Below are 576,716 nucleotides of genomic sequence, written 5' to 3' on the forward strand. Positions count from 1 at the left end.
CCTAACACCATACACAAAAATAAGCTCAAAATGGATTAAAGACCTAAATGTAAGGCCAGAAACTATCAAACTCTTAGAGGAAAACATAGGCAGAACACTCTATGACATAAATCAAAGCAAGATCCTTTCTGACCCACCTCCTAGAGAAATGGAAATAAAAACAAAAATAAACAAATGGGACCTAATGAAACTTCAAAGCTTTTGCACAGCAAAGGAAACCATAAACAAGACCAAAAGACAACCCTCAGAATGGGAGAAAATATTTGCAAATGAAGCAACCGACAAAGGATTAATCTCCAAAATTTACAAGCAGCTCATGCAGCTCAATAACAAAAAAACAAACAACCCAATCCAAAAATGGGCAGAAGACCTAAATAGACATTTCTCCAAAGAAGATATACAGACTGCCAACAAACACATGAAAGAATGCTCAACATCATTAATCATTAGAGAAATGCAAATCAAAACTACAATGAGATATCATCTCACACCAGTCAGAATGGCCATCATCAAAAAATCTAGAAACAATAAATGCTGGAGAGGGTGTGGAGAAAAGGGAACACTCTTGCACTGCTGGTGGGAATGTGAATTGGTTCAGCCACTATGGAGGACAGTATGGAGGTTCCTTAAAAAACTACAAATAGAACTACCATATGACCCAGCAATCCCACTACTGGGCATATACCCTGAGAAAACCAAAATTCAAAAAGAGTCATGTACCAAAATGTTTATTGCAGCTCTATTTACAATAGCCCGGAGATGGAAACAACCTAAGTGCCCGTCATCGGATGAATGGATAAAGAAGATGTGGCACATATATACAATGGAATATTACTCAGCCATAAAAAGAAACGAAATTGAGCTATTTGTAATGAGGTGGATAGACCTAGAGTCTGTCATACAGAGTGAAGTAAGTCAGAAAGAAAAAGACAAATACCGTATGCTAACACATATATATGGAATTTAAGAAAAAAAATGTCATGAAGAACCTAGGGGTAAAGCAGGAATAAAGACGCAGACCTCCTAGAGAACGGACTTGAGGTTATGGGGAGGGGGAAGGGTGAGCTGTGACAGGGCGAGAGAGAGTCATGGGCATATACACACTAACAAACGCAGTAAGGTAGATAGCTAGTGGGAAGCAGCCGCATGGCACAGGGATATTGGCTCGGTGCTTTGTGACAGCCTGGAGGGGTGGGATAGGGAGGGTGGGAGGGAGGGAGACGCAACAGGGAAGACATGTGGGAACATATGTTTATGTATGACTGATTCACTTTGTTATAAAGCAGAAACTAATACACCATTGTAAAGCAATTATACCCCAATAAAGATGTTAAAAAAAAATACTAAATATCACAAATATAGTTTAAATTATGTTTATATTACACAATTTTCCAGGAGCAACTAAAGCTAAAAATAATTAACTGATTTTTTAAGTCTAAAAAATTTAAATGTGCTTAAATATATACTTTAGGATTTAAAAGCCATAAACACATCAAGACAATTAAATGTATCCTAATTAGATTCAACTAATCAACCACTATGCAATACCAATTACTTGAAATTTTTGCCTTGAACTTTAGAATTTTTCTAAGTCAAGCCTTCTTTCAGCTGCCTCATTTTAATCCTGACTTTTATATTGAAAAACTATAGGAAAAATCTTTAAATTATTTGACCATAAATACTTTTATCAAGTATAACTTAAAAGTGGTAAGACATTCCAAACTGGACATGTTGGGAACCAAATATACCCATGATCAGTGTGTGCTGTACTTCAGAAACAACCTTACTTGTTTTAAACAAATATTACTTATGGCTCCAGTCTCTACACATTTGCTGGACACTCCCCTGTGCTTTTCCCTTCATCTATGCAAGGTCAACACAGCATCCTAAAATTAGTTCAATCCCCAATACTGTGCAGGTATTTTCGATGATTCCACCCCACAGGTATCTGTCTCACCCATCTCAGAACTCACAGTACTTACAGTCCATATCACTCATAGCATCTATTATGTTACAACTTCTATTGTTACTTTATACTGCCACTTAACTTTTCATGTATTATAGTTTTCCATGTATCTATACGATAACCTTTCTGAAGGCAAGGAACATTTCCTTCCCTTCTTTAAATCCTGTACTACACTTTCAATAAAGTAAGCACACAACTTATTTCACAGAATAATAAAGTTTCACAGCTGAATGTGCAAATCTCTCATTTTGCAGATAAAAAAGGAAGCCAAGAAAGGTGAAGTAACTTGCACAAGGTTATTCATTCAGGTGGGAACTGAATCAGGGCAAGAACCCAAGTGTGTGGATCTAATCTACTGTTCCTTGGTTTAGCCCATATTAAAAAAAAATAAATTGTGCTAAACTACCCTTGTTTACCTTCCAGTTTTAATAAGTACAAAAAGCCAAACTGTGTGTATAACCAAGAACTTTGCATTGTTTCAAAATCACAATTTTTTTCAATATTAATCATTGGCAATCCTAAGAATGATGATGATGATACACATAAGATGAAAGTGATCTGGTAAAATGTCTACTGGCCCAGAACAGCCTTTGTGTTATTTCTTCCTTTTAAAGCATGATACAATGGGGGGCGGGGGGTGCTCAATTAAACTAAATAGGTCAGTTACCAGTTTTAGTTAATTGGGATTTTATCTAAATAACAGTAAAGAGCTACTTGTCTCCCTCTGAATCTTATTATTCAAGAAGTCTTCTCACCATTTATTTACAGAATAATCTTAAAAAAAAATAAGTAGCTGCTTGATAGTCTGATTAACCTAAACTTTCCTTCAGAGACTCTTCCATCATCTGCCTAAGTCCTCCAGGGAAGTGGGGCCATTTAGATGCACAGGAGAACAGCTGGAGCATGAAGTGACAGATAGATTTACTTTAGAGATTAGCCCCAAGAGAAGTGCTTGGTTCTCAGTTAACTTTGTGTATTCTAACTTAAGAAAATTCCAGGGAAATAAAATTATATACAGGCGTATTTCCACAAACTACTCATTAGATAACTCTATAGCCTTAAGAACCAGAACAGGGACGGTTCTGTCAAAAATGCCTCCCACTGGCATTAATTTCATTTGAGAGTTAATAGAGCAGTGAGGATCAAATGAGTTTCTATTAAGCTATTGGAGAAGAAAAATAAAAAAGCCCTGATCTCCAGTCAGGCTTCTTTTACTAAAAGGTTTAATTAAGTGTTATTGGTTAAATAGTCCCCACTCAAAAATGATGCTAGAATCCTAGCCACCAACACATCAATGTGACCTTATTTGGAAACATGGTTGTTGCAGATGTGATTTGTTAGGATGAGGTTATACTGGAGTAGGGTGGGCCCCTAATCCAATATGACTGGTGTCCTCATAAAAAGAAGAAATTTGGACAGAGAGACACACTTAGAGGGAAGATGATGTAAAGAACCACAGGGAGAAGATGGACAGAGGCCTGGACAGACTAATCCCTCACAGCCCTCAGAAGAAACCAATCCTGCCAACAATGTGATTTCGGACATCTAGCCTCCTGAACTATGAGACAAGAAATTTCTGTTATTTAAGCCACCCACTGTATGATACTTTGTTGCAGCAGCCCTATCAAACTAATACAGTAGGCAACAAGAAATAATTTTAAAGGTGTCTGTAAGGTAAATGTAAAATAGCACTAAACTAGAAATTCAAGTCTTAATTTCTAGGTTTTAAATGGATAACTTCTGACATAAATCTCTGACTCAGTTTCCTTACCTATACCTCTTTTAGGTTGTTGTGAAGATAAGGTTTAATAACATGTATGAAAGTTCTTAGAAAAGTACAAAGTATTAAATATAAAATGTTATCATCCAACATTTACAATTAATACATTTGGTTTTTAGACAAGAAAAACAGCAAAGGTACAGAAAAGGTATAGGTGGTCCCTACATTTCTTCCTTAGAAATGAGAGACTAATGACTTCAGATGTTAACCAAAAACTAAATCACAGTGCAAATTAAAGTATACCATGGTTAATATTTCCTTATCTATTAATTTTTAAAACTGCAATCCCCCCTAAAAAACAAACAAACAAAAACCACCCAGAAACATTCATAGCTCATATAATGATTAATTCATCTAAACTTGTTCCGTGTCTGCTATATTCCAGGAACTGGGTTAAATCTTAAAGTTAACAGAGCTCAGAGACATGGGTCCTGACTTCAAGGAGCTCCCTCTACAGCAAAGGAAATAGGAAGTGATTAAACAAAGATTCATATAAACTATGACAGAAGTATGCACATAGTACAATAGAGCAGATACAGTTATTCATACCTACATTTGAATAGAATGTTTAATTTTCTGGAATTGACAATGCTTTACATAACACATATAGTAACACTTTAATGGGTTAATTGAAAAGTTTTTCAATGCTTTTTCTTAACTCTGCTAATCATTGCTTCATGTTAGAGATAGAGAACCTTATCCCTCAGAATTTTTTAGACCACCCTTAAACAAAAACTGTTTTGGGGGCTTCCGTGGTGGCGCAGTGGTTGAGAGTCCGCCTGCCGATGCAGGGGACACGGGTTCGTGCCCCGGTCCGGGAAGATCCCACATGCCGTGGAGCGGCTGGGCCCGTGAGCCATGGCCGCTGAGCCTGCGCGTCTGGAGCCTGTGTTCCGCAATGGGAGAGGCCACAACAGTGAGAGGCCCCCGTACCACAAAAAAAAAAAAAAAATTGTTTTTGTTTGTTTGTTTTTAATTTGCTGTATTTGTATTTTATCATTCTCTTGTTCTGGGAAAGAGAATTATAGTTAAAGCTCTAGGTAACTGGGTATTTATTTTCATAAGAGAACACCAGAAAATGAATGTTCCAATCCTTACTGAAAATCCTACTAAAATACACCCTTCCTTATCAACTTTGTATGTTTGGCCTGTGTATCCCAATTAAAGCTGTCTTTGATGGCTAAAGATTTTCTAAGTCCTTAGGAGTCAGTTGAGTACAGTGACCCAGGCATGGTCATATAACTAAATACAGAAGAACAGTATACTGGGTTGATTTACCCCTAGGTGGAGGATAACTGGGAGAGGCAAGGGCTAAAAGTCAATTTAAAGACAATTAAATTCACTTGAAAAACACTTTTATTGTAAATTGCTTTTATTTCTTTAAGGAAAAAAAAAGTAAGAAAACTGATCCATTTTGAATCAAAGTTAAAGGATGACTATGAATAGTCTGAACTAAGAGCCAAACTACACGAGTATAAAAGCAAGCATGAAATAGTGAAATGACTCAAAAAGTCTGTATCAACCTCTTTGCTTACTTAGGTCAATAAGAACTTGAAAGCTATATTTGCAAAGGCTAAAACACAAAGCAGATAATCTCTCTATGGATAATTGAGTTGACACTACTAGGATCTGGGAGTTGCAAAGGCAGCAGAAGCAATGGCTCCCATTTTCTGGAAGTTTAAAATTCAATGAGCAAAGAACAAGTAAATTAAATAAATTGAAACAGAAGCAAATACGTAATCAACTGTAGCTATGCAAATAATTCTCTTCGTATTTTTTCCCCTGTTCTCTTTCACCTTTGTTTTCTGTCTTACCCCCTTCCGCTTTCCTGCTTTCTCTTCTATAATACAGTTAAGCAAATACCTCTCCAATAGTTTCCTTCATTTTCTCCACCACTATGTGTACAGTTGCCAGTAATTCCTTAATAATATCTTAATCACAACTCATAATATATCAACAAATCTTAATCTAGCTCATGAAATACAAAATACAGACATATGAAAATGTAACAAAGAAAGAAAAAGAGAAACCCTAGAAACTTGACATGTTTGTCTAATTTGATCTCCAAGAGTGTAAGGAATTAAATCATAAATGTAGAAAGAAAAAAATAGAGATTTCTAAATGATCTGTGATTTGTAAGAATTTAACATAGATTTTTCCCCTTTCTGAAAATTTAAAAACATATCCATTTTTTTCTTAACGTCTTTATTGGAGTATAATTGCTTTACAATGGTGTGTTAGTTTCTGCTTTATAACAAAGTGAGGCAGCTATACATATACATATGTTCCCATCTCTCTTCCCTCTTGCATCTCCCTCCCTCCCGCCCTCCCTATTCCACCCCTCTAGGTGGTCACAAAGCACCAAGCTGATCTCCCTGTGCTAAACATATCCATTTTTGTATTAGATAGTTCCTTTATACAACTTTTTGAAAGTAAAAAAAAAAAAAGTTATAAAAATAATAAAATGGAAAGAAATACAAAAAGTCACCAGAGCCAGATGTGTAACAATTAGAGAATTATTCTTTTGTATATGTTAGGACTCAGTCTGTCTGGGATGCAGAGTTTTCCCTCAATTCAGTATTTTAATTTAAAAAATCAAAAATTCATCAGAAGAAAAATAAGCAGACATAAATTCTTACCAATACTTTTTATTTATGCTTTTAGTTTTACACTATCAATTCAAATATTCAACTTAACAGGCAGTTCTTACGCAGTGTCCTCAAATTCAGCAATTTATTCTAACTCACTCTTTATTAAATTAGAAGAGAAAAAATTTCATGAGGATGAACTCTACCACAAAAATTCAAACTGAGAACACTGCTGTTAAAAAACAAACAAACAAAAAACCTCCCCTTGATCCTAACTGCCATGAATAGGGAAGGTTATAATGACACAATGGTATCCAGTGGCCCAACTATAATGGGATGTAGAAGGTAAATTAAGTAATGGAAATGAATGAATGAAGACTGTCTAGTACATACCTTGGGAGAAAAATGTGGCTTCTTCACAGAGGCAGTGCTTTCTGATGTTTGACTCTAATTTCAATATGCCTTCACATCTTATATCACTTTTCCCTTCTAAATGAATCTCAAACAAGGAACTGCATGATCAAGACCAGCACTGGCTAGTGTTACTCTCAATTAGAACTGGGCAGATGACAATGAGCTTTTAAATGACATAATAAATACCTATATAATTATGAAATGTAGTCAAATTTTTCTATGAAATTGCTGTATCAACATTCATTGATCATCTTCTAGAAGCCAAAGTATAATATGAGGGGCTAATGGATGAAAATAGAACTGGAAGACCTGAATTAGAAAACAACCTCTCATTCTTAGTAGTATCAATAGGAAACTAAAAAGCACATTTCCATAGAAACAAAACATTGTCTCAAACATAGTATGAATACATAAGCACTAAGGGAATCCCAAGCATCACTCTCACAGAGTGGGTTGGAATAAGTGATAGATGAAGTCTAAAAAGAAATGAGTGAGCTACGTTTTAATATGAGGCTAAAATTTTCAGAGAAGAAAGAACATTACAGTCATAGGAACAAGAATAAAAATCTGTTAATCAAGTAAAACAATTAAATCTGATTCTAGGATTTGTTTATATGAATAGATAATTTTTAATATCTTTAATAAATCACAATAAATAAATCCTAAAGAACAAAGGCAAGGAGATATACTTTTGAATGTACATTTGAATATGACTACATCGAACGCTCTTAAAATTCATTTAATAAAAACTTTCCTTCTTTCTTTCAGGCATAAATTGAAATAGTTAAGAGGGTGCAAAAGCCTAAAATAGAGCAAGTTTGGGCTTCCCAGGTGGCGCAGTGGCTGAGAGTTTGCCTGCCGATGCAGGGGACGCGGGTTCGTGCCCCGGTCCGGGAGGATCCCACATGCCGGGGAGCGGCTAGGCCCGTGAGCCATGGCTGCTGAGCCTGCACGTCCGGAGCCTGTGCTCCGCAACGGGAGACGCCACAACAGTGAGAGGCCGGCGTACCACAAAAAAAAAAAAATAGAGCAAGTTTAATTCTACAAAGTTAATTATTTATTCACCACTTGATGCAGGAAGGGAATTAAATAATTAGGTGCTTATCTTTAAGAACATCTTTAACAACAAATGAAACAAAAAGCCAGTCTGTTTTTGTTTGGGTTTTTTTAACATCTTTATTGGAGTGTAATTGCTTTACAATGGTGTGTTAGTTTCTGCTTTATAACAAAGTGAATCAGTTATACATATGTACCCATATCTCTTCCCTCTTGTGTCTCCCTCCCTCCCACCCTCCCTATCCCACCCCTTTAGATGGTCACAAACCACTAAGCTGATCTCCCTGTGCTATGCACTGCTTCCCACTAGCTATCTATTTTATGTTTGTTAGTGTATATATGTCCACGCCACTCTCTCACTTTGTCACAGCTTACCTTTCCCCCTCCCCATATCCTCAAGTCCATTCTCTAGTAGGTCTGTGTCTTTATTCCCATCTTACCCCTAGGTTCTTCATGACCTTTTTTTTTTTTTCTTAGATTCCATATGTATGTGTTAGCATATGGTATTTGTTTTTCTCTTTCTGACTTACTTCACTCTGTATGACAGACTCTAGGTCCATCCACCTCACTACAAATAACTCAGTTTCGTTTCTTTTTATGGCTGAGTAATATTCCATTGTGTATATGTGCCACATCTTCTTTATCCATTCATCTGTCAATGGACACTTAGGTTGCTTCCATGTCCTGCCTTTTGTAAATTGAGCTGCAATGAACATTTTGGTACATGACTCTTTTTGAATTATGGTTTTCTCAGGGTATATACCCAGTAGTGGGATTGTTGGGTCGTATGGTAATTCTATTTTTAGTTTTTTAAGGAACCTCCATACTGTTCTCCATAGTGGCTGTATCAATTTACGTTCCCACCAACAGTGCAAGAGTGTTCCCTTTTCTCCACATCCTCTCCAGCATTTATTGTTTGTAGATTTTTTGATGATGGCCATTCTGACTGATGTGAGATGATATCTCATTGTAGTTTTGATTTGCCTTTCTCTAATGATTAATGATGTTGAGCATTCTTTCATGTGTTTGTTGGCAATCTGTATTGGAGAAATGTCTATTCACAAAAATAAACTCAAAATGGATTAAAGACCTAAATGTAAGGCCAGACACTATAAAACTCTTAGAGGAAAACATAGGCAGAACACTCTATGACATAAATCACAGCAAGATCCTTTTTGACCCACCTCCTAGAGGAATGGAAATAAAAACAAAAATAAACAAATGGGACCTAAAGAAACTTAAAAGCTTTTGCACAGCAAAGGAAACAATAAACAAGAGCAAAAGACAACGCTCAGAATGGGAGAAAATATTTGCAAATGAAACAACTGACAAAGGATTAATCTCCAAAATTTACAAGCAGCTCAGGCAGCTCAATAACAAAAAAACAACCCAATCCCAAAATGGGCAGCCAGTCTGTTTTTAAACAACGAAACTCAGCCAACTGATTGATTCTTCTCAATAAATTCTCAATGAAATATCTGTTCCAAATATTCTGAAATATGGATAATTCCCCTGTAACATAATTAATTTGTGAAATCTGAAAAGGACACATTTTCCTATAGCGCACCACTTTACCAGAAATTCACCATATGTTTAAATAATAGTATGATGAAGCAGGAAGTAGTCTTTGGAAAGTATGAATCAATGAAAATTCAATAAGAGAGGATCATCAGAAATATATTCATTTGTATAAGGAGGGAGAAAGTAAAGCCTTTTAGGACACACCAGAAAAATCTAAGTAACAAATAACTTATCTTCAGATAATCATCAAAAGGGAAACATTTTTATATCTATAGACTATTTGTGATAAATGATGCCTAAACAGATATATGAATTCTAGTGGACAAATAAAATTGATTATTCTACCTGATAGGAGAGAATTTAAATCTTTCTCTCAAACAAAAGACATAATCCCAACAACATCCAGAGGTAGTACCACACAACAGTTAAGCCTGTGGGTTCCGGAGCCAGACTACCTAGGTTTATATTCTTACTCCTCCACTTCCTAGTTCAGCTGTGATGACTATGGCAAAATTACACAATCTTTCTATGCCTCCATTTCTTCATCTGTAAAAGGGAGGTAATAACAGTGCCTTTTCCAAAAAGTTGGTATGAGGTTTAAATGTGTTAAGTGGAGAACTTAGACAGTGCTTGGCTTAGTATGGAAGTGTAGGCTATTTAAGCTATTTTTATTATCACTGTTGATATCACAGACCTATTGTAGCTATCATTAACCACTAGCTCTTCATGCAAAATATCAAAAGTTATGGCCTAAGTCATACGAGTTTTTAACTGAAATAGAACTTGTGAATAGACAGAGGGATATTCACCAGATCTTCTAAAAAGGGGAGTTGCGGGAGGAGGGGGGGACAGCACTATCAATTAAAACATTAAGATTTCAGATTTATGGTTAAAGATGGTGGACTGAACTTATATTGACAAGCACACTCTCCCACCAAAATGACAGTAAAGGGTTTTGTTTTGTTTTGTTTTTAGGCTTAAATTCACAAGGACAGAGTCCAGGAGGTGAGATAATAATAACAAAATTATAGTAAATGTCTTTTCAGACCCAAGAAATCTGAATACGAAGCAGGCAAAAGTGGTAAGTAAAAAAATTCAGTCTGCATGACAGAATCTCCAAAAGACAAAGAAGGATTATAAACAGCAGGATTGGTTAAAAATCTGCTTGTAAAGCTGTTATATTCCTAATTCCCCACTCTACCTCTCCAAAACTTCAGATAGATTAATCCTCCTCTCCATCCCCTGCAGGACACTGGAGGTTTATTTCTTGGAGGAGACTTTTTAAATGGTCTTATTATTACTGGATGACATAAGGCAAGTTTAGAACAGACATATCACACTAAAAAAAAGAGAGGAATAAAGAGAAACTTTATGTGCTCCTTCCCCAACTTGGCTTCCAAAACACTAAAGACAGGCTTACACGCTCAGGTCAGGTAATAAAGAGTCTTCTCTGAGGAATCTAAGCAGCCTAAAATAAAACATCTAAAAACATGGACATCAGAGATTCCCCAACTGAACAGCTCAGCCAAATTACCCTGAAAGCCAGATTACAAGACTGAAATTTGTAAATCTACAAGCCTCAACCAGAGACACAGAACTACTGGTCAACTTTTCAGAACTCTTTTTAGAATGCTTAAGTGAATAGATTAGCCAAGGACCACTGCATATTTAAGGACTCCTGAAACAAGAAACACAGAGACCAAAGCAAGCGAATAAAAAACAGTAATTTGGAAGGAAAAGATAATACGTAAAGAGAAGAAAGTTTCCTAAAACTATCACTAATAACCTTCAAAGAAATAAAAGAATACAAGCATCCACGAAACAAGAATAAAGATGGTATTAAAAAAGAGGTAGAGGTCCAGTAAGAGGAAAATGTTTTTAATCTACAGACATTTGGAAGATAAAACTGAGGAAATCTCCCAATGAAATAAGCCAAAAAGAAAGATGTGAAAAACAATTGAAGAGAAAAGCTAAAGTAATTGGAGACCAGTCCAAGTTCCTACAACATCCAAAGAAAATAGGAATTCTAAAAAGCAAGAGAATGAGAGAATTGAGGGAAGGAAATTAAAGAACTAATTCAATAAAACTGCCCCAGAACTGGGCCTGATTTTCTAGGTCAAAAGAAGCCACGAAATACTTAGGATGCTGCTGGAGAATGTGCTCCACCACAGGAGGACCCAACGAAGTGGAAATCAGGTAACAGGGAATCCAACATAAAAAAGAAGCAAAAGGAGGGACTTCCCTGGTGGCGCAGTGGATAAGACTCCGCGCTCCCAATGCAGAGGGCCCGGGTTCGATCCCTGGTCAAGGGAACTAGATCCAACGTGCATGCTGCAACTAAGAGTTCGCATGCCACAACTAAGGAGCCTGCCTGCCGCAACTAAGACCCAGCACAACCAAATAAATAAATATTAAAAAAAAAAAAAGGCAGCAAGAGGAATCCCTAGGATGATGGGGATGAGGGGAAAGGGAGGCTCTAGGATAACAATTACGAAAAAGACCAGAAGAATATCTAGTATAGATTAGAACAGGTCGAAAGAGACTGAGAGATATATCTTTAAGAAAATTAAATTAATAGAATAATTAAGAGGGTATTTACACAACAGCATAGAATTTGGGGATAAATTAATGACAAGTACACAGAAAATTACGCTACCTTTTAACAAATAAATGTATTCCAGGAACAAAACTGTGTAAAAGAAAGAAAAAGTAATCACAGAATACTACTACATGGCAGAGCTATGAGGAGTCTTTATATCATTATAATAATGTAAACATTAAATACTGCTCTAACCAAAATTAGAATAACTGTAGTGGGAGGATGGGAAGGAAAGAAATGTATATGTGGATGTGGAACACAATGAGCAAGAGAACAAAACTCTCATCTTCAACTGTGGGAAGTCAATAGACAGCATCTAAAAAATTGAGTAGCAGCAATATGTTTGTTATTTGGAGACAGGACAGTAAGTAGCAAAAGAATCAGATAAAATTGCTGAAGGTGGTCCTCCTTAAGAAACAGAAAATGGGATAAGGGTGACAGTAGACAATGTAGTTTCCCATTACAAGCCTCACAGAACTATTTGGCACTCTTTAAACAACGTGTCTGTGAAACATTGATGAAATGCATATATTGAATAAATCACTGATAAATTTAAATCAAAATAAAAAATAATTTTCCTAATCATAATTTGAATACATGTGCATATAATTTGAAAACTTCACAGACTAAGAATAAAGTAATTTTGCCATTCAGATAAAACTATTATTAATATATTGCTGTATTACCTTTGAATATTTTTGCTACATAAACATACACGTGTGTAGACTTTTAAAATTGAGGGTTCATGCAGAATATGAAAATTTACATAATTTTTTCAATTAACAGTATATCATTAACATTTTTTATGTTCTTAAATATTCCTTTAAAACACTATAGTACTCCACCTTATTCTGCAGCATCACATATTTAATCATTTTTCTATTTACTCTTCAGCATATATATGGTTAACAAAGGTCTCCTTTCTCAAACTCCCATCACTTGAATTGTGGTTTCTTTCCTGATTCCCTTCCTTTCTCTAGTCCCTTCTGTGTCTCCTTCGTGGAATCCCTCTCCTCAGCCTCCCCCTTAAACATTGGTGTCCTGCTGGATTTCATCCTCCATTTCCTCTCCTCACTCTGGATGACTCCCTAACAGTACGATATGAAGATAAATGTCAATCACAGAGTTCTGTTAATTCCACCTTTTAAATAGCTTGAATCTACCAACTTCCATCCATCTCCACTACTACTACCTAGTCCAAACCCTCATCACCACCAGCCTAGAGTCCTAACTGATCTCCCAGAATCCACTTCCACCCCCTTCCAAAGCATTCTCCACAGAACAATCAGAATCTTTTTAAAACACAAATCTAATCTCACAGCACCCTCCTTAAAACCTTTCAATAGCTAACTGTTGTTTTAGAATGAACTCCCAAAAGCCTTCCTGCCTACAAGGTCCTGAATAATCTGGCCCCTGCCAATTTCTCCAGCTTCATTTCACCTGCTCTCCCTCTGGCTCCCTATGGTCCGACCACACTAGTCTTCCTGTTCTTTGAATTCACCAAGATCTCTCCTGCCTGGAGGCCTTGGCACATGCTGCTTCCTCTGCCTAAAACAATTCTCTCCCCCTCTCCACATATCTTTCCTTGGCTAACTCCTATTCATCCTGAACAAGACCCTCAAGTTACTCATTTTATTCTATGTAAACAATGCCCCCTGCAGTTGGGCAACACTAGAGCTCTGAAATCTAAGACAGGCAGCAGTTTAACAAAAGAATTTGCAGTTTTCCTGTTTAATGTCTGTGTCCCATGAAAACGTAAACTGCATGAGAACAACTTTTGGTTAATGCTGGTTCCTCAGCACCTAGCACAGTGCTTTTACATACAGTAGATTCTCATTTGCTGAATGCATAAATGCCCCCCAAACCTATATCCTGGTGTTCAAAACTCTCCTAAATTCTAAATCCATATAATCAACCAAAATCTCCACCTAGATATCCTATAGGTACCTCAAACAACATATGCAGGCCTGCACTAGTCTGTCAGATATTATCTCCCCAACAACCTCTTCCTCGTGTTTATCTTCCCATTAATGGCACCCTGTCAATTCTTCTCAAATCATTCTTGAATTGGTCCCCTCTTCTCCACTAATTCTGTCATAGCCTTTAGTTCAGACCCTTACCAAATCTTACCTAAATCACCATGCTAGCTTAATAAGGAGTTGCTACACCTCCGCATCAATCTCACCTGTCTTGCAACCTTCGTGCCAACATTAGTGATTCTTTTTTTTTTAACTAAAAAAACCTTTGTCCTATCACTCCCATGCTTAGACTTTTTCAATGACCTTTTCCGCATATGTGAAATACTGCTGCTGCAATACTACTATACTACTGGCAGGTCGCTGAACGCAATCAACTCCCTTATCTTGTGCTTTTGTCCTTTCCAGTCTCTCTGCCTGTATGCTCATCCTCTCTTACCCATTTTGCTAACGTTTTATTTTTTAAGACTCAACTTTAAAGGTGTGCTCCTCCCAGAAGACTTTTCCTGACCACCTCACCCCAGGAAGAGTTGGGCACCCTTCTTCTGCGTCTCCACAGCCTCCTGGGTATCACAGCATTTATTACACTATAACATAATTTACCTGTCTTCCCCTCCATTCGATCCTCAGTGCACAGAGGTACAACATGTGGTTTAATCTTTGAATTCTCCGAGTCCACTAAATAGTAAGCCCCCCAAAAGTATTTGCAGCATGACTGCCTAACATAATGACTTCGTTGGTAATATAAAGTTTGGTATAAATTTTCTAATTTTTGCATCATTAAAGAAATATATGGCTTGAAGCTCACTAGAAGAATTTTCCATTTTAGGGGGCTTCCCTGGTGGCGCCCTGGTCAAGAATCCACCTGCCAATGCAGGGGACACGGGTTCGATCCCTGGTCTGGGAAGATCTCACATGTCATGGAGCAACAATGCCCGTGAGCCACAACTACTGAGCCTGCATGCCACAACTAGTGAAGCCCACGTGCCCTAGAGCCCGTGCTCCACAACAAGAGAAGCCACCGCAATGAGAAGCCCGCGCACCACAACGAAGAGTAGCCCCCGCTCGCGACAACTAGAGAAAGACCCAATGCAGCCAAAAATAAATAAGTTAATTAATTTTTTAAAAAAGAATTTTCCATTTTAAAATCTCCTTCAGTTAATTATTCTTTAAATACTATATTCACAGTTCTAAAACTTAAGAAAATGGGATGTACTTACTGACTCTTAATATAACCTGTTGGAGACAATCCTCTATGGATTTCTCACAGTCCTATACGTCTTGTTGGGTATGCCAGAAATGCAAGATCCTGACCACTCTTTACAACGGCCATTTCTCGGGATTGTGTTTGCAGTGAGCAACCTTGAGGGATGAGGTAACATCACCCACCAGGACAAAGAGCAGTCTTGGTTACTATAAAAGCGATGGAGTCCCCATCCTTGTTGTTCCTCGGCAGCAACCCACTACACGTACCGCATCTCTCTGTACCACACTGTATCACCTCCATGGGACCTGGGAGCAAGGAGTCTTGTGTCTTCTACCAGCAGTCATGAAACAGTAACAGGCCACTTATAAGTAGAGTGAAGTCAAATCCCAGACCCACCAACCTGCGTCTTAGCAATTCACCAACCTTTGAGGCCAAATATATAACACTGAAACTATAGAATAACACTGCCATTTCTTCTTTACCACCCATTTAAAACAAACATAATATATGAAAATCCATATTCCTCACAAAACTCAACTTACTATACATTTCAGGATTTTCTGCCTGCTTATTTATACTGTTTTACTGCTTCAATTCTTTTGTCCCCAACCAAATAAACTTCATGATTCTACTTAAGTTTTCATTTCTCTCTTTTACTCTGTATATTGCTTAAAATAGATGAATTTTCCAGTATATTATCTCTCCAACCATAAGATATAAAACCCACATCCAAACAATTCACAAAGCCTACCTAAAAGGTACCAGAACCAACCAATGGAGCATATGTTGTTGTGGTCTCTTCACATAAAAAAAAAGTTGTCAGTATACAGCTGAAGCATGCTGGTACCTCTTCTGAGTTCTAATTGAGTTAGAGTTAGAGAACTCTAGATTGAATTCTAATGTTGTAAGCCCCTGAGAACCTTTTTGTACCACCCTGTGGACGCTAAGTATGCTTTTCCATCATTTATTTATAAGTTTTTCTTTTTGAACAGATTTTCATACCTTCCCAGACATTAAGCAAATAACTAAGAAATGACACTTCTGAAAAAGGCAGGGAAAGGAGACAAAGGAAGCTCAAAGTGACACATTATTAACAGGGAAATACTTTTTAGGAATTTACATAAGAAGGGGTAGATAGAGGAAGAAACTACCCAGGTTTTTCATTTTGGCAATAATATAACGTACCCTAGACAGAGAGAGAGTTCAGAAGGCTAACTGGAAAGAGTAGATCTAAAGTGGCAGACTAGCAAAGAAAAAAATCACACAAAAACTGAGAAAAAGAAAAGCTAACAGTGATTTTTTTAAAAAAAGAAAACAGAGACATCGATTAGCTTTGAAAGCGCGCAAAGTAGGCTAGCTCTCACCAGGTCATCCAGCAACTACCATCAGCTTCATACTATCAGCAGAGCGCAAGCTCTCGTGCGAAACCTCAGTGAAAATATTCTCCACAGTCAAAGGAAAGCAACTGAGACTTAAGAAATCAGGAAGCTGGTGGAAGCTGAGGGTTGCACAGTTTCACTGAGCAAGCTCTAAGCTGAGGCTCTACATTAGTTAAATTTATTAACACAACTATGATAAGAATATAAATTTTGCATTTCATATATTCCCAGGAGAGCCACACATGAAAAGAGAATATGTCGATCTGTCAATATTCAATGAAACTGAATCCTTAGGGGAACATATGTAAGAAATGCACTGTCTATGGTCTTCCCTAATATGTAGCCACAAGCAATGCCATCGCAAATAAGTCTGTAGCTTCCTTAACAAATAAAAGCACTTCGGGCCACAGAAACTCTAATGTAAACTTCTAAGGCCATTTCTAATCTAGACATTACTATAAACCCCATACATTAATCTCTCAGTTAAAATACAACTGATATTTAGTAAACACTGAATTTGTTATTTTTCTCCATTTTTCCTCCACTTACATTTTTTATAAAAAACATGATTATATTTTTGCCAGAATTATATAATATCATCTTTTCTTCAGTAAACATTTATTATGTTTACTCCTACAGTGTTTCCACTGAAGCATCATTGTTTATACATTAGGATCCAGATGAGGTCACCACAGGTTTCAAAACAGAGTATGATAATAACCTCCTGCTACAGAAATCCACAGGCTGTGCTCAGGTTGTAAGCAGCAGCAGTCTCGGGGGTCTGGCTCTGTGCTTTCTGCAGCCGTGAGGAGCCACTGGTGGACTTCCCTCCGAGGTTACCCAGCTCCCCTTCTCCAGGACTTACAGCCATCACTGCTCCTCCTCTCTCCCACCACATCCCCCCATCCTCCAAGAAAAGCTAAAGCCAATCCCGAAGAAGGGGGCAGATTACCATCCTCATCCAGCCAATCCCGTTACTTCTCAAAGGAGATGCCCTCCATGGACTTCTCAATATCCACAACAAAGGGGACAGAGGGAAAAGGTGTAGGACAGGCTCCTCACAGTAACAGTGGGAACACCACAGGCACCCAAGATCTTTCTACCCATCTTGATTACGAGCTTGAATTGAGGCTCGACCAGAATTAGCTAAGGGGACTCCAGAAGAGAGCTGGGCCCATGTTTTAAAATGTACCCAGGATTTGTTTTCACTGGGTATAGTAAGATGACAGACATGGACACAACTGCCTTTGAAAGAAGAGTTTATTACTCAGCTCCCAAGGCAGGGTAGGTGGGCAGGCTGCACCACATAGGGCTGTATGGGCAAGTACCAGATGGGTCAGCAGGCCTAAGGAACAAGGCGAAAATATGGGCACAAGCCTTTACCGTGGTTTTCTCAGGAAAGGCATGGTAGGACAGGGTAAGTCATTCAGGACTGGCAAGTTTGATTCATTTCAGCAGCCTCTAGGGCACAGGGATTGCCCCTAGTTGGCTGCTACCTGACCCTGGGGAGCTATTAGGGCCAAGGGATGGCAGCTTAGCCTGTAAGAGCTCAATAAACGTGGTGAGTAAGGGCTCTGGATTGGTTGGTTTGTTATATGAAAGGCACACTCACAGGGGAGTGCTATCTCTAGGAATCCTAGGTACCTCTAGGAATTAGCTAGCCCTGGGAGGGCAATGTGTCCCAAGTCAGCAAGGGTCCAAGATGTCAAAGCATCATAAAATACGGAAAATAAAAAACATAATACAGCCAGGTTGTACTTCTGGGCTCAGAGCTCATCTAGATTGCACTTTTTTCATAAACTCTGGTAACACGGCATGTTCTTAGGTAAGGGGTTTTCCTAAACTAAGAGCCCTCCCTGAAGCACTACCAAGCCCATCTCCACCTTGTGTCACCACTACCACACGCTGGTGGAAAATATATCAGAGTAGTCACTCCAAATGATCTTCCCTTAGTCTCATACTGATTGCTGTTTACATCACAATTTGAAACCTGTATCACAACCCATCAAAATGATGGCATGGCCTTTGTTACAACTTCTGAAGAAGGCACGCTGCTGCTGTCAGAATCATTCAGAACACTAAAGCTTCAGGTGCTAAAAAAGCATACACGCTAAGCTTCTCAAGCTAGACTGTTAGCTACTGTTTAGATGTTTGCATAAAATTTCAACAGAAAGAACAAAAAAAATAATGCCTCAGGATTTCAAAGACATCACTAGTGTTTATCATCGTCTAGAAGAAAGGCAAGAAAGCTGACTAGATAAATATCAAGGCATCTCCCCCTCTCCTCTGATGCTAAGCTTTTGAACAAAATTTTTGTTCTACTTTAAAATGCCATCAGTCATGCACTCTTAGAATCCACAATTTGGCTATAACCATCGTTTAGTGCAGTAGATGTTCAGCCGTAGAAAAACTTAAATCTGTACAATGATTTTTTAACTGGTAAGATGCATTCACTGTTGAACTGTTATACATGCTGCCTGATTATTCCACGTAAAAGTAAAACTAGATCTGTATAAAACACACACAAATAACATCAGTAACCCGGGGTTTTCTTTTTGCTATATTGTTTTCACAGTCACAGGCATGCTTGCTAGTTAATATAATCATCATGAAACAAAATATTAGGTAGAATAGTGGTTTTAAAACAAAACTAAGTGGGAAAAAAGTAACCAGATATACAGACAGGCTCGGTTCCACATTCTCTAGTATATTTATCAACCACCCAGCTTAATACCATTTTCAGAAATTTTAGAAAATAGCCACAATTGTAGAAGACCTAAAATCTGCCAGCTACTAATCAAGTCTGGATGGATACCACACAAAATATTAAGACTACTACTTGATGGGATGGTTAGCCACAGCAACAAAATAAGTCAGCTATTTAATCCTTCTCGATCAGGCTTAAGAATCACAGGATCTAAAAATATTCCCAAATATTTTACTTAACTTCTGGAGAACTCTTCCAGCTCAGACAACAAGCAAACAATGGAATGGATTATATTACAATATCTAAAATCAACAAGTATTAATGTCTAGAATATTCAAGGAACTCCTGCTGAGTAGAGGAAATGGGCAACGATACAAATAGCAAATTCACATTTATTCACTCAGCATATATTTATGAGTATCACTTTTTTAAGTGCTAGGGTTACAGATGTGTACAACACAGATAAGACACCTGCCTTCAAGGAACTTGAGCAGGAGAAATAAATAAATACAGAATAAAATTAATATACTATGTTTTGTTGTGATAAATACTATGAAGAAAGATAAAACAGAACTAAGACATAAGGTGATGAAGAGTACTCCTTTAGATAAGATGGTCAAGGGTATGATATTTAAGCAGAGATCTGAATGAAGTGAGTGAGCCAAGCTAATAAGGAGAGTTTTCTAGGCAGAAGAAACAGCAAGAACAGAAAACTCTAAGGATAACGGATAACAAGTACATGAAAAGATAACCAACCTCACTAATAATCAGAGAAAGGAAAATTCAAGTAATGATACACACTTTACAAATATCAGACCAGCAAAAATATAATGTATGGGAATACAAAGCATCAGTGGAAATGAAGGGAAAGGGAACTCTCATGCACTGCTGGATAGAGTGTAAAGAAGTACAGCCATTCTGGGAAGCCAGCTGGCCGTACTCAGTGAAATGAAGAATGTGTACACTCTGATCCAGAAATCTTACCCTAGAAAATCAGAGTTCTCCCAAAAGCCCTTAAGAAGACACGTATGAAAACGGAAATCACAGAGTTGTTTGGGGTAGCCGGAAGTGACAGGCAATCTAGGTGATCATCACCAGAGGACCAGACAAGTAAGTTGTCATAGATGCATACTCAAACACCTGAAGAAGTTTCAAGTTATGAAATATATATACAGAGATTCAAATGGATAGTTTTTTTTTAAGTATTAAGCACTGAAATACTTACAGAAAAAAACTCTCAGATTTGCTTTGAAATAATACAGCTTGCTGAGGTGGAATTGTGGAGAGGTTACAAATGTTTATTAAGCAAGATTAGCTATGAGTTTATCATTGTTGATGCTGAACGACAGATACATGGGAGTGTGTTATACTCTTCTCTCCACATTTTGTATGTTTGAAATTTTCTATCATAAAAGGCATTATTAGAGTGTTGCGTGAAAAAAGAAACAGATCTATAGCAGAATACCATTTATATAAATGAAAAACATACATGTTCATAAAACACCACATTTTTTTTTTTTTAAAGATACACACTCATTCAAAAACATTAGCATGGATGTCTTCGGAGGCAGGGAATGAGAATCGAAACTGGGGATAAATGAGAATTACTGTAAATAAAATACAAGAGAGGAGCCTTGTACTTGCCAAAGCTGACAGTGTGCCATTATCTGAGGAGTTTAATTCAATGTTTTTTCACCTGAGGTCAAGAAAGAAAACATGAAGCAAATACAAAGTGCTCTAGGATCACAGAGGAGGGGTTAACTAAATCTGACTTGGGAGGAGTGGGTACTCCCGGCCCACACCTTGGACCCATTGAATCAGAATCTCCAGGATTGGGCAAAAGGTACTGCTGTTCACTTCCCATTTCACAGAGGAGAAACTGAAGGACAGAAGTGAAGTAACATTCCAAGCTCATAAGCCGGTAAGGAGAAGAGGTGGAATTCAAGCCCAGGGCCAGAACTGCCACTCTTACTCACTGTGCTACCAATGCTGCACTATACTAACTTAAAACCTGCACACTGCTACCAAATTCAACTTCCTAAAATATTACTTCATCCCCCAGTGCCATTGATCTTGACAACCACAGAAAAAATTAAATTCTTTATAGACTATATACTGCCCCCAATCACCCTCATTCACTCTTTCAACAAATATCCTATTTTTCTCCATTCTAAATCCTCTCTTCCAGTCACACCAGTCCTTACTTCTTTCAAGATACCCACAACACCTCCAAGCCTCCAAGCACTTTCTCCAAACTGAAATAACTCTCCTCTCCTCGATATATACTTACTCATATCCCATATATCCTGCAAGGTCCAGTATTCTGAACACTTTCGTAGCACTAACTGAATGAGGTTCCACAGATACTCCAAGAAGCTTCCCTCATGACTTCAGCACACACGTTTTCCTTCTTTAATTTCTCTTGCACGTACTCTCTGAGCCACTCAATTAGCACCTATTACAGTAACACCTCGTTTATCCAGCATCATTGGGAAGGGTGTTTATCAGAAGTGAATTTTCCAGACAACTTAAGCATTAATTTAGGAAGCAGCAAAGTAAAGTCATGCTAACTTTAGCCACAGAAATACCTAGGCTCAAATCTCACCACTTAACTAGCTTTGAGCAAGTGTCAACTGTCTGCTTCATCATCTATAAAGTGGGGATATACTACTAACTTCTCAAAGTTGCTGTGGGTATTAAAGAAATCACATACCAAAGCTGGTACATTAAGTCATGGCTACATTACTCCAACTACTATTATGCATTAAGACAAAATCATTTTAATGGAAATATTCATCAAATGTATATACTTTGAGATTTTTCTCAGAGAACAGTGAATGTAAATTAATCATCTCTTGATAACTCATTATTTATTCAACATTCACTCATTCAATAAATAGTTATCAATTCAGTAAAGCTGCAGGATATCAACTCAATATACAAAAATCATTTCTGTATACTAACAATGAACTATTAGAGAAAAAATTTTAAATCCCATTTATAATAGCATCAAAAGAATAAAATATTTAGGAATAAATTTAACAAAGGAGGTAAAAGATCTCTACACTGAAAGCCATTGATAAAGAAATTAAAGACACAAATAAATGGAAAGATATTCCATGCTCATGGACTGGATAAATTAATATTGGTAAAATGTCCATACTACCCAAACTGATCTCCACTTTTTTTCTCATTCTATTGTGGAGTTAACACTGACTAATTTGACCTAGAATTTTCATCCCCAAACAAAAGGAGCAACAATGATACACAGCAATGATTTTCTAAGTTTTGTTAAATGGAATGGCACCTTTTAAAAAATAAAACATTTCTTTTTATTCCACTATCTAAAAACATTAATATTGGAGCTACTCTAATATGGACTCATTTTATACTATAGTGTGGCCCTCATTTCATACCATGTCACCTCCTTCAGTCCCTTCTGGAAAAGAGTTTTAAAACATGGATATACAATTAAGAACACTGGCCTAGGAATCAGAAGATTCTAGTCCTTGTCCTGAGGATGACTTCATAGCAAAGTAACCTTGTACAAGCCACTTAACGTCTTCAGTCTCATTAAAACGGAGATAAGGGCTTCCCTGGTGGCGCAGTGGTTGAGAGTCCGCCTGCCCATGCAGGGGACACGGGGCTCGTGCCCCGGTCCAGGAGGATCCCGAATGCCGCAGAGCAGCTGGGCCCCTGAGCCATGGCCGCTGAGCCTGCGCTTCCGGAGCCTCTGTTCTGCAGCAGGAGAAGCCACAACGGTGAGAGGCCCGCGTACCACAAAAAAAAAAAAACCTGAAATAAACCTGACATGCTTACCACACACAATAGTGAATCAAAAGCAATAATATTGAGGGGGAAACACTGTCACCAACTAGACTGTAAACTAGAAACTACATCTTGGACTTCCCTGGTGGTGCAGTGGTTAAGAATCCACCTGCCAATGAAGGGGACACAGGTTCGATCCCTGGTCCCGGAAGAGCCCACTCGCCAAGGAGCAATGAAGCCCATGTGCCACAACTACTGAGCCTGTACTCTAGAGCCCGCGAGCCCTAGAGCACGGGTGCTGCAACTACTGAGCCCACGTGCTGCAACTACTGAAACCTGGGTACCTAGAGCCCGTGCTCTGCAACAAGAGAAGCCACCGCAATGAGAAGCCCATGCACAGCAACGAAGAGTAGCTCCCGCTCTCCACAACTAGAGAAAGTCCAAGCACAGCAACAAAGACCCAACACAGCCAAAAATATATATATATTTTAAAAAAGAAAATATAATAAACTACATCTTATTGCTTTTGTAATAAATAAATTCTAGTTGTTTGGTTGATGTCCAAGTCATATTGAAATATTAAGGCCCCCAAGAATGAATTAACCTTTGCAAACGACCAAGCCAATTTACAAACTGGTAAGTGTGGCATCAAATGGAATCAACACATTTATTGAATCCCTACTACATTTGAGGCCCTATGCAGTGCTATAGCCAATTGCAAAGAACAACTAAATTTGGTGCTTAATGGAAAATGAAGCCTATCTTTTAATAATTTGAGCTTAAAAAGTCAATGAGTTAAAAGGGTAAATAATATACTCTCTTAGATTTCTCAATGCTTTCAACATGTTAAACTTGCTTTTTATAAATCACTGAATTAGGTTATATTTATCCTTGTGTGTGTGTGTGTGTATGTATACACACACACACACACACACACACACACACATATATATATATATATATATATATATACACAGCAAGACAGATAGACCTAAATTGTTTCCTATATGGCTGGAGGTTGTACACATGGGGAATGGAAGCAGATAGGAATAAATGAATGAGTGAAGGAATCATGAATGTGAATTAAACGGTAGAGGCGCCTGACATGGACCAAAGATGATACTATGCTATGAACTGGGGAGTATTATTAACTCAACCCTCTACACTTACTGTCAAAACAAATAGATAGTTACATATATAAATATACTAAATCTCATAATTTAAAATACCTAATTCTAAACAATTGGCCCATGTTATCAATCTTTTTAACCTAAAAGATAAAATAAAGAGTAACAATTTTACAAAATATAGGTGCATAAAATAAAATTTCTCACAGACATAAGAGAGACCCAGGAAAAACACTGGCTTTTTCCAATGGTTGGTTGTTTTTTAATTGAGTTTTTTTTTTTTTTCTTTTTTCTGGCCACGCCATGCTGCTTGTGGAATCTTAGTTCCCAACCACGGATTGAACCCGGGCCCCTCAGCAGTAAAAGCGCCAAGTCCTCACCACTGGACTGCCAAGGAATTCCCAGAGATGTTGTACTTTTAAAAATAAATTTTATTTTTAAAAGAATTTTAAAGAAAATTATTTTATTTTTAAAAGAAATTGTAATTTTAAAAGAAAATTTACATAGTAAAAAACATATCTGTAACTAAAAATCTGTAGGCTTACTTGAGTTTTACCTCTACTGAAAAGTAGACTTCTCATATACAGTGACAAACTGAAATACACTTACTCTCTAGTACCATAACTCTGATTTATATCTTATCTTTTAACTTTACATCATAGACTAGATTTTTTAAAGAAATATAACCTTCTGCTAATAAAAAAACTAGACTTTTTATATCTCAGTCCAAATATAAGTAGAAACTGAGGTTCCTCCTAAGTGATAAAATTTCAGCAGATTCATTTTGGATAAGAAATGAACCAAAATGATGAACATCTCCAGTTATTCTTCACTAAAAATTTATTTAATAAGTAAATCCCCTAAAAAATCACTTCTCATAGAATTTTTATTGTAGTAAAAACTACATAACATAAAATTTACCATCTTAACCATTTTTAACTGTACAAGTCAATAGTGTTAAGTATATTCACATTGTTGTAAACAGACTCCAGAAATTTTCATCTGGCAAAACTGAAACTCTATACTCATTTAAAAACAAATGTTCACTGGAAAAAAAATGGGTTCAAATATGGATTCTATAAACACTAAAATGTATGACCTTAGGTTTCTAACTACTTTTGTCTCAAGATTCTTTGTCTATAAAAGAGTATAATGTCCACCATATTGTTACTGCAAGATAATGAAGTCACTAATTTAATATGCTGTGTTCTGTAGGTCATTCAAATATGTTAGTAGTTTATTAAGAAATTATACATTAACCCTTTACCTTTTTTAGATGACCATGGATTTAAAGAATACTGACTACTATTTTCATGGAGTAGAATTATTGCCCTCAAGAAGTAATCACAAATCCATGTGACTGCCAAGCCAAATGAATCTTTGGCAATATCCTATGGAAAAATATCTTTACTTATGCCAAGTAAGGGAGAAAGATTTCCTGGCTGCCTAAATAAGCTTCAGGCAAAAATGCTTATCCATTTCAAGTGTTCCAGTAACCATTCCAGTAAAGAACCTTAAAAAATAGAAAGTCAACTACTTTATCCAAAGAGAGTTCAATTAATATGATTTTTTTTTAATTTCCAGATTTCAACACATCTATAGAAGAGATCATCGTCCAAATTAAAAGAAATCCTTTTCCTTTTCCATAAGAACAATGAACCATTTATTTGTAGGTTACTTGGGAGGGATAACACCCAAAACTTTGCTTCTCTTCTCCCTGTTGGTTCTGTATAACTTGAGAAGGTGATAAGATAAAACCCAAAACCAAACTTTCTTGTATTATAAAGTTAACTTAAATGGAGAAATGAAAAGTTCTATCTTTATTTCAATTATCATGTCAGGAGAACAAAGTCTTTTGGCTTTTCAACACTGCAATGCATTGGAGCATTAGATTTCAAGGCCTTAAAATTGGCTTCAAAAGATGGGCGTTGATTTGATGTCTTATGTCAAATCAAGGTTATCTCTGATAACGTTCACTTACGTGAATTAGAAAATCTTTATAGTAATCCTTAAAATACTATATCAAAATCTTTCTACCTTACTTGGCATAAGTAAAGATATTTTTCCATAGGATATTGCCAAAGATTCATTAAAAGTAAAAGAACCTACTCAATCAGAACCATAATATAAATTTACTTCAGAAATTAAGTATGCAAAAATGAATGACATATGATGTTAAAGCATCTGGTTCTTCAATTTTTTCCTTAATTCTTTTCTTTCAGTTTCTAAATATGGAAACTATCATTCTCTTTTTTCAAAATAAAGTGGTAATCCATGATGCATAGTGTGGATAAATACTTCAACGTAAACATATATTAAAAATTACTGGTCTTTATGGAACAAAGTAATAATAATTTACAGCCTAGACTGCAAGACATGCAATAAGAGTAACGCCAATGCACTCTGTAAATTTACTTTTAACATCTTGTAAATAACGTTTTAAATGTTTTAAATAAAATAGTTTTGCTTTTACATGTTTAACTTCCTATCAAAATTCTAACAAGATTAAATGGAATCTCTAAAACTTAATTTCTGAATCATATCTACCAGAAGAAATGACAATTTGCTTGTTTTTCCTGTTTTGTTGCTTTTTATAAGAACTTCCCTTTTTACAGATACAATAAGTTACATATGCAAATAAATAAGAGGAAAACAAGCAGTCTGAATGCTGCTTTTATATGTGGTATAAAGCTTTGCAGTTTGGTTACTTTGAGTGGTTCACACAGAAAAAAGAAATCTTGACTACAGGAGAAATTGAGTCTTGTACAGATGCAACTATCACTATTGTACAATAGAGTATCTTATGCTCTTTCTATTAAACATTAAAAAAAAAAAAAAGACACTCCACAACCCACCCCCACCGCTCCATAGCTATTTTAGTAGCCTGATCCATTGCTGATTAAGTGATATCTTAACTTTTTAGACAATTAGAAAAACAGCACATTCAAGAAACATTCAACTTCTACCTTCATACATTTTAAATGAATAATTCCTCTCATTATTGGAAGGAAAGAGGTCTGAGAAAGTAATTCTACATTTTAAGATCCTCCAACTTGGATAATTTCAAAAGATTTAAATTTCTGAAATATTTTAATTGATTGTTAAAACTGTAGCCTTCTTTGTCAGATAAAATAAATATGCCCAGAATCCCCCAATTATAAAGGTCTTATTATGCTCATTTTAATGTCAATCAGCAAGATCAAATACTATCAGTCATCAACAGAAAAAAATATGAAGGCCCCAATAATCTCAGGATTCCACTGAATGGAAAATATAACTTGGAAGTCAGCCAGAGAAGAGAACTAGTCTTACGGTAATAAACAAACAGAAGAAATAGAGAGGGCTCCCACGACTTTTCAAGCATTACAAAAATGAGTCTCCCTTAGTTATAGTAATTACAATTGTAGGGATTCTCATCACACGTCAACAGCTGAAAGAGAAGGATCAGAAACCACCATTATAGCCACACAGGTGGAAGCTCTTTAGACTTAAAACTGAAGTATTTGCACTAAGTGATATGTTTCACGTAATATGAATTTATTATAATCTACCTAAATTGGATTACTCAAAATCAAGCAGTCTCAAGAATTGTCCTTTACAGTCCTCCAACTCTGCTGATAGATCGTATCTATTAGGAAATGTAAGAAATTATTAACCCTAGATTTTAATGATTTCTTTTTTCTTTCTATATAACTTACCCTGATCTGACCAAACATCATACACTAGACAGTATTTACCTGTAGCAATATAATTTAGCAAACTGAAAGATCTCCCATAAGCCTGTCACAGTGGCTATTTTTGTCTAAATAGGGCCTTGAATACTAAGTAGTACTTATTTCAACTAGTTGAATTTCTATGCATTTAAAGACGCGAAACTTGTTCTCTGAGCCCTGCAAAGGAAGTCCGAAAAATTTTAAACATCATCAGTCTTGCAATTATCTGAAAAAAAAAGCAAATGTTTAACTACAGACACCATCAGAAATGTGCATGTTGTATCATAAATACCCATTCATTTAAAGTAGATGAACAAAAGGATGATATTTTCTGATTAGAAGAGTCAAGACCCTTTTTTTTTTTTTTTTTTTTTTTTGCGGTACGCGGGCCTCTCACTTTGTGGCCTCTCCCGTTGCGGAGCACAGGCTCTGGACGCGCAGGCTCAGCGGCCATGGCTCAGGGGCCCAGCCGCTCCGCGGCATGTGGGATCTTCCCGGACCGGGGCACGAACCAACCCATGACCCCTGCATCGACAGGGGGACTCTCAACCACTGCGCCACCAGGGAAGCCCAAGACCCTTTATTTTAATTAAAGCTACTTAAATGAATTGGTAGGTGATGCGGCTTTGCCTTTTGTAATTTTTTAACCATATGGATGAAAAGGTCATCGTTTAATTTGTTGTATTACTTATGTATTAACAATAAGAGAAAATGTGGTAAAACAGAAAACACAGCAAAATATCTCTACACAATCTTTAGTACTTTAAAGGGCTGGTAAACCTAAAATAAGATATTTTTCATCTTAGTTTCCATTTGCAGTTTGACGAAAATATCTCCCTCCCTCTACTTTACTCTAAATGACAGCAGGCTACTATAACACGTACACAATTCTTCTACATTTCAAAGTTCCTAGCCTTGCCAAGGGGACAAACAAAGTAGATGAGAAGTATATCCATAACATCAACAAATTCTCAGTATACACCATATAGACAACCAACCAGCAAAGGAAATGGACTTATAAAGTCTCATAAATCTATTAAGCAGAAAGATTTTTCTATATTTAAGAAGTATTTATAAGGAAAACATTTAAAGATGATATGCTACCCTCTTAAGCCAGTACCATCATTTCCTTTCCAGTCAATAACTGGTTATCTTACAACTGGTATCAAGACCATTGCCCTTACTGGAAGATTTTTCAAATAAATGCCATTTTATTCAAGTTCCCAAGAGAAAAATCAAATTGACCTACATATGCTCCTCACTGTTGATTTTAAATGAATATAAGCATGCTAAATTAATGATCAAATGAAAGTACTTAAGAATTTTGCTTAGAACAGCAATGGTTGTAAACTTTAGTTAATTCATTTCATGTTGCAACTATATTAAATATATATTGACAAACCTTAATTTATTGTATCTTTTATAACTATATAACAAAAAATAAATAACCATCTTAAACCTGTCAGTTACATTTCAAAGCTCTAATGAAACAGTCATGAGACTTATGTAAAAGGCAAATATGCTATTAATGATATACTATATAGAACTAATTCTTATACTTTAAATTTTTTAAATTCAAATATACTTTTAAATAACTAAATAACAGATAAGAAATTAGTATTTTACAAATGACAATTAACAACATATTTTGTAAACTACTGATAGGGCAGTGGCTGGATTCAACGACCTTTTTCAGGATTCCCCCAGCACCCTCTGCATACCCATTATACGGTGTGTTACCCAGAGTGGTGATCACTGGTAGTGACCCTCCTCTGGGCAGTCAGTCCTAGTGGGCAGAGACTACTGTGTAATTCAGATCTGACTGAAGAAGGCTCAACAGAGGCTGACATATCAGAGACAGTTAGCATTTCTTAAATGAATAAGAAATGAGAGCAGAAAGCAGAAGGAATATTATCCCCACCTCATAAAATGTATACAAATTTATAGTACCATAAAGTAGTTAAACAGGTTTTAAAAACTAATTTTAAGTGCTAGGACATAGAAACAACCTAAATGGCCATCGACAGATGAATGGATAAAGACGATGTGGCACGTATATACAATGGAATATTATTCAGCCATAAAAAGGAATGAAATTGAGTTATTTGCAGTGAGGTGGATGGACCTAGAGTCTGTCATACAGAGTGAAGTAAGTCAGAAAGAGAAAAACAAATACCGTATGTTAACGCATATACATGGAATCTAGAAAAATGGTACTGATGAACCTAGTGGTAGGGCAGGAATAAAGATGCAGATGTTGAGAACAGACTTGAGGACAGGGGCGGTGGAGGGGGGAGGCTGGGACGAAGTGAGAGAGTAGCACTGACATATATACACTACCAAATATAAAATAGATAGCTAGTGGGAAGCTGCTGCATAGCACAGGGAGATCAGCTCTGTGCTTTGTGACGAATTAGAGGGGTGGGATAGGGAGGGTGGGAGGGAGACTCAAGAAGGAAGGGATATGGGGATATATGTATGCATATAGATGATTCACTTTGTTGTACAGCAGAAACTAACGCGACATTGTAAAGCAATTATACTCCAATAAAGATGTATTTTAAAAAAACACTAATTTTAAGAGCTATTTTGACCAAACCCAACTATTCAAAAAGCTCTATTTTCTCAGGCCATTCTATACAAAGAACTGGAAGACTTATTTCAAATGCATAAAAACTTGAACACTGTCCTGGGTATTCTCCATTGGTCCTGCCTTTCTGCCCTGCTGTGACCAGGAAAACTGATCTCTACAGAGTATATCACCTCAGGTCCCTTACCCTATGGCTCCCAGTTGGGCTCTACAGAAAGGAGGCATCAGCTGATAAGAAGCCAGGAGAAGAAAGAAGATCCCCTCCCTGCCAGGCCTCCAGCCTCTGTTTACAGTGCGTCTGACCATGGCTGTGGTCCCCATCATAAAACCACAGCTCCAGGAGAGTAGCTTTTCTACAATGACCACAGTGTTCATCAGGTTCTGGTAACTGCTCTCTCTCTTTTCCCCTCAGACCTAAGAGGGGTAAAAAGCTTCTCTTGTTCCTAAATCCTGGGTGTTCCTCTATCCCCAGTGGGTTTTAATCATGCACATACCTCATTAAACTCTTTAATTATTCTTTTAAGGTAGCTATCCTACTGGGGATCTGACTAATACAAACACAGAAACATTTTACTAACTAGCAGCATCTTTGCCAGTGATTGCTGTATCATGGGCTATTGTTAATGATATCCCCATCTTACAGAAAAGCATCATTTCTTTGGTGTTAACTAACTTTATTGTTACAATCATTTTGTAATATATACACATATCCAATAATCACAATATAAACCTTAAACTTATATATGTTGTATGTCAATAATATCTCAAAAGCTGGAAAACAAAACAAAAAACCCAAGTTTTATATTATTTCTCAATCCAAAACCAGAAAAACTGTCTGAGCTTCACCCTGGACATGGCTTGGTATTACCAGCTTGGTATGGTCAAGGCAGATTTTTCTGAGGTGCAAAAATTCTGTGTATTAGTTTTCTACTGCTACTGTAACAAATTCCTACAAATGTAATGGCTTGAAACAACATAAATTTATCATCTTATAATACTGGAGGTCAGAAGTACTAAAATCAAGGTGTTGGGGGGGCTCTGTTTCTTCTGGAGGCTCTAGAACCCATCTGTTTGCCTTTTCTAGCTTGGTAAGGATGCCAGCATTCCTTGGCTCATGGTCCCATCCTTCACCTTCAAGACCAGCAGCATCTTCCAAAACCAGATCTTCCCATCTCTTTCTCTGCTTCTGTCACCACATGGCCTTTGCCTGACTCTGAAACCCTTGTCTCTCTCTTATAATTGTGATTACACTGAGCTCATACAGATAAGCTAGGTAGGAAGTAACCCATATCAAGATCCTTCATCCAAGATCCTGAACTTAGTCATGTCTGCAAAGTTCATTGTACTAGGTAACATATTCACAGGTTCTAAGGGTTAGGATGTGGACATCTTTGAGTCACCATTATTTAGCCTACCATAGTCAGTAAAAATCCAAGGTGCTGGTTGGAAAAAAAATCAGAAAGATTGGAAATGGAAACATCATTTAATGTTTTAGTAAAAACTTGCCTATACTCTAATCTTCTTGGCCCTGAATCTGTAAGCCCAACTCACTTACAAAACTGACCAGTACCAATCTGAATTAAAAATGAATTAGTAAGTCATTTCCCAAAATGAACTTCTACCTGAAAACTATTCCTAGTATATACATACACATAGGTATATTGTGTAAATGTATGTATTTTATGTAAATGTAATGCATTTTATGGTAAAAAAAAAAACTCACTGAAGTTTTTTTCATTACAATATTTCTAAATGAAAGAATAATAATATCAGTCTCTCAGGTTAATTCAGGGGAAAAAATGCTTATTGAAACACCTTTAATAGCTTCCTAATAATAGCTATTGCTTAAATGCACTGATAAAGTATACTCATAATTTTAATCCAATTATAAATGACAGCACATCACACTGTAAAAAAATGAAACAAAGGAATTGTTTCTATTTTTTCTAATAGTCAGTACTATAGAAATGACTATGTAATAGATTCAATATGGTTGTACTATTGATCCTGGACCACATGGAACTTTCCAGATGCCCTAGTCCAAAAACAAACAAAAAAACCAATAGACCACATGCTGGTTGGAAGAGAGAAGTAGAATAAACTCATAATTAGAGGAGAGAGTATTTTTTCTACACATTACATATTCTTCTATTTATTTCTGCCTCTAAAATTTACCAAGTAAAGTAATTTATGCCAGATTACTTTGCCTCTAGATACAGGAAGAAGAATGGAGAAACAGCTCCACCTGAAATTATAACCTGAGTTCTTAACTGGCATCTTCCTCTCTGACAAGCATTACATCCATGTTGCTAAATCTCAGATACCAGCTAAAGAATTTGGAGCTATTTGTGGAACACTCTGGGTAGCTGTAATTCTGCCCACCTTCTTAGCAACTGTAAAATGTTTTCTTTAACCTTTTTCCTTAACCTCTCTCTTCTTGAGTGCATCCAACCCCAAGTAAAAATGGTGGATATGTGTAAAGAGAACTATCCACGCAGTCCCCTCCCACTCACCACCCTCACAGCTCCCATTATTTTTTTCCCCGTATGAAGCAATGAAACACAGTGAGGCAAGATGTTTACAATGGGTAGTGGAGTCAGAAACCTGGGTTTGAATCCCTACTATGCAATTTACTACACGGCCTTGGACAAGGTATATAACCTCACTGAGACTCAGTTTCCCCCTATGTAAAATGGGGCTTATATCAACTTTATGAAGTTGTTCAAGTGATTAAGCAAGAAAAAAAGCCAGACACAAAAAGACAAATATTGCATAATTACACTTATACAAAGTATCTAGAACAGTCAAATTCATTGTTACAGAAAACAGAAAGGTGGAGGGGCTGGGGGAAAGGGGAAATGGGGAGTTATTATTTAATGGGTACAGCGTTTCAGTTTGGGAAGATAAAAAAGTTCTAGAGAGGGATGGTGGTGATGGTTGCATAACAATGTGAATGTACTTAACGCCACTGAAACGTACACCTAAAAATGGTTAACATTTTGGTAAATTTTATGTTATATATATTTTACCACCATAAAAATAAAAAACCAATGTTCTATCAATAATCCATATCAAGAAGCTTTCTCTCCTTTATTGGAGAGAGGCACAAAGGGAAAAAAACCACTACCCCAACTCTCCAAATTGAAGCTAACTGGCAAAAGAATAGAGTTCATCAACCAAAATTAGCCTAAACCTTCATTCGAGTATTGACATAAACTTTTAACTGTCTTCTAGTCCATGATTCTCTGTTGCATCAAATCCATACCTAAGCCTTCTTAAAATATGTATGAATCTCTTATTGTAAAAGAGGCAGCTGTAGTATAATGAAAGAAACACTAACCTTGGAACCAAAAAAAAATCTAAATATGACTAAGCTCTGCCACATATTATCTGTATTACCTTAGTTGGGTAAGTCAATCTCCATGTACAAATCTCTACAGTCAATGGGAATTATCACCTACCTCACAGAATTATCGAGAGATTTAAATAAAGCATATTAAAATACCCTGAAACTCTAAAGTATGATTCCATTTATATTATTAAATTTGCTGAAACACAAAAAAGATTATTCTATCAAAAATTCATATTAAAAATATACACACATTTCATACTAATACAACTAGGTAATCTCCTGTAGTCCTGAAAGCCACAGACACTACTACTAAATGCCTATATTATAGAAAACTCTTCTTTAGGAATTACATATTAATCCTATACTAAATATTAGAAATATTTGGGGAGAAAATGAGCTAGATATAGTGATATCCTGTTGTGATAATTTATAACAGGTTACATCCTTGATCCATTTATTCCACAAATATCTAATCAGAACTCCAAGCACTGTGCTAAGCAGTGAGACTACACTGGTGAAGACAACCATGGTTCTTCTCGTCAGGGAGCTCCCAATCTAACCAGAAGATGAGACATTAAACATCACACAAATAATCCATAAATTTGTGACAGATGTGAAAAAGGAAAAGTAGAGGTTGCTATGAAGCACAGAGTAAGGGGGTCTAATCCAATCTGGGAAATTTATGAGAAATAATTAGCCAGTTGTACCATCCTTTGTCAACCCAACAGGCTTTAAGTATTTAATAAATCTTAGCTATTTCTACCATCAACATTATTATAAAGGCCATATGTTCCACTCTCCTCATTAGGAACAACTGTATCCCTAGGGTTTAGAAGATAAGAGATATGCAACCTTATTATTTAGGAAAACCCAGATAAACTAAACCCACCACCCAATTCCTCAATAAAAACCAAAACCAGGCTCTCGAAGGTACAGTTTCATCCCAATTCTGACTCATATTCTACATATCCTTGAGCAATTATGCCGATGCTGAGAGGTTACCTCAATGGCAGTTTAGACCTGTCTAAAATGCTCTTAACCCCAAACCTACTCATGACTGATTCTTTCAATATTACTCAGGTTTCTGCTTAAACGTATCCTCTAGGAACCTTTCCCTGACCACCCAATCTAATGTAGCCTCCCAGTCACTCTCTATTATTACGCCACACTACTTTATTATTTTTTAGCACTTATGACTACCTGAAATTGCCTACTATATTTATTTACTCATTTATTATTATATGTTTCCCCTTCAAACTTGAAAGTAAGTTCCATAAGGCAAGGACCCACTTTATTCTCTCCATATCCTCAAGATACATCTTCCTTGCCAAAGACCTCCAGTTCTGTTTAGGTAGTCAGGTACAAAGGAGAAATATTTCCAGCCCACAGGATGACTGATTTAAGCCAATTATGGTAATCCCATTACCTTTGCCAGTAACTGGTTTAGGAGAGGAATTTTACAGTTTTCTTCAATAAGGCAAAAGAAGATATCTGCTAAGCACCTCCAGAAAAGGTTTTCTCTCTGATTAATGAGACATAAAGGAAAAACCTTGCCCTTTTTCCTGCCTTCATACTTGGTTGTGTGACAAAGTGATACTGGGAACCTGATGCAGGGATGCTGCATTCATGAGAGGGAAACCATGACGATGGCAGAGAAGCTTATCTCTTGGTGTTCTTGATTCCCTGAATCAACTCTGAAACTACCTCCTTCCAGACATCCTGTTATGTGAGATTTTTAAGCCCTGATCAATTAAGCCATTTTCTGAGATTTTAAAGCCCTGATCAATTAAGCCATTTTCTATCTCCTGTTTTGATACCTGCCCCCCAAAGCACAATAAACTCTTAAGCCTCTGTTTCTTCTGTAACATTAACAGAAAATAGTACCTACAGTCTAGTGGATTCTTGAGGGGATTAAATGAGACAATGCAAGTAAAGTGCCAAACAGAAACAAAATACTCAAACGACAGTATTTGCTGTTATTGTTACTATTAAACATTAAACTTACTACGACAAAACTCCACAAGCTCTTTATGTAGTATTTAGGATTTTGTTACTTTACAGAAAACATTCATTTTAATCCTGTTTAAATAAAATCATTTTTAATAAAATAATTCATTTACCTCGCTTTCTTCCATCAGTAAAGAAGCTTTTGGTTTTGTTCTCAAGTTTGAAGTAGGTAAAAAGAAGAATCAAGGCAAATATCAGATCATTGACGAAAAATAATCATTAATTTCAGGTGAGACCCTGTTTTTAGCATCAACTCCTCCCTTAACTTAGACACGGACAGAGCCTCATAAAAATTTTCATCTACTTACCTTCACAAATATTTCATCAGTATTTTAATATTGCTTAGATTATACTAATTAAAAATTTAAAATATTTTAGTAACTAAAACTATATTATAGTTATTTTAAAATTCTTTTAAAAAAGAAAAAAAAATGAAGTGTTATACTTCAGTTTCTACAATTTTTTCTGTGCTCAACTACTTGTTTGATATGCCATGAAGCAAAATTAATACAGAAGATCAAAAATAAGAAATTGCTAGGTCATTGGTTCAAGCTCACTCCAGCTGAATTGTGATTTAAAATGTTATGATGGCTCATTACTGTCGGAAAACTGTATGGGCCCTACATGAAATAGAATAATCAAAATTCTTAAAATGAAATATGAGGGTAGTCTTGTCATTACTAAAGAAGTGAAACCAACTAAATTGTCTCTTTTAAAGATGAACAAAGAACAAATATTAAATCCTTCACTGTATTGGAAATGCCCAGGCTCTTATGAGCCCAGATAAATTTCTGGTTCTGTTAATATTACAAAAACATTATTAGTTCCACTTTTCAAAAATCTTTAACTATCAACCTTCTGTGACAAAAATTACCAGTTACTCATTATGACCAACCATAAATTTGAGCAACTTGTAGGGCTATTAAAAGTTATCTGGAAAAACTCTATTCTTCCCTGGATGGAACATTTTTCTGCTTATTTTTCAACATCTCACACAGTGACTAAGATACACAGTTTGGGGAAGAATAGCCTCTACTATTTCTCTAACACTACTGAAAACAAGTAGGATATAAATCTTGGTAGACCATCCTTCAGATCACTCTTTATAGTATACATAGGGTTTTGGTACAGTAATTAAATAACTCTCAGAGTGCAAGTCATAAGTCATGTGAAGTCTAGTCGTATACATATGTTAACAAAACCTTACATTAATAGATATTACATATGTAAAATACATACGAAATCTGATAAGCAAAGTTTAAAATCTAAATATAACCACTTATTTTTTATCCCAAACTCTTTTCAGATTTTGACAAATATATCCTATTCTATTGTTTAATGCTATTTTAAGGCCCTCCTTTGAGAAACAATAAGTTATTAATAAAATTAATATTTTAGCATGTTTACAGAGGCTCACATACTACTAAGCAACAATATGTCACTAGTAAAATATTTTCCATACCAATGTCAAAGCAATAGTGTACACACAATAGTAGAGAATATCCCCACATATTCCAAAATAAAATTATAATTATTTTCAATACATATTTTAAATTATACATTCCAAGAAGTAGTTTCATGTCTTTTAAATCCAGTACATTAATCCTCAATCCTATGTCCCAACATTAATATAACAGTTGTGATCTCTATGGAAGAGAGAACATTCTAAATACAAAATTTTTTTCCAAATTTTACTTCTAACTCTATAAACTATTGGGGTGAAGTGTTAATAAATGGCAACCTAGGTATTCCAACCCCCACCCACAGAGTATGTTTCAATTTTAAAACAAAATAATTCTATTTTCTAGTAGTAATTGAAGATGTAAGACACATTTACTTCACTACTGCAAAGCAACTAAAACTTGATGCTTTTTTTTTCATCCTGAATTGGTTTTATATGGCAAACTGGCTCTAAAGTGTGGGAATAAACCTTTCCATTTTTTTTCTTTCATAGCTCTGAAAAAATACATTTCAAAAATACATTTCAAAATACACTAATACTATTTCTAAGAGTAATAAACCTGTAGATAAACAATACTAAAATTTAACTCTCAACATCTTACGCTTTTTTTCTTCAGGTTTGTTCCTTCAAAAAATCATTTTTTGGATACTTCTAAAATAATGGAAAAGAGATCAATCAAAAGAAAAGCTCCTATAGCTAAGATGACATATTAGATACCAGTATTTTGGAGGAAATATCCTGGGGATTGGGAAGGAAAGAGTCAATTTAATCTTATAGAAAATTTCATCCCCATAAAGATATTCCTTCATTAGTTTTAGAAATCTTGAATTGCATTAACTGCATTAATGCAATCAAGTTTCTGAAGAGATTTGTATTACTCCACTTGTCTTAACTTTATTTCCTTCAGAAAGGAAGGAAGGAAGAAGAAAAGTTTATCATTTTTAGGGGGGCAACTTAATAAAAATGCCGGTAGATACTAATCTCTACAAACTCTCTTTTATATGGAGTAGTATTTACTTACTGTTTTTCCTAAATGACCAGAATTCGACTAAATTCTACTTCATGTATAAGCATGATCATCTATATGGAGTAGCATTTAAATGATCTTTAGACTTTAACCACTGAAAAATGAGTATATGTTGTTTTCATAGTTTAAAAACCAAAGTTACTTTTCAGAGTCCCAGGTTAGATGCACAGTTGGATTTCTGTAGTTTCTGACAAGTTTACTTAATATCACTGTTCAGTATGTGTACCTTATGTTCAATGTTGCTTTACAGCAGATTCATCTTTCTGTGCTATTACTCAACTTTAAAGATGAAATTAGTTTAAGAAACAGCAGTATCACAACTCATCTCTTTGCAGGTGCCAGTTAATCTTTCTGTGGCAGTGTGGCATACAGAGTAGCTTAAAGTTCAGCAACATTTCATACAGAAATTGTTCACAACTACAATGTCTAATTTCAAAACTTAAGTGATAAAACAAATTTCCGGAAGGAAAAATCTCAAGAAACAAGGCTTCTCCATTATTTTAGGCTTCCAACTTTCCCTCCTGAAGTTTGTCTTCCCCACACCACACACATATCTGTAATCTGTTAAAATGGAGTTTATAAGCATACGGTGCACCAATGGTTAAAACTGCATATCTGATCAATCTTTACAGTCTGTTATACCTGATTATGTAATGCTGTTCCCTAAATCTGTAGCATTCTACCCTAAATCAAGAAAGCAATCTGTGACAGTGAAAAAAAATGTATCTTTCATCTTCCACTACAGGTTTTAAGCAGAGATATCTTTGTTAGAAATCCAGCTAGTAGTGTAACCCTGGGCAAAGTTACTTAACTACTCAGAATTTTCTTATTTCTTTAATGGAGAAAAAAAAAATCACTACCTTGCAGAATTGTTGGGAGAATTAGAGAAAATATATATAAAGTGCTGAACACAGTGACTGACACATAGAACGACAAATAAATAATGATTACTGTTTTGTTGTTGTCGGTTATTTTTGAAATACACCTAGGCTAGAGAATATGGAACTCAAACTTCCGAAGTTCTTATTTTGGAGGTCATTGAAAAAAAAAATTTCACACTGAAAAAATGCCCTTGAGTCTAACATCTTCATTTATTCAACACTATTTGATGCTTTTGACATTTGAAGACACTATTCTTAATGTCAAGGATACCTCAGAGAAGAAATTGGCAGTATTATCCCTTGCCCTCAAGAAACTTACATTTTAGAGGAAGATAGACATTAACCAATTCCACAGTTACCTAATTGCAATTGGGATTACAGTGCAGTGTTACAAAGAAAATCTGCTAAAGGGGTAAATGACCTAACAGGATCAGAATTTAAATTTCTACACAAACATCCCTCCTCCCTCCAAGGGTTTTCAATCACTCTCTCTATAATTAAACCTAATCCAAACTTTTGTATAGACTTGATCTGTCTGGCTTTTAAAACAACAAAATCAGTAATTAACCTGACTTCAGCCATTTTTATGTTCAGAACTGTATAGTGAAAATATAGAACCTGTGCAAAACCTACAAATTAATTTCAAGTATTTCATATAATGACTTCTTAACAAAAGAGAAAGCAAAGATATAATATAGGTAAGGGTCTGTCTGATATTTACTATGAACTCACTGGAAAATACATTTCTTGACAGATTAGAAAACCAATATTTTTATTTTATGTGCATGCCATTATTTTTAATAATGACTCAGTTTTCAGAATGTTTTTATTAGAGTAAAATAAATATTTACATATTCATTACTGAAAAACAGTTCTGTGACTTTTAAGGCCAGTACAATTCTGATTTGCTTACTAACAGAGCATTTGTCTTCACTCAGGTACCTTTTAAAATCTGCCACCTTAAAAAAAATTTTTTTTTTTAAATCTGGGGGCATCCATTTTAAAGACAACTTCAAGATTCCTATCTTCAGAACTTAGTAGGTTGTTTGTTGTAGAATACTGCCGTTAAAGTCCCAAGTACACATACAGGGAAAAAATGAGTGATCAGATCAACTCTCCCAGCAAAATGAAACTAAGTCTATCCCATAAAACAGAATCTATCTCAATGTTTGTCTTAGATTCAAGCAACATTCACCTAGAAATTAATGCAACGACAATTAACCCAGAACAATCATTGTCAATTCTCCAAAAGTGGCCTCTTCACCTGTATTTAGTTCATAAGGCAAACCAGTCCAGGATTCCTGCTGCCAATTATAATGAATGGAAGAAATATATTTAAATCAAATAGCACCATCTAGCAGAACCGTCACCACTTTGCTTACAAGAGTAGATGTTACTTGGTGTTCAGTTTGGTAGATTTGACAGCAAAATGGCAATATCACAGAATCAGAGCTGGAAAGGACTACAGACACACCAGGTTCAACTTCCTCATTATTGTATTAGATACTTAAAAAAATTTTTTACAAAGTTATCAGAATATAGATTAAATTCAGCCATTCCTGGAAGTTCAAGTAAAATACAAAATTATTTTAATTCTCAAATTCAACCACTCCCCAAATAAATAAGACCTCAATACACATTTCAATTCCTTCACTTCCAAAAATGTGAAATCCAAATACTCTGTAATCATTAAAACATCTTCCCTAAATGTCTCTATTTTCTCAGATATATTGCAACCAAATAATAAATGCACACAGATTAGGCTATTTCAAAACTTCAATTCCAGTAACTTGCTGTTTCTTAACCAAGCTATAATGCTAAGCCTTTTACATACTCCTTGTCACAGCAACAAGATCCTGAATATAACTCAGAAAATACCTCTGGGGGGGGGGTGAATACCTCTCCGTTAATTTTTTTTGTTTTGCCACATCAAGGCCTGCCTCCCCTAAATCCTATAGGAATTATGTGTGTTGCTGCCAACACGAAGATTAGGAAATGTTCCCATCCCTAGGGCACAAGAAACTTTCAGGAGACGACTACTAACTGCCTCAAGCTAGGAGGGAAACTCGGTAGTTTGCACGTTCGGTTTTTATTTACGCAGCTATTTCCGCGCGCAAGGTAACTAAAGCAGCTTTTGAGAGATGCTCTCAGACTTTTACCCAGTCTGAACCCCTAGGAAAGGCAGAGCGCGTCCAATGACAAGGATACACTTCACCCTCAGAGTGGAGGTTGTTACTGGGAATCACTGTAAGATCTGCTGTACAGAAAAGAGGGGTTCTTCCTCAGTGGTCACAGTCACTATTCGCTCTCATTGTTAGTAACAAGCAAATCACAGTTACAAGTACATAAGAATAGCAGCAAACAACCCTGCCTCGCAGCTTGCCGTGACCGTGGCATCCCAGGCCGGGAGGGGCTCTTTCCTCGCCAGCCTCCTCTGGGCTCCCACCGAAGTTAACACCTGTATCTCCCCGCCACCCCGACCAAACAACTAACTCCTCCCCGCATCCACGCTTCTACCCTTCCCGCAAGTCCCCGTTCGGACCACTGCCCCCTCCCCACCGCAGACCGCCCTCCTCGCGCCGGCCGCCGCGGCTCCCACGGCTACCCCTCCGCGCCCCGCGACCCCCGCCCGGCCCGCCGCCCGGGCCGCCGAGGCCCCCAGACGTTTGGGAGGTTGCAAGTCTCCAAAAAAAGTTCTCCAGCCGCCGCCGCCGCGGAGTTGGGTCGCCTGAGAGCGGCAGAAACGCCAGCCTACCCCAGCAGATCCCGCTTCTCGCCAGCACACTTTTCCTCACAGGGAACTCGGTCTTAGACTCCCAAACTTCAGCGGCGCCCCGGCGCCCCCTGCCCGGGCTCCGCGAGGCGCGCGGGGATGAGAATGCCGCGTCCCTCCGCCCGCTGGAGAAAGCCCCGACGCCCACCCGACCCACGGCCGCACACGCCCTCCGCGCCCCGCGCGCGTCTCCGCGCCCGGCGGGGCCCCGCTCGGCCGCTCCGCGCCGGCTTCCGCCCGCCGCGCGCCCGGCACCGCCGCCCTCGCCTTGCTCGGCGCACTCGGCGCACCCGGCCCCGAGTCCCGGCGCCCGAGCCCCCGCCGCGGCGCCCCTCGCGCTGCCGGCCGCTCGCGCTGCCCTCCCCGCCAAACACCCACATTCCCTCCGCTTGCCCTCCTCCACGCAGCTGCCCTTTCTCCCCCTACCCACGACCCACGTAGTCTCTCCGCTCCCCGCAGCCCCGGACCCCAGCTCTAAAGTTACTTTGTGAGAAGATGAACCCGCGGGTTATTTCCCTCAATCACCCAAACAAGTTTCCAATCCCCGCCACCAGCACCGCCGCCGCCCCCCGATACACTCGCTCCCTCCTGCCGCCAGACCCCAGGGCCGCCCGCCCCGCGCGAGCCCCTCCTGGGAAACAGCCGCTCCCCGCACCGCATGCCCCACCTCGCGTACCCCTCCCCCTGCCAGCCCACCCCAGGCTCTCCCCGGGCGGAGAGTGTCTGTGTGTCTCCGAGAGAGTGTGCGAGTGCGTGCGTGTGTGTGTGTGCGCGCGTGTGAAGGCGGAGGTGGGTGAGAAGCGGAGACACTTACTTCTCCCGGGCCTGGCTGTCGGACGGGACGGCGCTGCTGTTACTCTTGCCTTTGCCGTACATGCTTGTGCCGAGAGCAGCTCCCACTGTCACGCACCTGTCAACCCATCACAGCCTCCCCGGGAACAGCCCCGTCCCCATGGCGACCCACGCAGCTACCCCCACTATTGGCCGCCCCACGCCAAAGCTCCGCCCCCTTCGCCCAGGCAACGCATGAGACTGACAGGCCTCCCCCCTCCCTCCGGCCTGCCGAAGCGCGCGGCGGCGGCTACAGCCTGAGCGGCAGTCTCCTCCCTCCTTCCCTCCCTCCCGGGTTCCCTCCCTCCTTCCCTCTCCGATCTCCTCCCTCCACCCGCTCTTCTACCCCCCTCCCCCCTCCGAACCCCGGCGCAAGGGGGGAATTAGAAACTGCTCTAGAAGGATTTTAAACAACTGGCTGTTCTCTCCGTCGCCGCCCCTCCCCCCGCGCCGCCCGCGCTCGGCTCCTCACTGGAGACAAGGCGCTGGGAGGAGGGGAAAGTGCGGCCTGGAGTCTCTGGCAGGAGCCGGCGGAGCTGGAGCCTTGGCGGCCCCAGACTTCTGGGCGCCCGCCGAGTACACAGGCAGACCTACGGCCCCAGCCGCCGTGGGCCCCCCCCCCCACCAGCCCCTTTCTCCCGCTCCTCTCCTGTCTGTGACCCCGCGCCGGTACCCAGGATTGATCTCTGCCGCCCTCGGCCCTACTCCCTGTGGTGTCACCCTCCGCCCTGCTCCCAGAGGGCCGGCTGGCGAGGGACACGCGCGCCGTTCCCTCGACCTTCTGGCTAAGCAAGCGGGAGGGACTCGCCTTCCCTCCCGGGGAGGGAGTGAGCCTCCGGCACTTGGCGCCTCTGGGATGGCGTCGCCTGGCCCCTGGGGCCGCGCCCTGCAATCTGGGGGAGCACTCTGCTAGGGCCTGCCTCCCAAAGATGGCCCGGTGACTCCTGGGGACTCAGTGGCCTCCACCCTGTCCCCCTAAGACCGGAGGCCCGCGGCGCACCACGCACCAGCTTCCCTGCCAGATCTGCTGCAGAAAAGGACTCCAGGTATCCCCACCTGGCCTGCTTTTCCAGCCTTTGTCGTTAATGCCAACTCATCCTGACCTTTGGAGTGGAAAGGGCCATAGAAGGCCTTTAAAGACATCCCTGTCCTTTTCCAGCAGCATAGGCCCCAGCTGCGCTCCAAGGTGTGCAAAGATGTGCCAGAGCTGAAAGGCTGCCCCGGAGTATTTCTGGATCCAAGCCCCTAATCCCATTTCAGTAAATGCGCAAAAGTTTCTAAAACACACACAACCTGGTTCCCAGTTGAACTCCATCCTTTATCTCGTGGAGATCCTTGGATGTAAAATCAGACAAAGTGCAAATAGGGTTAAAAAGAAGAGATGGGCATCAAACAGGGAGTGAGAAGGGAAGAGTGGTGCAACTGGGGGTTGGTCGGATGGGGGAAAACATCAGGAAAGGATGAAAAGACATGGAACAGCTATGGGAGGGGAGAGGAAAGGATTCAAATGGAGGAAGGTACCTTTCTATTCTGCACATACAGCTTTAAGCTTTTTGTAGTAGGAAATGTATATGTAGGAAATGTATATAGTAGGAAATGTATATGGAGAAACGGAAATAGATGGAATTGAAAGAAATGGGCTTGTGTGGGCATTGACAGCAAGTGATAGGAATAAAACATCAACAGAAGGTTAAGGAAAGGCAGTCAGTAAAAATGAGAGAATCAGAAAAGGTACTGGCAACCAGACATAAATCAAACACTGGGAAAAATGAAGAGAAAGGACCTGCCATACTGGTGTTAAGGAAAATGGAAAAAAAATTGGAAAAGGTGAAGTGTAAAAGATAGGTAAGAAGAATAACAGAAACAGGATTAAATGAAGTAGCCATAGAATATGATAACAAAAGATGACGAAAACAAAAGAGGATTGACTGATATAAAAGATATAAGAAAAATAAGCATGCTTTTTTTAAAAGGACAAAAATTCAGCCAATAGAAGTGAAGGTAAAGTGATAAAAGTCACAGTGGCTTAAATTGATTGATTTTCAAGAGAAGTAATTTGCCATTCCTTACTCAAAATTCTCTGTTTACAATGACCTGCAATGATTTGGTGTTGGGGACATGGCATTCATGGGCTCTGAAGAACTGGAAGGAGTAATAACCTCTCTTGATGAACTTTTGTTCAAAATGCTCAAATGTTATTAGGCTGCCACTCTTTACAAACTCTACCTTCAAGGTTAGCACTGTGTAATTTGTTGTTCAATTATCTACTTCCATTAGCTTTAACCCAGAAAATTATTAGCATCTCCAGGCTCTATCTCCCATAGAATGTTCCCTATAAGGTGCTGCTTCGAGAATGTTGTCAAGGAGGGAGCTCTGGCAGCTGCTGCCCACACCTAGAATAAGGTAAGGTTTCCATTTAAAACCAAGAGTGGGTTTTATACTATTATCTAAAAAGAAATTCGATATTATCTTTGCACTGGTGTTGGGATTCTCTCTGATTCTCAGTCACGGCACATTAGAATTGCCTTAGGAGAACTTATTTCTTTTTTGTTGGTTTTTGTTTGTTTGTCCCAGACTAACTAAATCAGAAACCTTGGAGATGGACCCAGGCATCTGTATTTTTTATAAGCCCCAAGTGATTCTTATATGTAACTAGGGCTGTTGAACTCTGCTCTTCAGTATCCATTTAAAGACAGCCAATGGGCACCATCTCTCAGAGCAAGATATTTATGTTGTGGCTATACAAAGCAGATGACCCTCCCCATTTTGGTATTAAGACATCTTTACAGTGGACTTTACTTTCTACCCACTGAGCCAACAAATTTGTTTTAGGATGATAATGTATGTGTTCTTATAGTACAAGACCACAAATAGTCATGGTTTAATTTGCTGTTTCCTGAAGAGAAAGGAAAATGAAGAAAGAAAACAAGAAAGGCTGTTTGCTGTCTACAGCTGTAAGTTATTCGTTTGATTGGTCTTTACTCAGATTTGTTACGTGGAAGAGTCTTGAGTAATGGCATATTTTCTGATATTTAAAAAATAAATAAATTATAGATCTGCACAGTGGGGTATGGAATTCAAAACAATTTGGTCTTAGTATCTGGAAATAATAAAATGCCAAAAGGTCTTAGTTCAGAACTTGCCAAGTTAATGTCAGAGTTACCTTTACAAGAATGTTATCATGCAACAAATATACAGAGTGAAAACATGACTATTCCTCCACATGGTAACCTTACAGCTTAAGTAATCAAATCAATTATCATTAAAATATCTAAGCAGCTACCTGAACCATCATCTCTGTTTTATTTTTCTCTTAATGTTAACACATGTAAATAAAATGCTTCTTTGCCCTTGTTCAAATTATTTTGAGTATAAAGAGTGTTCTTTGCATCAGCAACTGTATCTCATGGGGCCAATATTGTAATTAATGAGATTTGAAACACATATTCAGAGCCAAATTTGAGATCCCAGACACAGAATTGAAGATCCATGTTTTGTTTGTTTTCATTTTTAAAAAGGAGGAAGAAATAGGAGATTTAAAGCTTCCTAGTGTTAAGAATCACAATATAATTTTTTTATAAGTTTTGGGGCTTTTTAAACCTCAAATAGGCTGATTAATTTGGGGGGGCTAGATTTGGGGTAGGGGAATACTGACCACCTGAGAATATTTGCATTTGAAATCTATTTTTTCTAAACTTTATTCTGTCAGATATAGAACACCACAATTACTCAATCATTAGATCTTTTTTCCCTCCCATTTTGTTTGGGCACATATGCACAATTTTCTCTTTCTGGAACCTGCATCTTATTCTTGGAAGTCCTTATCATTTTAAAACAGGCAGTTTATTATACCACCCTGCTCAAGCTCTAGATTGGCTATACATTCCTTTGATTCTAATTTTTTCTCTAAAACATTAAGGTTAATAATGTCTGTATTCTTACAGTGCATGGAACATTAGAAAAGATTTCCCTTTGCTATATAGAACAAAGAGACTACCTCTTTATGTTTAAATGGAAGCTAATCATGAATTTAATTATTTGCATCACATAAAATACTTAGCATGTTAACTTAGAAAAGAAAAACATTTAGAGTAGAAAATATTTATTTAAAAAATTAAAATAAACTATTTACACATAAAAATGAATTTTCTTGTTTGGGGTAATTTTTCCAAAGGACAAAATTATACTATTATTTATTTGTTTTATAGAACTATTTAGTTTAAGAAAATAACATCTCCCTACTTACATTCATATCACTTTTCATTTGAAGTCATTTATCAGAATATACCCCAGTTAATTAGATTTTCCTGACCAGCTTTTTAAATTGGGTAAACTGAGTCCTAGAAAAATTCATTAGCATGATCTGATCCATAAAGAAAATAGAACTAGTTCCAAGATGAGAACTCTGTGTTCCTGGCTGATGGTCCTGTTCCCAGACCACGAAGCCGCACCTCTTTCTCTTAGAAGTGACTATTCCACAGAGGAATGTGAGCAAGCTCTGAGATGTTTGTCACTCAAACTACCGTATGAAACTTCACTCCCAGGACTTCCCTGGTGGAGCAGTGGTTGAGAATCCGCCTGCCAACGCAGGGGACACGGGTTCGAGCCCTGGTCGGGAAGATCCTACATGCCATGGAGAAATGAAGCCCGTATACCACAACTACTGAGCCTGCGCTCTAGAGCCCACGAGCCACAGCTACTGAGCCCGCATGCCACAACTAGTGAAGCCTGCGTGCCTGGAGCCCGTGCTCCGCAACAAGAGAAGCCACTGCAATGAGAAGCCTGCGCACTGCAACAAAGAGTAGCCCCTGCTCGCTGCAACTAGAGAAAGCCCGCATGCAGCAACGAACACCCAAGTCAGCCATAAATAAATAATAAAAATAAAAAACTTAGAAAAAGAAACTTCACTCCCAAGCAGAACAGACCAGCGTGCTCATATTCGCAAATATGTTCACATGCCATGTTCCAAAGTAGTGAAATGAACAGAGTCATCAGAATTATAATACGATGCAACATGGTCTCTCATACCAGAATAATAAATGAAACGGGGCCTCAAATTAACATTATTTGACACACTGCTATTGGTTTAACATCAGTTAATCTGAGGCAATGACTGTTTTCTTACCCTATTGCCCTGGATTTTTAAAATCCCAATTTAGATATTCATAAACACTTACCAGTGGGTTAGGAGAGACAGTGTGCAAATCTACTGGTTCTAAATAGTTCCATCTCTAGAGTGCCTAGTTTTTTTTAACACTATCAAGAATTGGAAATTTAGGAACTTGGAATAATTCTGATCCAAAGAATTGTGCATAAGCTGAAGACGAATAAAAATTTAAGAAAAAAAAAACTGGGCTATCGTGTATGGCAATTTCTCACACTTTAGCACATTTTGCAAAACAAATTCCAAGTGTTGCAGTGTTCACTGGCTGGATTTTTATCATTAAATGTTGAAAGTTATGTAATAGGTAGCATGCCAAAGAGTGTTCTTTATTCAAAAGTATTACTATATATTTTTAGTGCATTCCGAAATCTTCACAATGGTTTTTCACCTGCTAAGGTATGCCAATATGATGTCTTTGCACTCTTGGAGTTGACAAAAGCCCCAGTCTCAAGAGGCAGGCTGTGCAACATTCCAGGTGGTATCATTTCCTTCTGTTGGGAGTGGAAATGCAGGGAAAAAAATAGCACTACATTTGCTTTTCATAATTTTCCAACATAACTGGGTCTTCTAACCAAGTGTGGCAGAAAAGGAAGATAAAATATATCACAATTGTATTTTATTTACCTTTAAATAGTTTAAGAACAGTATTGAAAATCTGTTTAAGACAAGTGCTGAATATTGTCATTGCCAATAGTCAGCCATAAGGAATTAAACAATCCTATCAGGGTCATGTATACTTCCCAAAGATATAGAGGGCACTTTAAATATTTTATTTTGGGGTGTTCATAAAGTCTTTGAAACCAGTTGGATTCCATCCTATATATTGCAGTAAGTTCCCAAAGATTTTTAAGTACTCTGGGGACTTCTCTGGTGGTCCAGTGGTAAAGAATCTGCCTTACCATGCAGGGGACGTGGATTCGATCCCTGGTTAGGGAACTAAGATCCCACATGCCATGGAGCAACTAAGCCCGTGCACCACAACTACTGAGCTCATGCGCCTCAACTAGAGCCCGTGTGCCGCAAACTACAGAGCCCACGTGTTCTGGAACCCATGTGCCACAACTACAGTGCCCATATGCGCCCTGGAGCCTGTGCGCCACAACTAGAGAAGAGAAAACCCGCACGCCACAACTAGAGAGAAGCCCGCGCACCACGACGAAGAACCTGCGCACCGCAACTAAGACCCGACGCAGCCAAAAATAAAAGCAAATAAATATAAGTACTCTGTGGTGGTAATTACTACCTGCTAGCATCATCATCGTTAGATTATACATGTACAAACCAGATTTCTCATCAGATGAATAATGTTATAATCCAATTATCATCAGCTTTCTAAACTCCTCAGGTCTTTTTCCTTGGAACTAAATTTTTGAGGCAGAGGAGAGAAGGATCTCCCTGCCACATGTTGCTGAGCTACTGACTACTACAAGGCAAATCCCCATTAGCCTCACTCAGCTTCTAAGACAAGTTGTCTGTAGTATTGGGGGCCAGTGCTAAGAAAGGTAAGAAAGAATACATTTTTGACTTATGGTCTGCTACTCTGAGCTTACCTCCTACCCTGTAACACTCATGGGATTTTAATTCTTTGAGGAGAAACTTAATGTGTCCAACCCTGTGGACACTCCTTAGGGCTAAAATTGTTGCTATGTTAAGGAGGGGTGTTTTTTGTTTTGTTTTGTTTAAGTTTTAAATTTTATTTATTTTTTTATACAGCAGGTTCTTATTAGTTATCCATTTTATACATATTAGTGTATGTATGTCAATCCCAATCTCCCAGTTCATCCCACCACCACCCCCCGACCTTGGTGTCCATACGTTTGTTCTCTACATCTGTCTCTATTTCTGTCCTGCAAACCAGTTCATCTGTACCATTTTTCTAGGTTCCACATATATGCATTAATATACAATATTTGTTTTTCTCTTTCTGACTTATTTCACTCTGTATGACAGTCTCTAGATCCATCCACGTCTCTACAAATGACCCAATTTCGTTCCTTTTTATGGCTGAGTAATATTCCATTGTATACATGTACCACATCTTCTTTATCCATTTGTCTGTCGATGGGCATTTAGGTTGCTTCCGTGACCTGGCTATTGTAAATAGTGCTGCAATGAACATTGGGGTGCATGTGTCTTTTTGAATTATGGTTTTCTCTGGGTGTACGCCCAGTAGTGGGATTGCTGGGTCACATGGTAATTCTATTTTTAGTTTTTTAAGGAACCTCCATACTGTTCTTTAAGGAGAGTTTTGACCAAGGATACTGACCTCTGGAAAAATCTAATTAGATTCTGTGTTTGATGCGGAGGTGCCCAGAAACTAGAGGCTTCAGGAGCCCTATATCCATTTGCCCTAGCTTTTCAGCCTGGTCCAGTTTCTAGGAGGGTGGCACACAAAGAGCTCACTCTTGTGAGGGATATGGGTCGTCTGTGGTGAAGGGTAGTCATGGAAGAACCCAGCTCTGGGCACTTTCTCCCACCCCTCTGGAAGAGTTACCCCTGTACCCCAACGTTCCTGTACTGCTTCCTTTGTTTTTGCCTCAGCACTGTGTCCTTTTAGGAGCTGTCAGTTCTATTCTATGGTTTGGGCATTTTCTTTATTTTAAAGGAGCATTTATCATGTGTGGCACAAGGAGACACATCCCTGTCTCAGGAATTTTCTAAAGACCTGGAGAGTTCACTAAAGGGTTGTGAGAGTGGTTGAGGGGAACAGGACTGCATCTCATCACCTTGGCTTCCAGTCTGTGAAGGTTCTTCAAAGGGCTTTACCACGTAAACTCCTACCTTCCCATATTCCTTCTTTTCCCTGTTCTTCCTCTCTCTCTTCCCTCTTTCCTTTATTTTCCCTTAACCCCTGACAAAAGGACAAAAGGTGAGAGAAATAGGGAAGTTTTGTGGGGACATATTAGATTGAAATACACGAGACTGCTATTTTTGCAAGTCAAATATGGTTGACTGTTGGCAATATTATATGGTTCAACCATACAAGAATTTCAGTGCTTGCAAAGCATGCCACAGTCTTCTTATGTATTAACAACACTAATATTTATCAAGCCCTTGTAGTGTGCCAGGTACTATCTAAGTGCTTTACATAGAGTATCTCACGCAATGCTCTTCACGAGCATTTGAGGTAGGTGTTACTATTCGCAAAATTTTCTAGTTTATACAACTACTGAATAAGAAGAGTGTATTTCTCTCTAGCCTATACGACTACTGAATAATAAGAGTGTATTTCTCACCCAGACAGCCTATGTCTTCAGGCCCTTTTAGGAATCTGATACATGCATCCTTCCAACCACCCCTTCCCCTTAACACTTACTCTTTCATGTACCATGATTCTGGAAGGGCAACTTCTCTATGAATTCAGGTTGGATTAAATATAGGTGGGACCACTTGAGCAGGGCTTATGGGATCTGGCTTCAGCATGGTAAGCAGCAATGAATTCTGTTCTTAAAGCCAACCCTCTGATTAGATAAAATCAGAAACACCAAGCCACGTCCTGCTTTATTATAGCCTTGTCCTTTATCAAGTACATCATTTCTCCCCATTTTGACTACTGCAAAGTGAATCCCTTGGCTCACTATAGGTTATTAAAAGGAGAAATGATGTAGCATGAATCTATTTCTTTTCTGATTTTTAAAAGAGGTAAGGATTCTCCTTACTCCGACTAAATTGGTCAGTTCGTGTCTTCTCTCCAGTCTTGGCCTTGTTCATTCCTCTGGGAAATGTCAATCACATTTCCCAGATCTAGGTGGCTGTGTGATCTATGGAAGATAAAACCCCAAAACCAAGGTCTTTGTTTTTTTAATTCACATTCTGCTTAGGAAGAGGGAGACCTGGATCACTGGATCCCATCACCATCCATTCATTGATCACTGTAAATAAGTGCCCTACCTCTGCAAATGGTCAAAAATTCATCCGCTGCATCTAAATCAGCAGATTGCAATTCCCTTTGTTTTTTTTTTTTTTTTCCTATGTGGTTTTCCTTTCCTGGTGAATTGTTGTAGTTCACTGCTACTTTTCCTTCTTCTCTTGTTTTTTTGGCTTCACTTCCTCCTTCTATTGTTGTAGCTGTCTTTTCCTCTCATCACTTTTCCTGTTGCCTTTCCAACTGGGTGGGGCCCCCATCCAGCTCACTCACTGTCTGGCTCTAGACTCTCTTGGTCCCAGGGGAGAACAGACTTGTGCCAAATAGTCCCAATCTCTGGGGCATCAGAAGAAAGATCCTAGAGACTTAAGTACCTCTAAAATTTTCTTTTATTGATTTATATTAAAATGAAATCCAAAGATGCCTAATTAGGGAAGAAAAAATACTCATCCTCTTGGCCTCCCAGCCCCAGACCATTCTGAACTCTGACAGCACCAACCTCCTTCAAATCAAACAATGAAATCAACTTTGGTTACTTAGCATAATAGAAATAAACTTGTAATATTCTATTAGTGAAGGATCAATGTCTCCTGTCTTGAAAATAAGCATCAGAGCTTGGCCTCAACATTTATGTAGCAGCAGGAGACCGTTATTTTGTGGCAACATTCGATTACATTGACATCAAGACAGATTTATTAAATTAATAAATAGTACATGATTTTCAGCCTTTCATTTCCAACCCTCACCACCACCCTTCTCAAGGTGATTCTCTGAAACCCTTCATCCTAGTTTGGATTCCTCATTATCTATCATCTTTATTTCTTTTTTGTTATTTGTCAGTTTATACTCAAATTAATTTTTTAAAATATCTACTTTTTTCAGATGGAACATTTTAAATGGTTATTAAGAACAAAGTTAATAATGAGAATCATTGAATTGTTAATTGTTAAAATATTTCACTGACACAGTATTTGAAGAAGTATTCCAGATATGCTTTTCAAAGCTCTGAATGTGGCTAATAGCAAAAGGCCCCGGTTCTTGCTGCCTCTTCTTCTAACTTCCAACCTCAGGGCCTTTGTTCTGGCTGTTTCCTCTGCCTGGAATTCTCTTTCCTCTGCTCTTTGTATGGCTGGCTTTTCCTTATTACTCAAGTCTGTTGGAACATCAGAGAGGTTTTCTCTGAGAGTCCTCTTTAAAGTGCTTACTCTTCTATCCTGTCATTCTTCATCCTGTTGCTCTGTTTTATTTTCTTCAGAGTCACATGTTTATGGTCTGAATAACCCTATTGGCTTGCATACTCCATGAGGGCAGCTGTCTTATTATACTTCTTCTCATACTAGACCCCTATGTCCCAAGACCTAGAACAGTACCAAGAGCCCAGTGGCACTCAATAAACAAATACAGTTGACCCTTGAACAACACGGGGGTTGGGGGTACTGGCCCCACAGGCAGTCAAAGATTTGCATATAACCTCCATATACATGGTTCCTCCATATCTGCAGTTCTACAACCAACCTTGGATTGTGTGGTACTGTAATATTTACTCTTGAAAGATATCTGTGTATAAGTGGACCCACACAGTTCAAATCCATGTTGTTCAAGGGTCAACTATATTCTTTGAATGACAGACCCACTGAATGAATGGATAACTCTAAAAGGATCATACATGAATGAACTTATGTCCTAATTCTCTTATACGTTTGCAACAGACAATCTTTCCAGGCCTCTACCCAACCCCTACACCCTGGGGGCTCCTTATATTCTTAGGAACAATAGTGACTGAACAGAAAGCATCAGCATGTCCTCAGATTTTAGGCTTCAGCTCTTACTCCAATTTGTTATTCCAGCATCTAAGCCAATTTAGCAGAACTTTGGTGAGCAGGACGAGAGAGACAGAAATATTTCCTCCTCTTTTCTATACCACAGATCTAACTTACTTGGAGTTCCAAGTGGCTTAATGTTGCTGACAATGAGGAAACAAGTAGCACAAGTCAGCAGATTAAGTTTTCAGTAATAAGCTTTCATCATGTCACTCCTACTCAAAAACCTCAATTCCTCCACACTGCTTATAGGATAACTTTCTCTCCCCTCAGATTTTATTCAATCTGATCCTTCAGTACCTATAGCCTTCAGTACATTGTAGTTATTTATACATGTCTGTCTTCCCTACCAGAGTATATACTCCTTGAAAATAGCTTTTTCATTCACAGACATTTACAGTATACCTACATGTTGAGCTTGATATGGGGGAATATACTTTTGAAGACATTTTCCTACTCTCAAACCCTACAATTCCTACCTCAGTTTGTGCTTTGCCTCTGGGAAGTGATACCAATGTTTCTGGAATTAAGGTTTAGCCCCAGTAGCTGAAGTCTGACAACCTGAGTTTGAATTCCCTGCTCCATCAATTGCTAGCTGTGTGATCTTAGGCAAGTCATTTAACCACTCTGCGCCTCCATTTTATCAACTGCAAACAGAGATAATGTTTCTAACTGTACGTTAGAGTTATCATGAGGACTGAATGAGAAAACGCAGGTACTGGGCTTAGCATAGAGCTTGGTGCTTAGTGAATGTTTACGGGTGTTTTTTCTTCAGTAGAGCTGGTCTATGCCCAACATGGTCTGAAACCATACACAAACCTACCTGACACATCTGTCAATAATACTGTTTCGCGTTGTGCACGCTGTTCCCCTTGCCTTGAATGGTCTTCCCTACTCTGGCCCCTAACTCCTCTGAAATCCGCTCTCTGCTCTTGTAATCTGTATCACACATAAGAGAAAGCTGCCTTTGACTAGAACTTAATTTTTCCTGTGTCTTGTCTCCCCAGTGAGATATAAGCACAAGGAGAATGCTGTGATTCTTCAGCAGAGCCTAAGACAGTCCTACATTAATAGCATGTACCCGCTAACTCTTATCTGAAGGCAGTGACTGAAGAATGTAATGCCGAATTCAACAGCCTCTTTTTTTTTGCAGGCTCAGCGGCCATGGCTCACGGACCCAGCCGCTGCGCGGCATGTGGGATCTTCCTGGACTGGGGCACGAACCCGTGTCCCCTGCATCAGCAGGCGGACTCTCAACCACTGCGCCACCAGGGAAGCCCCAACAGCCTCTTTATTGGTGGCAGTTGGTCACTGCGATGACATCATTTCAAATTTCACAGATTCAAGGGTGAAAATTAGGATTTTGATGTCATCTAGTCACGTCTGCAACGTAGGAGTTCCCACAGTATCCCTTAATTCCAGTGAAGAGATTCTTTCTTTACTGATACAATGTAAGTACTTTCCTCACTGAATCAGCAACAACAATGGGAAAAAAATTAGTCATCCTCCTCCTCATGATAAGCCTACATGTACTTCAAGACAGTCATCAAATAATCCTCTTCTCCCAAAGGAACATCCAAAACATTTATTTGCCCAGCTAATATCACAAATGGTCTAGCAAACAGACAAAATCACTCTCCTGTTAAGAAGTCAAGCCCAATGTAGGCCTGATTATGCCTCAGCCAATCTGGCAGAGATCTCTGGAGCAAATATTATCCATCAGAATGTCCTGTGTCCTGTGAAAGGGCCTGATATTTATACTCCAGTCTCACTCATCAGATGCGCGCTGCCTCAGAGATGGCATAATCTGTGGAGACGTTGTTCTTAGCAGCTGCAGCAGCCCCTGAGATGCTGACACTCCCCACGGCTGGGTAGCGTGTCCTCTGAAAGGGTGTCTCTGTGTCTCCCATACCTGTACACCAACATTTGAACGGAGCTCAAAGGCAGAGCCAGGCTATCTTCCTGGCCTTAGCAGAACTAAATCTACACCACTCCAGCCACACAACTATATCTTCTACCCTTAGAAGTGCTATATTCAGAATTATAGAAATACCAAAATGGTGTTGAGAAAAGAAGAATTCAAAACTGAGTTTAAAATCATTTTTAAATAATAAAATACCACTGGGAATTAAAAGAAGAAAAGCAGGAAAAAAATATTGATTGTTCTTTTCCTTTTCGTGTGTATGGTGGAAATCACAGAAATAATACAACATACAAGGCAATCATGTAGCCTTCATAGAACTAGAAGGAATATTAGAAAGCAACATAGAGTACTCTGGAACATAGGAGAAAACTGTGGTTTCCTTCCTCCATCCTGTCAGCTATAGCCTCATCTGAGGGACCTCTACCAAAACATTTAAACTCTCTTGGCCTGAATCACTGATAATTGAATAGTACTTGTAACAGGAATACTATCATGTAGAAATCATGGCACAAGGTACAGGATGGAAGGGGAGACAATTTTAAAAACCAACAGAATGACTAAAGAAAGAATGGCTCATCAAAATTCAGAATATCAGTCTTTTTCAACATCATGGCAAGAACAAGGCATAGAAAATAGTGAAGATCTGTAATTGTCATTCCTGTAACTTAGTACTATGTACTGAGTTCATAAATTCCTCATCCCTTGGAATTTGTCTCTGTGGCTAAAACTCATTGATTAAAATTCCATAAATTTGTAATGTTACAGTAATACAGTTGTAGTGTGTCCTTATGGCTAAGAAAACATGGTTTATTTCTCTGAAAATAAGGGGCCTACTAATATTCTCCAGGCATGTCTTCAAATTCTGGGTCCAGCTATTATTTGCATAAAGTCAAGGGTGGTAATGATCCACTACCATGGGCCAATAATGATTTGTAATTTTTAAACAAGTTCACCTATTCTTAACAAATACTATTTTTCTTATATTATGCAAATTACTTGTAAAATAATAAATAGCATTTACTTCAAAAAAATTATTTTTCACTGATTTGGATGAGGTGTTCTGCTCCACTTTTACCCTAGGTTTATTGTAGTCCCATTGTAACCCCTCTCTCCAAGCCAACTAATGCGGTGCTGTGTTCCCACCTAGATGCCATGTGTGTACCAGAGAACATTTTTCTACCCCCCAAAAATCGGATTAGTGCAATAATACAGATGTGAGGAGAGAGTGGAGGAAGAGGGAGAAGTTAGCTTAAAAATGGGTAAATGATAATATCCAAAGTAAATATAAACTCACAGGTATCCCCAAAATATCTAAATATCTGAAGGGCAACCTTGCCACACCAGTTTCCCACAAACACTTTGGTCTTTGAGTTTATTTATCACAAGTGTTTTATTGCCTATGGAAAATAATGCACTTTAAAGTTATCTTATGAATGGATAAAGAAGATGTGATATATATATATGTATATTATGAATGGATAAAGAAGATGTGAGATATATATATATATATATATATGCAATGAAATATTACTCAGCCATAAAAAAGAATGAAATAATGCCATTTGCAGCAACATGGATGGACATAGACATTATCATACTAAGTGAAGTAAGTCAGACAGAGAACAACAAATACCATATGCTATAACTTATATGTGGAATCTAAAATATGACACAAATGAACATATCTATGAAACAGAAACAGACTCACAGACTATAGAGAACAGACTTGTGGTTGCCAAGGGGGAGGGGGGAGGGTAGTGGGGGAGGGAAGGACTGGGAGTTTGGGATTAGCAGATGTAAACTATTATATATAGAATGAATAAACAACAAGGTCCTACTGTATAGCATAGGAAACTATATTCAATATCCTGTGATAAACCATAATGGAAAAGAATATGAAAAAGAATATATATATATATATATATGTATAACTGAATCACTTTGCTGTACAGCAGAAATTAACACAACATTGTAAATCAACTATACTTCAACAAAATTTTTTAAAAAGTAATCATCTTAACTTTTTTAAAATTTCAACAAATCAAGTTAAACATTTTGATGCTTTGATTTTCAGAGTGTATGTATCTTATGAACAATTACATCAATTACAACAATGCCTGTAATTTTTTCTTTTATTATTGCAGAGAGGATCTTGGTCTTAGGCACTGCATCCATCACAACTGCTACAGGAAGACCCCTGTGGCCCCAACCCCTTCATCTCAGTGAATACTGTTAGGACTGGACACCACATGCTGGAACTTCCACACTGTCCCCCTCCAAAGCCAGAAGCCTCCACTGCCACCATTGCCAGAAAATGGATTCTGTGAAGCACCTACTTCCTCTCTCATTGCTCTCTTCCAAAACAATCTCTCGTACAAGCAAGGAGGACCGCCGGCTGAGCCTAGGTCCCAAATTTATGCTCTTGCTATAAGAGAAGATGGGAAAGTACATTTGGGGCTTATACAATGGGAGGCTAAGACTCAGGCTGTGGGGAATTCCTCAGAGGTAGAAAGGGTGTTCAAAAGGTGGTAAGTGGCCACAAAAACCTCAGCGTGAAAGGCAACAAAATACAGAGCTCAGAACATCTCCATCAAGTGACTGAGAGTGCCTATGAAGTTTCCCCAGTCACAGACCTGGGGGAAATACTGGTCTTCCCTGGGGGAGCTGGAGAGGAGACGTGAGTGCTTCTTGCTGACATCTTTCCTTGTGCTCCAGACTGTTCCAGATGGCAGGAAGTCCCTGCTCAGGCCTCTGGCTGGGCCTTTCTCCAAGAGCTGACCCTCAACTTCTGCACAGAGGCAAGCTGCCAGAGCAGCAGGGAGACTCACCTACACAGGCACAGCCCGCTCTCCATAACAATTTGGAAATTTAACTGACACACAGTGGGGAAAAGAACAGGTTTTAAAGCCTTGTTACTATGCATATGCTAATTATTAGACAGAGGGGAACATTATAATTGAGTTATGAAACAACTAAATAAAAACAGAATACCTGACAGAGAGCTGCTTTACGTGACGTTTTTACACAAGAATAAACAATGTGTTCTTTGTTCCGCTTAAAAAAAAAAAGATACAGGGTTAGTTTTATTCTATAAACTACAGTCTCTTGTTGTAACTAGACTAGTGCTTGTGTTTGTTGACATCTTGATTTATAAAAACCTGAACAAGTTCAATTTCAATAATTCTTTTTGTTCAAGCAATACCAGAGGAGGGGGGAAAAGATGGATGTTCCCCCCTCCCTCCTAAAAATGGCATATGCAAAAGCTTTAGAATTCTCTTTGTTCAACTCTGGGTTAGATTTCATGAAAAAGTCATTGAAATTCTTTTTGCTCCCCATTCTTCCATGAATGTATGGAAGCTTTTGTTCTTAATGAGCACCGAGAAGCTTCCTTCCACAGAACTTATTTTTGAAAGATGAAATCACCTGTACCCTCAACTCTTCTCAATGTTGTTTCTCTGTTTTATTAACACCCCCTTCCTCAACCACAACAAAGAACATGTGCTAATTAATCCACTGTTGAAAATGTCAATCTAATGCCTAGAATTGGTGCCATGTACTAATGGTCAAAGTAGAACCAAAAGCAGAGAAATAAAGGGTACTAAGTTCTGTTATTTTTTAACACCGAATCACTTTGGGTAAAACCAAGAGTAATTGTACCTATGAAGTGGCAAACAAGTGGTTCACCATGTATACAATTAATGAATTTGTTTGTGTAACATGTCTTGAGATCTTTTGTTAAAAAAGAAAGATAACAAATAAAGATAATAATATATAAATAAAACAATTTGGAAAAAGTCCTGTGTAAGCCATACTTATTCATAAGATGTTACTCTCTTCACATAATATGATAAAAGCAACAAAAGAAAGGAATATTCAAAGTACAGTTGCTGGTAAGAGAAAGCAACCAGATGATTTAAAGAAAATGTCTCTAAATTAGATGATAATATGTGATATCCACAGAGAAATTCCCCTTCTCCAAGAGCCACTAAACCCAAATACATATATGACTATAAGGCAGTGCTCCTCCTTATTCATCCTTATCTGTATAATTCACCTTCCTAGAATCATCCCTGACTTCTACCATTAAAAAAATAAACAATGGAGATTGCTTTAAAAATATACTTGTCAGCATGACACATCTACTTTTGCTACAGGTTCTATTTTCAAACAAATAGAGCAAGGAATTAAATTGAATTGCTGATCCAGGCTCAACATACCAGGATCTACCAGACAAATGATACTTTATAACAGGTTATCTAGAGTCTCCCTCTTCTAAGTCAGTTCTTGAACCAAAGAGGTTGAATATTGCACAAGAATACCCAGAATGCTGTGATGTAACTTAATAGATAGCTACAATCCTGGAGCTGAAAGGGCCAAGGTACAGACCCTGTTGCTGTTGCCCATGACCCGCTGGCATGTTCTCATGTGTCCATCACATAAGATGGACAATGGAAAAGTGTGATAACTGATACTTTCTGCTCTTTTGTGAAATGAAACTTACTCCTGGTGTCACAGATGACATTTTAAGCATTTTTTTTTTTTTTTTTTTTTTTTTTTTTTTTTGCGATACGCGGGCCTCTCACTGTTGTGGCCTCTCCCGTTGTGGAGCACAGGCTCCGGACACGCAGGCTCAGCGGCCATGGCTCACGGGCCCAGCCGCTCTGTGGCATGTGGGATCCTCCTGGACCGGGGCGCGAACCCGTGTCCCCTGCATCGGCAGGCGGACTCTCAACCACGGCGCCACCAGGGAAGCCCGACATTTTAGGCTTTGTCAATCAGAGTCAGACTCTCAGGTTTTGCCAACGGGAATATTAACTGTCAGCTAATAACTGGATCCAAAGTTACCTGAAAATCTGAGGATGGAATTTGCCCCCAGTAGCACTGTTTCCAAATCAATCAGACCCCACTTGAAGCTCAAATGTGACAATGACCTGCCTTATCCTGATTATCCAGTTTACTAAATGTCCAGCTTCTATTCCTTTCCCTTGATTGCATCTTTGTCTTGGCCACTGCACTGTTCCTCCACCAGCCAGAGGCGCTAGAAAGAGAAAAGAAGTAAAATTGTAATTTGTGAATTATTCTTTATTACCAGTTTGGCAAAAATAATTTGAATTGAAATGTTTTACAATCAATCAATCGATAAGGTTTAGAGGTTATCTATGGGCTTGAATCATTGATCCTAGTATAAAACCAAGTTAATTAAGAAATAATATAGTATTTTTTCCATACACTTACTAAGAAAAGCCTTACTCTTTTTTTAAATTTAATTTAATTAATTTATTTTTTATGCAGCAGGTTCTTATTAGTTATCTATTTTATACATATTAGTGTATACATGTCAATCCCAATCTCCCAATTCATCCCACCACCACCCACCCCCCGCTTTTCCCCCTTGGTGTCGTTTGTTCTCTACGTCTGTTTCTTTATTTCTGCCTTGCAAACCGGTTCATCTGTACCATTAAAAAAGCCTTACTCTTTTTAAAGTGCTTTCATGTCATCATCTCATTAGAAACTCTGAAAATTCCTGTGAAATATTTTAAGCAGTTATTATTTATTTTTATTTTAATATTACCATTAAGCCCTCCATTTTATAGATGAAACTGAGGCAAAATATTGAAGGTTGCTCAGGAGTACCCACCTAATAGTGGTAAAATTGAGATTAGATACCAGCTCTTCTAACCTATGATCCCAGATGCTTTCTACTTGGTCATCTGCCTCTGCTTTCTGGGCAATCACCCAGTCCTTAGCTGGAAGGGTCTTGCATGCAGTTTTCCACTTCACAAACTACTGGGTTCCAAAAAATGCAGTTGAAGAAGTTAGAAAGCATTGTCCCACCAGAACAATAATGACTATATCCCTGTGTCAATTCACAAGAACCTATGCCTGACCCACAAGAGGGTTACTTTAAGACAAAAGTTATGTTACTTTAAGACAAAATATGTTTCACAGAAGAATATTCTCTCAAGAAAGCTTCAAGGAAAAAATTTTTTCAAGGAAAAAATTCCAAGGTCAAATAAGTTTGGGAAACACTGCATGTCATATATCCCACTCAGAGATTCATAATGTACATTTGCATATTAAAAGCTTTAAGAAGTTCTGCAGGAAAGAAAACTGCTTATAATTGTTCCATTGAGAATTCATCAACCTTCTTTGCCTTTGAAACCCTTTTATTGAGTAACAGATATTAACACCCAAAACTAGAGCTCCCCAAAACACATTCTGAAAATTGCTGCTGTAGGAAAATATGTTGAGTTGCCATTTGAGATGTTAGGAGCATCTCTGCTGCTCTGAGATTGGGGGTAACCCTGAATGTAAGACAGATACTGGTCATCACTCCTGTGAAATCAGTCTGGGCCTAAAATCGGTGATGGATGTTGGGACACAAAGCAGGGTCAGACATTGAAGGATAAGGAACAGAACAATAAAGGATGGGAACGATGCCTGGGAACACTGAGACGAGACCAGGATGACAGGGCTGAGGGCACATGAATGGTGAGCGTGATAAGAGAGCAGCTAACTTGGGGATTTCTTCTGTCTTCCTCAAATTCTGCTACTGCAGATGCTCCCCTAAAACAAACAAAGGATAGGAAGCAGTGAGGCTGAGAGAAGGAGGGGTAGACACAGGCATTAGTGGCTGCCATGGAAGGAAGAGATAGAGAGGAGAGGCATGCCAAACAGTGCGCTAACATCAGAGTGCCCTCCCCCACATTCCTCCCTAGACTCTTGAGGGCAGAGTCCATCTCCTTGTCTTTTCCAGCTTCCAGAGGTCACCCACTCACATTCCTTGGCTCATGGCCCCTTTCCTCCATCGTCAAAAGTATTAGCGGTAGATGGAGTCCTTCTCATATTGCATCTCTCTGACCCCCTCTTCTGCCTCTTTCTTCCATTTTTAAGGACCCTTGTGATTATACTGGGCCAACCTGAATAATCCAGGTGACTCTCCTTATCTATTGATTAGTAACCTTAATTCTCTTTGCCATGTTGATTAACACATTCACAGGTTCCTGGGATTAGGATATGGACATCTTTGGGGGGCTATTATTCTGCTTACCACAGCAACCTAGCAGTCAGGTACTTCCACGATTTTGTTCCTCTCCCCACTCCCCTTTGTCCCAGGTACCTCTCTGACCCTCATTGTTGTGTATAGTGAACTTTTACTGAAGATTTGTGAATCGTGATGGGTGATCACAGTACAGTATAGAAAAGCACTTAAAATCAAATATAAGACGTCTTTGTTTCTAAAGTTTTGGGCCACCCGGAGTCTCTTTTTAGCCATTTTCCCCTCTGGTCTGCCCACTCTGTCCATCTACAGGGATCTTTTTTCCCCACTATTCTCTCTTTTCCAAGTTCTTAGCCTGTAAAAACACCTTCCTCTCAATTCTCACTGGAAATGGAAAATTCTTCCTACTTTATTATTTAAAGCAAATTAGTTTGTTTTGTCTCAGCCTTTTCCATCCAGGATATGTCCTGGGCCTTCCCTTTCATTACCAAAAATATCCATCAGCATTTTCAGAGACAAATTCTGGGTCTGCAGTTCATTTTACTTCTTTATAATAGTAATAATTTTCTTCTCCCTACATGCTATCAAAGAAGGCTTTAATACCAATTTTAGAAAGAACATTCCCTTTCCATTACATGTGGATGACCTTCTGCGGTTCAGGGACTAAGTGGACAGTGGTTTACAAAGAAATGAAACCAACTGGCATGCTGTCACCTGGGATGCTGAAATCAGCCTGGCTCTAGGGATCAGGAGACCTGGCTACTAATTCTGGTTGTGCTTCAAATGGCCTGGTGACTTTGGGCAAAGCCACAGCCTCTCTGAGTCACCATTTTTTCATGCATAAAACAGAAAAGTTGAATTAGATGTTCCCTGGGTTCCAAAATTCTAGTTCTCTAGAATTCACACTTTGCACTTTTTTGGTGTAGACAGAGTGTGGCTCTTGGAGAAATTAGCTCTAAATGATCTGGGTGATGTGCAGCCAGTGGGTCACTCCTCAAAATTTAGAAGACTTTGATGACACGATGAAGCTGGAATTGTATATTAAAGACATCCTTTCTAGTGCCTCGGGGATCTCTGATCATAGCGTAAATACCTCATTGAATAAGTAGAGTTTATGTCTGTAGCCTGGGGAGTTTATATGACATAATAAGCAGAAGCAAACCAGTGTCACAGGAGCTCTGGGGACTCCCAGAAACTCTACTACTGTGCTATCTGGCTTCATCTTCTGGGATTACATTCAGTCTGGGGACCCTGAGCTTTTCCTTTTCTTTTTGAATGGGCTGTTGGGATGGTAGCCAACCTGCAAAAGCCACAGTGATGGACTGAAAAGAAAAATATGACAAGACCAGTGTCTTTTGAGAAAGATTAATCTAGCTGTTAGGTATGGGATGAAATGAAATAGTGGGCCATAGGCAGCAGGAAAACCAATTACGAGACCGTTGTAAAAGTTCAGGCATAATAAAAATGTAACAGGATGCTGGATGGGACTTTTCCTGTTGTCTCAGAGTTTCCGCCAAAGCGCCCCAGCTGAGGACAATAGGCAGTAGAAGTCCACACATTGTAAAGACAGTTGCTAAACACATCCAGCTAGCACTTGCTAATTGGTTCTTTGACCGTCCATTCAATTATGATCCCATCCTACATAACGGAAGTTAGTGAATCATTATGGGAAGAATCTGGGGTGCAAATGGAAAGCGCTACAGTCTGTGTCTCTTCTCAAATCACATATTCCCTGGAGTTTGGGAAACAGAGACTCTGATGCCTGCCTCTCACCTGGAGGTGGACAGGGACACAGAGAACAGCAGTGGGAGAGCCTGGCTTCCAGAAGGTGATAGAAAAAGTGGCTAAATTTCCCATAAGCCAAATAGCATGGGAGGTAGCTGGGTTCCAGGGCTGCTTGCCGGGCGCAAGTATCACTTTCTCGGGAGAATAGAGCACTGTTTGACATTCTTGACAGCAGGGAAGTGGAGGGATGAGAGTCCCAAAGAATTGGCAAAAATGCTCCTTCAAGGAAAGGGCCAGCTTTGGACATTTGCTGGGACTGAGGCCATTTGAGAGAATCTGTCAAGAGAGAATCAAGGAAGATGTACAGGGAGCAGCAGCTACCACCTGCTCTGGTCCCCTCCACCCCTTTCACCCTACCCCCCACCCCACCCTCCAGCCTGAAGGAGCCAGAAGCAGGTGACAGAAGAAAAGAGGGCCAAGCAACAGACTCTGTGTTGCTCCCTCCACCGATCTGTGGGCCCCATGGCTGGGCCTGAACTGGGGGGAGGGGAGAAGATTTAAACTAGATGGGAAATGGATGTTTTGCTTTAGATTGGACTAGACTTTGTAAATTTTGAAAACGAGACTGTTGTCTAATATCTTAAAGTAACAGGAAAGTACACAGAGTCTGGCAGAGGTATCATCCAGGGGCAGGAAAGGGAGATAAGACAGAACATGTTTAAAGGCAATGAAATTTAAAAATAAAGCTATTTCCTGTTTGTACCTCATAGAGCCCAGCTCCTATAATATATTGGTAAGACAACAATAATAAACAACAATGATCGTAGCAGCAACAATAATAACAACCATTTGTTAAATGTTGGCCACAATGTGCCTGACTCTGTGTTAGATGCTAAAGGTGCATTATTTCATTGAATCTTTACAACCTACCTCAAGAGGTAGATACTGTCAAATTTAACCCCACTTAACAGATGTTAAAAGTGAAGCTTTGAGAGGTTAAGTAATTTGCTGCAAAATACAGTTAATAAGTAGCTGATTTTAGACTCCACAACAAAATTAGGGCTAGAATAGCGTGGCAATTATAGAAGATGATAGAAGCAAGGAATGAATGAATGAAATAATCTGTGTTTATCATTCTAACTCAAAAATCAATGACATAATTGATAAAAAGCAATGACACAATTTATGTACATTGATAGTATGTCAGTTATCATACAACCCACAAATAGCATTTGTTGTTAAGCATAAAACTAGTAAAGGTATACCTTAAATAACTTGCTTTTGGTGGGTTGTTTCGGTTTTTTTTTTTTTTTTTTTTTTTTTAAGAAATGTTGCCTGGTCATTTTGAAGTTAGTTCTCTGGAATACAACCAATGCAGTAATCAGTCATTTATGCCATGGAGATGTTTTACTATGCTTAAGATATTTTATGGATATAACCGAGTGCATCTTCATTGTTTCAGTGATGATGTAGCTGCTTAAAACAGTCACCTACGGCTTCCCTGGTGGCGCAGTGGTTAAGAATCCATTTGCCAATGCAGGGGACACGGGTTCGAGCGCTGGTCTGAGAAGATCCCACATGCTGCAGAGCAACTAAGCCCGTGCGCCACAACTACTGAGCCTGCGCTCTAGAGCCCGCGAGCCACACCTGCTGAGCCCACGTGCCGCAACTACTGAAGCCCACGCACCTAGAGCCCGTGCTCCGCAATGAGAGAAGCCACTGCAATGAGAAGCCCGCGCACTGCAACGGAGAGTAGCCCTGGCTTGCTGCAACCAGAGAAAAGCCCGTGCGCAGCAACGAAGACCCAGCGCAGCCAAAAATAAAATAAATAAATAAATTTATTTTAAAAAAAACCCCAAAACAGTCACTTAAATTCAAGAATATCTTCTACACTGTGTAGTCCTTGAAGCAGGGGTCTTATCTTACTAATTTTTGTGCTCTAAACCCCACAATCACAAGATAAGTATGTGGGCAATTGTAGATACTCCTTAATCGAGAACATTTTTATTAAGCACCTACTAGGTTCCAGGCACTGAGGTGAGTGTTACAATGTGTAAGACAGAGCAAACCTTTTCATAGTGTGTGTCCACAGCCCTAGCTACACCTCTGCTGCCCTCTGAAGAGAATGCTGGCTTTTGCTCCACAGCGTGTATTCTCTGCCCTCTGAGGGGAATTAGACTTTTGCCAGATTCCAGGACATTTGTGATACAGAACTGAGAGACTGGGAGCCAGACAAACAGAACTAATGAGGAGGAAGGGGGAGAGAAAGAAAGGATAGCTCTATGAAAACAGGACTTTGAGAAGAAGACTAGGAGAGAGGTTATTCTAGGGAGCGCTATTGTAGATTACAAACAGGACCTCCTTCATCGTGCTCTGAGAAATCCAGGTAAAGGATATCATTTGCTTCTAACTGCTCCTAGCTGCTGTTTCTTCTCCAAGGTAGGAACATGGGGACCCAGAAAACATATATATTATTTCTAGTCCTTAAAACACCCTGCCGATGGAGACATTAGTGTCTTTAATTTCCAGGCGAAGAAAGAGCCTTGAGGCAGCTAAGTCATTCTCTCAGGGCTGTACAACTAAGGCCAGGACTTGAATCCACCTCTGGGGGGCCTGAAGCCTGCTCTCTTTCTATATTGCCACACTACGTCCCCATAACCATCTGTTGAGCTAAGCTGAATCAAAAGGCTTCCCCTGTGCGGGACCTCTGTTTATTTTGGTATCACAGATAAATGGGAAAGGCTTATTTCTGATATTTGAATCAGAGGAGAAAAGTTTAACTCTTAGCCTGGAAAGCAGGCCTGCTTGCTGTACTAAGCTTGCCTGTGGGCTTGATGGTTCATTTTGAAGTCCAATCACTCAGCACCCAGGAAATTGCCTTGTTTACCGCAAAGGTTCAACTAAAACTGTTACTAAAATTGCTCTGTGGCCATTCATGCTTCTGGAAATCAATTTTCTGACCAGGTAGCTGCCTGATGCAAAGAATGAGGAGTAAAAAGTTTCTTCAAACTGCCAACCAAGTTACCCCAGACCTTTCAATGACCAGGTAGTAAACAAAATTGTATACACTTGTTTTGGCGAATTATCGTTTTAAATGGCTTGAATTAATGTTCTCATTCTCTATCACCATAGAAACTGTTATAAAATTTCTTATAAATACCTCAGAAACTGGACTCCCTACCCTCATGGAAATGGATAGTGAATACAATGGACCTCCAAGGAAATAAATGACTGCTTGGCAGAAAATAATACAGCCCATTAAAAGAAATCTCTTTATGATTCAAGTTCCAATGGACAAGCTGGAAAGGGTCTGAAAGTAGTATGAGATGGTTTTGGAATAGTTTGCCGATACCACTTTCCAAAGTTGAATAAACTTTCTCACTTGTTGAGGGAACATCCCACTGAGCTGTTAACAGTGGAGTGATTTCATCTGTATTCAGAGAATACATGCCACAGAGCCATTATGGACCAGATAGGAGTTGTCTAAAAATGACTTGACAAGAAGACATAGCCAGTCTGCTATGCCAAAATCCAGAGTGCTCTTCTTCAAGGTGAATCATATTCCCTTCCAAAATGTCAAGTAGATTTAGTCATTTTAATCTTTCTATTGGATTAAAACTTGATACCTTTATAACAGCTAAAGGAAATGACTGGAATATAGGCTCCACCTCTGATAAATTGTGTGATCTTGGGCAAGTTGCTTGGCCTCTCTAAGCCTCAGTTTCCCCATCTCTAAATTGAAGGTGGTGCTTAGTTTATGGCAGGATTAAATAAAATAACCCATGAAAAGCACTCAACACTGTCTTTAGCACTTTAGTGAGCAGCCAATGATAAATGTTAGAAATTATTATTTATCAAAAGGAATAATAAAAGTAATGACTGATAATAAGTTTGCTGAAGTCATCAACATATATTGTTAATTTTTACATTTTCTCCTTCCCTTGGACCCATAGACAATATGTAATCTTAAATAATTGAAAAGAGTGTGCCAAGGGGTAAATAAAGAAAACATAGATCCTAAAGGCAGAGTCGATGCAATCTCTGCATAGTTCTGACCATTCCAGTATCGATGGATCAGGAAGTTTCCACATGCCACGGGTGTCCTTCATGAAGTATTTCCTCCTGATGCTTGAAAAGAAAGTCTGTTTTCATAAGACCTTGGGCGTGATTTCCAGTGGGAAAAGGGCTGAAGAAATTTGGCTTCATTTCCAAGTATCTTTGCACTTTTCCCAATTGCACAGAACCTCCAAGCTTCCCCAGATTACCTCGTTTCGATGACATCCAATCTTTCAAAGGGAATGTAATAATTCCACAGAGAACTTAGCATTTCTGACAGCCTACCTCCCACTGTCCTCAGTGCTTCATAAATTATGCTGCTTCTGAATGTGAGCTGGGCATCAACGTTTTCCCGGTCCCTCATGATTCATGGTTTCTCTTAACTATGTCAGTGCCTCATCAGCAGAGCTGTTCCTTTTGGACAGAATGTGATGTGCTCTGCTTCTTAGAGGGCAGCTTGCTAATTATGCACTGATTTTATATACTGATGATTTTTTTTTTTTTTTTACAATTTCAAGGTAGCTAATAACTATTAACTTTAGGAATTACTTCCAAACTCAGAAAACGTTACCATTTAATTAAAAATCTGCTCTCTGCAATACACTGTGACCTGAGAAGTCACTCTGATGGTAATATGGTGTTATCATTAAAATGAACTAACAAGCCAGAAGAATGGTGCTGTTCAGGTCAGATATGGAGAGACCATAATTAAAAGAAAGTGAAACTAAAAACAAGTATCAGACCAAAAGATCAACACAGCATGGACAGCCACCCTGCCAGCTTCCCTGTTTTGCACTGCCCAGCAATACCCTCCTGACCTGCGGCTCCCCAGGAATCCCAAACCTGGGTCCCCCTCAAGCACAGGACTGAGCCAATTTCTTGGGCAGTTTAATAATGGAGGCGCAAAGGAAATAGGAAGAAAAGTTCCTGAAAATGACTTGCTTCTAGAGCACCTTCTCATGTATCTACTATCTTTACATGTAAGAATTAAAATCCATTCTTTTGGCTGTCTCATCTTTCCCTAGCCTCCAGGAATTCCCAGAAGTCTTTCCAGTTAAACAGTTTCTTCCTAACTTAGGAAACAGATGCTCAGGGAGAAATGATGGAAGTTGGTATGTGGAGCCCTTCCCAGCATTTCCCTTGCCCCACCCGCCTAGCCCCTCAAACCCCCATCTACTCAGAAAGGGTTCTGCCATTGCCAGGGTGCTTCTCTGGGCTTAGGGAATGCAGAATTAGGAGAAAGGGGGTGGGAGAAGAAGAAAAAAAAAGTGCATGGGATGTGGCTAGGGAGAAAGCTTTACAGGTTTAGAGAAGGATATTCTAGAAAAGCTATAGGATGAAGCCAACAGGAGAGCAAAAGGAGATTTAAACCAAATACTTTTGTGGACTATGTATTGACAGCACTGTGTTTGAGAGAGGCAAGTATTTAAATTATTTTGAGATCATCTTTTAGTTGCTGGGCCATGTTTCTCGGATAGCGTGGTGACCCTGAGATTGGATCTCTTGAATTTCAGCTGCAGCAGAATTTCTTTGAGAATGTAATGCAGACGTTAATGAATGTTAATACAGGTAAACTGCTGCTACTACTCTGTCCTCCTATGGCCAGAGCCCACCTGACTTCTGAAGCTCACACAGAAGAACCCCAGAGTCAACACTGGTACAGACTCCCTTCAGGACTCCAGCCTACTGCTTTTTTCTAAGCCTTCTCCATCCTCATGCACCAGCTCCATCCTGTGTCTCTTTCCTTACAGGGTTTTAAGAGATCCAAAGCTTATCTAGGGAATGAATGTGTGGGGACTGTGTTCCCTTAAAGGAGTTGCAGGTCAGAGGGCTAAAAGCCATAATGGGCTAAGTAGGTTTTGTTTTGTGGGCCTGAATTGATAACCTGTCATTTGAACATTGTCTCTATGGGGAAACTGTGTTCTGATTTCCAAACAATGAGTGTTTATAGGGATTTTAGAAAGACAATTCAATGTAAGGCTCCCTTTTAATGCTTCTTGGGTTATACTGGTGTTAGATTGAATTTTTAAAGAACAGACTCCCCATTTATATTTTAAAAATATGTGTATGTAGGTATGCATATAAATAAGACTATTGGATATTCACCAAGGTGCTAATAATAATTATCTTTAGATGGTAGTATTATAATTGATACTTTCTTCTCTATATATTTTCCAAAGTGAGAAAACAGTGAGGATTTTTCATTTCTTAATAAAGCAAATAGGATTAAAAAGTGAAATTTATAATAACATTCAAAAACTTTGTTAATATTTAGGGATAATTTCTGTACTGAAAAAATATAGAGTACTACTGAGAAATTTGAAAAAAAAAAAAAACAACACCTAAATAGAGCTAAACATTATCATGGATTGATATGCTCAATATTGTCAAAATGTCAATTCTCTCCAAAGTGATTTATAAATTCAATGCTATCCAAATCAAAATCCCAAGAAGTGTTTTTGTAGAAACTAATTCAAAAAATACATATGAAAAAACAAGGAACCTGGAATAGCAAAAGTAATTTTAGAAAAAAAAAAGAACGAAGTTGGAAGACTTAATCTACCTGATTTCAAAACATATTATAAATCTATAATAAGCAAAATGAAGTAGTATTGACAAAAGGATAGGCAGATAAATCAATGGAACACAGTAGAGAAGTCTGGAAGCAGACCCTCATTTATAGGATGAAAAGACTTTCAACAAAGGTGACAAAGAAATTCAGTGGGGTTGAAAGGACGGTTTTATTCAGTAAATGGTTCTGGGTCAGCTGGACAACAATATGTGCAAAAAAAGTGAAACTTTTTTTTTTGTCATCATACACAAAAAATTAGTTTGAGATATACCATATACTTAAACACAAAAGCTAAAACTATAAGAGCATTTAGAGGAACTATAAGGGAAAATCTTCATGAAGAAGGATAGGCAAAGATTTCTTAGACTGGACAGAGAAAGTCCTAATCATAAAAGGGAAATATTGGTAAATTGGACTTTATCAAAGTCAAAACATCTCTGCTAATCAAGAGACCTATTAAGAAAATAAGTAGGCAGTCCCAGCAGAGTGGGAGAAAATATTCATAACACACAGATTTGGCAAAACATTTATATCCAAAATACATAAAGTACAACTATAACTTAACGATAAAAAGACACACAATTTAAAAGTGGGCAAAAGACTTGGAAATGTCACAAAGAGTGACTTATAGATAGCCAATAAGTACATTATAATATGCTCAGCATCACTGATCATCAGGGAAATGCCAGTTAAAATCACTGATATACCACCATGCATCCATTAATTTGACTTAAAATCTAAAAGATTGACAACATCCAGTACTGGCAAGGGTGTGGAATAGCAGAAATTCTCATAATTGTTGGTGAGTATATAGAATGGTTCAACCACTTAAAAAAAAAACTTGTGTTATTTCTTATAAAGTTAAATATATATCTACTCTACGATCCAGCAATTCCACTCCTAAGTGTTTATCCAAGAAAAAAAATTTTTTAAATTGTGTTCACGGGGGCTTCGCTGGTGAGGCAGTGGTTGAGAGTCCACCTGCCGATGCAGGGGACACGGGTTCGTGCCCCGGCCCAGGAAGATCGCACATGCCGAGGAGCAGCTGGGTCCGTGAGCCATGGCCGCTGAGCTTGCGCGTCCGGAGCCTGTGCTCCGCAACGGGAGAGGCCAGCATACCGGAAAAAAAAAAAAAAGTGTTCACAAAAGACTTGTACTATGTTCATAGCAGCTTTATTCATTATAGCCAAAAAGCTAGAGACAATGCAGTTAGGAGGCTCTTCCTTGTCAGACCCCTAGCTACCTGTCTATTGTCGTCTTACATAAATCACCTTGTCCTTCCCACCCTTTCACTTACACTCTCAAAACACAACACTCTCTCTCACGTTCATGCCTCTAAAAAGTACAATTCCATCTGCCCAGAATTCCCCCTCCCTCTACTCCTGTTCTCCAAGTCCATCCTCCCAGGATCAGCCTGCATTCTCTGAGTTGCCTTCCCTCATTCTTTTCAATCTTGCTTGCTTTCCCTTAGGAACCTTGAATGATCATGCTGCATTACAATCTTTTATGTGCATGTTCATCTTCCCCACTAGCTCATAAGCTTCTATCTTCATATATCTCTTGCACCTAGCATTACGTCTATCACACAGTACATATTAAAAGAAAATTTAAGGGCTTCCCTGGTGGCGCAGTGGTTGAGAGTCCGCCTCCCGATGCAGGGGACACGGGTTCGTGCCCCGGTCCGGGAGCGGCTGGGCCTGTGAGCCATGGCCGCTGAGCCTGCGCGTCCGGAGCCTGTGCTCCGCAACAGGAGAGGCCACAACAGTGAGAGGCCGGCGTACCACAAAAAGAAAAAGAAGAAATTTAAGTACATGCCAGAATCTAACTTATGTTGCATTTAATACTGAAATATATACTTCTCATTTACCTTTATTTCCAAATGCAGGTAAGTTTCATAATAATGCTGCCAATTCAATATTTTCCCTGGCACGAGCCTCTACACCCTAAGCAGTGCCTGTAGGAAAGTTGAATAAACACTACTGCGATGCTATTAGTACTGTGCCAGTTACTACAAGTTCTCATTGAATTTTACCTGTTGCTCTTAGCCATTTCAATTTTTAACGATTTACATGCTAGTGGAAGATTCTTAAGTAGATGATCCTCTGAAAAGTGTGTTTTTGCTTTTTACAGTGGCCTTGGCATGTAGGTCCTTAGTCAGTTATAACCTACATATGTCCAAAGGAAATATCACCTTTTAATAGCAGATACTGTTCAAAAGATGGTTTCTTTGTTGTAGAGGGCTGTGCTGTGTACTGTATGAAATTCAGTAGCATCCCTCGCTTCTACTCATTAGAAGCTAGAAGCACCCCCAAATTATGGCTACCAAAAATGTCTCCAGGCATTGCCAAATATCACTTGAGACACACCCATCACCCCCAGTTGAGAACTACTGCCCTTTAGTTTAAGAGAAGTGTCCCTGGAATTAAACAGACCTTGGTTCCCATTTAAGCTCTATCCCATTTAAGGGATCCAGGTTAGGCTATTACCTCTCTAAATTGAGATTCTTCATCTGTAAAATGTGAATTGCAGGTAAAATTGTGAAAGAATTTTAATGGACCAAAAGGTTGCTGGGTGTCTTCATTTGAAAACAAGCATGTGGTCTTACACATCCTTCTGGGTTATCTGATTCTTATGGGATCTCTTACTTTTCATTGCCTTTGAGCTACTGTAAACTGTAACTTGTAGAAAATTGATAAAAATGTAATTCTTGACGGTAAAAGCCCAAATTGTATCCGGCAGAATGCAATCAATTATTTACCTGTGGCTATTAGCCCATTTTTCCTGTTTTTGCATCTCTTTTAAAATTCATTTCAACATACATTATTTGACCACAGATGTGTGGTACTGTGAATTCTCCTTTGAATCTATTGTAACATCTTAGTGGTTCCTTTATTAATTAATGAATTAAATGAAATCTTTGACATGTGTTAAAAAAAAAGAGAGATGGCTGCTTCTACAGTGATCTATTTGTTCTTTAGGAGATGAAAACATGAGACACTTGCCTAAAGACCTTCGGGAGGAGAGGTTTTCAATATGCAAACTACTCCAGCCAAATCACTCCTCTCCTGATTCCTTACAATGCCTATAATTTTTGTATGCATTAATCAAATAAATGAGGGGAATAAAGTGAGTGCTTTGGAAGCAATGGCACTGTCTACAATGCTACCTAAAGTCTCTAAATTCTTTGTTTTTGCTGTAGAAATCTACTAGTTCAGATGTCAATCTATGCTATATAACACCTAACCCAGTTGGTGACAATATCTGGAAAATTATCCCAGACATCCAATAGGGGCACAACTGCCTCACTATTTGCAAAACCAAAATGTATTTCATAGGTTGATAGAAGTCATATTTCCTATAGAAGTTATTATTTATAAAAACCAGTTTTATTATTAACCATACCATAGTGTTTCATTTTAGCCTACGTATTGAAGTGAAGTGTTCCAACACGAGCCCACAACTAATAGGGCTTCAAAAGTGTAGAAAATTTACTGGAACACCAAAGGCACTGTCTTGAGACCCAGGAGAAATTGACTTTGGTTCTTTCTAGCTCTCTGCCCCTAGTTTGTATGTGACCTTGGGGAAGCTCTTGGATCTTCCTGAATCTCACATTCCTTGTCTCTGGTTGGACTAGAAAGGCTGAGGTTATTTTTAGCTTCAAGATTCTATGACATCATGGTTCCTTCTCTATGAGTGTTTTCTTGAGAACCAAGCAGAATCAATATTTTTCAGGGGAACACAAGTACAGTAAAAGTATGTTGTATTGTCAAGTCCTCCCCCTCCCAGGTTATGACTCCTTCTGTTATTTTTGGCTGGGCTCTACCTTCCTTCTTTGGTCCAGTACCAGGGCTACCATTTGGGAACTGATACTCAGGCTCCAGTTCCTCTCCAGGAACAGCCTCAGCAAGTCATTTTACCCTTTGCTGCTCACTCTACATGGGTGAGTCTCTTTGAGAACATCTTAATGAAATATTTCCTCATCACTGTGGACAAAGGGGTTTTTATTGTTGGTGTGTCCCATTATTTTCAAGCTCAGGGATTCCTCCTTTATTGTTTCCCTTTCCTCTAATTCCTTGTCCACCATCTGCTTCTCTTTCATGGCTGCATGTTTCTTCTATTGGTGTTGCAGGCTAGGTCAGCAGCTGCAGGAGAACTTGATTAGTGTCTTGCCTCTGTGCAGACGCATTTCCCTGACAGCATCGATCCTGGGTGCTTTCGCTTGGCAGGCAGCTCCACAGAGGAGGAGCTTGGACTGCAAAGGAGGTGGACTGTTGTCTGTTCAAGGTGAGTTTGGGGCAGGCTACTAATTCATTCCTCTTTACTCAGCTGTTAACTCTGCTTAAATAGGAGCTGCTTGCAAATTTTTATTTAAAATCCACTGCCTGACCGAGACCTTGTGATGTCAAGATTCAGACAATTTTTATTGCTAAGTTATTAGTCCTTTGAAAGAAGGAAAATTTGATGTTCAATATTTAAGCAGTTTCTATTTTGCTGAATTCTTTGATATCTGAATGTTAACTGTGTAACTGTTTAAGGTCCATTTCTAGAGACTCTTCCAGACATTTAAAGCACTACAGGAATTTACGTGTAATGCTCTTGCATGAAAAATTTCCATTCATTTCTTGCCATGGTGGTCATTGCCAGGAGATATGTTCATTAGGGATGAAATAAAGAGTATTTTATATTTTGATGCATTTCAATTTGTCCACTATACTAGACTTCTCTTGAGGACAGGAATAAATTCCTTTCATCTTTAAAATGTTATCACTTCTTTAGATTTTGGAAAAATTAACAGCATTTAGCACAGGGAAATTGCATTATCTCTGGGCAAAGAGGATAACTCCAAGCATTTTTATTCAATTTTTTTTCTTGATTTTTGGTTTGAGGTTCAGGAGTCATTAAAAAAAACTGGCACAAATGTGCCTGGGTATAGATGTGACTAAGGGTTCATTTCTCCGTGCATTTTAAGGACATCCCCACCTTTAGGGAGTCTATGACTCCCTTAACCAAAATTCTAGCTCCACAAAACTGTCACGTGACATTTCAAAGGCATATTCTATTACTTGTACAAAATTGAACTACAATTACTCAATAACCCAAAACAATCTATTCAACTTATTCTTTTCATGGTATCCATAATTCCTATAAGTTTGTACCATATCAATATAAGAAAATGTATTCACAAGCTTCCAGCGGAGTGCAGTACTAACCATTAGGTACAACACAAAAATGTGGTATTGTGAAAGGAAGCTAAAACCCGCTGTGGTTTCAAATTAGCAAATTTATTCATGGGTGCTAATTGTGAATTAAACTGTAGATGTAAAACTGCCACAACAGCAACTTTCTTCCATAAGCTGTGTCCATTTCCATGGACAAAGAGGCAGCCTAATATGGTGGAAAGAACTGGGGCTTTGGTATCTAGTCTTGGGTCCTCCATTTACTTTGCCAGATGACCTTCCCAAATCATTCAGCCAGTTGGCCATAGTTTCCTTAAGTGTAAGGTGGTGATAGATAATTCCAGATCAAAGGAGACTGTATGAAAATATTCCCCAAACTATAAAGTCATATTCACATACTTTTTATTTATGGTTGGAGGTATATGTGGAATGCCTGCTTCACTGAGAGCCCTATTTTCTAGGAATCGCCCATGCTCCTAACCTTTCCTAAGGAGGTGGGCATAACAATCACATTTGTGCCTCCCTCCCTGGTGACTCTGGTGGACATGTGATCAAGGACACAAATGGCGGTGAGGAATCAGATCTCTCAAAATGAAAGAGAATCAAGAGTGCCCTTAGATAGCAATCTGGTGATCATGAGGAATTGAGATCTATGGTGGCCATTTTCGACCATGAGCGCACTGATGAGTAGGCAGGGAATGCTGGAGAATGGAGGAAGCAAAAATAGTGCATCATGTGGTCACTGGGGAGACAGAGGAAGTACCTTGGTTCTAGGTCTCATTCTTAACCCAGTGTATGGGCTGAACACTGATTTTTTTTCCCTAGGATGACCAGAAGATGGCCCGTTTTTACCCCACAATTGACTCCCCTTGAGTGGCTTTCTCTTCCTGTCAATAAGTAGAACTTTGGCTAAAACACTAATACCTCAATTGAAAGGTCGTTACCAAGAACACCATAGATTTTATTGTACCAAAAGCAGAAATTTCCAACCGTAGCTACCAAGATGAACTTTGTAGCTACCAAGATGAAATCTTTCTAGATATGTTTTTCCAACTGTAAAATGCAGACTGCGACACAGAAGATGCAAGAACAAGTTCAATATGCAGCACATAGATTTACTAACTAGATGTGAAAATGTGACTCAAACAATATGATGTGTTACCCTCCAAATGAATTCTGTCCTCTGGTCCTCCCTTTATGAAGCTTCACAATCCATAGAAGGTACCCCAGTATAATAAAAACAACATAAATTTTAGAGTTAGACTCAGATGGAAGTTCTGGCTCCTCTAAATATGAGCTCTGTAAATTTGGTCAAGTTATTTAACCTCTCAGCCTCAGTTTCCACATCTATACATTAAGAGTAACAACAGTTCCCCTTCAGTTTGTTGTAAGGAATAAATGAGATCATTTATGGGAAGAGCTTAGCACATGTCAGATACTCAGCAAATGTTCATCTCCTCCTTCCCCTCACTCACCATGTAAGTCCTTTTTTATTTTTTTACAACAAACCACATATTATAACTCCAAATTAATAAGCAGGGTGTGGAAACTAGAAGGAAGACAAGCTCTTTTTGATTTCTTGGCCTAGTCAGTCAGAAAGTTTCTTACATTATTGTCAAAAAGAGGAAATACATAGGGCTTAAAATCAGACTTTAGGCAGAAGGGACGTTATTTAATTCAGATATGCATATTTCAGTCAGCAAATTACTCTTTCGGTGCAGTGACATGTGATGCCAATACATGTCCAAGCCAGTGCGTGCGTGTGTCTACATGCACTAGCAGGGCCCAGCCAACAGAGTGGCTTTGTTTATCCCATAAACTCAAGCTTGATTTGTTAAGCATATCTGCTCATTTGCATGAAGAAAGCTAGAAAGCTTCACAAACCGGGCACACTGCTTCAATATTCAGTAATAAAATCTATTAAGCCCATAAGTTATTATTTAGCTTAAAAGAGGAATATTCTTGACAAGGAAGTCCTATGAGAAATGCAGTACATGATATCACAGGAAATGATTTCTGGAGGACAGCGATGAGTCTAACCAAATCTTTTTAGATTACTCCAGGCCTGTCAGTCCATGTAATGCTATAGAAAACCAGGTGCATTCATTAAAATGGCTGATTCCCTATGTGATAGATAGAGCAAATAATCTCCTAGAAACCAAACCTCAGTGACTATGATCAGTTTGCAGCCTAAGGTTTAAATTGCATGTTTTCAAAGGAGGTGCACAAAAAAGAGAGCAGGAGGACCATGCACTACTAGCTTTATACGTGAATAATTATTCCTTAAGCAACCTAACAGAAAACATGGAAGAATCGCAAATACTTTTCTTTTTTTTTTGCGGTACGCGGGCCTCTCACTGTCGTGGCCTCTCCCATTGCGGAGCACAGGCTCCAGACGAGCAGGCTCAGAGGCCATGGCTCACGGGCCCAGCCGCTCCGCGGACCTTCCCGGACTGGGGCGCGAACCCGTGTCCCCTGCATCGGCAGGTGGACTCCCAACCACTGGGCCACCAGGGAAGCCCCACAATACTTTTCTAAAGGTACTCTCTCTAGCCTCTCTCCATCCATCTGTGTCTAGTCTCGGTGCCAGGCCCAAATAACCTGAAAGTGGACAGAAAATATAGAAAAATATTTATATTCTAAAAGAAGAGCTTTATTAAAAATGAGTTACAATATCATCTATATTCTAATACTCTAATTATTCTTATGTTAATGTTCTTTTGTGGTTGTGGAAACCATAATTTCATAAAGAATAAGAACAAAGCACTTCTATTTATATTATTATTCTTACTCTGTGTACATTACATTCTAATTCAAAACCCAAAGGAGAGGTATCACCAATGACAAATCAAGTTTAAACAGGTTATTTAAATTGGGAAATTTGATAGCATACCAAAATTAATAAAGTATAATCCACTAGTCCATAGTTTTATAACAGCCTCTGTTTAAAGTCAATTTAGAAAAGTTTTCAAGCAACTACTCTAAACCTAACTCCCTTTTCCATTTTGCTATCTGATTAGTGTTTAAATAAGTTTATGATATAAGCATTATTACTCTCTAAAAGAGCACTCCTCCTCCAACCCCCCCCAACCCCTCACTAATTTAGGTTAAAAACAAAGTAATGGCAGCAAAAGTGTCTTTAAGTTTTGCAATAATCCTTCCAGTACTTTTGCATCCCAAAAGGCTCCAGATGTGACCAGCCACTGCAAAATGGTAAGTTGTTTATCAGCATTCTACACTGGGAACTGGCACCTGTAATTTTACTCTTATTTTGCATCAGCATTATTAAAACACCTAAAAAATGACCAAGTGAAGGTTTTGTGTAATCACACATACACCTTCAGGGTGAGATGCCCTGTGGGCTGCCTGCCATCCTGAAGGTGCTGGCTACAGCAAGCAGCTTCTTTCTCTGTTGTCTGCAAGCAGCTTCCTTCTCTGTTGTCTGGTTAGCTGCTATGAGCCTCCTTGGACAGAGAGTTTCTGCCGGTAGCTGGAGCTGGAAAATTATGGTGAAATGGTGTTCTGGCAGTCTTTAAGGAATCGATTGTTGATCACTTTTGATAATACAAATACAATACTTTTCTTTCATTCAGTTTTCTCTTTTTCTTTCTTTCCCCTTATTTGTTGTTAATAGTCATCTATAGCTAAAAAAGGAGGCCCCTTGCCCACCTCAGTCTAGGGTGAAGGTTTAAGAAATAAACATATCTGAATCACGTGATGACAGTTAACCACTCTGTTGAGCCATAGAGCCCACTTCCCCCTTACCTCTTCTTTTTAACCCCGGGGCTCTGTTACATCCTGCCTATGGTTTTCCTAGCTGCCTGCTTCAGCCTGCTCCCATCTTCCCAGTGGTTTAGAAACAGGACAAGCTACCTTTCGCTTGCTGGCACTTCAACAATGCAGATTCTGGGAACTTAACTTTCCCTCGACTGCTGATTTCTAACCCTGTATGGCAACAGATTGTAATTTGGTACTGATGTAAAGTCAACCCAGGCTAGAAGTTTGCTTTTCAAAAAAAGTTTCTTTTCTTTGAGGCTATAAAAGGATTTCCCACTCAGATGCTTGTAAATGGGTGATTTTTAAAAAGTCTTCTTCTGCATGGTCTTTACATACATGTTCAAGGGAGATGAGCGGGGAAACTGAAGAGTAGAGGGTTTAAGGGACTCAGGGGATTGCAGAGTGAGTCATCACTAAGCTGAAGTTGGGACTCGGAGTTCCTGACAGTTGATGGTCAACACAATATATTTGATTATGGTACTTTGGGAGTTAAAGCTCCATAAAATTCTCCTTTCTGGTTTAACTTGGGCTTTGACTAGTTTTGTTTCAGCTCCTTATTCATGGAAATTAAACATGTATTGATACATTAAAATAACCCCAAGACCAAGGACAGTGTAGATAAGGTCATGCGGGAACTTCTAACTGCTGTTCCCTGAAGTTTAGAGTACCTAAGAGTAGCCAGCAAAACCTAGTGCTATTTTTATTTCCCTGAGTTCATTGTTTAATTATCTTTAGTGTCAGTGATGGTCAAAATGTTTATATCCATCCAAATAACTTACTGCCAAACAAATATTATACCCAGCAGTTCACCCCATTGATCAATGTTAGGTACGTCTCTTATCAAATATGTAAGACTGTGAAATGTGTAGGTGTATGGGAGGACAAAGAGATGTGGATTGGTTACACTCCTGCTCTAATGGAAGTAAGATCTCATGCATGACCACCAGAGTGACCATGGTGCCCCAGTGAGGGCTAAATCAGGACCCATTAATGTTTCATAACTTATGATATCCATCACTAAGCATGCCTCTCCTCAGTAGAGTTTGGGGGTTTGACCCTGGTCATCTGCATGTCACTTCATTTTAAAAAGCTATTTTTCAAAATTGGGGAAAACTTCCATCATCAGAGGTCTCAAAGTAAGTTATTTAACGGATGATAGAGTATTTTCTAGTAACGTTAGTTATTTTAAAGTAATAAGGCGAGACTCTTAAGAGCTGGAGCCAAAAGATCCTTCTGATTTGGGTGCAGATGCAAAGACCCTTACCTTCCCCATCATAAGCCCTCTGTGTAGGAGAGTCCTTTGGGGGCAAACAGCAGTCTAGAGAGCACCAGGATCTCCCCCTGAAATCAATCAGAAGCCCTTGGAGGAGTCCTAGAACCACCTGTCTCTAATTAATCTCCTCTACTGTATTCCCTCAGCACTTACACACTCATAGTTATATTTATGATTGTAATTGTATTATATTACAGTTCAGCTCCCCTTACAATATATACCATCATAATGAAAACTTCACTATTATAAAAAAAATTCTCAGCCTTAGCCAGCAACTTACTTATTCAAGCATACTCAATACCATAAAATTCTAGTGAAATAAAATAATTGGGATGTCACTTCAATTCTGTTATAATGGAATTTGACCTTGTAACTATAACTTTGTCATATGAAAGTGTGAGGGCTCTTCTACTTGATCACAAGATCCAGTAGAACAAAATATACCCTAACACAAAGTTTCATACATAGTAGATGCTTAAGAAATACTATAACGAGTGAACAATTTACATTGTATATTGTATTTTGTATTTGAATACAATACAAAATATTTTGTATTGTATTCAAATACAAAATATTTTGTATTTTGAACAATTTACATTGTATTTCAAAGCCATTATTGGTTATGAAATGGAAACTAGTTTCCTTGGTATACAGCAATGGCACTACTAGAATTGTTGAACTGCAATTAGCATGGCCTTCATTCTTCATCACCATTTTTATCACTATTTGAAGGAATTAAGTGTGAAACTGCAGCCTGTCATATGAAACCTTCTAGACTCTTTTGTTCGTCCCCGATGCTTCCTTCAAAAAGTAACCAGCTTATTATCATCCAATAACAGAAGGGCTATTTGTGCTTCCATAACGCTGTCTGCAATGACATTAACTGGCTGGTACTCATCTGGCCTGGGATATTTATGTTTCCATAAATCTGTAATTGTACCATTGACATACATCCTTCATTACTAGTGGAAAACAATTCTACATGGATACGGTTGGCCCATAGTATTATTTTTATATAAAAACCATAGCATAGGGCTTCCCTGGTGGCGCAGTGGTTGAGAGTCCGCCTGCCGATGCAGCGGACACGGGTTCGTGCCCCGGTCCGGAAAGATCCCACATGCCGCAGAGCGGCTGGGCCCGTGAGCCATGGCCGCTGAGCCTGCGCGTCCGGAGCCTGTGCTCCACAACGGGAAAGGCCACAGCAGTGAGAGGCCTGTGTACCGCAAAAAAAAAAAAAAAAAGCATATTTTGTCTATTTTTTCAAAAATCTACATCTTAAAAAGATAGTGCCATAGTGCCTCCACTGAAAATAAAACACCTTAAATGTGAAAAGATTAATAAGAGAAGCAAAAAGTAATTAGATTTTACCAGATGTGAGTGGGATCACTAAAACAAGGAAGCAACATGAGTACCTACACTTCTACCTCTACCTGACAAGAAAAGACAATGTTAGAAGGTAATGGAATTGTGGGGGGCTTGAGTGTTACCCTCTGGAAGGATATTTTTCTGGGTCTATGCTATACATACTCATGAAGGGAAGAATTAAACATGTAGGCTCTACGTATTTCACAATCATTTCTTTCATCATTGGAAGTGGAGAAAACATCTAAATAGAAAGGAATATGCTTACAATTCATATTAATGAACTCACGTTAATATGCAAACTAAAGTGACCTGAAGAGTAGAGCACTGCACACAGAATTCTGGATTTTTTTGCACCAGCAACTTATTTAAAGGTAAATAGATATTCAGGAAAAGTTTTGGTTTTCCCTCAGGTATATGTATTTGGACAAGTCGGAATCATTAGGTCTAGTGGTGACGGTTGTACAACCTTGAGACTATATTAATAACCATGAAACTGTACACTTGAAATGATTAATTTTTTGGAATGTGAACTGTATCTAAAAAAAGAGGGAATCACCAAGTCTTTTAGGTCATCTGGGTCCTACTGTGCCTGGGCAGGAGTAAACACCAGTTCCACAGATTTCCAGGGAGGGAGGTCTGGCTGATCCTGAGAGAAGCCTTGTGTCGTAAAAATCATAAACCAACAAACAAGGGGATAAACTTGTCATTTGTCTGAGTTCAAATGTGTGTTATATTCAGATCCTTGGCATTGTGCCTAAAAACCAACCAGCTTCCTGATCTGTAAAGGCAGATATCACTGTTAAGCACGGGTTCAAGCAACAGTGAACTGACTGAGGCCTCCAGGATTCTAGCAAATGACATCCTACTAAAAAACCACCCAGCTCTGAACATGAAACAGAGCCAAGTGGGCATCTGATTCTGATAGACACATTTTATAGGTGGCAGTTGGAGCCAGTAAACCCTACCCTCTAATCATCACTACCAGAATCACTTGTCATCCTTTTAATCAAACCTTTTCAGAAAGGTTTCATATATAATACTATGTAAGAAAGAAGAAATATTTGTGAACAAACTCTGCCAGAGCTGAGAAACCTATTGCAATAGTTTAACCTGCGGTAGCATTAGAGAAAGCAGGTTTCACTATAAGTAAAGCTGTTCTTGGCAAATGCTTGACAGGTGCCTGCAGATGTTAAGTAATCAAATCCTTAAGGACATTGCAAGGTAGGTCTTATGGTCCCCATTTTACAGATGAAGCAACTGGAGCTCTGGGAAGTTTAATTTATCTAGGCATATACAGCTAGTAAATGACAGAGCTAGAATTCAAAGTCAGAGCCGCTTTTCACCATGTCCTATACTCCTTGCACTATAGAAAACTATCTTCCCAACAAATGAAAGCAATTCATGTTGGGAGAAGTATTCAGTCCTGCTTAATTAATAATGGCCCACAGGTTGATGAGAATAGAAAATAACTCAATAGGATAGAATTGTAAATCTAGGACAAATAAGAAATTTTGGGCCATACCCCACAGGTTTCGATAAAGGTGATGGTGATCTTGAGAGAATGGAAGGCTCTGGAAGTTAACATTAAAATTAAATTACTGGATCGCTGATGGAATTATAGACTTATTAAATACAAGTTATCCTTTCTGTACTAGTCTTCTCCTACAGATATGCTTATACTCTAGCTTTTGCCAAGCTGGGTATCCAATATCTAGCCCAAAGGGAGGAGCTAAGATCTCCAAGATCTCTAAGCAGAGGGACTGTGGTAACAAGAAATAAAACATAACCTCTGGAGAGAGACCTAGGTCAAATCCCAGCTCTCCTGCTTAATAACTATATGGCTTTAGGCAAGTTGCATAGTCTTTCTGAACCTCTGCTTCCTTGTTAGTGAAATGGGGATGATGGTACTACTAGTATGTAGTTCATAGGACTATTTTGAGTATTAAATCACAAAATGCAAAAATCACATTTGGCACATAGCAAGTGTTCAATATTATTTAGCTATTATTTTCCACAGTTCTTTTGTTGACAAATTAAAGTCTGACATCTATTTCTATCAAATTATTTTCCTTTTCTACATGCTCAAATCTCTCTTACTAGATTCATGTTTTTTTATTATATTGCTCTCATTAGAGAAGAGAAGCTATTTTCTTTTGAAAAAAGAAATTAGTGATCACACAAACTCATTCTTCGACCTTTTTGTAGGATTTGAGGATTTTGTAGATCAGTCAGGAAATAACACTAAAATTAGCTTAAGACTCCTAACATTATGATTGTAGTTGGTGATTTTCCTCGAAGTTGAAAATGTTATAATCATTTATTCAAGGAAGTTATCTTCTGGGCTCTAATATTCCTTCAGATTCATATCCCTGACAAGAAAGAAAGCCACCAGGAGCTTCAGATAAATAATAAATGGGACTGGGACCTTAGAAGATATTTGAGTAATACTGTCTTCAAAGTTCTCAAGAATTAAAGGATGTGCATTGGAATAAAACCAATACATTTAGGAGGCAGGGTATTTGCACTGCTGAAGTGTCTCCTCACTCCCCAGACCACCTGTTCTAGAAGGACTTCCTGAGCCCACCTCAGCCATGGGAGTTACCCAGCCCCTCACAGCACTTTCAAAGCACTTTGTACACAATTCAAACAGCAATGATCACACATATACTTTGTTTTGTTTTGGTTTGGTTTAGCTTATATTTCATCCAATGAGATTTTTTTTTCTAAAGAACTGAAATCTAAATATGCAGACTGCCTGCTCAAAATCTCTCCCACTAACTTCAGGCAAACAAACAAATGAACAAACCCAAACTCCTCAGTGTGGCATTACAGGCCTTGTATGATCAGCCATGCTTCCTTCTCCAGCTTCATCTTTTCCTCACTTCCCCTCCTCACTCTTTGTGCACTGCAGCCACAGTGCACTCTCCCAGCCTGGGGCAGGCTGTGTTCCTTCTCCCCTCGGGGTCTTGGACCAGTTGTTTCTTAACTGGAATGCTGTCTCCACCCTCCTTCTCCTCCCCAACACTTTCTCTGCAAAGCCTTCCTAGACTTTCCTTCCTCAGGATGCAGTGGGGTGGCTCTTGAAAGTGTTCCCCTAACAACCAATATATCCCCCAACATCACTCTGAGTCAAAAGGTGTGTTTTCTTGTCCTTCTTCCCTGCTAGACTGTAAGCTCATGGAGGGCAGGTACTGGGTCTTGCTCACTGCTGTAGCCCCAGCTTCTCACCCATTGCCTGGCAGATAAAAAACCCTTAGTAATTATCTGTTGAAGAGATGAAACTGAACCTATGTGCTGAAATTCAATAAACACAGTATTACCTTTCAAATAATAAAGGATACCTAACACATGGAGAAAACACTACCTTCTTGCCTGCTGGTGTGAGAATTTCTTTGTAGGAAGAGGCTTGCTTTGCTATAAACACTCTGGTAAGTCTGGTATGGGGTAGGAGCAAGGCTTCTGCTGGGGTCCAGGCTTTCTGCAGATGATGAAGACTCTGCCTAATAAAGGAAGGAGAGCAGGCAGGTACAAGGCCAAGGGCTTCTTGGAGGAAGAGGTCAAAGAAAAGAAGATTCCAAATGTTTGCCCACCTATAAAGGGACTTGGGAGAGAATACACAATGGGGGCTTTATAAATTGTTTCCTGTGTGGTATGCAATTAAAACTCTTTCTTCTTTCGTCCTACTACATATTTATTAAGTCTACTTTGATAATGCTTTGTGTAAAAAGTTTTGTGATTTGGGAAGCTCAAGAAGGACAAGGGGAACATGTTACTACATGTTATTACATATCTTTTTTTTTAACATCTTTATTGGAGTATAATCGCTTTACAGTGTTGTGTTAGTTTCTGCTGTATAACAAAGTGAATCAGCTATATGGATACGTATATCCTCATATCCCCTCCCTCTTGCATCTCCCTCCCACCCTCCCTATGCCACCCCTCTAGTCGCAAAGCACCGAGCTGATCTCTCTGTGCTATGGGGCTGCTTCCCACCAGCTAGCTATTTTACATTTGGTAGTGTATGTGTCCATGCCACTCTCTCACTTCGTCCCAGCTTAACCTTCCCCCTCCCCGTGTCCTCAAGTCCATTCTCTACGTCTGTTTCTTTATTTCTGTCCTCTTCCTAGATTCATCAGAATCATTTTTTTTCTTTTAGATTCCATATATATGTGTTAGCATACAGTATTTGTTTTTCTCTTTCTGACTTCTTTCTGTATGACAGACTCTAGGTCCATCCACCTCACTAAAAATGACTCAATTTCGTTTCTTTTTATGGCTGAGTAATATTCCATTGTATATATGTGCAACAGCTTCTTTATCCATTCATCCAATGATGGACACTTAGGTTGTTTCTATGTCCTGGCTATTGTAAATAGAGCTGCAATGAACATTGTGGTACATGACTCTTTTTGAAACGGTTTTCTCAGGGTATATGCCCAGTAGTGGGATTGCTGGGCCATATGGTAGTTCTATTTTTAGTTTTTTAAGGAACCTCCATAATGTTCTCCATAGTGGCTGTATCAATTTACATTCCTACCAACAGTGCAAGAGGGTTCCCTTTTCTCCACACCCTCTCCAGCATTTATTGTTTGTAGATATTTTGGTGATGGCCATTCTGACTGCTATGAGGTGATACCTCATTGTAGTTTTGATTTGCATTTCTCTAATCATTAATGATGTCGAGCATCTTTTCATGTGTTTGTTGGCAATCTGTATATCTTCTTTGGAGAAATCTCTATTTATGTCTTCTGTCCACTTTTGGATTGGGTTTATTTTTTAGATATTGAGCTGCATGAGCTGCTTTTATATTTTGGAGATTAATCCTTTGTCAGCTGCCTTGTTTGCAAATATTTTCTCCCATTCTGAGGATTGTCTTTTCATCTTGCTTATGGTTTCCTTTGCTGTGCAAAAGCTTTTAAGTTTCATTAGATCCCATTTATTTTTGTTTTTATTTCCATTTCTCTAGGAGGTGCATCAAAAAGGATCTTGCTGTGATTTATGTCATAGAGTGTTCTGCCTATGTTTTCCTCTAAGAGTTTTATAGTGTCTGGACTTAGATTTAGGTCTTTTATCCATTTTGAGTTTATTTTTGTGTATGGTCTTAGGAAGTGTTCTAATTTCATCCTTTTACATGTAGCTGTCCAGTTTTCCCAGCACCACTTATTGAAGAGACTGTCTTTTCTCCATTGTATACTCTTGCCTCCTTTAACAAAAATAAGCCCACACACATATGGTCACCTTATCTCTGGGCTTTCTATCCTGTTCCATTGATCTATATTTATGTTTTTGTGCCAGTACCATACTGTCTTGATTACTGTAGCTTTGTAGTATAGTCTGAAGTCATGAAGCCTGATTCCTCCAGCTCCATTTTTCTTTCTCAATATTGCTTTGGCTATTTGGGGTCTTTTGTGTTTCCATACAAATTGTGAAATTTTTTGTTCTAGTTCTGTGAAAAATGCCATTAGTAGTTTGATAGGGATTGCATTGAATCTGTAGATTGCTTTGGGTAGTACAGGCATTTTCACAATGTATTCTTCCAATCCAAGAACATGGTATATCTCTCCATCTGTTTGTATCATCTTTAATTTCTTTCATCAGTGTCTTATAGTTTTTTGCAGACAGGTCTTTTGTCTCCTTAGGCAGGTATATACCTAGGCATTTTATTCTTTTTGTTACAGTGGTAAATGGGAGTGTTTCCTTAATTTCTCTTTCAGATTTTTCATCATTAGTGTATAGGAATGCAAGAGATTTCTGTGCACTAATTTTGTGTCCTGCTACTGTACCAAATTCATTGATTAGCTCTACTAGTTTTCTGGTAGCATCTTTAGGATTCTCTGTGTATAATATCATGTCATCTGCAAACAGTGACAGTTTTACTTCTTCTTTTCTGATTTGGATTCCTTTCATTTCTTTTTCTTCTCTGATTTCTGTGGCTAAAGCTTCCAAAACTATGTTGAATAACAGTGATGAGAGTGGGTAACCTTGTCTTGTTCCTGATCTTAGAGGAAATGGTTTCAGTTTTCCACCATTGAGAACAATGTTGGCTGTGGGTTTGTCATATATGGCCTTTATTATGTTGAGGTAGGTTCCCTCTATGCCTACTTTCTGGAGAGTTTTTATCATAAATAGGTGTTGAATTTTGTCAAAAGCTTTTTCTGCATCTATTGAGATTTTCATGTGATTTTTATCATTCAGTTTGCTAATATGGTGTATCACATTGATTGATTTGCATATATTGAAGAATCTTTGCATTCCTGGGATAAACCACACTTGATCAGGGTGTATGATCCTTTTAATGTGCTGTTGGATTATATTTGCTAGTATTTTGTTGACTATTTTTGCATCTATGCTCATCAGAGATATTGGCCTGTAGCTTTCTTTTTTTGTGACATCTTTGTCTGGTTTTGGTATCAGGGTGATAGTGGCCTCATAGAATGAGTTTGGGGGTGTTCCTCCCTTTGCTATATTTTGGAAGAGTTTGAGAAGGATAGGTGTTAGCTCTTCTCTAAATGTTTGATAGAATTCACCTGTGAAGCCATCTGGTCCTGGACTTTTGTTTGTTGGAAGATTTTTAATCACAGTTTCAATTTCAGTGCTTGTGGTTGGTCTGTTTATATTTTCTATTTGTTCCTGGTTCAGTGTTGGAAGGTTGTGCTTTTCTAAGAATTTGTCCATATCTTCCAGGTTGTTCTTTTTATTGACATATAGTTGCTTGTAGTAATCTCTCATGATCCTTTGTATTTCTTCAGTGTCAGTTGTTACTTCTCCTTTTTCATTTCTAATACTGTTGATTTGAGTCTTTTCCCTTTTTTCTTGATGAGTCTGGCTAATGTTTTATCAATTTTGTTTATCTTCTCAAAGCTTTTAGTTTTATTGATCTTTGCTATTGTTGCTTTCGTTCCTTTTTCATTTATTTCTGATCTGATCTTTATGATTTCTTTCCTTCTACTAACTTTGGGGTTTTTTTGTTCTTCTTTCTTTAATTGTTTTAGGTGTAAGGCTAGGTTGTTTATTTGAGATGTTTCTTGTTTCTTGAGGTAGGATTGTATTGCTATAAACTTCCCTCTTAGAACTGCTTTTGCTGCATCCCATAGGTTTTAGGTCATCGTGTTTTCATTGTCATTTGTTTCTAGGTATTTTTTGATATCCTCTTTGATTTCTTCAGTGATCTCTTGGTTATTTAGCAATGTATTGTTTAGCCTCCATGTGTTTGTATTTTTTACAGTTTTTTTCCTGTAATTCATATCTAGTCTCATACCGTTGTGGTCGGAAAAGATACTTGATACAATTTCAATTTTCTTAAATTTACCAACGTTTGATTTGTGACCCGAGATATGGTCTATCCTGAAGCATGTTCCATGAGCACTCGAGAAGAAAGTGTATTCTGTTGTTTTTGGATGGAATGTCCTATAAATATCAATTAAGTCCATCTTGTTTAATGTGTCATTTAAAGCTTGTGTTTCCGTATTTATTTTCATTTTGGATGATCTGTCCATTGATCAAAGTGGGGTCTTAAAGTTCCCTACTACAATTGTGTTACTGTTGATTTCCCATTTTATGGCTGTTGGCATTTGCCTTATGTATTGAGGTGCTCCTATGTTGGGTGCATAAATATTTACAATTGTTATATCTTCTTCCTGGATTTATCCCTTGATCGTTATGTAGTGTCCTTCTTCGTATCTTGTAATAGTCTTTATTTTAAAGTTTATTTTGTCTGATATGAGAATTGCTACTCCAGCTTTCTTTTGACTTCCATTTTCATGGAATATCTTTTTCCATCCCTTCACTTTCAGTCTGTATGTGTCTCTAGGTCTGAAGTGGGTCTCTTGTAGACAGACAAGAGCATATGTATATGGGTCTTGTTTTTGTTTCCATTCAGCCAGTCTATGTCTTTTCGTTGTAGCATTTAATCCATTTACATTTAAGGTAGTTTTTTGGGTTTTTTTTTTTTTTTTTTTTTTGCAGTACGCGGGCCTCTCACTGCTGTGGCCTCTCCCATTGTGGAGCACAGGCTCTGGACGTACAGGTCCAGCGGCCATGGTCCACGGGCCCAGCCCCTCCGCAGCATGTGGGATCCTCCCAGACCAGGGCATGAACCCGCGTCCCCTGCATCAGCAGGTGGACCCTCAACCACTGCGCCACCAGGGAAGCCGTAAGGTGGTTATTGATATGTATGTTCCTATTACCATTTTCTTAATTGTTTTGGGTTCATTATTGTAGGTCTTTTCCTTCTCTTGTGTTTCCTGCCTAGAGAAGTTCCTTTAGCATTTTTTGTTGAGCTGGTTTGGTGGTTCTGAATTCTCTTAACTTTTGCTTATCTGTAAAGGTTTTAATTTCTCCATTGAATTTGAATGAGATCCTTGCTGGGTAGTGTAATCTTGGTTGTAGGTTTTTCCCTTTCATCACTTTAAATATGTCCTGCCACTCCCTTCTGGCTTGCAGATTTTCTGCTGAAAAATCAGCTGTTAACCTTATGAGGATTCCCTTGTATGTTATTTGTTGCTTTTCCCTTGCTGCTTTTAATATTTTTTCTTTGTATTTAATTTTTGATAGTTTGTTTAATATGTGTCTTGGTGTGTTTCTCTTTGGGTTTATCCGGTACTCTCTGTGCTTCCTGGACTTGATTGACTATTTCTTTTCCCATGTTAGGGAAGTTTTCAACTATAAACTGTTCAAATATTTTCTCAGACCCTTTCTTTTTCTCTTCTTCTTCTGGGACCCCTATAATTCGAATGTTAGTGCGTTTAATGTGATCCCAGAGGTCTCTGAGACTGTCCTCAATTTTTTTCATTCTTTTTTCTTTATTCTGCTCCCTGGCAGTTATTTCCACCCTTTTATCTTCCAGGTCACTTATCCGTTCTTCTGGCTCAGTTATTCTGTTATTGGTTCCTTCTAGAGTATTTTTAATTTCAGTAGTTGTGTTGTTCATCACTGTTTGTTTTCTCTTTAGTTCTTCATGATTCTTCTTAAAAGTTTCTTGTATTTTCTACATTCTGTTTCCAAGATTTTGGATCATCTTTACTATCATTACTCTGAATTCTTTTTCAGGTAGCTTGCCTATTTCATCTTCATCTATTTGGTGTTGTAGGTTTTTACCTTGCTCCTTCGTCCTTAACAAATTTTTTTTTTTTTTTGATGGGTGGTCCTGTATTCCTGTCTTACTGGTGGTTTGTCCTGAGACGTCCAGCACTGGAATTTGCAGGCAGTTGGATAGAGCTGGGTCTTTGTGCTGAGATGAGGACATCCGGGAGGCCTCACTCCAACTGATATTCCCCGGGGTCTGAGGTTCTCTGTTCGTCCATCCATTTGGACTCGGAGCACCCACCACAGGAGCCTGGGCCCGACCTCTGGCCTGGGAACCAAGATCCCGCAAGCTGGTCGCTGGGGGTTCCTCCCATCCCCCTAGGTGTCTGTGGTCCTCCTCCAGTGCCTGGTAGGTGCCCTGGCACCAGGCTCCAAGGGCAGACTGGGCTTCAGCTGGTGGGGTCCAGCCCGAGTGTGGCAGCAGGTCAACTGTGTGTGAGGTTGAAGGTCGCACCACCCTCCCCTCAGGCTCTGGGGCGGCTCAGCCGTGGTGGAGAGAAGAGACACCAAGCCAGGAGTTTGGGCTCCGTGGGGACCTGGGCTCCACTCCAGGTGTCGGCGGGGGAGTCTGCTCGGCCATAAGTCTCTAGGGGAGGGGGGTGGGAGCAGCAGAGAGTGTGGGGAGTCAGAGGGAGGAAGCGGGGCCGAAGTGGGCAGCAGGGCACCACGCCTCCGTTAAGAGTTTCCACCTTCTGAAGATCCGCTGGCTACATATCTTTTTAAAGTATACATCTTCCTGTATCTTTCTTTGGACTTCTAAACAAATTAGACTCCTAAGAGCCTATTATGTGAAGGTACCAGTAACCCATATTGTCTGTAGATCTATCTTCCTTCCTTGGGAGACAGGATTCAGCAAGGATCAGCGGGCTCAACTGGTCACATCTTGAGGAGATAAACCAGCCCCAGCCTATCATACAAGAGTACATAACTCAGGGTTACTTTGAAAGAGTTATTTTCCTGCATGTGACTAGGCAAGTTTGGAGAAAGTGGAGAAGTTTGGAGAAATGGCGATGCATAAAACAGTTTTAAGAGATTGGGAGAGAAAGGGTGGAGTTTGGAAGGCTGAGTGTTACATTAGAGTAATACGTTATTGTGGGGGAGGGGCAGAAAAGAAATGATGGTCTGCTGTAGTGTGGGTCTAAGTGGCATGCCAGAGAGACGTGGGCAGAGAGGCACTGCTGAGTAGAAAGAGGGTTTACAAGAGTGTATCATATGCAGGGTGCGGTGTAAAACATTCCTTGATCTCCCTTCCAAAAACTTTAGTAAATTTTACAAGACTGGCTAATGTTTTTGGTTTGAATGGATTATAGCTCATACCATAAGTGACTAGAGGGTGACTGTCAGCACTATACAGAAAGCTTTGCGAGGGGGCAATTGAAACAATTTACATAATTCCTTTTAGTTCTCAGATGGCTTACTGCTCAAAATTCCCCACTTTTTTTTTTTTTTTTGGTGGTACGCGGGCCTCTCACTGTTGTGGCCTCTCCCATTGCGGAGCACAGGCTCCAGACGCACAGGCTCAGCGGCCATGGCTCACGGGCCCAGCCGCTCCGCGGCATGTGGGATCCTCCCGGACCGGGGCACGAACCCGTGTCCCCTGCATCGGCAGGTGGACTCTCAACCACTGCGCCACCAGGGAATCCCCAAAATTCCCCACTTTTCAACTTCTTTTTAAGACTTTTTTGGGAAGAGCTCTGATCATCATCACCCCAGACTTTGCACTGGGGCAGTTTCAGAATCAGTACTGCTCTTCCTCCCATATCTAATACAGCATGGCTGGGTAGCAGCTAGCAGAGCTTTGATACTGGAGTCCCGTTAGGCACAAGAGATGTATGTGCTAGGACTCGTCTGCTCTTGAAGAAGAAAATGATGCTGAATATTATGGCCTGACTTCAAGTCTATTGGCCATGAGCTTTCTCAGACTCCAAATGCCCTCAAGAAGGAAGAAAGTAGACACTAACATGTTGAACATTTATAAGCCAGCTATCAGGCTAAACACTTCATACGAGTTATCCTCAGCGCCACGTATTTCCAAAGGTATCCACCAAGGAGACAAGGGGCTAAGGAACTTTACCTGATTATGGGCCATTCAGAGTATTGCCTGATTCTACAGCATTCCAGACATAAAGATTTGTAGGCAGATTATTTGAGGCATGAAGACTGATTTTGTTTAGGGTGTTTAAACAACCATATTGATTTAGAGATATCCTAGAGGACCCAGTTCAAGTTTGCACCAGTCCCAGAAATTCAAGGAACAGGGGTTTTCTTATTAAGAACTTCCTAATTGACAGTTATAGACTAAGTACCTTAACAATCATCTTGAAACCCACCCCCAGAATTTTAATCTATTTAGCTTGGTATCTGGGGAACAGGAAGTGTTTCACAGAATAGCACTTCTCCCTGAATTATTTTGAAACCCTGGTTTTAGGACGGGGGAAGGATAATCTAGAATTTTTTTTTGTCTTCTTGAGTCAGAAGAAATCAGCTTGGGTGTTTCCAACTGCAATAAATTGTCTAGAACCAACACCAAATGGGTTCAAATTCAAAACATCCCCAAATCACCAAGTTAGTAAACAGGTCACAGGAGGTCAGGACATACTCTGCCCTCTGTGGCTGCTAACTGTATTGGTACCACTTAGGGACAAACTGATACTCCAATTTATAGAATATCACGTATATGACTTCAGTGGCAAATGCTGTTCAGAAACCAACTGAGATTTAGATTCAAGGCATATCTAGGAATGTTGAAAAAATCTTTTACCTTTCAAGAAAAAAAAAGATTATACAAGGGCTAAAAGGCTTATAAGTCGGGAAATAGCATTAAAACATAGGTCAACGTTAGAACCAGGTGGACATTTACTGACGAGAAACCTAAAAGTATAAATGGTTTTGTTGCTCATTACCATTTGGGGTGAGTAGTGTTCAAAATAATTTTAATTCTTAAAGACAAGGAACATTATGCATCCAGGGTAAAAATAAAATATTATCTACTGGGCTTCCCTGGTGGTGCAGTGGTTGAGAGTCCGCCTGTCGATGCAGGGGACGCGGGTTCGTGCCCCGGTCCGGGAAGATCCCATATGCCGTGGAGCGGCTGGGCCCGTGAGCCATGGGCGCTGAGCCTGCGCATCCGGAGCCTGTGCTCCGCAACGGGAGAGGCCACAACAGTGAGAGGCCCGCGTACCGAAAAAAAAAAAAATCTACTAAAATAATGGTTTAATGAAAGGTTGTTTGTTTTTATTTTAACATCTTAAAGCACATAGTAACCTTAACTTGAATAAACATTGTTAATACCCTTCAGCTATAAAGTGATTTTCAATCATCAGAAGAGGCATAATATCAAAGAAAATTTTCTAATACAAATAATAATGTTTAGAGAGACTACATACAAGGTGAAACTTCTTCATTGAAACAGGCCAAAGGAAGCTGCAAATTAAGAATTTACCAAAAGTAGAGTAGGAACCCATTTTATTAGAAGTAAAGCAAAATGAAGGCTTCAGCCACCCGGTAGTCTCACACCAGTGATTAAATTGGAGAGATCATTCCTTATAAACAGGATTAATTCCAGTTAATGGAAAATTCAAATTATGTTTATAAACACTAACAAAACACTATCATTCCATAGCATATTACTCACATGGCACCTAGCCTATAAGACATTTTATAAAAGACAAAGCTTCGTTAATTTTGCTAATTCTCCATTTCATAATGAAGAAACTGAAGCGTAAAGCATTTAGAAGACAAGCCACTGCAAGTTTCCAGAAAAGCTGAAAAAATTCCTTTTCTTCATGGTATTCCCCCAAGGAAAAAAAATGAAAAGCCAGCCCCAAGTAGCACAAAAATTGAAAAAGGGAAAATTTTATAAGCGTCTATAGCAGCAATCCAGAAGAGAGGTGGACCTGAAAGTAAGAAGTAATGATTTACAAATTGCAAAGACTTAAATTCCCTTTTCTCTGGCCCTTCTAATAAGATAGGAACCCAAAGCACTGCCTTTGTATCAAGGAAAAGCTTCTCGATAAAAAGCTCTTAGCTCTGTAGCTCCTGACACCCTCTTTTTTAGCACTTGGCAGATGTTTAGCATCCTTGAGCAAGCACAGTTCGTGCCATTGTTGACACCACCAGCCACAATATGACCTGGCAAAGTGGGGTTCCTCTATGGAGTTTTCCCTCGAGCCATAGGGCCAGCTCAGCCCCTGGCCTGCTGCACTAGGACTGAGATCTCAATTAGAAAAAGCCCACAGCCCAGCAGGTAGGGGCAAAACCTGTCTGACCAACCAGCAGAGAAATACACCTGCTGAGATTGTCTATGAGAACCCAGAAGCCATTGTTGTAAGTGATTGACCCAGGCTGTGTGCGTGTGTATGTGTGTGTGTGTGTGTGAGAGAGAGAGAGAACAGAAAAAGCAAACCCAAGAGACCTTTGTTGTTACTACCTGCCTGCCCTCCAGAGGACCCTCTGTTGTTAGTTACCCAGCAGAGCCTAGGGCAGGAGATGAGCACCAAAAGACGTGGCTGCAGAGCAAGGAGGAGCCAGGTCACGGGGGGCACGCACTGCTCTCCATACTGAAGAGCTCAGGTTTCATCCAGAAGGCATTGGAAACTGATGAACATTCTTAGCAGAGAAATGCACTTGAGAATGATCCTTCTGGCCAGCTGCAACATGGAGTGAAGTGAGCAAGAACTGCCTTGTTCATCACTGGAGCACAGTGTCTGGTGCAGAATAACTCTGTGGATGCTCAACATATATCTGTTGACTGGATGAGTGAATGAATGAATGAATAATTTTAGTTGGGGAGAAAGAAGAGCCTGGCAAAGAACTTACTTTGCTGAAGGTTGCCAACAATATCTTAATCATAAGACAAATGAGATTTCTTAATGTACAAGGCGGGGGTGGGGTGGGGTACACTGTCTACTTTATAGGATTGATTTTGCCTTTTGGATGCTTTCATTATGGTAGAGGAAGCAGAAACAAAGACAATTAAGTAAACTATTAACAAATTATGGTTGGTATCATGAGAGAAACCAAGGGCCAAGATAGAGAAGAACAAAGGAGACCTACTTTAGAGGATATGATTGAAGAAAATCTCCCTAAGAATGTGGTCTCTAAGCTGAGCCCCTTAATTCTTCTTCTACGGGAAGAATCAAGGGAAGGGCTGTACAGGAAGAGGAATGGTTTACATAATGGCTCAGAGGCAGGAAAGAACTCGTTTTGTTCCCAAAACAGCAAGAAGACCAGAGTGACTGGAGCTGAGAGCCTGAATGGGGAAATAACAGGGGCAGGGACCAGATCCTTCAGGGCTGGGAGATCGGCTGGGACAGCTCTGTCCTGCCAACCCCCTTCCCTGGCTCAGCAGGAGAAATGAAAGGAATCTAAGAGAGGCAGCCGAGCAGATGAGAAAATGGAAGCTTGAGGGGAATTTCAGACCACTTTTATTCTAGGCCTTCCCCAAAGGAATCACCACATTTTAGAAAAACTCTGAAAGGAAAGGAGTGCATGTATGAAAGATAAAGACTTCAACTCGGTCAAAGGAGATGCTTGGGAAGTCCAGTTCCTGGGCACCAGTCTTTCTCCAAAGGAACTGTATCACTCACCTGCCTGGTGGAAAGAGAGGGCTTTTTTGTTTTTTGGTTTTCCTTTGATATTTTAAATAACCCCAAAGTAAAATTGACAAGAGGAAAAATGTGAAAGAAAGAAACAAGGAGGAGAAAAAACTTCCAAGGAGTTGCAAAGCGAGGGGTGGTACAGAAGCAAGTCAGCAAAGGGAGAGTTGCCCTTTGCGCCCCTGACTGAGTGCGCCCCATCATCCTCATCCTGATGGAGTCTGGCCTGGCTGGGTGTAGGATTAGGTGGCCCTAGGGAAGAGAAGTTTTTACCTCCTTTTCTCCCTGAACTTGGTGTACGTTGTATTTTTCTCCTGAACAAGGTATACCTGCATAGGAAGTTCCCCTTACCATGGGGAGAATGGCCTTTTCTTTTATTCTCTCTGGTAATTGCTGGTAATTGCTGATTAAAGTTCTTCAGATTTTGCCTGCAGCCCCATAGTTCCATAACTTGTCTAGGAAGAAATATTTTGTAGCTGAAAGCAGATAGGATCCCAGTAGTAGGTAGAGAAAGTGTGCATCCCATATGAACTGGGAAAGTTTGTGAGATGAAGACTGGTTGTATCTTGGGTAACTCTGACTGATGGATGGGGCTTTTCCTTCCCAGGGGCTCCTTCATGCTCAGCATAATAAGTGTGGGGTAAAACCCAGATCCACCATTTACACTACATGACCTTGAGCAAATTACTTAGGTGGGTCAAAAAATAACTTTTCTATAGGTCTGTGTTCTTCCAAGATTGGTGATCATTAATGGGTCATGAAATCAATTTATAGGCTCAACAAACATTTTTAAAAAAGAAATAGAACAGAATAGAAAATAATAGCATTCTTTGCAAATGGTAAGGGTTAAGTATTTTCCATGAAGGTTGTTTCAGATGTTTGTGATGTGTGTGTGTATGTGTGTGTGTGTGTGTGTGGTGTATGTGTATGTGTGTGTGTGGAGGGGTGTATACACCACTCATGTGTTTACTGGTTGCAATGTCAGATGTATTGCTTATTGAGGGTAGTGATTAACTTAATTTCTATCTCCCATTCCTACTCAGAATTAGGAAAAAAGGTTAAAATTCTACCTTCAACACTACTCAGCACCTTTCAGCTTCCAATCGTCTATTTGGGGAGTTTTTATGTCCATTCTCCCCTCCCCTTTTACTTCCTTCTTCTCTCACTTGTGTCCCTCCCCACTTCCTTAGGCTGGTCAGTCTCTGTCTTGGTTTCAACGGAATTAGAGCTTCAAGGAGACAAACTGACCAAGAGTAAACCTCTAACTTACCAATAGGGGGAAAGACAGCAGAAAATGCTTTTAAAATAACATTCCACACTACATATAGAACCTATCCAAGACTCAGTTCCTTTATCTGTTAAGTGTGGTGAAGATCAGATAAGTTTAAATATATAACTGCCTGTCACATTTTAGGTTCTGGATAAACATGAAGTTGTTCCCTCTTTGGACACTTATTTGCTCAGAGAATTTCTCTAAGTTTCTCCAGGAACTTAGGCTGGGATATGGATATGTATGGTACATAGGGACAGCAAAATGAAAACAAAGCAATACATCAATAGAGTGGAAGGTATTTATATCATACTCAGGTCAAGTGCATTTTATGGCCCATGGCCAAGGGTCTAAGATGCCTCAACTGACGAATCCCCCAGAAAACTAGTTCAAACATATTTAGATTTAAAGACAAATACTGAATTACAACTGCATGGACACAGGCAGAGCTAACCAATCCTAAGCAAAAATGAGAGTGGTGAAATATGTGGTCCTGAGCCCCCTGCCTGCCTGCCCTGCGCCCTCATTCAGAGCCTAGGGACAGTCTTCTCACTGAGCATGTGGTTGTCCTTATGCTCCTTTCACAACCCAACCCTCAACCACCCTGAGAAGATTCTGATAGCATGTAAAATAACTGACACTCTAACAAACCCCAGTCTCACTGAAGTGTTCTTATGGAATTGTATATATATATACACACACATTTTTTTTCCCTAAGGAAATTTCCAACAGAATCAAGGGACCTAAGGAACCTTAATTTAGCCCCTTAGTGTGGCACAGCAGGTGAGGAGTGGCATGGAAGTGGAACAGAGCCCACAGTCTGGACTGCCCATAGAGCACGCTCTCCCCAGCTAAAGACCCTCTGACCTGGCCCTGAAGCAACTGAGACAGAGTAAGATACCTCCACCCTCCAAAGACTGAAGTCTTGCCCACCTAATAGAACTAAAAGGCCTCAACCACTGCCCGCTGCCCGCCGCCCCCCGCCAGGTCTGTTCTCAACTTTACCACTGTGTTGGTCAGGGTTCTCCAGAGGAAAAATAGAACCAAAGAAGGAGGGAGAGAGAGAGAGAGAGAGAGAGAGAGGGATTGAATTGAGATTTATTTTAAACAATTGGCTCACATGCTTATGAAAGCTGGCAAGTCCAAAATCTGTACAGTTTGATTTATTTTAAACAATTGGCTCACATGCTTATGAAAGCTGGCAAGTCCAAAATCTGTACAGTGGGCCAGCAAGCTGGAGACCCAGAAAACAGCTGATGTTACAAATGAAGGCTGTCTGCTGGCAGAAACCCTTCTTGTGCAGGGGAGGTCAGGCTTTTGTTCCATTTAGTCCTTCAACTGATTGGATGAGGCCCACCCACATTATGGAGGGCAATCTGCTTTACTCAAAGTCCAGCAATTTAAATATAAATTTCACCCAGAAATTTACACCCTCACAAAAATATCCAGGATAATGTTTGACCAATTATCTGGGCACCTGATGGCCCAGCCAAGTTGATAAAATTAACCATCACAACTGCTAAAGCCAGAGTGGGCCTTGTCCAACACACCAACTTTAATCCAACTGTTTTTCAACTCAGGCACTCTTTCAAAATTCCCAGATTCAAAATGCTCTATTCTAGCATATTTTAAGTTATTAAAGAGTCTAAAGATTGTTCATGGTTGTAATTCCTTCCTCGTATTTGATGTACAGAAGCATTGTAAAGTATTGGAGGGCAGGATGTTTTCATATATACATACAGTTGTTCTCAAATTTTTTGGTTTCAGAATGCTTTTACACTCTTAAAAATTAAGAATGTAAAAGAGGTCTTGTTTTCATGGGTCATATCTCTAGATACTATGCTTTAGAGAAATATATATATTAGAAATAAAAAGTGAGACATTTAAATATATATTTATGAATTTCATTCAAAATAAGCTAACAAAAAGTATGTTACCCTAACATATTTTTATAAAAAATAGCTGTTTTCCAAAATAAAAATAATTGGTGAGAAGTGTGTCACTCATTTACATTTTTGTACATCTCCTTAATGCCTGGCTTAATAGAATATGGTAGGATTCTCACATCTGCATCTGCATTTAACCTGTTGTGCTATGTTGTTTTGGTTAAAATGTATGAAGAAAACCTAGCCTCCTACAAAGATGTAGCTGAAAAGGGGAAGACTTGCCCAGGACTCCTTGGGCCATATGTTGAGAACCACTGGTTTTACAGAACTACACTTACTGTGAGTTCTGACTGTGGTCCCAGGTCCTGCTCTACCAGTAACCAGCTGTGCATCCTTAAGCAAGTTCTGAACTGAAGCTTCCTTACATAAACAAGGAAAGGAATTAGCATATTGTTGAACACCTACTATGTGCCAGGCACCTTTCATTTAACTAAATCTTCGTAACAACCTACAATGTAAGCAGTTGTGTGGTGGTGAATGCTTAACTCTGGGGGAGGAATTAGTTCAAAATGCTCCCATGGATGTGACTTATGTTGTCGAATGGGACATTGAGCCCCATTTACCAGTTTAATCTACTGCCTGGGTGGACCAATGCCCACTCTGATTACTTCTTTCCCACAAAGGATGGTGGGGTGGTGGGGGAAGAGATGCAGTGCAAGAGAAGAACTAAAATTAAATTTGAATAATGATGTAGGGTATGCCAGAAGGGAAGGGGAGGGGCTAGGGTTAGCCACACCATGAAGGCCAGGGGGTTAGGGTTAGCATGCTGGCCTAGGGGAGCCTTGATATGCAGTAGTTGCCAATTTCCATGGTATAAATACATACACCATGGCCAATTTAAGCTACCAACCTGACATTTGAACAAAGAGTTAGAAAGACAGGTACACCACTGGCTTTCAAGAGCCAGTCCAATAAGAACCTCTGCTTCTTACAGCAGAAATGAGAAACTGAGGCTTAAGTGATTAAAGGACTTGACTGAGAACCTGCAAGCATCCCTGGTACAAAAAAAAAAGTAAATTTCAGATTATATTTAGTATGAACTCAGTCACATAAAAAAATTTAAAAAATACGTCTGTGTATAAATTACCTGGTTGTAAATGATAGAAAAAGTCCAGGCAGCTATACACCAAACTATACATACTGATTTATTTGGGGGAAAGAAATGAAACAGGAATGAAGATGATAAAGAATTTTTAATTCTTTACTCTCTATATTTCTGTAGGTTTTAGGGTTTTTTGTTTATTTTTTTTACAGTGAGCCTATAATTATGTGTTCCTTGTATAATCTAAAATAAAACATTTTTCAAAGAGACTTAGGGATATGATTAGATATTTAATTATATAGCCTTAACAAGAATGATTCAAAATATTCAATAGGCGATTTCAGAGGGGACTGGTAAGAATCAGAGAAAGAAAAAGAGATTGAGAGAGAGAGAGAGAGAGTATATATATTGATGTAGTGCCTCCTCTGTCAGGTCCCTTAGCAATTCTCTTTTCAAATAATTTCTCTCCAGTGGCTAAACTTGAAGTATTGAACATAAAATGTCTTATATTCTCTGGCTAATTGGAAAGCCCAGTAGCTTTTTGTGTAGACAAATATTAAAATGAACCTTGAATCCCATATATAAGCCAGGGCTCAGGTCTCAGTTTGTCAATACTTAGTGAACCACTTAGCTCAATTGGCTAAATCTGGGGTCAGCACAAGAAAGCTTCAAATTGTTAACCTCTTATTCTCCAGGGTGTGTGTGTGTGTGTGTGTGTGTGTGTGTGTGTGTGTGTGTGTGTGTGTGTGTGTGTGTGTGTGTGTGTGTGTGTGTGTGTGTGTGTGTGTGTGTGTGTGTGTGTGTGTGTGTGTGTGTGTGTGTGTGTGTTGTATGCATGAATGTTAGCATGTGTTGGTGGGAGTGCTTTTGGTGACTCGAGCTAAGGAAGAATAGAAAGGCACCCTGCCAAGATTGTTTTCTCACATGTTCCACAAATTAATGATTATCTTGACCTGACAAATTCTTCTTCTAAGGGTAAGGGTCATCAATATCATAGCATAAATTAATTTAGTTAGGCAATTGTCTTGCTTTTTCCTTTACAACAAAAACTTAAAGAATAGGAAAATTAATTAGAGAGGAGGAAAAAAGTTTTTTTGTAGTATGGGGCACTAAATTTGGGTGGAGGGAAGGGCCCTCAGAGTGGTTTGGTAGAAAAGGCAGCCTTGATATGAATCTGGGCTTTGTCATTTGCTGGTATTACTTCCTAGGGCAAATTTCTTAACCTCTCAGATGCCAAATTTCCTCTACCATAAAATAGGGATTATATAAATTTCAGGATTATTGTAAAGACATATATGGATGTATATCTATATATAAAGCACTTGCACAGAGCCTGGAACATAGGGACTAGGCAAATGAATAGTAGTTATAATTTGGACAGCAAGAAAGGATAATCAAAAAGACTTGCGGGTAAGCTCTCTGAACTTCAACTCCATAAATAACTTTTAATTTAAGCACCTACCATTTAGACTGTCATTCAGGCATCAAAAGTTGGAACCAGACACTTTCTGAAAATGGGGTACTTAGTAATAGGCATACCAGGAGCTGAGAGGTACAGAAAGGGCTGTAGAAAGAAGCCAAAGGAAACCACTATTCTGGGGTGACGGAAGAAACGTACAACACCTGTTTCTCAACTGTATGCCTATGGACAAGAGGATGTAGGAGATCATGGGTGATGGCTCATCACCATTCTCCTTTAACTCAGAAAACAACTCCTGTGGGCAGCCTAAGAGGGTTGGTCTCCAATGCCATCTTTCTAGAGCAAGAACATGGCATTAATGTCTACTGTGCCTCACCTGTAAATTGCAGTGATGGTACTGATACAGTTAGATGAGGGAGGCTAGTCTTTAGGAACTCTCGATTCAAAGAGAGGGCATTTACGCTGAGAAGAATGGAATATATGAAAGGCAGAAGCCAACAAACAGCAGGGAGAGAGATTAGTTTCTGTCATCAGTCATCACTGACACTGGACATTTCTGAGATTGTTGATGGTTAAGGAAAAAGCCTTAGAGGAGAAAATGAATCTTTTGGAAGAGGTGAGGTTGCTTAATCTGGAAGACAGAGCAGAGGTTTGAAGGAGAAGAATAAGATGGGAGTGATGGGAGAGAAAGAATACTCCGAGAGGATTTTGAACTGACTGGATCAAAGAGAGAAAGGAAAATGAGTTTGCAGTAGTTGAGGTACCATGACACTGGGGAAGGCGGCGTGGTGATGGCGATGACAATGATTTCAGAGATTATAAGACTGTAACATTAAACTACCCTTACAGCTTCCAAATTACTTTCACATTCATCCTTTCACTTTTTTCTCCCCATAATGCCCTGGGGGTAAATAGAGGTGGTAAACAAGTCAGAATTCATCCAAAAAGCTCTCAATATCAGAACTGGGAGAGAGAGGATGTAAAATACCAAGTTTCTAACTACAGGCTTCCCTTGTATGTGAAAGAAGAGCGTTCCTATGAAATCTTTCATAAGCTGGAACAACATGAAGCGAAGAAGCAATTAATTACCTTTTTTAATAAAAGTGAAAATCCTTTCTCGGTTCGTGAAAACAGGTACTAAAATAGGTCTTTCCTAAAAGAGAAGTGGTGTAAATCGAACTTTTAAAAGAAAAATGGGGGATACCTGTCTTTGAGATTCATCACAACTTTAAATGTGCTCTTCAGTGTCTGAGGAAATAAAGATTTTGCTCTTTTTTTTTTTTTTTTTTTTGCGGTACGTGGGCCTCTCACTGTTGTGGCCTCTCCCGTTGCGGAGCACAGGCTCTGGACGCGCAGGCTCAGTGGCCATAGCTCACGGGCCCAGCCGCTCTGCGGCATGTGGGATCCTCCCTGACCAGGGCACGAACCCGCGTCCCCAGCATCAGCAGGCAGACTCTCAACCACTGCGCCATCAGGGAAGCCCCCAAAGATTTTGCTCTTAAAAAGAAGAGTTAATTATATTCTTTTCCTAGGACTATGAATTAGTGTCACAAAAAGTGTCCCTTAATATCAGTCCCTTAGTATTAGTATCACAAGAAGCGTCCCTTAATATCAGTCAGGTAGAAGCTCCACATTCCAGACAGTGATGGTGAAAATCCAACCCACTCAACAGTGTTCATCCAAACTAGGAAAACTGTCTCTGTACACTGGGCATTTCCTCCCTCTACTAAACATTATTGTAAAATACTTGAAAATCTAACTTAAAATAGTTACTGTAAAAGCAGACATAAAGGATTAAAATAAAAATGGCAAGGACGACGACTAGCAAAAGCATTGTAGGGCTGGCAAATATTACATTTAACTCCACGTGAATTCTCTGAAGGAATTTAACACCATTTTTCCCATTCTAAATCAAAAATTAATTTCTGTATATTGTCCTTGAGATTTGGATTGGGAATGAAAAGGAGAAAACTGTTGAAAGTGTGAAGATTTTATATGAATTAATCAACCAAGGGTTCCGACACTGGGGAGTGAAGATTAAACTTTATAGTTTAGAAACCCAAGGACAGTACTTTTGCTTACGAGTGTACCTCACATCAAAAAAATCTCAACTGAAATATATGTCTCATTTACAACATTCAAGTGAAGAGGTAATTTTTATGACATCCCAATGAGAAGATACAAAGAGGTTAAACATTTTATAGAAAAGTCAAGGGAGAGTCAAAATTAGAACAAAATGGCCTCAGTCCTGGCACTGTCTGTATTCCAGATGAAAAGATAATTTTGTCCCTCTGTCCCTTCACATTAAAGCCTAAGCAAGTGAGACAATTCAGCTTTAATGAATCAGAGAAAGAAAGTTATTATCATCCATGGGGTATTGGTATTCAGAAAGAAGCTGCTATGTTATTTCAGGAGTAATGGTGGTTTCACAGCCATTGACCATCTCTGTCCACTGCTGACAGCTTGTTGAAGCTGTCAGTCACTGCTTGAAAGAATTCAGTGTGCAAGATAAGATAGGGGCAGGTGCAAGGTTTGCACATAGGTTCATCTGGCCTCGTCTTCCCCAGGCCTATTCAGAAGTACTCTATGGGACTAAGATATGGGTGAGCCTACATGCCTTACTGTGTGGTGAAGAGCTTACTTTTAAGAGTTGCCTATTCCAGATATCATAGACTATTTGAGCCTTTTCTAGAGAAAAAAATCTAAAAAGAAATGTATGAGCAAATGAACCTATAGGATCGGCCAGCTTTCATTGCTTTCCAGCACCAGCTGGCTTATGAAACAGTCCAGAATACCACATGCTAAAATGAGGAGTTAGGTTCTGTGTCCCATAGAGTGAGCCACCTTTTCATTTGTTTCATACAAAATCAAGTTGGTGAACTTGACGTAAAAGGTATGCCAGGGTAATTCATTCTATGCTAGACTTTAAGGCCACTAAGAACATGGTGATTTCTTTTCCCTGCACACTTCTCTAAAATTCCCGTATAGCCTGGTCTGTGGTAGATATTCTTTCGATGTACTCAATCAACAATTATTAGACACCTCCTCTGTGGTTAACCAGTTTGAAAAAAAAGTATAAGATGTGGTCTTTACCGAAGACTTCACAGTGGAACTGAGCTTGCAAGAAAAAGCTAAAAATATGTGCTAAGTATAATGTATACAAGGAAACTAGGCATCTAAAGATTAAGAGAGGGTCAGAATTACTTTAGAACTGGAAACCTTAAAGAAAAGTAGCTTCCTCTGCTTTTTAGAGCTTTCCGAATAGTCTATTCCTTCATTCTTCTTATAGGTAGAAAACTCTAAATAAAACAGAATTTGTTCACACTTGAAGATACTGAGAAATTTCCACTTCTGAGAAGATGGAGCAGACATACTTTTCCCTATTCCTCCCAATAAATACAATTAAAAACCCTGGACATTATATGTAAAACAAACATAAGAAGACTCTGAAAGGCTGAGAGAATAGGCGAACTTAATAGGGACCACAGGATCTGAGGAACGTTGCAGGGGTGATTGCCCTGGGTTTCCTTTTGGTTCATTTATCCCACACTTAGAACTGAAGAAGCCAGCAACCCAGAAATGCCAATGGGCACAGGTGAAGAAAGCTCCAAAAAAGTCTGCTCTCTCTAGCAAAAGGGCAAGGAGTGGGGCAGCCAGGAAAGAAAGAAAACTTGTGGACAGTAACTGCTCTCCTCCAGTGAAACACCAAAGAAGAACTGTGGCCCCAGCGACACTCACACAGGCAAAAGACAAGTGGGACCCTAGATTTCCACCCTCAGGAGGCTGCGATAAGCAAAACTCTTGCCAGGTGGGATCAGAGAAGACAAATAGGGAACCAAGACTTTCATCAGGGCAGATGTTCCCCTGTATCCTGGGTAAGAGATACATGGGATTTCTGTGTTATTTCTCACTGCTGCATGTGAAGCTACATGTTTCTCAAAAAGTTTAATTAAAAAAATTAAAGGAATCGAGCCATTTTTGACACTTGAGGTGTCTCTATTGGGAAAGAAAATTTCATTCATAGGGTAATCCAAAATTGTAATCTAAAAGTTAGGAATGTGTATGTTTCCTGTGGCTGCTCTAACAAGTCACCACAAACTTGGGAACTCAAAGCAACAGAAATTTATTCTCTCACAGTTCTGGATGCCAGGTCTGAAATCAGTATCCCTGGGTCGGCAGCTTCTGGTGGCTGCTGGCACTCCTTGGCTTGTGGCCACATCATTCTAATCTTCAAATCTCTTTCTGCTTCATCTTCATGTTATCTTCTCCTCCACGTGTATGTTAATTCTCACTCTGCCTCTCTCTTATAAAGATACTTTGAGTGACCCACATACCTATAGTCAATTAATCTTCCACAAAGGGGGCAAGAATATACATTGGAGAAAAGACAGTCTCTTAGGCAAGTGGTGTTGTGAAAGTTGGACAGCTACATGTAAATCATTGAAGTTAGAACAGTCCCTCACACCACACAAAAAAAATAAACTCAAAATGGCTTAAAGATTTAAATATAAGACATGATACCATAAAACTCCTAGAAGAGAACATAGGCAAAACATTCTCTGACATGAATCTTACTAATATTTTCTTAGGTCAATCTCCCAAGGCAACAGAAATAAAAACAAGAATAAACAAATGTGGCCTAACCACACTTATAAGCTTTTGCACAGCAAAGGGAATTATAAACAAAATAAAAAGACAACCTATGGACTGGGAGAAAATATTTGCAGATGAGACAGACAAGGGGTCAATTTCCAAAATATACAAACAGCCCATACAACTCAACAACAACAACAACAAATCAACCTAATCAAAAAATGTGCAGAAGACCTAAATAGGCATTTCTCCAAAGAAGACATACAGGTGGCCAATACAAACACATGAAAAGATGCTCAACATCCCTAATTATCAGAGAAATGCAAATCAAAACTACAATGAGGTATCACCTGACACCAGTCAGAATGGCCATCACAAAAAAATCTACAAATAATAAGTGCTGGAGAGGGTGTGGAGAAAAGGGAACCCTCCTACACTGCTGATGGGAATGCAAATTGGTGCAGCCACTATGGAAAGCAGTATGGAGGTTCCTTAAAAAGCTGTAAGATAGAGTTACCATATGATCCTGCAATCCCACTCCTAGACATATATCCAAAGAAAACTCTAATTCGAAAAGATACATGCACCCCAATGTTCATAGCAGCACTATTTCCAATAGCCAAGACATGGAAACAACCTAAATATTCATCGACAGGTGAATGGATAAAGAAGATGTGGTACGTATATACAATGGAATACTACTCAGCCATAAAAAAGAATGAAATAATGCCATTTGCAGCAACATGGATGAACCTGGAGGTTATCATACTAAGTGAAGTAAGTCAGACATAGGAAGACAAATATATGATACCACTTATATGTGGAATCTAAAATATGATACAAATGAACTTATATACAAAACAGAAACAGACTCGCAGACATAGAAAACAAACATGATTACCTAAGGGAAAAGGGGGAGGAGGGATAAATTAGGAGTTTGGGATAAGCAGATACAAACTACTATATATAAAACAGATAAACAATAAAGTCCTACTGTATAGCACAGGGAACTATATTCAATATCTTTAATAAACTATAATGGAAAAGAATATATATATATCATACCTGAATCACTTTGCTGTATACCAGAAGCTAATACAACACTGTAAATTAACTCTACTTCAGTAAAAAATAAAATAAAATAAACTGCAAAAAAAAAAAAGATATTTTGTGTGATAGCATTTAGGGCCTACCTACTAATCTTGGATAATCTCTCCTCACATTCCTTAATTTAACTGTACCTGTAAGATCCTTTTTCCATATAAGGTTACATTTACAGGTCTGGGATTTAGGACCTGATTTTGTATTATCAGAATGTATTATTATCAGAATAAAATATTATTGTGCCTACCACAGTATGCTAAGCAATCCATCATGTGAATGTGGTGTAATTTAACAAAATCTACAATTTACAGAATACTCAGGGTGTTTTGTTTTCCTTTACTATAAAGATAACAAAGGTACTTTTGCATTAACAAATTTTTTTTGAGCATTTGTGTGTCAGCTTCTCTTTTAAGTACTGGGGATAAAGCAGTGAACAAAACAGGCAAAAATCCCTCCCTCATGAAGCTTGTAATCTAGTGGGGGAGGAGGAACATGGGCAATGAACGAATGAGGAATAAGTGTAGAATGTTAATTGATGATAAGTGCCATGGAGAAAAATAAAGCTGGGAAGAGGATAGGAAGTATTAAGGAGCTGCATGTTGCAATTTTAAATAGGATGCCCAGGGAAGATCTCACTGAGAGGGTGACGTCTGAGTAAAGACTTGAATGGGACGGGAGATAAAGCCCTATTTGTTTATTTTGAATTGCAGCATGACCAGAGCAACAGCAAGGGCAAAAGCCTGGGGAACAGCAAGAAATCAGGGTGGCCAGAGTGGAGTGAGGGGGCGGTTAATAGGGGCTAAGATGTATCTCTTAGAACCCTTTTATATTTATTTTTAGATAAGATTAAAAGAGGATTATTAATTTATGAATGTCCCCATTCTTTACCTCCCCGATAATTTCAGTCTCCCTGGGTCCTCTGCCCTTAGGAAACATACATTCTTGGTCTTCTTGGTCCAAAAGGAGAGAGGAGAGCCGCTTGAGGCTGGGGCAGAAGGAGTACTTTTGGCAGAATATTTGTGGGTCACAGCTTCAAAGTACAGGGGCAATGAATTAGGGGAGAGGGTGAAAAGGGATCTAATATATAATTCTGGGAGCTCGTCCTTTCCACAATGTTTGACACAAACAAGTAAAGGGTGTGAGTTATTTTGAAACAGCTTTAAACTTGAGTTTACTTTTCATTGCATGAACTCTATATTCTACGACACCATTCATGGGTCATAGCCTTTTTTCAGGATAAATAAATTCCTATAAGCAAAATTTCTCGGCCAAAAGGAACCCTTTAAATTTTGATACACAATATCAGATCCCCCCACTAGAAAGGGTATGTCATTTTAGATGCCCAATAACAACTAGTTCCCCACAAGCTCACCACACTGAGTATCAGCATTCTTAATCTTTGTCAGTATGATATGAGAAGAATGATTTCTCAACAATATATGAGAATTTTGCATCTTGGAAATGTGAGGGCAAAGTCTTTCTCTACGTTTATTGACCAAAATATCTTTTCCTAAGTTTATTTCCTTGTTGGTGAATTGTCTGTTCACGCCCTTTGCCCTGTTTTCTATTGGACTGTGCATCTTTCCTTATTGAATTTGTTAGAACCATTTGTATTTTCAGGATATTTTGCTTCTGCCTGTAAAATGCTGTAAGTAGGTTTCCCAGTGTATTGTCAGGGGTTCTTGGGTGCATGCAACAGAAAGTTGACTGGCTCATTCCAGCAGAAAATGAATGTTTTGAAAGGATATTTGCTAGATCACAGAATCATTTGAAAAGCTAAGAAACTGGACTCTGAAAATAGAGCAGCACTAAGGGAGGCCGGGCAGAGGACAGCCCAAGCTAAACTTAGGAATGACTGGTGAGGACCCTGCCAATACTGACACTAGATGCTGAAAGCCACTCCAGCACATTTGCCCGCACTGGCCCTGGAGTGGTCTGTTCTCTGTCCCGGATTCAGAGTGTCTTATTGGGGAGCCCCTGTCATAGCCTGCATCCTAGTTGCCAGGGGGCTGAAAGAGTGAATATGGGGAGTTTTCATCTCCTGAGTTGGAAAGTAGACCCTGTGTTTCACCTAGAGTCATACAGTGGAGAATTCCGCAAACAAAAATAGGAAGTCAGAGGCTAGGCAAAGAGATAGGGAGAGACAGAGATAGAAAGAGAGAGACGCCTATAACCAGCTTGTTGTTTAACTTTTAATTTTGTTTATTGTGCTCTTAGCTTTACAGAGAATTTAATTTTTGTGAATATAATCTGAAAATACCTTCCTTTATGATTTCTGATCTTAACAACTCTGCTCTGACCTTCACTCTCTCCAACTTTCTACACACTCTCCCAGTTGAACCAACCAGGGCTGTGTTTTTCCTTTTGACGACTTCCTGTGCCTGTATCCAGGGCTTTGCAGACTATACTTTGAGTCTGTAGGCAGCTCTGATGTCCCAGGTCTTCCTCTCATGTCAGGGACATCCTTGACTCTGAGACATGTGTGTTCCTGCTCCGGAGGCTAATTATCTTAAGTGGTGGCCCTGTCACCTTCTACTTTGGGAATCTACCACCTCTCAAAATGTTTAACATTCTGACTTTCAGACAGGGGAATTTTTCTGACCTGTTCGTCAAATATGTGCCTTCATGGCTAAGGAGTCCCTTATTTTATTACTCAGTTAGTTTCCATTGGCCTAACAAAACGTCATGGGATACTTGACATTTCGATATCTCAGACATTAATAGAAAAGCGTCCAGCTGATCATTTTCATACAGTAAGCCTAAGTTCCTCTTTCCTACTCCAAGGAAAATGTTGCAGTCTAAAGGACACACTGAATACTTTTAACTGGTCTTTGAAGGGCTCAGTCATCTTCTCTCTTCTTGTCTATACCATTAGAAGCCTGTCTACACATGTTGAACAGACCGGTAACCCTAACACGTGCTAGTCCAGAGGAACTTCTGGAAGAGTCTCTGCTCAGGCAGTGTACCTTGAGAAAGCTCAGGTGCTGGCTCCCTATAAAAGCCCCTTCCAGACTCAGCTGTGGAAGGAGGGGAAAGAATTAGCGGGTGTAAAAATGATGTGGTCACTTTCTTTGTCACTCTCTTCCACGGCCAGGGCACTCCTTGCAGAGAGAAGCCCCAGCAGATCACCTTCAGGAATGGAGCTTGGACCATTGTAGTTGGAACTATTCCTGGAGTTGCTGGAGCCCAGATGTGGAATGTCCAGTGTAGGTGAGTGAGGGGCTTGGAGACCAAAGTCGCCATGGGTGAAGGAGGGAACCCAGCCAGAAAGGCAGTATCTGGAATTTTCTGAGACAGGTATTAGGTAGCATCCTGAGTAGGGATCCAGGGCAGAGAGGCCTAAAATTGGGTGGAAGGAGCAGGGCTACTGCCCTAGGACTCAGGGTCAGCACTCCAGCTCCTGAGGACACTATGGTGAGGACCTAAGACCCCAGGCAGCTCTTCACCATAGAACTCAGGCAGACAGAACAAGTTAGAGTCATGATATTTAGAATGGGAGAACAAGCTGCAGTCTGAGACAGAGGAATAAAGGAGAAGCTTATTAGGGGGCAAGTAGTTAAGTACGTGGCCTGTACAGCCAGCCAGCCTGGGCTCAAATCTCCATTCTGTCACTCACTACCTGTATGACTTTGATCAAGTTACCTAGCCTCTCTGTGCTACCATTTCCTCATCTGCAAAATGAGAAAAATAACAATGCCTACCTCATAGGGCTTTTGTGAGAAGCAAATGGAAAACATAAAGTGCTTAGAATAGGGCTAGCACAGAGTAGGTGTTAAAAATATTAGTTATTATTGTTCATATGATCCTTACTAGAACTGGCACAAATAAAGCCAAAGAAACCACAGGGTGGCCCTGAGGTAGAATCACCAAAGTTGCTCTTATTCTTCAGTTTCCTCTGAATAAGAACAAGATTGGTCACAGGCCTGGGATGAGGCTAAGCTGACGGAGGAGGGTCAAGAGGTGGAAAAGAGCTGCAGAGGAAAGGAGCCCGGCAAATTCTTGCAAGGGCAGTTGGGAAAGGGGCATTTTCTCCTTAGGTGGACTCTGCCACACAGACATGTGCCCCCTGGCCCATCCGGCATAGGCATATCGGGGCTCTCTGGGGCCTGTGCTGGAGATGTGAGTAGTGAGACAGAAAAGCCTGGAAGGTCCTCTGCTATCTCGGGGACTCTGCCATAGACGGGCTCCCCTAAACCTCCAGGGTGTGCAGTGACCATGACAGAGATCATGCACCTCTGGCCTCACGCTGGCCCTATCTGTGGGAGTGAACCTGGAGTTGGAGGCATTAAAGTACAGACTCTCTTCCACAAATCATGCCCTTGTGGATCCTTCCCCATACATACGTCAACAAAACAGTGCCTTAAAAAAGAGTTCCTGGGGGAGGGAGAAGGGGAGGGATGGGGTGGGAGGTAGGGGTTAGCATATGTAAGCAATTATATAGAGAATGCATAAACAATAAGGTCCTACTGTATAGCACAGAGAACTATATTCAGTACCCTATGATAAACCATAAGGGAAAAGAATATTAAAAAAAGAATGTGTATATATACGTATAACTGAATCACTTTGCTGTACAGCAGAAGTTAACGCAACATTGTAAATCAACTATACTTCAATTAAAAAAAAAGGGTTACTTATAATACAGTTGACCCTTGAACAACATGGGTTGGAACTGCACAGTCTACTTATAGGCAGACTTTTTTCAACAGTAAATACTACTTTACTGCATGATCTGCGGTTGATTAAATCATTGTGGATCAGTAGGAACTATGTACTTGGAGGGCCGACTTTGAGTTCCAGCCCTTGTGTGGTTCGAGGCTCAACTGCAGTAACAATGGCTACCACTGCTGGAAAGTTTAGCATGTGCCAAGGCACGGTACTTGTACCTGAGGGCCACATATCCACACCTTATTTAGTCCCCACTATACCACTCTGAGGTAAGTCCTATTATTGTTTTGCAGATGAGGAAATGGGCTCAGGAGGGTCAAGTAACTTGCTACGGTCAAACAGCCAGCATATGGTAGAACCAGAAATCCAGCTGAAGCAGTTCAGTGCTCGAGTCTGAGCTTTTAATGAGAAGAAACAAAGAATGCTTTGGAGTTGCTATCCGAAAGGAAATACTGCATTTTTGACAGAAGTGAAATATGTGCTATTTGCTCCCTTCCTTGGTGAGCTGACACCAACTTGAACCATTTGCTCGCCCCAGCAGCATCTGTTTTGGTTCTCCAAGGACATGGATTCACTCTGTGGAGACTCCCTCTGTGAGAGGCAAAGTTCCTTATAGCTTCTGGGATCACAAAACCCTTTTCAAGAAGATTCCCTCAGGCCCAGCCCCCTAAAAACTATGTAATAAATTTACCATCAAAACAATCTCACTTGGTCCCTCTGAGACCATTATGCTACAAACAAAGGTAACACGATATTCCAATAAATATTTCTCCTGTGAAGTCATTAGGGTTTTTTCTCTCATACACTAAACTGTATTCTTCAAATTTAATATAATTTCATAGTTCCCCTAAATCATTCATGGATATATATGAACAACATTCAAGTGTTCCACATCCTGTCATTTGAATAAGAATGATTATTAAAGTTTAGGCTGAGTCTAAAATGCAAAAGCATTTTACTGTTTTTATTATTAAAAATGCCGTAATGAAATATTTTTTAATGTTACAGCAATTATCTTTTCATTGCACAAAACTGCATTGTCAACTATGCCACATTAAAATGTTAAGTCACTATTTTAATATCAAATTACAGAAGAAGCGAGAGAGAAACTACTAAAATTCATCTTCTGTACACTGCCTTCCTCTGCAAAATTCTAGTACATGTGGTCTGTCATGGCGGAGATGTGCTTCATCATACAGCAAACGCCATGGATTCTGGAGACCTCAGAGTTGAAATAATGAGGAGGTGTAGGGAATGTGTGATTCTTCACCATTTTAAAACACTGGGATATTAGGAGCTTGGGATTAACATATACACACTACTATATATAAAATAGATAACCAACAAGGACCTACTGTATAGCACAGGGAACTCTACCTAATATTCTGTAATAACCTATACGGGAAAAGAATCTGAAAAAGAATGAATATATGTATATGTATAACTGAATCACTTTGCTGTACACCTGAAACTAACACAACATTTGTAAATCAACTATACTCCAACAAAATAAATAAATAAATAAATCCCCCCCCCCAATAAATAAACACTGGGATAATTAGCTATTTTTCTGAATTCCCAAACCCAAGCCTGCAGGACATACTGGAAAGTGAGCAGAACCTGAACAGCTGGGCTTGCAAAAATGAGATGATTCACAGAACCCATTCTGCAGGTTGTGTGCTTTGGGCATCAATGCTGTGGTCTCCCGTCATGCAGCCAGGCCAGTGTACTGGGCTCTCACCAGGGGAGGTAATGGCAGAACTTTAGGGCAGCTCTTGATGAGAGATGCTACACTCAGGCTCTTGTCTGCGTGGTTCTCACAATATTATCTATAAAACTGAGCTACCTGTCTGGATCACACAGAATATAGTCATTTCACGGAGGACTTTGACCTGGAACTTTGTCTATTAGGTGATTAAAAAACAAAAAGTACGTTTTTGATAGATTTCATGAGGAGCTGGTTGTATGTGACTCTGGTAGCTTACGGGAAACTACCAGATGAGGTCCACCCTGAGTCAATAACTCACTTTTAAGTCCTTGAATTTACATGGTCTTATTTTCTATGCAGTTTTAAAAACTGGGCTTGTTATCAAAACTCAAAATCAGGGCTTCCCTGGTGGTGCAGTGGTTGAGAGTCCGCCTGCCGATGCAGGGGACATGGGTTCGTGCCCTGGTCTGGGAAGATCCCACATGCCGCGGAGCGGCTGGGCCCATGAGCCATGGCCGCAGAGCCTGAGCGTCCGGAGCCTGTGCTCCGCAACGGGAGAGGCCACAACAGTGAGAGGCCCGCGTACCGCAAAACAAACAAACAAACAAACAAAAAAACCCCCTCAAAATCATCTGAATAATACCAATAGGTTATGTTATAAACAAACTGCAGTATTAATGGAGATTTTGAGTGAGAAACTAGTTATCTTATGGGTGCTTAGTAAATACTTGACTCATTGATTCATACTGGTGTTATTTACATTAATACATCAAATCAGCCTTGAGGGATACTACAGATTCAAACCAGAAAACCTAAAGGAAATTTATTAAGATAAATTCACTTGTAGTGAATTCACTTGTAGTGAAGAAGGAACTCCTTCTACATCTCTTTCCTACCCTCCCTACTCTATATTAACATCTTTGTTTAGTTCTTTTTCTAGTGTCTTAGCTTTGATTCCTCAGGAAACAGACAGAGATGAAGATAGGTGTGTAATTTTATGAGGGAAAGCAGAATGGGCAGAAAGACAAGTTGAACTATTGGTGCAGCTGGAACAAGGCTTCAGCCAATCCCATCGTGAGTCTGAAAGTGGATGGTCCCTCAGAGAGGCCACCAAATTGAGGCAAGGGAGCCAGGACTTGGTACCACCTCATCAAGCAGACACTGGATGTGGGCTACCCCTGTGAAAGAAACATAACTTAGGGCAAGACAGTGCCTTTTGGCTATGGGCAATTGCTGGGGAGGGACTCAGCTGTGAGTGGTAAACATGTAACACCCTGATAGCTGGGGAAGTAAGTGCCTTGGTCCTGTCCATGGAATTTGGGTGGCACACCACAGTGCCCACTATACTGGGTAACACCACAAAGTCACCATGTGGGAACTAAACTCAGCCTCCTATTAACATGTTAAATTTTCCTTCTTACTTTCCTCTCTTTGTTATCAGCGTCACCATTTTTCCTTACCCAAGGTAGCAGAAAAGAAATCTGAAGATTTCTAAAAATTGCCTTGGGTGATTTTTAACAGTCTGTCACATTTAATTTCCAGCATATTTATCCTTTTAAACAATTTTAAATAATTCACTACAAAGTGAAATCTGGCATAGGTCCTATCTGTCTTTTACTCCCTGAATTACTGAAGAAGCCAAGACAACAGATTTCTAGGCAGTTTCTAGGGCTTGGGTTGGGGACTGGTGGTATAACTAAGGAACGAGGAAGTGGCTGTCTCTTCTTCCTACTTCAGAGAAGAAGGCTTGAGTCATTGGTCAGGCAAATAAATTCTCCACTATTCTCTGGAAGTCCTACTCTGTCTATAAGAATGCAAATGAATGACCTTGACAAAGAATGTTATTTCATGTAAAAAAATGTTTTTTCACACGAGCTAAATGTTTTCAGAGATTGAGATTAAAAAAAAAATCTACCTAATACTTGTGGGTACAACTTCACCTTCCACTAGTATAACTATGCTGTCAAAGACCTAGCTGCCACTCCAAACACTGTCCTCAAAGTACTTGCAGAGAAACACAAGGGATATTAAATTATCATGTAATTAAATTAAATTATCACTTTGCAATCCCACCAATAAGGCTGAGATGGCACTTCTGTTATGAATCCTTGCTTGCAAATCCTTTTACTCTGAGATGAGAACTCCTTCCTGGCAGAAGCAGTTTCAGCTTAAAGGTGAAGTTGTGGATTAGATGATTGTACAAGGGTTCTTGAACCCAGAAGATTCTAAGGACAAAAACTAAAAGTTGTTTGTTTTTAAGATTTATGATCTTTAGTTTTTGAATAATTTAACTTGTCAATAACATGGATCTATGTTGTACATATCGATGACTTATTCTAAATATAAAGCTTCTTGAAATCTTCAGAATGCTATATTTTGTTTAGTAGTAAAGTGGGATATTTTAATGTTAGGAACTTTGGGATATGCAAAAAAATATCTATTTCTGAGTAAATGGGCCAGAAACCATAACTGATGGTTTGAAGCAAGAACTATGGGAGCCATGAGAGTCTGTCATCTCCACACCTACTGTACGCACAGCCCTTACGAGATACTATAATGACGACGAGCACAGTGCGGGGGAAAAACACGATCTCAGATTTCTAACAATATAAAAAGGAAAACAGGGCAGGGAAACACTTGGGGCTCAGTTTTCCTCTTTAAACCCATGAGGTTTCTTAAGCAAGTCCCACTGGGTATGTGGGAAAGATGAGGTTCATCCAAGAACCACCCTAAAGTCTCTGGGGCCACAAGGAGCCTGTATGGCTGACACCAAGTGCCCCCAGTACATTTTAGATGTGTGTGTGTGTGTGTGTGTGTGTGTGTGTGTGTGCCTGTACAGGAAAGTGCACATTCTCAGTGCAGGAATGCCTTGCCGTGAAAAAGCCATATAAAAGAACGGCTTCATCTGCCCTCCCCTTATCCTTTAGACTCTCTCTGGGATCTATCTGGGGGATGCGGGTGGCAATGGATGGATGCATGGTGGCATAATGCATGGTGGCCACACATATTGGACACAGAGAGACATGTTGGGATGATAGGCCAACATCCTTGGATTCAACAGTGTTCCTTCAGTAATGTTTTGGAGAGATCACCTGAACAAGGGGCTACTGAAATGATGGCTTAAAGGAGAAATTCTCAAACTTTAACCTGCTTCAGAATCACCTAAAGTGTTTGGTTTTTGGGGGGTTCGGGGTTTTTTTTTTTTTGCGGTACGCGGGCCTCTCACCGTTGTGGCCTCTCCTGCTGTGGAGCACAGGCTCCGGACGCACAGGCTCAGCGGCCATGGCTCACGGGCCCAGCCGCTCTGTGGTATGTGGCATGTGGGATCTTCCCGGACCGGGTCATGAACCCGTGTCCACTGCATCGGCAGGCGGACTCTCGACCACTGCGCCACCAGGGAAGCCCCAAGGGTTTGTTAAAACAGATTCCTGGGCCCCATACCTAGAGCCTCTGATTCAGCATGTCTGGGGTAAAGTCTGAAAACATGTATTTCTAACAGATATCCAGGTGACTCTGATGTTGCTGGTCCAGGGATCCCACTCTAAGAGCCCATAGTATAAAGAAAAGAATCTCTACTGTCCTTTTCTGAGGTCCTCAAATTCATTCAAGTTGCTGAGCCTGGTGGTGAGGATGACTACCAAGTGGAGGTGAGTCAATGTCCTAGGTAATGATTCTCATCCCCGCCATGAGCCAAAGATCTGAGGTGAGAGCAGGGAGTGTGGAAGAGGTCTGTATGAGGACCTTGGGAAATTAGACAAAGAGCCCATTTGCTCTTCTGCTCCTTTGTAGCAGAAGATGATACAGCCAAGTTGTATAGCTACACCTCTCGTCACAGATGCACTTGTTCTGTCTGCACGGAGAGGCATTCCTGTTCCCTTGGAGAACTGCTCTTCCCCCTTTCCAAGCATATATTTCAGGTGGGCTTAGAATCAGAGCATTATGCTCCATGACCACAGGGACGTGTGCCCTTCCCTTGGCAAATATTCGTTTGGCACATGACCAGAGCCCAGCCAATCAGAGTTCTTCCTTGGGAATTTGTAATTTTACTGATGGGGAAAGTTCATTCATTTCTGGTCACAGAGCTGTAAGAATGTGTCCAAGAGCTGCTGTCAGCCATACCCTCCACAGTGTAGAACAGGCAAGAGAATGAAGAAGACGAAAGCCAAAAAGAAGGAGCAGAAGAGAACCATGGTAGCAACAAGTCTCTGCCTCTAGTCACTAAGGGCTCAGAGCTATTTGGGCTCTGCAACAATTTCTTCAGTTCTGTGGTCTCTATCAGTATCTTTCTCACTTCCATACTTCTCCCATTTCTCCATCCCACCCCTGTTTGTTTGCTGTTTGATGGCTTGCTTGCTTAAAGTAATTTTAGTTGGGTTTCTGTCACTTGCAAAGGAAAGAATCGTGACTAGTATCCCTCTTATAATCAAACCATCAAGGACAGAGGTGGAAGAAAGAAGCCTTGGAAGGGTGTTAGTGGTGGGATGCTCACATGTGCTGTCGTAGCTGCAAGAAACAGAGCCCCACTCAGGTCTCACAAGGACACATATGTGGAGACTGAAAAGTGGAAAGCCACCAAGAAAGGAGACAGGTCAGGGCCAGCTACTCTGTAGGTCTCTCTCTCTCTCCTGGCCTCTTCTCCATGTCAACTCTGCTTCTCAGAGTGTCTGTGCCATTCTCCATTTGCTCCTCTCTGATCAACACCCTCCCACTTGTCAGTTCAAATCCCAGGAGGTCAGCTAGTGACACTGCTGTTTCCACTGTGCAGAGCTCTTTTTCCCGGCCACTGGTGGGTGAGGCACCATCTCTAGTACCATCAGGGTATCCTCTGAACAACAATAACAAAAGCTGGGGAATTTAGGACGAAGTGGACACTCCATCATGCCCATGGTAGGAGATGTGTGTTCCAGAACACCAAGAATGAAGAGTCACAGTATGAAACATCGAGCAAATACTACATCAAAATATTTGCACCAGAAAATCAAAAGTGTACCAGAGAGGTGGATATGAGAAGACACAGAGCAAGGATTTGATGAAGTGATCTGGACTAGAGCCAAGGGCCTTAGGCTCCAGAAAAAGCAGCGAGCCCAGGGTGGGCACTTTCCAGATCAGAAGTTTGAGGCCTCCCACAGCCCCAGCAAAGTCACAGGCCTCTGCTTGGCTTGACTTCCACTACTGACTGGGGGAAACTGGAGATAGTCCCACACTGCCTACACTTTCCATCATATCTCAAAGAGAGGTCACACCCTGAGGGCTCACACACACCTAGGATGGAGTCCTAGTAAGTGACCTTGGGCAAGTTTCTTAGCTCCTGAAGCCTCCGTTTCCTCATCTAAAGATGGCATTATCTGCTTTCATAGGGTTATTGTGAAGAGCAAGTAAGACAAAGCCAGTGAAACACTTAGCCTAGTTCCAGGCAAAAAGTGTTCTTGATCGCCAGTTATTGTGCCATCATCACCGTTATCCTCAGTTTCCTTATGACACTTTGAAGGTGAGTGAGTGTAGTATGACTCCCCAGATACATTTGTGAACAAAGCTTATCTCTTTACCTGTTTGCAGATACAAGTCATTTCTCTAACAAACACTCCCCACTTACAAATAAAATTAAAATCAGAATATATTTTAATTGCACAGCTATTTGTGTAAAGTGAACACTACTTTATACTATTTAGAAGGTTTTTATTTTAAAAAAAGAAAGAGAGGAAGGAAACAAGCAAGCGGGGAGGAAAGATGGGGAGGGAAGAAAATTGCTTGTCAATGTCCTCTTTCACTTGTGAGATTTTATACTTCACTATAAGAGATGCCTATTGTTAACTGAGGTATCAGTACAACAACAACTACCAAAATACAGCCAGAAGACATACCTAAAATCATTTCACTCTGTAATACAGAATATCTGGGTATATTTAGGTGATGTAAAATCATTCATTTGGTCTGACATTCCCCTAGTATTACCAACAGTTTACTTGAAAAGGATATGAAAAGGTTGGGAGGGTGTGGTTTAAATATAATCTGCAATTTTAAAATTTAACTTTACATATTGCCATGCTGTTTCATTATACATGCAGGAAAGGGAAGAGCAGTGTTCTTCAGACTTGAAAAAATTAATCCATGTTTCTTGGCATGGACAACCAATGTTATGTTTAAAATATACATGTATAATGTGAGACATTATCTAATAAAAGTCATGCAATCTAGCTTGTTCACTTTGTAACATATAATAACTGGAAGTTGATCAGAGAAAACTACTTCCACTTTTATTACTACATTGTTCTTATTTTTATGGACAAAATTTAAAATGTATGATCAATATACAGTAATTGAAACATACAGTCTGACCTCACAGTGCTCTGATAAATCTGTTCATTTCTGGCCGTTTTCAGTGTTGCTATAGTGAACAGCGTTGACAAGTGGATGAAAAAAAGCTTATAAATGGAATTCTGATCATAGATAAAACTGAACATAAACTATCTCCCAACATTTCTGCATGTTGGGAGGCCCGGTTTGTGCCACAGATGGCCATCTCCCAATAATACATAAAACATTTCTTGCTGGGGCTCGGCTCACGTTGTTGAATTCACAGGTCATTTGAACAGAACAATAATTCAATTCACTTAATAATGACCTCACTGGGAACAAACACAGACACAGGATGATGCTGTTAGAAGAACAAAATCGTACTAGAGTTTTAAAAATGAAATTCTTAAAAAGCCGCCATGCTCTCTTGTCGAAATAGCACTTAAATGTATTCAGTGTTTAGCAACCAGGCAGGCTCACTGAGTTTATTTTAGTCTCTTGAATTTTACTGCAGTGTCTCTGTGCCATGTTTTCTCCATTTTCAGGCTGGTAGCTTTCCTGGGAAGGTCAGTGGTGCCCACTGAACCCTCTATTGGGTTATTGGCTGAGCTCATTGATGAAGAAGGCTTGAGTACATCATTTTTTTCTTCTCAAATAGCTGAGATGGCAGTCAATGAAGAATGACTGCAGAAAGTTTCAGAAGGACACATGGGAATCATTTAACCAGAACAGTAAAATCAGCTATTTATGTAAGTAACAGTTATTATAACCTTAACCATCCAGGCCATACTTCTCTAGAATAATTCCTAGGTTTAGGGCTGATTATATTTCTAGCTTATAAGGCTTAAATTCCAGGATTCCCTGCATTGGCAGAAATGAATGAACTGAGGAGAAATCAGAATCTAGAGTGACCTCTTTCTAGCATCTAGATGCTTGCTAACAAGATAGCATGTATTGATACCACTGGTATACACGAGATCAGGTCTCACCTTCTCAGAATTTTTAGCTATCATGTTCGCGTCTATATTAGAAAACTAAGCCCAAGTGCCACTGAAATTAGGCCCTTTACTGTCACAGTTTTAACTATTAATACCATGTTCTCCTTTGTCATCCACATTTACTATAAAAGCACACTTAACAAACAGCAGGGGCTTTAACTATGTTTTTGCTTAATATATTTTATTTAAAAGATTTTTAACTTTTAAGATTCAAATTATAAACTTGCAGAATAGAGGGATTTTGTTTTTAAAAAGCAGTGAATGAAGATACATTCTATTCAAATTATTACTATTTTAATGTTGAACAGGGAAAAAATTTGTGTAGGACTTCCGTCAACAATCCTATAGTTGTTTATAGTTTAGCTTTATAGTTTAATTATTTTATTCTTTATCCTCCCCCACCCCTCAACTTCTATCTTAGCAGGCTTGAAAAAACTAAATCTACTTTACCACAGAGTAGTGCTTTTATGCTTGGAAAACACATTTCTTTATAGGAAATAACCCATTAGTTTACGTCTGTACCTGCCTCATCAGTATCAGCTGGGAATACCCTGTAATCGTGACAATTTATTAACCTCTGCTGTAAAAGCAGGAGAAAGAAGACTCGTGCTATTTTTCCGTGAAAATGGTGGTTAGAGGAAGGGGTGTTGTAGGGGTGTGAGGGGAAAAGAAGAGAGAGTTAAAGAAACAGAGTACATTTCCAAATACACACATGTAAGTTTCTAAAGCTTACAGAGGTATCTATAATCCAAACAAGACATCCCTTTTTCCTTCCTCATCTTCCCCTCCTTCCATTTACTGATACTTCTCCCAGAAGACAAAGTTCTCGTCTCTAAAAGAACTTACTGGGTGAAGGAAAGAAAACACAGACAGTAGATACATGGCAGCAGGTAATTTAGGGACCGTGTTGATATTGTAGGCGTTCAGAGAAATAGAGATCAGGAAAGGCTTCTTGAAGGAACTGCAAGGCATGTGACATATAATATGTTGTCTCTCAATTCCCTGTGAGGCAGAGGGGCATTTCCCTTCCTCTCCCACCCCGAGGGCTCCTTTCTCCTGCCACCTCCCGACAGGCAGGAGGTTCTTCTATGTCTACGTCCACCATTTCGGGGCAACAGCTCAGCTCCCCAGCTTACCTGAGGGCCAGCAGGGCTTGTTGAGACTGAGCAGGATGCTGAAGAGTCTATGTACTTTCCTCTCAAGGGAAAAGGAGGAGGGTGGGGCACAGGAAGACACACGCCTCTCGGGGTTTAGGCACTTGGAAAGGGGGAGGAAAAATCCAGCAAATGCTACTAATAATCACAATAGTAACATTTACCCAGCACTTACTGTGCAGGGAACTGTTCAAGGAATTTACATGGGTTATTAACCCAGGTGATCCTCACAACAACCGCATGAGGAAGTACTATTAATATCCCCATTTTACAGATGAGGCACAGAAAAGCTAATTAACTTGCCTAAGATCACAGGATACTTAATTGGCATAGTTTGGACTGGAGCCCAGACTCAGCTGGACTCCAGCACCTCTGCCTTTACATGGTTGACAACTCAGGCTGCACTTGAAGAGCTGTTAAACATTATTTATACCTGGGCCTCCATCTCAGAAATACGGATTTAATTCATCTGTAGTGGGGACCAGGGCAGGAGGACTTTTGAAATTTCCCCAGGTGATTCTAATGTGCAGCCAGGATCGCCAGCCGTGCTATTCCACCTCTCACCACCCTGATGCCTCATTATCTCTGCACCTCTCCCCTCCTCCCTGTTACTCAGAAGATTCTGCCCTGACCTTAGACTCTGCCTTGGTCCTTTTTTTTTGTCCCACACAGAATGGCCCTTGAGGTGGTTGGAAAATATGTCCACAAGTTCTTTGACATTCCTTTCTTCAAAAGGTGCAGCCTGACCCCCATACCCTTGAGTGTGGGCTGGGTGTAAAGACTGGCTTCTAATGAATGGGATTTGGTGGAAGCAATGGTCTGTGACTTCCAAGACCAGGTCATAAAAGACATTGCAACTTCCTCCTTGTTGTCCCTCGTGAACTGTAGATTGCTCACTCTGGGGAAAACTAGCTGCTATGTGATAAGAACGCCCAAACAGCTCTATGGAGCAGACCTCATGGCAAGAAACTGTGGATTCCTATCAACAGCCAACGAAAAACTGAGGCCTTCCAGCCAACAACCATTGAATGAGCCAAATCGGGAGTGAATCTTCCAACCCCAATGAACCCTCAGAATGACTGCAGCCCCAACTGACATCTTGAATGCTGCCTCCTGAGAGACCCTGAGCTGGAACCATCTTGCTAGAATGCTCCCGGATTCCTGACCCTCAGAAACTGGGAGATAATGAACGTTCGTTGTTTTGTGCTGATAAACTGTGGGGTGGTTTGTTATGTAGCAGGAGATAACTAATTCAGGCATCTCCCTCCCCACCTCACGCCAGACCCTCCCAACCTTGACTTGGAGCTGGGGAAGTTGCCAGGGCTGCAAGAGAAAAGTGTGCTGACATCCCAAGGTGGAATTCTGAATGTCTTTACCATAGAAACATAGCTCCATGCATATTTATATATGTACATGTATGTATGGAAATGCATAGGAAAAGTCTGGAAGAAAGAAGCCATGCTATTAACAGTGTTAGAGGCAGAGATTGGAGAGGGAGAGGGATCAGTGTTGGAGGAGAAAGCCAAGGGGAATTTTCCTTCCTGCCTTGTAGGCTGCTGTGTTGTTTGGATATTTCACACTGAGAATGTATCTATGCATCACCTGGGTAATTAAACATATTTTTCCTATATAAAAGCAAGGGAAGTAAATAAAAAAGAAGCATAATCATACCTGAGGATGGGTTCTGTTGGAAGTCGAGTATCAAGAATATAGTTCTGGGCTTCCCCGGTGGCGCAGTGGTTGAGAGTCCGCCTGCCGATGCAGGGGACATGGGTTCGTGGCCCGGTCCGGGAAGATCCCACATGCCGCGGAGCGGCTGGGCCCGTGAGCCATGGCCGCTGAGCCTGCGCGTCCGGAGCCTGTGCTCCGCAGCGGGAGGGGCCACAACAGTGAGAGGCCTACGTACCAAAAAAAAAAAAAAAAAAAAAAGAATATAGTTCTACAAGTACATTATGGATATAGTGGTACCTTGCAGCCTGTTCAGACTGCCTTAGCACCAGGTAGAACACCAATCATAGGCACTATGGTGATGAAGAATTAAGAACAGCAGGGCTTGGGGCCTGATGCTCACGTGTTCTCGATTCCTGGCTCTGACACTTACCAGCTTGGCAAGTCATGCAGCTATTCTGGGCCCATTCTTTCCTCATCTGTAAAGTTGGGAGAATAATGTAAAAAAATTTAAAGCTAAATATATAAGGGGCCTCAGACAGTAAATGATCCAGAGACAGCACTCATTCAATGGTAGCTATCATCCTATGGGAGAATATTTTTCTAGTTTCAAACACGTAATGGGGATTTTTACACGTAAATAAGTTGAGGACTCCATGAATTATATATTTTTGTCAATTCACCTCATTGGGGGGACACAAGAGGTTCATGACACAAAGCACGTTTTCCAGACACTTTTACTGTGTGAATTTTGCAAACATTGCAGTGGTCAAATGTTTGTTTTCTATGGAAAGTGGTAAAGACCTGAACAACTCATATTCCACATTTACAAGGGAGAAACTGAGGACAGTGGGTGTGAGCATATAATCCCAAAGAGTTGAAACATTGCTAGATCTGAATTCTACTGAATTTTAGCAACAAAGAGTATTGGACTACCCCATCCTATACACATACATTAGAGGTCACATTTGGGGAGCCAACCTATAGACCCCAGAAGTCAAAAAAGCGTTTTGTTTGACCCACACAGTATTGTTGAAAACATTTGAATTTGTTGCCTGCATTTAATTTTGGAAGATTTCACATAAAAACATGGATTTCAGACTGCTCGTAAAAAACTGATATATCTGGCTATCTTGGGCCAGTTGGCTACCACTGAGTCATGGACTCCTTTTTTAGTCAGGATAAGCGTTCTCTAGGAGGTCACAATTCCTTCTTGGACTGGCCTGTGTTACTCACTGGGGTTACTTTCCTGCCCCTGTAGGCACTGAGTTTGCCCCTCTGAAACTTTGGATGTTTACTTCACTGCAATAAGAATGTTATTGGATAGGATGATCACATGCTTCTCTAATTATAAAAACTGCCTCTGCTGCAATGTAGAGATCCCAGAAATGAAGGCCATCTCTCTCTGTTTACTTTTTAATGAACCAAAGAAAAGGAATGTAGAGCTCTCTAAAATGTTTCTATGAGGAGATGAAGAGCTGCTATTTATAATCTGCTATACTTCTGCAATGAGCTAGTATTTATCAGGAGGACCTCCAATCTCTCAAACACTGTAGAGTTGCATGTCATCATAGCCAATCTATTTATGTCACCTTTTCCATTTGACTGAGTAGGCTGGGATTCTTTCCCTCTGCACATGCTCAAATCCTACAAATGGAAGAAAAAGCTGAACCATGATTCTTACTTTTGATATACAGAGATGCTTATCAACCTTGGCGATATTGAGTTCTTTTTTTAATATCATGGAGTCACTTGTGAATCAATACCTGTCCCATACTTGTTTAATAAATGTTTCTGTCTCACCGTTATTAAAAACAAACAAAAAAAATAAGTCCTATTTCTTTAAATCTGCTTGAAGATCTCTCCGCGGCAAAATTATTCTCCATAATTAACAAAAGCAAAATGTGAATTTGTGGTGAAAAGAGTCCTTCATTTGCTAGTTATTTTTTTTAGCCTAGATCATTTCCCCCAAACATTTTATTAAGAAAACTTTCATACAGAAAAGTTGGAAGAATGGCACAGTGAACACCCATACATTTACATTTTACATTTGCTATATTTACTGTATCACATATTCATTCGTTCCTCTATCAATCTGTCAATTCATCTTCATTTCTTGATACCTTTCAAAATAAGTTAAAGACATCAGTACATTTCACCCCCAAACACTTCAGCATGCCTATCATTAGAGTTCAATATTTGTTTCTGGATTTTAAAAACATTTTTTTAGTGCAGTAACATATCCATAACATAAAATTTACCATTTGAACCATATGTGAGTATACAGTTTGGTAGCATGAAGTACGTTCACCTTGTTGTGCAATCATCACCACATCCATCTCCAGAACTTTTCATTTTCCCCAACTGAAACTCTACACCCTTAGACAGTAAATCCCCACTCTCCCTTCCCACTAGCCCTTGGCAACCACCACCCTACTTTCTGTCTCTATGAATTTGACTATTTAAGGTACCCATATAAAATGGAATCATATAATATTTGTCTTTTTGTGACTGGCTTATTTCACTCAGCGTAGTGTCTTCAAGTTTCATCCACATTGTAGCATGCGTCCGAACTTCCTTCTTCAGGGTGAATAATATTCTGTTGTATGTACATAGCACATTTTGTTTATCATTTCATCCATCAGTGTACAGCTGGTCGCTTCCACCTTTTGCCTATTGTGAATAATGCTGCTATGAACCTGAGTCTACAGTTATCTGTTCAAGTCCCTGCTTTCATTTTTTTTAGGTATATTTACAGAAGTAGAATTGCTGGATTGTAAGGTAACTCTATACTTAATTTTTTGAAGACTCTATGGTTTCTTTCCTATGTAAAATTTGCACACAGTGAAATGCACACAGTGAAATGCACACATCTTAATTTACCATTTGATGGGTTGTGACAAATGCACACTCTAGTGGATATTTTTTGTTTCTTTTTTAGGTCCTCCATATACCTAAGAAATTTTCCCTTAGAATGCAGCCACTTTCTTTGGCCAAAATCCTAATGGAAAGAGTATGGGTTTGGATAACATCAGGCATCTAGTTTCAGGATCTACTGACCTCACCTGTTCATATATTTTAAAATCTGTAAAGGAACTCACAGTCCTGCAATCAGGAATTTGCAAAAAAAAGTTATCTCCATCTTCTATTACTGACTATAAACACTTTACCCTGTGTGAGCAATGACTATAATAGTTTCAAAAAGAGATTTTTTAAACAGATGAATGCATGGTAAGCTCATTTTTTTAGCTCCTGCCCATTCATTACCAGGGATGAGATGATCTCTCCCTGCATCTCTCATGCAGATTTTCCAGAGTCTATAATGAGGCTCTTTCTAAAGATTCTAAGCAGGCAGTAAGCAATGTTTATCTTGCATATCAAGAATTTATATAATTGAAAATGAAAACAACAATGGACATAGCATGTTTTTGCAATCAGATTGGCAAAAAAGTGATAGTAGTCCCTTTGTGAAGGGTGTGGAGAAACAGGCATTCTCCGATACTGTAGGTAGCATTAAATGGCAGGACAATTTGCTAATGCCTATTAACATTTTTAATGTTAAATCTTTTGCCAAGCCCTGGAATTTCATTTCTAGGAATTCTTCTTACAGAGATGCTTATACAAGTGCACCAAGTTGTGCATTGCCACATCGGTTCTAGTAGCAAAAAATTGGAAACAACCCAAATATCAGTGAGTAGGTAACTGCTAAAAATAAATCCTGATATACCCACATTTAACTGGTATAACTTGCTTTACCAGCTTGGACACAAATAAGGTTACATCTTTTTTATTTTTTTCAAATTACATTAGGCCCAAACATCAATGTGCCGGATTAGTGCCAGAGGAAGTCCACTGCCTGTCTCCTTTCTTAAGGCCTATTCCCTCCCGTGAATTATCCAACCACCCTGGGGCTTTACTTCTTGCAAAGTGGCCTGTCCTGCCTCTAAATATCTCATGGAGACAGAAGTAGGGAATCTGATTAGTCTATTAGGAGCCTTATTTTCAGCGTCTGTTTCTTTTGTTTGCCATTATATGGCTGATGAAAGCTGCAAAAGTAATAAATAGAGTTTAGCATTGTAAAATGAAGAATGAAAAAAAAGGTTTGATTGAGACTTTGTTTTGAAAAAATTAAAGATTATCTTATCTTTAAATATGATTTATCTTTGAAGATATACATATAACAATTCTAATTGCAACTATGCTCTAATTTTTAGAATAAACAAAGGATAAATCAAGTGTTGATTTGGTGAGGGGGTTAATTTTTCTAGCAAAATTACTTGATAGCAAATTTTGACACACTTTACTTCACACTGACTTTTATAGCAGAATCATACAAAGGTCATTTTGAAAAAAGATGTGAGGGCTTCATCAATTTTCCTGAGAGCCTCTCTTAATCCTTTGATATTCAAATAATTTTCCTTTTGAAGAACTTATCCTCTTATCATCCTTGTTGTTTTTCTCATCTTTAATTGTTAACTGGTCTAACACTGCCGTATACTCATTTTGTTATGGAGCAGTTCTCCAGAATCACTTTCAATGACTTCATAAAATCCTGCATCTTTTGCAAGATTAGCAATTTTACATGGCAGCTGAAATGCATTTTATTTACATTGTATTGTTGGATGTTTATAACATCTACAATCAGCAAAATTGGCTGAGTGGGGATAAATGCTGGTATTAAATCGGGAGGGCTATTTGAGTAGGGACTAATTTACTAAGTGACCAGTTCATTAGTGGATATTTTCCTGTTATGACCTATTTCTGCTTTCCTATACAACTTAGCAACTACAGGCCTTCAGATAGTGATAATGAATAGTTGGATCACAAGAAACTTGTACTATGCAGCTCTAAAAAAGAATGAAGTGTGTGTTGACATGGAGGAACATTCACAATGCATGGTTAAATGAAAAAAAGCAAGTTCCAAAAGACAATGAACAGTGTAACCATGTTCCTATGAAATAATAATAAATGTTAATACGTGCATCAAAAACATAAATAAATAAAACAACTTGGAAGAGTATGTTCCAAAGTATTAGCAATCATTTTCTAACAGGTATGTGGAAAATGGGGAAAGCCCATCTATGTAGACTTTTTTTTTAATTTTTATTGAAGTATAGTTGATTTACAATGTTGTGTTAGTTTCAGGTGTACCTAGCCTTATTTTTAATGGAATTTATTGCACTTTCAAATATGATAAAAACCAATTAAAGGTATTTTAAACTAGTATAGTTGAGACAGGGCCAGAGTGAAAAAACAAAGGAAAAGAAAAGAAAAATGAGCTGTTACTACATTAGTGACCAAACAGAATTCTCCTTGAGAAAGCCTTTATAGGCCTGTTTTGAACCTGTTTCTTCAATATGAACCTGTTTTGTTATAAACACCCCAGAACTCTTTCTCAAAATAACCAAACCACAAACATTTGCTGAGAATCTGTTATTTTCAAAGTACTGTGTTGCACTTAGTACCCAGAGGGATACAAGGACCTATGAGACTGCTAGAGCCTGTAGTCAGAAAACTCCCAGTCTAATTGAGAAGATGAGAAGCTGCTCAGTGAATGAGGTTGGCAACAACACCTGGTCATCATTCACCACTGTCTAAGCAACTGCATACAGCTGTGTGATGGGACATCTGAGAAACTGCCTGTCTGACTTCTGAGTCTTTGCTTAGGTTTTGATGGGTCAAACATTAGATGAGAGTATAAGGTATTACACTGAGTGTAAGGTATTAACTTTTAGAGAGAAATGCGATCCTTTAGCTGCCATGGGAAAGGAAATTCACAGACTGTTCCAAAGGCCAGTTAGAGGTCCATCCAGATCTTATGAGAGCTTCAGGGTGCATTTGATGGGGATACTAATGAAGCGAGATGGTGAACAATGGGTATGTATTTTTTTTGTCTTCTGCACTATTTTATGAATGAGGAACTTAAGACTGACTCAAGGTTACACTGCTGCTAAGACAGAATCAGGATTTGAACCCAGCACTGTGACGACTGAGCCTGCATTCAATTTTTATGACCGACTCCTTCCTCATTGCAGATTATAGGCTAATCGTCACCTGGAATGAAGAAATGTTCCGCATGGCACTAATTGATGTGTATATTTACTGTGACGTTTACCCCAGGAGAAAAGAGGAAACCAGCTGCATGAATGGAATTTGGAGAAAGGTAATACCTCCTGGCAAACAACAGCAAGATCCATGAAATCTCTATAGTCCTCCTGAATAAGAGTTTGCCAAGATTTCTGTAGGCTTGGTCTTCCTACCCACTCCTGGAAATAATCCTTTTAGGGGAGAGTTGAAGCACATAAACACAGTAACACTTTCTCTTCTGCCTGTATTCTGCCTAAGCAGTGGATAATCAGAAGGGCTTTGGGTTCTGAATTCAGCTGCAACAAAAATCACTTTTTAAACAGTTGTTGTTGAGACATCTGAATTACAGACTCACTTTGTATGGCATCTTCAATATCTAGGATGAAAATGCCTTATATGTGCTATATAACATAACCTAGAGTGATAATGTAGTGTGCCATAATATCTACCACTTAATTACACCAACTTGTTCTTTAGAACTCTTTGAAATACATAGAAAGTACTTAACTATCAATTAGAGTTTAGCTTGGATTTATGACCCATTTCAGAAGAGTTAAAAACTTTAAAGAGTGTACACTGTTAAAAGAAAAAAATCATTTGACCTTTTAGGAAGAGCTTGTGTATTAACTTGCAAAATTGTATCATAGAAGAACCAAATATAGAAAAAAGGTTTTAGTTCACTACTGTGGTCATTATGAAATGCAAGACAAATTGTTTAGGTCAATTCCCTTGTTGCAGAGTGAAAACAAACTGCTTCTTACATCCACTCTTGGGATAGTACATGAAATGCCCCTTTTATGGAAAATACCCCTTTTATGGAAAATGGCTGGGAGTCATCGCCTTGAAAAATTTCTAAAAAGTATTCTCGACATCCTGAACTACAGGAAAATAACTTGTGGATAATGAGCTACACATTCTTTCTCTCCTTCTTTGCCTTCTTTATCTCTGAAAATGTGAGGATTTGGCATTGAACGTTGCAGTGACTTATGGACAACCTCAAAGCTCTATGAAAAAAAATAATTTGCAGTTTTGCTGAGGGAAGCATCAGAATCCCAAACATGACTGTCTCAGAACAAATCACTTTACTAGTGAGTGGGCCCAGCCAACCACCTGGTAGTCACATCTTAAGCAAGTTCTTGTGGTTCTAATTGTCACATCTGCAATAAATCCTGCCAAGAGACAATAATTTTGTTTCTTTGTGAAAATTTTTCCTGAAAAGAAAGTCAAATGCTAGTGCAATGCTGAAAAATGATGGCATTTGTTAATTGGCATGATTATATTTAGATAATTCCACGATTATATTTAGATTATAATTAGATGCATGGTGTTGAAGACCTCTTGATGTACTTTTAAACTTGAAGACTCCCTGTGTATTTCTCTGCAGACTGGCATGTGACTTCTTTGAACAGAAATGGGAAGACACCTTCATAGTAATATTATATTGCTATGATCTTTTGGGGGCAAACACATCTGGAAAACATAGGTACTGTGTAATTGCTTGGGTCTGAGATGGCTATTTGGCAACAAAAGCTCTCTTGGGTCAGTGAAGTGGTTGCTTTCCCCTAAATTTTGCTTTTTTATTTATTTATTTTTTTTGCGGTACGCGGGCCTCTCACTGTTGTAGCGTCTCCCGTTGCAGAGCACAGGCTCCGGATGCGCAGGCTCAGCGGCCATGGCTCACGGGCCCAGCCGCTCCGCGGCATGTGGGATCTTCCCGGACCGGGGCACGAACCCGTGTCCCCTGCATCGGCAGGTGGACTCTCGACCACTGCGCCACCAGGGAAGCCCCATATTTTAGTGTTTTTTAAATTTTTTTCTTTTGGCCACACCATGCGGCATGTGGGACCTTAGTTCCCCGACCAGGGATTGAACCCACTCCCACTGCATTGGAAGTGCAGAGCCTTAACCACTGGACCAGTGGGGAAGTCCCTAAATTTTGCTTTTTTTAGGAAAAAAAAAAAATCCTCTCTGGTTGACCTTGTTGTTCACCATCTGCAGCTGAGAAAGGGCTCACTGTTTTCAGCTGAGAGTCCTATATAGTAATCACAATATCCCAGAATTTTACAAACCATAGAATTAAGGTGGCTCACAGCCAGGTATCATCAGGCTGTTGACAGGTGAAGAGCTGATGCCATCTTTGATACACAGTCCCTATGCCCTCTTCCAGGGAATGTTATTAGGCATGTTAGGTTGTAACTGGGACACTAAAACTTGAATCACTTATTATTCGGCACATGCCCCTTACTCGTAGTCAGCAAAACTCAGACGAGAATACCCTATCCAGGATCTGATTGTGATGACACATGGCAAGATGTCAAGCATCTCCAGAGGTCTTAGATGTTTGGCCTATTGCCATTTGAGAGATAGCCTCCGCTTTTGCAAAAAATTATTCTCATAACTCGTTCTAGGTGCAATTCTTAATGTTTATCTTGGGAAGGTGGTAGCATCATATAGTTGGACCTATAGAGTCTGAAGAATATTTGCTGTCTCAAAAGAACTTAAGGAAACTTAATTTTCAGACCTGGAAGTGATCCACTTTTTAGAATCACTTGTTTAGCCTTGTTGCCTTGAGTCAAATAAAGTGAGGTACTTGGACTTCCCTGGTGGCGCAGTGGTTAAAAATCTGCCTGCCAATGCAGGAGACACAGGTTTGAGCCCTGGTCCGGGAAGATCCCACATGCCGAGGAGCAGCTAAGCCTGTGCGCCACAACTACTGAGCCTGTGCTCTAGAGCCCATGTGCCACAATTACTGAAGCCCGTGCGCCTAGAGCCCATGCTCCGCAGCAAGAGAAGCCACCGCAATGAGAAGCCTGCGCACCGCAATGAAGAGTGGCCCTCACTCGCCGCAACTAGAGAAAGCCTGCGCGCAACAACGAAGACCCAACGCAGCCAAGAAAAAATAAAGTGAGTTGCTCTTTATGAAGCATGAACAATGCCAGAAACACATCATTAAAATGTTAATTTAATTTGGCTGGTTGAGGTAAGAATCCAGACAGTTTGGTTCACCTAAAAGTGACTGGGATTTATGATATGGTTTTTGATCTGGAATAATTCTGGTCACATGAATGAGAGTTCTAAGGGAAGGAGATTGGGCATAGTTATGAAGACTCATCACCTTTGCTGCAGGGTTCGGGACCAAAGTATGAAGCATGTTTTCTTCAGAGTTGTTGACTTCGTACTTTTGGCAAACAATAAATTCACTTTTAAGAGGAAGGTAAAAGTTAAAATCTATCTGGTTGATAAGTTTGATTTTGTGACCATGGGTTTTTTCATCTGTTCTTTACTTCCCTGCCAGCTTCTCTGAACTGAAATGGGAAGAGCTCACTCTCAAGTGATACGAACTTATTTCGCCAATCACCAGCAGTTCCACAGTAGAAGTTAAAACTTTGCAGGCCCAGATATCACAAGAGTATTCTTTTTCTATTTGCCAAGATAAAATTCCAACTTTTGGATTCGGATCATGCTGTAAGATGTAAATAACATTTTAATGAGTGCTGCAGAGGAAGAGTGTGCTGGGTCAGTTGCCCACCACTGAAGGGCTGGATTTAGTGTAACTTGGGTTATAATGAAACTAGTTTGGTGGTCTTTGCCTCCCCAGTTGACATTTTCCCACATTAGAAAACCAGCACAGGAGTTCTTGCTATTCCCTACAAAGGACAATTGCAGTTCTGCCCAAAACCAGAACTGGAGTGTGGATGGGATAACTGGAGGAGAAGCTAGAGGAGAAACAACACAAACACTTTTAATCCTAAATTAAACTCTTGCCTAGATTTAGAATGAAAAGGAAAGGGGGAAAAATAATTGCATGTGTATTTTTATTTCTGTCCATATTCTGTAATCTCAAATACTATGCAAAGACATCTTGTTTCCATTTCCTTCACTGTTCATGTTCTTGACTCTGTGAGAATACATTTTCAGAAACATTGACTAAAAGCATGTGTTAACTTCTCTGTACTAATAACTCCAGCTCCTCGGGCTATAGGACTGAATGCCCACATCTCAACAAGATTCCATGTGAACTGTACTTGTGACTTTCTTACCTCTCCCTGATTTCAAATTCATCTTCTCTAATCAGCTATAACTCACCTGACTCTTAATCCAGGCACAGTCCCAGTTCCTACAGGGAGTCCTCTGTCATGACAAGTGCACACCTTCATCTCTTCCTTTTTGCACCTGTCTATATGGAACAGTTAAGGCCTAATCACATACATCTGAATTTCCTATTACTGTTTCATTTGACTGATTGAAATATAAGTGAACATTTAAAAGGGAGAGAGAAAAAAAAACCCTTCAAACATAAAATGCTACATCCCCGACCTCACTAAGGACCTAAGAGGATTCTTTAGGTCCTTTTAAAAAAATATATTTATTTATTTATTTTTGGCTGCATTGGGTCTTCATTGCTGTGTGCGGGCTTTCTCTAGTTGTGGCGAGCAGGGGCCACTCTTCGTTGCGCTGTGCGGTCCTCATTGCGGTGGCTTTTCTTGTTGTGGACCATGGGCTCTAGGTGCTACTGGGCTTCAGTAGTTGCGGCTCGCAGGCTCTAGAGCACAGGCTCAGTAGTTGTAGTATATGGGCTTTGTTACTCCTCGGCATGTGGGATCTTCCCGGACCAGGGCTCGAACCTGTGTCCCCTGCATTGGCAGGCAGATTCCCAACCACTGTGCCTCCAGGGAAGTCCCTAGGTCCTTTTTTTTCTTTGGAAAGAGACAGTAGCTCTAAATCCCTTAATAATTCTACCTGATTTAAATCTGACTTTAATCCTGCGTGATAAATTAAGATTCTGTATCTTTTCACCTTTGCTTTTTGGAGTAATTTGTCTAACCCAACACCTGTATGAGTAGATCAGATCCTCTAAGTGACAGAAAGGCACTGGGAAGGGTAACATTAGCTTTAAGAGGAGCTCCCTTACTAGGGGGCACCCTGACCTGGCTGGTGCTTGAGGGCTTCAGGAATGGTTGCATTTAGAGACCCACCCACTGAAGGAAGGACATCTGATTCCTCTGATTGCATGTAGAGTTCACTGGACAGCCACTACAGGTATCCTCTTACAGTACTATTCCCAATTCACCAAAGTCCCCCCCCCAAAAATTCTACTTAGAGGAAGAAAGCATTGTCCCTGGGAGGATGCCAGGTAGCCAGCCAGAAGGAGGAATCCTGAGGTCTGTCCCAGCACAGTACTTCCCTGTGGCAGGATAGTGTGCCTTTCCTGGAGCTGGGCCGACTTTGCCCTAAGGTTACATTTCCACACAAAGAAGCCTTTAAGGGTGCTGTTGCAGGCCTCCACACTGGAGGTTTATGTCTGTCAATCTCAGAAAAAAAAAAGGAGGCTGTAATAAAATTGCAGGAGCCAGCAGTGGGGAATTACAACTCCAGGATCAGCGGAGGTCTGCCTTACAGCCCTGCTAGATGCTAAGCACTGGCCTCTCTAAGGATGGAGAACAATAAAGCGGAAGGATTTTAAGTCAATTGGCTGCTGGATTGCATGAGCAGGACTCAGAAAAGGGGGCACTTGCAGAGGGTGGGCCACTGATTCTTGGCCGCTGTTATCATGCCAGTCCAGCTGGGCGATCCAGAGTCTGAGAGGAGAAAAGTTTACCCAAGTCAAGCAAACCAAGGAGGACTACAGACACGCAAGTTGGAGGCTCAGTGTGTGCGGCAGCCAAGGCAACTCCAAGTGTAATTCAGCTGATTCAGTTAATAAGAACAAATGCTAATTAAGGTCTCAGTGAGTGACCACGATAGACAGAAAAACAGGAAATACATCAGAAGATGGACTGAAACACTTTGCAAAGAGACACAAGGAAAAACAAAGGTGGTGGCATCTAGGAGCTAGGCAGAGAGAGGTGGGGAAGCCACTGAGTGTACCTGACTGGCTGGGGGGGTGCGAGTGGGTTATGGTGCTGAGAATAGAGAGGGCATCACTGCCACCTGTCCAGCATCTCTGCAGCCCTCATTTTGGCAGTATGGCCGTGATTCCTGCACGGAAGGCTGGTTGGACCCAGCTTGAGAGCTTCCTAAAATATCCTTGGGTCTGATGCAGTATCACTTTGTGATGGCACTGCATTGCGATGCAGTGACAGGATAACCTGGTGGTGGAGTAGGAAGGCCTTTTACGTCTTCATATGACTGTGTCTGACAGAGGCCCATGAGAGCAGCGCGTTCCCAAAGGAGAATGCGTCAGGTGGAAGAGTGGTTAAGCTTCCTGATGTGGAAGGAAGAGTTCCCAATCACCCACTCTCACTGCAGAGACTGGCCACCTGTGGAGGGCTCAGTCAGGGGATGGAGACTCAGGCAGACAACAGGGCACCCTAAACAGCACAGTGAGCAGCTGTGGTTGGCTGTGCTAAAACCAACCATCACCCTGAAAAAAGCAGAAAAAACAAGGTAGCTTCCCCTAGAGTACGCCCTCTGGGCCAAGGTGTTGGGTTGGGTAAGAGGAGAGGGGACAGGCCTAATGTAGAGAAAGCCACCAAGAGCTGCAAAGAGCTGGCAGAAAGGTCCAGGTTGGCCTAGGTCTCCAAATGAAAACAATTTGCCTAGCTCTAGGCAAGTCCTTGTTCTGCATAATGATATGAATTTCGAAATGTGAATTAAACCTTGCAAAGGAAGGCAACTCTTTTCTCCCTCCCCCAGGCCATTCTACCATTCTTAGAGGGGAAGAGGTGGGTCAGAAAGAGGAAGGTTTAACATTTTTGCCCTTTTACCAAAACATGGAAAGTGTCAACCACGTCTCCCGCCATCCCTGCCCCCAATGCTCAAAGTGTTCAAAACTAAAAGCTGCAGCATCTTTTCAGCAAGTAATCAGCACAAGTTGAAAGGCACATGCTGTTGCATTTCTGATCAGATTGTATGTTAAGCAGGAAAATAGCCTCCCTCCCCCCCACCTTTTTTTTTTTTTTTTTTTTGGCTAAATGCTTGTCTGTTTAAAGAAGCCACCAGGCAGTGCCTCTCACTTTGTCTTGGCAGGGCACAACCATCAGACGAAGTGGGAGGAAGAAACATTAACTTCAACAGCTGTTTCTTGACCCCGGCTGTCAGTCTTCCCAAGAATAAATTTTGGAGAGTCCTATTTGAAACAAAGAGGGAGTTTTGGGGGAGAGAAAAGTTGGTTGGTTCCAGGGCGGCCGCCCAAAGGAGCAGGGACCAAGATGTTGGCAGTTACGACGCGGCCTGCCAGCCTCTGCCGGGTGTAGGGATGGAGCAAAGTAACTTGAAAGCTCCCCTCTCGGCGCCCTGTGCCTGCAGCTTCCCCCCCTAACGCGCGCCCAGATCCAGCGCCGGCGGTAAGAGCTGTAGCTCGACTACAGTAATTCCCCAGCTCGGGCGGCTTGAAACTGCTCGGGCTGAATAGCATTTGCTGTTCCGTCCTGCGGCCGCCTCCCGCCGCCGCTGCCGCGCTCGCTGCAAAGCAGCTCTCATTATCCCGGAAGTTGTGCTGACACAGTCTCGCTGCCACCAGAAGTTTGTCAACATCAAACTTCTCCTGTGTGGGGTACGTTCACCTTCCACGAGTATTTAATCGAGCCAACAAGCAAACAAACAAACCCAAATAAACCTGCCCGTGATGTCATGGTCTATTTTTTCTTCTTTTGCTTTTCTGGAAGGCTGAGGCTGTTAGGAATTTGCTGGTGGGCGCTCCGAGCGCCGGTAGGTTTCGGGAGGAGATAAGGGACTGCCCCCGGGTGGGGAGTAGGGAGGGGACCGCGCAGGGCGTGCGGGAGGTTGGGGCCTGGGCGCGGGGCAGGGGGCTGGGACCGGGATTGGCAAATGGGTCCTGCAGCCCCTGGGCTGCGGTTGGCTTGGAGGACGCACGGACGTGGTCGAAGGTTGTTGCTTTTGCGGCCCCGACCCCGCAGCAAAGGTTACCTAGACGCGGTGGCCAGGCGTATACGGCGGGAGGTGGGAGGGTTCTACGCTCCCACCGCGGTCTGCACTCCTGCAGGACGTTTCTGCAAACACCTCTCGGGATCTTTCGGAATAAAGGGCATTAGGGTCATGAAATGTATTTTGAGGCTTCAACTGCAACCTAAAAGAAATCCTTGCTATTTGAGGGCACAGATGTACCACCTTTTCTCTTCTGATACCTTCATTAAGCCATTTGGTCTAAAACTCCTTTCCCTAAGCCAGGTCTCCAGGTTTAGTTTGAGTTGCTGCTCGCCAATTTGGGCGTTTGTGGTTGCCAGTTGCTCGTCTGCTGAGATACTCCAGGCGCAAATGGGGGTGAAGTGGGGTGACGGGGGTAGGGGGGAGAGGAGGAAGAGGAGGATTCTGATTAACCCTTTCCGTTCCGTACTTTTATCCGGGTACGTTCAATCCTGCTCAGACTGCAGAGGACAAGGCCTGACTCGCTGAGTTGTGACCCTAGGCACTCGTGAATTAGTGCCACTTGGGGGCCACAGGTTTTTGTGGAGGAGCTGGAAACCTCAGACACTGATATTAACTTTATATCTAGTTTGGGAGGCCACATACTGCCTTCAGACCCGGGAAATCCGAAAGTGGGTTGCGGTATCCCCCGTGTAATGTCAAGTCAGGTATGGGCGTCTGAGAGAGTTCAGTATCCTTAAAGCGACAGCCTGAAGTCTGCTCCCTTGAATTGGAAATGTGTCCACTTGTGGATGCAGCAAAATTTTTCTATACTCTTCAAAAATAAGTCAGAGTGAATAAATATCTCTGAAGAGAATATTACCCATTATCCCACTATGATCTTGTGGGGAGGTTGATTTAATCCATTTAGGGCACCAGGTACTGCATTTACTCTTGTTGGTAGGCTGATATTAATCATGTTTTTAGAAAAATTATATCTACAGTCATGTATCTTTGATAACAAGAAGCAAGACGCTTTCTCCTATTTTTCAAACTACCCTAAACAGGAAAATTGTTCTAGTCCCAAGGGGCTAGCTTACCTTAAACACAAAACAAAAACAAAAAGCTAAAAATAAAATCCAAAGAAAACACACTGAGGTGTTTATCTGGCACTGGAAGTTACTTTTGACAAACACAAATCAAACTGATTCAAATACAGTTACAGAGCAGGCAGTCCTAAAAAAAATAAAAGTCACACACAAAGAAGTGTGTTTTCTTGAAAGTTTAGCTATTCACTACAGTGAATTTTCCCTTTGGCCATGCCTCAAAAAATGTCCCTGAATTATTCAGATTTCTTTTCTTTGGATGGTACTTTAATTTCTATTTATTTATTTTCTTATAATCCACAAAGTACTACTCAACATTGTTGTACCTCAGTGTGGACATGAATCAAGAAGGACATGTGGAGGATTCCATTTCCAACTCCACGTGCATGAATTTTTTGCCTTGGTTGTTAATCTGTCATGGTGTAAAAAGCCTGATTTACAAAGGCTGGAGGGCTTTTGCAGAGCAAGATTTTGTATGGTTTCTATGGCTGGGCTTATATACAAATAAAACTATTTTGCATTTCTGTCCACAATTTCCTAGTTGCACAAGGATAATTTTCAGAGTTTTCAGTTTCTAGTCCCTGAATGGGAGCAGCAAGCATGAGGAAACAATTTCTTTTTACAGTGATGTGAGCTCTATGCTCATCTGGATTTAGTTACTTCATAAGGTAAATATCACTAAATGTGCACTGAGATCTTTGGGGATCTAAGGTGGTGGACGGGTGAAAATAGTCTACTGTGAAATGCTAAAGAATGTCAAACAACAGAATTCGTTTACAGAGCTAATTGGGTCAACTATGGTACTCTTTAAAGTGGAAAGTAATTCGAACATTTAAAAAAAGTATTTTCAGTTTACTTTTGGTTGCACTTAGATTATGTTAGTTACTATGAGTTTTAGAATTTTACCCTAGGAATTCGATTAAAACAGACCCTTCTGAAAAATATACACCCTCCAATGAATAATGTCTGCTAGTGAAAATGTAGGTTTTAAATTTCATGCTAATTACATTTTTAAATAATGAAGTTCTTGTAATTATTTTTATTTAAAGGCAAAAATATCTGATAGATAATGGCCAAAGCTAACCAAACAGCTTTTAAAAATAATGAATATTAATGAAGTTCATGAATAGCACAATACTGCCCCTGCCTGCCTCAGGAAAACAAATGTATTGACTTCAGTCTCCTAAAATAACAACCTTAGTTATTGATGGTTAAAATAATTTTATTGCTAAAAAGACTATACATAATGCAGTTTTTGCAGTTCATAAGACTTGGCCCTGTTTACTGGACTTTACTGGATCTCTTCCCCAAAACTAAGCATATTTTATCTTTTTACATATCTGAATGTTATTTCTTTTTATTAATTTGCCGCCTCAAGACATTTTGTTTTCACTTTTCTAAGTTCCCCTCCTCTGTCATTTTAGTAGCTCACATGAATGACTCAGGATTTTTAGGCCTTTACTTATATTTGGTACATAGATAATGGCATCATTAGTCAGTGCCTCCATTCATCTACATTTGTCTAAGCATATTGGAAGCTACCCATGAAATTTTCTAATGAAAGTGACAAATGAATGTCAATCAAGTGACCCCATCCATTTCAACCTCATTTTGTATGGTGTGTAAATGTTTGTGTATAGTTCTTCCATAAAAATAGGATATTTTTTGATCTGGACATCTGCCTGCTAAGGTAGGTTTCCCAGATCACTGATTGGCATTAGACTAAATTTGCAAAATTTAACACCAAATGAATGACAAAAGAAGAGAAACAGTATATAAAATTAATTAATGGCAGAATCCATTCCCTTAAGATAAATACTTTCTGATGCTCTAAATTTCAAGATTCTACAGTTCTACTTCAAATGAATTTATAATGAGAAAGGTAAAATCATTTTGAGTAAGCCAGCAAATTTGGGTCAAAATGAAAGCAGTTCTGAGAGAGAAAGAGAGAAAGAGAGAAGTTCCTACTTCCCAAAGGGCTGGTTGGGATTTTCTATTTTAAAAAATGTATATATATATATATATATTTTTTTTTTTCTGTATGTGTGTGTTTAAAAATACGCACACACGATAGTATACTCTGGTGTCCTCCTTGTTTTCCTTTGTTTTTAATAACCAGTCCAATTTCTAGTGCTGGTAGGTGAATGCTTATTAGAACTTGATGCCAGTTTTAATCTGAGATTACTTTGCACTTGAAATCAATTGCTATTTTATAATCTGTGACATGTTTTTACATGTTTAGAAGTGCTGCTGCTGCTGCTATAAAAAATTCTGTGTTCATATTATAATGAGTTTATGTGTTTAGCCAAAAAGTATTAGTACAGTATGCTAAGATTAGACAGTAAAGATTCTAAAATCCTAAATGGTTTAGTAAGCCCTTGATAATAATTGTAGTTTTATGGATAAAAAATATTTCGAACATTTTAATACTGCATAAAAGTGCATTTTTTTTCCTGAAGTTGTTATGGAATTTCTTTGTCCATAAGGAATATTTTTTAGAAGTTTATCATTTGAAGTTATTTGATTTGGAAATGGTTTGGAGTGAAGCTAATCTTTACAGCCAGGACCACAGATTGCAATTTCACTTACCATTATCCATGGCTGGATATTTAATTTTACTCCTGTGACCTAAAGAATTTTTAGTGACTTTTTAAAAGTGGAATGTGGAACGTAGCTCCAGCTCATTGTGAACGTGGGAATTTGATAAATAATGGTCTAAATGACCATTTACTCTGTGACGTTGTATAATGAGTAGACATGAAAAAGAAGCTATCAACTAAACTGTGGGTTTAAAGTTTAGAATATTTTTTGACTGCGGCTGTAAGTCAGAGTCAACATGGCAATTACATTTGCCATGTAATTGGCAATATGTTTTTTGGTCCACCAGTGCTTTTTTCCCCAAATTTGCTGTATATTCAGGTACAAATGAGATTTTTCTAACTGCCTATTCTGCAAACTAAACTTGTTTTCTAAAAACCAGACTGGGCATCTCTTTCTGTTTACATATGGAAACAAAGAATCCTGAATTAGAGAAAAATCTGGCTCTCTTGCTTATGATTTTGGAAACAAGAGTTTTTAAAATATAGATTTATATTGAAGGGCTAGCTGTCTTCTTTTGGGGGGAAAGAAGAAGCCTTGGTTTTGTTAATAAACAGTACAAACCCAGCTCAGAACTACTATTGGGAATTAGATATGGAAAGGTTCAAGCTGTTCTGACTTAAATTTTTAGATATGTAACATATGTGATGACCACCCACCTAGTGGCTAAATAGTATGTTTACTTTGCTACAATTTTCTGAACCCATTCAACTTTGGAGATTTAAATATGGCATAAATCTCTGTGCTCAAGAACCTGGTATGGGAATTCTGATGTAGCAGGATCCTCCAGCCTTGACTCTGGTTTGTGTCAGTCTTTTCTCCAAGGCGGTAGTTCTGGCTCCATCCCACACACTTGACTCTTCTCTCACTCTGAGCCATCCCCCTGTAGTGTGCCCCACTGGGTCTGGCTGGAATGCCCATAAGGCAGCTGCTTAAAGACTGTATAGCATCCTAGGGGTACAGTTTGACAGATTTAACCTCACATTCAAGCTCTTTAAGGCTAAAATTAGCCATGTTTTCCTGCCTTCTTCCAAAAGGCTATATTTAACCAAAGGATCTTAAGGATGGAGAAGTTCTAGAAGAGGCCTGTAAGCTGAGGTGGTGTTCAGGTTCTGGTTCCTGAAGAATCCATAGCCCGGGGCCCACAGGCCCTTTAAAATGTTTTGTGATCACTAGAGGGCTCTGAAGGAATCCCTTAATGCCTTTAAAAGTCCCAGTGCCCTCCCCCATCTGGCCAGGGCTTGCAACCACACTGGGCCCATTGCCTCAACAAGGGCATGAAGAAGTTTGGAAAGCTTGGGTAGGCTTGGAAAAATGACAAGGATGGATGCTTCTCATCCCACTGTTCCAAGGAGAAGATTGGAGGACAGGCAGCTGAAGGGACAGATACCCGGTGCAGACACTTGACAACTCCTGGGCGATGAGCCAAACACTGGGCCAAGCACTGGGCACAGCTCCAGAGCCCGGGCCCATGCCCAGGGCACTCAGTGGTTTAAAGCTGGCACAAAAAGGACACTCCTGCCGGCAGGAAACTGAGTTGAACAGATTGGGAAAGAGCAAAAACAGGCTGCCCAGGAGGCTGTCTCCTGGCCTAGAGTTTCCAGTTGTCAGCGGCAACCTAGGGTAGAGAAGATTTTGGGTTTCCTCCTGCCTAGGGGGCTGGTAGAGGTGGGATTGGATCCAGGGTGGGTGCAGTGTGCCGAACCCAGCACGGGAAGGTACAGAGGCACATATCCACCTCGGGAGAAACCCTTCATCAACGTAGGATTCCCAGTCCAGCTTTGTCTGGGCTCTGGAGTGTCCTCTGAGAGTGAGTTCTGATGCTTTAAAACTTCTGTAAAATGTCAGAACTTCCTTGTCCCAGATTTATCTCAGGAAGATTTTTTGAAAGGGTTAGGAAAAGAGCAGAATTTTCTTAACCTTTTTCATTTCTCTTATTTAGTGCTTACCCTGTATATAAGAAAAAGGAAAATTGAAGAATATGATCAATCCTCCTCCTGTTGCTATAGTAGACTCCTTTTTTTTTTTTTTTTTTTTGCGGTACGTGGGCCTCTCTCACTGTTGTGGCCTCTCCCGTTGCGGAGCACAGGCTCCGATGCGCAGGCTCAGCGGCCATGGCTCACGGGCCCAGCGGCTCCGCAGCATGTGGGATGTGGGATCTTCCCGGACCGGGGCACGAACCCGTGTGCCCTGAATCGGCAGGCGGACTCTCAACCACTGCGCCACCAGGGAAGCCCCAGACTCCTATTTTTGATATGTTAAACCACTGCAGCTATCTCTTAAGGGCTAAAAGTTGGTAAGTCAGTCCCACTTCCCTACACTTGGAGAAAGGCAAAATAGTTCTGAGTTTTATTAAAGAATTTTAGACCCTGGAGAATCCAGGCATTATGTTGGAGCCAAGAGAACAAGAAAGGGAATGAAGCTTTGGGTCTGCAGAAATCCAGATGGGCTTCAGGTTAATAGCAGGGGGTTGCAGCTGGTGGCTCATATAATTAGCAGAAATAAAAAAACAAAAGCAGAAAGACATTTTTTTTTCTAAGTAATAAGCAGCACTAACACCCAGTAGTCACCTCAGACCTCCTGAACCAGCATCCTACATAGGTGTTCCGGAATCAGAAGTTTCAACAAAACTTTCACAAGTGATTTTTATACATGCTGAATTTTGAGAGCTATAGCCATACAGCTTAAGAATAATGCCATCCTTCTATGATCCCAAATCATGAAGGTAAATAAAGACATCATCTGAAGTCACTTACTTCTCTGTTGTTTTTCTTCTTCTTCTTCTTTTTTTTTTGTGGTACGCAGGCCTCTCACTGTTGTGGCCTCTCCCATTGCGGAGCACAGGCTCCGGACGCGCAGGCTCAGCGACCATGGCTCACGGGCCCAGCCGCTCCGTGGCATGTGGGATCTTCCTGGACCAGGGCACGAACCCGTGTCCCCTGCATCAGCAGGCGGACTCTCAACCACTGTGCCACCAGGGAAGCCCTTCTCTGTTATTTTTGAAAGCACTGTAATCATTTTGCAGCACATTTTTCCTTCCCAGTTGCCTTCATCTAGGACAAATTTTTTTATCGGTTAATACTTGGCAGCAGAGGGTTACTGAGAGGTTCTAATCTGGCCATTAATAATCATAACAGGAAAAAATTATGCTACCCACTTTTCTGAAGTGCCTAGATACAGTAGCCCCACTTTACAGATGGGGAAACTTGACCATCAAGAGGTCAGACAACTTTCTGAAGGTCAAGATGGGTGGCAGAGCCAGGTTTCAAACATAAGCTTGTGGCATTATAATCCCTGCTCCTAATCACTCTGTCCTGGGAAAACTACTTAATCTCTATAAAATGTAGTTTTCTTGTGGCTACCATAGGGACAAAACCTACTTTAAGAAGGTGTGAGGGTTAGATATTAACATAAGTAAAGCTCCTGACACATAATAGTCACTCAATAAATGGTTGCTCTTATTATTACCAAGTAATGGAGTAAACCAAACAGTGGATAATCCACATAGAGATAACCAGTGATTGACTGGGTCTTCTCAATCAGCTTCATGGTTACATTTCATGAGGCGTGCACACCTACTTCATCCTTATTTTGTATAAGGAAGTCATTTCCTGGTCTCTACTCAGTGCTCTAATTGGGGACCACAATATATGGGAGGTGAGCAAACCACAAGGCTAGAACTATATTGCTGGTTTATCTAATGACAATCTAATGAAATTTAAAAATCATTTCTAAACACTCAAGATGACTGAATTTTTCTTGACTAATGTATACAACATCTAAGCAATATTTCTTAAAGCAACTATGATGCCACAATGGAATCTCCAGAGCTTTGAAAACCCTTTCAGAAATTGATTTGGTTACATCATTGCTTTGTTAAGGCCATAAAGTCTGTCTGCCTTGCCTGGTTCATCTCCCCAGACAGACTTGCTAACACTTTCCAACATGCCTTCCCATGTGTTGTTCTCTGTGCTGGAATATACCTTTTTTTCCTCTCTTCCTGGAATGCTCCAATTCGTTCTTCATGGTCACATCTCAAATGTTACCTTCTGTGTGAAGTCCCTCCATCCCACTTCCCCAGAAAGAATTACTCTCCTCTGTGCTTCCACAAAACACAATTACACCTCAGTTATAGCACCATCACAAGATATTACATTGAACTGATTTGTCTTGTGAACACTTCCAGGCCAAGGACCATGATTTATGCATCTTTGTATATGTCAGCACATCATCACAGCTGATGGCACATCTTAAGTGCTACGTAAATGCTTGTTAAATGAATGAAAAGTTTTAAGTGGTACAGGCTTTTTTTTTTTATTATTAAAGGGAATTTGATTGCACAAAGTCACCTGACTGGTTTTCAGTGGGCTGAGCTAGGAGTTCTTGGTCATTCATTGTGATGGAGGAAATGAACATGAAGAAATGAACCTGCCTTCATACATGTACATACTCTCTGCTCTCATCTGTAGTGGTGGAAGTCATGCTTAAGAACCCGACCTTGGGGAATTCCTTGATGGTGCAGTGGTTAAGAATCCACCTGCCAATGCAGGGGACACGGGTCCAAGCCCTGGTCCGGGAAGGTCCCACATGCTGCAGAGCAACTAAGCCCGTGTGCCACAACTACTGAGCCTGTGCTCTAGAGCCCACAAGCCACAACTACTGAACCCATGAGCCACAACTACTGACCCCACGTGCTGCAACTAAAAGCCCACATGCCTAGAGCCCATGTTCCGCAACAAGAGAAGCCACCGCAGTGAGAAGCCCACACACCACAAGAGTGGCCCCCGTTCACCGCAACTAGAGAAAGCCCGCAAGCAGCAATGAAGACCCAATGCAGCCAAAAATAAATAAATAAATAAATAAATAAATTTTTTAAAAAAGGAACCTGACCTTGGACAGGTTAAAGAGAACAAACACCAGCAGGAATCATGGGTGCAGTTGCATTGCTAGGGGTAGAAACACAAAGTAGATGGTCATAGTTTAGCATCCTAGGTGAGTTTGGAGTGAAAGATGACCTTGAAACATTTTAAGACCAATAGCATCTGTTATTCAATTTTCAGTTGTCCCTTTATTCTGAACTGTGCCACATTTCACCCTCTCTTACTCCCAAACTTCCTATAAAAATTCTACTCTTCACAGCAGTCTTGGGCTATCGGCGAATGAAGAATTAAAGGATAGAGTAAAGTGAAGTAAAGCCTTTTCTTCATTTCTCTTTGGCTAAGACCAGCACCTTGTCAAGAAAATGGTGTCCTGAATGATAGAATGAGTGGAGATTCTGGGCCTGGCTCCTCTTGCCGTGACTTTCTTATCCAGCAGTATCCAGCACAAGACACTCTGTATCTCTCTGCTCCAACCATACAGGTCTTATTCTTGATGTGCTCCTTACAGAGACTGCATATGCTGTTCCCTTTAATTAGGGAGCTCTTCCATTCCCTTTTTTATCAAATTAACTATTTCTCATCCTCAACTCCATCATCATTTACACAAGGAAACGTTCCCCGACTAGGTCATCCTCCTCCTGATTGCCTCTCCTTAGTAGCATGTATCACAGTTACAATTTTACATTTATTTGTAAGGTTATTTCATTCATGTCTGCTTCCCCTGTGGACAGAAGCTCCATGAGAGATGTTTTTGCACAATTATATCCCTGGTTCCTAGAATAGTGCCAGTTGCAAAGTGGGTCTCAGTAGATACTTGTTCAACGATATGGGAAAAAACTATTTTTTCCCAAAGACATTAGACATAGGTGACCCCTGAAATGGAAGGCAGCAGATAACTTGGGTTCCACATCCATTCACTGAGTCCCTCCAGTGTGCCAGACGCTGTGCTAAGTCTTAAGGATACATGATGAATGGGACACTGAGCATTGCCCTCATGGTTTCTTTCTTTCTTTTTTTTTTTTTTTTTGCGGTACGCGGGCCTCTCACTGTTATGGCCTCTCCCGTTGCGGAGCACAGGCTCCAGACGCGCAGGCTCAGCGGCCATGGCTCACGGGCCCAGCCACACCGCGGCATGTGGGATCCTCCCGGACCGGGGCACGAACCCGTGTCCCCTGCATCGGCAGGCGGACTCTCAACCACTGCGCCACCAGGGAAGCCCAGCCCTCATGGTTTCTTTAAAGCTTCTCTTAACTATGTATAAGCTAATTACAGTGATGATGACAATGATGATAATAATGTAAAAGTGATAGTGAATATGTGTAGTAGATTGAGCATCTACTGTATACCAGATATACTACAAGGTAGGTGCCTTATGTTCATCAATTCACCTGATTTTTACACAACGTATGAGGTAGGCATTTATCATCTCTAGTTTACAGCTGAAGAAATAGGAGCATCAGAAAAGTTAAATTTCTTGCTCAAGATTACTCATCTAAAGCTCAAACTCATCCAGAGACTCTGGTCTAGATGACTTTTAAGACTGCATTTTTAGATATTAGAGACAGGAATGAAAGTCAAGCAGAAATGAATCTGAAATCCCCCTAAAATCTCAAACTCCAATATCCTGCTCTCTGAGTACAATGTCTTTTCAAGTCTCACTCCCAATCAACATCACAGAGACCCTCAGAATCTCAACTTCTTACTCTGCCTATTCACTGGCCTCCCTTCAGCCCCACTTCCATCCTTAGCTTTCACAGAGCCTTGATCCCCTCATAGCCCTCTACTTTTATTACATCCATCGGTGAAATCTCAATGCCATGATCAACCTCCTCTACTCATACACAATTTGATCCCTACATCACTCACATGGAGTTGTGAAGATTAAATGAGTCAGTACATGCACTCTTTAAAACAATTCCTCACACGTACTCAGTATTATTTTTATTTATTCCTGAGTAGTCAAGCACTGTTCGATAAAGTCTTTTCTGTGATGATTTAGACAACTTCAGGTGGATCCTTAATGTTTCTGTCAACCTTCTTATTTGGCAAAGTTTAAGCTCCCATATATTTTTAAGTAATCTTCCAAATCTCTATTCTTCACAAGTCTTCGACGCAACTCCCAATAGAGTTGCCTTCAGCAAATGACCTTGGCAGTGGACATCTTTGTTGCCTGCTCAGCATCCATTACCCTTTTATTCTGGCAATTACCACCACCCTCCTCATTGACCATTCTCATGTCTGTGGTTTGGGTGGATGACCATATCCTCTTGGCCATAGTGATCCGTTCAGGAGTAGGCATCTGATCCAATGTGAGCCAAACAAAAACTTTCCTAAGACCTTAGAAGCATGACCGTAAAACACATCTTTAGACCATTGGTAAGTAGACGTCTCTTTTACTTTTGACGATGTCTATCACTTCACTTCTCAAGTTCTCTATCTAGGTCCCAAGATGAGACAGCTCTCTCTCCGTCCCCCTAAAACCATTCTTCTCTATTTCCCTTATAGTTTCCTCTTCTGTTCACTGGTTTTCTCATGCTACGTTCTCCTTGGGTGATCTAAATACTCCATAGTTTTCATTCTTACTCTATGCTGTTGACACTCAAATCTATATATACCCAATTCAGTGTCCTACCTGGAACTTCAAATGTTTGCTGTATATTTACACCTTGATGTTCCAAGGGCATCTCAAATTCAACTTACTAAAAACAGAACTTATTATCTTACTTCCAAATCTGCTTTGCCTGCTATATTCTCTGTCTCCGTTTATAATACCACAGTCTCCCAGAGGTGCAAGCCCATTTTTGTCTTCTGACCTTCACCTCACCTGACCTGACCCAACACATTGTTGGTCTTCTAAAATATTTACTGAGTAGATTCCCCCCTTGTAGCAGATGCTGATGGCCACCTGCCCAACAAAAATTCTCCCTGCCTCCTTCCCTGCTAACAGAATTCCAGTTTTGCTCAGGTATCCACGTGATTCTGTAAAGATATGTGCTGAGGGGAAACTGGCATCAGTCTCTGTCCCAGCTCCAAAGGATGAGTCTTGATTTGTCTATTCTAAGCCAATCATGATAATTCTTGTCAAAGAATAACTCAGAAATATTTAGTTAGTTATCTGCACAGAAATATTTGACTCATATATGAGACAAACAGTCATTAGATTGTTGTCAATGAACAAAGGCAAAACAACAGGAATTATGGGAGGAGAGGAGGAAAAAACCCAGACATTCTGGGCACATTAAATCTTGTTTTATATGTTGGATAAACTGATTAGGCAGCAGCTGCTTTTGTTCATTCTGCTGCCACTTTTTGCAAAATCCTTTTACCCTCTCCACCTTCCACTAGCTCAGCAGGTATCACATTCTCTGGAAAACCTCTCTAGTCAACTCCTAACCCCTGCTACACACCAAGTATACTAGAAACCCTTCCTTTGTTCAGGACACACACACACACACACACACACACATACACACACACAGCATTGCACGCTAGCTGCTAGATTACTCTTTCTCTAGTCAGATGTGGGGAACTCTACAGTTTAGGGGGAAAATATGTGCTGGACAATAAATATAGATCTACTTGGGTAAGGTGGGATTTTGAAAAAGGAAAGAAAAAGCCACATTCATTGCTTCTGATTAGTTGTGACTAAGGACCCTTGGTGTTCTGCAGTTCTAGAACGTGGATTATCTGATGTACATCATTTCTGAAATGTGTGGTTACTAAACTCCTAAATAACTGGAGAGAGATTCCCTTAGGAAACACATAAAACTAGATCTGTCATTTATTGAGCATTTTTTTCAAGTGTTATAAAGTGCTTCATAATAACCTTGTTAATAGATGCTTGCCCAGGACAAGTAATAATTTACTGGACAAGGTATAAAAGTTCCTGTTTTATTCATTTCCAACTGTATATTTTGTATGAAGGGAAACAACTCACAGAACTTTCAACTTTTCCTGCTTTTTATTTTGAAAATTTTTAAGTACAATGAAAAACTCATTATATCTTTCACCTAGAATCACCAATCATTAACCTTTTGCCATATATGCTCTCTCCCTTCTTCCCTTCTACCTCTCCCCAACACGAACACACCACACTTTTTTACAACTGAACAGTTTGAAAATAAGTTGCAGATATCACCATGTTACCCCTTCATCCTTCAGCATGCATCTCCTAAGAAAAGGACATTCTCTTACACAGCCACAATATCATTGTCACACTCAAGAAATTTAGCATTAATACAATGAAATTATCCAATACATAGTCTATATTCAAGTTTCCCTAATTGTCCCAAATCTGATTTCGCTTTTTTTCTCACCTGGATCTTATCAAGAATCATGCATTACATTAGGTTGTTATGTCTCTTTAGTATTCTTTTATCTAAAACAGTCCCTCAACGTCTTAAAAATCTTTCAGTTACAATTGGTATTTCTAAAGAATCCAGACCCATCATTTTGTAAAATGTCCCACAGTACATCTGATTGTTACCTTATGGTTGGATTCAGGTTAAGCATTTGGGAGAAAAATACTACATAAGAGATGTTTCCTTCTCAGTGCAGAGCATGAGAAAGTAGTTTCATTATTGGTGATGTGCAGTTTGATCACTTTTCTCTCTTTTTTTTTTTTGTACACTTCTCAAGTGAATCATTTATTATGGGAACCTCATAGAGATGAGACCAATATATCAATTTATTGAGCATTTAGTAAAGCGAAATGGTGAATAAGGTAATTATTTCAAAAAATACTTTAAAGGTAAAATGGTCAGATTTCAATTATCTGGATATTTTCACTGAAACATTTTTAGCATCTTAGGAAACAGAATTATCTGCACAGTTGTTTCAAATCTGCAATTCTCTTTGTTCACACAGATCTAGCCAGCTAATGGCATCTATTATCTCCAATTCGCAGATCAGCACAAAATTCAAATGGCTTAAAAGCAGCCCCATATAGTGGAAAAAAGAGATTCATCTAGAGTCCAGAGTAGTCAAACTTGTCTCATACCCTTAAGCAAATCACATGCTCTTCCTGGGCCTCAATTGTCTCCTTTGTGTACTGAAGAAATAGGACTTTCAGATCTTTAAAATTCTACCATTTTAAAAGCTCATTCATATCTGTAGTTCACTATCAAATATACCGTGAATCATTGTGACTCCTAATTATAAATGCTTATGACTTGGGTAAGATCAAATTAACTATAATATTTTTTCCTGGTGGAAATAACAGAATTTTAAGAATAAGAAGGAGTTATGGAAATTATCCCATCAACCTCCCATACGATGTGGGAATCCCATCCTATTGGGCCATCCAGACAGCACTTGAACACTTTAGGTGATGTGGGAGTGATCACGAGAAGCAATGTTTCCTATGTGGACTCAAGTTCTGCCTTAGTCATTTTATGTTCTACCTGATAATTGGCGATGTCTTCACTATCTTAGTCTGTTTGGGCTGCTCTAATAAAATACCACAGACTGGGTGGCTTATAAACAACAGAAATTTATTTCTCACAGTTCTGGAGGCTGGGAAGTCCAAGATCAGATGCCAGCTTGGGCATGGCCTGATGAGAGCTCTCTTTCTGGCTCTTAGCTGGAGCCTTCACTGTATTCTCACACGGTGGGAAGGGAGAGGATCTCTCTCAGGTCTCTTTTTTTTTAATTTATTTATTTATTTTGGGCTGTGTTGGGTCTTCGTTTCTGTGCGAGGGCTTTCTCTAGTTGCAAGCGGGGGCCAGTCTTCATCGCAGTGCGCGGGCTTCTCACTATCGCGGCCTCTTTTGTTGCAGAGCACAGGCTCCGGATGCACAGGCTCGGTAATTGTGGCTCACGGGCCCAGCCACTCCACGGCATGTGGGATCTTCCCAGACCAGGGCTCGAACCCGTGTCCCCTGCATTAGCAGGCAGATTCTCAACCACTGTGCCACCAGGGAAGCCCCTCAGGTCTCTTTTTTGAGGACACTAATCTCATTCAATAACTAAGGCACTGCCCTCAAGACCTAAGCACCTCCTAATACTATCACATAGGGCATTAGGATTTCAACATATGAATTCTTTTTCACTTTAAAATATAGACTTTAATTTTTTACAGAAGTTTTAGGTTCGCAGCAAAAGTGGACAGAAAGTACAGAGTTCCCATATAGCTCCTGCCCCCTCACATGCATAACCTCCCCATTATCAACATCCCCCAACAGAGTGGTATACTTGTTACAATCAATGAACCTGTACTAACACATAATAATCACCCAAAGTTCATAGTTTACATTAGTTTCACTCTTGGTGTTGTACATTCTACTGTCAACATATGAATTTGAGGGAGAGATACAGATATTCAGCTTGTAAGCATTCACCTTCTCTGGACTTCAAACATTATTTCCTTCACTCTCCTTCAACAACGCACCTGCGTGTCTGTAACTGGAACTCATAACCCAGCTCTTCTCTGCGTCTGAGATCCAGACTTCTGGTTTTCTCCCCTTTGACCATCCCTTTTCCCCTTCTCATTGCTTTTGAACAACAGCTGGATGTAAAATCCCTGGACACTTTCCTTCCTCCCCATCTAGTCCACCAGTTCCCTAAAACTCTGTTTATCTTCTGCCCAGCCTGGGCAATCACTTCAGCATTGCACTTACAACTTCCTCAATACCCATAGCAATTCTAATTATACCAGGTGTACTTGATGTTTATTTGTATGCCAAATACTGCACAACACACTTGCATAATATAGAACAGCTGTGCAGGGAAACAAAAAATCAGCTTGTGAAGAATGCTGTAGGTTTGAGTGTACACTTTCTAGAATAAAGATATGTATTTAACTATATTGTAACCTAACCAAGCAAATACCACTGACCAAATCATAAATTATTCACATAGAGTAATAATGGCAACTTTTCCAGGTGAAAATGAGACACCTGCCAATGAAACTGAAAATATTACATATGTAATCTTTTTTAAAAAAAATAATTAATTAATTTTTGGCTGCATTGGGTCTTCGTTGCTGCACGCGGGCTTTCTCTAGGTGTGGGAGCGGGGGCTACTCTTCGTTGCAGTGCACAGGCTTCTCACCACGGTGGCTTCTCTTGTTGCGGAGCACAGGCTCTTGTGCGTGAACTTCAGTAGATGTGGCACATGGGCTCTGTAGTTGTGGCGCACGGGCTTAGTTTCCCTGTGGTATGTGGGATCTTCCCAGACCAGGGCTCAAACCCGTGTTCCCTACATTGGCAGGCAGATTCTCAACCACTGTGCCACCAGGGAAGTTCTACGTATGTAATGTTAAGGGTCTTAAAATATTGAGGGCTGCAGACATGTGAGGTAACAAATATTCCCTCTGATGTGTAGTGATGTTCTGTGGTTTAAGTTGGAGATGGAATACAGTGATCGCAGATGAAGAAATGTGACCCTGAGGGTTTGAATGGGTTTTTATTATATTTTTCAAGAGTAAATAAGTACATCATATTTCAAAACTATGTGCTTTTAATGCTAACGTAACCCATGGGTGACTTTCTTCATATTCTACTCCCAATAGATTTCTTTACAAAGTCTTTATGTGAATAGTTATATTAGAAATCAGGATGAAATATTGGCACAAGAAGGACTCTTAGAGATCATTCAGTCTGTTAGTAAGGGAATTGAGGCCCAAAGGGGCAAAATCACTTTTCCAAAGTTGTACAGCTCTGGTGATCCAGCCAGATCTAGAGCCTGGTTTTGAGGTCAAGCTACTTTCCCAGTGATTTTCAAGCCTGTCTGTCTGGGGGCTTGAGGAGTCTCTCCCTTGAAAGAGAGAGTTGATTGTTTCTCATCTTCTTCAGCTAGAACCCACTACTTTTGAGGATTTTACGTACTGTGGTTCTACTTAAAAATTTGAACTAATGAAAAGGATTCTAGTATTAAAACATGTATTTTAAAAAATTGGTAACCAGGCCTTATTCTTCCCAATGGTGATTGAAATTTTCCCTGTAGATAATTGAATACTAATAGTCAATATCAGTATGAAGTTCTAGATTATATGCATTTCATATCTTTTAATTTAAATTGGTTCTTTAAGTAAATGCATCAAACATGTTTCTACAGATAAAGATGCAGACCAAACTGGATAAAATCTTCTCTTTTGCTCTCTTCACATTCAGCAGCCTTCTCCTTGATTTTGCCAGTATACTACCTAGCTCTTTCAAAATGAAGAGAAATAAAATAGATACCATAAGATGAAAAAAAAAAAAAAAAGCAAGTTTAGATTTCTACAAACTACCCAGCACTCACCTGGTGGGAGTCTGACATGTTATGTATAAATGGCTAGAAACCTATCAGATGCATACTATTATGTAACAAGAAATTTATTTTCACAGCTCTATTCCTTCTCAAGAATTTCTTCCCTAGGAATACAAACATTGATTGATATCAGATTAATAACAGCACACATTTTCCTAAGTTTTTTGCACGTTACGATTAGTAGTAAGAGTTCCCTTTCTAACATTATGGTGACTGTAGCCATGTTTTCCTGGGGTCATGGAATGGCCTATATTTTAGTTTCCCTGGGCTCCCTGGATTTCTAGTTAACTGATATTTCAGTGCCTGAAATTTTTCAGTGATCATTTCATCCTTCCTTAATCCTAAAATATATTTGATTACGGAATTAAATTTGAATAGACTATTAAAAAAAAATCCAAGCATGAATATTTCTTGAAATGGTCGTTTTCCCGATTAGAACAAACTCAGTTTGCACAGTGATAATTCACAAGCATTTTGAATTCCAGTTATGAGCTTCTTTCCTTTATTAGAGCAATTCAGATCCATGAAAATGGAAGCACGTTTCAAAAATATCAGGAGCACAGATTTCCCTTAAAATTTTTTTGACTTTCACAGAAAATTAAGGTTTTCTGGGCTATAATTTCACTTTTTTTGACACTCTGATAGGTGTATGGCTTTCCTCAGTACAGCTGTTTTCTTTCACTACCTGTGGTGATGTGGTTGCAATGTTAAAAACCAAAGGCATGCACTAAACTCCTGCAATAATATTTCTAAACTAATCCAACATGAGGAGAAAAGTGATTAGAAAGGTGACAGTCCCCAGTGGAAGATGGATAAGCTATTTCTAGAAACTACCATTACTACTGAAAAAACTAATTGCTTTCCTCCTGTTTTTGGATATTTCCACCAGTTCAGGAAGGACAAAGTGTGAAGAAACTTCACCTTGCTGCTACTTATAATGTTGCTTTCCTGAAACTGCACAGAGCTTTGGGTCTCCAAAGCAAGTTTTTGAGACAATAGACTAATGTGCTTAAGAGAGAAAAGATGAAAGTGTTTCTGTGTCTATGAACGAGTAGATCAATAACTCACTGTTCATTTGATAAATATTATGGAGTGCCTACTATGTGGCAGGCACTGAGCTGGACAAAAACAAAAAATATATAGTCTTTGCCCTGGATGGGCTTATATATTAATTCTAATGTGACGTTAAGTAGTAGTAGTCAGTTGGAAAAATTACTACGGTAGTCCCAGAATAAGGAATGCCTCAAATATCACCCCGGTGCCCTTTTACGGCCTTGCAAAATTTGTTTTAAGCCAGTTCTACCAAAACTTACATTAGGCTAGCAATTAATTATGGGTGGGCATATATATTACCCTTTTTTAAGTTCTATAAAACTCAATAAAATATACGAATAATACATCGTGAGATCTGGGAATATTTGGGCTGACAGCTGAAAGCAAGAGCCTCAAGAGCTGTCCTAGTGACTAGTCTCCATGGCATTGTATTGTGGAAAGAACATAAGCTTTGATCTAAATCCAAGTTCTTCAAGTTATTAATTGAATTAGCAGGAGCAAGTCACTTAGTTTTCCTCAGTCTTGGTGTCCTTATGTGTAGAACAGAGCTAAAAATAATTTCTGCCTTGCGAGATTATTGTGAGAATGAATTGAAATAATATATGTGAAAGCACTCTGTAAAATTTGAAGTCCAGTAAAAAGTTGCTTTTTTATAGCAAATTCACAACAACGCCCATTAATCAACATGGAAACAATATTGCTATAGTCATAGTACCAACCTTTAAGATGAAGGATGCTTGTTACATCTGTCAGAAACCCTGATCATGGTTAATATTACCATATGGCTAGTTAACATTTTTAAGTAATAGCTATTTGATTTCATGGGAAGAAAGATCCTATTTCTTTTCTTGAGAAGGTTACAAACTATTTAAACTTTATATAAAACTGTACTAATAACTCAAAAGGGCAAACCGAATGAGAATCATTTCCATACTCACATGACAAAGTGATAAGAGCTTATGTCCTAAAAGGAAAGGAATTGTATTGGTTGGGATGGTTTTGGTTGAAAATAACAGAAGATCTAACAAACACTAGTTTAAGTCAAAAGGATATTTATTGTTTATTTAACAAGAGTCTAGTTATATGCAATCCCAGGGCTCAATGATGTTAGGGCTCTGGGTCAGCATCTTTGACATTATCTTCATCTTCTATCATGTTGCTGCCTTATGTGCAGTCACAAGATGTATGTTTCCCTTCCAAGCATCAATCCTTTACATCAATATCTCAGACAGGAAGAATAGGAGCACTCCAAGGAAATCAAACTATTACCCAGAAAGCCCCTGGAGATTCACTCTTACATCTGATTGGCCAGAACTGGCTCACGTGACCACCACTAACTATAGGGGAAGCTGAGAAAACAAATATCCAGCAAAAGACCTTATGGCCATACTGTAAGGGCCTTAGACCAACCATGATTCATTTCTTGGGGCTAGGCACATTGTGACCGAACAAAATCAGGGTTTTAATAATTAGGGTAAAGCAGAGTGGAGAAAGACTGTTGGAAAACTCCCTGATGGTATCCATCTGAGATATTTTAAATGTGTGTCTACAACTAGTTAATGAGCTAGACCCTATACAAAAGAAATATTGTCCTTGCCTTTTAAGAGAGATTCTAAGAACCATAGACTGAGTTGTAAGGTTCTGGTAAAGAAAGTCCAGTAAAGCAGCAAATAAAATATTATATATCATAGCAAAGAAAGTCAGGCTAAAAGCCATTTGCCTCTATCCCCCCTGAAGCATGTCGAGTCTGTGACTCAGTGGTTGCTTTCTCTCTTGTGAACTACTGATCTTCTGAAATGGTTATTTTAGTGTTTTAGCCAACAAGTTCTTACCCATCTAAGTATGAGTTCTGTGATTAATCACAAGGTGTAGAGCTCTCTTCAACCCATCAGCCTTTTCTGTTAATTTGTTTAAAATTTTGTTTCCTAGGCTGGGCTTTGATAATACAAACAGAAACAGTTAAGAACCAACTCCCACCTGCTAACTCAAATGAGGGCTATGCAATTTGCCCTCTTTTCATGTTATATCTCACTGATAGCTGACTTTACATCATTCCCTGTTTTGCTAAAGCTAGATCTAAGTTGTGACAAATTACTTTTTTATAAATGCTATCTCTTCAACTCCCACTGTATCTAGCCAGAGACACACCACCTTATGATTCCACTGAATATCCTCTGAGAAGGAACATTAGTTTCAGAAGGAACATTATCTGAGGACAGCCTAGAAAGGGGATGACAATGTGTATTAGTTCAGACTTTGGATCCCTACTAAATTTTATTTTTATTATTTTATTATTTTATATATTTTTTGCGGTACGCAGGCCTCTCACTGCTCTGGCCTCTCCCGCCTCGGAGCACAGGCTCTGGACGCGCAGGCCCAGCGGCCATGGCCCGCGGGCCCAGCCCCTCCGTGGCATGTGGGATCCTCCCGGGCCGGGGCACGAACCCATGTCCCCTGCATCGGCAGGCGGACCCCCAACCACTGTGCCACCAGGGAAGCCCCCTACTAAATTTTAAAAAGTGATCAGTCTTAGGGTTTATTTCTTTTGGCACTTAAAAAAGCTTGCTTGTTCCTCCCTTACAATCTTAGTAAATTGTAATAGCATTTTTGTCATACCAGATATCAGATGAAATGAACCCACTGGCAAAAAAAAACCATCCAAAATAATAAATTTGTACAATTACGACTTCTCTCTGCTCTCCTCCCATTCAGCTTACTCCATCTTTCAGTCTGGTTTCAGATATTAGTAAGTAATGGAATAATACACAGGAAATGAATAGCCCCTCCCCTGCCCTGTAAATCAGAAAAGTCATTTACAGGAGCTGAGTGATGGAGGGAGAGATATGTGGCAAGGGAATTGAACCTTAATGGCCACTCAAGAGCTATAACCATCTACCTCTCTGCCAGTCTGTCTGTCTGTCTGTCTCTCTCCTTCCCTCCCCTCCCCTCCCCATCTTTCTCAATATTGCCCCCTCCCCCATTTTCTTTCTTTCAGTTTCTTTCTTTCTTTCCCAGTTTACAAATCTCTCAGGCCTGGGAACCTATTGTCTTATTGGGAGGTGGTCTGTGTGTTTTAAACATTGAATTCTCCCAAGTGCCTGAAGTCACTCCTTAGGATGAACTTTCCCTTGACAATGGGATGCTTGGTTACTGGTCCTCCCTGGTGGACCCTGTTTTTGATCTGTGTGGTTTTCTGCAAGATGTTAATTGTGTGGTTCAACCTTATATTGTCATAAAAGAAGTCAGAATCATGAAAATAATCAAGATTTGAAAATAAAAAAGTCATCATAACATTGTTTAGAATGTACTTCCTAGTTATATGCAAATATGGCCACTCTGAGAGTTTTCAAAATTCAAGCAAGAAAATGGATAGTTGTATCAGGTTCTGAAGCAAGAGATATAAGGAGTTATCATTCTTTTTTATCTACTTTCTAATATTTCTTTTCCTTCTTCCAACTTCAAGCTAGGAATGAACTCTGTCACTTCTCAAGACACCAGCAGATCATCTAAACCATCTTCTAAACCTTGATTATACATTTAGAATCACCTGGGAAACCTCAAAAAATTTTAATACTTGAGTCTCTCCCAGAAATTATTATATCATTGGTCTTCAGTAAGCCCTGGGCATCAAGATTTTTTAAGAAGTCCCAGGTGTTATAATACCCAACCAAAGCTGAGAACCATTGATGGTTAGGGAAGAAGTTGTAAAACAATGATGGAAAAACATGTTTGGTGGGCAAGTCACTTTGTGAAAGACTATACAAGTTATGCTATAGGTTTGGCTGCTGTGATAGAAATCCAAAATAACAGTGGCTTAAACACAACAAAAGTTATAATCTCTCATATATTACAGACTGAGCTAGTGGGCATCTCTGCTTTGAGAAATTATCAGAGGCCCAAGGTCTCTTTATTTTGTTGCTTTGCCCTCAATACATGGTTCAGAACAACTTGCCACTATGTCCACATTCTAGTTAGCAAAATGGCACACTCTTTCTTTTCTTTTCTTTTTTTTTTGCGGTACGCGGGCCTCTCACTGCTGTGGCCTCTCCCATTGCGGAGCACAGGCTCCGGACGCGCAGGCCCAGCAGCCATGGCTCACGGGCCCAGCTGCTCCGCGGCATGTGGGATCCCCCCGGACCGGGGCACGAACCCGCATCCCCCGCATCGGCAGGCGGACTCTCAACCACTGCGCCACCAGGGAAGCCCAACACTCTTTCTTCTTAAGGAAACAATCTAGAGATTGCACATGTCACTTCCATGTTCCATCTAACAAACCAGAACTTAGTCATAAGCCCACACTGTTGCAAGGAAAGCAAAGAAATGTAGCCTTTAATGTGAGCAGCTATATAGACTGATAAAACATGGGCTTCTATTATTCTGAGGACAAAGGAGGAATACTGGAGGAAAACTGGCATTCTTTGCCACAAACATCTTATTGTCTTTCCAAGGTGAAGTCTTAGAGGTTCTGAAGTAGTTGGATTCAGCAGGAGGGAAGGAATGGGAGAAGAGGAGAGAACTCTGTGGTTAGAGAGAGTGAGTTCAATGTTCAAGGTATTGGAGTAGGAGTCATCCAGGAGCTGGCTTGGGTGAGTCAAGTAGAGATAGATGAGATTCCCAGGGTAAAGGAAGTGCAGGGACGATGGGGCTACAAGTCTCACATGTGGAAGCCACTGTACAGAAGGCTGTTGTCACCTGATCCTCTGCTGTGAATGCTATTGCTTTTCCCACCCCATGTATTTAATAATGAAAATAGAATGGGGCAATTTGTCAGGTCATATTCTGATCCCTGGAAGGGCTTGGAAAGAAATGATTTTTACAGCATAGGATTGCAAAAACTTATGCTGAATGAGGGATTTACACTTTTCTTTCAGACCCAGGCCACTGTTGGTGGGCATAGAACACTGGGTGTGTTGATTGCTAACATGATTTATTGCTGTCCCTGTGTATTCAGCTACATTCTATGACCTTTCTTTCACAGTGTCCTCTGCCTTGATAAAATCACTCTATTCTATGTCAAGTCTTTTTAATTCTTTTTCTGAATCAAGTAAGAAACAATTTCCAATGGATTCAACTCTAACTTTTTTTGCTCATTGTTTATTACCTGGAGACTGAATAAAACATTTAGAAGTTGAAGAATTGTAAGCTGCTGCTTTGTACACAGTGTCTTTAACTTTTTTGTCCAGGTTTTCAGCCTAGCCTCTGATGAACCTTTTATTTTTTTCTTTTTTACACATGAACTTTGGGTGTCCAACGTTAATCACTTGTGTCTGTGACTAACCATTTGTGTCCCCCAAATCTATGGAATCATTTAACTGGGCACATGGGGGGGATAATTGTACATACAAGAAAGAATGGTAATTAAGCAGTTATGCACAAAAGTAGTATTGCAACAAAAAAGGGGGGGGTGTTGGGAAAGGACCTGAAACTTTATCCTCTGGTGGTCCATCCATCTACCCATCTACCCATCCATCCATCATTCCATTAAAAAAATCTTGCAAAGTGTGAGTCTCTATAGAACTTACTAAGATTCAAAGATTGTTATAAAATGTTTCCAGTCTTTGAAGAGTTTATATGTCATAACTTGAGCAGACCCAGTTTTGAGAAAAGAAAGGAAGTTTGTCAGGAAGAAAGGAAGGAAAGGAGATTATGTACCAACTGTGTTCTAACTACTGTGCCAAGTTTTACATACATCATCTAATTAATCATCAGGACTAAGAAAGACAAAGCCTATATCACAATTTGGTAGAAGAATATAAATGCATAAATAACTATAACCACATGTCATTGGTACTGTAATAAGAGTAGGAGCCCAGATAAGGGACAGGCTGATTCTGCCTAGGATGGACAAAGAAAGCTTCCCAGAGGAGCCCCAATTTCATATGGGTCCTGATGAATGATCGGGAGTTGCCCAGGTAGAAAGATGGGAAGGACACTATAAGTGAAAAGAACAATGTGCACAAAAGCATAGAGATGTGAGGAGTAGGGCAGGTTTGGAAATTGTTGAGTGGTTGAGTGCTAAGAGGAGAGATTGGAGAGGTGGGTTGGGATTCTGTTTGCCAAGCTAAGGCATTTGAATTGTATTCTGTTCGTAATGGGGAGCTACTGAAAGTTTATAAGCACGGGAGTAACATGATCAGATTTATGTTTTGGAAAGATGACTGGAAAAACAAGCAAAGGAGGAAAAGACTAAATACACTCATTTTCACCTTGCAAATATTTATTGAGTACTTACCATCTTCCAAGCATCTTCTAGGGGCTGAAGATACAGCATTGAGCTAAATAATCAAAAATTCTTGCCCCCATGCAGCTTTAAGGAGGGAAACAGTCTATAAACAAATATATGCATATAATCACTGAGGTGGTAAAAAGAGCTGTGGAGAAAATAAAGCAGGAAAGGAAGATAGATACATTCTTTGCAATTGGGTGAACACTTCACCCTATATATTGTAAATCCCACTGAGAAGGAACGGAACATTTGAGCAAAGACCTGAAGGAAGAGAGAGCAAGCCATGTGGCTATCTGTAGGAAGAGAATTTTAGGCAGAAGGAATAGTGCAAAGCCCTCTGTATTATATGAGAGTTCTGAAAACCCTAAAATGACAAAAGAGAGGGATTTAAGATTTACATTCCCATATTTGTATGAAGGAGGCACTGATCCAAAGAAATACTGATCACTTCTTACATATCATTCAGAACTTCTATTCATTTGTCTAGAAGTATTTGAGTTTGACAGGATCTTCTTTTATAGATCATTCTGGGGCCTGAATTTTAGACAGAAGTAACTAAACTGTTTCCTTCTATCACTCAAGACCAGCAATTTTGCATTTAAGCGGTGAAGCTCAGTTATCATGCCAAAGCCAAGAGAATAGTTCTTTGTTTCTTTTGTAGTTTTAAGCTATTCATTTCATTTTCAGATGCTCAAAATCTGTACTTGATGACCACATTTAAGGGAACTCTCCCCCAAACCTAAGAGAGACACTGATTGGATGGCACATGTAGAAACCCTTCAGCAAACAAACAAGATGAGTAAAATTGGGAATGTGTCTGGCTGATCATGGTCTAGCTGAGTGCATTGCACACACGGAGTTAAAAATGAAGTCAGAATCTGGAGTGATATCATTAGTGTATACCATCCTGGAACTGTAGTCAGACCACACACATATTTAATGCACTGAACCCACCTTGAAATGCCCCTCAGCCCCTAGAGAATGAAGTATTAGAAAAAATCAAGGGGCTGGCGGGAGGATGCTGAGTGATCCATAATGCTGTCAATGTCACAAGTCATCCTGAACAGCAGAATAAAGTTAATAGGGGAAGTTCTTTAGTGCTTGTTCAGCTGCCTGCCACCCAACTCTGTGGCAGAAAAGCAAGGAGGAAATAGATATATCACTGTAGAATGCATCAATAATAAATTATAGAAATGTCTTATATATAAGGAGTAGTTCCCTATATTTATTTGAAGTATCAATCTTTAGGATTGTGTATTTGACCACTCAACGCCAAACAAAACAAAACAAAACAAAAACAGTCAAGTCTTTTTTTTAAGACTATTGATATTTTAATAATAAATTAATAGTATGAGTCAAAAATATTGAAGACAAGAATTGAAAAGTGTCAAGAAAAAAGAAGGGAAGTAATATATTTTCTAATGTTCAATAAATAAAAAATTGGAATAAACGTATCTATTTATAGCGTACGTAAAGAGCATCTCTGGATGTCAACTCTTCTATCTGAATTTTAAGTGTTATTTTTCAGCTCAGAGAATTTCATCGTTTATAGTAGAATATTTTCATTCCAAATCTATGTACCTTTACTTCTTAAAAATATTTCCTAAACTCTACCAGCATTGCACTACTTGGTTATGGAGTCAAGAACTTACACAATTCAACTAAAAGCTATCAAACATTTATTTAGAGGTTGAACACCTCCTGTGTTCAAGGTGCTGACTGGGCAACGTACTGCAGGAAATGCAAACTGAGTAAAATCTAGTGCTTCCTCCCAAAGACCATAGGAGGTAAAGTAAAAAATTATAGTAGATGACACAATATGTTCAGTGCCCTAAGGGTTCAAAGGAGAGAGAGAAGACCACGGGTTAGAGAAATCAAGGAAGGCTTCAAGGAAAAGCGACATTTGACCTAGAACCTTAATGGATGGATAGGATTTCAATAGGCAGAGATGAGGTTGGTTTGAGCAGAGTGGGGAAAACAATTCAGGGGAAGACAGAACTTATTTGAGACGAGAGTTTCCTGTTTTGCTGGAGCATGATGTATGTATGTGGGAGCAGCCAGCCTAAAGCTGGAAGGTGGGTGGCAGTCATGGGGTCTCTGGACTTCGATGTCAGCCTGCAGTCTGGACTCGATTCAGTCAGCAGTGGGGCTCCATCAAAGTCGCTGGATGTGACATGATGTGACATGACACCACTCTGTTTATGCTCTGGTGCCCATGCTTCTGAACTCAGTCACATTCTCCTGCTGAAAGGGTGAGGCTGGTTCTCCAGCCCTGGGGGACAGATTGGTTCTGTACTACAGATTTACTTAGAGGGCAGAGCATGGTAGGAGGTATTTGGGTAAGTTCCTCCCACTCCCCCAGGGATAATCTAGCTGCTGAATGCGGACTGTGACCTGGCTATTTAAGTGTCGTTTGAGCTCCTGAACATTTTCAGAAGTGAGGGAAAAAAACAGCGTCATCCACAAATATTTTTTCAGTGTAAATTTAAAATAAATTAATATAAAATAAATTAATTAAATAAAAATTAAAATATTTTAAAAGATATATTTTAAATTCACCTACTAGATGAACAGCAGCAGTTTTGCCCTGTTCTAGATTGGTGGTAAAATAGCAGTCTTAGCCAGAAGCAAAATAAAAGCTTGAACTCAGAATAGGAAAGGGCTAAGGCTAAGGTTGGTGCACCCAGCAGATAGGCTATGGAATCTTTGCCTTTGCAATGCTGTTCTATTATATAATAATTTCTCAGATAAGTTTTTTACATTCTAATTTAGGAGAAGCAAAGATAATGTTAGGTATTTAGCAAGATACAAAAGAAGTGACAGCCATTCCAGAAATACAGAAATTCAAAAGAAACTTTAACCTGTTAATAATGTGCATCATATAGGGCTCCCCTGGTGGTGCAGTGGTTAAGAATCTGCCTGCCAATGCAGGGGACATGGGTTCGAGCCCTGGTCCGGGAAGATCCCACATGCCGCGGAGCAACTAAGCCCGTGCGCCACAAATACTGAGCCTGCGCTCTAGAGCCCATGAGCCACAACTACTGAGCCCGCATGCCACAACTACTGAAGCCCACAGGCCTAGAGCCTGTGCTCTGCAACAAGAGAAGCCACCACAATGAGGAGCCTGCACACCACAACGAAGAGTAGCCCCACCCACTGCAACTAGAGAAAGCCCGTGTGCAGCAAAGAAGACCCAACGCAGCCAAAAATAAATAAATTTAAAAAAAACTCACTTCAAAAAAAATAATGTGCACCATATAACATGATATGTAGTAGAATATAAAGTTCCAGAGTGTTTTCCTCTGGGTTATGTTCAGCACCTATAAAGCCTGTTTAAACATCATCTTGCCAGGGGGCTGTTTGCCCTGTTTGTCCATTCTGGGCACCAGAAGATAGGCTGCAGTGGTTAGTTGGGTTTGTATTCCACATACAGACTTTTAACAGTACCTAAAAATGGTTCTTTAATCGAGATTTTTTAAAGACACAGAAACCTTAATTAAGAATGGCTGAAACCCTTGTAGGATGAGAACTTTACAGTACAAACTCTTATTTGACAAGACCAAAAGCAGTATTGTGTCAATTAATCAAAAAATTTGGTTAAAGTCCCAACTCCTAAAAAATAACAAAACATGCTTTGGCAATATTTTGATGTAGAGTCAAGGTCTTTTTTCCCCCTGAGTGCAGATCTGTGTTTTAAAGACTTTCTTACATAAATCACAACCACAATGCATCTATTTCTAGTTTCAGTTTATTTAAAGTAAAGCAGACATTTCTGAAGCAGTCTGAATCTAGAACCTGAAGGGACTTTTATGATTCCTATTACAGTCTTTTAAACATTGTTTTGCTCACCCCTATTGCAACAATAATTTTTTTAGTGGTTTGGGGTTATTAAGACTTTCCAATGCAGTCAACTTAATTTTCAGAATAACAACTACTCTCTTTTTTGCTATCCTAGTTTGTCAATTTTCATAATATTTAATTAAAATATGCTTAATTTAATTAAATAAAATACTACAATCACAATTCTAATTAACCCAAACAGGCTTGGGAACAAATACAATGAACTCTTGGTTAGTAAACCACAGCAGAAGTGGGAGCAGAAGTCCTTGGATATATTGGAGAGTAGTTACTGCCCTCATGTGCTCAGCCTGTTGTGCATATCAGAAAATTTAGTCCACAGAGGGAATGGAGAACATCTGTGAATCTGGCAAGTTAGTTAAGTGGAAGTGGTTGAGAGTTTCTACTGTATACAGTTAGTTAAGCAGTTAGTTTTTGTTAACTACTCAGAATAGCTATGTGATTCTAGATAAATATTACTAAAGAAATGGTTAAACACACACAGATATACACATACCTAAAGCAAAGGTATTTTTCTTAGGTGTGGGGAAAGGAAATATTGGCTCTGGCCCTATTGTGAGCTTCCGTTTATATGTTGTTGGTATTCTTAAGTGTTCTACCCTGAATGTTCATCTGTACTGTAATTTCTATATATCAGGGATTTTATATTAATTACATAATTTTTAAACTCCTTAAAATATAGATAGTGATTATTTTATAGGCTTTTCTAAGAATTAGTGAAACAACGCATGTAGAGTGTTAATCACTGAGCTGATGAGCTTTACCCTCCCCCGTCATCTTCTTCCAGTTTGAATGCAATTGTCCAAAATCCGGACTTTGAGTAGAGTCTTCTTCAAAAGCATATTGACCAACTTGAAGGGGTTCCCACTGGCCAAATTTGGAATAATCCGAGCATCAGAATGAACAATGACAGGAATTAATTAAACACATTAAATTTTAAACATATCTATGAATCCATACATGTAGGAAATAAATTTAAAAGAGAGGGGAAGAAGGGAAAGCTCTTCTCTAGGAAAAAAAAAAGCCAATTAGTAAATGTAGAAGAAATAATAGAAATAATAAATTACCATTTTACAATCACCACAGTAATTACAATTATTTAGTCAAAAATCGTCAGTGGATGCTAAAACAATTGGGTGAAAGAACACTGGGGAATGGGATGTTCAAACAATCTTGCCTCATAGATTCTCATTTACTACAAAGGGAAAATACAGCTTTAACAATGGAGAAATCTGGTTAATACTACCTTCAGCAAGAGACTATACATAGCATCACCAATGAGGTACAAGCTGGCATCATGAGGTCCCTAATTTGTTGCACACAAAGTCATCTGTGTAGTATTCCTGCTCTGACTCCCCAAGTCCCAGTTTAGTCTGAATCTAATTATGAGAAGGCAGTCAGACCCATCCAAATTGAGAAACATTCTGGAAAACAAAACAGTATCATCAACAACAAAATATGTAAATCGATGTGGCGAAAGAGAGAAAGGCTGGGAAATGATTTAGGTTAAAAGAGACTAAAGGGACAATTGGGGAAATTTGAATATGGCCTGTATAATACATAATGTTATCAAATCAATGTTAAACTTCCAGTTTTATGGTTATGTAAGAGAATGTCTTTATTTTTAGGGGTAAAGTGTCAGAAAAACAATAATAATAATAATTGTTGTGTTTATGTGTGATGTATAAAAGCATGTAATGAGAGAGACGGAAAGCAAATGTGACAAAATAATTGGGGAATCTCCATAAAGGTTATATGGATGTTCATTATACTTGGAAACTTTCTGTAGGCTTGTAATTTTTCAAAGCAAAAGCTGAGAAAAATAAATATATCTCCACAGCTCTAGGTACTGCCCTTCCTAATTTGCTATTACACAGATTAGTGCAATGTTGGATCATCCAGTGCAAATTGTACAATTGTCCTCTGTCACCCATTTATAGGTTTGCTCTGTTACATGCATTCTCTCCCATAGCCACCACTTATAGCAGAGCATACAGAACCAAGGATTTCCTCTTGCACAGTAAAGCAAAAGCATCTCCAATATCTTGAAGTAGATTATATGCAGATCTTAGTGAAACTTGATAGTGGAAGAAGACATAGCAAAGAGCAAACCTTCTGACAGGGCCTCAGGGGTGCTTGCTAGAATTCCCACTAACTGCATAGATTATTAACCTAGTCACCAAGATGCCCTATGCAATACTTTAACTTGAAGTACACGTAACTGAGACTGTTAGGAAAAATAAACAGGCCAAAAAACTGACATGAGAATTACCAGAGAAAATAAGGTAGATGGCAATCATATGACACAAGTCTCTACTAATCCAGTTAAAACTCAAAAGTTCAGCAGAAGTTTTCTGACCAAACAGGTCCAAATGGAGGCCCAAGTGGAGGAAGAGCTTGCTCCACTGAAGGTTCTCGAAGGAGATTCCAGTGAGCAAAAGCGATAGGGTCGTCCCTGCCACTCAAGCACAACAGAATCACAAGGTGTAACTCTGTGACTGGAGCAAGATAACAGCACTGTGGAAACTTTGGTCTCTTTAAGAAAGGTGTGGGCATTTTCTACGTGCATGTCACAAAACAGTCCTGTCAGCAAGATCCAAGTATAAGAAAGGGAAACTCTAAGGTACAATCCAAACAACAAGATGAGAATATATACACAGGCAGGAAGGTGTAACAGAGAGGTTAAGGGTGACTTTCCACCGATAGGGTTAATTAAGACATTCAACTCTTCAGCAGAATAAATGAGAGTGACTGTTTTAAAGACTGGCCAAGTTTGTGTGTAATAATTCTCTTCTTCAAACTAAGAACTTCCTTTGGTGGTAGTAGAAAAGGTCATATTTGTTTGAGCCAGATGTTAGTAGCCTGGAATGGGAAGACATTTTGAACAACAACAACAACAACAACAACTACAACAAAAGTATTAGGAGAAATGTGAAAACCAAAGAGCTAAAGCAGACTGGCCATGGGAATTAGGGAACATACATACTGTTGCTTCACCTACATGGATTTTCTGACCCTAGGATCAGGTGCTATAGGAATCACAAACATTCTAAAGAACATAAAATATCAGAAAATAAAAGGGGCTTTAAATATGATAATACACATGGGATAATAACGTCTGAACTTTTGACGTTCTTGTCATGGACCAGGCAGGCAGAGTTCTAAGTATTCTAACTCATTTACTCCAATTCTCTGAGTTAAGTGCCACTATTCCCATATTACTTATGGGAAAATGAAAGCACAGGGCAGTTAAACTACGCAAGGCAGAACCAGGGTTTGAAACCAGGCAAACTGGCCCACGTGCTCTTAACTACTGTTCTTTGCTGAAATGTTATTAAACCATTACAATAATCTTTTTGTAGACCCCTTAATGCATGGTAAAGTGTTTTAAAAAATTAAAAACAGTGGCAAATATGTATACGCAGGATGCTCCCCATTTTAAAAATATGATGATTAAAGGAGAGAGAGAAACTGAGGGAGAAAAAGCAAGCATGAGGAACACCGAGAGAGAAGATAGGAAGGCAGTATGCAAGAAGTCAGTGCTAATCTCTCAATGATGGTTTCTCAGTAAATTTTATCTTCTTATTATTATGAAATTTAAATTTTTTCTATGGTGAAAATGTATCATTTTATAATTTTTTTAAAAAGCTACATATAAAATAAATATTCTGGAACTTAAAAAATAATCATGTCAGATATTCATAGAAGCAGACCTAGTCATCGACTCACTGTTCCTCGAACTTCACCATGTACCTGCCACTTTCACAATTTTTGCCATACGAGTTCTACCTCCACTCTGATTTACTTAATAATCCTTTCAATTAAGTCACTATTTTAATTTAGCATCCTAAGTAATATATATGAAATAATATTTTTGCTATTATATGGGTTTTTTAAATGTAAATAAACATGTAACTCTTAAAATGTCTTGGGCCACCACAATATGAATGGCCACTTTGGGAAAGACTATGCTCCTCCAATACTGGCTTCAGAATCACTTAGGTGTACATGACAAAGAGGCAGATTCCTGGTTTATGGAAGCCTGGAAACCTGCCTTACAAACAGACTCTCTGAGAGATTTTCATCAGCCTAAAGTTAAGAACTGTCATATTATGGGTTCCCCAAGAGGATGTATAATGGTCAAGGATTTGGTACTGACTCTGAGGTAAGTAAAGAATTTAGCAAGATAACCAGGATGCCATCCAGAACTGTACCATCAGACCACCCCAGGAGACAGATTGTGTACAGCATTAGCGATAACCTGGTGATGGTAGAGGGGAAAGGCTAGTTATTGCAAACTAAATGAAATCCCTAGTTTCTTTTGTTACCAAAAACGACACCCTAGAGAGTGGCTTTGCTGTCTTGTTTTAGTGACAGTTCTTACTGCTGACAAATCTTATCGCAAAATGTATTAAGTATGTGACAGTTCAGATTAAGGTTGAGGTAGACCTATAAAAGTAGAGACAGACAGCTGCCCCAGATCCAAAGTCCAGAAAGGAGTTGCTGCAGCAGAGGGAGCAACAGAAGCTCATGTGAAGGAACCAGTTAAAGAGCTGGACACTGTGGGCAAAACAGAAGTTGGCCAACCAGTGGGAATCTTAGGTATGAGCTGATCTGAAGAACTGAATGAAGAAAGTTTTCAGTTTAATTTCCATGTTGGAAGAGACCAGGCTTTGTTGAGAAGGTACTTTGATGATCCCTCTGCAGAGTGGAAAGAAGCCTCAGAGCCTGGAGAAGAAAGCTGCTCTGCATAACCAGGAGACAGAGCTGGAAACGGCCTGAAGGGAAGGGGCTTTGTGGCAGCTGCCAGCAGGAAGAGCCGCTTGAGGCTTGGGAAGAAGTGTCTAAAAGGGGTGTCTCTGTTGAGATGCTGTCATTGGGTGAGGTGACCCTTCTCCATAAGTTACCAACAAAACCACGCATATCACAAGGTGTGCAGACCAGACTCCTGGAAGCTAGTGAGGGAGGAGCTGACAGCTGCTATGTGGGTTATACAATTAATGGAGAATTTGCAGATGCGTAAGACCAGAATAGAGAATGGAGATGACTTTGTTCGAACACATAACAGAGGTCTGTGGGGTGATGAGGCCCGAGTAATCTAGTCCAGGTAGAGGTGGGCTAGGAGAGAAGCATCATGTAAGGAGACATTCTTGGAGGGATTTCACACAGTGACAAAGGTAGAACCTTCACTGGGTTACTGCCAGGAGCACTGGGGCTAGGGAGTTTGTAGTTTGTTAGTATTACAAAAATCCAGAGGAAGAAACTTTGCTGTTAAGATGGACAAATACTTAAGCAATTGGGAGGAACATTCTCTGGTAACAAGAGAGGCATGTATGAGTGCAAAATCAATGTAAATGAAATCATGCTGTAATCGGAAAAGGGTTTGATAAAGATAGCAAAGAGAAAACGTGGAAAGAGGACCTGGAACAAACACTGTCCTGTGACTTGGAAGCTGTTCTCCTTCTGTTGCAAGCATAGCCTGGGGCCCTCAGGACCCACTGACCTGGTTACCTCCAGCCTAGCAGCCCTTGGCTTATTGGTTTAACTATATTTCCTATACATTCTCTGAGTCTGTTACTCCTCTTCTGAAATGTGTAATTGCTATTTATTTCTAACTTTATTTCTATTATATACACATCATTTTGAAACCTGATTCCATTCTTAATATTGGTGGTTCTCAAGAATTTTCTGGTCCTCTTGAATTCCTTTTCCCTTAATGTTCACATTAAACCTTTCATAACTGTATCTGCCCACTCCCCTGCCCCCTTTCCCGACATGCAAAAAAAAAAAAAAATCCAGGATAGCTGACCAGCAAGGTGATTAGAAAAAGAAGGGAAGGGAAGCTAGTATTCTGTGGAATTGGGGGCTCCAAGCATGGGTTAATGGATGGTTGGGACCATCCACTGTGTCACATAACACTCTGCAAATTGACTTTGCCCTTTCATATTTAAATGATACAGGTGTCAACGAAGATATGAGATGGTATCAAGTTTGTCATGATTCAATGAATGTGCATCTGTCTTCCCTCGTTCCACCAAGGGAAATGCATTAGGCTGGTGATGGTCAGCTGTCCAGCTAGGCTGGACAACTAGGCTGAGGGAGCACCAAAAAGGGGCTTTCACTGCATTTTGTGCCCCCTACCATTTCATCCTAAGACTCCAACCAAATTACTTTACATGGTGGCAAGAACTGCTCTGGGCTAGCCACATCATCTGGACCTAAAATTCAGATGTCAGAAACAGTTTCCTCTAGGTTATAGAACTATGTTGCCAAGCCAGCCACAGATTATAAAATAATCTCTGGGCATGTACATGAACAGTCACACCACAACACTGTGATGACGACCAGTCTGTGGGCACATGCTTTCATACATCCAGTGGGCCTTGGACCCAAGGAGGCATTGAGCATAGCAGGTCTGACCTGGCCACCACTAGTAGCTAAACCGTTTGAGGAAGGTGGGGCCTGGGCTTGCGAAGGAACTTGCAGCAGTAAAGAAAAGGGAGGCGCTGGGCAATGCAGAGTTGGTGGTGTAGAGCAGCTGCAGTCGGTTCTGAGATACGTTGCAGAGAGTGTGACCAATACTGCAGGGAAATAGCCTGACTCATACCCTCAGCACCTGAGCACTCACAGTCAGAAGGCCACTCTCTAGCACCCCCATGCACTCTGCTACCATCAGCTGAATTGTATACTTACTAAGATTCAGGTTATTTGTTCCTCAGCCTGTTTCATGCCAGTTAAACGTGTCGTTATTAATAATAAATAAAATATATAAATATATGAAATATGAATGCAAAAAGAAAAGTTCTTTCTATGAAAACTTGGTTGAATATTTTGAAAACATTCAATAAAAGTAAGTTGCTGGGCACTGGTTAAAGTGGAAAAGCAATTATAAAAATTTAGATGGACTCTGCATTCAGTTTGTCCAACAGGTGTCTTTAAGTTTTTGCTTCCTTTTAAAGAAATTATAACTGGAAATAGTACTGGATATACTATGGGTGCAGTTTATGCATGAAAGATAAGGTAGAACTCCAACCAACTGACCAACATTCAAAGAAAAAGCCTTTATATCAAACGTTTGGCAAAAGAATGCAGTTATTTTAATTTAAAATACAAATTTGATGTGTATATCCATGATATTTTTATGATTCATCTCTTTAACATCTTCCATTAACCAACCAACTCCCTGTCCTGATTGCATTTGATTAAAGGGTCTCTGTGGAACTCCCTCATTCATTATTCTGTTGAGATCCAAGGAATGAGGAATTCCCATGATCAGTCTCTTCTTCAAGGTACAGGGCAGTAGCATTTCATAAAGGAGGAAGTTCTAAAGATCTTGTGTAATTCAAAGCTTTAATTCCAGCCTAATCATGAACAAAAAAGGACAGGTATTCCTAGTTATCAGCTAAAAGTGGCACCATGATTGTGTTACCGACCTTCCAGAGTGGGTCCCCAACAAGAGTCCTTCTGCCTGGTATTGTTCGCGCTGATAGAAGGAGACCGAGTTTGGTTCAGAAGCGAAGGAAAGTTTTATTCTTTGATCAAAGAATGGAGAGGTGGGAGCTCCCACTCTGAGTACACACTCTCTGAGACGGGCGGTTGGCGGGACCAGTTTATAGGGTTCATCTGCGGAGGGAGGGGCAGAGTCCTTGCCCGTTGGGGCAGGTGTGTTGCGCAAGGCACACCATATCTCAGTGCCAGCATCTCTTCACTGGGAACTCCAATCCCATGTCTTAGGTGCAAGGCCTCTGCAGGGCCCCGCTACAGGCAACTGAAACCAGACTAAGCACAAAAGAAGTGGTTAGACCTTATATTGTATCATCTAGATTCCATCTTATTTTTCCCAGGACCCCAGTGGGCTTTGCTGGTGACAATAGCGATAGCAAAACCCAATTTATAAAAATCCCTAACATACCAGCTTTGAAATTGAGATTCTTGATAAATTTAGAAGCAGTTTCAGAATTTGCATTCTTTCCATTTTGTGCACAAAGACGTTACTATTTTATACTACATCATTTCAAATTGTCCTGTATCAGAAGCAACTCTCTTTTTCTGGGACAGTAGAAGTAAGCCTCCTAAAGAAGATGGTTCCAGGCAACACCTCTCTTCTTGATGACGCAGGTCTCTCCCCTTGAGCTTCGTTTTGGCATAGAAGCTTATGCTCATTACAAGCGTTGACCTTCTCTGAGCTTTTCCCTGGAATAAGTCACTTTCTTAAGCTCTTCTCTTTCTTCAGATGCTATGAGTCTCTAGCAATATCAGTGGGCTTCAGCTCATTTAAGTTCTTCTTGAAGCTTGTGAATGACTTTGCAGGTTGTTTTATTTTAAAGTATAGGACCGAGATATTTATCTACAAATAAGTTTAACATATCTAGGCAATTTGATTTCTTCAACATGTCTTTCTCCATCGCTAGGTCTCTGACCAGAATGTCAACTCTAGTCCCTTAATAATACTTTCAGATGACCTGTTAGAGTCCTTCAGGTTAAATATGAGGCACTGATACACATTATCTTGGCTTTACCAAATGGCTTTGACCAGAGCTTCTCATACTGAATTCTAGGACCTGGAAAGGTCAAGAGGCAGTTCTGAGGGCATTACAGAAATCAGAGGAGCAGAGACAAGGACTCCAGCAAAAGGAACTGTTCTCTTCCTCTGTGCCTTCTGTCTGAATTTCCCAATTTTATTCTGAAATAGCTCCTTTACCTGGAGCCCCTTTATTCAGTTACATCAATCAACTGACCTATGTGTAATGCCCAGAAATTGAGCAGAAACAAGGCCCCAGCCCCTAAACTCCCAAACTTGTTAGAAGGACATGCACGATGTTTAGGCCCTTGATTCTTTTTTATAGCAGCTCTTCTGAAAAGTAAGTCACATATCATGAAATTCAATCTTTTAGATGTACAATTCAGTGGTTTTGAGTGTATATATATACTGTTGTGCAACCATCACTATGTGATTTCACAGCATTTTTATCACCCCAAAAAGAAACCCCAAACTCACTAGAGTCACTCCTCATACCAGCATCCTTTCAGCTCTAGACAACTACTACCTTTGTCTCTATGAATCTGTTTATTCTGGATATTTCATATAAATGGAATCATACAATATGTGACCTTTTTTGTATCTGGTTTATTTCACATAGCATAATGTTTTCAAGGTTTACCCATGTTGTACCATATATTAGTATATCTTTTTTTTTTTTTTTTTTTTTTTGGCGGTACGCGGGCCTCTCACTGTTGTGGCCTCTCCCGTTGCGGAGCACAGGCTCCGGACGCGCAGGCTCAGCGGCCATGGCTCACGGTCCCAGCCGCTCCGCGGCATGTGGGATCTTCCCGGATCGGGGCACGAACCCGGCAGGCGGACTCTCAACCACTGCGCCACCAGGGAAGCCCAGTTAGTGTATCTTTTATAGCTGAATAATATTCCATTGTATGGATATATCACATTTGTTTATACATTCATCTTTTCTTTGCTTTTTTTTAACATCTTTATTGGAGTATAATTGCTTTACAATGGTGTGTTAAGTTTCTGCTGTATAACAAAGTGAATCAGCTATACATATACATATATCCCCATATCACCTCCCTCTTGTGTCTCCCTCCCACCCTCCCTATCCCACCCCTCTAGGTGGACACAAAGCACCAAGCTGATCTCCCTGTGCTATGTAGCTGCTTCCCACTAGCTATCTATTTTACATTTGGTGGTGTATATGTATACATATATATGTATATATATTCATCTTTTGATGGACGTTTGGGTCTTTTCCACTTATCTGCTATTGTGAATAGAGCTGCTGTGAACACTTGTGTACAGATTTTTATTTGAACACCTGTTTTCAATTCTTTTAGGTATGTGCCTAGAAGCAGAGTTGCTAGGTTATATGGTGATTTTATGTATAACTTATTGAGAAATTGCCAAACTGTTTTTCATAGCAGCTGCACCATTTTGCATTCCCAACAGCATTGTATGAGAGTTCCAGTTTATCCACATCCTCTCCAATACTTGCTTTTTTCTATTTCAAAATATTATTATTATTATGGCCACCCTCATAGATATGAAGTGTCATAAGGTCAGTCACCTTATTGGTGTTTTTATTTGCATTCCTGGATGACTGACAATATTGAGCATCTTTTCATGTTCTTATTGGACATTTGTATACCTTCTTTGAAGAAATATGTATTCAAGAAGTTTGTCCAAGAGATATGGGAACATATGTATATGTATAACTGATTCACTTTGTGATAAAGCAGAAACTAACACACCATTGTAAAGCAATTATACGCCAATAAAGATGTAAAAAAAAAATTGCATAGTCTGTTGTTTTGTTCTTGAGTTGTGTGATGGTGAATTTTATGTGTCAACTTGGCTAGGCTATGGTACCCAACTGTTTAGTCAAACACTAGTCTATGCGTTGATATGAAGGTATTTTGTACATGTGATTGCCATTTATAGTTGACTTTAAGTAAAAGAGATTACCCTTGATAATGTGGGTGGGCCTTAATTCTATCAGCCTTATGAGCAAAATCTGAGGTTTCCTGAAGAAGAAAGAATTCTGCCTCAAGACTAGAAATCTTGCCTGAGTGTCCAGCCTTTAGGCCAGATCCCATAATATTGTGAGCCAATTCCTTAAAATAATCTCTTCATATGCATGCGTGTGTGTGTGTGTATAACTACATATATAATATATATGTATATATGCTTATATATATTATATATTTATAAATAAATATTATATATTTATGTATGTATATATATGTGTATACACATATATAATATGCAAACACGCTCACACAGTATACATATACATCCTATTGGTTCTGTTTCTCTGAAGAACTCTGACGGATAAAAATTGCTAAAGTTCTTTATACATTTATATATTCTGAATACTAGACCCTTATCAAATATATGAAAATAGAATCCATGTTTGGTTAAGCCACTTCAGCTGAGTTTGTTACATGCAGCCGTAAGATCCTAAATGAATCTCATAAGGGTTTTAGAGAATCAGATAGGATAATGCATGTAGAACAATTAAAACAGTGCTTAATACATAACTCAATGTTATTATTATTTTCACACATCTGAATTCATTTAGAGAAATGAGCCCTGCTCACTGAGGCTTAAAGATATTATTCATTATTCAGTAAATGCTTATGAATTCCTATTATGTATAACACACTATATGATGCAAGGTCAGCTTCATAGCATGCGGTCTGTGCAGTCATACAGGGCCCTGTGCCTGGTTTAATGCTCTGTTGTCATCATCTTAAAATTCTTATCAAGTCTTGAACAAGAGGCTCTGCATTTTTATTTTGCACCGGGCCCTACAGATTATGTAGCCACTCCTGTTATAATGAATAGAAAATTCTTTTTGCTCAGAACAGTAACTGATGTTTCTAAAAATTACCATGTGTTATTCAGAAAATAAAAATTTTTGCTGAATATACTCTGTTTCAGAAGACTGAGAAATATACAGAAATATCTTACGAAACACAATGTAAATAAATGAAGTTTTGACATGTAACAGGTAAGCTTACATTATCTGAAAAATTCACTTATTTAGAACAGTCAAGTGCCTGATAAATGAAATATCAATATATTTTGCAATAACAAGAAAGAGAGAAACTGTAGGTTTTGTTATGGTAGTAGTTATTAGGGGTTCGGGAGTTTACACTGCTGAGGTTTTGGGGGTTATGAAATAAAATTTTTGAATTAGGTATCTTCTCCCCAGTTATTATTGGTTACATACAGGAGCTCGCTGAGAGACATTGGACAAGTTGCTTAACTTCTCTAAATCTTAGTTTCTCTTTCTGGAAAAATGAGGATAACATACAGCTCACAAGTCTATGCAGAGAATCAGATATTTAGCACTGTGTCATATGAGGTACAATAAATGTGCTTTTCTCTGAATTTTCTCTTTCAAAGATGTATTGAGCACGTACTATGTGCTATGCCTCATTCTAACCATTCTGGACATGTAGCTGGGTAAAGGTCCTTGTTCTCAAGGAGATTATATTCTAGTAAAGAAGGACATGATAACTATGAAGAGAGATAAATATAATCACTTCAGGCTGCAATAAGTGTTAATGAGGGTTAAATGGGTGGGGGGCTGCTCTAGCTAAATGGGGGGGGGGTCAGGGAAAAGCTCTCTGGGAAGGTGATGTGTGAATTGAGATCTGAAAGACGAAAACGAGGAAGTCAGGTGAGGATCCCAGACAAGCACATTCTTAGCGAAAGGCACGGCAAGAACAAAGGTCCCGAGAGTGAAATGAGCTTGGCTTTTGTGGAGACAGTGACCAGAGCACAGGAGTCAGGGAGCGGAGTGGCCTGTGAGAGCAAGAGGACAGACAGGTGCCAGGTCAGGAAGGGCTTTGAGGACCAAGGACAGCAATTTGAATTTTATTCTGGTTCACAGAAAAGCCTTTGGAGGGTTTCAAGTAGGGAAACTCTATAATCCAATTTTATGCTTCAGGAAGATTCCTCTAGCTGGCTGCTCTGTGGAGGACTCAGAAGGACTGAAGGTTGGCAAGAGTGGTGGCAGTGACCACTTACTGGGGGTGTTGCATTAATCCAGGAAAAGGAAGATGGGGGCTTCGACTATGGTTGTGGTCTTAGGAGATGGTAAGAGGTTGGATTTAGGATATACTTCGGAAACTGACAGGACTTACAGTTGGACTGAATATAAGGGTTAGGAAAGGAGAGAGCTTTTCGTTTTTCCCTGATGAAAAATTTAATATATGTTCACTATAGAGAACTTGGAAAATTCAGGAAAGTATTCAGCAGGCTACCTGTTCTAATATGTAAACTTAGCTTTTTCTTGCACAAGAAGAAGTCTATTATTATTGTTACCCTTTTGAAGATTTCGGTGTACCTTAGCTTATTAGAGGCATGGGGGATTATTCAAGTTAGAAAACAGAGAGAGAGAGGGAGAAGGAGAGGGAAAAAAAATACCTGTTTCACCCTGTTTAATACAGACTTTCCTAACCTTAGTTGAACTTTTAATTATTTTGGTGGTTGTTTTGTATAACATCTACTATCAGCTCTATCAATGATCACCAGAAAACAAGATCTAATACTGCACTGGATCTTTTCCTCTCATTTCTCACTGTTTCCCTTATGTATAGAGTTAGATTTGCAGGTTCTAAACTCAGGACCATTTACTGAGTGCACCAACACAATTCTTGCACTGGCTTTATTCCTTCTCTTAATATTCTAGGAGGCAGGGACTTCCCTGGTGACACAGTGGCTAAGAACACGCCTGCCAATGCAGGGGACACGGGTTTGAGCCCTGGTCCAGGAAGATTCCATATGCCTCAGAGCAACTAAGCCTGTGCACCACAACTACTGAGCCTGTGCTCTAGAGCCCGCGAGCCACAACTACTGAGCCCGCGTGCCACAACTACTGAAGCCCACATGCCTAGAGCCTGCACCCCGCAACAAGAGAAACCACCATGAATGAGAAGCCCGCGCACCACAATGAAGAGTGGACCCCGCTTGCCACAACTAGAGAAAGCCCGTGAGCAGCAACAAAGACCCAACGCAGCCAAAAATAAATAAAATTAAAAATATATATATTCTAGGAGGCACATGGTGTCTGGATTACATTGTTCTATAGTATTTTCAACTGTCTTGCTAATCCACTGCTGTTTCTTCTAACAGTTATTCTTACAAAAGCGGTAGGGAACTTGTATAAAATTATGTTTAAAATTGACATTGTCTTCCAAATATCTTATTTTTCTCTTAATGGAGAAAGTGACAGCCAGTGGAATATGAACTACATTGATAACATACAACTAGTAGCAATGAAAGAAACTGAGTTTTAAACTTGAGAACGCACATCTAAGGTGTTTATAAATTTATACAGTCAAATGTCCTTAATTTAATGCTCCATTTAATTTGTAATTTGGGAGCGACAACACTGGGTATTTAGTGAGGTTCCAAGTATCCAGGGCAGGGGTTGGGGGAGAGGGAGATGGTAGAACAAAAATATTTCCTTTGTCTTTTATGACTTGAAATTGTCTAAAATGTGATGAAGAAAAAATACCTCATTTAAAAAATATATTTTGGGATAGGTATTGGTAATAATAATTAATAATGAGTGCTTTTATGCCCCAGAAGCAATTGGTGCTGCTTGTCCCATTAAGGTGGACATGGTGAGCCTTGATTATACTCAGCTTAATTTGAAGATTTTAATAAAGGAAAAAATTTGTAGGAAGTGTGGTATATTATCATACTTAAAACAGCCAATTAAATTAGTCTCCTGATACCGGCTACTTTATAAATTCATTTATCACACAAGTTATTCTGACCTTTCCACCTCTTCCTGGATAAGGATGGTAGCAATTTCCCAGTAGCAAAATTATTGATTTTTTTTTTTTTTTTTACAGAGCTTCTTTTCCAGTTTGAGTTTCCTTTCTTTCTGCACTTCTATTCTTGAATCCCCTTCTGAGAGACTGGAGTTCCATTTACACACTGGCAAGAAAAATGCTGTTTGGAAGGATATGGGAAGCTGCATCTTAACGTCCAAGCTAATTAACCACACCTAAACAGTTTACGAAGGCATTTTGCTCAATATGGAGTATTTCCCTTATTCAATAAACAGAAGAAAGTGTTGATCATCTATTGAAGCTTGGCATACTCGCCAAGCAAATGTCAATCCTTTTTTACACCATTCAGTTTCATGGGCTCTAATACCTTTTTCCTAAATTTTAATGTTGATTCCTACATGTTAAATGATGATCCATTTCTCACATGCAATATTGACATAGATCATTCACTCAGCTAATTGAGAATGTTTCCCTTTATCAACAGTTTTTCATGGTTCAGGGGCACGACATCTCTTTCTAAAAAATAATTAGAAGGTGACTCTAGCCTTTTACCAGATTTGAGAGATTTGAAGAAAATAACGATCTTTGCAAAAATTGCATTTGAAGTCAGTCTTTCTAAAAGATAAAGAATTTTCCAGAGAAATAAGGGGGGCAGGGGTCATGGATGGAAGAGAACTTCCATTTACTGAGTACCCATTATAAGCCAGAAACTGTGCTTGGAGTTTTACATGAGTTTTTTCCTTTAACACCATGAGGTGTTTATTTATTTGCATTCTGTGGTGAAACTGAGGCCTGGAGAGGTCAAGTAACTCATGCAATCAGCTGATGGATGCTTGGCCTGGGCTCTAACACCAAGTCTGTTGGACTAGATGCCATGCTCCTTCCATTTCACTGTACTTTGCTGCTTCAGTTGGCAAGATCAATGGGGTCCCCATACTCTGAGGGTTGCAGCAACTCAGTGATCAGAGCTGGTTCAGAGTCAGAGTTCCCTTGACTGTTTTCTCGGTGGTGTTGATAGAGGTGTGGGAGGCTCTTATCCCATGTAACTTTGATCTCTCACCCATGGTCAAAAGCAGGCAGTCTCTTAGCGTGAGGCTGAGATACTGAAAAGCTCCGTGCACTCTTACACAAAGAAGCAAGACTATCACTGCTTCCTATCAGTGTTGCTCTTTGTTTTCTCTTGTTAGCTGGGATTTTGTTCTAAGGAAGGACACTATTATACATTTTCCTCTGTGCTACTCACACATTTGCTGATAGCTACTCAACCAAGTACATGAATTACTGAAAGGTTCAATCACCTATTATTTTAGACTATTACTCATAGTAATAAACTGTTGGGATATCTACTGAAGAGAGACCAACAAAGCATCATAAAAGCAGCATTCCTGTGCTTATACACATTCATAAAGATCAGCGCTAAGAAGAATTTCCATATTGCTTTGGATGTTAAATTTCCCTAAACATACATAGTCCAATTTTCTCAGGCCACCCTTCAAACGACTATCTAGTTCTTTTAAAACAAATAAAAAATATGTGTAGCTCAGTATTGAGAGGGAAGACTGGTCTCAGGGATTCTTTTGTTTTTACAAAATATATTGGCATTTCCTCCTACCAAAATACCTATGACTTGTCCAGGAAGAAGCATCTTGATCCAGAGCTATCTGAATTATTTTTCTAGCTTCAGTTAGCACTCTTCAGGAAAAAGTCAGCCTCTTGAGCTCCAGCCTTCATATCTTGGGGCACTGTCTAAGATGACCTAGATAACCTGAGTGAGGCAGGATGGACTAGAAAAGGCAGGTTAAGGAGTTACCTCTCCTACAAGGGTGAGGCAGGCAGTGGGGGCACAGGCCCAGCTGCAGGCGCTGGAAGTGAGTCCAGTCCAAGAGCAAAGGAAGTCTGCATCTGACCTGGTTGTTGTCTAGTCAGAAGGCTGCCAGCTTGGGGCTTGATGCCAAAGGAAGAATCCAGAAGCTGTCGGAGATTGAGAGTTCCAGACCTTTGCCTGAGGTTCAGGAGCAGCCTGGGGACTGAAAAATAGGATCAAGGTGAGCTTTAGTTCTAGAAGAACCCATAATAGTTAAATTACCAAGGAGAAGAAACACAAAAGGGCAGCAGTTACAAGACCAATGAATATGGTGGGAACAGGTCTTCCAAGCCTGGGTGTCAGACCTAAAGCAGACACTGAATTCCAGGCTTAATTTCCTTAAGTCATTCCTGAATAATGGTGGGCCTGGGGAGCTCGGATGTAGGGAAGGGGTTGTCAGAATAGCTGCATTTGGAGCCCAGGGACCCCCTAGGAGGACAACATCAGGGACTGGGGAAAAGGCCATGGGGACAGGCTGTATTCACTGAGGTTGTACATCTGTGTTTCAGGAAGTCAGGCTGGAAAGAAAGGGCACAGGTACTCCAGATGAGGGCTCTGGGAAAAACATGCCTTCTTTCTATTGCTGTTGGCTCTTCTGAGGCTGTGGAGATCTACCTCTTTTGTTCTCCCTGGGACCCTATTAAAAGGTTTCTTGTGTTCAACTTGTATGTGGTTTTCCCATTCCTATGGGTTTCCTGAAAATTCGAATACAGGTTTCAGATGACCCAGTAATAATTTATAGATACCATGGCTCAATGACTTTGCCCTGGAGACTCCTACCTCTTAGAGAGTCTGCTACTTGTTGAATGTTGAAGGATCCAGCAGAGCAACACAGAGCCAAAACCACATATGGAGTTAGCGCCCCATATGGCACTAGAGTGGAATTAATTGGAGTAGCAATTGCCATTCTATTTCACATAATTTTGTGTTTTTATTCCATGGAATTTTAGCCACAAGAACGTTATTCACAGGATGTGTCTGTGGCATGTTTTGCACTGACGAACAAAAGGGAACACTGCATCGACCACGATGCAATTACACTTCCTTCTGCACAACTTCATCCATGCCTGACATGTGGAATCTGCCCAGGACTGGCTGTGAACCCTGCAAAACCGCTGTACGATAAATTATTGTCATCATGCCTCAGAAGGCTGTGTCACATTTGCCTGCAACCATTGTACAGACCTACCTTTTAAAAATAGATGTGTTTTTGCACTCTTGAAACTACTTATTTTCTTACTCTTTGTCACAACCAGCCTAGTTTAAGCTGACGGTAAAAAGAGGTTTTGGAGGTTTTCCACCACAAGGTTATTTAAAGTTCTTTGAGCTGCCGCCAGACCTTCATTTAGCATTTTAATAAACTTCCTGGGCCAAGGAGTAATTTTCCTGTATCCTCTTTGTCCTCAGCATGAAGTAATAGTACAAAAGAGGGTCATCATTTTTAGGCCAGTCATCTGCATGAATTATAAAATTATCCTTACGAATAACCAGATATAAGGTCTGGGATAGAGAAAAGGCGATCAGACTTTTTTCTGTGGTTAACATTAAAAAGGGGTGGTCATAGACACCTCAAGGGTTTAAGAAAGTGCCAACAGAAATATTTTTCACACAGATAGTTAGAAAGGACTTTAAAAGAAACTGCACATACAGTCAAGTTACAGGAAGATAACTAGAATTAAATTGCCTAAACTTTTGCTTGCTGGTGGTGTCCTTATCTGGAGCCTCTCTAAAGGCAGAAGTACCAATAGACTCCCATGTTTACATGGTGATATGGAAATCGGCCTCCAAGACAGTTGTAAGGCTCCCCAGAGAATTTTTTGGAAACTGCATCTCTGGGTGCGGTGTGATGTCACTTTTCAGTGTTTCTAGGCATTGTGCCAAAACTCAGTTTCAGGAAAATAATTGCAAAAATGTTTAAATAATTTGCATGATGTTTCTGAAAGCAAAGGAAAAGCTGCCTGCTCCATTCCCAAAGGAGATTTCAAGACACAATCAATGTTGGGCCACAAAAACACTGTTTAGACAGAATAATTATCAGCCCTTCCCTTCTCTTTCATTATTAAACTGAGATCTATTCCCTCTGAGGGTTTCACCTGGCATATGGAAAGACTGTTTTGCTAAGTCCCCTTTATGGATGTTCAAACAGGCTAAGTAAATTCAGAATTTACTAAATTGGCACTTTTATGTACATCATTTGACATGAAGTTGCTTCTACGTCATAATTAGCTTTTTTGTTTCTATTTCATGTTATAATCAAGTATGATGGAATTATATAGGATGGTTTCAAACTACCAGAATTCTTGAAAATGTATCCCAATGCTGAGTTCATTTCATTCATTATTGACACCTTTAAACTGAGCTCAAAGAACCCTAAGTGACAGGGTCATCAAAACAACACACAGAAGGATGCAGTGGGTGGAATCGTATTAAGACAAAAAAGTGAAGTCGTGTTTAAATTGTGTTACAGCTTTCAATGCCCAAATTACAGTACAGTTATTTCTTTAGGGATCTACTTAAAGTACTGTTTGAATTGAATCAAAGTTATTTTTATAGAGATTCTTGAAATGACATTTTGTGATTTAAAAAGACATGGCTATTCTTTATATTGTAGTTTATTGATTTTGATAGTTTAGGAATGAATACATTGAAAAGTGGCACTGTTAGAGTGCACACCAATACAATTTTACTCTCTCCCCTACCCCCATACTGCCTATTCAAACGCACTCTGTGCAACCAGTTTTTCCCCTGCCTTGTAGAAGGCACTACAGTATTAGGATAGATAGATAGATAGATAGATAGATAGATAGATAGATAGATGATAGATAGATAGGTGATAGATAGATAGATAGATGTATATACAAACTTAGCTAATAAAATGTCTTTGGACACTTTTAATCTAAAACGGCTAATGTTACTAATTAATGCCTAGTTCTGTGTAACTGTTAAAGACATTAATTTGAAGTTAAGCACCTTTTCTTACTTCGGGCCTTTAGCGGAAAACAGGGTGAAGTTAGCTTCTTCTCTTTTGACTCTGCCTTCTTTTCCTTGCCACTCACTGTGATTTCTGACCCCACCAGAGTTGGGATGTGAGTGAGGGAAAGACGTAAGGAAGCAGGCAAAGATTTACTTGACTGGTACACTCTTTTTTTTTTCTTTTATTTATTTATTTTTGGCTGTGTTGAGTCTCGTTGCTGCGTGCAGGCTTTCCCTAGTTGCAGCAAGTGGGGGCTACTCTTCGTGTGGTGTGCGGGCTTCTCATTGCGGTGGCTTCTCCTGTTGCGGAGCACGGGCTCTAGGCGCGCAGGCTTCAGTAGTTGTGGCTCATGGGCTCAGTAGTTGTGGCATGAGGGCTCTAGAGCACAGGCTCAGTAGTTGGGGCACATGGGCTTAGTTGCTCTGCGGCATGTGGGAGCTTCCCAGACCGGGGATCGAACCTACGTCCCCTGCACTGGCAGGCAGATTCTTTTTTTTCTTTTTTTCTTTTTTTTGTGGTACGTGGGCCTCTCACTGTTGTGGCCTCTCCCATTGCAGAGCACAGGCTCCGGATGCGCAGGCTCAGCGGCCATGGCTCACGGGCCCAGCTGCTCCGCAGCATGTAGGATCTTCCCGGGCTGGGGCACGAACCCGTGTCCCCTGCATCGGCAGGCAGACTCTCAACCACTGCGCCAACAGGGAAGCCCATGGCAGGCAGATTCTTAACCACTGCGCCACCAGGGAAGTCCCTTGACTGGTACACTCTTGATGTGTTGACACTCTTCAGACTTGGTGAATGTTTACACCTGACTTTTTCCCTCATAAGCTCATCTATAATTTTTTTTTTTTTGAGACTCCCACATCATTGGGTATCTCTTACCTGGAATGTCCAGCAGAAATGTATCTCCTCAAAGTGGTCTTTTCTGATGCCTCCATTAGCTCTTGAGTATCTAGCAGAAAACTTGTACCTCTTTATGCTGAGGTCTCCTCACTCTCCAGGTGATCCTTCTGGGCAGAACCTTAGACAACTCTGGCCTGTTTTGCTCATCCATAGCTTAGTCTGGTCCACAAAACACTGATCTGGTGTCAGTTATACTATAGTTATTCCCCTCTGCATTGTGGCTAAAGGTAGCTTAAAGCTTGAGCCAGTTTATATTTTTTCAGACCTGTATCAGACATGCAGTCCCAATACTAGGAAACACATAGGATACTTTCTGGGTGGTCCCAAAAGAGGTCCTCTCACATTTGAGGTGAAGAAGTATCTCCCATCCTACCTAGTTTTTAGACTGTTAGATTCTCAGCACAACTCTCTCCAAATACATCCTCTCTCTTGACCTCTCTAATCTCTTTTTTCAGGGTAGAGTTGGTAGTTTTTACCAACTCTTTTGGAAGTTCTTCTTAGGTGGCCTCAAAACTCACTTTGGAATGTTGCTGTAGAAGGAATCCAAAACTACCGCAAATGACTATGCAGTTTGTACCCCACACAAAGATATCAAGCTACAGGGATGAGTGAGTGCTGAATTACAGCCATTCCTCCTCTAGCAGCACAGGGTGCCAGAGGGGCACTTTACTGCAATTCACCTACCCAGTGGGATTGCTTTTCTGCTAATTTGCACAAAGGCACCTATTGCCTTGGAGCCCTGGTTGAAACTGAGACAGAGTCCCATGTGAAATCCCATTTCATTTAGATGAGTTACAGGATTAGCGTTTTCTCTACATGAAAACCATCTACAGATATTGATGACACCTGTGACAACTGTTCAACAGCATGTCAAAAAATTACCAGGAGGCCAAAGATGTCATCCTGCCACTTTTCATTCGAACAAAATATCATATTTTTAGAGTTTTTTCAACAGGAGTTCCAAGATACTTCAATGAGGAAAGAAAAGTCTTTTCAGCAAAAGGTGCTTAGACAACTGGATATCCACATGGAAAAAAAAAATGACCTCTACCTCACACTGTGTACAAAAATTAACTCCAAATGTGTTATAGACCTACATGTAAGAGCAAAAACTATACAGGTTTTAGAAAAAACATAGGAGCAAATTTTGAGGCCTTGGATTAGGTAATGGTTTCTCAGATATGACACCAAAAGCACAATCTACCAAAGAAAACATAGATCAAATGGACTTAATCAAACTTCAAACTCCAAATGACACCGTCAAGGAAGTGAAAAAGCAATCCACAGAATAGGAGAAAATGTTAACAGGTCATAAATCTGATAAGAATATATGAAGAAGTCACAATAAAAAAAAGTGACATCCTAAAAATGGACAAAGGATTTGAATAGATATTTCTCAAACGAAGACATTCAAGTGACCAATAAGCACATGAAAAGCTGCTCAACAACATTAACCATCAGGAAATGTAATCAAAACCACAATGAGATACCACTTCACACTCACTAGAATGGCCATTAAAAACAAAAACAAAAAAGAGATAATAACAAGTGTTGTAAGGATATAGAAAAATTAGAACCCTCATACACTGCTAGTGGAAATGTAAAATGGTGCAGCCACTTTGGAAAACAGGCTGACAGTTCTTCACAAAGTTACATATAAAGTTACCATAGATCCAGAAATTCCACTTCCAGGTATAAATACAAGAGAGTTGAAAACATGTCCACACAAAAACTTGTACCTGAGTGTTCATAACAGCATTAATAGTAATAGCCCAAAAGTGGGAAAGAACCCAAATAACTATCACTTGATAAACAAAATATGGCATATCCATACAGTGGAGTATTATTCAGCAATAAAAAGGAATGAAGAAATGATTCATGCTACAAGATGGAAGAATCTTAAAAACATTATGCCAAGTCACAGAAGTCAGTTGCAAAAAACCACATACAATATAATTCCATTTATATGAAATGTCCAGAGTAGGCAAATCCATAGAGACATAAAGTAGATTAGTAATTGCCTGGGCAATTTTATTTTTGGACAGTTCATTGCTAATGTATAAACAAAAAATTGATTTTTGTATATTGATCTTGTATCCTGCAACTTTGCTGCACTATTTTTTTTTGTTTGTTAGTCTTTTAGTGGATTTCTTAGGATTTTCTTGAATACAAGAATATTTCATCTGCAGTAAAGACAGTTTCACTTCCTCCTTTTCAGTCTGGATGCCTTGTATTTCTTTTGCTTGCCTGACTTCACTGGCTAGAACCTCCAGAAGTATGTTAAATAGAAGAGGTAAAAGCAGGCATCTTGCCTTGTTCCTGACCATGGGGGGAAAGTGTTCAGTCTTTCACTATAAAGAATTATTTTGCTGTGAACTTTTTGTAGATATTCTTTTGTCAGGTTGAGGAAATTTTCTTCTATCCCTAGTTGGTTAATAGGTTTTTAAAAAAATCATGAATATATGTAGGATTTTGTCAAACACTTTTCTATGTCTATTGCGTTGAATATATGGTTTTTGTCCTTTATTCTATTAATATAGTGTGTTACATTGAATGATTTTCATATATTAAACCAATCTTGTATTCCTAGGGTAAATTCCATTTGGTTATGGTGAATAATCCTTCTTATATATTGCTGGATTTGGTTTGCTAGTATTTTGTTGAAGATTTTTGCATCTACATTTATAAGGCCTTTTAAATTTAAAATTTCTCTTAGCCTGTTTGTCCACTTAACTGACCATTGTGTCTTTAGCTGTGCAAAATTTTCCAGCTTTTATGCAACCAAACTAGTGAATTTTTTCCTCTATGGCTTCACAGTATTTTTTTCTTGCTGAGAAAGATTATTCCTACTCCAAGACCATAAAACTATTTATCTGTGTTTTTCTTTAATATGGTCATTATTTTATTTCTTTTAATGTTTAGAGTGTTAATCATTGGGAGTTTACATTTATATAAGCTTTAAATTGAGGACCCAATGGCCTGTTTTTTTAATCATTCCTTTTTTAAAATTTTATTTTATTTATTTTTTATACAGCTGGTTCTTATTAGTCATCAATTTTATACACATCAGTGCATATATGTCAATCCCAATCGCCCAATTCAGCACACCACCATCCCCACCCCACCACGACTTCCCCCCACTGGTGTCCATACATTTGTTCTCTACTTCTGTGTCTCAACTTTTGCTCTGCAAACTGGTTCATCAGTACTATTTTTCTAGGTTCCTCATACATGTGTTAATATACGATATTTATTTTTCCCTTTCTGACTTACTTCACTCTGTATGACAGTCTCTAGATCCATCCACTTCTCAACAAATGACCCAATTTCGTTCCTTTTTATGGCTGAGTAATATTCCATTGTATATATGTACCACACCTTCTTTATCCAGTCTGTTGATGGGCATTTAGGTTGCTTCCATGACCTGGCTATTGTAAATAGTGCTGCAATGAACATTGGGGTGCATTTGTCTTTTTGAATTATGGTTTTCTCTGGGTATATGCCCAGTAGTGGGATTGCTGGATCATATGGTAATTCTATTTTTAGTTTTTTAAGGAACCTCCATACTGTTCTCCATAGTGGCTGTATCAATTTACATTCCCACAAACAGTGCAAGAGGGTTCCCTTTTCTCCACATCCTCTCCAGCATTTGTTGTTTGTAGATTTTCTGATGATGCCCAGTCTACCGGGTGTGAGGTGATACCTCATTGTAGTTTTGATTTGCAATTCTCTAATAATTAGTGATGTTGAGTAGCTTTTCCTGTGCTCTTGGCCATCTGTATGTCTTCTTTGGAGAAATGTCTATTTAGGTCTTCTGCCCATTTTTTGATTGGGTTGTTTGTTTTTTTAATATTGAGCTGCATGAGCTGTTTGTATATTTTGGTGATTAACCCTTTGTCCCTTGATTCGTTTGCAAATATTTTCTCCCATTCTAAGGGTTGTCTTTTCATCTTGTTTATGGTTTCCTTCGCTTTGCAAAAGCTTGTAAATTTCATTAGGTCCCATTTATTTTTGCTTTTATTTCCATTATTCTAAGAGGTGGATCAAAAAAGATCTTGCTGTGATTTATGTCAAAGAGTGTTCTTCCTGTGTTTTCCTCTAAGAGTTTTAAGGTGTCCAGTCCATTTAGGTGTCCATTTAGGTCTCTAATCCATTTTGAGTTTATTTTTGTGTATGGTGTTAGGAAGTGTTCTCATTTCATTCTTTTACATGTAGCTGTCTAGTTTTCCCAGCACCACTTATTGAAGAGACTGTCTTTTCTCCATTGTATATCCTTGCCTCCTTTGCCATAGATTAGTTGACCATAAGTGCGTGGGTTTATCTCTGGGCTTTCTATCTTGTTCCATTTGATCTATGTTTCTGTTTTTGTGCCAGTACCATATTGTCTTGATTACTGTAGCTTTGTAATATAGTCTGAAGTCAGGGAGTCTGATTCCTCCAGCTCTGTTTTTTTCCCTCAAGACTGCTTTGGTTATTCGGGGACTTTTGTGTCTCCATACAAATTTTAAGATATTTTTGTTCTAGTTCTGTAAAAGATGCTATTGGTAATTTGATAGAGATTGCATTGAATCTGTACACTGCTTTGGGTAGTATGGTCATTTTCACAATATTGATTCTTCCAATCCAAGAACATGGTATATCTCTCCAACTGTTGGCATCATCTTTAATTTCTTTCATCAGTGTCTTATAGTTTTCTGCATACAGGTCTTTTGTCTCCCTAGGTAGGTTTATTCCTAGGTATTTTATTCTTTTTGTTGAAATGGTAAATGGGAGTGTTTCCTTAATTTCTCTTTCAGATTTTGCACCATTAGTGTATAGGAATGCAAGAGATTTCTGTGCATTCATTTTGTAACCTGCAACTTTACCAAATTCATTGATTAGCCCTAGTACTTTTCTGGTGGCATCTTTAGGATTCTCTATGTATAGTATCATGTCATCTGCAAACAGTGACAGTTTTACTTCTTTTCCAATTTGTATTCCTTGTATATCTTTTTCTTCTCTGATTGCCATGGCTAGGACGTCCAAAACTATGTTGAATAATAGTGGTGAGAGTGGACATCCTTGTCTCGTTCCTGATCTTAGAGGAAATGCTTTCAGTTTTCCTTCATTGAGAATGATGTTTGCTGTGGGCTTGTCCTATATGGCCTTTATTATGTTGTGGTAGGTTCCCTCTATGCCCACTTTCTGGAGAGTTTTTATCATAAATATGTGTTGAATTTTGTCAAAATCTTTGGCTGCATCTATTGAGATGATCATATGGTTTTTATTCTTCAATTTGTTAATATGGTGTTTCACATTGATTGATTTGTGTATATTGAAGAATCCTTGCATCTCTGGGATAAATCCCACTTGATCATGGTGTATGATCCTTTTAATGTGTTGTTGGATTCTGTTTGCTAGTATTTTGTTGAGGATTTTTGCATCTATATTCAACAGTGATATTGGTCTGTAATTTTCTTTTTTTGTAGTATCTGTCTCTGGTTTTGGTATCAGGGTGATGGTGGCCTCATAGAATGAGTTCGGGAGTGTTCTTCCTCTGCAATTTTTTGGAAGGGTTTGAGAAGGATGGGTGTTAGCTCTTCTCTAAATGTTTGATAGAATTCACCTGTGAAGCCATCTGGTCCTGGACTTTTGTTTGTTGGAAGATTTTTAATCACAGTTTCAATTTCATTCCTTGTGATTGGTCTGTTCATAATTTCTATTTCTTCCTGGTTCAGTCTTGGAAGGTTATACCTTTCTAAGAATTTCTCCATTTCTTCCAGGTTGTACGCTTTATCAGTGTAGAGTTGCTTGTAGTAGTCTCTTAGGGTGCTTTGTATTTCTGTGGTGTCTGTTGTAACCTCTCCTTTTTCGTTTCTAATTTTATTGATTTGAGTCCTCTGCCTCTTTTCCTTGATGAGTCTGGCTAATGGTTTATCAATTTTGTTTATCTTCTCAAAGAAAAAGATTTTAGTTTTATTGATCTTTGCTATTGTTTTCTTTGTTTCTATTTCATTTATTCTTGCTCTGATTCTTATGATTTCTTTCTTTCTGCTAACTTTGGGTTTTGTTTGTTCTTCTTTCTCTAGTTCCTTTAGGTGTAAGGTTAGATTGTTTATTTGAGATTTTTCTTGTTTCTTGAGGTAGGCTTGTATAGCTATAAACTTCCCTCTTAGAACTGCTTTTGCTGCATCCCATAGGTTTTGGACCATCGTGTTTTTATTGTTTTTTGTCTCTGGGTATTTTTTTATTACCTCTTTGATTTCATCAGTGATCTCTTGTTTATTTAGTAACGTATTGTTTGGCCTACATGTGTTTGTGTTTTTTACGTTTTTTTCCCTGTAATTCATTTCTAATATCATAGTGTTGTGGTCAGAAAAGATGTTTGATATGATTTCAATTTTCTTAAATTTACTGAGGCTTGATTTGCAGCCCAAGGTGTGATCTGTCCTGGAGAATGTTCCGTGTGCACTTGAGAAGAAAGTGTAATCTGCTGTTTTTGGATGGAATGTCATGTAAATATCAATTAAATCTATCTGATTGTGTCATTTAAAGCTTGTGTTTCCTTATTTATTTTCATTTTGGATGATCTGTCCATTGGTTTAAGTGAGGTGTTAAAGTCCCCCACTATTATTTTGTTACTGTTGATTTCCTCTTTTATAGCTGTTAGCATTTGCCTTATGTATTGAGGTGCTCCTATGTTGGGTGCATATATAGTTATAATTGTTATATCTTTTCTTGGATTGATCCCTTGATCATTATGTAGTGTCCTTCCTTGTATCTTGTAACATTCTTCATTTTAAAGTCTATTTTGTCTGATATGAGTATTGCGACTCCAGCTTTCTTTTGATTTCCATTTTCAAGGAATATATTTTACCCTCCCTTCACTTTCAGTCTGTATGTGTTCCTAGGTCTGAAGCAGGTCTCTTGTAGACAGCATATATGTGGGTCTTGTTTTTTAATCCACTCAGGAAGCCTGTGTCTTTTGGTTGGATCATTTAATCCATTCACATTTAAGGTAATTATTGATATGTATGTTCCTATGACCATTTTCTTAATTGTTTTGGGTTTGTCTTTGTAGGTCCTTTTCTTCTCTTGTGTTTCCCACTTAGAGAAGTTCCTTTAGCATTTGTTGGAGAGCTGGTTTGGTGGTGCTGAATTCTCTTAGCTTTTGCTTGTCTGTAAAGCTTTTGATTTCTCCATCGAATCTGAATGAGGTCCTTGCCGGGTAGAGTAATCTTGGTTGTAGCTTCTTCCCTTTCATCACTTTAAGTATATCATGCCACTCCCTTTTGGCTTGTAGAGTTTCTACTGAGAAATCAGCTGTTAACCTTATGGGAGTTCCCTTGTATGTTATTCGTCATTTTTCCCTTGCTGCTTCCAATAATTTTTCTTTGTCTTTAATTTTTGCCAATTTGATTACTATGTGTCTCGGTGTATTTCTCCTTGGGTTTATGCTGTATGGGACTCGCTGTGCTTCCTGGACTTGGGTGGCTGTTTCCTTTCCCATGTTAGAGAAATTTTCGACTATAGTCTCTTCAAATATTTTCTCTGGTCCTTTCTCTCTCTTTTCTCCTTCTGGGACCCCTATAATGCGACTGTTGTTGCATTTAATGTTGTCCCAGAGGCCTCTTAGGCTGTCTTCATTTCTTTTCATTCTTTTTTCTTTATTCTGTTCCACAGCAGTGAATTCCACCATTTTGTCTTCCAGGTCACTTATCTGTTCTTCTGCTTCAGTTATTCTGCTATTGATTCCTTCTAGTGTAGTTTTCATTTCAATTATTGTATTGTTCATCTCTCTTTGTTTGTTCTTTAATTCTTCTAGGTCTTTGTTAAACATTTCTTGCATCTTCTTGATCTTTGCCTCCATTCTTTTTCCAACATACTGGATCATCTTCACTATCATTATTCTGAATTCTTTTTCTGGAAGTTTGCCTATCTCCACTTCATCTAGTGTTTTTTCTGGGGTTTTATCTTGTTTCTTCATCTGGTACATAGCCCTCTGCCTTTTCATCTTCTCTACCTTTCTGTGAAGTTGTTTTTTGTTCCACAGGTGGCAGGATTGTAGTTCTTCTTGCTTCTGCTGTCAGCCCTCTGGTGGATGAGGCTATCTAAGAGGCTTGTGCAAGTTTCCTGATGGGAGGGACTGGTCCCAATGGCCTGCTTTTTAAAATTCATTCAGTAATTCACCAATTTATTAAAATTTGTTCAATAAATTTATTAAACACCTGAGAAGTGCTATACACCATTTTAAGTATTGTAAATACAAGTGTAAAAACAAAAAACAATCAAACAAAAAAAACAGGGTCTCTGTTCTCATACAGTTGGAGAAGAGATTCAACAAAAAATTAAACAGGTAAACAAGGTAATTTCAGATAGCTAGAAGTGCTATGAAGGAAACAGAACAGGATGATATGATGGAGAATAATAGAGCTTTGTTAGATACTATGGTCAGCGAAATCTCCTCTAGGATGGTACATTTACCACTTTAATGATGAAGATCTAGTCATTGGAAGAGCCAAGAAAAGAATGTTCAAGTCAGTGGGGAAAGCAAAGGCAAAGGCTCTGGGGCCAAAGCAAACTAGGTGTATTCAATCAGCAGAATGAAACCGCTGTGGATGGAGTGAAGGGAGTGAGATGAAGAATATTACCAAATGATTCTCAATGGTGAAAAACTGAAAGCATTTCCTCTAAGATCAGGAACAAGACAAGGATGTCCACTGTCGCCATTATTATTCAACATAGGTTTGGAAGTCCTAGCCACAGCATTCAGAGAAGAAAAAGAAATAAAACAAATACAAATTGGAAAAGAAGAAGTAAAACTGTCAGTGTTGCAGATGACATGATACTATACATAGAGAATCTTAAAGATGCCACCGGAAAAGTACTAGAGCTAATCAATGAATCTGGTAAAGTTGCAGGTTACAAAATTAATGCACAGAAATTTCTTGCATTCCTATACACTAACAACAAAAGATCAGAAATTAAGGAAACAATCCCATTCACCATTGCAAAAAAAAGAATAAAATACCTAGGAATAAACCTACCTAAGGGGGTAAAAGACCTGTACTCAGAAAACTATAAGACACTTTTGAAAGAAATCAAAGATGACACAAGAAATCAAAGATGATGGAGAGATATACCATGTTCTTCGATTGGATGAATCAATATTGTGAAAATGACTATACTGTGCAAAGCAATCTACAGATTCAATTCAATCCCTATCAAATTACCAGTAGCATTTTTTATAGAACTAGAACAAAAAATCTTAAAATTTGTCTGGAGACACAAAAGACCCCAAATAGCCAGAGCAGTCTTGAGGGAAAAAAACGGAGCTGGAGGAATCAGACTCCCTGACTTCAGACTATACAACAAAGCTACAGTAATCAAGACAGTATGGTATTGGCACAAAAACAGAAATATAGATCAATGGAACAGTCTAGAAAGCCCAGAGATAAACGCATACACCTATGGTCAACTAATCTATGACAAAGGAGCAAGGATATACAACGGAGAAAAGAGAGTCTCTTCAATAAGTGGTGCTGGGAAAACTGGACAGCTACATGTAAAACAATGAAATGAGAACACTCCCTAATGCCATACACAAAAATAAACTCAAAATGGATTAGAGACCTAAATGTAAGACCAGACATTATAAAACTCTTAGAGGAAAACATAGGAAGAACACTTTTTGACATAAATCACAGCAAGATCTTTTTTGATCCACCTCCTAGAGTAATCAAAATAAACAAATGGGACCTAATGAAACTTAAAAGCTTTTGCAAAGTGAAGGAAACTACAAACAAGATAAAAAGACAACCCTCAGAATGGGAGAAAATATTTGCTAATGAATCAATGGAGAAAGGATTAATCTCCGAAGCATATAAACAGCTCTTGCAGCTCAATATTGAAAAAGCAAACAACCCAATCAAAAAATGGGCGGAAGACCTAAATAGACATTTCTCCAAAGAAGACATACAGATGGCCAAGAAGCACATGAAAAGCTGCTCAATATCACTAATCATTAGAGAAGTGCAAATCAAAACTACAATGAGGTATCACCTCACACCCGTTAGACTGGGCATCATCAGAAAATCTACAAACAACAAATGCTGGAGAGGGTGTGGAGAAAAGGGAACCCTCTTGCACTGTTTGTGGGAATGTAAATTGATACAGCCACTATGGAGAACAGTATGGAGGTTCCTTAATAAACTAAAAATAGAATTACTAAAAATAGATTGTACATATATACAATCCAGCAATCCCACTACTGGGCATATACCCAGAGAAAACCATAATTCAAAAAGACTATGCACCCCAATATTCATTGCAGCACTATTTACAATAGCCAGGTCATGGAAGCAACCTAAATGCCCATCAACAGACTGGGTAAAGAAGATGTGGTACATATATACAATGGAATATTACTCAGCCATAAAAGGGAACAAAATTGGGTCATTTGTAGAGACATGGATGGATCTAGAGACTGTCATACAGAGTGAAGTAAGTCAGAAAGAGAAAAACAAGTATCGTATATGAATGCATATATGTGGAACCTAGAAAAATGGTACAGATGAACTGGTTTGCAGGGCAGAAATAGAGGCACAGATGTAGAGAACAAAGGTATGGACACTAAGGGGGGAAAGTGGGGTGGTGGTGGTGGTGGTATGAATTGGGTGATTGGGATTGACATATATACACTAATATGTATAAAATAGATAATCTTCTGTATAAAAAATTAAATTAAATTTAAAAAATAAAAGGATATTACCAGATGAGGCAGAGAGTTGGGTTGGGGCTAATTCATCCAGGGGATTTCAGACCATGTTCAAGAAGGCAGTGAGAATTATTAAACAGGAGAACATCTGATTGTTATATTTTTAAAGGGTCCCTTTACTACTGTGTGGAGAACTAATTGTAGTGGGACAATAAAGTGGGGGGATCAGTTAGAAGGGATGATGGTGGCTTGAAGTCAGGAGGTATACATGTATACGGAGAGAATTAGAAGATTTGAGATGTATTTCGAAGACAATAATAATAACTGATATTTATTGAGCACATAATGGGCATCAGCTATTTTTCTAATTTCTTAACAATTTATTAATCCCTACCATTATCCTATGAATCAGATAATGTCATCATCCTTGTTTTATATATGACAACTTGACCGAATGTAGGTAGGTTACCCAAGGTGATATAACTGGTCAATGATAGAACTGGGATCTGAAACCAGATAGCTTGTTTCCAGGGCTTATGCTCTTAAGCACCCATTTTTAATTTCTCTTGAATAGAGCCCATGGACATGCTGGTAGAGTGAATGTTGGAGGTTGAAGGAAAAGCAGAAATCAGAGATGACTTAGGTTTTGGGAAGGTTTTGGGATTATGCACTTGGTGGATAGTCGTGTTATTTACTCAGATAGGAAATATGAGGGAAGCTATAATCTAGGGATGGGTATGTATGTTTGGTGGTGGTGGTGGGAGGGTGGTAGCAGAAGAATTACCTGTTCTGATTTAGAAATATTGTGGGGGTTTTTAACATCTTTATTGGAGTATAATTGCTCTACAATTAGCAGAGCAATTACTTTAGTTTTTGTTAGTAGTTTTAGTAGTTAGTAGTTTTTGTAGTAGTTTAGTAGTAGTTAGTAGTTTTTGTTAGTTTCTGCTTTATAACAAAGTGAATCAGCTATACATATACATATGTCTCCATATCTCCTCCCTCTTGTGTCTCCCTCTCACCCTCCCTATCCCACCCCTCTAGGTGGATACAGAGCACGGAGTTGATCTCCCTGTGCTATGTGGCTGCTTCCCACTAGCTATCTACTTTACATTTGGTAGTGTATATATGTCCATGCCACTCTCTCACTTCGTTCCAGCTTACCCTTCCCCCTCCCCGTGTCCTCAAGTCCATTTTCCATGTCTGCGTCTTTATTCCTGTCCTGCCCCTATGTTCTTCAGAACAATTTTTTTTTTAGATTCCATAAATATGCGTTAGCATACAATATTTGTTTTTCTCTTTCTGACTTACTTCACTCTGTATGACAGATTCTAGGTCCATCCACTCACTACAAATAACTCAATTTCGTTTCTTTTTATGGCTGAGTAATATTCCATTGTATATATGTGCCACATCTTCTTTATCCATTCATCTGTTGATGGACACTTAGGTTGCTTCCATGTTCTGGCTGTTGTAAATAGAGCTGCAATGAACATTGTGGTACATGATTCTTTTTGAATTATGGTTTTCTCAGGGTATATGCCCAGTAGTGGGATTGCTTGGTCATATGGTAGTTCTATTTTTATTTTTTTAAGGAACCTCCATACTGTTCTCCATAGTGGCTGTATCAATTTACATCCCCACCAACAGTGCAAGAGGGTTCCTTAAGGTTTATATCAAGTAGGCAGTTTAATGTATGATGCTAAGGTGTAGGAGCTAGGTAAGGGCTAGAGAGAGTAATTTAGGACTCATTGGTAGAGAGCTGGTATTTAAAGCCAGATTCCTAGATAATGTAGATCTAAAAAAGAAAATAATAAGTCCATGTTCAAGTTTTGGTGCACTTAGGTGTAGAAATAGAAGCCAAGAAATGAAACAGAAAAGGAGCAGCCAGCAATGTAGGGGGAAATCTAGTAGAGTGAGGTGTCTTGGAAGTCACGAGGCAACTATTCCAAAATACGATTTATTGAACAACCAATGCCTTTCCTCATTAATCTGAAATGCCACTTTTATCCAATTTTTCCTCATGTTTACCCAGGTTTATCTCCAGACTCTTCCACTCTACTTGTCTATTCTGCCCTAAGCACAAACAAGGTGCTGAATCAATCACTACCTTACCTTAGGCTGTAATTTTCAAAAAGATTCTGGCTGTTCTCACATATTATTTTTTCTGCATTTGCACCAAATTGTCATACTCCAAATAATCCCATTGGAATGGCTTTGAATTTATACAAGCATGTGGAGGAATATTGACATCTTCATAACAGTCAGTTCTTCTCACCAGGAAAAATTCTTCCATTCAGGTTTTTTCCTATATCCTCAGCAACGATTTATAGTTTTATTCCTGGAGGTCTAGCTTGCTTGCTCGTAAGTTTATTCCTAGATAGTTTATGGTTCTGGTTGCTAACATATATCAGCTTCTTTTTATTGCACTCCTTAATTGACTATTGCCGGGTTTTCTTAGAAGTTTTTGTTGTAGCCCACAAACAGCAACTCTGACCAACTTAAGCCAAAAGGGAACTGAGTGGAAGTGGATGGGGGAGTTTATTTGATTAAAAGGAGATTAAAGAACCAGCCTCAGAATATGTAGTACTTTTTATAATAATAAGAAAAGTTATTTTGATTAATACATTTTATAAAACTAATAAAGTTAAAATATAGTAAAGAAGTTTAAAATGGGAACATATTAATATCTTTATTATATAAATAACTCCTAAAACTATAAAACACTATGAACCCAAAAAGTAAATGTATAAAGGACAAAAATAAACACTTTACAAAGTAGAAAAAAACAATTAACAAATATATGAAAAATTATTCAGGCCTCACTAGTAGTAGAAGAAATGTCATATAATAAGGTATTACTTTTTGATATGTCAAATTAACAAAATTTTGTGGGTTGTTTTTTTTTGTAAATGATTAATTCTGCCAAGGGTTTAGGAAAATTGTATCCTTATCCATTACTGGTAAAATGTAAAATGGTATAAGAAGTGTCAAAAGCCTTAAAGATGTTCACAATTATACTGTCATCGAATTAATGGTTATATTTTCAGCATTCTATCTTTTGAAAGTGATTGTGAATGTAGAATACATTTTATGTGTGAAGATGTCCAGTTCAGCTTTATTTATGAGATAGCAAAAAACTGGAAGCAGCTCAAACGCAGGAAATGGTTAAGGATATTATAGCACATCCACTTGGTAGAATGTTAAATGAAATTTAAATGTGAGGTTTATGAAAGCTAAATAATAACTAGAAATGCTAATGTTAACATGTGGAGGGAAAAAACCACCCAATTGTCTGAAAGGAATACACTTTAGTGGTTATCTTTGTTTCCTAGGACTTAGGTACCTTTTTTTCTACTTTTCCAAAATTTTTCCAGATTTTCTATTGTGAGTACATTTTGTAATATAATAAAAATACAAAAAAGTTTCCGCTGGGGCCTGTGTCTACTTTGAGGTGATTGCTCTTGTAATTGGTATTTCCTAACGCCCAGGAGCTCATAGACGAATTTTTCCATTTTTCCTACTCCTTGCCTCTAAACATCAGTCTCTCTGCACCCTCTTGGGTGTCTCTCCCTTTTCAAGGCTAACTTCTCTTCTCTGGAATCATGCTCTGTCAATTTCCCTCAGTCTTCAGCATTTTCAGTCTCTTCTTCATAGGCTCCTTCCCCTCAAGCAACACTATACACAGGTCTTATCTTTATTTGAAACAATCGTTACTTGACCCTTTTGCTTTTAATCTCACAATCCTTTTTCTTTTTTTTTACCATCACACTTCTTTCATTATAATCGTGTTTTTGCCTTTCTCACTTCTATTCAAAACACATCCTGGAGGGTCACTATCACTTTTCTACTTTGTATATATTGAAATGACAGAGGTAGAGTTTCTCTTCTGCCCTTACATTTCCCCCAAAGTGCAATCCTAGCCCTGTGCTCCCCTGGTTTGCTCTCTCCCTTTAGTCTTACTGTGTTCTGACTTCGTCTATTTCCTCCATGTGCTAATTCCCTGCCCTGACCAAGACTGCAGCTTTATACAACTCCAGGGTCATCAAGTACCTCCTAGTCCATGTGAATGCCACCCACTGCAATTATGCAATACATGGCCTGTGTGTCTATATGCTGTGACTCTGGCCTTGACCTCTCTCCTTAGTTGCTACCCAACATGTTAGACTGCACATCAGACATTTCCACTCAGATGTCCCATTGTCACCTCTAATTTGTGTGTGAAAAGTGATTGCCTCACCTTACCTTCCAGACTAGTGGGTTTTCCACCTTTCTATCTTCATACAGTGAAACTCCATTCAACCAGTCCTCAACCCCAGGTCCTAAACCCCAGGATCATATCCTCCCTCCTAATGTCTTATCTTTCATCCCCACCAAACTGTCAGGCAACTGAGTTCTGTTTTTGAAACCAGTACAGACCTAGAGAGAATTCTGGTTGCAGTAGCCTTAGCTGGTCCTAGAGAAGATGCTCCACTGGGTATGAGGCAAGGGGAGTGGTGTGAATGGTAGTGATGGAGAGAATCAGAGGTCAGAATGAGAGCCGTAGTGTCAGAGGGTCAAATCCAAAGTGAGAGGGATAGGTGTACAAAGGCAAGGGATTGATGTTGAAGACATCAGGAACAAGTGATGAGAACACAGAATGTAAGACTAAGTGAAAACTCAGGCTGTGAGGGGTTGGGGTCTAACCCTGAAAGGTACTTCTTACGTGGCATGGGGACTCATCCTTTAAAAAGTGGCTAGCCATTCCCACTGCCACTATCTTAATTCACTGCTTCAGTGCTTTCACATCCTATTGGATCTTCTCTATGCCTTCTCCCACATTAGGTTAGTTTTCTCTATTCCTTGCTTTGAGCACCTGTCTTAGTCTGTTTGGACTGCTATAACAACAGCACCATAGCCTGGGTGGCTTATAAACAACAGACATTTATTTTTCACAGTTCTGGAGCCTGGTAAGTCCTAGATCAAGGTGCCTGCAGATTTGATTTCTGGTGGAGACTACTTCCTGGTTCAGAGACAGCATCCAAACGTCATATCCTGGAGCAAATAAACCCAGAAGGAATGGGGCCTGCTAAGTAGATAAGGGTGGTGTGTTTGTGTACTTGAGGATTTGTTTGAGATTTGCGCAGCAGCAGCCTGGACAGGCAGTGGGGTCCTGGGTGGGTGCTCACATAAGAAGGCCTACCAAGTCATTCTAGATGGGGGTCCACCAACGGGGGAAACCAAGTAGAGAGCCAGAGGGTTTATCCAAAGAGAAGCCAGTCAGAAGAAACTATATCCCAGATGAGATCAGTGTGTAAGCAAAAGTGGGAGGGAGGAGGGTCAGGCACCCTTAGTGAGGGATTTCAGGCCACTGCTGCTGTCTCAGCGGCCTTGTACAGTCACTACAAAACACACAGTGACCTTCAATGTGAATAACACCTAAGTCTGCATCTCCTTGTAAAGCAAGGGTCAAAAACACCTGGCTTTGGGCTTTTTGTGCTCTTCTTTAGGCCACCCCCACAAAAGAAAAACAGGACTTATCAATATCCACATGCCATAGGATGAACGCTCGTGGAGGCCAGGGTCTGAATCTTTTAAGGAATCGTGAGGCATATGGGAGAAGCAGCATCATCACTGTCCAGATGACGCTTTGTTAAATGCTTCCCTTTCACCAGGTCCCTGCAGTGCAGTCTACTGCCTTAGACATTCCTGGCTAAACCGTGGACTTGGATGGAAGCCAAGCAGCTGAGGGTGAGTCTAGGTAAGATGGAAGGTGATGCTGCTCAGGGGAAAACAGCTGGCTAATGGTGTTCAATTTATCTTGGCTCTTCTACCTCAGTAATTTTCCATTTTTATCAAATCTCAATATCTGATATTTCAGTATCTGGGATTGTTTCTGAGGTCTCAAATGATAGCTCAAAAGGTCAGGAATGTGATACCATGATGAGAAATGATATTAGAAGCATCACATACAAGGTCTTATGTTTGTGAGAAAGCCGGTATATATGTATATATACAGACAACTGTGTATACTTCAGGTCACCAAACCTTAAAAAAGACAACATGGATTAAAAACAAAAAAGATCCTTACAAGGACAACTAAAAAGACTAAAAGGTGATGGCAGTTCTTGTTATGAGAACAGACTGAAAAGATTAAGGCTCTTCATCCTGCAAGGGACATAGACTGCAGCCTGTAAATCAAGAAGCAATGGGAAGGCTAGTGAAAACACCACTTTGTCCATCAGATCCCATGACGCAGCCGCTGAGAGGGCCACTTAAAACTCCGCAAGGCTTCTGTCTCCTTTCAGGACACAGAAAGGTAGGTGAAAATTTACACATTAGGTAATAAGAACTGTGTTATTTCATGGGTTGTGCAGACTGATAATATAAATATGTATGCTTGATGAGAGTTTATAAGCATTGATCAATGATTCATAATGTGCAAACTAGTGAAAAATACTCCTGTTGTAGACATTTGAGGTTGTAGAGAGGGATAAATCTGACATTTTGGCTTGGGCAGATCAAACATATGACCTAGTATGGCATTTCCTACACTATTTTGAGGCACCTCACTTATCATCATCTATATCTGTATTTTTATTCCTATATTTTTACTCTATTGATAAAACTGATGTGCTGTCTCTTTTTTTATAGTAAAATGGTTTAAAATATATATACTTCTTTATGCCATTATGATGGCTTGGGGAAAAATGAGGTCATCTGCCAAGTAATTGAAAAGTTGTGTTTAAACAGAATGTGGGAATTGCCTGGTGGGAGTTTGTAAAAAAATGCAGATTCCAAGGCCTGCCTCAGTAGTCTGAAGTGAGATCCAAAAATCTATATTATTAAGTCAATTCAGAAAGGAACTGTGAAAAAGTAGTTAGTCCCAAGACCATGATTTGAGACACAATGAAGGAAGAGCATTTCCTTCAGCATTGTTTCTAGCCTATACAGTGCCTTAGTGATTGAATCAAACACTTGATTTCCATCTGCCAGAAATTAAATATACAAACTACAGAGGTAAACAGCACTCCAGAGCTGTGCAGTACACAACCTGCACACACGTATTCAGCCTTGTTTTCTTTCAAGCCTTCAGTTTAAAGCTTAAACGTCCTTTGTGCACAGGAAGCACGAGAGAGCAAGTGCATCTGTCCCTGGCAGGAGGCCCTGGCAAGAGGCTTCTTATTGCCTTTTCACCCTTGTTATCATAATTGACTTCCAGCCAAAGCACGGACATGAGGAGAGACACCTCAACAAAGCAAAGGGTAGGTGAACAGAGAGGTGGTTTTAGTATGAGAGAGGTAGTTTTTTCATGAAAAAAAAAAAGCTATAAATAGTAAAATTTATACTGATAATTTAAAAATAGTAACAAGACTGCAGATTTGTTACATTATGTACTTTATAAATTTATTTATTTATTTTTGGCTGCGTTGGGTCTTCCTTGCTGCGCGCAGGCTTTCTCTAGTTGTGGAGAGTGGGGGCTAGTCTTCGTTGTGGTGCGCAGGCTTCTCATTGTGGTGACTTCTCTTGTTGTGGAGCATGGGTTCTAGGCACGCAGGCTCAGTAGTTGTGGCTCGCGGGCTCTAGAGCACAAGCTCAGTAGTTGTGGCACACAGGCTTAGTTGCTCCACAGCATGTGGGATCTTCCCAGACCAGGGATCGAACCCATGTCCCCTGCATTGGCAGGCGGATTCTTAACCACCGCACCACCAGGGAAGCCCACGTTATGTATTTTAAAAAATAATTCCAATAAAGAACTTCAAGTCTGAGTCACAAAACAAGTTGCCACTTTTACTTGACATTTCAGAATATTTGTCATTTTACATTTAAGATTTCCATCTACAAAACAGCAGCTTTCAGTACGATTTCAAATACCTTATATTCTAGGCTCCACACAAACAACCAGCAGTTCACATCTCTAGATGCAACTATCTCTTCTTACAATGCAAGTTTCATCATTATCTCATCCACTTTCTCTCTCCTGTCTTGTTTCCTTCTACTCTTTGTGTATTTCTCCTTTCTCACTAGTGACACATGTTACAAGCCATGTGGCAGTTTCCCAACACTGTCACTCAGTTTCACCCACTTTTCTCCATCCCTCCAGTCATCACCTCAGCCATCTGCCATAATCCTATGCTTGGATTACAATGTTCAGCTCTTTTTGGTGTCTGTGCCTCCAGTTTCTTCTTCTAATCTATTCTGGACATCACAGACAAAACAATTTCCTAAAATAAATTTTTCAGAGTATACTTTTCCTTGTTTAAGAATTAAGTGACCCAATCAGTTGACCCACACCTCACCTGTCCAGGTTTTCTGTTGCTATTTCTTTCCTATTGATTTCAGCACCATTTACCATGTAAGTGATTTTACCACTAGCTCAGTTCCTTTGCTCAAATGCTCTCCCTGTGAAGACACCTTAGGGAAAAGAGCTTTTCATATATATGCATTTAAGTACACCCTTCAGTGGCGGTTGCCTAACTTGGCTATGCTTTGGAATCACTGGGAGAGATTTGAAATGACACAGTACCGTTCACCAGCCCTACAGGTTCTAATTGGGTAGGGCTAGGTCGGGCCTGGACTCAGAGATGGTTTAAAAGTTCTGCAGGTGACTCTGGTCAGCAGTTTTACTCAGTTGCTGGATACACAGCAAGTGTTTAGTAATTAGGGAGAGAGTGAATACATTCCATTCCTTGCCTTAAAATCTACCAACGTTCCCCATAGCTCTCAGGATAAATATCAAACCCTAGTTTAGCACACAAGACTCTTCATGATCTGGCCCTTTCCTACCTCTGTTGGTTCATCTTCTGCCGTTTCCCCCATTCAGCTTTTGCCACACTCATACTGAACATTCCCTCTCCTCAATTCTTAACCATGTTCAATTTGTGCTTCCCATGGTATAGCACATCTTATTTTCTGCGTCAGTGTCTGTGCCCATGCCTTATCTCTCCTACTGGATTGTAAACCTCTTGAGGACACTTCTCTCCCTAACGCACCTTTGTCTCTCCCGCTGTGCCAGCACAATATCTCGCACATGTTTGTTGCTTAAATGAATACATTTCACTAAAGTCATCGCTAATAAAGCCTTGTTGTATGAATGAATGCATTTCTGTTTTCCTTTCATTGTTCATTTTAGATCAAAAGTTATTGTGGAATGCAAATGTTCTTTACACCTTTTAAAAAATGCCCCTTCAGATGGAGTGTTGACATGATTTTTAGCACATAGTTTGTGTGTGAAACAGTAAATGAAGTTAACACATATAAACTTTTCATTAAAATTGCCATTGCTGAGGATATAACTGAGAGTGAAAAAAGGAGGGCCCACGTTCGTCTCAAAGTATAATTATACTCATGGTAACATGTGAACAACCTTAAGTATGTTTCCATTTAAATTTAGGATAAATTGTTCTTCATATCTGCTTGAAATCTAGAATAATGATCCTCCAAGTGTGGTCTAGGGACTGCCTAGTCACGATTCCCTGGGGTATATTTTAAATATAAAAGGGGTAGCCCCACTCCAGATACCTCCCAGGTCAAAATTCCCAGGGTATGGGAACCTAGAATCTGTATTTGTAACAAGCTCCATACATGATTCTTAATGCCAGAACAGTTTGATACCAGCCTGTCTAGAATTAAAATAAATGCTCCATTGCATTTATTTAGTATAGATAATGGCTTGGTTTTAGAGCATATTCTTTTTTCTTTAATTTATTTTTTTTAATAAATTTATTTATTTTATTTTTTTATTATTTTTGGCTGTGTTGGGTCTTCATTGCTGCACACGAGCTTTCTCTATTTGCGGCGAGTGGGGGCTACTCTTTGTTGCGGTGCGCGGGCTTCTCATTGCGTGGCTTCTCTTGTTGAGGAGCACAGGCTCTAGGCATGTGGGCTTCGGTAGTTGTGGTGCACGGGCTTAGTAGCTCCGTGGCATGTGGGATGTTCCGGGACCAGGGCTCCAATCTGTGTTCCCTGCATTGGCAGGCGGATTCTTAACCACTGCATCACCAGGGAAGCCCCTGGAGTATATTCTTATTAATGAAAACTACTTAGGTGAAGATGTATTAAATTAAGGGCTAGTTTGAATACAAGATAAAAGAACAAGATAAAAAATCTCTTTGGTATTCATTAGAATGATATCTACAGCTAAAACTTTCTCCTTCTCTTGAAATTTCTGAGGTACTTTCTCAGCAAGAAAAATTTTAGAAAGGTCCCATGGAACGTATAGATACAACAGTATGGATACAACAGTTATATTTTCAAAATATTCTCAGGAATGAGAAATTTACAATTCTTGAGTCTTTGACTGTGTTGTTGACTTCTTTAGTAGTTCTGTGTCACTGCTAAGACATCAGGATACAGTCTCCATTATGTGATGTCACAACAGCAGCAGCAGAAGGTGGTTAAAGACCCACTAAAGTGGTTTTATAAACTCTTTCTCCAGAATCCCTTTTAAGGGTTGGACTAGTCTGCCTGGACTGCCACAATAAAATACAGGCTGTGGTATTATTAAGCAACAGGTTTAAACAGCAGACATTTTGTTTTATCACAGTTTTGGAAGCTCATCCATGAGCAAGGCGCTGGCAAATTCAGTTCCTGGTGAGGACTCTCTTCCTGGCTTGAAGATTGCCACCTTCTTGCTGCATCTTCACATGGCCTTTCCTTGTGCTCACTGAGGGGTCATGGTGGAGACAGAGGTCTGGTCTGATGTCTCATCCTCTTCTTATAAGGACACCAGTTCTATCCAATTAGGACCCCTTCTTATGACCTTGTTTATCTTTAATTACCTCCTTAAAGATCCTATCTTCACATACAGTCACACTAAGAGTGAAGGCTCAACATATGAATTTGCGGGGGACATAATTCAGTCTATAACAAAGGTGTTTTCAGTGCCATTGACCTTGTTATTCAGTCTTCCAACTCTAGGCATTCACAAATATATTCCATTCATTTCCACAGGACTTTTCTTTCAAATATCAGTTCTCAGTGACCATAGGATCTTGTGGGGATCAGCTCTAGCCTTTACCTAATTTAGCTGTTTATGCTAGCTCTCATAGCTGAAGCCACTGTATGATAAGGTCTGTTGTTAGTGGGCTATAAAACTGTTTTTAAGTGGCCTTGCATTGTAGGCTTCTTCATGGTGAGCCTTGTTTTGAAGTCAGTGCAATGATAAAATGTTGGCCTTATCTGTGGTGCAAGTTACTACATATTTGCCTCATAGAACACTAAGCCCAGTGACATTTGCTTATGAGAATAACCCTGTTGGAGGTGGTATTAGTGGACATCTTATCTAAACAAAAAAGGGCCAGCTCCAGGTTGTTATCTCTAAATACAATAAATACAGTTATATCTAAAACAGTGCTATCCAACAGAATTATAATGCAAGCTGTAAATGTAATTTAAAATTTTCTAATAGCCACATTTAAAAATGAAAAAGAAATAGGTAAATTTATTTTTTAAAGCATATTTTATTTAACCCAGAATATCAAAAAAAATTTCTGATTTCAACATGTGATTACTATTTTAAAATATTGATGAGATCTTTTACATTGTTTATTTTATTTATTTACAGTACGCGGGCCTCTCACTGTTGTGGCCTATCCCATTGCGGAGCACAGGCTCCGGACACGCAGGCTCAGCAGCCATGGCTCACAGGCCCAGCCGTTCCGCGGCATGTGGGATCTTCCCGGACCGGGGCACGAACCCGTGTCCCCTGCATCGGCAGGCGGACTCTCAACCACTGCGCCATCAGGGAAGCCCATACATTGTTTATTTTTAATAAGCTTTTGAAATATGATGCACATTTTACACTTACAGCACATCTCAATTCAGACTAGCCACAGTTCCAGTGCTCAGTGGCCACATGTGGCTAGTGGCTACTGTGTTGGACAGCACAGGTCTAAAGTATCCAAATCTGGATATAAATCCCACAGTTTCAGAGCTGGAAGAGAAATCCAGGATGTAGATTTCATTTTTTTGTCATGTTAAATGTATCCATCTGGTATACATTTCCACACAGTAGGAAACTTCCATCATGCTTTTTCTCCCTGTGGTATTAAGTGTCTCTCTTTTAGGTGTCAGCATTATGACTTAAGTTCCTCTTGACAATCAGTTGGTCAGGTGTCCATTCTGATATGAATCATTTCTTTGTCTACAGTGATGCAGACCTCTTGTCATCTTCCATCACAGGACATCTATCTTGTCATCTGCCATCACAGGACAAGGTGATAAGGTATGCTCATTAGGGGAGCCATGTTCTTTCAGTCCTAGCCATTTAGTGCTCGAGGCAGGAACTTATTGAAAGAATTAACACAGCTTCCAAAAGTTTCTATTGACTTGGTAGTAGCTTAGGCACCAGGAGATTATGGCTCCTCATGTATAGACATGTATTTGATTTAAACTGCTTTGAATTTTTATTCATCTTTCTGAATAATAAACCTCACCATCATTCATTAACCTTTGGAAGCAATGTAGGCTTTTCTTTATTTGGCTTAGCCTCCCATTGTCCTAAGTCAGATTTTTAAATGTCAAATTTCAAAATGTAATGGGGTTGATATTAGGATTGGTGAAATTCTTTAAAAGAAGATACTGACACTTCCCTGGTGGTGCAGTGGTTAAGAATCTGCCCGCCAATGCAGGCAACACGGGCTCGATCCCTGGTCCGGGAAGATCCCACATGCCACAGAGTAACTAAGCCTGTGTGCCACAACTACTGAGCCTGCGTTCTAGAGCCCGTGAGCCACAGCTACTGAGCGTGTGCCACAACCACTGAAGCCCGCCCACCTAGAGCCTGTGCTCCGCAACAAGAGAAGCCACCTCAATGAGAAGGCTGCGCACCACAATGAAGAGTAGCCCCAGCTCGCTGCAACCAGAGAAAGCCGACATGCAGCAACAAAGACCCAACACAGCCATAAATAAATAAATAAATAAATACACCACAACTGAACTCCTTGGCCATCGGTTTCAGGTGGAAACATGTCAATCTCATACCCGAGTAGCTGCCTCTAACTCCCCATTGTATTTGTCACAGTTTCTAACATAGCACCCTGCATGTAACAGATGCTCCACAGATGTTTTTTGAATAAATAAGGAAATGTTTTATAGCTAGATATTCCAGTTGAGCCTAAACTGGAATGCATGCATCACTTTACCAAGTGATATGAGTGGAGAGTAAAGAAGTCCTTTCTATGTTTCGGGCCAGGGACCAAAGCAACACTGAGATGGAGGGGACAAGGAAACATCTGATCATCTAGGCCTGCTCAGTACTCAGGGCCCAAGACTAATCCCTGTGGAAAGGTCATTCTCCCCATTTCTACATCTAAAGAGCCTGGATCCAGCGTAGAGAGGATAGAAGGTGTCACTGAGCAAGTAGTCTGGCAACTATTGAATTCTAAAAGGAATTCAATTTTAGCACTAATGATATATTGAGCTGCTTGAATAATGAAGTTCCATAATAGTCATCAGAAGAGCTATTAACTTACATCAATAAAACACACTCACACATACACACACACACACACATATATATATATATATATATATATATATATATGTTTTTAATAGTAGAACTGAGCATGGCTAACCTGAATTGAAGGTACATTTTTCTAGTGAGGATTTGCCTTTGCTTCTGCCAGATTCCCTGGGGCATTATCGAGCTAGAAGCATTTGGCACAAACTTTCCTAGACCACACAAATTAATGTAAATACCAAACCCAGTGTGGGCAGGTTTGTGCTTTTGAATTCATCATGTAAAAAATTTTTTCTCCCTCAGCCCATAATAAGACCTGTGAGAGACAGCTTTTCTTTATGGTTCTTTTTCTCAGCAGAGCTTTTTCTCTCTCATCCTCTCACTGTAGCCCTTCAAAGCATCTTGGCTGATGTTTGTAAAGGCCTCAATTCAAACTCTCCATTTCTTGGTCAAGGTTTCTTCTCCAGTCTCCTACATCGCTTTCAGTCATAAGGCTCTAGGTTCCTTTTATTGGCAAATCCCTCAGAGTAGCCTGTGGTATTTCCTTACCACTCTGGTTTCAGCTCTCTTTTCCACTTTGGTTATGGTGGCTCAAGGTGAACACCAGCCACAGTACCTGACAAAGGCAATCACAAGTACATAGGTCCCCTGTCTCTCGCTATCTGGTGACAAGGTAAACTTGGTCTGGGGTGTGGCAGGATGCACCATGAGGCTGGGCCACAGGCAGGGATGTGGCCTTCCTTTATACCAGTTAGTGTGAAAATAGCCTTTCATAGGGTGGGGTGGGGGTGCTGCTTTAACTTGAGAATTATTTTTATCTAAGTACAGAATTCTTGGTGGCAAGTTATTTCATCTCAGGCCTTTAAAATTATTATTATATTGCCTTTTGCCTAATATTTGTATTATCTCCGGCCAGTCTACATTTTATTCCTTTGTAAGTCATCTGTTTGTTCTCTCTGGTAACTCTGAGTAGTTACCCTTTGTTTTCGAGGCTCTGTAGTTTCATTATGATGTGTCTGGGTCTATTTATTTTTATTTATTTTTCTTAGTATCTATGATTCCTGAATCTTAAAATTCTTATTCTGCTATTCTTAGAACGCATATCCATCAATTCTGGAAAATTCACATTGGTATCTTTTCAAGTATTTCTTCTCTCCCGTTTGTAATATTCTTTTATCTTGGAATTCCTATATTGGCCCTCTTCTTCTAGTCTTCATATCTATTAACTACGGTGACCAATCATCCAGTTTGTTCAGGACTGAAGCGTTCCCCAGGATGTGGGATTTTCAGTACTAAAACCAAGAAAGTCCTAGGCAAACCAGGATCTGTAATTGTAATTGTATTCTCTGTTTCAGAGCTATCTTCCAGTTCATAACCTCTCTTTAGCCATGATTGTTAAAAATTTTAGTGAGTATATTTTTCACTTCTTGAACTTTTATTTTTCAAATAACTTTTTCTTCTTTTCAGAGTTTCTCAATTCTTAAAATAGAATTTAGATTCTAAAATATCTTTAGTATGATTATAATTTTATATGATAGTCTCTATCAGAATTTCTGTTATATAAAATTCTTAGGATGATATCTTATTATTTAGTGTGTCTGCTGACTCTAATTCATGGTGGATTATTTTCATCCATGTTTTGTAATTTTATATTTTTAAGCTCATTTTCAGAGATGTTTATTCTGCATAATCCTGGACAGTCTAGTTAAAGTGTATTTCTTCAGAGAAGTTTTGTATTTTCTCCTTTGAGATACCCTAGGTATATCAATAGCCTAGGATTAATTTTATTATAATTTCTTAATTTGAAGGGCTCCAGGAGCAGGCAATAGTATAAATTTGAACTCTATAATCGTGGGAGTCAAAGACCTATGGTTATAAATTTTTGAGGGAGACTTTTCTACCCAGAACTCAGTCCAAAGTAAACAAACTTTCTTATCCAGTAAGTGGAAATTCTGTTGACTCTTTTACAGGGGATAAAGTTTTAGGTAGATCTTTCTTCATAGGCATAAAAACCCAAGTCCTTAGATTGCTAAGACCAGCAAAGCACAGTGCCTGGTCTGGTTTTCTATTCTAGTTTAATTTGAACACCTGTATATTTCCCATATTTTCTTGGAAGATAACAATATAACGATAATAACAACAATAATAAAAGCTAACACTTCTATAGAGCATATATAATGGGCCAGATATTTTCTAAGCATTCTACATTTGGTCCTCATATAACCCTTTATATAATATGTAATAATATCTTTCCAACCTTCCAGATGAGGATACTGAGCCACAGATAAGTTAATTGACTTGCTCAAGGTCACACAGCTATTAAGTGGCAGACCTAGGATTCAAATCCATACATTGTGACTCCAAGTTCTGTATTTTAATCATTAAAAACACTACCTCTCAATTATGGATTTAAAGTAATATTTTTTCCAGTATTTCTTACATAGTAGTAGCAGAGTTTTCAGTTTATTTCAACTGTCATATTTCCAGGAAAGGAAATCCCGAATCTTGATTTTAACATTTCATCGTTGTGCTGGTTAATTTTATGTGTCAACTTGATTGGGCCACAGGGTGCTTAGATTAAAGCTTATTTCTGTCTGTGAGGATATTTCTGGGTGAGATTAGCATTTGAACCAGTGGACTCAATAGATTGTCCTCCCCACTGTGGGTGAACATCATCATCCAATCTGTTGAAGGCCTGAATAGAACAAAAAGGCAGAGGAGGGAGGAATTTACCCCTTTTGCTTTCTGCCTGCTTCCTGAGCTGAGACATTGGTCTTCTCTTATCTTTGGACTAGAATTTACACCATCAGGCCCCCTGATTCTCAGGCCTTCAAACTCAGACTGGAATTACACCACTGACTTTCCTGGGTCTCCAGCTTGTAGATGGCAGATTGTGGGACTTCTCAGCCCCCATAATCTGTGAGCCAGCTCATCATAATAAATCTCCTCATATATATCTCCTATTGGTTCTGTTTCTGTGAAGAACCCTGACCAGTACAATCATACTCTATTTTTTAAAAAATAAATAAATTTATTTATTTATTTATTTATGGCTACATTGGGTCTTTGTTGCAGTGCATGGGCTTCTCATTGTGGTGGCTTCTCTTGTTGCGGAGCATGGGCTCTAGGCACGTGGGCTTCAGTAGTTGTAGCTCATGGGCTCTAGAGCACAGGCTCAGTAGTTGTGGTGCATGGGCTTAGTGTCTCCGTGGCATGTGGGATCTTCCCGGACCAGGGATCGAATCCATATCCCCTGCATTGGCAGGCGGATTCTTAACCAATTAGCCACCAGGGAAGTCCCAACAATCATACTCTAATTTTCCTGATCTTTCAGCTTCCTATTTATTAAGAAATTTCAATAAAAATGTATGTTTATTGCAATGGTCCATGCTATTTGTATTTCAGCATTTCTAAGGGATTCCCAAAGAGAAAAGTTTGTAAAAGAAAATCCTCAATTTTTTTTTTTTTTGCGGTACGTGGGCCTCTCACAGTTGTGGCCTCTCCCGTTGCGGAGCACAGGCTCCGGACGCGCAGGCTCAGCGGCCATGGCTCACGGGCCTAGCTGCTCCGCGGCATGTGGGATCTTCCTGGACCGGGGCACGAACCCGCGTCTCCTGCATCGGCAGGCGGACTCTCAACCACTGCGCCACCAGGGAAGCCCTTGAATTTTTTTTTTTTTTTTTTTTTTTTGCCCTTGAATTTTTTAAGATGAGGAGAGATGTTTAAATTTGAATGAAGAGTTGAGGGATATAATAAGTGAAATCACTAAAGCTATGGTAAAAGGTAAATGATTGCTGTAGTCCAGTTCTTTTCAATGTGCAGCCTCCCAAAGGCAGCATCAGCACACTTGGGAACTTGCTAAGAGCTACAGATTCTTGGGCTCACCCCAATTTTACTAAATCAGAAACTTTGGGGGAAGGGGTAAAGGCCAGAAATCTGTGTTTAAACAATCTGGATAATTCTGATGCACCCTAATGTTTGAGAACCATTGGTATCACCTATTTAGGACTTAATTTACTGCAAACACCATTTTTTTTTATAGTTGGATGTTGTTTTCCATGCGATCATGTAAGTTTCTGTGCATCATAAAGTATTAACCCTCAAGCTGAAGTTTACTGCCTCTCCAGATAAAATAGGGATATTAGATTCCTTTTCAACTTCTCCTTCCTATTATATTGCAGCATTGTAGTACTACTTCCCTTTAAACATGTGTTTTGTTTTTGTTTTTTTAAAGAAGTTTTGTCATTAGATGGAAAAGTAAAAAGTTTGGAAGTTAATCCTTTTTTTTAATGTAAAAAAATATATGAACACCACTAATCTTTTGCATTGTTATTTAGTAAGCAGTAGGTGAGTCTTTGGGTCTTTTACAACAGATCAAAGATATAACCCTAGTTTTATGACTTGACTATCCTAAGTACTGACTAAAAGTAAGCTATAGTAAAGCTGCCTCTGAAGTTTAACAGTATATTAACTAATTGTCAAGATTGGTTCTCCAGGGACTTCCCTGGTGGTCCAGTGGTTAAGACTCTGTGCTCCCACTGCAGGGGGTGCAGGTTTGATCCCTAGTCAGGGATCCTACATGCCCTGCGGCCAAAAAAAAAAAGATTGGTTCTCCAGCAATTATTTCTATGTCCATGTTTAAAATGTTTTGATGTTGTTCTTTCCTTTAGCAAACATTTATTTGTCACCCTGTGCTAGGTACTGTGCTAGATGCTGAGAATACAACCATGACCAGGACTGACACGGTCCCTATCACCACAGAGCGTAAAGGTTGGTGGAAAGATAGACAAGGGCACAGGTGATTACAATACAGCATGATAAGTGTTATGATAGGTGAAGTACAGGGTGCTATTGGAACTGTTCTCAATAAAAATGCAACATAACTACTGTCTGAGTGACTTATTGCTCTTGATTATAAAATATGCTCACAAGACCGAAGCTAACTCTTACTCATCCTTTAGAAGACAGCTCAGATTGTCATATCCTCACATTCTCCACCCTGCCCCCACATTTGAGATCAGGGTCATTCCTACATGCTTCCATCAAACTCTGTATATGTTTCTTACAGTACTTCTCACTATATATTCCAACAGGCTATTCAAATGAGTCACTCTATTATACTCTAAACCCTTGGAGGGCAAGGGCTCTGTCTTTGCAATTCTAACACAGTGCTCACACCCGTATCCTTTGGTACTCTTCTTATTGCGTGATTTAGGTTTGCCTTCCGCTAGGGATCGCTGTTATATTCTTTATCATCTTGGAAAAAGAATGCACTTTTAAAAAATTGATATCTTCGTTGCTAGGAATATGAGCTCATTATAATCCCTTCCTCCCAATACTGATTGTTGTATAGAAGGTATACCTTAATATTACCCCAAAACTGATGTTTTGAGGTAATAAGGGTAGAGGGAGTGAATAATGAGAATATTATGTGGTACATCATCCCCACCCCTCCTTAATAAATATGGCATACTGAAAAGATGCAACAGTGATGGCCATAGAATCTCTTTGGGGAAGTATGGGGAAAAGAGTATATGTTGGATGGTCGGAGTTTGGACTGAAGTCTCCATTTATAATTTCTTTGGCCATTGAGCATCCAAATGTTCCCCCTATTTGAGAGAAATTCCCCATTGTGTGAGTCTTGGTGAGCATTATGGTTCCAACTCCCTCTCCAAAAGCCCAGTTAGCTAGATATCCCCTCTTCCCAAATCCCAGTAGTGAGGGCATGAGCAAAACCAGGGCATGAAACCTGGTTTTGGCCAATCAGACTTGGGCATTTGAATCTGAAGTGAATCATTTGGAGGGTAAGGATGGTTATGTTCCCAGCAGCCAGTGGTTCCAGCATGGTGTCTAGCAGTATCTTTACTTTGGCGGGGTCAGCAGAAGTATCCTAACCAGACTTGACTGTAACCCTATTGTGGTTCCTACTGTCTGATTGCCCTTGGTTCCTGCCTGTTTTTTCAACCTGGTTCTTCAGTCTTCTTGTTGATTCTATGAGCTCTTTGGTATTCTGCCAATAAATTCCCTTCCTGCTAAAATTAGCCAGTCAGTTTCTATTGCTTGTGAGCAAGAACTTCATCTTTATACCGCTTTTCTCAAAGTGCTTTGTGTTTACTGAATAAGTAGTTGTTGAATGACCAAGTGGCTGTCATTTTTTACTCCTTGACCAAGTATGTTTTCTGTGGGACCATGTTTCTGATTCTAACATAAGTCAGAAGAACTTTTATTTTATGAAATATTAATAAACATTTTCTGGAACACATAAGTTCTATAAGACAAGTGATACCAATGACAAATTTGCAGTGCAGCAGGAAGGTAGGGGGCCTCTGGCACAATCCTGTGGAAGTTGGGGAGGCAAACACAGGACTGAAATCCCTGAACCCATTCTAAGCCAAATCCCTCCTCCTAAGGGAAGGTCAGCTTGTGTTTCAGCCTGGTATCTGTTCACTGAGCCTTATCCACAGTGAAACCCAAGGTGGCAAGCCTCCCACAGGCTCTACTCAGCCCTAAAAGCTTATGCTCAAGCCTCAGGTTGTGAGGATGTGCTGGGAAGGCTAAAGGGAATGGTTGGCTTCAGGATTTGAGGCTTGAACAGTTTTGTACTCTAGGAATATGGGTGTATTGTGAAAGTTTTTGTTGCTTAACATTCTTCTTCTTTTTTAGTCTCTCTTCTCTCCCACAGCGCAAGTTACAATTGATTTTTAAAGGTTTTGATGGGTTTTTTTGTTTCTAATATTATATCTTATCATTTCATTACATTTATTTATGAAAAATTTTACCTCTGATAACTTGACATTTTTAGTTTATATTTTATATTCCCGATACTATTTTTATAGAAAATTATTAATATATTGATTGTATTTATAGATTTGGTGATGTAAGAATACTTTTTCGAAATGGATCTAAAAAAATTGAATGTTAAAAAGAAATTAGATGGTTGAATGTTTATCTCAGAAATTTACTGATTATAATTGAAAAAACTATTATTGGGTAAAGCTTGCCAAGTGAATAATGATCTTACATGTCACTTACATGTCACATGTTATCTAGTTATAATTCATTTGTAGTTCTTTTCACTGCTCTTATCATTTGGTACTCAGAGTAACAATCCACAATAATGTTTCTAAAAACATCTAGGAAATTTTCCATCTTGCATGCATATATCATTTAAATTTAACTTTCATGTATATCTTAGGTATTATGTTTTAGAATAACATACAGCTCTGCAGTTGTTTTGCTACTAGAGCATTCTTAACTGATTTCCATATCAATTGATTCTACACCTTGTTGTGATGTAAATAAGCCCTAAAGATAGAGTAAACTAGTGTTTGCTCTTTAGTAAACAGCTCTATCAGTGACTTTCTCAAATACACAGGAAGGCTTATCAACATTATCAATATCAATGCCTGCCAGACTGTGTACATATCTTTTTTTCATGTGAAAGCTTGGTTGATTTAGCCTTTAACATTCCTCCAACAACAGATCTACACAGCCTCACAACATGCTCAGGCTGAAAAGTTTTTTTCTGCTTATCTGTCTAGGCTCTTGCTGACTAAAGACTCAACTCTATTAAGGCAGGGGCAGTGCTTTGTCTTCACTGTATTTCCAGCACCTACCACAGGACCTGGCATATAACAGATTCTTGATAAATTTGTGAAAAGAATGGATGAATATTAATAGGCTTAATAGTTTCCATTTTTCATAGAAAGAGCCAGTATGAGGTAGACCTACTTGTGAAGGTTAATTTTATGTGAACTTGATTGGATTAAGAGGTGCTTAGATTGCTGATAAAGCATTATTTCTGGGCGTGTCTGTGAGGGTGTTTCTGGAAGAGATTAGCATTTAAACCTATAGACTGTGTAAAGATCACCCTCACCAATGTGGGTGGGCATCATTCAATCCTTTGAGGGCCCCTGAATAGAACAAAAAGGTGGAGGAAAGGTGAATTTGTTTTCCTTGCTTGAGCTGGGACATTCATCTCCTTGGTGTCAGCCTTTAGACTCTTACTGGGACTTACACCATTGGCTCCCCTGGTTCCCAGGCTTCGGATTTGGACTAGAACTACACCACAGGTTTCCTGAGCCTCCAGCTTGCAGACAGTATATCGTGGGACTTCTTGGCCTCCAAAATCATGTAAGCCAATCTATCACAGGAACGGGGACCCCTTCCAGGGCCCAAGAGTGAGCTCTTGTCTAACACACGGAAATGAATTGTCCGAGGAGACACACGTGCTGACAAAGCAAGAGACTTTATTCGGAAGGGGCGCCTGGGTGGAGAGCAGCAGGGTGAGGGAACCCAGAACTGCTCTGCCACGTGGCTCACAGTCTCAGGTTTTATGGTAATGGGGTTAGTTTCTGGGTTGTCTCTGGCCAATCATTCTGACTCAGGGTGCTTCCTAGTGGCGCACGCATCACTCAGCCAAGATGGATTCCAGCAAGAAGGTTTCTGGGAGGTTGTTAGGCCATATGGACTGGCGTCTCCTCTCTCCTTTTGACCTTTCCCAAATTATTCTAGTTGGTGATAGCTTGTTAGTTCCACATTCCTTACCAGGACCTCCTGTTGTATGATAACTCACGCAAGTGGTTACTATCGTGTCTGGCCATAGTGGGCAGTTTCGGTCAGTGGTTCCCCTAACAAATCCCTCATAATAAATGTGTTTTCTACATATCTCTATATATTCTATTGGTTGTTTCTCTGGAGAACCATGACTGATATACCCACTTGTTTGAAACACAGGTCTCTTTGAGGTCCCCACTTTATTTTAGCCTGGCTCCTTTACTCACAGCCTAGAAGTACTACTTGCATTCTCCTAGATACAGAATGCCAATTCTAGATCATTTTACTTTCCTATCAAGCAAAATTTCTCTTGAGTTGGTTCTATACCACCCCATCTATACCATTTCCCATCCTCTTCATCACCATTTTTTTCTTAATCCTCCATATTCATCTAGGTTTTTGGTACCAGGCTCACTGTCTTTCTCTCCAACCCAACCACTGCAAAAATGTCAAGGCCTTCATGAATGACCCATCAACTACCACACTCTCATAGTTCTGTGGTGTATTCAATGCTAATGGCTTCACTTCAGTCTACTTCAGCAACCTACGTTGCAATGACCTTTTGGTCTTGTCTTCACCTGGAACTAACTGATATACCTGGATTCTCACACATCAATTTCTTCCTCTCCAAACATACCCTCCTATTCTGCCAGTCCTCTCCTGTTTCTGTAAACCTACTCTCTTATTGACACCATGATGATCTTTAGTTCCTTGATTCCTCTTCTTTTCCAACTCTGTTGGTCCCCTCTCAGCATCACTTCCTTACCACCCAGTTCAGACCCCAGGGAATCTCACTTTTATCACTCTCCTACTAGCAACTTTAATTAACCCTGCTCTTTCAATTCTCTTCAGCACCTGGCAAGCCTGCAATTCTGGACTCATTCACTCATCTGTGTTTTATACTTCTTCACCCAAGCAGGATGGGTGGTACTGAGAAAAAAAAAAAATCACCAAGTGTAGTGTAGGAACTAGTATCTCCACAAATATAGGAATCTAGTCTGAGCTGTACTCTCAAATCCTATACATCCTTTCTCAGCTTCTCTGTTTTCCTTTAAAGACTATTACAAACTTTTGTTTTTTAAGCCCTTTTCCTCACTTTCGAAAACTGGCTCTGCTAACTTCCCATTTCACAGAGAAAGTAGAAGCTACCAGAAATACTTTCCTCGGGGCTTCTCTGGTGGAGCAGTGGTTAAGAACTCGCCTGCCAATGCAGGGGACATGGGTTCAACCCCTGGTCTGGGAAGATCCCACATGCTGCGGAGCAACTAAGCCTGCAAGCCACAACTACGGAAGCCTGCGTGCCTAGAGCCCGTGCTCCACAACAAGAGAAGCCATCGCAATGAGAAGCCCGTGCACCGGAACAAAGACCCAATGCAGCCAAAAATAAATAATAAATTAATTAATGAAAAATAAATAAATAAATACTTTCCTCAACTTGGCCTCCACAGCACTTCTTTCCTCCCAGATACAAAAGCATCTGTTTCCACTCCTAGCACTACATCTTTCTCCTTTGCCCTCCTTCTAGTTAATGCATATTATTATTTGGGACTCAACCCCCTTCCTTTCTCCTCAGGGGCTGTGTTGCCTCAGTTATCTCTTTTCCTTTTAGTTCTTGGCCTATAGACTGGATCAATTCATACCCCCTTAAAAAGTGAAATACCAAAGTACCTTCCTTTGGCTCTGATTCTCTGCTGCCTTCCACCCTATCTTTGCCTGCTCTTCACAGAAAAGCTTGACATCTCCACTTCCTTGCTGCTTCCTTTTGCTGTTGTTGTTTTAAAAGACCCATCTACTTTGTAATCCATCAGAAACTGACTTAGACCACCACCATAACAACCAAAATGCTTTGCTAAGTGATCAGTGTCTTCTTAAGTTCCAAATCCAACTGTCACTTTTCAGTATTTATCTTCCTTGATTTCTTTGCTTTATTTTTGATACAGTTAACCACTCTCTGGAACCTCTCTTCTTGGTTTTTCCTGTCCCCCTCCTAATTCTTTCAGAATCCTTGTGGACCCTTCTACTATTTTTAAAATATTGATGTTCTCTAAGATTTCACCCTCAGATCTCTTCTCACTATATATACTCTCCCTTGAATAGTGCCTTTTGTTAACATAGCTGCAACTATCACCTGTATATCAGCGACATCCAAATACAAGGGAGTGATTTTTTTTCCAGTGGGAATTACGATTTAAAGTCAGCATGAAAGGCAAAAATAGAGTAGAGTTAAAATTACCTTTGAAAAATCTCCTAAAATACTGTATACACGATTTTAAATATATATACTACCCACCAAGAAATCCTACACAGCCAGTTTTCCTCTGCTATTGGAACAGAAGGTTGTTTCTTTAGTTGAACACCAGATGAAGTTGTTGGCTTGCATTTAAGGGGCCATGTTATAAGGAAAATATGTTTTTGTCTTTTTGCCAAGCACGTAGAGTAGAGCTAATATGTTAAGTAAGTGTAGGAGATAACTCCACTGTATATATTTTCAGCCTGACTTCTTTCATGAGCCCTGGACTTATACACCAAACTACCTACTGAATATCACCTTTTGGATATGCCAATCCAGCTTGTTTTAGTTAGAGTTCTAAAAGCTGAAGAAGTGAGATAAGTCACATTCAACTTAGCAAAGGCATTTATTAAAATGATAACAGTGATGTGACAAGGGTTTAACTCACATGTGGAGTGCTTTCCTATCTTCTGGGTTGATGTTCTTATTCCAGGCAGGTGTCCTTTAGCATTACACAGCTGCCGCAAGCCAATCTGCCTGGCTAGAGCCATAGGCAGCTTCAGATTGGTGGAATCTCTAGGCCAAGCATCACACAAGCCAGTAATCTCTGGCTGAACACCTTTATTAAGACTAGTGGAATTCATAAGCATCAAGGAAGGCATTTCAATTCTTTACTGGCCCTTTCAAGTGCTGTGCTTCACCCATATATATATCACCTTAAAGACCATCCTCATGAAGCCATCATGACCCATCAGCCAAGCAAAATTCCAGCATTTCCCCATTGACTGGACTGAACATTTATTACAAGTTGTATGTATTAAGAGCCAATTTTAGAGACAAGTCTATATATAGGGCAATAAGCATCACCTCCTCGAAAAGGGAACCCTCCTACACTGTTGTGGGAACGTAAATTAGTGCAGCCACTATGCAGAACATTATGGAGGTTCCTTAGAAAACTAAAAATAGGGTTACTGTATGATCCAGCATCCCACTCCTGGGCATATAACCAGAGAAAACTCTAATTAGAAAAGATATATGCAGCCCAATGTTCATAGCAGCACTGTTTACAATAGCCAAGACATGGTAGCAAACTAAATGTCCATTGACAGATGAATGGATAAAGAAGATGTGGTATATATATACACTGGAATATTCCTCAGCCATAAAAAAAAGAATGGAATATTGCCATTTGCAGCAACATGGATGGACCTAGAGACTATCATACTAAGTGATGTAAGTCAGACAGAGAAAGACAAATAACATATAATATCATATGGGGAATCTAAAAAAACGATACAAATGAACTTACTTAACAAAACAGAAATAGACTCATAGACATAGAAAACAAACTTATGGTTACCAAAGGGGAAAGGAGGGGAAAAGGGATAAATTAGGGGTTTGGGATGAACAGATACACACTACTATATTTAAAATAGATAAACAACAAGGATCTACTATATGGAACAGGGAACTATATTCAATATCTTGTAATAACCTATAATGGAAAAGAATCTGAAAAAGAATATATAACTGCATCACTTTGCTGAACACCAGAAACCAACACAACACTGTAAATCAGCTATACGTCAATAAAAAGTTGTTTTGAAGAAAAAAAAAGCTTCACCTCCCCTTCATCATACACATCAAACAATATAAAGAATTAAAAGCCTCATAATACAAAGCAGTCAGATATTACATCAAAAATGTAGCAACAACTTTGGCCTGTTTCAATCCATATTTAGCATTCTAACAGCACATCACTTCAATGGGACTGGACAGCTTTCATGGTGTCCTCCTTCTTCCTGTCATCATTCATGTTCCATTATATGCTTTTTTTTGTTTTTTTTTCTTTTTGCGGTACGCGGGCCTCTCACTGCCGCGGACTCTCCCGTCGCGGACGGAGCACAGGCTCCGGACGCGCAGGCCCAGCGGCCATGGCCCACGGGCCCAGCCGCTCCGCGGCACGCGGGATCCTTGCGGACCGGGGCACGAACCCGCGGCCCCTGCATCGGCAGGCGGACTCCCAACCACTGCGCCACCAGGGAAGCCCCATTATATGCTTTTTATTAGTATGCCTTTAGTATATATAGAATAAGGATGTCTCTTTACATCCTTCTACTATCTATGCCTACTTCTTTATATTATCAGTACCTTAATTTGAGGAAGACTGAACCATGCAGGGACATTCAACACAGTCAACTCTGGGTTGCAGAAGGTGGGGAACTGCACATTTGGAATGTCCCATTATTATCCTTTGCTGGCCATCACATTCTAGCTTTCCTCCCTTTGAAGTTGACCTCTTTACCTCCATTGTTATTCTCTTTAAGAACAACAGGATATAATCTATATCCAGATAACATTCCTTTCTTTGTGTCAAATAGATATTCAGTAAAGATTATAAATAATTTGCTCCCATCTAAAATCACAGACATTAATTTTAATTTTTTATATTGGAGATAGCATTCTTTATTTTTATTATAAAAAGTAATGTATCGATAATACATTATTTTTTCTTAAATCTGAAATAAAAAGTATGAAGAATAAAAGTCATCCATAATACACTTACATAGGGATATCCATTATTAATTTTTGGTTATAATTTACCATTTTTCATTAGGACCATAAATGAAGTCATACTTTAACACACTGATTTGTACCTGGTCATTTTTCCTTTTTAGAAAACACAGATTACATGATTATATTAATGCTTGTATTATTCCATTGCTTCTATGTATCAATCTCATAAATTTGAAAATGTATATCTTTTTGTTCTCCACAGCCCTGCAAAGCTGGGATTATTACTAATTCCCTTATATAGAAATACAGATCCTGAGGTTCAGAGTGGGTAAGTGACTGCTGAAAATTTACATACCAAGTAAGTGGCAGAAATAAAGGTTGCTCTAGGACTTCTTGACTCCAAATTGGTGCCCTTTCCACACAGTGTGTCTCCTGTCTCTGTAATGAGATAATGCAGATGAAGGGGCTGGGCAAGTGCACCCTATTGTTATTTATTTAAAGAGACAGCCTAAAGGGAGTCATTGCCTCAGGAACAACTTCTGATTTGGTCTGAATCTAGGGCAACTTCCCGAATTAAAACTGCACAAAGGCTTCTAGGGCTGCAGGTTGAATTCTTCTTCATGCAAAACATCATTATAACACAACAGTATCAATATGCAATTGAATCCTACAATAAGAATTAATTCCTGATCAGTGAACATAGCCATACAACATTAAAGAAAACAGGTCATTATTGAAAAAGGACATTCAAATCTGCAAGCTTAACAGCAGACCCTAGGTATGTACATTGATCTTGTCTCATTACCCTTTTCCCCCCTTATTTTCTTCACCGAATGACAAGTGGAATGTCTAGCAGGGGAGGGCATCTTGCTACATTGGTCTAAGGAATCTAACCTGGGGCCTAGAAGGCAAAGGAGGTTGAACCAAAAATTTTGAAGAGTTTATGAGATTCTATAGTTCTCTGTTCTCTATTCATTGCTTGCCAAATCAATGGATTCTGGAGACAGAGTACTACAAATATCCTGTTGAACTCTTTTTTCCCCACATAGTCCAAAGGTGTTACGCATTCTTTTATCACAGATAATTTGCTATTGATCTACTTTCTCATTTATGTCTTCTTGGCCCTCACACTACGCAGTTGGTCAAGATTTTGGTTTCCCTGGGGCAGCTGTCCTCTTATGCCTCCAAAGACTCTGGATTGACTTTCCCTTCAGGGTCCTGGACACTTCATTGAGACTTGGGACTAAAAGTCCACAGTGAGAACGTATTCCTATGAGGTTTTTGGGTACAAATTGCCAGGCCTTATTAAAATATAATTTTCAGAAAAAGATAAAATGATGACTTTCATACAGATATAAAAAAGGGCACATGTTAAAGAATTCATTTTACTCATATAATATGAGAGAACCAGGCAAAATGGGACAGCACTGATTCTTCCATGGGTAGGATGGGACAAATAAAATCACTACCGGAAGGACAGAAGTTACACATTTATCAATTACCCATGACTTACAAAGAACAGCAAAATAGCTCAATGAATAAGGCTAGAATCTAATAACCCAGAAGAATATGTTATAGACGTGCATAATTTTTTTAATACCCCTCCTTCAAAAATGAAAGAACATAGGGCCATCCCAACCAATTCCAGTGGAATAAGACAAGTAACCTGGATAATATCAGACCACTGCCAGAGAGATCCCTTTAGAACACTGAATTTCCCTGACAAATTTAAAACACAAGTTATACTTCCCAAATGTCCTCAAATGTTTAAAAGATAAAAATGTCCAACCAAGAATATTAGAAAATGGAGTAAATATCAAAATTCACTAAAATATTCCATAATTATTCATACCAGCTTTATTTATAATAGCCAAAAGCTGAAAATAACCTAAACATCCTTCCCAGATGAATGGATAGATAAACTGTGGCAACCACCAATTTTTTTACTGTCTCTATAGTTTTGCCAACTATAGTTTTTTTCCTCTCATTCTTTAAGGTAAGTGCTATGTACACAGAGCTTCAAGATAAGTTTCTTATCTCTGTCGTCCAATCAGATTAGCTCCTCTCTTTCTTTTATGTAATTTACCTTTTCCTGAGGACCTCCTGGAAGGTGGTAGAGGACATCTGCCTACTACAGGCTGCAGCAGAGATAGCTATTCTCCCCCTGTATCTACTTTCCCCTTCTTCATTTTAATAAAACAATCCCACTTTGTCAAGGTTTGACTGAGCCCTTGGCTACCTAGCTAGAGACTGCATTTCCTACTTTCCATGTATCTTGGTATGGCCCAGAGGATATGTGCAGAAAGAATATGTATAAAAGTATTCATTGATTAAAGGAAAACACTAAATATAATACAGTTTGTATAACCCTATTTTGGATTTTTTTTCCCACTTTACAGTGTCTCAGCAAAATAAAATAAATGAAAAGCCAGAAGTCTCAAGTTCTATGAGGCCCTGTGGGAAACATGGACATTTAAAGTGGAATGGACAAACAGAAACCTGTGAGGGTGAAAACAAGAATGGTCAGGGAGCTAGAAGGAGAATCAAGGGATTATGGTTTTATGGAAGCTAAGGGAAGCAAGACTTTTTTTAGAAGTGATCAACATGTCCAAATGAAACAGAGAAATCCAATAAAATAAGGAATGAAAATGATTAATGATTCATAGATAATTACCTTCAGTCTCAGTTTCATATCAATAAAATGGGTATCTCATGTGGTTATTACAAGATTAAACTAAACATAAGCTTCTGGTTTGTGGTAGGTGCTCAATAAATTTTATACCTTCCTTTCTCTCTTTTTGTGATTAACTCATTGTTTTATTCTAATACTAATTACTAGTGAGAAGCCCTGCTCGAGGCTGGGTAGGCACTGATGACAGACTGCACTAAAGTACTGTGTAGTGTACAGCCTGCCAGTACTATCCCTTGCCTGGAAGTTACCTGATTTACTTTTAGTTTCTTTGGTTTTGGCAGGTGAATCATGAAACTTAAAAACATCTCAAATGCAAAAAAAAAATTTGTTAACATGGTGTGTTGTTAATGCATGAAAAGTGTTTGTAAATTACTGAATACAATGTAAAGCAACACATTCTTATCATTGTATTAAAGCTTTATGTTTTTACTTATTTCTATTTTTTGGCCCTGCCACACAGCTTGCGGGATCTTATTTCCCTGAACCTGGGTCAGGGCAGTGAAAGCACGGAGTCCTAACCACTGGACTGCCAGGGAATTCCCATAAAGCTGTATGTTGTAAAGATAACTGCTTAAAGTTGGAGACACCCACCCACTGAAATTCTCATTGCCCTGTGATTTTTAAAAAAGCAAGTGGATAATTTTAATTGTCAGCTGTCTGATTAATTTATATCTATAGTTGCTCAAACATGTTAGGACAGTTCATCTTTACTAACAGAATCTTTTTTAAAATTGAGTTTTAAACTATTTTACATGCAGTAAAATCTATCCCTTTTATGAGTTTTGGCAAACAAAGATCTAGAACACTTCCATTACCCCTCAAAACTTCCTCAAGCCCCTTTTTAGTCATTCCCTTCCCTTGGTCACTACTGATCAGTGTTGTCCCTTTTTCAGACCCTTTTACTTTTAAATAATTATAGGCTCACAGGAAATTGCAAGAATAGTACATAGAGTCCTGAGTACCCAACACCTAGCTTTCTCCAGTGGTGACATCTTACATAACTGTCGTACAAGATCAAAACCATGACCTGCATGTTTGAAGGCAGATTTTCCTTTCACTTCTTTGCCTGTTTACTCTTTTCTTTTGACACAAATTTAATTGTTGTGTTAAGAGGAGCAGATGCTAGTTTTCCCTTAGATGTCTGCAGTTGCATTTTCAGTATTTCAGTTGGATCACCGCTGTTACTCCTACATCTTTCTCTAGTCTTTTCATTATTCCACCTTTTCCCAATTTAATTCTCCTGCTAGATTTTTTTTTTTCCTGAGCTTTGTGACACAGATGGTACTACTGCCAATTCCCGAATCCCTAACTTTTAACCTCGGTCTTTAAGTTTCAAAGGGGATGGTGCTTGTGCCTAATTGTTGTGTTCACAGTAATTTTGCAGCTTGCGTTATGAGAGCCGGCACGGTTCTCCAACCCCCGAGAGACGTTCTAGGGGCACTAAACGGTTCAGCTCCGTTCTTGCCCTACCTTTCACCATTGGTCATCCTTTTATTTTCCAGATACTTGGCTGTTTGTTAGAGGAGAGTATGCAGTGTCTCTCGAAACCGCTAGCAACCCCTCCTCTCCCTCAATGCGCCGCCTTTGTAATGCGCTGAGGAAACAGCCGCACTTCGGCTCTTTAGGCCGTTGAAGTGCGGGGCGGGGCCTCGGCGGCCGCCGTAGCAAACTGCAGGGAGGTCACGCCTTCCGGCCTCCGCCCCACGCACGAGGCCCACAACGTCAGCCGCCCGCGCGAGCCTAGTCCTAGGGTGTGCGGGAGGTCCAGTGCGCATGCTCTGACTGGGTCGCCTCTGGCGACGGAGGCTGAGGGAGGTGTAGAGAGCGGTCTAACTAGTGGGCGTCTCTGCTGGCTGGCTCTGCTCCTGTGCCACCGCCCTCTTGGGCCCCCGGGGGCCCGTTGCTCCCCTCCCCGCTACCGCTGGCTCGGCGGTACCTCGCAGGGTGAAGGCTCCCTCTCCCCGGCTCCCCTTCCCCCCACCCCGTCGCCCCGCCCACTCTGGGCTGGGCGGCAGGGTCAGGGGCCGAGCGGAGCCGGGTGAGTATTCCCACAACCTTTGCCGGCCGTTTCTTTCCGGCTCTGTTTCCCGCACGGTCCTCACCCAACTGCCGGGGTAGAGAGGAAGGGCGGGCGCGGGTGGGCGGGAAACAGCCCAGCCCCGAACAAAAGGCTGGGGAAGCGGGGCTCCCGCCGGTGAAATGCAGGCCGGGTCGCGCTGGAGCCGCTGGCGGGTGTGGATCGCACTCCTGGGCCACCATGGAGACCTCACCCTCGATTTAGGTAGTTACAGACCTGTGTTTAAAGCCTGTACCGAGACAGAAATTCTTTGCCTCGTAACCTTGAAACAGAGGATATGAAATTACTGGTGATTCCAGTGGTTAAATGCCACTTAACTTGAAGGAGTTTCTAATCATCAAGAATTAGGAGATTTTCTTCCAAATAACGTATCTACTCAGCATTTGAAATCACGAATGGGGGGTGGGTGGGATAAAGGAATAGTTAACTGATTTGTAGAAACAAACTTTTATGATGGTAGAAATTATAAACATCTCTGACAAGGCGAAAGGATAGCTACATGTCTTTTCAGAGTCAAAATAGAGCCTTGTCTAATAGGCCCACCTGCGAATCAATTAATTATCTAGGGGACTATACTTTTGCTTGACATAGTATCGATTAGGGCCCAAGCTTTGCAGTTACTTTTTTTTTTGTCTAATGGAGCAAATTATTTCTGACTGGGAGAAAAAAATACTACTGATGATTATAGTTTTATTGCCCTATTTCCAAGATTTTTATAATTTTTACCGTTGAGCTTGCTCCTTCATTATGAGTTCAGTAAATCTTTGCCACAGGCTCACTTTGTATGAATCATGTTTATAACGTTTCAAAAATGACACTTCGACAGTGGCCTCACTCTTAAGTGGCAAAAGCTTAGTTTAAACTTTTCAGAAGTGGAAGGCATAGGCCCTATGTAGTGTTCAATTACATTATTAGAATCCTGCATAGAATCCTCCTTGCTTCTGAAGGGTCAAATATGGACAAGAGGAGACATTTACAAAATGAAAACTTGGCCAAAAAAAAAAAAGTTGAGTATTGAGAAAGTCAAATTAAAGTTTTGCAATTACAAGGTTTAAAAATTGATATTTTACTTGAAACTAGTGGAAACAGTCTTTTCACTGGTTCTAAACTGGATTCATTGGATATACAATAGAATGTTACAAGATTATGCTTTTAAGTTTCTGAGAATGATAAGCAACCCCTTAGGAAAAACAAGTAGGGTAAAGTTTATCTAAATAGTTTCCTTAAGACTGGGCTTGATTTGGTTATTAATATCTTTGAAGCCTAGAGACCGTTTGGGACCCTAGAGGCAGTGTTTGAAACATAAACATGCTCAGGGAACCATAACAACAACAGAATGCCCTAGAGATTATTTGGTGATTAACAAATGTTTTCAGGGGCCAAGTGCAGCTGGGTATAAAACAACTGGAAAATAGGGAAACAGAGAAGAAACCCTATGTAAAAGCATCCAGATTAGGGAGAGGCAGCTGAAAACGATGTAGACCCAGAGGCTCCTCTAATGTACCTGGCACCCCAGGCCTTATTGAACTTGTAAGTTTATAGGACCCAGAAAGAGTATTTACTAATATGAATTTAGCTTTGAAGTTAGGGTTATTTCATATCACTGTCATGTAATAGCTTTTCGAGAAAAACTTTTTAATCATCTCTTCTGAGTTCAAGAACTTACAATAGTTTCCTGTTGTCCTCTGTTTTAAATAGAATCTCTTTAGAGTTTTAAGGTGATTTAGAAACTGCTCCACTCCCCCTTCCCACCCCCAGTATTCCTATATTCCTTAATATTCCTAACACTCTCTATTTAGGCTCTTTACCTGTCTACTCTGCCTCATTTCAACCTGTTCCTAGATTCACTGACTGCCCCCACTCTTCATCATTTTTTGTAGCATCTCTGCCTTTCAGTATCCTTTTATACTTCTAGGATTATCTGAAATGTAACTCTTCTAGAGCAGAGGCTCTGGTTCCAGACTGCCTGCCTTAGGTCAAACTGCCACATTTAACAGCTGTTACCTTGGACAAATTGCTTAACCTCTCTGTCCCAATTTCCTCATCTGTAAAATGGCGAAAATCACAGTGACTACCTCATAGGGTTGCTGTGAGGATTTAACAAGTTACTATAGTTTTGGTACATAGTAAGAGCTGAATACATGCTATTGTAATGATTATTTAATCCATAGTAATTCTTTAGACAGTGGTTGTACAATTTATCACTAATTTTTACTGTCTTTTATTGTCTAATGTTCTTTTCAGTTTGAATCTTTTCTTATAAATTTGATCTGTTGAGGGCAAAGATCATATATTATAATCTTTTAAAAAAGTCTCTTAAAGTTCTCCCAGGATGATTCTGGGGGCTCGATATATTTTTTCCCTATCTTACTATCTAGTTTTCTATTTTCTGTTTTCCATTTTACTTCTGTTGCTTATATTTTAAAATGTATACCCTATTTTGCTCTAAAAGTACTTACAGTAGATTATAAACTATATATAATATAAAAACATACAAAATAAAGGTAAATCAGTCATGAAAATATGAAGCTTGAATAGAAAGGTGAGGTTGGGGTGCATTATACTCATATATACTGTGACCATTTGTATAATTGTTAGTGGTGGGATACAGACTGAGTTATGAGTTTCATGATGGTCAGAGGAAAGAAGGAAACATATCACTTGCTGAGGAAAAACATAGCTTCCTTGGAAGTATTTAGTGAGTGAAATGCATATTGTGATCACAGATTTCAAAGATATGCATGCAAAGTCATACTAAGAAACCCTAGGGTTAAGTTCTCCAACCTTGTTAAGCCTACTTCTCATTTTTTCTCAAAGGGGGCTCAACTGCCATTTTTATGGAACTGTTCCATACATTGCAGGATGCTTATACTTGGTCCCTGAGCACTAAATGGCAATAGCAGACTACAACCTCCACCCACCCTTTGTGACAACCCAGTGTGATCCTACTCATTTCCAAACAACCCCTTCAAGAGTGGTTCCTCCTGATGTTGGGAACCATTGGACCTTATCTGCCCATACTTTATACAACCTATGCTTCAACTACTGCCTTTTTTTTTTTCCTTTTAACCTAGCATATTCTTTTCAGGCCCTGTCTTGCTGGAGCACTTCCATCTTTTTGACATGCTTTTGTCTCCACTTGGTAGGCCCTTATTCAAATTTCAAAATTCAATTCTGCGTTTTCCAGACTCCCTGTTTTTTTGGAGTCTTCTCTGATTTTCCCAGAAAAAATTTGACACTTCTTCCTCTGAGGACACACACATAGCAAGTGCTAGGATATTGTAGGTGCTGAGTGAATGAATGAAAAGCTTGCGGAAATAAGAAGGCACATTAATCTAGCCTTTAATGGAGACTTTGCAAGAAGAAAAATTTAAAGGGACTGTCTCTTCTGTTACAAAAAAGTCCAACAGCTTTTTTTTTTCCAAAAAATAATGACACTTGGTAATATATTTTAAAAACACATTGCTCTATCATATATTCAGACTATTTAGACCAGCACTGAGTCCATAACCTCTGATACAATGTTGATCTTTTTGTACCTTCTTATTTGTTGAATATCTTTGGCCAAGGTCATAAGCCTTTAGTTCCTGGTTCTGGTCTAATGAGCATATGTGCTGACTAGAGTTAGTTCTACAAGTCCCACTGTTCAAAGGCAGCAGAAGAGTTTGAGCTGATGGATCAGTTCAAATCATCACTGTCGGAGGAACAATTTCTCTCATGTGCATGCAGAGAAGTCTTGGTTTATGTAAAAAAATGATAATCTTCTTATAAAAGTAATGACACCGGTATCAGAAAGATTAGATGTCATATAAATCTGTTGTTTGAATGGGAAAAGATCCAATTGATGAATAGGCTTAAAAGTTTAGTTGAAGAAAGGTGCTGTAAAGAGGTAGAGATATGTAAAATAAATTCATTTAAAATTTTGAATTTTCCTTTTGTTCCTTACAATTTTTACTTAATATTTACCATGTGCTTAACTCTGTTATAGGTGCTAAGATATAAAATTATAAGTCACAGGTCCTCAGCAGTTTAGACATTGCTCTATCATCTTCCGATTTTCCTTGCTGTGGAAGAGATGGCTGAGGCTACACTGATTTTTGTTCCTTTGTAGATAAACTTTTTTTCTGCCTGCATTTTTGTTTTCCTTTTTGTTCTTTAAATAAAGATATTCCATAGACTACCTGTAGGCACAGGTTTCCTTCTAGCAGTTTTCTCAAACATACTGAGTCCATTCAATTTATAGAAGTAAATCTCTTTAATCTTTCTTTTACCCAGATCAGGAAAAATTTTTCAATGGTATGTTTGCTTATGATTTCAATTCAGAAATGCCAGTTATTTGTAGGTTGGATCTGTGTTCTTTGTCCTTTCTATCAATCAGTATGCATTGTTTTCATCTTGGTTCTTTTCCTTCCGTGTTTGGAGATCACCTCACGTGTATATGCTAAAATGTTAATGAGATTCTTTTCCAGTTTCTGTACTTCTCTCTTTTGCCTCTTATATAGAGTTTGTCTAATATTGGGTTGGCCCAAGTTCGTTCCGGTTTTTGCATAACATCTTATGGAAAAACCCGAACGAACCTTTTGGCCAACCCAATATTATTTGTTTGAATTCCCTTCCAGTTTTTTCTTCTTCAGTTTCCTTTTTAACCTTAGCTGTCTTTTTCCTTCTTATCTCTTGCTTTCAGTGGCTGCGTTTTTATTTTTCCTTTTTCTTTTTCAGTTGGTAAATTAGATAATTTCTAAGTTTTTCTCCTGATTCCCAGTGTAAGCCCATTATAGGAGCAAGCTTTCTCTCTTCCTCTTTATGGCAGTGCTCCTCTTTCTTATGGTGCACAAGCTTCATCTTGGCCCTGTGCTATTATTGAGGTTTTTGGTTTTCTTACCTTGACAGAAGAGGGACTTGTGTAGGAATGTTGTTGCTCATTCTTGTCAGAGTGAGTAAGCTACCTTCATCCTCCTCACTACACTTAGATGCTGGGGACTCTTCTTCTCAGTGTTAGGTTGGAGAGCATGTTGATAGATACAGCCCAATTTGTGAAGGATAGATCTTTCTGTACTCAGGAGAGGTCTTATTTTCCTATTGTCTAATCTTTCAGTCCTATGTCTCTAATGAGGGGAGTATTTTTCTGTAATTTGAAGTGGTTTATAGTTTTTTTTTTAATAAATTTATTTTATTTTTATTTTTTTTTGGCTGTTTTGGGTCTTTGTTGCTGCGCGTGGGCTTTCTCTAGTTGCAGTGAGTGGGGGCTACTCTTTGTTGCAGTGTGCGGGCTTCTCATTGCTGTGGCTTCTCGTTGCAGAGCATGGGCTCTAGATGCGCAGGCTTCAGTAGTTGTGGCACATGTGCTTCAGTAGTTGTGGCTCGTGGGCTTTAGAGCGCAGGCTCAGTAGTTGTGGTGCACGGGTTTAGTTGCTCCACGTCATGTAGGATCTTCCTGGACCAGGGCTCGAACCCTTGTCCCCTGCGTTGGCAGGCAGATTCTTAACCACTGCGCCACCAGGAAGCCTGGTTTATAGTTTTTTGAGTTTAGTGGTGAGACCGTATTCTTCTGAGGGCTCATACTGTTCCTGCAGCTACCTATTGCTGACACCTTCCACTTCTGGCCATGAACATTATATCATTGGTAAAGAATGTTCTTCAAAGAGAATTACTAATGGGTATTAGAAGCCAGTTGTGGCATTTGCCAATTTCTCTGGTGTAAATATTCCCACTGTGGTCAATTTCAGGCTGTCAACATGATGTCAACTGGCTCCCCAAATTCCTGAAAACTTAACTATTGACTCTTTGATATAATCCAGCTCCAGCATGCCATGGCATAAAGTCCCACTGAAGGAGATGTTCCCTAAACTCTTGGAAGATGGTGGGGGTTGAGGAAAGGAAACGGTCTCATGAACTCTGTCCTCAGCCCCAAGCTGCGGGGCCACTGCGGCCTCTTTTTTTCTGAAGGAAATACAGAATTGAGAGTGAGATGCCTTCTTACCCTCTTCCTAACTGGACCTTTTGCTGCAGAGGCCATAGCAAGCATCAGCTACCAATAAAGCTACCCCACATCCCTCAATTCTAGTTTAGGTACAATGTTGTATCCTGTTTAAAGTTTGATTTCAGATGTGTGTTTCAGTGGGAAGGCAAGGAAGGAGTGCTGAGCCTGCTGGTCAACTGCTGCCAAGCCTGAACCAGCTTCCTTTCTTTTGCTGCTTCCTGTGCTATTTATTGGATTACTGGGGTCACACCTGCTGTGCCCTGCCCAGGCTGCCAAATGCCTTGAAATCCAGGCCCATTAATACCCCCATTAAAATGATCTATCTTTTGTCTCAGTGTTCTAGCATGAATCCTCCTCAAAAGTATCTCTGGTGCTAATTACATATGCTTATTTTGGGGCCTTCAGAATCAGGTAGTTTCTGGTCTGAGCCTAGGATTCCACATTAAAATTTGTACCCTGGGTGCTTCTTTACTCTCTAAAATTTGAGGACCACTGCCCGAGGATCCTGCTAGGTAAGTGATTAACTAATCTAAATTAATTCAAGCCAAGTTCTCATAAAGATAATAGGTTGAATTCACTTCCCTTGCTAGTAATTGCATGTTTTTTTAGGAAAGAGTCTAAATCTAAAGTTAAAATGCAGAATTGCTGCAGGGAGGGACAAGTACAAGTAGGCAAGGAAGTTGCCTACTTTTATTAGTTAAAAATGATCTTTAGGGCTTCCCTGGTGGCGCAGTGGTTGAGAGTCCGCCTGCCGATGCAGGGGACACGGGTTCGTGCCCTGGTCCGGGAAGATCTCACATGCCACGGAGTGGCTGGGCCCATGAGCCATGGCCGCTGAGCCTGCGTGTCCGGAGCCTGTGCTCCGCAACGGGAGAGGCCACGACAGTGAGAGGCCCGCGTACTGCAAAAAAAAAAAAAGATCTTTAATGTTTAAAGGTATGCATAGTACAATATGTTCTGTGATAATCACATTTTTGTAAATGATCTAAGTTCTGGGGAAATTTAGTTATATGTCTTAAAGTGTTTTAGTCTTGTTATGACTCTAATATATATTGATTTATAGATTCATCAAAAGAAATGTCTCTGACCAAAAGCACAAAACAAACAAAAACAAAGAATCAGTTCCCCACACATTAGATTAAAAATCCTATAAAAAAATGTGGAGAGCTGTAGTGAAAAAAATTGTTTTTAAAATTAAGAAGGATCATTTGAACAATGATTATATACACTGTTAGAATTCGTTGGGCCGCGTTTCTGAAAAGATATTTAATAGCAGCAGAATAAGCTTCTTCATACTGTCTACTTTAGGGCTAACCTATAGTTTAGAAAGACTTCTTTCACTTGGTGAGGAAAAAAAATTATTCTACCTTTCCAATCTTTAGCCTCTGTTGGAGCACTTAAAATAAGGTTTTGATTGTTTGAGCTTAAAAACAAACAAACAAACAGCTGTTCAGCAAGTGTGAAAACTCAAGCAAAATAGATGTATTAACAGCTTACACCTTATGACATGAAAGAGCTCTGACTCATTTCTGACTTTTTCTTATAAGAGATGAGAGGTTCATTATTTAGGATAAGATGAGAATTGGAAGTAGTCTTTTACTGTGAGTTCATCTGTGTTCTGTTGTCACCTCTGGTCTGAAGATAGCTTAAGTCTGGAAACATAGGCAGTTCACATGTCTCAGGTTTTCCATGTGCAAAATAAGGATTATTCTTGCCATTATTGCTTAATAAGCTGCAGTTGTGGTTATTTCCATTTTTGACCATAATTTCAGCCATCTCTTAATAGAAAGTTCTTAAGATTCTAATTTCTGTCTCTACTAGTCTAGGAACTTGGTAAAGGACCAGAGTATTACAACTTGAAAAGTACATATAAAAATGTTAATTGAATTATATTTTCCTTTTTAATGAGTTGAAATATTCTAACTTGAGCAAAGAGGCAATAATTACTCAGTGATATTTCATTATACCATATTATGATGATTTGAATTGAGATGGATATCATTTTAATATAGTATAATTCCTAATTTTGTAATCAAGCCATAAGTGTTTTTATTATTGTATGTAACATCCTTCAGCAAAGCCCGGTCCTTAGATAATTTTAAAAGTATTCAACCAAATATTAATTAGTGCTTTGATGTTCAGTCATCTTGCTAGTGGCACAGTGCTGTTAATTAGATAAACTATGGCTATTGAGTGAAATTTTATGTTTCGACTAACATTTTGAAGAGTTCAGTAAACCTCAAGTAACTGGAGGGCTTAGGGAATGGAGTGTTTTCACTTAGTTCAATTTTATTATTAAGTGAGGGTTTGTTTGGAATTTATAGAATGTTCCAAAATGTATTAGTATTCTTTATGAATTAAATTCAATTTTTCTTTGATTTAGTATCTCTCAGTATATGTCACAGTCATCATATAGTCGGAAAAATGATTTCTCTAACCACTTTGTTTTGGTCTTTCTATTCTCGTTCTCTATCCTCTCCCTGAGTGATCAAATGTGTTCTGTTATCTATGAAGTGCTGATTTAGAATCAATATTTCTAGCTCAGATTTCTCTTTCCTCTTGAGTTCCAGATCCATCTCAAAATTCCTGCTAGATCTCTTTGCTGGGTATTCCATAGGTATTTCAAACTCAAACTCCGTAGCGCTACATTAAACCCATCTCACTCCCCAGACCTGCTTTTCCTAGAGGGATCTGTTTCAGTCAGTAGACCACCACTTAAGGCCAAGAGCTAGGACTCTTTCTTGAACCTTTTCTCCCTTCAATCCCTTACATACCAAGGTCAGCCAGTTGTTGTGATGAGTATACTACACTATCAAAATATCTTTTGAATCCGTCTCTCTTCTACCCTACTGCCAATCTTTGGCTCTGTTTAGCATTATTTTGTCTCTCCTAAATGATTGTAAGGACCTTTTAAGGGGTCTTCAGTCTGGTTAGATCTGTAGTCCCTTTTGGAAACCAGAATGCAAATCTGCTCAGTTTACTACCATTTCAAAACCCTTTAGAGCCCTCAGGCTACAAGGCTGTCTTGTCTTCATCAACTGTGGTTTTCTCAGTACCCTTCCTCTACCTCTGTATTTCAGTCAGACAAGAGTTCTTCAATTACTAGACCTTCTCTTACATTCTTAGGCTTTTGCACAGTCTGTTCCCTTTACCTCCTCCTTTTGCTGTTAGCTTCTGTTCTTCCTTTTACAGACTTCTTAGATGTCACTTTCTCAACTTGTATCTGCACTGAAGCACCTTGTTACCCAGAATTCTTTGTGTAAACTGGAGATCTCACTTACACCTTGAAACATTTGACTGCCTTTGTAGAAGCCCCTAGAGTTTATCGACTCTTCTGTACTTGGTTCTTGTACTTGGTGCTTTCTCTTCCCAAACTTGTTCTCCCACTGTTCCCCTGTTCCTCTCCATTGTGATCTCAGGATCACACATCCACAGCAAAAAAAACTTGTCTAAACCCTTAATTCATTATTTCCTTTACTACATTCTGTGGAGTAAGATGTTAAAAAGTGTTCCCAGGAAAAAGAATTTTGTGGTCAAAAGAGTTGGGGAACCCTGAGTTAATAGTTTCCCCATATAAATGTGCATTGTGAATCTCCAGGGTGGGAGTGGTGAGTGGATGTAGTGTGGATGTTTCTACACGTATCTTACGTGATGTTAACATCTGCACAGGTTAGTGCTTCCACTAACTCGTTTTAAAGGAAACTTGACTTAAAAAACAAACAAACAAACAAACAAAACCCAAAAACTCTTTGAATGGAGGCTTTTTCCTCCACTCTACAAAGCTCAGTGTACTGAGATTGCTGGTAACCCCACTTCTGAAGAGCCAACTTTAGGTTACTGCTTCTCCAGCCTCATGTAAATATTCCTGCTCCTTTGAGGCTCATGAAATTCAGCTCTACCAGGTATGGCAAGGTAGACTTTTTTCTCACATGCTGTCCCTAATCACTGGTAGTTGCTGCCTTGAGGGTCATCTTGAGAAGGAATCCAAGGCTGTGTTTGGCTATCATGAACACAGGTATTGGTTTTTAGTGATTATTCTTGATGGACTTGGCATTATATACCACATATTACTTACCACCTCTGTGCTCTATTGTCTTCTACCGTTTGCCCCTTGTCATTTCTAAATCTCCTAGTTTAACTTACATATTTTTTAAAGAGCTCTCCATTCCCAGTAGCTCTCAGAATAATCCTAAATGACTTCAGTGTCCATGTGGAAGACAGTAAACATTACACGTCTTATAGTTGTTTAAACCTCCTGAGCTCCAGTGACCTCCATCTCCAAGCTACCTTATATACTTATTTCCATGGCCACAGCTGAGACCTTCTCAATTTCTAAATCTCATAGTCTTCCCATCTTCCATTTCCCTCCTTTCACTGCAGTTGTCCTTTACCCTCTTTCATATGCAGTATTTCTTGATACTGCCATATTTTCCCAGCCCCTTTAACCTTCTCTTGGCATCTTTTCTTTTTCTACATAATCTGGACCACTGAGCTGTTCTCACTAGCATATTCTGTTTCCTCTTTCATCCTTATCCTTCCACTGACTCAACCCAGCAAAACCTCAACTTGCATGCATATTCATTGCAGCCCTCTCTGCTTGTTCTGACACTTCGGGAGCTGAGGACTGCCGAAGGCAACCACAATACCTCACAGAGTGTTGCACTGCAAATTCAGGCTCGCAACCTGTGCTGGGCCTTCACTTGTACCTGCTCATCTTAAAATGTTGTCCTCTCTTTTTCTTCACCATCAATTCCTAATCTATACTCGCTTTCTCAAACACTCTGCTTTTATCATTATCCTCTACCCCTGCATCTGAAAATCTTGTGATCATCAGACTTTGTCTTCCTTAATTTGGGGTGCCATTGAAAAACTTCTCTAATTTTTATGTTCATCCTCAAATGCCTTTCCTCTGATTGCAAGGGACAAGGTGTTAATTGTGTTGTTCAAATCCATCCTGTGCTGATGACCACATCTCCTCCTAGCCCCTTTAGGATATTGCTTCATCAGTCACTTTCTCTCTTTGGTATTTTCAACTTTTACCTCTCTCCAACCCCCTTTGCTCAGCTTAAACATATATTCATATCTCCCTTTCTTAGGAAAAACAGTATCCTCCCTTAAGCCTATGTGCTGCTTCTGTTACCAATTTGTATCACTTTTCAATCAAATTTTTTGAAAAGTAGTCTACAAAGTTTTTACTTATTTCCTCACTTGTAGTTTTCTCCTCAGCCCACCACAATCTGGCTTCTCTCTCCACCATTCCTGAAACTGCTCACTAAGGCATCAATGACTGCTTCATTTTCAAGCTCCATGGATGTTTTCAGTCCTTTTCTTAATGGACCTCTCTTTTTCTTTTGACATTGTTGGTTCTTTGTTAGCTATTCTCTACTCCCTGGGCTCTGTGGCACTGCTCTTGCTAGGATCTCCTAATGCCTGACTCATTCTCTAGCTCTTTTGTTCATTCCTCTTCCTCAGTAGGTCCGTTAAATGTTGCTGCTCTGAAGGTTTCTTCCTCAACCCACTGCTCTTCTCACTATGCACAGAGGTTCCTAACTTTCTGGTTAAGACCCTTCAAACAATCTGTTGAAAATTATAGAATCTTTCCTTTCCAAAATATAGATAGGCATATACATACAAAATTTAGTGTAAAATTTCATGACCCACCAGAAGGCTTATTAAGAATTTGCTGTATGCATTCCAGCTGGGCAGTATTCACCCTCATGGTTTCATTTGTCTCTTTTAAACAGATGACTTGCAAATCTCTTAAGTTCATTTTAGCTTGCCTCCATAACTTAAGATGCATATTCTTTCCATTTCATTTCCATTTCATTGCCTGGCTTTAGATCCTCATGACCTCTCATCCAGCAACAGCTTCTAACTCTCCTCCCTGCCCTCAGGCTGTACCCTTCAGATCCATCTTCCACAGAACCACCGATGATTTACTATTCTGACCTTTTCAGCTCCAACGTCTGATTCTCTGTTTCCTGTGGAGACAGTCCAAACTCTGGCATGGCACACAAGTGACCTTTCAGGAAGTTCATCACTATTCTATCTGGTATCTTTGAGGCCCTTCCCATCCATTTCTCCTCCACTAGTGAGGGCAGACAGATTTAACTTGCATGGGATTTGACTATCTCTGTCTTACTATACTCTCTTTATCATGTTGGTGACATCAAACTTGCGGTTCTGTACACCCTTACTTACCTTGGTTCACACTGTCCTCCCCTCTTGGACCACTATTCTAACCCTTGTGCTTCACTCACTGACAATTTGCCCTGCAAAAACTCCTACTTAACCTTAAAGGTTCATCTCCACCCTCACCCCAGACACTTTCCCACACCATCCCCTCTTTGTAAGGAACTCTTCTTGTGCCTACCATAATCTGTGCATCACTCCATTGTATATACTTTAACTCGAAGTCCTCTTTTGCATTGCTGTCAGAATTAAGAATTGAGCTGTTAATTGAGAAATCTGACTAAAGCTAGAGTTAAAAAAAATACATTTGTACTTAAAACATTTTATTTCAACTTAAAACATATAAACATTCATTTGTGAATTTTCTCATGTATGACCAAGGCATTTTCTTTGAGTATGGGTACTTGATTGGAATTCATTGTTCATTCTTAATTATACTGAACCTGGAATGCATCCTGTAAATTTCTAGTTTTGGTTTAAAAGAAAGAACTCAAGCCACTTGTGCCGCAATCTGAGTGCATAATCCTTGATTTGTATGATTTTTTCCCCCTCAGCCAGTCTTTTCAGTTGTATTGTCTATAACTAGTTCAATAGTAGTTTGTTTTTTCTTATGAAGACTTACCTTTGTAGTCTTTCCAAGTCTTTATAAAGTCTACGTCTTAGAAATAACAGTTGTGTTTCTTTTTTACTTACATTTTATTGGTTTGGTTTGTGTTGCATTTAATTAAAGTATGTATTTATGATACATGAATATGGTTTGTGAAAGTACACTCAACTGATAGGAGCAGAGATGCTTCATAAAAAGCATGCTGTAGACATCAGTCATTGTTTTACAGAGGGAATAGATGCTGTGTCAGTTAATCTGGCAAGTTGAATGGAGGTTGGTCTTATAAGAGAGTTTCTGCTGTAATTATTGTTACTGGTTATCTCCCTTCATTGCAAGATAAGTTCTTTTTTTTTTACAGTTCATACTTCATTTACTTATTCATTCATCCAACAAGTGTTTATCAGGTTCAGTCTAGAGCCAGGCACTAAGCTGGGTGCTGGGGGTACCAAGATGAATTAGACTCGAATCTTGTCCTCAAGATGTTCATGGTCTAGTGGGGGAAACAAGGTACATCTTGATGGAAGCATCCTGGAGGGACACCTGTAGAATGTGTATGAGTTTGCCAGGTGGGTAAACGCTTCTGCAACCACGAAGGACAGAGAAGTAAGCAGCTGTAGAGTGACTGTCCCCCAGGTAACCTTTGGCAATGTCTGGAGACATTTTTGGTTGTCACAACTGGGGAAAGGGACGCTACTGGCATCCCAGTGGATAGAGACCAGGAATGCTGCTCAACATCCTACAATGCTTCATTCAAGATAAGTTCTTACAAGGCAAGAACTATACACTTTTTCATTTTTGTGTATCTAACCTTTACCTATGCACAGTGCCTACTACTTACATACAATATGTATTTGTTGGATGAGTGAACAAATTCTTATGTAGGTCATACTAAATTTGAATATTCAGAAAGAACACTGGACTGAGAATCAGCTAGTATAGACAGATCATTGGCCCTGGAGCCAAACTGGGGTTTGAACTTTTCCTCATTTGTATTCTTGAGCAGATTACTTACTCTTTTTCATTTGAGGAATGAGGATAACAGCAGCCTTTGGGTTTTGTGAGGATTAAATGGGAATGTGAAGTGTCTAGCATAAGCACCTGACATAGTAAGCAGTTAACAAGTGCTAATTGTCCTGATGATGCTTATCACTAATGAGGAGAATGTGGGAATTCACTTGGTCCAACTTTTCTCATCAAGAGACTTGAGCTATATAATCTGAGTTTCCTTCCAGCTGCTCTAAAATTTTCTTTCTATAAACAATGTTTCATGTTTTAGATAGATTTATATAACAAATATGTGGGTAATCCTTGATTTTGGCACATTTGTAAACTCAATAAAGTAGGTAATTAATTAGGTGATCATCACCTTACACCTTGCAAAACAAATACTTTCAGGCTTTAGAACATCTTTTGTTAGTGAGTTGAACTCTAATATAAGGTGTGAAGAACAGCCCAGCTCCACTAATCACTGTGATGCTGCCTATATAAGAGCTAAGGTAGGAGATAGAGAAGGAAGCATGAGGAGGTTGTTTGGAAGCATTAGCTTAGAAGAAGTGAGATAATGAACACTTGAAAGTTAATTTATGGACAAACTAAACTTTTTGAACCATAGATACGTATTTGTTATCGATACAAAGCTAGGTTTTGGGTTTTCATGTTTTTTTTTTTTAAAAAAAATAAATTTATTTATTTATTTATTTTTGGATACATTGGGTCTTCGTTGCTGTGCACGGGCTTTCTCTAGTTGCGTGAGCAGGGGCTACTCTTCGTTGCAGTGCGTGGGCTTCTCATTGCGGTGGCTTCTCTTGTTGCGGAGCACGGGCTCTAGGCACGTGGGCTTCAGTAGTGCGGGCTCTAGATCACAGGCTCAGTAGTTGTGGTGCACAGGCTTAGTTGGTCTGCTGCATGTGGGATCCTCCCGGACCAGGGCTTGAACCCGTGTCCCCTGCATTGGCAGGCGGATTCCCAACCCCTGTGCCACCAGGGAAGTCCCTGGGTTTTCATGTTGATCACATTTTCTTCCTGATTAAAAAAGGGGGATAGGGTGAGAAAGATGGAAACAAAACACTTTTTTTTTTGGAGTGGCTCTGAGGTTATTTTCCAATATACATCCCAAATTTTTGTTTGTTTAAAGAAATAAGTGAATTAGCTGAATTCTTTTTAGTATTCATTCCACAGCTGATGCTAATAGTTTTTATGTTTCAGTTGTTATTTAGTATGGAAGAAGATGAGTTCTTTGGAGAAGAAACGTTCCAGCATTATTGTGCAGAATTCATTAAACATTCACAGAAGATAGGCGATGGCTGGGAATGGAGAACTTCAAAGGTAAGAAAATTTTATTTTCTATTTCAATGGGTTTTTTTTTTTGTTCCCCCCCCCCCACGAAAACCTCAGTAATTGAAAGTAATGTATGAAAGCTAGTTTGATTTAGTAGAAGGCTTAAATTGAAGAATGTTTTAAAACAGATGTCCATTTTATTACTTCAGCTATATATACTCATTATAATTAGGCTAATGAAGTATTATCTACAAAAGTCCTTAGGTGAACTGCTTCAATTTAATAATAAGAGTTGTTAGCATATTAATTATCTGAATGTAAACAGATGCTTCTGTGGTGCTTCAAACCATTTGCTTACACTATTAATTTTCTTAGGAAACTACTTTTGTCCAGAGAGTGGAAAGATAATCCAGAAACCAAACCATAGTCAAATAATCACAAATTCTGAAATATTGAGGACTGTATTCACTGGGAATTTCTTAATAATATAAATACTTCCAAAACATTCTTTCTTTTGATTCTATTCAGTAGTAATAATGTAAAAGGTCTATGTACTCATTTATTTCCACACATACATTTGGTAAGGTTCTCTGCCAAAAGCTCTTTAAGAGTTCCTTGAAATACTGTTCTTAGAGAATAAGTAAGTTTTCTCTACTTGACATTTTATCTGATCCGTGAAAAAGTGGTGAATCCTGATTCTCTGCTGATTAGCTGTTTCCTATATGAAATCTGAGAAATGAGAACAGTTTTGAGCTTATTCCTATGATTCAGATCTAGAGGCTAGGGAAATGCAGGCCTTGATCAGATCTAGATTGTCACTGGGAGGAGAAGCCATGATTCCTCTTGGGTCGTATATCAGCTAAGCTTTGACAGGGGAGCTCATGTGAGGGTTCAGAGGTATAGAGTCAATTTCTTGTGGTGGATTCTAGCCCCACTCTCTAAGCTAGTGATGGGACAGTTCATAAACTTTTAAGGCATCTCTTGCTCTAGGATAACATGACCTTACTAGCATCTTTTATTAATTTTGTTCCTGAGTATTTAAAAATTTTGTTTGCTATTGTGTTTGAATTTTTATTCATCTTATTTCTTCTATGATTATTATTGACATATAAAAGAACTGCTAATTTTTGTATATTAATTTTGTAACCATTCAGTCATCTTACTGAATTCTCCTGTTAATTTTCATAATTTTTCAGTGATTTCTCTTGTATCTTCTAGGTAGAGTGAGGTTATCTGCAAATGAGGAGTTTTTTGTTGCCTTCTTTGTAATATTTCTCCCTACTATTTATGAACTGAGTAGAAAAATGTTAATAGTAATAACAGCTCTCTTTGTCTTCTTCCTGACTTTAATATTAATGCTTCTGATATGTAATGATTAAAACGTTGGTTGCTTATTCATTGAATGAGAATAGGTTTCTGACCCCTTTTGTCCTGTAATAATTTGTGTGATTATTCCTTGGGAACTTTCCCTTTTCACCAGGTTAAAAAAAAAAAAAAAAGAATTTTTCTTTTATCTTAAGTTGGAAGCAGGATAATAGAGATTCCTGTTACCATTTCAGTGACCTAGCAGAGTTGGGGAGCAGAAAGGTAGGAAGTTGGGTCTGTGTGTGTATGTATGTGTGTGTGTGTGTGTGTGTGTATGTATGTATGTGTGTGTGTGTATGTATGTATGTGTGTGTGTTGGGAGACTCTGGGGAAGATCTCCAAGAGACAAATTTTATGTCAGAAGTTTCTTCACTGAATTTGTTGAAACTAGTGCCATAAGAACCAGTTTCCAGGATTTGTTTTTATTCTGGCCTGGCCTCTACTTCACGGATGGGTATGGCTAAGTCTAGTTTCTTGTTTGCTGCCACTTTCTGCTGAGTTCCCTACCCTTTGGAGTAAGAATTGCACCTCTAATTAAGGGCTGTTCTCTTTAATGTGGGGGTAAGCCTGTAGATAGTATCAAAACAAAACAAAACATTCATCAGAGAAAATCTTTATAGCCTTAGGGTAAGGACTGCAAACTCAAAAGTCTGTGAAGACCTGGTTGGGTAATGTAAGTGGGTCAAGCTGCCATGGACACTGAGTCTTGGGGCCTGTGGCTGACCAGAGTGCTTGGCCTGAGACCAGGTTGGAAACATGGGCCTAGGGTTTTACCAGATCGTCCAAGAAAAGTAAAAAAGATTTGGGGATAAAATCTAAATTTTTAAAGGTTGGCAACTAATTAAAAAAGATATTTTTTAAACACAGTGAGGACCAAACCCAGCATGCCAGTGATGTATAATATGTGGGCTCTGTGTGGCCAGTGGGTGACTTCTGGGACTGGATGTCTGCATGGTGTTGACTGTGGTTTCTCACCCAGCCCTGCCTCAGTGCATGCTGTTGATCTGAATTAGGAAAAGGGACTCCAGCAAGGAGATCCCTCTCTTCTGTATTTTGGAATATTAGTATTTTTACTACTTAATTTCTGCAGTTCTGTACCCAGTTTAAGAAGGAAATTGTGAATCAGTCACTTTATTTCCTTTAACCTTCCATCTGTATTACATCTCAGGCTTTGTGGGACTGTTTGGAGACAATACTTAGAATATTCTTTTACTTTTTAGGCTCCAGAAATTAATTTTTATATTAAAAATAGTTGTATTGATGTATAATTGACAAACAATAAACTGCACATATTTAAAGTGTATAATTTGATCAGTTTTGACCTATGTACGGACCTTGAACCTTCACTACAATCATGAGAGTGAACATATCCGTTATCCCCAAAAGTTTCCTAATACAACTTTTTAATGCCTCTCTCTGCCCCTTTTTGCCCCTTATTTTTTAAAAAACCTTTGTTTATCCCTGTATGTAGAGGCTCCTTTAAAGAGTACATATATTGTCACTCATACGTTCAGGTTTGTTCACAAATCACTTTGGTACCACCCATTTTATTTTTTAATTTTAAAATAATTATGACAATGTTTAGAGAATTGGTATAATTCAACTTTTTATATAAGGCAAAGCATCATTTTTTCCTGCAAAGTTGATGAGAAAAGCAATGTGAATTAATGAAACATGTAAATAATTTAAAATTTTTGAAAGGAAGAAGTTTCTTAAAATAATCAAAATAGTCCTAATTTTTATATCTGGAGGTATGCAGATTAAGGAGAATACTTCTAAATTAGTATTTTTTCAGTGGGGCTTAATTCTATTGGCATCTGGGCAGGATAGTTCTTCTTGTTCTCCTACCCCCATCATCTCCAAACCCTTCAGGAAGGCGGTACACTTTTGTTGAGAGCCATTGTTTAACATGATGGTCTGTCAGATATTAAAAATAGTGGTTAATAGCATGGGCTTCAGAGTTAGATAGACCTGAGTACAAATCCTGACTCTACCATTTACTAACTGGATTTTAGACAAATTACTTAATGTCTCCAAACTTCATTTTCTTTATCTATAAAATAGGAATAATAGTAATACTCACCTAACATGGCTATTGTATACGTTAAATGAGATTTGCATTCAAAAAGTTTAGCACAGTTTCTGGCACGTGGACAGTTATATTGTGGTTATAATTTTTAGTTGGTTGTTTGAAATTTTCAGCATCTTTTGTTATAGAAATAAAGCTATGAATGAAATTGTAGTTAGGTTTTCAGAAACCTTCATGAAAATCTATTAGCACCAAATATACCGTAATTGTCTGTAGTGTATTGTTCTGAATTCTCTACAATAAGGGGAGCAGAAGATGGTAAATAACAATGAATGCAATTGTTTGAAACACATTATAGGGTTACGTTGTTTTATTGCACTTTGCTTTATTGCACTTTATGGATATTGCATGTTTTACAAATTCAAGTTTTGTGGTAACCCTGCCTCGAGCAAGTCTATTGGTACCACTTTTCCAACAACATTTGCTTAATCGTGTCTCTGTGTCATATTTTGATAATTCTCACAGTATTTCAAACTTTTTCATTATTATATTTGTTATGGTGATCTGTGACCAGTGATCTTTGATGTTAGTATTTTGATTGTTTGAGGGTGCCAGGAATCCTGTCCATTAAGACAGCAAACTTAATAAATGTGTGTGTTCTGACTGCTCCACTGACTGGCCATTGCCCCATCTCTGTCCCTCTCCTCGGGCTTCCCTATTTCCTGAGACACAGCAATATTGAAATTAGGCCAATTAATAACCCTAAAATGGGCTCTAAGTGCTCAAGTGAAAGTAAGCATTGCCTGTCTTCACTTTGAATCAGAAACTGGAAATGATTGAGCTTAGTGAGGAAGGCATGTCAAAAGCTGAGTAGATGAAAACCTAGGCCTCTTGCACCAAACAGTTAGCCAAGCTGTGGATGCAAAGCAGAAGCTCTTGAAGTAAGTTAAGTGTGCTACTCCAGTGAATATGCAAATGATAAGAAAGTGAAACAGCCTTACTACTGATAAGAAGAAAGTTTTAGTGGTTGGGATAGAAGACCAAACCAGGACGACTTCCCATAAGCCGAAGCCTAATCCAGAGGAAGGCCCTATCTCTTCAATTCTATGACAGCTGAGAAAGGTGAGGGTGTTACAGAAGAAAAGTTTGAAGATAGCAGAGTTTAGCTCATGAGGTTTCAGGAAAGAAACTATCTCCATAACATAGAAGTGTGAGGTGAAGCAGCAAGGGCTGAATGTAGAAGCTGCAGCAAGTTATCCAGAAGATCTAGCTAAGATCATCAATTAAGGTACCTACACTAAACAACAAATTTTCAGTGTAGACAAAACAGCCTTCTATTGGAAGAAGATGCCATCTAGGACTTTCACAGCTGGAAAGGAGAAGTCAATGCCTGGCTTCAAAACTTCAAAGACATAAAGGCTGACTATCTTGTTAGGGGCTAATACAGCTGGTGACTTTAAGTGGAAGCCAGTGCTCATTTATCATTCTGAAAATTTTAGGGCCCTTTAGGTTATGCTAAATCTACTCTGCCTGTGTTCTATAAATGGAGCAAAAAAGCCTGGATGATAGCACATCTATTTATAAGTGGTTAACTGAATACATTAAGCCCACTGTTGAGACATACTGTTCAGAAAAAAAGATTCATTTCAAAATAGTACTGGTCATTGACAATGTACCTAGTCACCCAAGAGCCCTGATGGAGATGTACAAGATTAATATTGTTTTCATGCTTACTAACACAACATCCATTCTGCAGCCCATGGTTCGAGTAATTTCAACTTTCAAGTCACATTTTGTAAGAGATACATTTCATAAGGTTATAGCTGCCAAAGATAGTGATTCCTCAGTTGGATCTGGGCAAAGTCAATTGAAAGCCTCCTGGAAAGGACTCACCATTCTAGGTGCCATTAGGAACACTGTGATTCATGGGAAGGAGTCAAAATGTCAACATTAACAGGAGTTTGGAAGAAGTTGACCAATCCTCATGGATGACTTTGAGGGGTTCAAGACTTCAGTGGAGGAAGTCACTGCAGATGTAGTAGAAATAGCAAGAGAACTAGCATTAGAAGTGGAGCCTGAAGATGTGACTGACTTACAGCAATCTCATGATAAAACTTGAACAGATGAGGAGTTGCTTCTTACGGGTGAGCAAAGAAAGTGGTTTCGTGAGATAGAATCTACTCCTGGTGAAGATGCTGTGACGAACTGACAACAAAGGATTTAGAATATGACATAAACTTAGTTGATAAAGCAGAAGCAGCGTTTGAGAGGACTGACTCCAGTTTAGAAAGAAATTCAAAATGGGTAAAATGCTATCAAACAGCATTGCATACTACAGAGACATCGTTGGTGAAAGAAGTGGTCAGTTGATGTTGCAAACTTCATTGTTGTCTTATTTTAAGAAATTGCCACAGCCATCCCAACCTTCAGTGACCACCACCCTGATGAGTCAGCAGCCATCAACATCGAGACAAGACACTCCACCAGCAAAATGATTATGACTCACTGGAGGCTCAGATGATGGTTAACATTTTCTAGCAATAAAGTATTTTTTGTTCATACAATGTGTTTTTAGACCTAATGCTATTGCACACTTAATATAGTGTATACATAACTTTTATATGCATTGGGAAACATAACTTAGTATAGTGTAAACATAACTTTTATATGCATTGGGAAACCAAAAAATTCATGTGACTCGCTGTATTTTGATATTTGCTTTATTGTGGAGTTCTGAAGCCTAGCCCTTTATATCTCCAATATATGTCTGTATATATCTTAAAAACCCATGGGCTCATAATGTTAGAGAAGGAGGGAGGGATGGGGGGGGTGGGGAAAAAGAGAGAGAGAGAGAGGGAGGGGGAGAGAGAGAGAGAGAGAGAGAGAGAGAGTGAGTGGAGCAGAAGAGACTCCAAACCTAACTCATTGAACACCATTGGGAGTATCTAGGACATCAACTCATCAACTCCTTGGTCTGAAAATTGTTAGTCAAAAGGAAAGAAATAAGCATTTATCCTGTCTTTCCTGCATGAATTATATCTCATAGTAACTAAATAGCCTAATTTGATAAGGAAAATTGTTTTTTCCCTGAGAATTCCCTCTAATAAATATGGAAAGGATGATAGAATTAGAAAGTCACCACTTTTCAATCCCTAATGAAATGAATTAGTCAACAATAATCAGTAGATGAAAATATAAGATGAAAAATTGATGTGAAATTTACAAAAGAGGGATTGACTTATCATTACCTGAACCTAGCATTCAATCTTATCATTACCAAAAATAGAATATCCAGATATTATGTACTTTCTGAAGTTTTATAACCTGAATCACAGAGCACAGTCTATGGAATATTCTTGCCCCCAAAGATGAACCTGAATAGAACCAATTAAGGAAGACAAGTGATAGAGGACCAAGTTAATTGACACCACAGGAAGCAAATAGAAAAATTCAGAAATCTAAAGGACATTTGACCCAGTTTCCTTAAAAAGTTAATGGTAGGATAAAGAAGTGAGGAGGAGGACTGCACTTCTAACTATTTAGAATTAAGGACCAGTTTTTTGTTTTGTTTTGTTTTTAAAATATCCTTGGGGCAGCGACCAGTAAGCTGTCCCGGTGCGCAAAACTAGTGTGCAGCTCAGATCATGTGAGACTCAATCACGGGAGGGTGAGATTACCAGCCTGGTTCACTAGATGGGTCCACTGACCATGCACTTGGGTGTGTTGACAGTGTCAACTTGCTATGAAAGTTTCCAAGTCCTTACTTTCCTTTTCTGAATTTATCGTATTGACCCATAACAAAGAGTTTGCAGATTGAGAACAGTTTCGGGACTGGTAATTTACAATTAGTTCTTGAATTGGCACCAGTTCAGACCACATTTTGAATAGCACTACTCTAAATTAATAGAAATCAGGAGGCATAGCCTAATGTGATGTGTGAACCTTCTTTGGACCCTGACTCAAATCAACTGTAAAAGGACCTTTTTTGAGACAGTTGGGGATATTTGATTATGGACTAAGGTATAAAATGATACTAATGATGTTAGCAAAGAAAAAAATATACCAGGGATAGATGAAGCAAATGTGGCAAAATCATGACATATATTGAATCTAAGTAATGTGTATATAGGTTTAATTTTGGTACTGTTCTCTCTACTTCTTTGTATATTACATATATGCTTCCTTTTCTTCCGCGTCATCACAATTTATTCTTCACCCTAAACTTTATTCATCATAGCATATGTTCTTAGCCTTGTCTTAGATTCAGAGCCCTTTTGGGAATTTGTGCAGTTTAAAACTTCAAAGCAACTTGCCTTCTAAAATTTTTTCTTTTGTTTTTGTGTTTTTACTCACTGGATATGAGTACATTAGTTCTGTGATATCACCTTTTACAGGTTATTGGTAAAATAATTTCCCATAGCTTTTCAACTATATTCTCTCACTTTTGTATAGCAGAAACAGGAAGAGAGACCATTCAGGTACTGAAAACAAAATATTCTATTCTATTAATACTAATTTTGAGATTAAATTTTATACAAATAACACTAGATTATTTTGTATGTTACTCGTTTTTTTAAAAAATTTTAAATTGAAGTATAGTTGATTTACTTTGATTTACAATGATATGCAGAAGAATTGTTTATTTTATTTTATTTTATTTCTTTTGGCCGCATTGCACGGCATGCAGGCGGCATGAGGGACCTTACAAGACCAGGGATCAAACCCATGCCCTCTGCAATGGAAGCACAGAGTCTTAACCACTGGAACGCCATGGAAGTCCTGTTATTCTTAAAGAAGAATTAAAAGGCCTCTGCTCCCCACCCCCTATTAATCCCTGTCTCTTCAGTTAAACCTACTTGATTATATTTTGAAATTTCATAGCAGCACACTAGAAATATTTTTATTATTTCCCTGACAGCTTAGGAACCCTTCTTGAAAGGGCTTATTTCCTAATTTATATAGAGTTAAAATTTTAAATTTTATTCTTAGAAATTTAAACAATTTAAATTTCTTTTTGATTCCTGATTTTTTTTTTTTTTTTTGCGGTACGCGGGCCTCTCACTGTTGTGGCCTCTCCCGTTGCAGAGCACAGGCTCCGGACGCACAGGCTCAGCGGTCATGGCTCATGGGCCCAGCCGCTCCGCGGCATGTGGGATTCTCCCGGACCGGGGCACGAACCCGTGTCCTCTGCATCGGCAGGCGGACTCTCAACCACTGCACCACCAGGGAAGCCCTTGATTCCTGATTTTTAATTCTGTTTTAATTCCTTCCTTTCAGTAGTCTTTCACTATAATTAATTCACATTGATTTTCTTAAAACCCTTCAACATTATCCTAATTACATCAAATTCATATTTTTAAAATAGATTCTAAAATATTTCCATATCTTACTTCATTCCATCTTTTAACACTATCTTGTTAGAAAACCCACCCTACCCTTCCCATCAATCCTGCTGCCGTGCTGAATTTCTCACTTTATTTGCACAGATATCTTTTTTTTAATGTCTTACTATGAAAAATTTTAAGCATACAAAAGCAAAGAGAATAGTATAATGAATTCCCATGTACCTATCACTTAGCTCCCACAATTACCAACTCACAGCCAGGAATATACTGTTTTAAAGCATATATCATGAAGTGACATGATATATCTCAATTAAGTTGACTTTCTTTTTTCCCCTTCCCCCATATGTCTTAAAATTATGGGTTTTTCAAGTGCACTTTAAATTTATTTATCATTAATATTAAAATTAATAATCTCAGAAAAAGACTCTAGAGACATAAAATATTATTTCTACAAATTTTTATTTATTTAAAAAATTATGGTAAAATACATATACATAACATAAAATTTATCATCTTAACCATTTTTAAGTGTATAGTTCAGTAGCCTTAAGTACATTCACATTGTTGGGCAACCAAGTTCCAGAACTGTTTTCATCTTGCAAAATCAAAACTCTATACCCCTTAAACACTAACTCCTCATTCCTCCTTCCCCAGCCCCTGGCAACTACCCTTCTACTTTCTATGAATTTGACTACTCTAGGTAGTTCATATAGGGGGAATCATACAGTATTTATCTTTTTGTGACTGGCTTATTTCACTTAGCATGACATCTTCGAAGTTCACCCATTATTTCTACAAATTTTGACTTAGGGATTTATAAAGTAGAGAACTAAACAGAGAATTGGGGGGTGCATTTCCGTTAGATTATGACATCTTGAATTACATAGCCTCATTCTGTTAAGAGATTTCATTTCTTTTATTTTGAAGCACGACATTATTAAAGAGAGTTAAAAGTGCTTTCTATGTGTGTCTAGTAAGACTAATTTTTCATCATGTCTCCAATTTGCTGATACTGTATAAATCCTACTGGCTAGTTCTATCAGAAACATAATCAAATTCGAGAGTAAATAATGGAATTAATATCTTAAATACGGTTATTTTACTTTGCCTATGCATTCATTTTTGTGGTATTTATACATTGAGTTGTTGGAAGTAAGGCTTTCTATTTTAAAGGTGAAATATTAACTATCCTCTTATACTTTTTGATCTCTATGTACACAATATCCTTAGACAGATTCTTTGCTAAAATTTAGTGACAATTTTAAGGTTTATGAAAAGAATAGACGTTTCCCACAGGTTTCTTAAGTATAATATTGCTTTATGTGAGTAACAAATAAATACATTTGTTGGCCTGAAATACTTAATTTTGCTTAACTTTTATTCTTCTTCCTCCAGCTTATTAAAAACATTTTTTATATATCCCAGTATTAATCCTTTTTAGGGTGGCTGTGAGCATGTTATTGCTATTAGTTTTAGTGTAATGCTGTATTTGTTTAAGTCATCTACTGTGAGTTAATGAAATACCATTTCTGGCCCCAAATGTCACTAGATAAAGATTAAATATATTGCGTTCACATAGTCTCTTGATTAGACTACAGTAGAGTTTTTTTAGTTTATCTTTGGAGATTAGGAGAAAAATGCACTTGGAGCAGCATGCTGTGTTTTTGTAACAAACATTGACTCATAGTTACACTAGGTTTTTCATTCATAATTTATTGTGTGTTATGATATGATCTGTCACTTAAGCATATGCAAATCTTAAGCAATCACTTCAAGAAGAACAAGTTGTATTACTTGTGAATTAAATATTTTTGAACACCATTTTTAAAGACTATCAAGAGTATCAGAAAGGAAAGCTGTAATACTTTACAAATTTATCAATTGAACTTAAACAGTGATAGTAATTGTGCACATTTAACAATTAAAAGCACATTCTTGGCTGACAGTGATGTTTGGGTTCATTGAGCAGGCTGGCAGACTCTATTTCAAAAAGTCTCCTAGGGAGTTAACACTGGTAAGTTTATCAAGCCCAGGATCTGACCCTCAGATTCAGATAGAATAGAATGGATAGAATGGAATTCAGATAGAATGTCTCTCAAAGAGGGATCCACATCGAGCAATGTCAAATTATATATATATATATGTATATATATATATATCCTTTGACATTTGTATCCTGATATATATATATATCAGAATCTTATTAATTTATAATGAATAGAATTGTCAAATGAACTGGAATGCTCCTGTCATTGTGATGATTCATTTTGTTTTGTAAGTGGGCAAATCACAATTGCGTGAACACAGAATGAGTACAAATTCTCATGTGTAGTTATATGAATGAAATATTTAGTGGCATAATCTAAGAGTGGCATCATACATCTGGCTCTGCAGTAGGGATAATCTTACCATTTGAGGCCAAGTTGTTTAAAGTAATGATATGTAGGGTAGGAAATCTCTTTCTTGAATAGTGTAGTGGGCAATGCTAATGTTTCCTCCACTGATCTCATTTTTTTTTTTTTTTTAAGTTTTAATGACTGACCAGTCTCTTTTAGTCACCATTTGATTATAGCCAAATCTTGCAGACTGGGGAGCTATTCTGTCTCTTTAGGGTAATTTGCCCATCTGCTCTGATCTATTATGAGTTAATTTCATGCTTGAACTCGAAAAATGCTTATTTCTAAAGCCTTGGATTGGGCCTCCAGTTACAGACATCATTACCCTGATCTTGAATGTTTGTAGAAATAGAAAAAAAAAAATCATAAAAGAATCACATTACCCTAATACAATTGTGGTTGTTTTGGTGATTTTCCCTCATGTGTAGGCTTTCATTTTTAGGTCCTCTTAAACACGTGTTGCTAAATTTCCTAAATGGGATTTTAATGGTTGTTCTTTTAAATTTAAAATATTGGAGTGAAATTACATATCTGAAACATTATCTTCCCTTTTAGGAACAGAATAGGTGTTCACTTTAAAGACTGATTCTGCTAGGTATATGTTGTAACTGGTTACCTAAATGAACTGTCATACTACTTCTAGTGCTTTTAAAAATAATTATTTGGTGCTTTCCATGTCATCTGACATAGCAAAAATATGGTTTCTTTTCCAAAATATATGGCTTCATTTTGGTCATATTGTTTTAGTGACAATTTCCAGAACTAATTGCATGCTATAGCAGCAATCACATGTATTCTTGCTTTACAGCATCCTTTTTTAGGCTGACAACACTTTGTAAGTATATGGGGCAGTCTTGTTTTCTTCATTTTGTGTCAAGATAACTTAAATAAACGAATAAACTTGGACACCGAGATAACAATTGACCTGCCCAAGTCTGAGCTACCACTGGAGCAAGGACCCAGGTCTTTGGACCACTACAGTCCCGAATTTCCATTTATTTATCTGCTTCTAAATAATAGCCTTTGTACAAAGTTTAATCACATAAGTGATCTCACAGATTAGAGTTCGGTAACCTCAAGCTCCGAAAATTGAGCTCCTCATCTTTCAACCTCCTGTCAGTTGACTTCTTTTTTTTAGTAGATGGCTCTACCATCCTTCTGGCTCAGGCCATAAACCTGAAGGCTTTTACATTCCTCTGTCTCCTCAATACCTAGACCTGATGGATCATTATATCAGTTTATTCCACCTTTAAAAATTTCTCACATTGGCTTACCTCTGCCTCCTCTGCCCTCCTTTCCCATTGCCACTGTCTTGGCTCAGGCCATTGTTTCTGCTTTCTGTCTCTGATTTCGCTCTCCGCCAATCTGACTTCCACCCTGACAGAGTGATGTTATAAAACGCATTTCCAATCCATTACTCCCTGGTTAAGACCCTTTAGTTATTCTCCATTATTTCAGGATATAGTTTAGGGTCTTTAGCTAAGCATACACAGCTCACGTCTAAAAAAGATGCACTATTTTGAGTCTGGCTTTGTTTGCTCAACATTCATTTATGCATAACTTTATGGTCAGTGATTGGTCAGAGGTTATGCTTGGACACCTGAGCATGATGGATGGAGTAAGACTTCCACCCTTCCCAAACGATCTATATGTGGGTTGGGGAGCACATTCAAAGTTCAGGCAGGTTTCTACTCTGCCCTGCCTTCTAGTTTCTTCCATGTCCTCTGTTCATGTGAGCAGCTCCACCATCAGCCCAGGACTTGAGGACAGTATGGTTTTCTTGAGGCATGTGGGTGGAGGCAGCCAGGGTTGTTTGCAGAGTTCAAGCCCCTCTGTGGTCTCTCATTTCCAGGATCTACCTATTACCTTTATGGTTTTGTTGTCAGGAGGTTGCTTGTCCCAACTGGGATGGCTACCTCAGACTTGCTCCTGAGATTGCTACATTTGCTGGCGATGCTGCTGGACTGCATATTTTCATCTTTGGCTCCAGATCAATTGAGCCTCTCTGGCCTTGAAGCTGCCCTAGCCTACGGTCCAGGGAGAACCCTATCCCTGACCACCTGACCACAGGGGAGGAATGGCAGCAGCCCCAGGCAGGAGTGTCACAGAGTCCCACTGTTCTTACCCTAATTTCAACAGTGTTTCATTAATAAGTACTTCTTACTAAGTTATTTGACTTTGGTTGATTACCAGAATCCTGAAATGGTTTTTTTTTTTTTTTTTAACAATTTTGAACAATTTCCAAGTTGTTTTTTGGAGAAGATTTGAAGTCCTGCCTCCTGACGCCACAGGATGATTTTAATTTGCATTTTCCTAAAAACTAGTTCATTTGAGCACCTTTTCATATGTTTATTAGTTTATTGTACCTTCCTTTGTGATTTGTTTGGTTAAGTCTTTTGCCCATAATCACTACATATTTTTCTGAGATTAAATTTAAGCAGATAGGTAACCCCACCCTCAAGTTTGGCTTAGAAGCCTGCCCCTTCTCTGTAGTTTCATATAATTGACGCACAATTTTGTATGGTGGTTATCTGTATACTTGCCTGATTCCCCACAGTAGTCTGAAAGCTCCTTGACTGCAGGAATTTTGTTTCTGTACCCTCACTTCTATATCCTTGGTGCTTAGTGTAGTAAGCACTCTATATGCATTTCTTTTTTTTTTAAATTTAATTAATTAATTAATTAATTTTTGGCTGCATTGGGTCTTTGTTGCTGCGCATGGGCTTTCTCTAGTTGAGGCGAGCGGGGGCTACTCTTCAATGCGGTGCACGGGCTTCTCATTGCAGTGGTTTCTCTTTGTTGCGGAGCACAGGCAGTAGGCGTGCGGGCTTCAGTAGTTGTGGCATGCAGGCTCAGTGGTTGTGGCTTGCGGGCTCTGAGTGCAGGCTCAGTAGTTGGGGTGCACGGGCTTAGTTGCTTGGCGGCATGTGGGATCTTCCCGGACCAGGGCTCGAACCTGTGTCCCCTGCATTGGCAGGCGGATTCTTAACCACTGCACCACCAGGGGAGTCCTCTGCCAGGTTTTTTATTTGTGTAAATGCATCTCATTGTATTTCATTTCATTGTATAATATATTGTTTGAAATAAATGGGTCATTGACTAGTAGTTAAAAACCTATTTGTTTTACAAGAATTTTCATTAAATAGTAAAATTCCTTTTTAGTGGAATGAATCATTGGGTCCAATGTTATTATGTAATGTTATCGGCGACCTCTAAATTTATTGCTGCTAAGCTCACTGGTAAATTCTTTGATCTTTTAGTAGTATTTGACAAGGATTGATCATTCTTTTCTCCTTGAAATACTTTTTTCATTTGGTGTCCTTACTCTCAGTTTACCGCCTATATTACTCTTCACTCCTTTTCATAACCTCATAATATTAGGGCAGCCAGGCACACTGACTTTCTTGCTGTTCCTCAAACACACCAGACAAACACTGCCTCCTGGGGGCCTCTGAATTGGCTGGGCCCTCTGTTTAGAACCCTCTTCTTCCAGATATGACTAACTGCCCCCATCCCTCTGTCCTCCCATCCCATGTGTTTCCTCACGTGTCACCTTCTTTCTGAGGCTTCCCTGACCACCCTATTCAATATTTCAAACTACTTGGTCCACCTACCTACAGCCTCACTCCTGATTTCCCTTATCCTCTTCTACATTTTCTTTTTCTCATACTATTATTCAGCTTCTAACATGCTCAGTAATTTACTTATTTATTATGTTTATTGTTTAATGTCTCTCTTTCCCTGCTCAGGCTATGAGGACAGAGATCTTTATTTTGTTTGCTGATATGCCCAAAGTAACTAGAATATCATTGGGTATAAAGTAGGTACACAAACAGGTATTTGCTAAATCGATGATTGAATATCTGATTTTCTGGAAAAAAGAAAAACCTACACTTTGTCTGAAGAATTTTATTAGACAAAAAGTTTTATTTGAAAAAATATGAGAAATTTATAAAAAATGCCAATGTTCTTCTTTTATACCTTAATTGATGAATTAGGATCCATGAAAACACCATAAAATTTACATAAAAAGTTAATAAGTAGCATTCAAATAACCTCTTCAGGGCAGTCTTTTTAATAAAACTGGCACTTCTGTAAAAATGGAATTCTTCTATAATTATATGCAGTATAGTAGAATTTAATGCATACTTTAGATTTTAAAATAACCATATAACAGTGTGTTGAGTGGGACCTTTTTATCTTGCTTCTGAATTGCAGCTAAGGCCCCAAGCCGAGGACAAAAGACTTTTGAGTAACTGATTTTCTATATTTGGATTGCTATGAATAATCTACTAGCCACTGGGGTCAGAAACCTCCCTGCAGAGACTGCTCAGAGGAACCATTCCTGAAGAACTGGGATCCCCCACCCCACCCCAATATGAGAATAGGATTCAGCGAGCAGAAGTGCAGAGTTGTACTGAGAAACGATTCCCTCCCTCACAAACCTCTCTTTGTTCTCCAAAGAACCACTTGTAAAGTATGGAGTACTTTACAGTTGGGAGAGGGGACATTTCATTGCCTAGTTGAGCATTGCCTTATCCATGGATTTGCTGATCTGCTGTTTTCTGCTGGAGCAAGGCTAAAGGGAGTTGAGAGTAAGAATGGGAAGCAGGGGACACTGTTCAATCTGTTTAATATGGTCACTTCATAGAATAGCTGTGCTGGACCTATTTTTCCATTGTCCTGCTCAAGCCAGGAGGTGTAAAGGGACCTCAGCAGTGGTAGAAGGTGGATGGTTACTGTCTAGATCAGATAAATGTCCCTACAGGATATTCTGAAGAGCCCATTTAATCACTCATGAGGGAGCCAGCAGCTGCATGCCTGCCACACGCAGGAGCAGTCAGTGTCAGCCAGAGAAGCAACAGCAAACAACAAGGAGAGGACTGTGACTGCAACCAGTTTAGCAAGGGGATGATTCTCCTTCCTGCTTCCAGTTCTCAAGCCATGGGCTCCTGGAAGAAGTAGTGAGGGGCAGAAGGTTTCTCTGAGCAAGACAGTGCTTCATTTCTCCATTCTAAGCAGCAGAGAGTGTGGGTTGAACTACAGGGAAAAAAGAACTTCAAATTGATTTTGAGTCTGAAATCTTCAGAATAACAAAAAGGGCTCCCCCAGTGGCGCAGTGGTTGAGAGTCCGCCTGCCGATGCAGGGGACACGGGTTCGTGCCCCGGTCCGGGAAGATCCCACGTGCCGCAGAGCGCCTAGGCCCGTGAGCCATGGCCTGTGAGCCTGTGCGTCTGGAGCCTGTGCTCCGCAGCGGGAGAGGCCACAACAGTGAGAGGCCCACGTACTGCAAAAAAACCCCCAAAAAACAAAAATAATATAAGCTTGAGTCTTAATTTTCTGAAGTCTTGAGTTCTAAAAACTGAAAGCATCTAAAAAGTTATAGATTGGGACCAAGTTGTTGTTTAAGGATCCCTAATATATCAGTTAGGAATTGCAGCATAATAAGTCATTATAAAACTTAGTGGTTTAAAACAATAACCATTTATTATTTCTCAGAAACCTACAAATTGGCTGGACAGTTCTGCTGATCTGTGGCAGGCTCAGTTGATCTCCATAGGGCTTACTTATATATCTACAATCCAGCCGAGTATTGGCTGGGAGCTGGCTAGTCTAAGAGGGCCTCATCTAAGAGGGGTGATTCAGTCTGCTTCCGTGTTCCAGCAGGCTAGCCTGAGCCTGTTCTCATAGCAGTGGTTAGGGTCGAAAGGAAGAAAGTAGAAACACTCAAGCACTCTTTCAGACCTTTACTTGAGGGGCCAAGCTCAGAGTCAGTGTGGAAAGGCACTACCAAAGGACAAGATATAGGGAGGTGTGAAAAATTGGGGTCACTAATGCAATCAATCTGCCACACCTATCAGGTGGGAAAGGAGATTCCACACAGGAAAGCTAAGAGCAGTTATTGGAAAAAATAAATTCATTTCATATTTCTGCTCTGAGGAGTAGACCCCTTAATCACAGGTTACAATTGATTTGGACTGCATAGGCTCTTAAAACAGAGACTGTTTGTTCTATATATTCTTTCTAATATGAATTTACCCCAGAAGTCATTGTTTAAAGATCCTGGTTTTTAATTTGGGGGTCACACTGAATTTGAATGTATATAATCTACATAATATATCAATAGATAATATCTAAATTTTATGTATCAGGAGAAAGCTATATACAGAAAACATGGAATTTGGAGATGAATGGCAGAAGATATAGCAAGGAAAGTTACAAGAGGTTGCCTCTGGGTAGGCTGACCAAAGTATGGGGAGGGGTAAGAAAGGGGCTGCTGATTTTTGTCATAACTGCATTCTAGTGCAGTTTGACTTTTTAAATTATGTACTAAATTACTTTGATTAAAATCAGTAAAAAATTTTTTCTATAGAGGAAAGTCTATTTTCAAAGCACCATCACTGTGCTGTTATTTACATATACCTCATTTAATTTAATCCTTACAATGTCTCTATGAGTTAGCTGTTGTTATATCTACTTCAGATGAAGCATGTGGGACTAGAGAAATTAAGTGACTTGTCCAAGCTTACCTGGTCTTTAGGTAAGAGTCAGGGTGAAGATTGGAACCAACGTCTGTCTGCTTTCAAAGACTGTGGACTTAACCCCCAACCTATAGTTTAATATTGAATTCATCGGGCTTCCCTGGTGGCGCAGTGGTTGAGAGTCCACCTGCCAATGCAGGGGACGCGGGTTCATGCCCTGGTCTGGGAAGATCCCACATGCCGCGGAGTGGCTGGGCCCCGTGAGCCATGGCCGCTGAGCCTGCGCGTCCGGAGCCTGTGCTCCACAACGGTAGAGGCCACAACAGTGAGAGGCCCGCGTACAGCAAAAAAAAAAAAAAAAAAAATATATATATATATATTGAATTCATCTACTTAGTTAGAAGCTGAAGTTTAATCTGCTCTATACCAGAGACCCATGCTATTTTGTAGCCAACACAAAGAACTGGAATATATGTATTTTTTCCCTGCTATCAAATTTTAGTTGCTTCTTAACAGCATCTAGGATTGAAATGGAAAAATAGCAATTGAGTAAATTCTTTCAGTGGGAATATGATGAATATCCAGCATGTAGAAATTTGCTCTGAGGAAAAAATATTTACTTTTATTTAATAATTTGAGTATTATATTAGATGCTTAGATTTTAGATATTGGATTATAATAACACCTATATTTAGATTTTTCTTGAAAGGTGTATTTATAGTATAAGAAAAGCATTTATAATTAGGAGTTTGATTAAGATGAACTGTTCTGTTTTCATGAATTTTCCAAGTTATCAATATCCAGCTATATTATCTTTAGGTATTGAATTTGGTACAAACTTCATACACTAATTGCCCTTAACAGTTGCTGTAGATAATTATTGCAAAATGTCATTGAAAAGACAGAATTAATATATTAGTTTAGTGCACATGGTGATTTAAAGATTAGAATATGTTAAATAAACTGTGTCAGAAATTATAAATAAACTAAAATGAGTAAAATTATCCTTAAATTGCTAGACAAGTCTTCACATTTAATGTTACGTTAATGAGTTTTGTAGAGACTGTTTAGAATAAAATCCCTTTTTCATCAGATGTTGCACATATGCCTTCACTGTTTGTTTTTCTTCAAAGTAAAACTTAATGAAACAGCTAATAAAACCCAATTTTACTCCTGATCCTCAAAAGAAGCAAGCCCTTGAAGTGTGCCCACTGTTTATTCTTTTGCACTGGTTTTTGCTACTTTTCAGCATGTAAATTTTCCAGTAATGGAAAACAGTCAAAGGCCATTAAACCGTTTCTTCCAAGTCTTATAAACCCAGCGTTTATTTCTTATTTGTAAAGCAGTTGCACAATGGAAACATGCTTTGCACACATACAGAGAAGTTTGGTCTCAGATCTTCATGTTCACCTCCTGCTGACTTCAGGAGGATATAGTGCATGTGCATTTAAATGGATCTTTATTATGTAAATAATCAAGAACCAGAATAGGGATTTTAACTACCCTAAAAAAATGAGAGGTTTCAAAATGAAAGGTGTATATGAGACACCTAGACTGTGTTACTCTCATAAACCTGAAAATGTATTCAATTGGTGAATGGCTTATGAAAAACGATCATCTTGCATGAATTAGAAATCTATAGATGGCAGATGTGTGTATATCCCAAGTAGCTTTTTCACTAACCATAGCATATGGCATCCTCTATCTTCCTGCTTCTTTATGGAGAGGATTGTTTGGTGATAGGATGGAGGTAGATATTTGGGTTGGGATGAGAGAGCATTGCTACTCAGTGTGGTCCTAGATTGGCACCAATGCAAGGAGATAAGTAAAGAAATTGAAAACAAGTACTTAGAAACTTGTTAGTAATTTGACAGAGTAATTTTATGTCTGTCAAATATAAATTAAAAAAAGATACTGACAATGGGGGAGGCTATGCATGTGTGGAGGCAAGGGATATATGGGATATCTCTGTACCTTCCTATCAAATTTGCTGTGAACCTAAAACTACTCTAAAAAAAGTTCTTTTTTTTTTTAATTGGGGCTTGTATTTTGTATGTTTTGGATTTTTAAATTTAATTTTTATTTTTTCTAGTAATCCATTTTTAGTGTTTTTCACAAAAGTATGTCTATGACAGATTGGAAATAAAAATCCTGATATTTTGCCACAGATGGCTTGAAAAGCATTTGGTCTAAGATGAGATTTTCAAATGTTGATTTATGTCCTTTTGCCCCATTACATAACATTAGATATTAAAATTTGAATAAAAAGGAAAGACCATCATTTATAATTCCCATACCCTAACAGAACAGCTTGATGGTATTGAATGGTTAATGAGCTAAGGGCTGCATAGTAGAACCTGAGGTGGAGATATTCTGATTCCCATTAAGTGCAGGTCCACTGAGTGAGAGTTGGTGTTGACATTCTCATAAGAAAATCTCATAAGAAAAGCCTGACTAGGATCTTGTGTCCAAATGGAAGTGGGCCATTGCCAAATAGATATCTTTTAAAATGAGGGTAGGTTTTAGGTGGAGGAAAGGAAAGAACAGAGAAAGCTGAATTACGTACTTTGTGGCACTTTTGAAGGATCAGGAATTTTGGACCACCATGGGACATTATGTGGGCCTTGACAACAAAGGGGAAGTAGAAATGGGAGAGCATCAATTGACAAATTTCATTTACTTTTCAGTTTTACCTAGCGTATCTTAGTGCTACTAAAAATCATCACGAGGCATGCCTCTTTGGTATGCATTTTATTCATTGCTGATACCTGGACAAGCAATCAGAGTATAAAGCTGAGATTTATATGTTATATAACCTCGAGTCATAAAAATGTTCATAAGTCATAGAAATAGAGGCTTACAGTTAGGAGGTCATATAATTCACCTTGTTCCGAATACTGCTTCTACTAAGGCTGCTTATGATGCATTAGTTGTTTTGTAGCCACTCTGTGGGTTCTGCCCTTGAGGGTAGGGTGTGCCGGAAGGGAGATATCCTGGGTTTATCATGCAAGAAGCACAGGTCTCAAGCCCTGGTTGAGCTGGAATGAGACTTACCCAGAGGATTGTCCAAGAATATGCTGAGCTTGGGAGAGAGATAAGCTGATCCAGGAGAAAGCTGAAAGTTGACTACTGGATCAGAGCTTCCTAATTGCCATGCCATGCACATTGCTGTGCCACACTGCTGTGCCGTGAACAGGCTACAAGGGGCCTCAGGATACTACAGTCATAATTCATTAACAGTGTTTTGTACCATCATTCAGAAATTTATAGTAGTTGAAATGATATTTGAGTATTATTTGAATGGCTCCCTATGTAAACTAAATTCAGTAATTATTTTGGACCAAAAAGCTTTAGGTGTGGTACTTGTGGCCTGGAGGTTCTCTGTAGTATCCACGTCACATTGCACCTACCCTTGACATTAGACCTTGAATCATTCCAGTATGTCTGATTACACACTTGTGATATACTTGTCATTAGTAAGCTTTTTTTTATTCTTAAAATTGTGATAAAATATATACCACAAAAATATATGTAAAACATAAAGTGTACCATTTTAAGCATTTAAATTAAAATATTTTGAAATTATGGGAAAAATACATAAGATTTACCATCTTAACCCATTTTTAAGTGGTTCAGTTCAGTAGTACAGTTTAGTAGTATTCACTACATTCATATTGTTATACAGCCATTACTAGCACCCTTCTCCAGAAGTTTTTCCTCTTAGTAAACTGAAACTCTTTACTCACAAAACAACTCCTTCCGCCCAGTCCAGGCAACCACCATTGCACTTTCTGTTTCTATGAACTTGACTGCTACGTCATACAAATGGAATCATATATTTGTCCTTTGCAACTGGTTTATTCTACTTAGCATAATGGCTTCAAGGTTCATTCATATTATAGAATGTGTCATAATTTCCTTCCTTCTTAAGGCTGAATAATATTCTGTTGTATATATATTACATTTTATTTATTCATTCATCTTTTGATGGATATTTGGGTTGCTTTTATCTTTTAAAATTTTGTTTTTTAATGCATGTAAAATATTTGTATTTTAATTTCAATTTAATTTTGCTATCACCATCATCATTTTATAATTTTTCTGACAGAACTTATGTATGATCGTTTTTATTACTTTTATTATCATTTTCTGATACTAAGTGTTGCTAAATAAAACATTGAATTTTGTTGCCTTTTGATTTATTTACTTACTTATACTTAGTTTTTGCTTTTGGTGTTAACAATTAGCCAAAGTCACATTCTTGTTAGAATTTTGTAATGAATTATTGTTTTTGGAAATTATTTGTTTCTAAAAATCAAATAATCATTGAATGTAATTTAATTAAGTTGATTAATTAAAAGGCTTTCTAGTTTCAGGAAATAAATTGTCAAAATATTTTAATCATATATCTACCAGTTTATGCATTACATATATTCTGTGAATATTTCAAAGTTTTAATTTTTGGAGTGATAAATGACTATTTGTTTGAATTTTCATGAAATTTGTTTTTAAAACATTTTAATGAACACAGATTTCTCATTCCTGTAAACAGGTTTTATGTGGTTGTAAAAGCCTATTGGCCCTATTCTTCATATTTAACAAATACTTAAATTTTACAGATATTGTACTTACTTTTCCATCTTAATGGATAACTTTTTATTAGAGCTGGAAAGCCATCAGTTTCACAAAGAAACACAGTATGAAAAAACGTTGAAGTCACTAGTTAGGTAATGAAATGAGAATCATCTCAAACTTTGATGTATGTGCCTGTGACTTTTTTCCCCTTAGCCTAAATGCCTTCCTGGCAGGAGAAGTTATGAGATGAAGACACAGTACCAAGCAAACTGCACTGACACCTCACCCCCAGCTATTTCAGTTTATTTAGATTAAGCTAAATAAACCAGTTACATGGTCACATCATTAAAAGCTGAAGCCGAACTGCCTCCCACAAGGATGGAAGCCCTCATTTTACCAGCCAGGCTAGAAACTTAGGCCAGTAAAGCAAAAGAGATGGAGAAGGTGGCACTCTCAAATAATACTTGTAAATGTATTGATGATATGTCAGATGGCATAAAGACAAAATTAATCCAGATTATTATTAAATCAAACAAGCTTTTATTTCACATTGGTGAATCTACACATGTTAGAAACTGCCAAATTCTGGCACAGGTAGAATTCCTAAAGAGAAATGCTAGGAGGAATATTGGTTCTCTGTAAAGAAGTACCAAAACAAATTACCGGGGATGAAATATTGAAGGTGGTAAATTCATACTTTGAAATAAGTAAGGTATTATGGAAACATGCTTGAATTTGTATTACTGGTAGAGTGACTGCAGTGACAGGACGGCATAACGGCCACACATCAAGAGTCGTGAAAACACTGAGATTCAAATAATACGATGTGTTATTCACAGAAAAACTCTGTTGTGTAAGAGTTTGCCTGTATATGAGTTTCACATAGTCTCATATATCAAAATGGTGAATCTAATGTGACTGAAGCTGCTTCACTCACATTTGTTTTTGGCTTCATGTGAAGAAATGGGATTGGAATACAACTTTCCACTGAAGGGCAGAGGATGTCCAACAAAGAGTTTTGTCAAAAGTTTATGAAAGAATTAGAAGTTGTTTTGGTAAGCAATTCTTACTTTGAAGATTTGTTAAAAGGTAGTTACTTGGCTTTAAAAAATAGCTTAGGGCTTCCCTGGTGGTGCAGTGGTTAAGAATCCACCTGCCAATGCAGGGGACAAGGGCTCGAGCCCTGGGCTGGGAAGACCCCACATGCTGCGGAGCAACTAAGCCCATGCGCCACAACTACTGAGCCTGTGCTCTAGAGCCCTCGAGCCACAACTACTGAAGCCCACACGCCTAGAGCCCATGGTCCATGGCAAGGGAAGCCACCACAGTGAGAAGCTTGTGCACCACAACGAAGAGTAGCCCCAGCTCGCCACAACTAGAGAAAGCCCACGCACAGCAATGAAGACCCAATGCAGCCAAAATAAATAAATATTTAAAAAAAAAAAAAACCTTAGAGAATTCCTTGGTGGTCCAGTGGTTAGGACTCTGTACTCTTCTCACTAGCCATGCGGTGTAGCAAAAAAAAAAAAAAAAGAAAAACATAATTAGCTGAATGAATGAACCTAATTAATAGAAAATTGCCAGGACCTCATGATAACGTATTCACATGTACTGATAAAATTTATGGATTCAAGTCAAAAATTCAGCCTTGGTGGTGCTTCCCTGGTGGCACAGTGGTTGAGAGTCCGCCAGCTGATGCAGGGGACACGGGTTCGTGTCCCGGACCAGGAAGATCCCACGTGCCGCGGAGCAGCTGGGCCCGTGAGCCATGGCCGCTGGGCCTGAGCATCCGGAGCCTGTGCTCCGCAACGGGAGAGGCCACAACAGTGAGAGGCCCGTGTACCGCAGACAAACAAAAAATTCAGCCTTGGAAATAAGGAGTTAAAAAAGATTCACTTGTGGTATTTAGTCTGTTTCACAGTTTGAATAGTAAAGAATGATTATGAAGACAAGTAGAGCAACATCTTGTATACTTAAGGAAAAGCTGCTTCACTGGTTAAAGCAGCTTTTCATTTGTATTTACAATTATTCATACTATCATAAGAAATTTTCACATTTCATTTGTTGATGAAAGTAAAGGAAAATCTATTTGTTTTACTGAATGATGGCACTTTTGAAGTACAGTTTAGATTTGAATTATCCAAGTTGTGGTTAGTGATGAGAAAGGAGTTTCCATCATTTGCAGAAAAGTGATAAATACTCCTTGCTGTAGAGACAGAAAGTAGATTAGCCTGGGGCTGGGAGTAGGAATGGGAATTGACTGTAATAATTGTATAGTATAAAGAAAATATATTTAAGATTTTTTTCACCAGCTTTCATATAGACACCACCAAATACCCTACAGTTTACTCCATTATACTGCTGTTCAAATATGAATTTTTATGTGTCATGATGTGAAAAGGGTTAGGAAGCACTGGACTGAATCATATGACAATCTGGAAGGCTGAGGCAGGAATGCTAACTGTGATGGGTCCCAAATTCAATAACTAAGAGATATCAGAAAATGGAGTAAAAAGCAAGGACTGGGAGAGGGTAAAGTTTCAGGAAATATATTTACCAACTGGGCATGTGTAGTGTCTTATGTCTTACTGATATGGGGGATAAGGGCCAGCAGTAGTGGGATGCATAGATGGCAGGAGGATGATGAACCAGACAAAGCTGGATTAAGCCAGATAGCTGTACAGATGGTTTCTGAACTCTGGCAGTGTGGTTTTCAAGTCTGTGTGCTTGACTCTATGCCATACTGCTTCTCAAGTCTGTAGTAATACTAACCACCCATCTCCTTCTAAACTCCCACCCCTGGTCTCAGGCAGATTGTTCTTATGACTTGGGCCTTCTCCTGTAGAGAATGTGGCCTACAGTGGATGCTATAGTAGGGCCTCCTCCTAGACTGTGACTCGGCTGTTGCTGGGTCCCACTTCAGTTGCTTGTTTGGGGGAAAGCTAAAGAATATAGTCTGATCTTAAAATGTTATCAGAACATTTACTCTGCAGCAGCCCATCATTTATGTGCTGTGCCGTAGAATATGGTGGCCACTAGCCACATGTGGCTATTCAAGTTGAAATTTAAATTAAGTAAAGTTAAATAAAATGAAAAATGTGGTTTCCTAGTTGCACTCGCTGCATTTTAAGTGGCTACTGCCTACCATTTTGGACAAAACAACATTACCATCATTGCTGCTGGTTTTGTTGGACAATAGCATTCTCACTGGTCCCCTTCTTCACGTATGCTCCATCAGAAGTGAGAGCTCAATTCCTATTGGCTTCTAACTCCTCAGGCTGCCTTACTTCAGTGGCTGGCCCCACTATTTCTGTCTTTCCTCATATTGTGAAAGACAGTGATACCAGAAAATAATAGATTTCTGTGGTCATTAATTGCTGGTTCATACAAGATTTACTTTCTTAAAACAGTTCTGCGATACTGTTGACCTTGTTCTCCTTACTTTATCTTGCAAGCATAACAATTACAAACTGAGTTCTAAGAAATCCCTTCATGACAGCCTGTCACACTTTGGCTCCTATTGAACTTGAAGGCATCTATATCTTGTGGCTTAAAGGTGTGCTTTGCTGCTAAGCAGAGCTCCTGTATTTGTGTAGCTGGATTTTTGAGGCTAGTTTTAGGATTTTGCTTTTATTCATGCCAAATATCATCTCATTTTTGCCTGACTGAGATTTCTTTTAAATTAAATCTTGATTTGATCATCTGATAAACCATTATTATTATTATACCTAACTTTTATAAGCATACCTTTGTAGGCTGGCTAAAAAGAAATCATGTCAAACTAATCTATTTCCTTTTGAGAAGGTTACCAGATTGGCAGGATGCTATAGAAGGAGTGAGTTTGGTCTCAACCAGATAATTTAGAATGTTTTCAGGGGTGGGCCGTTAGGTGGATAAGGACTGCAGAAAACATCGAATTTGAAAAACCTGAGCATATTTAGTCTGGAGAAAAATAAACTATTTTAGATATTCAAAGGACTGTGTTGAGTGAGCACTGTTGATCAGAAGGAGAATTTATTGTTATCAGAGGAAGTTTTCAGGGTTAGTTATGAGAAATATAAAGTGTTGTTCGTATGTTCAGGGGAACACAAAGGTTCCCAAGACCTTGGAGCAGCACCACATAAGAAGGGATAACTGCAGGATATTTCCATTCTTGCGACCACAAAAGTGAAGTGAGCCAAAAAACACAGTGGGAATTAAACGAAGTAGGGTTAAGTTTTCATTAAAGGCTGTGCTGTGCATTCACCACTCCTGGTTGCCCTGGCAACCAGGCTCCCTCACATGCTAATGACATTATAATGAGAAAAAACACATGCAAATGCAGTAAATAGTAATTAGAGGCACAGCCATACATGGAGCAGTGAGCTCTACCTTGGGAAGGTCTGAGAAGGAGCTGGTGAAGGGTTTGTACTGAAGACAAAGAAAGAAGTGATGAAAAACATTGAGTTATGTACAAAAGAGTTAAGTTGAGCCTGCATAGAGTATGCTTTAGTATTTGTCTCCTGCAAATACATGTTGTTTCTCCAAGCAGAATTTAGTCAAAGTCAGAAGTCATGCAATTGTACATCCACATTGTCTTAACAGTCTACCTGTTGGCGTCATTAACTGGAAAGAATCTTAGCTGTATTTGCTTTAGATTTGGAGCAGCTGTAGCAGCCTGCTCCTTGGAGTGCTCTCTCTGCCCACACTGGGCAGGGCTGGGCTCGCCCAGACAAGGTAGTGGAGCCAGAATATGTAGCCAAGAGTCAGTCTTGGTGAAGAGAGAGTCTTAAATGTGTTACTTCGGATGAGACAAGTAGGATCAGTGAGGGACTATATTTGGTTAATATAAGGTGACACATGCTGTCTGTGTCACTGGAAATGTGTCAGGAGACACTGGGTGACTGCCTTTCTCAGGTGTGATAGGTAGGGCTTTTGTTTGCCTGAATGGTTAGACTCAGAGTCTGTGAATCTGTGCTTGATTTCATTCTCTTCCCTTTATTTCATTATTCAGGCTCTTCTTTTCTGTCTTTTCTATTTTTATTGCCACAGTCTGTCTGTGTATCTTTCTTGGAAATGGCTAGAAAATGTTACATTACCTGCTTCACATTATCCCAATTCTTTGATTTATCTTTTTTGGTGTCAGCTGAATAGAAATTGCAATAGCTTTTGAGGTCCATAAATGTTTACTGTTCTTTTCTCTTCTCTAAATTAAAAAAAAAAGTTTAAAAATTTCGTAAGAAATGCATGTATACTTTTGTAAAAATCTGCACTAGTATATTATTAAAAATGAAAGTAATTTAGACATACATGTCAAAATGTTTTAAGTGCCTTTCAGCTACCTCTCATCCCCCTGCCAATTCCCAGTCCCAAACTTCTCCTTGGAGAAAACCAGTGTTAACAGTTTGGAGAGTAAACTTCAAAATCTCTTCCTATGCACTCATATATATGGTTATTATATATTATAATGTACACTATTAAGACATTATTCATATCTAACACTTATTGAGGGATTACTATATGCCAGACACTGATCTTTTTTGTATATTAATTCATTTAATCCTTAGAACCGCCATTTGAGGGATTTTATAGAAGAGAGGAAGGTCAGAAAAGTTAAGAAATTTTTTCACGGTAACAAGCCAAATTTATATCTGAGGAAGTCTGATTTGGAGCTCATGCTTTCTCTCATCACACTGTCCTACCTGCCCTGCAGGTAACATATACATATATGTTTTCTTTTTCCATATATGTGGAATCAATCATTTCATATGATTGTTTTTAAAGTAGTTTTTTAACTTAATATCCAGAGGTTATTCCATATCAATAACTTCTATCTGCCAGGTTTTTTTTTTAATTGTTACATTTTGTTCTCTTGTTCAGATGCACTATAATTTAAGCTTTCCTCTATTGATGGGCATTTAATTTTCTATGGCAAATGATACTTTAATAAATGTCCATGCAAAACAATTTTTATGTGTACTTATTCTTATTTCTGTAGAATAGATAAATAGCATTATTGAATGAGAGGGTATGCTCACTTGACATTTTGACAGATGCTGAAAAATTGGCACAGCTATCACTGCCTTCTTGAACTACTCCTCGGTGCCTGAGACGCTGACCTTGTGGTTTCCTTCTACCTCTCAACTATTCTTAGTGGCTTCCTCTGCTGCTTCCTCCTCATCTCCCAATAGCTCAACTCTGGAGTGCCCCAGGGCTCAATCTTTGGACTTCTCTTCTCCAATTAGACACTTTCTCTAGGAGATCTTACCCAGCTCCTTGGCTGTAAATACTATATATGCACTGATGACTCTTGAAATTGTATTTTTAACACCTATTATGTCCCTGAACTTCAGGCTTTTATATCCAGCAACCTGACATACATTTGAGTGTCTATGAGGCAGCACATTTAACTCACTTTCACTTATCCTTCCCCTTCTCCCTCACAACCTACTTTTTCCACAAATTTCCCTATTTCAGTAAATATTAGCTTCTAGTTGCTAGGGACAGGAACCTGGCATTCCCCTTGACTTCTCTCTTTCTCTTACATCCCATGTTTAATCCATTAATAAATCCTACTAACTCTATCTTCAAAATATATCCATAATCAACCACTTCTCACCACCTCCACTGCACCACTGTAGCCCAGGCTGCCATTATTTCTCGCCTGGCCTGTTGCAATAACTTCCTAACTAATGCCCATTAGGAATCTGGTCTCTAAACAGCAGCTACAGTGATCTTTTAAAAATGTGAGTACAATCATAACAGTCTGTGCCTCAGAATCCTCCAGTGACTTCCGGTCTTTGTCAGAGTAAAATCCAAAGCTCTGACCATGACTTGCATGGCCTAAATTGTTCGCACCCCTTTCCTCTCTAGTCTTAAATTCCATCATTTTCATGCTCCTTCACTCTGCTCCAGCCATATACTATCTCTGCTGTTTCCACTATGGAGTCTAAGTGCAGCTCATTCCCACTGTCTAGTGTGTTCATAAAGGTAGCTTTATGACTTATTCCCTACTTCAGTCAAATCATCCCTCACCTTATCAGCAAGGTCCCCCTGTCTGTCCACCATATGTAAAATAGCATCTTCCTAACCCTATCACTTCAGTCCCCCTCACTCTAATTTATTTATTTTTATTGCACTAAAACCATCTACTGTACATATTCAGTTGTTATCTTCTTCGCCCTTCATCTGTTCCTCCAGAGTGCAAGCTGCCTGAGGGCAAGAACTTCTGTCTGTTTGGTTCACTGCTGTATTCCTAGGGCCTAGCACACCATGTTATATGAACTAAGTGCTAATATTTGTTGAATGAATAAATGAGTGAAAGAGAAAGGCAAAATTTCTCTCCTGACTGGAGCAATTTATATTCTTAAATAGTATATGAGTATGCCCATTTTCTCATACTCTCTAGACTATGAGATATTACTGATTTTTAAAAATTTTCATTCTAAAAGATGAAAAATGATATATTGTTTCAATTTGCATTTTCCTCATTACATTGGTGTTCAGCATATTTTTATATGCTTATTGGTCACTGGTATTTCTTCTAGGAATTTCTTGTTTATGCCCTTTGTCTCTTTTACTGTAGTTGTTTATCTTTGTAATAGTGAATTGTAGAAGTAACTTATATATTACGACTATCAATCCTTCATTTCCTATATGTATTGCAAATATTTTTTCCCAGACTGTCACTTCTCTTTTGACTCTGTTAATAGTATCATTTGTCAAACAGGAGTTTTTTAATATTTAATAAATCTGCCAGTCTTTTGCTTTATGGCTTCTGGGTTGGTGTTTTGCTCAGGAACTCTTTCCTAACTTCAAATTAAGAAAATATTCTCTTATATTTTCCTCTAGACCTTTATTAGTTTATTTTTTATGTTTAGGGCTTTAATCCATCTGGAATTTATTTTAGAGATTGTGAGATGCGGTAATGTAGTTTGTTTATTTTATTTAATGGTGAACTGCTTGACTTCATTTCGTTATTGACTCATCCATTCTTCCATCAGTGATCCAAATTCTCTTTTTATCATATATTAAATTCCAACATGTAAATGTGTCTATTTCTAGACTCCATACTCTAATCCCTGATCTATTTTTCTTTTCTGTCATAATAACATAGATTTTAATTATTACTAGCGCTCTTTAGTTGGTTTTGATATCTAATAATCCTATCATTCATTGTTTTTTAAAAATTAATTACCCCATGCATTTTCTTTTAAAAGTAATTTTAGAATCATTTTACAAGTTTCATAAAAAGCTTGTTGGGATTATTTTCATGTCCTACAGTACAGTTATAGAGTTTCCTTGACATAATGATAGGTATTTTCCTGGATATTTGACAATTTGTGTTCGTACCAGGAATAGTGTATTTTATCTTTATGATTTTAACTGATTATTGCTACAGTTGTAAAGTTACTGATTTTTATATATTGATCGTTTTCCTGGCCACTCTCTGAAACTCTCTTATTTTATTGCTTTTTCTGTTGATTCTCTTAGATTATTTAAACAAACAATGAAATCATTTGCCATTTTAATCTTTTTCTTTGAGAACTTTCTTCAGGCAGTGAGCTGGGACATTTGTAGAGCTTACCTCGTTTATTTCCTTTTCCTCAGAGATCACTGTCCTACACTGCCTGTGTCCAACATCTTCAAACCCCAATTTCATATATTTTTTGTTTGGTTTTCTAGTTGTTTAAGATGGGAGAGTAGATCTAGTCTCTGTTATTCTATCATGGCTAGAAGACCAAAGAAACACTTAGACGAATGCAAAAATTCTTGAAGGATACCAGTCTATCGCCTTATTATATGAAATGTAAATTTAATGAATACTGGTTTTAAGCTAAGATTCTGTTAGATACATGACCATCAATTCAGCTGGTCTGTTTCTAAACCTATGGTTGGGAACACAGCATGGCGAGAACATGATTAATTCATGGAAATGAGGAAAGACTCTCTAAGATTTGTAGCATAAGTGTGGGGTGAGGTGGTGAGCTTCTCCTCCTTCTTGTGTCCACCTGGCTTTCACACAACTCCTGCCTTGATGCAGAGGCAACCTGCTAATGTCAAGCTATGGGAAGCAGGAGTTCTGATGGAACATACAGAAAGAGAGGGAATCAGTATAAGAGCTTTAAACACGCACAGGCTTGGAATGGAAATGACTATGAGGGCAGAGATTGTGACTAATTCTGGAAAATATGTCAGGAAACTTTTGTTACATCAATAAAAAAGGCTGAGTGGACAACATCCTCCCTCTCTCCTTCCTCCTCTTCACTCTTCTTTGCCAGCAGTTTGAGTTTGCCACGTTTCTGGTTTTGATCCAAGTAGTGGATATTGAATGCTCTTTTTGGCACGTAGGATGACTCCAGTAAAGTCTTCAATCTCACATTATCCAGGTCCCATGCATAAAAACAGTGAGTGTACTACTGTGCAGCCTTCTGTAAAAGCTGTCAGTACTTTCATCCCCGTTATTGGTCAAAGCCCTTTTGTTTTCCCGCAACAGCCGTGAGAATCTGGCCTAGTATCTTCAGGTTGAAACAGCTTCTGAAACACTGGCCTCCCTCAGCTGTTCTGGGCAACTACCCCTGTGTTAGGTGCAGGAGCTGTGGGACTGCCTTTCTCCCACCTCTTCCTGCCTCTTCACCTGTACTGGGCTGAATAGTGTCGCCCCAAATTCATGTCCACCCAGAACCTGTGAATGTGACTTTATTTGAAAATAGGGTCTTTGCAGATGTAATCAAGTTAAGACGAGGCCATACTGGATTAGCGTGTGTCCTCGATGCAATCTGACTGATGTCCTTCTAAGAAGAGGGAAATCTGGACACAGAGATACAGACACACAGGAAAGAAGGCATATGAATACAGAGGCAGAAATGGGAATGATGTGTCTATAAGTAGGCAACAACCAGTACCTAGAAGGAGACAAGGAAAGATTCTCCCTTAGAGCCTGAAGAGAGAGCATGGCCCTGTCGATACCTTGATTTCAGACTTCTAGCTTCCAGATCTAGACCTGTGAGAGTAATCTTTTTTGTTTTAAGCCAGCCATTTTGCAGTATTTTGTATGCACCCATGCCAGGAAGGCCTTTCTCACCTTCCTTTCCTTCTTCCCACCCACACAGCAGGATCCTTTTCTCAGTAAAACTGCTTAAGATCAGGCATCCTTCATTTCATGAAAAAATAGGAAACTTAATAAATTATTTGTATGGCTTTGCAAGGACAGTGCTTTGAAATGAAAGTGACAGTTTGCTACCCTGATAATTTGCTACTGTCTATAGAATTTCTTTCAATTTATTTTATTAAGTACAAAATTACTTTAATACTCTTAATTTCCTTGAATAATTCCCTTATAACAGGTAATTTTATAAAAATATTATTTATTAGAGGAATAAGATTTGGAGTAACTTTAAATTTAGAAATCAAGATGGAGAAGCTAGAACTTGGGTCATCTTTGTTTTCTTATTTTATCTATGATATTAGAAAAGCAGTGATAAACCTTTGAGAACATTTCATCTAGAGCAAACAAAATATGGTAAAATCTCTACAAACTTAAATTGAAAGTAGAAACAAAGAGAGAAAAAAATTTTTTTCTATAGCAGGCCCCCATCTCCTCTCCAATCAGTTATAGCATTTGTTGGCCAATCCTTGGGCACAAATAAGTAGGAATGCTCTTGGAAGCAGAACCAAATTGTTCAATATAATAAAAAGTATGAGGGTACACATGGAGGTCCCACATTTATGAACTGAAAGTTGAAAAATCAAAATGGGCAGTTTGGAAAACCTGAAAAAAAATTATTAAAATGTGAAAGAGGGAAAAGAGAATGAAATTCCACAAAAATGCTTAATAGTGAAACAACATTGTAGAGATATCTGTTGAAAGTGTTAATAAAGAAAATGGAACCAATGTGATCTAAACTAACTTTTGATGCTTTGGCTCCAAGAAAGAGAGGGATTTAGCATTATTTAAACTATAACCACTTTTTAAAAATTTGCACGAAATAAGCAGGCTGTGCAAGTACACATCAACAGGTATGCGTGTGTGCTCATCCCCGCCCCCTCTCCCCAATAAGGCCATCAAATTGGTCCAGTAACCTCCTTTTCTGGGCTAACAAGTGGCTGATTTTCTTCTGCTCTTCATTCCCTGGGGTCACTGCACTTGCTGTGCTTTTTTTTTTTTCTAATTTTTGAATTTTATTTTATTTATTTTTTTATACAGCAGGTGCTTGCTGTGCTTTGACCTGCCTTTGGGGAAGGGGAGAGCAGTGCGTTCTACTGCTCATCTAGGAAGTCAGAAGGGGTTAGAGGTAAAAAGCAGAGGGACTTGGTAGGGTAGGTCTAAGAGTCCTGTCAGGGAAAGGGAGTTGGACTATTGTAGGAAAACTAACTAAAATGAGCACAGTGCTGGGGTTTTCAATATGTCTTTATTGAATGGAATTGAAAATTGAAGGCCCTAAGTGGTATAAAACAATGTCCACTTGAGAAGCAAAGTGAAGGTATACCATAATTAGGTGGTGACCTAGGAAAGAAGTATTGGCCTTATTTTGGTTTAGCAACTAGAGGGTAAGTTTAAAAAGGAGAGAAAATAAAAGTTAATATTGTATGCAAGAACATTTTATGGTTCTTAGAGTATTATTGATTGCAGAGAGTGGAAGGAAAGCACAGTATTACATTTTTCTTTCATGGATTGGATTTTTATATTTAATTAAATAACTTTTACAAGGTAAAACAATACATGATCATTGTAAAAATTCTAATAATATATAGATATATAAAATACAGATGAAAATATTTCCTTCCCTCTCCTCTGACTCAATTTTGTAGTTTATTTTCTATGCACATGTAAATATATGTACGTTTATAACATATTTACGAAAGTGGGATCATTGTTTTGTAACTTACTTTTTCCACCTAACAGTACATAATGGACATCTTTCTTTGTGAGCATATATAGAACTATCTCATTATTACTGATAGCTACATAGTATTCCATCATATGGATGATTTAAATTTGTTTAAAGGAACCCCTATTGGTGACGAATAACTCAGTTATGCTCACAGTGATCCCTGTAACCTTTAACAATATATCAATACTTTTAATTCCTGATTTTTCATTTTTGGATAGTAACTATTGATTCCTGCTGTGATAGATGAGGAATTTAGAGTACTTATACTATATCCCACATTCCATTCCTTTCTGTTCCTCCTTCTGATTTTTAAATTAATTATATTACTATTTTTACATCATCAAGATTTATAATATTTAGATTCTGTTCAGTAACTATAATTAGTCCTCTGTGCTTTGTTTATAGGTTGATTAGAACTTTAAACCTAATAAGAGTCTGTAATGAGTATGCTAATGTAAACAAGAGTAACTGCTGAACTAAGTATTGTAAGAGAAGGCCGTATAACCCTCTGACACATGGCTGCCTTAGAGAGAATATTTCAAGTTAAAATCCCACAGATTCTCTTTTAGTTTCATACCATGACCATGCTAAGAAAAAGCTCTTTTAAACTGGGCAGAGCCAGAGAACCTCCAATTAAGGACCAATGGTCACCATGTTTTGTGGTTTAATTCCCAGGTAGTGAACCAACGTGTTCAGTAGTCATTCACACCTTAGGTCACACAGATAAAGGCAATAATCATAACGGGTTATGTTGTGCAAATGGTGAAGCAAAGGGGTATGGGCCTCTGTTGGATGCGACCACACATCCAGAAGAAGATTTAATTCTTTCCCAGAAGGACAGCTGCTGCTCCCTCAGCTGGAATTTATTATTATCTGAGGTGTATCTCCAACCCTCTCCCCCAGAAAGTATGGAGAAGGTATTGGTGGACTATTCAATAAATGGCTGTGTCATGTTTAATAAACTCCAAAATACTACAAGACCAAGGAGAAGACCAAGGTCTTTTTCAAAGGTGAAATATGTTATATACCTACTTTTACTTTTGGGTTTTTGGTTTCTTGGGTTTTTGCTCTTTTGAATTTTTGCCTGAGTCAAAGGCTGGCAGTTACCCATGAATCACTTTGACTGGATCTGGTCACTCTTGATACTGACTCAGAGGCATCAGAGTCAGCCATGGTCAACATCCACAAACATATTGGGAAGGTGTAGCAGTATCGGTTAGTGAGATTGGGTGGGGGTTGGGGCACGAGGAGACGTTTTAATATATTCAAAATTGTGTTCTGGAGGATCTCTAAATCCTTAACAGTTACCTTCATACACCATCTAACTTTCAGGCTTTAAAAAAATGAACAGATATTAGTTTAGTGTCTGACTTACCCAGTGTAAGCTTTGCTTTTCAGCAGCAGTTTTTCTTTTTTTTTTTTGACCCCAAGATTAATTAGCTCTGGGCAGTTACTGGTAGTATTGGTTTGATCTCTTACAGAGGAAAGAATAACCACTTGAGATCTGTGGCTTAGGTTTGGCCTGTTCCTCAGGGTTCCATTGGCCTTGAAGGTCCTGTTGTTTGTTCAGTGCCAGCAGTGACGTAGAAACTTCCTCTTGTCTTAATTCCTCCCCAGTGGCCTTGACAAGCCCTTCCTGCAGCTGATCATTATGGGCAGTTAACTTGAGTTTACATCCTATATGCAATCCTTTATTCCAAAGCAGGGCTGAGGCTCTTAGATAACCACCTAATTTTTTAGACAGCAGTGTTTTTCTAGAGTAGATTGTTAAAAGCTTATTAAAATTCAGCTACAAGAGCCCCATAGTTATTTGGGTAGCTCGATTCCAGCAGGCATAACATAACTGTCTGAGTGGCATAGCTTTTGACAGCTTGTAGGAAAGCAGACCTAAACATGTTCTGTTAGGAAATCCTTAGTATGCAGTCAGTACTACACTAGAAAACTTGGTTGTCTCTCTAGGGTTCTATAAGGCCTCCAGAACATTTTCTCCTGAAAAGTTCACGTTGGAATCCATTGCAGCATTGCGCTGGCCTGGAGGCATATGTTCAAAAGGCAATCAATGAAGTATTTGTTTAACATGAAGTGTTTTTTGTATATAGGCACAAAAGGGTTTGTACACTAAAAAAGTAAGTTTCCTTCCTAACCTTCCCACCCTCCTTACCCAAACCTCAGAGGTCATTACTCATACCAATGTCTTGGGTGTCCTTTCAGATATCTTCAATGTACACAAGCATATGCGTTTATATTTAAACAAATGGTAGGATAATATACATATATACATGCTGTTCTGCATATTTTTAACTTAATGATCTATTTTGGTTATTATTCCATATGAATACTTATAGTCACTTTTTTATGACTGCATAGCATTCTATTATTTGGATATACTATAATTTATTTAACCAATCCTCACCTATGGGCATTTAGGTTATTTCCAATACTGTGCTATTAAAACAATACTTTAATACATATCATTGCATGAATTTTACTTTCTACATATGCAATTGTATCTGTACGATAAATTCCTGGAAGTAGCATTTCTGGATGGAAGGTATGTGCATTTTAAGTTTAGATAGTTATTGTCAACTTGCTCTACAGGGAGGTTATACTAATTTAAACTACCCTGCCCTTGGCAATGTATGAGAGCGCCTGCCTGTTTTATCCACATCTTTGTCTACAGAGTGTATTTCACTTTGGCTTTCTGATCTTTGCCAATCTGATAGGTAAAAAATGGTATCACATAGTTTTAATTTGCATTTTTCTTATGGGTAACATTGAACATATTTTTATATGATTAAAATCCATGTATACTTCCTGTTTAGTGAACTATTTATATCATTTGCTTATTTTTCTATTGGGCTGTTCCTCTTATTGGTTTGTGAGAACTATTAATATGCTGAGGAAATTAAAGCTATTTATATATTGAAAAAATTAGTCCTTTTCTATGATTTGAGCTACAGATCTTTTTTTCACATTTTAATATTTGCCTTTTGACTTTATGGTGTTTAGAATTTTTTCCATGCAGTAGAATTTATCATTATTTTACATGACTTCAAGATTCTTATTTACTTTTTAAATATCCTTTAAAAACTTTTAGGGAATTCCTTGATAGTCCAGTGGTTAAGACTGTGCTTCCACTGCAGGGGGCACGGGTTTGATCCCTGGTCGGGGAAATAAGATGCTGCAAGCCTCACAGCCAAAAATAAAAAATAAAAAAATAAAAATAAATAGATAGGGCTTCCCTGGTGGCGCAGTGGTTGAGAGTCCGCCTGCCGATGCAGGGGACGTGGGTTCGTGCCCCGGTCCGGGAAGATCCCACATGCCGCGGAGCGGCTGTGCCCATGAGCCATGGCCGCTGAGCTTGTGCGTCCGGAGTCTGTGCTCCGCAACGGGAGAGGCCACAGCAGTAAGAGGCCCGCGTACCACAAAATAAATAAATAAATAGATAGATAGATAGATAAAGGAGTTTATAATCTTCCAGTGTTTTCATTGTGAACACATTTATGGTATTGTTTTCCTCATTTAAATCTTTATTCCTTGTTTTGGCATAAGGTGAAGGGCATTCCATCTAGATGACCTGAGGAGTTTTGACTGTGAGGATGTGTTCTCTTTTTATTAGTGGTGTCTGGGTTACATACAGCACCTGCATTTCCTATTAGTTTCTCTTCTACAGTGACATTGTGGAGCAACCTGCTTCGTGGCAGTGGGCAGCAGGGAGTCCTGATGGCAGAAGTGTAGTTGGACATGGGAAGGTTTTAAGTTATGAGATTACTGGCTGTTACAGATGACCAGGTCAAGGCTGGGCAAGTTGCCAGAGAGTAGGGTTTGAGGTGGTAGTGAAGACCATATAAAAAGCAGTCTCAGCACAGTCGAAGCTCCAAGATGAGCATCCACAGAGGCAAGTTTAGTATGTGGAGTGCTCCGAATGAGCCCTGGAATTCCTGAAAGTTGGGAGCTGTTTGTGGCCTTTTCTGCAGAGGCAGCTGCAGAGTCTGTGGTTGGCTCTGTTCTCAGAGTTCAGAAGGGGACTCCAGTGAATTTAGTGCAGTGGTTCTCTACCCTGGCTTTTCATTAGAGGCTACTGGGAAGATTCTTACTTCACCAGTCCGAGGGTGGACCCCAGCAACAGCATTTTGAAAACTCCTCAGATGATTCAGATGTGCAGCTAGGGCTGAGAACCACTGTTTAATGCAGTCAGTTTGCTGTCCCGCAGGGATTGCAGTGCTCCCTGCCTCAGTGCTTCCAAATGTGCACACAAATCACCTGGGATCCTGTTAAATACAGATTCCAATTCAGAAGGTCTGAAGTGGGACTTGGGATTCTGCATGTCTAACAAGCTCCCAGGTGACCCTGAGGCTGCTGGTCCCCAGACCGCACTTTGAGTGGCTTGAGCTTGTTATTCCATGTGCAGAGCCTGGCGTATACCAGTCCGCGAGCATAAGTAAAGATCTTTCTACCATGATCCTGCTCTCTGGCAGAACTTGCTTAGTGTAGTAGAAAGAACACAGGCCAAGAGGCTTGCCTTCTACTTCTAGCTCTGCCCCTAATTAGCTGTAAGACAGCTTAAAAGTGCTTCAGTCCTTCACCTTCTTATCGCTAAAGCAGGAGGGTTGAACTGGGTAAGCTGTAAGGTTCCTTTTGTTCCACCTCCTCCCATGCAGGTCCGGGGTGTTTTCAGACTCTGTGGGGATGAGGTTTTTATGTGGAGGACAGTCTAGATTCTAGAGTAAGGACCCTGGCTTCCCTTTGCAGCCTTTCTTTCTCTAGGGATGGGGACTAGGCCCTGATCTTAGGATCAACTGGAGGAAGTAAAACTAATCAATGTTAAAAAATTAAAGGAGGTTAATGTTAAATTGTAAGTAGAAAAAGAATGCAGGGAAGCTAGAGCAGAATGTCCACTGGAATTTTCAGGGGGAGGTTTGAGTTCAACTTTGTTTACTGGCCTTGATTTACTGTAGTGCCAGTTCAGAGGGCAGTTTTCATACCTTTATGTTTGTTGTCTCTAAAAAAGCATCCTTCAACAGCGAAGAATAAAACTTTTTCTGCCTTAAATTAAAATGATGTGGGAGAAAGGCCTACTTATGTGGAAGTAAATGTTTGAAATGCTATAAAACTCTCCTTTTTCTATATTTAATTTTTCAAGGCTAATCTTGACTATTAAGAGATTGATACTGAAAAGAAAATCACCATGACCAAATATAGGCTGAGTCAAAAACTCTTTTGCACCTCCCTATAGACACTAATAAATAGTATCAGAAATTGCCTAAAACAGAGATTTAAATTGCTTAAATTATAAATAATACTGAAAATAATGTCTCTATCTTAAAAGATACCAGATAATTTATTTAGATTTTATAACATAGGTATACAGGAATTTCTGACTCACCTCTTTGATGTCAAAGGAGGTGTATTTTGCATTGTAATTAGAGTTTTACTAAATTGTAGCTTCCCTTAGGAAGAGTTTGTATGACCAGCACTCAGGTATAGAAAATATGAAATAGAACATTTATCCTCATTTGATGAATTATACTCAGTACACACAGTTTAGCTCTGACTTTTCTCTGAATATCCTATGATTTTTTTTCTCTGTTGCTAGATTATTTTTATTTTTTTAAATTTTTTTTTGGAAAAGAAGTGAAACCATCTTTTTTTTTTTTTTTTTTTTTTTTTTTTTTTGCGGTACGCGGGCCTCTCACTGTTGTGGCCTCTCCCGTTGCGGAGCACAGGCTGCGGACACGCAGGCTCAGCGGCCATGGCTCACGGGCCCAGCCGCTCCGCGGTATGTGGGATCTTCCCGGACTGGGGCACGAACCCACGTCCCCTGCATCGGCAGGCGGACTCTCAACTGCGCCACCAGGGAAGCCCTGAAAACATCTTTATTAATGGATGATACAAATATTATAATTATAAAATCAAAAATAGTCTATAAACAAACTTAGCAAAGTTGCTGGCTACAAAGTCGCTAGATTATTTTTAAATTGCAGACTGTGAGTACTTTTTCTCAGAAACACATACTATTATGGTTTTATTGTATTTGGTAAATCTTTTATATAATCAGGTATTGATTATCATAATGAGAGTGATAATATAATACAGTAGAAAGTCTCATTTTAAACTACTAAATGCAATATAGGTCACTTTATAAAAAGATTATTTTGGTTACAAGTGACAGAAAATCCAACTTAAGTTGGGTGAAGCAAAGAAGGGACTTTTGGGGTCCATGTAATTGAAAAATTTGAGGGTAGAGCTAGCTTCAGGTATGATTGGTATAAATAGTGTAATCAGGATCTGGTCTCTGCATATTATGGACTTGCTTTCCTCTACATTGGCTTTATTCTCAGGCTCCATTTAATCACATGATGGCTGCCAACACTGCCAGGGTTTTATCTTTCTGGTTCAAATCTAGTAGAAACGAGAATAGCTTTCACTAGAATTTAAAACAATAATTCCATCTACAAAATGTAGAACTTTAGTGAAATAATAAAAGATGATAGTATTCGATGCCTAATAGCTTACTTTACAGGCAGGAAGGATATTCAAAATATTTAACAACCTATGGTAGTGGCATCAACCAGTCTGAATGAGTTGGCTGCAGTCAATCAGAACTAGTGTTGATCATGACCAGACAGCAGGGCGGCCCCTGTGTGAGTCCTGGCGGGATGACAGCCTAACTAACCGGGAGGTATTAAAAAGGTGCCACCAGATTTCTCAGAAAATATAGTTTCTGTATTAGTTTCCTAGGGCTGCCATAACAATGTACCACAAACTGCGTGGCTTAAAACACAGAAGTTTATTCTCTCACAATTCTGGAAGTTGGAAGTTGGAAATCAGGGTGTCAGCAGGGCCATGCTCCCTCCAAAGTCTCTAGAGAAGAATCTTCCTGTGCCTTTTCTAGCTTCTGGGTAGTTGATGGCAATCCTTGGCATTCTTTGGCTTGTAGTAGCCAAATGTCCCTCTTCTTATAACTACACTAGTCATATTGGATTTAGGGTCTAGTCTATTCCAGTATGATCTCATATTAACTTGATTACATCTGCACAGACCCTATTTCCAAATAAGGTCACCAACAAAGTTCCCGGTGGACATGAAATTTGGGAGGATACAATTCAACCCAGGATAGTTACCTAATATCAAATGCTCTTACATAGTTGTCATGACACAAATTTTAAAAAATACTCAATATTAAATAGCTCACAAACACTCTAAAATTGTCTTATTTTATAGTTAAAAACTGGGTATTTTAATCTTAGTAAAAGTATTTAAGTAAATTATGAATTTTTTAGTTTGGATGCTATTTTGTATTTTTTTTTTTTTACTACGTCAAATTAAGTAACCATGTTTTTCTTAATTATAATTATTTTAATTCTGTTAAAATATGAATGTTAGTGTGACATTTTGGTGGAGAATTAATAATATTCATTGATATGTGAGTATGTTTGTGCATGACAAGTTATTACATTTTTACACAACTTCATTAAGTTCAAACAAGTTTTGCCTTAAAAAAAATGAAACTTACCACAATTAGATGAACATCATCCATTAGTGTATTTAACAGCAAGTATAAAAAACAGAAGAGAAATGCAACTGGTGAAGGGCTTCGAAATCATATCTTACAACAAACATTTGAAAATGGTGGTAATTGTCTTCAACTCTTTGAATAATGGCTCTGTGGAGAAGAGTTTAGACTCTAGAGGGCAGAACTAGAACCAGTGAATTAAGGTTAAAGGGAAATATTTTAGTGCAATGTAGAACTAAACTTTCTCAATGAACAATGTGTCATATGCCAAAATGGAGGTGGTAGTCATGTAAGGGAGTGAAGTGCAGGCTCCTGGAAGTGCTTAGGAAGGTGCTGAATGATTACCTCTCTGGGACCTTTTAATAGAGATCTTCCCTTGAACAAGAAATTGAAATAGAGGGTCCCTTCTAGCTTCAAGATGCATGTCCTCCTAAAATTTCTATTTCTGTATATGCCATGAACATCAATATTAATTATGTGACAAGATATTTCTATAAGTTTAGATATTTTTAAACAGCTGCCAACCCATTGTGTTCTATGAATTCTATGCTTTGAAATGCTTGGGGAATAAAAAGGATTTAATCTAAGAGAAGAGGAAACATCATTAATAGGTATGAAAAGTAGGGGATTAAATTTTCTATTTATTGATTACCTACTATGTACAGGGGTATTGGATGAATTTCTTTATCTGTATTATCTCATTTAATATACTTAGTTTTTCATTGCTCGGTTTGGAACTTACGAGATGCTGTAGATCTTAGAATGATGAGTTCTTACAATAATTGGCATTTTCTTATGTATTGTTTGGTGATGGAACACAGGACTGTTCTGATGGCTACATGTGCAAAACACAGTTTCAAATTAAAAATGGGACTGCAGTGTCACATCGAGGAACATCTGCCCGTGTACAAACATGTCTTCCCATGGAGGTGAGTGATTTAACATGTCATGTTTTCCTTTTCAGTCTTTGTAAAGTATAAAGTAAAAATTTAAATCTGATAAATAATATATTTTAAAAATTAACTGCCATCAGATCCTGGACCTGCTGTAGGGGGAGAAGTGAACATCATTTGTAGGAGGTTATTTTCGATAATATTGAGAGCAGGAACTGTGGTAAAGTTAAGATTCACTCCGGGTCTATACAGATTGTAGTAAGCCTTCACCCTTTTGGTTTCTCTTGCATCTAAAGACCACAGATGCCTTCTGTTGCCTGTTGATTTTTTCCCAGTAAAATCCCACCAGGATAATACAGGCCTATACCTCAACTGCTTAATACATGGATGGAGATCTCTTTACCTAGTCTGCCTTTAATTTTTCTCCTATGTCCTTTAAAATATGCTGGATCCGGGTCTCATTCCTTAGGCAACTTTAACCTTGACTTGAAAATCTTGCTAAACTAAAATTTAATAAGGTGCTAATAACGGCTTAATGGTTTTCTGGGATATTTTCAATTTTCTTTTTATCAAAATGCAAATAGCCTTATTGTTTTATATTGTTAATAAAATTTTTTATATATCTATTGTAAAAATAAACAGTAGAGAAATATATTAAAAGAGTAAAAAAATTCCCATATGTCCTTCAACTGGAGGTAACCACTATTAATATTTTAGTAAGTATCCTTATACATATTTCTGTCATACACACACATACATACTTGTGTTCTGCAATGAACAAGCATAGCATGGATATCTTTTCATGTCAGTAGATGTAGATATCCATAGTTCTTTTTTAATATCTCCATTGCATTCCATCCTATGGATGCACCATAATTACGTGGAACCCATATTGAAGTAAAATACTTGAATTTTAAAATTGAGGGGCTTCCCTGGTGGCGCAGTGGTTGAGAGTCCGCCTGCCGATGCAGGGAACACGGGTTCGTGCCCCTGTCGGGGAGGATCCTACATGCCGCGGAGCGGCTGGGCCCGTGAGTCATGGCCGCTGAGCCTGTGCGTCCGGAGCCTGTGCTCCGCAACGGGAGAGGACACAACAGTGAGAGGCCTGCGTACCGCAAAAGAAAAAAAAAGAAAATTGAATCAGTGGGAATCTAATTGCTTTAACATAAAGAAAGAACTCTAATGCTTAGAATTCTGAGTATCCTGGTAAAATGGGAAAGGAGACTTTTTTGTGAAGTAAGAGTCCTTTCTTAGGACCTGTTAAATCAGTTCCCTTGGACAGTCCAGCACTAACCCCCTCTGACTGTGTATGATGCTGGCCTGGAAGTAACTCTCGCCTGTACAGTTTAGCTTGCAAGTTATTCCTGAGGGTAGATAATAAGGTAAGTGCCCCCGAGTAGGTGTTCAAATCTTGATTACTGTTTCCTGGTTCAAGTAACCAACATCCTATCTGAAGCCAAGCATGTTGGGAAGCTTTTCAGTTCATTATATATTAGCTTTAAAAAATACACATGGAGATGATGATTTAAGAGATAAATTACTAGTTTTTGCCTAACAAGTTGTCAGACATTTGAAAAGCACTAAAAAGTGGTGTTGACAGTGTGAGGGAACTGACACTTTCTGGTTGATGTTTTAACTTTACAAAGTTTGAAGACGTGCACATACTATGAACAGTCTATTCCAATTCTAGGAATTTAGCTTCATAAAATATATTTTTTCAACATTTTTTATTTTCAACATTTCCCAACAAATTTCAAACACATATGAAAAAGTTGAAAGAATTTTGCAATGAACATCCATGTACTCATCACCTGGATTCTACCATTAACATTTTGCTGTGCTTGCTGTATTACATATCCATTCCTGATTCATGTATCAATACATCTTCTTTTTTGATGCAGTACTTTTACATCAAAGTAAATTGCAGACAAATACTTATAAAATAATCAGAAATGTACACAAAGTTTTACATGCAAGTATATTCATTTTACCATTATTTATAATAGGAAAAATAGAAACTAAAATGTTCAACAGTGGTGGATTAGTTACTTACAGCACATCTCTGTGATGGAGTTTGTGATTCAGTAGGTTTGGACTGGGGCCTGAGAATTTGCAATTCTAAGTTCCCATGTTATGCTGATGCTGCTGGTACAGGGACCACCACACTTTGAGAAACCACTGCAGTACTTTATAATACAATTCTTAGCATATTTGAGATGGTGTACAGCTGAGATGGTTAGCTAATATGATGTATGGTAGAGTTGATATTGCAATAATCTTGATGAGATAAAAAATGTCTTAGGTTGAGCCTGATATGGAGATTCCTGTTAAAATGACTTATTAGGGATGTGTTCTTAGGAGAAAAAGAGTGCCAGAAGCAGGACAGAACAAGGGATAAAAGCTAAGGAAGATTATGGTCTCACTAGAGACTAACTTTAGTCTGATCTCCTTGAAGCTCCGGAGTACGGATACTCAGAATTAGTCCTACTTTGTGTCCTTGAGGCTGACCTTTTGTACTCTGTAAGTTATTGGTTTGTCAGTCAGTCACTGGCTGACGTAGAGATAGACATAGCTTCCCAAGCAAGATGGCTCCAGTATTACTGAGAAATTCTTCAGAGAAGGGGGCTGCTGTGTGTTATCAGCCAACAATTACACCAGCCTTAAGGGGACCTGGGTAGGGCACCAACAGCATCTACTACCAAAGGGTAATCTGAAGCCAACAAAATGGCAGCTGTAGGGAAATTTATGTATAAGGTCTTCATTGACATGACGGAAATTTGTTTGAGAAAGAGCGAGTGATTTTAGTTGACCATAAGCTCAAGATAAGTGAAAAGAATGCCATGGATGCTAGAGAAAATAACTGGAACCTAAGCTACACTAATGAAAGCATTTATAAATGGATTCCAAATATTGTCTGGGGACCCCTGGAGGGTCCCTGAAAGAGGGGCCCCTGGAGGGACCCCTTTCAAGGGGTCCACAAGGTCAAAACTATTTAACAATATTAAAGTATAATTTACTTCCATTCTCCCCGAGTTTTCCAGAGGCTACCTATGTGTGATATTGCAACAGAATGAATGCAGAAATAGTTATAGGAATCCAGCTGTTTTTAATTGAGTCAGACATTAAAAATATTTGCAAAATGTAAAACAATACTGCTTTACTTACTCATTTATGTTATTTTGGAAAACATTTATTTTTCATAGAAATTTGCTGTTATATTACTATGTATTTTTAAAGTGAATTAACAAATTTTTTTAAAAATTCAATTTTAATTTCTAATATAGTAAATATCCATATATATAACTCTCAAACAAAAGTTCCTTGGAATCCTCAATGAATTTTAAAAGTATAAAGGAGTATTGAGACCAGAAAGTTTAAAAATCACTGATCTAAAGGAAATATTACATTATTACATGTGAAGAGCAACATTGATAGCTAGAATGCATAATGAATGAATCCATAAATAATAGCTGAAAATAAATCATAAGTAGGGTTTATCCATTCAAAGAAGCATGCCATGGGTGGGCTTGAAAATATATTATTATGAGGACTATTTGGGAGCTCTGAAGACCTAGGAAGGTTAGTTGTCTTAAGATATCTAGAAGGCTTTCCTGTGGAAGACAGAGTAGACTCATTTTGTTTCTGAGGATAGAATTAGTTTGTGTCTGGAAATTATTCTAGACAAGTCTCTCTACTGTTTAGAGTTGCCTATAGTGAAATTGGTCAACTTGCAAAGTTGTGAGTTCCCTTCCCTTTCATGGAGATGTTCAGCCACAGAGTAGATAACCCTTTCTCCATAACAGTAGTCACTGATGGAAATGTTCAGATGCTTAAAGCACCAGGCAGATGATGAATGAGTGAAGTGGGGTGATGGGAAGTGGTGGGAGCTGTGGAGAAGTGGAGAGGGAATGGCTCATCCAAAGGGATAGTAGAAATGCAGCTCCAGGTGGGTTTAATTGAAAAACAAACAAACTGTGCAGGCCAAATAAACCATGTGTATGGGTTCAAGTGGTCCTTAGGCCACCAGTTTATAACCTAGCCTCTAATATTATAGAAAGGAGTCCTGCATTGTGTAGAAGACTGAGCCAGGGGACCTCTGAATTCTCTTTAGAATTTAAAGCCTGATCCATATCTGTATATCACCTTTCCTATTTATTTGAAAGAATGCCTCTACTAATAGTTGCTTTAAAAAGATTTTTTAAAAAATTGGCCATGTATGAAGTGCAAAGTCAACTCACTTCTTTGTTCTAACCAGAACCGGCAGTCTTGACTGTAGAAGGGTAGCTGGATTCATGATTTTTATGCCTGTGAGTTTAAACCTTTAATAAACAGGATTTTAAAAATCAAAGTGAAATATAATGGAACATATAAGTGAAGTAATTTGTGAAAATCATAAACTATGTCTTTTTTGAATTTTTAAAATATAATTTAAAATGATACTTGAAAGAGTGAGATGATATTCAGAAATCTACTAAATATATTGGGGTAACTTAGTTCTGGTTTTGGGGAGCAGGAGTTCTTATAGGTTAATCATTAGATAAGACATTTATTGTTGAGAGTAGTTTATATGATTTGCTTGTGACATTTCTGAGTTTGTGAAATAACAAGACTGTGGCAATTTTTGAACAAGATCTTTTCTTTACCAGTGACCAAGAGAAATTCATTGCTTCAATTTAAAATCTTATAAATGTAAGTGAATATTTTCAACAGGAGCCAACATAATCAACACTGGTTCTTGAATATCTTATTATACGTAACACTAATTTCTTTTTTTTTTAATTTTTATTTATTTATTTATGGCTGTGTTGGGTCTTCGTTGCTGCACACGGGCTTTCTCTAGTTGTGGCGAGCAGGGACTACTCTGTTGTGGTGCACGGGCTTCTCACTGCAATGGCTTCTCTTGTTGCAGAGTACAGGCTCTAGGCACACGGGCTTCAGTAGTTGTGGCATGCAGGCTCAGTAGTTGTGGCTCATGGGCTCTAGAGTGCAGGCTCAGTAGTTGTGGCACACAGGCTTCGTTGCTCCGCGGCATGTGGGATCTTCCCCGACCACGGCTCAAACCCGTGTCTCCTGCATTGGCAGGCGAATTCTTAATCACTGTGACACCAGGGAAGTCCGTAACACTAATTTCTATAAGTGAATGTTGGTGCTAATACTTCACTTTATCAACTTAGGACTTTTTGGATTTAACTGAAGACTTTTCTTAGAGAAATTAAGATATCATTTAACACTAGTGAAAAACATGATTTAACATGTTAAATGCTTTAACAAATATGAGCTTATTGTGGAAAGTCTTATCAAAGCCTTATTTACATAAATAAAACAATAGTTTGAGAATGGAAGTGGGAGCAAAGGCTCTATATTCATGTTAGACAATTTTTTGAGGAAAATTAGTCATTAACCTTTAAAACTCATGTGAATATTATTGCAAAATAACTACTAAACTTTAAAAATATTTTGTGGGCTTGCCTGGTGGCACAGTGGTTGAGAACCCACCTGCCAATGCAGGGGACACGGTTTTGAGCCCTGTTCCGGAAAGATCCCACATGCCACGGAGCAGCTAAGCCCGTGTACCACAGCTACTGAGCCTGCGCTCTAGAGCCTGTGAGCCACAACTACTGAGCCCGCGTGCCTAGAGCCCGTGCTCCACAACAAGAGAAGCCACCGCAATGAGAAGCCTGTGTACCTCAATGAAGAGTAGCCCACACTCGCCACAACTGGAGAAAAGCCCGCGTGTAGCAAAAAGACCCAACACAGCCAAAAATAAATAAATAAGTAAATTTAAAAAATGTATTTTGTAAGGTTCTAAATTAACTCACTGGCCAATAAAGACTACAATGACTAGAATGAAGAAACAAGGTGTAAGTTTTTTTTTTATCATGTTTAACATTAAACTACTCTAAATAAAAGGAAACAATGAGATGAATATTCAACATGGATATTGATTGTTAATAATGAGTAGTAAAAATTATTAATGAATGCTTAGAAGAGGGAAACGCCTGAAAGTCCTTCCTGTAGAGCTAGCTTTTGTCTGACATTGCTTTGCATTTTATTTTTATCTCTAACTTCTTCATTTATGAAATTCTGAATCAGTTTCATAGAATAGAGATGGCCCAGTTTTTGCCCTTTGATTCATTCAATTTAGATACCCATAAATATTTATTTTAGGTTGGTCAGTTATTTTTTTATATTATTGAAGTTTGGATTCTTCTGTCTGAAGTTCCATTTCTTCCTTTTGATGAGGTATCAGAGATGGATATTGAGAATATTTTATTTATTCATTTACTATCTTCATTACTTTAAAGCCTGAGGTTACACCTTCAGATTAAATTTTTTAAAACTATGAAAATGATAGATTCATAAAAATAGTAATAGTATGCTACTGGAAAAAGGGATTTTTGTCCTAGGGCCTTGTAGTCCACTAACTGGGACTTGCCTTAGTCCAGGGCAGGTAGAATATTATAGGGAGCCCTGAACAAAAAACAACCTATCATAAATTCCCTGAAGCGTAAAGCTGAGAATCAGTAACAGGAGATGATCTCAATTGCCAAAAGAACATATTCAGAGATTGATGATCTTCTGATGTAACCAGGTCTTCAAATATACACATTTGCCCTAAGGATGTTGTTAAGTGGCTTCTAGGATGAGTAATATTTTGTATGTCTGAAATAGACTCATATGTCAGAATATTGTGGGTTTTTTTTTTAATATATAATGGATAAATGACAAGCTACTGTTCTCAGTGTTAACAATTTCTCTGTAAAGCAACTGCTATTTTTAGACTGGCGTATAGACATGTTGATAAATGTAAATGATGAGTAATAAGCATGATTACCACTAGTATTTGAAAATGTAATTATTAAAGTAATGCTAACATACTAGAAAGTCTGTTATATTTAATGTGTGTAGATGCAAATAAAAGTACCTGTAATAGTCAGTCAGTATTTATTTATTGATTTAATGAATCTAATGCTGATAGATAAGTGGATTTTTAAAGTAAATAACTATTAATACAGCAGACCCCAATCCCACAATACCATTTTTGTGTTTTTCTTGAGGTATTATGAAAATGTTCAAAGGCAAAGTAAATTTTAATTTTGTCTAATTTAGAGTGTAAATATATGCCACAGAGTAAAACGCATGCTCCGCAGCATGTGGGATTTTAGTTCCCTGATCAGGGGTCCCCTGCATTGCAAGACAGATTCTTAACCACTGGACCACCAGGGAAGTCCTGGAAGCATGGAATCTTAACCACTGGACTGCCAGGGAAGTCCTCCTTAGTTAAGTTGAAAAGGTTAATTTAAAAAATATTTTCTGGGGCTTCCCTGGTGGCTCAGTGGTTGAGAGTCCGCCTGCCAATGCAGGGGACACGGGTTCGTGCCCCAGTCTGGGAAGATCCCACATGCCGCGGAGCGGCTGGGCCCATGAGCCATGGCCGCTGAGCCTGCGCGTCTGGAGCCTGTGCTTCGCAATGGGAGAGGCCACAGCAGTGAGAAGCCCGCGTACCACAAAAAAACAAACAAACAAACAACAACAACAACAAAATATATATATATATATATTTTTTTTTTTTCCTGGAGTGAAAGAAATGCCCATCAGCATAATATTCTATGCAGGGCTCAAAAAGTCTAAAGAAATTGAATGTTGAAATGGGAATGTGAAATATCATGGAAAACTGCAATCTTTGGATGTTTAAAAGATTGGGTTTTTTTTTTGTTTGTTTTTTAGCTTGAATGAAATTAGCTACTTGGCAGGATTTTTTTTAAGTGTCAGATAAGGACTATTATATAGAATATTGTTTTACTACAAAATTATTGCCTAGAACTAAGGACATTCATATATGTAGATTGCTACTTATATAATTGGACCAATATAGCTCCCAATATTTCTTTCACTAGTACCTGAAATGCTCCTATTAAGGAGGCTTTATTAAAAATGTGGATGGACTATTTTTACAGGGAGAGAACAAAACATTTTCAGACTGGAATAGTGGTTTCAACCTTGCTCCTAGACTCTAAGCACTGACCTGGTTAGATCACTTCGATCCCCGCTGTGTCCTTAGCATCTAGCCCAGTGCCTGGCATATTAATGCCAGAAACTAATGTAACCTGTATCTTGATTTTTCTGGATTTGAACTTTCTAAAATTCCCTTCTCTCTGAAATACTGTTAACTTACTAAAAGTCAGCAATGTTACAGTAAATATTTTGTCATTATCAATTTTTTTGTCTGTTTATTAAATGGTACTTATTAAATGAAGTGGCCAGTAATGTTTCTTAAAGTTTATTTTTGTATTTACGTGCCTAAGGGTGAAAAATAACTTTACATAAAATAAATGGAAATATCCAAGTATTGTCTGAAATCTGTTGCTTGTAGAAGTGCCAAGGTATATTAAGATGAAATTTCGATCACCAGTTATCACAAAGGACCGCAAGTGACGTATTTGACAGAAGATCTTTTTCAAGAAAAGTTTGCCAGCTTCCACACTGGAGCTTTTACATGTAAGATGATTGGTAGTTTAGCGTTCTTTTTTAAAAATAATAAACAAATGAATATTTCAGGAAACCTCTGATAGACTGAATCAGGTGGAACTGATTTAATGTTATGGATAATTACATAATTAGTGCTGTAAAAAATAAACCATACCGTCTACTTGATGGACTGGAGCTGCTGTGAAGGAGGTATGTAATTATACAATCAGCATCCTCCTCCTATGCTGATTCTAGGTAATCCTTTTTCTTCCTTGTCTGAGAAGGGGCTTCCTGTCTTGTGTTTCTTGATGTTAATTTTAAATGAACAGAGCTGAGCATTGAGTAGTTTCCAGTCCCTTGATAAGTCTTTCCATGCTCCAGGTCTGAGTGAGAGCATCCTCTGAGACCAGTGGCTTTCAGACTTTTTTGATATATACCCACACTAAGAAATACATTTTACATCAGGATCCAGTACACTCCATACACACATACCTGAAACCAAGGTTCATGAGAAACAATTTTTATTCTTTTTGATCTACCTACTTATTAATCTATTCTGCTCTATTTTGTTTTTTTAAAAATGCTGAAGTCCACCAGTTGACTTCAGAACCTCCTAACAGCTCATGACTCACATTTAGAAAATGTTAGTTAGATCCTTGATGATTGCTAATGTCAGTGGAAGGGATTCAGAGAGTAGCATAATGGGGCTGCCATGGGCTTTAGGTAGCAGGTGGTGTGGCATGGTTGAAAGAGCAAGGGCTTCGGAGTTGGGAAAATTTGGTTTTAAATCCCTACTTTTCCTCACTTTAACTGTGTACTTTGAACATGTTACTGAACCTCTTTGAGCCTCAAATCCCTCATCTGTAAACACAGATTCCAAATATTTGAGGGAGTCAGGAAGTGGGGAGTTGGGGGCTCTATATTAAATTATGTCATGGAAGAAAGCACCTGACGGTTGCTGAGAAAGTGGTAGGTGCTTCCTAAAGTTTATGTTCCTTTCCCCACTCTTTTTCAGTTTCAAACACCTCACCTGGGGAAGGGTGTGGTAATAACCCCTGCCTCACAGGGTGGTTGTGAGGATCACATAGGATAATGGGAGCCAAGGATTAACTAATGTTAATTTTTATCAGAGCATCCTTAAGGCAGCATCACTGTTTCAGAATAAATCTTGTGCAAGTGGGATAGAGAGTCCTGCAAAGGTTAAGTGACAACACTAGAAAATAAAACTGGTTCTGAAATTCTGTATTATGACTTAGTAGCAAGGATTGTTTTGAGATGTAGCGGTATTGCATGTGGATATTGGAGAACTGCTACCAAAACTGCCAAAGGATGATTTATAGTGCCTATTATAAATTACTATATACAAGTTGTTGCATTTTACATTATATATAGAATTTAAAGAAACTTAATAATTATTCACCAGAGGATTTTGCTTCATCAAGACCTGGAAAATGAACATCAGAAGACAACTAATTACCTATTGTATAATATTTCTGTCGTTTTCTTTACCTTAACTGGAATGCAGTATAATAATTTAATTGTGAGTCGTAGAAGAATGTAGCCTCCATCTCACAGCTTGAAATCTTGGGAAGAAGGAGAATTTTTATTGTATATTTGTATGTTTTTATAAAAGCACCTTCTTTACTTTAAAGGTGTTATAGTTTTTACTACTTCTAAGTTAGTTCATAACTTTGAAATGCTGTTTCCTCACTAGTTTTAATTTTTTATTTTCTTGCCTGAAAGAAAACTCCTTGGTTTTGATACCGTCTGTGCTTCTCTCTTCCATTCATCTTTTCTCTAGAATTTTACTGATGTTGTGATTATTTAGTGGTAACCTGGGCTTTGTTGGTTGTGGGGAAGGGACGTAAATCAGACAAGGCAAGTATAAGACCATGACAGATACAAAGCATCTTTTCTATATCTCTTATTCTCCATGGTATTCAACTCTGGTTGTTCTGAAATATTTCACTCTCATTTTAGGCCTGTGCTGGTTGATTGCACTTAATTTTGGTTTCATTTCTATGTTTCCAGTACCTTACATTGTGTTAGGAAATCACCTAACACTTTATGTTAAGTTCAAATCACATTTATATTCAGAAGAGGTGTGGCTCCTTTAAGACAGAAGTACCTTTTTCTCTGCCAGAAAGCTCATTTGGGCTTAACCAAAAAGGGTTTCAATGTAAATTGAATATTGATAGAGAAGGGAGGTTAACTGGCCTTAGTAACTTGGTTGCTAAGGAAGCATTTTCCTGATTGGGAGGAAACTCCCCTGGGTATTCTACAGCTTCTTGTGGACCTAAGATGCTTTGTTTTATCTTACTTTCTGTTTCTGAGTTGGAAGAGGAAAGAGCAGAAAGCTATCATAGGAATGAAAAGCTGTGGGAAGCAGATGGTTGCTCTCTCTTCGCTACAGAAAGAGAGAGCTAAATACTGACTAGCAACAAGCCAATGCCAGCAAGGACTCTTTGTGTAAGGCAGACAGTTGGAAAATACTATGAAGGCAAGATATAAAGAGCTTGCATAGGAGGACACAGAGAGGTTAGACTAGGGTTTTTTCAGTGCCTGGAAACATGTAGGTGAGAGAAATTAAAGGATATTTTTAATGGACATCCAACGTCCATGTTAAATAGCAGGATTAAATGTTTTCTGTATGGCTGAGTTTATTAAGAGGAGTTATTTAGTTTGTATTTAGTTATTTGCATTTTGAAGGTTTTGTACTATATTGTATATTAAATTTAATCTGTAATTATTTTAATAAAGAATGTTTAGTTACAGACATCTCTGTTACTGTGTAGTTTATTGAATAGTAGTACTAAAAGTAACTTTGGAGTAAACAAATTACACATTTTTCATTGAAATATTATGTTTCAAAACAAAAATGCCTTTGAGTATTGGTTATCCATATATGCTAAGCTTTAGGTAATACTTTAAGTAATTTGTGAAGTATTATTTCTGCATACTAAATTATGCTCCACTAACCTCAGTAAGTTAGTGCCTATATTTTTTTTAATTTCATTTTTTTAACTCACCACTTCATTCAACAAATATTTTTTAGTATCTACTGAGTGTTAGGCACTATGTTAAAGGATACCAAAAGGACTAAAACATTCCTCAGAAGCAGTGACATACGTCTCAGGAGAGTTTAGAAAAGAATATTTTTTCTGGCATTTTATGGTTTGTGTTAGGTTTTTTAGGTTTTCTCCATAACTAGTATTGAATATTATTATTTGTACTGAACATTATTATTTAGTTTTTTATGATACTTTTAAATTGTAAAATTCTTTTAAATAGTATTATTTGGATCATTTTTATGGACATACTTAAAGAGACAACCAGAATTTCTTGGCTTCTCCTATAACCCTGAAGTGCTATAAGAGGATACATAAGTCCTCCTTGGGAACCTCTCTGGAATTTATCTTTAGTTTTTGTGGTGTAGTTCTTGTCCTGTGAGTGTGACTGGAAGATCTTAGAGAAAAAGCAAAATGTGATGATCCTTTTGAGGGCCTCTGATTATAATAATATTCTCAGAGAAGCTAGTTTAACATGTATTACTTAAATATAACCAGAGGGCTAAATATATGAGTGGTCATCAGTGATGAATTTTACATTGAAAGGTCAGACGAGATGACCAAGTAACAGACCAAATTGGACTCGTTCAGAAGAATAGTATTAGAATAATATGAAGAGTACTCAATGGTCCTCTTTCCTTTTTAATTTGGATGTATAGGTACATTCTGATAGTTAAAAATATATATGTACTAAGTCTACATTTTCAGATTTATCTGCTACCTAATTTTAATCTTGCTTCACAATTCATTGGTTTAGGCTTTTTATAACCTTTGTAAGTTGGATTGTCTTTCAAATATTTGAGGTTTAGTAAATGAAAGGTGTCATTAGGCATAAAGGAGAGCAACAAATATGAGATTCAATGTTAAAAGGTAAATATTTTATAGGTTTTTGAGCAGAATGATGAATAAATGAGAAAAACTCATGTATGTAATAATAATAATACTTAGTGACTCTTTGGATGTCACATTTATTTTAACTTAGTATTCATTAGTTTATAATAGGAGTATTGTTTATTTTTTTATAGTTGTGAAAGAGACTGCACTGAGCTGAGATTTAAAAAATTGTTTTTTTTTTAAGAACTCAACTGCTTCTATTAAGATGAAGCTCAGCTAGTAAACTCATTAAGTAAGGACCCTAGGCAGTTCTCTAGCTGAGACTGAAAGCACGGTACTGTAGATATCTTTGCATTATCGCCATGAATGACCTTGAAGGAAGCCAGCACTTCATAAAGCAAAATCCTGTCTGTGCCACTTCACTCTGATTTGATTGATGCCTTAGAAAAAGCTGGAAGATTTCCTTTCCTTTATAGTGTGGGGCATATACTCCTTATACTTCATAGATTTTGCACTTGTCTGGAGTATTTTGTTGGCAGGTTCTTATGGGTTCTGATCTTTCACTGACTGCAGTACAAGTAAGCAGTGTAATCTCTCTCCTTTGATCAATTATTACTAGGGAGTAAGGTCTTGGTGCATTGGGATCATGGTTTTTAAGAATGGAAATATACTGACTTTCTAATTTGAGTGTAATACAGTCATTTTTCTTCCATCATAATCTTTCCAAGCATCTCAGTAGGTCGAAGGGTTTTAATACTGAGGTTTTATGATTTATATTATTCAAAGGATATAGATTCCTGTCTAGCCACTATTCACTGTGCTTTCTTAGATTGATAGTTCCCCTTCCTTTTAGTTTTTTACTTTAATGTGCAATGAAAGTTTTAGTATACATTTTTATACTCAAAGAAGAAGGCACCAGAAATCTTAGAAGATAAAGTGATTATTTTGTCTCTTTGGAGTTCCTTGGTCATTTACTACATAAGAAATTATAAGTAAGGATCATACAAAAGTGCAGTCATTTATTTGTCTGCTCTCACCTTGCTGTAGGAACACCAGGAGGAAACTTTTCAATATTTTGGCTCTGAAAAGTGTGTAAAAGCTACATTAGGATGCTTGAAGCTAAGTATTTAGGGATTAACACATGCATTACATTGGGTGTGGGTGAAGCTAATACCAGCTTCAACCTGGTGTATTGCAGAGACCATTTAGAGCCTTTTCCTCTCTACCAGGGAGCCTGGTCAGCCAGTGACTCCAAACCGCAGTGCCTCACTTTCCCTTTCTGAGATCTGAAACTGGTACTCCTGACCTACCTCTGCTAACCTGACTGAATTTTGCACCTTGCTTTGCTCATCTTTCTGCTTTTCTTTGTACTTGGTCCTGTGTGAATCTCCATTTATTTCTGAACTCAACCTTGTAAGTTGATTCGCGTTCCTGGTCTCTTCCTTTGTTTCACAGTTTGCTTTGATGCTCCATGGTTCTGTCTGGACTAAGCCAGTCATTCAGTTTTCTTGATAAACTGCAAGTCCTGACCCCTAAACTTCTGTTTTATGAAGATAAAGGGGTACAATGAGACTGACTTTTTTTCTAGACCTCTTGGCCACAATGATTTATAACAATCTATACATCCTGGAATTCAGTGAAGTGACTGTGTGAGAGTTTTTGAAGAAGGTAGTAAAAATATAAGAAATACAATTTAGGAATACCTAAACACCTATTCTTTTATATCTTCTCATTTGTTGAACCCAGAAATATCTCAGTAAATAGGAACTTAGTCATGCTGAGTTTTTTTTTTTCCTTCAATTACTTGATTAACATCATGTCTCAAGGGCAGCTTCATTCTGAAGACCCTCTTGAGAGTCTTTGAACATGCTTAATTTATTCTAAATTCCTTTTATAACATATTTTCTGACTGATGAACTTCTAGATTTTCTTTTAAAAGTGCATATGAGTGCATTGGGACTAAAATAAATTCTCAGCCTTTTATCCAACTGTTAGTACTTTTTCTTTCTTTCCTTCTTTTTTTTTTTTTAACCAAGTTACTAAAATGGTTAGAAACTCATTCATCTTCATGAAATAGAAAGCAAATTAAGAAGTTATGGAAGTCTTTAAGTCATTTTGAGTTTATTTTTGTGTATGGTGAGAGGGTGTATTCTAACTTCATTGATTTACATGCGGCTGTTCCAACTTTCCCAACACCACTTGCTGAAGAGACTGTGACACCATAAAACTCCTAGAAGAGATCATAGACAAAACATTCTCAGATATAAATTGTGCCAATGTTTTCTTAAGTCAGTCTCCCAAGGCAATGGAAATAAAAACAAAAATAAACAAATGGGACCTAATCAAACTTACAAGCTTTTACACAACAAAGGAAACCATAAACAAAACGAAAAGACAACCTACAGAATGGAAGAAAGTATTTGTAAACAATGCAACTGAAAAGGGCTTAATTTCCAAAATATACAAACAGCACATACAACTCAACAACAAAAAAACAACCCAATCAAAAAATGGATAGAAGGCCTAAATAGACATTTCTCCAAAGAAGAAATACGAATAGCCAATAGGCACATGAAACGATGCTCAACAGCTCTAATTATTAGAGAAATGCAAATCAAAACTATCCTATGAGGTAGCACCTCACACCAGTCAGAATGGCCATCATTAAAAACTCTACGAATAAATGCTGGAGAGGATGTGGAAAAAAGGGAACCCTCCTACACTGTTGGAGGGAATGTAAGTTGGTATAGCCACTATGGAAAACTGTATATATTGATAAGCTCCTCAGAAAAGTAAAAATAGAATTACCATATTATCCAGCAATCCCACTCCTGGGCATATCCAGACAAAACTTTAATTTGAAACGATATATGCACCCCTGTGTTCATAGCACAATATTCACAATAGCCAAGACATGGAAAGAACATGAGTGTCCGTCGAAAGATGAATGGATAAAGGAGATGTGGTACATATATATAATGGAATACTGCTCAGCCATAAAAAGAACCAAGTAATGCCATTTGGAGCAACATAGATGCAACTACAGATTATCATACTAAGTGAAGTAAGTCAGAAAGAGAAAGACAAATGCCATGTGATATCACTTATATGTGGAATCTAAAATATGACACAAATGAATCCATTTACAAAACAGAAACAGACTCACGGACATAGAGAACAGACTTGTGGTTGCCAAAGGAGAGGAGGTTGAGGGAGGGATGGGGTGGGAGGTTGGGGTTAGCATATGTAAGCTATTATATATGGAATAGATAAACAACAAGGTCCTACTGTATAGCACAGAGAACTATATTCAATATCCTGTGATAAACCATAATGGAAAATAATATTTAAAAAATGAATGTATATATATGTATAACGGAATCACTTTGCTATACAGCAGAAATTAACACAACATTGTAAATCAATTATATATTTTTTTCCTCTATAGTATTTTAATAGACTTTTTTTAGAGCAGTTTTAAGTTCACCACAAAATTGAATGGAAGATACAGAGATTTCCCATATAGCCCCTGCCCCTGCACAAGTTATGGCCCATTATCAACATCCCCCAGCAGAGTGGTACATTTGTTACAGTTGATGAACCTACATTGACACATCGTGATCACCCAAAGTCCATAGTTTACATTACAGTTCATTCTTGGTGCTGTACATTCTATGGGTTTGAACAAATGTATAATGACATGTATCCATCATCAACTATACTTCAATTAAAAAAGAAGTTATGGAAGACTGAGGTTTTACTAAGTAGAGATATATTCATAATTTTTACAGATAGTCACAATCAAGGTTTTTTTAGAAACCAATTTTGTAAACTAGGTATATAAAAAATTAGGGTAGAAAATTTTAAATTATTAATAATACATATAGAATGTAGAATTGCAATAAATACTCAATAAAGGTTTAAGAAATTGTTATTCCATTAAGCTAGCAAAAAAAAAAAAAAAACCATGGATAGTTGCAAAAACTCGGTAAGAAGTTTGAATAAGGTTTTTAAAAAAGGTTTTTCTGGGACTTCCCTGGTGGTCCAGTGGTAGAGAATCCGCCTTGCAATTCAGGGGATGCAGGTTTGATCCCTGGTCGGAGAACTAAGATCCCACATACCGTGGGGCAACTAAGCCTGCGCGCCACAACTATGAAGCTTGCGCACCACAACTACTGAGCTTGTGTGCCTCAACTAGAGAGCCCGCGTGCCACAAACTACAGAGCCCATGCACTCTGGAGCCTGTGCCACAACTAGAGAAGAGAAAAAAATCCCACACCACCACTAGAGAGAAACCCGCGGGTTGCAACGAAAGATCCCACATGCCGCAACAAAGATCCCGTGTACTGCAACGAAGACCCAATGCAGCCAAAATAAAAATAAATAAAATATTTTTTTTAAAATAAAGGTTTTTCTAGTTTGTTCAAAAGCTATATTAAAGGACTATTGTATTTATTTCTAATTATTTTCTGTTAGGCCCTCAAATACATTTAAAATGTTAAATTATTTTATTTTTATTTATGAAGTGATTGTTGGTTAATCACAATATGAATTTTGGGGTAATAAGGGATTAAAATGGATACTATGAGTTGGAATAAAAGCTTAAGACAGTAGATGCCAAACAGTTTTTAACTGGGTCAATGGTGGATTCAGTTCATGATGTTTATTGTATTTTTCACCAAACTATCATTTCCCATCACTCATCAATTCAATTTTCAATCTTTATTGAATAACTACTATGTACTATTTTGTATAGTGAAAAAATAATCAAGACATTATCTTGACTTTCAATAAATGTTTAAAAGCCACATATTTTAATAAATAATCTGAGTGGATTCTACAAAGAAAACGTTTTCTGCTGTATTACTATTATTAATGCCAATTATAATTTCTAATACGAAATAATGGAATAAAATTAAAAGTGGCAATAGAATTAACAAAAATAAAACCATGAAAAACAATAATAGACAAAACAGTAATAGCTTTAGAGATATGATTGAAATAACATATGTATATTATAATTTTGTTTTGCATGTGCCTGAGTGATTATGTTTTAAGTATGTTTTGGTTCTATTATATATTGCTGCCTAAAAAACCACTGCAAAATTTAGTGGCTTTAAGCAATAACTGAGGCTAGAGTCACTTGAAGGTTCAATTGAGCCAGATATCCAGGATGGTTTGAGGTGCCAAACACTCATGTGCAACTGGGATGACTGGAATAGTTGAGGCTGGCAGAGCATCTCTTTCTTTCTATGTGCTCTCTCCACGTGGCAGTCTTGGGCTTCCTCTAGCATGGCTGTTTCAGGGTAGTTAGATTTCCTAGCTGGTGGCCTTCTCTCCCAGAGAACATAGTCCAAGAGACTCTGGGCAGTTGAAGGACTTCTTATAACCTAGCCTTGGAAAGCATGCAGCATCACTTCCTCCACATTCTCTTGGGCAAAAGTGAGTCTCAGGGCAAGCTCAGATTCAAAGGTAGAAAACCACATAAGGGCATGTGTACACTCAGAAGGCATGGTTTATTGTGGGGGGAGAAGGAGAGAGGGGAAGGAGGAGAGATATCTTTAGAGATTAGCTATCACAATGTGAAATATTCATTCATAAGTGGACAATAATCATTTCACCATATTTTTGATATAATTTGTATCAACATACTTCCAAAATTAAAAGTCACATTAATTTTATACATAACAGTATTTTATAGCCAAAATATACTTTCACCTGAAGATTAGTAAGAGATTTAGTTGCAATGAGAAAAATAAATCTTTTGAAAATAATTGCCTTAATGCTTTCATTTCAGTTTATGTTGAGTATGTCCTGGATACAAGGTACTGCCCAAGTCATTAGGAGAAAGATACAGGGAATTATAAGACCCTGTTTTATAAGACCCAGCACTCAAGCAACATTAGTTTTTGAGACAAGTTTTACCCATCAGGGGTCAAATAGTACTCCATAAGCACTGACAACTTTTCACGGAAGGGAGAGATAAACATGGTCTGAAATTATTTAGGAAGTCTTTATAAAAGACGTTCATAGGCCTCGTATCCTGAAAACTACGAACCAGTGATGAAAGAAATCAAAGAAAATCTAAATAAATGGAAAGATACACTGTGTTCACAGATTGGAAGGTTCAACATAGCAATAATATCAGTTCTTCCTATATATATATATATATATAAATTATATATTATAATGTATTATTATTATATGTAAATATATATGTTTACATAGTTCCTCTTAAATTTCCAGCAAGATTTATTGGGATATAGAAAACATTGTCCTAAAATTTATAGGAAAAGGCAACGGAACTAGAAAAGCTAGAAGCACTTCTAAAAAGAAGAATAAGTGAGAGGAATCAGTCTACCTGATTTTAAGACTTCTTATGTCAACACAGTAATCAGATTGTGTGGTATTTGTGGTGGGACAGACACATAGAGCAATGGAATAGAGCAGAGAATCCAGAAATAGACGCACATAAATATGTCCAGCTCATTTTTGACAAAAGTGCATAAACAATTCAACTGAGGAGAGATAGCCATTTAAATAAATGGTGCTGGAGCAATTTGGACGTCCACAGGCAAAAAATGAACCCTTACCTAAGTCTCACATCTTATACAAAAGTAACCCAAAATGGATCATGGACTTAAAGACAAAATATAAAACATACAAAGCTTTTAGAAAATAAGAGAATCTTTGGGATCTAGAACTAGGCAAAGAATTCGACTTGAGACCAAAAGCACAATGCATAAAAAGAAAAATTGATAACTTGGACTTCCTTGAACTTTAAAACATTTGCTCTGCAAAAGACCCAGTTAAGAAGATGAAAAGAGAAGTCACAGAGTGGGAGAAGATACTTATAAACTACATATCCAACAAAGGACTACTATTGAGAATATATAAAGAACTCTCAAAACTTAACAAACAGTCCAATAGAAAATAGGCAAAAGACATGAGAGTCACCAGAGAGGATATACAAATGACAAGCAAATGAAAAGATACTTAACATTAGTAGCCTTTAGAGAAATGCATTACACACCTATCAAAATGGCTAAAATAATAATAATTTAAAAATGGTTATAATACCAAATGCTAGCAAGGATGCAGAGAAAACAATCACTCAAATGTCATTGGTTGGAATGTAACATGCTATAACCACTCTGGAAAAAGTTTGGCAGTCTCTTAGAAAAATTAAACATGCAACTACCGTATGACACAACAATTACACTCCTAGGCATATCCCAGAGAAATGAAAATTTATGCTCATACAGAATCATACACAAATTTTTAATAATAGTTTTATTTGTAATAACCAAAACCTGAAACAACCCAGATGTCCTTTAATGGGTGAATGATTAAACAAACTGTGGTACGTCTTATACTCTGGAATACTACTCAGCAATAAAAATCAACGAAGTATTGATAAACACAGCAACCTGGATGAATCACCAGAGGACTATGCTGAATGAATAAAACCAATTTCAAAGGTTACATAATATATGATTCCTTTTATATAACATTCTTAAAGTGATAAAATTATAGATTGGAGAACAAAAAACTGATTGTCAGGGTTAAGGAGAAGATGGGGTAGGAGGGAGATGAGTGTCACAAGGGATCTTTGTTATGATGGAAATGCTCTATATCTTGACTGTATCAATGTCAATATCCTTGTTTTAATTTTGCACAATAGTTTTGCAAGATGTAACCACTGGGGAAAATTGGGTAAAGGATCTGTATTACTTCTTACAATACATGCTTATCTTACATGTGTGTTTATAATTACCTTGAGATTAAAAGTTTAATTAAAAATGATTTTAGATTTCAAAGCCAATAACGGGGAGAATGAAGGTACTTTTTAATATAATTAGAAAAATCCTACTTCTTCAATACAGGTGATTTCCATAATCTATTAGAAAAATCCAATGAAAGAACAAATTACACAAGTGTGATAAGCTCTTAAACATCTTAGAGATTTTAGTATATTTTGGAAAGAGGATACTTATTGACTGAGGTGTATTGATGTGATTTCAAGCAACAGGACCAAATCAACTGGAGCAATACTAGCAATGTGGGACATTTTTTGGAAAGGAAGTAAGGTGTAGGCAGGCTGTCTTTTCTAGGGAACCCGTTTAGAAATCAGCTTCTTTGCTATTTCTACCTTTTTTAAGCTTTTTTCCTTACTCCAATTCAGTGGCTTTCATGAAACTTGCAGGAGACCTGCATGTTGACAAAGTCCTACCTGGAATTTAGCGAGATCTGGGGTTTTTTGCCATATTTTTGTAATGTGGAAAAAATCGACTTGAATTTTATCCCATAGTTGTAGGTAGCAGTGAAGTCTTTTCAAGAAGCATTTTCTGTTGGATTAGAGCTGACTTAAGGTCATTTGGTTAATACATAGTCAGGGAGCTGTAGAAACCACATTACAAGACGAGGGTTAATTAGTACCAGCAAAATCATATTACAGTCAATATAATCTAAAAAGCTTTCTGAATAATAAGACTATTTCCATGACAAAATGTTGGAAAACATATGTTTCTGATTTTCTTCTTGAAATGTAGAAAAATAATATTTATAATAAAGTATGCATATACATACTTAAAATGGAAATACGAAATTTTCGTATTTATGAAACACTACCAATTTGGCTTAATAGCTTCTGTATTTGAAGGTGGGTTTGACATTTTTCTTTTGGATTTGTCTCATCATGGTGTCCTCAAAATTTAATATACAGTAAAAGTAGCATTCAAATCAATGGAGGAAAATGGTTATTTATTAAATGTTGTCAGGATAACCAGATACCTATTTGGAAAAAAGATTGGATACCATCTTCCTATCATATGTCAAAACAAATTGAACTGCTAAATGTACAAATTCAAGTATTAAAGCCCTAGAGGAAAATATAGGTTTATATTTTTATAATATGAAGTGGCAAGGGCTTTCTAAACATGACAGTAATAACCAAAAAATGTGTGTTTCTGATATCTATTTTTCTACAATAAACCATCCCCAAACTTAACAGCTTAAACCAACAATGATTTATTATTTCTCAAGATTCTGTAGATTGGTTAAGTTATTCTTCCATGGGTCTCACCTCTCACCAGATATAAGGCTTCTTTTATCTGGTGGCTGTGACCTCTCCCTCCCTGTAGTGTCTTATTCAGTTGTCTAGCCCAAGCTTCTTTACATGGTGGCTGGGTCTTGAGAAAGTGAAGGCAGAAGCTATGAGGCTTGTTCTAGGCTCTAGAACTCATATTCACTTCTGCCACATTTTCTTGGTCAGAACAAATTGCAAGGTCAGCCAGATAAAAGGGGGTGAATAAATAGACTCTGCCTCTTGAGCAGCAATATCACAGCACAAAGAGATGCAGACATAATGAAGCATAATTCATTGGGAACCATTATTATAATCATCTCCCTCAGAATCTCTTGCTATCTAAACACTCTGCCTAAAAACAGGAACAAAGTAGATCTGGTTAAAGTTTTGGATAAATCTCTTACTCTTGTTCAGCTACTTGCTGTCTGAAACTTAAGATCTAAATAGATTTGGATAATCTGGTGACCGTGCTGTCTGCATTTGCCAACTATATATACACTATCCTAACTTGGAAATCTCATAGCTTTATCACTGGCTTTAAGCAATTTGATTATGATGTGCCTTGGTATAGTCTTCTTCATGTTTCCTGTGCTTCAGTTTTATTGAGCTTGGACATGTGGGTTTATACCTGTATAAATATTTATATGCCGCCCCCTCCACCATTCCTTTCCTTCAGGGACTGCAATTACATATATATTAGTCTACTTGAAGTTTCCCCACGGCTCACCAATGCTCTGTTTATTTTTTTATTTAGTCTTCTTCCCTCTGTTTCATTTTGGATAGACTTACTGCTCTGTCTTCAAGTTTGCCAGTCGTTTTTTCTGCAATGACTAGTCTTTCTTTAATTCTTTCTTAGACATTGTAGTTTTCATCTGTAGAAGTTTGGTTTGGATCTTTTTTTATATCTTCAGTGTTTCTGCTTAACATGTTCAGTCTTCTAGCTCAGGGGATGACAAATGAGAGCTCATGAGCCAAATCTGTCCTAGCAAATTTGTTTTGTAAATAAAGTTTTATTGGAATACAGCCATGCCTATTTGTTAACCCATTGTTTATGGCTGCTTTTTGCATTACAATAACTGAGTTGAGTAGTTTTAACAGATTCTATGCACGCCTACATTTCTTACTATTAGGCCCTTTATAGAATAAAAAATGCTGACCTCTGTGCTTCCTGAATATATGGGATACCATTATAATCACTGTTTTACTATGTTTATCTACTAATTCTACCACTGATGTCATTTCTGAGTCAGTTTCAATTGATTGATCTTTCCTTTCACTACAGTTTTGTATTTTTCTGCTTCTTTGCATGCCTGGTAATTTTTGATTAGATGCCAGATATTGGTGGGTTGTTGAGTGCTGGATATTTTTGTATTCCTATAAATATTCTTCAGCTTTGTTTTGGGATACAGTTAGGTTTTCTGAAGGCAGTTTGATTCTTTTCAAGTCTGACTGTTAAAGTTTGTTTGTTAAGTGGGACCAGAGCAGCCTTTTGTCTAGGGCTAATTTTACCCGTCACTGAGGCATAGCTCCTCTGAGGAATTTATCCAATGCCTCAAGAATTATGACTAGTAGGAACCTGAATTATTTCCAGCTCTATGCAAATGTCAGCTATTGTTTCCACCAATCCTTTTGGATGGTTGTTTTCTTGACCTGTGTTGTTTCCTCATACACATAAGCTAATCCGTACTTAGCTGAAGATGAGAGAGACTTCTTTTTCTGTGTAACTCTCTCCTCTCTGATTCTTTGCCCTGCAAACTTTTAATGTGCTTGGCCTCCCGGATTCCCAGTTCTATCTCCTTAACTTGAAACCTTGTGGGCTCTGCCTGGGTTATGGCTCTGTCCTGTGGCCCGAAAAATCTCTCTTGGCAATAAGCTGGGGCAATCTTAGAGCTTACTTTGTTTGTTTCCCATATTTCAGGGATCACTGTCTTTTGTTGCCTGATGTCCAATGTCTTGACGAATCATTCTTTCATATATTTTGTCCAGTTTTTTAGTTGTTTCAGGTGGCAAGATAAATCTCTTCCCTGTTACTTCCTCTTGGCTGAAATGGTCTTCAGAAACCTAGTAACTTTAGATAGCAAGTAACATTTGTATTTTACTATATTAAAAACAAATAACAATATTGTAGAGGATACTGTAAACTAAGTTGAAAGACAAGGTTACAAACTGGGAAAAGTATTTGCAATTATTGTGCCCTCCTAAGCATTGAGAGCTCCAATATAGAAGCAAGTCTCGTAAATCAATAAGAAAAAGATGAACATTCCCAATAGGAAAATGAACATTCCCAATAGGAAAATTTTGTTTGTTTATTTACTTTTGTTTTTTTACTTTATTTACTTTTGTTTATTTACTTTTGTTTGTGGGCAGTTGATAAAAGAAGAAATGAAAATGACCAATAAATACATGAAAAAATTTCTGTCACAATGCTAATCAAAGAGATACTAATTGAAATAATCAAGAGATACAATTTTTCACCTGTCATATTCTTAAGGAAGATAACAAATGATGATACACATGGATAGCAAAATAGGTACTAATACACGTAGGTAAGAATGTAAATTGTCACAATTTTCTTGGAATGCAGTCTGATAATATGTATGAAAATTTAAAACAGTTACTTGATTTAGTGATTCCAAATCTAGGTGCTTATCCTAAACAAATATTCCTGCAAGTTTGTAAAAAAATTATTGTAGAATCACCAATAGAAACTAAAAGTAACTTGAATGCCAATTATTAGTCAAATAGTTAATCTTTATATGTGCAATTATTTATTATTTCTACAATAATTATCTTTACTATTTTTTGCAGTTATTTCTTCAGTGGTTAAATATATGTATGTATATACATTCAGGGTATCACTATTCTTTCATTGTAAACAATGAAGTAAATATATGTTTATTAACACAAAAAGATGTCGTCAACATGTTAAGTGAAAAAGGCAGGTTATGAACTAGTACGTATAGATGATATCTGGGAAATATACACATACAAACATACATGTATATACACGTACAACATATCTTTGAAATGTAGAATTACAGGGAATTTTTATTTTTTATTTTCTCATTCTTACATATTTTAATTTTTCAAAATAATAAGCATGTAAATAATGAACTTGTACACTCAGGAAAAAAAATGCTCTTTTATATTTTAAACACTAAGATATCAGAAAGGAAACCTTCACAGAGAAGCCTTAGAAGGTTCCAAGAAACCGGGTTGTAAAATGGAAATGATACCTGTGATTTGTCAGTTGGTAGATCTGGTTAGTAGAAAAAGCAGGACCCAAGTTTGAGTCCTGGCTCTTTCCTTTATAGGTGGGGTGATTGTGGGCAAATTACTAAACATCTCTAATAGTTTTTAAAGTCTTTACTTTCAAATGTAATATATCATATAATTATTATATTTATGTCACAGGTAATAAAAAGTGCTCAGCAAAGAGTAGTTTAATAAAATTTTAAAATATAAAATAAGGGAATGAGAATAGTTTTTACCAGGCATAAAATCTATTCGGATGATGGGATGAGTTTATTATTATCATGCTGCAATTAGCAAATACTAATTATCTCTGTATGAGAGCTGCTATCTTTAATTTCAATTAAGCTCAATTTTTGCCTAAAATACGATCTTCAATTAAGAGAATCACAGAGTATTTTGTTTCATTTCATTTTAGCCAGGAGTGGTGTCTGTACTTACAGCTGGTAGTTCCTCTTGTCCTATCTTTCCTCAGTGTGCCACAGCCCACCGTGGCTCCTACTTCTGGCTGGGGAGAGATGGCTTTAGGCAGGAGGTGCAAAGACTTATATTACTGCTGAAGAAGTGGGCCAAGTGACTTGGTACCCTTCCTCCTGGGGATCTCTCTGCCTTCTCTCTGTTTCTAACCACTCCTTCACTCCTAGAGATAGGCTGGCTCTGAAGAACAAGAGGAACCTTGTGTTTCTTGAAACGAGGTGTATTACTTTAGTAGGAAAATTAATAGACATTAATGATTTGAACTCTTCAAATAAAAAACATTTCTTTACCCTTATGCAGCCTTATGACAGCCCAGCTTTAGAGACTTTACAGAGGCAAGAAGTCTATCAGTTTCTTTCCTTTCACTTAAATATAGTTTCTTGCCACTAATATTGTGAAATAAGAATCAATGTTTATTTCCAAAGACATTACTAATCTTTTAAATGAAAACACTGGCACATCAGTTATCACATGGATGTTGTTTTAGAGTCAAATAAAGACTCGTAAAGCCTCAGTTCTACGGTCTTTCTGGGTTTGAAATATTTTTATGCACTGCTGTGAGAAGAGCAGGTGCACTCACACATCTATTTCTAAGATTTGTCTATTTTATCAGGTGATTTGGGTTTAAAATTTCTGCAGATGTCAATTTCAGTCATTTTTGCTGTTAGTAGAGCAGCTTAGAAGTTAGCTCTTATAAGTCTAGCTTCATATTTATTTTAGAACAACTTATACCTGTAACCTATTTTATCTCTCAGATATGTTTCCCATGGAGTGACTTAAATCCAAAGTTAGCTCAAAATGGAACCCTCCCCCTATTGGAATATTGCTGTTTCAATATTTTGCAGTCTTTTCTAGTCCATGGTATCAACATTGCTTTGCAGTTTCTTTTGCTGCCCTCTAGCCCTTTGGCTTCACCCTCCATTATTGTATTTCCTTGATGAGTGCCTGTGTCAGGCTCTGAGGTGTTAAGGGGAGGGCACCATAGGTTGTGGGCTAACTATGCCGGCTTTATTATTAAAGTCTTGAGAGCTTATAATGGGGCCCATCTATCCAAAATATTACAAAGTTTGTTTGCTGGTGTTAGTGTCCTAGTGAGACGTGGGGGCAAGCCTGGTAACTTAGCATTTCATCCTAAAGTAAAAGTCTCTATGAACACATAATGTAGACTAATGCCCTTACTTAACAAAAGAAATCACTAATTAGTAACTTCATATACTTTCTATACTGTGCTCTGCTACACTCCACTGCCCCAATTTTCTTGATAACATCATCTGATCAAATAATACCTTCTATCCCTGTCTTTCACGTTTATATTATTATATATATTTTTCTTAAACTACCTAAAAGAAATAATTATAAAGAGATACCTATGAAATACCTACAAAGAAATATCTTCTGAGTTACCTCAAGGTTAAGGTAAATTAGCTGCATTTACTTAGTAGTTGTGTATGCTTTTTGAAGCAATAACAATCTATTTTTAACTTTAGCAAAAGTAAATCCTCTGCAAAATTATAGTTAGTTATATCTAAAATATCTTAAATTGTTATGTGTTCTGTAAAACAGAATTTTCGGTCAACCTTGACTGTTTTGGTTAAGGAAGGAATTTTCTTTCTTGAGGAAGAATACTATGTAAATACTAAAGTATTATTGTTATTATGGATGCTAATGACCTTTATCCCTATAAATATTAACATTAAAATTTTAAAATACCTTTCTTTTTGCCAAACCCGAACATTCCTGAATAAAAGATCAAAGGTCACAAAGCTATGATAATTCAGTACTAAAATATCAAAGTATTTAGAAAGTCTGTTTCACAGTTGCTTAAATTATGTGAAAAGGTTTATCTAAAGGTCTAGGACCATCTTAAATTATAGCATAATATTTGCCCAAAGAAGTCTCAAGAGAGCTTACAATAGATCCATGCCACAAGAGTTTCAACCTGAGCAACAAAATAGCCATGTTTAAACACTAAGTCAAACTAGAAACATGAATCATTTTCTTCATTTAATTTAAAAAGAAATTTCCAGTAATTTCCCATTATATTAGCTTCATTTTAATAATTGAAGATGCCAGACATATAGGGTACAAAATAATGGGCATATTTCTACTGTATCAGATTTTTTTTCACTATTATTCATATCTCTCACAAAACCAAAGCAATCTTGTAAAATTGAGGTGTTGTTTACCATACCCCTGTGTTCACAGTGGTGTGGGTCTGGGAGAGAATTATTATATGGAGCTGGAGAACTAGAAGGAAGGGAATGGACATCTTAAAACTGGTTTAATAATATCAACAAAAAAACAATAAAGATGCCATATGGAAAAGGATGAAGTATTGCTCTAAGGAAATCTTGTTTCCCACTGTGACATTTAGTCTGGATTTTCTGTAGTCTTGATTGTCTCATTCAGCATGGTCAGGAAAGTTATCTTTCAGCCCCAAGCTGTCAAAAGCTAAAGCTTTTGAATACTAAGGTGTTGAATACTTTTAATTTAGATTAATCAGTTTTGAGACACAGGAATGAAATATTTAAGTCTTTTCTTAAGTTTAGTATTTTAGTATCTAAAAAAATAGAATATATGGTAATAGTGAACTTAACTTTTTAAATTGAGCTCAGCTTTTTCTTTTAAATTATTTGCTCATGTTAGTTTTAACTAACACTGTGCAAATAAAGGGATCATTGTTTCTTGACTTCCATACTTGATTTGACCTAAAAACAAAGCTCTTAGTTAATGGGACCAGTGAAAAATTTTCAGGTCACTTAGAGTTGAGTAAGATTTATTGAAACAGTCCTAGTCACAGCAAGAACAATGTGAGTTTGCAAGTGCTGTATAGTTCTCCTTTATATGGTCCCCAACAAGTCAGCCTGACCAAATTACAGGGACCTTTGCCCAGCTTACCCACAACCCATAGACTTGTTGACAGCATTGAAGTAAAATAGAAAAATGAACCATATAAGAGCAATAAAACAGCATTACATCTTGAATTTAACTTAATTTAGATTTAAGTAGGGACTTGAACTGACGTGAACCGTGAACCAAAAAAACTAGACAAACCATACTAATTTGTAGATCTTCTTTCTTTCACCAAAAGGAAAAGAAAAAGCTATCTGAGTGATCAAACTGCAACTTCACCTAGATTTATATTTTCTCAGATTACTCATTGGAAAAAAACCGAAAAACCAAACTAGAACAAATATAAATATTTGCCAGCCAAACCTAAATATATTATTTAATTGGGAAAAAAAAGAGTTTAGCTCCCCAAAGAAAAGAATGGATGCAGGTTATTCTCTATTTCATGGTAGTTAAGTGAATTTAAAAAGTACATTGATTAATAAAAATATTTAATAGTTAATTTTAAAGCAGCAATTGTTTATATATTGAATAATTTTAGTTAAGAGATAACTTATTTAAGGGATATTGGTATAATTACTAATTGACAAAGTACTGTAATTTACTTTGTATGATTATCTTTTTATATTTAAATATTATTTCTGTATAATTTTTTTATAAGTGGAATGACATTTATAGATATAGAGAATTGTTAATTTACAGTGACTACATCAAACTAGCAGGGACAATGTAGTCAAATATCCAAATGCATTGTGTATGTTAGATTGTGCCTCTTGTTCAGAAAATAGTGATATAGCTCTTTTAAAGTCAATAATAGTAATCATAAACAAGATAATCCCATCAGCACAAGTCAGTCTTACTCTGTGTGTAGTAATTTAGCATAGTATTGCACTTAATAAATTATCATTAATCATAAATACATTTTCACATGTGCATATTTAAGTTCTTTAACATTTGCTATCTTGGTTTTTCTGTAGGGCTAAGGTACAAGACACTCATTTGAAATCTGAGAAGCAGCATAATCAGTCTTTTGAAGCCCACTGCAATCAATATCTATGCAAATGAGGTGGTTATGGAATTTACACAGCTTTGTCAATCAATCACTAGTCAAGTCTCCGCCCTACACTCAAAATACTAATAGATTTTTTTCTTTTTAAAGAGACAGTGACTTCTTTCTAAGTATTTGTTATATAGGCTAGTGCTATTGCTTTGACTGCCTCCTCTCCCCTACCACCTTTTTCACATCTGGTGAATTGTAGAGTTCTATTCTAAAAATTTTAAGGACTCTGAAAAGCTTGAAACTGTATAGAAGAGGATAACTCAGATGATGAGGCAGCTGGAAATTTTAAGTTTAAAGTAGAGAGGATATAGGTAGAATGTGATGTTGCTCGTCAAATATTGAAAATGTATCTGCAAACTCAGTATGTGAGTTAGGAATTAAGTTCTTAAGTTATGGGTACCAAGAGTGCACACATATGGTTATTTTCTTGTGTAAATAAAGTCTGGGGACAGATAGTCCAGGGCTAGAGAAGCAGCTCCACAGAGTCATTGAGGACTCTGACTCTGGTATCTTCAATGAATGATTGTTTCTCTTTTCAAGATCACGTCATAGTAAGTTGCTGGAGCTTCTGCAATCACATCCCTATTCCAGACAGCAGGAAGAAGCATAGGTATGGTGTGGGGGAAGGGCACACCTTCTGCCTTTTAAGAAACCTTCCCAGAATTTCCGCAAACTCTTCCACTTACGTCTTTTTGGCCATAGCTTAGTCTCATGGCCACACCTGGCTGCTATCGAGGCAGAATAGAACCAGTAGGTAAAAGTTTCAAAAGGGCACCTTTTTTAGAGGTACCGACGTTACTGTTGTTGAACATTCAAAAGCAACTAGGAAATTGCCTATCAGAGAAGTTTTAGGGGAAGACCTGATAGGTACAGTTTCTTCCAATACTATGTGCCAAGACTATTTCAATATATGTGTGCATGGGCCATGCCGAGTTTTAGTTTGATTAACTTTTCTTATAAGAGATTTTGATAAAATCAGATTTCTGCTAACTACATATCAATAATGACGTGTTCCTTAAAGTGAATACTTAGTACACAAGTCTTATCATGTTATTCAGAAGCCAGCATATTCTTTAAATGGAAGGCACTCTAGTGAAGTAGGATTTTGTGGACACATAACTTCACGCATTTAGCAATCTTTCTGATACATGAAGTGTTGTGCCTTATGAATTTTGTTATTAATTAACTTGCCACAGGAAGTATTGATCAACTGATTGACCCAAATTTCACTCAGTATAGCTATAAGACAGATACATTTTAATATTTGTGGCATATGAAATGTGTAGGTTCAGTTTTATTTTGTGGTGGATTTTTATTTTCCCTTGGTGTCTGAATTACATGAGTTTCTTCAGAAAATATTGAGTTGTTGATGTGATGTGTATTTTGGATTTGTATTCACAATTCTATAATTAAGAGATCTAAATATTAAAGTTATGAGTTTTGTAATTTTAGACTATAGTACCCTGCCTGGACCGTAAATCTATAAGAAGTAGACTGAAAACACTCCAGTACTTCTAGGCCAGTGCTTATTCTATAGACACAGGTAATATTCAAAAGTTATACTCAATAGTTGTTGGATAGCTGCTCCATTAGAAACAGAAGAAGAAAATCTATTGCTTGCCAAACCAGAAAAATGTCATATAAAAAAGAAACTTTCTTTTCAAGATTCCAAATAGGTAAACCAAATATCAGTAAGAATGCAATTGTAAACACTGTCAAATTGTGCTCTTTTAGAGACTTAAATGAATTTTCCAGTACATAAAAATACTGTTATGTGTACATAACTTGGCCTGTACACATTTTCAAGGTATAGTTTTGTTTTAGTTACTCTGGAAAACATTTTTGCTTCAACCTAGAGTTTTTATGGTGTAAAGCATAAAAGGACAGGGTTGGGGGGGATGCCCTGACCTGATGCATACTAGACCATGGACAGATCAGCTCTGCTTTGTGGAAGCAACTGTGGGATCCCAGCTGTTTGGTCCTCCTTTTGCTTGGCATCGAGGCCTCATTTCACACCCAATTTGAATACTTTTAGTTTGAGGACCCTTAACTTGATCTTCAGATGGAATCCTTAACTAATGTGATATGTACTGCATTGAACTGACTTGAGCCAAGCCTTCTAAAGACCACAGTTTACTTTGCTGGGAGAAGGATTAAAGTGGAGGGATTGATTACCTTTGCCTCTTTCCTTCTTTCTTCCCAACTCTTCCCCAAGAAAAAAAGGACAAATCTTCTTCCGCCACTTGCTTTTTCTAAAACTTTGCACAAATAACTCAATAGGCCTCAGGTTCTTTATCTGCAGATAAGGATAATAATGCCTATTATGTAAGGATTATGGCAATTAAGTTCAATAAACATCTGAGTTCTTTCTGGGATCTTGGTCTAGTAAAATGTAAAATTATTTTGTTGTAAAGCTTTTAGCACAGTACATAATGATCAACAATTGTGATTCCCTTTGCCTTCTAAAATGAGGTCCTCATATAACAGGGACCCCTATGATCCTGTAGTCTCAGCTGTTATTCCATGGGCCTCTCAGTTTAGCTGTGCTTGCTGGGTTGAGATTCACTCTTACATAAACCTACCTGCCCCTTTCTCTTCTTTTTCTACAGTATGTCTATGGCTTGTTACTAGGTCTATTCCTCACCTTCCCTCCCTTGTCCTGCTTCCCATTTGTCTCCCTTTCCTGCCCCAGAAAAAAGACTTATCTTTCTTTTAGAAATTCATGCTAAATTGCAGTATATGTGTGTATGCCTGGGGTGGGCTTCAGTGGCTCTCCCATTTCTTCTGCCTACAGGTTTCTAGGTTGGTTGGTTTGTTTGATTTTTAAAGCTCAAGAAGTGTTCACAAGGTGATTACACCTATGTATCCAATACCCAGATAAAGAAGAATGTTACCAGAACCACAGGACCCCCTCTAGGCACTTTCAGTCGCTATCTGCTCTCCAACAGTTACACTAATCTGATTTCTGATACTTCACATTCATTTTGCCTCTTTTTCTTAACCTTATATAAATATATCATACACCACATATTCTTTTGTGTGTGTCTTCTTTTTTCAACATTTTGTTTGTAAAATTCATCCAAGTTGTATATAGTTAGTTGTTTGTTCATTCTACTTGATGTATACGATTGCATTGTGTGAATTTACCACATTTGTTTATACATTCTTTAGAATGATGGGGATTTGCGTTCTTTCCATTTTTTGACTATTACAAAGAGTGCTGCTGTGAACAATCTTATACATGTCTTTTGCTCAGTATCTGGACATATTTCTGTTGGGTTATACTTGGGTGTGGAATGGATGGGCCAGAGGGTATGTATATGTCCATCTTTAGTAGATTATATCAACACAGCCTTCCTAGGTAATTGTAATAATTTATACTCCTACTTGCTTCATAGTTTCAAAAGAGCCTACTCTCTGTCCACAAGGTGGAGTAAATTAACTCTCTGTCGAAATTTTCTCATTTCCTCTCTTCAAAATTAACTGTCAATTTTTAGATAATGCTAAAATGTTTCTATCAATTTGGGATCAAACTTTGAGCAATTATAAAATATCAATATATTGGGTTGGTCCAAAATTCATTTGTTTTTTTCTGTAAGATGTTTGTAGTAGCACTTAGTTGTCTTTGACTTCATTCAAAACAGTTTTGTTAGATTGTATTGTGACAGCTGTCATATCAGCATGCATTTAAAAAAAACATCAAAATTGGTGAATTTTTTGTAGCCATTTTAATATTGAAAATGGAAGAAAAACAACATTTTTAGCATATTATGCTTTATTATTTCAGAAAGGTAAAAACGCAACTGAAACACAAAAAAAGATTTGTGCAGTGTATGGAGAAGGTGCTGTGACTGATTGAACGTGTCAAAAGTGGTTTGCGAAGTTTCGTGCTGCAGATTTCTGGATGGTGCTCCACTGTTAGGTAGACCAGTTGAAGTTGTTAGTGATCAAATCGAGACGTTAACTGAGAACAATCAACGTTATACCACGCGGGAGATAGCCGGCATACTCAAAATATCCAAGTCAAGCATTGAAAATCATTTGCACCAGCTTGGTTATGTTAATCGCTTTGATGTTTGGGTTCCACATAAATTAAGTGAAAAAAAAACCCTTCTTGACTGTATTTCTGCATACGATTCTCTACTTGAATGTAATGAAAACGTTCGGTTTTTAAAACAAATTGTGATGGGTGATGAAAAGTGGATACTGTACAATAATGTGGAACGGAAGAGATCGTGGGGCAAGCGAAATGAACCACCGCCAACCACACCAAACTCTGGTCTTCATCCAAAGAAGGTGGTGTATCATGTATATGGTGGTATTGGAAGGGAGTCCTCTATAATGAGCTCCTTCTGGAAAACCAAACGATTAATTCCAATAAGTACTGCTCCCAATTAGACCAACTGAAAGCAGCACTCGACAAAAAGCGTCTGGAATTAGTCAACAGAAAACACATAATCTTCCATCATGATAATGCAAGACTGCATGTGAAAATGAAAAGTGTGTCTTTTATTTTTACATAAAAACCAAAGGAACTTTTTGCCCAACCCAATAAAAAAATTAAGTACAGGTAATCTGTTTTTCTGTATAATATTCAAGGAACTGATTTAACATTGGATTTTTCAGCCGAACTGAGTAGTAAGTTAACTGACCAGATTCTGTACTGGTTTTGGCTGCCATATTGGGATTAGCTGAAGGCAATAGATAGAAAAGAGTTATAACAATTTTATAGTTTTTTCTTAAATGCCATTGTCTTACTAAATTAACTTTTAAGCAAGGGTTCGTGAGCTTTCTTGGAACACCAGCTCACAGGATGAATAGCTGACCTTTATGAAGCACTTACTGTGCAAAACAGCTCTCATTTCATCCCATGGTAACCTTCCTCGGTAGGTGTTGTCATCACTCTGTGTTTTTAAAATGAGGAAATTAAGACTCAGACAGGCTAAGCTACCTGTTCCCCAGTGCTGTGTTGAGTCTCTTGGACTCCGTTCTCACCATCACACCATCCTGCCCCCAGCCCTGCCACATGGCTAACATGGCTACCGGAGTGACATTTCTAAAACTCAAAGCTGAGCATGGCACTCCCCTGCATAGCAGAGTTTGACTTGCTATTAAATTAACTTTTAAGCAACTTTAGAGACCGGCTGATCTTAAAGGAGACAATTTAACCTTCATCGTTGAAGTTCTATGTGAGATGATATCAAATCATCATAGATAAGGCCTTTTGTTATTACTGTTATTTTCTATAGAAAAAACATCTGGAATATAAAGTTATATTCATCTATATGTATTCTTGTTTCAAAATGTCTAGTGTTTATTGATGTTGTAGGTATTTTGAAATGAATGTGACATACATGAGTTGATTTTGTTATCAGTTCATGCTGCATCATAGAGTCTAGAAAGGATTGAGTTATTATGATGAACATGTAATAATGTCAGTGTTTGATGTCACACACTTGTGCATAATGACATCAGCACAGCTGGAGCTTGATAAATGGACTTCCCTGATATTTTCTCTACAGAAAATGTTCAGTAATTTCAATCAGAAATGAAATTTTCTTTACAGAAATGTTCAGAAATTGTTCAGTAGTTTACTGCACTGGTATTGCCTAATAGGAATGCAAGAAACATAACTATTACTGGTTACTACTGTTTCCATTTTGCAACAAACCACATCATAAGTTTCTTGTGTTCATTCATCACTAGGTATATATTATGTTAAATGAAAAAGAATTACATATTCTGAATATTTTTCTCCTACACTTCAAAATGTCCTTTTCAGATATTGTCTAACTGCCAGCTAATTTACAGCTCTGAAACCTTGTTGTTGTAGCATTTCAGAATAGAGTATTCAATAATTTAAAGTGAAATGAATCACTGTGTGATGAATAATTGCTGTTAAATCTTTTGTGATGTAAGTGTTTCTTTGCTACAGTCATATATGTAATTGTACATGTCAATGAGATGCCCTCTGAACATTAGAGGACATGTTCATGAGCTGAAATTCCAAAAACAAATCTAACGATTTGACAGCCCTGCTCGAAAGACAGCAGCTCAGCATTTTAGAGGTTTCCATGTATTAGATGACAGAGTCAGGATGAGCCTGGGAACATCCTCTGCTCTCTGACCTTCTGCCTACTCCTCTGTGTCGGGCTTCCATTGTCCTATGGTCCTGACAGGGAGGCACCCACTCACCAACCAGTCTCTCACTTCAGCGATCTCAGTGGCAGGGGGTGGGGGCAACAGTCACGAATCCCAGCACGAGAATGCCAGCAGTAGCTCACTGTGGTGGCTAAACCCTTGTTCTTGTTCTCATGGTGATTTTTTTAAGGGAAAATAATTTCCAAGCTCTGCAGAATGGATTTAACATACTATTTTGATGCTCTCACAGCTGATTTCAACAAAAATTCTTAGTGCCTAAACGTTAAAAATGGAATAAATATTTTCATAAATTCTTTGAAAGTAACAATAAGCAGATCCAAATATATTGACTATTTTTCCTATTTGGTTTCTTCTGACTAGACTAGTGCTTTTAATATTACTGCACTTCATTTTTATGGATAATCAAGAATGTGCATGAAACCTTAATTTCCAGCACAGAAGGATAATTGCTCAGTGATCATTTACCTTCTTTAAAACATAACTGAGGGCTTCCCTGGTGGCGCAGTGGTTGAGAGTCCGCCTGCCGATGCAGGGGACACGGGTTCGTGCCCCGGTCCGCGAGGATCCCACATGCCGCGGAGCGGCTGGGCCCGTGAGCCATGGCCGCTGAGCCAGCGCGTCCGAAGGCGTGTGCTCCGCAGCAGGAGAGGCCACAACAGTGAGAGGCCCGCGTACCGCAAAATAAATAAATAAATAAATAAACAAAAAACTGAATATAAACTAAGAAAGTAAGAAACAGACCTTTTTTTTTTTTTTTTTCCGGTACGCGGGCCTCTCACTGTTGTGGCCTCTCCTGCTGCGGAGCACACGCCTTCGGACGCGCTGGCTCAGCGGCCATGGCTCACGGGCCCAGCCGCTCCGCGGCATGTGGGATCCTCGCGGACCGGGGCACGAACCCGTGTCCCCTGCATCGGCAGGCGGACTCTCAACCACTGCGCCACCAGGGAAGCCCGAAAAAGAGCTATTTTTAAACATGTCATTGAAATGGTATATGAAATCAAATGGCATATGAAAACTGTACTCACCTTGGTGTTTTTTTCTGACCTACACCTGTAACTTAAAGTGGACCTAGGATCTGGTTCACCTATTTAGTCATGGAACCATAGGAAGCACCTTGCTGATCACTAGTAGTCTGAATCCTTACTTGAGAAGTTGGGAAAGAGAGCCAATCCTGTTAAGTGATTAGATCAATAACAGAGGTAGCTCCGGTATCCACACCACTTACATGAATTCACTGCTCTTTCCACTTGGCTGTGGTTTACTGTTGTTTTTAGTTTCAGCAGCAAGGTGTTTTAGATTAAAGAGATTTTACAGTACAGTTAAAAGCATAGAAGACATGAATTTAGTAGAAAAGACACTGATCTTTAATAGTGATGGCTCTGCTGGTCTCGAGATAATCTTTCTATGGTATCGGGTCATAATCATTTTTTAAAAATTTGACTGTCATTAAGTCATATCATAGCTCTTGTACAAATATATGCAAAAACAACTGAATTATAGTGTGTGAATAAACATTCCCTGACCCCAAGCTGATTTTCTTACCACTGTTTCTACTAGCAAGCAGAGGACCATTTAAAGTAAGAAAAGTGGAGGGAAATAGAGAAGTATAAAGGGCAATTTGAACAGTAAATGCACTGTGGTATCCGTGGGACCCTTCGCCAACTTTATGTGATAGCGTACAGTATAGAAAAGGTTCTTTCAGCAAGTGTTTAGGAAAATATGTTCCAAAAGATCTGCATAACATTAGTGTAACCAAGTGTTCCTCTCTGTGGCTTCCTGTTTTGGAATTAAATGCCTTCAGGATACTCAGAATAACTCTGTTTAGAAACACAAGAAGAATTTAACCTCTTATATTCCAAATCAGTTTAAAAAACTATAGGTTAATTAGAAAACAAAAATATCTCATCTTACTTTGTTTCTCAATTGTTTCAGCTAAACTTAAAAAAATTTTATACATAAAGTAGGTGGTATAGTTAGAAATCAAAGTTATAAACAAGAGTTCTTACAGGAATTATTATCACCAAAATTATAAGATCAGTTTTGTTTCCTTATAAACAATTTTCATAGACTAAACCTTTTTGCACATAGGATTATTTCCAAATGAACTCAGTGAAAAATTTCTACTCTTGTCATCTGAAGGAGGTTCATACAGGGAACAGATAAGCTGAATCTGTGGTTACTTCTTTGTGGTGTTATTGTTCAGCATTCTTAAGTTGCTGCTGCAAAGCCAGCAGAGGGAGCACCAAACAATATTTTTGTTTAGCTTAAAGCTTAATAATGTTTTTTAAACTCTTTTCTCCATTTTCATTTAAAAATATATCTACAACTAATCTTTTATTGATTATACAGTTTTTACTATATAGATTTAACTTTCTCTGTGTTTCTAATTCTTGTTTGAAATTAAAAGACTTAAAAGGGTATTATTTATGCTATTCAATTCTACGTATATCCATTAAATGTCTAATGTATATAAGGTAAGTAATGGAGAGTCAAAGGTGAATACTCCACAGTCTCTGTCCTTTAGGTATTTATAGTCTAGTTGGATAGAGAGAATTATAAAGATCCTTCTATTTACAAGGTAGAATATGGGCCACTTATCTTGATAAAGAATCATTGGAGGTATTCTTGAGAGGGTGATATTTGAATCGGACCGTGAAGGAGAGGTTTCCTAAAATGAAAATTCTAGATTAGAGAGAACAGCATAAATGCAGGGTGTATTTGGGAAAAGGAAACTATAAGGGTGTGGCTTGACAGAACATGAGTGATAGAGGGGATGTACTGGGAAATGAGATCAGAAAGCTAAGGTAGAGTCAGATACAGAGCACCCTGAAATCCATGCTTAGTAGGTTTGGTTTATTCTTTTGGCAAAGGAGAGTAAATTGCAGACGATTAAGAGGAAACAAATGATGTTTTTCACTCTGGGTAAAAGGTTGCCTGGAGAACTAAGAGATTAAAACTGGACATTTCTGTACCAGTTCATGGGAGGAATATTCTATAATAATAATATCATTCTTTTGTATTTGTATGTATACATATCACGCATGTGTATATATAGACACTGATATATATGTGTTTTTGTATATATTTTCACATACATACAATTTATACAACAGTACTCTTCCTAAATCATATATGTAAATATATATCCTTCAGAAGTATCCTGTGATTTAAAGATTTGTACTAAAAATGTAATGTGTACATTTAGCTAATGTGTACCAGGTCTCATAGAAAATTCAGAGCAAAGCTGGTACCCAAAAGAATGCCTAGGTTTTCAGTCTCTGTGACCAGGAAATTGAACAAGTTACCATTACTCCCATTGGAGATGTAAGGGATGACAGGCTGGAGTGGAGGTGGAGGGCAGGGATTATTCAACGCTGGTGTATCAGACTGGAGATGCTGGAGGGCATCCATCCTTGTAGAGATGTCTAGCACATACTTCCAGTTTTAGGTTTGGAGCTCAGAAGAGAAGCCAGAGCTAGAGTTTGAGAGTGGATGAGATTATTCAGGGCAATTAGACGGAGAAGAGGAGTGAAGTGAGAACCAAACCTTGGGGGAGGCCTACATGTAGGAGGGTAAGGAAAGGAAGAAGTGTGGGAAGAAGCCTGCACAGACACTGATAGAGCTGCGAGTAGTCAGGAAAATGCCCCATTTGTCACTCAACAATATGTGCATCACTGCTGTGTGCAAAGCACTGAAGCCTCTGTCCAGAGTGTAAAGGAGGGGGCCTGAGCAGAGTCAGCTGCTGCAAGGGACAGTTTAGGATGGGGACTGATGGGAGGGTCATTGGGTTTGTTTATTCAGGAGATCAGACTTCCTAAATAGTTCCTTTAGTTGTGTACTAAAATACAAAGTAGACTTCCACCTCACAGCTCTGTTTATGCAAAGTTAAAAGATCCAGAGGACCGCCCCTTGGCTCAAAATTTATGAACTGTAACTTTGATATCCAGGTGTGTTGTTTGTGGGTCAAACTCACTTGTATAGTTTTCAAAAGATGTACAATGCCCTTGTAGCCTTGATTACTTATCTTTATTTTATGACTACTTTGTATTTGATTTTTTATAACAGAGAAAAAAGTCATTGTCTTTGCGTAAGTTCATTGTAAAAAATTAAAATACAACGACGAAATTTTAAAAATCACCCCTTAAATAACCACCATAATACATTAGATAACCAGAAATAGAACTTCCTTCCCTTTCTACTTCCTCCTCCCTCCCTTCTTTCTTTTTTTCCTATTGCTTTGTTGATCATAGTATGCCTTTTATTTTAAATAAAAAGGATTAAATTTACTTTTACTTAAATTTATAAAAAGGAAAAGAAACTAAAGGTACCTAAAAGAATTGTAGAGCTTCCAAATAAGTGCTTCTTGACTACAAGACATAGTATATATTTCGGAAGATCTGTCTACAGTTAAGAAATGAGATTATGACAAACATAACGAGGTTAGAGTTACTGTTTTATGATACACATTTCTGTTGAGACCATTTAGATTGATTGTTTTTGAAAGATTCACATGTATGCTCTACCCTCCTGTCCCCTCACAATTTGTGTTTGTTACATTAGTTGTACTTGTTTAAGCTTTATGACATTTACATCATTTTGTAATTAAGGCCTATACTTGTTTAAATCTAGTTCTATATTTAACTGGAGTTCAGTACTCACCATGATTTTTTTTTTTACCCTGGTGTTTCCATCCTTGAATTTTAATTTTGATTCATATTTTAGTTGTCTAGTTTCCATCAATAAGTGGAATTATTTAGGAAGGGCTATAGACGGCTCTTTCCTGTTGAGAACATATTTTGTTGTATTTATCCTATGCAGACATCTTGGTTAGGAAGACTGCTCTGGGGACATGGTTTCGTTCCTTCAGAACTATACAAACACTGGTCAGTTGTCCTCTGCTGTTGAAAATTGCTGTGGAAAAATCCAATGCTGGCTTCATTGTTCTCAGATTTGTGCGTGATTTCCTTTTTTTCTTTTCTTCTCTCTTCCTTTTCTTTCTTTTCAATTTTTTTCTTTTGGTATCCTCTGTTCAACTTTAATGTTATAAGCATGTGGAAAATGAATTAAATTGAACCTTTATTTCACAATATACCCCAGAATAAAATCCCAGATGGGCTGAATAATTAATTTTTTAATAAGACCCATACAACTAGTAGATGAAAACACTGGTAGCCCTCTAATCTTTCTTAGAATCTTCAAGATAGAAAACATGAAGAAATGATCTATAGGTTTTTCTGCATCAGAAAGGAAAAAAAACCCTCAGAAAACAAAAACCAGCAATAAGTCCTAATAATGTGAAAGGAAAAATTGCAACAGGTAAAATATTCACAGTAAATGTTAGATGATAGATGTTTGTTGTGTATGTGTTTTATATATGATAAAACCACTGCTGCAAGAGAAAAGTGGGTAAAAGGCGCACAGACGTATTTCACAAGTGGAAAAATTCAAGAGACTAGAAGACTTCTAATAATTTCATGTAGGCATAAAGGTGAACTTTTAAGAAAGCACAAAGGAATTTCCCTATTTTGAATACAGATACTCTCATATGTAGTTACCTGTGTTGGATTAAATAAACTTAATTATCCCTTCAAGCTGTAAAATTCCATGTTTCTGACGTGTATATCAGATCCTTGCTATTAGTTTTTCTCCTTGATAAGTTCAGGAAGAATGTCTTATGCATCTTTCTGCTCTTCACTGGTGCATAGCTCAAACCATATCATGTACTTTGCATGTACTGGTCCTGAAATAAATATTTAAATATTGAATAACAATTGTAATGAATTTTTAAAAATTAATGTTTGTTAACTTATTTTATAAAATATGAGGGGGTTTAGACTGTTTTGTGTATATACGTTAAAATTTATGGTGATTAGTCTTATGCTTAGAATTTTGATAAATGCATTTTATTACTTGAATAGAAAGATTTATTGTTTTATAGGGTAATTGTATACCTAAATCTCATTTTGCAGAATTCAGTTGTTGTTAATTTCAGTGAATGATCATATACAGAATTGTATTTTTAGACCCTGATTCCTGTGAGCTGCAAAGAATTTTGTTTGCTTTGTACATGATTTATTGGACATTAATGCTAAAATTATTTAAAAACCTTTGAAAATGATTTTAATGTGAAATTGTGGCATAAAATGCACATTGCATATATGATTAAAGGTTAGTGATAATTGATCATTTTTGTTATGTTGATTTAAATAGGGAAACTGAAGTTTTTTGCAAATAAAGGGGTATATTCAAAGTGATAGAATGATTTTATAGGCTATTTAACAGCAAACTTTCTTTGGAGAACCATATTGTGGTTAGTGATATTAAAACTGGTATCAGCCTTGGGATATCAAATATATTTATTTTTAACTTTTATGTAGATACAGTTATTTAAATGTACATTTCAAGTACATTTCAAGTGTCTTTCAAAGTAATTTTGAATGAATTCCATTTGAGAAGTGAGGAGCTAGGTTTGTTAGTTATTAAGCCAAATATAGTAATATAGCTTATTTTATTGATCTGTGATTTTTAAAATTAAGAGTGAGAAAAGTCACAGATGTAGTTTGTTGACATATTGCAATCCATATGTGTGCTTTTCTGATAAGGAAGGTATAGCATATACCATCTCTCCAGAATATTTAGCACCAGATTTATGATTTTTCTAATTTGGTTTGTAGCTTGCCAAAGAGCATGTGAGTGCATATTTGATCAGAAGCATATTTTGCCTTGAATCAGATGAAGAATACTTAATGAGTCAATGCCAAGAAGCAATGCAGAGATGATGCAGACTAGCAGACTAAAAAGGCTTTAAAATGCCTTAATGTGAAATATAATAGAGATAAAGTAATGTTACATAAAAAGTCCAGTTTTTCAGTTTTTCATGCCCATCCCCTTAATAAAATTCTTCGCCAAAACTATTAGGAGTGATATTTTATATTTATGTGATGCATTTTGCATTTCCAGTGGGGTGAAGACTTATTTCAAGTGTATTGTACTCATTCTCTCTTGAGGGCTGAGAAAGACAGGAAATGTACCTTTAGGTACCAGTAGCTCTGCTCTCTCTAGCAAGCCTCCCTCTAAGAGTGAGTGCTAGAGATTACCAATTTAAATTAATTTTTTTCTTTTGCTCGTTTGATACGAAAAAAAATTATCTTTGTGTTGATTTGTATTTCTTGCCTTATCAGTGAGGTTAGAAAATTTGCCTGTTTATTCTGCCACTTGTATTTCTTCCTTTATAAATTGCTTATCCTTGTTCTTTGTCCATTTGTCTATTAAGGTCCTCACTTCTTACTGGTTATGAAATTCTTTATTTGTTAAGAAATAAACAAATACACACACTTTGTTGTGTATGTTGCAAATATTTTACCTAGTATTTTTGTATTTTAACTTTGTTTGCAGTGGTTTTTTGGCATATATAATTTAAAAAATGATTAGAGCTAAATCTAGTAATCATTTCTTTCTATGCTTTCTTTCTTTGTTAAGATTTGAAAGACCTGTACAACCCTAAATTATATAACATTTTCTTTCTTTTGAAACTGTGATGTAGGAGGGAGTAATCAGACAAAGCCTTCATATTGCTTAGTTTAAATAAGTCATAAGGAATTACCTTTGTTGGACTGTGTGATTTTTTATTTATAATGACTCATTTACAGATATCCCATAGATATGATTGGTTTTTTTTACCTCAGGTTGTGGAGGGCCCTTCCCAAGTGAAGTGTCCAGTGTTCTGTGTTCTTAGTTGCTACCATAACACTTCTCCACTGCGGAAGAAGTGGAGAAAGGAGAGTGAGGGATTAGACCTTTCCAATGACACTCTCTTCTCTTCTTCTCTACTTGAAGAGCACTTTTACGTACAGAAATTATAGAAATGCGTAATTATTTGATTTCCAGCTAGTCCACAATAGCAATAATAGTTTTTTTCCCACTGTTCATTGTATAAAATGTCAGCCATGTTTTGAGTTAATTGTGGTTTTAAGGGTAGCCTGGGAACCTGAACAAAAAATGGTTTCAAGTTCAAAACAGGTTACAAATAAACTTTGGAAGCATAGCCCATTTGTAGCTTGTGGTTTGCTGGTCAGTCTTCTTGAGGAGCCATATCTAAGGACCCTGGACCAGGAATGGTCAGTTGATCTTGGATGACTCTAACGAGTCCTCAGTGATTCTGCACAGTAGATTTACAGTAAGACTTGTTTTGTAAGTTCTGTGAGGTGAGAGGCAGTCTAACTGGTGCATAGGTATGCCTTCTGTTTAGGATCTAGAGCAGAAATACCCAGTAGAATTTCCTGCAGTGATGTAAAGTGTGTACCATATTACTGTTCACTTCCTGATCAGAGAAATGTTCTGTATCTTTGCCATCCAATATGGTAACCACTAGCCACATGTGGCTCTTGAGCACTTGAAATGTGGCTAGCGTGACTGAGGAACTGAATTTTTAGTTACTTCATTTTAATTAATTTAAATTTCAGTTTAAATAGCCACATGTGGCTAGTGGCTCTTATATTGAAAAGCATAGATCTAGAGGTTTATATTGAGTGGAGTACAGTCCTGAGTTTCACTAAATCACAGAATTAACAAGTCAATTTAATGCCTATTAGAGGCTTTCTCCCTTATTATCTGATAAAAAATGTCATGGAATGTGTAGCTCTTACTTGGATCCTGTTTAGAAGAAACCAACTATGAAAAGTTTAAAAGACAGTTTTGAGACAATCTGGGAAATTTGAAGCTGGATCAGGCATTAGGTGGTTTTATGGAATTAGTGTTAACTTTGTTAGGTGTGATAATAGCAATGGGTTTGTATTATTAAAACACAACAGTGAAGTTTTCAGATGAAATAATATGATACCTAGGGTTTGCTTTAGAGAAAAAAGTATTTGCCGGTGAGTGGCTGAGACAAGATTGGCCAGTGTTCACAGATCTTTAGCTAGCTGAATGGCATATGATGTTCATTATACTGTTTTTATGCTTTTATATGTGGTGGAATGTTTTCATAATAAACAGTATTGAACTGGGAGAGCTCCTTGTTTGTCATAAAGTTCAGCCGGTTTTCCAAGTTCATTTACTCAGTCATTAAATGGCAGAGTTAGGATTCAGATCTGTCAATTGGCTCTAAGTTCTGTTCACTTTCTATGACATTGCACTGTATCATATTTTGGACACGTGGTTCTTCATCCCACCTGCTCCATGACCCTTGACAAGTTGTCTTGCACATTTCCCTCCCATGTGGATACGGCTAAATTTGGTAGCAGAGCTGGCCACATAGGTCAGCAGAGGGTAGAGCTTTTCATAGCAAGTTGGACCCCAGATTTGAGGGCTGAATATAAAAAGTAGCTTGGGAGCAAAACCAGAGGAGCAATCCAGTAGCAGATTTGAGAGGATAGGAAGAAGCAAGGTCCAAAGAGATCTGGAATGGATAAGATGGGACCAGGTCAAAAGGCTGAGAGCATAATTTATGTAGAAAGTAAGAATGATGACTGCTAATTCTTACTGGGAGACAGCTGCATAACCTGCAAGGGCAGGTTAACTGACTTGGCATATAGCCATATTGACAATATTTATTATGAAATGTATATACCACTATACCTGATCATCTCTATTTATTTAATCTAAAATAATTGTAATAGTATAGAATTTTTATCTGGAAGGTACTGTTGAGGTCATTTAATTCAACCCATTTATTTCTAAGTGTTACCAAATTCATATTGCATTTCCAGCGGGTAGTTGGCATTGAGTTATGTACCATAAAGATTACAAAATTACAGTTATGTATGCTCTCAAGAAGATTTTGAGATGAGTAGATAATAGGTATGATTATTCAAGTAATGCAAATATTTGGTTAAACTGATTATTGATTAAAGTAGAGAAGAATAATTTTATTTATAAAATAAAATTTATTTTATTAATACAACTTATGAATTGTATTTACACTTATATTTCTAATCTCAGGGCTACTGTTGAGCAAGAATTTCTCACATCAATAAATGAACAGCCACATAGTGTACATTTTAATATTATTGCAAGTGTCCATGTTTTACATTTCATACCAGGAATGGGGGCAGGGGGGAGTTCAGCAAACAAACCATTAATGCAGGAATAAATTAGTGAGTGGAATGTTTGTTATACAGTTGCCTCACTAGGACATGAATATTTAAAAGCAAAGTAAAACAAGACATTATTGAATAGCATCATATTGGCATTGTGATAGTTTTCTAATTGTATTTATTTGCACCTTTTATGGACTATTTGAATATTTCTTTTTGAGTTCCATTTCAGAATTATTTAGTTAAAGCCAAGAAAAAATTGTTTCTCCTCCTGTACCCAAACTATTCTATAGTCAAAAGCAATAAGCTCACAAAATCAATTTCTAAGTTTAATGGCAGATATTTGAATTTATTAGGTACTATTAAGTTAGGACTACTATACTCATTTGTTCGTTCATTGATTATTTCTTTATATTTATTCATTAATTTTTTTTTTTTTTTTGGCCACACTGCGCAGTTTATGGGATTTTAGTTCCCGCCCAGGGATTGAACCCGGGCCCTTGGCAGTGAGAGCGTGGAGTCCTAACCACTGGACCACCAGGGAATTCCCTTTATTCATTAATTTAACAAACTTAATATGTGTTCCCATTGAGGATGAAAGTATAAATAAGACATAGCCCCTACCCTCATGCTGCTCACATTTGAGCTGAGTAAACAGTAAGTAATTGTGTTTGAGTATGCCGATTGTTATAGTGGTGGTGAATGCAAAGGGCCATGGGAATATTATGGAGGAAAGGATTAGCTAGGAGATGGAATGGGGTTGAGGTACAGACATTTTTCATGGAAAAGAACCTTGAAGAATAAATTGAGGTTGATTATATTTCTTGTTACATTAATAATGCCAACTGTGAGAATCAGGTTTTTAAGGATCAATAGGTGTCATCTCTCCTTAGCTCTGAAGGTACTTCTGCTTCCATTTTTCCCTACTGTCTGCTTCAGATGCTTTTTGTACTGCAACCTTTGATCTCTGTCCTATCTGGTTTTATTCTTTGGATCCTGGTTGACATCTGGTCCATTTTAGATTACTGACCTGACTTTCAGCTATCTACTCTTAGTCTGACCTGGCACTCTCAAAGTACTCTGCTTCTGGTAACTGCCCCTCTCCTTGATGTACTGCAGCTTCAAGCGAGAGGAGCTTTGTTCATATGATCTGGCCAGACATTCAGAATCCTACTCCAGCCAAGGACTCCAGTGTCTTCCAGCCAATTTTATTTTTTCTGAGATGGCATATTAGAAAAAAAGGTCTGAGAAAATGCAGGTGTGATATGGCTCAAGACCAGGGTGCAAGAGGATTGAGAGGGATGTTTGGAAAGGCAAGTGAAGGTTGGACTGTAAGAACCATAAAAAACTTGGATTTGGTGCTTTATTTTTCATACCAAATGGGACCCATAAATGGTTTTCAGGAGGACTGTGACACCATCACATCTATACTTTGGAAAGAATGGTGTCATGACTGGACCATAAAGAGGAGAGATAGCAGTCAGGGAGACCAGTTAAAGGAAAGAGATGATGAAGCCCTGAATTGAGCAAGACAGTAGTGATGGAGAAGAAGAAATCAATCAGAAAAATGTCAGAGATGGGACTAGTAAGATTTGGAAACTAACTGGAAATTGAGCAGGGAAGGAAAGAAAAATATTCAAGATATTGTCCAAATTTTCTGGTATGTGTGATTAGATGGGTTATTTTTTCCTTTGTCATTACAATTGTAATTAATGTAAAAATTAATTACATTTGTAGCTATTTGTTTAATGGCTGTCTTTTCCATTGGACTGAACTCCATGAGGGCAGGGACTTTGTCTTTCTTGTTTATATCCATATTCCCTAGTACTAGACATAGTGTCTGGCTATACTGATACACTCAATAGTTATTGACCAACTGACTAGTTTATTTGTTCAATACAATTTATTGACTACCAGGCACTGTTAAAGATGAATTTTAATACCTTTAACTAAAACATGAAATACATGAGGATGAGGAAGATTAGTGAAAACATAAAGGATTATATTTTGGACGCATTGAATTGAGATGCCATGAACATCTACTTGGAGATTGAATCTATCTAAACTTCAAAAGACCGATCTTAGTAGTAGGCAATTCAGATTTGGGATGAAAGTGAAACCTGAAGCTATGGAATATTTGAGATTAATAGAGTAAGAAAAGTGAGGCATAATAATGGCTGAAGACAGAATTCCAGGGAATACAAATATTTAAGAGATAAGTAGAGAAAGAAGAGTTAATTAAGGCAACTGAGAAGGGTGTCCAGAGTTTTAGGAGAAAAGTCAGGGGATAGTGTTGTCACCAAAGGGAAATGAGGAAAATCTTTCAAGGAGGAGTATGTCTTGGGATATAGTATTTGTGAAATTTGAATCCCTAGAAGAGTTCTTGGAAGTCAGGGCTTCCTGGACTATTCTCTCTCTCTCTCTCTCTTTTTCTGCCTCAGAATTTATGTCTTAACTCTTTAATTTATGGTCAAATTACTTTAAACTGTGGATACTTTCTATTACCTTATAATTCCCTCTATATGAGTATTGTTCAGGCAATACAGCCTTAAGATTGTTGCCTATGAACTGCAAGAGGAAAAGACAAAAATTTAGAAATAAGTTTGTGCTTTTAAATGAAGTGTATGTCCTAAACTAATTTTCTCTTCAAATTTTTATGGTCCATTGCTCCTTTCATTCGAATAAATTTTACTTTTCAGTTGTGATAACACTTTTAAAGCAATTAAAGACAAATGAATCATTATAAATGATTGTTAATGCATAAGGTTATTATTGTAACATTTGTGAATACACTAATGTGTGAGGTAGAATGGGGAAGCTGTTATTCTTTGGTTTGTAAGGCTTTTTGAGTTACTATGAGTTTTATTTTAAACAACAATGAAAATCACAATCTCCCTTTTATTCTCCTGATTTTCTTTGGAAAAACAAATTATTTTAGCAATAGCCTGGGTTCTTTACCATTCAATCAGTCAGAGAGAACTAAAAGAGACAATATAAAAACTTTCTTTGGAAATTAGAAACACTTAAGAATTATTTGGCTGCAGGGATCCACTGCTTATGATATACAAGTGTATGTGCCCATAAAGATCTGTTTTGTATCTCTAAATTTATAAATTGGATGGGATGTTACTCATTTAGTATGACACATTTCCTTATAAATAGACCCCATCAATACTGTACTCTGCTTCCACTAGATGATCAGTAAATTTGGGTTGAAAGATTAATTGTTGACAAGATTTAGAAGCTACCTAATGTTTCAAAAATGCTTGACTACGGATGGGGGGGAAGGGTAAGCTGGGACGAAGTGAGAGAGTGGCATGGACATACATACACTACCAAATGTAAGATTGATAATTAGTGGGAAGCAGCCGCATAGCACAGGGAGATCAGCTAGGTGCTTTGTGTCCACCTAGAGGGGTGGGATAGGGAGGGTGGGAGGGAGACGCAAGAGGGAGGAGATATGGGGATATATGTATATGTATAGCTGATTCACTTTGTTATATAGCAGAAACTAACACACCATTGTAAAGCAATTATACTCCAATAAAGATGTTAAAAAAAAAAAGCTTAATATAAAAAAAAAAATACTTGACTTGTTGAGATTATATATTGGGTTGGCCAAAAAGTTCTTTTGGGTTTTTCTGTACAATCTTACCAAAAACCCGAACCAACTTTTTGGCTAACCCAATACAAAATTGAAACCCTTCTGGTTCTCCAACAATTGTTGCACTTAGTAGAAACTATCCTGGCCATTGGTATTTTTTGGCCAGGTGCCAGGAAAGTCTTCGATAACTTCAGCAGGAAGTTTCAGAGCCTGTGGGATATACATGGGGAAAAAGACACAAAATAAATGGATGGAATATGTATTTAGGAGTAGTCAGGCAGGCAGGGAAAAACTGTAGAAAGAACATTTGCATTTTTGATTTAGGCAAATCTTACCCAAAGTAGGATGAAAGTAACTTAATTAAGGGGGATTATTCTAAACATTTTTTCCTTGGCTTCTTGATATAGAGATTGATTTTGGTAATGGATAAAAGAAGTGACACAAAAGAATCCCTGCATTTACTTTTTCTGTTTGTTTGTTTTGTTTTTATTAGCTTCATCCATTTCCTCTAACGAATCTCACCGTCTTTGTTGATACCATACTCTCTTTTCCAGGCAACATTTTAATCTCTCATGGCTGAGCAGAAAAGTAAGTACTGGACCCCAAAGGAATGATTGTAATGCAGCCAAGATCTAAGCCAAGAGGCAGTAAGGTGATTTAGAGGTCAAATGGCCTGGATCAGGCTGGAGAGTAGAAGTATTATCTACCCATTTAGGTTTAAAGGGTTCTAATATTTCTGGCAGGAAGATTCATATTTATTACCTTGAATATATTTGAAATCTTAATAACTTGTGCTCATAAGTCTTCAAAGTATTCGTTAAATGAGTGAAATGATAAAATTACATTCTGCAAGATGGGGTTCGGTAACCCTGGACCTAGGAGTAAAGGTTATACCATCCTACAGCCTTTTTCCTTGAGAGGTCACATCACCATTTCTATAGTTAATTCTTCAGATTGGTGTAAAAAGAATTGTTAATTTGGGGGTATCATGGCCATAGATGACTGCAGTCCTCTGATCCTGCTAGCAGGAGACACTGAGAAGGTGACATAGGACATAAATGCCCTCTTCAGGCATTTCCTAATTTGCGTGGGTCCTTTGCAAAGCTGTGAAATAGACTAAGTTTCTTTTGGAAGCTGGACATTTTTGCTTTATTTATGAAGACTGCTTTTTACAATTAGAAGTTGGAGGCAGTGCCTGTACAGCCTAGTCTAACCCTAAACTACTTGTTAAAACAAAAGGAAATGGTTAGATTAAAAATAGATTATCTACTTTTTGTTTTATTCCCCTGATATCTGTGGACCCTTTTTAGTATATCCAGAAGATGAAATATTTTGGGCATGTTTGTAATAAGTATATTATCAATAAAATATTACTCCTTAAATTTTGGGATTTATTTTGGTAAGAACAGAATTTGAAGCCATCTACTGAGAATTACAATTAGAGTAGGATATAGGAATTAATAACCTGTAATTTAAATATTTTTGTTATTGAAGCCTATCATGCTTTAAAGGGTTTCTTAAACTGATATACCCAATTTGAACACAATCATTACTAATTAAGAAAATTGCTTCTGAGGGTTCAACTTTGGTGTGTCCTTTTCTTAAAGTATCTGTGGATAGTACAGAAAATGCCTGACACCCTCTTTTGGTCTCAAGTCATAATCCTAGTTTGGAAGGGGGCATAAAAGTGAAGAGATAATGCTAAATTATTATCTAAAAGTTATCAGTCACCATGTACCCAGAAAAGACTGAACAGATGAAAAAACGATTAAGCTAAGTTGGGCAAAATGCCCAGAGATGCCAACAAATGTAGCTTACTTTAGAAAGGAAGGAAGGAAGGGAGGGAGGGAGGGAGGGAGGGAGGGAGGGAGGGAGGGAGGAAGGAAGGAAGGAAGGGAGGAAGGGAGGAAGGGAGGAAGGAAGGAAGGAAGGAAGGAAGGAAGGAAGGAAGGAAGGAAGGAAGGAAGGGAAAGAAAGAAAGAAAAGAAAGAAGAAAGGGAAGAAATAAAATAATAATGAATATATAAAAATTATGCTTAAGAGTCAGGAATTTCCTTTCTTTGATTTAGTTTCTTCTGTCTTAAGGATAATCTATTTTTATAACCCAAAATTCTAATTAAGGAGTGTAATTACACACATGCACACACACACACACACACACACACACACACACACACACGAGTAAAGCTATTAAAAAAAATAGCATGAAAGGTCCCAATTGCCTACCAGATAGCCTCATGTTATAGTCTCAGCTCCGAGGTGGTACTGATTCTACCTTCTTGCCCTGTCACTTTAGCCTAATTTTAAAAACCTTGAATTGCCCTTAAATTTTGCAAAATGCAGTGTTTCATCATTAAATATGTTACCTGAAGGATTTTTTATATGCATTTTATTGGATTGAGGAAGATCCCTCTCTTTCTAGTTTGGTGAGTGTTTTAATCATCAATGGGTGTTGAATTTTGCAAATGCTTTTTCTGCATCTATTTGAAAACTGTATGGTTTTTCTCCTTTATTCAGTCATTGTGATGAATTAAACTGATTTTTGAATGTTGAACTAACTTTGCATTCTTGTGATAAACCCCACTTGGTCATGTGTTAACATTTTATATATTGCTAGAATCAGTTTGCTCAAATTTTGTTAAGGACTTTTGTGCTTATGTTCATGAGGGATATTGATTTATAGTTTTCTTGTGTTTTCTTTTCTGGTTTTGTTATCAAGGTAATTCTGTCCTAATAAAATGAGTAGGCAAGTGTTTATACTTCTTCTCTTTTTGTAAAGATTTTGGGTAGAATTGGTACTATTTCTTCCTTAAATATTTTATGGAGTTTACCAGTGAAGCCATCTGGGCCTGGAGTTTCTTTTGTGAGAAGGTTTTAAACTATAGCCAATTTCTTTAAAGGTAGAGAGCTACTTAGAGTATTTATTTATATGTTTTGTAGTGAGCTTCAATAACTTGTTCTTTCATGAAATTTATCTATTTCATATGAATTGTAAACTTTTTGGTGTACAGTTCAGAACATTTTCTTGTTATACTTTTAATGTCTGTAGGATCTTTAGTGATAGTACCTTTTCATTTCTGATTTTGATGATTTTTGTTCTTTTTTTCTTGATCAGTTTCACTAGGTGTTCGTGGATTTTATTGATCTTTTCAAAGAATCAGTTTTTTGGTCTATATTTCCTCTGATTTGTCTATTTTCTCTTTTGTTGATTTTGCTCTTATCTTTGTTATTTCCTTACTTTTATTTGCTTTGGGTTTACTTTGCTCTTCTAAAGGTTGAAACTTAGGTCATTAATTCTGGACTTTTCTTCTTTTTTAATATAAGCCCCTAGAGCTATAATTTTCCTTCTAAACACTGATTTGGCTGAATCCCACAAACTTTACTTTGTTATATTTTCATAAAGAATGAGGTATTTTATAATAACCTTTGTAAATTTTTTAATCTGACCCATGGATTATTTAGAAGTGTGTTGTTTAATTTCAGAATATTGAGAGTTCTCCTAGATATCTTATTGGCAGTGATTTCTGATTTAATCACATTGTAGTCAGAGATACTCTGTATGGTTTCAGTCCTTTTAAATGTATTGAGACTTGTATTGCCGAGCGTATAGCCTATCATGGTTAATGTACCATGTGTACTTAAAAAGAATCAATATTTTACAGTTTGGGGGCCATGCTATTCTAAAAATATAAGTTAAATCATAAATCCTCTATGTCTTGACTAAAATTTAGTTTAGTTTTTCTATCAATTGCTGAGAAAGAGGTGCTAAAGTCTCTTACTATGGTTGTGGATTTGTCTATTTCTTCTTTTAATTCTGTCAGTTTTAGGCTCTGTCATTAGGCACATATACACTTATGATTAAAAATGTATATGTGCCTAATGACTTTGTTGAAAAGTTGACTCTTATCATTACAAAGTATCCCTTTTTATCTTCAGTGATATTCTTTATCTTATAGCTTACTTTCTCTGGTACTAATATATGTACCATATATCTACTCTAGCCTACATGTTTATTGTTTACATGATTTATCTTTTTCTACCTAATTATTTTTCTCTTGTAGACAGAGACTGCTTTTGCTTTTTCTTTTAAAAATCCATTCTGATAATCTCCACCTTTTTTTTTTTTTTTTTTTTGCGGTACACGGGCCTCTCCCGTTGCGGAGTACAGGCTCCGGATGCGCAGGCTCAGAGGCCATGGCTCACGGGCCCAGCCGCTCCGCGGCATGTGGGACCTTCCCGAACCGGGGCACGAACCTGTGTCCCCTGCATCGGCAGGCAGACTCTCAACCACTGAACCACCAGGGAAGCCCAATCTCCACCTTTTAATTGAAGTACTTAGTGCATTAACATGTAATGTAATAGTTAATGTGACTGATTTAAGTCTGACACTTTTTCTGTTATCCCACTTTTGGTTTTTGTTCTTCCGTTTCCTCTTGCCTGCTTTCTTTTGGATGAATTTTTAGAATTTCATTTTAATTTCTCTATTAACTTTTGCAATAAACCTCTTTGCACTATTTTTTGACTTATTATATATTACAGTATACATTCTTAACTTTCTGCAATCTAATTAGAGTTAATGTTATGACACTTCACATAAAATGTAGAAACCTTGCAGTTATCAACATCCATTTACCACATCCCTCACTTTATATGTTATCCTGTATGTTATATCTACATACATTATAAACCTCACATGATAGTGTTATAATGTTTTGCTTTAAGCTCTCAGGTATTTTTTAAATATAAGATAAAATTATACTCCTTAATATTTACCCAAATATTTACCATTTCCAGTGCTTTTTATTCATTCCTCAAAACCCGAATTCCCTATGGTATCATTTCTCTTTAGCTTGAAGAATTTCTTTGTCATTTCTGTAGTGTGGTCTGGTGACAGTGAATAGCCTTAGTTTTCCTTTATCAGAAAATATCTTTTTTTCACCTATATTCTTAAAGGATATGTTTGCAAGATACAGGTTTCTTTAAAGATGTTGTTTTATTGCCTACAATGTTTCTGATGAGAAATACATGATAATTCTAATTGTTGTTTTCCTGTATGTAGTGTGTTGTTTTTCTCTTGCTACTTTTAATATTTTCTCTTTATTTTTGGTTTTCATCAGTTGATTATAATGTGCCTAGGTGTGGACTTATTTGCATTTATTAGATTGTGATTTTCTAAACTTCTTGAATCAGTAAATTTATTTCTTTCACCAAATTTGGGACATTTTCTGCCACTGTTTCTTCAAATCTCATTTTTCTGCTCAATTCTCTCTCTCAACTATTCTTCTGGTAACCCAGTTTTATATATCTGATGGACAAGCCTCAGATTCTCTGTTCATGTTCTTTCAATTTTTTCCTTTTTAAGACTGCCTGATTTCAATTTGTCTACTGTGTAGTTTAATAACTTTTTCCTCTGTTGTCTCTAGTTTGCTATTAATCTCATCCATTGAATTTTTAATCACAAATATTTTTATTTTTTTAGTTCTGATATTACCATTTGGTGTTTTTTGTTTGGGTTTTTTTTGTTTTGTTTTTTGCATTTCCTCTTTCTCTCATGAAATATCCTGTCTTTTTAACTAGTATGAGCATATTTTTCTTTACCTTACTGAGTATCTTATAATAGTTTCTTTAAGGTCCTTATTTAGTATTGCTGACATCTGGTTCAACTTTTCTCAGCAGATTGAGTCACATATTCCCTGATCATCCTATGTTGAATAATTCTTGAGTGTATCTTGGATATTTTAACTGTTATGTTTTGGAGGCTCTGGATTTAGTTACATTCTTCCAAAGAGTGTTGATATTTCCTTTTAGCATTCAATTAACTTGGATTCAAACTGCAAACTGCCATGCCTATAGTAGGCTGTGGCTGAGATCTCAGTTCAGTTTTTTACAACTTAGCTCCCAGCTGCTTTCAGTTTGTTCCACACATTCATGCTCAGGAGTCAGCCAGAGACTTAGACTGAGTTTGAACATGGAATTTAAGGTTCTTTTTCTTTATCTCCCTCATTTCTGGGGCTTCCTCCATATTCTCCAGCAGCTGTGGTTGCTCCAGGCTTTTTCTCCCTGTTTCTCTACTCAGAGAGGTGATGGGACTTTTAGCTGACTTCCTTCCGCCAGTTCCTTTGCCACCACCACTTCCACTGCAGCTGCTTCTAGAGAAGAACAGAAAAAAACAAGTCACTTGCTCCAGATGTTGACTCCTCTCAAAAATCTGTCTTCCTTAGTTGAGTCTCCAAAGCCTTCAAATAGGTTTTCCCCCCTGGAATGTATATCTGTTATTTAGAGGAGGATTGGTCTGTTAGGCACTCTTCCGACTTTACCACTTGGGCATCCTCTGCTCTATCACTAAGTCTGAGTCTCTTAGCATCTTCAGTTCCTCCTTCTCAACTGACTCATTCCATTTAACTTCCAGATAAACCCAATTTCAGATTTACATATATATATTTTTAAAGCTCTCACTTTCACATTGGTATCACCTCAAGCTACCTATATGTTATCTTTCTGTTTTTCTATGTCATTTCTTAATAGGGTTATCTATTTTTAATACTTATAGTTCCTCACCACAAGTTTATACCACTCTTTATAGTTTTGCATTTTCTCTTAGTATGCTTTTGATATTTCTCTCTTAAAAGACATCAGTGATAACTGAACCATCAATTCAAAATTTCTCCTCAGACTATCCTTCATTTCTCTGTAACATTCAAGGCTGTTGACCATGGTCTGCTGGAAGCTTTTCCTTCTGTGACTTACATGTCATTTTCCTTTTTTTTTTTAGAAATAGCAGTATAGGCATGTTATTTATATATTTATTTTAAATTTTATTTATTTATTATATTTATTTTTTGGCTGCATTGGGTCTTCAATCCTGTGCGCGGGCTTTCTCTTGTTGCATCGAGCGGGGGCTACTCTTCATTGCGGTGTGTGGGCTTCTCATTGTGGTGGCTTCTCTTGTTGCAGAGCATGGGCTGTAGGCATGCGGGCTCAGTAGTTGTGGCTCGCGGGCTCTAGAGCGCAGGCTCAGTAGTTGTGGCACATGGGCTTAGTTGCTCTGTGGCATGTGGGATCTTCCCGGACCAAGGCTTGAACCCATGTTCCCTGCATTGGCAGGCAGATTCTTAACCACTGTGCCACCAGTGAAGCCCCCATATAATTTTCAAATCTTATTTTTCTTCTTTATCTGTAAAGTTCTCACTGCCAGCTCCCCTCGTCCTCTATCTCTGAAATATGGTATTCCTCAAGATTTTTTCCCGGCCTTGTCTTATTTTTCAATTAGAAATCTCATCTACTACTACTGGAGTTGTTCCAGTTACTCCTTTTATGCTGATGACTCAAATCCAAAGTATATTCAAGCTTTAAAGTTATATACATGGGCAGAATTCTGGCTCTACATCTGACCTTAGGCAAGATGTGTAGCCAAGATCTTTAGGACCCACTCTGGGTAAAATACTAATACCATATAGGGTTGCTTATCACATTGGCATGCATAGTTTATAGTATACATATAATTTATGGTTAATGCTCAAATGTTGGTAACAATTATTAAAGCCATTTCTACAGTACCCGTCTCTCTTCAGACTTTTGCCCTACAAATTCAGTGGACTATAGAATCCAGATGTCTTAAATCAGCATCTCCAAAATAGTACCTAGTACTGATGTCCCTTTTACAGTTAATGACACTATCATCTTCTCAGTTATTCAGGCTCAAAACATTGGTATTGTCTAATGGATGGGCTTCATTTTGGCCCCTTCCATTCAACAGTGATTTGCTTAGACAAATAAATACTCTCTTGGACCATCTCTCTTATTTGTTCCCTCTTTCCCACTACTATTTCTAACTATTTTTTAAAAAACCTCTTATGATCTCTCTTGAGGATCATTCTGTTTAGAAAGGCTTCTAACTTATCTCACGAGGTCTTTTCTCTCTAATTTCCCATTCATCCTTCAGTTTGTTTCCAGATTATCCTTTTGAAAACAAAGCTCTAATCATATTACTCTACTACATGGATAATCACCATCGTCATCATCTAACATTATTTTCTTATGCGCTAAGCAGTACCCTAAGTGTTTTACATGAACTGTTTCATTTAGCCCTCCCAGCAGCTCCATAAACCAGATATTATCATTATCATCTCTGTTGAACAAATGAGGAAGCTGAACCTTAGAGAGCTTGATTAACTTGTGATGTCACCCAGCTAATAAATGGTGCAATCAAGTTCTAAGCCCAGGCAGAGCAACTCCAAAGTCTTCCTTCTTAATTTGTTAGACTGCACTGCTTCACAACTACTTCCTTATGATCACCAGTGCCTATCAAATATAGTTTAAGTTTGACACTACCTAACACCATACACAAAACTAAACTCCAAATGGATTAAAGACTTAAAGGTAAGACCAGACACTATAAAACTCTTAGAGGAAAACATAGGAAAAACACTCTTTGACATAAACCATACCAAGATCTTTTTTGACCTACCTCCTAGAGTAACAGAAATAAAAACAAAAATAAACAAATGGGACTTAATTAAACTTAAAAGCTTTTGCACAGCAAAGGAAACCATACACAAGACAAAAAGACAAGCCTCAGAATGGGAGAAAATATTTGCAAATGAAACAACAGACAAAGGATTAATCTCCAAAATATACAAACATCTCATGGAGCTCAATATCAAAAAAACAAACAATCCAGTTAAAAAATGGGCAGAAGACCTAAATAGACATTTCACCAAGAAAGACCTACAGATGGCCAAGAGGCACATGAAAAGATGCTCAACATCACTAATTATTAGAGAAATGCAAATCAAAACTATAATGAGGTATCACCTTGCACAAGTCAGAATAGCCATTATTAAAAAATCTAGAAACAATAAATGCTGTAAAGGGTGTGGTGAAAAGGGAACCCTCCTGCACTGTTGATGGGAATGTAAATTGATACAGCCACTATGGAGAACAGTATGGAGGTTCCTTAAAAAACTAAAAATAGAACTACCATATGACCCAGCAATCCTACTACTGGGCATATACCCTGAGAAAACCATAATTCAAAAAGAGACATGTACCACAATGTTCATTGCAGCACTATTTACAATAGCCAGGACATGGAAGCAACCTAAATGTCCATCGACAGATGAATGGATAAAGAAGATGTGGCACATATATACAATGGAATATTACTCAGCCATAAAAAGAAACAAAATTGAGTTATTTGTAGTGAGGTGGATGGACCTAGAGTCTGTCATACAGAGTCAAGTAAGTCAGAAAGAGAAAAACAAATACCGTATGCTAACGCATATATATGGAATCTAAAAAAAAAAAAATGGTACTGATGAACCTTGTTGCAGGGCAGGAATAAAGAGGTAGACATAGAAAATGGACTGGAGGACATGAGTTGGGAGGGCAAAGCTGGGGCAAAGTGAGAGTAGCATCGACATATATACACTACCGAATGTGAAATAGTTAGCAAGTGGGAAGCAGCAGCATAGCACAGGGAGATAGGCTCAGTGCCTTGTGATGACCTGGAGGGGTGAGATAGGGAGAATGGGAGGGAGGCTCAAGAGGGAGGGCATGTGGGGACATGTGTATGCATATGGCTGATTCGCTTTGTTGTACAGCAGAAACTAACACAGTGCTGTGAAGCAATTATATTCCAATAAAGATCTATTAAAAAATATATATATATAGTTTAAGTTCTATACTTCAGTCCTCTACAATCTGACTTCAGACTAACAATTCTATCATATATTAAATCTCTCATACAACTATGTTCCAAACAAACAGGGTGACTTGCTAAACTGACCATGAGTTTCATTTTCTTGTACCTTAGATCTTGCCATCTTTTCTGCCTGGAATAACCTATGCCTCATTTCTACCAGTTGGAATCATCCATTATTCAAGCTAAATGACACCTTTTAGGCTGAGACTTCTTGCATCCTTGTAGGATCCAGTTAGGATTGAGGTCTTCATTTGTAATCCCATAAACACTGTTTACTTCTTATGCAGGCATTATAACAGTTTGATGTGTGTTATAGTCACTTGTGGAAATGACTCGTGGGTTTATCTGTCATGTTTTTATTTTTGAATCTACTCAGTATACTGTTTTAGGTATACTAGATGCTCAGTTAATGTTTATTGAATGAATAAAAGTTTGTGATTGTGGACCTCAATAATTAGGATTATTGCTTTGGATTTCTGAAGTATATGAGCTTGAGAGGCAGATATGGAAATTATAAATGTGTTAATTTAAGAAATCACCTTTTTAAAAGGACTGAGACCTTTCTAAATAATCATACTTTAAAATATTTGCCTCTGAGTTGGGTTTTGATTTTCCTGGGGGAGTTTTTGAAGGTGTAAAGTTCTAATATTTTAAATGGGAATTTTAAAACTGTTCACCATGGGTGGACCATGGTAAAGAGAGAGCTCCAAGAATCCCAGTGAATAAAAATACTCACATAGCTGAAAAGTTTTCTAGGAACTATAACTGCCATTCCAAAATAAGCCCAGTTCACAGAGACTTGAACATACAAATATAATAATTGCAAAATTTTATTGTTAAAGAGATTTGGTCAAACATTAGGCTGATATGGTTAGTCATTGAAGATGTTCTAGGACAGAGGAATTTTAAGCCAAAATTTAATAAGTTAAATTTAATAACACCCTATGTTCTAAAGGTGAAGGGAGACTATTCTTGCACAGGGATGGATTAGACAAAGATTCAGATGTAAAATAGAGCTGATGAGTGCAATGGTGGTTATAGAACAGAGGGGTGATGTATTCCTTCTGGGTGTATGGGTTGTGATCTCCTTTTGAATATTGATAAGTGTCTCATCAGATCCCTCAGGCAGTTCTTAAATATTTCAGCCATGTGCATAGTCTCTGTTTTCTTTCTGTCTCTCCTTTATCTTTCTGTATAAAAGTTTTGGGGACTAGATTTTGGCAACAATATAATTGGAGAATAGAAGCATAAAGCTTGTTTGTGTTGTTATTTTGTTTAGTCTTACTTTAGCTTTCACTTTTTATTGATGCTATTGGCTTTTTATCATAATTTGTCTTGTCTCTCTTCTCTCTTCATTTGTCTCCCTTCCTCTTCCTATTTCTTTTCTCTCTTCCCCCCTTTACCCCTATTCTCTTTTTCTCCAATGTTTCTTTTTTTTTTTTTTTTGCGGTAAGCAGGCCTCTCACAGTTGTGGCCTCTCCCGTTGTGGAGCACAGGCTCCGGACGCATAGTCTCAGCAGCCACGGCTCACTGGCCCAGCCGCTCCGTGGCATGTGGGATCTTCCCGGACCGGGGCACGAACCTGTGTCCCCTGCATCGGCAGGCGGACTCTCAACCACTGAGCCACCAGGGAAGCCCCTAATCTAGTTTTTGCTCAGGAATTTATTTAGTGCCTTTTGTTCGAGGAGGTCAACACACTTCTATCTATATTATTTTGTTTATGCTCAAGACAAATCTAAAATCAAACAAAGGCAGAAGGTACCAAAAACCTACGTTCCTACAGTTCTTGAGCTACAGTGTGTTTTGGAATTCAGATTTGGGGGATTTTAGAATAGTAGTGTAATTAGGTAAAAGTAGGTTCTGTATTATGTTACATTCCCAGCGTTGTGTGAATGAAGTCGATCTCCAATGGTGAATTCTCTGGCTGATCCATGGAGAGGTGGTAGAGTGGTCTGGTCTGGAGAAGCCTTTTCTGGACCCTCAGATTTCATCATGTTGGGTGTAAGGCTGGGTTTGACCCTTTGTTATTTATTGCTGTAAGTGATTTTCTGTTCACTTTCTTGCAAGAATTGCTTGAGTTAAAAGTTGAAATTCGTGACACAACTTTAAATCCATTTTTTTAAAAAAAGTGAAGTTCATTTATCGAGGAACTGAAATCATTAATTATGTTGTAGCTCCTCACCTTTTTTATGATACACGTATTGCTGTGGGTATAGTGCTCTAAAACATCTGCTCAGTAGTCCGTTATAGCGGTACAAGAATGCTTTTACATGAAGGCAATAAAGTAGCAGATGCTTCTTAATGACAACTTCCCAGTTCATTTAGGAAACAAGTCAGTTCTGGATTTGGTTTTTCCTCCACGTGTGGCACCTGTGCAGGCAAACGATTCTAAAGAGGTTAGAACTGACAAATCAAGTCCCTCTATGTAATTTTTTAGGGTGCTCCAAGTTAGTCTAAAAGCCTTATCTAACAGCACTTTAATGAAATTAGCATTTTCCTTACTATGCAAATAATTCTCTACCATTGTAAGTAACCAGGAAAATACATTAATTCAGTATTACCAGCTTACGCTTCTTTTATTTTATTGTTTGGAAACTTCTGTTGCATCCTGATTTATCATTAGCATTACAAATAGAAAAAGTGGTTGAATGCCTATGCTTGGTAACAGGGAGAATGGGGGTCCAGCATTTGGAAGTCACATTCCTTCCAGGAGCAATTTCTGTTACCTCAGAGACAAATCGTGAGGCTCTGGTCATGTCCACCTGCCACTTTGCACCATCCTTGTCCTTGGCAGGTTTGGCCTTCTCCTCAGTACAGTAGGCAGTCAGTCCCCTGGGTGTGTTCTGAAGGGTGCCAGGGAAGCCGCCACTGCTGCCCCTCTTCCCCCATGTCTGGTTCTCCTTTACAGTAACTGCGTGGTCAGTGATTCATTTCAAAGGAAACTTCTTTTCAAAGGAAAAGACTCTTGGTAAGATGCACATTTCTAGCCTGTAACATTTACTGTAAATGAGTTTTTCAAGTCCCTTTCCTCTGAAAATCAGAAGGGCTGAATTTGGAAGTCTTGTGCTGAAAGAGGAAGACAAGGGCATGAAAAGCTGGATATAGGGGATGCTAAGGATGAATTTTGTCTTCTTCGTAATTTTTTAACAATGGTCTGGGCCAACGGCATAGTCTTTAAAGTGGATACATGCACCCAGGGGGCTTGCAGAACAATCCATTGAGATGTGGGAAATAATATTAGAGCTACTTTTATACTTTGTTTATTTTTTTAAATGAAGCTTTACTAATATTTAAACATGGACTCACACTGGGTCTTCACGCAGTTCATTTGTCAGAAGACCAGGAGTCCTATATGTTACTCAAGGCATCCGAAAGGGAATGGGGAGCCAGGTGCTAGGAAGGGGCCAACATCGGTGGTTTACTCCTACAGGCTTTTGTTATGTATCACAACTTATTGTGCCCTGGATTTAGTGGGATGATCTCATCCAGTTTTAGTTAACACAACTCCTACTTGTCAGACTAGGGACTTTAAAGATCCCTGCCAAGAAACTTTAATGAACAACAACAACAACAAAATGGCAGAATGTAAAAACGACAATATAATCCGATCTTTCAAAAAAAAATTCTCTCTCCAAATTTGAAGTTAAGACTTCTTGAGATAGGATTTATATTTACTGTTATTAATGATGACCCTCAACCTGTGTGTATGTTGTGCCTAATGATCACATGAAGCTCTCTGTGTTGATTGGCAACTCACTGAAAAGCATCCAGAGCATGAAGACAAACCTCTTAGGACTTGGAGAAATGACTGAAATGCGTGTGTCATGATTTACTAGGCACAGCCAGTGATATATGTCTTCCACGTGGATCTGTGTATCTTTTTTAGCTGTTGCAACCATTAAAATCACCTACCAAAAAAATGGAGAAAAAACTGAAGCCAGACTTTTGAAATGCCATGTCATAATTAAGATTTAAAGCAGAACAAACAAAAAATTCTGTAGCGTATTCAGTCAAATTGCTGTCATCAAAATATTACTGGCAAAAAAACGTGTCTGTACCACTACTAAATAACTGTTTTTCAATAACACTTTATTTACTGTGTTGATTTACACATTTGGAACCCAGGGCTCTTTGTCTATGTGCAGATTAGAACAAGATTCTTTATGAAGAGGAAGGAGGTCACGTCTGGTTCTTCGGAGTCCGTTTTGAATTAAGGCTGTGCCCCTGTGCTGGAGAGAGAGGCAGGACTGCCGGGCAGGCAGGATCTGGGCGTTTGGTGTCTGGGTGTATGGTCATCCAGGACTGTGACCAGGGCTGGGTGCTCAGCAGCACGGGCTCTGAAGCCAGGAGCCCAGTGAAACGCTGGCAACTCTGTGCTCCTTTGCATGTGATTTACATGTGTGACTATTTAGGTGCTAACTTTTGCAATGGGTACTTTAAAATCAACATTTCTGCAACTTTATTCAGCCACAGCCACTGCCCCATAAAGCTGAGGGCAAAATGGGCAAGATGCCCAAAGAGGAGATGAGGGCAAGGGGCCAGTGAAGGTCCTGTGGTGCTCAGAGCAAAGAGCAGAGCGGGACGCCTACTTCTATCAGTGCCCAGATCATCACCTAACTAAAATAATCACTGGGAAAATATTTTTCCCTCATCTTTGTCTTATCCATGAAGGTTTTCAACTTTAATCTTTTAAAATGTACATAGTATATTACACAGAAATACATGTTCATAACTGATCAGAAGGTAAATATACACACATTAAAGATGAATGCTTAAATTTTTTGATTCCAGGAATCACAATCAAAAAAGTTGAGAGACCCCTGATTTATAGGACAGAAATGATAACAGAGAGTTTAAGCTCATTCCATTCACTTATTTCATTTAACAAATATTGATTGAATGCCTACTATTTGCCAGGTACTGTTCAAGATGCTTGGGATACCTTAGTGAATAAGATAGGCAAAAACCATGCCCTCGGGGCACTCACATCCTAAGGGATGTGTGTGTGCCATAGCATAGCCTTTCCCTGACCCCAGACCAGATGAGACCCCAAGATACATTCTTATATTTTTATAGCACTTGCAACACTATAATCAAATAATTGTTTATGGAACGATTTGGTTTTTCCTGCACTCTCCCTCTGGTTATAAGCTCTCTGAGAGCAAAGACTGTGTCTGTTCTATTTCACCACTAACTCTCCAGTGGTGGCACCATGCCTAGCGTATAGTAGATGCTCATTAATGGTTAGTGAAAGAATATTTGCTCTGTCTGCACAGACTGTGTACGTGTGTACACATGTATGTGAGTTTGCTCAAAGCTGAGAAAGAAAGGCATGGGGCATTCTCAAGCAGAAACTGTTGCTGAGGGCAGGACGTGTAGTGACAGAATGAAGTGTGCAAGGAGAATTTTTAGTGTCTGCAAGAAGGGTTTGTTAGGAAGAAGCTTGGGTGATTAGAGGTGTTCCTAAAAATCTATCTGAGTGGATGATATGGTCATTGGACTAAAAAATAAACCTTGGGGAATGGGGATTAGGATATTAAAAGGGTCAATCCTATATAAAACTGGTTTATATTTGAAAGAGCTGAAACAAAAAAGGTAAAAACCACACATAAAAAATTTATAGATGTGGTAAAATTATGTATACTCTGGGACTCTGTGCATTTTCTCTAGTAGCACTTATTGTGATGATAATTTTAATGATTTGTGTGATTGTTTATCATATCTCTTCCCTTTAGGGCACAATGTCTGCTGTTGTTCTCCCCTCTGTTCCCAGATCCTAGGACAGAGTCTAGAGCAAGGGTTGGCAAACTGTGGCCAGCTTCCTATTTTTGTACAGCTCACAAGCTGAGAACGGTTTTTGCATTTTTATATGGTTGAGAAAGAATAGTGTTTCATGACACACTAAAATTATATGAAATTTAAATTTTAGTGTCCATAAATAACATTTTATTGGAACAAAGCCACAGTCATTAATTTACATATTGTCTAGGCTGCTTTTGTGCTACAGTGCCAAAGTTGAGTGGTTTTGACAGAGACACATGGTTCACAAAGCTTAAAAGGGCCAGCTTACCTGGCCCTTTAAGAAAATGTTTGCGGACCCTTGATGTAGAATATAGAAAATACCCTATAGGGTATTCATTTGATGAATGAATAAATAAACTGATCAGTATACCTACTATGTGTCGGATAGTTTTATAGTTTATCTTGTTTAATACACTTTAAACAAGGAGAAAGTGCCTTCATTTAACAAATAAGGAAACTCAGGCTCAGAGGGATTAAGTGGTCTGCTCATCCAGAGAGTGCAGAGTCAGAAACTGAACCCAGGTCTAACTACAAATTCCATGCCCTTTTCCACATTTGACTATACTATGCTTCTCTAAGATCTAGATGTTTTTATCTGAGATTTGAATATACACTTCCACTCCAGTAGAAAGATGAGAACGTTCACTGTGCTCTCATTGCTGCTGCAATAGTATTGTTTAACCACCTCTCAGCCCCTATTTTTGTCCTGGCACAAGCACGATGTATGCACTTGTGGAATTTTTTAAGGGGTTCTCCTAGTAAAAGAGCCAACAAGCAAACAAATAAAGCCTATTCACATCCACATAATCCAGAGACAGTTTTGAGGAAAGGGAAGGAACTCAGGCTCACTTGTAGAGCAGTTCGCAGCTGATTCCTAGACATGATGTTTCTTGTGCACATACCGAGACAGCCCCTCCTGAAATTACTAGTGCTTGCCTTTTGGTCTGTTTATCAAGACCTTATCAGTTTCACTCTTTGGCAATGAAATTTACTCATTTCTGGATTTGAGTGTAGACGTTTATTCATATGCTGAAGGAATTTGCAGTTTATTCATCAAGACAATTAAAAATCTCACTTGTTTAAATTAGGGTAGTGCCATCTCTTACCTTAGAAAATTACTTCAGCCAAACTTCAGCCTGTTGGATTCAATTATCATCATTCTTTGAAGGCTTAGAATTTATCATCCCTTCAGGAAATCTAATGAAACATTCTAAGATAGAAAAAAATAGAAAAGGGGGAAAGTTCACCAAATGGAGACACAGGTCCTTTAATAAGGTTCTTCTTACTACTTATAAAAATACAATAAAATGAAATTAAGGAAGGCCTTAAGATGGACTCATAGGAGTGGGCACACTAAGGTCTATGGACCATAGCTTGTTTTTGTAAATAAAATTTCACTGGAGTATGGCCACCTCTATTTGTGTTTGTCCCAGAACTACTGAGTTCAAAAGCAGAAGTTTGGGAGTGGAGCCCGAGAGTCAAATGTTTAACATCCCCTACTCCCCCAAATCCCATCATCTGTGCAGAGTGAAGGAATCCTGGGCCTGGAGCCTGGGGGCTTAAATTTGTGCTCTGGCTCAGTTTCTTACTTGCTGGGTGACCATGGGCCTTCCTCTAGACCAGAGGAGCAAATGGCATAATGTACACAAATGTTCTTAGAAAAACTGTGAACTGTTGTAACTGAGGCTGGTCTTTCTTATGTAGCATGCAAAGGGTAACTCTGAATAGAAACACATTTGACTGATTCTGAAGCTCAGAATACTAGGTAAAAGTCTTTCCCTTTTCCTTTACTCAGTCATGATTTACATAAGGAATCTCTTGTTTTCATATCCCTTATCCTGCTAATTCTTTTGCATTTAACTTCTCAGAAATCTTAAAAAGTAGATGAGAAGAACCTGAGTTTTCCTTTAAAAAGTGCTTCTGAGTCCTTATTTTTTCCTAAGAAAATGATATTTTTATATATTGTTCTGATGTAAGGACTAATCATCATGGACATATGTTAGGTACCTCTAACCATTATTACTATTCCCTTCTGCCGGGGAACCTGTGTTCTCTGGCACGGAATCTCAGAGGCAGCCTTTTCTGCAATCCGCCTTGCGCTCAGCTTAGTTGCTAGCTGCCCAACTCTGGGTTCAAGCTGTCTTGCTGTCTCCCGCACAGTCCTAAAGGAAACATGGCCTTCGAAGCACAATGGAGCCAGCAGTAAACATCCAGAAAACTGCCAGATGTGCTTTGGCAGGTTTCTGTGTCCCCTCCCTACTGCCTTGCCCTTGAGCATGCCAGGCTGCATCGGATTTAATCCCACACAGGAGACAGATTCTTTCTCTCAGTGAGAACCCACATTGGCCATGCGGATGCTAATTCGCTCCCCTCTGATGGAGCTTGGAGAGCAAAGAATGGCACCCCTTTCTTTCCAAAAAAAATCAGGAGTAGTGATAGTGTTACTGGGAAAGGGGGAGGCTCACTGAGATGCTATCCTTGGGATCATCTTGGTACCAGTGTCACCCCAGATGCTGTCAGACACACGCCTGCCTGGTGTTGAACTCTCTCTGGCGTACTGGATGCAACATTTACAGTTGCTAAAAGAATGCCATCACTTGCAAAGTTCTTCTGACAATCACGCACTCAAAAGCCACAGAGATCATGAAAAAAAGAGTCATTCTAGGAGTAAAAATAGTGAAAAAAACACCCCACTGTAAAATAATGAGCACATGAAACAAAACAAAACAAAACAAAAAGGGCCTGCTTACTTAGAGTCCCACATAGGTTATTTTTATAATTCATTTAAAATGTTTTAATAATTAAAATTCTTCCTTTCTTAAGGAATTAATTTTTCAACGATTTGTCCAAAGGCTTTGTCAGTCTTTAGCACTTCTGAAAATATTAAAAGGATGTTAGCTCAGGAAAATCAAGCAAAGTTTGTTACACAGTCCATCTTTCCGTTAGATGGAAAGATTAGATGGTTATGTGTCCACTCGTGGATGCAGCTAAAGACTGTCCTGAACCAGTACTCTCCCTCTGTCACTCTTTGGCTTCTTGGCTACGATTCTGGCCTGTAACTGTTAGGTTTGAATTAAGAACCTGATTGGTGGAAGATAAACAAATAGATTCTCTTTCCCTCAAGGGACATTATGAATAAATCTCGTTGCTTATGTTTGCTCAGTAATAGTAATAGAGATTTCTAGTCATAGAAAGAAAGTTTTTCTTCCTCCAATTACTTTTCCCTGTAGGCTAAATAGAGATATGGATCTCATTTCCTAAGCACAGTACACTATTTGGGTTTGCTTTCAATAAAATATCTATGAAGTGTCTTTAGCATGATCACTATTTAATGAGATTTAGTTGTAAAGCTTAATTCATATCAGATTTTCTAAATGAGAGATCACTGTCAACTTATTGTTAATTGAATTCAATAAAATCAAGGTTTCTATAATTAATGTGAACTACTTAACCTTCTAGCTCTTTGAATGAATGTAATTTTCTAAACACAGGTATCTTCTCATTTAATGAAATAGCAACATTGTGAGGAAAATAAATGTACATGTGACTCCTTTTTCTATTAACTCTTAATATCAAATTAAATATATACAAATCCTCTTTAAAACATAATAAAAGAAAAGTAATAAAATATTAACAAACGTACTCAAAATGTTAATAGTAATCTGATGGTGTCTAGAACATCAGTCCAAATTAAGTATATAACAGTTAAGAAAGGGCATTCTCCAGTACAAAGAACAGTGGTTTCAGGATCAGTAGATGTGGGTCATAGGCCTGCCTCTGCCTCTAATTATCTGGGTGACATTGGGTAAACCACTAACCTTTTTGGGCCTTCTTGTTTGGATCAGCAAGGTGAGTGTTGGGCGAGATGGAATGATTAAAGTTCCTTTCACTATTAGAGTTCTCTGATTCTGTATCCTGTAATATGGTAGCAGAAACTTTTGTTGCCTTAAAAAAAATTTATGAGAATTAAAAATATTCAAAAAATTAGACTGAAAGGTATAAAGAACCTGCAGACCCATCAATCAACCCCAACAATCATCATTCCGTGGCCAACCGTGCCCCTTCCACATCTCCATCCACTGACACCTCTCCTGTGTTATTGTAAGGCTAATTCCAGACATCAGCCTCTCTTTATCAACGTAATCCCTCTGCCATCTGTACTGTTAGCCCTGAGGTCTTAGATATTGTATTTTGTTTTTAACGAATCTCAAATTGTCTAGCTATTTTTTCCTTTTCATTTTTTAATTGAAATTTTAAAATAAATACAGATTCACAGGCAGTAATAAGAAATAATCAGAAAGATCCCACGTACCCTTAACCCAGTTTACCCCAGTGGTAACATCTTGCAAAATTATAGTGTAATATCACAACCAGGGTATTGGCATCGATACAATCCACTGATCTTATTCAGATTTCCCCATTTTATTTATACTGATCTCTATGTGTGTGTGTGTGTGTGTGTGTGTGTCTGTGTGTGTGTGTCTGTGTGTGTGTGTCTGTGTGTGTGTGTGTTTGGCTGTATACAACTTTATCACATGTGTAGGTTCATGTATCTACCACTGTAGTCAAGATATAGAACAATTCCATCATCACAAGGACTCTTCATGTTATTTTGTAACCATACCCACCTCCTTCTGCCCATCCCCTCAACACTAATCTGTTCTCTGTTCTTCATTTCTAAAATTTTGTCATTTTCAAATGTTATATAAATGGAATTATACAGTCTGTAACCTTTTCAGATTGGCTTTTATCACTCCATAATTACTGGGAGATTCACTCAGGTGATTGTATCAACGATTTGCTCTTTTCATTGCCGAGCAGTGTGGGATGATGTACCACAATTTGTTTAACCATGACCTGCTGAGGGACATCTGAACTGTCTCAAGTTTTGGCTATTCTGAATAAAACTACTATGAACATTTGTGTACATGTTTTTCATTTCTCTGGGATAAATGCCCAAGAGTGTAATTGGTGGACTGTATGGTAATTACATGTTTAGTTTTATAAGAAACTGCCATATGGTTTTCCAGAGCGGCTGTACCCTTTTATACTCCAAGCAGCAATGTATGAATGATCTAGTTTCTTTGCATCTTCACCAACATTTGAAGATGTCACTGTTTGTTATTTTAGCTATTCTGATAGATGTGTAGTGATATCTCATTGTAGTTTTAATTTGCATTTCCCTGATGGCTAATGATATCGAATTATTTTTTATATGCCTGCTTGCCATTTGTATATCATCTTTGGTGACCTTTTGCATTTTTACTCCTCCATTTACTTCTTTTCAGAATTTAGGGTCAGAGTAGGCTTGCTGGTAAATCACCTATGATGTTTGTTATAATATACTTAAATGGGAGGAACCAGATCTGCAACTGCTGCAGAAAATATTGCTTACCAGTGTTCTCAGCTCTGTGTTAGAGTCTCTGGGAATACAAAGATGAATAAGACAAGAACCTTGGTCTTTAAGTTCTAAAACCATCTGGTACTTTGGGAAAGGGAAGCATAAAGTATGTAGAAGTCCGAGGTTTCCAAATTGCATGACTTCACAGGATGATATTTGCATGGGCATCATGAAGGTGACCACGAATGATGGAAAGATCCTAGCAGAAACAGGCCAAGAATTCAGTTCATTTAATATGAGTTAAGGATGCAAAAATGTCTTTGCCTGTAGGTGGCTGCTCAGAGCAAGGGGCTGGGTTGACATAGCAGCACTCGCAATTAGAGGACAGGTACTCCAGCCTTCAAATCCTACAAAGGTACTCAGCTGCCAGTGAGAACAGTGACTGGAGTGAAACTTCTAATAGCGCTTGAAGAAGCTTTTTCTGTCCCCTCTCTCTTATTCTGTGGGCCTCCAAACTGTTCCAGAGAATCTGAATCTATGTCTAATTGATCACCAGTTGCAAGAACCTGGTGTCAACCCCAGCACATACCTGAGTGCTTAATTTGAGTTTGGGTGAAGGACAGTCTTTCCAGGAATTTTATCCTCCCTAGCAGGACTGAGTCTCAGGCAGACTATTTCTGAAGTTTTGTGCAGAAATTAATGACCGAATTCAATATTTATTTACAAACTGGACAGTGATGGTCTAAGAAGAGAAATAGCTTAATAGAGAAGAATAGGGAATAAATACACACATACACACAAATCTAATTTATGGTAAAAGTGGCATTAAAAATCAATGGGAAAATGATGGTCTATAAGAAATCATTTGGGAAATATTCTTACCTCACACCATACACAAAAACAAAATTCAGATGGATTAATTATCTAAATGTCAATTTAAAAACATGTATGTATGTGAGAGAGACAGAGTATGTGTGTGTAGAATAGAGGAGTTTAACATTTTTATATTTTTTAAGGATGAGGTGGGACATAGCAAGAGTCCTTCTAATGAAGATAGATAACTCAGAAGGTGCAAACAGAAAATGTACAGCTTTGACTACATGAAAGTAAAAAAAAAAATTTATGATAATATGTACAAGAAACAAAGTTAAAAAAAACTGAGTGAAAGTGTTTTATACACACATACATACCACACATATACTTGCACACCTTTGTTTTTCTATGGTGCAGAGATGTATATATTTCTAGTAATAAGTTATTATTTCTAATATACAAAGAGTTTGTATAATTCAATAAGAAAAAATGGAAATTAAATATCAGAAAAATAGGAAAGGAATAAGAACAGGCACATCACAGAAGAATATAAATTATCAATAAATATATGAGTAGATGTTTACTTTCACTAGTAATCAAGGAACTAGAAACTAAAACAAAAAACTGACATTTAAAAATTCATCAAATAGGCAAAAATTAAAAACAAATAATATTCAGTATTTATGGGAATTGGGAAAGGGCATTCTTTTACATTTTTGCTGGTAATATAAATTGATACAGCCTTTTTCTGAGGACAAATTGGCAGAATCTATTGAAATTTGAAATGTACGTACCCCCTCATACATTAATGTCACCTTTAGGAATCTGCACATAGAAAAACAGAGGTGTATAAAAATATATGTGCTAAGATATTCATGGCAGCATTAGTTGTAGCAGAAAATTATAATTAACCTAAAATATCTAGCAATATGGAAATGTTTAAAAAAACACACACAAAACTATGGCATAGTCATATATTGGAATGTAGTGAAGTCATTAAAAGAAGGAGCAAAATCTGCAGCACTGACATGGCAGCACGTGCTAGTATGTTCATGAGTGAATAAATCAAATCAAGGAACATATGTATATATAGCATGACTTAATTGGGGATGCAGAGGTGGGAGGGTAGGTGGATGTATGTGTATAAACGTGTTTGCAGACCAAAAAATAAAAACGACTGGAAAAATACACAATGACCTTTTGAAAATGGTTACAAATCTGAGGTACTGAAGTGCTGGGATGAGGGGAATTTCACTTTTTTTTTTTTTTATGTACTTGTGCAGTGTTTGCAGTTATTTTTAATCACAATGATTTAATAACGTTACGAAAGAAAAGAAATTAAAAATGCTAAAGAACCCAATCTTTGACCAAAAAGAAAGAATTTTGGTTAGAAGAATTGCTTTAAAAGAAGACGTATTTATCTTTGCCTAATAAAAATTTAAATAAAAAAGTAGACAAAACTCTTCCTTGCTATTGTATTAATTTTCTGTATCTGGAATATTTATTTTAGTGGTTTCTCTTTGGTTATTTAATTCATTGTGTTTAATTGATAGTGTTTACTGGAGTTTAGTGAAAAGCTATTTTGTAAATATCTTCAACTGTGATTTACCTAGTGTAATATCTCCCCCAGTGAATTGACTGTGAGTGGGGAATTAGTAAAGCAGATAACATCTGGAGAGTAGTATGTGGCTTTACTTATCTCTACAGGAAACCTTATTTCATATTGGTAAAGTTTGAAATCTTTCCTGTAGCTCTTCCCGATTGTTCATTGTTGTTACCATTTTAATGAGAGGTAGAAATGAGCCAAACCAACCTGCTTCTTTCCTTCTACTAAATTAATGTCAAAGGAAATTCTTCAGCCCAAATAAATAAGTGAATGTGGATGGAATCAGATTCTGACTCAACATGTTCCAATTAATTGCTTCCAAACGTTAAGATACATTCTTAAGAAACCCCACACATATTAAAAAATCAACCAGTGGAGAATGATTAGGTGAGAAGTGAACTAGCTTAGAACCATCTTTGTTTAAAAAACCTCATTTAAGTTGACATTAATATTTACCATCTACTCTATTATAAATCAAGATTTATTGTAGGAATGTATCAAAGATAACACAATAATAAAGAAAACAGATTCATCTCAGGTTTTGAAATGTACCTAACAAATTCAGCCTCTTGCAAAATAGCTTTCTTATTCAAAATGGAACTGGGAATTGTTCAGCACACAGTGAATCACCTTTTGGCAAGTACAATAGAATCTTTAGGGACATTTCGCAGTATCTTGTTCAATTGTTAGGATGTTTTTAGCTTTCACAGGTAAGGAAGAAGGTAGCTTGTATAGTCATCATCTTGTTCCTAAAATTGTACAGTAAAGATTTTTCAGAGTTGCTGTTGCAATAGATCTTTTTACTTTTTTTTTTTTTCTTCCTGTTTCTTTACCCAGAGCTGCTTTGTCTCTCAAAAACAATCTGGAATTACTTAATGCTGTTTTCTGGTTTTACTATTTACCCAGGACTCAAATGTTAAACATTAATGTGGGAAACTCCCTTTTCCTTACCTCATAGTCCTATATTTATTTAACTGTTATTTTGCAAGAAGAAAACCTCATCTTTCTCTCTCTGTGTTAAAGGACTTCTTTTTATTGACAGACACATTTAGTTTTTGTATTTGCTTTTTTTCAGGAGGCTTTAGAGCCACCCCTGGATGATTTTGAGGTGACGGAGACCACCACGGCAACCGAAGTGATTAAATATGAGTATCATGTCTTATATTCCTGCAGCTACCAAGTGCCTGTGCTTTACTTTAGGGCAAGCTTTTTAGGTAAGACCATGTTGGAAGCTAAATGTAAATTCATAGCATTTACATATAAGGCAGAAAGCAGATTTGGAAAATTATTCTTGAGAGAAAAAAATAGAGTTAAAAATAAGAAAACTGTGGGTGAGGTAAGGTTTTACCAGTAAATTTTCTCATGCTTTAGAAAGAGTATCAAGACTTCAGAGTGAATGATATCATCCCAGCCTTAAGTCTGATCTTCAGATTCTTGGCCTCCTGCCCAGCGTTGACTAAGCCCCCTGGCCCTTTTTCTTTTCTTTACTTTAAACAAGGAGGAACAACTTAAAGCTACAATGTTTATTTACTTCTAACTTTACAGTAAAAATTTCTTTCAATCTCAAGTGATCCCATTAACTCAAAAGTCCCCATGTCTCCTTCCCCAAGCACAAATTATTATTTCAGGAACTGTTTATCAATCCATTTAAGCTATATTTAAAAATAGCACTAACATTTCCTTCGGCCATCTATACATCTCCAATACCTCAGCTTCCTGCGATGCTGTTACTCAACTCATCCCCCTTGCCAAGAAGGTGGAACACCCTGTCTCCTCTGAGGCCTTGGCTAATAAAGCTTATTTAATGAGCAGCCGCGTGGAGCCCTCACCCTGCAGCGCAGCCGGGACTCCCCCTCTTCATGTCCTGTGACTTAACCGGGTCAACATCTTGAGGCCCCTCCACCCTGGGCTCAGAGACAACCCCAGCCCACCCCTACCCTATCTCTCCTTTTCTGTCTGGACTTAGCAGCATTTTGCATTTTGAACAGGCTTCTAACCTTTTCTGCATAGCTAAGACATCTGAATTTAGCCAGTGATATTTTATTTTTAATTAAAAAGTAGCTTAAGCTGCTTTGGATGTGTATTTGGTAGATTTAATCACTTGCTGCCTTATATTGTTTAATGGTCTCTAATTTTGCAGTGTTGGCGGTTTAACAAGCACTTAGGATTTAAAACACAAGAACAAATTCTCATAGACTCCCTGGTGAGAAGATTTTACTCTGAGGTGCAGCTCCTAAGAACTGACAATTTGGGGTAAATTTTCAACATGGAACATGGGGAGTTGAGGACACTGATAGTTCACCAATTCACAAACTCTTGCTGCAGATTTATCCGTGTGATTATTACAGGCCTTTAAAACACTCACTTTATTGTAATTCTATTGGGTTTGGAGCCCAGAGGTTAAAGGAAGTTTCTTGTCAGTGAGCTGTGTTATACTAAAAAGTAGAAGGGGATACATTTATTTACCAGAGGGAAGAAAAATGTCCTTCTAGGTTTTGGTTTGCAAGGGCTCTACCCAGTACCTTCTGGATTCAAAGCCATGTCAAGGCTGCAGGTAGAGGAAATAGGACACTACTTCTTCAATACTGTACTTTCATATAATTAGTATTCACCATAAGCAGTTAATCACCAGAGAAGAGCTCCCAGAGACAAAACAAGTTGTTTAGCTTGTCAGCATTAGGGAATCGGAGGTGCTGAAACATGACTGCTTCTAGCTGGAAGTGGGTCTTGCCGAGGCCGGCGGATGAGCTCATACGTGTACTCTGCTCTTATGTGCCAACAGCTCCCCTTACAGTTCAGCACAGTAATTGTTCCTGCAAATCCAATTATATTTTAATGAAATTTGTATACTTCCTAAGATCTTTTCTTCATGACGGTTTTCTATTTCTTAAAAAAAAAAAAAAAACCCCTAGCCTTTTTGGATCCTATTTATATATTTGTAAGATGTTCTTCATTTACGTTTTTATAAAGGAAATCAAAATGAGTCATTTATTTTGTGTGGAAGCATTTCTTGTTCTCCACCCTCCCTACTCTGTGTTCTATAGAATGAGCATTAGGAATTTTTTAATTCCGGAATTCACTTAGTGGTTTTCCAGGTACATTAAAATACCACATTTAATTTTTTTAAAGCATACTGAATGTTTTCTTGTGAAGAAACATGAGAAATGGTTCTTTCCTTTATCATAGTCTAATAATTTCTTTTCTCTTTTCTACCTAACTTAACCTAATGAGTATTCTAAAAATGTATCAGCCTTTACTCTGGTGTCAGAATTTTTCCTTTTTTCCCCTCAGTCCATTCCCTCTTTATTTGTTACGTGATTACTCTGGCCCTTCATCTCTTAAACAAATCTCTGTCAGTGTGGTGAATGGATTCCTAACATCTTCCTCTTATTCCAGGTCCAGATTTTTCTTTGTCTCATTCTAAAAGAGTTCCGACCTAGAAAAAGGATGGCTATAAAATTTCTTGCTCAGGGGTCTTTTTTTGTTGCTTCAAAAATAGTTCACTTAGCCTTGTTTTTGACAGATATTTAGGATTTTTTTTTTTTTTTGCATTTGACTCAGTAAAAATTAGTTTCTCTGCTTTGCTCTAAATTTTATTTCAGTACCTCTTTTTTTAGGTAAAGAAAGTGGTAAGTAATTCCCATTTAAATTGACATTACCTTTTCTTTTATCGACTGGCTTAGATGCCAGAGGAAATCTTTATTCTGTTTCTTGAAATGCATATCATTGGACTGTGATTACCTCTTATTCCTTGATATGTCCAGTGTCCACCAGGCCAACTACTGCCTAAGACTCAGCTTACATGCCACTTACTGTTGTCACCCCCATGTCATATCATATCACATTATATTATATATCATGTTGCACAATATCAGAAAAATATTTGTTTGCTTGTCCCCTATAAAATGGTAAGCTAGAAGATAGGGGTTTAAGGTAAAAAGAGGGAGGAAGGAAATTAATAGTGAGTACTTACAATCTACAAAGTTATAAACTTTATTCATAGCTCTGTGTGTGTGTGTGTAATACATATATGACATATGTATTCTTTGTCTTACTCATTTTTATACCCACAGTATCAACAAGTATTTATTGAATGAAACAGTGAGCAGGAATTTCTAACCATTTTTGCATATAGCCCAAAGATGGAAATATAGCCATCTTTGCATATAGCCCTTGTGATGGTGCCTTATTTGAACTTTTCTGATGAGTTATATGGAAGGGAGTAATGCTGTTGTCTCCAGGAAACTCAGAACCTAAACCATCTATATATCTTTACTCTTTAGTCTGGTGCTTCCCAGAGACAACAGGAATGCTTGACTAAGGAAAATAGAAAGTCCTGAGGACTCAAAGGTGAGCATCTAAGCTAGGTGGGCAGCCCTTCCACTTCTATAAACACATATTTTTATTTGATCCTTGAAGGCAGACAGCTAAGGTGAGACAGCATTCTGTTTCTGGGCATACGCAGAAACATTTCTACTACTTGGCCATACGGGAACTCCGTTCCCTAGGGTTTAACAGGAATTTAAGAGAAGAAATAAGTCCTTCCCAGCACTCTTTTTTCCCTAACCACTCTTGCCATTTTAGGTTTAGGAGAGGTGGTGGGGCACGCTTAATACCATTTGCTACCCAGCAGTGGGTGAGAGGTAATTGCACTTCTCTCAAGTACTAATAAATAGCCTACACTCAGACAGTGCTTTGTAGTCTATGAAGTCCATTCTCACAAAGCACTCTTGTCTTCAAGGGCCCACCTTTTTTTCTCCCCCACTATTATTTTTTTAAATAAATTTATTTATTTATTTATTTTTGGCTGCGTTGGGTCTTCGTTGCTGCACGTGGGCTTTTTTTTAGCTGCGTAGAGTGGGGGCTACTCTTCGTTGCGGTGCTCGGGCTTCTCATTGCGGTGGCTTCTCTTGTTGCGGAGCACAGGTTCTAGGTCCGCGGGCTCAGTAGTTGTGGCGAACGGGCTTAGTTGCTCCGCAGCATGTGGGATCTTCCCAGACCAGGGCTCAAACCCGTGTGCCCTGCATTGGCAGGCGGATTCTTAACTACTGCGCCACCAGGGAAGCCCTCCCCCAGCTATTTTTGAAGCGCACCGCGTTAAAGAATTATTTGTAGTGTGCGAAAGGCTTCTAACTGCTGCTCATCATTCCAGCACCTTTTTATGTCCCAGTGTTCCCTTTTGAGGGCTTGACTTGGTCAAAAGCTGATGGTAAGTGTTAGAAATGTGGTGTAAACCTTAGAAATATACATAATGACTTTGGGCTTCACCAGACTCCTAAGCTTACCTAGTTTTACCTTTCATTACAACTAGAGATTTCTATATTTATTTCAGCTTGAATTCTGATTAATTTCTTCCCTGTCTCTCTTCCTTTCCTTTGTTTGCAATCTCTATTGAAAAATAGGCCAAGTGGTTCTTCTCATTTTCAAAATATTTAATTCTTTGGTGCTGACATATGGGTTCTTCTTGGGAACCGTTCTGACATATTTCTTTAATTAGTTAGAAGGGCTGCTTTTGAATAGGGAAGGAAACAACATTTCTTCCATTCAGCAACTGAATGTCTGTTCTTTCTGGAGATCCATTCTATTATTGGCCCAGGGAGTAAGAGTATAGAATTAAAGATGTAACCCAGATATTTCACGTAGAAGATTTATCCACTTGTTATATGCTTGAATGATGCTCATGGAGAAACAGGGCAAGAGAAATAGCCAGAGAATAATTCCTTCTTAAAGGCAGCATGACCAAACCAAGATAAAGCCCAGCTCAAAGGAAGAATAACGAAAAGGTGGGAATTAGAATAGTATATACATCATCAGGGAGGAGGAGGAAGAGGCTTGTCCCTGGTGTGGAACAGGAGGGAGTCTTTGGACCATATAGAAGTAAATGACAGGAAAACAGGAAAGATGGGGGTTGGAGGAAGTTGGAGAATAAAAGTAAAATATTCATAGCTCTGCCCAACAATTTTCAAGGGAACATAACAGGTTGGCTTTTCTGAAGAGGCTGGGAAAAGCACTGGATAAGGGGGAGACAGGTGAGTGCCAAGCTGTAGGGCTGGAAAGCATGGTGTATTTGGGGAACAGTGAGAGGCTGGTTTGAGGAAAACCTCTATTCCAAATTGTAGAAGAAATGGTTGGAAAGATATGTTGAGGTAAAATTATGGAAGAGATAATGGATGGGATGGGGTTAGAGGATATAATGAAAGGGTGAAAGAGGTTGAGCAAAAGTGAATGGGATCAAAGGAGGGGTTTTCTAGAGCAGGAAGTATGACCGAGTAGAGCAGAGAGAGAATTGATGAAGGATGAGAAGAAATTATGAAGAGTGAAAGTTAGGAAAAGGGATTTGGCTTTTTTTGGTATAGTTGTTAGAAATATTTAAAAAAAATTTTAATAGTCTCTTAGAATGAACTGGAAGGAACATATTTTCAGGGAAAATAGAGTGAGAGTGAAGGCTGCTTGTTGAACAGGAAAGAAAGGTGGATTAGAGGGGTACTTAAAGATTAAAGCAAAAATGATTCTAGTTAATTATTATAATGACCAGGAAATAGAAAATGACTTGGCAGACAATTTAGTCTTATTTGGTAGTAGAGAATCTTTAAGGAAGTTCATATATGCCACTTATATTTAAATAAACCATAGGTCTAGCCAAAGTCATAATAATGCAATGGAACATGAATTTTAGTGCATTAAAAAGAGATTCTAGGGGTTGAAATGAAATTTGAAGAGCAAACAGTGAAAATTATTAAGAAAAATAATGAAAAATTATTTAACTAATATAAATATATTCAAACCGAAAAGTTTAAATAATAGAGGGAATTTAATGAGAATTATTTGTTGAACAAGGTAAATGTTTGAAACATTATGGGGAATTAGGGTACAAGTAGGATGCTGGGTTAGAACACATGATGGGGATAGAATCCCATTGAAAAGTCAAACCCTAATTTTAAAATGTATTAAAGAAAAGGTGCAACAAAACTACGGGACACCTAATTAGCTAAAAGGTTTATTCAAACCTGTGTTAGTACAAAGCATCACATACACAAAAAGCAACAGATTTTACATGGATTCAGAGGACAGGAAGAGGACATGAAAAGGCAGACAAATTTATTTTCTTACCAATAAGGGACTATACTTTAGCTTTCCTGGACAAATAAATGTGTTGTGGACCATAAAGAAGAAACATTTCTTTGCTTACTCTTGACAAAACAAGCCCTGTTTGAAACATCCATTAAAACGTACATGAGTGCCTACTGTGTGCACAGCACAGAAACTCATTAGCCTATTTTAAAAATATGCTGAGGAAAATCACTGCGTAACTGGAAACTAGTATATTGGTTTTCTCCTCCTTTAAAGTCACCAAAGCAGAGTTCATTAAGTCCATATATTAGGTGCTGTGCTGAGAAGGTGGTCATGGGAAGGAGATCAAGTTGGATGGATAGTCAGGGTGCTGCTGCAGGTGTTAACAGGTCCATGTTCTGTGGGGTACTGAGATTGGAAGAAAGCCAGGAGTCCAAAATGCTGAGTACTGGTGTGCCAGAGCAAGAGGTTGGAATCCAAACCTCAGAACACTTCGGGTAGGGTTGAAAGTAGAGTGCATTCTGCTTTAGAACCAGCAGACCTAATGTAGATATTCGTCTGGTGATGTGGTCTTCGGAGTTCTGATGAATAGCTGTATCTCAGAGTTGGTGTCTTGGGTACCTTGTAGACCCAGTTTTGCTTCCCTTGGGACATTTTCTGATTCAGAGATTCTTCAAGAAGGTCTTGTGTGTACTTCTACTAGGTAAAGTGTTTAATTTAAATGAGAGGATATAGCATCACCTACCTGCATTATTGTAAGTTCTTAACACAGTTTGTGGACAGTTTAAGGTGACCCCCAAATTACTCCTCTTTGTGCTGTTGGGCATATTTCTCATAAAGATGGATTGCAACGTACATAAGCTTTCTCATGTAACTGAAAGATGTCTTACATTTATTTTCCACTCAAAATTACTAGACAAATATATGACATTTAAAACATTGGGGATGATAATTTTGAAAGTTGATAATATTAAGCAAGGCTTACAAACCATTTATCTGGGGTGTATTAGTTAGGTTAGCATATACTTAGTTGCAAATAATTGAACCTTCCCATGATAAGCAGAAAAGGATTTATTGGAAGGGTAGATTGTAGAGTCAACTGAAGGCAAAAGTGTTAAGATGTCTGCCTCTCTTTGGCTTTAGTGGTATGGAATGGGGTTCTGCCTACCACTTATTTTGGAATTTATCTCCCAAGTAGGAACTATGTTGGGATGCTGAAAAATCAAATATTCACTCTATCTTCATCTACTTAACACTATAGATTTATATGAGTGTTTTACATAAATGAAAAGCTTTTAATCAATGAATTTTTAATCACGATTGTTCAGTCTTTATTCTTAGTAATAATTGTGCTAATTGCTCTAGAAATAATATTGAACATCCATCTATCCAAGCATTGGAAAATATGTATGCACAAGACATGAAAATGTTTCTGGAATGCATAGATGAATAAAGGAATCAGAGATGATTGATGCCCTCAAGGAGCTTACAGTCTACTGAGGGAAACAAGACAGGTTTGAAATTCACTGTAACAAGTAGAATATGTTAAGGGCCATAAGAGAGGTAAAAATTGTCACCAGGCAGAGAATAGGTTAGTGGTTGGCAGAGGTTGGGTGGGTGGGTGGGGGCGGGGGTGGGAGAAATGAGTACATGTTGGCTAAAGGGTACAGATTTTCAGATATAACATGAATAAGTTCTGGGAGTCTAATGTACAGCATGGTGACTACAGTTAACAATACTGTATTTATACTTGAGAGTTACTAAGAGAGTAGATTTTAAATGTTCTAACCACATTAACACATATATACACACACAAATGGTAAATATGTGAGGGGATGGATGTGTTAACTAACTTTATCATGGTAACCATTTCCCAGTATATACATATATCAAATCATCATATTGTACACCTTAAACTTATACAATGCTATGAATCCATTATATCTCAATAAAGCTGGGGGAAAAATTACCACCAGGCCTCAGAGGGCAGAGATTACCTTGAGCTGGAGGGAGCAAGAGAGGCCCTGGTTGGACTTGGGATTTGTCCATGCATTGATGAGGGAAAGGGCAGGCCTGGCCTACTAAAACACCTAGGAAAGCAAAATTCTAGATACTCCTAGGTTAGGCAATGCTGGTAGAGACTACTAGTGACAACAAAAACAACACCACAGGGGCTTCCCTGGTGGCGCAGTGGTTGAGAGTCCGCCTGCTGATGCTGGGGACACGGGTTCGTGCCCCGGTCCGGGAAGATCCCACATGCCGTGGAGCGGCTGGGCCCGTGAGCCATGGCCGCTGAGCCTGCGTGTCCGGAGCCTGTGCTCCACAACGGGAGAGGCCACAACAGTGAGAGGCCCACGTACCGCAAAAAAAAAACCCAACAACACCACAACTAATATGTGTGTATCACTTTACAGTTTACAAAGAGCTCCTGGGTACTGGTCAGAATGCAGAGTCTGGAGCTGGAATGCCTTGGTTCTGATTCCTCACTCTGCTAATTACTATGTGACCTTGTGGAAGTTACTGAACTTTTTGTTTCCCTTCTTTCATCATCTAAAAAATGAGATAATAATAATAATACCTACTTTATAGAGTTTTAAGGTTTGTGAGCTAATACATAAAGTGGGGCTTGGCATGTAGTACCTTCCAGTAATGCTGGCTGAGTTCTGTGTCTTGGCCCTCACAATAACACTGTAAGATAGGAACTGTTACTCTCCTCAAGTACAGTCATACAAACTGAGTGCTCAGCGGGGTTAAATGGTTTATTTATTCAAGGCTACATAGAAAACTATGGAGTTAAGACAAACTCTTTAGCCTTTTTATTTTACTGCGCAATGCAGTAACCAAAATTTAAGAAACATTAAAGAGAAATTGCCATAATCTATACTTTTGGAATTTTCATTCAGGTTTCTTGAGGTTAATACTCAAAATGCAAAAAATGTATGTAGGAATAAATAAAAATTACAGAATTAGCCAGCATAGTAGCTGATGTGAATGTACATGAACAATTAACACTCATTTCATATCACAATATAATTTTCTCACTGAAGCAAAAATGAATTTTCCCGTTTGATGGAGCATCATCTCTGCCTTACTGTGGAGTGTGACATGAATTTTTATAGACTTCAAAGCTCTCTTGAAGACAATATATTGAGTAATGACATATTTCATTGTGAAAAATCCACCCTTTCCTTTTTATTTCTAGTGACCACATTCAGAACATTATTCTTACATTTACTCTAAATAATTTATACTCTCTCTAATCTTCTTTTTAGGAGTTATGAAATTTTAGTGAAAGCATGCACCGCAGGTTAAAGGTGACTTCAGCATGCTTGCACTAGCGTTAGGTAGTGCTAGTGAAATATCTCATGCTGTTATTTGATTCATGAAAACTAATAGCCCCGAGAAATTTAATTTAGAAAGCTGAACATTTTGAGTAATATATAGATTACTTGACATGTAGGTTATTATTCAATTGAGAGATTTTATATGAAAATGTTAAATTAAATGCTACTGGCAGTTGCTAAAGATTGTACTTTTTAATTATTCTATTTTTCATCCAATGTCTCTGCCTCTTTTGTCATTGACATTTTATTATAGGTTGCTGGGAGAATATTCCTTTAGCTCAAATGTGTATTATCATTCCAGGTGATAGAAGCACATAGTAGGCACTCAATAAACACTTGTGAAACAAATGACCTTAATTTACCATGCTCACTTTGTAGGTTGCTGCTGAAATTATTTCAGCTTCTACTTCTGTTTTTCAAGTATGCAAGGGATTTTACTGAGCTTCTCAGCTTCAGTGTGATTAATGAGATTTCTAAGCATGTTGAAATTGGTGCTATCGAATATCCTGGGTCTGAAACTAGGGAGTTGTTGATTGAGTATGCTTATGTCTCCTCTGACTGAGGCCAGACGGAAAAAATAGACCCTATAAACAGGGCTTAAAGTTCTTGATTGAAGATAACTTCAGCTGAACATGAAGGCACAAAATAATGTTTCATGAGTTTAACCAAGTATTTGTTTATGTCCACATTTTAATTTAATTTTATTTTTATTAATTTTTATTGGAGTATAGTTGCTTTACAATGTTGTGTTAGCTCCTACTGCACAGCAAAATGAATCAGCCATACATATACATATATACCCTGCCCTGTGAATTTCCCTCCCGTTTAGGACACCACAGTGCATTAAGTAGAGTTCCTGTGCTTTACTGTATGTTCCCATCAGTTGTATTTTATGTATTTTATACATAGTATCAATAGTGTATATCCACATTTTAATGTTAAGTTTTGGGTCTTCAGTTTTCCTAAATAGATAGATAGATTCAAAATCACAAAATTCTTCATGCCATATTTAAGGTTTTATGATGTGATTTAAAAAATATATTTGACTATCTCATTTCAATGATTTCAGTGGGATATGTGAAGCCTCCATTTTGCTTTTGTAATACAGTCATATTTGAATATATTTTGCATGTCAATTGCATATGTCATGGTTTTGAAGATATTGCTGATCAGGTCAGCATTTTTTGTGTTTGAATACAGGATCACAAAACTAACTTTTGTATGTTTTTGCTCTTGAAGGTGTGAGCTATGACTAGGCAAACCGGTGATGAGGGCTTAGGGAAAAGAATCCACATCATACTTCATTAAATCATTATTGTCATATCTGTATGTGAGAGACAAAGCTATATTACCCAGATCTTCCGGAGTGTAAATGGTTGGCAGAAACTGGAGAGACTGACACCCTTGTCAAAGTAACTTGCGCAAGCACGCATTTGATCATCATTAATATGTGTGTTTTTAAACAGTTTTCTAAACACATTAGAGAATCCAATCACATCCATTCACTTAAAAAACACTCTTCTCTTTGTAGCAAGCAGGTAGCACTCTTATAGACATACATAAAAGAGTATCATGCATCTTTCTATGTTTTGAACTTATTTTTTATTCCTTGTGATTGTCTCTTATTCTGAGCTAACCAGGTCATTTTTTAATTCTTTTATTTAAGGTGTTAAATTTTTTTCTCTAAATTACGTGTTGCCTGAAAACTTATGACACATACCCTTAATTCTAGCATCAAATCTGATGAAAATATCCTATAACATTTGTTTTGGGTCTCTCCACATTGTTGCTAGGCTGCTGATTATTGCATTTTGTATGAATGTTTCCAGCAGGGTGTGCAGGGTTTTGACAGTGGTAATAGCCAAACCATTTACTCCATCCTTAGATTTTTAGCTGAAATATTTTAAGGAATAAAATTGAGATCATTACTGATTACCAGATTTTAAAGCCAGCATTCTTCTCTAGGTATGCAAAGCCTTTCCCTGTCTTAGAGGAAATAAAGTTAAGGAAAGCATCCTTTCACTTGTCATTTATTCAGTAAATATATATAAAGCATTTGCAGTGTGTGAGTGAGGCTTAGAACTGCACAGCAGGGCTGCTGTGGTGAAAGGACAGATGCAGTCTTCACCCTCAGAGGCAGCATGGAATAGCAGGAGGAGCACTGAACTGTGAGTCCTGAGATTCCAGCTCCAGTGCAGGCATGAGCTGGTGCCATGATTTTGGCAGATATATATTTCCCAAGACCTTGGTTGCCTTATCTATAAAATTAGTAATTGTACCAGCTATAATATTTTATTATCCTACAACTTGATTTCTTTTAACTTTGACACCTGAAAATTATTTTAAAAGCATGTCACCTTTTAATAATTTGATTATTTGGTTTGCTATTTGACACTGATGTACCTAAGATGCTATTCCCCTCTTCCAACATCAATACACACACACACACACACACACACACACACACACACACACACACACGTGTATGTGCATATTTTGAAGATGTGTAGTGCTTGAGATTAAAGTTTGGCCCTATTCTGTAAATGTGTTCAGAAAATAATATAACACAGATATTGAAGGCAGCTTGTTTTAAACTTGTAGCTAAACATGACATTCAAATGTTAATTGGATGAATAAATCTTGTTCATTTTACAGACATGGAAATGTCAATGGAATAAAACAATTTATCACAAGATAATGGTTTCCTGCCACCAGATAAATGCCAAGATGAAGATACTTATTGAAAATGTATCAAAATATTCTATTGCTATTTATTGAAAATAAAGGTTGAGAAAAGTTCAACTTTTCAGGTCAAACATGAGAAATGCCCTGCCTATGGTATTAGTATATTATTGTATCAAACACAATGTGCATGGTATAGCAACGTGAGAAAATTCTAAGAAATAATGGTCTATAAATGAACCTTTTAGCTTTAAGGTATGAGAATTACTGGAATGGTGCAATGGGGGCTAGGAGGAGATACCTAATATATATTGAGCTCTTGTTATGTGCGTGACACAGTCCTGGTGTGTTCACTGATATAAACTGTTCACAAGAGCAGGATTTTTTTTTTTTTTTTTGGCTGCGTCGGTCTCTCTTAGTTGCGGCACGTGGGCATAGTTGCCCCACGGCATGTGGGATCTTAGTTTCCTGATGAGGGATCGAACCCGCGTCCCTTGCATTGGAAGGCAGATTCTTAACCCCTGGACCACCAGGGGAGTCCCAGGAACACGATTTGAAAAGGATTATTATCCTCATTTTTTCAGGTAAAGTTAAAAGCAAAATAGTAAATCAACTATATTTCAATTAAAAAAAAAAAAGAAGCAAAATACCTTGCAGTCACATACAGGATAAGTGCCAATACTAGGATTCACACTCAGCCCGGACTTCAAATTTCGTGCTCTTCTCCTACACTCCACATCTTTACTTGTACTCCATAAGTCTGAATGCATTACCTTTTGGTTTGGGGGGCTTTTGAGTAGATTATTTCTCCAAGTTTTGTTGTACCTGATGACCAAATACTACTTTGGATCTAATATGCTGATGAGTCTTCTTTAAATGACGTTGTCTACTTACCTAAAGAAAAGAGCACACCCATAGGTCTTGAGGACTTGGTTAGCTCTAAATGGGCCAAGTAGCACTAACTTCTAATTTAAGACCACCTTCTTTTCAACAGTGTGTGGTTTTAAAGTCCTTAGGTAATTCCCTCTTTCTGCTTTCTTTTCTGAACCTAGATGTCTATTTCTCCACTTTACTTACCTTGTGTCATAGTATTCTTCGTAAAATACATTATTTGGGTGATTACGAATATAGGTGAATAATCGAAGTTGCTCAAAGAAAATGAGGTTTATTGTTCACTAAAGCTCTTACTGATCTCTTCATGCCAAGTCCTTCTCAAGTCCCTCCACTCCTAAGATCTCTTCTCCACCTGCCACAAACAGTAGGTGTTAATGTCTCCCTCCTCTGGACTCTCAGAGAACTGCAGCTTTCCTCTGGCATTGACCATTCTACCTAGGATTTTAGTATCAATATTTACTGATATACTTGTCATGATTTCCCTAGTAAGGAAATACTTCTTACTAGGAGAAACTGTGTGCTTTCCTCCTCTCTATTCCCCATGGTACCCAAAAGAGTTATTTGAACATTACAGATATTCAGCCAACAAAAGGGTGAAAGAAGCATGTGTATGGTCTCTGATTTAAGGATTAGAGGAAGTATTAAGACTTCAGAGGTATCTATAGTACACCCTTGTGAATATGTGAATCTACCTGGTCCTTTGCCGATGCTTCTATTTATCAGTTCTCTAAAACACGTTTGGATCTTATTTATTTTGTAAAAATTCCTAGAGGCAATAAATGAGCAGATAATTTAACTGTTAGATGGTTACAAAGGGGACAAGATTGAATGTTTACATTTCCCTCAGGAAGAAAATAGTAATTCATATAGCACTCTTTTGATATATAAATAGTGTGTGTACTAGTAAAGATTTTTTTTAAACCATAATATTCTTTCAGTAGTTTCAGATAGACATCAAGCACCATTGTGTCAAATGGATTACTAACTGGCAGTCTTTACCATGCACTTTCACAGATGGAAGCCCTTTAGCTCTGAAGGACATATGGGAAGGAGTTCATGAGTGCTATAAGACTCGGCTGCTGCATGGACCGTGGGACACTATTACCCAACAGGTTAGAGAGTATTTTCATTGTATTATATGTGATTCTTTCCCTCTGCTCGTCTTTTCTTCTAGTTCTCTCTCCTACTTTTTTTTTTCCTGTTTCACTCCTCTACTTCCTTACAGATTTCAGTTCAAAGACAGTTTCCTTTAATACATCTTCCCAGATCCAGGCTTGGTTTAGCCTATCTGTTATAAGCCCTCATAGCACCCTGTAATTTTCCTTCATAGTGCATCTTACAGGTTTAAATTATCGATTTGGAGTTTTTGAAAAAAATTTAATGTCTGTCTTTTCCATTATACTGTGTACTCCCATGTGGGCAGACCCTGGGGTTTTTTTTCCCTCTTCACTGTATACCCAGCACCAGCACAGTATTTATCATACAGTAGGTATTCAATAAAAATGTATTAAGTAAATGAGAATAGAAACGAAGTTGGCATATACACCAAGAAATAGATGATTTAGCTTGTGTCACCTATAATGCTTCAGAATTTTACTAATAGGTGCATTTGCAAAACAATTAACTTTTGATTAATAATAAATTTGCAGTAGTGATCTGAAAAAGTTGAGAAAATAGATCTACAAAAGTAGATATAAAAAATAGATTTGCGGGCTTCCCTGGTGGCGCAGTGGTTGAGAGTCCGCCTGCCGATGTAGGGGATGCGGGTTCGTGCCCCGGTCAGGGAGGATCCCACATGCCGCGGAGCGGCTGGGCTCGTGAGCCATGGCCACTGGGCCTGCGCGTCCGGAGCCTGTGCTCCGCAATGGGAGAGGCCACAGCAGTGAGAGGCCTGCGTACTGCAAAAAAAAAAAAAAAAATAGATTTGCAAAAGTAGAGAAAAATAGATTTGTCAATCATATAAGTCATTATTACTGCCCTGCTAAAATCAGTAGTTGATTATTTTAGAAATTTAAAAATACTCATCACCTTTCAACCAATCATGTTCTCTTTAAAAATAATTTTTACTTATATCAAAAATCTTATTTTTTCCCAGCCTCTGTTAAGCTTAATCAAAGCTTCCTTTAAAATTAACTTTATCAGCCACCATTAGAATTTTTTTTTTTTTTTTTTTTTTTTCGGTATGTGGGCCTCTCACTGTTGTGTCCTCTCGCGTTGCGGAGCACAGGCTCCGGACGCGCAGGCTCAGTGGCCATGGCTCACGGGCCCAGCCGCTCCGCGGCGTGTGGGATCCTCCCGGACCATGGCACGAACCCATGTCCCCTGCATCGGCAGACAGACTCTCAACCACTGCGCCACCTGGGAAGCCCTCAGCCATTAGAATTTTTATGCCCTCTTACGTGTTTGATCACAATAATGACAGTTTACCTCCCAAGCAACTTAAGAATCCTTAGCATCTCATAAGTAGTTCTTTGGCAATGACTGCAAATGACCATTTTCTAGGTTTTAATTGAGGACAAAGCTAGTTTTTAAGTATATGAATCACACTGCCCCTCAAATTAATCCTTTTCTTTCTCTTCCTATTGTCACCTTCCTAGTTCAAGCCCTGTTGCCTCATCTGGAACAATTAGTAAAACCTCCTACTTTGGTCTTCTGCTCCTTTCCTCCCTGCTCCTTCCCTCTAGTCAATTTTTCCTAACAATGCTGCTCTTATCTTACCCATGTGCAAACTTGCAATAGCTGTCCAAGGGGCTATGGTATGTAGTCTAAATGCCTTGCTGGCGTTCCAGTGGCTGCCATTCCCTGGGTCCCACCAGCCCTTTCAAGCTTTTCTCCTACACCTCCATGCTACACAGTTTCAGCTCCTGCCAAGCATGGCTATTCACTTCCCCAAGCCCATTTTGTGCAGTTTGTTCTTGGAATTGTTTCCAGGTTTCATGCTTTCCCTGTTGCCTTTGTTCTATCTTTATATATCCCCCTCGTTCTTTCATATGTTCCTTTTCTCGGAAACTACTTCTGCTTACAAAAATGGCCCCCTCTGAAATGCCATTTCTGTAGACCAGGAATCAGTGGTTGCTATGAAGAAGGATAATATAATGAGATATATAAGCAAATCCATCATAAAGATTTTTGGCAAGAGCATTTTATTTTATGCATAGTGTTTTAGATTAACCTTTAAGTATGTCAAGGTAAGTGCTAAGCGTTTCAACTTCCAGTGTCTTGTAAGTGACCACAAACTGTCCAAAAATGTAGAGTCAGAATCCACAGGACCCAGAAAATCTTTGGTTGTGAGAGTCAAGGAAGACGGCAAAGGATAGAGGAAGGGAGCATCCAAAAATATATATGTATTTAACTTCAGGGCCTTTTTTCTCTGCTCCTCAATCACGTTTAACATTGTGCACCTGAGCCCGAATCTTATTTTTTTTCTTTTTTCTGTCACTAGCATCGCTATTATTAATTGTGCTATAGCACAATTCCACGTGGTCTATGTCATTTGGGTTTTAATTCCACATGTCTCCGTTCTGGCTTGTGACATATGAAGAAGATTTTGAGGTCAACCATATTTTCTTAGTTACCTAATATGATGTTGCCAATAGATTTCATTCCATTGATGGAATTCCTAAGTTGCTAAACCAACCACATGAACAAATCTGTATGTTGATAGTTTTTAATGAAATTGACTAGTATCTTTTAGTTTCCAGGCATTTAAGCATCATACAGACAGCCTGTTAGCAGATCATCTTTTTCCTACTCGTCAAAACATGGTAGTAATGATCAAATCCTATCACAATAAGCATTACGATCTCAATACCAAGTATGAGGCCCACTTATTGAGAGGGATATTTGATATAACCAAAGTACAACATAACTATAACATTTAGATGTTCCTTTGGGATTTGTCTTATTGGGATTGATCTTGTATCCCCACTTTTGATAACACACTTTGTTTAAGCTTTAGAACTGCTCATCACAGTGTATGTCCAGGCATTGAAGACCTAGCAAGGGAAACTCATTTGTTGTCATTGTACTAACTTGGTATTTGAAAGTCATTATGAATATTTACTTTGGAGGTCTTAGCTTTTAATCCCAGTTTAGTTAATGGGTTGCTATTTATGTGCTGTTCTTTGCTTGAGATCTTTGAGAGAGTGTGTCCTCAATTTTGTAAGGCTCCGTGTGGAGAAAAAATAGGGTGTCCTCACTGCTGTGAAGGGGAGGGTGTGATACAGCACTGGGGAAGAATGAGCTGATAGAATATTGGTAGCATCAAATAGTAGACACCATTTTGCAGGATTATTCTAAAGAACCATTAGGTTGCAGACTGAACATGATAATAATATCCTGTCCTCCAGAGTGGCTTAAAAACAAAAGTAGCCTTTGCATAATATAACATGCGTTTCACTTCATTTTCAGGCTTGACTGTGCTCATATAGTTTATTGCTCTTCATCTTTAATAATCACACTTCTGTTCTCTCAGCAGTTGTCTTGATGATAAGGACCTATTCATGTCAGATATGAACTCTCTGTTTTGAAGACAAGCCACTCATGAATCTCATACATTTGATTATGGTGATTACTTACCTGCTTTTGTCCAACATTACGGACTACCTATTATCTCAACCCTGCCGCCTAATAAAGAACTTCCAGAAGGAGAAAGTGAACAGATGCCTAGGTTCGATCTGCCTAAATTTGGTACAGTGAATGTTACAATAATAATCACTGGAAGGTGTGGGCTCTATGTTTTAGGTAAAGAACTCCTGCAATCTTGGCATGAGTTAAAATTAGAGGATAAGAAATCATACTTTCAATTTTACTCAAAGATACGTGTAAATACACATATCTTCAGATAAGTGTATCAGATAAGTAATTTTTTCTTACCGTCTCCTTTTTTTAACTTTATATGGAAAATTACAAACATAATACAAAAGTAGAGGTAATAGTATAGTGTACTTGCAAACTAATGACCAATCTTATTATTTTTGTATCTCACCCAATCTGGAAATTTTGGTAGCAAATCCTAGACATCATATTATCTCATCCATTCTCATCCATAAGTATTTAAGTATGTATCTTTAAAAGATAAGGGCTCAATATCAAAAAAACAAACAACGCAATCAAAAAAAATGGGTGGAAAACCTAAATAGACATTTCTCCAAAGAAGACTTACAGATGGCCAAGAGGCACATGAAAAGATGCTCAGCATCACTAATTATTAGAGAAATGCAAGTCAAAACTATAATGAGGTATCACCTCACACTGGTCATAATGGCCATCATCAAAAAATCTACAAACAATAAATGCTGGAGAGGATGTGGAGAGAAGGGAAACCTCTTGCACTGTTGGTGGAAATGTGAATTGATACAGCCACTATGGAGAACAGTATGGAGGATCCTTAAAAAACTAAAAACAGAACTACCATATGACCCAGCAATCCCACTACTGGGCGTATACCCTGATAAAACCATAATTCAAAAAGAGTCATGTACCCCAATGTTCATTACAGCACTATTTACAGTAGCCAGGACATGGAAGCAACCTAAATGTCCAATGACAGGTGAATGGATAAAGAATATGTGGTATATATATACAATGGAATATTACTCAGCCATAAAAAGGAATGAAATTGGGTCATTTGTAGAGATGTGGATGGACCTAGAGTCTGTCATACAGAGTGAAGTAAGTCAGAAAGAGAAAAAAATATAATATTGTATAATAACGCATATATGTGGAATATAGGAAAATGGTACAGATGAACCTATTTCCAGGGCAGGAATAGAGACACAGACGTAGAGAATGGACATATGGACACAGAGGGGGAAGGGGAGGGTGGGACAAATTGGGAGATTACGATTGACATATATATACTTCCATGTGTAAAATAGATAGCTAGTGGGAACCTGCTGTATAGCACAGGGAGCTCAGCTCCGTGCTCTGTGATGACCTAGATGGGTGGCACTAGGAGTGGGGTGAGTGGGAGGGAGGTCCAAGAGGGAGGTCCAAGGGGAGCTGATTCACTTTGCTGTACAGCAGAATCTAACACAACATTGTAAAGCAATTATACTCCAATAAAAAATAAAAGTGAATAAAAGATAAGTGCTCTACAGAGATGTTTAAAGCAGCTTTATTCATAATAGCCCAAATGGAAACAACTCTGAAGTCCTTTAGGAGCATGGTTAAACAAACGGTGGTACTTCCTTAGCACGATACTACTCAGCAATACAAAGGAACCAACTATTGATACGCTTAACAACCTGGGTGAATCTCCAGAGAATTATTGAGTGCAAAAAGTCAATCCCCAACGTTTGTCTAGTATATGATTCCATTTAGCTAACATTTTTGAAATGAGGAGATTATAGATTGGAGAATAGATTGCAGTTTTCAGAGGTTGTGAGTAGGAGGAAAGTGGGTGTTGTTATAAAAGGCAACAAGGGAAGCTTATGGCAGTGGAAATGTTCTGTATCTGACTGTATCAATGTCAGTGTCTTGGTTGTGATAATATACTATAGTTTTGCAAGATGTTACCACTGGGGGCACTGAGTGAAGGGTATGAGTGATCTCTTTGTATCATTTGTTACAGCTGTGTGTGAATCCACATTTATCTCAAAATAAAAAAGTTTATTTTAAAAAGGTAAGGATTCTTAAAAAAAACATAACCACAATTCTGTTATCACAACTAAAATTGTTAATAATTTCTTAATATCATTAAATAAGCAAATGTTTGAATTTCCCCAATTGTTTCCTCTTTCCTCCCTTCCTTCCTCCCTCCCTCCCTCCTTCCTCCCTTCCTTCTTTCTTCTTTCCTTCTTTCCTCTCTCCCTTCCTCCCTCCCTTCCTTCCTCTTCTTTTTTTAAATAGTTTCTTTGAATCAGGATCCAAATAAGGTTTATACATTAACATGGTTAACATCTCAAGACTTTTGAAACTAAAATTCTCATTCCTTTCTTTCTTTTTTTCTTGTAGGTTTTGTTAAAGAAAAAAGGTTGTTTGTCCTGTAGTATTTGCAGTCTGGATTTTTTTTGATTGTATCTCTGTGGTGTGTTTACTATGTTCCTCCCTATTTTTTATATACACTCCTAGTTAGATCTGGAAGCTTGATCAGATTCAGGTTTAGTATTTTAGGGCAAGAATACTTCATTGGTGATTCTGGGTACTTTTAAAAGGAGGCACATAATATTTGGTTTTTGCTTTTTTTGTGTGATGTTAGCAGCCATTGATGATTATTGCCTAGACCCATTAATTCATTAGAGGGGTTGCAAAATGGTAATGTTCTAATTCTATCATTCGTTATTTATTAGCTGGACTACTTCTGTAATGACAGAGTTTCCCTAACCAGCTTAGTTACTTGAGGTGTGCTTTGTATAGAAAAAGCAGGAAAAATGCTTGATTCTTTCTCTTTATGTTCTAGCTTTCAAGATAATAAGTTGGTTCTCTAGCATCCTCCAAAGGTGACCAAGAAAGTTTTTTTTATGGAGTCATGGATATAAATGTTTTATGTATTTCAATTCATTGTAGTGATTACCTTTATTGATGCTTGGTTTGTCTCATCTTTGGCCAGTGTTAAGTCTCTCTCTTTTTTTTAAATTTTTTTTTGGGCTGGGCTGTGTGGCTTGTGGAATCTTAGTTCCCCAACCAGGGATCGAACCCAGGCCCACAGCAGTGAAAGTGCTGAGTCCTAACCACTGGACTGCCAGGGAGTTTCCATGGCCAATGTAAGTCTCTAAGTTGGCTCCTGAGTTATTTTGACACAACTCAAGTAGCTTTGATGGCTTTTTGCTTTTTTTTTTTTTTTTTTTGCGGTACGCGGGCCTCTCACTGTTGTGGCCTCTCCCATTGCGGAGCACAGGCTCCGGACGCGCAGGCTCAGCGGCCATGGCTCACGGGCCCAGCCGCTCCGCGGCATGTGAGATCCTCCCGGACCGGGGCATGAACCCGTGTCTCCTGCATCGGCAGGCGGACTCTCAACCACTGCGCCACCAGGGAAGCCCGGCTTTTTGCTTTTTGATATGACAAGTTGATGTCCAGACTTGGGCATTCTCCAAGGAGGCTTGTCCCCTTCCAGAGTCCTTATCTAGGTGCTGCACCAGACAGAGTGGATTTAACTTTGGGCACTACCACTTACTAGCTGTATGACCTTGGGCAAATTACAAAAACTCTCTGTGTCTTATTTTTCCATTAAAATTAATGGCAGCATCTACATAGAGTTGGTAGGAAGAGTAAGAGAGAGGGTTGTACACAAAACTCAACCTGTGTCATCTCCTTTCAAATATATTCTTTCTAATACCTGAACTGTGTGCTTTAGATTTGGAAAACTAAGACTTTTGAGGTACCTTGTTTTCTGATTTTACATGTCTGGGGAAGGCTGTCCCAGTGCAGGTAAATGAATGGGTTTGGGTGGATAGAAGTGGAAAGAAACTCAATGATTATTTTTCCATGTGATCCCACACAAGTGCTGTGAGAGAACTGGACCAGGAGGAGCCTTGAATACACATTCTGCATGCCCCAAATACCACTAATTTCATTGTGAAGATTTTAGCATGTGTAAAACATGCAAAGGTATGAGAATTAATTTCAGTGAGTTTTCGTATTTCCATGAAAAATCTCTCAGGGTAAAAAACCAAACACACACACATACACACACACAAACAGACACACACACACACACTAAAAAATCTAAAACTCCTTAGGTACCCTTTGGTAGATAGATTGCTTTTGACTCTCAGTGATGCAGGAAGTCACTGGTTAAGGATTCTTAAATAATGAAGCTTGATATGTTGCCTGGTGATTTATAATGATGGCTGATAAACTGATGATTTAATTGTGCTTCCTCTAGTAATAATCTTAAGTGCTCAAGTGAAGTTCCAGTGATTGGCTTTCTTCTGAACTCAGTCTCCCTAGAGTCTCTAGGCATCTCTTTTACACAACATCCGATAACTGACTTTTAACTGTTCCTATTTTAAATAATACAAATCAATTAAAACACCCAGCTGTTTAACAAAACTTCTCAATGTTGGTGTAAGTCTCGGTGGGTATTTCCTGATGGCTCATAATGACATCAATTTAGTGCAACTGGTAGGATCAGTGTGAACTGGAAGTGGCTTAATTCTTAAATGACAAGAAAATTAAGAAGCCTTTATGGATCGCTGCTGCTGCTTCAGAATCACTGCCAGCTCCACTGCTGGCTTTTTCACGGTAGAGTTTTATTTAAATGGGACTGCAGACATCATGTGATTGTTTTCTCTGTAATTTGCTACTAATTTGTTGATTCTGAGTTTCTAGGTATTTATTTTGGACATTAATTCGTCACCTTAGTGGGTAGGTTTATAATCCTGTAGTAATTATATCTATCTTGCAGACTTTTTGTAGAAACCCTCCAATGTTTTAACAGTACTCAGTAATTCTACCACACTTCCCTGTTTTAGGAGAGTGAATGCTTCATTGTGTGTCACTTTGTTTGGTATCCTGGGGTAATGATGACAGTGCGATTTTCCTTTGTTGGTAATTATTTTTAGATTGTCAATCTGCACATGCATTATGACTTTTAATGTTTATTGAATGTTGATGCTGTGGATTCCATACATCATCAGAGTACTTCACTCTCCATATTCATTTTTTTTAAATCAATTCAGAAATATCCTCTGTCATTCACAATCTATTGTGCTTTTCTTGTTTGGGGGTAAAAAACACATTTTTGTAAGTTTTATTTGTTCCTCAGACTTTCCTTATATTAAGGGGTACATGAAAGTTCTTTCTCATTATCTTTGAATAAATAATTAATTTTTCTCAAAATTTTTTTGACTTTACACCCTGGAGTGTTTTAGAAAATCTTAACTTCATACTAAATGCTACTTAGGCATTGATGTAATATTACTTTCTCATCCAGCTTTTGATTACTAAGTTAATTTCTAGAATGTTTTATTTTATTCCATTTCTATGAGAGTTCAAGATACATAGTTAAACAAGGAATGTATTTCTTATAATAGCCAGCTTATTCATTTATATTTGGGTCTTATTTCTTTAAATTGAAATTTATTTCAGTAGACAATAAAAACAAGAGGCTGGTTAGTTAATGTTTTTTGTTGTATGTATATCTGGTTGAGAAGAATATTGCTTAGCTTTTTGCCATCAAAGTTGCACTTTTGACTCAGCATATGACTTGAATTTATATGAGGGCTTTCTTTAAAGAATTTTCCAGCATTTCATTGATCCTTAGAACTTTTATTCCTAAAAAAGGAGCAGTTTAAGAAATAGAGACATAGATCTAGAGAACAAATGTATGGACACCAAGGAGGGAAAGCAGGGAAGGGGGTTGGTGGTGGTGGGATGAATTGGGAGATTGGGATTGACATATATACACTAATATGTATAAAATAGATAACTAAGAATAAAAAAAAGGGAACAGCTTATAAATGTGAAAATAAAATACCATTTAAAATATTTAATAATTAATTTTAATATTACTCATCTTAACACATTTCATTTTGATAATTACCTCCCATCAATTTTTAATTTTTAATAAACATCTTAGTTCCAAAACTTCAAGTTTGAGGAATATTTATATTCTCATTTCTAGTTTTTGAGAAAGAGGTTATTGATGGGTGGGCTGTAAAGCAGCAGCTAGAAGCAGGTAGACAAGCCTGGGGGAGTGGAAAGGCAGGCACAGGACCCAGAGGGGATGGAAGATGGACTCTGCAGACAGGCTTATCCATATATCTGTAAGGGTATAAGCTTCCTAAGAAAGATGCTATTTGTTTTATCTTATTTTTGGCACAGTGGTTGCTGCACATTCATATTCTGTAATACAATATTCCACCTTTAAAGAAAATTCTATTTCCTATCCCTTTTGCCTTTTCTTTTCTCCTGTTGCTTACCTGGTTCTTTTCCATGTCGGCTGTTAAATTCCCCATATTACATTTGCAGTCTATATTTCAAAGTTTAAAATTTGGCAAATAAATAGAGATACTACCAAAGTATATAAAGTGTGTTTGCAAGTCATTACAATTATTTTATTGCATGCTGATGTTATTTTTCAGTACATTAACTAATTTCTACTTCCCTCTGTCCAATCTGAATTTCAAAAATATTTAAAGTCGTGTATATACATACACTCAAATGTAAGATTAATACATATATTCTAAAGATCAAAGCAAGTGAGTAAGAACTAAGTGATAGAGGGGAAAAGGCAGTTTTACAGAAAACCTAGACTAAGGGACATATCTGAACTTTCTAGAACAAAATAGGGAAATAGCAAAAAAGGGAAAGCCAATTAAATATGTTGCTTTCCTTCTGTTATGAAATGAAAGTTTATCAAGAGAGACAAACCTTTTTCTTATATTAAATTTTAGGAAGATAATTTTACAAATATAAAAATATAATCTCCTTTATAGATACTACTTAAGCCACCTTTAGAAGATGGAGAGGGAGTGATGTTCAGTTGTAATTATGTGGGAGAGTTATAGTAATGTTCTGCATGTGTGTAGATTTACACTGTAAAGGTCCTTATTAGCAACTTGCCATTCAAATTCAGCCTGTAGATGTATTTTGAGTGCCTGGAAAGTTTTTTGAATTTGAAAGCCTTTGGACTGGTTATGTGCTCTGTAGTTAATCATGGTCACTTCCCCTTCCTATCGCCTTATACCCTATTTCACTTACTTTGCCCTCCTGTCTTCTAAAGGCATATCGGTTTGCCTATTCCAATATTGATACAAGATACAAAGAAAGTTTAGAGATTATGTATGATTATGAATATATGAATCTTAGTACATATCTTGGACTATTTTCAAATAAAAGTGCTATCACTTGAGCATAAAATTTTTTAATAACTTATTTTTTCTGATTAAAAACGTAATACATATGGATCTTTTTTTTTTTTTTTTTTTTTTTTTTTTGCGGTACGCGGGCCTCTCACCGCTGTGGCCCCTCCCGTTGCGGAGCACAGGCTCCGGACGCGCAGGCCCAGCAGCCACGGCCCACAGGCCCAGCCGCTCCGCAGCATGTGGGATCTTCCCGGACCGGGACACGAACCTGTGTCTCCTGCATCGGCAGGCGGACTCCCAACCACTGTGCCACCAGGGAAGCCCATGGATCATTTTTAATAAAATACAGAATAGCATAAGGAAAAAATAAAAATTGCTCAATCTCAAGCATTATAAATTACCACTGTTAACCTTCCAGTGTATGACTTTCTAGAAATATTATATATATATATTTTATATAATTATATATATAATATATATATTCACAGATATGTATACATTATATATAAATATACACAAACACAAATGAGATCATACTATGCATCTGTTTTTTTTTTGAAATTTACATCACAGCTATCTTTTCATGCCAATATTTAAATACATCTAAATTTTCCTTCTAATCACTGCTTAGAATTCCATTCTAAAGCTATACCATAATTGTTTTAACCAATTTTATGTTGTGAACATTGAGTTCTTTTACAATTGTATTATAAACAATTCCTAAGTGAACATCTTTGTACATACAATTTATGCAGTTGTCAGATTATTTCTTTGGAATAAATTCTTAGAAGTTGAACTGGTGAGTCAATAAGCATTCACTTTTAAAGATTTTGTTAGATATTCCCATGTCAATCTCAGAAAAGATGTACTAACTCCTCCCACCAGCAGTATATTAAAGAACCCTTTCCCTAAGTGCTGGCTGACACTGGCCATAATTGTTCTCTTTCACATGTTACAATCTGATGTCAACCAGACTTCTGATTGGAGACATGTATCAAACAATCGAACACCAAAGTAACTGATGAACAAAATGTAGGTTTTTCTCGCAGTTGATTGGCACATACATTTTAGACACCGAGGAAGTCGATGTATGGTCAGAATTAAAGGGTCTGCTTTGCATTCTTGCCAAGACATAGTCTTGTTTCTGCCATCCAGAGAAGCCTGTAGGAGTACCTGCCAGCAGGGCTGAGGCTTTTCTTTGTAAGCTTTATTAGGTTTGCACAAATGATTGAGCAGAATGCATGGAAGCACGGAAGTCCTGCTCCTTTAAGCATGGAAGATAAGCTCTTGGATGGCAAGCTGGAGTTGTCAGTCATCCACCTCACCCAGATAACAAGACAGGAGTGGACTATTTGATAGTAACATTGTATCAGAGCAGGCCAGCCAGGATGAGGTTACTATTAATACACCTCCCTCCAAACAATAAAAGGGTTAGCATTTTGAATACTTTCAAAATACTATCCATTTGGGTCCTGAAGAACATCTCCTAAAACTGACAAATTTGGTTTTGGCACAGTTGTGCTTGAGCTGTTCCCCCTGGCAGTAATTGGCTGTGAGATTAATGTATTCTTTAAGTAGAACCAGGTCATCACCATATAGATGGGTGCTTGTCTTTCTGTTTGCTATCACAGGAAATCAAGTACTCACTTCTAAAAGCTCAATCAAATTGGAAATGAAAAGTGTGGGGCATGAATGCAACTCTATTATATAACCTTTTAAGATTAGAATTTATCTTGTCTAAAGGTTTTTCAGTCCAATAGCTAACACTTAGGGAGCATTTCCCAAGTGCCAGGTATTCTAAATATTTTACATTTATTATTTCACTTCATCTTCCGAACACCCATATTAGGTTGATTCTATTCTCCGCATTTTAGAGAAGGGGAAATCAAGGCATAAGGACATCAGATAACATGCTAAAGGTCAAACGTCTATTAAGTGACAGAACCAGGATTTGAACTCATGTTCATGAACTCATGAGTTTGAGAACTGCATCATTACCACTATGCTTTAGCTCCTCCTGCAATGTTTATCTTATTCTCAAGATGTTATCATATAGATCTGATCCATTTTTGTGTCATGGACCCCTTTGAAATCTGATGAAAACTCCAGAACCTTTTCCTTGACACAAAATTTTGCAACCCTGTTAAAGAAGAACATCCAAATCTTTGGAATTTGTAGTGGCTGTCGTGGATTAGAACTCAACATCCATTCCACCCTCCTTCTCTTGTTCCTTTCCTGTATTGCAGACATTGGAAAGTTAAAACACCATTCTCCATTTCCCTCTTTAAGAGGGGTCTGAATTTGATTTAGGTTCATCATATTGGTTGCATTCGTGCAGGATTTGGAAGGCAGAAGTGTTGGAGGCTGCACTTTGTTGGAAGCACTGTGGGTCATGAGGGTTGTCTGTGTGGCTCCAGTGTCCAGTCACTAGCTTTGGGTGTGTCAAGAGGCAATGGATGGGGCGACCATTTTGCTGGTGTGAATTGCAGCAGGTGTAGCATGGCCCCGGAGCTGGCCGCAGTAGAGGCAAGTTTCTGATCGTGGGAGTTGGGAATATGATTCTGGAATGGCAGATTCCTGATCTGAAAAGAGGCATTATGTCCCATGGTCTCCAGTTCTCCAGGGAGGCTCTGGGAATTGTTCCTGGAAAGTAATCTAGAATGTGTTTATTCAGCTCTCCCAGTGAGGGCTTCAGTTAGACAGAGGAGATTCCATTTTTTGCAACTGAATCTTGACTGATACAATATTATAAGCTTGACCTAAGGATAGTTTTTTCAACAGGTTGGGAGTTGGGTTCTGAATTCAGAAACATTTGGGTTCTTATTCAAGTTCTGCTTATTAACAGTGTGACCAAGGACTAATTATTTGACATTTCACCTTTCTCTTTCACAAAGTGGGAAATTATTTCTATATGGGGACTATTATAAGGACTACTCCATTGGGTTGTTGTGAGAATTACTTGAGTTAATCCATGTGATGTGCCTAGCATAACGCTTGACACATGATTGGTGCTAAGAATGTGAGCTCTTATTTATCATTAATCCTTAAATACTGTGAAAAGAAAAAACAGTGGGCACAATTTGTGTTTTGGATAAAATACAGCACTGCAGTGGTCAATAGAATAATTGTTGAGCTTCAAGTTTCCTACGACAATATATTCACAGGCTCAAACTGATAGTTTATTGAGGAGGAAGCTGATGTAGAGTACTTACGGGTCATATTCACTTAGTTAACTAGATAAAAAGTTTGGTAGTTCTCATTCAAATAGCATTCAAAACATTCTGGTAGCTAATCTTCCACAGGAGAGACCTTCAGCTTTAGATAGCTATTTCAACATGCTGCTTTTTATGTGATGTGGTTGGCAAATCATGGGAGGGATGTCCCAAGGCTGTTAGAGCAGAAGTAGCCCATCTGGGCCTGTGAGAATCCATCCACAGTGCTGCTCTCTGAGCCATGCCATGAGCACTTGCACTCTAGAAACTGTAGTTGTTATTGGGCTTGTGGCTAAACCTACAGCTTCCCATAGAGATACAGAAATGTCTTAACATATCCTACAATACATCTAGAATTGGTTAAAAAAATTTTTTTTTTAAAGTAATGCTGGGGGCTTCCCTGGTGGCACAGTGGTTAAGAATCTGCCGCCAATGCAGGGGCCACGTGTTTGAGCCCCGGTCTGGGAAGATCCCACATGCCGTGGAGCAACTACGTCTGTGTGCCACAACTACTGAGGCTGTGCTCTAGAGCCCGCAAGCCACAACTACTGAAGCCTGAGCACCTAGAGCCTGTGCTCCGCAACAAGAGAAGCCACCGCAATGAGAAGCCCGCGCACCACAACGAGGAGTAGCCCCCGCTCGTCGCGACTAGAGAAAGCCCGCGTGCAACAATGAAGACCCAACGTAGCCCAAAATAAATACATAAAATAAATAGATTTAAAAAAATAGTAATGCTGGGAATAAATATTTTTAAAAATTGCTACATGTAAGAAAGTGAAGTAGATATTAAGGCTTATTTTCCAGTAGCATTAAAGGGTAAGGAAACACAATCCAGGTACAGTTTGTTCAATTATACTGAATAGCTAACAAGGCTAATTAAATTAAAAAATAAAAGAAGTGTTCTTCAGTTTAAGGGCAAAATGTCTCCAGAAATTTTGCACCCTTTGTGCAGTAGAAACTGTTTCATTAAATCACTGCAATATCCCCAGCACTGCACTAGTAATTGTGGTGGAGCCAGAGGAAGTACAGGGTATTTTACGTGACTAGAAAAACTTGTGTTATATACTGAAGAGAAAAGGGTAATATACATGGACACTGTGAGATAAAACCACTTCCTGGTTAAAGGAGTTAAATGGAATACATCTCTAAGTAGCTTCCTCTAATCAATATGCTCCTTTCTGCCAGGCTTTCTCCCCATCCCCACCCCACCCCCACCCCCAGCCTTATTCAGATAGTCTTTAACAGCCAAGAACACCCTCACCTGGCAGTTCAGGCAGGTTTTGAAAACTTAGACTTATTAATATACAGCCAGTGGGGAACTCCACAACAGGACAGCCACACAGTCAATGCTGTAGCCCTCAGAAGGTTGCTTATGTAACCCCTTTAAAGGTTCCGAAAGCCTTCCTCCTCCACTGTGATTTGAAGGTGGTCATAGAATCAAATTAATTGCAAACAGCTGTTAAAGGAGAAAATCTGTTTAATTAAGAGTCCTGTAAAATGATCACTTTGAATCCTCAGAAGTCCATCTCCTAGGTAGAAATAATCAGCAAATTGCAATTATTTTCCACATTTTATTTGAATTTCTTCAAAGGCATGTTTGGCATCAGTGTCACCATCAGGAAAGGCTAAGTGATCAAAAACGCTGTTCTCTTGAATATGTGAATGATATTTCCCCTTGGACTTTAATTTTGGAGATTTAGGTTATAACTTTAACACAAGTTTGGCTGTTGTTTCCCCCATTGATCGAAGTGGCTGTCCCTAGAGGTGTGGACCATATGGAAACCGTCTTCTCAAAACAGGCCCTTCTTCTACTGATGAAGCTTTAATCAAATCATTATCATTTCATACACTCCCATCTCCTAAAGTTATTGTGTCAGCTAACCTGGGTTTCACACTGGGTTCAGGGAAGTCCCATGTGTGAGTGGGGGTATCTTGGGGCTATTCTATGTGTATGTTAGGGTGTATGTGAGGGTGTGAGGGGGATGAGGGGACATATTTGGAAGAGGCCAAGTAAGGTAGATGGGTCTTTGGAGCTCTGCCCCTTACTTCAGTCAAAGCACGTCCACTTTCTTCTGTTTTTCAGTTCCTTGTAAGGTTTTATTTTGCAAAAAGTGTTCTGCTGCTTTAAAATGTTTGAAAACGTCTGAGCTAGAGGACATATTGCCAAGATATAATTCAAAAGACTGTCAAGTTAAAGCTGTACAACTAACAGTGCTTTGTTCCTTGACAAGGGGAATTTTAAACATGTCAAGTCTGTCTTTTGAGAGTTGAATCAGGAATATATAAGTCCATATTATTTCCAGCAGGTTGCTCAGAAAAAGATCCTTTTGGTCTTAACTGAGATCATTGTGGCCAGGCTTACCTTTGCATCTGTTGTAGTTATTTTTTGCGGAGCATTGAATAAAAATAGTTCTTAGAATCCAGAGCCTTGGATATGACAGTTCATTCTGTCAAACTGAGGCAGATTCTAACAACTAACGATATGGCCCAGAAGGAAGGTGATCAGGGTATTTAAACTGAGCTCTCCATCCTGGCTCTTCATAGGAGACAAACTTTTGGCCCTCTGGGTATTTTCTGGAGCTCCTTTATAATCAGAAAATGTAGCCAGTTAACTTTGGAAACTAAGGATCTTAAGTTTCTACAGCTGCCAATAGTGTCTCCCTCGCTAACTCAACTTAACCTGTACTTTAGATAAAGCTCGCCCATCTGCATACACACCAATGTAGTTCAGGGAGATCATCCAGGATGCCCCTTCTTCCTTGCTTGTGTGTAGTCTGCTTTCACCCTTGTCTCATTCATGCCTGGTTTCAAGTACTTTGTTGTGTAACCCTAGTACCGACCTTCTTTTGTCCTATGACCTTGGTACTTGAGAGATGTCTTCCTGATGCACAAACCTCAGCTCTCTCTTGTGAACGTTGGCTTTGGTCTTGCTACTTGAAGAAAAATCCTCCTATCTTCTTCTGGCCCACAAACAACAAATTTGGCAGGACCTACCTAACCATCCCAAACTCTTAGTCAAGATGGGAGGTTTTCCAAACCAGTCTAAGGACAGCGGTGGCTTTCCAGATAATGGTTTGGAACTCTTAGGTGCCCCTTGTTTTATGTCTATCTGTCTGTCTATATCTATTGATAAAATGATCCATATGCCCATACCAAGTTCACATTCAGGTGTTCAGGGGACTAACCTCAGCTGAATCGAGTGCCCTGAGCACTCTTGCCAAGGGCTGGTGTTTAGCAGGAAGTAAAATCCATTTCCTAATGTATGAATGTTCTCTCAAGATAGTTCTATCTATGCCCTATCTATGGAAGGAGAAGCCCTCACATATTTTGGAGTGAAAAATGTGAGGAAAATTGGGAGAGAGGGAGGGACTGGGTCTGGGGAAAGTTGATTAAGGGGATTCAGCTGTTAATGTGGTATATTTCCCTCTAGGTTTTCATTTAATTCACCTGCTCAATTCTAGATTTAATTTGTAGATACTCTTAAGTAATATTAGATCATATATAAGGGAGCAAAAAGAAACCAGATTTTCATTTAATAACCAATAAAGAAGGCTAGGATAAGGATGTATATTTTCTACAGGTTTTCTGTAGTTTTGATGTCAACTTTGGACTCACTCCCAAAAGCAAAGATTCCACAACCTGAATTCCTGGTCTAAGAGGTTATTCATCTTTCATTCTGCAACATTCTAAGAACAGGCAGCTATTGTATTTTTTTTTTAATTTTTATTGGAATGTAGTTGCTTTATAATGCTGTGTTAATTTTTACTGTACAGCAAAGTGAAACAGCTATATGTATACATATATCCCCTCTTTTTTGGATTTCCTTCCCATTTAGGTCACCACAGAGCATTGAGTAGAGTTCCCTGTGCTATACAGTAGGTTCTCATTAGTTATCTATTTTATACATAGTATCAATAGTGTATGTATGTCAGTCACAATCTCCCAATTCATCCTACCCCTCTGTCCCTTTTCCCCCGTGGTATTCATACATTTGTTCTCTACGTCTCCAGGAGGGAACAGTACTAGAATAGTTTCTTGGGATTTGGGGACTTATTGAAACTTTAATTGCTGTTTTGTTTGACTTTTCACATTGACTTTTCTGAAGACCGAACACCCTAATTTCATCAGTGGAAGTATTACTTAATGGTTTTTCTTTTTTTTAATATTTATTTTATTATTTATTTATTTAATTAATTTATTTTTGGCTGCATCGGCTCTTAGTTGCGGCACGCAAGATCTTCGTTGAGGCATGCGGGATCTTTTGTTGCAGCGTGAGGGCTCTACGTCGCCCCAAGCAGGCTTCTCTCTAGTTGTGGCATGTGGGTTTTCTCTCTCTAGTTGTGGCGTGCTGGTTCCAGAGCGTGTGAGCTCTGTAGTTGTGGTGTGAGTGTTCCACAGCCCATGGGCTCTGTAGTTTGTGGCCTTCAGGCAGCCTCTCTAGTTGAGGCACATGAGCTCAGTAGTTGTGGTGCACGGGCTTAGTTGCCCCATGGCATGCGAGATCTTAGTTCCCTGACTAGGGATTGAACCCACATCTCCTGCATTGTAAGGCAGACTCTTCACCGCTGGACCACCAGGGAAGTCCCTACTTAATGGTTAATATGATTATTTTCCTTTAATGTCCTATAAGAAGCATGATATGCCTTAAATGTTTTCAGGTGCATGTGCACATTCAGCTCACACTGACATGTTATATAGCTAATTTTCCCCTAGTATTTCCTGCACATGTTTCAGTTCAAAGCAGGCAAGTTCCTCTGATCATTTATCTTAGCTGCAGAGATTCTTCAATTCTAAATGTTAATATTGATTTCTTCTTATAGAGAAGTCTGGTAGAAATTTTGAAATTTAGGGTGGGATTAATGGATGACTTCTAGTATTACGAAAGAAAACAAGGAAAGAAATCTCCAAGTGAGACAAAAATTGTTTTACCGATTTAAACATTTTTTTTCTGAATATTTACTGACTTTTCTCAAAACATGAAAACTCCATTATTTCTTGGTAGAATTTGTGTGCTTGTGAGAGATTGTCTCAAACTTTTCTTTTTTAATTAATAAATTTCCTACATGTTAATAACTAGAATGTTCATCATTAAGATATATTGAAAACAACATAGAATCTATAGCAAGAAAGAAGTGGATTAAAGGTTGAATCTGCCTCTTACGAGTTATATGCCTTGAGGCAAGTTACCTAAAAATCACATTGCCTAGTATAATATAGCAACACCAACTTTCTTTGTCTGATAAACTTTTCTCTGCCCTTTAATTATTCATCTTTCTCTGTTTGTTGTTCTTGATAAATAGGACATTAAAAAATTATGTACAGTAAAATTGACTTTTTTTTTTTCTTTGCTGTATAGTTCTGTGGATTTTGACAAATGTATAGAGAAGTGTAACTCTCACTACAAACAAGATGCAGAGCTGCTCCTTCACACCTGCCCCATATTCCCTAGTGCAGCCCCTTGTCATCAATCCTTTCTCCTGCCCCAACCTTTGTGCTCTGTACCTATGTTTTCCTTTTCCAGAATGTTGTATATAGATTTATACAGTATATAGTGTTTTAAGTCTGGCTTCCTTCACTTACCACAATGCATTTGAGTTCATCCATGTTGCTATATATCAATAGTTTATAATTTTTTGTTGCTGAGTAGCATTCCATTGTACAAGTGTACATTTTCTTTATTCCTTTACCACTTGAAGGACCTTTGAGTTGTTTGTACTTTTCATTGATTAAAAATAACACCCCATTATAAAATTCTTTAACGTGGAAACATGGTAAAATTCATTAACATGGTTTTTGGTTGATTTAAGTTTTATTTCTCTTGGGTAAATACTTAAGACTAAGATTACTAGTCCATATGATTTTTATAAGAAAACACCAAACTGTTTTCCAAAGTGTTTGAACCACTTTGCATTTCCACCAGCAATTTCTGAGAGTTCCAGTTGCTCCACATCCTTACCAGCCCTTGATATTGTCAATTTTAAAATTTATTTTAGCTATACCAATTAGTGTATTATAGTATCACAGTGTGGTTTTATTCTGCATTTGCTTAATGACCAATGGTGTTGAGTATCTTTTAATGTGCTTGTTTCGTGTGCCTATATTTTCTTTGGTGAAATGTCTTTTCAGATCTTTTGCCCATTTTTTTGATTGGATGCTTTATATTCTTATTGTTGGCTTTTGAGGGTTTGTTACATATTCTAGATACAAGTCCTTTACCAGAAGATATGTGATATACAATACATGCTCCCACTATGTGACTTCTCTTTTTATTCTTTTAACAGTATTTTTCACAGAGCAAAAGTTTTAAAATTATGCAAAGTCCAGTTTATCAAAAAAAATTTTTTTAATGTACTGTACTTTTAGTATTATATCAAATAACTCTTTGCCTAGCCCAAGATCACAAAGATTTTTTATAGACATTTTATAGTTTTACTTTTTATACTTATGTCTATGATACATTTTGAGTTAATTTTTGAGTAAGGTGTGAGGTCTGAGTTCATGTTGATTTTATTTTTTACATGTGGCTGTCCATTTGGTCCAGCACATTTGTTGAAAAGACGAATCTTTCTTGATGGAGTTGCCTCATACCTTTGTCAAAAATAAACTGACCATATATGAGTGGCTCTATTTTTGGACTTTCTTTTCTGTTCCATTGATCTATTTTCTATTCTTTCACTAATACCACACTGTCATGCTTGTTGTAGCTTTATATTAAGTCTTGAAATCAGAGTGTAAGTCTCTCAACCTTGTTCTTTGACAAAATTGTTTCAGCTATTCCTTTGCCTCACAGCCTTTCCTAGGCTGGTTTGGATCTGTCCTGGACATGCACTGCTTGGGAGTGAGCTTGGGACTTCTGTTTGTGTGCAGAATTAGGGGATCCATTTCTCCAGCTCTCTATGGTTTCTCCCACACTCTCTGGATCTCAGAGGCTCCTTTTCCTGGTCTTCTGGCTAGAAAGAGAGGGTTTCTCTTGGAGTTTTAACTTCTTGCTCTGCGTGTAGTTTCATATTACTAGGACTACCCTTGAGACAAAGCAGCAGAAGAAAAGAGAGAAGAAGGAAAAAAAATAAACCCAGATATTCCCTCACATCTTCAGACTACCATGTCTCCTTTTCCCACAGAAATGTGGCTTTTTGTTTGGTTTGGTTTTTTTCGAAGTTTTAGGCTGCCACTGTAGTGCAGGTCCATGACTGGGGCCATCCTTGGGGCAGGACTGTGAGAGAAGAAAGAGGGGAAAAAAAATCACATAGATCTTCCCCATCCTCTTCAACTCACAGGGACCGCTCTTCCTGGCTGTCTGGCCAGTGTTTTTGTTGCCTGCACTCCTTGCACAACCCCACGCTGGGCAACCCCTGGGTCAAAGCCAGGAGATAAAAGAGGAAAAGCCAGGGAATTTACTCCCCTGGAAGTTTTTCTTCAAGTTTTGGCTTCTCTTTCCAATCTGCTACTACTGTTAACTTTTCAGAGTCCTAGAGTAGTTGCTTTTAAAATTTTTGGGTTTTTTTTTAGCTTTAGTCAATCGGAGAGATAGGTTGTAGTGGGCTTACTCCATCTTGGCTGGCACCAGAAGTATAGAGTCCTTATGTTTAAGTGCTATTTATATATTTTTCTCATATTGCTGTACTGAAAAAATCCAGTCTATTAGTTTTGTCTTTAAACCAGAGAGTTTAATCTGTTTACTTTTATTGTGATGTATTTCAGTTTTTCTCCTACATCTTATTTGTGCTTCTGTTTGTCTTCCTTTTTGGTTTCCTCGTATAGCATTCTTCTAATTTTAAAGAGTTATGTAACTTTTATGAGATTCCTAATTTTAATCTCTAAAATGGAGATAAAAGGATCTAACTAGAATGTTATTTTCAAGATTAATGAGGTAAAATATTTAACGTATCTAACATGTCCCAGGTACAGTAAATATAATTTAATAAGATTAATTGAGCACCTATTATGTGTTCAGTAACAGAACAAATATAAATTACTGCTCTTATGAGCTTACATCCTTGCAGGGGAGACACCAATAAACAAAATAAATAAGTAAACTACATAGTCTGATAGAGGACAAAAATTGCTATGGAAAAATATAAAGCAGGGAAGGGGTTAGGGAGAACAGTGGGAAGGTAGAGTTGACAGCTGTAAACTGGCAAGTTTCCTTCTGTATGAGAAATAGTACTGCTTTGTTCTTTGCACGTTTCTTTTGCATAGCATTTTATATGTCATTTTGCAGAGCAAGTTAATATCTCATATTTTGTTTTTATTCTCATTCATGGATTCAACAAATGTAGGCCCGATTTGTGCTAGACTCTGGGGTGCAATGGAGAGCAAAACCAGACCTGGCATCCCTGTGAAGTCTTAAGGGATTTTGCTACATTATTTTCATACTAGATGAAGTCAACAATGCAAATGTATTTATCTCTTCCATAGTGTTTCTTGAATTTTACTATGTAATAGGACATTGTAATAATTGATAGTTTAGCAAGATTGACATGGTCTGTATTCTCATGAATCTTATAATCTAATGAGAAGACAAATCTTTAAACAAACAACTGCAGCGTACTCTGGCTATAGTATGGAGAAGATTGGAATGGAGCAGGACTGGAGGCAGGAGACCAGTTAGGAGAAAGAAGTAACCCAAGAAAAATATGATGATGGCCTAGATGGGGGGTGGAGGTGTGTGGAGATAAAGAATGATTCTAGAGATAAAGAGAAAGTTTATTTTAGGAGGTGGAATTGACAGTGTTGGGGAAACTGGGTGATGGATGATACCAGTCACAGAGGAGGGATGGGATGAATTCAGTTTTCAAGATCCTTAAAGTTTAAAGATCATGCAAGACATCTAAGTGTCATATCTCTGAACCTCATGAGAACATACCAGGAATATATATGTGGATTTGGAAGTTATCAGTAATAAATAGTAATTGAAGCCATGGGAATAGAGGAGGTCACCCAGCCAAATGTGAAATCAAAAGAGAAAATGGCCTAAGAGAGAATTCAGAAGCATACCATTATTTAAGCGAAGAGTAGAAGACTGCCTATGAAAGGCATTGAGAAAGGGTGGCCAAAAGTGTAGGAGGAAACTCAGGAGATTCTGAGACCCTGGAGCCTAGGGAGGAATGGGTTTCAGCACCTTGAGCTTGTTATATTCAGAGAAGCTAGGTAAGAAAAGGCTGAAATGTGCCCATTGGGTTCAGTAACGACAAGGTCATTTGTGTACTTGTGATGAGTAAACAGATTATTGTGGTTTGATGCCTCAGTGCGGAGATGAGGAAGTAGACAGAGTTAATAATTGTTTCATTAATTGGGAGAGAAGGTTAGGATGATTCTTGGAGAAGAAAATGAAGGGGAAGGAGGGGTTTATTTTTCATTGTAGTTGATTTGTTTGTTTTTAAGATGGAAAGGACTTGAGTGTTTTAAAAACTCATAGGAAAGAGCCAACAGAGAGAGAGGATATAGAAGGAGAATTGAGAGAGCAAAGTTCCAGAAAAGGTGGGGTTGATGGAGGGACAAGAGATGGCTCTTCCTTTTTAACAGAAGTTATAGAGAACAAGATATGGTTATGGATTCAGATGTATTTTTAGTTTGGCAAGAAAAATATATTTTATGGTTTCTAAATTTTCTGTAAAGTTGGAAGCAAACTCATCTGCTGACAGAGAGTGATTTCAGAGCTTTAGAGAAAATGGAGATTTGAATTCCTTCTATGGGGATGGAAAAGTAGACTAGAGAAATAGGACAAAGAGGAGGCATGGTGGGTCCACTTGAGATGTGCCCAGTTACATGATCTTCTCAAGCAGTGCAACCTGGATGGAAGTGCAAAATAGAGTCAGCCAGAATTGGGATTTTGCCAGGTGTTAAAATGGAGAGACAGTAGAAAAGAAAATTGAGAATACTGGTAAGAATGTGATTGAAGTGACAAAGAATAGAATCTAAGTTTACTAAGGAAAAGAGGAGGTGAGCTCATAGAAAATGTGGACTAGAGGTTCCCATGAGATCAAAGAACTGAAATCTTGGGGATCTTCTAAGAGATCAGAAAAGATAGGATATTTTGGTCTGGAAATGGTTTTAGAGGGGGAGTGACTGTTGGTGTTGATAAATTCCTCAGTGTGACTTTTGGTGTGCTTAGCTGAAGTGGAGGTCAAGAAAGAGAGGCCAGGGTGTTGCATGGATCATCCACATGGATATAAAGTCAACTTGGATGATGGCGGCACTTGAAGTAGAAGGAAAGACTATGAATCAAATGCTAAATTCTTAGAGGCTACATCAATAAATAATAGCAATGAGAAGGGGGAACAAATATAGGAAAAACATTTAGGAACATACATAATAGTTCGGTGATAAAAAAATTTGAGACGGAGAAATTTTGAATTCTTGTGGCTATTTGATGATATTTAGAAATCAATGTTAATTTTTTTTAGATAATGTCATCATTAACTTTGAGAGATATATACTGAAATATTTATGGAAATATTTATGAAATGATGTCTGAGATTATCTACAAAATATTCCAGGTGTAGGGGATAGGGAGTGTAGAGTAGGTGAAGGTATAGATGAATCAAGATTGTACAAGGGTTTATAATTGTTGAATCTAAGTTATGGTTATTGGAGATTCCATACATGATACTGTCTACATCTTTGTGTGTTAGAATGTTTCCATAAAAAATTTTTCCATAAAAAAAGTGAAATATACAAATAAGACCAAAGGCTTCCTAAAACAAAACAAACCCAAACACTTTCCATCACCCTCAGAATATTTAAAGAAGCAAACTCCAAGAGATATCTCTATATAAATTTTTTAAAATTAAAATGGCAAGAAATGTCCCTTACTTTTGTAGTCTTGATTTTGCTAATAAAATCAGTATTCTCCTTGTTTATACACTACAGTATTTCACAAAATTCATTTATATCCTCTTGAAACTTTCATTTCTGGCTGATTTCTTGCTATTTTTGTCTGTCCTTCTAAAAGTTCTTCTGACATGAATAACTCTGGTAACTTGGACCTTTAACTGGCTTGCTTTTTCTTCATTCAGTGACCCAATATGTATTTCTTAATGAATGTGTATCAGACAATAAACAAAGGAGAGCAAGGGGAAAAATAATAACAGAAATGGGGAGGAGGTAGAAGGTATGAGAACCCAATGGCATGTGCATCAACGGAGCTGATTTTTAAAAAATATTTCTTATCGAGGCATAACATACATACACAAATAAAATGTATACAGATTATTAGTTATCATGTAGTGATTCTACCTGTGTACCTACCATTCAACCAAGAAATTCATTCTAAAATCTCAGAAGCTCCCACCTCATACCTGCTCCTTATCACTTTCGTTCCTTTCCCTGTAAATGAAGCCATTGTCTGACGTCTCAAACCTTCCATTCGTTTTGCCTGTTTTTGAATTTTATATAAATTGAATCGTATACCATGTATTGTACTCCTTTTTTTTTTTTTTTCCTTTGGCCGTGCCGTATGGCTTGTGGGATTTTTAGTTCCCTGACCAGGGGTTGAACCCAGGCCCTTGGCAGTGGGAGCACGGAGTCCTAACCACTGGACCGCCAGGGAGTTCCCAGTATTGTATTCTTTTTTTTTTTTAAACATCTTTATTGGGGTATAACTGCTTTACAGTTGTTTGTTAGTTTCTGCTTTATAACAAAGTGAATCACCTATACGTATGCATATGTCACCATATCTCCTCCCACTTGAGTCTCCCTCCCACCCTCCCTATCCCACCCCTCTAGGTGGTCACAAAGCACTGAGCTGATCTCCCTGTGCTATGTGGCTGCTTCCCACCAGCTATCTATTTTATGTTTAGTAGTGTATATATGTCCATGCCACTCTCTCACTTTGTCCCAGCTTACCCTTCCCCCTCCCCATGTCCTCAAGTCCATTCTCTATGTCTGCATCTTTATTCCTGTCCTGCCCCTAGGTTCTTCAGAACCTTTTTTTTTTTTTTTTTTTTTTAGGTTCCATATATATGTGTTAGCATACGATATTTGTTTTTCTCTTTCTGACTTACTTCACTCTGTATGACAGACTCTAGGTCCATCCACCTCACTACAAATAACTCAGTTTCATTGCTTTTTACCACTGAGTAGTATTCCATTGTATATATGTGCCACATCTTCTTTACCCATTCATCTGTCGATGGACATTTAGGTTGCTTCCATGTCCTGGCTATTGTAAATAGAGCTACAATGAACATTGTGGTGCATGTGTCTTTTTGAATTATGGTTTTCTCAGGGTATATGCCCAGGAGTGGGATGGCTGGGTTGTATGATAGTTCCATTTTTAGGTTTTTAAGGAACCTCCATACTGTTCTCCATCATGGCTGTATCAATTTACTTTCCCACCAACAGTGCAAGAGGGTTCCCTTTTCTCCATACCCTCTCCAGCATTTACTGTTTGTAGATATTTTGATGATGGCCATTCTGACTGGTGTGAGGTGATACCTCATTGTAGTTTTCATTTGCATTTCTCTAATGCTTAGTGATGTTGAGCATTCTTTCATGTGTTTGTTGGCAATTTGTATATCTTCTTTGGAGAAATGTCTACTTAGGTCTTCTGCCCGTTTTTGGATTGGATTTGTTTGTTTTTTTGATATTGAGCTGCATGAGCTGCTTGTAAATTTTGGAGATTAATCCTTTGTCAGTTGCTTCACTTGAAAATATTTCCTCGCATTCTGAGGGTTGTCTTTTCATCCTCTTTATGGTTTCCTTTGCTGTGCAAAAGCTTTTAAGTTTCATTAGGTCCCATTTGTTTATTTTTGTTTTTATTTCCATTTCTCTAAGAGGTGGGTCAAAAAGCATCTTGCTGTGATTTATGTCATAGAGTGTCCTGCCTATGTTTTCCTCTAAGAGTTTGATAGTGTCTGGCCTTACATTTAGGTCTTTAATCCACTTTGAGTTTATTTTTGTGTATGGTGTTAGGGAATGTTCTAGTATCATTCTTCTACATGTAGCTGTCCAGTTTTCCCAGCACCACTTATTGAAGAGGTTGTCTTTTCTCCATTGTATATTCTTGCCTCCTTTATCCGTAATAAGGTGACCATATGTGCGTGGCATTATCTCTGGGCTTTCTGTCCTGTTCCATTGATCTATATTTCTGTATTTATGCCAGTACCATACTGTCTTGATTACTGTAGCTTTGTAGTATAGTCTGAAGTCAGGGAGCCTGATTCCTCCAGCTCCATATTTCTTTCTCAAGATTGCTTTGGCTACTTGGGGTCTTTTGTGTTTCCATACAAATTGTGAAATTTTTTGTTCTAGTTCTGTGAAAAATGCCATTGGTAGTTTAATAGGGATTGCACTGAATCTGTTGATTGCTTTGGGCAGTATAGTCATTTTCACAATGTTGATTCCTCCAATCCAAGAACATGATATATCTCTCCATCTGTTTGTATCATCTTTAATTTCTCTCATCAGTGTCTTATAGTTTTCTGCATACTGGTCTTTTGTCTTCTTTGGTAGGTTTATTCCTAGGCATTTTATTCTTTTTGTTGCAGTGGTAAATGGGAGTGTTCCCTTAATTTCTCTTTCAGATTTTTCATCATTAGTGTATAGGAATGCAAGAGATTTCTGTGCATTAATTTTGTATTCTGCTACTTTACCAGATTCATTGACTAGCTCTGGTAGTTTTCTGGTAGCATCTTTAGGATTCTCTATGTATAATATCGTGTCATCTGCAAACAGTGACAGCTTTGCTTCTTCTTTTCCGATTTGGATTCCTTTTATTTCTTTTTCTTTTTCTTCTCTGAGTGCTGTGGCTAAAACTTCCAAAATTATGTTGAATAATAGTGGTGTAAGTGGGCAACCTTGTCTTGTTCATGATCTTAGTGGAAATGCTTTCAGTTTTTCACCATTGACAACAATGTTGGCTGTGGGTTTGTCATATATGGCCTTTATTATGTTGAGTTAAGTTCCCTCTATGCCTACTTTCTGGAGGGTTTTTATCATCAATGGGTGTTGAATTTTGTCAAAAGCTGTTTTCTGCATCTATTGAGAAGATCATATGGTTTTTATCCTTCAACTTGTTAATATGGTGTATCACATTGATTGATTTGCATGCACTGAAAAATCCTTGCATTCCTGGGATAAACCACACTTGATCATCGTGTGTGATCCTTTAATGTGCTGTTAGATTCTGTTTGCTGGTATTTTGTTGAGGATTTTGCCTCTATGTTCAGCAGTGATATTGACCTGTAGTTTTCTTTCTTTGTGACATCTTTGTCTGGTTTTGGTATCAGGGTGATGGTGGCCTCTTAGAATGAGTTTGGAGGTATTCCTCCCTCTACTATATTTTGGAAGAGTTTGAGAAGGATAGGTATTAGCTCTTCTCTAAATGTTTGATAGAATTCGCCTGTGAAGCCATCTGGTCTGGGCTTTTGTTTGTTGGAAGATTTTTAAATCACAGTTTCAATTTCAGTGCTTGTGATTGGTCTGTTTATATTTTCTATTTCTTCCTGATTCAGTCTCGGGAGGTTGTGCTTTTCTAAGAATTTGTCCATTTCTTCCAGTTGTCCATTTTATTGGCATATAGTTGCTTGTAGTATTCTCTCATGATCCTTTGTATTTCTGCAGTGTCAGTTGTTACTTCTCCTTTTTCGTTTCTAATTCTGTTGATTTTAGTCTTCTCCCTTTTTTTCTTGATGAGTCTCGCTAATGGTTTATCAATTTTGTTTATCTTCTCAAAGAACCAGCTTTTAGTTTTATTGATCTTTGCTATTGTTTTCTTCATTTCTTTTTCATTTATTTCTGATTTGGTCTTTATGATTTCTTTCCTTCTGCTAACTTTGGGATATTTTTGTTCTTCTTTCTCTAATTGCTTTAGGTGTAAGGTTAGGTTGTTTATTTGAGATGTTTCTTGTTTCTTGAGGTAGGATTGTATTGCTATAAACTTCCCTCTTAGAACTGCTTTTGCTGCATCGCATAGGTTTTGGGCTGTCATGTTTTCAGTGTCATTTGTTTCTAGGTATTTTTTGATTTCCTCTTTGATTTCTTCAGTGATCTCTTGGTTATTAAGTAGTGTATTGTCTAGCCTCCATGTGTTTGTAGTTTTTACAGATTTTTTCCTGTAATTGATATCTAGTCTCATAGCATTGTGGTTGGAAAAGCTACTTGATAAAATTTCAATTTTCTTAAATTTACCAAGGCTTGATTTGTGACCCAAGATATGATGATCTATTCTGGAGAATGTTCCATGACCACTTGAGAAGAAAGAGTATTCTGTCATTTTTGGATGGAATGTCCTATAAATATCATATAAGTCCATCTTGTTTAATGTATCATTTAAAGCTTGTGTTTCCTTATTTATTTTCATTTTGGATGATCTGTCCATTGGTGAAAGTGGGGTGTTAAAATCCCCTAGTATGATTGTGTTACTGTTGATTTCCCATTTTATGGCTGTTAGCATTTGCCTTATGTATTGACGTGCTCCTATGTTGGGTGCATAAGTCTTTACAATTGTTATATCATCTTGTATTGGCCCTTTGACCATTATGTATTGTGCTTCTTTGTCTCTCATAATAGTCTTTATTTTAAAGTCTATTTTGTCTGGTATGAGAATTGCTACTCCAGCTTTCTTTTGATTTCCATTTGCATGGAATATCTTTCTCCATTCCCTCACTTTCAGTCTGTATGTGTCCCTAGGTCTGAAGTGGGTCTCTTGTAAACAGCATATATACTGGTCTTGTTTTTGTATCCATTCAGCCAGTCTATGTCTTTTGGTTGGAGCATTTAATCCATTTACATTTAAGGTAATTATCAATATGTATGTTTCTATTACCATTTTCTTAATTGTTTTGGGTTTGTTATTGTAGGTCTTTAACTTCTCTTGTGTTTCCTGCCTAGAGAAGTTCCTTTAGCATTCGTTGTAAAGCTGGTTTGGTGGTGCTGAATTCTCTTAGCTTTTGATTGTTGGTAAAAGTTTTAATTTCTCCGTTGAATCTGAATGAGATCCTTGCTGGGTAGAGTAATCTTGGCTGTAGGTTTTTCCCTTTCATCACTTTAAATATGTCCTGCCATTCCCTTCTGGCTTGCAGAGTTTCTGCTGAAAGATCAGCTGTTAACCTTATGGGGATTCCCTTGTATATTATTTGTTGTTTTTCCCTTGCTGCTTTTAATATTTTTTTCTTTGTATTTAATTTTTGATAGTTTGATTAATGTGTGTCTTGGCATTTTTCTCCTTGGATTTTTCCTGTATGGGACTCTCTGTGCTTCCTGGACTTGATTAACTATTTCCTTTCCCCTATTAGGGAGGTTTTCAACTATAATCTCTTCAAATATTTTCTCAGTCCCTTTCTTTTTCTTTTCTTCTTCTGGGACCCCTATAATTTGAGTGTTGGTGCATTTAATGTTGTGCCAGAGGTCTCTGAGACTGTTCTCAATTCTTTTCATTCTTTTTTCTTTATTCTGCTCTGCAGTAGTTATTTCCACTATTTTGTCTTACAGGCCACTTATCCATTCTTCTGCCTCAGTTATTCTGCTATTGATTCCTTCTAGAGAATTTTTAATTTTATTTATTGTATTATTCATCATTGTTTGTTTTCTCTTTAGTTCTTATAGTTCCATGTTAAACTTTTCTTGTATTTTCTCCATTCTATTTCCAAGATTTTGGATCACCTTTACTATCATTACTCTGAATTCTTTTTCAGGTAGACTGCCTATTTCCTTTTCATTTGTTTGGTCTGTTCGGTCTTTACCTTGCTCCTTCATCTGCTGTGTGTTTCTTTGTCTTCTCATTTTGCTTACCTTACTGTGTTTGGGGTCTCCTCTTTGCAGAATGCAGGTGTGTAGTTCCTGTTGTTTTTGGTGTCTGCCCCCAGTGGGTAAGGTTGGTTCAGTGGGTTGTAGTCTTCCTGGTGGAGGGGACTAGTGCCTGTGTTCTGGTGGATGGGGCTGGTTCTTGTCTTTCTGGTGGACAGGACCACATCTGTCGGTGTGTTTTGGGGTGTCTGTGACCTTATTATGGTTTTAGGCAGCATCTCTGCTAATGGGTGCGGTTGTGTTCCTCTCTTGCTAGTTGTTTGGCATAGTTTGCCCAGCACTGTAGCTCGCTGGTTGTTGAGTGGAGGTGGGTCTTAGCGTTGAGATGGAGATCTCTGGGGGAGCTTTTGCCGTTTGATATTACATGGAGCTGGGACGTCTCTGGTGGACCAATGTCCTGAGCTCGACTCTCCCACCTCAGCGGCACAGGTGTGACACCTGACTGGAGCACCTATACCCTCTCAGTCACACAGCTCAGAAGAAAAAGGAGAATAAAAGAAAGAAAGAAAGAAAAAAATAAAATAAAATAATGTTATTAAAATAATAAATAATTATTAAAAATAAAAAAATTTTAAAGTAATAAAAAAAGAAACAAAAAGAAAGAAGAGAGCAATGAAACCAACAAACAAATCCACCAATGATAACAAGAGCTAAAAACTATACTAAGAAACAAACAAAGAAATGGACAGAGAGAACCCTAGGACAAGTGGTAAAAGCAAAGCTATACATAAAAAATCACACAAAGAGGCATACACATACACACTCACAAAAAATGAAAAAGGAAGAAGAATATATATCGTTGCTCCCAAAGTCCACCGCCTTAATTTTGGGATGATTTGTTGTCTATTCAGGTATTCCACAGATGCAGGGTACATCAAGTTGTTTGTGGAGATTAATCCACTGCTCCTTAGACTTCTGGGAGAAATTTTTCTTTCTCTTCTTTGTTTGTACAGTTCCTAGGGTTCAGCTTTGGATTTGGCCCCTCCTCTGCGTGTAGGTTGCCTGAGGGCATCCGTTCTTTACTCAGACACGACGAGGTTAAAGAAGCAGGTGATTAGGGGGCTCTGGCTCACTCAGGCCTGGGGGAGGGAGGGGTATGGAATGCGGGGCAATCCTGAGGTGGCAGAGGCCCGCGTGACTTTGCAACAGCCTGAGGTGTGCCATGTGTTCTCCAGGGAAGTTGTCCCTGGATCACGGGACCCTGGCAGTGGCGGGCTGCAGAGCTCCCGGGAGGGGAGGTGTGGATAGTGACCTGTGCTTGCACACAGTCTTCTTGGTGGCTGTAGCAGCCTCCTTAGCATCTCATGCCTGTGTCTGGGGTCCACGCTGATAGCCGCGGCTTGCGCCCGTCTCTGGAGCTCGTTTAGGTGGTTCTCTGAATCCCCTCTCCTTGTGTACCCCAAAACAATGGTCTCTTGCCTCTTTGGCAGGTCCAGATTTTTTCCTGGACTCCCTCCCGGCTAGCTGTGGCGCACTAGCCCCCTTCAGGCTGTGTTCATGCAGCCAACCCCAGTCCTCTCTCTGGGATGTGGCCTCCAAAGCCCGATCCTCAGCTCCCAGCCCCCACCAGCCCTGGTGGGTGAGCAGACAAGCCTCTCAGGCTGGTGAGTGCTGGTCGGCACGGATCCTCTGTGCGGGAATCTCTTCGCTTTGCCCTCTGCACCCCTATTGCTGCACTCTCCTCCGAGGCTCTGAAACTTCCCCCTGGACAACCCCTGTCCCCGCCAGTGAAGGGGCTTCATAGTGTGTGGAAAGTGTTCCTCCTTCACGGTTCCCTCCCAGAGGTGCAGGTCCTGTCCCTATTCTTTTGTCTCTGTTTTTTCTGGTTTCTTTTGCCCTACCCAGGTACATGGGGAGTTTCTTGCCTTTTGGGAAATCTGAGGTCTTCTGCCAGCGTTTAGTAGGTGTTCTGTAGGAGTTGTTCCACATGCAGATGTATTTCTGATGTATTTGTGGAGAGAAAGATGATCTCCATACTCTTCTGCCATCTTGAAGGTCTCTGGCCCAGGATTGTATTCTTTTAATCCTGGTTACTTAAGCAAAATATTTTGTTTGTGAGATTCATCCACGTTGTTGCATATAGCAGGGGTTTATTAATTTTCATTGCTATGTAGTACAGTATTTCATTGTATGACTACACTACAATTTACAGTATTTATCTTTTACTATTGGTGGACATATGGGTTTTAGTTGTCTTTTGATGCATATATATATGCATTTGTCTTGGATATGTACCAAGAATAAAATTGCTGTACCATAAGGTATGAATATGTTCAACTTTAGTAGGTAAAACCAAACAGTTTTCTAAAACTATTTTATCAGCATACACTCCCATCCGTAGCATAGGGATTTTAATTCTTCCATATTCTGACTACTGTTTGAAATTGTCAGTCTTTTAAAAATTAACCATTCTGGTGGATGTGTTTTGGTATTTCACTGTGGTTTGAATTTGATTTCCCTGGTGATTAATGAGCTTGATACATTCTTTTATGAAGTGCCTGTTTAGGTCTTTGCCATTTTTTCTATTGGGTTGCCTGTCTTTTTCTTACTGATTTGTAGGAGTTTGTAATATATTTTGGGTATGACTTCATTGATGGATATATGTATAGCATATAGCTTCTCCTGCGTGGTAGACTGACTTTGGTTTTCCTTACCGGTATCTTCTAATAAACAGAAGTTTTTAGTTTTAATGTAAGCTAATTTATGAATCTTTCCTCTATGGTTTTTGCTTTTTGTAGCCTGTTTGAGATAATTGTCTACTACAAGGTCATGAAGATAGTCAATGTCCAGTGCTGTTCAATAGAACTTTTTGCAAAGATGTAAATGTTTTTATCTGTACTGTCCAATGGAATAGCCACTAGCCACATGTGGCTGTTGAGCCCTAGAAATGTGGCTGGTGTGACTGAGGACCTGGATTTTAAATTTTGTTTTAATATTAATAAGTTTAAATAGCTACATGTGGCTGTTAATTGTGCTACTGGGCAGCTTTGTTATCTAGATGATTTATTATTTTACCTTTCAGATTATTTTGGTGAGCCACTGGGAACTGCTTTTTGTTTATGGTATGAAGTATGGGTCAAATTTCATTTTTTTCATGTGGATATTTGATTGGAACAGGACCATTTATCAAAAGATTGTCCTTTCAACAGTACTCTGTCACCTTGATTACATGTTAAGTTTCCACATATGCATAGGTCTGTTTCTGGAATCTCTGTTCTATTCAGTTGTCTGCCTTTATACCAATACCACAGTATCTTTATTACTGTAGGTTTATATTAAGTCTTGATATCTAGTAGAGAAAGCTGCCTAATTTCATTCTTCTTTTTCTTAGGTAGTCTTAAGTTTTATAAATTTAAACTTTATAAGCAGCTTGCCAATTTCCACAAAATCATGCTGGGATTTTGGTATTAAATTAGATCTAGAGATCAATTTGAAGAGAGTGGAAATTTTTACAATATTGACTCCTCCTATTCATGAATATGGTATATTCCTCCATTAATTTAGTTTAAAATTTTTTCCTTTAATATTATTTTATAGTATTCTACTTATAGCTCTGACATATCTTTTGTTGAATTTTCTTAGCTTCTTGCTTTGTCTAGGGCCTCCAGTACATCGTTGAATAGAAGTGGTGATATGGGTATTTCATTCTCAATTTCAGAGGAAAAACTTTCAATATTTTATTTTATTTATTTATCTTTACTGAAGTATAGTTGATTTATAATGTTGTGCCAATCTCTGCTGTTTGCATTAGGTTTTATTTTAGGTATTCTTTTTTTTTCAAATAAATCAAATATTTTATTTTTTTGTTATCCTTCAAAATTCTTCAAATCCAAATGTTTACATTTTTATATAATAGGTATACTTTATCTGATTAAGAAAGTTTCTTCCTATTCCTAGTTTACTCAGTGTTTTTGAGATGTTAATTTTTTTAATCAAATGCTTTATCTGCATCTTTTGAGATGATCATATGATTTTTCTCTTTTATTCTTTGATATGATAAATTACATTGATTGATTTTCAAGTGTTAAATCAACCTTACATTCCTGGAAAAAAATACAATTTGGTTTTAATACACTGTCCTTTTAATATATTGCTTGATTTAATTTGTTAATATTTTGCTTAGGACATTTTCATCCATATTCATAAGAGAAATTGGCATTTTTCTTTCTTATAGTGTCTTGTCAGTTTTAGATATCAAGCATATGTTACCCACATAAAATGGGTTGGAAAGGGATCTTATTTTTCTATTCTCTGGAGGAGTTTATGTTATGTTGGTGGTATTTTTTCTTTAAATGTTTGGGAGAATTAATCAGTAAAGCCATCTGGGCCTGGAGTTTTCTTCATGGTAAGGTTTTTAATAAAGGATTTGATTTTTTTAATAGATATGATATTATCCAGCTGTCAGTCTCATTGTGGCTCCTTTGAAGGTAGTCTTTCTTTTTCTCAGGATGTTTTCAGGATGAACTTCTTGGTTTTTTAACTATTATATATCTATGCATTATAATCTTTATATGTATCTTCCTTGAGATTTATGGTTCCTTTTGAATCAGTGGCTTGATGTTTTTCATTGGCTTTTGAAGTTTCTTGGCCATTTCCTCTTTAAGTATATTGCTTCTGCCCCAGGATCTCTATCCCCTCTTGATGGCTCCAATTACAGGTATTTAGACCTCCTTACCATATCTCGTATGTCTGTTAGACTCGTCCCGTGCCATCCCCCCAGCCCCACACACACACTTTTGCTTCTCTGTGCTTCATTCTGGATTTTTTTTTCTGACCTGTCTTCCAGTTTCATCTATGTAAATCTGCTCTGAAAGCCTTTCATTGAATTCCAGATTTGAGTTATAGTATTTTCAGTCTAGCGTTTTTATTTAATTCATTAAAAAATCCCAGTTCCCTACCAAGATGCTCAAGCTTGTCTTACATGCATTAATAGAAGTCTGAAGTCAATGTCTGCTAACACTTTTATCTGGTTCATGTGGGTTGTTTCTATCGTCTGTTTTATCTCTTGGGTTTTGGTCAAGTCTTTTCATTTATATAAGTTTAATAGCTTCTTTTTATTAGGAGCCAGATGTTGTGCATATAAAAAGTTTACAGGGGTAATTTAAGGCTCTGTGACATGTTATTTTTCTCCAGAGAGGATTTATTTCTGCTTCAGGCAGACAGCTAGCTTAAGACACTAGCAATTTCTGCCTATGTTGATCCAGCTAAGGACTGAGATGTTTTGAAGCTGGGCTTCAGTTGCTATATGGGCTGGTCTGTTTTCAATACCCTTAGTTTTGAAGTGTAGTCCTTCCAAATCTCATTCAAAATCTTCATGTGCTTACCAGGGCCTCTCTTCCGTAGTAGACCCTGAACTTTCAGAATCAGCAGTTGCAAAGGAAAAGGCAGCTCCAAATGCCAGGCTCACTTTGCTGAGCTTCCTTCTTCTCCATATTCTTTGTCCTACAATCCCATGTTTTTGTAACTCTGATGCCTTCAAACAGATGTTGTTAAATTTTTTCCAGCTTGCCTAGTTCCTAGTAGGAACCATGCTCATATAGAACTCATATGAGCTGGGGCTTTGGAAGATGGTTGGGAGGAACTGTTTGGAATTGTCACTGGGGAAGGATCACTCCTGTCCTACCTCCAGGCACTGAGTTTCTATTTGAGAGGGCTCCAAGGGAAAGAGACCTTAGGGGCTGTCAGATATTACTCAGGACAAGAGTTAAAGGATTCATGCTGAGAAGAGGCTAAGGAAGTTGGAGAGCTTGGGGAGGGGCGAGTTAATATAAAAGTGTTTATTTTTTTATTTTAGGATAGGTTGGTTGAACTAGATGACATCTAAGTTTCCGTGTAATTTGAAATTCTAGGATTCTATTAAATGAGCTGGGCTTCCATTTAGGTTAATTAGAAGTTTAATTAGAACTTAAAATTTCTCCTATAGAGATAAGGAGGCTTATCATCATAAAGAAAACTTCCGGGTTTTAATTTCAGCACAATAGCTCCCAGTTGTAAATTGCTGAACCAGCTTCTTTCTGTAATGCACAATGGGATTCTAAAATCTTAAGTCTAAAGGGAACCAGTTGCAATATTATCTGCTAGGAATTTACTGTTCTGTGGATCATTGTGTAGTATACACTTATGGAAACTGCCTCATTTTATATCCTCATATCTTATACTGTATTATGTTTTTATTATTTCTTTTATACAGTCTACAGGTTCTGGATGTTTCTCTGCTCACGATGTAAGTGCCTCCACTCATCTAACCTCTCCTGGGTCTTCATGCTCATTATCTTCTGTCCTTTTCTCCCCTTTGTTTCCCACTGCTCCCTCCATGCCATGCTTTTCACTATGCTGTCTAGAATTGCTCTTCCATGGTAGAAAGAGCTTCCAACATTCTCAGCATTTCCACTGAATATTCCTTTCAGCTATTGTCCTCAACTGAATCCTGGCTCTCCCAAGAGGATCCTGCAGCCTTCTCTTTCCTGCATATCTCAGACTGCCTTTTTGGCTCATGACTCCTTCTTCCTTGTGTAAAATCTCCAGCTCCTTTCAGATCAGGGCTGATCTACTGCCTACGCTCTTGACTGCTCTCATGTACAGCTTCCTAGGACTCCCCTTCATTCACATACTTGTGGATTCCTACTCTAGCAGTCCCCCGACTTCACTGAGTCCATTCACCCCTCTACTTTTTACTGTTAACACCTCTGCACCTCAGTGTCCTCACATCTCTCCAGACCCAGTGTAGGTTCCATGGCCTGGGTCAATAATCATGCTCTTTCAAACTTTTTATCATCTTGTATCTCTCTTATGTTGTGCCCATATCCAAGCAACTGAACATCCCTGTGGAAAAAATCACACAAACACATTGTCAAGGCTCACTTCAAATTGATGACCACAAATCTCAAAAGGATGTGTAGAACTACCAGGTCATTCAATGCCACTCCTCTAGTAAATTCACTTTCCCACTCCTCAAGGGCACTATTTCACTGTTTCCTCTCACAGCTCAGCTTCTCTTCCCCACTCTTATCTCACAGTGAGAATAGATGTAATCAGGGGAGAGCCCCTCATCTTCTCAGCACCAGTGCTTGAGCCTACTGACACCTGTACCCACACACTCTGCCTTAACTCCTGTTACCATGGGAAAAGTGGAACTACCCCTTCCCAACACTAAGCCCTGCTGTGCGCCCTGGGCCCTAAACCCTCTTCCTTCTCAAGGATGTGACTCTGGCAGTAATGCCCTATTCCTCTAGCATCATCATGTCTCCCTGCCACCCTGCCACAGGATCCTTCTACTGCTTTACGAGCACCTTTATTTTCACCCATCTTGAGAAACTTTCTCTTCAAAGATTATGAATAGGCAGTTCACAGATAGGTACAAACAAACATCTTAAATATTTGAAAAGGTACTCAAGCCCACTCACAAAAAGAGTAAAGCAAATTAAAACTATATTGAAAGGACCTTTTCACCATACCATGTCAGCAAAGATATAAAAGTTTGAAAACATACTAATGAGAAGAGTTTGGCGGAAAGGGTATTTTCACACAGAGAAGTGGGAGAAAATAGGTACAACCTCAATGGAGGTCAATCTGAGTATATCTAGAAAAATTACCAAATGCATATGCCCTTGGACCCAGCAGCCCCACTTCTGGAGTTCATCCTGTATTAGACCTACAAGCGTTAGAGTGCCTCCAGGGCTTTGTGGACCTTCTGTGTCTACATTCTCTTCCTAAGTGGTTCTACCCACTTCCTTGTCTTTTAAGTACCTTTTATACGCCAGTGACTCTAAAGTCAGACCTTCACCTGAGAGATTCCTGAGCGCTCCGGACTAGCTCATCTCAACAGTCTACATGATGATAGTTTGATGGTATCTCAAACTTAAGGTGGCCCAAGTAGGATTGATTCTTCTTTCTCCTCCCTAAATCCACTCCTCCTCTCACCAAGACTTTTTAATTTCATTAAATGACTCCACTACCCTCCCTGTTTCTCGGGCCAAGAAAACTAACAACTTCTTTGATTTCACTTAATCCCGAACTTTTGGCGTCTATTTATTCCTTGACTTTATTCCATTTTTAACTTCTTTTAACTTGAGGATTTGACATTGCTTCTCACTCTCCAATTTCTGTTTTAAACTTCCTCTTTGGACTTGAGACAAGTTATAGTTTTCCAGGCTAAGAGACTGATTCCTCCTGTCCATGATACTGGCTTGTTATCTCTCCCTGCCTTGGCTGCTTCTAACTACCTCTCCCAGTCCTACCTGGTGACCTTCCTTCCTCTGGCCACCACCTTGCTTCAAGTTTATGGGGAAAGCTCAGAGAATGCCAACCAGAGTCTTAAGTGACTGATATGGAAAACTTAGAATGCCAGTGTATTAATTTATAATTATGTGTTGTAACTGCCATGTGAATGGGAAAGCTGGTGTCAGCTAATCAGCATTGAGGAAGATTATTGGAAGCCACTTTATAATCAGAATATTATATAGTGAGTCTAGAAATCTCAGCAAAGAAGAGTTAGATAATTTTAAAGGTAACAAATAGCTCGATGTGGCCAACTCCACCATGCATATTTCTGCCAATAGACTAGTCACTTTGTCATCTGGTCTAATAGAATATAGGGTTCATGAGAGCAGAGTCCATATCTTTTATGCTCACCATTAAATCCAATACTTAGCCTGTGGATGAATATGCCCAGAGTTCCCTGTCCTGGATGGTGCTACATGAGCACTGCCAAACTCTGCTCTCTGTTTCCCATTTTCCCCTGATCTCTGCTAATTCTCTCTCTTCTGTTGACACATTCTTTCTGAATCATTCAAACCAGAATTGTGCTCTCTCCACTTTGAGCCTTAGATATTGTCTTTTAAGGTAACTTTTGTACAAGTTTAATCCCAAACGCTTAGGGTTGATTTCACCAGTTTAATTATGAGGTTCTACCTCACTGTCACCTAAACTACTCATTGGCCTAATTGTGCATCAGAAGCTAGAAGCATAAGACATCTACTCATACCCATGGATTTCTACCTGTTAATCTTTGAACACTGCTTCATAATCCATGGATATTTAAATATGAATGCCTTAAGATCTTTCTAAAAATGTAACTAATCTTAAAGAATAGAGATTTACTACCAAAAAAATGTGCCACAAAATCTGAAGGCAACAAGAATATAGTTGACTTTTTTGATAGGTAAAACTAGAACCAAAAAAAAATAGGTATGATAATGAGTTAAATGTATGATATTTTGTAAGCTTGATAAGGATACTTTAGAAGAAGCAGATGAAGACTACTAATTTACAGAAGATTTGCAGTTGCATTGTTGTTGCAACAATATAATTGGGTTCCAATTATAATTATTATTATGATTAGACTAATGAGATACATTTTTTAATATGAAAAAAATTCATTCAAGGGGTGTTCTTACCTTTCATGTGTAGAAGAATCTGAGTAATAAAGCATCACTATCTACATATGCCAGGACTTTTGTGGTACCTGAGAAGAAGATAATAAGCCCCTTGGAGCCAGGGATAGTTGCTCAGACCAGGCTGTGGGTTACCAAGAGTGTATCTCTCAAGGTGGAGGGGCTCTCTCATCAGACGGCAGTTAACACTCATCAGAGTTCCTGTGGGGAACCAAATGCAAACTGGCAGGCAAGGAAGTGTACACAGGACCATCTTCCTCTGTTCCAGAGGACAAGGACCATGTGTGTTTCATTCTCCACAGCTTTCCCTGTACCTAGCCAAGTGCCTGGCACATAAGAGGCTCTTGCTAAATATTTACTAAATAGTATGAATGATGACATTATATATTTTACAGCTTTTATTTGTTGTTTATTGCAGTATAACAAATTACCCCAAAATATAGTGGCTTAAAACATTTGCTACCTTCCATTTTCTGTGGATCAGGAAAACAGGCATGGTCCTCTTGTTCTGGGTCTGTCACAGGGCTACAGTGGTTCCCAAGGCTCGATTAGGGAGGATCCACTTTCTAGCTCACTCACCTGATGGTTGGCAGGACTCAGTTTCTCACAGGCTGTTGGATGGAGGCCTCCCTCAGACCCTTGCCATGTGGATCTCTCCATAGAGCATCTCACAATGTGGCAGCTTGCTCCATCAGAGTGAGGAGGTGAGAGGGCAAGAGAGAGAGAGAGAGACAGAGAGACAGAGAGACAGAGAGACAGAGAGACAGAGAGAGAGAGCTACTACTGTAGAGGTCAGAGCCTTTTGTAGCCTAATCATGGAGGTGATATTCCCTCACTTTGGCCACATTCTGTTCATTATAAGCAAGTCACTAGATCCAGCCCACATGCAGGGAGAAGGGATTGCACAAGGGAATGAATACCAGGAGATAAGGATTATTGAGCCATTTTAGAAAGCTGCCTACCAAACCTTGAGTTTCTTTAAATGATGACATTCTCAGAAAAAGAATATTAATTTTCATATGTCTTTAAAAATTGAATTAAATATGCCATAGTTATTCAGAAACATTGGTTCATTTTTTCCCCTGAAAAAAACCCCACAAAGGTCAATACCAATAAGTACAGCACCTGTTTTGACCATATTTTTAAAAATATTTCCAGATTGTTACATTGTAATAAATAATGACCTTCTGAGAATTCAAAGACCCAAATACAAGGGAGTGTATTGCAGCAGGCTTAATCAGTGTTTAGTGATGATGAAATGTAGAATCGAAAAGCCAAGGATAGAAATCAAATTGCGTTTCTGCAGAAAGATCCTCAACAATTGAAAAACTGCTCTATAAAACTAAAGAACAGCTTGATGATTTAGAAAATAGAAACTGCAGAAATATTCTGTAGATCCTAGTTATGTCCCCACTGCTTATTAGCTTGCCTGTTTGAGAGCAAAGAGGAAGGGCAACAAAAAGAGATTCAAATTAGTGAATTTTGCTCTGGCCCTGAGCCACACTGGCTTAGGACTATTAATGCTAAGTATATCCTGGACTAAAAATAAATCTTCTGCCCCTTTATTTTCAAGTAACTTTCCTCCTTCATATCCAAACCAGAACACAGACACATATTATTAATTTATATCCAGACTTATTTGATGGATTCTTTAATGAATGGAGTTTGATGTTCTGATATGGTAAAAATTATTCATTATATCCACAGTAATGTTATTGTTTTAAAATAACATAATCAAATTAGTCACCTCAGCAACTTCAGGAATGCTAATTGTATATGTATAGAATAATAGATCAATGACAGACTGGCAACACTTTAGCAAAAGCCACTTCTAGATACTTAACCTATGACCAGGAAATGTCTTAGCCTAGCAATAGATTATTCTAATATGTCTGGCCAATAAAACTCATACTATTAAGAGTTTTCATTAGATTTATTTGCATTTACAACTATAGGAATGAAGATGGTACCAGCAGCTATATTCTCCTCTTATTTGAAATCCAGCTCATAGAAGCAAGATGCTTAACCCCTCTATAAGATTGCTTAGATCTGTAGTGAAATTAGAAAGGTCATGGGCTTTGCAATTAGACAGACATCAGTCTCTGCCTAGTTTCTTGATAGCTGTGTGACCTTGAGTAAGTTACCTAACTTCCCTGGAAACTCAGTGTCCTCCTATATAAAATGGGAGAAATGACGGTGATGATTACGGTGATGATGATGATGATCACAGCTAACATGTGTTAAGTGCTTATTATGTACCAGGCACTGCGTTATTTTTATGTGCACTAGTTCATTCACTCCTCATAGTAACCCTATGAGGTATAAGTGCAATTCTTATCCCATATATGTCCTATCACACACACACACACGCGCACACACACACGTGTGAATTCTTTCCATCTGTCCATTACATGGTGGTTTTACCATTTTCAGCGTATCTATCCTTACCCCAGAACCATAATCACAGATTTTGGCTAGACTCTGACTCTCTTCTAGTAAAAGAGGCAAATTCCTTGTGGAAGCTTATAGCCCCACAGATTATTAGGGACTGTTTTTGCTTTCTGTACCATGGTGGTTCTTTTCTGCTATAGGTTCTCAATGCTTTTTTCTCTATTCCTAATACTTCTTTTCATAATGACTTCTTTGGTGTGAATAACCTTGAATTCATATGTCTTATTTTCACCTTTGGGGCCTGTGTGTGTGTGTGTGTCTGTGTGTGTAGAGAATTACCATTGCTATTATAGCTTGCTTGTATTAAACAAGTTCAGTTGTTTTTGGTACAATATCCAGGAGGGAATGGTGGAGATAGACCTATCAATCACTGGAGTATGTCAGTTTCCTCCATCTCTCATTTACTATCCAGATCTGAGGTTTTTTAACATGAATCCAAAGTCTGTGCTTTTTCTAATATGTAGTTAACAATCTGAATGACACGTTCTTTATAGTACCACAATAATCCCGTCCATTACATTACTTAATTTATGGGAGTGCTAACACCAAAATCGATAAACATTATTTCTGACATGTCAAGAGTGTTAATGGTGTGATTAAAAAAGAAAAAGACTCAAAAATCTCTCTGCACAGAATCCTTTGATATACTGTTGTTGAGGCATACCTACCCAAAGCTGCGATATGGAAGACTTAAATCATTAAGACTCCGTCAACTTTAAAAATGTGTGTCAGAAGCTATTTTTAGCCACACGAATCTTTTATGCCATATTGTGGAATTCTGTTAGCAGATAGAGGGAGAGACTGTATGTTTCAGAGAAGATTGTCTCAGGTTGTTTTGAGACATATCAACAGTTGCTAAGGAACCGTCGCTAATGCTTCTGGGAAATTCTATAATATTTCACTTAGAAATCGGGAGAAATTTTTATAGAGCAAAGCTTCTTAGACAAGGAAAGCATATGAAGGGTGATATTAGGGAACAGCTTCAAACTGGTAAAAAGTATTTTAAAGTTTCCTAGAAGATTGAGTTTAAATGGGGTTTCTCAGCACCATATAATCGCCTCTTACAGAATCCTGGAAGCTTTCATTTACATCTGATTTTAGAACAAGTAGCATTTTAAAATCTGGTCACATTTTAGTTTATTTTCCGTGATTGATGTCTTAAAATGGAGATAAGCACTTCTTTTCACACAGAGAATTAATTAGCATGCTAGGGTGGTGGTTCCACTGATTCTCTTCTCTTTTACTGAAACGCTATATTAATAGTAAGCACTTAATAGGCACTGACTGTTTACTAGGTTCTACAAAGATATAGTCTTGGCATGTAATGGTTTTAAAACCCAAATAGTCCTCTCTGATTAGCTGCGGCATTGTCGATAGTGAAGAGACTTTCGTCAGCCACTTTCACTGAGGCTTATGTTGCTGGGGGAGTCAGGCTAGCAGCCTAACAGCCAACTCAGTGCACCATCCCGGTGAGGACCTGCCGCATATCAACATCCTGTTACCTGTGGTCTGCCTGGCCACAGAGAGAAGGTTTGCTCCATACAGAAACATTACTTTTAGACAAGCTGATTTGGTCTGTTTGGTCTACATGCTTCATTACTTCCAGGCTTATTAGAGTCTGGGGAAAATGTAGCAATAATTCATTTTTTCTTTTTCTCTCTCGTTCACGAACATTAAGTGAACACCTGTCATAACCAAGGAGCTGTGGTTAGTGCTGGGGTTAGGACACATTTAATATACAGTCCTTGTCCTCAAAGAACTTATATTCTGGTGAGGAGAAAATTCTGTGAACAAGCAATTGCAAAACAGTAGGATAAGACTCACCATGAAACTGTGTAAGGAGCTGAGGAAGGAACAAGTGCAGTTTTTCTGCCTGGGCAAAGGACTCATAGATGGAGTTGAATAGGAGTATGTTTGTCATACACACGGGGAAGGGGGTGAGAGGGAGCAAGCAGTGTACAAAGGGTTCCACAGGCATGAGCAGAAAGCAGGCTTCCGTCAGCCCTTGACGCTGGTGCCTGGAACCCCAAGAGAGGCTCAGAGATAGAGCAGGACAATGCACAGAGGCCCTGCCATTAAAGGCTTATTCTTTCAACATATTAAACCCTCCTCCCCTTTTTTGGTTAGAAGACCACTGCAGTGGGCCAATTATAACAGGGATGGAAGAGAATGTAGACTGTGAGGAAGGAAATAACATTAGAGGGAAATATTAGGAGGGAAAATATGTATGACTTGATGAAGGCATGGGGGCGGGGGTGCCGGTTGGGGAAATACATGACCCAACCTTCCTCCAACACGTAGAACTTCTTCCTCTCGTGTTCTGCATCTCTCTATGGCCCTTTCTGTGCTCCATGCTGCTTCGTGACTCCAGGCCTGTTCTCCTGTGGTTCTCTTTGTCTGGAATACTTTCCCACCTGGCCTAGTGATCTTCTCTGAGCTAGCATGGCTTGCCCTTTTGATGCCTCTGCATTTCTCTATTTAGGATACCAACTGGAAACTGTTCAATGAGGTATCTCTCCTACTTACGTACAACCTCTTCCACAGTAGCGGCTGTGTTTTGTTTTTATTTGTGTAACATGCATAAGCAGGGTGTTAACCTTTGTGTAAGTAAGAGCTAATAAATGTTCATTGATGTGAACTGGTCTGATAGAGTTTGGTTGTTTTTTTTTTTTTAAACTACTATATATGTTTTTTGCCTTCAGGTTGCAGATGGGGTGCCAAGTGCAGTAATAATTTAGAAAACACCCAGATGTCAGATAATCACAAGGACAGGGCAAGCCAGGCAACATGTCTTGGTGTTGCCACTTGTCTTGGTGTCTCTTCATTCTGAGGTTTTTCCAACAGTCGGAGAAGCCAAGAGCCAAGGCAGCATCAGGCCATTTGACTGGACTCAGAATGTACAATGTAGAGATGGTTCAAGGACCTGATGCTGGCCGTGTAAGATGTAGACATGCAAAAATGTAGATACAAACAAATAAAGTGAATTCTAGCTAAGTATCAGATGAATGATTCAGACTGTTATGTGCTAGAGGACTATAGAGGAGATGTGGAAGGCCAATAGCCCTTGAGTATAGTCAGCAAATTCAGCATAATGCTGAGTCTGAAGACCTGAGTTTGCATGCCAATCAGAATATTCACCAAAGAAACATTTTGCTAGTCTTTCAGTGAATGTTGACAGAGAAGCTTGTGTCAAAGTTGCATTAAATGTCATGCTTGAAGTAGGCCAAATTGTGAACCTGAATAGTGCATTTCTTTCTACGTTAGAGAAGCAGAAGCTATCAGAGAACACAGACACGTCTGTGATGGTTTGATTAGTACCCTCTCCCCAGGTTTACAGAAAGCACCACAATATTCTTGATGATTCTGTGCTTGTTTTAGCTGAAACCATCTAGTCAGACAAATCACTGGTCATCACAAAGTCCACAATACAAACAATGGCATGGAGCGTGTTTTGTTGCGAAAGTAAAGGTTCCTTGGATGTATGGAGGAGAACTCAGAATTATTAATACTAGACACCTGCCTAAGACCAGCCCATCGAACACCATATACAGTTGACCCTTGAACAACGCAGAGTTAATTCATGCATAACTTACAGTCGGCCCTTGGTGTCCACAGTCCCACCACAGCCATGGGTTTAACCAACCATGGACCATGTAACAGTATTTACTATCGAAAAATACCTGCGTGTAACTGGACCCATGCAGTTCAAACCCACATTGTTCAACAGTCAACTGCATATGGAGTCATGATAAATATCTGATACTATTTTTCCTCTGACGTGGCAAGACAGGATGTAGTTAGTGATGCATCAACTTCCCAATTTAAGAATGGAACTAAATAGAGTTCTTATCACAAGGAAAAAAATTGTTTTGTTTTTTTTCGTATCTATATGAAATGATGGATGTTAACTAAATTTATTATGGTAATCATTTCACAATATATGGAAGTCAAATCATTATGTTATACATCTTAAACTTATACAGTGCCATACATCACTTATATCTCATTAAAATTGGAAAAAAAAAAGAATGGAACAAAATAAATGAGAAGTAGTATTACACAGTGATTAAGAATATTTGATTTAGTGCCAAACTGCTTAGATTCAAATGCTGGCTTTTCAAAACCAGTTGTGAAGCCCGGAGCAAAGTAATAATTCTCTTTGTGCCTCAGTTTCCCCATCTGTAAAATGATGACAATAGTAGTACATACTTCATGGAATTGTTACATGGATTAAATAAAATAATAAATATAAAATGTTTAGAATAGATTGTAGCACATAGTATGCAATCACACAATAAATATTAGCTATTATTGTTATTAATGATCTTATCTCAAGTTGATGATAAACATAGTCTCTATGAATTTATTCACCAAATTCAAAATTAACCTTACTATGTGGCTAGTATGAGACATAAGCTCAAATAACAAATATCACTATACTTAAGTAGAAATAAATTCATGTTATTTTGCCATCCAACAGTCATCATGGGGTGGATGATCTGATAGTGATTATCACTTTATGGAACTCTGTCACTGGGGTAAATAGCGACCCACATGGAGATTACCCCAGGCTCTGGGAGGTTGAAGATATTCTTCAGAATTTCAAAGCATATCAACTGCGAGGTTGCATAGGGATGAGTGGAAATGGACATGCCAGGATAACAATCAGGACACGTTGTTCCTTCAGGTTTCTAAGAAAACAAGTATCAAGCTTAAGAAATTCTATCACCCCATCTCTGATACAGTCCAAAGAATAGCCTTGTAATTTGTATGCCATCTACTTGGTTTTAACAAAGCATTTGAGTCTGGTGAGCACATTGGTAGGTTAGAAAATACTGCGAAGACAGTCTGCGTGTGGAAGTTTATAAGCATCATTTGTTTACTCTGCAAGGAAGTGATGGTGAGAGTTATAGATGCAGACAGATAGCAAATATGTTTACAGTGACTAATAGCACCAAACAAGCCAGCACATGTATACCATTATTGTCAGCTATTTTTTTAATTTGTTTGTTTGTTTGTTTTAAGATGCCCTTTGTTGCCTTCAAAGATTTCGATTCACGTATTAACATGAAGGTTAGGTCAGATAAGAATGCATCTAATCTCTGCCGTATGTAGATGGCAAAAGCAAATTATTATTTGGAATATAAACAACCTTATTACGTATTGTCCGCATGCCAATGACTGCACACAGGTGTCTCACAGTCAGAATGATGAATAACAGTGGTTGGGTTGGTTTGCTTAAGTTGTGCATCACTTTGGTCCTATTATCAATCTCCAAGAAGAGAAAGATTCTCTGAAATTTCTCTGGACCACCCCTGAAAGTTAGAGATAAGTTTCATCATATCAGTGGCATCATCTTTTGCAATCAACCAGCAATAGCCACCAAACAGAGATTTAGTGGTAGTGTGTATAAAAGGCACTGTGATAGACAGCACTGTTCGGGAAACGGAAATCTATAGCATGGTTTCCTTTTCCAAAGATGGGGCAATAATGCACAGATTACACAGCAGAATTAATTAATAATAAGTTATAAAATGAGGTAACTTTTAAGAGGTGCTGCAGGCAGTATATGAAAAAGCACCGGATCACTGATAGAGATATAAGAAGAAAGTTTGTTTATTGTAAGCTGAAATGGTTCTGGAAAGACTTCTTGAAAAGAGAGAGATAGAGATGGAAGTGGAGATGGAGATGGGGAGAGAGAGAAAGAGAGGGAGGGAGGGAGAGGGAGAGAGAGAGGATTATTCTAGGTAGGTGGGACCAGCACAGACATGAGGAAACACAAGGTATACTGAGAGTAGAGAGCAAACCCAATTAATGACAGTATAAACTACATGAAGAGCCAGGTTACTAGGAATTGCATACCTTTGAGGATATGCAATAGCAGGTTAGGGTGTGACAAGACATGGGATAACTGTGAGTCTCTAGGATATGAACAGCAGAAGAATGTTCATATGAACAATGAAGCCTTCACTCTTGTCTGTGATTAGGGTACCCTGATAGAAGATAAGCCTAGAAAAAAATAGTCTGATGCCAGTTTGCAGGGAAACTGAATAGAGAGAGGGCCGTGCAGTTCAAACTTTATAGGTTTGGATTTTTTACCTAAGGGTCACAAATCCCCAAGCTTCAGGATGTATGTGAACCCCTTGAATCATAGGCAAAAACTTGTGCATTGTTCTTATTGGATATTGAAAGACATTCATGCTCCCTGCCTCCAAATTAAGCTTCACTTAATAAGTAATGGATAATAAGGAATGATTTTGAGCAAGAGTGACATAAAATTGGTAATTGGGATGATGACTCCGGTATCTGTACAGGGTGAGGGACAGACTGGAGAGACTGGAGCAGAGGACTCCAGGCAGGAGGCTGCAAGCAGGCTGGAGGGACAGATGTGGCTGTGACAGCCCCATGGGTGGGACTGACAATCTTCATGGAGGTAGAGGGAAAAGGAGGTGTTTAAAGGAAAGCTCTCCTTTGGGGGATAATGTCAAAACATTTGTGGAGAAGATGGGGAAATGGGAGGTAGTGAAGTTCAAATCAGTTTCTAAAGAAATCAATTAGTTAACATTTATTTATTCAAGCCTCTTGAGTCTTCACCATGTTGATGTAAAGCCTTTCATATAAAAACTCTATTCCTGTGGCAATGAGAGCTTAGACTTACCTTGCAAGGCCTGATTGAAAAGATGTATTAAAAATAAGGACATTAGGGGCTTCCCTGGTGGCGCAGTGGTTGAGAGTCCGCCTGCCGATGCAGGGGACACGGGTTCGTGCCCCGGTCCAGAAAGATCCCACATGCCGCGGAGCGGCTGGGCCCGTGAGCCATGGCCACTGAGCCTGCGCGTCCGGAGCCTGTGCTCCGCAATGGGAGAGGCCGCAACAGTGAGAGGCCCGCGTACCGAAAAAAACAAAAAAAAACAAAGGACATTAGTGAATCGTGAACTGCCAACTCATATGAATGCTGAAATTAAGATAGTTTCTTTCAAAATTACCTGATTTCAAATTTCCAGTTAAATTCGTGGAAGTTGAAATGTCTCTAAATATTTTGGATGCCTCAGTTGTTGCAGACATTTAGTTGACCAGTTGGATAACTAAGCCCTTTCACTCTCTCAATGTCACACATTCCCAAGTCATGAGATTTCAAATTTTGTAGGTGTTTCAGAAATAGAGTCCCTCATTGTCTCAGTGCAAATTAGTTTGGGTTGACCATATTTAATGAAAGAATATTAGAATTCTGAAAAATAACATATTCTAGCTGACTATACAGTAAAACAAAAAAACAAACTACCACCACCTTGTACCTTCCCCTGAGGTAATACAAAGATTTGGGGACCATCACATTAGGGGAAGATTCATATTTGCTCTTGATCACCTGAGTCAGTAAGGACAATAAATCTTCTGGGCCCTGAGTTAATCCCACCCAACTGTTTGTAGTTGAGCACATCTGGGAGGCAGAGGCCAAGTGGGAACTGTGGAGAGGAGACACTGTCTTCAAAGGTCAAAGCACTTACCTTTCTAAGCCGATTTCAAGTCAGTCCAGCTGCCACAAGTGATCTCAAAACCAAAATGGCCTTGACCCCATTATCTGACACAAATATGACTGTGGCAGAGCCTCTCGTCAGGGTCTCTGCTGCCTTAGCATATGCCGAAGCCATTTCCCGACAGTCTGGTGCCTTCCTTGACGCTTTCCACACAGCGGGTATATTGAGGAGCATCTCCGTGCCTACTGGGTGATTGGATGGCTCTTTGGCGGTCTCTGGTGATAAACATTAGATACGCTTTTAGAGGGAACAGCTGAATACTTGACTCCATTTGAGCAAATGCAAAAACAAACATTTGAATGAATCTGCTAAAATTCTCTGGTGTGAACTTAAGTCTGATACTGACTTCTAGCTATAACTCAGAAGGATCGCTATGTTGTTGATGTATTATATAGAGTGGCACCTTAGGGTGAATTATCTATATAGTATTTAAATATTCTCTCTCTCTCTCTCTATCTATCTATCTATCTCTTTCTCTCTCCACCAAAACCTCACCTTTCTTCAGTGGTTCTTCTAACAGGAATTCCTAGATGTGCCTGTGTACATGTCTGTGGGTATATATAATTGTGCTGGGTATAATTAATTTTTTGATTACCAGATCTTTATAGATATGAGCATTAAACCTCTTAATTATCACAGTTACAAATGTCCATTTGGTAACTTGCTATCTTGTGTCAGTAAGTGAATTGGACATACTGAGTTGTTATATCAAAGAGAGCTGGTATGTATGCCTCAACACTTGTATTTCCACACTGCATGCCACTAAGTACATGAGGGTTCTTTTCACTTCTGTTCTTTTTAATTCTTGGTAGAGCATGTATAATCAGTGACATAAACATCATCCATTAGTCAGTTCAGCCTTCCCTGAAGTATTAGTATTCTAAACAATCCTATTACCAAGGCATTATTTTGATACTTTATTAAAAGTCCTACAGCTCTAGCACTGCTATACTCAAACACAGCTTTATGCAATTAGGATTATAATGGAAGCTTTATTACAATGATATATAACTTGTATCATCCTAATAAAAGTTCCTGTACATAGCAATGCTTTAATAACATTGTTTCTGTAACAGTGATTCCTTAGTAATGGAGCTTCTCTCATGGCAACTTCATTATTAGGAAATGATGTCAGTAATAGAAATGCAAATAAAGATTTTGAGAGGAGCATTTGATGCATGGCTCTATTACTGACCTGCTCTCTTTTCATGCATTACATCTAATCATTATAAACCTACCATGTAGATTATAGTTTTGCTTATTATTCTCCTGTAATATTTTAGCATTTGTGTCCTTCCAAATTATCAAAATTGACTGCCATTTTAAAATAAAATTCAAGGGTTAAAATAATTTAAATTTTAATTAAATTTTGTTTCTAAAGCATTCTGAATGTTTCACAAAACCTTCCCTTTTATTGTATCAAAGATTGAGTGGACCAATAGCATTCAAACTGGGGTATGTGTACCCCTGAGTGGATATGAAGACATCCCAAAGGATATGTGGGTATAGAAAGGTTTAAAGGAATTAATATCCAGATCTTCTACTTCCATATGTACCGTCTCATAAAATCCGTCTGCCTCGAAGGCCCTTACGGAGATTTTCCTACCACACCTCCCCCTTTTGCCTTTCTCCACCGAGAAAGGCATACATCGCACCCACTCTATCCCTTACCATGGCATATTGCTCCACTCTCCAGACCCCAATCCATATGTGTGTGTGTGTGTGTGTGTGTGTGTGTATATATATATATACATATATATATATATATATATATTTTTTTTTTTTTTTTTTTTTTTTTTGCGGTACGCGGGCCTCTCACTGTTGTGGCCCCTCCCGTTGCGGAGCACAGCCTCTGGACGCGCAGGCTCAGCGGCCATGGGTCACGGGCCCAGCCGCTCCGCGGCATGTGGGATCCTCCCAGACCGGGACACGAACCCGTGTCCCCTGCATCGGCAGGCGGACTCTCAACCACTGCGCCACCAGCGAAGCCCCCCAATCCATATTTTTAAGAGTCAGGAAGTACAGGATTGTGGTTAAGTGCCTGGGCTCTGGAACCAGGGAGCGTTGTGGATACAGGCTCTGTGACCTTGAGAAGTCTAAGCTTTCTCAACCTCCGTTTCTGCATCTACAAAATGGGGATAATAATAATAGGGTGTTGTGAGGATTAAGTGAATTCAAGCATGTGTGAAAGAAGTATGACCTGTAGTACAAGCTAAATGATGCTATTAGCCCATGATTTCCAAAAATATTTCACTTTACATGTTTATTTATCAAATTTTATAATATATTGTTTTTGCTCAACTGAGTACTACTAATAATTATAATGACAACTCAATCACACATCTTAGTTAATACCTAGAGCAAAATGGTCACAGGAAATTTTAGAAAGTAAACTCCTTTCTGTATATATATTTTTTGTTTACAAGAATGTGATCAATAAAAAGCTTTTAACCATGAAATATACATTAGGATAAAGTTCTTTGAGAGAAGCAGACTGGAGATGAATTCAAGGAGAAAAATATAAAACATCCAATTGTTCATATATTTTTAAAATGAATGATGGTGGGGATCATAACACTGGGGCATTTATTTTTGATTGAGTGCATTTAAGAGAGTGACAATAGTATTATTTAAAATTGTATGTTTAAGTAAAACAGAATGTTTTTAAAATTGTTCATATTTACAATACCCTGGAAATTACATCCTTTGCAACTATTTAATGAAAAATTTTAGAGGTCAACTATGTGCCTTTGGGTTTTTTTTTTTTTTGCCTTGGTGTTTGTAGATACATATTTTTAAAATATAGGTATGTGCAAGCAAAAACATTCAGACATTGTAATAAAACTCTATAAATCAGAGTAATGGTGAAAGTAGAAATATAAAATTAACTTCATAATTTATGTTTTCTGAGTACTAGATATTAAGAATATAGATAGTAAGAATAATACCTTCCTTATCAAGCTTGGAAACTATGTAAAATTCTAGAATTTTGAGACTCCTCTGGCAGAAAGTCGATTTGACTCTGTGTAGACTAATTTGGCTGAGTATCTCTGGTGCTTCACAGTAGGTCAGTGTGAAGACTACACGTGTGCTCCCAAGTTAATTAGTAATGTCTGGGAGAGAGCCTTACCTTTGAAGAGAGAGGTGGATTTGTCCTTTGATCTGCTTATGAAAGGTGTCCTCTCAGAGTGGATGCTGTTGAGGCAGAAATGGGGAGGCTGTACTGCTGGATGGAAGCTCTGAGAACTTTACTTCATGCTGGAAAAGGCACCTGTTACTGCTACTGGAGGAGCACCAGCTCGGACAGGAAAGAATGAATGGCCCCCTTATGAGGGACTTGCTACAAATGGGCTATTTCCTATGTAAAAAAAATAAGTGTTGAAGAAAGTGTGTATGCCCTCAGATGTGTTTACTGACAATTATATTTGTATCAGTTTGATGTGCACGATTTTAGTTTTCATTCGTATTTCGGCCATAACTCAAAATGAAAGTTTAGATGCCGTTTTCTTCCTGGGCAAGTTTCAAGTCAGCATATCCATAGTTGTAACCATAATGAATATACAATTTTGTGAGCTGGTTTTCTCACTTAACATTATTTTCCAGACCCTTGCCAAGGAAAGTAGAGCTTCTTAGACGAGTGATATGATAATACTGTAGCCATATTTATACCAAATGGCACAGAATCTGAGGAGAGCATAAACTTTAGTTAATGTGATTTGTGCTGGCCTATTTTCCTGACCTTCCGAGACCCAAGTACCAGCTTGTTGGAGATTCAGGTCAGATAATGCAAGCCTGCTCTGAGAGTTTGGGCATTGGCATACCATTCCTCAAAAGTTGCTGACCCTACCTCAGCCAATCTGGAAAAACAGCATCCAGGGACATGACGTGTTTACAAACTTTCAAGAGAGTTACTCAACCCCATCCTGAGTCCTAAGCCTTCTTCCATATGTTCCCCTGAATCGAGTCAGTCATTCCCAAGGGTTGCATCCTATGGCCAAGTCAAAAGTGGCATGAAGCCTAAGCTAGTTGCTTAGAGTCTTTGTAGAGTCTGTGTGATGTTTTTGTGAAATATTTCAAAGGATGTTTTAATTTGTAACATTGACAGTGCTACTTGAAGCAGTGAGGGAGTAGTCAAGCAATTTGCATTGGTGGCAATATAAATTAGTTTAATCATTATGGAGGGAAAAGTGATAATATAGATTAACAGCCATGTAAATATCCCCACTGTTTCTACTCATTCCTGAAACTTTATTATACACACACACACACACACACACACACACAATTTATAACAATATAAACCTGGAAAATAATCTAAATGTCTCACAGTGGAATATCTATTATGATATATTCGCCAGATGAAATGTTATGTAGCTAAAAAGAAAATTATGAGGATTATGCAAAATTTAGGAAAGCATATATGAAATAATGTTGAGAGGTAAAAGGAAAATTGAATCATAAAATTATATATTCACTGTGTACATAACTATGAAAGATAGATAGGTGGGTAGGTAGATATCAATAAAATTGGAAAGAAATCAACCTTTAAGAGGAAGGAAAAATAGAACTCAAGGATGACCTAGTCTGAAGCAATCATGAGATTTATTGACTTTGCTGGTCTGAAAGGCAATGGAGAAAATAATGGTGAGCTCAGATAGAAGGCAGACAGCAGAAGCAAGAAGAATTACAATCCTGCAGGCTTTGGAAAAAAACCACATTCACAGAAAGATAGACAAGATGAAAAGGCAGAGGGTTATGTACCAGATGAAGGAACAAGATGAAATCACAGAAAGACAACTAAATGAAGTGGAGATAGGCAACCTTCCAGAAAAAGAATTCAGAATAATGATACTGAAGGTGATACAGGACCTCAGAAAAAGAATGGAGGCAAAGATCGAGAAGATGCAAGAAATGTTTAACAAAGACCTAGAAGAATTAAAGAACAAAGACCTAGAGGAATTAAAGAACAAACAAACAGAGATGAAGAATACAATAACTGAAATGAAAAATACACTAGAAGGAATCAATAGCAGAATAACTGAGGCAGAAGAATGGATAAGTGACCTGGAAGACAGAATGGTGGAATTCACTGCCACTGAACAGAATAAAGAAAAAAGAATGGAAAGAAATGAAGACAGCCTAAGAGACCTCTGGGACAACATTAAATGCAACAACATTCACATTATAGGGGTCCCAGAAGCAGAAGAAAGAGAGAAACAACCCAAGAAAATATATGAAGAGATTATAATCGAAAACTTCCCTAACATGGGAAAGGAAATAGCCACCCAAGTCCAGGAAGTGCAGAGAGTCCCAGGCAGGATAAACCCAAGGAGAAACATGCTGAGACACATAGTAATCAAATTGACAGAAATTAAAAGCAAAGAAAAATTTTTGAAAGCAACAAGGGAAAAGTGACAAATAACATACAAGGGAACTCCCATAAGGTTAAAAGCTGATTTTTCAGCAGAAACTCTACAAGCAAGAAGGGAGTGGCATGATATACTTAAGGTGATGAAAGGGAAGAACCTACAACCAAGATTATTCTACCCGGCAAAGATCTCATTCAGATTCGATGGAGAAATCAAAGCTTTACAGACAAGCAAAAGCTAAGAGAATTCAGCACCACCAAACCAGCTCTCCAACAAATGCTAAAGGAACTTCTCTAAGTGGGAAACACTAGAGAAGAAACGGACCTACAAAACCAAACCCATAACAATTATGAAAGTGGTAATAGGAACATACATATCGATAATTACCTTAAACGTGAATGGATTAAATGCTCCAACCAAAAGACACAGGCTTGCTGAATGGATACAAAAACAAGACCCATCTATATGCTGTCTACAAGAGACCCACTTCAGAACTAGGGACACATACAGACTGAAAGTGAGGGGATGGGAAAAGATACTCCATGCAAATGGAAATCAAAAGAAAGCTGGAGTAGTAATACTCATATCAGATAAAATAGACTTTAAAATAAAAAATGTTACAAGAGACAAGGAAGGGCACTACATAATGATCAAGGAATCAATCCAAGAAGAAGATTCAACAATTATAAATATATATGCACCCAACATAGGAGCACCTCAATACATAAGGCAACTGCTAACAGCTATAAAAGATGAAATTGACAGTGACACAATAATAGTGGGGGACTTTAACACCTCACTTACACCAATTGACAGATCATCCAAACAGAAAATTAATAAGGAAACACAAGGTTTAAATGACACAATAGACCAGGTAGACTTAATTGATATTTATAGGACATTCCATCCAAAAACAGCAGATTACACTTTTTTCTCAAGTGCACACGGAACATTCTCCAGGATAGATCACATCTTGGGTCACAAATCAAGCTTCAGTAAATTTAAGAAAATTGAAATTGTATCAAGCATCTTATCTGACCACATGCTATGAGGTTAGAAATCAATTACAGGGAAAAAAACGTAAAAAACACAAACACATGGAGGCTAAACAATATGTAACTAAATAACCAAGAGATCACTGAAGAAATCAAAGAGGAAATCAAAATATACCTAGAGACAAATGACAATGAAAACACGATGATCCAAAACCTATGGGATGCAGCAAAAACAGTTCTAAGAGGGAAGTTTACAGCAATACAAGCCAACCTCAAGAAACAAGAAAAATCTCAAATACACAATCTAACGTTACACCTAAGGGAACTAGAGAAAGAAGAACAAACAAAACCCAAAGTTAGTAGAAGGAAAGAAATCATAAAGATCAGAGCAGAAATAAATGAAATAGAAACAAAGAAAACAATAGCAAAGATCAGGAAAATGAAAAGCTGGTTCTTTGAGAAGATAAACAAAATTGATAAACCATTAGCCAGACTCATCAAGAAAAAGAGGGAGAGGACTCAAATCAATAAAATTAGAAATGAAAAAAGAGAAGTTACAACAGTCAACACAGAAATACAAAGCATCCTAAGACACTACTACAAGCAACTCTATGCCAATAAAGTGGACAACCTGGAAGAAATGGACAAATTCTTAAAAAGGTATAACCTTCCACAACTGAACCAGGAAGAAATAGAAAATATGAACAGACCAATCACAAGTAATGAAATTTAAACTGTGATTAAAAATCTTCCAACAAACAAGAGTGCAGGACCAGATGGCTTCACAGGCGAATTCTATCAAACATTTAGAGAAGAGCTAACACCCATCCTTCTCAAACTCTTCCAAAAAATTGCAGAGGAAGGAACACTCCCCAATTCATTCTATGAGGCCACCATCACCCTGATAGCAAAACCAGACAAAGATACTACAAAAAAAGAAAATTACAGGCCAGTATCACTGATGAACATAGATGCAAAAATCCTCAACAAAATACTAGCAAACAGAATCCAACAGCACATTAAAAGGATCATACACCGTGAGCAAGTGGGGTTTATCTCAGGAATGCAAGGATTCTTCAATATATGCAAATCAATCAGTGTGTTACACCATATTAACAAACTGAAGAATAAAAACCATATGATCATCTCAATAGAGGCAGAAAAAGCTTCTGACAAAATTCAACACCCATTTATGATAAAAACTCTCCAGAACGTGGGCATAGAGGGAACCTACCTCAACATAATAAAGGCCATACATGAAAAACCCACAGCAAACATCATTCTCAATGGAGAAAAACTGAAATCATTTCCTCTAAGATCAGGAACAAGACAAAGATGTCCACTCTTGCCACTATTATTCAACATAATTTTGGAAGTCCTAGCCATGGCAATCATAGAAGAAAAAGAAATAAAAGGAATACAAATTGGAAAAGAAGAAGTAAAACTGTCACTGTTTGTAGATGACACGATACTATACAGAGAGAATCCTAAAGATGCCACCAGAAAACTACTAGAGCTAACCAATGAATTTGGTAAGGTTGCAGGATACAAAATTAATGCACAGAAAATCTCTTGCATTCCTATACACTAATGATGAAAAATCTAAAAGAGAAATTAAGGAAACACTCCCATTTACCACTGCAACAAAAAGAATAAAATACCTAGAAATAAACCTACCTAGGGAGACAGAAGACCTGTATGCAGAAAACTATAAGACACTGATGAAAGAAATTAAAAATGATACCACAGATGGAAAGATACACCATGTTCTTGGATTGGAAGAATCAATATTATGAAAATGACTATACTACCCAAAGAATCTACAGGTTCAATGCAATCTCTGTCAAATTACCAATGGCATTCTTTACAGAACTAGAACAAAAATATCTAAAAATTTGTATGGAGACACAAAAGTCCCTGAATAACCAAAGCAGTCTTGAGGGAAAAAAACAGAGCTGGAGGAATCAGACTCCCTGACTTCAGACTATACAACAAAGCTACAGTAATCAAGACAGTATGGTACTGGCACAAAAACAGAAATATAGATCAATGGAACAGGATAGAAAGCCCAGAGATAAACCCACGCACCTATGGTCAACTAATCTATGACAAAGGAGGCAAGGATATACAATGGAGAAAAGACAGTCTCTCAATAAAATTAGAAATGAAAACAGAAATGCTGGGAATACTGGACAGCTACATGTAAAAGAATGAAATTAGAACACTCCCTAACACCATACACAAAAATAAACTCAAAATGGATTAGAGACCTAAATGTAAGACTGGACACTATAAAACTCTTAGCGGAAAATATAGGAAGAACACTCTTTGACATAAATCACAGCAAGATCTTTTTTGATCCACCTAGTAGAATAATGGAAATAAAACCAAAAATAAACAAATGGGACCTAATGAAACTTAAAAGCTTTTGCACAGCAAAGGAAACTACAAACAAGACGAAAAGACAACCTTCAGAATGGGAGAAAATATTTGCAAATGAATCAACAGACCAAGGATTAATCTCCAAAATATATAAACAGCCCATGCAGCTCAGTATTAAAAAAACAAACAACCCAATCCAAAAATGGGCAGAAGACCTAAATAGACATTTCTCCAAAGAAGACATACAGATGGCCAAGAAGCACATGAAAAGCTGCTCAACCTCACTAATTATTAGAGAAATGCAAATCAAAACTACAATGAGGTATCACCTCACACCAGTTAGAATGGGCATCATCAGAAAATCTACAAACAGCAAATGCTGGAGAAGGTGTGGAGAAAAGGGAACCCTCTTGCACTGTTGGTGGGAATGTAAATTGATACAGCCACTGTGGAGAATAGTATGGAGGCTCCTTAGAAAACTAAAAACAGAATCACCATATGATCCAGCAATTCCACTCCTGGGAATATACTCCGAGAAAACCATGATTCAAAAAGACACATGCACCCCAATGTTCATTGCAGCACTGTTTACAATAGCCAGGTCATGGATGCAACCTAAATGCCCATCGAAAGATGAATGGATAAAGAAGATGTGGTACATATATACAATGGAATATTACTCAGCCATAAAAAGGAACGAAACTGAGTCATTTTTTGAGACGTGGATGGATCTAGAGACTGTCATACAGAGTGAAATAAGTCAGATAGAGAAAAACAAATATCGTATATTAATGCATATATGTGGAACCTAGAAAAATGGTACAGACGAACCGGTTTGCAGGGCAGAAATAGAGACACAGATGTAGAGAAGAAACGTATGGACACCAAGGAGGGAAAGTGGTGGTGGTGGTGGTGGGGGTGGGGTGTGATGAGTTGGGAGATTGGGATTGACATGTATACACTGACGTGTATAAAACTGATGACTAATAAGAAACTGCTGTATAAAAATTAAATTAAATTAAATTAAAAAATTTAAAAAAAAATAATGGTGAGCTCAGAGCTCAGCCTTTAAATCAGGGTTCACTCCTGAGTTCATGTGGAAACCCTCTGTATTTGCTGCTACTGATTTTCTTTTTCGACTTTAGACTCTTTCTTGTGTCCTAGACTTTAGTGTCTAGAAAATACAGAACTAGATCCAAAGTATAAAAATCAGTTTTTAGGATTCTGACAGAAGTTACTATGGAGAAATGTTTGGTCAGGAAATAGGATTAGAGTATACATTTTTTTACTCCTGACATTATTAAGTTGCTTATATTTTAAGAAAAATATCTTTAAATATAAGAAACTGCCATTCTTGCCCATATGTATCAGCTTATTCCTCTTTCTAACACTTGTTTGCAAAATACCAGGATATAATTATTGCCTGAAAGAAAATCCATGATTATATTTTATATAGAAGAATATGATTTCTTAATACTGTAGCCTATTAGTAGCATTGTTTTTGTTTCCTGGTTTCAAATGACTAATAGTCTAAAAACTGGGGGAGTATCTCATTGTAGCTAAATTTTTACTGGTCCAATCTTTACCTAACATTTTTCATTATTAGATGAGTAACAGATTTTATAATGGGTTTATCACATCCTTAGGAATTTTCTTCATAGACTCTCTTTCTAGAGCACTTCTAAAGAGAAAAACTGATTTTAACTTAAAGAAATCACTAGGAATCTGCTTCTGGGTATAAAAAGAATATTTTCATTATCAAAACTGGGTAAGAGTCAGGAAGGAAATACCTGTTAGCTGTAAACTGGGGTGTTTTGTTAGAAACTTATGTTGATTATTTTACATAAAGAGAAGCATTGTGGTATTTTAAAAAATCATCTTAAAGATTAATCTGTATGTTGTTCTGTTACTTTAAAATTCTATTTGGCATCATCCTAAAGAGTAATTATACTAACAGACTGCTATTTTATTTTGTGTTGCTCATAAAACATCTTCCTATGTGATAGTTGCTAGACATTAATATCTGGTTACCAATAAATTAGGCTGTTTTGTGAGTTTGTTCTTGAAAATCCTTGACTTTTCTAATTGCTGATTCACCACTTTATTATACCCCAACATAATCTAAAGTGGTGTCACTGTTTTAGTGAGTATCCCAGAAATAAACTTAGCCAAAAATTGTCACCGTTATGTAACGTAGTGGAAGGGAAAAAAAAAAAGAATTAATGCTTGGAAAGCACAAGCTCCCTATTGTTTTCCTTTAAGACAAAAATAGAATAAATGTAATGCCTGCAAGTTGTTTCATGCTCAAGTGCCGCATTTAGTCTCAGTAGGCTTGGTGTTGGTAGAGAAAGACTAAGTTCTATTCTTGAATCTGGACATGAGTCTTGACTCCATAATTTCTGAGGGCCAGAGAGGTGGATAAGCCACCTCTCTGAGCAGATTTGTACAAAAAGGGTGGAGGCTGAATGAAGGTTCTTCTGTGTGAGCCTCCCACAACTCAGGGATTTGACCAGAGAGACAGGAAACCGAGTGTGTCCTCTACTGCCAACACCACCCATCAGGTACTTTTTAAAAATGGATGTTTCCACCCGAACAGAACATTTTAATAAAAACATTGATATGGACCATAACAAGGCTTTTTAACAGAGACTTAAAGTCCTTTTTGTCTTCATTTAAAGCTGCTTTATTTTTCTTTCTGTGGTGCTGTATAAAATCTCATCAATATACAAAATCATTCTGAGCTCAGATTTTCTCATTTTCTCTGGATGAGAGCTTTGATTAGCTTTTTGCAAGTTCTTCATTAGTAATTGGCTTGTGTTTTTGTTTTTGTTTTTGGCTGTTGTCTCTAATAAGTTTATGTTCTATCAAAGAATTATTTGAGTATGGTCTGAAATATGCTATTCCATGTTATGTTACAGAATATTACAATTTAATATTCTTTATAAAATGCAACCAACAAGTGCTATTAGCATTAAATGCTCATTTCTTCCTTTTGATGCTGATGGCTGGGGTTGGTTGTTCTGTCTTATCATCATGCCTGACCTAGTTGTGCAGCCATTCCTGTTTAATTAATAGACATTTACATAAGCTCTTTTTTCCCCCAGCAAGCTTTATAATCGTCTTGTTGGTTATCTCCTTTCACCCTGTGAAGTATCAGCAGTGCTATTTCCATTTTGCATATCAAAATACAGAAAGATTAAATTATGTACAACAAATTGATAAGTGAATAAGTTTGAGAATGCAGAGTTCTGGCATATTAATGGTGTTGCTTAAAGCAACAACCCATGTATAGACTCTATAAATATATTAAAACTCTGCTCTCTAATCCAGGAGTCGCAGTTGGGACTGTCAGCAGCCCAAGGAGGGAGCCCTTTGTAGATTTATGCAGGGGTGGGAGAATTAGTTTCTGGACTTCCTCTGGAGCCATGAAAAGAAGGTTTTTGTTAGCAGAAGAGGTCGTATCTAAGGACTGTTGCTCTGGTGTCTGTAATTTTTAATAAAAATTCTAGGAAGCTGGGCTTCCTTGGTGGCACAGTGGTTGAGAGTCCGCCTGCCGATGCAGGGGACACGGGTTCGTGCCCCGGTCCGGGAAGATCCCACTATGCCGTGGAGCGGCTGGGCCCGTGAGCCATGGCCGCTGAGCCTGCGCGTCCAGAGCCTGTGCTCCGCAATGGGAGAGGCCACAACAGTGAGAGGCCCGCATACCGCAAAAAAAAGAAAAAAAAAAAAACTTCTAGGAAGCCTAGTGGCTTCTGTGCAACATATGAATTTGAGGAACTATTTTTTTTTAAATCCACCTTTCCAAACACCACTAGAATTTTATTCCCAATTAACTGGCCACAAAATGTCAACAGGTACAGCTAGAGCAAAGCATAGCTTGTGGGGACCTTTCTTGGGTACTTCGGCATGACTTTCATTTCTTTCCACATATTTTTTTTCTTAAATATTTTCTCACTGTCTTTCTAACTATATCCTCATGCACTTATTAGGGGTAAAAATGTGTACCAGGGTATATCTTCTTTACCCCCTTTTTCCCTTTTTTTCAAAACTATAAGAGAGGATTGCTCGAACTTCAAACCTTCTTTGTCTTGTGTAGGTGTTGATTATTTCCAGCAAATACTTTGGAACTTACAGGGATTACCTCAATCATTTAACAACATACCAAAAAAACAAAACAAACAAACAAAAAAAGAGGCATTTTTTTTTTCTTCTTCAGTTTACCAAACTTGTTAGTCTTACTCAAAAGATGGAAGTCTCTGTGCCTCTCACTTAACTCCCTTCCCATTAAACTTAGAGAAGCCTCTTTCTGTCTTCAATTCTACTGCCATACTCTTCCCCTGCTCCAAGCCCTGCCCATCCTTTAGGGTTTGGACCAGGTTAAATACCACATCTTCAGGAAATCTTTGCTACTCGCTCCTCCTCCCAGACAAAACTGACCTTTTCTTTCTCTGAGTTCCTATATTCCTGGGTTTGTGTCTTTTAAATGTTGTGTATTATAGTGATTTCTGTAATCCTTGCATTGCAGCTGTCCTAACAGGGGCATGGGGAGAAATGAGGAGAGGAGATGACGTATTTCTTTTGACTCAAGGTCGCTCTCAGCTCATGGAGATTTATATACCCTGTGTTCAGTTTGGTGTTTCCCATTGCAGAGCACTCAACATAGAATTATAGGAATCGCACAACTACAATAAGCATTAGCTCTGCTGGGTGAAAATAGTAGTTGAGTTCCAGGCATCAGGATATCATGATACCTGGATACCATGAGTATCATTCCAGGGAACAAGCCTTCTTTCCACGTGTGGGGTCTCAGGCTTGGCCACCTGTGCATCGTGGTTTTCCTTTAGTTTACTGGTGAGCTCCTCTATGGCCTCAGGTACTTATATGTCTTCCTTAGGAAACCCTCCATCCTACAGTGGGGAGCATCTCATTCTATGCTAGTGCCACTGTGATCACCTACACAGTTTTCTGTGGAGTGTGAAGCCTCCCCATGCCTTCTTTCCAAATGATGAAAAAAAAAAAATCCCTCCCACCGAGGGCGTCTCTCTTGCCAGCTTTTCTTGTTACTGGTCACAAGTCCTATTATTCATCTCCCATCATTAGACCAGGTGACACTGCTATTCTCCCTGGGGATCTGCTTTTCCATTCTGTTTAGAAATCCTAAGGGAAGGGAAGTGAGTAGTGACAAACTTACTTTACCTTTGGAACTCTCTGCCCTTGAGGTGCGATCTGGGACTTTCAGTCCTGGGCATGTAACTGACTGTAAACCTTAGGAGTTGAGATAATAGGATGTTGTTTTATATCTTTCTAGTACTTCAAACTAAAAGTAACCTCTGTGAAAGCAGATTTTGCTTCTGTCTTGAGTGTACTTATATTTCCAGTGCCTAGAACAGTGCCTGGTACATAGAACAGGCTCCATAAATATTCGTTGAATAAATGAGTGGGGAGGTGGATGGCTAGATGGACGAATGTTTAGCATAGAGTCTTACCCACATTAGGTATTCAGTGCTGTTTATTGAATGCATGAGCAAAAATTGCATGAAGTAATGAAGGAGTGAGTTAAGTAGAAAGGCATGAGTTTATTACATATTTTAGTAGTATTTGATCTGCTTCTAAGTCTGAGTAACAAACCTTAGGGGAATAGTGTGGCATGGCAGAGGGAAGGCTAATTCACAGAACTAAAATATGCATCTTGCATCAGTTTTTTAAAATGATAATGAAAGATATTATTTTTATGTAGAAACCAGTAGATTTTAGAATATATTATATAGTAGACATAAGTTTTTTACATAGAGAGTTATTCCTAACCATACCCTCAAACTCTTCTTTGTTCTTAGGTACACTTTGGAGGAAATATTTCAGAAAACAGATATTGAATTTCTTATCTGGGGACTCTTATAAATGTACAGGAGGTGCTGCCCCTGGTTTTGTGCTAAGGAGAGAGAATGGTTTGGTCTCTTTCGTGGAGGCCATTGGTGATTCCTGCACAAATATTCCCCTTTATGGAACAGGCTGCGTGTGCCAGTAATAATTTACTTTGGCATAGTAGGATGTCTTTTTCTATGCAGTAATTCCACAAATTATTGTTGAGTGCCTACTAGATGAAACGCACTGTCCTGGATGCTGAGATTAAAATAGTAATCAGAATATTTCTTCTGCCCTCAAGAAATTATAGTAGAGGAGGACTCCTGTAAACAGTCAATGTCCTATACAGAACAGTGAGGAATTAAGCAGTAGGCTTAAGCATGGGTGCAGTGGGAACACAGAGGGAGGGCACCTGATACAGAGTTGGGGTAAAAGAAAGCTGAGATTTGTAGGGAAGAAAAGGACATTAGTAGGTGAGGGGGGTTGGGGAGGGTGTTCCCGGCAGAGAGAACTGCATGTTCAAAAGTCTGGAGGTAAGAAAAAGCATTGTGTTCGGGGAACAGCAAGAAGTGTCATGATAAACTGTACATAAATATAGGTAAATATCTGGTTTTCTGATTCTGAAGAAGATTTTTTTTTATTGGAGTGTAGTTGCTTTTACAATGTTGTGTTAGTTTCTGCTGTACAGTGAAGTGAATCAGCTCTATGTATACATTTATCCCCTCCTTCTTGGACCTCCCCCCTACCATCCCACCCATCTAGGTCATCAGACAGCACCGAGCTGAGTTCCCTGTGCTCTACAGCAGGTTCCCACTACCTATCTATTTTACACATAGTAGTATATTTATGTCAAACCTAATCTCCCAATTCATCCCACCCTCCCCTTCCAACCCTGTATCCACACATCCATTCTCTATGTCTGAGTTTCTATTCCTGCCCTGCAAATAGGTTCATCTGTACCATTTTTCTAGATTCCACATATATGTGTTAATATATGATATTTGTTTTTCTCTTTCTGACTTATGAAGAGGATTTTTTAAACATAAAAATGATAAAAGAAATAACAAAGGAGAAAAATTATTGATTTAATCATTTAATAATACATTTCATATCTAAATCATCATGAAAATAATTTAATGACAATCTGGAAATAAACAATGTTTTGACTGTTTCAGCAACTTTTATGAGAGCAAGGGTAATCTGTTTATGTACCATTGTATTACTAACATTTGACCCAGTGCATGGCTCACAATGGTGGTTGAATAAATGAAAAGAATCAATATCCTCAAAAGATACTAAAGAACTAATATAAATGAATAAGAAAACCAAACAAATTATATGAAAGGAAATAATAAAAATAACTGCAGAAATTAGTAAAACAGAAGACAAAGGACTGATTGACAAAAGACACATATGGTGGGACTGGCACATAGTAGGCACTCGATAAATATCTGTTCAGTCAATAAAAAGCAACAGAAAACTATAAACATGTGTATAAAAGATCTGAAAGGGAATTCACCAAATGGAATAAATCTGAGTTGGGCAGTTTTAGATAATTCTGTTTTTATTCATTGTTCTTTTCTGTATTTTCTGAACTCTCCATGTATTGCTTATAATTTTTATGAAAATACATTAATTTGAAATTTGAAAAAATAGATTTTTAAAGAAGTGGACTGGAGAGGATTAAAACCAGGGACGATCCTTGACACCAGCTCTGGTCAATGGGATGAGGAGGTACGGTGCATGAGCATGCACTTTGGATGCTCACTTGGATGCCTGTAAGGCATAATCTCTTGGAACTTGTTCTCCAAAGTGGCAATAATAAAGCCTATCTCAGAGTTATTGGGAAAGGGGACCCCTGCAAAGCTCTTAGTACAGTGCCTGGTACTGTAGGTGCTCAGTGGCCATTTTCCTTTCCTAGCCTGAGGAGGCAGGATGAGGGAGATACCCTTCTCCATTTCTAAGGCATGTGCCCCGAGTGGAAGGCAAATTTGATCAGTCTGGAATGTGAAACTGGATGAAAGCTTAGCACGTGAAATTATATTTGTGCCGTCCTGGAGAGCCAAGAAAATTAAGAAATGAACCAAGTAACTCATCATATTTATTAGATGTAAGAATGAAGGTGCAGTATTATCATTTCCTTATGATAGTCATATCTAATAGTTCTGAAACCAATTCACAGTAGTCATGTCAGACTTATTTTATGAGACATTTAACCATTGCTAAATTAAATTTCATAAGAGATTGTGCTAAATTAAATTTCATAAGAGAATGTGCCACTATAACTCCTCTGGAGTTACAGAGATAGAAATCTGACCCATCATTTCTACTTTCACGGAAAACCATTTAGCAGAACTTTGTTCCAGTAGAAGTGTTTATTGAGTTGTAAGCCTAACACAGTTCATTGGCTGCCTGCATTTACACACTGACATTTTTCCCAGCGCAGATTTGCATCAGTTCATTAGTACTGACAGCAGATGGTAGCACTTTCACACAAATTTACCTTCTGAATTGATCTAAGAAATGTCACTAAAGCGATCCTGACAGTTTTGATGTTCTTCCATTTCTGAAAATGGTATGTTAAACAAATAAGGTGTAGGATTTTAGATTTTTTAACTCCAACACATAATTCCTAAACCAAGTAAAGATGCTTTTATCTCTGATTCTGGCTGTCTGAAGGAGAAAGTAGAAAATACAGATAATCCTTCCTGATAGTGTAAACCTTAAAAAATCTCCATTGCAGAAAAAAGGCTTTTGAAGAATATTATCCAGATTGTCTACACTGATCAAATGCCTCAAATTATTTGTAAATTCTCTACCGTACTTTGTCTGAATACAAATTGCTTGGCTTACAGGATAAGCTCATTGAATGTGACTGAAAAAAATAGTATTGGCTCAAGTCACAAGGCTAACTTTGATTAATAACATACTTAAAGGATTTATTTAACAACAAGAAGGACCTTTTGAGTTCTAAATGCTCTCAAAAACAATACCTTTACTAACATTCTAATGGCGGGAGCACAAGTTAATTTGGCTAAAATACAGTAACTTTGTTCCATATAGTTTTATCCCCTCCCTTCCTTTGTGCTATTATTGTCATGTATATTACATTTATGTATGTTATAAACCCAACACTACAGTATTATAATTTTTGCTTATATAATCCTATGTCAAAGTAATTAAGAGAAGAAAATATACTTAGCTCGTTTTTTATGTTTACCATTTATGATGCTTTTTATTTTTTCCTGTGGATTTGAGTTACCCTCTGGTATCTCACTAATACCCTCTGGTATTATTGCCTGAAGGACTTCCTTTAGTGTATCTTATAGGCAAGTCAACTAGCAAGGAATTCTCTCAGTCTGTTCCTTGAGAATGTATTTACATTACCTTCATTTTTGAAGGACAGTTTTGCTGGATATAGAATTCTTGATTGACAGTTCTAGGTTTTTTTTTCCCCAGGACTTGAATATGTCTTTCTGCTGCTATGAGAAGCCAGCCATTATTGTATTCTTATTCCTCTTTATGTGACGAGTTCTTGCTCTCTTTGCTACTTTTAAGATTTTCTCCTGTCTTTGGCTTTCGACCATTTGACTATGATGTGGCTAGGTGTGGATTTTTGTGTTTCTACTTAGGGTTTGTTGAGCTTCTTGTATCTGTAGCTTAAATGTTTTTCATCAAATTTTAGAACTTTTCAGCCAGTATTTCTTCAAACATTTTGCCTGCCCTTTTCTCTCTCCTTTTCTTCTCAGACTCCTACTACGGCTATGCTGGTATGCTTGGTATTGTCCCACAGGTCTCTGAGGCTTTGTTCTTTTTTCTTCATTTTTATTTTTCCCTTCAGATTGAATAATTTCTATTAACATATCTTCAAAATCATTAATTCTTTTTATTGCCATCTCATATCTACTGCTGAATCCATCTAGTGAATTTTTTATATCTGTATTGTACTTTCCAACTCCAAATTTTTATTTGGTTCTTTTTATAGTTTGTGTTCTTTGATTGAGATTACCTATTTGCAGAGTCATTATCATAATTTTCCCCTTTTAACTCTTTAAATATAGTTTTCTTTAATTCTTCAAACAAATTTATAATAGCTGCTTTGAATTCTATGTAAATCTGATAACCAGGCCCACTCAGAGTCAGTTTTTATCAATAGATTTTTTTCCCTTTGTGTGTATCTTTTCTGTTTCTTTGCCTGTCTCATAAATTTCTTTGAAAACTAGACAATTTAGGTAATATATTGTAGCAATTCTGGATTCCTATATTTTCCCCTGAGGGTTGTCTCTTTGTTATTGTTGCTGTTGTTTTTGTTTGTTTGTTTTAGTAGCTTTCCTAGGTTTTACCTGCAGAATTTGCCTACTCTGTAAGTGTGGCCATTCATGTCTCTATTTTGTCTTTCATTCTTATTTTCATGTTTTTGCCTGACTTCCACAGGGTCACCAGCTCTATCTGCATACCTTGCTGGTTAGCCAGTGATTGGACAGAGGTTGTGCTTATATACCTCAGGCCTATAAGCCTTCCCTCATTTGTTCATGGATGTGTGTGGGTTGGGAGCACATCCAAATTTCAGTTAATGTTCAAGTTGTCATCAGCTTTTACTTTTCATCAGGCCTTCTTGTACCTCCCCTGAACATGTGCTTAGTTCCCATCAGCCCAGGATACCTGGAGAACTTACCTCGCCCTTCTACAACTGTCTCACCTCCAAGATCTCCCTATTAGATTTTGTTGCTAATGCTACCGGGCAGTAGTTTTCTTTGACTGTTGGAAATCAAGTCAGCCCTGCTAGCAGCACAGCTACTGATTCTCATGGCTAGCTCCACTCCCGTAAAACTTCCCTGTTGAGGAGCCAGGTGGAGGTCGGGGAGAGTATGAGAGTATTTCTAGGCAAGAAGGCTGAAGACTCTCTCTGTGTCTGACTTGAGGTTCTATCAGCTTTTCATGAGTTAAACACTTACCAAATTTTTTATTTGCCTTTGGTTGATTTCCATATCCCAGAAGTGGGTTTTTTTTTGACAGTTTTGTTCAGTTTTAAACTTGTTTTTCAAGGAAATTTGTTGACCTCTATATCATTCTGCTATAGCTAGAAGTCTACTCCTATTGTTATTTATTTATAAAACTTTTCTCGAGATTACACAAATGTTCCTTATTATAATTCCTATTGTAAGGAGATCAACATCTCATAGCTTGGCTTTTTTAAACCAACGCATCTTACCAAAACAATATAATTTTCATGTTTAAAATACAATTTAAACATTTGATTTTTAAAGGTAGTTGTTGCTTTAAATATATTCTATCTAATTATATAAATATAAGTTCTTAACATAATAAAAGACAAAGAATTTTTTTTAATGTCGCCAAACCTGTATTAAAGAACTGTCCAAGCTGATCTAAAAGCTCTTCTAAGGCATGAAAGTCCCTATTATTTAAAAAAGTGTTTCACATAAGCATTACCATGCATTTTATTAGAATATAACCTTAAATGCTAATATAACTGTTTTTATTTTGTTTGAGGAAAAATGAATATTAAAATGCTGTAGATTACTGAAGGGTTTTTGAAGTGCCTGAACTTGTATTTTAATTTAAATTCTTTAAATTATTTTCCATTAATTTGTCCTGAATACCAATATATTGATAATTCTAATTGCCATATATATTGTACATAGACTTTTTACTAATTTAGAGTTTTTTTGCCCTTGGTTATAATCAGTTGTCAAATGTTCCTAAACATTTAGACACTGGTCAGTGATATTTTTCTTGTGCTGCATAACTCTATAGGAGCTTTTTGTTTTTAAATATTGAAATTGGACTTTGTTATAGGGTATTATAAGACCATATTCTGGATGTCTGAGTGCTACTATCCTTGTCTGTTTAGATAACAATGGGTTTAATAATAATAGCCAACTAAGTGCTTATTATATATGCCAGGCACTGTTTTGAACAGTTTTCTGGCATTTTTTCATTGAAGTAACACAGTCAGTCTATGAGGTAGATACTATCATTAGTCCCAGTTATCAGATAAGGAAACAGAGACATGAAATGATTAAGTGGTTTGCCTCAAAGCTCACAGCTACTGAGTAGTGGAGCAGAACTTAAGTCTTAACTACAGATCCCAAGCCTGCTCTTATCTACTTGCTATATGGAGTGAGCAAAAGATGACTTGTAGACATGAAGTCCAAGTCTTTACTAAGGAGCATCCAATAAGCAGAGCTACAATGTGACATGGGCCGACATCTGCTTAGAAAATGGACCCCTGAACTTTAAGTGTGTCTGTAACTCTCAGATGTATGTTATACTCTGATGTGGTTATTCTTCTGAGGTCTTGTAAACGTTAGGCCACAGACCTGTAAGGAAGAGGCAAGGTCTTGTCTATATGATGAAGCCATTCGTCATGAGAGTTACCATCTCCTCAAGGAGACTGAATTATTAGGGGTTAAGATCCTTGGAGGACACTCTTGCATAGTGGTTGTGAGTGCTTCCACCCACCATGCAGGCCAGAAAGGGAAAGCCCAGCCAAGATCTCCTCCTAGTGTCCCCCATGACTCAAATGGGCCTGGGAGCCCCAGTATTGTAACACTCTGGATCTTTTAGAGCCCTGTTGCTTAGTGTTCTGTTACCCTTTCAGTATTCCCAGGCTTTCAGTAGAGTCTTGTTTGACTAGTCAATTCCACCTCAGCTACAGGAAACTTGGGCTCAAGTGTTTAAAGTTGGGGGAGTTTCCCCATGAGCGTGAGAGTGGCCATGGGAAACAAGGGCTGCCAAGGGGAGGGTGAGTCCTGGAGGAGTGGAGGTATGGCTGAGCTGACTCTTCCCTTCATGAGTGTTCCATGTAATGCCATCCTTGGAGGTCTAGGTTTCATTTTATTAAAGAAGGTAACATGTCTTCACAGATTTGGTTCCTGCTCTTCATTCCTTCCAGTGTTTACTACACAAGTAATCCAAAAAGAATTTAGACTAAATTTAACCTTTTAAATCTCAGCTCTATAAGCAATAATTATTTTAGTCCAGGATGATTCTAAAATTCTTTCACATTTCCTGTGTACATTTCCCATACTCATTTCCCTTTATGGTCTTCTGTATCCATCAAGTTTCTCTGCACGGTTGGGTTTTTCTTGCCATTCTGATCTCTTTTTAAAGATCACCTCTTCAGTAAGGCCTTCCCTTTCACCAAATCGAAATTATTACCACAGTCCCTCCAAAATCACATTACCCTGTTTTGTTTTATTCATAGCACTTACTATTATCTAGATTATCCTGTTTACTTATTTGTTCTATGTGTTTATTGGCTGTCTCCTGCACTGGAATGTAAGTTCCATGGGATCAGGGACTTGGTTTATCTTAGAAATAGTGATCTCTGTAACTAGATCCAGAACTATTCCTGGAAGACACATAAGAGATGATCACTAGATATGTGATGAATTAATAAAATATTAGTTTAAGGCAGGTAAGGGGAGCCAGAGTCAAGTTGGACAGGAGGACTTGTGATAAGCATAACACATCTGGGGCTGTGACCCCAGCATCTGGTTAGGGACAGAAATGAGGGGTAGGGAGAGAGCAGGAGATGGGAGCTCAAGCTCTGTGTGAGAATCAGGACCCTGGGCAGAGACATCCAGAGGTGGCACTCAGGGAGACATACTCCAACCTACTCCCAGTGGATAGCTCAGCCCTCACCACACGCGCACACACGTGCTCACAAACACATGCATCTCCATGCCCAATGTCACCCATACAAATGGAACTATTCCTCCCATTTCTTATGGTTGGGTGTGTTCACTTGTGCACAGCCATGAATGTTTTAGGGTTGGACAGTGGAGGCAGCAGGATACAATTCTTCCCATGGACAGCTCTGAGTTCAGCTTCTCCTTGGACTGGCTGAGAAGAGAAGAAGCCAGGAGAAGAAGCTAGGCAGCCCCTAGTCGAGATCCAGCCTACAGGCTTGTTTTATTTGGCCCACACCATGTTTTTAAAAAATTGTGCCCATATTTAAATTTAGGGGGTTTTGCATAAAAATCTGGATTTCTAGGTTATTTTGACAAATGGGAAGACCTTGCACACCAAGCCTGCACCCCACATGGCACAGCTGGCTGAAGCAGAGTGGCAAGCACAGCCTCGGCTGGGCTCTCCAGGTCCCCACAGTCCTTGTCACCTGCTGGTGTAGTTAATTGGCCTCACCCCTTCGGGTCACCTGTCTGGTCTTCATAGGTAGTTGTCTTGGTCTCTTTGGGTGGCTATAGCAAAATAACACAGATTGGGTAGTTGATATACAACAGAAAGTTATTTCTTACAGTTCTGGAGGCTGGAAGTCTGAGACCAGGTTTAGGTCTCCAGCCCTCTCTTGTGAGGACCCTTTTCCAGGTTGCAGACTTCTCTCTGTGTCCTCACATGGCAGAAAGGGGCAAGCTAGCCCTCTGGAGCCTCTTTTATAAAGGCATTAATCTCATCATGAGGGCTCCACCCTTATGACCTAAGGGCTTCCCAAAGGCCCTACCTCCTAATACCATCACAGTGGGCATTAGGATTTCAGTGTATGAATTTGTGGGAACACAAACATTCAGATCATAGCAGCATTTGGGTTTGCAATCTCTGGCATGATGGCTAATGCACAATGTAAGCAATTGATAAATTTATCAACAATAATTGTTTTTGCATTGGTAGAATTTCTGCATAGATCACTCACTATATAGAAACCTTCTAGGGCTCCCCAATGCTTGCCAAATTATGTTCACATCCCTAACTTGGCAGCAGTCTGACCTGTATCTTACATCCAGTCATTCCCTCATAAAGGCAGTGGAGTTCCGTCTTACGGACTTTGAACTTGCGGAAACAACCCCGTAGGCTTGGGGGAGACAGAAGTAGAGACATAGATAAACAGAGAAACTCAGGGAGAGACAGACAGACAGACAGAAGCAGTGCAATTTAAATAGTGCCAGCTGGTCCCCCTTCCACACCACCACCTATTCCGTCTACTCACTGGACATGTGCCCACTGGCACTGGGTGCAGTTATGCCTGAAACAATTAACATGTTGACAAAATTTATGTAAGAAAATATGTGAATGATTTTGGTCCCCTTACCATTGACAAAGAGATGAATGAAATGCATTGTTCAGATGGTCAGGCTCCTGGACTTCATGGATATCCTTGAGTTAAAACTGAAGAATAATTATAGGCCAAAGGAAACACTAGCTAAAGAACAGTTAGAGGGAACTGATAAATGTATTTGCAGCTTGTATTGAGTGTCTGTCCTTTATCGATAGTTTCTTCTCACCAACTTTTTCTCATGTTTGGGTTATGAATTATATTTCAAAATAGAAATCAATCTGTATCTTAATTTTATAACTTGAAATTTAAAACAAACCTTTATCTTAAAGGAGTAAACCAGATTATGGATTTTAACTTTTTCAAGGTAACTTAAGCTGGCAATCCTGGGCCAACTCTGATTCTTACAGGAGCATCCGATACTTGGACAACCCTTTTTTGTACTTCATCCCTGCAAGACGAATGAATTCATGACTCCTGTGTTAAAGAATTCTCAGAAAATCAATAGGTAAGAAACACCATCAAGCTACATTGGCTTTCACTCTTATTTTAAAAGTGTAAATCTTTTTATGTGATTCTAAAAGCTAAGCTAAAAAAGAAATATTCTTTGTAATAATAGTAATGGCTAACATTTATTGATTTTTTTTTTTTTTTTTTTTTACTGTGTGCTAGGCACTGTTCTAAGTATTTCGGATATAGTAAAGCACTGGATTCCTGTAACACCCCTCCGAGCTAAGGACCATTATTTTGCCCAGTTTGCAGAGGAGGAGGCTAAAGCACAGAGGGGCTAAATGACTCAGCTAAGGTCACACGTCTAGTTAAGCGGTGGAACTGGCATTTGAACCCAGGCACTTTTGCCTCCAAGCCATGCACTTAACTGCAGTCTGCTACCTTAGCTAATGTTGTCAATTGCATCAACTTGGAATCATCGAGGGAAGTCAGGAGCCCCAGTGCCTTGACCTTCCCTTTAACTGCTTTAGTGAGGGATGGATCCTCAGCCTCTTTGGCCCTCAAGTCCCTGTTAAGCAATGGGCTGGCATTTGGAAATGCTGAGATTCCAGGTGCTGAGTGGACGTCTTTGAAGAAAGCCTCATTTCTATGATTGTTGGTAACTGATTTTCTACCACTCAAACAACTACAATGGAAACAGAGTTTTCTGTGTTTCACTTGTTTCCCAGGAATGTCAACTACATCACGTCATGGCTGAGCATGGTAGGGCCAGCTGTCGGGCTGAATCTGCCTCTGAGTTACGCCAGAGCAGCCTTTCAGGATGAAGGAAACGTCGACAGACAAGGTAAAAAGAGAAGCCTGCGCTGCATGTTTCACTGTTGCAAAGATCCTGGTGTCTCTTCTGCACTTGGATATGTCGTCCCTGCTGGCACCACCATGTATTAAGTCTGCTTTCATCTTTAACGGACTGGGCACTGACTTGTTTGTTTAGTTTTCCAACCAATCAGCACCCACTCATTTAGGAAGCTTTTGGCTTTGCTATAATAACACTCACCCAACCACAGAGCTGAGTGGTTTTATTTTAGAATTGATATTCTTGAAACAAGTCTTTACTGCTCAGTTAACCTTCTTTTATTTTCTTGGCTTTTGTTTTGTTCTTGTTCTTCAGATTCTTCTATTGAGCCAAAGAGCTTAGAAGAACTCTGAGAGTTTACGTGGCCAGCCCTGGTTTTAATGGGACCAATATGGTGTGAGATTCAGATCACCGAGATTTTGACGTGGATTTTTTTCCCCTTGGAAGCAAATGTCTGCAGCAACTGATGTACTCTATGTTTAGAAGACACACTGCAAAGACACAAATCACTATAAATAGCAAAAAAGGAATCTAACTTGGTAATAGAAATACTGACATCATCAGGGCACTTCCAGGTCGTTCCCTCATGTCTCTGAGACTCATTCTCTTCACCTTTAATTTGAGAATAACAAGCTACCTCACAGGGTTGCTGTGTGAAGCACATGAGAGCCTTAGTGTATGAGAAAATACGGTAAAGTATTATGCAAATATTCATTAAATGGTCACCTTTCTTATATTTGATTGTCATTCACCTAGGCTGTCAGTAAGTTTAATAGTCAGTAAGATATTAAGATGAACCATAGAATTTTCGGTTTGGGGTTGCCTGTTTTGTTTTTCATTTGAACTTGCTAGGGTCTTAAACTAAGAGAAAAACATAATTGACTCTTTAGAGCATCTAGATTAGTGTCTGTCAGTGGGGGATGCACTTTAGAGTCACTTGAGGATCTTTTACAATTACAGACGCTGGGGCCACCTGCTGGAACAGCCCCTCTGGGGTGATTCTGATGCACATGCTCCTGAAGAAGTTCTGGTCTGGATGTACCTTTCAAGTGGCATTTATTTGTGTTGCTTTGGTCTCCCAGTAGGTCTTTTCCAATTCTGTGCATAGCTCCTGCAAGATGGACTGACTTCCTAACATTGCCCGGACCTTGCCCCGAGAATCTGTATAGCAAGGAAGTCTAGGAGGCATTTGGAGAGGCGGCCTACTTTGGAGAAGCAGTTAGGATGAGGGGATTATCTGCTGGCGAATAGCAGAGGACAGCGACAGCCCTGTGAGTCTCTAGGTTAAGGGCTGTACTCTCACGAAGGGAACAGAAGTAGAGAAAGGGTTAATTCAAACTGCTGGAAAAGCTAAAAGCAAATTTTAAAACGCTGAGCTGCACATATTCTTGCTGGGATGAGAGCCTGCTTACATGCTTGTTGGGCATTTTGGTATTTACCACTTAACATCTTTTCAGCTTCTGCAAGGGATTTCCACCTCCCACCCCCGACTCTCCCTAATGTAAACACAGATTTCTCAGCAAGTCATTTCTCAAGCCATGTCATTTCTAGGGTAAAAAAAAAATGTAATAATGTGTCATCTGGATGATGTACTCGTCTGGAAATACTAGTTATCCTTTTTGAACAGATTCTGAGATGATAGTAGTCTGTCAGTTTGGGGGCAGGTGTGTAGTTTCTTTTCTTTTTTTTTACAAATTTATTTATTTTATTTATTTATTTTTGGCTGTGTTGGGTCTTCGTTGCTGCGCGTGGACTTTCTCTAGTTGCCACGAGCGGGGGCTACTCTTCTTTGCGGTGTGCGGGCTTCTCATTGCAGTGGCTTCTCTTGTTGTGGAGCACAGGCTCTAGGCAGGCGGGCTTCAGTAGTTGCAGCACATGGGCTCAGTAGTTGTGGCTTGCAGGCTCTAGAGTGCAGGCTCAGTAGTTGTGGTGCATGGGCTTGGTTGCTCTGCGGCATGTGGGATCTTCCCAGACCAGAGCTTGAACCCATGTCCCTTGCATTGGCAGGTGGATTCTCAACAACTGCACCACCAGGGAAGCCCTAGTTTCTTTTTTTTAAGTTAATTTTTTTTAATTCCCTGATTGATGAAGACCTAAAAACTCACCAGTGGCAGAACAAAGTTCTGAAGAGCTCCTGTAGGTTGTAGAGGCCACCCTCCCCAGACAGATGCTTCTCCTCAAGCAGCTCTATTTTTTTCAGAATCTTTTTCACTTAAACTTTTAATTTTTGGTTGATAAAAATTTCCCTTTTTTAAGAATGCAGTTAAATAACAGACTGTTATCCCAACTGTCATAAAATTAGAAAATATTTTGTTTTGTCAAAGTAACAGTTCTTTCTCTGCAACATGAGGATTTTTCTTCTTCGGGGTTTCCTCTCCAGCCAATACAATGCAAAGCCCCTTCAGTGAGGAACAAGACTGGTTAAAGCTGCTACAAGTCAGTCTCCTAAACTCTACTTTTGTGTGGCCTTGGAAAAACTATTCCACCTCTTTGGTCCTCAGAGTCTTCATCTGCACCATGAGGAAGCTCAGCCATGTGACTTGTGAGGCCCACCTGACTCTTGGGTCTGTGAAATTGGGAGAAGTCTAGGGAGCTGGACTGTGAGGTTGGTTTGCTACTAGCTGCGTGGCTTGAGCTAATCTCCGTTAGTCTGTTACCACTTCTGTTTTAAAAAGTCCGTTAATATCAATCCCACTCACCTAACAAGGGCATAGAGATCGAAATGGTGAGTGAGTCTGAATGCGCTGCATAACTAACACAGTGCCACACGAAGTCAGCGGGAGAGGGTAATCTGCCCTGCTGCCGTCGAGGCACATGCCTGCTCCTTCCCACCTCAGTTTGGGCCTGACTTCTCCCCAGGCGAATGGGCTCCTGGTCGGGCGCCTTCTCTGCCCACAGCCTGACTGTCCCTCATGCTGGTTCTCACCTAGAAGTGTTTCCCTCCCCATCTCTCTGCCCAATTCTCAACCCGCTATATGTGATCCACTCTTTACAAAGCCATCTCTGACCACCACAGCCCCCCGTGTTGGACCTCTCCCTTTGTTATCCCTGTACTTATTCATAGAAGCATTTAACTATCTCCTTTTCACTCTGATTTGATGGATAATAAGTAACTTCTTGAGCCACTTTTTTGGGTATGTTGTAAGGTGGCATTCAGGAAGGGTTGCTGTCTGCCCCTCGTAAGTGATCCAGGGAAAGCTTTCAGTCTGGGGACCCGAGTGGGTGGGCTAGTTCTTTGAGTAACCATGGAAGAGTCAGAGGGTGTGCTGATCATCAGGTACTAGCCTACAATCTGGAGGTTAAAAAAATGAAACTACCACCCCCCACCCAATATGTATAAGATAAGGAGGAAAAAAAAGTCAGAAGTGGGTTTTTGCATCCATTTCTCCCAAGATAGGTATAGTTTTTCATAATACTCTCAAGATATTAGGAAATGGAGATCTGCATTATCAAAACTAGTTCTTCACATATATATGGAATCTAAAAAAAAAAAGTTCTGAAGAACCTAGGGGCAGGACAGGAATAAAGACGCAGACGTAGAGAATGGACTTGAGGACATGGGGAGGGGGAAGGGTAAGCTGGGACGAAGTGAGAGAGTGGCATGGACATATATACACTACCAAATGTAAAATAGCTAGTGGGAAGCAGCCGCATAGCACAGGGAGATCAGCAAGGTGCTTTGTGACCACCTAGAGGGGTGGGATAGGGACGGTGGGAGGGAGACGCAAGGGGGAGGAGATATGGGGATATATGTATATGTATAGCTGATTCACTTTGTTATACAGCAGAAACTAACACACCACTGTAAAGCAATTATACTCCAATAAAGATGTTAAAAAAAAAACAAAGAAAAACTAGTTCTTACATAATTCAGAGAGCTGATATTCCAGTGAGTTGGAGTTTTGGGGGGATTAAAATCTGAGAGTAAGAATATGCAAAGATTCACTTCGGCAGATACTTACTGAGTTTGTCTTGTGTGCTGAGCCCTAGGCTGGGTGGCAGGGGCAGCAGACCGAGAGCCCTGACCCGGCTCATACGAATGCCCCAGTCCAGTGTAGAAGACAGACAAGAAGAAGATTGATGGCACGACGTGTGTTGTAGCGGAGGTGTGGAAAGCAAGCACCAGGGAAGAGTCACAGAAGAGGAATGTGAGTAGAGTTGTGAAAAACTTAGGATTTAGCCAGGCCAAGAATGGAGGAAGGAAAGACCTTGAAGTTGCATGTGGGGAAGTGGTAAAGAGTGAGGCTGGCTAGCAGGACTGGGGCCAGGTCTGGAGGAGCCTTTATTGCCACACTGATGGTTTGTATTTGGCCTGAAAACCACAAAGAGCTGCTGAGGGAATTCAAGTAGAACAGTTAAGGTGATCATATTTGTATTTCAGAAAGGACTCGTATTTTTAAAAGGACTAATCACACATACACTTTGTTGGTTTTTTCACCAGCAGGCACTGGCCCACAAACTTTAGAAGAAACAGGAGTGCAGAAAGGGCTGGGAGTATGTCAAGGACAGTTTTTGAATTTTGCCTAGCACCTTTCAAAGCAAAACCTGCCAGTGTCCTGAAAAGTCTGAGTCCTGGTTTACTGTGTTATTTGGGGCAAGTCACTGCACCTCTCTGAATCTCTGTTTCCTAACGTATTAAATGGAAGGAAGGGTATTAGATCAAGTAAAATCAATTTATTGGATTATGACCAGTATTTTTTTATGAAATAGAATATGTCTAGGAAAAGCATTCCCTGGGTTTCCTTTACTGTCATAATACTATCATACAGCACATCTGACACTAGATGTTATGGGTTTTCCACACATCAGACAAGTCTGCAACACCAGCTAAGTGTTCTACAATTTAGTTCAGTTCTCACACCATCTACCTGAAGTTAGCATCAGATCCTCCAGGTTAAGTGTTCAGTCCCATAAGACTGCCCCACTTAAGATACCAGTTGCAAGTCCCAGATTGTCACCTGTATTTCTAACTGACCAGCTATAAATCTGGGTTCCAATGACCCCCCTTCTTGGGTCCAGTAATTTGCTAGAATGACTCACAGTACTCAGGGAAACACTTACTTATGCTTATCAGTTTGTTATATAACAAAGGATATGATAAAGGATACAGAGGAGGAGCTGCACAGGTGAGGTCCAGAAGGGTCACAAGTGCAGGAACTTCTGTCCCCCTGTGGTTGGGGAGCACCACCCTCTTGGCATGTAGACGAGTTCACCACCCTGGAGGCTCTCTGAACCATGTACTTTTGGAATTTTTATGGAGGCTGCATCACATAGGCATGATCAATCATTAACTCCACTGCTAACCCTTCTCCCCTTCCCGGATGATGGGGGATGGGGCTGAAAGTTCCAAGCTTTTAATCAGGGCTTGGTCTTCCTGGCGACCAGCTCCCATCCTGAAGCTATTCAGGAGCCCACCAAGAGTCAACCCATTAGAACAAAAGCCACTCCTATCACCCGGGAAATTCCAAGGCATTTAGGAGCTCTGTGCTAGGAACTGGGGCAAAGACCAATATATGTTTTCTGTTAGTTCACAAGTACATAGAAAAAAGTGCATTGCACATAGTGAGGGTATCATTGTTTTGTGAAACTTTGATTTCAACTAGAAGTAGAAACACAGACATAGAAAATCTGTGTCTATGGTGTGTGTGTGTGTGTGTGTGTGTGTGTGTGTGCACTAGGTTGTGATGTAAACGTATCTCTAACTCCAGGGAGCAGAGATTTGAAAACTAATAGGCAAATAAACTCCCTTCCAATTCTAAGACCTTTGATTCCCTTCTTATGCTGCTGACCAGTAAGTTGCTAAAGGTTGTTCTGGAAGGTATAGGGAGTACTTAACTATTAGCATGCCCATGGAACTGGGCTACTTTGATATGCACATAGGTTCTGGACGCGCCCCTTCTGGGTTTTTATAGGGCTTGTCTGTAAAAGTGCTTTCACATTTTTATTCTTAAATTTCTTAGTGTTCTTTAAAGCAGTTCTGTAATGTAAACCCCTTGCTTTTGTCTAACTTTTGTGTTGTCAATAGCGACACCTAGTGGTAAAAGAGTCCTATTGCAAATATCTTGTACAGACTTAGAGCTGAAAAGTGATTTTAGAGATCACCAAGTCCCATTTTGTAAATTATTAAAAACAAACTGGAAACTCACATGTATTCCTACATTCATATAAACTTTACATGAGAATAAATAAAACCTATGGCTAGGTGGTGATTTCTTGGGTTACTTTAAAGCTTTTCAAATACCCAGAGATCACTGTTAGTAATAACAGCGAAGCAGAAATTTAACAAAGCATGCCCTGACAGGCTAACAGGAAGTCATAGTTCAGTATATCTGCAGCCGTTGGTGCATTGGTATTTACACGTGCATGCCAGATCTTCAGGGTTTAGTATGGTGCCTGGCACTTGGTAGTACTCAATAGATCTCTGTGGAATGTTTGTGTATGTGGGTGATCACTGAGCCCAGGGGAAGCCTCCCATGGTTTCCTTTCTGCAGACGCTAAGAACTGGACCTGTTTTGCTCCGGGGAACTGACACCCACTCCTCTATCCTTTGAGAAGATTCATTTCCCCTGCCACCAGCAGCAGAGTGGGAGAAGGTTTCCATAGCCCCCTCCTTCAGTAGGTTCAGAGAGAGAATACCCAAGCCCTTTCCTGCGTAGTGAGAGGGAGATGGTTAAATATAGTAGCATATAGTAGTTAAGGGGAGTGAATTCATCTCCATGTATCAAAACAGGCAATTCTCGGGGCCTCCCTGGTGGTGCAGTGATTAAGAATCCACCTGCCAATGCAGGGGACACAGGTTCGAGCCCTGGTCTGGGAGGATCCTACATGCCGCGGAGCAGCTAAGCCCGTGCGCCAGAACTACTGAGCCTGCGCTCTAGGGCCCGCAAGCCACAACTACTGAGCCCGCACACCTAGAGCCCATGCTCCTCAACAAGAGATGCCACCGCAATAAGAGACCCGCGCACTGCAACGAAGAGTAGCCCCCGCTCACCACAACAGCAACAACGTGTGTGTGTGTGTCGCGCACAGCAGCGAAGACCCAACGCAGCCAAAAATAAATAAAATGAAATAAATTAATTAAAAGAAAGAAAAACAGGCAATTCTCATAAAATGTTGAGTTAAAACAGAAAACGAAAACTAGATATGCATGCCACTTAATACTATATAAAAAATACACTAATACCACACATTTTCTGTAGTATATATAAGTATATGTATCTAAAAACATTAAAGTGGTCAGAAGGACACACAAAACTTGTAAGAGAGGTTACCTCAGAGGTGGAGAGTGGGAACTTGAACTGGAAGTGATCAAAGAAGACTTGGGCAGTATACACATGTATACTGCAGTATACACATGTATCCAGAGTATACAGTATACTTTTTAATGCAGTATACACATGTATCCAGAGACCGCAAAACTAAAAATTCACTAAAAAAAAAGATTTTCGTCCTTATAGATAATTTGGAAGTCGCAGAAAAATTTGAAGGAGAAAATTTAAAACTTACTTGTGTTTATAACCCAGGGATTACAGTTAAAATTACAGTTAAAATTTCGATATATTTTCTTGTTGTGGTTAAACATATTTAATTAGGATCATTCTGTATATGGTTTTACACCCTGATTTTTCCCACTTAACATTTTATGTGCAGCATTTTCCCATCATTTAACATTCTTTGAAGAAAAACAACTTAAAATGACTAGTATTTCTTTTAAATCAAAATGTACCAAATAGTTTTAGGGCTTTTGGGGTTGTTTCTAATTCTTCACTGTTTATTTAACATGCATTCAACTAGCACTTACTTCCTGCATGGTTAGGAGGACCTGTGCTAGGGATATAGTGTTCAGTAGGGTCCCCCTCCCCCCAGAGCTTTCAAATGTAAGATATGTGTGCAGAAATAGTTGCTCACATTATGTTTCTCTGGGTTACACTGTTACTAAGGGAATGAAGGGATCAAAGGATATGGAATGTTTTAAGATTTTTGATTCATGTCGCTAAACTGTTCTACCAGTAAGGCTACACCAATTTACATTCCCCAAAGCAGTCTGTGTTTTACCATTTCCTAAAATCAATGAAAATGATTTTAGTTTATTGTGCTTTTATTATTGAACTGATCATTTTTCTCATCTAGTCTTGCTAAAATTTGCATGGATTCTCAGCTTTGTTTCTTCCTGATGTGTTACATATGTCTCAGTGCTCCTAGGGTTAGTTTCCAGCTTCTTTATTGTCCACTTGATTGTTCCATATCTTCATTTTGCCCCTATCAGAGCTGACTGTACTGGTTCTACTATGACCAGAGAGAGTATGGCAGTTAAGCAATTAGGACATGTATGTAATTTAAAAAAATTATTATGGGAAATTTCATACATACCGAAAAGTAAATAGTACAATGAACTTTAACATACCTATAAATCAGAATCAGCAGTTACCAAGATTTTTGCCATATTTGCTTCATTTAACCCTTTTTTAAAACTTTATAGTTGCTTAAATATTTTAAAGCAAACACAAACGTTGTGTCATTTGTTTTTACAGGCACACACTGCACATTTTTTATTTGATCTATTCTGTCAAGTTTTACTTCAGTCTTAGGTGTTAAAACATCTTTGGGTTTTTGCCCTCTGCATTTATTCCTGAGGTTGGGGCTTTATACACCCTCTTTCTGATTCTGTATTTACCAGTGACATTGTGTAACTTTTCTCTAAAATGGCCCACTGCTCCATAAGTAGATTAGCTGGTGCCGTCAAAGCAGTATGTGAAATGTGCAGGTTGCAGGTTCTGCAGCCTGGATCATGCATCCGCAGATCCTTACCACTCTGGGGACATTTCATAAATGATGTCAAATCACAGGCAACTTCTCACGACTGTTCTCAGCTGTGATTAAATTGGAAAATTATGTAATAATCTGCTCACTGATGTACAAATTTAAACAGTAGCTGGTTTCTTGGGAAGGAACCATTCAAAAATCTGAAAAATATATAGATCCCTTTTCCAGAAAAATGTATGTGTTGGGTATGTGTGTGTGTGTGTGTGTGTGTGTGTGTGTGTATGTACACGCACAGGTACATATTTATATCAGAAAATTCTACATACAGTTTCAGGAGATTCCTAGACCCTCTAAAATATAATCCTAGATCAAGACTCTTAATCAAATCGTTCAAAATGGCTTTCTTCTATTACACACACACACATACACACACACACCCATACATACACACACACATCTATGTTATGTCATGGGCAGGAGGAAAAGGGGTATGGTGACAGGGGGAAAAAAACTACCTAATTATAAACATAAGAAAATGTGTAAAATATAGAATAAACAAAGTCAACTATTGTATATACTGGAATTAAAATTCTAAGGAAATACCTGGAATCTATCAGGAACCTAAGCAGGGGCAGTGTGGTCCAACTTACCTGCAAACACACACAAAAAGAGAATACCTGAAGCTGTCAAGCTATATAGAGAAAACATATCTTCTTATAAACTGGATAAACAAATTCACCAAGCTGTTGGGGGAGAAAGATATGACAAGACAATCTATTTCATGTCATTGTTTCCAAAGCAGGTGTTAATGGACAAAACGTGTTTCAACAAGTAACATTTCCCTCAACTGTTCTCAGCTGTGATTGACATAAAAAAGAATTATTTAAAATGTGGCTCACTCTGCCCCCTATTGTACAGGTTTAAACGTTCACTGGTTGTTAAAGAGGTAAGAAAGCATTATAATATATTTATCAGCATCTAACCTCATCTTATTTGAAAATTTGGGTATGCTCAGCATGTCCTACACTTGTAACCCAGCCAAGTAACATGACCCACTGTTCGACTTCTACTTGACTACAGTCAAAGAGGTTTAGAAAGCTAGACTTAAACAAAAACTCCTACACTGTGAGTACATTAGACTATTCACGTCAATAATTTATTACCACAAATAAGCAGATCACTGGTAAGGACCTGCAGAGGAAGCTGACACTTCTCAGACTGCAAGGTCTGAAGGGGTGATCGGGGGCCACAATTTCCTCCTCTCCCTCCTACAGGAAAAGCTCTCCTTATCGTCAGAATTGCTGTTTGAAAGCTTCAGATCCTCTGGGAAGCAAGGGAGGTCAATGATGTTCATCAAGCCTGGCTCAAGTTCTAAGGGCTGTATGTGAGTGGCTCCCTCATTTTGAAGATAGACACCACATACTGAAGGCTTAAGTGACAGTCTGAATGAGGTGGCAACTGTTTGTGTGCATATTTGGAAATGTTGGTTATCTGTCACTCCTGGGTCCCCTCAAATGATCACTCTAAAATATTCAGTTGTTAAATGTTTTAATACTTTGCTCTAAAACTCCTGTGGTGACAATACCATGACAATAAGCTTTAAAAAGTCCACTTCTTTTCCTCACATACTAGTAAATATAACATCATTTTACCAAATAATACGGATAGAAATTGTGCTAGAAACTAAGAATGCTTAGTACATCCTGCCAAGGCAGTCCCCCAAGTACAATATCATAAGAAATGTGAGTTAATACTTGGATGATCCATTTTATTTTAGACTTTATAGGTCAGAATAAAGATTATACAAGCAGCTGTTAGTGAAAATTTTATAGTAATATGGTAATTTATGACCTTAGTCTCTTTTCTCAACTTTGTGTAAAATCAATAAAGACATGTTAGCTACTTTGACAAACGTGAAACAGGCTCCAGGAATGTTACCCACAGATGACTATTATAACAAAATCCAGACATTTACCTGGAATGAATTCATCTACACAAAGATATACATTCAAATTTGCATAGCTGTCAAATTAGAACTGTCTCTCAGCTCTATCAAAAAATAAAAGGAAAAAAACCCCATATAGTTGAGGTATTGTGTATTTCCATAATACAGTTTACAACAAAAACTCTTATTAAATATGCAGCATTATGTATGCCATAATTCACTAAGGAGCCACCTGTAAGGTAGTGTTTATTATTTTGCTATGAGGTGCATCTCCTACAGGAACAGTTTAGTTTAGAGGACAGATTATTTTTCTAGTTTCAGCTATGCCAATTACTTGGGCAAATTATTTCAAAAATACTTGAGCTATTTTTGGCTTCTGACTTATAAAATGAGGTGGCTGGAATAGAGCAGTAGTATCCCCATAAGTGCGGAAAGCAAGGGGATAGCTTCATAAAGACTGCCTGATAGTTTGTCGATAAGACAGATTTTTTCCAGAAATACTGTAAAGATTGTTTTCCAGAAGATCAGGAGTATTTGTATAATCTAACAAATACCTTAGGGACTCTGACGTTCTGGATTTGGGAACCACAGGACTAAGTGATCTCCAGATTCTTTCTGCACTAACAATTTCTGATTTGTTTGAGGTTTGCTAGGCAAATGTAAGAGGTCACAGAATTTAAATATTTACTCATCCACAATTTTTAAACCTTTTAATTTGTAACTAAGACTCACAAGAAGTTGCAAAAACAGTATAGTTTGTATACTTCACCCAACTTCCCTTAATAACATACTTGATAACCAGAGTATATTTTCAAAACCAGTAAATTGACATTACAACAGTATTAACTAAACTACAGAACTTGCTTTATTTCATCAGTTTTTATATGCACTTTGTGGGGACTATGAAATTCCATCACAAATATTGATTTGTGTAAATACCACCACAATCAGGACACAGGACTGTTCCATCACCACAAAGACACTCCCTCCTGCCAGTCTTTTATAGTTTGTCTCTATCCCCATCATTCATCCTTGGCAGCTACCCATCTCTTCTCCATTGCTATAATTTGTCATTTCAAGAAGTTCATATACATGAAATGATACAAGACATATGTAACCTTTTGAGATTGCCTTTTTGTACTTGGCATACCACTAAGATCCATAGAAATTGTTGCACGCAGCAAGTGTCTTTTACGACTGAGTAGCATTTCATTTATGGATGCAACCAGTTTATTTGCCCACTGAAGGACATTTAGGTTGCTTCTAGTTCTTGACTATCACAAATACAGTTGCCATGAACATCTGTGTACAGGATTTTGTGTGGGCAGACATTTCATTTCCGTGTGATAACTACCCAGGAGTGCAACTGCTGGATCCTAAGCATATGTTAACTTTGTAAGAAACTGCCAAACTTTTCTAGAGTGACTACCATTTCAGAGTCCCACCAACAATCCAGTTGCTCCACAGTCTTTCCAGTGCTTGGTATTGTCAGTATTTTTAATTTTAGTCATTTGCTAGGTGTATAGTGATATCTCCTTATGATTTTAATTTGCATTTTCCTAACGGCTGATGTTAATCATCTTTTCATGTGCTTGTCATCTCTTCAGTGAAATGTTTGTTCATTCTTCCATTTTGTAATAGGATCGTTTTCTTACTTTTGAGATTAGGGAGTTCTTCGTATATTTTGGATACAAGTCTTTTATTGGATATGTGACTTGCAAATATTGTCTCCCAGTCTGTAGTTTCTTTTCATCCTCTTGACAAGATATTTCACAGAACAAAAGATTTTAATTTTGATGAAGACCACTTTATCCTTTTTTTCTTTTTGTGGAACGTGCTTTTGGTGTAATCTCTTAGAACTCTTCACCTAACCCTAAGTCATGAAGATGTTTTTGTCTATAATTTTTACAGCTTTACTTTTTATATTGATATATGATCCATTTTGAGTTAATATTTGTAAAAGGTGTGAAGTTTAGGTTGAAGTCCATTTTTCTGCTAATCAAAGTCCCCACTATCTATTGAAAAAAGTATCTGTCCGCCCCTCAATTACTTTTGTATCTGTCACATAGCTGTTGGTCATACCTGTGTAAGTCTATTTCCAGTCTCCTAGTTTATTGATGTGTCTGTCCCTCCTCCGACACCACACCCTCTTGATTACTATAGCTACAAATTGTCTTAAAACCAGTTTGTGATTCCTCCACCTTTATTCTTCGTTTTCGATATTGTTTTAGCTATTCCAGTTCTTTTGCCTTTCCATACAAATTTTAGAATTAGCTTTTCTATTTCTACCAAAAAGAGCTGCTGGGATTTTGCTTAAATTTTGCACCCAAGGTTAGTGCCTCATTTCCCTCTCTAGAACTTCGAGAAGGATCCAAGAATGAAGGGGCTTTATTCACAGGTGGTGGGGGAGTAGGAGGTGGGATGGAGGGAATACACAGGAGGCAGAGGCAACTCACATCAGGGTCAAACATTTGGGTCTGAGGCACCTGTGGGTGGATTTATGGGTCAGTCGTCACAGGACAGAGGCATCCTGGGTGTACCCAGGAGACAAGTGCGAACCATTGTAGCAGGGTGTCTTAACTCCCAGGCTTGTTCATCTTTATAGGTTTGGCTGAGGTCTCAGCGCTGCAGGAGCGAGACGCGGGAGTAGGTGGCTGTCTGTTCCACCCGGCCTTATAATCCGACCCCTCCTCCCTTCTGCGCGCCCGCCCCTGAGCAGAGCTCCCTACTGCCAGGGCCCCACCCTCCCGCAAGGGGTGCCCTCCCAGCACCTGAGCCCGGGGGTTAAACTGTGACCCTCAGCAGCCTCTTCTGTTACAGGCAGGCGAGGCCCAGGGGCTCCCCATTTGGCTCAATTACACCCATCTGGAAGCATCTGGTCAGCATTTGGGAATGGCTTAACCAGTAACTGTGCAATTAGAGGCACTAGGAAGCATTGGGACGGAAACCAAGAACTGCCAGTCCAGTTACTACATACAAATGTACCAAATTACTAACACTGCAGAAATACAAAGGATCATGAGATATTACTACAAGCAACTCTATGCCAATAAAATGGACAACCTGGAAAAAATGGACAAATTCTTAGAAAACCATAACCTTCCGACACTGAACCAGGAAAAAATAGAAAATATAAACAGACCAATCACAAGCACTGAAATTGAGACTGTGATTAAAAATCTTCCAATAAACAAAAGCCCAGGACCAGTTGGCTTCACAGGCAAATTCTATCAAACATTTGGAGAAGAGCTAACACCTATCCTTCTCACACTCTTCCAAAATATAGCAGAGAGAGGAACACTACCCAACTTATTCTATGAGGCCACCATCACCCTGATACCAAAACCAAACAAAGATGTCACAAAGAAAGAAAACTATAGGCCAATATCACTGATGAACATAGATGCAAAAATCCTCAACAAAATAGGAGCAAACAGAATCCAACAGCACATTGAAAGGATCATACACCATGATCAAGTGGGGTTTATCCCACGAATGCAAGATTCTTCAATATACGCGAATCAATCAATGTGATACACCATATTAACAAACTGAAGTAGAAAAACCATACAATCATCTCAATAGATTCAGAAAAAGCTTCTGACAAAACTGAACATCCATTTATGATAAAAACGCTCCAGAAAGTAAGCATAGAGGGAACTTCTCTCAACATAATAAAGGCCATATGACAAACCCACAGCCAACATCGTTCTCAATGGTGAAAAACTGAAACCATTTCCACTAAGATCAGGAACAAGACAAGGTTGTCCACTCTCACCACTATTATTCAACATAGTTTTGGAAGTTTTAGCCACAGCAATCAGAGAAGAAAAAGAAATGAATCCAAATTGGAAAAGAAGTACAGATGACATGATACTATACATAGAGATGACATGATACTATACATAGAGAATCCTAAAGATGCTAACAGAAAACTACTAGAGCTAATCAATGAATCTGGTAAAGTAGCAGGATGCAAAATTAATGCACAGAAATCTCTTGCATTCCTATACACTAATGATGAAAAATCTGAAAGAGAAATTAAGGGAACACTCCCATTTACCACTGCAACAAAAAGAATAAAATACCCAGGAATAAATCTACCTAAGGAGACGACCTGTATACAGAAAACTATAAGACACTGAAAAAAGAATTTAAAGATGATACAGATAGATATACCATGTTCTTGGATTGGAAGAATCAACACTGTGAAAATAACTATACTACCCAAAGCAATCTACAGATTCAGTGCAATCCCTATCAAACTACCAATGGCATTTTTCACAGAACTAGAACAAAAAGTTTCACAATTTGTATGGAAACACAAAAGACCCCGAAGAGCCAAAGAAACCTTGAGAAAGAAAAACTGAGCTGGAGGAATCAGGCTCCCTGACTTCAGACTATATTACAAAGCGACAGTAATCAAGACAGTATGGTACTGGCACAGAAACAGAAATATAGATCAATGGAACAGGATAGAAAGCCCAGAGATAAACCCATGCACATATGGTCACCTTATTTTTGATAAAGGAGGCAACAATACACAATGGAGAAAAGACAGCCTCTTCCATAAGTGGTGCTGGGAAAAATGGACAGCTGCATGTAAAAGAATGAAATTAGAACACTCCCTAACACCATACACAAAAATAAACTCAAAATGGATTAAAGACCTAAATGTAAGGCCAGACACTATAAAACTCTTAGAGGAAAACATAGGCAGAGCACTCTATGACATAAATCACAGCAAGATCCTTTTTAACCCACCTCCTAGAGAAAAAGAAATAAAAACAAACAAATGGGACCTAATGAAACTTAAAAGCTTTTGCACATCAAAGGAAAACAGAAACAAGACGAAAAGACAACCCTTAGAGTGGGAGAAAATACAAATGAAGCAACTGACAAAGGATTAATCTCACAAATTTACAAGCAGCTCATGCTGCTCAATATCAAAAAGACACACAACCCAATCTAAAAATGGGCAGAAGACCTAAACAGACATTTCTCCAAAGAAGATATACAGATCGCCAACAAACACGTGAAAGGATGCTTAACACCACTAATGATTAGAGAAATGCAAATCAAAACTACAGTGAAGTATCACCTCACACCAGTCAGAATGGCCATCATCAAAAAATGAATGGCCATCATCAAAAAATCTACAAACAATAAATGCTGGAGAGGGTGTGGAGAAAAGGGAACCCTCTTGCACTGTTGGTGGGAATGTAAGTTGAGACAGCCACTATGGAGAACAGTATGGAGGTTCCTTAAAAAACTAAAAATAGAACTACCGTACAACCCAGCAATCCCGCTACTGGGCATATACCATGAGAAAACCATAATTCAGAGTCATGTACCACAATGTTCATTACAGCTATATTTACAATAGCCAGGACATGGAAGCAAACTAATTGTCCATCAACAGATGAATGGATAAAGAAAATGTGGCACATATATACAATGGAATATTACTCAGCCATAAAAAGAAACAAAACTTAGTTATTTGTAGTGAGGTGGATGGACCTAGAGACTGTCATACAGGCTAAGATAAGTCAGAAAGACCAAAACAAATACCGTATGCTAACACATATATATGGAATCTAAAAATAAAAAAAATTGGTTATGAAGAACCTAGGGGGAGGACAGGAATAACATGCAGACGTAGAGAATGGACTTGAGGACACGAAGAAGGGGAAGGGTAAGCTGGGACAAAGTGAAAGTGGCATGGACATATATACACTACTAAATGTAAAACAACTAGTGGGAAGCAGCTGTGTAGCACAGGGAGATGAGCTCAGTGTTTTGTGACCACCTAGAAGGGTGGGATAGGGAGGATGGGAGGGAGACGCAAGAGGGAGGGGATATGGGGATATATGTATATGTATAGCTGATTCACTTTGTTATAAAGCAGAAACTAACACACCATTGTAAAGCAATTATGCTCCAATAATGTTTAAAAAGAAAAGCATATGCAAACTGACAATGTATTTAGCTCCTGCTCTAATGAAAGAGATATTTCTCATCTCTCCAAATCCTGTGGAATTGATTAGAGAATGGTACTATGTGTGTACGTCTATATTTGATATCTTTGGTTGAAATTTTCAGTGGAGATAGCCTGTTAAAGATAGAACATGTCTACAAAAACCAACTTGCTCACTGGTAATTTGGTACACCCCCCTGGTATTATTCAAGTTGTGTGTGTGAATAAAAGCTTTCCCCCTATTAAACAACAGAAAAAAGTACCAAATTAACATGTACGTCTTAGTAATGTCAAATATATTTCAATCAAAAAACAGCCTGTCTCCACCCTCGCGGAAAGACCATCACACAATTGCGACAAGTATAAGCACAGAGAGTACAAGTATAAGCACAAGTATGAAGTGTGAATTTGGGATCAGAGAAGTCTGAGGTGGGAGGAGCAGCAGGTGACCTGCCAGGCACTAGCTGAAGCTGGCTGGGGAATGCAGGTTTGAGCAAGTTGAGAGGTCGTGCTGCTGAGCAGGCAGAGAAAAGACAACACACAGGGTCTCCGATGCCAGGTATGGATACTGGTCTTGATCTTAATGGGAGATAGTAAGCCAAAAATTTCCATTTTCCAAAGATCTTAAACATAACTCAGAGAACAAATTAACTCATACCTACTAATGCTGCCAAAAGCAGTTCTTCAGATCACAGATTTCATAAGGCTAATAAACTTTTTAAGATAATTTTACCGTTTTTTCCCATCAAAATCTTCAAGCAATTTGTGGACAGAGGACCCCTATGTACCCAACCAACACCCACTTCAATTATCAAAAGACAACCGACCCATCTGGACCATTTCTACCTAGTCACTTCCACTACTTTGTGTGCCTCGAAATAAATCTCAGGGTCAAAATCTTTATTACTGACAAGCTCAAGACAAGAGTACTTAGATCAATCTTTCCATAACTGGTCTCCCTTACGCCTTAATTTGCCTGGGATACACTTCCATTAACTCCTGTCTACTAAACTGTGTAGTGCCTAAGTTTTGCTATCATAAACACAAAATTACCAGATGGATCCTGGTGACCTTTAGATAAATGAAAATCACCAGAGCAGGGAGTAACCTGACCATAGTATCTATCATATTGGGTCCCTAAGGAGATGGATCCAGGAATGTACATTTCTCAGGGATCCCAAGATGATTCCCACTAGAAGCTCAAAGAGTTTTTTAGGCCCTTACACAGGAACACTGTATATTTATTTCAGATTTAAGCAATATTGTTTATTCCACGGAGAAGGGGAAAATATCTGTTATCAATTCCATTTACTCTAGAAAATCCTGAATTAACTGTTTTCTCATCTCCTAAAATTGGTAAAGCATACAATGCATCTCTGTGGTGAGAAAAGACACAAAACATATTTTTGGCATATGGAAATTTATTACTATCCTGCTTTCATCATCAAAACTTATGATCTTGGTCTTTCCTTCTTGCCTTTATATAAGGCCAAAAGAGAGACATTGGCTACTTTGACAACCTTAAAGCGGACTCCAGGAATGTCACCAACAGCATGACCTTTGCGACCAAATCCAGCAACCAGAACTTCATCATTTTCCTGGAATAAAATCAACAGTTTACTTCTGGTGTAAGTGGCAATCACCAAAAATACCCATTTATCCTATAAACAACTGAGGGAAACAGCTGCTACCCCCAAAACAGAAACAGACTAAAACACTTACCTCAATAAAATTCAAACAACCATCATTGGGTACAAAGGCGGTGATTTTTTTGCCATTCTTGATTAGTTGAACCCTGACACACTTCCTGATGGCAGAATTCGGTTGTTTGGCTTCAACCCCTCTGAAACATAAACAGCATGTAACACAGTAAGTTGGCTTTCTGAAAAGGGACACATTTTAGTTCATTAAGCGTAAAACTTATTAGAAATTGTAGTATTCCTACCTTTTCAACATAATCCTAAATTGCTAAACTTAAACGAAGTTTTTCTTTAGTCTTAGTTTCATTAGACCAATAGGGGAAACTTCTGGCCTCTTTATAGTTGTAAAACACGAACCAAGAAATAGAGCTAGAAATCCTGGATTCAAATCAGTACCACTATATTTGATGGGATCATTTCGTAAAGTCAAAAAACAGTTGAGTGCTTGCAAATTCATGTGGCTCAATCTTAGCTGTAGAACATCAGGCAATAAACTTCTCCATATTAGTTTTCTCACCGGGAAAGATGTAATTGTAAAGATGAAATAGTTGATGGGTGCGAATTACTTAGAATAGTTTCCACACATATTAAGCTCTCATAATGTCCCTTGTTTCATTATCGCTACTTTCTCCCCTCCGATGCCACCCCAATTCCTTCCAAACTAATGTTGAAAGTTTAAAAACCTCTGGAAATTATTTAACTTCCCAAAAGACACAGACACATAAAGACCTAGAATTTACATCAAGCCTTCTTTAAGCGCATCTATCCCGAGTTACCATACTAAAACCATGAAGTAAACAGCGATGGACTTTCACTTACACTTTTTCAAGCACAATTCCCTTGGCATGCGAAGCACCTCCAAAAGGGTTGGCCTTCAGGGCTGTGCCCAAATGGGCTTTCTTGTACTGCTTATCATGCCACTTCTGGTCTCGTCGGTGGCTACGGAGCTTCCTGGCAGTACGAAGACCGCGACACTTGCCTAAAATTGAAAATCACCTTAGATGCCCAGTAAAAACACCCAAATCTTATTTTACATTATCTCAGGTACTAGCCTCTTCTAGACTACAGGCCGGTAGGCTCTGACATCACACCCTGGCCCTAATACGAACCGCAAAGTTTCCCTTGAACCATCTAAGACGTGGACACAAGCGCTCCAACAGGTGTGCTCTCCCCAACGAATGAAGCCCCGCGCCAAAGCTCGGTGGGAAGCGGCGCCCTCCCTAACGCCCCCGCGTCCCTCTCGAACTCCGGCTCCGCGGCCTCCGAGCAGCCCTGGCCCTTTCCCGCCCGGCCATGTGCCTGCGGCAGCGACGCTCCCCCGGCGCTCCCCATCTGCACCCCACCGTGGCTCTCCCTCACCGTTCTGTTTCTATCTGCCCGCCCGTCCCCGAAACCCCAGTTTGCTCGCGCAGCCCCCTCACCCCGGCCCGGGACACCTCACCCATGCTGCCGGCGCCAGGGACCTGAGCGAAAGAGAGAAGCAGCGCAGGAAGGAACCACAAACCATCGCGAGCAAGCCCCGCCCAGATGAGGACCCTTGCGGCTGTCTGCGCAGCGCCTGGTCCGGCTGGCGCCTCGCGGTAGAAAACGAGAAGTCTGCACCACTTTCCAGAATCTGCGTCGTGTTTAATTTGTGCGCAATTCAGAGAGATCTAATTTGCACTGGGGTTTATTTCTTTTTATGTGAATGCCTTAGACAGAAGGAACAGGTACTACCAATCCCAGAAGCCTTTGCACGAGCCCCGCTCATGACGCAGGCGCCCTGGGCAAACCCACAGGGCGGGCTTTGTGGCGCTGGGTCGGAGGATGGAGAGGTCAGGCGTGTGGGTCTACGTGCTGTCGAGTGGAGGCCTTTTGCTTACAGTTTGGAAAATTAGACCTCGGAGCCTTAACTCCTACTCACAAGAAGCACAGTAAATTGAAAAACGTTTAGTGAAGCAAGGTGACGTAGTATTTAAAAACCCATGCTTTAGTGAGAGACCCGGCCTTAAACCTCAAAGCTGCCGTCTTGGTTGTGGAATCTTGGGTGATTCATTTAATTGAGTCTTTAAACTTCAGTTTCTCTTGGAGAATGAAATAGATATGAAAATTTTCTGGGATGTTGGTTCATTCCACAACTAGTTTTTAAAATGTATTCTCTGTTCCCGGCACTGTTCTAGGCACTTGAGGATACAACAGTTAACAAGAGAGTGAAGGTTTCTGCTCTTATAAAGTCTATATTCTAGGTACGAGAAGACAAAATATAAGTGTATTTAAAATAAAAAGATAGTTTTATATATGGATAAGGTGCTATAGAGAAAATGCAGTTGGTTAGGTGATAGTGACTTGGGGATGTAGGTGGCTACCTTGGGTAGGGTGGTGTTAGAAGGTATCTCTGTGGCGATTACATTTGAGCTGAGATCCTAAAGAGAGGGAGCCATTCAGACAAGTGTATGGGTAAAACCTTCCAAGAAGAGGGATTCTCCATAAGTAGAATGGGCTGGTGCTTCTCAAGAACTGAGGGATCAGGGAGGGGGGAGCTGAGTGCTTGAAGAGTAGTGTGGTAATAGGTGAGGTTTGAGAGGTGCACAGGGTCATATGGAGCCTGTAGACCATGGTCAAGACTTTGTTTACTCTTCCTGTGATTGAATGCCTTTGGAAAGTTTTCAGCAGGGGAGTAACAAGATAGGGTTTATATTTTTTATAGTTTCACTCTGACTATTGTGAGGAGAAAAAAACTGTAAGATGAATCTGTGAAGCCAGTTGGGAGGGTGTTAACGCTACTTCAGTTGGGAGATGACACCCTTCTCAGTCCAAGGTGGTAAAAGTGGTTGGATTAGATTTACAGTTTGATGGTAGAGCCAACAGGATTTGCTCAGGACTGTAGGATGTGAGAGGGAAGTTAATTATGATTTGCGACCTGAGCAACTGAATGACTTGTGTTATTTACAGAGTGGAAAATACTGGGAGAGGAGCAGATTTAGAAAGAGATATTAAGGGTGCTGTTAAGGATGCGTTAATTTTGAGAAGCTTGTTAGACTTCCAGGTAGGGATGTGAGGTGGGCAGTTGGATATATGGGTATGGTGTTCAGGAGAGTCATCAGTGAATAGATTGCATTGAAAGCCATGGCTCTGAGTGAGATCGTTTAGGGGATGACTGTAGGTGGAACAAAGAGAGGTTGGAGGCCTGAGCCTTAGGCACATGGAAACTTAGTGGTATGAAGAGAAGCAGATGAAGCGAAATAGACTGAGAAGGAGTGGCCAATGCCGTACTCTAATCAAAGCCAAGTGAAGAAGGTGGAAGTGAGCAAGTGTGAAGGAAGGGTAAGATGAGGACTGAGAATTGTATTTTGGATTTGGCAATGTGGAGGTTGTTGGTGCCTTTGTCAAGAGGGGATCCCGTGGAGTGGTGAAGATGTAAGCTTGATTGGTTTGGAGTCAGAATATGGGAGAGAAGGAACTATAGACAGCAATTATGGACAGTTTTTGCAAGGAGTTTTTCTATAATGTGCAGAGAAAGGGGGCCATATCTGGAGAGGATTGTGGAGCCAGGATGGATTTAAGAGGGCACATTTTATGACATTTTTGTATACTGATGGGATTATTCCAGTAGAGAAGTAAAAAATAGATAATTCATAGAGAAAAGGGATGACTGCATGAGCAAGTCCTTGAGTAGACTAGAGGGATGCCTAAGTGGAGGAATTTTTTTTTTTTGGCTGCGCATGCGGCCTGTGTGATCTTAGTTACAGTCCAGGGATCGAACCTGCACCCCGTGCAGTGGAAGCGCAGAGTCTTAACCACTGGACCACCAGGGAAGTCCCTAAGTGGAGGAGTTGACCTGAGGAATAATAACAATTTATCTACAGTAATAGAGAAGGCAGAGTATAGGGGTACAACTGCAAGTAAATTGGAAGATCTTTTGATAAGAAGACGTGGAACTTCTCTTTTGACTACTCTTATCTCAATGAAATTAGCAGGGTCATCAGTGAAGAGAAGGAGTAGGGAAAAGAGGTTTGAGTAAAGGGGGTAAGATGTGAAATCACGTAGGATAACAATGCTAGCATTAAATAGTATTTACTGTGTGCCACATATTTTATGTGCCTTACGTATATTAACTCATTTAATTCTCATAATTCTGAAAGGTAAATACTTTTATTACCTCTTTTACTGAGGGATAGTGTCTTAATCCAGTCACACTACTGTAACAGAATACCATAGACTGGATGGCTTATAAACAGCAGAAATTTATTTCTCACAGCTCTGGAGACTGGAAAGTCCAAGACAAAGGTGCTGGAAGATTTGGTGTATGGTGGGAGCCCGCTTCGCAGTTCATAGACTCTTTTGCAATAACCTCAAGTGGCAGAAGGTCCAAGGCAGCTCTGGGGTCGCTTTTATTTATATTCTGTTCTTTTTTTGTTGTGTGTTTTTTTCCAGTTTTATTGAGATATATTTGACATTTTGGACCCTCCTTATAGGAGTACTAATCCCATTCATGAGGGCTCCACCCTCATAACCTAATTTACTCCCAAAGGCCCCCCACCTACTAATGCTATCACATTGGGGATTAGGTCTCAACATGAATTTTGCCTTCTAATTTAGAAGTGTGGGAGGATAGATTGACAAGAGAATGTAGGATTGTTGAACAATTTTGAGGACCCATTTGAAACCGTAGTTACAAAGTTACATCAGTTAGCATGGTTTTGTGTATTGTTCAGATTCATTCAGTGTAGTGACTGAGTAGGTAGAGAGTTAGCTTTTAACACGCCTGGGAGTGGGATCTAGTTACGTGAATGTGATGGAGGAAGGGCAAGGGAGTTGAGAGTATAAGGAATCTCTCTTTCCATGAGATTGAAGCTGGAGGAGTAAAGAGCCAGAGATAGGCAAAACAGTTCTGAAGGCCTGGCCCTACCAGATATGAGAAATTTCTATGAGGCTAAGTAAGATAGTGCAGCATTAGTACAGAAGTAGATAAATTGACTAATGAATAGAATAGAGAGCTCAGCAAAAGACTCCTATAGAATTAGTATAGAATATTATTAAATGACAGAATTAGATGTCAGATCAATGTGTAAAGGAAGGATTGTCAAACAGATGGAACTACACAAAAAGTGGTTACCCAAAGTAAATTGAATCACCATCTCAGGCTAAAAACAAAAACCAACTCCAGGCAGACTTGAGGGCCTGTATGTCAGCAATACAATTTTAAAATTCTTCATAGAAAACAAAGGTGAATATCTCCATGAACTTAGGAAAGGAAAATATTTCTAAAGAAGAAGAAAAGAATGATACATTTGACCATATTAAGAACCTTTGTTCAACAAAAACACCTGAAAGAAAGCAAAAAAACAAGTTACAAACTGAGTTGATATTCACAGGAAGTGTTCATATAAAGTTGGGATGGTTTGTTGCTTGAAAGTTTAGTAAAACATCCTGTAAAATCATCTGGGCTGGGTGTTTTCTGTGTGGGAAGGAAATAAACCTCAGCTTAAATATCTTTAATTAAATCTCTCATTTAAACTAAATCTCTTAATTTACAGAACTATTCGAGAACTGTGATTTCTTCTCGAGTCAGACCTGGTAAGTCATTTTTTTAAGTTTGTCTATTTCATCTAAGTTTTCAAAATTGTTTCATAAAGCTGTTATGACATTCTCTTATGCATGAATATATGTATTTTTGTATATATGTACATATGTATTTTATATATATTTGTTTTTGGAAAGTTTTTAACAGTGAATATATAGTACTATATATAGTATATAGTACTATACAGGTTATCTCTTTCATTTTGAGTGAACTTTGGTAATGTGTGCCTTTCAAGGAATTTGTCCATTTCATCTAAGTTGTCAAATTTATGGACATAAAGTTGTTTGTACTATTCCTTTATAATCTTTTAAATATCTGTAGATTTATAGTGATGTCTTATCTTCCATTCCTGATATTGGTAAGTTGTATCTTCTTCCTCTTTTTTTCTTGGTCAGTTAGAAGTTTTGTAATCTTATTGATGTACTCCAAGAACCAACTTTTGCTTTCACTGATTTTCTCTATTGTTTTTCTGCTTTCATTTTTATTGATTTCTGGTCTTTTTTATTATTTACTTTCTTCTGCTTGTTTTAGACTTAAATGGAAGCTTATGTCATTGATTTGAGGTCTTTGTTCTTTTTTAGTATATGTAGTATGGCTATCCTTCTAAGTACTGCTTGAGCTGCATGCTGTGAGTTTTGATATGTTATATTTTAATTTTAATTCATTTCAAAACATCTGCTAATTTCTCTTTTGATTTTCTTTTTGACCTATGGATTATTTAGAATTGTGTTATTTAATTTCCAAATATTTGGAGATTTTCTAAATATCTGTGTTACTTATTTCTAATTTAATTCCATTATGGTCTAAGAACATCCTTTTTTGATTGCAATATTTTTAAAATGTGTTGAGGTTTGCTTTATGGGCCAGAATATAGTCACTCTTGGTGCATTCTGTATGTACACTTGAAAAGAAAGTATATTTTGCTGAGGAAGAATGTCCTATAAATGTTAATTAGCCCAAGGTGGTTGATAGTGCTGTTCAGGTCTTCTGTATCCTGTATTCGAGATGATAGTGACATTATGTGGAGAGAGTGGGGATCAGAGTTGGATGTTGGGTTATGTTTACTTTAGGTAGTGGGTTTAATTATTATATTATTATATAAACCAACAAGTAAATAAAGCATGAACCAATGGTCAAAATGCGTTATGAACCAAGGATTTTGATTACTATGAAAATTTTTTAAAAAGGATTTAATTTTTGTTTTTGGAGCTTTGAATTTTTTACTTCGTGATAAAGAACTTATTATGTAATTTGGAGCCTGAAAGGAGACAGAATTTCCTTTGACCTTGGACCCTGAATTTTCTAAAACAGTACCCAAACAAGAATCAGCTTGAGGAGTTAGAGGAAAAGAAAGCTGCCATGGCTAAAGTGTAGTGAGCCAGCTGGAAAACAGAGGAAGGTGAAGTCCAAGAGGTGGGCAGGATCAGCTCATGTCCAACCTGTAGGCCAGGATAAGGAGTTTGGGTTTTATTCTGAGTGTGATGAGAAGCCACTGGAGGCTTCAGGTGAAAGAATGACAAGATCTGATCTGCATCTTAAAAATATCACTGTGTCTGCCATGGTAGGCCACCACAGAGGGACAAGAGAGGACTCGGGCTATCCAAGGAGGGGACTGTTGCAATAGAATAGGTGAGAGATCATAGATAAGTAGCATTAGAGGTGGAGAGATGTCATAAGGGTCAGGATATAATTTGGAGTTAGATCATGTTGGAAAGAGCAAAATCATTGACATCATCACTATCACCACTACCACCATCATGAACATCTAACATATTGAGTACTGTTTAGTGTCAGGCTTAGGATTTCACATGCATAATTTCTTTTATCTTCAAAACAACTCCTATGTGGTAGGTGCTGTCATTAGACCCATTTTACCATTTAAGTTGAGACTTAAAGAAGTTAACTTTCTTAACCAGAACACATTTGTTGGTTTCCAGATTAGTTATAAGACACAATTTTGATTTTTAAAGAGTTTAGAAAAATTTTTGATGAATGTAAAGTAAATGTGGTGCAAAATTGATGGGAAATAATTTTCTAGCCAGTAAAACACCAGGAAATCTAAGGGGTATAGTTGTTAAGATTAAAGTATTCTTAATATAAATTGCAACCCCATATCCATGGGTTACTAGAGATATGTGAAAACCGACAGACACTTTGTCACAGAAGATCCTGTTTGGTAGTTCATAAAATGTTGGGGGGAACAGGGGCAGGAAGGAGAACAAGTTTTTCCTAGTATTTCCTCCAAGTAGAAGGTGTTAAATTAGTTTAACTCCTTATTTCTCTGCCAATCTACTCATTCCATGCCAGGTGAGATGAGGTGACATCTCTCTTCATGTGGTAAATTTAGAAAAAATAGTTTAGGCATGTTCAGTTCTTCCTTTTTTCCTTTTTGGGACCCAGCCTGCCATGGAGCACACATTTCCTCCTGTTTCTTCTGGGGCAGGCCTCTCTTCCCTATTGAGAGCCTAGTGCTGCTGTGATAGGCTGCCATGTCTGTCTTCTGCGGGGAGGGGTTCAGTTACAATCCATTTTGCTCCTGCACTAAGCTTTGTCCTCCAACCTGGCCTTTCTAATAAAGATGGTATTTGGGCCTCTGCTTGTCTTACTCCTTGTTTTATATCTCAGTTTAGCACTCAGGTGGGGCAGAAGAGTATTATTATTTGACTTCTCTCAGAGCCCGCCAACTAAGAAGAAAGATTGATCTTCATAAATTAGATCAGTTGATGAGGAGACTTAGGTCAAGGGTGATGCTGTTTCTTTGTTCTGTATGGGCAAGAAGTTAGCTTTGGGGAAGAATGGCTAAGAGTTTTAACAATGTTGACAATTGATTCTGGAGCATTTGGAATGGTTAGAAGTTACTCCTAGTGTTTTAGCTATAAAAATGGAGGCATTAGTTGCTGTGGAAGTGTGACAAGATAAAATAACAGCTTTATGGGGCTTCCCTGGTGGCACAGTGGTTGAGAGTCCGCCTGCCGATGCAGGGGACACGGGATCGTGCCCAAGCGGCGGAGCCGCTAGGCCCGTGAGCCATGGCCGCTGAGCCTGCGCGTCCAGAGCCTGTGCTCTGCAACGGGAGAGGCCACAACAGTGAGAGGCCCGCGTACTGCAAAAAAATAAAAATAAAAAAAATAACAGCTTTAAGTAGGGAAGAATAAGCAGTAAAAGTAAGACCAGTGAGTATACGCTCTGTATAACTACTATTAATAAGTGTTGAGTGCTTCATTTTACCTGATTAAATTATTAAACACAACTTTTCCTGTATCCAAAATTAATGAGATTTCTTATCCTCTCATTCTAGCTACTTTTTGATGTAGTTGTTTCTTCTCATATACCTATTCTGTGGAACTAAAGAAATATGTGTATTGCCATATAATCTTACTAACATTCAAGCCTGATCTTTAAAATCTTGTTATTTAATTAAACCTCTGTGTAGGATCTAAGGGGAATTGACAGTGCTGTTCTTTGATGCCCTTTGTGAAGTTCCTGGAAGAGAGTTATCATTTTAATATGCATGTTAGAAGTTATTCTCCAGGTGTTCTCTAACTTGGCTGAAAACCAAACAAAAGAAGATAGGCCTCTATTTCATCAGGGACCTTTGAATTATAAGAAATGAAAGATAATTTTTCTCACTAGGAAAAGAAAATAACTTTCTTCACTCAATGGAACATTAAGTTTTAGAATCTTATTCCCTGGAGAGGTTTAAGAACCTGTAGATGGGCCAAATCTTTGCTGTCTGAGTTCAGTGGGGACCAGTTGATGTTTGTGATGGAGAATGGCTGGTGTCACTCTTTCTGCCTTTTCATTCCATAGTAAAATGAAGTTTCACCAGGACTATTTGTAGATTATTTAAATGTAATAATATTATAATATATAAATATAAAACTTTTATGAAAGTAAATGTGTAAAATTTTGAGCATTTTCTGTTACTAAGATTTTTATTGTTTAAAGGACTTTAAATAAGGTTAAACAAGATTTTTTTCCATAAATTGAAAAAAAAAGAAAAAGAAGGAATGAGGAAGTGGAGGAAGAGAGGAAGAAAAGAAGTGAGGGGTTCTGGGTTTTTATAGCTACACAAAGGACAGAGGTAATTTTTCCACTGCTCTAAAACATTACTTTTTGATCTTGTTGGTTCTAGCAGTCATTACTGATTATGAAGATAACCCAAATGAATGAATCTATAACCAGTTCATATATAAGATCATTTTTTGTACTATGTGCCAATGAATTTCGAAATTTACTTATATAGGTTTTCAGTTAAAATTTCCAGGCTTATGTTAATTATGCAGCAGACAACATCTTGGATTTTACCGAGTAGTTGTACATAATGCTCTGAAGTATTAATTTTTGTCCAAAGAATCCGTTTTGCTCTTTCTATAAACGGCAGCTTAAAGTATAGGGCAACATCAAAAAGCACATATTCTCAATGTGAGTTTTATTTTATGAATTAAAACTCTGATTCCTGTCTGTTGAGGTGAGGACTGTGCAGGTGCCTGTGAGAGCATTTTTGAGAGTAGTAGAGGCATTTTCTTCCCTAGGAAAGCTGCTTCAACTCTTCAAAGGAGATAGTTATGACTCATCTCTTATCTCTTTATCTATTATATACCTGCCTCTCTCCCCCTCATCTAATCAGCCGTTGCTTGGAGTGGAGGTGGGACTTCAGAGAAGTTTGCTAGGTGAAACGTCCCCAAAGTGTTTACCCCAGCAATTATGTGTTCACATCTCTGCATATCACTCGTTTGAGATCTTTTTTGGGGTGAAGACTAGGTCCTTTTTACCTTGTATACCTGGCATCTAGCATATGACAATCAATGTTTGCATAATGGACAGATTTATGAAACATCAGACCTCCTGGTTCAGTTTAGCTTGAGAAACGAGAATGTAAAAGTGTGCCACTAATTTGGCACATTATCCACATTCCATGAAGTCAAAGGGGGATCTCAAGTAAGAAACATTAACATTTAAATCAAAAGCACTTGTGTTTCATTTGCTAACCTGATTCTAATCAACTCAAGTTGATTTGATGAAAATTGGTAGAAATCATGGCAGCAGTTAGGCTCTGAACTGGATAAAGAGTCCGTATTAGTCTGGATTCTCCAGAGAAATCCAATAGGAGATATATACATATATATGCACACATATGAATATGAATATATGATTTAATATAGGAGTTGGCTTTTGCAGTTATAGAGGCTAAGAAGACCCAACATCTATAGTCAGCAAGCTAGAGACCCAGGAGAGCCAATGTTGTATAGTTCCATTTGTAGTCTGAGTCAGACAGGAAAAGACTGATGTCCTTGCTACAAGACAGGTAGAGAAAGTGAAGTCTCCCTTACTCTACCTTTTTGTTCTGTTTGGACCTTCAGTGGGTTGGATGAGGACCACTTACCTTGGAAAGGGCAATCTGTTTTGCTCAATCTACTGATTCAAAATGTTCATCTCATTCAGAAACACCCTGAGAGACACAACCAAGTATCTGGGTACTTAACAGCCCAGTTAAGTTGACACACATTAACCGTCACAGAGTCATACCCCTGACAAGGAGCAAGAAGTACATACATAACATGGTATTTTGCTAATAAACTAATGTAATGTGGGTTTTGTCCATTTGCATTTTCAAGCTACTGAATTTGATGGAATACTTGAATTAGTTGATTTTCTAGCTACAATTGCCTAAATATTCGGGCGCTAGGAGTCACAGCCATGTGGCATGAAGTGGGAATTAATTATGTAACATTTTTGATAGGTTTATTCATTATTCTGTACACTTTATTTCGCACCAACTTGGACCAGCAGCGTCTTGGTGTACATCAGTTAATTAGACATGTTCCCTGCCCTCACGGAGCAGGCCTTCTTATGAGGAAACGCAATGCAAATAAGTAAAATAAGAAAATAAATGTCTTGGTACCAATTGTGATATATGTTATGATGAGAGTGAACAGAAGGCAGGGAGAGCTAGAGGGGTGTGAGGTGATCCCTACAGAAAGAACAATATGTGCAGAGTCATTGAGGTGCAAAAAAGCTTGGCATATGGAGGGTGTTGAGAAGCTGAGTGCAAGCCAGTGTGCTGGAGCATGGTGGAAGAAGGGTGGCCATAAATGAGGCGAGAGAGACCAGCAAGGGCCAGGCCATGCAGACTTTGTAGGAGGTATATGGATTTGGATTTTGAATCAGCGTGCAAAGACCATTGTAATTGATTTGAACATTTGACTAATGCGATTTTCAGTCTGAGAGCATTTGGATGAATAGAGACTGTGGTCTGACAAACGCTAGATGCTCCTTGAAGTAAATATTAGAATTAAGATAGATCCATTTTTTTCCCATGAGAACTCAATTCTGTATACTTATATATGATTATGGAAGATAGATTTTTGATATTCATATTTTCAGGTAACATTTTGTTTAATAATATATAGTAAATCAGAAGATGAAGCAAATCCAAGTATTTTCAGTTGAAAAAAAGGCAGCATGGATGTACAACTTCCTGTTCTCTCATGGAAAATGTTGAGGGAATATTTTCCATGCACCTCTGTATTTTCTGTTTATCTTGTAAGTCACTAATTGCTCTTCGTTTTGGAATATCTTTAGGATGTTTGTATAGCGAACAGCCTTGAAAGGTAGAAATAATGTCTTTCTCTCTAGCAGAGGGGCAGGTTTGTTTATAGCCTTGGAAACTCAGGGTTTTTCTCCTGAAATGAAACCCACCGTGTGTACAAGCATCCATCTGGGCCCGCCTATATTGCTTTATGGGCAAAGGGAACTAACACAAATAGACTGATGCTCATACTGCTTGTTCTGTGGTGAGTAGTAAATAAAGTCCTTTGTCTCTGACCCATGAGTCTTGTCTTCTGCTAGTATGCATGAAGCCATAACAGGCTAACCTGTTAGCTCCCAAGTTGGGAAAAGCCTCAGACCTTCAAAGTTTTGGACAGAGACCCCTTAGCTGTCTGAGCAGGCAGGTACAATGCCACACAGGTGATACCCTGTGCTTTGCAGTCTGCAAGCTATCATATTAGCATTTTTTTTGTCACTGATTTTCTCCTCCAGAGTCACAAGATGAGCTATTCTCAGACAATCACATCTTAAGTGTGACTTCTATTCTAAAATACATGTGTGAAACCTACTAACTACTAATTATTCTGCCTTAAATATTCTTAACCAAGTGGGAAAAAATTTCGACACCAGCAAGAATGCTATATTAAAATTTTAGAATCATCCAGTCATAAAATACATTAAAATGATACTTGATTTAAATAAAAAATGTTGTATATGTGTATGTGCCTGAAAATATAAAGGAAGCGTATTTTCAAGAAAGTTTGTTACATGATAAGCACTAAGGGACTAACACTGTGGTTTCTGAGTGTTCACAGAACCATTATTATCACAGTACAGGATCACCATGGGCTTGGGCTCTCACCTCCTCCTGACCAGGCGTTTGAGGAGCAATGTGATCAGCTACTCCTTCTACTACTGTGGGAGACTATGAGGTATTGCTCGGGCAGCTGGAGATGTTCTGTGTTTGCACTGTCCAGTACAGCAGCCACTAGCCACATGTGGTTATTGAGCACTTGAAGTTTGGTTAGTCTGAATTGAGATGTGTATAAGTGTAGATTAAATCAATATACCAGATTTCAGACTTAAGGCAGAAAAGGAAGGTAAAATATCTCATTAATAATTTAAAAAATTACTTATGTTTGGAATAATATTTTAGATGTATCAGGTTAAATAAAACATATTATTAAGACTAATTTCACCTGCTTATTTTTAATTCTTTCAATGTGGCTACTAGAAAACTTTAAATTACATATGTACAATAGCTCTTATTTTATTTCTACTGAGCAATGTTTTAGATCTTTGCTACTCACAGAGCAGTCCTCAGGCAAGCAGCATCAGCATCATCCGGAAACTTGTTAGAAACAAAGAAGCTCATGTCCCACCCCAGACCTACTGAATCAGGATTTGCATTTTTAGAAAATCTCATGTGATTTGTATGCATGTTAAAATTTGAGTAGCAGAGAGTCCTTAAGACTAGGATTGCCAGATTTAGCAAATAAAAGTACAAGATATCCAGTGGAATTTAGTTTTCAGATAAACAACAAATAATTTCTTAGTATAGTATGTCCCAAGTATTACATGGGGCATACTTAGTAATAAAATTATTTGTTTTTTTATCTGAAGTTCACATTTAACCAAGTGTCCCGAATTCTATTTGGCAACACTGCCTATTACAAAACTCCTCCTGCCCAGACCTGTCTTGCTCCTTGAAATTCCATGGAATCAGGAAGAGGACAGAAAGGTAAAAGAAAAGGCTAAGGGTGGAAGTTGGGTGCAGTGAAAGAACAGAGAAGAAAGGAAATACATGCTGAGAAGTAGGAATAAGATGGGGCATGGACAGACCTTTTGTATTTTATAATTTTTATTAGCAATTTTCTTCCTTCTGTTTTCTCCCACTTCTCCCAGTCATTGTGATTTAATCTCCTCATTTTCTATAGGGCTCCCTAGAGCCATGTTAGAAGATGGTATTTGTGCAAAGTGGACAGTGAGGAAGGTAGTATCTCATCAGGGTCAAGTCCCAAGTCTTCCTATAATGCATCGTCTCTGAAATGCCACTTACAAATAGCCCCTTTCAGCTACCAGTAGTTTGCCATTAAAAAGATCAAGGTTCTTAAGTGTCAAAAATGCTGACACTTGGGCTTCCCTGGTGGCTCAGTGGTTGAGAATCTGCCTGCTAATGCAGGGGACATGGGTTCGAGCCCTGGTCTGGGAAGATCCCACGTGCCGCGGAGCAACTAGGCCCGTGAGCCACAACTACTGAGTCTGTGTGTCTGGAGCCTGTGCTCCACAACGAGAGGCCACGACAGTGAGAGGTCCGCGCACCGCGTTGAAGAGTGGCCCCACTTGCCACAACTAGAGAAAGCCCTTGCACAGAAATGAAGACCCAACACAGCCAAAAATAAAAATAAGTAAATTAAAAGAAGGCTCAACATTAAAAAAAAAAAATGCTGACACTTTCATTTTGGAGGATTTTCTTTATTGTGACTTTTTAATTGTATGTTTTTATACAAAACAACTGTTAGGAATTTTGTTGTTTGTTTGATGCTTTTTAGGTGGTGGTGGGTTGAAGTGGAGGCTGGCAAAGAAGGAATAACAATAGATATTCTTTATTTAGCTAGGCATTGAAGTAAGAAAAGGCTTTCATCTGTGTTAATTATTTAAAATTTTATTATATTGTGATAAAAACACAATATGAGATGAAGTCTCTTAACAAATTTTTAAGTGTGCAGTACAGTATTGTTAAATATAGATGCAGTCTTGTACAGCAGATCTCTAGAATGTATTAATATTGCTTAAATGAAGCTTTGTGCCAGTTAATTAGCAAGTCCTATTTCCTCGTTCCCCAGCCCTTGGCAACCACCATTCCACTCTTTGATTCTATGAATTTGCCTGTATTAGACACCTCATATAAATGGAATCATATAGTATTTGTGACTGGCTTATTTCACTTAGATAAATGTCCTCAAGGTTCATCCATGTTGTCACATATTGCAGAATTTCCTTTTTATTTAAAGGCTGAATAATATTTCATTGTATGTATATATCACGTATTGTTTATCCATCCATCCATGAACAGAGACTTAGGTTTTTTCTACCTCTTGGCTATAGTGAATAGTGCTGCAGTGAAAATGGGAGTGCTAATATCTCTTTGAGATCCTGATTTCAATTCTTGTGGATAATGATCCATAAGCGCAATTGTAGGATCATATGGTAGTTCTATTTTTAATTTTTTGAGGAGTCTGCATATTGTTTTCCATAGCAACTGCACCATTTTGTATTCCCACCAACAGTGTACATGGGTTCCGATTTCTCCACATCCTTGCCAACACTTCTTTTTTTGATAATGACCACCCTGACAGGTGTGAGATGATGTCTCTTTGTGGTTTTGATTTTTATTTCCCTGATGATTAATGACACTGAGCACTTTTCATATACATGTTGGCCATTTGTGTGTCTTCTTTGGAGAAATGTCTATTCAAATCGTTCACCCACTTTAAAATTGTGTTATTTGTTTTATGCTATTGAGTTGTAGGAGTTCCTCATATATTTTGGAAATTAACCCTATATCAGACGTATGTTTTGCAAATACTTTCTCTCATTCTATAGGTTGCCTTTTCACTCTGTTGATTGTTTCCTTTGCTGTGTAGAAGCTTTTTAGTTTGATGTAGTCCTATGTCTGTTTTTGCTTTTATTGCCCATGCTTTGGGAGCATAGCCATAAAATTATTGACAAAACCAATGTCCTGAAGCTTTTCCCCTATGCTTTCTTCTAGGTTTTAAGTCTTTAATCCATTTTGAGTTGATTTTTGTATATGGTGTGAGATAAGGATCCAATTTCATTCTTTTGCATGTGGATATCCAGTTTTCCCAGCATCATTTGTTGAAGAGACTGTCCTTTTCCCATTATATGTTCTTGGCACCCTTGTTGACCAGTTACCCTTATGTGCATGTATTTATTTCTAGGGTCTCTAGTCTGTTCTACTGTTCTATATGTCTGTCTTTATGCCAGTACTGTTCTGTTTTAATTACTGTAGCTTTGTAATGTATTTTGAAATCATGAAGTGTGATGCCTCCAGCTTTGTTCTTCTTTCTCAAGGTAGATTTGGCTATTCAGGGCCTTGTTTAATCTTCACAACAATTCTTTGAGTTAAGTACCTTTGTCCCCACTCTGCAAATGAAGAAAAGTAACTTGCCTAATATCAGATAGCTAGTAAGAGCTGGAGCTGGGAATGCACTTGAGTGCTGTCTGACTCCAAAGCCAGTGTGCTTTACCATTGCATTTCATGCCTCTCAGCAAATGGAGAGTCATGAATTCAATAGGACACATACATAAAATTAGTTTAGCCTCAGAGAGTTTTACTTAGTTATTCACCTGAAAAATGCCTGTGATATTGTATACTTCATAGATTTTTGAGGAGAATTTGTTTCCTGAAAAGCATTATGAGATTCTGAAGAGAGTACCAAAACTATGCCAATTTCTAAAAAGAGCTTAATAATCTTTCATTGCGATGAATAATCAAACAACCTAAACAGACTCATTAGTTTCACTCTGTACTCTAAATTAAGCAGTATCAGGCCCTTCCTTCCACCCTCTCCCACACATAATACATCGTGGAAAAGCTATCTTTTTATTGGTTGAATATATTAGTCAGTCACAAGGCGTAAAAAGTACTGCCTCTGCTCTATTTGCATTTATGAATTAACAGATGTGCCTGGTTTGAAAAACGGATTCATTTCTTGATGGGAAGAAAAATCTTTAGTTTTTCACTTTATTTTTTTATGTATGGGATTTTCACTAACCTTGGACCAGTTACTTGCCAGGAAGAACGTAAGGTGAGTAACTGCACATCTTTTAATATAATGCATCTGTAAACTTTAGTGCAAGTATGAAATTATGTGGTTCTGTAATTTCTTTATATTGTTGCACAGCTACATTTGTTAACAATTCAAAATGGATATACTAGATTAGATCATTTGGTAGCTACTAAAATCATTGAACGAGAGTTTATAAATAAGAGATTAAAACATAATCTTTATTTTAAGAGGGAAGAGTTAATTTATTTGTTCAAAATATCCAAGAAACATTTGTATTATGTACCAAAGTATATCTCTATGAGAAAATGACTCAAATCAGTGTTCATGTTTCCTTTATACTTATAAGTAAATGTTAATTTCGGTTTCTCCTGCTGTTTTTATGTGAGAAGAGAGTAAGAAAACATTTAAAAACCTCAGAAATATGTTACCTGTCCCCCAAAGAACAGGTATTAAATCATTTTAACTAGTAGGAGATGGTAATTGTGTGGAGTACATACTATTTAAAACTAACAAGCAAAATTTCTATTTCTATTTCCTTTGTCCTTTTGGCTTCTTTCCATACTATATAAGGGAACATATAGAGATTTCTATATAAAGAAGAACATGCAAAATCTGAATAGCAATTAACTTATGTCATATCCCCCAATTACTCATTATGTGCTCTCACAACAAATCCATCAGGGGATTTAGTGTGAGCACAAAGGAAGGTGTCAAGCAGGATGATCTGCCAAAACTTGTGTTAAGGAATTCTTAAGTCATCAGCTAATAAAAACAGTAAGTACAGGTATTTTTTATTTGTTTCCAAATCAGTTAGTGCTTTCCTTCAGGTTCACTTTCAAGTAATAAATGACCTATACTCCTTAGGTGGTTAAAGCTTAGTAATGTTTCCTCACCTGGTTTATACAGAAATGACTGATTTATGTATTACACTGGTAAAATATACACCAAGAACTGTAAAAATCCCAATTCTGTTTTTGAAGCAAGATTAATGGGTTTAAATAATTTTAGTTCCAGAAGAAACCGTAGAAATCATACAAATCAGTGATCATTTGAATCTAATAATATGTCATATTAATTCATTATGAAGGAAACAACAGTTGCTGTTTTGTGAATGTTCTTTCATATCATAGATCTGGAATTTAAAATATATTTCAATTCTATGAGTAATTCAAGGTTCTTAAGTCTCTAGGAAGGGTGATTGTATTTTAAGCCTGATACATGTTACCTGAGCTTAGAGAAAGTAGGGGTCATCACTCTTCATTTACATAGTCCTTCCTCAAATTGGGTTTATACTTAAACAAAAAGGAAATCTTTTCCCTCTCACACAGCACCCCCCGTGATCTCCCATTTCCCACTTGCCTTTCAGAGTTTGTTCGTTCATTAAATTGTTAGTTCATTTATGCATGTAACACATAGTTTTAATACTTGATACTTTTAAATAGGCACAGTGCTAGGTGCTGGTTGTACAATGGTGAGCAAAACAGATATAGTCTCTGCCCTCATGGACCTTTAAATCTAGAACAGAGGTGCTCATTAATCAAATGAATGATATTGTTACAAATAAACTGTGAAATGTGCTTTGAAAGAAAAGTATGGTAGACTGTGAACACATATAATAGGGGGATCTGAACTAGTCTGAAAAGTTAGGGACAGTGTTTTTGAGGAAGTTATATTTGAGCTGTGATATGGAGGACATGACAAGGAGGTAGGGAGAAGGGCAGGATGGAGAACATTCCAGGTAGAGGGGACAGCAGGTGCTAAGACTCTTATGAGGGAAGAAGGGAACATGAAGCATTCAGGGAACTGAACTAAAGAACGCTAGTGTATCTGGAGGAGAGAGGGGCGGAGGCAAAATGAGCACAACTAGCAGGCTGAGGCCTTTCAGGGCCTTGTAGGCCTTGGTAGAACCTGATCTTCACCCTGAGCAGAACCATGAAGGAGCTACTTCACCTTCATCTTCATGAAGGCATACTTGGGAGACTCATGATGGAACACCTGGTAAATCAAAAATATTTCACCAGCCACTGCAAGCCTAGGGCTCTTGATTACTTTTCATGTATTGCAGAGTTCCCTTTTACTGGAAAAGGGCCTGAATATTTTAGTGCTAATGTAGGTTTACTTTTTTTACATTAAAAATCAGTGTTTCTTAGTTTATTCACATGGATAATTTAAACCAGATAATCCTTTAGTTCTACTTTAGTTCAGAGATCATGTAGTGATGTGAAAATGCATGTGTACTGTATTTTGTCTTTGGTTGAGATTATGGCTTCCTTTAAAACCTCATTAGTTTAGGCTTATGGGTGTGGGCAAGGCCTATCCAAATTAGAGTTTATTTGAAAAAGAATATAGCAGCATTATTGTATGTCCATAGATTCATTGAAATGAAAGTAAGCCTATTTTGTGTGCTAAAAGCTTTTCATTAGTGAACAGGTGGAAATTTTTAATTAGTAGAGTCTCAAGCCAAGCATATTAATGATATGATAACTCATTCATTTATTCATATACTTTTATTCAGTAAACATTAAACTCCTTTGCTGACTAGATATTTTCAAATGACTTGATATATTATTATCTTATTTAGGTAAAATATATCTCAATTTTATGTTTTTGTTCATTAAAACATTTTAAAATTGAATCCTTAACCTTGTATCATGAATTACGATTTTTGGATAAAGTTCAAATTAAAAAAATTTAAAAATCTATTTGTATATGGTGATATTAGAAAGCTTGAAACTTTTCAAGAAATATTTCTGGAGTATTAGTCTTTCTTTCATGTATTCAGTTACTGTTTAACTTGTACTATAGAATTTGGAGTTTAAGTAGGTAGAGATCTTTCGGCTAAAGCATATCTCTATTGTGGTTATATGATTATTTTGATCGGAGCCTCACGCTTGCTGCTCAGGAAATTTAATTTCTTAGTGCTCCTAGGTGTGATTTGATTCAGAGGACTGATTAATGCTAACCATACTCACAAGAGACATAGTATAAATCAGAATGCTAATTTATAAATTTTTAAAGTAAGGCATCTTTTAAAAAAGAATAAATTAGAAAAATTTATCAAAGTAATACATATACATGGTTAAAACAATCAAATGGTACCAAGACACATAATAAATTATTAAAAAACTGTCTCCTATTTCGTCAGCTTTTCTCTAGTAACAAACAAGTGCAAAATTCCAGAATCTTACAATCTCCAACATTTATTTCTCACCCCTGTTACAGCTACAGGTGGGCTGCCATGGCCCTGCTCCAGCTCTGTTTCCATGTCTTCTCATTTCAAGACCCAGACTTGAAATAGCAGCCTCTATTTGGACATGCCATTATCATATCAAAGAGAAAAGGGCAAGGGGTGGTAGACGCATGTAACACCTCTTAAAGTTTCTATGGAACTGGCACATTATTGCTTCCACTCATATTCCATTGGCCCATATTCCAAGACATATAGCCAAGCCTGATGACGGGGCAGGAAATATTCCCCCCACAGGGAGGTACTACAAGGAATATGGCCAAAGACAGAGATACATTCATCTCTGGGATTGCTGTTCCTAGGGAGTTAGTTGGGAACAATCATACAGTCCACGACTGTATGTATTAAATATTATTATTTAAATGATATATGCAGATGATTTCTCAATTTATACATTTTAGATTTTGTGTAACAACTTCCTTTTATTATCAACAGAGTATTTAACATATAACATGGTCTCTCAGATGCTCCTTTTGCATAGAGATCTCCCTCTAGGTTTCCCTTCTTCAGAGCCCTTTTGTCCTGTTGCTCCGATCTGGATTGATTCTCTCTAGGTCTGATGTGCAGTAGTCATCCTTAGGTTTCTCTTCATTGTTCTTCTGAGTTTGATCCACTGTTTATTAGAACGTATGCTTTCCTCTTTCTTGGTTTTATCCCTTACTTTCGTGGAGCATGTCCTCCATTAGCTTTTGAAAGGGTGTAAGAAATACATTTTCTGAATCCTTGCATGATTCTTGTTTTTTATTTCTGGAAGCTTATAGGACATTTTCTTTCTTCTAGTCTTCAAAATGTTACAAGTACCATATCTCACAACTATCAACTCAGAATGGATCCTCACATAGCTAAATGTAAATGCTGAAACTTTAAAACTTCTGGTAAAATGCAAGAAAAAATCTTTGTGACCTTATGTTAGGAAATATTTCTTTTAGACACAAAAAAATGGACAATAAAAGAAAAACAAATTCATTAGACTTTTGAAATTTAAAACTTTTGCTTTTTGAAAGTCACCATTAAGAAAATGAAAAAGACATAGAATGGAAAAAATGATTTTCAATGCATATATCTGACAGAGAACTTGTATCTAGAACATACAAAGAATTCTTTCAACTCATAAGAGGACCATGAACTTATTTTTAAAAATTGGAAAAAGTTTTAAACACATACTTTACAAAATAAAATATATGAATGGTGTTAGACACAAGAAAAGATGCTCAGCATCATTAGTCATCAGGGAGATGAAAATTAAAACTACAATGAGATAGCAACCCACACCCATTAGAATGGCTACAATTAAGCAGACTGACAATACCAAATGTTTTGTCATAAGAATGTGGAGCTACAGGAAAGCTCACATGCTGAAACTGATTGGCAGTTTAAAAGTTAAACAAACTTATACATTATGACTCAGCCATTCTACTTTGGGTATGTATTCAAGAGAAACAAAAACGTATTCCACAAAACCCCATAAATGTCCATCAGTGGGTTCATAGACAAAATGTGGTATATCCATACAATGAAATATTTCTCAGTAATAAAAAGGAATGAAATATTGATACATGTAACAAAATCAGTGAATTTTAGTCATTAAAAATCTGAAAGAATCCAGGCACCAAAGAATATATGTTACAGGCTTCTGTTTATAATTGGAGAAGATACAAACTAATCTAAAGTGACAGAAAGTAAGTCTGTAGTTGCCTGTGGCTGAGGTGAAGGAAACATCACTCCACTGCGAAAGTGCATGAGGAAACTTCTGTGGGATGTAAATATTCTGTATCTTTATTGTGGCAGTGTGTCATAGGTATATGTCTGTGCCCAAATCCATCAAATTGTACACATTGAATGGACTAATGCAGTTTACTATACTTAAATTATATGTCAATAGAGCTGATAAAGTGAAAAAATAATTGCATGCATATATGAATTTATTAACAGCATCTAGTAGAATTATAGTTATCAATTTATCATCTTAAATTCTCACTAGCTGTTAGAGGTTGTATTACAAGGAGAATGGTGCATTTAATTTGTAATTGGTTCCATATAATTAATTCTAAAGCATTTCACTATAATATAGATTTAGTAACTCTTTAGATCCAAAATTATGTTTTGCATATAGATAATAATGTATAATATATATATTTCTCTAATTGTAAAAGTGTTGGGTTTATATGATAGTTATATATATAGGTCTTGGATAGGAATCTCTAAATATAGAATTTGATCTGTATTCTCATATATTACAGGTACAACTTATGAAAAATTAAAAATATGCAGTAAACTAAAAACTTTTATGACATGACACAATTGGAGATTTAAACTGATGTGATATTTAATATTAAAGAATTATTAATATTTTCTAGATATAATTGGGCTGTTACTTTTTAAAGTCCTTATCTTTTAGAAATACATACCTAAATAAATATAATTTCTGATATTTTCTTCATAATAATACTAGAGTGGGGAAGTGGGTGGGCACATAGGTAAAACAGGATTGGTTATGACTTGATAATTACTAAAGCTGGATGATGGGCACAGGTACTTGGGGAGGGTGAAGGAGCTTATATTTTTCTGTTTAAATTTGTATATGTTTGCAATATTCCACGATAAAAAGATGTATATATCTTCTAACATAGCAATTTCACTTCTAGGAATTTATCTTAAGGAACTTCTCAGGAGTATGAACAAATAATCCATGATAATGTTCAATGTAGTATTGTTTATTAATTGGAAACAACTTAAATACTTAATAAGTTTTTAGTTTAAATAAATTAATACATTTGTATGATGTAATACCACATGGAATTCAAAATTATGTCAGAAAAATAAGTAATAACATGGGAAAATATTTGTGATATATTTTTAAGTAAAAAAAAAATTACACACTTTAAAACGGGATGTTTATAAAAATCTGTTTAAATGATATAAAAAATTATATTTGTGTGTAGGGTGTGTATGCATGTATGTAGAGTGAAACACTGGAAGGATATATTATTATAATTTATATCTTCATAATTTTCAGAAATACCTTTTTGGCAATAGAGTCTGTCTTTTTTTTAAATAAAAAAGGTTGAATATTTTTGCTTTAATATGTTGACAGTACAATGTGGTATAAAATTTCACTGTAAAATATTTTATTATGTTTTATTATTTGGTTATTTGATTTATTATTTGGTTATTATTTATTTTTGGTTGAACCTCAGTGTCTAGCATACTGCTTGGCACATAGTAAACTCTCAGAGTAGATTGTTTATTCAGTGAATGAACATTAGGGTTGATATTTAAAAATTTTTTCTACTTTAAAATTTTCAGTCTTTTCCTTATTTTCTTTGAAGAACATATATAGTATTACTTTTTAAATCAGAAATTCACTATTCAAAAGTGAACAGTTTTGACAGGCAAAGGTTCTGCTCCTCTACTCTGAGATGTAACAAACCAAAATGTCCTTAAAATTACATATAAAATCTAAAATGTAGATATTTGTTCAGCATCTTTTTATTTTTGTTTCTTCTAGTTTCAGCTCTCCAACATCTTCAAATAAAGAAGTGGTTATGAACAATGGTAAGACTTGTGATTTCCCTTATGATTCCTTTGGGGGTGGAGGAGGGGTTCTGTCTGTGATGGGCTTCCCTGAACACCAGTACTGGCATCAGCAGTCTGATATGAAAATCTCTGAAACTACAGTATTCTAAATGATGAGCCAAAAGAGACTTAAGCCTGTACTTAGCATATTATTGTCACTCAATTACATTAATAAATATATGACACTTAGCCTTTGTACTCATATCATTTTATTTGACAGATCAGCAGAATAATGGAGGAATGAAACCAGTGCAGGATTTCACAACAATACGAATCACACAGGTATGAACATGTTAGGAAACTAGATTGTATCATAAAAAAAAGTAAACACATTTCAATCAGGTCAGAGCCACTGTGAAAATATAAGTAATAATTTTATTAATAACTAACATTCTTGCTTGAACTTTAGGTAAGGAAATGTATTATGGTAATCTTATAGTTGAGAAAACACTAAAGTTTCACTTGCTGTCATATACAGTATTTTCATTACAATATTCAGTTTTACTTTTGTTCCTTTCCAGATAGGATCACTATAGTAACAGTTTATCTTTGGTTACTGGTAAACTTGGGTTGTTGCTGCCTGTTCAATTTCTCTTTTATCTCTATTTACACTGGAGTAATTGGTATGGAATAGTTGCTCTAGATAAGTGGATCTTCTTTTGGATAGAGACCTGCCTTTATGATCTCCAGAGTGACATACTGAAGTGCATTGTCTTGGGCTTCCTGGAAATCTGCAAAGGTTTCATAAGATGTAGAATAAGGTTAGAATACCTTGCTAGTTTATGTATATTAAATGACCTGGAACTACACTGTCCAAGACAGTAGACACTAGCCACATGCTGCTATTTAAATTTAAATTCAAATTGGATAATGTTAAATAAAATTAAAAATTAAGCTCCTCAGTTGTACTGGCTACATTTCCAGTGCATAATAACCAATATCACAGGAAGTTCTGTTGGACATTAACGGTCTGGAGAATTACGCTTGATTTTCAGAAACCTCTTCTTTTCTTTGTTTAACATATTAATGAATTTATTTAAAGTTCTGAATTATTTGGGTTCTTATGATATTATTTTTTTAAAAGATTACCGCCATTAGTTTTAAGGCATGGTGAACTTTAAAAAAAAATTAATAGACTTTTTTTTTAGTAGTTTTAGGTTTATAGAAAAAACTGACCACAAGTACAGAATATTCCCATATACCTCTCCAGTCTGCAGCCCCCACCCCTGCTAATTTCCCCTGTATTTAAAATCTTTCATTAGTGTGATGCATTTGTTAAAACTGATAATACACTACTGATACATTATTAACTAAAGTCCATAGTTTACATTAGCATTCATTCTTTGTGTCGCACATTTTATGGGTTTTAACAAATGTATAATGATATCTATCTACTATTACAGTATTATACAGACTAATACTTTCATGGCCCTAAAAATCTGGTGCACTCCACCTATTTATTCCCTCTTCCTCCCCCAGCACGGTGACTGGTGACTTTTTAAAGTCATTATTGCTAATATTATTACTTTCAAAGTTGGTTTTTGGTTTGTTTGTTTTTATAATTTGGTCCTTTACATTTTTGGTGCTTTGTAGAACTGGATTCATGTGCCTTTCAGGTATACTATCATTTTTAGGCTTGATAGGTCCACCCATCTTTTCCCCACAATAGCATGGACTCTGAAGCTAGCAGAGTTTCAACAGGTTTTAAATTGGCTCTTTTACTTCCAAGAAGCCTTTTGTACCATGGATACAAATTCGTATCTTAAATTTCATTTATTTGGTTAATTAGGCTCTCAATTACAATCTGAGCAGACAAAGATTTAGAAAAAGAACCTTGGAATGCATTCAGCCATCATAGCCCGGTTAATGTCTCTGTGGATGGAATTCCCTGCATTCTCTTTTGGGCCAAAAGAATAACAATTAAATTTAAGAATCAGACCTGGCTGGACCTTACAGATGAAGCCATTGGCCACAAGGCAACAGTGGACGCTGGCAACTCAAACTGCAGTGAAGGAAGTGCCATGTAACTTGACTGCTTTGTCGGAGCAAGCCCTTAGGGCGAGTGTAGCCTGTTAACTGGGTGGTCCAGTTTTCTGTCATTTCGGAAAGTAGAAGTAGCTCCTTTGTACATGACCCTGACATACATTTCTGAGGAAACGTCTAATGTCTAAAATGAAAGAACAAGTCAGAAATTAATTTTTTTAATTTCTTATTTTTTTCCCAATAATTTTCTTCTGAACACTTTAGCTAATTGTTATAATACTTTGTGGAAGTTCAGGATTCTGAAAATGAAGTTTCCCAAACTCGTTCTGAAAAAGAGAAAGGATTCCAGGCTCTATGTCAACTCCAAATGTGAGGTGTCAAACTACTTTTGTCCTAGCAGGAAGGAAATTGCATATCGGTGAGCAGAGTCATACATATTCTAGTGGGTGAAACAAAGAAAGCTGACTCCATCTAGCCAGGGCAGATATTTGATTCTAGGAAGTGTTCTGAAGTTATGGAACATTGCCTGTTTGCAAATGTGCAAGGGTAACTTTGAATGGTCAAATTTCAGAGAATTCTTTAGGACATTTAAAAAATGATTAGAATAATTATTTTTGACTTGAGATAAGCAGATTAAACAACTATTCCTATCGAAGAGGAAGTCAATTTCCAGTGCCTTTCTCTGCTTTTCAGCCATCCAAGCAGATATTTTTTGCTTGTATTTGTTTTGGTCCAGAGGGAGGAAGTCTGGCATGTCCCACTTGCTTTCTATAAAGCTCCTTGCTTTCAACATTTGTTGGCATGATGGAGGCTTTTGGAAGATTCTCTGCATTTGTTCTGGCCTGGTTTAGATGGGCAGAATGCTTTGTATAAACCATAACATGCTCTGTGTTTGTGGTGTGTGTGTGTGTGTGTTTCTCTGTATTATTCTTATATACTTTGGTGGGAACACTTTTTTATTTCTGAACTTTACTTCTCATTTAAAAATTCTTGATGATGGGTAAAAAATGGATTATATTCATGTATGCTTACAAGTTACATTACAAGTTTTAGTAAGTATGTTACTATTCACAATGACTGTCTCTTATCAGAGAGCTAGGGAATTGTAAGCAAAATCCAGAGTCCTCCCGGATTTGTTTATTCTGTTACAGCATAACTATCAAAGAGACTCCAGCATTGCTGAGAGCTCAGGACTGTTTCCTCAGCCTCTAATTAATTCCCTACAGTGCTCTTTATTTGTGGTCAGCTGCGGGGAGAGAGGCTGATTGCCTGGGGATAGTCTTGCCTGTCCATGGCTGACTGGCCCTCCTTGATTCCATTTATCCTGACGCCAGGGAATTTGTGGGGTAGATCAGGGCACCACAGCTTTTTGCTGGACTTTAGAAAACTTGATTATCACTGGGAACCTAGAGACAGAAAGAATGAAAACTTAGCTTCTAGGCCCACTTCTGCCAGTGAGCTCTGTGACTTTATAAACAGGAGCCACTCTAGGATCATCACGTGTGAGATGGAGATGGTGACATCTATTACTAGCAGCTAACAGGACTGGAGCACTTGGAATTGGCCAGACACCTTGTGAGGACTTCACAGGTATGTTATCTGTTATTCCTCACAATGCTATTGCGAGTTAAGTCCCTGAGTCACAGGTACAGTTATCATCGGTGTTTCAGGTGAGGGTGAGCTTAGGAAACTTGTTAAGATCATACAGCCTGTATGGTAGTAGAGCTGGGGTCTAAAACATCTTTAACAATGCCATTTTCCCTCCTCTCTCTTGGCCCTATCTCATTGCAGTGTGAAAATCAAATGAGGAAATGTATGCATGAGAACTTTGCCAAGTGCTACTCAAAGTATAAGATACTAATGACGACTAGAGTAAAATAGTGTCTAGTTACCTGGTAGAGAGGCCTAAGGAACCTTTGGTTTTCATAATACACAAGTTAATGATTTTTTTTTTCTTTGTCACTGCCCAAGAATTCTAGTGGGTGAGTTCTGAGCGTGTATCATCCATATTTTAGAGTCCTGCTCAGGTGAGTGTGCAGGCATCCTGGAGAGCCCTCCCAAGGGCATGAGGGGGAGGCTTCCCAGGATGTGAGGCATTCAAGGACCAGCTGCTGAGACTGTCCCTGATTCCTGTGAATTGCGTAGATTAGTGAGATGCCTTTGTTATGCTGGCAAGGAAATCTTATATTCAAGAACCAGAAAGGGAGTTGCGGAAAGAACAAACCCAAGCTAAGACATAACCATGTAAGGTCAAAAGCACGGATTTTAAAAAAATGACCATATTTTAGTGCTTGGAAACAAAATGTTCAGGGAAAGGCAAATTGTTGGCAGACAGATTTGCTACAGAAGTCTTTTTAAATAGTGAAAGCCTTACAAACAGAGCATAATCCCAGCATCTGTGTGTATTTTGAATTTAGGCAATTAAAGTCTCAAGAATTCAGAATCTGTTTTAAACATGGGAGGGTAGGGCGCTTGGAAGAGTAAATGAAGCTCTTTTTTGAGTGACTCCCTAGGTTGTATTTCCCCTTTATGGTGCAGCATGTGGTGCAGTGCTTGGCACATAAAAAAATCTCACTGAATGATTGCTGAATTTGCTTTGTTGAAATTGGGCCTCATGTTCTTTACTCCACAGCAGAGCATGTTAACAGCTTTCATTGAAACCAGGACTGCTGGAGGAAGCTCTTGGGACATCAGAAACATGGAGGCCATTGAGCTGCTCCACCAGAGATTCGGGTGGGCGCAACGTGGCTTTGCTTGGAGCTTCAGTTCATTAGCTGGAGAGCCAATTTGTGGGTAACTAAGCTATTCTGATTCCTTGGAAGAACCAGAGAACTTCTGTTAGAGTAAGTGACCAGTCAGATTTATAAAGTACAATCCAAGAAGTGCACTTCATTTCTTTAAAGTATTTTCAGTAATTTGTAACATTATCAGAATATTGTTAGAGAAAAATCCTCTTGAAAACTTGCTTTACCGAGTAAATTAGCTTATAAAGTGTTTGTAAATGAGTGCTTCTAAGGTACCTAAGCTTATGATGTTAGGAAATAAAGATATTTCTTTTAGTGATCTTATTAATATGGTTAATTTTGTAAATACTCCTTCCCTTTCTCCATAAGTAGTAGGAAGATAAATGAGCTCAGTCACTGACATTTCTATTTCTTGATAAGTGGGACCAAATTGATGAAATTATATTTGTGTGATTTTTTTCAAATTTGTAATTGGACATTTTATAACCACCTACTTTGGCTTTTTTGTTTTTATAATGTATATTGAGGTGTTATAACTTCAAGACATTATAATGTCACATATCAGCGTCATCCTTTATATATTTAAATTTCTCACATTTTCCCATTTCAATTGTATTTAGCTTTTCATCATTCTTATTTTTCAACCTTTTTGAAATTTAAATGAAATATAATAAACTGCACATATTTCAGGTATACAATTTGGTCAGTTTTGACATACGTTTATACCTGTGAAACCATCATCACAAGCAAGACAGAAAACATTTTCATCACACTCAGAAGTTTCTTTGTGCCCCTTGGTAATCCATCCCTCTGCCATTCCCACCTTTCTAGGTAACCACTGTTCTGCTTCCTATTGTTATAGATTAGTTTGCATTTTCTAGAATTTTATATAACTATAATCATACAGTGTACGCTCTTTTTTAGTTTAGCTTCCTTAGTATAATGAGTTTGATATTCTTCTACATTATTGCATGTGTCAAAGGAGTATTTCTTTTTACTGATGAATAGTAAGTATTCCTTTGTATGGATATATCACAACTTATTTATCTTGATGGAAATTTGTTTTTCCTCCAGTTTTTAGATAACTTTCCAAATAAAGTTGCTGTAAATATTCATGTACACGTCTTTATAGGAGCATATATTTTCATTTCTCTTAGGTGAATACCTAGGAGTGGAATGGCTAGATCATATGGTATGTGTATGTTTAGCTTATTAAGAAACTGCCAAATGGTTTTTTAAAGTGGTTGTAGCGTTTACCTTTCTACCAGCGCTGTATGAGGGTTCCAGCTACTTCACATCCTTACCAACATTAGGTATGATCAGTGTGGGACTACAGAGAAAATATTATTATGTTTCTGTATGGTTAGCAATTTCTAAACAAATTTTGCTCGGACCTGGGTTAAAAGATAAGTCTTGGAGTTAGTAAGGGATGTACCTCCTCACAGGAATGTGATTACATGTCAAGGAGTAATGAAACTCAGCACCATTGAGATATTCCAGGGCTTGGAAACCCAGAGAAGCTTCTTATCGTCTCCTTGGAGACTTTATTTACCTACATGGGTATTAGACATGCACCCATTTGTTTCCTTTATGGTGAGCTGTTTGCTCCCATCCAAAGGCTATTAAAATTCATACACTTTTATTTTTCCAAGGAAAATTTCTGACACTAAAGAAGCAGATGTCTTTCTCCTTCTCTCAGGAGTTGAAGGAGGAACGACTGTCTCCTGTATGAGCTCCCAGGTTCATAACTTTAGTGTTCCTTACCTGTGTTGTAAATCCCAGTATGTGTAGGATGGCATCTGGCTTTCAGCAGGGGAAGAATTTGGCTAAAAGGGGAACCAATGTGGTTATTGCTCTGGGTTAGTGATAATCTGTCTCCCCTCCAGGAAATCTTGTGTTAATGTTCCAAATGATGTGAATAAATATAGATACTAACAGCTTAAGAGTGTTTTTTTTTTTGAAAAAAGTTTTAACCATACTGATTACTGTACTATGGCATCATATTGTGATTTCATTTTATATTTGCTTGATGACTAATGATATTGACATCTTTTTATGTACTTACTGGTTATTTGTATATCTTCCTTTGTGAAGTGCATGTCTTTTGAACACTTTAAAGTTGGGTTTTCTCCTTATTATTGAGTTGTTAGTGCTATTTGCTGTATTTTGGATACAAATTCTTTGTGTATATGTGTTGTGAATATTTTCTCCCATTCTGTGACTTGCCTTTTTCGTTTTCTTAACAGTATCTTTTGAAGAGCAAAGGTTTTTAAAATTTGATAAAGTGCAATTTATCAGTTTTTTATTTTATAGTTCATACTTTCACATTTTTTCAAGAAGCTGTTTCTTACCCCAAGATTGCACAAATGTTATTTTATGTTTCTTCTATGTGTTTTATAGTTTTAGTTGTTACATTTAGACCTGTGATCCATTTGGAGGTAATTTTTGAGTATAGTGTGGAGTAAGGGTTATTCATATTTTGATGGACTGTGTTTCTGTTTTCTAAGGTTGTCTCTGAAGTTTGGTGATGCTGAAAATCCCAGAGGTATTGATATAAGGTAGGTATGGATAGCACTTTGGAATGTCATAGGTTCAGCACTTCAGATTAGCTCCATATAATTTATTCATTCAACATGTAAGTATCAAGGGACTGCTGTGTGCCCAGTATTGTGACACATGAAATGCCACATTTATCTAATTACACTGAAAAGTCAGTGATGTTATGATGGGATCCTATAGTAATACTTTCTTTAGTTTCTACCAAAGCAACTATACTTTTTCCCTCTTCCTTTAGCGGCCTAGAAAATACATGAACCTGAGAATATGATACCTCTTTCCTCTGAGCAAAGAATAAGATATGTTTAAAGCTCCAAAACTGAGGCTCTAGTTTGAAGTTATTTTCTGTATAGCTCCTTACAACTGAGTCACACTTATCATTTAACTGTAACTAAAAATTCTCTGTTAGCTGAATTCCCCAGCAGACAATCAACATAGGCCTGCATTTTTCTGTTTATGTATGGAATAATGCATCTGCCAACGTTGGCTTATCCAAGCAGTTAGGAACTGCTCCAGGGGTGGGGAGCAATTTGAAAGCATTAAAAATTTTTTCTTATAAAAATATAATGTTTCCTTTCCTATAGGAGCAACCTTTTAGTAGAGATAAGCAGCCGTGTCTTTAACATTTCTTGAAAAACCAGAAGGATGTGCTAGGGCAGTCTTTCCTAAGCTGTGTTCTATGGAACACTTTTGCTCTGTGTAAATGTTTATAATATTTCCAGAAAAGGGGTCCTGTGGTGAAACGTGTTTGAGAAAGACTGCACAGCGTGTCCTCTTGGAGATTCACGGTATAAATCTGTATGTTGAAGTTTCTGTGAAGACGCGCTCTTAAGGAAGATTGCTGCACTTGGTGACTTTGATTAACCTAGCATTTCCTGTCTTTTCTTGTTGTTGATGGTTGTTCAGCAGTTAGTTGTGATTTTGGTGTTTTCGTAAGAGGAAATGAGCTCAAGTCCTTCTACTCTGCCGTCTTGTCTCCAGTCCCCCTTTCTTTCTTTTTTTGCCTCTGACCTAGCATTTCCTATGTTTAACCTTGGAAAGCTCTTTCCTCAACATGTGCCTACATATCATGGGATACGAGTGTTTCACTGGTCATAATTTAGAACATGCATGCCATCATCTTTCAGAGACACTTTATAGAATCTCACAAGGTGACCAGACACATATACATATTTGTTTGATATAGGAATGGGGAATATTTTTGATTCAAATAGCACCTTTTAAAAATTTTTCCCTAGAGGAAAGTAGCTTTTTGATTATTATTTTTTCTGATGGTAAAGCTGTATGGCTGACATTGTCAGTGTACCTTGTCTATATCCTCTTGGGCATTTCCATTTGAGTGCACTATAGTCCACCAGCTCAACTTTTTTTTAAAAAAATGATTTATTTATTTATTTAAAGATTTATTTATCATTTATTTATTTATTTTATTTATTTTTGGCTGTGTCAGGTCTTAGTTGCAGCATGCGGGATCTTGCATTGCGGTGTGTGGGCTTCTCTCTAGTTGTGGAATGCAGGTTTTCTCTCTTTAGTTGTGGAGCACAGGTTCCAGGGTGTTTGTGGTATGCAGGCTGTAGTTGAGGCGTGTGAGTTCAGTAGTTGTGGCGCACAGGCTTAGTTGCTCCATGACTTGTGGGATCTTAGTTCCCTGACCAGGGATCAAACCTGCATCCCCTGCATTGGAAGGTGATTCTTTACCACTGGACCCCCAGGGAAGTCCCCACCAGCTCAAGTTTAAACTTCCAGCCTTTCTTTGCCTAAAAGCTTTCTCTGGCCAGAGGGGCCCACTGCCTCCCATCTGTACCCCAGCAATGACTGAAAGAAGTCTGTAAATATCCTAGCTCCCTCACCCTCGGGTGAGATAACTCAGAGGTGTGTGTTCTACGCTGTCTCCCAGGATTCCCTGTGGGCATTAAGCCCCTGTCGCTCATGGTGGAAGCTTGCTTACCTTTGTCCTTTGGGGCTGCCTTCCATTCCTCTGTCATTTCTCTTCTCTCTCTTCTACATACTTTTGTTTGTTTGTTTTTATTTGCAATACTTCATTTAAAAATTTTTTTAATTGAAGTATACTTCAACTATAGTTCATTTACAATGCTGTATAAGTTTTGTACAGCAAAGTGATTCAGTTATACACACACACATATATGTGTATGTATATATATATATATTCTTTTTCATATTCTTTTCCATTATGGTTTATTTCAGGATACTGAATGTAGTTCCCTGTGCTATACAGTAGGATCTTGTTGTTTATTTATTATATATATAGTAGTTTGTATCTGCTCATCCCAAACTCCTAATTTATCCCTCCCCACCCCTTCCCCTTTGGTAACCATAAGTTTGTTATTTATGTCTGTTAAGTCTGTTTCTGTTTTGTATCAGTTTTTAGATTCCACATATAAGTGAGCATTTGTAGAGACGTGGATGGACCTAGAGACTGTCATACAGAGTAAAGTAAGTCAGAAAGAGAAAAACAAATATCGTATATTAACACATATATGTGGAATCTAGAAAAATGGTACAGATGAACCAGTTTGCAAGGCAGAAATAGAAACACAGATGTAGAGAACAAATGTATGGACACCAAGGGGGGAAAGAGGAGCGGTGGGATGAACTGGGAGATTGGGATTGACATATATACACCAATGTGTATAAAATAGATAATTAATGAGAACCTGCTGTATAACACACGGAATTCTACCTCACTTTGCTGTACAGTAGAAACTAACACAACATTGTAAAACAACTGTACCCCATTAAAAAAAAAAAAAAGAATACTACTCAGCCATAAAAAAGAATGAAATAATGTCATTTGCAGCAACATGGATGGACCGAGAGATTATCATACTAAGTGAAGTAAGTCAGAAAGAGAAAGACAAATGTCATATGATATTCTACGTTTTTTGGATGACTAAATTCCCCAATAAATTTGGGATCACCTCCACAAAATACTTGTATTCACATCCTTGTCTCAGGGTCTACTTCTGTAGGAGCCCAAGCTAAGACAAGGTTATATATATATCTGTTGAAAACTGAAAGATTGGAAAATACTGAGCTATAAAAAGAAAATGAAAATCATTCATAATCCAACCACCATTGGTCATCACAATTAACATTTGTTTTTTCTATTTTTACTTTTTTTTATTGTGGTAAAAGTTACATAACATAAAAGTTACAATTTTAAAGTGTTCACGTCTATGGCACTTAGTACATTCACAATATTGTACAACCATCACCTCTGTGTAGTTCCAGAGCATTTTATCACTCCAAAAGGAAACTCCCTACCCCTTAGCAGTCACTCCCCATTCCCCCTCCTAGCCCCTGGCAACCACCAGTCTGCTTTCTATCTCTGGATTTGCCTGTTCTGGACATTTCATATAATGGGATCATACAACATATGACCTTTTATGTCTGACTTTTCCAACGTATCCTTTTAAAAGAGCAACTTGGAAGGGCAGGAACAGAAGTAGGCACTGAGCTGTTCCATCCACTTCCCTCCCTCCCTCTCCTTGTTTAACAACAGGCACCCTGTGTGGTTGCCAGGGGCTCTCCTGGGCTGCTGGAGCACCCTTTGCCTGCATGTCCACCAGAGGGCCAGACATCCCCCAGGGCAGCCCTAACCAACAGGCGTTTCCAGATATCCCAGCAGGACAGAGCCAAAGTCGCCCTCCAGGGACCCTGCTGGATGCACGCCCTTACTTGTTCTCCCCTCCCTCCGCCTGTTTCACATCTTTCCTCTCCTGTCCTCCTGGGATTTTCTTAAAAAATCACTTGCCCACAAATCCTTGCTCAGGCTCTGCTCCAGGAACCAGCACAGGTTTGAGAGGCCAGGGCAGAGGGTTTCATGTCCCCCAGGCCCATGGGCGTGCCATTCCTGCCCTCAAGTGGGCCAAGAGACACAGAACCAAAGACCCTGTGGGCTGGACAGCTGTTTGGCAAAACGACCCGGTGTTTTCACCAGGAAGGATTTTTTCGAGCAGTTCCGTTGGTGCATTAATGTTCCCACCACACTGAGGCTGTGTCACAACAGCCTCAATCTCAGGCCATTATCTGAAATAGGGCTGCAAACAATGTGGCGGGCTCCACCCCAGCCCTGAGCACAACAGAAGTCACTTCCAGGGAATCCAGAGCCAGCCTGCCCTTTCTGGGAATGGCTTGTCTCTCCCATTGCCCTCTGGAACAGCTGACTCCAGAGTCCAGATCTGAGATGTCCACCACCTCCATCCTTCTGGCCTTCAGCATTCTCGGTGGTTTGTTGCAGTGGGTGGGGATGGCCAGACTCAATTGCATCCCTCAAAAAACCTTTCTGTATCTGAGTCAGGAGCCCAGGGTGAGCAGGGGCTGTCCCAGATAACAACGAATGTTTTATAACACCAGGCCAGCACAGAGCATTCTATTTAAACGAGCACAACCTATTTTACAGATGAGGAAAGCAAGGCCCAGTTGGGTTGTTTAACAACACTTACCATACCACTAATAAGAGCTGTATTTCTGAGAACTCTTTTGGCTGCATAAAGTCAAAAGGTAACTGATTAATAGGATTGAAAGTGTTAGCTTCAGACACTTAACTTACCTCACCAGGGCAGCATCTTTCTCCATCTCTTGGCTCTGCTGTCCTTGTGTCAGTTTCATTCTCAGGCTGGAAAGATGGTGGCCAGCTGACAGTTATCCACTTAAGCAACATAAAAGAACTGTGTTGTAGCACAGCTTACATCTTATTGACCCAGCCTGGGGCATATGCCTCTCTCTAAACCGATCACAGTGATTAAAGGGCCACAATACACTGATTGGCAGGGTCCGGGAGACCACTGAGAGGGGAGAGGGTCAGCCCTATACACACCAAGATGCTGTTCCCAGAAGGAGCAGGAACATAACCTACAGGTGGGCAGAGCCAGGATCAAAACCCAAGCTTTCACCCTGAGCTATACTGATCTCAGCTGCTTTCTTTTTCTTTTTTCCATTTAAAAAAATTGAAATATAGTTGATTTACAATGTTGTTAGTTTCAGGTGTATAACAAAGTGGGTAATCATATTAACATTTTGATCTCTGTCTTTCCAGAATTTTTTTCTATGCAGTCACACATTTTTAATGAAAAAAGTGATCATGACATATGCATGTTATAACTTTTTTATTGCTAGAGAATATTCCATTCCAAAATGGCTAAGAGTAAGGGCTCTGGTCTCAGATGGGATTCTAAGCCCAGCTCCAGTGCTTACTCTCTGAGTAAACTTGCACAAGTTAGTTACTTAACCCTTTTGTGTCTTAGATTCCTCATCTGCAAAATGAGGATAATAATATTCTCTATCTCATGGTGTTGTAGTGAAGATTAAATAAAATATACATAAAGAATTTAGAGAGATGCTTGACACATAGTAAGAGCTATTTTATTTTTGACCATTATTTATTTAGCTACTTCTATATTATTGTCCATTTAGTTTTTCCTCAGTTTTTTTGCAATAATAAAATTATTTTAATTTTAAAAAAGAAAAAATACCCAAGCTTTTTGTGTTTTTCCTTTTGTAGGAATTTGTATTGCTCACTTTGGGGCGTTCTCCTGTTACTTGCTTTCATTCCCACCCATCAGGAGACTCTTGTTCAGAACTAGAAAGTAAAAGCCTCTCTCTGAGCCAGTTCTACTACCTGACAAAAGAGGGCGCACTTGTACTGTTCGTCAACAGTGTCCTGCATCAGCAAATGTAAAAGTGCTTTGGGGGTAATACTGTTCTATAATCATTGTCAGATTCACCCTTACCAGTTACAACAAATTGTCCATCCAGAGCTGGTTTAGTTTGCACCGAGTCGAGGTTATTTTCAATAATTCAATTCCAATAACTTTTAATGCAACTGGCATGTTTGCTCCATCAAGTTACTCCTACCACTGCCAACGCGTCAGCAGCCTGCAGCGGTATGATGCCCTTTTGTTGCCCAGCGACACCAATGATATGTCAAGCCTGTGGGAGGTCACTTTTGTTGATTTCCAGGTAATAAACTAAAGCATATGCTCAATGCACCTGTGTGTTTGGTGCCAAAGAAATTCTGTTTGTTTGAAAACATAGATGTTTAAGGAAAAGAGAGGAGTAGATATCTTTAAAATTATATTGGTATGAATTATGTTCTTTATCTTCTAAGGTATGAAATAGGATAGGATCAAGTATTTCCTCTTCCTGCACAGTGATCCCCCTGGCCCCCAGAAGGACTTTCTTTTATATAAAGGTTTATCCAGTCACTCATAATTATCAGTGAGGAATGCCAGCAATGTAAGCCAGAGTGAAGCTGTGGCATGAGCCCAGTGACTGACACTTCCTGGAGCAAGAGGCCCTTCTGGGGAGAGGAATTGTCGGACAATTATTTTATTTCCTTCAGGGAGAGGAGCAGTGATCCTATCAGGGCAGATAAGAAGTACATCTAAAGTGTGAGTGACAGCTTTGGCATTTAGCATAGGAATGGAACTGTCAGCCAGGGAGTCAAAAATATCCTAAAGATCCTCTTGAAAGTATTTGGGGAAAGGCATAGAGGCATAAGAAGTTCCTTTTCACCAACAGAATCTCGGGCTGAGAGACATCTGTCAACTTCCTCTGACCTGTTTACCTGTGAAAAAAGCTTAACTTGTTCTTCCAACTCCCTGAAATAGGCAGGGTTTTACATGTCCCTTTTATGGGTTCTTCCCAATCTTTTCCACATATAAATATATATTTATTCCCCTTCCCCCCAGGTTGGAGAAGTGTGGTGAGGTAGTTTGGGGTAGGGAAGGAGTTCGCATTTTGGAGTTCGAAAGACATGGTTTTGAATTACTTATCAGCCACTTGGGCAAGTTACTCCACCCTCTCGATTTCTGACCTATCTTTATGGATGTAAAGAATTCATGGCCTAATATATATGTGGCAACACCCAGGACCGTGTTAGGCATGGATTAACAATAACTAATACTTATGAGTCCTCTTTGTGTGTTGGCACTGTTGTAGTTATTTTACATATTTTGTCTTCAAAACTTATCATAATGCTGCAAGATAGCTGTTATTATCCCTCTTTTACAAATGAGATGACTGAAACTCTGATGATTGCATAATTGTTCAAAGTGATATAATTGGTAACTGGTAGAGGCAGAATTTGAATTGTGGACTGGCTCCAAAGACAATTTATAATACATGTAATATATATATCTATTTATATAATATTTATAAAGTATATATTATATCTATTTCTCTCACACTTTTAAAAGAGAAGTAGGTGGAAAGGGAAATGAGGAGGTAATAATGAAAACAAGGAATAATCCACACATAATCTTGCCTAACAGATGAATTGACTGATTTATATCTCTACCTTGTTCCAGAAATGACTTACAATGACTTATAGAAATACTTCAAGAAAAATAACTTTGAAAAATGGGCAAACCACTTCACACCCATTAAGTTGATCATTATAAAAAAAAAAAATCCCCCAAACTGAAAATAACAGCTATTGCAAGGATGTGGAGAAATTAGAACCCTTGTACATTGCTGGTGGAAATGTAAAATGGTGCAGCCACTATGGAAAACCGTATGGTGGTTCCTCAAAAAATTAAACATAGAATTACCATGTGATTCAATAATTCCACTTCCGATTATATACCTAAAAGAATTGAAAACAGAGACATGCACAGATATTTGTGCATCCATGTTCATAGCAGCGTTATTGACAGCAGCCAAAAGATGGACATAACCCAAATGTCTATCAGTGGATGACTGAAAAACAAAATCTGTCATGCACATACAATGAAATATTATTTAGCCTTAGAAAGGAAGGAAATTCAGATAAATGCAACAGCATGAATGAACCTTGAGGGTATTATGCTAAGTGAAATAAACCAGACACAAAAGGACAAATATTTGTATGATTCTACGTATGAGGTACTAGAGTAGTCACATTTGAAGACAGAAAGTAGAATGGCAGTTGCTAGGGGCTGGGAGAAGAGGGGACTGGAGAGTTAGTGTTTAATTGGTACAGAGTGTCAGTTTTGCAAGATGAAAAGAGTTTTGGAGATGGATGGTGGTGATGGTTGCACAATGATGTGAATGTACTTGATGCCCCTGAACCGGACACCTAAAAATGGTTAAGATGGTAGATTTTATGTGTATTTTACAATAAAAAGGATAAACCAAAAAATGGGAAGACATGGGATTAAGGAAAACAAAAGGAGGAAAAGATCAGCTAAACCACTAGTGAAGTTGGTACACAAAACCATGAGACCATCTGTCTGCCCTGACTGGAAGCAGCACAGTAATTTCACTCTGAAGCTCTTGAGCAGCCAGCATAAGAAAGAATCACCCTTTACGTGTTCATGGGGTTCATAAGACTACTGAGAATGTGCTTGTGAGGAGCACATTCATCCCTGGTGTTGTGCAATGCGTGACAGCATCCTCAGCAGCAGCCTCATGGGGGACAGAGCACTGGGTGTCAGAGGTGGACCTTGTAAAACACTCTTCATGTGGACAGATACAGAATCAAGCCCAGTCCAGGGAAGAGGTAGTGCTGGTGGTGATGGAGGTTAAGGTATGCATACAAAAGGCTGCGTTCCACATCTACAGCTTTGCTGATCTATCTGGTTTATTCTAGGAATAAAGTATAGAGTGATGTCACATGCATGGCAAACTCAGGTGCCTCAGGTGAAAGCTCACATGCCTCAGGTGGGCCAACTGGGGACTTTGGCAAAATGTAGCCGGCATCACAATAGGTATATTTTATAAAACTTCAGCTAATTTTTGCTTTATAGGAATGCAGGCCCAATCTTGCTGGATCTTCTGACTTTTCAATTAAAGATAGAAATGTAGATTCCTGGGGGAGGTTTTCAGGATGTTCAGAACTCTGGGCCAAACAAAACTTACCTGTGGGCTGGATACAGAGTGTTTACAATCTCTAGTCCAGAACATGGATAGACAACGTGTCCCTCAGGCATCCTCCACAGATATTGTTCTCAGTCAAGTCTTAAGAGGTAAGTGGCAGTCAGCGTGAGGACATTCTCTTTGGCTGGAGTTGTAGCATCAGATGAGGCCATCTTTTGTCATTGAGGAGCTTGACTCTTCAGGCTAGTGCCTGAAGAGAAGGCCACTTTGCCTCTTCATAGAGTGGGCAGGCCAAGTATCCTAAAAGCCAGGCCAAGAGTCTCCTTCAGCAGTTGTTTTGGTTCAGTCTAAGCACAGGTAGTTGGGCAAGCAAGGCCCCTAATGTCTACGGTATGATGGGTGGCTACAATCATTTTAGCATGGAAACATGGTAAAGTGCCCACCTAAGTCTTAAAAATGAATCCTCTGTAAAGCATTCATGGATAATTCAATTTTCTGATGTACCCTTTTAAAACCAACTAGGTGACTGAATGAGTTGTAGGGTTATATTCTAAAAGCTAGCTAATGTGGAAGCTGCCTTCTACAAATGATTGTTCTCATTTAGAATCATTACTCTGTAGACTCTGTACTCCCTGTTTCTTTATTGTGATAGTATTTAGATAATGGGGCCAGTTGTCGATTTGAACCTCTCCTAGTTCCAAGTAATTAAATCACTTCATTGCACATATGAGAAAGCTTTTCTTTGAATTCTCTGAGCAGACTGCAAGTGGTATACAGGTCTTCCAAAAACAGTACCAAGTCTGCATGGTACATCTGATAAAGAAGGAGAGTTAGTGATGGGGGGAAAAAGAGACACAATATACCAGGAGTTATGGAGTTGTAAACTGAGAAGTGCCTCTGAAACCAGACTGCTAAGGTTTGAATTACAGCTTCATTGTACTTAATACTGTGTGACTCTGGGCAAGTTACTTAACTTTTCAGTGCCTGTTTCCTCATCCATAAATTAGGATAAAATAGTAACTTATTCATAGGCTCTTGTAAGTATTAAATGAGTTAAGGCAGTGTCTGGTATGTAAAAAAAAAAATCTTCAATAAGTGTTAGCTTTTATTATCTATATTTTACGTCACTGGGAATCATATCTTCCCTTAAAAGATTCTTCCTATCTACTTCCTGTCAACAGAATCAAAGGCAGAGAAAGTGAGAATTACTATTCTTTGCGAAATTTATATTAACACATAAAATTTTGAGTAGGCTTTGAATTTTAGAGACAACAGACGTGGTTTTAGGTGAACTAAGGATCAGATAAAAGAGGTTTTATTTCAGAGCCTTGAATTTCTCTGGCCACTTAATTATGACAACCATATATCCCAGAGTTTCTGGGTCAGTCTTGATTTAAAATTAAGTTTCACTGTCCCCACGAGCACACTCACATTTGTTAGATAATGTGTTTAAATTATTCAGCAAGTATGGCCCCAGTATTTAAATTTGACTGATTAGGGCTCTAGAACCCCTAGCCCAACTGTGAAGCAGATTTTCAGAGGAAAGAGTATGTCACTTCAGCTCTTTTCTCTTGACAGATCCAAGGCTTTACCATTAAGGGGGGGACAGTTTTCCAAGGCCCGAGACTGCACCTCTTCCTTCTCACCAGCCATTCCAGTCAGCCTGGCAATGTCCCTGATCCTGCCCTGCACATGCTCATCTACCTGTGCTATCTGGACTGGCACTATGATTTCATCGCCTCTCTGGCTCACTTCTGCCAGTTGAAAGCTCGAGATGCATCAGAAGAGAAGGAGCTGCTGAGGAGCCAGGGAGTCGAATGCTATGAACTGAGAAGCCAACAGATCTGCAAAATTTATGTTTAACAGCACAGGTCCCTCTTCCTCAGGAAGTCCACGATAGGCTCTGAAAGGAGGTGTTCCTGTTGTGTGCTGTTTGACTTGTGATATAAGATTTTCACCAAAAGGCTTGATTTTCTTTTTTTAAAGGAAATACATGCAAAGAATACATTTTGGAACATCCACTGGCCTTCTTAGATAGACTTGGAGCAATGATAAAGGTATCTCAGGAATCCCACGGAGATAAAAATGATTGCTGCCCCAAGGTGTCTTGAAAGTAAAAGAATATTTCAAGTTAGGGACCCCCCCCCAAAAAAAAAGAATGATGCAATATAAAGAAGGGAAAACACACTTGGTCTTCCTTGCCTTTGTCAGTTTGGATGTGGTAAATATAGAAATGATAAATGTAAGGTTATCTGGAAGTTCAGAATTTAAAGTATTTTGTAACATAGTTTGCATTTTTCAGAAGTTATATCCCAATTTTGTTTTAAAAAATAGTCTTTTTTTTCTCTGTCACAGAACTGTTTAGGGAAGACTCCTGTCAATATGGTGGAACACTTTATTCAAGGGCATTCTTGTCTTTTTCTTTGCTATTCAGAGGCAGCCCAGTTCAGTTTCTGAAGGAGCAATAATAGTCTTGGCAGTATCTTACCTTTCTTATTTCATTGTGGTGCCAAGACTTGCCTCGTGTGTCTGATTTAGACTTCCATCAGCTCTCCTAGGTACCACTTAAACAGCTAAGCTAAATAAAAACAATTTGCTTACTATGCAAATACATCTCCAAGTCCCCTTCCAGTGAGATAGCATTCCCTAAAGAAATTCTGGAACCACCACTCATCTTCTTATCACCATTTTCTTCCACATGGATTTCCCCATAATCCTTTTCAGTTCTTGGCAGATACTGAAGAAAGGCTCACTCTGCATCCTCACCAAAGCTTCTCTAGTATGACTTCTGTGTTAAAGAGATCTTATGTGTAAAAACTACATTGCATTTCCCTAACTAGGGTTTCACACATGAGCTAGGTTCTACTAAGATACCCTGCACAAAACCTCGAAAGCAGTTGAGAACAATGCAAGATAGGGGGTCATGCACAGAGAAATTGGATCCTCTGGGCAGCTGTGGTGATGGGTCTGTAGTCTGGTCTCATCTTTGATGCCAGGTGTGACTGATCATGACTCTGGGATTTCTGATAAAACAGTCTCATGTTGGACATTTCTTTTGGCTGCAGTATTCTTGGCTGTGAATGTAGATTCTCAGAATTCTGTAAGCTCCTATTAGTCTGTAGTGAATTCCTTTTTGTTTTTTTTAATTGAAGTGTATTTGATTTACATCCTTTCTGTTTTAATACCTGGAGCAGATTCTATAGCCTGCAACTAAGAATCTTAATTTATGTACTTATTTGTAGCAAAGATGGTTGCAGGGAGCACACCCTCAAGAAAATGGGAATCTAGGATTGATTATCTGACTCTGTTTAGCTTAAAATTATAGGGGACTTTGTTAGCATTAGAGGATGGAAACTGAGAGCCCATGCCATTCCATAAAGAAATATTCATTGTGGTTGCTTTGAGTGTCCACTGGTGGTATAAATGGTTGCTGTGAGAGGCTGTAAGTACATGAAGGGTCAACATAATTTACTGTTCAAGCTGGGACACTTGAAAGTAAAAGTGAATGTCATTGACCATTCTAAGATAACAGACATAAACGGGATGGCTCCAGGCAAACTGGGGTATATAGTCACCTTAGGTATGGTGGTAATCCTGTAAGGTAGGCTAGCTCTTTCTAGCTGTGCTGGAGGGTTTACAGAAAGAAAATGATAGCTCAGGATTTTAAATTCACAGCTCAAGGCATGGTTAAAAAAAATCCAGGGAGTTTCTATAACTGATCTGCAAGGATCTCTTACCTCTTGTCAAAGGGCTGACATAGTTGAAAATCAGACACAGGTCTGATCCTGCAAATTGGTAAACTGCATTGCATGTGGAATTCACAGCCTTGCCAGGTCTCTTACATATACATGAGAACATTTGTTTCAAAATAGAAGGAGACTGAAATAGGAATGGTAACTGTTGGGAGAGTTTAGACGACTTAAGGTATATTGAATCCCAAACTCCATTAAGTTTTTCTTGCTAGCAGAAACATCCTCTCTGAGATAAAATGATTCTTGCCTTGCTTGAAGGTCCTGTGATGACCTCATCAGAGACAGTTACCTTGCCCATTTTCCTCAATGCCTCTAGACAATTAGTGTCATATTCTAGCATATTCCAGGGAACCAATTGCAAAGTTAAATATGGGAGAATAAAATTGCAAGGTTTTGCTAATTTATGCAGCATAAGACTTGGGGAATATATTTGTGAATGGATTCTGGAGGTGCTAGCTCAGAGAGTGAGGTGTATAATTTTAGATCAGGCTGAATCTTTTGAGATAGGTTCTCTTACCAGATTTTGGATTAATTGTGGTGGTTTGAGCAGCTGGGAGTATTTCTAACAGTTTTCTCAGTTGGTTGCTTACAATCTGAAACTCAACAGTGACAGACACAAAATAAAATAGGCCAGAAATTTCTTGGTATACTATGGAGAAAAAAAAATTTAAACTTAGAAAATTGGGATATAGGAATGGATTTATCATGTATAACCTGTTCTCCATCCTTATAACTATTTTCCTCTGTGAAGGACCAGAGGATACTCCTTTTGTCATAGCACTGAGAAACACATTGGGAACATGGTATCAGCATTTTTGAAAAGTGTTCCAGTAACTGTCCTCTGTAGTCTATGGGTGAAGGTAAGAGGTGCTATCCTTGAACTAAGGATTCCACTTAGTCTCATAGGGAAGCTGGAATCCTGGAGTGGCAGGGGTCAAATAGCAGCAGAGCAGCCTTAAGGGGCTGAAGAGTGGAGTGTTAATCAGATTAGTTATGTTTATTAATGGTATTCTATGGTAGATTTGGCTAGACAGTCCATTGGAATACTTATTTATCTTAATAATAATAATAAATGATCTAGTTCTGGTGTAAAAAAGACCTTACTTGAGCCATCATGGTGGACTCGGAGCTGAGTCTGTTCATGACTTAAGAAGAGAGCCCTTGACTGAAGAAGAGACCTATTAAAAGAAGGTCTTTGGTCTTCGTATCTAATGTTGAATATTATGAACAATTTTATGTTTATCCATCAGGTATCTGTCTTTTTGTATCACTTCTGGTATGTTCTGACTTTTAGGTAAAGAACTGACACTATTCCCATGGGTACTTTTATTATTAACCTAGTATATATGTGATTATTGTCCTATAATTGTTAGTGATGCAGGAGCACAGCCTAAGAGATGTCTGTCTTCCTGGGAGGTCTGGAAAAATATGGCAAAGAAAGTGATGTTTGACATGAGTAGCAGTTAACCAGACAGGTAACATGGAAAAGGACACATATGGCAGAAGGAAACACATATGCAAAGATTGGACCTTATCATGTGCAGGGAACATGATAAATACATGTATATGGGTTGGCAATACAATGTATTTGGAGAGTGAAAGAGAGATGCAGCTGGAAATGGAGAGAGGAAACAGATCACTGTGCTCAAGTAAAGACTTAGAATCATGACTTGAGTTAATGGAGAGGCCATTGAGAGGATTTTGGAGGATTCAGAGGTTGGTTCAATAAGACATAGTGACCAGGTAGCAAGTCAGAAATAATTGGTAGATAACTTATTTTGGGTGCTGGTGGAAGGTGACGCCGATCTCTGCAATCAGGGAGAAACAGGTGAGGGTGGGAGTGGGAAATGGGAGATTCCTCTAGGCAGGTCCTGTAGTAGAGGTCCAAGTAGGTGGTTGAATGTATGAATATGGGGTACAATGAAGAGGTCTGGACTAGAAATAGAAATTTGGAAGTGTAGTAGCTGCTGTCAGTGTCCACCTTTGCACCTTACCATTTCAGTGCATCTTGGCCCATCTCTCCTTCTTCAGTAACTGCCCTCAGAGGCTGCTCTGCCTGTGTTCATGGCAGGCTGGAAGTGCTGAGGAATTAATGTCCCCTGGGAGTAACCTTCATATAATGACTCTCAGGAGTTGTGTATAAATACCCCAGCTCATTTTCCCCTTGACTGGAATAACTAGAGTGTTTACACCATTTCCTGGAGCTCCTCAAAGACTATGCTCTTTTGCCCATTGGGGCATCTTTGCTTGATAATGTTCATTTTATTAACTCCCTTCTTTGCCCTGTCTTACTTTCCTGTTTCCCTAATGATGTTTCCTAGCATCACCTCCAAAATAAACTGCTTGCATTCAAATCCTTGTCTTGGGATCTGCTTCTCAGGAAACCCAAACTAAGACAAGCAGTAGTGGTCATAGGGGGAAGGTTGAAAACAAGGTGGTAGTGGTGATGGAGAAATGAACGAGATCAGCCAAGGAGAAAGGGTAGTTTGATAATGGATCTCTGGGGAATGCCATTATTTACGGAGTAGGATGAGAAAGAGAACTCTGTAAAGGAGCTAGAGTAGGAGCAATCGGAGAAGAAAGAAGGCAAACCAAGAAAAGGACATTGTCTTAGAAATTAAAGGGAAAAAGGCTTCCAGGATGAGGGGAGTAGTCAGTTATGTCAAATTCTGGAGACAGATCAAGTAAGAAAAGAACTTAAGAAGTGTTTATTCCTTGGATTGATCAATAGGAGGTCATTGATGAACATCAAACTTCATGGAAAAAGATTAGAGATACTCTGGGTATTTATTGCCCCAGTTTTCTCCTGGAGGGAATACCTTGGACTGGTTGTATCCCTTGTCTGAAGGGCACTGCCTCTTTTAACATGGCCTCCTACACATGACTCTCTCCTGGCTTTCAGTAATTTCTTATTCCCTTGTCTCTTTGAGCTCAGAGGTGGTAACAACACCATTGATAGTAGCCCCAGGTTACTGCATTGTCCCTTATGGATCTCCCGTACCCTACTGGGACCTGCGTAATGTTTTCTTTGTAAATAAACGCTCCTTAAATTATCCTATTTTGAGGGTGCCTGCTTCCTGTTGGGAATCAGACTTATACAGAGGTTTAGAAAAATTAAAATTTATTTGTTGCAATTTTTTATAGCTAGCAGTTTTTCAGAAAGAATTTTAAACATTCTAGTAAGATAGAAGAAACTTGAGTTATGTTGTAGGGTAAGTTAGCAGTTCTGAGGTTGTGGTGGATTTTTTTTTTTTTTTTTGCCTCCTGTGACATTATGAATGATGATGTTCACATGTGTAATACTCTCCCATAGACATACCCACATGTTGTTATTCTGTGCATCAATTTTCAGGGCCCTATAGCCTGGTAGTCTTCTGAGATCCCTGCTGCATAAAGGTCCATGGGTAACAGAAATAGGTAGCTACAGGCTACAGACAATTCCCAGGTAACAAACTGAGGCTTTCTTACTTAAAAAAGCATATTGGAATGTGAGAGTGTGTTATTATAGGGCAGCCCTTGACTATTCTCTGATTTATGCAAATAGTATAAACAATCATTGCCAACAAGTTGTATGGGCACCCCATAAAGTTGATTGCCTCTATAGTTGGGAACCCCTGGATTGGAAGGAAGGATATAGAGTCCAGGGTGTAGAGAAAGGTTAAAAATATATACTCCAGAGAGGGGAGAAAATTGGTGGAACAAGGTCCTCTGTGTTACAGATTTTCTTCTGGGGATGGGGTGGAGAAGGTACTTGTGCTTCTTCAGTGGAGACACATAGAAGGAACAGCCTTCCAGGGAGAATACTGAACAGTTGTCCCTTCTGTCTCTATCCCTGCTTGTGGTTTTCATGACCTCACCTTTAAGAGTTAGACGGTAATGAAATGAACAGATCCAGTTTTCCTATAACTCTTTGGGACAATCTGTCTTTATTTCAGATTCCTCTTTTTATGGTAGAACTTGCAGTGTTTGCTATATGATACTTTCAGTTACTGAGATGAGATCAACAACATTTTATAAGGACCGAAAGAGCAAAACCTCTAGTTCCAAATAAATGGAATTTAAAATGTGCTTTGGACCTTCTGATATTTTATGAAGGACAAATAGGACAAATGTTGGTAGTCAAATTTAGTTGTTCTAATGTTTATTATTTTGTAACACATGTAACCCTGATGGTGGCCACCTGGATGTCCCCAAACCCTCTGGAATCATCCTTTAGTTTACTCTCCTAATAGAGTGGCTTGAGTCTCCTTAATATGAGAAATAAGTCTGTTCCCCAAGATAGCTGGGAATTCAGCAGGAGGGTGGATTCGTGGCATGAGCAGTAGTGACTTGTATTCTTGTTGTTTCTCCTAGTTCTGATTCCTTGCCTCTTTTGATTTTCAGACACCCCCTCGGTGGCCTCACCTTCTCCCATTGCTCTCAGTTCCTGGAGCTGCTGTCTGACATTGACACGAGTGTCACAAACTTTTGCTGAAAGTTAGGGAATGATATATGGTGTAGCTCTTAAGGCAAAGAGCCTTTCTCCCTCTTCAGAATTCTTTCTTTTTAATCTACCTGGATTAAACTGCAGTCAGGTTTAAAATAACATCTCTTCATTTATTGACCCATCACTCTCTCTCTTTCCTTTATCCATCCATCTGGTACATATGTAAGATGAATGTGGTTTTACAATGTTAAAAAAACTTGAAAGATGTTTAAAAAGTCTATATGTTTAGGCTGTAAAAGATGCATACTAGCTCTTCAAAAGTTATCACAGAAAAGCTTAGGAAATATGAAGCAAAGAAATTTTTGTGTTCTTAGTAAAATACTTAACTGTAGAATGCATATTATCACAGTTTTTAAGAAGCTAAATTTTATTTCCAACCCTATTACAGTGATAAAGTGTTCATTTTTATCCAGCAATGGCATTCTGAGCAAAGCTCATCTTTGGCCTTAAGAGTTTGTTGTCACATTTATGTGAGGCATTGGATTTAGAAACCTATTCAGTAGTCTCAGTTCTTCTCCTTAAACAAGGCATACTCTTGTTCCTACTTCAATGAATCATTTCAATGAGTTTTGAAAATGTCTTTTTGTGTTACAAATTTTTCTGCTTTTTGGAGGATCCAAGGACAAGGAGATTATGCTTGTGGAGATTTGGATTAAATGTTCTAACCTTAATTAGTCTTTCCCCCCTTTCTGCAGCTCCTGTGCCCTCGATTCCATCCCTCTTCTTGTTGAGGATGTGCATGTTCCCAAGACTGAGCCTGATTTTCCATTACAGCCCCTTCTTACAGTGATGTTTTCCTTAATGCAGACTGAAATGAGTTCACTTCATGTTTAAATGCCTTGTGGTTAGAACTCAGGACTTGCCAGCCTTCTCCATTTGTTTGCAGTTTGCATCTACTTCACCCTGCAGCTGCAAAAGGGTTTTCTGATTTGGTTTCAGGGAGATCAATTCTGAACTGACCTCGAGTGCAGGAAAACCTCTGCAGGGACAGATGCAGATTTTGAAGCACTATTTAGAAGACCCTCTTTAGGAAAATGAATATAAAATTATAAATATAAATTAGGCATAAAGGTGATTATCTATTTAGAGAAAACAATAACAAAAAATTTAAGAGTTGACTGAGTTTGAAATAGTTTATTTTTACAACTTTTTCAAAAACGTACTTTCTGAGAATGTAATGCTAAGGACCCTTCTAGGGCCATGGAAGAGACCTGTATAAATTGTGTGTGTGTGTGTGTGTGTGTGTGTGTGTGTATGGGATTTTTACAGAGATTTGACATTATACACAACTGTGGATGCTGGTTAAATAGTCTCTCTAGGCATGTTGTATTCATGTCACATGCTAAAGCTTGAAGTCTGCATAGCAAACAATTGGGAAGGGAAGATGGATGTAAAGTGGGGGAGAGCAAGGACAAGCTAGAATCCACGAAGAGGAGCCAGGATCATGAGAATGAACTGGGACCTGTGTCAGTTTTCACTGCCTTCATCTTTATAAAATAGTGCCCTTTTTTACAGAGCTAAACAAATGTCTCAGGAAGATGTTGAAGGAGGATCCCAGGAGAAGGTGGAGCAGCTGCAGGCCTGGGTGCTGCCTTGTGTCCAACAAGGTAAACCAGCAGATCAATGATAATGTGCTTGAGCTAAAAATGTACCTGACTCCACCTTTTGAAGGTTAAATATAATATGGCTGCTGCTTCACTTCCACCTTCTAAATCTCATGCAAATAGGTCTCTCAGATATGGTTCACCATAACCAGAAACATACAGAGAAGAGAATGCTAGGAAACATGGTTCAGCCTAGGTATACTGATGTATTACAAAACCACCATAGTCTGCCCATTGTCACCTTGCCACCCATATACATCTCTGTAAACTATACTTATTTTAAAAATAAATACATTAACAAAGTCATACTTCTGCCTAACCTGATACAACTACCCTACGTACAACTGAAAATATGCTAACCCTTTCCCCCCCTAAGTGGATACTAATTCCCTTTTGTGTTTTTGATCATGTTCATTCTTAAGTTATTCAAACTCCCCCTTTGTTATCCTGTAACTTAAATACTGAGATATAAGGTTAACAATTATCCAGATATCTTATGTTAGTTGCTCAGGAAATGGGAGTAGAAAAGAAAATAAAAGTATTTGTTTAGTGTATAGTATTTTGATATGATAAATTCATATCAAAATAAGGAAGAAATACAACTACGATACTTCTCATTTCTGCACTTAGTTACATGGTCTAGCTGGTATTTATAATTGCCTTCTTCTGCTGGTTGGAGTTCCTCTCCTGGTGAGGTAACCTAAACATTTATTCCTGAAGTTTCTGGACCATTAGTAGTCTTGCATGAATTGACTTGTTTTAGTTTTCCATTGACTTTAATCACATAACAAAGGAATGCTGAAAGGCTCCCAGGGTTTCCCTCTGCCCCCACTGTACAGTAGCAATCCAATTTCCTCTTGATAGTGAGGATCAATCACCAGGATGATTTGAGCAATCCAGGATTTCCATACTATTGGCATTTTGGGCTAGATAATTCTTTGTTGTAGTGGGCTGTTCTGTGCATTGTACAATGTTTAGCCACATCCTTGACGTCTAACCACCAGGTACTAGTTCACTCTCCTCCTGCAATTATGACAACAACAACAAAAAATGTCTCTAGACGTTACAAATGTCCTCTGGACAAAATTGCCCACAGTAACCCTTTTCTTTTGCCAGTCAATTAATAGACATAAGGACCCCAAAGTGGCTATGTGAAAGTCTCAATTTCCGGTTAATGGAATCACTGTTTTGTCTCTTGCTGAAAGCATTGCTCTTTGGGGAACTACAGCCTCCAAATCAGCCGAGCCTAAAGTTGCAGGGATGGAAAGCAAACACTTTGTTAGTCAGTCACTAGAGGTATTAGTGATAGCTGCTATTCCTATTTCTATTCCTTGATTCCTAGATTCATGAATCCTGGTTATGGGAGAAACAGGACTGTACATTTGTTGTCAGGTTATAAACTACCTCCTGGTCCATATTGCCATAGCTTTGAAAGGTACTGTCAACTATCTGGCACTATAACTGAGTGTTCAAAAAGCCATTCCATTGTTCTATCAAGTCAGCTACTTCAGGATGATTAGCATCATGGGAAGACCAGTGAATTCCATGGGGATGGGCCTATTGGTTGCACTTCATTTGCTGTGAAATGCTTGGCTGGAAGCAATGCTGTATTATACCATGATGGTGGATAAGGAATTCTGTAAGGCCACAGACAATGGCAGAAGCATTGTGGGCAGGGAAGAGAAATCCATGCCTATGGTAAGTGCTTATCCAGTGAGAACAAAGTGCAGCTCCTTTCATGACAGAAGTGGTAATGTAATCAGTCCACCATCAGGTATCTGGCTGATTGTCCCTAGGGAATGGTGACATTTTAGGGGCTCAGTTTTGGTCTCTGCTGCTGAAAGATTGAGTACTTGGCAGTGCTGTATTCAGATAAGCCTTGATGAGTAGAAGTCCATTTTAGTAGGTTCATGCATTACCTCTATCCCTGCCAATATGGCCATTATATTTGAGTCCATTTGACAATAACAGAAGTAGATAGAGAAAGAAGTTCACCGACAGTCCCAGAATATCTCATTCTATCCACTCAACTATTAAAATCCCTCTCTGTTGAGGTCACACTTTGGTGAGCATACACATGGGACACAAAAACATTTTGCATTCTGTGCCCATTTAGAGATGTTTATCCAATACTTCTCCAGATCTTTATGTTACCAATTTTCCAATTGTGTTTCATCTAATTCCTCGACCACCCAGCCAAACCATTAACCATACCTCAAGAATTACTGTAGACCCATACCTCTGGTTAATTTTCCTACCAGGAAAAATGAACAGCTAGGTACATCATTCAAAGTTCTGTCTACAGGGAGGATTTCCCTTTACCATGGTTCATGAAGGCCATCCCAGCATAGGACTATAGTGCTATAGCCACCCATTTTCAGGTTCTGCCTGCACATATTAAGTAGAACCATTTGTAAACCAAGCCTGAGTTTTTTCTTTTTCAGTTAACTGTTCATAGAGAACTCCCCACAAGGCCATAGGTGTGGGTTGAGAGAGAAGGCAGTTATCAAGAGTGGGGGCATGGGCATCTCGTCAACTTTCTCATGCAGCTGACTTGTGCCTTCAAGACCTTATTGAGCCTGCTTTCTATCTACCACTTTTACTTGATGATGGAATGCCGCAGCTGTACATGCCTAGCTTTATGGGCTTGGTGAGTCAGACTATCTACTTCATGATGGGCACCTCAGGTCACATGGTAACTTGGTGGCCCATGGTCAAGTGTTCAGGTCTACTAAGGTCAAGTAGAAAGCCAAAAGCTGTTTCTCAAAAGGAGAGTAGTTATTTGCACAGGATAGCGTGGTTCTGCTTCAAAATCCTAAGGGTTTTCATTGTGATTCACTAAGAGCAGCCTGCCACAGGCTGCATACAACATCCTTATCCATCACTGACACTTCAAGCTGACTCTTTATGCACAATCTCCCAGGATTTCAGCTTTTGTTTCTCATTACTCCTAATTATACTTACTTCTAGGGGAAGGATATATAATTCCTAAACTCTTGGTGTGTGTGTTTGATATGGACCTGGGGTGAACAGAATAATGCCCCTTCCACGAAGCTGTCCGTGTCCGAACCCCTGGAATCTGTGAATGTGTTAACTTTCGTGGCAAAAGGGACTTTGCAGATGTGATTAAGTTAAGGGTCTTGAGATGGGGAACTTACTCTCTTTTATCCAGGTGGACCCAATGTAACTGCCAAAGTTCTTATAAGAGAAAGAGGGAGACAGGAGAGAGACAATCAGAGAGTAGGATATGGATGTGACAATGGAAGTGGAGGCTGGAGTGATACAAGGAAGGAGCCATGAACCAAAGAATGCAAGTGGCCTTAAGAAGTGGAAAAGGTAAGGAAATAAATTCTCCTGTAGAGGCTCTAGAAGGAATACCACCCTGCTGTCACCTTGATTTTAGGACTTCTGACCTCCAGAACTATAAGATAATAAATATGAGTTTTAAGCCACTAAGTTTGTGGTGATTTGTCACAGTAGCAGTAGGAAATCTTGACATGAAACTGGACCCAAAAGGAAACACCAAGTGTCTGGGTAGAGTCCTCTCCCTCCCTGTGCACTCCTCCTCCCCTTCCCAGTCTCCATCATTCTCCACAAGACTGGCTCCAGGCAAACTATTGAAGGACACAAAGTCATTGCAAGACTCTTCTTTCTACCCCTTCTGTACCCTGTGTCTTTATGTAACCCCCTGGCTACCTGAGGTTCCTGAGTTCTTCCTCTGTCCCATCAACTTTTTTTCATCAAGCCTTTAAAATTCTTCTTTTGCTCAGGATTTGAACTCTAATAGAAAAATGATAAATTGTTATTGAATCCGTGACTTCTATTTTCAAATATATCTGAAACACATTTATATTTCTATAGTGGTTTCTTGCAGACTCTAAGTCACAGAAGGAGTTACTCTAACGATGAAAAATTTCAGTTTTGTGGCAAGCTAATTCTGGGAAATTTGGAGTCTTTCAAATTACTTCAGGTAAATGCCAGTCTACATGCAGGGCATTTTCTGACTGCTTATTGCTTATCCCCAAGTGTCCATTAATGTTTCCTGTTGTTGTGTCTGGAAAATCATAAAATTTTCAAAGGTTTTTGCTCTTCATGTACAGACTTGCATTTGGGATGTTATTTAAGATCCACAGCTCACTGAAGTTACTAAGTTATCTTGTCTAGTTTGTTTTGCTCTTAGGTTCTGTTAGATGTGACAGTAAGACATTTTCTACTGCTCCATCCTTTGTGTCACTCAAATCATTGTTGCTGGTCTCCTTGGTACTGGTAGCCTCGATGAGTAAAGTTTGTGTTAGTGGCTCTGGGAAGACTGTGAGTCCATGCAAGAATGGGAGAGGTGCTTAAGGAAGATGCACTCTTCCATCTTTGTAGCCAAGAAATGTCAATTGAAATAGCACACCAAAGAGATACTGTTTTTTATACTTTGATTTTCTTTTTTTATCCCAGCTTAATGATATATAATTGACATATAGTATTTTGTAAGTTTAGAGTGTACAACCTATTGATTTGATACACTTACATATTGCAAAATGATTACCACCATAGTGTTAGCTAACACCTTTGTAGTGTAGCATAATTACCATATCTTTTTTGTGGTGAGATCACTGAAGATGCAATCACTTAGCAACTTTCAAGTATACAATACAGTATTATTAGTTATAATAAACATGTACATTAGATCCCCAGAACTTATTCATCTTATAACTGGAAGTTTATAGTTAAAGAGATACTTTTTTTTTTTTCATTTTGGTGCTGGCATTTTATTTATTTATTTATTTATTTATCTATTTATGGCTGCACTGGGTCTTTGTTGCTGCATGTGGGCTTTCTCTAGTTGCAGCGAGCAGGGGCCACTCTTTGTTGTGATGCACGGGCTTATCATTGCCGTGGCTTCTCTTGTTGCAGAGTACAGGCTCTAGGTGCGTGGGCTTCAGTAGTTGTGGCATGCGGGCTCAGTAGTTGCGGCACACAGGCTTAGTTGCTCCACGTGGCATATTCCCGGACCAGGGCTCGAACCCATGTCCCCTGTATTGGCAGGCGGATTCTTAACCACTGTGCCACCACAGAAGTCCCTAAAGAGATACTTTTAAATTGCCATGGTCACAATGCACCATCTCCACCCTGACAGAGTTTGCAGTGCTGTTCTTTGGCTAGAGTCTTCTCTTAGACTATTAAAAACAGCTGTCTAAGGCTTTCCAGACTCTAGACTTCAGGCTTGCAACCATCCCAGTCCACAGTTCGGCTTTGTGAGCCCACGCCCTGACTTTGGTCCTCTCCATCCTATGACTCTGTATATAACAGGAGGAAGCCAGTAGGGAAATGGAAAATAGCTTTTCTTCTGGGGCCTTAGGGCAGAGATGGACTAAGCACCATTCCACATCTCTTTTGTTAATAGACCCTACCCTAGGCCTGGGAGGCCACCTGTGGTGGACTTTTTGCAAAATGGCCACTATTATTCCCTTCTCTTTATCTGCATCCCTTGTGATGTAACTGTGCAGTTGCTTACCTTAAGAGGTGGAGTATATTTCCCCAGCATTTGAATCTGGGCTAGCCTGATGATTTATTTTGGAATGCAGCAGAAGTGTTGCTGGGTCGATTCTGAGCCCAAGGATATACCTGTTCTCCTGGAACACTGCTCATCTGCCAAGTAAATAATCACGGGGGCAAAGCTTGCTAGAGGGCGAGAGACCACCTGGAAGCAAGAGAAGCCATCTGAGCAGAGGTCACCCTAAACTAGCCAGTGCCGAGCTGTCCCAGCCGCTGACCGCAGATGTCTAGTGAGCCTGGCTGAGACCTGAAGAACTGCCAAGCTGAAGTCAGCCTAATTGCCCACCTGCAGAATTATGGCTAAAACTTGGTTGTTTTCAGCCACTATGGCTTGGAGTGGTTTGTTATGCAGCCAAAGTTTATTGACTTGTCATCAAGGTTAGAAGCATTTCCAAATTACAAGTTACATGCACTGCTGAATTATCACACCTGCCACATAAGAGGAAAAAAAAGGCAAAGGGTGAACCATATATGGAAGAGAAGAGATATAAAAGGAGGAATATATAGGCAGGTTGCTATTACTCTCAGGTAGTTCTGATTATAATCCAGTTTCTTCTCTCACTAAATGGATCACTTTACAATTCAACTGGAATCTTTTCTTTACAGGACTCAGAAACTCCCCCACACTGGCTTAAGTAAAGGAAAATTAGTCTCAGGGGTATCTCATGGATTCCAAGTATCTGGATCCCAAGACCCAGCTAGGTCTTCTTGAGTGACTGGCCCTAGAACTGGAATATAGTTTGGAACCAAGCGAGCTACTTTTTCTGCCTTGTTTTTTCCACCTCTTTCTCAAGATCTCTCATCGCTTCTGTATGTTTGCTTCACTTTTTCTCTCTTCACTTCTCTGCTTGCACATAGCTTCATTGTGCCCATTCCAAAATAGCAGGCTCAGACTCCAGTCCTCAGGACCTTCTAGCTCACCTTCCATAAATTCAAATTCCCATTCAGAGAGAATCCTATTTGGTCCACTGTGGGCCAGTCAGTTATGCTTGAGTGGTGGTTGGCAAGGCCAATAAAGATACCCTTTTTTTTTGCTTTTAAAAAAAAAAATTTTTTTTAATTATTTTTTTAAACATCTTTATTGGAGTATAATTGCTTTGCAACGGTGTGTTATTTTCTGCTTTATAACAAAGTGAACCAGCTATACATATACATATGTCCCCATATCTCCTCCCTCTTGCATCTCCCTCCCACCCACCCTATCCCACCCCTCTAGATGGTCACAAAGCACTAAGCTGATCTCCCTGTGCTATGAGGCTGCTTCCCACTTTTTTGACATTGGGCAGGTATCTTTTGTAAGAACCAGAGGACTGCATTAATATTCTTAATCTCTACTACTGGCAGGAACTACACCTTACTTTCTGGAACTCCTTTTTTACCAAGTTACCAAATAGATTTTTACCTTTGCTTTCCAGTGGAGGATCAACTTCTGCATCCTTCCATTGGAGGAATATGAATGACAATTATCAGCAATCTCCTTTCCTGATCAGGCTGGGGCAGGGCTTGGAAAGTCTTTCTTAGCCCTGAGTCCTTCCTCATATGTCTTTATGATGCTCCTGGTGTCCCAAGACTCAGGACTTCCAGCCTCTCCTTCCTATGAAGCTAGCTTCCAGTGTCCTTAACATTCTACTCAGCATCTGGGTCTGCTTTCCTTTTTTTAAAAAAATTGTGTTTTGTTTTGTTTTATTTTACAGTAGTCAAAATCTAGAAGCCTGCTGATCGAGACACTCTCTAATAGCAATTTATAGTTATATGGATTTTATGGAATAGAAAATTTTCAAAAATAAATCTGGGTACTGACATATGGTTACCAGGTCTATATTTTGCCACAGAAAGCCATTATAAGCTCCCATATCCAATCATCATCATTTAATGTTAGATTGAAACCAAGGAAATTGCCATTTTTGTAGGTCAAAAACAGTTGAATATTGGCAATTTCCTGTGGTTCAATGTAATATATTGAAGCATATTTTAACTTGAGAACTGTAGGAAGGATATACTCTTATAATAAAGAACTGACCTTTACAGTGAGCTTATTTAACTTTATGAAAAATGCACTACACTTTCCTTAATTTTCTTATTTCATCATGAACCATGAACACTTTAAAATGGTCTGGCACTAGTTTTTGATGTGTCCTTTTTTTAAACACAGGTCTGGGGAAACACATCTGTGTGATCCTCCCAGGATCACTCTCATTCCTAAGAATGCTTTTTTCCTAGCCTCTGAGGCAGGGTTCTGGCCTTTTTTTGATTCAAAGTCATTTTCAAAGAGCAGTCATCTTCTCTCTCAGGCCCTCTCAGACTGTTGCTGGGTGAATTCTTCACTTGCACCAAACTTGGGTATTTAGGGGACATGTTTTCAGCACTCAATTCATTGTCACATTCCCCCTCATGAAGAACATGGTTACATTTACGAAAGGAGCCTCAGTAACCTCCCATGGTTCCGCAGTGAAATATGCAAACCAGTTTTTCGATCAACCATGAGTTAAAGATCTTCCCTTTGGATTGTGTTTCTTGCACAACTTTTCTATCTCAGACAACTCCCCCATCACCCTCTATTTCCTACCCAAGGGATCTTCATCTCTTACAAGCAAGATCCAGACAGATTGTATGACAAACTGGCTTTGGTTATTAAAAACATCTTTTTAGCTCTTGGCACAATAAGCAAAACCACCCCTGATGAAAAGAAAGTCTCTCTCTACCATATGGTTCTTGAAAGAAGTACAATTTTCTGAATTTACTGTACATGTGAAAACAATAAACAATTTGCATTTCTTTCTTTTTCTAGTAACTCAAACTCTAACCTGAGGGTTTTTAAAGAATGGATTTTGTAATTTCAACATTGTACCACTTTCTGAAATATTACTGATTCTCAGCAAAGTAACTAAGCCTTAGCCAAATGTTTCAGTTTATCTCTCTTTTTTTTGTGAATCTGTAAATGCGTCAGAAAAACGTTTACTGTAATGTTAGAATGTGCATGTGTTGGCATTAAAACTGTGGTTTTGTCCCTACGGGGAATCAAATGGAAGCAAAATTACAGTTAATTCCTGGTATCTATGGTAATGGGGAACAGACAGAGTTTGTACCAGTAATATTTGAAAAATTTATTTTAGAAATTAGGTTGAACCTTGTCCTACATTAAACCTTTTGCCAGAGATCCACAAGTAGTCAAGTTGTTCTTTTCCCTCCTTCTCCTGGTTCACCAGACTCGGGGGTAGAGAAATGGCCAGCAGGAAAGAAGGGTAGAATCAAAAAACTTATTCACAAATCTCATGATCATTAGATTTTTCTCAGCATGTTGACTATAGCTCTTTTGTGGGAAAAGGAAACTATAGGAAAAGAGGATGACAGTCTTTCTGTTCCTTTAGTAAGGTGTCTTGTCTTTCCTTATGATTTAAAAGATAATCATACACCGAAACTCATGTTACCTCCTTTCCAAATTCAGTTTTCAGTTTGTAACTGAAAAAAAGAAGTAAAAGGATTTTAGAGAATTCTGAAGCCTCTTTGAAGCTATTCTCTCAGAAAGGGAAGATTTGAAATATAGCTGAATGGGAAGGAAGAATGCTACCACAGAGCCTTCTACATCTGGCCAGTAGCCTGCAAGAGAAAGGATTTATTTTATCTGGTTCAGTCTCTGACTATTTGAGAGAAGGAGATGATATATAAACTCTTTATGGCCTCATGGCTCCCACAAGGGTTTTCAATAGACTGGAGGGGCAGGGTCTCACTTTTTCTGGATCTGGAGTGTTTCTTGAATGCAAAAGCTCATACACTTGTAGGGACAAGAGTGCATTGCATTTGTGGTGTCCAGATGTAATGCTCTAATGATGTAAACCACTAATTTGTTCTGGAAGTATTATTGCTGGAACTATCATTGTTATCCGTTGAAGAAGACTTGGAAAATGACTTCCAGTTTTAAAAAGTCCTGGAGGACTTTCCTGGTGGCACAGTGGTTAAGAATCTGCCTGCCAATGCAGGGGACATGGGTTCCATCCCTGGTCCAGGAAGATCCCATATGCTGCGGAGCAACTAAGCCCATGTACCACAACTACTGAGCCTGCGCTCTAGAGCCCATGAACCACAACTACTGAAGCCTGCGTGCCACAACTACTGAAGCCTGTGCTCCGTAACAAGAGAAGCCACCCCAATGAGAAGCCTGCACACCACAACAAAGTGTAGCCCCCGCTTGCCGCAACAAGAGAAAGCCCGTGTGCAGCAACAAAGACCCAATGCAGCCAAAAATAAATAAAAATGAAATAAATAAATTGATAAATAAATAAATTAAAAGTCCTGGAGAATTTTGTAACTCACTGCTATTCATAGCGGTAATCCTTACACAACTCTGCAAAAGCTTTGTGTGTGTGTGTGTATGTGTGTGTGTATGATTATGGTATGGTAGGGATAGGGGAAACCTTAATTAACTACACTAGAAACTCAAAATACAAATGAAATGATGGTTTTAAATAAGCCTGGATATCATAATTAGTCCCAGATGGTTCCTTTGTAGTCAGGAGTGTTCTCCCAAACAGCTACATTTCTTTGTTTGAATGTCAAAATAGAAACTGAATTAGACCCCTGCACTGTGTCCTCACACTCACAGCTTTTTGGGGGTTTTGCTGCATAGACTTTGGGAGATGTCCATTGAGACAAAGAGATTGTGTCCTCCATAATATATTCTTTAGAAGGCAGCAGATGTTCTCTGAACCAGCTTTTACAATCTCAGAACCAAGGGTTTTTCTTTCCTACTGGTTTTCTGGTTTGGAAAATGGAAAACATTTTCTGTTTCTATGGTTCATCTGTTCAGTAGACTCACTGCCCTGGGGGAACAGGCCTCATAGGCCTCAGGGTATCAGCTCCATTTGCTGTAGGAAACCAGATTTATCATCAGATAAGGAGCTCTGATTCCCATGGAGAATAGTCAGGCAGAGCAGGGAGAGGTGTCTTTAAGCAAATACTGTTTGCTACGGAAAACCAGGGAAAATCAAACCAAAGAAAACACACAGCTGATGCCAAAGAGGGTGTTGTCTTTAGTTATTTCCAAGAGACATCAGTTGTTCCTTGATATCTCTAATAGAAAACTTGTCAGAATAAGTAAATTCATTTCCAGTTCTGTCCTAGTAACAAGTTTTGCCGATTAAATTAATTGGTTGCAGTCATCAGTAAGGAAAATGTAGACACACCCAGCCTTTTCCTATAAACGATTCCCCCAAATCTGCATTTATTTGTTTTTGGGATTCAAGTTTCCTTTTTGAAAATCTTCAAAATATTTCCCTTTTAAGTGGATGGATTAACACACTCATTCTGTTTCTTCCTCACTCAGAGAAGACTAAGTTAATGATTCGTTGCTTGTCCATCAGCTGGTATTTGATTCACAACAGAATGAAGTAGGCCTTATTTCTCATGATGTAAATTGTGGACTTCTCAAAGTCCATGTGACAGCAAGGAGTGGAGTAAGGCATTTTGTGTCTAGTCAGATTCATTTGTATTTAGAGTCAAAAAATGATACTTATTATGTAATATTTGGGTGAATAAACAATGGTATTTCCTCCCTCTCTCTAGATTAATATATTCATTTTACCTTTTTTTTTTTTTTCTTTTTTTTTTGCTGTACTCTGGCCTCTCACTGTTGTGGCCTCTCCCGTTGCGGAGCACAGGCTCCGGACGCACAGGCTCAGCGGCCATGGCTCACGGGCCCAGCCGCTCCGCGGCATGTGGGATCTTCCCAGACCGGGACACGAACCCGTGTCCTCTGCATTGGCAGGCGGACTCTCAACCACTGCGCCACCAGGGAAGCCCAATATGTTCATTTTATATGCTCTTTTATTTTTGATTAGTAATATAGTAACAGTGTAGTATTATATTAGTAATATAATAAAAAGTAATGCATTTTGTAATAAATGTAACACGTAGGTGACCAGTGACTCATACTAAAATTAAGTTTTACTGTGGAATAAAGATTACTCATTATGTGTAACTACCAGCTTTTCAGGAGCAAACTGAGACTATTTCTCCGATCAGGTGAAACAAAACCATCCCCTAGTTTTGTATGAGGTATCTAATGGAATAAGCAAAATATATTTCCCCTTTTGCAATAGGTGGATGATTGCTGAAATTCTCCACTTTCCTCTTTAGTGAGTATATTGAATTCTGCATTGAATTCAGTGCATTGAATAATTGAATACCGCAATTTTGAAATAGAAATATGTATTTCACTTACTGATATAAAAACACCTTATTTGTTTTTAATCACCCCATTATTTGTACTTTTCCCAAAGGACATCTTGCTTTTACAGCTAATTTGAAACAAATGATCAATATGCAAACACTGACTAACCAGCAAAATTGCCATCAGCTTGGCATTCTCTTATCAATATCAAGGTGATATTGATTATGCATTCAGGAATTATCAAATGCTTGAGTATCATAATACCATCTAAATTATAGTGCATATGTTTAGTTAAATTATAGTACATCTTTTATTAATATTTATATATCACATATACTGTTGATCTTGGGCTTTGTGCCTATAAGCTCATATAGATTCATATAGCCCTATTATTATATTTAATACCTTCTTGGTGGAGCTGATTTCCCAACTGTGGCATTTTTTTTTTTTTAGATTAGGAGCACTGAAATTTTGGTATTAGAATGGTGAGAAACTGGGCAAGTCATTTAAATTTGTTTTATATTATTTAAGAATGAAAGTAACACTGCTGTAAGACAGTAAATATGAAGTGTCTGTTATTAATGCTATATAGCATTTGTCATCCTTAAAATAGATATTTGGAATAAGTGATCTGTCATTTATTCATCATTCATTTACTTATTTATTTGTTCATTAATTCAGTAAATAGATATTGAGCACCTACTATGTGCCAGATACTCTGGTGGGTGCTGAGATACATTGATGAGAAAATTCAGATACAGGCCTTGCTTAGAGTTTAGTGGAATAATAGGTAACATTTATTGAACATCTAATCTCCTGTTACCTTCAGAATTCAGACATTCCACAAATCTAAGAACCATTCAATTATATTATAGAATCTTTAATCCTGGTGGAAGTCAGGGTGATAAAAGTGAGAGCCTGCCTATTCCTTGCTCACACCCTTAAACGTGGAGAGCAGAGGGCTTGGAAAGGTGACATGGTGGGAATGTGAGTGGAAGAGTAGGTAACTACCCTTGGGAAGCCCATGGTAAGGATGGCTTTATTTTTGTTGGAGGGTGAATGTAGCTTTATGTGTTTGTTGGGTACATGAAGGTGATGATTGTGTTCAGATCAAGGACAAGCAAAGTGCAAATCTTGTCTTTTAGTGATTGAAGGAATGTCCACACCAGCCTGGGAAATACACACTCTGGAAAAATACCTCTGAGTCTTCTGTTTTGAGGTCTTTCCATTTCTTCTGTTGTCTAAAAAATTGTGTTTTCTCTGAGATCTTTATTGATTTTACTCCTCTATGGAATGAGGAGTAAAAGAGATGCCTTAAGGCCAATGAAATAAAGGAAATCACTTTTCTGAAAGGAATTTATGTGTTAACCCCTCTCTAGTCTCTTGAATTTCTTGGGCTTGCCACTAATGGATTGGAGATAATAATCTTGCCCATAGTTGTGTTTCTAAATGAACAACTCTCTGGATATGCTGAGTACTGTTCTTTGTACAATAGATTTGTTAGGGGACTGAAGAGAGTAACAGTAGATTATTTGACTAGATTTCAGTGCAGCATCTTTTTTAGGATTTGATGAAATATGACCTATGAGGCGAGTTATGGATGTGCTGGACAATATGGGTTTTTTGACCTATGGGTGAAGACAGACTACGAGAATCAAGGGCTGAGACTATATAGATGTCTACCACATTGTGGAGAGACAGATGTCCTAGGCATTGAAGAGGTTGTGAGGTGCAGGCTCATTGAACATCTTTAGAAATATTTTGCTGAAAGAAGACAATAACACATAACTGACATTGGGTGAAGAAGCGTATTAGGAGAGCCTTCCAATGCCAGTGAGCAGAGGCAGCCAGAAAAGTCTGAAGCTTGGTAGGTGATTTTTGGCAAGTGTAGCTCATTTGAGAAAGAGGGGATAGAGGTTAAAATTTGATGAACTGGACACAAAGCTGATGCTTATGTTGACACTGATAAATGGCAAACTCTATGTACTGGGAAAATGACTCTTTTAACCTGAACCTTGATTCTCAAGAAAAGCAGATGGACAGAGAGAAGTTCTAGAAATGAGCAATTCAGATGGGGAAAGTGAGAAATGTTTGAAAGAAACAAGCAAGTAGAAGAACTAAAGGTGATAATGTGAGCATAAGGAACTCATTGTCTACCTCAGTCTATTTTATATATTATAAAGAATTATTCCTGCCAGGAAGAATTATACTTCAAATAGGGTAAGTATGTTGAGAAGGAGAAAGAGCAATAACTTTTAAAACTCAGAGTAAAGTTCCTTAAATAAGAGGGCTATTTTAGACCATATGATAGGTAACACTGCCAGGGGTCAAGGAATCCAACATGTGTAGAGTACAGAGCTTTGCCCCTAACTATCTCAGGAGCAGTGGCCCCCCTGACCCCTCAGGTTGTACACTGAGTGACTTCTTCTTTTGGGGGTGTGTCCTGAACCTTGTATTCTGACTATTTCATCCTCTCAGATCTGAGGCTATGAAGGACCACATCAAGGCTGCCATTTCCACCATTGATGGTGTGATGCTACACAGAGTCTGAGATGAATTAGATGCAGGATTGAGCCCTGCCAGGTGACATGCGGGATGCATAATGAACATCTGCAGGAGAAAAGAAATAACCATGAAGGCTTTTTAATAAATTGGTTTGACTGAAAGTTCATATAAAACTTAGGCACTGAAAATAAATTTCAGAAGTGTTCAATTAATTTTGAATAACCATACAGGTATTCAATAAATATTTGAAATGAATCAGTTAGGAAGCAGTGCTTATTACATGTCTAGTGTGTTCCTAGAACTCTGATAGAACTGTAGGAAAGTCTTTAAAAAGCTCCAAGGAGTTTATAATTATGTTGACGTTTAAAAATAGATGTACTAAATTCTTAAAATTTTTATTTAACAAACATTTATATATATAAAGAATATTATGTACTCAGGATTTTTCTAGGTGCTTTATAAATATTAACTCCTATACTCATCTAGATTAAAGGACCCTTTATTGAAGTGAATTTATGTAGGACTTTTATGTGTGAGTCTTTTGAGCAGAGGAATATGAGAGGTTGGATATGTACTGTGAATTTGTGAAAGCCTAGAAATGGACTCTGATCTATTATTTTTCACGTCCAGAGTGCACTCCATGTACATTTGTCAAGTAGGCAAAATTTGCCTACATGTTATTCTGTCTTCTGATGTCAACTGAGCCCTAAGGTTGTTTTTTTTGCTTCATAAAGTCTCTCTCTCTGGTTTCCTGATTGAGTTTATCTACCTGTGATGTCTAAGACACTGGAGTAGGCTGCACACTGATGCCAGTGTTGGGTGCCAGGAATTATGGTAAGCTGTTTAGGGAGCTATGTGGGATGTGTTTTGGGAAGGTGTCCAGTGATTATTCTTGTGTCTGAAGTTTTTGTCTTTCAACAGTGGAAGATGTAGTGAATTTAACCAATTAACATGATGGTTTAGGCTCATGCTGACTGGAAGTACCCCTCACCTTTCATGAGAAAACTCAGAGCTACGGGTAAATTATGTCGAGGAATTGGGTTTCAGGAACTTCTCTTTACCCACAGGATGATTTAAAACGTTCAAACTGAAGTTACAATCCCCATGCTCCGTCCTCGCCAGAGCAGACATTCCTCTAGTGGAGGCGCCAACCTGATCCCATCCAAATTCAGTGTCATTCCTAGAATAGCTAACAATCACTGCTAAACATTTCCCAAGTAATCCTAGCTAAGAATAGTGTCTTATTTCTAGAGCTCTAACACAAGGAACTCAACACCCTGTTGGACTCAGATAAGCCAAACTTTTTTTTTGAGAGCTTTGTCCAAGTGAGACTGAGAAGGATGGAGCCTGAGAAAGACTCAGGTTGATGGAGTCTAGTAAGACTCTCTGTGTCATCTGTGACATGGCATTGAGTGATGCTATATGAGACTAAAAGTGCCTGTGGGTCTGTCTAAATGCTAAATCGACTATCTGTCAGTGCCTTGGGCACCAAAGAAACATTCATTAACTCTGCGCAACAATCAAATTAAAATTTCACTCTTACTATCTTGCAGTTCTTAAACACTAGTTGGTACGTCTGATACCTTTCCTACTTGTTCTGCTACAGTTTGTTAGAAAGCTGAAGCTCTATCTTGCTTTATTAAGCCAGAAAGACATATTTCTTTTTTAAGAGGATTGGGGGCTTATTATTAGTCCCCAAATTTACTATCACCTTGTAATTGATATGGTACTTCATCCTCCTGAGGACTTTGAGAGAGCAAGAATTATCATCGCGTTTTTATTAATAAGAAGTAGAGGCTCAGACAGGTACCTACTCATGGTTCGTATTTAGCAAATGACATATATGGAACTAGATCCCAGGTCTTTGGCCTTTTCTTGTGTGATATTCTCATTACTTTATCCCATCTCTGCTCACATGCCCTAGTGTCCAAGGCCTGGTCCCCCACCTGCTCCAGCTCATGTATCTGCTTTAGTTTGGCAAGAAAAAAAGGCTTTGGGACTAGGAATAGGTCTGTGCCCACAGCACAATGTTTGAGGCAAATGCTCTAATTTTCTCCAGTACCAAAAAGGATCATTTCTATAATATTTATTGTATGATTTTTCTGTAACCCATAAGAAAATTACAATATCTTTTTGTCTGAAGCACAAATTATATTGTTTCAGCATGGCTGCATTTGTTTAACATAGATGGTTTGCATACCTTGTGCTTTCTTCTTTGGCCTGAATTCTTCTTTCCAAGTTAGAATGTTTTTTCTTCTTTGGCATCCTTTAAAAATCATCAGTAACATGGCCACCCTCCAGAAACACTTCTGTAATGCCAACCACAGGACTCAGTGTCTAAAAATAAGAATTGAAAATGAGATTTAAGTTAATGCTCAGAAAGAAATCTTTCCACGTGTCTTTATAAAAATTTGGTAAAACCTATACTAGGGAGAAGTGTGAAATACATGAAACCTTTATTGCTACTTCCTATAAAAACTTTGGCTGAGTAATTAGTGAGAGCTTGTCCTTTTTAATCTGGTTCTCTCCTATTAGCTGCGTTTCATTCTTTAACTTAAGGTTATGTAAATTCAGAGGAGATTCTTATTCTCATATCCAGAGCCCACAGCTGCACAGGCTTCCTGGGAAGAAGCATGACTCCTCACTAATGATTCCCAAGCTCTTGAAGTTTATATTTTCATTTGGCCATCATTTGTTTCTTCCTTTATGGAACTGATTAAACTCACCAAATGATGAAACATGAAATCAAATAGTTTTGGAATGGTGTGAGCAGTTTAAAATGTTTTAGAAATTTAGTGTGGAAACTAAAATTTACCAAAAAAAAAAATCAAAATTAATTAGCTGGGATTTCCCCACCTTTTCTTCCATCTAAAACTCCCTTCTGGTTTGTTCCATAAGAATAATTATATCCTAAAACAAATCATTCATATTTACTTTTTATATGCTTTACTTAGTTTTCCCCTATATTTTTCATCTTACTTCTGATTTTGAAGCACACAGTCTAATGATAAAGCTTTAAGTTCAGTCTAGTCACTTATAATTCCTCCAGTGCTCCAAATCTGGTGTGTTACTAGCCCTTCCTTGCTCCCTTCCTTCCTTCACACAAACTATCATAGAAACTCTTAGGGCAGACTGTTAGGTATTAGTAAGTGTTATGATTACCTTTTCTAGAAGATATGAAAATAAAAATCAGGCTGAATCCAAAGATGAGACAGTAAATCCATTTAATATGTAACAATTCCTGACTTTTTTCTTATTGCATTTTCACAGCTTTTATATGTGTTTGGAGAAGTGTTAGGGACATTAAATCTGGAGAATAACAGGACAATTCTGCAGCTGTTTTTTGCTCTTCAATAGTCTATAAACCTCGTGGCACCGCATCTCATACCTTCACCCAGATTTCACTTTAGATTAAGATATTTAGTCACTCATCCAGGTTTGTAATGTGTCAGCCTTATTGTTACTTTCTAAGAAACCTTAGTTTGTTACTTTCTAAAGTTGACTGTTTTGTCTACTGTGGATTGATACAAACCTAAAACTTATTTTTTCCCAGAATAATTTTGTTCCCTATTGATTTTTTTGGACTCAGATATTTCTGGCAGACCTTCTCTTGTGTACATAAATTATGATGTCACAAAGTTATGGATTTTAAATTTATATGGCAGCCCTTAGGGCATATCCATATTTTTTCAATAAGACAGTCTTTTGTCCCAGGCTGAACCTAGACTGATCAGCTCTCAAAATGTTTTCTCTTGAGTTTCTGGGGTCATGCTAGGACCCATTGAACCAAAAAAAGGACTAACAAGTCTATGGTTCATAGCCCATAGGGTTTTTTTTTTTTCCATTTAATTTCATTCCAATTTACTTCATCTCATTTTTACCTTTAATATTATACTCCTACTGTTTTTCAGCTTTATTGAAGTATGATTGACAAGTAAAATTGTGTATAAAGTACAGTGTGATGATTGTGTATACATACATGTTGTGAAATGATTACCACAATCAAGTTAACATATCTATCTCCTCATATGATTACTTTTTTTTTTTTTGGTGGCAAGAATACTTACAATCTATTCTTTTAGCAAATTTCAACTATACAATAATTATTAACTACAGTCACCATACTGTATACTAGGTCTCCAAACTTTTTCATGTTATAACTGAACTTTTGTACCCTTTGGCAAACATCTCCCCATTTTTCCCATCCCCCAGCTACCATTCTTCTCTTTGCTTCTGTAAAAAGTTCTGTTCAGCTTTTTTAGATTCCACTTGTAAGTGACACCATGCCATAATTGTCTTCCTCTGGCTTATTTCAATTTTCACAGTGTCCTCTAGTTTATTCGTGATGTTGCAAATGGCAGGATTTCTTTCTTTTATTAAGGCTGAATAATATTTCATTATATACATAGATTTTAGACATTTTATTTATCCATTTTTCTGTTGACACTTAGGCTGTTTTCATATCTTGACAGTTGTAAATAATGCTGACGTGAACATGGGAGTACAGCTATCTCTTTGATATTATATCCAGAAGTGGAATTGCTAGATCATATGGTAATATAGTTCTATTCTTAATTTTTTGAGGAACCTCCATACTATTTTCCGTAAAGGCAGTATGAATTTACATTCCCACCAACAGTGTAAAATGGTTCCCTTTCCCCACACTTAGCCAAAACTTATCTTTGGACTTTTTGAAAATAACCATCCTGACAGGTGTGGGGTGATATCTCACTGTGGTTTTGGCTTGTATTTCCCTAATACTTAGTGATGTAGATCATCTTTTTATACACCTGTTGGCCATTTGTATGTCTTCTTTGGAAAAATATCTAGTCAGGTCCTTTGCCCATTTAAAAAATCTGATTAGTTGTTTTTCTGCTATTGAGTTATATGTGTGCCTTATATATTTTGAATATACCTTATCAGATATATGGTTTGCAAATATTTTCTCCCGTTACATAGATTTTCTTTTCATTTTGTTGTTTCTTTTGCTGTGCAGAAGCTTTTAATTTGATGTAGTCCCTCCTGTTTACTTTTGCTTTTGTTGTTTGTACTTTTGGTGTCAAATCCAAAAAATCACCAAGACCAATGTCAAGGAGCTTTCCTCCTATGCTTTCTTCTAGGAGTTGTATGCCTTTAGGTCTTATGTTTAAATTTTTAATCCATTTTGAGTTGATTTTTGTGTATTTGTGTGTGGTGTAAGGTAAGGTCCAATTGCATTCTTTTGCAAGTAGATATCCGGTTTTCCTGGAGGAAAGGAGATGAGTCCACCTGTGATGTGTCCGACTGAGATGTGTCCACCTGCAGGCAGCATGTGTCCTGTGGGATGGTACACAATTGCGCCTCATGGATGATCTATCACATAGTCTGCACTCATTTGGTAAACTGAACATGTGACTTGTCAGGAACATTTTTCTTCAGTGCTTTAGCATGTGCCTTGTAAGGGAAATTTAATCCATATGTGTCAAAGATTAATTTACACTTAAAATCATTAAAGCGCTGTTCTGAGTTTTTGATGTCTAACAAGTCTTTTGACTTTTTCCAAGCAGTTCTAAGTGCTTTGTGGAGGGTGAACCTAATGCTCAGCACCAGAAAATTCAGGTTTTCTCCTTGAGTCTAAAATTCGTACTTCCATCTTACAGAAAAGTTCCTTAGTTTCCTAAGTTAGGAAATAAGTTCCTACCTGCTTCCATTTCTAAGTGACTCAGAGCAACGGAGCTCTGGAAGGGCAAAATATGATATGGCGTGATTTACACATCTGGCCCCTATCTGGGCCTGTTTTCTAACTTGGCAGGAAGTACAGGATGTATTTTACTTTCATCTACCTCTGCTTCATTGCATACATTGTGCAACACAAACACCAGACGATTCTGAATTCATTTGGTCTATGGAAACAGAAAGGAAGAAGCCCTTTTTCATTGCAAGGATTTGGGACAAACATATTAAAGAGCGTGAATACTCAGAGAAGAAGTATTATATTTTCATTCTTTCCAAGACTAAAGCTACTCTGGTGGATCTGTGTTTTGCCAACAGTCTTATGTTCCTCACCTTACTAATAACTTCAGTTATCTTGGTTGATCCTAGGATCCTTGGGCTGATCCTAGGACGACGTGGCCATGCAGGGAAGGCTGCTGCAATAAGGCACCTCTTTCAGTATCTCTTCCTTCTTTTTCCCTTCTGGCATTTTTCTTTAACTCTTTCCCTCACTCATCTCTTCTTGGAGATTGTCCCAGGTCCTTCCAGTCATCTAGGAAAACATAGATAAGTTAAGTCCTATGAAGTTGTTTCTGAGAATACGCTACTCTCCTAGGACTGCTGACAAATTGAGGCAGGGATTATGTGCCTTTCATTTCTGTGTTCCTGGTGTCTTGGACAGCGTCTGGCATACGATTGGTACTTAAGTCATGTTTGCTGAATAAATATAGTATCTTTGTACATGAGACAGTCAAGCGAAATTCAAAAGACTGAGCACCTGACCATGAAATTTCAGTTGTTGACCTAATCTCAACAAACATCCTTTTCTTTCTGTATCTTGCCTAGTGGCTTCACCCATTCAAACCTTAAATACACAGCAGAAAATATACCAACTAATGACAGCCCATGGGGCAGTGTTTTTGAGTGGAAGTCTTTTCCCTATCCTTCAATCGCCCCTGGAAGTGTAGGAAGTGTCCTACCCTCAGGACAGAGTGAGGCTGACCCTTCTCAGCCAATTGGCTTGCCCTTGCGTGCAGTGTGTGGGGCTATATCACTTGCTTTCTGGGAGATTCTGGTCTCTTCTCTGTGAGTTGAAGTTTTCACCTCTATAGTGGGAGGGTTAGGCTACTTCAGTCATTCCATACCTTTCATTTTAAAAAATTAAAAAAAATTTTATTGCATAGTTAATGTACAATATTATACAACTTACAGGTGTACAATGTTGTGATTCACAATTTTTAAAGGTTATACTCCATTCATAGTTATTATGAAATATTGGCTATATTCCCTGTGTTGTATAATATATCCTTGTAGCTTATTTTATACATAATAGTTTGTACCTCTTAATCCCCTACCCATCTCTTGCCCCTCTCCCCCCTTTCCTATCCCTACTGGTAACCACTAGTTTGTTCTCTGTATCTGTGAGTCTGCTTCTTTTTTGTTATATTCACTAGTTTGTTGTACTTTTTTAGATTCCACATATAAGTGATATCATACAGTATTTGTCTTTCTCCATCTGACTTATTTCACTTCACGTAATACCTTCCAAGTCCATCCGTGTAGTTACAAATGGCAAACTTTCATTCTTTTTTACGACTGAGTAATATTCCATTATATGTATGTACTGCATCTTCTTTATCCATTCATCTGTTGATGGACACTTTGGTTGCTTCCTTATCTTAGCAATGATAAATAATGCTGCTATGAGCAGTGGGGTGCACGTATCTTTTTGAATTAGTGTTTTTGTTTTTTTCAGATATATACCCAGGAGTGGGATTCCTGGGTCATATGGTAGTTCTAAGTTTAGTGTTTTTGAGAAACCTCCATACTGTTTTCCACAGTGTCTGCACTGATTTACATTCCTATCACCAGTGTACGAGGGTTCCCTTTTCTCTACATCCTTGCCAATGGTTGCTGTATTCTTGTTGATGATAGCCATTCTGACAGGTATAGGGTGATACCTCACTGTGGTTTTGATTTGCATTTCCCTGATGATTAGCGATGTTGCATCTTTTCATTAGCCTACCTTTCATTTTGTATGGCAATTTTTCTGAGCATAGTTAGGCTTTAGAAAGGATTCGGCCTCAGGTTATTTGGGAGAGGGACATGGCCAGTATATTTCTGGCTATCCCTACTGGTCTCCTTACTACCATTTTGAGAACTCATGTAAGCCAATTCACCCAATGACAGTGTCAACTTATTTTGGTGATTATTGGTAGCCTCCAACAGTTGGAAGTAAGTGGTAACTGGAAAGCTCCTTCCCTACACCCCTAGCCACCAGGTGTTAGGAATCAGTGAAAGCAAGTCTCAGGCAGAATTCTACTGTAATCCAACATTTACTAGCAGGCAGTCATGCAATTGGCTTCATGAGGTTTTTGTCCTTTTAGGCACTTGGGCTGAACACGTTGCATGAACATTCACTTTAAGGCAGTAGAACAATATTCTTGGAAGGGAAAAATCCTTTTATTTTAACAGGCAACATGGAGGACTGGACCAGACCTAGGGTCTCACACTGAAGGTGAATGTGGCAAATTTTTATACTTTGTTCATGCAAAGGTTGGGGTGCCTGCATAAAATTTTCATTTGACTGCAGATCTAGAATAATTCTTATTTCACCTATGAAAACTTATCTAATATCTTTATTTAAATTAATCTTCTGGTGCAGATTTGGAAAGCCATATTGAAAGCTGCTTGCAATAGACTCCTCGGAGAATGACCGATTGATTAGGGTCTTTTAAATTCTAACTAATCGCCCCTGGGGAGTTACATTAGTTAAGGTTCACTTACAAATTCTCTGTTTGAGGGCAAGTATTTTAGAATAAATTAGACACTGTAACACAGCATTGAGAATTGATAGTCTTTACAGTCCTATCAATAAAGATGAGATTAGGCTCCTTCTAAATATATGTACACAAAAGACTAAAATGTCAAACTAAAACAATTTTGAGCCCGGGTTAGAAAGTTTTGCATGGCTCTTTTACCTTAACATCAAACGATATTCAAAATGATCTCAGGCATCTGTTGTTTTTAATGTGCTTATTTTAAATGAAAAATTGAAGTAATGCTTTTTAAAATGAAATTATTTATGTAATCAATTTATTATTCACTACACAGTCAACATAGGTATTTTTTTAGAGTCTTGACATATTTTTGAATAAGTCATTTTGATAGTTTTAAAAATTATATGATATGGCACCTTTGTGAAATCACGTATTTGTATAAGGGAATGCATTTTAGTCACAGCAGGGAAATTTCATCTGACTCATTCAAGCGTGACTCTTACATTTGTTAGGAATGTGGTCATTGTATTCTCATAGTAAAAAATTTTTTTATTTTGCCATTATATATTGCAGTTTTAGATACAGAATTAATTTCTGTCATATCTTGCCAAAATAATTGGCCCTATTTCCAAGCAATCCACATTATTTATTCATACTCTGAGCATTTTTTTCTAATATAGAAATGTTTCCCCTTTATCATCCATGCATAAATCCAGACCTCAAAATCCATCACTGCATATACATGATGGTTAAATATGGCGGTGGGATGTCTTGCTTCATTCAGTCTATAACTGTCTCTGAGTGCCTACTATGTGCCGGGCACTGTGCTGAGCACAGTATTGGATGTGTGTGTGCAGCAATAAGCCAACAGGTGTGTCCCCAGCCTCTTGGAGCTACAGCCATATAACAAAGGGGAGACGTGTGTCGGATTAATTGGCCAGATAACAATCTTGTGTCTTCCCACTCTGAATTTCATTGTGAGGTCAGCAGTTTTCTTGCTGATTTTGTTTCAGGGTATGTGTGTGTGCGAGGGGTACCAGAGAAAAGTAAAATATGATAGCAATTAATTCTGTATGTAAAACACTATCATTCTCAAAGTTTTAATTGCTACCCATATACTGATAACTCTAAAATATTAATCTATAGTTCTGATTTTCCGTACTTGTATATGCAAATGCCTTTTGGGCATCTCCACACAGACATGCTTCAAGAATCTCAAATTCGAGGTGAACCAAGATGTTGCCTCTCTAGAACTGTGTGTCTCACCCTCTTTCAGTCAGTGGTGCACCCAATGCTGTGACAGAAATTTGGGGAGTCCTTCTGGACTTTTCTCACTCTTTTAACTGACATCCAACCCAAGGGCTATTGATGTCCTATTGCTGTGTGGGGAGCCCCAATAGTGACTGGGTTACATCTCCTGGGGGCTTGAGTTGGACTCAGGCTGATTTAAAGAATATGGAAGAAGTGTTCCCTCTTACCCACCTAGGTTCGTGGACTAAGTTTTATGTCTGTCATATTAACTTTTTTTGGCTTAATATTTGATATATATTTTTTCTTATCCCATTAATAGCTGACATTGATATAAGTACCTTGTGTACATCAGCTCATTTAATTCTCACAACAGTTCTTATAGGGTTGACCCCCATTAGTATCTTTAATTTGCAAATGAGAGAATAGTGACATAAACAACCTGCCCTAAATTCTGGCTAATGAGTGATGGGATGTGGATTTAAACCCAGGCCTACTGGATCTGGAGTCTGTACTCTCACCCCTGCACCACCCATCTCGCCTGTGCTGGGTTGTGGGTAGATGCCATCCATCCCTTTGAGGACCATACCTCGTGCTTCTGTCCTCCTCATAGGGCTCTAGTCAGTGAGGAGCATCAGAGGTGATCAACGAATATGAGTTAATTCACTGGTTGATTCATTGGCACCATAAGCACTTACCTTCCTATGGAAGGCGTCTGGCTTCTCAGTCCTGGTCCGCACCTGACGTTGTTTGGCCAAGAGGAGAAAGGTGGTTTGAGATGAACTCCTTTCCATCTTGATCTCTCAATTCTCCTGACCTTTCTGCTGCTTGCCAAACCATGGGGAGAGCAAAAGCCGCATTATCCACCAGCTGACTCTGTGTCCTTTCTATGGTTTTGGTCTTTCAGAATGTGTGTGTGTGTGTGTGTGTGTGTGTGCGCACAGTGGAGAGGTGAGGGCATTCTGAACCTCTGAATGCCACAGCTACTCTCCTTTCTCTGACAAACTCGGTAGTTTTACTCCCAGGAGTTTTCTTAGTGCTTGGCAACAGGAGCCCAGAGGAGCCTCAGATGAACAGCAAGGATGTTTGGGGCTGTGGTGGTCAAAGAGGCAATCCCCAAGAAAAAATTTGCTTGTGATCTTTGTTAGAAGACATTTAAAAGTCTCTTCCAGTGCAGAGCGATAAGGCCCTTGTGGAGAGCCAGATTCCCTCTCAAACTCACACTCTTATTTCCTGGGGAAGAGGTCACGTCGGCTTTTGTGACTTGATTTGAAACCACTGAAATTGAATGTGCCAACAGACAGAAGAGCTCTGTGCAGGGCTGTCGGCACAACAAGGGTGACAGTGTGAACCCTCACGGCACACCACGCCAGGGCCTGGCCAGAGACGACAGAGGGTGATTCATGCCCATCTGGGGCCGCTCCGCTCTGTGAACTTTGGCAGGAAGTGTATGACTGAGGGCTTTTGTAGCTCAGGGGCTGGAGGATGAAACATGAACCATTTCTGTTTCCCTGCCTTGTTCTCATCTAAGCCCAGGAAGTGGAATGGGCTGAGGGCTGAGGAGACAGTGGCGCAAGCTGTTTCTGGAAGGCTCGTGCTGGCTTCCCACAGGACCATGGGACATTTTCTGCTGACCCCTGTCAGGCTGACCCTAACCCGCTCAGTGTCGGGAATGTCAGACCTCCTTTCAAAATCAGAGCAACTCATCAAACACGAATGACCACAGGCCGAATTGGCCTCTCCCCAAGGATTCAACCTTGGTTGTTTGGGGTATTGAATTTGGTGGTTTCTGAAAAGTGCTCGTGGAGCTGCAGAGGATGCCGGGGGGTATCTATCCCAGCTACATGCTGAGCATTGAATCCTGTAGCCTGTGTGCTGGCCTGGTTCCCAAGCAAATGAAGGAGTATTATTAATAATAGGTTGTGTCTAAGAATTGCTGGAGAGAGGGAGCCATGCACTAGTTTTCTCGCCTTTGCTTTGAGTTCCATATTTGTTCAGTTGCACAAATCTACCCCCTCCCCAAATCTGATTAGAGGACCCAAGAGAGCCTTTGTTTCTTTACAATTACACAACTTTTTAAACTTGAGCATAGAGCTGCTGAGCCCTCATTCACAGAACTCCAACTCTGTGTCCAGAGGCCATTCATAAGGTAACTGTTCCCAAATGCTCAATTGGCCTATAGCAGGAGGATCCCAGGTTTGAGGTTGGGTACACTGGTCATCCTGCTGCCCTCCCCTACCCCCAAGGAAGGACACAGGCTGATAGCCCCCTCCTTGGTTTGGTGCCAGGTAAGCCCTTGAGACCTGTGGATGGAGTGGTGGAGGAGACTCACACCCTCATCTTTGCCCTCTTCCCCAGCATGGGACTCTACTGCGGCTACTGCATGGTGTGCATTTCTGTAGATGTATCTTTGGCTCTCAAGATGCAGAGTGTTGGCTGGTCCAGTGCTGGGGGCTGCCAACAGGGGTGTCATGTGCTCTGTGTGTTTTTGTGTGATTTTAACATTTCCATCTGGAGTTTTCCTGCTCACTGCAATAAGACCTCTCTTCAGTGTACGTTTAGCTCTCTTCTATCTGTCTTGGTGAGGAAGAGAGATGGTTTTAAAGTAAGAAGCGTGGATGTTCTTCACTTTCTCCCCCACCATCAACATTCCTTTTGCCCTGTTTTTTTCTGGCAGGACCCAGCTCTGCTCTGGGCAGTCCAACCCTGTAAACTGGGCACACCCAGGATCTACATGAGAGCTCAGCCCTGGGCCACCTGGGAAGAGCATCCCTCAGGGGAGCAATGTGATCTCCCACCCAGTAGCAGAGTAGGGTATGGTCTCTCTGAAGGGCAGAGAATAAATACCTTCACCAAAAAGGGGTCTGAGCCCTGCCTCCTTCATGCCATCTCGGGCTAAATTCCTGAATGATGCAATGAGTGAATTACGGGGGAAAAGACATACATGAGCTTGATTTTTCTGTAGTCCCATGGGCCTGCCCTTTGTCCCCCAGACAGTGTGGCTAAGATGAGATGTGGAGCTGAAGGGCAGGCCCTCCTTGGACCTGTATATGTGTTCATTTTGTAGTCATGCCTTGTAGCCATGAATTCTAACCACTGGTCCATGCCCTGCTTCTGACATAATCTACTTGCCCAGGCTGATAGTAGTTTCTCTCATTTAAGGATATTTCTTCTTCTGGGTAATCATTTTCTAGTTAATCATTTTCTCTTAATTTTTTGATTAAAGGAGACCTGTAGAAATGAACTTTTGTCAGAGATGATCTCCTCAGGCCTAAGTCTAAACTGTTGATCTTCTCAGAGAATGAGGGCTGGTTCTTGAATTTCAGACACTTTGGCATTTACTGGGGAAACTAGGAGAATGGAGGGAGTGAACATCAAAGCACTGTATTGAATATAATGGTGGGCAGACTTGCCAAAGCCTGGAAATGATTTTCTTCTCCTAGCACTAAGACAATCGGTCCAATTTGCCAATTGTTGAATGACCAATTTGCTGAATTTACCGAATTTACTAATTCACCAAATTACTTTTACTCATTTATAAAGACTTGAGCAATTGGCGTGGGCTGGGTTGGCAGGGCCTGAAAGGGCTCTGGGGAGTCGGAAACAATGGTCTCTGCAAACAGCCCTGTAGGCAGGCAGGGCACAGGGGACTCCAGGGGGCGCCAGTGACCAGATGGCCATGTGGACTGGGTAAATGGGTGGGGAGTTAGATGAGGATTCACTGCTGAAATACAAAGCATTTGTGACAACTGCTCAGTTGTTTTTAAACCAATTCTTACTTTTTTACCATTCTTGTTTTTGAAAGTTGGCTCACCAGGGTGGACTCTTCACTGGCTACTTTGCCTTACACATTCCCATCCTCCTACCATGTGTCATTGGTTTGGCTCTGCATCTCTCCTCTTTTCCCCTCTCAGTCTGGAGCGATACCAAGTCCCTCTCATTTTCTCCTGTGGAGCTCTAGCAGGACAGTTTAGCTATCTCCTTTATTGCTTTTGTTCCTATGACCCTTGTACCTTCAGGGTCCCTCTCCTACCACAACAGACTGTCCAAAAGAAAAACAGTTTCTTCCCTAAACGCAATCATAGTGTCAAATCTTCAGCTAATTAAAATATTTTTCCTACACATAAGTATGCTCTTATGATTTTGGAAAATAGAAGGAAAATAAAACTAAAATTTTTGCAAATTCAGTGTGATAACCTTCATATATTAGGCACTCAATAAATATTTTAGGAATTAACAAATAGTTGGTTTTTGTAATGAAATAATATAATAGTTCTCTACCCTCTCCCCTCTGAAATTGTAGGTTTGGAAGGGTGCCAGGAGATGGACTTTCAGAGCAGACTGCCTCACTTGGTTTCACCCTAGATCTTAGGTGAAAAAGAGGAAACTGAGCTCAGCAGACGGAGTCAGATTAGGGGCTAGACGCAGAAGCTCTTGCTAGGAAATAAGAATTTTGTCCAGAGTCTCTGCTGACTTCTCAGAATCCTCAAGTGTGGCACCTGGGGCTGGGTGGTCATGGGCTATAGGGTCTTTGGACGAAAGGTGAGAACACAAGACAGCAGGTCTTATATTGCACAATTAAAATGCATATATATAAAGGGGATTTGAAGGAATGACTTAAGTTTTAAGAACAAAGGCAAAATGCCCCAGGGGAGAAGGTACCTAAGTGAAGAAGGGATCTAGATCAGTGCCTCTGGTCAGTGGGAATCAGGTCTTGGTGGGATTAACTTCTAGACTGGTAGTATATGCATTGTGTATAAAATCTTAGTCTGCTTGGGCTGCTGTAACAAAATAACATAGATTGGCTTAAATCACAGAAATTCTGGAGGCTGAAAGTCTGAGATCAAGGAGCCAACATAGCCAGTTTCTGGTGAAAATTCTTTTCCTGACTTGCAGACAGTCATCTTCTTGCTGTATCCTCACATGGAGCGGGGAGAGAGTACCAGCTCTCTGGGGTCTCTTCTTATAAGGGCACTAATCCCATCATGAGTGCCCCATCATTATGACTTCATCTAAACCTGATTACCTCTCAAATACAAAATCTTCAAAGGCTGTCATATTGGAGGTTAGGGCTTCAACATATGAAGTTTGGGGAGACATGTTTTAGCCCATAGCATTCCGCCTCTGGTCCACCAAAATTTATGTCATTCTAGCATACAAAATACATTTGGTTCATCCCAGCAGCTCCAAAAGTCTTAACTTGTTCCAGCATCAATTCTGAAATCTAAAATCCAAAGTCTCATCTAAATATCATCTAAATCAGACATTGGTGAGACCTGAGGTATGATTCATTCCTGTGGCAAAATTCCTCTCCAGCGGTGAACCAGACAAAATACAAATCCTTCCAAAATGCAGTGGTAGGTCAGGCATAGAATAGGCACTCCTGTTCCAAAAGGGAGAAATTGGAAAGAAGAAAGGGGTGATGGGTCCCAAGCATGTCCAAAACCTAGCAAGGCAAATTCCATTAGCTCTTAATACTTGAGAATACTCCTCTTTGGCTTGATGTCCTGCTTCCAGGCCCACTGTGGTGGCAGTGTCACCCCAAGGTTCTAGGCAGGGGTCCCACCTGCTAGGCTAGGGTCCCAGCCCATGACTCTGCCATGCTGGGGTCCTGCCCCCAAGGCTTTGGGAGGCCCCACCCCTAAGGCTTCAGGTATAGGCCATCTGGCCTGTGAAACTGAAGCCGGGGCTCTGATGATCTCTGGGGGTCATTTCCCACTCTTCTTGAAGAATAGCACAGTTAAATAGCTCTATCTTCCAGTCCTGTCAAGTGCAAGAAGTTCAATGGCCTGCCTTCACTTCATCCTGTCTCCATGCCCTTCAGTTCAAGCTGACGGTATTTCTGCTCATAAAATCTCATAAGCTATTTGTTGATAATCTAGCTACATACTTGGTATTTTCTAAAGAACATGCTTTCTCATTTTTTGTAATATGAATCGGCTGAGAATTTTCTAAATCTCAAGGTCTAGTTCCATTTTGCTTAACAATTCCTTCTCCATCTCTCTCCTTTCGCATTTTACTATCAGCAGTCAGGAGGAGCCATGCTGCTCCTTCAACAGTTTGCTTAGAAATCTGCTCACTTAAACATCCAAGCTCATTGCTTGCAAGTTCTATCTTCCACAAAACACTAGAACACAGTTCACCAAGGTCTTTACCACTTTATAAGAAGGGTTTCCTTTCCTCTACTTTACAGTAACATGTTCCTCGTTTCTGTCTGAGACCTCACCAGAATCACCTTTAACATCCATATTTCTAGTTTGCATCTCAAAACTTATCCAGCCTCTACCTATTTCCAAGTTCCAAAGCCACTTCCACATGTTTAGGTATTTGTTGCAGTAGCACCACACTTCTCAATACCAAAATGTGTCTTAGTCTGCTTGTGCTGCTGCAATGAAATACCATAGACTGGGTGGATTAAATAACAGAAACTTATTTTCTCACAGTTCTGGAGGCAGGAAATCCAAGATCAGGGTGTCAGCACAATTTGTTTCTGGCGAGAACTGTCTTCCTGAGTTGTGGACAACTGCCTTCTTGTGTGTTCACTTTGTGAGAAGAGAGAGAAAGAGAGAGAGGGAAACTCTCTGATATCTCTTCATGTAAGGACACTAATCCCATCATGAGTGCCCCACCCTCATGACCTCATCTATACCTCATTATCTCACAAAAGCTCCATCTCTGAATAACATCATATTGGGGACCAGGGCTTCAACATTTGAATTTGAGGGGAACAAAATTCAGTCCACAGCACTGATTGAGAAACTAGCTTGCTTTTACACAAAGATCATGGTCCTAGGTTTTGATATCCATGATAAAGATATTGTCAAGTGTTGTTCAGTTGTCTGTGCTATTTCTAAACTGGGTTGAGCTAAGAAAGCAAACCAAAGCAAAAGTCTACCTGCTTCTCTTTTCCCCTCCTCTTAACCTTTGATAAAAAAGCTCTCTGACACCATAAATGTCTGGGACATGACTCCCCATTAATCAACCATTTATAACTATGAATATGTTTATTTTTTGGACCAAACATGATAGATTTTCTGGGAAATCCTATGCTTCTATGAATGAGAGGAAACTGCCCAAAGATGAGTCCAGATTAAGTAGGTTCTTCTGGGCCTGTTTCTTCTATCACTGGCTTGACCTATTCAAATCCAGACCACTCAGAATTGAGAAGGGCTTCATCTGACGTGGTGATTTTTGATCTTGGACTTATGATCTTGGACTAGAACTTCAAGGCAAAGCAAGAGCTCAGTAAGATTTATAGATGATGTGTTTGCAGCCCACACACCATTCCTATCGAGGTGATCCACCTCTTTCTATTACTGAGATATGATTAGTTCAAAGCCAAGAGGAATTACAATCTAATTCTAGAGAAATGTCCTTCTAGTACATATTGGTCAGTATATATTTTAATATAAGATATATATATATATATATAATTTTAGTAGTTAGATAAGAAAATTTGGAAGAGTAAAACAAAATTTAGGTATAAAAAGTATACCAAATAAAACATCAGGTTAAAATAGATACCTATATTTCTTTTACCACAAATCTATAGAGATTATTTTTATTTGTTGGGAAGGATCATCTCTGAAAGAAACCTTAGCTGTTTCTTTATTTTTTGAACATTTAAAAAAAATTTATTTTATTTTTTGGCTGTGCTGGGTCTTCGTTGCTGCACGCGGGCTTTCTCTAGTTGCGGTGAGCGGGGGCTACTCTTCATTGCGGTGCGCAGGCTTCTCATTGCGGTGGCTTCTCTTGTTGCAGAGCACGGGCTCTAGGCACACGGGCTTCAGTAGTGGCGCCTGGGCTCAGTAGTTGTGGCTTGTGGGCTCTAGAGAGCAGGCTCAGTAGTTGTGGCATCCATGCTTAGTTGCTCCGTGGCACGTGGGATCTTCCCGGACCAGGGCTCGAACCCATGTCCCCTGCATTGGCAGGTGGATGCTTAACCCGCTGTGCCATCAGGAAAGCCCAGCTTCCCTGTTCTGTTTCCTGAGCTTCACAATGAACTGAGAAATCCAGTTCTTTGTGAAACTAAAACTCAGCACTTAATGTTGAATCCCTTGGGATAGTCCACTTGATGCCCCTGAAGAAACACTCTCCTGGCAGAAGAAGGGTGAAAAATCAAAGGCAGCAATAGCATATTCTTGTATTTATCTGAGAGTACATGTTGGTATGTATGAGAATCAAGTAACAAAAGACCAAGTGAATGTCAGGGTGAAGCAAGATGTAGGAGCCCTTTGAATATATGAGAGAAACTCTCAGTTGGATGCTTTGAAGGGCAAGGTGGTTTTTGTTCTGTGGACAACCCAGGTAAAGCAATGAAAATGGACAACAAGGGCCCAGTAAGGCTCAGTGCCCTCAAAGGCACATAAGGCAAATGGGATTATAACACAGATCAAGAAGAGAAAGAATAGAGAAACAAAAGTAGATGGAAAAGTAAATGACTCAAACTGTCCATTATTGAAAGTTCCAAATGTTTCCTTAATAGAGATCACCAAATTGTAGGTCTTAATTTTGCCCCATTAACATTCCCTCATCTTGCTTCATTCTATTTATTACAAAAATGAGTTCCTATTCTGACCGCTTGGGGTCTCTAGAGAATCACCGATCAGTTTCTGAACCTGATAACCTGTTGGTTTTTATCAACCACTCTAGGAGGTGGAGGTGTTTGTTTTTCAAACAGGAATAGTCACATAGTCACAGGCAATCCAGGGCCTGAATCTTAAATTTCCAAAGAGTAAAAAACATTTATAGTTAATTCAGTGGGTAGCTACCTATTCAACTCCAAGCTGGCACAGACCATCATCCCTCAAGCATATCCCTTGCTATATTCATGATAGAAATTCCACTCTTTCACTATTATTTCTTAGAGTAACAGCACTGCTTCTTATTAAAAAGGCAATGCCCACAGGGGACTAACTTGTACAATCATTATAAGTAATTTATGCCTTAGTATGAGTTACTCTGTTGGAATTTCCTCAGTGTGATTACTAAGGACAGACAGATCAGGGTGGGTGAAGAGACAATGAGGAGAGCAGTAAAAGAGGAGGTGAAGACAAATTTCATCTACTTCACACCACTGCAGAGGTCTGACCCTGGGTCCTCTTCCCACTTCCTGCCCCTTGGTGAGTGCTAACCCTGGGATCAAGAGAACAAACTGCCCTCAGCTTCCTTAAGCTCTCATATTTGAGACGATGACTTCCAAACTTTCCAGGGACACTGACACTCTCGCCTCCAGAGTCCTCAGTGTGTCTCCTTTCCTGGTCACACAAACTATAGCTATTTTGGGTATGACTGACATTTCTGGTAGTGTCAGTGATGACAAGGGCACATTTCAACAGTCCATTATCTAGAATGCTCATGTAATTATTTGAATTATTTGTAATGAATCACTGATGAAATCTAAGGAAGAATGAAGTCACCCCAGTGTTTGGAGGATTCACATGGGAAATTTTACTTTGATGATCTCTCTCATTTTTATCTCAAGAATTTTGGATACTATTTCCTGATGTATTCTGGTGTACCTTACTTTTTCATACATTTATCCATCCATCAAACATTCATCGAGAGTCTGTTACTTTCCACTTATCCTGAAGTCTCTATGAATAAAAAGGTGAATAAGAATAGGGCAGGGGTTTTATTAAGTCCATCAATCAATGGGAGAGGCAGATGTGTAAAGGCAATTACAAAGTGCATGATGAGTATGGAAGTACTAAGTGCTTTGGCACCAAGAGAAAAAAAGACTTAGAAAAGTAAAGATCTTTTTCTCAGCTTTTTTGAAAGCAGCCATCTGTTGCTGTTGTTGTTGTTATTGTTATTTTCAGGGAACACTAGTCTTCCTGATAACTTACCTTGATGCCTTTGATACATTTTTTTAATCGCTCCCAGATGCTTTAAAAGGCACTGACCACAGGCTTGTAGGGTAGAGTATATGAAAAGCAATCTGGCCAGGTCCTGCTGGTATAACTCATTCTGCAGGAGCAACCTCTTATCTAATTCAAGGGAGACCAGTGACCAGTGGGGCTGCCCATATTCATACAATGGATGTCTTGCAACTCCTGGGTCAGTAGTGCTGGCACGTGGACAACTCCCTACTGAGGGGAATGTTATAAAGTGCATTCGTTCTTCACTTCTACAGTTTTTCAAGGAATGTGGCCATCCATCTCTCAGCGACCTAATCTTCCTTTGGAAACTTGCTTACAAAACAGACAATTAGGTGAGTGTCTGGAGATTTGGAAGTGTGTATGTAAAGAAGGGAAGAGAATAAACTCTGTCTTTTGAGCAGAGAGGTGGAATGGAAGCTCACCACCGTCCTGGGTCCAGTAATCTCAGTAGGCTGTCTCTTCTGCTGAGGATAGTTTCCTGCAATTTGGTATGAATATGTTTTATTTCTGACCCAAGTAGCATTTGTACTCAGTTCATGTGAGAGCAGGAAGAAAAAATTTCATCTCTTTGTGTCTTGGGTGAAAACACATATTTTTTTATAATGAAGTAATCCATTTGGCTTTTTATTGTTAGGTGGGCATGAACTTCTATTAATGCCAGACCATCCTTTTTCCTTGGAGAATCACTTCTGTTTTTTCTTAAATTAAATAGATACATCGTTCTGTATTTTCTTTTCTCTGATACTCTTACTGGGAAAAATATTATTATTTTTCAAGCCTCCAAACCACAAAGTGAAACAACAGGAAACAGTGTTCTTACAACTGGGAAGATGTGTGTGTGTGTGTGTGTGCGTGTATGTGTATGGGGGAAGGGGGAGAGGTGAGCGGTAGATAAGCATAACCAGCATGTTCTGATGTCATGTACAGCAAGCTATTAAATAACTGAATATATATGAAGACCTAAGTGGGAAACTCACCAACCAGGAATTAAAAAGGATTTCTGAATCTAAGCTCTAACTTATTTTCAAAGTACCAATGTAGGTTGGTTGACATTTACCACATGCGCTTTGTATCAGGCATTATGAGAGCAGATTGTGGAGAATGTGGGAACCTGAGATGAACAGTTGCCAAGTTAACATCTTCATGTCCCTGAACAGAGGAAGGGATGAGGTTGTCATGAGATTACTCGGGGAAGGCTCGTGCATCATTCTCCCTGTCTCCCTTTCACAACTAAAATGACTTAGAAATCCCAGAGGCCTTTTCTTTGTCTTTCTGCTTCTGTGCTTCAGGGGACCTGTGTCAGGCAGTCATCACATGGATGCCCAAAAAAGCCCAGAGTGTGTAATTATCTGTGCATCTGGTGGACAGATATTTACATAGGTTGCTATCATCATCTTATTCCTCCCCCCACCCCCGAGGGGCTTTGGAGCTAAGACTACTCATCACCATCTTCGAGGAACCAGTTTCCCTCTTTGATACCTTTGGATGCTGGGGTCTTAGAACAAATCTATCTCTTGTGAAAATGACAAAGTCTAGAGGGGGATTGGAGAAGAGAGTGAGGCCATTAGCAGCTTGATAACCCAAGAGCAGAGAAAGTTATTTCAGGATAGGTTTTCTTGCTTTGGACGTCATATGTCTGTCCCAGTTTTAGGAAAAGGAGCTCAAGGGCTGCATGAGGCCTGGACAGCCCTCAATTTGAGGTCTTTAATCCAGGCCTTTGTTTGCCATGCCTTAATGTCACCAGGACCAAGGGTGATGGAGCCAAGTTCAGATCAGCATTGGAGAGAATGCTGTCCTCACCCTGTCCTCTGCTCGAATTTTCTCAGATCCATTAGAGGGGCAGGGTAGGGGGCCACTGGGCTTTAGGTTCACATAACTGATGGGCCTCAAAATTTGACTTCTGAAGTTATCTTCAAAAGAAGACATATATGTGCTTATTAAAATTATTCTTGGATCAAAAGCATTCATTTGCTAAATGAAAACATATTAAAAATATAATTTTTGTCACTGTGTTTCAGCATTTATTCATTTTTAAATATATTCATTAAATTTCCAAATTTGGAATTGGCTCAGACCTCTCTCAGCCTCTGAGAGGCCCCTAATTTACCATCAAACAGAAGCCAACATTTGAGGTCCCTGGGGCTTTTGTCCCATGCCAAATGACCCAGCTGGTTCCTCTGCTTATAGATCCAAAGAACAGATTAGATTCACTACAGCTCCTGATTTTCCTTATATGAGTACTTCAAAGTGGGTCTTGGACATCAGTTTTTAAACTTTACTCTACACACTTACAGAACTCTAGCACTTTTTGACTCATGAGAATTAATATTTTACCAGTTGAAAACAGTGCCCTAATTGAGGATATTTCTAACTACTTTAAGTGGAAAAATGGTTGAAATTTCCAGACTACACCAAGAAAAAAGTGACATTGAGTCTGCCAATATCTATCTGGTACTCCATAGGAACAAAGCAGGGGAAATGAAACCCAATATTTGGGTTGTGTGTATGTGTGTGTGTGTGTCTGTGTGTGTGTGTCTGTCTGTCTCTGTACAGGTGGCAGATCAACAGGTTTGTGTGGCCGAGGCTTCATGCATACACATATGGAACTAGCTCAGGTGGTGGCCTCCAACTGCAAAAAATTATTTTGTCTTTCTCTGAGCTGAAAGTACTACCAATATTATTTGAGCAATCCATTTCCATTTGGATTTGGAGACTTAAGGCTCTAAAACTTTCCAAAAGAAATGTCCAATTGGGCCAGTAGGGAAAGTCACGATGCAATCATAGTGTACTTATTTATTGTTTGATTGCAGTTTCCTGAAGATACTGTGTTTATATACTATAAGGCATATTTTCCTTAAATGTATTATATATGTATTTTTTGTTCTAATTTTTCTGATCATAAAATAATGCATGCTTCTTGTAGAAAAGTTGGAAATGTAAACTATAAAAAAGCTAAAAAATCATGCATATTCTCAGCAAGTGTTGTTATTTTAAGCTAACTTAATTCTAAAAGAAGTTTTATTCTTATTACTTCCTATGCATGCAGTCATTTCATTGAAAATAATGATAACATAAGCATTAGAGTTTTATGCTTGACCGTCTAAACCTATTTCCTGTTGAGATGCCGTCTAACATCCAGAAATTATGTGATATGTGTCCTGAATCTTCTGTTTCTGTTTTAAAATGAGCAGTGGGATTATAATACTTATTGCTTCCTCTGTATCTGCCACTGGACTTAATTCTTTACATGGATCAACAATTTTAACACTTACAACAACTTTATAACAAAAGTGCTATTGTTAGATTTCCATTTTACAGGTGGAAAAGTTCAGATAAGAGATATTAAGTAACTTGACCAAGGTTACTCACTAGTAAGTGGTAGATGGGATTCTGACCAGCCCCTGTGTTCTGAAACCCTCAGAATCCTTCTCCTAAACTTGAAAGTGCTTAGTTTCTTAAAGAGATAAGGGCCCAGCCACGTCAGTCAGGACATATTTGAGAACATGAAAGGGCAGCAAAGCACATCCCTTCACTTTGATTTCAGCAGAAACACGTCCCCTGTATCAAGTGATGACAAGCCCCATGGGGGCTGTGCTCAGGCGACAGGCTGGAAATGCATGTGTGTGGCAGGCAGCCTTGTGAGATCACATCCGAAGACTGGCTGGACTCATTTCAGACCTTTGGAGTGTTGATTTAGACAAGGGGGAGAAGACGCAAACCCCTTTTCTTTGGCTTAGAAGATTATGGATCTGCAACTTCAAAAGCTGTTTGCAATTTTATATTCACATCTCACTGCCAAGGTGCTTGTCTCATCTTAAGTCAATTAGCTGGGGCTGCTCTGAGTAATTTGGGCGGTTTCCTTCTGCTTTTGGAAGGCAGTAGCAGGGGCAAGAAGAGGGGCAGGCTGTGGAGAGGTACGCATGGTTGAGAGGATGATTCTAGTGAAGGAAGGGTACTAGGCTGAGAGGAGGGAGTGAAGGAGGAGCAGGGAATGAGAACTGATGCGGGGGCAGGAGAGGAAAGGAAAGGCCCTTTCCTAATCTGTGCTGCTGTGGGAGGGGCGATGATTCAAACAGAAATCACACAGAACCCAGGGTCAGACAGAGCTGGTTAGAGTTGTGGCTCTCCAGCTTTGTGACCTTGGTCAACATACTAAACCCCTCGAGCCTACATACCCTTTTCTTGCACTGTTTGTTCTATTGTCTCTGTTTTTTGCTGGGCTCAGGTGGTAATGTTGCCCTAACGTTACATGCCCAGCTTGATCTAGAAGGAAGAACGCTGGTCTGGGAGGCAGGGGTTCAGGATTGATATTCTGTCTTTACTCCTCATCAGCTCTCTTACTCTGGGCAAGACAAAGCTGCAGCAGCTTCCAGTTTCCTCACCTGTCAAATCTGTAATGTACATGCCCTTCTCACCTCACAAGGTTTTTGACTCAAAAGGGATCAGGTATTTGAAAAGATTTTGTAAACCTAAAAGGATTATACAGTCATCTCCTATTATCTCTGAGGGATATGTTCCAAGACCCCCAGTGGATGCTGAACACTACGTATACTATGTTTTTTCTTATACATACATACTTATGAGAAGGTTTAATCTACAAATTAGGCACAGTAAGAGATTAACACAATAACTAATAATAAAATAGAGCAATTATCACAATATACTATAATAAAAGTTATGTGAATGTGGTGTCTTTCATCCTCTCTCTTAAACTATCTTACAAATTTAATGCCTTTTCCGTCTTAGCTGTGGCCATAACTTCTGTTTTTTGAGGAGTGATAGCAAAACTAGCACAAATTTCTTTTTCCTTCTTTACAATTTCACTGATCGAAGATTTGTTCCTACCGTGGGTCTTAGCAACCTCAACATATGATTTTTTTCATTTCTTAGTAAGACGAGAACATTCACCTTTTCACTTAGGAAGCACTTTATAGCTTCTCTTTGGCATATCCGAATTGCCAGCATCATTACTCTTGTGCTTCAGGGCTGTTATTAAATAAGGGTTAAGTAAAACAAGTGCTTGTGTGGTAACATACCATGACAGTGGATCTGATAACCCAGATGGCTGCTAAGTGAACAATGGGAGGCATACTCTGGACAAAGGGATGATTCACATCCAGGGCAGGATGTAGCAGGATGTGGTGAGATTTCATCATGCTACTTTGAGTGGCACACAATTTAAAATTTATGAATTGTTTAGTTCTGGAATTTTCCAATTAATATTTTCAGACTGCAGTTGACCACGGGTAACTGAAACCAAAAAGCAAAATCGCAGATAAGTGGGGACTACCGTACAATGGAGCTATTCTAGGTGCCGGGCTAACGGTGCAACTGAGCACAAAATGTTGTTGGGCTAGTTGATTCGCACTCAGGGATGGCAGATAGGTTTCAATTTATAAGCCAGCTCTCACTGACTGGTGGTGGCTGCCTGGAGTTCCACATGGAGAGGAATTCTGAGACTTTGGCTAGGCTCAGTGGAAGAGTGCTTGTATTGATTATTAATGTCTGCCATGGACAAAGGAGTAGAAGTGACTTATGTGCCATATGTTTGTCCTTTTGCTCTAGGCCAGTGATTCCTAAATCTGATTGATCATTAGATTCATCTAGATACTTTCCTAAAACCGCCTCAGGCTGCAGATTTCTGATTTAGTAGGCCAAGTGTGAGACCTGGGGTTAGGGCAGAGAACCTTCATTTTTTAAAAAAGACTTTCTTTCCAGGGTATTCTGATAGTTGTGCAGTTTTGGGCACCCTCACTCATATCTAAATTAGGGGAGGGGCGGAGATTGAGTCTCATGGAGCTCTGAGAGTTGAAAGAACAGGGCAGAGAAGAGTTAAGCAACTTTTCTTGACATGGTCAGAAGTTTAAAAAATGTAGATCAGGGCTGTGGTTTTTAGTAGGTTGCCTAACTCCTTCCCCATTAAACAGATTGGTTGCATTGTCTGTTGCGATGATTCTACCGCTGGCTTCAGGCCAGATACTTTCTCCTTGTGTTTCAGGCACTGGCTCCAAAAGGGCCAGATCCTGAGACCCATTCCCCACCCCTGTCTCCTACTTTGAGTCCACATCAGTTTGTGACTAGTTTTCATAAATAGGGAAAAAGAAAAAAAAGATGAAATTAGCTTCTATGTTAACTAGATGTGCTTTGAGATGTCTGCTTTATATTTAATCATGTTGACTTTAGCTTTTATTATGAATCAAAACTGCAAACAACATTATACTTGCGTATGTACCTCCCAAACGTGCTGAGGAAGCAGCCTATATTTCATCATATGAGAACAGTTTGTGTCTTCAAGTGACAGAGGTGCAGGAGGAGAACAGTAAGGAAAGGGATGCCTGTGTCCCATTCCTGTTCATCTTCATTATCTGAGCTGACAGATGGCCAACATGTTGGCTGAGAAAACTTTTGGAGAGAGAAGAAAAATGTAAACTTTAATTGAAAAAATGAATTCCTTCTCGTTCAAGTCCACCATAACTTTGGAGGCTCTGGTGCTGTTGTCAGCCATTTTGTTAGAAGACCCAGGCCAGCCTTCCCTAGAGCTTGCCATAGTGGGGACCCTTGGCCTAATTCGAGTTCTGCAGAAGAGCTCTTGGAAACGGTCATAGCCTTTTCTGAGTAGGAGTAACTACATCTCTGGTTGCTTGAGGAGTAACTAGGGAGAGTAGTAGTTCTGAGTAATGGAATTGTTTTAGTGCTCACAGAGTGGAGATGGGGGCCAAGTTAAAAGTGTTTGCTACTGTAGGAATCTTGATTATCAAGGAATATGGGTGCAGGAGCTGTTTTTCTTTTTGCAGAAGCTGACGCCTCTGAATCCTCCCTGTATGAACTATATATAAACTAAGAGTCAGTATTCTTTTTTCTACCCTTTCTCTTTCAATCTGAAACAAAAATACACATGTGCCCATAGGAGAGAAAGGAGGAGTTATAATACACCGTACATATACTGTGTGTGTACTAAACCAGGGGTTGCAAACTGGCAGCACAGCACATGCTGTGAATTTGGCCCTCAGATGTGCTTTGTTTGGTTAGCACAGTGTTTGAAAAACTGAGTGGGGATGCACACCCCAGTTTCCATAAGCTCCGGAAGCTCCGACTTTCTTACACCTAGGATTTTTATAATTTACATCAATAATTCTGGTCACTGAAGCTATTGGAGTTTGGGACCAGTGGATTAAATCTTTGCCTGTCTTGCACTTTCTGAGATCTTGTGTAAGAGTGAAATGAACAAACCCCAAAGCATTCTGACATGAGGCTATGGCATTCATTTCTCTGAGGCAGTGTGTCATTTTATAGCATTTAATTTCCTATGTAAGGGATACATTAGTTGTAACAAATGAACCTTCAAATTCCAGATACTTGAGGACATGTACTGACTCGAACTTTGAGGGATTTTAATTTTTTGCTTTATTTATTTATTTTTTTAAGGATGGGAGTGAGAGGAAATTCAGGGGCACCTAAGGAGGCAAAAGGGCAGGAATGATTGATGGCCATAGAAAGTCCTGACAAATTTGTAGTCAATATTGTTTGTCTAGAGCAGCTTGTATGACAAAAGAAGTGTCAGCAGCTGCCTGAATTCTCATTCTTCAGGACCTGGCCTTTGAGTAAAAATAGGCGGCTTGAGTGAAATGCCTGTCGTGGTTAATTGGAAAAATCACTCCAGATGAGTGAGGGAGGCTGACAGTTATGCATTACATGAAGAATTGAGTGTGTCTTACAATGTTGATACAGGCACCCAAAGTGACTGGCTTTAGTCTTTCCCTAGTTAGGAAGGCCATGGAAGGATAAAACCTAAGAAAAGAAGCAACGTATTATTGCAGATTCATACACCCTTGTAAAAGACTTCTAGCCCCATTTGCTTCATGGTCACCCCCAATCTTTGCCCCAATTCCTTTCTTTTTTTAAAAATTTTTATTCTGTTCTTGCTTTCTAATGACTCCATGGAACAGGGACCAAGGACAATTTTAGTGAACTTGTGAGAGGAAATGATAGACTGATATTCTCTCTGCTCCCTCCCTCACACTTTCTGAATGTGAGTATTTGCTTGGCTCTGTGGAACTGGTCAGAAACATTTCCAGCTATTGCTCCAGTGCACAATAGGCGAAGCTCACTTTGTCATTTAGTAACTTGTTTATCTGTCAACATTTCTCACCCTCAAATGATGTGGCTTCTGAGAGAGCTGTGGTTTCTCATCCAGATGAAGTCTGAGAACTTATGATTCTGTTAGGGCTGGAGAGCTTGGTGGATAACTGGTTCTCTGAGCTTCCAGGAGCCTGCTGTCTCAGGGCCATCACCACCAACACTTGGATGTGTGGGTACAAATCGGTCATGGGCCTCTTCAATTTAATTTTCATCTTTGCATCCTGCGTCTTGGCATTGTTCTCTGTAGTGCCATAGATTTTTGAGAAGCAGAGGACAGCTTTTTGGCTTCAGGCTTCTGAGTCTGTTTAGCCTCCAAGGCTTTAACCATCAAGCTATAAAGTAATGTTTCATTTGTGTTGTCTTGTGGTGATGTGTAGAGGCTGGTGGCATTTTATGAAAAGGATGTGGCCCTGAAGACTTTGCGTAATTTAAAACTTGCATAATTTAGGCAATAGCCTCAACTCAGTTTTACAATTCATTTGGCTTGGCAGCTTTGAAATTATGTGATCCTTGAAAAGAACTTAAATTTGGGAGATTTACATTACTTCAAATTTTGAACATGAAGAGATTTTATTAATTTTTAAATATGGCACATTTCAAATTTGCATGAAATATAACCAATCTAGGGTATTCTATTGGGGTTTATGTTTGGTTCTCTTATAATTTTTTAGCGCATACTCTCCTTTCTGGGGCCAAGTATCCAAAATCTGCTTATATAGAAATATAGGTCTAAACCTTTTGTAAGAGAGAGGGTAACCCAACAGGACTTGGAAAGAAAATTTGAGATCATTTTGGGGGCTCTTATTACTACTTTTATATGTGGCAGCTTGGAAATGCCTCAGAAACAAATCAATTTAATTGAATTCAATAAAGATTTATTTAGTACCTACTAAAGACCAGGCAGTGTAGCAGACATTGGGGCTGCCATAAGGATCAGGAGTTGAAATGAAGTCAGTGAATTGAAACTAAATGTTTCGAGAATTTTAAACTAAAACCAGCCATGCGTGGCCCTGAACATTGCTTAATTTTTCTTATTCTCTACATTTTTATCCTATTCTTTTATGAAGATGAACATAACATTGCCAGTTGATGTGAGGAGAAATCTAAAAGTATTTAGGACATTTGGGGAATGCCCAGAGAGGTAATGGAATATCTATAAATTATTTTATTTGAGTTTTAAGTATAAAACTTTTAATTTTCACTATGACATTTCCTAGCTGTGTGTCCTTGGCCAAGTCACTTAACCTCTCTGTGCCTTCATTGTCCCTTTATTCAAATGAAGGAATAAAAGCAACTATCACAAATAATTGTTATGAAGGTTAAATTGAGTTAATATTTGTAAAACTCTCAGCACATGCCTGACATATTCTAAATGATATATTACTTTTGATAAATAATATCTTTTAAAAATGTTTTCATTCAATATTTAAATTTTGGTATGTATGGAATGCTTGTACAATGGAATCTTTGTCTATGATATAGAAATCTTTCAGTGCCAATTCAACTTTCATTGTCCAGAATGACAGCTCTAAAAGTTCTAGAAAGTGGAACTTAATATGTACTGACTATAGAACTCAACCCAGGTATCAAATTGTTTTGATGAGATTTATTTCTCTGGTGAGAGGGTGATTCAGAAAACATTCCAATCCCAGTTAATGCAGTTTTAAAGTGTAATTGTAGTCTGGAAGTGTAGGATTAAGTGGTGTTTATACTCTCATAAATTCTGAGCCCTGTGATGGCACTGATGGTCCTGAAAATGTATTTTTGTCAAGTGCTTTTAAAAGTGAAAAAAAATGGAGCTAAAATGTCGATTCTTTGTTCAAATCTGTTCAAAATTTGCTTTTTTGGAGGAATTTTTCATTTTCTGAAAAAAATCCTATCGAGCTTGTTGGCACATATAAATATGGATTCACTAAATGTGGGTTTACTTAAAAATAAGATATGCCCAACTAACCTCATTTCCTTTTTTGATAGAGTGGGGAGACTGGTGGGGAGGGGAAATGCCACAGACAAAATGTGTCTGGATTTCAGGAAGACCTTTGATAGAGTCTCTTATGACGTCCTTGTGGTAACGATGAAGATATATGAGCTGGGTGATAGTTAAACTAGGAGGACTCATGGCCAGTTGACAGTGATATGCAAAGGGCATTTGGGAGGGAGGCTGCAGGGCTGTATTTGTGGACCCCACCTTTTGAACATCCTGACCTGAGATTTGGATGATCTTAATAGAAAAGAAACATTAAGAAATGAGAATAAAGAAAAATATGAAGTTTAAAATAAATAAATTCTTCCTTTTGGTTAAACATGTAGTGTGCATTTGTGGGCTGGGGGAGGTCTCACTTTCTGGATGAGGAAGGCTGAGAATTCTTGCTGACTGTGAGCTCTGCCTGAATATCAATTGGGTGTAGGCGGCTGTGAGAATCAAGGCCATCTTCAGCTGCCTTTAAATTAGAAATATGGTTTTGACAAAGGAAGTAATAGTCCCACTATGCTTTGCTGTAGTCAGACTACATTTAGAGTGTTGGACAGCACTGGACATTAGATTTGTATTTTGTGGGGAGAGGTGATAATAAGCTGGAGTGAACCTCAAATGTGAAAAGCCTGGAAACCTAATTATACAAGTAAGAGTTGGACGACTTAGGGAGGGTTAGGTTGGAGAAAAGAAGGCTGGGAGATGGGGCTGGTGACCTGATACTTGATTTCAAATATTTAAAGGCATGCCAAGTAGAACAGGGATTAGCCTCCTACATAGTTCTAAAAGACAGAATAGGACCAAACGGTACAAAGCATGGGGCGACAGGAGTTCTTTAAGCGATAAGGGCTGTCAGATAATAGAATGATTGCTCATTGTTGGATAAATTCAAGGAGAGGGGACAGGACAGCTGTTTAGGAGAGTTGTGGAGGCCATATGTCAGGATGGCTAAAAGCACGGGCTTGCGGCTTGAACTGGTTGATGTTTGAGTTCTGGTTTCCCTAGTGGCTGTGTGAACTTGGGCAGTTTATTTAATATCTCCATGCCTCAGAGTTCTCACCTGTATAATAACAGTTTCCTTCTCCTGTGGTTGTTTTGAGGACTTAAATTAATCCCTGTGAAGTGCTTAGCACATTACCTGGCACCTAGCAAATACTTGACAAATGACAGTTATTACTATTAGTAGTCCTGCTGTGAGGGAATGTTGAAATGGATGGTCTCCTTTCCAAACCTAACATTTTATATTTTGAATCCATATAAGGTATTAAAGTGTCAAACATACCTAGGTCATAGTTGTAGAAAACCTTTCATTGCATTGGAGTCTCCCTTCTTCCCATTGCTTCACCTCAATGCTCCCTTCAACTTTTTCAGGGGTATATCCTGGAGCACAAGCATCAGTCTTCTTTTTCTCAAATATATATCACCACAAATGAGGTGGCAGTGGCCTTGAGAAGATGGGTTCCATTCCAAAGACCTAGGGGTATGCTTTTGTTCATTTTCTTGGGAAATGGTGATCACATTATACAGCAAACTGGAGAAGGATATGCCTAAATTAAAATTGTGTTAGAGAATTTTATGCCTACCAATTTGTTATTGTTTCTATGCCTTGTATTAATATGAGTTCATAAGTATTGAAATAATTGTGTAATTAAAAAGAATTATAGTCATTGTTAGAGAACAGAAGACAAATACCGCAGAGGTGTAACCATGTATTATGTATTTACCTTACTTCCTGGTTGGATCCTGCCACAGTTTTCTCATAGGACACCCACGCCACAGGTGTCCATTTCCAGGAGTCCAGCTTCTCTGTGTCCTTTTCCATAGTCACCTCCTGTCGCTAAATTGCCTGAACACGCAGCAGAAAGTCACCAGAGGGCATTCTCAGACCATCTGTTATCAAGGGACTCCAGCTGGGAAGTACCAGACAATTCTCACTTAGGTCTCCTTTTGGATAAAGAGGCAGTTTCTGACTCTCACTTGGAAACACTTGGAGCCTGAAGGCTGCCTTGCTAAATAAACCAGCACCCCACTCTGGGGTATCAGCAGAGACATTTTACTGAGTCACCACAGACTTCACATCTTTCTCTTCCTGTACTGATACCAACTAAGGCTATCCTCAAAATCTGGACAGCCCACATGTCAAGCAGAGAGACCTCTGGCCGGAGGATCCAGAGACATGACAAATTTGGTTCCAGCTTTGACTGATTTCTTGACCTTCAGCAAATTACTTTTGTGCCTCAATTCTCAGTTTTCTCCTCAGTAGAACAGAAGACTAGAAAGAATGCTTGAAGATCACTTCAAGTTCTAACAATCAATGACTGAATTGCTTCCTTTCTCCTCCCTCCCTCCTTTCCTTCCTGATTAAAGGAGAAACTGGGATTTACTGACACTGTGTTTTGGGCGAGTGTGTTATGAGCTTGTAGTGCTGAAGAGATAGTCTCTAAAGGAGACCGGACAAAGCATACCGGACATTCTGGAGTTGGAGGCTGAGCATCTAGGTTCTGAGTGTAGATTTCCCCCACTCAGGATTACCAGACTGGGGCGTGCATGTCTTCAGGGCTGGAACAGCCATGGGACCATTATAGTCCAGGACCTTGGAGCATTGGAGCATTGATTCTACTCAAGAATTCTGGGGAAAAAAAAAGAAGAGATGCTTTATGTTAAACACAAATATTATGAAATATAGTTTAAATGTTTGCATTTTTATTGTGAAATGGATTTCAAAATGTGCGGTTTGTAGTTGAACACTTTGGGTTACACTTCTGGATTTCCTAGAATTAGAATTATTTCCTCATTTCATTAGAGGTTCCTTGGAGGCAAAGTTTAGGAAAGCTTAACCCTTGGAGTATGTTACGAAAGTATCTTAGGTTGGCTTTCCTAGAAGCAGAGCCTGAGGTAGGCATTCTGCTACATGTAATTTACTAAGGTTATGCTCTTTAAAGAAAATAGCCTTCTAATAAGTGAGGGAAACTGAATAGGAAAGAGGAAACAGCTGAACAATGATATAGTCTCAAGGAACATAATCTGATTTATGGGGGTAAGGAATAAATCACATCATAGAATTGACTATGCTTGAGGCAAGAGGGCTGAGATTTTGTATCTCCATATCAGTTAGTCATTGTCTGCAGGCTATCCCTGCATGAAGACTGAGAGGTGACTCCCTTCAGTGGGAGTAGGAAGGAAAAATGGGGGGCATTCCCCAAAGAATGGAACAGCTGTGTGCAGCCATTGCAGCCAGTGGTGTGCTGGAGTCAGCTCATATAGCTCATAAAAGCTGGCTGTGTGCACTGCTTCCTAACTCCCCATTCAGTCACCTCATCCTGGTAGTTTGGAATCAGCCATAATGGGAGCATTTGCATCATGAAAACTAACGAAAGGTACAAATCAAGAACTTCTACACCCCCACCAAGAACTAGTTGTTAAACATTTACTGTCACACCCCTGGCCAACACTCTCAACTAAGTGATGGTGCCCTGGCTGGTGAAGGGCATCTGGGCAGGACACCGACATCATCTATTACAGAGGCGTTACTGAAGACCTGCCCACAAATGATCTCCCCAGCTAATTTGTCAGTTGGCAAGCCATTCTTTTAGGCTTTCCCTAGCCTCTTTTAAAATGTACACAGTATTGGGAGGCATAGAACTAATAATTCACAACAGGCTGGTCAAAACAACTGATCATGTTTACTAAAGTGCAAGAGAAGGGTAGAGTAGAGGTAAGGAAAGAGCATGTAAACTGAATTATCTGCAGTAAGGGACAAGGAAGGACTGTGCTATTATGCTTAGGGACAGAATTGAGGATAACTATGGCATATAGTATTTTCTGGAAGATATTTTTCAGAACTTATTTAAAATACTACACAGGGGCTTCCCTGGTGGTGCAGTGGTTAAGAATCCGCCTGCTGGTGCAGGGGACACGGGTTCGTGCCCCGGTCTGGGAGGATCCCACATGCTGCGGAGCAGCTAGGCCCGTGAGCCACAACTACTGAGCCTGCGCGTCTGGAGCCTGTGCTCCGAAATGGGAGAGGCCGCGACAGTGAGAGGCCCGCGCACCGCGACGAAGAGGGGCCCCCACTCGCCGCAGCTGGAGAAGGCCCGCGCACAGAAACGAAGACCCAACGCAGCCAAAAATAAATAAATTGATAAAATACTACACTTTCCTAAGATGATGGAGGGTGAAACGTTTTATTATGGAAAATTTATTAGGAAAAATTTCAAATATACAAAAGTAGACAGAATAGTATAATAAACTCTCATATACTCATCATTCAGATTCAATAGTTATTAACTTATGGCCAATCTTGTTTCATCTATACCCTCATTCACTTCCCCCTGGGAGTATGGGATGTTTTGAAGACTTAGTTAATTGGATAAATGTTGAATGTGGTCTAGAAAAAAGCCAAATTCACTAAGGACAGGGGGAAAATTTTTTGACAGAATGAAGCCCCAGCAGCTATGACCACTTTTCCTAACATATTAGGATTTTGTAGGAATCGTTAGAAGACACACGAAATGCATTACATGGGAACTGTATTCTGATTAACCTCAAGATTTTTTGTCTCCAATTCCTCCTGAAATGAAGAGCTGGTGATGGAGAGAAAAGAGGAGAAGAATTACAGGGTTTCTATCAAAGGAACTCAATACTCTTTGCTGTCTAAATATTTCTTACCCTTGGGCTTTTTCTTTTTGTTCAGATATATAGGAGCAAAATATTAGGACAATTCTAAATGATCTCCCAACCTAAGAGCAAGGCTTGTCACATCACAATAAGGTAAAAATCTTGACTCTTATTTGATAGGCAAAGAAATTTCCATAGAAATAGAAATAAGATTGGGCCTTCTTATAATAGTTTTACTATACTTACAGGGGTGGATTATAGTCACTGTACTTTTCGTTTTCTTTTTTCTTTTTTTTTCCTTTCATTGTCTTTGAGGATTTGGGGTAAGAGTTGGCCTCTGAACGTTTTCTAAGAATAGCAGGTTTCCTTCTCTCTGCTTTCTGACCATTCTACTTTCCTTCTCACTAGTTGTAATTCCAAAGATAATGCATATTTGAGCCCTTGACCAGCTGGAATTGAAACAATAAGTAATGGGGGCCCAGGAAGAGCATGTTTGGAAAATTAATAATTAATTCACCATGAATGAATGAGTTAAGGAAGACTTGGTTTAGTCATTATGTGCTTATCACTAGAATCTTTTACTAAGGTTAGTTGGAAGTAGACAAAGGACTTGAAAAATGAGACCATTGGGAACTTCAGGAAGCCAGTGCTGAGGGAGGAGTAGATGTAATAACAGCAGAGAAACAGCACTGTCTAGATTACTGTCTTGCTATTTTCTAGTAAATTGGTTGCAGCTAGTTTATTGGAACTGCTCATGATAAAGCCTGGTCCTTTGTGCCAGCAGAGAACCTGAAAAAGAAGCTACTCTGATGCTGTAGACACGTGTGTGAGCTGTTTATCGACAAAAGATTTTCACTTGCTGGTTGCTTGGAAGAGGTTGTTGACAGGTTGTAAGCCTGGGCCTGTATGGATCACAGGCAGAAAATAAAAGAAAGCATTCTTTCCTAAGGGATGGTTACTGCCAAAGATTGAAAAAGGCTGTGCAAGTTATCAATTCCTACCCATCTCTTCTAGCTAGTAAATCTTGATGATATGTTTGTTAAATTAAAAATTGATAATGTACTGGCTGAATTTCTGTTGAGGTTTTCCCACAGTTATTGGGAATCAGACTTAATTCTTTTAGTGGATTTCTTGGTGTCTTTCTTGGAGCCCGCTTTTCATTGTTTTCTTTATACTGAAATGTCATGATCTCAGAGTAAAAACAATGCAATCAAGCTGCATGAATATTTCTTTTTTTTTTGACTGCGTTGGGTCTTTGTTGCTGCACACAAGCTTTCTCTACTTGCAGCAAGCGGGGGCTACTCTTCGTTGCGGTGCCTGGGCTTCTCACTGTGGTGGCTTCTGTTGTTGCAGAGCATGGGCTCTAGGCGTACAGGCTTCAGTAGTTGTGGCTCGCAGGCTCAGTAGCTGTATCATGCAGGCCCTAGAGCACGCGGGTGTCAGTAGTTGTGGTGCGCAGGCTCAGTAGTTGTGGCACAATGGCTTAGTTGCTCTGCCGCATGTGGGATCTTCCCAGACCAGGGCTCAAACCTGTGTCCCCTGCATTGGCAGGCGGATTCTTAACCACTGCGCCACCAGGGAAGTCCCAAGGTGCATGAATATTTCTGACATCTCATCAAACAAAAAAAATGTTTCCTAGAACATATGCATGTGTGTATGTATAGTAAGAGAAGTTTGATCTCATTTTTTAATAGGATTTACTTTTTTAGAGCAGTTTTATTTATTTATTTTTATTTTTGGCTGTGTTGGATCTTTGTTGCTGCACACGGGCTTTTCTCTAGTTGGGGCGAGTGGGGGCTACTCTTCATTGCGGTGCGCAGGCTTCTCATTTCAGTGGCTTCTCTTGTTGCGGAGGATGGGCTCTAGGCACACGGGCTTCAGTAGTTGTGGCACGGGGCTCAGTAGTTGTGGCATGCAAGCTCTAGAGCGCAGGCTCAGTAGTTGTGGCACACGGGCTTAGTTGCTCGGTGGCATGTGGGATCTTCCCGGACCAGGGCTCGAACCCATGTCCCCTGCATTGGCAGGCAGATTCTTAGCCACTGCGCCACCAGGGAAGCCCTAGAGCAGTTTTAGATTCACAAAAAAATTGAATGGAAGGTAAAAGATTTCCTGTATAACCCGTACCCCCATATATGCACAACCTCCCCAGCTATCAACATTTTGCGTCACAGTGGTACATTTGTTACAACTGATGAACATATACTAATACATCACTATCAAGGACATGATGATGCATCATTACCACCAGAAGTCCCTATTTTACATGAGGGTTTATTTTTGGTGGTATACATTCCATGGGTTTTGATAAATGTATGATGACATGTATTCACTACTATAGTATTATTCAGAATAGTTTCAGGATTTTATTTTTAAAAACCTAAATTCTTACATAACTTTTTTTCTAAATTCTTACATAACTTTTTTTCTCTTTGGCTGCCCCAACCTGTCCTCCAAACAAGCAGTATTCATGGTGATTACATGTTACAGTATGCATAGAAGTACATGTTATAAAAAGTACAATTAGGCAAAAAATTTTTGTCAGAGCATATACTTAGTGAATAAGGGGGTAAGAATTTTGAAATGTAAAGTCGTTATCCCAAACAATAATTCCCTGAAAGAATGAGGATGTTGGTGTGTATTTAGTCAGCCTAAGAAGAGGGCTCCTTCAATTCAAGATCATCGTTGGGCATTGATTCTGGTAGAGGCCAGCAGACAACAGGTCTTCTTCAAAAACTCTTTTACAAGAATCTCCTTTGAGTTCCTTTTGAACTTCTGTCACCCAAACTCTTTCAAAACGCAGAAAACATACTCACCTGGGAATGAGTTCCCATCAACTTGATTCATACTAGTTTATCTTTATGGTGGAACAAGCAACCAATACCTTTAATTTCCTCAAGTGGTCCTGGGATAATCTAAGGCAACCTAAGTGATCAAGTGCTAAGTCCTCTTGACCTTAGATACATGGTAATGGCTTTAGTCCCCTTAAAATTCTAACAGCATAGTGAATTTATGACCTAAAGGCCAAGTTAAAGAAATTCACAGCCCTTATTGTGCATTTAATTTGTTGTGACAGGGATAAACGGATATAGAGGATTAAGATTAAATGAAGGATAAAAAATGTAGATTAGGAAAGTGGTGGAACATAAATGTCAAAAGTGTAGGGGAGAAAAAATAAATTTCCCCCTAACCTTCATTGTTCTTTGCTAAAAGCCCCTGTAAAAGAGACAGACTTACAGGAGGAAACAAACAAACAAAAATTTTAATGACATGGGTACATACAGGAGCTCCACAAAGATATGAGACTCAAAAGGCAGCCCAAAGATTGAGGCTCATATACCATCCTGAGCTAGGGAGAGGGATAGGGTCTGGGATTTCAGAGTGAGGAAGGCAGTTTATGGGACAGTGAGAAGAGGAGATGATTGGTAACCAAAGATTACCCTGATCTTAGAAGTTCTCATCACAAGGAAAAAAAAATGTAACTATGTGAGGTGATGGATGTTAACTAGACTTATTGTGGTGATCATTTCACAATATATGTATAGATATCGAATCATTATGTGGTACACCTGAAACTAGTATAATGTTATGTGTCAATTATATCTTAATAAAAACAAATCAGAGGTTGTCGTGCCCTGTAGATAAGTCTCAGGTAAAAAAGTGATCTCTGGTAATAGTTTATTCCTGGTACATGTTTCCTTTCTAATGTAAGTTTTCCTTACAAAAGGGTAACTTCTACTCTGTTTTCAGAGCTTCACTTGTGTCTGCAGCTCAAAATAATCCTTATGCCAAAGAGACATATTTTGGGCTGGCATGTTCTGCTACCCTTCAAAAAGCGTATGGTTAAAGAGAAAATGTGAACTGCTACCAAATGTACATATCAGTTCTTCAGCCCATGGACATGTGTATTAGTACTAATTACCAAAGGGCAGAGCAGCAGTGAGATGAAGAAAGAGTTTGGCTCTGAGGCTCACAAAACTAGGCAGATGCAGATCTACCTACTTCCTGGGGTTGCTGAAAGGATTAAAGGAGGTAACATTGTGTGAGAAAAGTACTTTGTGATCTACAAAGCTGTAGTTACAAGCAGATATTTTAACATAAGAATTGGCACTTATTCCTAAAGATCTTGTGACAAAACTAAGATGAATGAAGCAAAATGACATATAATCAAATTCTAAATTAGGTTATATATGGAGATGATAATTACTTTAGGAGACCAGGCATGAGAAAAATCCAAGTTAATTGAAGTGCTTAGTGAATGTTCCATGGAAGAGAGCAGACTTGAGCTTGTCCTTTAAGTGCAGGTGAAATATGCCATGAGAAGTATGGATTTGGGGAGAAGCATTCCAATCGGGGAGAACTTTAAGATAGTATAGGTTGGAATGGGGAAGCTGTGTGAGGAGATCTGTGAAGAAATCTACAACAAACAGTATCTATTTATTCATCCAATAATCACTTATGGAGCTCCAACTCTGTGCCAAAGACAATAAACCAAGGTCTGTGGCCTCAGGGACTCGTATCTGGAGTACCTGTATTGAAAATTGTTGGACAGTATGGCAGAGGTAAGGTTGGAGGAATATAGGAAAGCTAGTCAGTGATGAAAAGTGAACTTGAACTATGTGATTATGATCAAGGAGCATGAGAGGAGAATTCAGAGCTAGGAATAACACTAAGGTAAGAATGAAGATTAGTTTCTAGACTGAACTCACTCCCTACTAGCAGTGGGTCCTTGAAATTTGTTGCTTAACTTCTCCCTAACTTCTTAGTTTCTTTAAGTGTAGGCGGGGATGGTAGACAGTATGGGCAGACCACTTGTCTTTACCTGATATTATTCGTAAGGTGAGGGTTTGGGGTCAAGGGGAAAGCAGTTGGAAGTGGAAGGTAAAGAGAGTATAAAAAAAGAAATGTAGAGGACTGGGAAAATAGAGAAAACAGAAGCATGAGGAAAGCAGGGATAAACAGGTAAAATCCACAAGAAGATGATTTCAAAAAGAATAGGGAGCACATTCAAATGAAAAGTAATAGGAGGCAAAGCCAGGGGAGAAAATGGCTCTCCATATAGTGGGTGGCAGCTGCAATGTCAGGGCAAGGGCTCGGTCTGGAGCTTGAATGGCTGCTCAACTACCTGATCATTTAATGACTTAGAGCAAGTTACAGCCTCATTTGGTTCGTGGGTATAATGCAGCAAGAAACACCTGACACATAGTAGGCACTCAGCAAATATTTAAACGTGTAATCTATTTTTACTGTAAATACAGGTACTTATGATGGTAAAACTAAATAGCATACAAGTTGAACATAAGGGACAATAAACAAAGTGAAGCAAACAGGATACTCAGCGTGGTGCAGCTGTGAGGCTAAAAGTCCAGGATTTTGACATACCTTGGCAAAGGGTTATTTATTTCTTCTTTCTCCAAGGCGGTGATATTTACTGATGAGGTAAACCTAATGATCATCTACTAGATTTTCCTGCCAGTAGCTCACTGATGTTGCCCACCTGCTGTTTCTCCTCAGAGGTCACTTCATTAAGGAGTATTTTTTATATGACACCTCATTAGGCTCTCCATACCTCCAGGATGCCGTATGCGGGAAGCCATTCAGCAGGAACCCTGGTACTTCCCGAATACATGAGGGTGGCTGCGTGGGAGAGATGCTCCTGACCAAAAAAGACCCTGCATTCAGCAGCCCTTTGAAGGCGAGGTCTTTGTGGCCACAAGCCTGGCCCTTGGTCCAAGTAGCTGATGCTGTGGTTGTGCTTTGAGTTAAGGCATGAGAATCATGAAGAGGTGTGGGTTTGAGGGACGGTAGATCATAAGACTCTGTGGCCACAGCAGTGGTTTGGTAACATATGTCTGTGACTGAGCCAGAGGGCTGACAAAGGAAGAGATATCCTCGCACTTGATACTGGAGGGAGCTTGAGGTCTATAGATGCAGCTGTTCGCGGACTCTGAGAAGCAGGGTAGGTTTTTTTTTTTTAATCTGACTTTTAATTAGATTATTTCAGCTGAAACTGGAAGTCAGATATTGAATAAATATCTCCAAACTTAGTTTAAGTAATATGAGAACCTATTCAACCTAGCTGTCTGGAAGGCTTGGACTTGAATTTTTTATTTTATTAACAATTTTATTCTCTACTATTTGCCAAGCTTTGGTTCAGGCATTTTGCTGAGTTGAAAACTGTGGAAATTTGTTGTAATTGGAGGGGAAAGAATCACATGCGGTTTCTTCCAAAACTTTTTCCAATTTTTTTTTGTTGTTGTTGTTCTGAATTCCATGCGAAAATTACCCAGAAGGGTTATTTTCTCTTTTAATGATGCAACAATGTTTGGTTTGCTTTGCCTGTTTTTATTTTCTAGCTACATTATAATTACGTTTTCCCACACAAGTTATTTTCTTTCTTCCAAATTAGTAGATATAAAATTCTGATGGCTCTTTAGGGAACTAATCTTCAGATATTCTCTCCTTGGGGTGTCCTTTGTGTGGGAATAGATGATGCTGGACAGCCAGGCCCTAGTCTACCCGCTTAGTGGTAATCCATCACCCCAGGCTTTTTAATTAGCAGTTGCAGGTGAATCACTAATTGGTCTCACATTTGCATACATAAGCCAGAGATCTGCAGGTTTAGAGTTATAAATCTTAGTCATTAGGGCAGGGCATAAATGTCAGAATTCATTGTTCATCCCTTACAATTGCCTCATCAGCTTTGTACAAAGTGTTGTTTTATACTGGTAATTTTAAGTGGGTGAAAAATGACGTGCTGTATTCGTTAGAAAAACATTGTGTTTTAAAGAAGAAAGTAAAAAAAAAAAGCAAAGGCACTTATACAAGGCTTCTTGAGATAGCGGCAGTGGGACATGGTACTTGAAAAACGGCACTTGGTTTAATTTTGTTATTGCTTTGAGTTCTTTGGTGGCATTAGCATGGTAAACATGAGCAAAGAGAAGGCTCGCAAGGAGTTTATACTTTCTGAGACAGATCAGTTTAAGAAACAACAGGGAAGGCTTCTTTACCATGGGCCCATATTGACTTCTACTTTTAGGAACCTGAGAGCAATTCAAGTTTACTCACATTGTATCTCATCAAAGGTCAGTCTATTCTCAGAACTCATCTTGACTGCAATCAGTGAGGATGCTGTGGGCCTTCAGGTGGCTACTTGACTCATCAAAGTTTATGATCCTCCATCTGTCTGGAGGCAGAGATGCTCTCAGCTCCTGGTCATTTCTGAGAACATCCCAATTGATAATTCAGTTAAAGACATAATTACCAACATAATATCCAATACTATTCACCAAAAGAATCACATGTGTTGAGAGCTAGACTATTCATTATGTTCATAATGGAGCTAGGCTCCATTATGAATGGAGTCTTCCAGAAATGGAAGTAAATTATTTGAGTTACTTTAAAAATTACTTTTGGTATTTGGACTTTATTTTCTTGAATGTAGTATTACTCCAATCTTGGACCACATAGGTCTCCTGGATTTTATGGGTTACATACATATTGAATAAAATTTGGTGGCAGACCTGTGGAGGGTTTGAAGTGAATTAGCACCATCACTGACTTGTTTGTGAATATTCTCACTCATCTTCTGGGCCTATGTTATTCACTACTGTGCCCATTCAGTCCTTGGAAAAGGGAATGTGATTTTTACTGGTATATCAATTTGGGTTTCTCTATGGAGTTATGCACAGCAAAATTATTGGCAACATTCTGATTTCTTACAAGCTTTATCTTTTAGTCAAGAAGTGTACCACTCTATAGGCATATTGAATATATGTGTTATATTTTATCAAGTGCTCTTTTAATATAAGAGGTATTTGGCAGTTTACCCCCAAAGAGATTAGCCACATTGAATAAAACATTTCCAAATTTTATTTAATTCCAAATATTCCAAAAATTTAAATAGTTCCTGACTGTAAAATTTTCTATTTGGAAGTTGCTTTTGCACCGCAGAAGAACTGGTTAATATTGCCAATAAGTTGACTTCTGTGGCATTAAGTTGTAAACAACAGCTGACTCTGAGTTGGGCTGGTTGTGAACTTATACAGATTACTCTGTTGTCACTGTTGGAGTTTAGGAGAGAAACATCTCTCTTGCCCTCTCTGCAAATTCTTTTTATAACATTGGTGATTCTTTGGACATGATATTTATTTCCCATGAAGAAATAGCATTTCTTGATAAGCAGACTTGTTTTCTCCATCAAATACCTTCTTTTTCAAATTAAAACTGGTTCTTTATTCTATTATAGTTATTCAGTAAAAGGATGGAAAGAAATTTTGGTGAGTCAGTTGGTAGTAGTCAAAATTGTCTGTTTTGGACTCAAAAAAACCTGAGTTCCTCTCCATGATCTACTTTTTTTTTTTAATTTAACATCTTTATTGGAGTATAATTGCCTTACAGTGGTGTGCTAATTTCTGCTTTACAACAAAGTGAATCAGTCATACATATATATATGTTCCCATATCTCTTCCCTCTTTATATATTGCATGTTCTTAGTAAGTTGACTTCATCTCCATGAGCTTCAGTTTCCTCCTCTGCAGGATGTGGATAATAATAGTAACTATCTGACGGAGTTATTGTGGGGACAAAGTGAGGTTATGATCACAAATTACTCAGCACAATGACTAGCTCATAGTAAATGTTCAATAAATATTAGCTACTAATATTATTAGTAATAATTTTATTAGTGCCATAGATAATAAATGGACATGTGAATCTGAAAGACTGACATTTGAGTCATTTAGCTGTGAACTTTCTATGAACTTCCTTTTTCTTTGAAAGAAAAAGATTAAGGTTTTTAAAAAACTGACACGATCTATAACATACAATATAAGTGATAAAAGAGAAATAACCATTGTAACCTATTAACTGCACATCATGTAATTTTTTTCTTTTGGTTGTATGGAATTTTAACAAGTGTATTTTCTATCTTTGTTGAAGTTATCTGGAAACCCTATCTAGGGTTTTTGAAACTTATGGAAATTGCAAAAGCTCCTTGTCCCTTCTTTATATCCTATGTATTCACTCCTATTCTACTCTCATCTCTACCATTTAGACCAGTCGTTTTCAACCATGGATGAATTTCAGAATCACCCAGGAGAAAATATTTGCAAATCATATTTCTGATAAGGGGTTAATATTCCAAAATATATTTAAAAACTCATACAACTCAATAGCAATAAAACCAAACAATTCAATTAAAAAATGGGCAAAAGATCTGAATAGACATTTTCCCAAAAAAGACATAACGATGGCCAACAGGCATGTGAAAAGATGTTCAGTGTCGTTAATTATCAGAGAAATGCAAATTAAAACCACAATGAGATATCACCCCACACCTGTCAGAATGGCCATCATCAATAAGAACACAAATAACAAATGTTGGCGAGTATGTGGAGAAAAGGGAACCCTCCTACACTGTTGGTGGGAATGTAAATTGGTGCAGTCACTATGGAGAACAGTATGGAGGTTCTTCAAAAAACTAAAAATAGAACTACCATATGACCCAGCAATTCCACTCCTGGGTATATATCTGAAAAAACAAAAACACTAATTCAAAAAGATATGTGCACCCCAGTGTTCACAGCAGCATTATTTGCAATTGTCAAGATATGGAAGCAACCAAAGTGTCCATCAACAGATGAATGGATAAAGAATATGTGGGGTTTATATACAATGGAATACTACTCAGACCTAAAAACAATGAAATTTTGCCTTTTGCAACTACATGGATGGACTTGAAGGGTATTATGATAAGTGAAATAAGTCAGACATAGACAGATAAATGCTGTATGATATCATTTATATGTGGAATCTAAAAAAATGCAACAAACTAGTGAACATAACAAAAAAGAAACAGACTTACAGATACAGAGAATAAACCAGTGGTTCCCAGCAGGGAGAGGGAAGGGGAAAGGGCACAACAGGGGTAGTGGATTAATAGGTACAAACTACTATGTATAAAACAAATAAGCTGCAAGGATATATTGTACAACACAGGGAATGTTGCTAATATTTTATTCTAACTATAAATGGAATATAACCTTTAAAAACTGTGAATTACTATATTGTACACCTGAAACTTACATAATATTGTAGATCAACTATACTTCAATTAAAAAAATATAAGAAGAACTCATACAACTCAATAGCAAAAAAACCAAACAATTCAATTAATAAATGGGCAGGAGATCTGAATAGACATTTTCCCAAAGACAGATGGCCAACAGGTACATGAAATCATGCTCAACATCTCTAATCATCAGGGAAAATGCAAATCAAAAACCACAATGAGGTATCACCTCACAGCTGTCAGAATGGCTATTATCAAAAAGACAATAAATACCAAGCATCGGAGAGGATGTGAAGAAAGGGGAACCCCTATTTACTGTTGGTGGGAATGCAAATTGGAGCAGCCACTATGGAAAATGGTGTGTAGATTCCTCCAAAAATTAAACATGTTTGTGAATGTGATCCAGCAATTCCACTCCTGGATATTTATCTGAAGAAAATGAGAACACTAACTTGAACAGATATATGCACCCCCGTGTTCATTGCAGCACTATTTACAGTAGCCAAAACATGGAAACAGTGTAGATGCCCATCGATGGATAAAGATGATGTGGGGTATATATACAATGGAATATTATTCAGTCATAAAAAAGAATGAAATCTTGCCATTTGTGACAATGTGGATGAACCTTGAGGGCATTGTACTAAGTGAAATAAGTCAGAGAAATAAACTGTATGATGTCACTTATGTGTGGAATATTAAAAAAAAAAAAGCATATGGTTACAGAGAACAGATTGGTGGTTGCCAGAGGTGAGATGTGTGAAATAGGTGGAGGGAGTCTAGTTATAAAATAAATAAATCATGGGGATGTGATGTACATCATGGCAACTACAGTTAATAATATTGTATCGCATATTTGAAAATTGCTAAGAGAGTAAATTTTAAAGTTCTCATCACAAGGAAAAAAATCCAGAAAAGGCAAGAAAAGCATGACCAGGTGTTGTCAAATAGCGCTCATCTCTAGCACATAGGGATTTGTCATTTCATTACATGTTACTTTGAATTTTAGGTCTGGAAGAGCCCTTAGAAATCATGTGGTTTAACTTCCTTGTAGACTTTGGTTCTTAAAACTAAGGTGGATTCCAGTTTGTTTATTTTTAAACAAAATGATCAAAACAACCAATGTTGTCAACTCATTTTTCTCAACGAAGGACAAAACAAACTTATTGGTGTGGAGAGCTA

At 38.5% G+C, this 576,716-nt stretch overlaps 3 protein-coding genes, 1 long non-coding RNA gene and 1 pseudogene across 14 annotated transcripts in view; 2 read left to right on the forward strand and 3 right to left on the reverse strand.

Annotated features, from left to right (window-relative positions):
* Positions 1-42,851, reverse strand: part of SSBP2 (single stranded DNA binding protein 2) — a 302,125-nt gene extending 259,274 nt beyond the window's left edge. For 3 of the 8 annotated variants that reach the window (XM_060143228.1, XM_060143226.1, XM_060143224.1), the window contains exon 1: positions 35,864-35,893. In XM_060143228.1, the coding sequence (XP_059999211.1) occupies positions 35,864-35,878 (15 nt within the window). In that variant the 5' untranslated portion in view covers positions 35,879-35,893. Of the gene's footprint in view, positions 1-35,863; positions 35,894-41,875; positions 41,996-42,707 lie in introns of those variants that run through there. The other 5 variants (XM_060143232.1, XM_060143229.1, XM_060143225.1 and 2 more) reach the window with 3 other exon arrangements.
* A 110,114-nt stretch (positions 42,852-152,965) lies between these two features.
* On the reverse strand, positions 152,966-228,647 carry LOC132518129 (uncharacterized). Its single transcript, XR_009539864.1, has 5 exons — positions 228,512-228,647; positions 224,705-224,787; positions 182,985-183,201; positions 174,286-174,631; positions 152,966-153,103 (listed from the first exon to the last, which is right to left on the reverse strand). It is a non-coding gene; the product is annotated as an uncharacterized LOC132518129 (long non-coding RNA).
* Positions 228,648-229,038: 391 nt separating this feature from the next.
* Positions 229,039-456,133, forward strand: ATG10 (autophagy related 10). 4 transcript variants are annotated; one of them, XR_009539520.1, is made up of 10 exons: positions 229,039-229,079; positions 244,103-244,222; positions 286,578-286,685; positions 359,888-360,026; positions 373,818-373,915; positions 447,945-448,042; positions 448,713-448,828; positions 449,153-449,528; positions 452,828-452,985; positions 455,568-456,133. XR_009539520.1 is itself a non-coding variant. In XM_060143233.1 (8 exons), exons 2-8 carry the CDS (start codon positions 244,115-244,117, stop codon positions 449,188-449,190), a joined length of 705 nt encoding a protein of 234 aa, XP_059999216.1. In that variant the 5' UTR covers positions 229,039-229,079; positions 244,103-244,114; the 3' UTR covers positions 449,191-449,573. The 4 variants fall into 4 exon arrangements, 3 of the variants coding, with proteins under 3 accessions (XP_059999216.1, XP_059999217.1, XP_059999218.1); XM_060143233.1 differs by lacking the exons at positions 452,828-452,985; positions 455,568-456,133 and having other exon boundaries at positions 449,153-449,573; XM_060143234.1 differs by lacking the exons at positions 229,039-229,079; positions 452,828-452,985; positions 455,568-456,133 and adding an exon at positions 229,186-229,322 and having other exon boundaries at positions 449,153-449,573.
* A 10,792-nt stretch (positions 456,134-466,925) lies between these two features.
* On the reverse strand, positions 466,926-468,784 carry RPS23 (ribosomal protein S23). Its single transcript, XM_060146139.1, has 4 exons — positions 468,664-468,784; positions 468,042-468,201; positions 467,245-467,365; positions 466,926-467,120 (listed from the first exon to the last, which is right to left on the reverse strand). The coding sequence occupies exons 1-4, from the start codon at positions 468,665-468,667 to the stop codon at positions 466,974-466,976; spliced, it is 432 nt and encodes a 143-aa protein (XP_060002122.1). The 5' UTR covers positions 468,668-468,784; the 3' UTR covers positions 466,926-466,973.
* Positions 468,785-484,076: 15,292 nt separating this feature from the next.
* LOC132518131 (V-type proton ATPase subunit S1-like protein) lies at positions 484,077-508,940 on the forward strand (annotated as a pseudogene).
* The last annotated feature ends 67,776 nt before the right edge of the window (positions 508,941-576,716 follow it).

Source organism: Lagenorhynchus albirostris, chromosome 3 (assembly GCF_949774975.1).
Source record: "Lagenorhynchus albirostris chromosome 3, mLagAlb1.1, whole genome shotgun sequence".
NCBI lineage: Eukaryota > Metazoa > Chordata > Mammalia > Artiodactyla > Delphinidae > Lagenorhynchus > Lagenorhynchus albirostris.

Bases quoted from the DNA above. Each gene is read 5' to 3' on its own strand.
- ATG10 (XM_060143233.1), top strand. From the start codon at position 244,115: ATGGAAGAAGATGAGTTCTTTGGAGAAGAAACGTTCCAGCATTATTGT. The intron at 448,043-448,712 runs GTAAGAAACACC...CTTGTTTCCCAG, and splicing joins AATTCTCAGAAAATCAATAG to GAATGTCAACTACATCACGT. The intron at 448,829-449,152 runs GTAAAAAGAGAA...CTTGTTCTTCAG, and splicing joins AGGAAACGTCGACAGACAAG to ATTCTTCTATTGAGCCAAAG.
- RPS23 (XM_060146139.1), bottom strand. The intron at 467,366-468,041 runs GTAAGTGAAAGT...TTTATGTTTCAG, and splicing joins GGAATTGTGCTTGAAAAAGT to AGGGGTTGAAGCCAAACAAC. The intron at 467,121-467,244 runs GTAAGTGTTTTA...ATTTTATTCCAG, and splicing joins GTTGTTTGAATTTTATTGAG to GAAAATGATGAAGTTCTGGT.